At 33.5% G+C, this 562024-nt stretch overlaps 20 protein-coding genes and 1 long non-coding RNA gene across 49 annotated transcripts; 18 read left to right on the top strand and 3 right to left on the bottom strand.

The window, feature by feature from the left end:
* Positions 1-5762: 5762 nt before the first annotated feature.
* Positions 5763-18564, top strand: LOC135128425 (uncharacterized). Of its 4 annotated transcripts, none has more exons than XM_064055329.1 (4): positions 5763-6144; positions 11961-12537; positions 17928-18068; positions 18121-18564. In XM_064055329.1, exons 1-4 carry the CDS (start codon positions 5852-5854, stop codon positions 18415-18417), a joined length of 1308 nt encoding a protein of 435 aa, XP_063911399.1. In that variant the 5' UTR covers positions 5763-5851; the 3' UTR covers positions 18418-18564. The 4 variants fall into 4 exon arrangements, with proteins under 4 accessions (XP_063911399.1, XP_063911402.1, XP_063911400.1 ...); XM_064055331.1 differs by lacking the exon at positions 5763-6144 and adding an exon at positions 11690-11869; XM_064055332.1 differs by lacking the exon at positions 17928-18068 and having other exon boundaries at positions 18154-18564.
* On the top strand, positions 8283-8891 carry LOC135128424 (ribonuclease H-like). Its single transcript, XM_064055328.1, has 2 exons — positions 8283-8678; positions 8731-8891. Exons 1-2 carry the CDS (start codon positions 8291-8293, stop codon positions 8751-8753), a joined length of 411 nt encoding a protein of 136 aa, XP_063911398.1. The 5' UTR covers positions 8283-8290; the 3' UTR covers positions 8754-8891.
* A 6914-nt stretch (positions 18565-25478) lies between the features above and the next one.
* On the top strand, positions 25479-48708 carry LOC135127996 (protein tramtrack, beta isoform-like). Of its 4 annotated transcripts, none has more exons than XM_064054764.1 (4): positions 25479-25696; positions 25771-26134; positions 32913-33330; positions 47689-48708. In XM_064054764.1, the coding sequence occupies exons 2-4, from the start codon at positions 25775-25777 to the stop codon at positions 47925-47927; spliced, it is 1017 nt and encodes a 338-aa protein (XP_063910834.1). In that variant the 5' UTR covers positions 25479-25696; positions 25771-25774; the 3' UTR covers positions 47928-48708. The 4 variants fall into 4 exon arrangements, with proteins under 4 accessions (XP_063910834.1, XP_063910833.1, XP_063910836.1 ...); XM_064054763.1 differs by lacking the exon at positions 47689-48708 and adding an exon at positions 40726-41389; XM_064054766.1 differs by lacking the exon at positions 47689-48708 and adding an exon at positions 33691-35459.
* Positions 48709-48773: 65 nt separating this feature from the next.
* On the top strand, positions 48774-56279 carry LOC135127995 (dual oxidase maturation factor 1-like). Its single transcript, XM_064054762.1, has 5 exons — positions 48774-48965; positions 49015-49072; positions 55205-55804; positions 55863-55982; positions 56031-56279. Exons 1-5 carry the CDS (start codon positions 48807-48809, stop codon positions 56228-56230), a joined length of 1137 nt encoding a protein of 378 aa, XP_063910832.1. The 5' UTR covers positions 48774-48806; the 3' UTR covers positions 56231-56279.
* Positions 56280-62511: 6232 nt separating this feature from the next.
* Positions 62512-63622, bottom strand: LOC135127994 (uncharacterized protein C3orf38 homolog). The gene is made up of 2 exons (XM_064054761.1): positions 63338-63622; positions 62512-63277 (listed from the first exon to the last, which is right to left on the bottom strand). Exons 1-2 carry the CDS (start codon positions 63462-63464, stop codon positions 62589-62591), a joined length of 816 nt encoding a protein of 271 aa, XP_063910831.1. The 5' UTR covers positions 63465-63622; the 3' UTR covers positions 62512-62588.
* A 95-nt stretch (positions 63623-63717) lies between these two features.
* LOC135128233 (transcription initiation factor TFIID subunit 9-like) lies at positions 63718-64029 on the bottom strand. The gene has a single exon (XM_064055131.1). The coding sequence runs from the start codon at positions 64027-64029 to the stop codon at positions 63718-63720; it is 312 nt and encodes a 103-aa protein (XP_063911201.1).
* A 240-nt stretch (positions 64030-64269) lies between these two features.
* Positions 64270-65910, top strand: LOC135127993 (protein ABHD13). The gene is made up of 5 exons (XM_064054759.1): positions 64270-64624; positions 64679-64963; positions 65012-65152; positions 65203-65363; positions 65410-65910. The coding sequence occupies exons 1-5, from the start codon at positions 64465-64467 to the stop codon at positions 65704-65706; spliced, it is 1044 nt and encodes a 347-aa protein (XP_063910829.1). The 5' UTR covers positions 64270-64464; the 3' UTR covers positions 65707-65910.
* A 155-nt stretch (positions 65911-66065) lies between these two features.
* On the top strand, positions 66066-118569 carry LOC135127992 (ER degradation-enhancing alpha-mannosidase-like protein 3). Its single transcript, XM_064054758.1, has 7 exons — positions 66066-66503; positions 66555-66701; positions 81370-81522; positions 81577-81730; positions 81986-82352; positions 87739-88535; positions 117050-118569. Exons 1-7 carry the CDS (start codon positions 66385-66387, stop codon positions 118349-118351), a joined length of 3039 nt encoding a protein of 1012 aa, XP_063910828.1. The 5' UTR covers positions 66066-66384; the 3' UTR covers positions 118352-118569.
* LOC135128423 (CD151 antigen-like) lies at positions 75159-76151 on the bottom strand. The gene is made up of 6 exons (XM_064055327.1): positions 76064-76151; positions 75834-76016; positions 75624-75785; positions 75386-75571; positions 75271-75338; positions 75159-75215 (listed from the first exon to the last, which is right to left on the bottom strand). Exons 1-6 carry the CDS (start codon positions 76124-76126, stop codon positions 75191-75193), a joined length of 687 nt encoding a protein of 228 aa, XP_063911397.1. The 5' UTR covers positions 76127-76151; the 3' UTR covers positions 75159-75190.
* A 4170-nt stretch (positions 118570-122739) lies between the features above and the next one.
* On the top strand, positions 122740-144298 carry LOC135127991 (ATP-dependent 6-phosphofructokinase). 4 transcript variants are annotated; one of them, XM_064054755.1, is made up of 14 exons: positions 122740-123093; positions 123200-123340; positions 123388-123459; positions 129391-129872; positions 137048-137156; positions 137683-138015; positions 138070-138201; positions 138290-138319; positions 142552-142711; positions 142768-142913; positions 142969-143221; positions 143297-143521; positions 143583-143805; positions 143859-144298. In XM_064054755.1, exons 2-14 carry the CDS (start codon positions 123251-123253, stop codon positions 143986-143988), a joined length of 2385 nt encoding a protein of 794 aa, XP_063910825.1. In that variant the 5' UTR covers positions 122740-123093; positions 123200-123250; the 3' UTR covers positions 143989-144298. The 4 variants fall into 4 exon arrangements, with proteins under 4 accessions (XP_063910825.1, XP_063910824.1, XP_063910827.1 ...); XM_064054754.1 differs by lacking the exon at positions 137048-137156 and adding an exon at positions 129983-130091 and having other exon boundaries at positions 122741-123093; XM_064054757.1 differs by lacking the exon at positions 138290-138319 and having other exon boundaries at positions 122742-123093.
* Positions 144299-155699: 11401 nt separating this feature from the next.
* On the top strand, positions 155700-156290 carry LOC135127990 (DNA-directed RNA polymerases I, II, and III subunit RPABC4). Its single transcript, XM_064054753.1, has 3 exons — positions 155700-155884; positions 156009-156101; positions 156182-156290. The coding sequence occupies exons 1-3, from the start codon at positions 155821-155823 to the stop codon at positions 156202-156204; spliced, it is 180 nt and encodes a 59-aa protein (XP_063910823.1). The 5' UTR covers positions 155700-155820; the 3' UTR covers positions 156205-156290.
* Positions 156291-187044: 30754 nt separating this feature from the next.
* Positions 187045-228974, top strand: Ago1 (Argonaute-1). Of its 2 annotated transcripts, none has more exons than XM_064054752.1 (12): positions 187045-187151; positions 191472-191629; positions 202339-202413; positions 208809-209489; positions 213785-214007; positions 214063-214293; positions 214903-215083; positions 217665-217798; positions 218060-218244; positions 219552-220237; positions 226830-227029; positions 227333-228974. In XM_064054752.1, the coding sequence occupies exons 1-12, from the start codon at positions 187078-187080 to the stop codon at positions 227439-227441; spliced, it is 2937 nt and encodes a 978-aa protein (XP_063910822.1). In that variant the 5' UTR covers positions 187045-187077; the 3' UTR covers positions 227442-228974. The 2 variants fall into 2 exon arrangements, with proteins under 2 accessions (XP_063910822.1, XP_063910820.1); XM_064054750.1 differs by having other exon boundaries at positions 214903-215095.
* A 757-nt stretch (positions 228975-229731) lies between these two features.
* Positions 229732-230720, top strand: LOC135128422 (uncharacterized). 2 transcript variants are annotated; one of them, XR_010280399.1, is made up of 5 exons: positions 229732-229981; positions 230036-230361; positions 230428-230512; positions 230570-230602; positions 230657-230720. It is a non-coding gene; the product is annotated as an uncharacterized LOC135128422 (long non-coding RNA). The 2 variants fall into 2 exon arrangements; XR_010280398.1 differs by having other exon boundaries at positions 229732-230361.
* An 11543-nt stretch (positions 230721-242263) lies between these two features.
* On the top strand, positions 242264-270631 carry LOC135127987 (sphingomyelin phosphodiesterase). 5 transcript variants are annotated; one of them, XM_064054746.1, is made up of 16 exons: positions 242265-242475; positions 255563-255633; positions 255690-255835; positions 262616-262766; positions 262820-262990; positions 263040-263167; positions 263230-263378; positions 263441-263519; positions 263581-263948; positions 268709-268809; positions 268865-269017; positions 269072-269181; positions 269228-269412; positions 269481-269666; positions 269825-269878; positions 270045-270631. In XM_064054746.1, exons 2-15 carry the CDS (start codon positions 255570-255572, stop codon positions 269832-269834), a joined length of 2001 nt encoding a protein of 666 aa, XP_063910816.1. In that variant the 5' UTR covers positions 242265-242475; positions 255563-255569; the 3' UTR covers positions 269835-269878; positions 270045-270631. The 5 variants fall into 5 exon arrangements, with proteins under 5 accessions (XP_063910814.1, XP_063910817.1, XP_063910816.1 ...); XM_064054744.1 differs by lacking the exon at positions 269825-269878 and having other exon boundaries at positions 242264-242475; XM_064054745.1 differs by lacking the exons at positions 242265-242475; positions 269825-269878 and adding an exon at positions 242536-242554.
* A 12852-nt stretch (positions 270632-283483) lies between these two features.
* LOC135127983 (rap guanine nucleotide exchange factor 2) lies at positions 283484-423578 on the top strand. 13 transcript variants are annotated; one of them, XM_064054728.1, is made up of 19 exons: positions 283484-283637; positions 325760-326283; positions 331734-331817; positions 375054-375129; positions 388905-389003; positions 400772-400975; positions 401025-401425; positions 405488-406097; positions 406150-406523; positions 406576-406717; positions 406927-407479; positions 407536-407747; positions 408266-408800; positions 414769-414915; positions 415031-415207; positions 419891-420028; positions 420538-420621; positions 422041-422175; positions 422726-423578. In XM_064054728.1, exons 2-19 carry the CDS (start codon positions 326006-326008, stop codon positions 422755-422757), a joined length of 4281 nt encoding a protein of 1426 aa, XP_063910798.1. In that variant the 5' UTR covers positions 283484-283637; positions 325760-326005; the 3' UTR covers positions 422758-423578. The 13 variants fall into 13 exon arrangements, with proteins under 13 accessions (XP_063910798.1, XP_063910799.1, XP_063910796.1 ...); XM_064054729.1 differs by having other exon boundaries at positions 406570-406717; positions 419909-420028; XM_064054726.1 differs by having other exon boundaries at positions 406570-406717.
* Positions 423579-427170: 3592 nt separating this feature from the next.
* LOC135128421 (piggyBac transposable element-derived protein 4-like) lies at positions 427171-429386 on the top strand. The gene is made up of 2 exons (XM_064055325.1): positions 427171-427781; positions 427841-429386. Exons 1-2 carry the CDS (start codon positions 427604-427606, stop codon positions 429328-429330), a joined length of 1668 nt encoding a protein of 555 aa, XP_063911395.1. The 5' UTR covers positions 427171-427603; the 3' UTR covers positions 429331-429386.
* A 5011-nt stretch (positions 429387-434397) lies between these two features.
* On the top strand, positions 434398-436885 carry LOC135127981 (actin, muscle). Of its 2 annotated transcripts, none has more exons than XM_064054724.1 (4): positions 434398-435054; positions 435402-436183; positions 436235-436395; positions 436445-436885. In XM_064054724.1, the coding sequence occupies exons 2-4, from the start codon at positions 435420-435422 to the stop codon at positions 436648-436650; spliced, it is 1131 nt and encodes a 376-aa protein (XP_063910794.1). In that variant the 5' UTR covers positions 434398-435054; positions 435402-435419; the 3' UTR covers positions 436651-436885. The 2 variants fall into 2 exon arrangements, with proteins under 2 accessions (XP_063910794.1, XP_063910795.1); XM_064054725.1 differs by having other exon boundaries at positions 435390-436183.
* Positions 436886-437632: 747 nt separating this feature from the next.
* LOC135127754 (zinc finger protein 665-like) lies at positions 437633-520655 on the top strand. Its single transcript, XM_064054346.1, has 10 exons — positions 437633-437853; positions 439338-439664; positions 439718-439855; positions 439909-440024; positions 517531-517608; positions 517663-518557; positions 518890-518894; positions 519144-519317; positions 519525-519587; positions 519639-520655. Exons 1-10 carry the CDS (start codon positions 437719-437721, stop codon positions 520567-520569), a joined length of 2862 nt encoding a protein of 953 aa, XP_063910416.1. The 5' UTR covers positions 437633-437718; the 3' UTR covers positions 520570-520655.
* On the top strand, positions 500760-502252 carry LOC135127986 (zinc finger protein 737-like). Its single transcript, XM_064054743.1, has 2 exons — positions 500760-500847; positions 500905-502252. The coding sequence occupies exon 2, from the start codon at positions 500939-500941 to the stop codon at positions 502010-502012; it is 1074 nt and encodes a 357-aa protein (XP_063910813.1). The 5' UTR covers positions 500760-500847; positions 500905-500938; the 3' UTR covers positions 502013-502252.
* Positions 520656-543942: 23287 nt separating the features above from the next.
* On the top strand, positions 543943-552632 carry LOC135128232 (zinc finger protein 721-like). Its single transcript, XM_064055130.1, has 8 exons — positions 543943-543956; positions 544384-544802; positions 544921-544951; positions 545034-545870; positions 548321-549112; positions 549871-550730; positions 551225-551282; positions 551762-552632. The coding sequence occupies exons 1-8, from the start codon at positions 543943-543945 to the stop codon at positions 552630-552632; spliced, it is 3882 nt and encodes a 1293-aa protein (XP_063911200.1).
* A 2686-nt stretch (positions 552633-555318) lies between these two features.
* LOC135128231 (zinc finger protein Xfin-like) lies at positions 555319-560166 on the top strand. The gene is made up of 4 exons (XM_064055129.1): positions 555319-555359; positions 556361-557200; positions 557858-558661; positions 559290-560166. The coding sequence occupies exons 1-4, from the start codon at positions 555319-555321 to the stop codon at positions 560164-560166; spliced, it is 2562 nt and encodes an 853-aa protein (XP_063911199.1).
* The last annotated feature ends 1858 nt before the right edge of the window (positions 560167-562024 follow it).

Genomic DNA, 562024 nt, shown 5'->3' with positions numbered 1-562024 from the left:
CCAGCTGGCTAATTTATTCTTAAAATAAATAAAATAATTCTGTGACAGGAATTAACTATTGTTGACTCGTTTATAAAGACAAACGTTCAAAGTTTTACAACTTACGTTTATTATTATAAGATAAAAGTAAATTTGAAACTGTATGTGGTTTCTGTATGGTTTGGAAACTACTTATAGAATAAACTTACTATGGTCAAAATTAATTGCATTTCTTTAAAACGTTGAAACAAGACAATTTGTATTTCTATTTGTGCTCTTTGTAAGTTGTTGTATCTAGTTGTGACGTCATTCAGTTTCGAACTGTGACGCCATATGAATTCTTTCAAGTATAATATACTATATTGCTTATGTTGTACTTACAATTATTACATTTAAACGCTCCAATAGTTTAAACAATTAAAAAAAAAGTTACGAAAATCTTGATAAAACAAGATTTCTTAATGATTTCTATATGATTCTTGATAAAACAACAAACAAAATTCATAATCAGTAAAGAATCATCAGTTTGTTTATTATACCGGTTGTCTGGAAAATGGCAGATTAACTCTTCAGTACGTTTTGTACGGAGGTTTCGGGAGTCACAAAAATTAATAAAAAAATCAAAACCATAAACGCACTAAATATTTGCCTCTAGTATACCTACTAAGATAAGAGTGATTTTGGCAAATGAGATATCCTCTGAAAAAAGAGAGGGCGGGTGGGCGGAGCTAGTATACTAGACGCAAACATTTAGTGCGTTTATGGCTTCATACCAATTTAACTCCCATTATAATTAAGTAGGCCATCACAGTCGGATGTCGTACACCCGCTTACTGATAACCTACCTGAAAAGACTTTTTCTGGTAAAAACACAGGGCAGCACTCTCTAGGCCGTCCATGACACGTGGCATGGTTTGCATTTGCTAAGTTTTATGAAGTACTGTAAAGTACTTTAAACGTCAAAGCCATGAACCCACTAAACGTTTGCGTCTAGTATACCTACTAAGACAAGAGTGATTTTAGCAAATGAGATATCCTCTGAAAAAGGAGAGGGTGGGTGGGTGGGGCTAGTATCTGATAAAATAAGACCGATGTTGGCAAATGACATACCCTCTAAGAAAAGAGAGGGCGGGTGAGTGGAGCTAGTACCTGTTAGGACTGATTTTGGCAAATGACGTATTCTATAAAAAAATAGAGGTTGACCGGCTTAGTATCTGCTAAGATAAGACTGATTTTAGCAAATGACGTATCCTCTAAGAAATTTAATTAAATTATTATAAGAAAAGGCACTAGAGACCAAAGAGCACTTTCAGATTCTTTCCAAATAGAAATACCTAAATGGGGTCCCAAAATTAACTCAAAAACAGGTCACGTCAAAATTTTCCAAAAACACCAAAGGCCTCCAAAATTGTTTTAAATAATTTACAAAAAAAATCTCCATGGGCTCCCAAAATAATACACCATAGGTTCTCAAGAGTCTCCCGAATTAAAAAAAGAACACTCAGGCACTCAAGACTTCTTGAAATTCGTAAAAAATAAAGGAGTAAAAACTCAAAAGATTTTTTAAGTTCATCCAGCAACAAAATACCAGATTCCTTAAAATTTATTCAAAAATAAAACATCAGGGGACCTAAAATTAACTGCGAACATTTTAAACGGAAAGTATTGAAAACTTTGACAATTTTTAACTGCTTACTCAATTTTTGCTTTATATCGGGTAAACGTTGTTGTCAAATGGAATTTTATCAAATTATTATTAGAAAAAGAACACAACAACTTTATACATTCTAACTGAAATGGTAATTAAATGTGGATTTTTTAAATATTTTTCCCAGACTCACCAGTTGCTTGTCACGAACGTAGCGGAGAGTTAATCCGCCATTTTCCAGACACCTGGTATAAGAAATTTTTATACGATTGTTTGTATTCTCTGGTTAAATAAAATGTGAATATTTCTAAAACCATGGAAGAGAAAAATACATAAGATTTGTTTAAAAAACCGTGAGAGTACTATCCAACATTGAAAAAAATAATTGTGATGTGAGAGGCTCAAAAGTGGATGAAGAAGTGAAGAAACGTAAAAAGAGCGTAATTGTACATACAAATTGAGCTTTTTCGACAAATACCATAAGTTTTGAAATTATTGAATTTATTCCACACTGTATATACAGTCGCGACCAGAAAATCTTTTCATTTTCCTGTCATTTTGAAAATTTTGATGTAGTCCATGCTTTATCACTTTGATATTTGAAGTTTAAAAGATTTGTCACGTCGCATCCAGCGTCAAAAATGACAAAACTAAAAAATAAGGTTATTACAATACTTAAAGGTGTTTCACACTTTGTGACAGAGGAATGACACTGACGTCCAAAATTTTCTTGCCGCGAACGTACAGTTGCCGCCAAAAAATTTCAGACGTCAATGTCATTCAGTCGTCAGATAGTGTAAAACAACCTTTAAATATTTGACAGTCATTTTTAACTTTTACATTTGACACTTACATGAATGTAGCTGTAGCGTAAGCTGGAATTTTGAAAGATTGACATTCCAGCTGTCCGAAATAATGACAATAAAGCATAGACTACATTAAAATTTTTGATATGACAGAAAAGTGATGTTTGAAATTTTTTGTCGGAAACTGTATTTCTACAAAATAATAAAAATTATTTTGTTACCTGGCAAGAAGTTGAAAAACCATAAAATTTTTCAAATTTTAACCTAATTTCTTGTGAGGCAAATGTCAAAAGCTATGTATATTACAAAAAAGCAAAAATTATTAGCATGTAATTTTTTTAGCTTTGAAGCACAACCAATACGTATTTTCTTACTTAATATTTTTTTGTGATGAGGTCATCATTTTATCATAAAGAGACTAATAAATAAACACAAAGTAGCAAAATTTCTACTTTTATGCTATACTTGCCACTTTTTAATAGAATTTTATACTTTTTATACTTTTTATAACTAACAAAATTGAATGTTGAATTTTGCTACTTAGTTGTAGTAATAATAACTTAGTGATAATAGGTTTGGAATGTTTAAATTTCATCTGTGTTTCACCCGACATAATTTAACGTTTTCAGGAAACATTTTCTCTACGGCTTTAATTTTTACTTCTCCAGTATAAGCTAAGTAAGTACGGCAATAGGGTCCATCGGATGAACGGATACTTTCGTATTTTCTTGACGTTTCATGATCCCTATTAAATGAAAAGAGATGGGTCTCCCGTTCCCGTCTGTCTGCCTGCCTCATCTGTCTGACCGGCGTCTGGGTCGAATTTGATTTGACAGATAATCTCCCATTGTTGTCAAATTTTACGTGCGTTTTATAAATATTGTGTAGACGGTAAAACGCTAACCAAACATTGTCTAATCATCCCCACAAACAATGTGATGACGCTACCTCAAAGTTGTATATAGGAAATATCTTTTAAATTTTATAACATAGAATACTCCTACACATGTGGTTTATGAATCCGTGTTGAGTTTTTACCCTAGACGTCCAGACTTTTGAAAAAAAAAACTAAACTGTGTAACACCATTCTGCGATTTAATTTGAAACCGAAAAATCGAACGCTTTGAAATCTTGCAAACATTTCAACGTTATCGTAAATATGGCAACTTTTTATCTCCTTCAAAAATTGATGACGTCATCTTGAAATTTGGCTAAATAAACCCTATCTAAAATGTGCAAAATATGATGAGTTTATACTTGTGATTTATCAAAAATTAAAGAATAACTCAGTTTATTTTATTAATTATATCAGGAACGGCTCACTCGATTTTTCCAAATATTTGGAAGTACCGTGTTCTTGCAAAAATGTTGGTGACGTCATTACGAAATTTTGTAGTCCAAACACTGGCTTGAAACCTACGCCTTCTTTACCTTTATTTTAGGATTACATACATAACTTATAGGGATTATCATAAAAAAAAATAAAATTCGCAAAATTTGTTGTACTGTACTTCACGGCCGCGGGAAGTTCTCTTTAAATAACATTAGAAGATTGCTTTCCTTTTCCTTCACAATGTTTTCAACTCATTTTTCTGATGATATATTTATTATTGTTACGAAATAAACCCATAACCTCCCCAGTGCGACGCCTATGAGTGTTAAGTGCTAAGCAATACTGTGTTATCGAAAATTAAATGAATTAGTTTTGACGTTGCCGGTCAAGCTTTAGATGACCTGACCTGACCTGCCTTGACTTCAATAAAAACATTTTTTGCAGAAATTTAAAACACCAAATGAGAAAAAGTGATTAGATATTTCAAATTTCTGGAAATTATGTTTTTTATGAAGCACAAAATATTTTTGATTATCGAAAGTACAAGAGATAGACAAGGCAACGTAGTTTCAGTTAATTCTGCTGCACGTTTTTAATTTTTATTGTTTTTAATTAGGCACATTATATACAATTATGACGTATCAGTTACGCAATGGGGTCTATACACCTATACAACAAATTCCACATTCAACTCTAATTCCTTTTATTTTCGATCACACGGTATATTGTGGTGTAAACTATAAACTACTTCCACCCTAACAAAAATTGTATAAATTCTGAAAACTTTCACTACCACGAGGGAACTAAGTGGTAGATATATGAATGTACTCTAATATCTTACTCATTTATGACATTTTCGGCACCACAATGGATTTTAGTGTTATATGCAAACATGTTGATGATCATAATTTGTTTAGTATAGAATAATTTTATTATAGAATGTTATTTTTATTTTAATCAAAAATAGAAACTTATAGAACAGAAATACAGTGTGTTAATATAGGCAACCAACAAAGTAATATTATCGCTTCGCATAAAACAAATTTAAAGAATCTGCAAATGAACAAAAAAAAATACATTTTTAAGTAAACCCGAATACAAAAAATTTTCGAGACAAAAAAGTTTTGGAACTTTTCTGAAAACAACTTCCAGTTTTATTGCTTTAATTCTTAGTGAACAATTTTGTCTGCGTTGCCATCCCTAAGAAATTCTACGATCCGGCTCGAAGAATAAAAAATATATTCACTATGCAATCCGGTTCGTAAATTCAAAAAATTGATGAATCAATGAAAACAATTTAATTCATATACTGCTCCAAGGACCAAAAAGATTTTGATCAATGTGGAATCAATATTTGACATATGTACTCAACAATTAGTGACTGGAATTCTACAGTGATTAACATTTAAATCTTGTATGTGATCAACTGATCACTGATCATAGGGTGATCCGAATGCCACCATGACACCTTGAAAGCACGTTTATTCCTCAACATCTGGTTAACTGCTCTCTACTATAACTACAAACTGAATTTCTTGAAGCACATCAAACAACATTTTAAAGGTTTCAACATTTGAAGAATTCGTCTTTGATAGCCATAGATAAATTTTAATAGGTATATGAAGTTCGTAATAAAGTTTCAACCCCTTTCTGAAAACCTCTTGCACGCGTAACACGACAGCATAAAAAATATATTAATAACAGTCTATTTAACTTTCATTTTACCTTTCAAAAATCCCTCTACACCTTATACCCCTCAGTAGTTAAAAAGCTCAAGAACCTGCTCTATTTCTGTCACACCACCACGACCACCCTCCACGCTGTTAAAAGACCAAGCTCATCACCACATTAACCCTCCTATTGATTTAACAATGATTAAATACCCAACGATTCGTAAAGATTTGCGTTGGTTAATCGTTGGCATGGAGACTCGCACCTTTTCAAGCGTGATCACACACCTGCTGCTAGCCCTTAGTTTCAGTGAATCACCCGTTGGAAGAATAAACTCAAAATTTTCAAGTGAAAATAAAAACATACAAATATACAAAAAATCAAAAGTGTGATAAATGTTAAAGTGTGCGTACTATGTCACACAACGGCAGTACCAGAAATTCCCTCTCGGAGTCATCCAGCAGTTCACCAAACCAAGCACTGATGATGAGGGATAGTAATGATTTCACCGACTTAACTCTGTTCGGATCTGCAGCGCCGGTGTTCAGTCGCACTGGAACTGTGCGAAGAGCTTCCAAAAAAATTGAAAAAGAAGTCAGTGTTAATGGGGATGATAGTGAATTGCAGCAGACCAAGTCGCCCAGAACTAGTCCGGAGCTGCATCCAGCTCCAGAGAGGTATCGGAAATCCTTGGACAGTACATACAGGTCAGTACACACGTTAGAGACTAGTGAATCACTATCACATGTGTCAGTTTTTTCAAAAACACAAAATGTCGTCTGTCTATTATATTGTTGGAGATTTTATTAGACACGTAATTTCTAAAGTGAGTAGTCCGATTATTGCTGAATTTTTTGTATACTTTAAAATAATTATGTCTTAAAATATACAAAACTAAACTTTGTTTATCCCCACCAACAAATTGATGACGTCGTTACAAAATTTTGTATTTTTGTATAGTGTGGCCTTAAATCATTCTGGATCAAGGACGTCTTTGAAATGTCAAAAAATGCCCCACTGTGGTAACAAGGCGACAAAATAATTAACCCAAGACATTCCAAAGCCACCCTTGATACAATAATAATTTATGAACACCTATAAAATAAAATACTTCTGTATTTCTGGTCTATTAATCCATCCCTTTTTTTTTATTAACAGCAAGTTTTTGGTTAAACAATTCACAACGGTGAAAGAAAATTAATTTGAATACCAACTGGTCTAAAATGTTGCAAAAATTTTAAAGTTATCGTAAATAACTAAGTACAAATTTATATCTTTATCCCTTTAAAAATTTTATGACATTATTTCAAAAATTTTACTAAATAAATTTTATCTATAATGTTGTGCAAAATATTATATATTATACCTTCCAATTTTTGGAAAAAAATTATACAACACAGTGTTACAGTTTATCTTCTGCCAAATAAATTGTTCTGTAATTCTACACTTGCTTTGAGGCTATCATCAGCCGATAAATCGCTAGGGCCATAAGTCGTTTATCGATCCACATCAAAATTTTGATGACATCACCTCAAAATTTGCTAAGTAATAATCCTATTTAAAATATGTAACACAGTATGCACTTATGGGCGTAGTTTATTATTCCACTCATATTTTTGAATTTTTAAGTATACGGATTTTTGAATTTCAAATTTCATGTTTCCTCGACATATCAAAAAAAAATTGAAGGATTCGAAATTTCTCCAGTGTGCCTTTTTGTCGACCTGTCTGCTACAAAATGTATTTGAAAAGCAAAACGCAAACAAAAATTTTACTGTTCGCCTCCATTAAAAATTTGATAAAGTCATCTCAAAAGTTAAGTAGGTCTAAATTTTCACTTCCCGAGCGGTGATCCGATTGGCGAATTTCTACTTTCATGTTTTCCCAACGTTTGATGGCCCCTAGAGTCTGTCGTCTATTCCGATATTCAATAGACAGAGAATCTCCAAAACTAATGGGCCTATTGTTGTCAATTATAATATAACAAGTGATATGATTATTATCGATAATATTTCGAGTGAAACCGAGCTGCAGATTCAACGAGTGCGAAGCACGAGTTGAATGTGCTGCTTCGGTTTCACGAGCCATATCTTCGATTATTAATCGTATCACGAGTTATATTCAACATGAGAATATAATAAATGAACATATTTTTTGATCATAGAATTGATTTCGTCGTTTTGAGCTTGCCCCCAACGTTGGCAAGCCATAATAGACAAAAAAATTTATGAAATTCTAAAATTTGTCAAATTTGACAGTTTTAAAATTTAGGTAGCAACAGACCACAATAAGGCAATAAAATTATTATCGCTGTGATAGACATGTAACTAAGGGCATGGACAAACTCTATTGGAAGAAATGGGGTCATGTGATCCATGAATTATATTCTCAAATTTATATGTATTATTTCCTGAATGACATTGGGTCTATCGAGCGACTAGTTACATTCATGTTTTCTTGACATTTCATGATGCCTATAGTACGAAAAATGGGTCTACCGTTTCTCTCTGTGTGTGTTCTGTCTATCTCTCGTCTGTGTCGAGAAAAAAGTCAAAGACCAAAGTTAAACGGTTCATTGAAAACGATACAAAATTATTTTTAACTATATATATTATATAGTATATAAAATGTTCTCTTTTTAAGAAGTAACCCAAAAATTATTTTTTTTTAATGAAATACCCTGTATATTTTTATTTATTCTCTTAGCCTCTTCCTAGACGAGCCGACATAGATATCTATGTCGATGGTGCCAAAACAGATAGTGGTTCAGGAGCCGGCATCTACTCCGAACAACTGAACGCACAAATCAGTGTACCTCTCGGCACCCACACGTCTGTCTTACAAACAGAACTGATGGGAATAATGCTGGGAGCTAGAATCATTGCTGAACGTGAAATCGGCAACAAATCAATACGCATACTTACTGACAGCAAGTCTGCACTACTAGCCCTGGACAGCTGTATGGTTCGATCCGGGCTGGTTTGGGAGTGCAGACAAACGCTAAAGTATGTAACGCAGAGGAATAGTGTGGAACTTTGTTGGATCAAAGGACACAGTGGCAACGAAGGAAACGAGAGGGCAGATGAGATGGCGAAGCGAGCCGCGCGCATGCCCTTCTGGGGACCTGAACCGGCAATCACGCCTTCGGTCGCCCTCTCGAACGAACTCGTAAAGCAATATACCCAGAGACGCCATGAGCAGATATGGGTGAAGTTGAGCAGCTGTCGGCATAGTAGAGCTTGTATGGCGACACCAGACCGTAAGTTGACGAAATTTTATCTCTCACTTTCAAGGGACAAACTGCGTAAACTGGTAGGATTCCTTACGGGACATTACCAGTTTAACAAACATCTACATACGATAGGGGTGGTAACAGACCCAATCTGTCGTGGATGCAATGAAGAAGAGGAAACAGCTGAGCACATTCTTCGTGAGTGTCCAGCCCTAGCCTCCTACAGGGAATCCATACTAGGGGACGTCTGGCCTAGTATGGCAAATATCAGGGAGTTTCCACCCTCTGCATTACTCAAGTACATTCAAGCAGTTGGGTGGCTTGACGAGTAGAGGAGCGGGAAAACACCCTGATATGGACTTGGGGAAGGTACAATGGGCCCAAAGGCGAGGCCTAAGTGCCGGCTGGCTACGGTCAGCCCCCATAAATTAAGAATCCAGAATCCAGAATCCAGAATAGCCTCTTCCTAGGTTTTATAACCACAGTTTATTTTTGAAATTCTGATGCGACGTTGCCACGTTATTCCAATTGTTTTGAATTTTTTGGCAATAGGAATCACAAAAAAATGTACAATAGGATTATTTTTAAAATTTGTGTTAGCATATTTTGTGGAAGAAAAAATCTACGACTTTAAACTTTTCAAATATAACTCCATGTATTTTATTGCTATATCTTACTACATTTTTGTTCTTATTCTTCTAATATGTCGATTAACATATGTTGAGACCAAAAATTAAAATAGACTGCTTTAGTACAATATACGGTGTTCTATTTGGAAAAACTGATGTACCGTTACTGATCTGTCCACAAAATGTTGTAACTCAGATTAAAAAAAAACCCAAAGGCTATTTTTTTCATGAGCTTTTCTGTTGCCAAAAAAATTCAATAAAATCGAAATAACGTGGCGACGTCGCATCAGAATTTCAAAAATAAACTATGTTTGTAAAGTCTAAAAAGAGATCAATCAAAATATCTAAAAATATATAGGATATTTCATTAAAAAACTAAATTGTGTGTTACACGTTAAAAACAGAACACTAAATAGCTAAAAATTTACCTCACCTATATATTTATTAGGTATACCGTGCAGATAGTAAAGCGTTAACCAAAATTTGTTTAATCATCCCCCACCAACAATTTTATGACGTCCTCTCAACATTTTGCGCAGTTAAGATTACTAAAATTTTATAAAGAAATGTCTCCTGTTTTTGTGGTCTATGAATCCACCTTGATTTCCCGTTTTAGAAAATGGAAGATCTGAATTTGAACTCAGTCCGAACATTTCGAATTATTTTTTTATTCATCAAATCAAGAACGGTTCACCCCATTTTCCCGAATATTAAGAATACAGTATTGTCGCGCTCTCGTATATTTAATAATAATCAATAAAAAAATTAATTAAAAAAATATAATTATCAAAAATCAGTAGTACAGAACTTCTGTTTTATACATGAGATAATATAAAATTTATTAAAAAAAAAAGATGTTGGTATTGACCTATTAGACATTTTATTTGACAGTTATTTGACCGTAATGATGAAATTCAACAAGCGACACTTTGGTGTTAACGACATCATTATTTTAAAAATAAATTTTTTTCACTAGCAGCCATGACGCATGCAAATGTCGACTCATTTAGTGGTAGCAAATTCAACTTTTGCGACCACCGGTTCAAAAAGAAAAATTGAGGTTATGTATGCAATGTTTGATGTGATTATTTCTTAAAAAATGAACAAATGTGTGCTACAAACATTACTTGAGTATACGCATGGTAGTTGGTAGACGGTAGAAGATAAAATGATTAACTCAGGGACAAGTATAAACGGTTTTCTTTGTATTGAAGATTTAGATTAAGTTTGATTAGAAATCAAAACAAAATCATGTTGCGTCAAAAAATTGAACGTTTATTTTTGCAGTTTATTGTCTTATGGTTTCTACTAGTGAAAAAAATAGTATATTAACCACGGTTGCAAAGCCACTTCTAGACCTCGCGCTTCAGAGCCCTCGACGCTGCGCGTCTCGGGTTCTAATTTGCGCTCGGTCTAGAATGCTTGGCTCTGCAACCTTGGCTAATAATATACTATTTTCGCCTACTGGAGGACTTTTTTCGATAAAATATACGTAAAAGTACACATATAGGCGCCTTTTGTAAATAATTGTACAATACAACTAAGGACTTTTCTATTATTCATACATACATCGCCACACCTTAAAAAAGGTAGTACATATACAGGGTTATTATAAATGTGTCTTAAAAAAGTTTCGATCTATCTGTTTACCTCTATCCGCTTTTGTTTAAGCCACCTACGATGAAGAACCATTTATAATAACCCTGTATAATATCTAGTATACATAAAGGACACTAATGTGAATAGATCTCACATGCGTGGCATTCAGTGAATATTTGAAACAGAAAGATATGTCTGTGCTTCCTACATTTTTTTGTGGCTATATACGTGTCATTAGACTGCATTTTTTATAGTTTTGATTGGTCCCAAACATATTGTTACGTTAAACGGGTATTTAAAATCGATGGGTAAACTCAACAATTTATTTCTTAGTAATTCAAATTTACACTTCTAATTTACACAGCGATTATGTACCAAATAATTCCGGCGCAACTTGACTGAATCCATTCACTGGACTCGACTCGCTGATTCAATCCTCCTCGTTCACATCGTGACTTCCGCTTCTTTAGCGAACGCCGTCCGGCTGCCGTCACCGATGATGAGTCATCCATCTTCGCCGCACATAATAAAAAACCCATAGGCGTCCTACCAAGGCGGCGTATGGGTTTATTTCGTAACAATATGTTAAAGTAATTATTATTCTCGTATTATCCTTGTCTAGCACAAAGGACAAGTTCCTCTCTTTCCATTTCCGGGCCAGATAAATTTGTAAAAATAATAACAGATCCACTTCATCAGTTTAAAAGACACTACGCCACCTAGTGATGAACAAAAATGTCCTACACCATTCCAGACAAAATTCTTAGCGTCAAGTTGACATCATGACACAAATCACTGTATGTTTGACATTTTTGAAAAAAAAAGTAAATTCTTGTAGAGGTTCATCACAATGATACAACACGACATTAACCACTTCATAATAACGTCTAAAAGTGAAGGTTCATTACGCATAAATTGTTTGAAATTAGCACTGGCAGATTCCATTGCAACAGAAACTACAGTAAGGCAAACGTAATGCGATTAAAATATTTATTAACACTGATACCCACCTCTAAAAACTTAAAATTTACTAGAATATAATCTGTTTTCATCTATCCAACAGACTCAGCCTCGAATCAATTTCTGAGTACAAGACCAAGAGCTCCTTCTCCGCAGCGTCGCTTTACCCTAGCCGAGAATGCAGCTCCATGGAGTCGTCTTCATCCGACTGCACCGACTACGCCGTTCGCAGTACTACCGATACCAAAGACGAAAAAACATTAATGAGTCCCGGTTCGAGTTATTTAAGTTGGATCGAAAGCGTCAATAGCGAGTATTTCGGTAGTGCGACAAGTACCGCGGAGGTAACAGACGTGGACAATAAAGTTGGTGAGTGGAACAATTTCTGGTTAAATTATAACAGTGCGAGGAGTCGGTACTTGTCGAGTCCTTATCTGAGTACTTCGAACGAGGATCGTACTGGTGACGAACTCTCAGACGCTAAGAGCACGTGCAGTACGCAGCGCGAGTTTACGGAGAAGACGGCCAATGAACAGGTGATGCTGTCGGTAGATGAGGTAAATGAAATCATCAAGTGCTCGCAAAGAATTACGGAGATACTTCAAAACGGACTGAAGAGGGCAGAAGAGTACGATGATTCGAAAAATGATTCGTATTACTCACAACCGTACTCGTTGCAAGTAAGTTGATGTAGTAAATTTGAGCATTTTTTTTAAGACATTTTTTTCACTAATACTCTAATAATTGTTGGCACTTTCCTGTAGTTCTAATACCTTAGTATTTTTGTATCCTTTTCTTAAATATGCAATAATCAATAATAGTGATTGAACTCACTAGAACATATTGTGTGATATTTTTATTTTATTAACTCAATAAAATCTAGGAGATTTAACAAATTAATTTTGAACTGTAGTATCGTATTTAACAACAGTTTTCAAACTTTTCGGTACTGTGGTTTTGGTTTATAATTTTTGGCAAATATTTGCTAGAATTTCCTAATAGGTAGAAATTTTCGAAGAAATAAAGCCGTGAAAAACTTCTACAAGTCAAAATTAACAAAGAAATTGTTTTGGTAATTTTAGACGGCACTCGGAAAAAAGATCAAAAATTTCATATAAGGGGTGGTACTGAAAAATTCAACTTTTAGAGAAGTTGTCTGAAAATTCCTGAGGTTTCGACGACCTAAATCAAAAAACATAGCGTATTCACGGCTTCAGGCAAAGATTGCAGACAAACATCGAAAATCCAGGGGTAACCGTCTTATTTTTCCTAAGGATTCATTTAGGGCAAATCCGGAAAAATTAAGGGGTGAAAAATTATGAAAAAAATCTTGTTTACGGCGAAATGTTTTATCTATCACAGACCATAATCCAAGGTCACTAGGCGAGCGGTTTTCCAAATAATGGGGTTTAAAGTCAAAATTATTAATTTCCTCAAAATTGTTCATATTATATTTTGAACATTCTACAAAAATGGTAAAAATTTTCGAAGAAATAAAGCCATGAACAACTTCTATGGGTCGAAATTAACAAAAGAAACTGTTTTGGTAATTTTAGACGGCGCTCGGAAAACAGATCAAAAATTTCATATAAGGGGTGGTACTGAAAAATTCAACTTTTAGAGAAGTTGTCTGAAAATTCCTGAGGTTTCGACGACCTAAATAAAAAAACGTAGCGTATTCACGGCTCCAGGCAAAGATTGCAGACAAACATCGAAAATCCAGGGGTAACCGTCTTATTTTTCTTAAGGATTCATTTAGGGCAAATCCGGAAAAGCTAAGGGGTGAAAAATTATGAAAAAAATCTCGTTTACGGCGAAATGTTTTATCTATCACAGACCATAATCCAAGGTCACTAGGCGAGCGGTTTTCCAAATATTGGGGTTCAAAGTCGAAATTATTAATTTCCTCAAAATTGTTCACTTTATATATTTTGAACATTCTAGAAAAATGGTAAAAATTTTGAAGAAATAAAGCCATGAACAAATTCTATGGGTCGAAATTAACAAAAGAAACTGATTTGGTAATTTTAGACGGCGCTCGGAAAAAAGATCAAAAATTTCATATAGGGGGTGGTACTGAAAAATTCAACTTTTAGAGAAGTTGTCTGAAAATTCCTGAGGTTTCGACGACCTAAATCAAAAAACACAGCGTATTCACGGCTCCAGGCAAAGATTGCAGACAAACACCGAAAATCCAGGGGCAAACGTCTTATTTTTCCTAAGGATTCATTTAGGGCAAATCCGGAAAAGCTAAAGGGTGAAAAATTATGAAAAAAATCTCGTTTACGAAGAAATGTTATATCTATCACAGACAATAATCCAAGATCACTAGGCGAGCGGTTTTCCAAATATTGGGGTTCAAAGTCAAAATTATTAATTTCCTCAAAATTGTTCATATTATATTTTGAACATTCTAGAAAAATGGTAAAAATTTTCAAAGAAATAAAGCCATGAACAACTTCTATGGGGCGAAATTAACAACAGAAACTGTTTTGGTAATTTTAGACGGCGCTCGGAAAAAAGATCAAAAATTTCATATAGGGGGTGGTACTGAAAAATTCAACTTTTAGAGAAGTTGTCTGAAAATTCCTGAGGTTTCGACGACCTAAATCAAAAAACATAGCGTATTGACGGCTCCAGGCAAAGATTGCAGACAAACATCGAAAATCCAGGGGTAACCGTCTTATTTTTCCTAAGGACTCATTTAGGGCAAATCCGGAAAAACTAAGGGGTGAAAAATTATGACAAAAATCTCGTTTACGGCGAAATGTTATATCTATCACAGACCATAATCCAAGGTCACTAGGCGAGCGGTTTTCCAAATATTGGGGTTCAAAGTCAAAATTATTAATTTCCTCAAAATTGTTCATATTATATTTTGAACATTCTAGAAAAATGGTAAAACTTTTCGAAGAAATAAAGCCATGAACAACTTCTATGGATCGAAATTAACAAAAGAAACTGTTTTGGTAATTTTATACGGCGCTCGGAAAACAGATCAAAAATTTCATATAGGGGGTGGTACTGAAAAATTCAACTTTTAGAAAAGTTGTCTGAAAATTTCTGAGGTTTCGACGACCTAAATCAAAAAACATAGTGTATTCACGGCTCCAGGCAAAGATTGCAGACAAACATCGAAAATCCAGGGGTAACCATCTTATTTTTCCTAAGGATTCATTTAGGGCAAATCCGGAAAAGCTAAAGGGTGAAAAATTATGAAAAAAATCTCGTTTACGAAGAAATGTTATATCTATCACAGACAATAATCCAAGATCAATAGGCGAGCGGTTTTGCAAATATTGGCATTCACAGTCAAAATTATTAATTTCCTCAAAATTGTTCATATTATATTTTGAACATTCTAGAAAAATGGTAAAAATTTTCGAAGAAATAAAGCGGTGAAAAACTTCTATGGGTCGAACTTAACAATGGAAATTGTTTTGGTAATTTTTGACGGTGCTCGGAAAAAAGGTCAAAAATTTGATGTCGGGGATGTTATTGAAAAAATTAAGGTTTGGAGAAGTTGTCTAAAAATCCATAATAAACTCTGGATGTTAGATTTCGACCACCTCAATCACAAAACAGCGTGTTCGCGGCCCCATGCAAAGATTGCAGACGAACATCGAAAATCTAGGAGCAATCCTATAGGTATATATTTTTTAAGGATTCATTCAGGGGAATTCCGGAAAAACTAGACAGCAAAAAATTATGAAAAAAAGTTTATTTACAGAGAAATGATACATCTACCAGAGAATGTAATCCAAAGTCGATATGGTGAGCGGTTTTCCAAATATTCGGGTTCAAATTCATTTTTTTTTAAATGTCCAAATTGTCCACATTTTATTTTAAACTTTCTGGAAAAACAATTAAATTTTTTAATACTTATACATTTTATTTTTTACTGCCCGAGCGTAAGCTAAGGAAGTCCATCAGACGACAATTTTCCGTTCCCGTCCGTCTATCCCGCCGTCTCTTTCGATTTTTGTTAGACAGATGATCTCCGAACCTACAGAACCGATGTTGTCAAATTTTATATGTATATTACGAATATCATGTAAATGGCAAAACACTAGCCCACCAAGAATGTGATGTCGTCACCTCAAAATTATACATAGTAACATGGTTTTATATTGTGTGAAATAACATAGTCCCACACCTGTAATTTCTGAATTCGTGTTTAGTTTTTACCCAAGACATCCAGATTTTTAGAAAAAATCAAAATTATATAACAACATTTTGTAATTTAATTTTGAATCTGCAAATCCGAATGGTAAGCATGGTAAATTTTTAATCAAAAGATATATGACCTCATCTCAAAATTTTGCCTAATAAATCGCTCCTAAAATGTGCACAAGATGATGAATTTATATTTGTGATTTATAAGTGCATTCATATTTTTTAGAATTGCTTATACAGGGTGACTCAAAAAAAATTAATGAGTCAATTACTTTATTGATTAAAACAGGAACTCCCTTTTCTCCAAAAATTTGGGAGGGTACTACATATTAGTATTACACTGCACCTATCCAAGAAAAGTTGATGGTGTCATCACAAAATTTTGTCAAGGAAACACTCATTTGGAACATACGCGTAGCATGCTTCTTTACATTTACTTTAATATTACATATAAGTACAAATTTTATTTCAACTTATTGGAGTTCCGAAAAAGCTGGATATGTTTTGTTGTTCTTTCAGGGGCGAAGAAAGTTCTGTTGAAGAAACTTTCGACCAATTTTTTATCGTCTAAAAATGAAGTAAACTCTATAATATGTGATTTCATTGTAATCGTAATTTGGTTATCTCCCAAAATGCGTTAAAAAATATATAGGTTGTAATTTAAAAAAGTATGGATTATATTTGCAATGTACTAACCCACCCAAAAACAACAACGTTACATAATTTCAATATCTCTCTCCGTTTTCAAGATATAGGGCCGCGAAATTAAATCTGGAAATAATATATAATAATCAGACATTTTATTTTGATTTTTGAAAAAAATAAGTTGTTTTTCTCATCATATTGTCCTTCTATTAATTTCTGCACTTATTGATAAATTTTTGAGTCCTAACTTAAATTAATTTTTTCTGGATTTTTTCATATTTTTGCATAAATTATTTAAACAGATTATTAAAAATCTACCAAAAGAACTAGCATTTAAAAAGGTATTCATATAAGCAAAAAGAGCATTCAGCATGAAGAATAAAAGGATGACTTAACTTAAGCAGTAATCCATCGTCTTCTGAAAACAAGCTATTTTATTGTTAGGTAGATTATTTTAATTACAGTTTTTTCATGTTACAACATTAAGAATCAGTTGTACACATTATTATGAATAAAATTAAGTCGTAGTTACTTTCTATTCATTGTATAATTGTAAAAAAACTATTAAAACTGTAAAGTTATATTCACCTCTCTCGAATGTATTACCTAAGCCATATTTTATAAACTCATATAAAACCAGTTCATATATAGTAACGATGATACTTCACAGCTACAGAAATACTTTTTACATACAGAACGTAGAGTGGAAATAGTACGAGAAGAATATGTTGATTCGTCACATTTAGTCACTTAGGTTTTGATGTGCTAAAAAATATATTTCCATATTATTTTTCTTGCCCAGATACAGTTATAGTATTTGTTTAAAGACATGAAAAATGAATGATTTTTAAAAACAGTTAACGGTAAAGATTATTGTTAGGTTAAACTTCGAAGAAAGATTTGTTCATTGTTCTCAAAGTATTTCCGCTCTACCTAAAATACTACATTTTTGTTAATTTCACATTTTATTTAACAATTTTGGGTCATTGATCTCAATAGTTTATTTACACATAACGATATGAAATTCAGTCAGCTTTAGTGAAATACATAAAAAGACACAAAACAGACAATAGTATAATAAATTAGGCCAGTTTTATCCATAAAATGTGTAGGATTTGTGTCAACTTTTTTTTATTTAATTATAAACCTGTAAATGTGATGATCATAATAATAAGATTAATCAAATACTTTATCATAAATGAAGACACTCCACACTAATAATAATAATCCAATAAAAATTTTATTTTAGTTGCCAGTCAGTTGTGAACTGTTGGAAAACATTCGCAATTTTTTAAAATACTTAGACCTGATACGCGATGAGAAACCAGGCCTTAAGAAGTTAAAACGTTTTATGAAAATGAAGTCCTTCAGTGATCCCCACTCAGTTCCCGTAATTGTACCAAACTGTAAGAGCTGCATAACCAACTGACATATTTTTACAGAATTCTATGAAGAGAATAACGCAATTTTTCCAGAACTCCAAGGAAGAAATCATCATACCTCGTGAGCGTTCGTACTCCTACGCAATGGATCCTACAGAAATTCAGAAGCAGAAGCAACAACTGCTGAAACCTACACCTCAGTCGTCAAGCAGTAGTTGCATAAACGCTTTACTAAACACCGGCGTCGCTGACATTCTCAAAAGGGTGATAACGAAGCGTCGCGACGCTTTCAACCAAGACGACCCTCCTCCGCCAGCGCCCCGACAAAGTTTCTCGGACTGGTCTAGCTCCAAGTGATAGTTAGAATAACCAATTAAACACGTTGTTTGTTATATTGTAATTCCGCATAGTTTTGATAAGAATAATAATGATAATTTTATTTCACTTTTATGTACACAAATACGCACGTCACAAATACGAAACAAAAAATCAAATTATATGCAACTGTATTCAAAAAGCATATTTGAAACCCCGAAAAGTACTCATCATCGTTGGAGTCAGTGAAAACACCCCGAATGTATAAGTGCATCCGGGGTAAAACTAAAATAGCTTGTATTCTAGTCTAATTACTTTGGATTTGGATCATTTTCGTATACTATATTGAACATTATTTATTAATTTAAAATTGCTTTAAATCGCAGGCAAACTGTGTCGTAATTTTCATCAGTTTTCTCTAAAAAAATACAATTTGTGTATTATTTGAAAAAACAAATCAAATTCCAACTGGTGGAATAGAATAATGCACCCAAGGTGTGCTTAAGATGCTTCTCCCGGGTAATTTACATCTATTTATAAAGGCAAATGGCTGAAATTTAGACACCTTGCAATGAAAGTGGGCAAAAATGTCACTACCTCCGCAGGATTCGAACCCACGCTACCGCGTGCTGGGTGGGCGTCCCAATCTCTAGACCATCACAGACTGTGATTATCTCCCCTCATTTTCCACGTTACTCTGTGACGTCACAGTAAAGGAAAAAACTTAGGGCCTGAGTGGGATTCGAACCCACGTTTCAAAGTTGCCGTGGCATTTTTCCTCGTTTTCCACAACATTACTGCTGTTTAGAATATAATGTACACCAAAAAAAAAAAAAACTACATTTACAAGATATAACTCGGCTGTTAACCATTTACGAGTAAGATTCTAAAATTTAGTGTGTGTTAAAACACGTAAAAAAACTATGACAGGAGTGAAGTGTGAAAATTCATTTATAGTTTTCCATTAAGTCTCGTTGAAGAGGACGATCGTAATAAGTTGTGAGACCTTCAACTGAGTATTATCCTGCAAATCTCACTAGTTCCAGGTAAGGTGATACAAATTTTTTACGATCGATATTACCAGTTACAGAAATCTGAACTGCCGGCATTTAGGTAAACCCCACTTTTTAATACGTATAAGGCATAGTGTTTCGCAAATTGTTGTGAATATTACTCTATTATTTTGTTTTTTTTTTTTGAGACATTAATAGTAAACTACATCAAAGTAACAAATTTCGTAGAATTTTAGGAAAATTATTCAACTCATCTCTAAGTTGACTGATAAAACCAATAATTACTTTATTTATTAATGTGAGCCATCGAAAGTAATTCTCTTAAATATTATTAACAAAATACTGAAGTGTAAGCCCCTCTCATCTCGACGCCTGATAAAAATATACATATATTTAATAAATTTTCGGAGAAAGTAATATTCTAAAGTTTTAATAAAGATTACTATTTCACCAAAATTTCTAATAGCTTCATTATATAATTTCTAATTATGAACTATGTTTTCATGGATAAAGATGGATTATAAACCATATAAGAAGTATAATCAAACAAATCCAGTTTTTACTTGCCGAGGGTAAGCTAAGGAACTAGCGTCAGAGGATCCATCGAACGAACAGCTACTTTCATGTTTTCTTGACGTTTCATGACCCCTAGAGTGCGATAAAAAATAGTGTCCCGTTTCCGTTTGTCGGTCTGTCACCTGTCTGTTTGATTATGTGGATTTCTATTCGACAATCTTCGAAACTACTGAAGTGAGTGTTGTTAAATTTTATATGTATATTAAAAATATCGTGTAGATGGTAAAATGCTAACCAAAATTTGTCTAATGTCATCCCCAGCTACACTTTCATGACGTCACCTCAAATTTTACATAATCAGTACCATTTAAATTTTATTAAATACTTAACATACACCTTGTTCTTGTGGCTTATGAATCCGCCTTGCGTTTTTTCCCTAGGCATCCAGATTTTCGCAAAAAAATATCCAAATTGTGAGTTCAATTACGTTATGCGTACTGTTTAAATAGAGTCCACCTTTCGGAACGGATTATTCAGTTAGTCGAGTCAAGAGAAGTTAGGCCGGAATTACTTTATAATCGCTGTAATAGTTAGTCGTGTAATTCGAGTTATTAAGAGATAAATTCTTGAGTTTTACCCACGCCAATTTTTTTATTCGCCCGAGCAACGTAACAGTACTTATTCGTATTGTTTATGAATCCGCCCCAATTTTTATCACAATTACTTTACACAATATTTTCTATACAATATTTGTCACATCTTTCATGTTGCCGATATCAGGCTCCTGCATTAAATGCATCTTAGCCGATCAAGTTCAAGGAATTCTCGTGCTCAGCACCACGTAGGTTCGAATCTCCTCCTAACCGAATATTTTTTTACACTATAATCCAAATAGTTCGTCTAGTTTAAAAGTTATAGATCATCAAATTCGAGTTTTTCAAATTCTAGCGAAAAAACTAAAAACATTCCTCAGTGCAAACATAGATGGCCGCATTTAAAGGGGTTGTAGAAGAAAAGTGGAGGATTTAAGTAGATTAGGTACTACAAAACATTACCATTTTGGACATGTTTTAAGTTTCTTATTATCGAAATAAGTCCACACATATTAAGAAAAGAAGGTAAAATGTAGGCCCGCCCACCCGCCCTGTCTCAATTGTGATGATTTTTTTTATTTGTCATGAGCCAAGACGGCGGAGCTTAACTGCAAAATCCTTATTTCTCTACGAGAAATTAAAAACATGTTTTTGAGTATCGTGTTGTCCAAAGAATACTATGTACATTAAGAAAAAATTAAAGCCAAAAATTAGACCCCGCCCCGATCTCAACTCTCAATTGCGATGAATTTTTCATTCGTTGTGAGATCGAGGGGCGGAGCTTAATTGCAAGATCCATATTTGTCATTAAGAATTTACCATTTTAACCATGTTTTAAGTTTCTTGTTGTGAGAAGATGGCTATGTACGTCAAGAAAGAAAAAACAAAATAACAAAAAAAAATCATCACAATTGAGATGGGGTGGGTGGGTGGTGTTCAGATTTTGTCTTTATTTTAATTATACATAGTATCCTTTAAACAACACGCTACTCAAAAACCTGTTTTTAATTTCTTGTGAAAAATTTATCTATTTAGCAGTTAAGCTCCGCCTCTTGGTTCACGGTAAATCATCACAATTGAGACAGAGCAGGTGGGCGGGCTTAAATTTTTCCTTTTTGTTTTATTATTTGCAAACTTCTTTTCACAACATGAAACTTAAAACATATTTAAAATAAAATTCGTACAAGGAAATATTGATTTTGCAATTAGGCTACGCTCCAGAATCCCAAAATCCATATTTCCTTGCAAAAATGTACCATTTTAACCATGTTTTAAGTTTCTTGTGAAAAGATGGCTAAGTATGTTAAGAAAGAAAAGACAAAATATATTACATTATCTGTACTTTTTACTTATAGAGGTTATCCCAAAACAAATGATATATATTTTATGATATTTTGCAAAATAAACTTTTATAATTTTTCGAAGAAACTGCATTTGTTCAATTGTTTGTAAAGAGTGGGGAAGTTCTGTCTAAATAACCGTAGACCACTTTTTTTATTGAAGCACAGTCAACAAATTCCGCTTCTTTGAAAAATTATAAAATTTGGTTTTGAGATTTTCGTTTAGTATTAACCTCTGTAAAGTAAAAACCAGCAATTAAATAAGACTCCCGCAGCTCTTGTACCGCAGGGACGCCAATTTGTCCGCATAAGTGTGGCCAATATGAAACGTATTTGAAGCAGATAACCAAAAAGAAAAATGAGGATATTCTCAGTTTCTTAGTAAAAACTTAACTTCAATTGTTTATGTTTATACTTAGAAAGAATTCGACTATTTAGCACGTTCAGATTACAAGCATCAGTGGTTAAAAGAAAATGAAATTTGACTGATCTTGTCGCTTCAACGCCGAGAAGATGACTAATTAATTAATTAACCGCATCACTCCGTTTTTCCCAAGAACAGTCATAACTTTGTAGAACATTTATTCGCCATATTTTTTTTTTTTTGGGTGGAGGCATAAATGGGCAAATTTTTATTAAAAATTTGCCATGCTTCTTGACTTTAAAATATTTGCAAGATTTCACAGCATTCGATTTTGCAATTTCAAAGTAAATTATAAAATGTATCACAATTTTGATCCTTTTCCCAAAAATCTGAACGGAAGGGTAAAAACTCAAGACGGATTCATAAATGTTATTTTATAAAATTTAAAGAACATTTATTCGGCAGAATTGTAGGATGACATCATTATTTTTTGGTGAGGCCATGAACGAATACATTGTGATTATCGATTTATCACGGTGCCTCTAACCTTAAAATATTTCCAAGATTTCAGAGCATTCGGTTTCGCAATTTCAAAATTAAATTGTAAGATATTCTTATACATTTTTGATTTTTTTTTTCCAAAAAACTGGATGCCTAAGATAAAAACTCTAGACGGATCCATAAACCACAAGTAGAGGAGTATCTTATTTTATAAAATTTAAATAATATTTAAAGTAAATTATAGGGATGACATCATCCTATTGTGGTGGGGATGATAAACCAAATGTTCGTTAGAGTTTTGCTGTCTACACGATATTTCTAAAATATGTATAAAATTTGACAACAATCAGTCTAATAATCCCGGTGAATATCCATTTAAAAAAATTAGCACAGACGATAGACAGATGGAAACGGGAGACCTATTTTCTCGACGTTTCATGATTCCTACATCAGTACGACAAAAATAGTCTCCCGTTTCCGTCTGTCTGTCTGTCTGACTATCTGTCTGGTATCTGTATCCATTTTTATTAGACACGTAATCCCCGAAACTGCTGAACCGATTGTTGTCAAATTTTGTATGTATATTAGAAATATCATGTAGATAGTTAAATGTTAACCAAAATGTGGCTAGTCCTCCCCAGCAACATTTGATGACGTCATTTCAATGAACCATATTTTAAAATGATTTGAATGTTTACCAAGACGGTCTCTTGTGCTATGACTAGTATTATTCATGTTGATGACGTCATCACAAATTTTTTACATAATAATGATAAAATAAGAATTATATTATTCATACATTTTGTTCGATTGTGGTTTAATTAATAATTTAGTCCTCTGTTTTGACAAGGCAAACTCATTCAAATCAAACTAATTTCTACGTGACAGTCTTTCTATGTATAAACATAAATAAACACTTGAGCTTTAGATTGGTATTAGGCTATTACCTAGTGCTGAAGGACATTTTATCCCGTTAGTTATGTGTTTTAAATATATTTTAGATTATCGGTACGACGCAGGAGTTGCGGGGGTGTTATTTACAGCGGTTATCACAAAACGAAAATCGTAAGATCAAATTTTATATATTTTTTTAAAGTGCTGGATTTATCGGATTATACTTAAAGCCTTCGACCAATTTTTATTAAGAACCTCATTTTCCAGAAAATGGTAGAATACCCACGTCTTATATATATTCAAAACATTATGTTCCATTGTGATTTAGTTAATAATTTTAGTTCTCTGTTTTGAGGAGACAACTCATTCAAATTAAACAAATTTCTACGTGACATTCTTTCGATGTATAAACATAAACAATTGAAGTTAAGCATGTACACTGATAATAATACTCTTGGCACCTCCTTGGAATTTGTCATTTACTTCACTAGTTTTTACTATACAAAGGTAATCAGAAAAAAAAGATCTCTATAATTTTTCAAAAAGCGGAATTTGTTGGACTATACTTCAAGGGTGAGGGAAGTTCCGACGAAGTAACGTTAGACTAATTTTGCCATACTCTAGAAGTAATGAAACGAATCACCTTTTCTCAGTAGATGTTGACGTTGTTTCGGATTTCTGAAAAAAATGTTTTTAGTAGAGCATAAAGCCGTTTTCTTGTGCAATTATTACCAGAGCGACAAACAATTGTCAAATCTACCTGTCACTGATGTATAAACCGATTACCCAATGCACAATTGTGCAGGTTTATTTGAAAAAGCCGCTAGTGTCAATATTAGAAGCTTTGCAGTGGACGAGAAGAAGACGAATTGTTTCTATATCGCATAATTGTTGTCCATGATAGACTTTGCCTGAAGAACAGAAAACTCTTGATACCACTTTTTTACCAACGAAGCGTGGTTACACAAACTCTCAAAACATGCGAATTTTGGGCTTGAAAAACCCAACCTCATTTACATCCTCAAAAAGTAGGTGTCTGGTGCTCGATTTCATACAAAGGAATCATCGTTATTCCATGATTTGATCTATAAACTGTAGTAGGTACCCCAACTCTAAATTGTTGGAACAATACTTCCAACAAGACAGTACAACTGCTCATACGGTTTCAGACACAATACATTATCTTCGCTTCGAAAGTTCTTTGATAAAAAAATTTTAAACTTTCTCCCATGTATTTTGTGTTCCTTCACTTGAAAATACGTTTTTGAGACTCACAGTTAATGGAAGTTGTAGATTTATGTAACTCGATCAACATGCTTGCGCACTGAAAGAAAGACCCATTTTGAAAATTGTCTGTGATTTCCCTTCCTAAATTGTTTTCGGTATGATCTTAATAATTGTTTACTAATTTTAATGGTTAAAACCCCACTTTCTGTTTTGTTTAATTTTGTGATAAACATCTTAGTTGACAGAACGATGTAATGAGTAGTACCATGTTCACAACTGATCTGACAGCCAATTCTAATTCGATTTATTTTAGATCGAAAGATATTTTTCCATGCGGTTTTTTATTTTTTATAGGTAAAACCTATTTAGATAATGTACGTTAATTTTTAATTACATATTTTAAGTGCAACTGAATTTGATAAAATAATGAAATAATTCAAAATTTCGAATCCATTTCTGCTACAAATGTTTACAAATCGTTCTAACACTTGAAGTAGCAGTTAATTCTTATGCAATCCATCTTTTGTTACAAGTTGGAAAACCTCTTCGCATTTCTAATAAAGTTTCCCAGCAGTATAAACCGAACCATTCACAAAAAGCTCACTTTCAAACATTCCCGCCAGTAGTAGTTTTCAGCGGCGGTTGGCAGCCCTGTTTTCAGTTCGGAAGGTTGTCATCAGTCAATCACGCATCCCGGATGCCCGGATTGGTCCCGGAAATGAATAATTAGGGTAGCAACTCGTGTTTTGAAGGTTGGTGTTTGAAAAACCACTCCGTGTTATGTAATTTGGAGGATTAAACCCTCGAACAAAGTCCTTCAAAGTGATAATTCGATAACCAACTTGTTTACATTGTGATAATTCCTTGAAAAGGGTGAGTAAGCGACCTATTTTCCCGATTTATTTTTACACGTTATGGCGGCTTGAACTTTTCGTGGATGTTTACAGTAAAATGGCCACGACCGAACAGTTTTCGTTGCGCTGGAACAACTTCCATTCTAACCTCACTGCTGGCTTCCATGAATTACTCGAATCCTCTGAAATGGTGGACGTCACTTTGGCTGTGGAAGGGCACTTCTTTCAGGCGCATAAAGTCGTTCTGTCAATATGCAGCCCCTATTTTAAACAGATGTTTAAAGTGAATCCGTGCAAACATCCCATCGTCATACTTAAAGATGTGGCTCATGGTAACATGAAGGATATTCTCGAGTTCATGTACATGGGAGAGGTGAACGTACTCAGGGAAAATTTAGCGACGTTTTTGAGAACTGCGGAACTTCTGCAGGTCAAGGGATTGACAGGAGATGACTCGGTGAGTAGTTTTCCGATTGATAAATTTGTTTACTGGATTGGAGACAAAACAGTTTTGAAATTCGTGAAAATATCAAAACATGATTATTCAGAATTGTTTCGTTTTATAAAAGGAGTTACAGGAGTATTTTTAAATATTTTTTTGACGTGGGATATTATTGTGCTATAAAATTCAGAAACACACTTATATTATTTGTTTATAATGACATATATCCTGTTGTATTAAACTGTAAATTATTTTTGTTATTTTGAAATTTTCTACTTAACTGATAACTATTGAAAAAGTAGGTAGTTAAATCAGTTTAAGCGCATTGTCACCATGGAGAATTTTGACATGGTCTTTTTCATAATCTTTATGTTATTGTAATCAACAGTTTTAAAATGCCACACATGTTAAAAATTACATAAAAACATTGAATTCTTTGATGTGAAAAACAATGAATATACTCGAAATAAAATTATTAAAAGATAAGACTATACACACCAGTGCCTTGGAAGTTGCAAAAATTATCGTAAATTTTATTGTAAACATATTACTGATAAGGTGTACCATAATGGATATAATGTATTAGTATGTCCCATACCGGCTAAACCATAAAACCATCAAATTATTTCACTACACATACAACATATAATTAAAAAATAAATTATTTAGTTCAGAATTTGCCGCAAACGTCACCTAGTTGGTATGCACGGTTTTATGGACGCTATTCTGCAATTAAGTACCGGCACATTCTTTCACTAAAAGCTATTTTATTAAAAAAAAAAAGTTATCACACCTTAAAGATTGAAGGTATTTTTTATGCTACAGTTAATGAAGTAAATAAACTGCGATTTACCATTAAACTCGTCTTTTAACGTTTTGTCTGTTACATTTTTATTTTGAAAACTGACGTCACAATTTTGTAAAACAAAAAGAGAACCGAAAGTCGCCTTGTTCTTCCACAAATTTTAAAATATTAGGGCTTATTTTTGCGGATTTGATCGACTCAGATTGTTCTAAATCACACAAAAGCAAAATTTAAGCATTTCATGGACTAAAATGAGACCAAAATATTAAAAGTATGAATTTGTATTATTAATTGATTATGCTTTCTTTAATCTGCATGTATTACCTGGATCATCAGGCGGAAAACACCTGTTAAATAACAGGAAAACTATTGAAAACGTTTTAAACAATCAAACCTGAGTGACTTTTCATGTTTTATATAAATTTTAAAACTCAGTTTACAAGCAAATTTATATCATTATTTATAAAATATTAGCAGAGCTTGAATTTATTCCCTTTATACCTGTTGTTATTTTAAGAAATAATAAAAAGGAAAAATATTCTTATCTAGAACAGCATTCCTTATCTGCTTGACCACTTCATTGTAAATTAACACTTATAATGTTCTAGAAAATTCAGTTTTTAACTTCTCCATATCTCCACATGATATTGTTACACACTTTTCGGTTATCTGTTTTCCTAGTACTCGCCTTGTCACAATCACTTACATTAAAAATTACTGAACCCAAAAGTTTAATTACATATTTTTTGTTCATAATTTTATTATTGAAAACATCTCCCAAACTAGCCAAAAAGTCCCTTTAAAATTTTAGCTATACATTAAGACCCGGTTTATAGAAGCTCAATTAAATATTTGACTGGGATCAATTTTTAATACCACGTGGCGGACTCTACGCCAATCTGATGTCGCCAAACGCCGCATTAAATGCGTAATTAACTTAATCTCAGTTAAAATATTGTTTAAACTGGCCCTAAGATTTTTTTTTTTTTTAATTAATAACGCGGATCTCTATCACGAAAATATTTTGGTACGCGTGTTTCAGTACACAATACTTTCATTAGACAGATGAACTTATACGAAATTAGTTTGTATGTGTGTAAATAATATACTCATGTATGTGTGGTTCATGAATCCACCTTTATTTTATTATAATCTGTATAACATTTATGCAAATGCCACCGCTGGTGCTTGTTATCTGAACGTGCTTAACAGGTGAATTCTTTCGAAGTATAAACAAACAGTATGTACAAGCATATTCTGAGAATATGTTTTTTCGTTGGTTACATTGCGTTAAGGCTCTACCACACCTCAAGAAAATTTCTATTTTAAAAGATATGCAACTTGTAAAACACCCATGCTACCTCGTTATGACAGCTGCCACTCATCTCTAAGGGTTAAAATCGTTCACTTCGGTTACAATACTTAACTAGTTTTATTACTCCTATTGTCAGCGGGGGAAGTGTATCCCAGCTTGCAGGTAGAGCAGAGTAAGGAACTAAAATATTTATCTACTATGAAAGAAAACAAACAATATTTCTTAGCTTACGTTCGAGAAGTAAAAACGCAAAAACACGTCTACTGGTATATAAAAATTGCCATTTTGTAATATTAGTTTCAAAAGTTTTGAGCGATATTTGACAGGTGTATGACGTCATCGATAATTTTTTAAATAGCACCTCCTACCTTTTTTTAGCATAAAGTCCCTTGAAAGAGAATTTTTGATATGCGGTTTAACCTAATTTACTGTCATAAGAAGAGAAAAAAGCCAAATGTGTGTTTTAAAATAAATTAATAAAATCATTGTCAGAGACTGTTGAGATCTTTACTCGCAATACACACAACAACAAAAATGCTTGTTCATATATATAATTCCGACCATAATTCTTCCTCTTATTTTTAAATTCCTGTTTCCATAAAAATTCGTACGTGTTGGGCATATTCTGTAAGTAGGTAGAAAAGTAAAATTAAATTTCCAAGAATATTTTATTGTAGGTACGAAGGTTCGTTATTGTGAGTATTTCTTAGTAATCTTGGAATTTTTCAACCCTTGAATGAAGCAAATTGGTGGAAGGTTATTTCAACAGAACTTCTCTCGCCTCTGAAATACAATAAAACAAACCCAGCTTTTTCGAAAAATTATAGAATTTGATTATGCGAATTTTATTTTTTTTATGAGAACCCGGATATGTTAAAATTTTGTCCAAAAATTCTAGATGTCTAGGGTGAAAATTCTACACGGATTTACACACCACAAGTGCAGGAGTATCTAATTTTTTCAAATTTAAAAAACTTTGTATTATAAATTTTGGAGATGACGTCATCCCATTGGTGGTGGAGATGATTTGCCAAATTTTAGTTAGCGTTTAACCATCTACATGATATTTCTAATATACATACAAAATATGGCAATAATCGATCCACTAGTTTCGGAGAACACTTGTCTAATAAAAAATGGATACAGACACCAGACAGACAGACAGACAGACATACGAAAACGGGAGACCACTTTTTTCGTACTCTAGAGGTCATGACACGTCGAGAAATTAGTACTGGACGTAGAATTGTTGACGTAGGCCACTTATTAACAACACTGAAATCAATCAGTACTTTAGATAATATTGAAATAACTCATGAAAATTGTTATCGTTTAAAAATTGTTTTCTACTACAAATTTCATACATACACGGAATATTCGGTAATCTTTGTCAAATTGTCTGTGGAATTTGCAGGCTTGCAAAGGTGTTATTTACGTCACTGATTTTTCTTTACAGACGTTATTATAAAACAAAAATCGAAAAATAAAATATTATTTTTAAAGAACGGGATTTGTTTGTGTAATAATCCGTTTCCCCTTTCCGTCGTCTGTCTGTCAACGATTTTATTACATACGTATTCTCCGCAACCACTAGTGTGGTTACTGTGGAATTTTGGGTGTACTTTAACCAGAGTTTGTTCATGGTCACCAACATTTATTGTGATGCTTCACTTCAAAATTTTGCTACATAATTCCCATTTAAATTTTATAAGATAATGTGTTTCTATACTTGTGGTTTATTAATCGGCCCTTACAATTTTTTTAGAAAAAGTCGAAAACGTACGAATGTTCAAAAATTTCTCTTAGGAAATATAACGGACTGCTGTGAGACGTTGCAAACGTTACGGTTATATGGAATCGCTATTCAAAATATTGGATGATGTCATCTCCAAAGTTTGCTGGACAGATCCGATTTAAATATGCAAAATATTAGGTGTTTACACTTTTACACACAAGTTTATCAGTGCACCCACGTTTTAAATCCTACATGTGCAGTGGGCACATTTAAGAAAAAAATCAAAACTGTACCTATAATAAAATGTTGAAATTTGCGTTAGACACCTACAGCTATAAAATTTCGCACATGCTTTGAGGTTATTATCAGCCTGACAAATCACCAAACAAAATTTGCCTGTTCATTCCCACCAAGCGTTCGATGACGTCAGCTCAAAAGTTTGCTGAGTAAATCCTATTTAAGATAGATGAAATAATATACATCATCTATACATGCGGCTTTTTAGTCTAAAAATTTTTTGTCAAAGAAATATCTATCAGAAAAAAGTGTGACATGCAGCGAGGGAAGTACTGTCTAAACTCTTTTTTTTTTTCAATTTTTTGTTGAAAAAACGAAAATAATGTACTTTTTTCTTTGATAAAAACCTGATTTGACCATTCAACTTTCAAACTTTTCTTCGCAAAAAATAATTTCCAAAGAAATCCATTTTTTACATTAACAACCTAATTCATCACAATTTTGATATTTTAGTCTAAAAGCTTTTCTGTTATTGTTCACCACTGATTGTTTTTACTTCCCGAGCGTAATCGAAGGAAGTATTGTAATAGGGTCCATCGGGCTACTGGCTATTTTCATGTATTCTCGACGTTTCATGAACTCTGGGTACGAAAAAAGTGGTCTCCCATTTCCGTTTGCCTGTCGACTGTCTATGTCTGGCGGTCGTTCGTGTCGATGTTTATCAGGCAGATAATCTCCGAAACTACTGGACCGATTGATGTCATATTTTGTATGCATATTAGGAATATCATGTAGATGCTAACTAAAATTTGGCTAATCATCCCCACCACCAAAGGGATGACATAATTTCCAAAATTTATAATAAAAGGTTTTTTTAAATCTTTTAAAATAAGATACTCCTGCATTTGTGGTGTGTGAATCCGTGTCGAATTTTCACCCTAGACATCCAGAATTTTTGGAAAAAAATCAAAACTGAATAACAATATTTTGCATTATAACTTTGAAACAAAATTTGCAAAATATGATGAGTCTATACTTGTATAATTTTTCACAATTCAGTTGAGACTCTCTTTCCCTGTAGTACTTTGGCAATTTCATCATTCCTCGTTTTCTTTTCAAATTTTCCACGCAGTTTTCACTGTTTTATAGTCGTTAATTCCAAACAAATGGCCTTTGTCATATAACTACAGTTCTGGTTTTATCTATCTTTGTAACTTCTTTGGTTTTTTAGTATTTTCATTCCACGGGCCTCGATTTTGGTTTGGGTTAGAACCCAGAATTCGCATTCATATATGTATTAATGTTCGCACTAGTACTGTTTCATAAATCTTGTTTTATTGTGGTTTATGAATCCGCCTTAATTGTTTATCTTGGACATTTTCGCAAAAAAACAAATCTAAATTGTCTGAAATTGTAGAACAATTTTTTTTAGTGTGAAGTTTGTGCCTGTTCTGTGCGAATAAAATAAGTTCATCTGCGTAGAAAAGTTCATTTTTATCTTTGTACTCTTTCCGATTTCTTGTTGACTTGTCTTGATATTTGATTAATTATTATAATAAACAATAAAGAGCAGCGGACCAAGTATGCTTCCCTGCCTCACTGCCTTTGTCTCGTCTCAATTAATTTTCCATCTATTCGTATTACATTTTCTGGAAGTTTACATAACAAACTAAATTGTAGTTGTTAATTTGATACAATATTTCGCAAAACTTTTTATCTAGTGTACCAAAACAAAATATTCAACAAACGTTTATTTTTAAAGATTTGATGCAGAATCATTAGTATAATTCCAAACAAAAAGTAGATGTCCTCCACATTAAATGCCATGAATATTGATTACATTTTTTAGGAAAATTTTTAATTGAATACAAATAAGTACTACTATTTGCTGCAGAAAATTTCGATTATCTGTGGTTGTTTCTTACCGCAAATACTATCATGGTCGCAAGGCATAATCACAGTTCTTAAGTAAGGTATTAATGTTTTAATTTAACCCTTTTATAAAAATCTGTACGCAATTACTTTTAAAGTGAAAGTGTCCAGTTTTAATTAAACTATGAAATGCATTGACGGTGCGCAAACTTATTTTGTTATTGTGGAAGAAAAACGGCACTTGAAATGTTTGATTAAAACTATATTAATTTTCAATAAATTTGTAATAATAAAAATATCAAAAATGAAGTTTCTAAGTGTTGGCATATAAAAAAAAAAATTGTAATTTGTTTCCGTCCACAAATTCTCGAAAAATGTCGCTCGAAAATTTTGAACCTTGTTGAAATTTTACAGATACAACACCCATGCAAAAATAGGCTTGTCTCGGAAAGTTTTGAACCGTTCACTGTAATTTCACGAATACATTAAATTAATTACAAAACTTGTTTATATCAAATAAAAAAAAACAGACTTTGTTCCACCTAAGAGTCGTAATTTTTATTATTAACTGATGACTATAAAAAAGTGGAGATATTTGAAATAAGCGCTATAAATTTTGAATGGTTGGCCAGAATCAATAAAAATAATTCTGCACAATGATTTTGATTTTGTGTGTTTTTTTTTATCATTATTGCTCACAAACTATGTGTTTAGTATCAAAAACCGACGTTTACTCCTGGGCGAACTCCATTAATCTAAAGTTCATGCATGCATATAACCGAAACTGAAAATTTGCGCGTTTTCTATCAATTTTGTTATTTTGCTGCAGAGCGAAACATCTTCCCGAAAAGACGATAAATCCGATTCCATCGCCGATAACGACGAAGATCCGGATCTTGCCCAGTTCAATCACTTGATCGAGTCCGACGTAGAGTTACCACAACATTACTCAACCCCCCGAGTTCCTACACCCCCTCAGAGTATACCACAGCCTAGTACGAAACGGCAGTCAAAAAGCTTGATCTCAAACCCCCATTTTAAAAGAGCGAAGTCAGATTACGTTCCAAAGCCTATCAAAGTCGAAAATGAAACTAGTGTGAGTCAGAATGAAGAACACGAATTCGCCGAATCGCCGCTTAAAAACGATAAAAGCGCCGGCGAACTGGAGGAAACCAAAGATAATTTGAAACAATTGTTAGAAAATAATTTTACGAATACGGGAACGAACGATTCTACGAGCGATCAAGGTGAGTACCACGTTTTGTGAGCATGTAGATTTAGTGGCTTCGTATTATTTTTCTTTTCGTAATGAACAGTACGCCTTTTTATTTATTTACGCTTGAAAATGTGCGATTTTACCCACCGGAGCGACTGGTCCTGTACAAGTGACGTCAGAAAATCGCTTTGAACGATTGCTGATTTAAGATATTTGAGCATTTTCGGTCGTCATGACAGGTTTTTCTTTTTTTACGCAGTTTGTGTAATTTTTGTGTATTTTTAATCTAATTTGCGTTTGTTGTTGTTGTTTTCTTTTCTTGCATGGTAAGTAGAGTGTATGTGTAACAAGTTACTAATTCTCTTCCTAGTTTTTATGGACGTTTTTCCAGCTGGTTCATTCTGTTGTGGGAAAGTCACGTGGAAAAGCAGTAAAAGAAGACACAATAAATGTATATTTTTCTGCGTAGCAGTTTTATTCAACTTAAAAACAGCTAACAGCTTAAGTACACATTTAATTAACAATGAAAATCAAACATCAGAACACATGATTCAGTGAACATTTTTACTTTGACTCATAATTGATAATTTTTGTTATGATTTGAATTAACAAAAGTATTTGTTGATGTTAGGGACCGCTGTGATATATTTTTGTATTGTTCAAATATCTGTATTTTTTAAATACAAAGTGGTGTTTATCTAACCTTGAGTACTTTAACCTACCACTATAAAATCGTAAGTGGCAGATTTTGAATATCAACGTAATAACTGTTCTTAATTTATTATTAATCACAATCAGATTTTTAACTACAGAGTTAAAATGATGTGCACTGATTATATGAGTGCAGAATATTCGCACATTGAAAATTTTCATTGTTGGGCAGAGTGGTAACCTGAGCCTACGAACTTACCCGAAACTTTCGAAAAGTGCTAACAATCTCTTCTTGTCAGTATTTAAAATAAGTTTATACAATTTATTTGACTTCGAAAATTTAAATTGACAGAATAAGCTAAAAGGTAACATTGGTAGCTATACTTGAAAGAATTCGGAAATTTTGACGGTAACTGGAGTGACAGGAGTTTTTAAAACCGACAACTCTGTGTATGCCAAAAGATAGGAAACTGTTGAGAAATTGGAATAATATGGTCATAAAGCAGTCGCATAAAACATATACACATATTTAGTTCAGCCTTGAGCAATACCGCAAAGATAGAAGATTAGTAGGGACAGTAATTTATTATTCACTGTAATCGTAACGTACGTAATTATACGGTGTTAAAATTATCAATACTTGCAGTGTTATGTAAGCACTATAGTTTTAAACAAACATACAGTTGCATCTACACATCTAAAATTAGAAAATTGAAAAAAGAATTAATTGAAAACAAATTTGTTTTGGCTAACACAAACCAATGTATCACAGCTTTTTTTTTGGCAAGCCTACATTCAAATGTTCCATTGTTAATGTAAGAAAATGCCGAATAATAATTAACTCAACGAATAAACATTTTTACGTTAATTAATTTGTACTGGTTTGTACCAAATTTTCCACTTCCTTTTTAATTTTTTTTTGGAATTCCAGATGTCTCGTATTATAATTTTGACAGATTTTTGTAAGTTGTTACTAGATGCACTTAACACTAACTCAAATACAATACGCAGTGACAGGGTAGCTATTGAAACTCGTCAAGAATGTATCGATATTTTTCGGTGTTGTGGGGATAATAACGTATTTCGTTCATTCTAAAATAGATAGAAAAATGTCATGAATTTGACTGACTTTTGAATTACTTTCTGAAACTTTGTACTTGGTGTGCTTATTAGACTTAACTCTTGTTTTTTAAATCGAATCAAGAGTGTAATTTTTTGTCTTTATTAGAAGAATTCGAAAAATGCAACATGAAAATTTTCCAAAATTTAAAAAATATAAGAATTTTAAAAAATCACTAGAATTTAATGCACAAAACTCGGACTAAAAAATAAGGGTTTCCGTCTTGGCTAGTCAGGTATACCGCGTGTTCGAAAAAAATTCCAAATCCATAGCTGTTTTATTTTTTCGAGCATTGTTTAATACGTCGAATTTTTAACGCTCATTTGTGTATGCCTACGACATTCAACTTTTTTTCTGGAGAGTTTTTCGGAATTCGTAATTCAATATTTCCAGACTTATATTGTATTGAATTACTGTTTTCGTATAAAAGAAATTTAATTTTCAAATTTAAATACTTATGTAGTTAACAAAAATTTTGGCAGAACTAACTACATATGTAGACGTAACTGATAATAAATTCATCACAGCTAAAATTAAATTAATTTTACCACAGCTTAATACATCAGTGAATTCAGAAAAAAATTGTACAAAAACCTTTAAAAAATATATATATATACCGGGTGTCTGGAAAATGGAGCATTAACTGCACACACCTAATGCGTGAATACCTCCGGCTTACTTTCTGATTTCTTAGTAACGATGGTGACTGAAATCCACCTTATAAAATTTAGGTTTGTTAAGCTGATAACCGTAACAACCAGTATTCATTAATTGCATTGTTATTAATAAAACAAGCTTTTATTTTTCATTAATAAACAAACCAAAACGAAACTTCTAATAAGACATTTATAGGTTACAAACAAAAACAAAACCAACAAAAGAAAAATCCATTGAAGCATAACCGACTAAACTAAAGAAGATGTTCAAAATTACTGCCTTGTGCATATAAGTAAGCTAAAATAAAACTGATTTTGGCAATAACATATCCTCTAAGAAAAGAGAGGGTGGGTGGGTGGGGCTAGAACCTGCTAAGATAAGACTGATTTTCGCAAAGGACATATTCTGTAAGAAAAGAGAGGGTGGGTGGGCGGGACTAGTACCTGCTAAGAAAGATTGATTTTGGCAAATGAGATCCCTCTAAGAAACTAAAGGGGGGTGGGCGGGGTTAGTAGCTGCTAAGATAAAAACCAAAAAGAAACTTCTAATAAGACATTTATAGGTTACAAACAAAAACAAAACCAACAAAAGAAAAATTAATTGAAGCATAACCGACTAAACTGGAGAAGATGTTCAAAATTACTGCCTTGTGCATATAAAGTTAACTAAAATAAAACTGATTTTGGCAATAACATATCGTCTAAGAAAAGAGAGGGTGGGTGGGCGGGGCTAGGACCTGCTAAGATAAGACTGATTTTCTCAAAGGACATATTCTGTAAGAAAAGAGAGGGTAGGTGGGCGGGACTAGTACCTGCTAAGAAAGATTGATTTTGGCAAATGAGATCCCTCTAAGAAACTAGAGGGGGGTGGGCGGGGTTAGTAGCTGCTAAGATAAAAACTAATTTTCACAAATGACATCCTCTAACAAAAAAGAGAGTGGGTGGGTGGGGCTAGTACCTGCCAAGATAAGACTAATATTGGCAAATCACCTACTCTAAGAAAATGAAAGGTAGAGGGTATATCATTTGACAAAATCAGTCTTATTTTGGCAAATATTGGCCCCGCCCGCCCACCCTTTATTTTCTTGGAGGGTATGCCATTTGGCAATATCAGTTTTATCTTAGCAAGTACTAGCCCCGCCCACCCGCCCTTTGTTTTCGTAGGGAATAGGTCATTGCCAAAATCAGTCTTATTTTGGCAAGTACTAGCTCCACCCACCCACCCTTTATTTTCTTGGAGGGTATGTCATTTGCCAAAATCAGCTTTATCTTGGCAAGCCCTAGCCCCGCCCACCCGCCCTTTATTTTCTTAGAGGGCTAGTACCTGCTAAGATAAAACTGATTTTTGCAAATGGCATATCCTCTCAGAAGAAAGAGGGTGGGTGGGTGGGGCTAGTAACTGCTAAGATAAGATTGATATTGGCAAATCACCTACTCTCTAAGAAAATGAAAGGTAGAGGGTATATCATTTGACAAAATCAGTCTTATCTTGGCAAGTATTGGCTCCGCCCACCCACCCTTTATTTTCTTGGAGGGTATGCCATTTGGCAATATAAGTTTTATCTTAGCAAGTACTAGCCCCGCCCACCCGCCCTTTGTTTTCTTAGGGAGTAGGTCATTGCCAAAATCAGTCTTATTTTGGCAAGTACCAGCCCCACCCACCGACCCTTTATTTTCTTGGAGGGTATGTCATTTGCCAAAATCAGCCTTATCTTGGCAAGTACTAGCCCCGCCCACCCGCCCTTTATTTTCTTAGAGGGCTAGTACCTGCTAAGATAAAACTGATTTTTGCAAATGGCATATCCTCTAAGAAGAAAGAGGGTGGGTGGGTGGGGCTAGTACCTGCTAAGATAAGATTGATATTGACAAATCACCTACTCTCTAAGAAAATGAAAGGTAGAGGGTATATCATTTGACAAAATCAGTCTTATCTTGGCAAGTATTTTCTCCCCGAAATCAAAATTTATCCGTTTATACCACCTTAAAAAATTGATGACGTCATCTCAAAATTTTACCGAATAAATAAATCCTATCTAAAATGTGGAAAATATTATAATTCTACTTACGCTTTATCAGTTGATTAATATTTTTTTTACTTTATAAAATTATCATAAAAAAACACAAAATTGAATTTTATAATCTATCAAAGAGGTGGGATTTCTTGGACTGTACTTCGGGGTGAGGGAATTTCTGTCAAAACAATTTTTATCCTATTTTTTTTATAGTATGAATGTAAGTAGAGTGCCGTTTCTAAAGATGCCATTTTTATTGTATTAATAAATATTCTTTCAAAAAAAATTATTTGACATGTGCCCAAAATATATTACAATTTTTGAAGATTTTTAGGCTTCAAGTAATATTGAGAAAATGATTTAACTGTTTCAATTTGACCGTTTCCACCATGTTATACCATCATAAACAGCAAAGACAAAATTTGAAGAGAGATATTAAAAAATGTTGTTTTAAAAAATATAAAAGTTCAAGAAACAGCGGTTTGTACTTAAGAGGAGTCGCTACATTTGGCTCTTATGGTGCTGTCAATATATTTTCAATATGTAATATGTCCATTATTAAGTTTATGAAATTTTAAATGTAATTTGTCCACTTGTCTTATATTTGTTAAATTTTGTTGAAATTTTTGCATCGCATATTTTAAAAAATCAATATTTCAGTTATTTCTGGAAATTTTGGAACGGGGTTTTCACCACTGTTTTCACCTTGCAAAACTTTAGAAATCGTACGAGCTCTACTTTTGAATTTGTTTGTTGGGACTGAGATATTGTAAAAATAAAAGTTAGCAACTTCTACGACACAAGCTTTTTTTTACTGTGTATCGTTTCTAACAAAAAAAATCGACAATATACCTTGTACGATTTCTAGAGTTTTGTAAGCTAAAAACAGTGTTGAAAACTGTGTTCTGAAATTTCCTTTAATAATTGAGATATTGATTTTAAAAAATGCGTTATACAAAAATTTCACTAAAATTAAAAGAAAATTGTTTTTAACAAAATTGCCCTTCCGTTATATAAAGAAAGTTATGAACAACATATATTTAAAATTTCAAAACGATAAGTCTGTTAATAACGGAGATATACATTCTGAAAATAGACCGAAAATTTCACTCAGAAAACGTAGCGACTGGCCTTACTAATAATTTTTGTCAACAAAATAAAATTTTAACACCAACAGTTGCAGAACGAGAAATATTCTGCGATACTACTTTAGAAATTGATGACAGGTAAAAAATTGGTCGTTAATTTGCCCATACTTCTGGGCGTCACACTTGTCAACTAAACATAAATTAAATTACGGGACTTCAAAGCGTGAAAATTCATTAAATCTTCATTACTGTTGACTTCCGTCTGATAATCAACTTAACATATTCAATTTCGAAGGCGGAAATAATCAGTGAAGTTATAAATTACAGCTCAATCATTAAAGTAGATATCACGTATGTGACATTAACTACAAAATAGACTCATCAACTTTTTTTGAGCTTTTAGAGTAAAAATGATCACTTTTTCGTATATTTTGCTGTATCAAACAACTAATAGTCGGATTTCGTCGAAAAAGCGCGTATATAAAAATTCGATATCTGAAAGCAAAGATTTTAATTTTCCAAAATACGGGAAAAAATCTTAAATTTATTTTTAAATCGTAGGTTTTTCAAAGTTTTACGAATGCCACATGTGTCTGTTTTCTTTCTTGGCTAGCTCAAAGGTAAGGAGTTGATCGAATTGACGATTTTTTTCTACAAGCAGATGATTCTTTGTCCTAATTTTTCTTCAGTATTATTATTATTATTTTAAATCTGCTTATGATCCGGAAAAAAACGGCGTTCAAGTAATCTTTACGAGTGCTAATATGACAAAAAAAATTACATAATTTTATTACTTATTTTTTCTGCTCACTTTCGGTGTTTAACAAAACACCAGTATTTTTGGCAACAGGATACGAGTTCAACTGCACCATTCAAGGTTAAATTCATATTGCCATTTAATGCATTGTATAGTAGAATGACTTAATTAAAGTAAGAACTCGATATTATTCGATATTGTGTACGCCAACACGTGTACCATATCTGATTATAAAGACCACTAGTCGGTCTAATTAATTTCTAATGAATAAGAGTACCAGTTTTATACGACTTGAAATTTCTCTTTTATTTGTTCGCATTAGTTTAATAGGGCTATTAAATCCAGCCAGTAATTAGATTTAATCTCAATAATTAAAATAACACGATAAGACGAGTGATGAAACAAAAAGGAAACACCAAAAATTTGCGGCAGTTGTAACTACATATTCATGGTTTGTTAATTATTTCCACAAGAAAAAACTTAATTCATGTAAATGTAAGTGTACACACAAATATTCTCAATTTTCGCAAAAGCACAGCTTAAATCACGTGTGACGGATGAGAGTCAACGATTTGGAAAAGTAGTTCAAACGTGAAAGTCACCTGTCAATAATAAAAAAGAGCTCCTATTAGTCGTTCCAGTATGCAAAAAATTCATAACGCCTGTTGGCAGCACGGTCGTTGAATTTAATTTATTTCCATTCTATGTGAAATTGAATTTTTTTAGGTAATATTGTGAGGCAGATTGAAAACTGTTAATGTAAAATAAACTATAAATCTAATCCAGGTACTACGGGCTACAAACAATACACAAAGTTTTTTTACTTTTATTTAATAAATATAAAGGTTACCACATCCCGGAACCACGCGAAATTAAACCATTTTACGAATTTTACAACAAAAAATAAAAAATTAAACTACATTTTGACAGTTGATTTCAAAATTTGCCACTTCTAAATGTCACACAATCTCAACTCCCTGTAAAACACAGTATCCAAATATAAATTCCAACTAACACTTGTGTTTTCTTTCTCCTATTCTAACAACAATTACTGCCGCAAACCGGAGTATACGGAGTAAGAGTACTCGCATGCCCTACACCATACCACAGCTGAACCGAAATTAATTGTTACTTGAATTTAGGGAGGTCCGAAACGAAATGTATCAACAGGCACGCGTATCAGTGCGACAAATGCTACAAAAAGTTTTCGAGGAGAGACCATTTGAGAACCCACGAGAAAAATATACACGGGGAGGATGCAGGGCCGTTCGCATGTGTAATTTGTTCACAGTTGTACAAAAATACAGAGAGCTTGAGGAAGCATCTCGCCAAGTTCCACTTTCCTAAAATGAACGAAACCAATCAGAAAGTTGAGGTGAACGCTTGACTGTGGTTTTTGCCACAGTCGGGCGCGAGTAGGGTAGATTCTTATCCTGTCTTATTTTGCCGTCACTTGTTTTTGAAGTGTTAGGTTAGAATTTGTATTTATTTATATTTAATCTATTTCAACCTAAGAACATGACATTTCTTTTTTATTTGTATTTTTAATTATTTGTTTTACTAGTCAGGATGATTTTTTTTTTCTGTAAAAGACTTTATGTTGGAGGTCGGTTTTATTGTCGATGACGCATGAAAGTTGTTGTGACGAAACTGACTTTCACGGCAGTAATCCAAACATAGGTTTTAATTTTTAATTATTGTATTGTTATTATATAACTGTTATGGTGATTTATATTAAATTTCGTTGTATATTATTAAGTGCCTTATGTAATTTTGTCATGTGAATAAAAATGATAATGTAAGGTTTTTTTATTTATTTATTTTTGAATCTTTCATAAATTTAAAACTTTGTAAGGGTAAAAACCTAATAAATAATTACGTAATCATTTTTTTAGTGTTTACAACTGACTTTGAATTTTCTACACGATTATACTTAATAACGATTAAAACTTTTGGAAGAAATGCTTCGTTATTTTTTTTTTAAATTTCGCACATTTTTTAACAACGTACATTTAATGGTTTCACTTCTTTGTGGTACTGTATTTAAAAAGATCGTCAGAGATTTAAGCCCTGAAACACAAAATAGATTAGATTCTATTACCGTACCACCTCAGTTAAATGCATTAAAGAGTAAAACAAATACGTCCCTGTTCGTCATGCGCGACACGGCGACCGAGTGTCTACAAATTAGGAGTTTCGACTGTTTAACTTTTAGATTATTCTTTAAAAAATGTGTGAAATAAATTTATTATAAATTATAATAATCATTTATTTATATTAAATTTAAATCCTTTTGGTCGGGGAAGAATCTGTAATCGAAAAAAAAGAAAAGAAAAGTTCCAAATTTTAGATTTTTCAAAGTTTTCATTTGATTCTTTTTTATTTTTTTCATTTTTGATTTTGCAGTTTTGCAATTTTTGTATGTTTTTAATTCGGCTAGTTGAAAAATATAAAATATGAACAATCGAAGAATTGAAAAATCGAAAATTAAAATATTTTAACTGAAGAAACGAAAAATCGAAATATTGAAAAACCAAATATTGGGAAACTTGAAAATCGAAAAAATCAGTGAGTCGGAAAGACGAAAAAACGAATCGAATCGAAAAATTGTAAAAATGAAAAAGTTACAATCGTCAAAATTGTAAGGTTGAAAAATTGTAGCACTGATAAATCGAAAAATTACGAAAATTAAGAAAATTTAAATTTTGAAAAATCGAAGAATTGAAAAATAAAGACTGAAAAAAATAAAAATGATGAAATCAGAACAGTGAAAAAGCGAAAAATTGGAAAAATAAAGAAAACTATAAACTGAAATTGAAAACTTAACAGTTGAACTCCTGAAATTGTAGATCGAGAAATGGCAAAAATCTAAAAACTGAAACATCAAAAGTTGGAAAATCGATATGTTTTAAATCGAAGAACTGACGAAACAAAAAACTGAAACATTGAAAAGCTAAAAGTCCAAAAATCGAAAAAATTTAATGGAATTAAAAATTGAAAAAAAAAAAATAAAAAACGAATCAAATTAAAAAATGGTAACATTGATTTACCTATATCGAAAAAATGGAAATCGAAAAATTGAAAATCGAATAAATGAAAAAGTGGAAAATTTTTAAAATTATTACATATTTAAAATGAACACTTGAAAAATAGCAAATTTAAAATTGAAAAAACGAACAATTAAAAAGCTAAAGTTTGAAAAACCGAAAAACTGTAAATTTATAAAATCAGAGCACCTAAAAATTGGAAAAGTAAAATAAAAATCCGAAACGGAAAATTCAAAATCGAAAAATGAAGAAATAAAGGACTGAAAAATTAAAAAATTGAAAAATTAACAATTAAAAACTCGTGGAAATTGCAAATCGAAATATTGCAAAATCTAAAAACTGAAACATCAAAAGTTGGAAAATCGAAAAACCGATAAAACGAGAAATTGCAAAATCGGAAAATTGGAAAATCGAAGAACTAAAGAAATGAAAATTTTGAAAAGCTGAAAATCGAGAAACTTAAAAATCGAAAGAAATTAATGGATCGAAAAATTGAAAAAATAAAAAACGGACGGAATTGAACAATTGGAAAAACCAAAAATTGTAAAATGGAAAAGTTATAGAATCGTCAAAATTGTATAGCTGAAAAATTGGAAAGTTAAATATCGAGAAATGGAAAAATTTTAAAATAGTGAAATGAAAAAGTGAAAAATTTTAAAAATTATTATTACATATTTAAAATGAAAACTTGAAAAATTGCAAATTTAAAATTGAAAAAACGAAAAATTAAAAACCTAAAGTTTGACCAACCGAAAAACTGCAAAACGAAAAATCCAAGAATTGAAAATTTTCACACTAAATAAAGAAAAATTATAAAATCGGAGCACCGAAAAATTGTAAAAATAAAATAAAAATCCGAAACGAAAATTCAAAATCGAAAAATTGAAGAAATAAAGCACTGAAAAACTAACTCGTGAAATTGCAAATCGAAATATTGCAAAACCGAAAAATTGAAGCATTCAAAAGTTGGAAAATCGAAAAACTGATAAAACGAGAAATTGCAAAATCGAAAAAGTGGAAAATCGAAATATTTAAAATCGAAGAACTAAAGAAATGAAAAATTGAAACATTGAAAAGCTGAAAATCGAGAAACTTAAAAATCGAAAGAAATTAATGGATCAAAAAATTGAAAAAATAAAAAAAGGATGGAATTGAACAATTGGAAAAACCAAAAATTGTAAAATGGAAAAGTTATAGAATCGTCAAAATTGTATAGCTGAAAAATTATAACATTGACATACCTATATCGAAAAATTGGAAAGTTAAATATCGAGAAATTGAAATATTGAAAATCGAATAAATGAAAAAGTTTTAGAATCTAATAAATAAAAAATGGAAAAATTTTAAAACAGTAAAATGAAAAAGTGAAGAATTTTAAAAATTATTATTACATATTTAAAATGAAAACTTGAAAAATTGCAAATTTAAAATTGAAAAAACAAAAAATTAAAAACCCAAAGTTTGGACAACCGAAAAACTGCAAATCGAAAAATCCAAGAATTCAAAAATTTCACACTAAACAAAGAAAAATTATAAAATCGGAGCACCGAAAAATTGAAGAAATAAAGGACTGAAAAATTAACAATTGAAAATTCGTGAAATTGCAAATCTAAAAATTGAAACATTCAAAAGTTGGAAAATTGAAACACTGATAAAACGAGAATTTGCAAAATCGAAAAAGTGGAAAATCGAAGACCTAAAAAAATGAAAAATTGAACATTGAAAAGCTGAAAATCGAGAAACTTAAATATCGAAAGAAATTAGTGGATCGAAAAATTGAAAAAATACAAAACGGAAGTGAACAATTGGAAAAACCAAAAATTGTAAAATGGAAAAGTTATCGTCAAAATTATATAGTTGAAAAACTGTAACATTGATAGATCGAAGAGTTGATAAGTTAAAGATCGAGAAACTGAAAAACTGGAATTCGAAAAATTGAAAAATCGAATAAATGAAAAAGTAAAAAAAAGTAAGTGATGTATTAAGGGCTTCTAATAAACAAACACTTTTGAAAACAGAAAATTAATTTTCATTTTATAATAATTACATTCTAATTAAAATTTATATCTAAGAGCAACAAATAAAAATTATTTCAATACGGTACGTGGCCTATTATATTGAATTTTATGAGGAAACCGCTGTAAAATACTTACGAAGTCAAAGTCGTAAACGCACTATATCTTTGGTCGAACTTTACTGTTGTTTATATATCTATAAAATTCAGCGTTATAGCTGCTAGTTGATAGTGATTTTGTTAAAAAAAATCAAGTAAAAACCTACACAATACACGTAGTTTATGATTCCGTATTGAGTTTTTACCCGAAACGTCCAAATTTTTGAAAAAAAAAAATCAAAATCAAAACATTTTGCAATTTAATTTTGAATCTGCAAAACCGAATGCATTGAAATCTTGCAGATGTTTTAAAGTTATGATAAGCATGATAAATTTTTAATCAAAATATATTTATTTATTCCCTCTAAAAAATAGATGACGTCACCCCAAAATTTTGCTGAATAAATCCTATCTAAAATGTGCAAAATATGATCAGTCTATAATTGTAATTTATCATTGAATTCATATTTTTTACATTTGCTTATACAGGTGACCCAAAAAATTAATGAATCAGTCAGTTTATTATTGATCGAATTAATGGTCTTTATAACAATAAAATAATAATCAGGTAAGAATTATAATAATAACATTCATAATATTTTGTTTAATTGGGGCTTCTTAATAATTTTAGTCATCTGTTTTGAGTCGATAAACTCATTCAACACATGTCTACGTGACATTCTTCCGGTGTAAAATGTATTTGTTTTTAATTAGGTTATTACAAAAATACGATTTCGTCTTAGACTGATCATTTGTTGACACATATAATCTCGAGATTGTGCAAAAGTTATTCAAAAATTATATTTCCAGCATTGTGGTTTTTTCCATCTCGTGGCGTATTTTCATCGATTATCTAACTAATTAAAAGGTAAAACATTCATTGAAGCTTAATATAAATATTAAAAAGTCGCTCGAAAACATCTAAGGCAAAGCTCTTGTAAATAAAAAAAAATGAGCGACCTTAAACAATTAATATTTTGGGCTACAAATTTGGGAAAAATTTTTTTTCGTCTATAAAATATTACGGGAACGAGACAAACAAAATTAAACCAAAAAAAAAAATAAATAAATTTTTGACGATTTGGGAACTTCGTAAAAATTTGGAGCGACCTCTTAATTTTTTTTTTTTTAGCGCTCCTTTGGAGGAGAGTCTTAAAACATGATAAACTAACATATTTTCACAGGAGACTCAACACAAGAAAAATAGTCGTTTTTTTGCATCACCCTATTTTTATATGTATAAAAAGAAGATAAATATTTAATAATAAAACCAGTGATAAACATTCGGTGATTAATCTTTTTGTCATAATGGTTTAATAGCTTATACCTACATTCCGCCAAAATTAGAAAACCCGCGAAAAATTCAAAATTTGGGCTTGAACTATGATCGTCAACAAATTTGCGGCAGCGAAAAACCGGTATTGCAGATAAACATTCACATGAACGAAAACAATGAGAAAGAAAAACTCTACATGTGGGTGTGTTTATTTCGATTAAAGTTAGAATCCCCTGAATCTCGATGATAATGCAACGAGTATTATAATTACAAGGAGGGAAACAACCAAACTCAAATTATACCACACTATGAAATAAACACAATAGGCAAATAAGCAAAATCAAAATCAAAATAATCATTCAAGAATAAATGTTCAAATTCAGGCTGTAAGAAAATAACACATTACAAAATAAACGTAAAATACCCCTCCAGTGTGGAATCTACGATGATATTAATTTAACTGATGATAATTTTTAAGGGTCTTTTTCTCAAAATGAATCAATTTTTAAGATTTAATTTCTAATTAGCATCCCCCGACTTCCAAAATGACAGTTCATATTTTGTTTGACTTTGTTCTTAAACTTTTGTTAAGAAAAACCTAACCGTTTTGCTTTTCTCTGCATTCTAATCGAATTTTGCGCACCTACCATATTGTGAATTTTCCACGCAAAATCAGATGGATGGGTAAACTGCGCAAAGTAAAGTTGACTTATTGAAGATAGCGAAGTAAAACATCATGTTATCATATTTATCGGTGATAAAACATAATTGAATTTAAAATTTTTAATACTGCCAGTTTTTACGCAAAGTCGTATACATACACGAAAATGACGTTTCGAAGCTCTACGCCCTTACTAAATTGTAGTTCTAATTATACATATATGTACTATTAATTAGTGATTTTTTTTTAATTTAATGCTATGATGAAACTAAGAAGTGTTCTTAAATTTACAACAAAAATTTTAAAGTTTTATAAAATCACGTTCTAAGTCAAGGCAAGCAAAACATCGAAATGTCAACAGTGTTATCTGTGTATAACAAACATACTATAAATTTTTTTATATCGAATCACCATTCCTCTTTAATATTTATTTTTGTAAACATTACATTTTATTAATTTTGGTTATTCTAAAGTATTAATCATTGGAATAAATTAGTAAGGTACATTTTAAAGTTTAGGACACATCTTGTTGTGCAGTTTACCCCAGATTTCGGGATAATGTCGTAGTCGTCATGTTAATTTGATCAATCACGTCATCATCCGGAAACCCTTTAAAATGACGAAACAGTAGACTGTTAAATGTACCCATTTCTTAAAAGTTAATAAATAATCTCACTTGACTATAGTATACCTATTATTTATTTCTTTTTTACTGAAAGAGATTGTTGAATTTTATGAGATAATCAAGTTTTTTTTACAGTAGCTAAATTTAGTGCATGCCCCTGTAAAAAAAAAATGATTCCAACAAATGTAGTTACGTTCTAAATGTTATATTCTGCGCCAATCCAGTGCCTTAAAAAAATTCGGCCGTCTCACCGCGTTCCCCAACCCGGTGTGACAGTCTTTCTTGAGGTTGTTGGTGTGCTGGGGTTATTGTAAATACTGCGCTATAAGGTAATATAAAATTGATAAATGTGTATAATTTCATTCTATTTTATATTTTTGCAGATTACAAATTCTTCCCCGATCAAAAGGTGTACGTATATTGCCCGTACTGCTGTAGGAAGTTCGTCAATCGCTATAACTTGAAGGTACACATCCGAGACAAGCACGAAGACAGCCCCATGAACCTAGATTGCAGGATATGCGGTAAGGTTATGAGAAATAAAAGCTGTTTACGCGTCCATATGTATCATCACCGCAAGCAGCAACTGGAATCGGACTGTCCAGCTGTTCCAATCGTATAAGATTGCTATTAGGTTTTTGTTTTTGCTCATTCTAGTTATTGTTTTGTGTGTACAATAGGTTAGGGATGTTTGTTGTTTTTCCTTTTTATTTATTATGTTAGACTGTAATAGTGACCGGCCAGAAGTTAGTCACTATTGGAAGTATGTATCGATAGATACGATAGTTGAGTTTTAAAAAAATGTTTTCGTTATACGGTTTACCTATTTCCAGTGCAGCTTATTTAGAGGCAAGCGGACAGTCTCGACAGTTACAGTTATCTAGTTCTATATTTATTATTAACTGTAACAAAATTAAAATGTTCTAACAACTAGTATTGTGTCGATGTTTTGGTGAGCGATAGTCACAGGTTGAACTGAACAACTACCTCTAATATAACTCAGCTTTCACAAGTATTAAGTGCAGTACGAGGAAAAAGGTTACGGGAAACAACCTGTGCTAAACATCATTGTTAATATAGCTATTAGAAACAATAACATTCCATTTTGTTATGCTTTTATGTTTAAAACCAAATATCTGTTTTTTCTTTTTAATTTTTTAAATATTTATCCCAACTTTTACCATTAATGCTGCTACTTTAGTTTTTTGTTTTTACAATTATGGTTTTGTTGTTAACTATGTTTATTGTAAATATCGTACATTGTGATAAATTATAATATAGCACAATCACGCTGGGTATAAGAATTTGTCAATTTTCTTGTGTGCGTGTCAAACATTCCATGTTGTTAAAGGGATCATTTTTGTAACGTTTTACTTCTAAATAAAGATCAGAATTCTAGTTTACACATTTATCTTATCTACCCGAAAGGAAGTTGGGTTTTCCTGATGATTTGCAGGGAGTGTCTTTGTTGACACACCAGTATTTAACACACTTCACTAAAATGTGGTTCGACTTTGCAAGACAAGAGCGTTTTCCAACGCAATATCCCCCTAATGAAACGGCCGTTACGGTCGACGTTTTGGAAGCGGGATTCATTGCAGCTTTTATTATCCTTGTGATTGCGTTCTTCATTTCGATACCGACGTCGCTCATAAAACAGGTAAGTTTAACGAAAACTAGGTCGGCAAATGAAGCCTAAATTATTGCAGACGACGGCCCGATATGTAAGGATAACTCTTATGATGCTAATTGGTCTATTTCTTTTGCGTAAGTATGGTTTAAAAATGCACACCTCTAAAAAGACTACAATGTATAAAGTGTTCAGAAAATCGTTACATTGTGTCTCGAGTATTGAAAATATATTTGACAAGTTCGCAAGCATAGATCGGGTTTACTAGTACATGGGCGTGTTATCTCAAACTAACCCACTCCTGACCTTTACATGTATGAAGATAAACTGCTGATTTTCGGAACGTTTGTATATTGTTTAATAAACATTATTTCTGTACTGTTAACCGTACATTACTCAAGAAACTGCCTTTAATGTTTTTTTTTTTCACCAAAAAAATTGAATTCGTAGGTTCTAAAAGTGTTGTAGCAAAAAATTGCAAAAAAACAGATAAAAGACCTTTGAAATTCTGTTGTCAATAAGTTATACGCAATTTAGAAACAATTTTGAGTTGAGACGTTACTACAAAAGTTTCTTATAGTTTCATGGAAAGTCCGGTCCAAGGCTGTTTGAAATATATCATAGCAATAGTTAACGTTTAAAAATCGTATCCCCGTTTAACATGACTTAAAACCTTAATTTTAACAGTTTTTGAGACTTTCTTAAATGACTTGAAAAATAGCCATTCTAATGAAATTTATTTTTTAATTCTTAATTGTTAATTTTCTTGAGTAGGTAATAAAATTTCTGCATCTGCTACCAGTTAGTTTTTTCAAAGTCGTCTCAGTTTCATTACTTATGTAAAGGGCCCACGAAATGAATAATTTTTACTTCGCGCATTCTAGAAAACTGTTGTAATATATCCGATTGGTAAAGGGCCAATTTCATGTTTACTTAACCTTTCACAGCTACTAGAATATGAAAAAGTAGGTCCCGTTTCCATCTGTCTATCGTCTGTTGCACGTCTGTTGGCAGTTTTATTAAACAGATAAACTCGGAAATTGTTTGGCCGAATGTTGTAAAATTTTATAAATATTCTACAAACTGTCAAATGCTAACCCAAATTTATCTAGTCATCCGACCCGAAAATTTGATGGCGTCATGTCAAGATTTTGCAGTTGATCCTGTATAAAATGTACAAAATGATACGCGATTTTTAACTTTATGCAAGTAGGTTTTTGAAAAAAAAATTAAAATTTTCACATGCGTTTCAAAAAGTAATTTCTCAACAAACTATGTTATTATTATTTTATTTTTTTTTTTAGAAAATTAATCCGAGTACTTATTTATTTTGAAGTGAATAATATCTATGTAAAGGACACGACAAACAACAACTCATTATAGTATTAACCCTTAAAATTATATGCAAGGCTTGCTGACTACTGTGCGCAACTGTCCCTTACCTCTTAGGTAGTTTAAGCGCAACTGTCCGCTGGGATTAGGATCACCTGCCGATTTTTTTAACCATGGCGCGTAACTGACCCATGCCCTGTCAAGGAGATGTTGCTAAGTGCTTTATTAAGTGCGTGATTAACTTATTCTCCAAGCTCATTTTCCAATGCGCCTATTTTGTTGCGACTTATTTCACTTTAAAATGAGTCAATTGATAATCAAGTAGATATAAATTAAATTTGTTTCATTGTTGCGCTTTAGTACTTTTTTAATTCGTTATATAGAATAAAAAATTAATGAATTAGTTAATTTAATTGATTAAATAAAACGTGGTTTATCTAATTTTCCTAAAATTCACAGTATGAGCATAAGCTAAGGTATTTTAATCGCGTTCATTGGGTGATTTGGTACATCCGTGTTTTCTCTACGTTTCGAGACCCCTAGAATACGAAAAAAGTGGGATTGCGTCAATTTTTATTCTACAGATAATCTCCGAAACTACTGGACCCATTGGCGTCAAATTTTGTATGTATAGTAGGAATAGATAGTACAACCCTAACCAAAATTTAGCTGATAATCCCTACCAACAATTTGATGACATCCGCTCCGTATATTGCGTAATTAACATTGTCCGAATTTTATTAAATAATATACTCCTGTGCTAGTGGTTTACGAATCTACCTTGATTTTGTTTAAAATTATGATTATTATATTTGGTTATTGTTTAATCCGCCTTGTTCTTTAGACACATACTACGAAGCAGTATAACAGCTAATATAAAATCCGGGGATGGAAGCTAGTGGGCGACAGCCCTTTTTCATTAAAATCAAGAACGGCAGTAATGTCGCGCCTACCTATATTTAATAATAATAAAATAATAATTATAATAACAGCTTGCCCAAAGTTATATTCGGCCCGTTTTGTTCCATTGTAACTTAATTAATGAAATTAGCCGACTCCTCTATTTTTAGGAGACAAAATTAACTATTTTAAATGGTATTTTCTTTTAGCGCAGATGCTTGTTATCGGAACATGCTAATAATCGAATTATTTCGAAGTATAAACATAAAGAGTTGAAATTACACTTGGACTAAGACATTGAGAAAATATGTATTTCCGTTGGTTATTTGTTTAAAATATATTTCAAATTGTGATAACTCAAACATCCCGCTTTAAATTGACAAATTGAAAAAAAAAATTGAAAGCCCGCAAAAAATTCAAAATTTGGCCTTGGCTGTGATCGTCTAACAAAATGGAACCCTACGTTGTGTTTTTGAAAAATGGCAGGATGCGTTCAGATGCAAATGGTGGACTCCAAGATTGGAAAAGTACGCTGAATAAAACACAAAATTTATGGAGGACACAAAATCATGTATTCCTCCACTGACAAAAAAAAAGAAAAAAAAAAGCGTGCGACTAAGTTAATGCTCAGCTACAAAAAAAAACTTGCCTAACTTGGAATCAAATCAAATTAAACGTTCTGAATCAATGCAAATATTTGAACATCACAAATTTAATACAAACAAAGAAAAATTTGAATTAAAGTAACTGGATGTAAATACACATGTTATAACGAACGTGTGGCGGCAAATTTAAAATTATGGCAATCAACAAGAGAACAAAATTGGAGTTTGGGGCTCCTGGTTGTGGCTGTTCTCCCGCCACAGCGGTGATTCTACTCTATAGCAAGCATGCCGCCCAGCACGAAGAAACGTGCCGCGCTTGCAGGCCGTTACGGTCGCAAACTCGTGGTTGGAAATCCCGGCTATTGGAACAAGCTGCGAGCATCACGTAATCCAGACCGCTCCCCTGACTGCTATTCTAAGTCTGCGTCTTTTGTGCAGATGGCGCCAGCTCGACTAGGAACCGCGCCCTCCGCTTCTGCTACGTGTTTCTGTGTTATTTACCTCAATTCCATTTAAATGTTCAATTTCTACAACTCTGATATTAAATTACAACCGGACAAGTGTTAAACTTCCACAAAAAAGCAATAAACATCATCAAATTTCGCCATATACGCTCGTGAAATTTTAAACAACAAAGAATTCTTATCTGAGATTGAGATTGGACATCAGACAATTTATATGGAAAATATTTACGTGAAAAAAACTAGCAAAGATTTATAAAACAAAGAATGATCTGGGGTGAAGTAACACTTGTGCAGACAAAAACATTACGTGAGGTTAGGAACCGCAAAGCATGAAAATTTACGTTGAATTTAAATTATACATACAACAAAGAAAATTACTGAAGTTAAAATTGTGAAATAGACAAAAATTGCATGAGGTGAAAAATTGCAAAGCAGCTAACAAAATTACGCAAGATTAATATTTTATGTCCATTCAAGTTATTGGTTCATGTTTAAAAGTGAAGTTATTCATCTGCATTGAGGGTCGTTGTTTTACATTCCCCCAAGCAACTACATAAAAAACCATAGCAGACAATCTGTAGGTCAAAAATGGCGTCGGACAAACGCCTCGTTCCCAAAAATAGGCGTCAAAAATATGCGATCCAGAAATGCGATTCATCCTGTGGTGTTGTGCAAATAATGGTCTAAATCAAAGTAATAAAATGCATGTTCCACATGACCCACAATGTTCATTATTTGTTCAACGAGATTTTACAGTTCAAACATGTGCTCGGCGTGAAAATACCGCTGCCAGAACAAAGAATTTACCTGATGTTAAATTATGCCACACTTTATCAAAGATTCAAACAAATAATTTACATGATGTGAAATTATGCCATGATCCAAGTGACTGGTTACGTAAAAAAATGTCTCTAAAGGGAAACATTTTAATCCCCCCGTACCTCAGTCCACAATATTATGATTTCTATCGTACTTTCACGGTCTTTTTCCCCGAGTGGGACAACGTTAGGTTAAGTTAACTGCCGTAAATGAACTATTAGCAATCTTGTGTGAGGAATTAAGAAGTGTTATAATGTAACACTTAAGTATAAGCATCCAGAAACCTTATCTATAACTTGATACACAAAGGAAGAGTCCTAACTAAGTGAATTTCGTGAAATCTCTTAGCAAGTGTTTTATCTAAATAATCTCCTAACTGTTAAATTGTGTTAGAACTTGTTAACGATGAAAATCCTAACATGAACTGTGAATTTACAAACAATGAAACAAATTTACACTGCGTGTTGGGGAAACTGTGGCGTCGTCATCGCTACGATTAATTTTCGTTAAACAAAGGCGTCCCCATTTTTTCAAATCTGGTCACGACACACTACCTTGATTTTGTTTATTAATATTATTTCATCCATCTTGTTCTTTGGACACATACCAGGAAACAATATAAAAGCCAATGTAGCTCATTGGTAGCTCACTCGCCTCGCAGATCCAAAGTCCGCGAATTCAATCTTTTTTTGCTAAAATCAAGAACGGTTCACTCCATTGCCTCGAAACTGTAAGAATACAGTAATGTCGCACCTACCTATATTTAATAATAATAAAATAATAATTATCATAATAACAGCTCGCTCAAAATTATATTCGGCTCATTTTGTTACATTGTAACTTAATTAATTGAATTAACTGTCTTGTCTGTTTTTAGGAGACAAAATTAACTAAATGGCATTTTCCTTTAGCGCAGATGCTTGTTATCCGAATGTGCTCATAGTCGAATTATTTCTAAGTATAAACATAAAAAAAATCAAATGTTTTCAGAGGAGCTGGATTTTAAGGGCGAGGGAAATCTATCTAAATAACCTTCGACCTTTTTTTTCATGTTTTTTCCATCACCCCAAGTTACGAAAAAATAGCTCTTCCGTTTCCGTCTGTCTCTGTCGATTTTTATTAGGCAGATAATCTCCGAAATTACTGAACCAATTATTGTCAATGAATAATTTTCAACACCAAAAAACAAGACAATATTTAAAGTAATTGATAGGAATATCGTGTAGGTGATAAAACGATAACCAAAATTTAAATAGTCATACCTACCAACATTGTGGTGACGTCACATCAAATTTTTCGTGATAAATATGTATCTACCATTTCAATTTTATAAAATAATATACCCCTGTATTACTGGTTTATGAATCCGCCTTGAGTTTTTTCCTAGGCATCCAGATTTTCACAAAAAAAAAGTCCAAATTGAATATCAATAATATGTATGTATAAGCGGAACGCTTACAATTCCGGTGACATCGGTTAGCGTGTCCTGTTAGCAACGCGGAGGTTGTGGGTTCGATAATGCGGCTTTTTTTTCTTACATTGTGCCTGGTACGTATTATCTCTATTTTTTTAAGTTATACAAAGTGATTGATAAAAGGCGTACTAACTCGATGACACGTTCTTAAGAACTGTTTATTGAGCAAAGAAAAGATAATTTTAAAAATCCCTGCACCTAAATGTAGTTGACAAAGTCAAAGTTTATTTTTTCTCTTAAATGTTTGACCACATTTTAATTCACTACTTAGTGTTGGGTACATGTATGAAATCGATCGAACTTCCGTTACTCAAAATAATTTTGCTCTATCCATAGTTCTATTCATTTTATAATGTTACAAAAAATTTAAGTACTGTCCAGAATGATATCATTGAATAATGTAACGTTCTTCCGAATTTCAGTCGTTTATTTCCATCTCTACTTTTAAAGTTTGTGGATAAGAATTCCCGAAACAAATTAACTTTGAATCATAAATTGTACAATTTATCTTAACCGTTACATCTAGTAAAAAGGATGAAGAGACAAATTTTAAACTACTCCCAAAATTTCAAAGCAATTAGTTCCATAGTGGTTATGGAAATTATGTATGTACCAGATGGATAAAAAAACGAGTAATTATAACAATTTCGTGCTAATAATACGAGCTTTATCCAGTGGGGAATTTCGGCCAAGAATGGGAAGTCGGCCACATCCGCTCTCGCACTCCGTATAAAGCCGGCTCAGGCGCCGAAATCAACGCGTCCATAGGAGTAAAAATCGGCCTCCGAAGCGTGAACGTCACCCTCAAGGCGACAGAAATCCCTGCCATCCTCCAACACGAAAAAATCGACTACAACGAAAGATTCGAGTGGACGTGGGACCAGGGTCGCTTCGGTTTTGGTCCATTTGCTGGCCACCTTCAACAGGAATTTCGCGCCGCTCAATACCGGGGACTCCCGACACCTATTTTGTGGGTCGTAGATTATTTCGTCATAGATGGGGAAGGTTTTAGGTTTGGAAGGTTCTACAGAACTGCTGGGTGGTACTGCCATGTGGCTTTGTGGTGTGCCTTCGCCTGCTGGTTGTTGTCTTTGATCCTCTTCAGATCCGTTATTTTATATGGAGCTTACTGCATAGGAATCTGCGGGCTCTTGCAGTTGTTGGCAAATTTATTGTGGTTGGTCATCCGAAATCCAAATCCGCTGCTAATTCCGTTCGAAGATGCGACAATTAAAACTACGTTTGGGGCTAGTTATTGGTTGACGTTTTCATCAGGTGTGGAGGTTTTTTGGAGGAGTTGAATTAAAGTTTGCTGTATTTGTCTCTATTGTAGGAATTATATGCCTCGTTGTAGCCACTGCAGTTATATTAATCGACTCGAAGTTTAATACGTACCTTTATACCTTCTTTGGTGTTGATCCACTGAACAGCTATGATGAAGTAGTCTACTTAAGTATGGTCAAAATTGTAAAATTTTTTTGTCTAATCGGTGATTTTGTAGCCAAAAATGAAGAACTGCAGCTGCGACAGAAGAAAAGTACCAATGATATGCCTCTAGTGGAAATGACACCGTCGTCAACGCAAATGCAGGAAGAAGAAGATGCCGAGTATGTTCCATATTATGTTAAACGGAAGACAACAGCTTTTGCACCTCCGGTCATTAGAAGCAACAAGCCCAAACATCTGATGAATATGCATTAAAATTCTGTTTTATCTAAAGATTAATAAAAACTCGAATTTTTTTTAGAAATATTTAACATTTTTCTACACAGGAATTTAAAAGTTTTTGGAAAGAGAGGTTCTACCTATTATCCGTTCACGATCTTTGTATAGTAGGGTTGGCCATGAAAATCAAGTGAGTTTGTTGGTATTCGATGCAGAAGAATAAAAATTCCCTGAACTTTTTTCGTTAGGTTATGTTTTATTAAATAAAGGTTAAAAAATATGCCAGAAATATAAACATTGTTGCCCATACTTTCAATCTTCAGTAGCAATGACCAAGTTAACGGTATCCATTTCTTAGAAAGCATAAAACTTTACGCTATTTAAAACAGTTATTCGGCTTTTTGTAAGTGTTTATTTCATATGCAAGGAACAAACACTAAAATTTCACTTAAACATTGTTTTTATATGAATGGGGGTTCTACAGACGACTATTGTCGCATGCCACATTTAGCATCTCATCTTTAATTCTCAATCATCAGTTCGTTTTGTTCGCCCACTCTTCTTAGAAATGGAAATTTCGACCTTTGTGAACAGTCTATTTTCATATCTTCCAAATTCTTTTTTCACTTTTCTAAGATTACTAAAAAGGTTGGTAAAAGACAACAATCTTGCTCTAGTGCTTTGATGGGACCATGAAGAGTTCCAAAAAAAAAATGAAAATGCTTAAAATTTGGTGCAAAGTAACACCGTGGATGATCTAACTAAAATTATACTTATTTTTGTTGTACGTCAGGTAGTTTTTCACACACTACCTTGGTAAATTTAGAACGAAAGATGCGTAAAAATATCACCCCCGACAAGCTACAATTCACTCCATTTCCATTCTTTCGCTATGAAAATCTGTATCATCACCGTCATTTTCAAATTCAGATTCTGAATCAGATTCACCTAGCGAAATAATGAAAGGAGGTATAGATTCGTACGAAATATTTCCCACATTTTTTTCCCGATCTGCCAAAATAAGTTTTTCACAATGTTTACAAAAATTTTGCCACATGCTTGGAGTACATTTAGAAAGCGCCTCAAGCCATAAATTCTCCACCCTATTTTTAATGAAGGTTGAGAATTTATCTGATTGTTGTAATAGTTCTTACAAAATCCCCACGCCATTTCAATTGGATCTTGACAGTGGTACGGAGGTAATCTAAGAACTTCATGGCCACTTTCTCTTAATGTCTCGTCTACCAAATATTTTTTTTCTATTGTTTCTGAAGGGTTTAATTAAATCCCACAACTGTTTCTTCGAAAATTTTTTGTCAAATTCAACACTATGTTTAAAGAGCCATTCCTACCTTTCACATTTTTTACTAGAAAAAGTGGGTGGTTTATCCAACCACGGCCAACTGTATTAATATATATGGCCATCCCAATTTGTATAAAAAGTTGATTTTTTGACGTTTCCAAAATCGTTAATCAGGCAACTACATCTGTTGAGTACAGTTATGAACTTGGTTGGCAAATAATTGTCAAAATGACGTTTTAAAATATTACGTTTTTTTGAAAGTGTAGATAATGGCACAAGAACATTAATGATATTACTCCTACTATTTAGTTTTGAAATAAGATGGATATATTTTTACAAAATGAAAATTATTTAACAAAAAGGAAGGTAGATATTCATAATCTTAAAACTTTTCTGCTGGTAGGTTTGTTACAGATCGTTATTTTCTTCGACCAGTCTTTTGGTTCCAAACAAATATTATCAATAACTGGTTTCACTGTTGCTCGAATAATTATATCATATACTCTGGATTCATGTTCCAAGCAACAAAATAATGGATTTTGGTCCAAAGAAGGATGGAGCAGATTACATATTTGTTGACATGTCTTTTTAGAGTTTAAAAAGGGCAACATTTTTTTGAGTTACGTCAGCCACTTCCTGCACAATGCCTACGGAATATGCATTGGGATAGGTTAATCCACCTCGATCCTGTAACAGGATGAGTCTTAATAGCGGACCAGGAACCTCTTTGAACAACAGCGGTGCAAGGCAGCGATCGCAATGAAATTTGTGGTCTAATTTCTTTAAAGTGAAGCCAGGCAAAAAGGCCACAGATGCCGATGAAATGTTTGCACAGGGTTCAATTAATTTACTAAGGTTTTGAATCTTTGTTCTTAATTCCAAAGGTACATCAAAATTTTCTTTGTCTTGTTTTGTATCATGGTCCAAAACCGAGAATTTTGCAGTAGGTACTGACAAAGTCTATATTGGAAACATTAGATGATTTGGAACATTTAACAATTCCGCAGCGGAGGATCTGACGCATTGCATATTCTGCAGCTCTGGCATCCGTTGCATCATTGGAGCCTCCTTTTAATCTCACGTGTGAGAACGTTGCTTCCACCGCATCGAAGCTAAAGGAACGCGTAAGAACATAGTAAAAGCCTGCTTGTTCTAACAAAAACTTAACACACAAATATGTACTTCTGGCAATAAATTTTAAAGCATGTGCAGTCTCTTGAGTGAAACCACGAAAACCGGTGCTAGCAGAACTGATGGTTTTACAGGTAGCCCTTTCTGCAATTCATAGTTTTGCGACTCGTTACAGATAACTTGAATCTAAATGTTGTGCTTTTTAAAAAACTTTCTAATACCACCGGGCCTCCAAAAAATTGTATCGGCCACCCTATCTTGAAATATTTGTCTTTTTTCCTAAGTTTTGATTTCTGCCATGTTGTAAAAAATGTACGAAACCAGTTCTGGAATCATGATATGCTGTCACTACAAGGTACTATTACATCTAAATTTTTGAAAAAAATATATGAATTGCAGATCAAAAGGAGTCTCCAATGATGCAACGGATGCCAGAGCTGCAGAATATGCAATGCGTCAGATCCTTTGCTGCGGAATTGTTAAATGTTCCAAATCATCTAATGTTTCCAATATAGACTTTGTCAGTACTGCAAAATTCTCGGTTTTGGATCATGATATAAAACAAGACAAAGAAAATTTTGTTGCTTAGAACATAAATCAAGAGTTTGTGATAGTGATATAATTATTCGAGCAACAGTAAAACCAGTTATTGATAATATTTGTTTGGAACAAACAGACTGGTTGAAGAGCATAACGATCTGTAACAAACCTACCAGCAGAAAAGTTTTAAAATTATGAATATGTACCTTCCTTTTTGTTAAATAATTTTCGTTTTGTAAAAATATATCTATCTTAATTTAACACTAAATAGTAGGAGTAATATCATTAATGTTCTTGTGCCATTATCTACACTTTCAGAAAAACGTGATATTTTAAAACGTCATTTTGACAATTATTTGCCAACCAAGTTCATAACTGTACTCAGTAGATGTCGTTGCCTGATTAACGATTTTGGAAACGTCAAAGAATCAACTTTTTATACGAATTGGGATGGCCATATGTATTAATACAGTTGGCCGTGATCCAACTGAACCGAATGATACGGTGCATTGTCTAAAACCACCACACATTTTTGGTCCAACTTTGCCAAAGCAAGAATGAGCTGATTAACCACCCAATTTTGAAAAATTATCCCGTCCCTCGTTTTATGATAGCCTCTATCGTTATTTTTTGAATTTAAAAAATTGTTACAACCATCCAAGAACCCCGTTGAACAATCCGCGTGGAGAATAGTAAACCTTGATCCTTCACTTTTAATTTTGGTGGGATTGCTTTTTAGATCAGTATCGTGCACCAGCGACGAAAGGACGAACCATTGATAGATCCATGTTTCATCCAAATACACGAAAGTCAAATTTTCACAAAAATTTAGAAACTGTAAATATGTTCTCAAAAAACTAATTTTGGCTGCGACGACGGTTTTGTTCACATAGAATTTTTGCGACCATTTACTTCTCTGTGTTTATAACCCATTGACTTAAGAATTTTGTATAATGTGGTTCGCCCCCCTTTAAATTCCAAGTGTTCCCTACAATTTGCCAAAAGAGTATATACAGTGAAATATTGTTTTTTTTCATTGAGTTGCCAAATTTGTCGTTGCAGGTCTTTCCGAAACATATAATTTGTAAATAAATCCGTTGGTTTTCGCTTGTAAGATAGTGATGTTTTTAAATTTTGGTCCCCTGTTGATAAAATTTTCGCCACAGTTGATGTTCCCACCTATGAGAAAAAAATTAAAGAATATTTTCCAGCGTATTTTTACATTACAGAAAATATGTTCGAGACCCTCATAGTTACTTCTTCGAAAGAAAGATCGGTCCTTTTTATTGCAATTTTTTGTTGCAGTAAAACTATTTTAGGCATTTTCGTTTTAAATAATGTCGCAATGATCTGTGAATCTGTCAAAATGACAAATTATCTATGCTGACAAAATTAAAACATTTGTCTGCTTGATTAAAAAATTGCGTCTAATAATTCTGATCTAAATTTAATGAAACTGGAAGCGTTAAAGAACGTTCAAAACCTGGCAGGCCAAAAACTAGTATTCGCTAAGATACCTAAGACTGATTGTAGCAAATGACATACCTTTTAAAAAAGTAGAGGGTGAGTGGGCGGGGCTTGTACTTGCTAAGATAAAACTGAACAATATTAAGAGTAGTGACTGAAATGAAGAGAAGGTGGGTGGGTGGGGCTATTATTTAATTATAAAAAACTCTGTAGGAAAAAGTCAAACTTAGCCCCGCCCAACCACCCGTTCTCTCATTTTTACTTCCCGAGCGTCAGCTAAGGAAGTATAGTAATCGAGTTCATCGGATGAATTGTTACTTTTATATTTTCTCGGCGTTTCATGACCCCTACGGTACGAAAAAAGTAGTCTCCCGTTTCTGTCTGTGTCTATCCATTTTTATTAGACACGTAATCTCCGCAACTGCTGGACCGATTGTTGTCTAATTTTGTATGTATGTTAGAAATATCATGTAGATGGTTAAATTCTAACCAAAATTTGGCTAATCATTCCCACCAATAATTTCATGACGTCATCCCAATGAACCGTATTTTAAAATGAGTTGAATGTTATACAAAAATATACTCCTACAAGTCCTACACTTGTAGTATACCAATCCGCTTTCAGGTTTATCGCTTAAGGTTCAAATTTTCGCAAAAACAATTGTATGATATAATAACGATATCTTTGTTTTTTTTTTTTTGTTAATATACAGATTTTTCTTTCAACAACAGGATAGTTAAACATGTTGTCAGTTTCTTGTTGGGAAAAGAAGACTTCGCTTATAAAGAAAAAATGGACCAAATAGAAGCCCCGCCCACCCGCCCCTATTCAATTGTGATGAATATTTTATTCATCGTGAGCTGAAGGGTGGAATTTAGTTTGCAAAATCCTCATTTCTATACAAAAAATTATCATATGAAATAGAGTATGTTTTAAAAGGATAGAATTTTTTAGAGAAATATTAATATTAGGATTAAACTCCGACCTTCGGTTTGATTAGGAATGAAAAACTCATCACAATTCAAATCCGGGCGGGTGGGTGGGGCTTAATATTTGTTTTTTTTTAATATACAGAGTTTTCTTTCAACAACAGGATAGTTAAACATATTTTCAGTTTCTTGTTGGGAAACGATGACTTGGCCCATTAGGAAAAAATGGACAAAATAGAAGCCCCGCCCACCCGCCCCTTCTCAATTGTGATGAATATTTTATTCATCGTGAGCTGAAGGGCGGAATTTAGTTTGCAAAATCCTCATTTCTCTACAAGAAATTATCATATGAAATAGAGTATATTTTAAAAGGATAGAATTTTTTAGAGAAATAGTAGGTATTGATGTTAGAATTAAACTCCGCCCTTCGGATTGATTAGGAATGAAAAACTCATCACAATTCAAATCCGGGCGGGTGGGTGGGGCTTAATCTTTGTTTTTTTTTTTAATATACAGAATTTTCTTTCAACAACAGGATAGTTAAACATATTTTCAGTTTCTTGTTGGGAAAAGAAGACTTCGCATATTAAGAAAAAATTTTTGAAATTTTGATGCGACGTTGCCACGTATTTTCTATTTTCTTCTATTTCCATAGCCTTTCTTGATCTTTGAAAAATAAATTTTTATTTGAGAAATTTTATAATCTACACATACAAGTGGGTAAAAAAAACAAACAGTCAGTTAGCTTCGTTACTGAACCACAGTATAGTTCTCAATTTTTTTCTACTTTTTAAATTTTGAGTACTGAAAAAAATACATGTGATGTGAAATGCAAAAGTATTTGTCAGTTGACGGAAAAAGTACCTTAAGTTAAACATTTTATAAACAAATATGTCCAGATTTTCTTCATCTGTAACTTTCATTAACACATTAAAAAAAAACAATGTTAAGAAATATAAAAATAAATATTTATTGTATGTTAAAAATTACATAATTATATACATTAATATGGAAAGTTAATAACTATGAAGTCAACCTCAACAGGTTAGTACTTTCTAAAGTAGGTAGCCCTGTAACCCCAGTTTGACTCTTTAAGTTAATTTCACTCATTTTAATTTTCCAATTGTTACTAACTTGTGGATCCCTTACTAATCCAAAAACTTGTTCAAAGATCCCTACACATGCACCTTGTGCATGCAAGGTTCCACATACTAACACCAACACTAAACCATGGGGGTCTACTCTTCCCTGTACTCCCCCTGCTGATAAATTTGGGTTAAAAACTAAATTAAAATTCATCCTTAATAGCAACAACCGCTGAACTATTTGTAATGGATCTCCTTCAATCACTTCAGTAGTAGCTTGTCCACTATTTACCATAGTAATTTGAATTTTTGCATCAGGGTAAAAATGCTCATGATTCATGCATTCATTTTTGTTCAACATGGTATAAAACCACTGCGCAAACTGTTCAGCAAGTTGGTTAATCGAACCACTATCAACTGTATTGGAATAAGTATTAGTAGATTCGTGAGTGTACTGGATACTCCAAAAATCAGCTGTCTTTTGAACCAGATCTATTTTAGATGCCGGTAAGTCAACACTAACGTTTTTCTTATAAAGGTAAGATAACAAAATTTCCTTGGTAATAATTTTCCGGCGCAAAACACTAAGCGCGTCTGAAGAGTAGTTCACAACAGCATTGACAGCCTCTAAAGAAATAAAGGTTATGTTTTGTACTAGATTTAACCATAATAAAAAATTAAGCCTACCTTCACGGGTATTTAGCCTGTTTTTGAGTAATCCTTGGGTTACAGTAGTGGCCAAAGATAAAACGGTGTTATCGTCCAAAAACGACAAAATTTCAGTGATTCCTGCCTTTGATGTCCCATTTAACATATTTATGTGGCCGTGTTTACACGAACTACATCCAACGCAGATTATAATAGTTATAATATAAGCAATCACCTGTAAAACACACAAGAAAGTTTCATTATTTTACACTTTTTAAGTTTTTAGGTTAGATTTTAACTGTCACTTCGACTGTCATCTGTCAATTCTGCAATAATTATCAAATATGAATAATAAATATACATGTTTAGTTTTATATTGCAATTTAATAATTTGCGTTCGTTACATTATAGACACTCTCTCAGTATCTTCTCAACGCATAGTTACACTTATTCAAACAGTAACGTTCTGGGGGCAGATTCAAACCGATTTTTCCCATAAATTCAGGCAACGGTTCCTTATTAACTAGTTTAGCACATTTCAAGATTTCGTCGAACTCCAAAAATACTGTGTTGTCGTTGACGTATTTAATAGCAAACAATGTATCCTGTCTTGTCAAATGACCAGGGTCAGCTGAAATATTTCGAGCTTCTGTCAACACAGAAGTGACGTAGTTGTAAACGAAGTCACTTAAATTCACCACTACTTCTGGATTATAATCAAGAATCTCCATTTCTCGTAAAATAACCGAGATAACTTCAAAAACTTTTGGAGAGTTCATTTTTAAACAAACCACCAAAAAATTATGCAGCATACCAATCCAAAAAATTTTAAACAGGCATGTGCACGTGTTCAATTCCGGATTCGAATTGCTTCAAGGTGCGAAGAATTCACATATGTTGAATAAATTGCTCGTGAACATTCGATACTGATGTATAACGAACGAGTATCAGTTTTTACGACACCTAACTCTAAAGATATTTAGGAGAATTTTTTTCGATGTTGGCAGAACTAGTTGTCAAAATTATGATTTCAGTCAAATGTAAGCCCTTGTTTTTCTTTGTAAAAAGATGAATTACGACGAGTTGAAATAGGCAAGGTTATTAGATCAATTTTTAAGTATGGGTAATATCTGATACAGCGGTTTTGAATTGCTTTCTTGGACAACATGGGAGGTTATGTGCAATTGACCCGAATCATTGGGACCCTTTTCAAAATGATTTTAAAAGTGTGGGCCTATTCGGGTTTAGTGCTAGTCTTTTGTTTCCTTTTATACTACGTATACGGCGGCGTTTTTGCAGTGATATTGTTATTTTTTGCTCTAACTGGTAATCAAGTAAAATCAGTGTGATTGAGTGTTTTATTACAATGAGATGTTTCAGGAGTATTGTATCACGTCCAAGACAACTTTTTATTTTATCCGGAGTTACCTAGTCATTCTCGAGTTTATGTACCGATTCCATCAACCTTTGGTCTTCCGTATGAAAGTGTTCAAACAAGAGGAAGCGATGGGGTTCTTATTCACATGTACTTCATTCATCAACCCAAAGAACGGCAACGACTATCACCCACGATCATATTTTTTCACGGAAATGCAGGAAATATGGGTCATAGGTTGCAGAATTGTAGGGGCCTTTATCACAACCTGCACTGCAACATTCTTTTAGGTAGATGTGTTACTTTTTTACTTAAGTATCTACATACTTTAGTTTCAGTTGAATATAGGGGCTATGGTCTTTCTGAAGGAAACCCAACTGAAGAAGGACTCTATATTGACGCCAAAGCAAGCCTAGATTACATTTTTTCTAGAAGTGATATCAATCATTCCGAAGTTATAATTTTTGGACGCTCTCTTGGTATTAATTAATTTCAGGATAGCACTGATTTAAGTAACGTTGCTTTGTAGGAGGTGCTGTTGCTGTAGACTTGGCAAGCAAAGAAGAGTATGGAAATAAAGTATGGTGCTTGGTTGTTGAAAATACGTTTTCCAGTATTCCAGACATGGCGAAAGTTCTTCTGAGCTGGAGGCTACTCCATTATTTTCCATTATTTTTTTACAAGAATAAGGTGATTTTTACTTGTGTGTGGTTTTTTATGAACTCTTGTGTTTTAGTTTGTATCATATCAGAAGGTTAAGCACTTGCGAGTGCCCACTTTGTTCATATCAGGAATGGCTGACACTCTTGTGCCCCCTCGTATGATGTCAGAGTTATACAATAATTGCAGGAGCGTGCGAAAGCAGTTACTACAAATTCCCGATGGAACACACAACGAGACGTGGACGGCACAGGGATATTATCATTCGCTGGCTGTGTTTTTGCAGAACTGCAGAATTCAAACAGAAGAAAAGAAAGATTATAGCAATAAAATTGATATTAGTGTTACTTGGAATGATGTACAAAATATTTGATTTATTTGTTAATGTTTTTAAATTGTAAGTTCGTATTATTTGTTTTCGTGATGTCCATATAAACGTCCAAAGAAAAATGTACATATTTTCTATTTGCAATTTACGGACAAATCGCCTAATTTAATAAAGTGTACATATTTTTCATGCTTCATCAGACCAGCGTGCTGTGTCAGTTTACTTTTGCAATAAACATTTGCAAGTGTACTTGAATTATTTATTACCCAATCCAATAATGCAGCTGAATATATAAACGTAGTAAAATCAAATTAGTATTAATTACCGTCATATAAACGTTTTTGACGTATATCTCCGCAACCAATCGCGTGCCGTATCGTAGCACAGTGTCTCCGCCCCCCACCTTTCACAGCCAGCTGGGATCGGACAGTCATCCCAGTTCTGTCACAAAAATCGTCAATTTTGACATATTTCAACATAAATCCAGAAATTCATCATTTGTCATGTCAAAATCGTTGTTTTCGTGCGACCCGTCGTCTACACCCTTCCAAAATTGACCTCCCAGGCCCACAATGCGCCGAGTGTTCGACACCGGACCTTCCGCGTCAAACAATTGTTATTATTGATAAGAAATCCTTATCAGCTACCGTTTGACAGATAAATTTTCTTCGCTGAAACAATATGTTATTAGGCGTCGAGCCGTATTCCTGATAATTCTTGAAAATGTTGAGTGTTTCGGAGGTGTTTAAATTCTTCGGGTTGTGTGTGTCTGTGCTAGTCTTCACGCAATGTTATCCGGAAGAAACCAGGGTGATGACGAGGGAAGAGCGCTACAGGCTCAGGTATAAGTCTGCTAAAGTTTGTTGAACGCTAATTTATGACATGATTCTTAGGGAAGAAACGCGGGACATGTTTTATCATGCATATCGAGCTTATATGGAAAACGCCTACCCTGCAGATGAACTCATGCCGCTGAGTTGTAAGGGCAGGTACAGGGGGCTTACACCAAATAGAGGCGACATTGACGACTGTTTAGGCAAGTAAGTATTGAGACAGAGATGTACAAATTACAACCTATTCACAAGAGAAAAAAAATACTAAATGGATGATGAGTCAGTGATTGTTTTGATCAGGTGGTTAAGTATGTCATTTATAGATTCCAGCATCTTAGTCAACAGTGATAGTTTTGTCTATAATGCATTTGCTGAATTGTAAAATTTTTTCATTTGTTGATTCAGGCAAAAATGTTATGTAAGCGGTAGTGCAGTTGCATAATTTTTGTTATCAGTATATTTATGTGACATAAGAATCTTTCATTGTAATGATTTTGTACTTGTAAATCACTGCTAGATTGAAACAAACACCTACCCGTTTTTAATTATTGACAGACATAGATTTCTTTACAAAAAATAATATGTGTTAGGAGTATAAAAGTCGAGGAAGAGAATACTTTTAAAAATTAAATTCATGCCAATATTTATTTGTAACTGTCGTAAGTTGGTCATGGTCAAGTAATAACAGTGTTATTGTATTTTCATACGACGTGTGACGTATATACACTGGAAAAGGACATAACAGTATCAATAGTTTTTTGTAGTATACATTTTTAGAATAATCATATTGATTAATGTGGGGAAAATATGAATTTTTATCAATATCATGTCAGTACTGAATTGAAATCGTGGTAATAATTAATGCCATAAAACAAAATTCATGGAGATATTTATTTTTATTGTTATGGTAATTTCGATGTTCGTACAAAAAAGAGGAAATCAATTTATTAGTCTGAGCATAACAATAAATAGGAGCTATTCCATAACGTTACATATGTATAAAGCTCGTTTATTTTGTTACATTGACGTTTCATTAATTCAAACTTTAATAATAATTTATTGTAAGCTACTTTAAAAATGTTTATCATCCTTGTGTATGCCAGGAGCGAGATGATTTGTTTTTTTTTTCGTTTCCAAAATGAACGAGAAAAACGAAAAACTGATTGAAAAAAAAGTATATCTAGTGAAATATAGCTTAGGGTATTTCTTGCACTTGAGCTCGAATTTTATTACATCGGTAGTTTTTATGACCCACTCACTACGCCCGACGGAACACAATGACAATCGTCCATTGTTAAAATGAAAACCAATAAAATAAATGAAAAATAATCTCGCGACAAATTACGTGCTTTATAGTTACTAGAAATTCTATATTGCCAATTATGTCTCTGTAAAACTGGGTAAATAGAGTATTTGAGGTTTTCGTTTGTTCTGATATTTAAATGTCAGCAAAACTGCACTCGTCTAGACTTATCCAGAAAGTAAATTCGTAGTGTTTACAACTACTAACCGCAACCTGTGCTTAAAACCGCAACCAGAAATGCAAATCGTCACAAATGTGCACGTTTCAAGGTGAAATGCCAATTTGTCGATATATTTAACTCTCTTAAATTAACCATAAAATTCAAAAACCGACAGATTCGTGTCTCTGAATTCCTTGGAAAATAACGCCAGCTTTTATCGCACTGGAATCCGCAGGCAAGGCCAGTAATCAGAACTTGCAGTTTTATTTTCCCAACACATGGTTCTTAGATATACCGTTTAATGAAAACCGATCTATTATGTCTATCGGTTACGGTCTGCTGTTTCTTTTTCAGCATAAGTGATAATTGGATTAGTCAGATTCAAAACATGTGCTATACTTGAAAAAAATACCACGTGTATTCTGTTACCATGCACTACATATTTGCATTGAAAAGTGTACTTTTATGTTGATTTTTTTTTTATGATAAAAATAAACTACGGATTTCCCAGTCGTCGCAACTAAATGTCAATAATTAGCAATTAAACGTGTTGTTAATGACCAGGTTTTCTTCATTTAATTTTTAAATGAAATTCTAGCCATGAAGATAAAAGAACTAACGTTAACAACAAGTTGATGTTTACATTTATGTGTATATATTATGTTTATTATTGCATATACTCGTATCTAAAGTCACTTTTTCATGTTAATATCTGATTCTCAAGTCAAGGTATTCACGTTTTCTCGACATTTGATGGCCCCTAGTGTACGAAAAAATGGGTCCCCTGTTTCCGTATGTCGTCTGTGTCGATTTTTATTTAATTAAATTTTATAAGTATTTTAGGAATATGTATTTTGTAGACTGTAAAAGCAATTTGATAACGTCATCACAAAATTTTGCCTAATAAATGCTATTTCAATTTTGTAAAATAACATACTCATGTATGTACTTGCAGTTTATGAATATTCCTTGTAGGCCTCTAGATGTTCTTAAAAAAATCACGATCATTTGTAAAAAAACTTGGCAAGTTTCGATAACTCAGATGGTTGTAGCGTCTTTCTATAACGCTAGTTCTGTCTAACACGAGACTTTTTTAATAACTCATAACAATGTGACAAAAATATTGTTCCACACGGTGGAAGCCCTAACTAAAGTTAAAATATGAATTTTAATATTCTCGTTCCGCCATTTTAGCCATTTTAGGTATGAAACTTCGTGAAAAATCTCATTATTACCACTGAACAAGCCTCAGTGGATTTTAAACTGTTCGTCTCAATTATGTAAAATGTGTTATTCAGCTAGCCTCTGTTATGAATATAATGTAATTAAATATATCAACTTAAAGTCAAGGGACCAAAATTGGTGTATTTTACTCAACTCTGTTTATACATATTGAAAAAATGTTGTTTTATGCCACTGAAATATCACAACAGTGTGCAGAAAATGTAATGAAAAAAATCGAATTTATTCCCAGGTTAATTTATAAAAATTACATTACATGCTTGTCACATGATCAAACCAACATCAGAACATTAGAAATCGTGACCTGGATTACTGTCATGTTTTCTCGACGTTTCGTGAGCCCTAGAGAACAAAAAAATAGGTCCCCCGCTTCCGTTTGTCCGTCATGATTTAAAAACATCGAGGTGGGTTCATAAACCATAAGTTTAGGAGTATGTTATTTTACAAAATTTAAATAGCATTTACTATGCAAAATGTTTGGGTATGGTTATCAAATTGTTGGATGGACTGAGCAGACATATTTTGATTAGCGTTTTACCATCTACACAATATTGCTAAAATACAAATAAACTTCACAATAATCAAACCAATAGTTTCAGAGTTTACGCTTGGAAAGTAAAAAATTAACGTTTTATTTTGTTGGAATTATTTTATTCTAGTCAGTGTTCACTCTATTTTGATTTAAACTGCATTTAAATCAAATTATTTAAATCGAGTCAACCCTATTTTAGTCACCATTGTCTATGATTCGAACGCATTATTTTACGAAAACACACTCTGCTAACTTGTTTATATATTTCTAGTTTTCTCATTTGAAAATATGTATTCTGATTCTGATCAACATTATTTCAGCAAGAATACCTATGTGATTATCGATTTATCACGCTGCCTATAACCTTAAAACATTTACAAGATTTCAAAGCATTCGGTTTTGCAATTTCAAAATTAAATTGTAAAATGTCTTACAATGTTGTTTTTTTTTTCACAAAAACTGGATGTCTAAGGTAAAAACTCAAGACGGATTCATAAACCACAAGTGTAGGAGTTTCTTACTTTATTCTTAGTTTATAAAATTCAAATAATATTATAATAAATTATTGGGATGACATCAAGCCTATTGTGGTGGGGATGATTGACCGCATTTTGGTTAGAATTTTACCGTCTGCACAATATTTCTAAAATGCCTGTAAAATTTGACAACAATCAGTCTAATAGTTCCGATGAATATCTATTTAAAAAAATTGGCACAGTCAACAGACAGACAGACAGATGGAAACTGGAGACCTATTTTGTACTTCCCGAGCGTAAACGAAGAAATTATAGTAATCGAGACCATCAGACGAATGGCCACTTTTATATTTTCTCGACGGTTAATGACCCCTACAGTACGAAAAAAGTAGTCTCCCGTTTCCGTCTGTCTGTCTGCCTGTCTGTCTGGTGTCTGTATCCATTTTTATTAGATACGTAATCTCCGAAACTGCTGGACCGATTATTTCAAATTTTGTGCATATATTAGAAGCATCATGTAGTTGGTTAAATACTAACCAAAATTTTGCTAATCATCCTCACCAACCATTTGATGGCATCGTTTCAAAAAATTCTATGTTTATTTGATTTAATAATAATTCAAATTTGCGTTCCCGTGGCTCAGGGATTGGGGGGTGCTATTGACTCCGGTTCATCCGTTCACCGAAAAGAATCGAGGAATTTCTATGACTTTGTTTGCTAGTTGGTTCTCAAGATATTTAACCGTTTCCATACATTCAAGAGAGCCTGTATAAGGTTATCAAAAAACAAACATTGGATGCCTCGGGGAAAATCTCAAGGCGGATTCATGAGCAAGAACAAGCGTCTCTTTTTTTTATAAAATAAAATTTAACCGCCTCGATGGACTCGATTACAATACTTCGTTGGCTTATGCTCTGGAAGTAAAAATAAACTGTAGATTATAAAATACCAACCAAAATGTGTCTAATAATCACCACTACTTCGACTACGTCGCTTGAAAATGTACATTAAACATTATTATTTCAATTTTATAAAATAGTATCTCCTACAGTTGTGGTTTATGAATTCGCCTTGATTATTAATCACAATGACAAGTGGCATCAAGAACTCTGCCCGCGTGAGTTCGAATCCCATCGTTGACGACATTGAATTTATTTGAATGTTATACCAGAGAACATAGAGAAGAGTCATAGTTTAAATGAAATGACGGTTGAGGACTCCTCGACTTATGTTGGCAACAGTGTTTGTTTCTAACTAGGAATAAATTTAACTACAATAGAAAAAATGCCATAACATTTTTACCGACGCCATTATCCGTGATCTGATACACATCTTAACAGGTTTCGACCATAATTTCTTGCCGTTTCAACTTTCGAATTCTCAGTTTACTCCTATTTATTATTCAATTTTTGGATTTTACAATTTCTCAATTTTTCAATTTTTCGGTTTTCAGTTTTTCTCTTCAATTTTACGATTTTTAAATACATATTTCGATTTTTCAATTGATTGATTTTTCAGGTTTCGATTTTTCAACTTCACTTTTTTTATTTTTCGATTTCTCAATTTTTCAATTTTTTAATTTCTCAGTTTTTGAACATTTCAGTTTTGGGATTTTTCAGTTTACTTATTATTCAATTTTTCGATCTTACGATTTTGCAGGTTTTTGATTTTTCAATTTTCCGATTTTTTTAAGGTTTCGATATTTCGACTTCACTTTTTTGATTTTTCGATTTCTCAGTTTTTCGATTTTTTGGGTTCTCAGTTTTTGGATATTTCAGTTTTGAGATTTTTCAGTTTTTCGATATTTCAGTTTTGGGATTTTTCAATATTTCTGTTCTTCGACTTTCCCATTTTTGACTTCTGGAAAAATCGAAAAAGTAAAAAGTCAACACATCGAAAGACTTTTTACTTTTTCGATTTTTAAATTTTAGATTTTTAAATTTTTTGGTATTTTAATTTTTCAATATTTAAAACCGTAGATTTTTCGATTTCTCGATTTTTCATTTCAGCTCTTCCATATTTCAATTTTTCAAATGTTTCGATTTTTCAACTTCCCGGTTTTAGATTTTCTGTTTTTCATTTGTCGTTTTTTCAAATTTTCGAGTTTTAAATTTTTCAAATTTGGCATTTATAAACTGTCAATTTTTCAATTTACAATTAATCGATGTTTTGATTTTCCCATTTCTTGACTTTCGAGGGTTTCGATATTCCTGTTCTTCAATTTTTCGATTTTTCATTTTTTAGTTTTTTTAAGGTTTCGATATTTCGACTTCACTTTTTGGATTTTTCGATTGCTCAGTTTTTCGACTTTTTAGGTTCTCAGTTTTTGGATATTTCAGATTTCGGATTTTTCAGGTTATTAGATTCTCAGTTTATCATTCATTTTTCAGTTTTTCGATATCTCAGTTTTGGGATTTTTCAATATTTCGATTCTTGGACTGGATTTTTGACTCCTGGATTTTTCGATGTGTCGATTTTCGATTATTTTAATTTTTAGATTTTTCAATTTTTCGATTTTAAATTTTAGATTTTTTAATTTTTAAAATTTTAGATTTTTCGATTTCTCGATTTTTCAGTTCAGTTCTTCGATATTTGAATTTTTCAAGTTTTCGAATTTTTCAAATGTTTCGATTTCTTAATCTTTTGATTTTTTGATTTCCCGGTTTTAGATTTTCTGTTTTTCAATTGTCATTTTGTCAAATGTGCGATTTTTCAATTAATCGATGTTTTGATTTTCCCATTTCTTGACCTTCGAGTGTTTCGATTTTCCTGTTCTTCAATTCTTTAATTTTTTGATTTTCGTGTTTTTGATTTTTCAATTTTTTAAGATTTTTATTTTTTGACTTCACTTTTTGATTTTTCGATTTTTCATTTTTTAGATATTTCAGTTTTAGGATTTTTCAATATTTCAATTCTTCGGCTCTTCTATTTTTGACTTCTGGATTTTTCGATGTGTCCCTACCTTTTTACTTTTTCGATTTTTCGACTTCCTGGTTTTAGATGTTCTGTTTTTCAATTTTTCGATTTGTTAATTTTTCATTCCCGATTTATCGAGATTTGATTGTTCAGGTTTTCGATTTGTTAGTTTTTCAATTTTTTATTTTGGCCTATTTCGATTTCTCAGATTTTCCAGTTTTCCATTTTTTCGTGTTTTGATTTCTCTATTTTTCGATTTTTCGACTTCATCGCTTTTCGATTTCTCGTTCTTTTGATCTTTCAATCTCTCAATTTTTCAATTTTTCGAATTTTTAAGTTTTTTGATTTCTCGATTTATCGAGATTTGGATTTTTCGATATTTTGATTGTCAATTTCTCAATTGTTCGACTTTTCGACTCCACGATTTCTTGATCTTTTGATTTTTCGATTTCTCGGTTTTTCGATGTTTCGATTTGTCAGTTATCCGATTTTTTAAATTTGGAAGTTTCGATCTCTCGATTTTTCGTTATTCGGTTTTTGAATTTTACATTTTATCGATTTCTGATGTTTCACTTTTCGATTTACAGTTCTTCGATATTTCGATTTTTCAATGTTTCGGTTTTAAGATTTTTTTAAGGTTTCGATTTTTCGATTATTTTAATTTTTCATTTTTTTTCCTCACTGTTAATATCATACAGTGTATCGAAAACAACCACAAAACATTTTCCCGAAAAAAATCCATTGGGTTATTACGATTTCAACAATATTCTTAGTTTAAGACGTTTTGCTAGTATAAAACACAAATAAAGAATTAATTCTTAGTTAAACAAAATATGTAAAATCATCTTAATATGTACAAAAAATATTCACTTAGTCGTTATAAAAACCGAGCAAACAATTATATCCCGCAAAATTATAGTCCAAACCAACCAAATCGCTTCTGAACGCTTAGAGTCGACATTGGCTGAGCGCACTCTGGTCTGTAGATCAAACAAGTTCTCAGGCGACGAGTTGTAGTGAAACAAGTGTTTTTATTGGCATCGACTATTTAAATTTGGCGCTTGTCTTTGGCGGTTGAGGACTCCAATGTCAATAAGGGTGGTTTTGCAAAATCAGCATGTATGTCGTATCTATATTAATCTATGGTTACACCTCAGGCACGAGGGAAGTTTAATCAAAGAAATGAAAAATATTTCCAGAACCTACCCTAATCTGAAAACTTTTTCTGCGCCCGTTACCAGATTATTAAATATTCCTCAACTAAAACTAAATTAGATTCTGATGGTTTTGTCGATCCGTATTCCTCTATTACTGAAGCATGCGATTATTAAGAGTAGAAGATATTTTAGTTGTAGTAAAATATTGATAAAACATTTTCCGCTATTAAGATTTTTATGATCGATAAGCATTTTAAATATTACGTTCGCTTGAAACACAAAAGTTGCATTCTTTTCGTGGTGGCAGAAATGACTTTTTTTTGAAAACTCAAATTTATCCCTTCCAAATTATACAAATACCATGTAACCTCAATTACATTGCACAATCTCTCACTGTCCGTCAATCATTTTGTAGTAACGTAACCCAGAAAGCCAAATTGAGGCAAATTCGACATCTCAAAAAAGTCGTCGACCTGATTAACATTTTAAAATCCCGATTACCGCAAGCACTTTTTCCGTGTTTCTCATTACAGTTAACTGACGCTAATAAGGTGAAAAATTTTTATTAAATGGCGGACTTTCCGCTTGATTAATCAACGTTGGTAGAAAAATTTTAATAGATGTTTACAGTAAAAGCACAAAGTCTGTTCAAGCATTTATTCGTTGTATTTAGCAGACAGAACGCAAGAAAGGAGGAAGTGGACTGTGCACAAGTCAGTCAGTCGAGGACTCAGTAAAGGTTTTCATGAATATTAATAGGCTTTCTCAGTAGCCGCGACGATACACCCTCTAGAAACTCGCATTGTATTATTTAAGAAACTTGCAAAGCAAGATTTTTTAGGGTTATATAGTGCACACATTTTAATACATTTGAACTGTTCTGCAGGATTTTGCCAGGTTTGCTTTTTATTTAACAAGTAGTTGATGATTCAGAACTAAAAATTACATAACAAAAAATCGTTGTTAATTTGTGGTTACTATTAGACGTACCAGTCGTCACTATCGCTCACTGATTGAATTTTTCTCCTTACTGTGAAAGCGAAAAAGGCGCACATAAGCTGCAAGAATCAAATTTATATCAGTTTTATAAATGTGGTGAACTTACTTCCAGTGCAGCGAAAACAATAGCAACGAAACCTATAGTTTTAATGTATTCTCCAATCACATCCCGAAAAGCTGTTGCACAACCGGTTTCGAAAGGACGTAAACACGGGTTGTTATCAGAGTTACAACAACTTGTTGGAAAAGTGTTGTTGTAATCAAAATATCCATTAACTCCACAGCATTCAAACTGCAAGAGATGTGTAATAAAACAATGCAGACATGTAGACGTGTAGACATACCTCTTGTTGAAGAACGTAGAACTGTGTTCTATCCTCTTCGAATAACCGCTGCACAGTTTTAGTAACTTCCCTGGAAAATCGGTCAGGATTTTGAACTTTAGTAACCGCCATTATACCAAGCGAAAGTTGTATGGTAAAAAGCCCCATCAAAATACCAGCATACTACAAAAATCTAATGACTGTTTGTCGATAATCTTGATTTTCAATTACAATTTTTAAAAATATAGATTTTTCAAAACAAGCACTGACACATCCAAAAATGCATACTACTAATGCAATTGTGCCCACCGTTACGGATAGAACTCCAAATAAGAAATCACCAAAAATTGATACGCCATTGTTTTTGCTTTGTATATATTCTGCCCCAAAAGCGATTAACACAATAGCGCCGCTCTAAAAAGTCGAATAAGTAAACTTTGACGAGAATTATATTTACTTACAGCGGTGATCAAGTTGGATATGTATATTGCGAGTTTGAGAATTAAAGATGTGAGCCATGACATTTTTGCAGTGTAAACTGGGCTGGTACTCAATACAATGTGTTTAAAATAACAATATCGCCGATAAAATTTGCTATCAGTTAATCTTTATCTGTATCTCCCCTGACGTTAAGTAAAGTGAAAAATAAATACTTTTTAGCGTATTTATGATATAATGAAGGGTTAGTCATAGCTTTAGTTTTGCTTTTTATTGCCAATAAAGTGATTTATTACTGTCCGGGGTAATTCGTTGCATCAGATAAAAATGTATAACGAGGAAGCAAATTTTATAATGACGTTGGAGATAAAAAAAGGATCAATTGAATTCTAATACAAACAATCATCGATCTTCAGGCCGAAAAAATAATTTATTATTGTCTGATGTACCTTTTTTAATTAAATTAAAGCAAACATTTCTTAAGAATTTTAGAGGTCTTATAGGTTTGAGCGAAAATGAAGTTTTCACACAGACGGTTTTACATAAACTAGAGTGAAACATATTTCAGTTGTAATATTTTAATTTAACGAAAAATTAAAGTTGTATAATAGTAAGACTCCGAGAGAAATAATTATTTATGAAACTGAAACAGAGTGGAGTAACCAACATTAAACATCTATACCTAATAAGTGACTTTCGTAGTAAAATTATTATTAAATCTTAAATTAAAATTATACAGTATTCATTTTATTATGCTTAAACATATTTGAATTCAAGAGATAGTCGTCGACACTAAAATTGTTTTTGTTATTACCTATTAGAAACATACGACGGGTTCAAAACCATTAAAGTCTCGGGTTTATCATGAACCTATGATAAGTGATATCTTAAGATGGATTAACTTAAAAATGTACTCGGTTTTTGTCTCTCTTGACAATTTTCCCAAATTTGTGTAGACTATGCTGTTAAAAAAAAAATAGGTAAAGAAGCAAATTCTTATGAGTATGGTGTATAAAAGTATCGATTACGTCAAGAAATACTTTATGAACCTGACAATTACATAAGTAAATAATAATTTGTGTAAATAATTCTATTTAATAATAAATTATTATTATTAAATACAAAAACCGTCATTTATAAATTTTAATAATAATACAAGGTTGGCTCTGGAAAGTGATGCAAAATTTTCATTGTCAGTACAATTAAAACCGACAAATATAACAGAATGAAGTTCAACTAAAGGTTACATGTGTAGTCTTATGTTTTATACATGTGTGACACAGTTGACTTTTTTTTTGTAAAATATGTATGAGTTTTCCAACCTAAAAAAACAAAAGTTAAATGGATTGAATTGTATTGTTGTAAAGTATTGGGCTTACAAAGATCGTACTCAAATCACAATTTTTTTCCACAGTTGAGGAGCAATCATTTTTTTCAAGTGTTCGAAATGCTGGAAAACTAGTGAATTTTTTGTAGGTGGCATAGCAATAAACAAGTACATCTAGTTAGTGCAATGTCTATTATTTTATATTATACATATACAGGCTGTCCAAAAAATGGCGTACCAACTCTCTATGACAGACCTAGGGGCGGAACCTAATAGCAAAATCGATATTTCCTTACAAAAATTTACCATTTTAAACGTCTCTTAAGTTTCTATAAATAAAAAAAATCATCACATTGAGATAGGGCGAGTGGGCGGGGTTTATATTTTGCCTTTTTTTCTTAATATACATAGCCATCTTTTCATAATAAGAAACTTAAAAAATTGTTTACGCAAGGAAATATGGGTTTTGCAATTATGGGGCGGAGCCTAATTGCAAAGGCGATATTTCCTTATACAAATTTTCCATTTTAAATATGTTTTAAATTTCATGTTGTGAAAAGAAGTCTACACATACTAAAATAAAAAGGCGAAATGTAAACCCGCCCACCCGCCCTGTCTCAATTGTGATGATTTTCTTTTATTCGCCCTGAATCAACTTAACTGCAGAATACTTATTTCTTTACAAGAGATTAAAAACATGTTTTTGAGTATCGTGTTGTTCAAAGAATACTATGTATTTTAAGAGAAAATTAAAGCCAAAGATCAAGCCCTGCCCAAATCTACCCTGATCCAAATAGTAATGAAGTTTTCATTCGTTGGCAGACCTAGGGGAGGAGCCTAACTGAAAAATCCATTTTCCTTACAAAAATTTACAATTTTAAACGTGTGTTAAGTTTCTAAGAATAAAAAACTTATCACAATTGACATGGGGTGGGTGGGCGGGCTTTAAATTTTGCCTTATTTTCTTAATGTACATAATATTCTTTGAACAACACGATACTCAAAAACATGTTTTTAATTTCTCGTAGAGAAATAGAGATTTTGCAGTTAAGCTCCGCCCCTTGGTTCACGGCGAATAAAAAAATAATCACAATTGAGAATGGGCGGGCTTACGTTTATGGAGCAGAGAAAAAATAATTTAAAAAATCCTTTTGTCCAAATGTAGAAACTTTTTTTTCAAAATTTCGCCATAATTTAGTTCACTACTTTGTGTTGGGTATCTAAAATCGATTGAACTTTCTAATTTTTGAAACATCTTTCTTGTCTTTATAGATTTTTTAATTTTATAACATTACAAAAATCCTAAATATTTGCTTAGGATGAATCCGACCAAGGTGGCTAAATTTTCACGTTTTTTGATCTATAACTAAATTAATATTTTGTTTTTGTAAGTCAACGTCAAATTGACCTGAATAATTTTTGTGAATTTAATCATGTATCGTTGTTTGGTGCGCATCTTTTTTGAACACCCTGTACATACATGTATGTACAGTATTTACTAAGATGAGACTGACTTTTTCAAATGATGTATACTCCAAGAAAATAGCGGGCGGGTGGGCGAGGCTAGTACTTGCTAAGATAAAATTCATTTTGGCAAATGATACATTCTAAAAAATAGAAAGGTTTTTGCCAAAATCAGTCTTACATTAGAAGGTACTAGCCCCGCCCACCCACCCTCTCCTTTCATAGAGGGTATGTTATCTGCCAAAATCAGTCTTATCTTATCAAGTACTAACCCCGCCCACCCGCCCTCTATTTTCTCAGAGAATGTCATTTGCCAAAATAAGACTTATGTTAACAAGTACTAGCCCCGCCCACCCACCCTTTGTTTTCTCAGGGAGTAGTACTTGCTAAGATAAGTCTTATTTTGGCAAACGCCATATCCTCATATGTATATGTATTTTTTTAATTTTACCAGGCAAAGATAACCTAAAAACTTTTCATCTATTGTACTGCATAAAAAGCTTATATGTATTTTAAAGACAACTTTTTTACAGGCCCGACCTACATCACTTGTTTCTTTATTTTATTTTCAAATTACGAAAATGTAATACATATTACTGTCTTTTCATTTTTAGTTTAAATCAAAATAGTTGTGCTGAACATTGGCTACAATAAAATATTCTCAACAAAATAAAACGCTAATTTTCTTTTGATTGTTTACTTCCCGCTTTTGTTTCCTCGACGTTTGATGACTCCCAGGTATAAAAAATGGGTCCCCGTTTCCGTTTGTCTGTCGTCTCTCGTGTATGTCGATTTTATTACACAAATAATCTCTGATACTATTAGACTGATTCTCATCAAGTTTTATTTGTATTTTAGGAAAATTGTGTAGGTGGTAAAACGATAAACAAAATTTGTCTAATCATCCGCACCAACAATTTGATGTCGTCACCTACAAATTTTGCATAGTAAATTCTATTTAACTTTATAAATATCAATCCTAAACTTGTGTTTTATGAATCTGCCTCGATTTTTTTCAGTTTTACCACTTTGAAGAAGCTACTTTTTATTTTAAGAACACGTATGACGACAAAACATTAATCGAATATATTCAAATAAACTCGGTAAACAAAAAACACTATTACCAATTAGCAACGTAAATGAAAATAAATTCTCTTTATTGCTCAAAACTCGCAAAAACACGATTCAAACATGTCGCTTTTTTTTAAATCATTGGTTTTGATTTTTTTCTAATCCAATTTTTTCAATCCCGATTTTGGAGATCATTTTTAAACGAATTTAAAATCAGTTTTGGACTCGGTAACACTGAAATTTGATATGAATAATGACCTCAACATTTTGTTAATAGCGTTTGTGCAATAAAAAATTCATTGGAATTATTATTAACAATGCAATTATTTTATATATTTAAATAATTAACCATATAAAAAATAGGCCTAAGGTTATTTAGACCTCGCCCCTCGTTTTATTTTTTTCTGTGATAAACTCTGTAACTTCAAATAAAGATATGTGTGGACTGTTAAACTAAAGTACGGGTCTTTACCTGCTTTTTTAAGCATGCTATCCGTAATGCGTATGTTTCGAGTGAGTTTTTCCATAATAAAATTTTGTCATCAACATTTTAGCAACGACACATTGAGTGTAATACTAATAATAACAGTACTGCATTCTCCAATTTTTCGGAAAATTGGATGAAACATTCCGATGACCTTCGCGTTAGTAATAAAATAATGTTTACAAATGAGCTACACAGCTGACTGACTGCGCTCTTCTTATAGTGATAAAAAATGGCATTGTACAATTTAATTTTTTTTTTTTGAAAATTTGAATGTTTAGGGTAAAAACTCAAGGCGGAATCGTAAACTACAAATACAGGAATATGTTGGTTTACAGAATTTATGGAAAAGTTTCACTTGACGTCATCAGCAGTCGTTGGTAGAGATGATTAGATAATTTCGAATAGTGTTTGGCCATGTAAGAATCGTCACAGGCAGACAGACGGGAGCTTGAAACCTATTTTTTGTACTCTAAGGTTCATGAAAGGTCGACAAGACAGAAGATAACCAACTATTCGCCGCTGGAAGTACAAAAAAAGTTATATCCCTTTTTTGTGTTTAAACTCACACCGCCCAGACTTTGAAATACGTTATTTTATCAGTCACTGAAGTAAAAATCATTTTGTCCTATACCAATAAGCAACTGAAAACAAACATTTTTCTTTTCGAATTAATTATAACGGCAATTTTTGCCCGGAATTCGTTTAATTATGACTAATTTTAATACAAGGTATAAAAACTATTGATTGTAGAGTGCAGACCGAAAAATCATTTTGTACCGAACGAGCTCATATATTAGTAATCCGCCTTTATTGTTCTTCCCCGGAAAATAAAATCTGCAAAAATACTCATGTTTCCCGTAGGCGTATAAAAGTTCTTATCTGGATTTCACTTTTTCCATCCCCCAACCTCGTAACCTAAGTACGACGGTAAATTTAAAATGAGCTTCAGCTTTAATTCTTGTGTTTCTTTTCTGTTCAAGTTTCTCACTAACATTAATCGATACTCTGGACTCTTTAGTGGTGTTAGGTGATTTAGAAGAATTCGAACACGCCGTTAAGCTCGTTATAAAGGACGTATCGTTCGACAACGACGTCGTGGTGTCTGTCTTCGAAACGAACATTCGAGTTTTAGGGTGAGTTAACAGCCCTTTAAAAGTCACACAAAAGTTTACGCTGCCACGTTCTAGGGGACTTCTATCAGCTCACATTCTCGCCGATTATTTACAACAGCGAGATGGAATACTGCCATGGTACAAGGGCGAACTACTCAATATGGCCAAAGACGTCGGCTACAGGCTGTTACCGGCTTTTAACACCACCACGGGGATACCCCACTCCAGAGTAAGCCGTTTTATAATGAAACAGAAATTTTCTATGCATGTTTTATTCTACTAACTCGATGTGAAGTAGGCATTTGTTCCCTTGTGTGGAGACCGAAAGTGTCGTTTTCTCTCTCTAGGGAGGAAAAGTAATTTGTAAGTAGATTTATCAAACGTCTCGGTCCATTTATTAATAATAACCGTACAGTTACTAACATTAAAATTAAACATATTAATAAACAAAATTAATATTATCTGTAAGTAATTTTTTTAATAGGTGAACATGAAATACGGCATCAAGAGTGATCGCTTGGAGTCTGCTAGAGAAACGTGTACAGCTTGTGCGGGTTCCATGATCTTGGAGATGGCAGCACTGTCGCGACTCACCGGCGAGCCGATTTTTGAAGAAAAGTCGCACAAAGCGATGGACGAGTTGTGGAAAATGCGCCATCGGAGTTCCGACCTTATGGGTACTGTGTTGAATGTCCATTCAGGCGATTGGGTTCGGAGGGACTCGGGAGTCGGTGCTGGCATCGATTCCTACTACGAGTATTGTCTGAAAGCCTACATTTTGCTGGGAGACAACAAGTATCTGCATCGGTTCAATCGACATTACAACGCTGTGATGAAATATATATCTCAAGGTAAATGCTAATGAGTTGAGAAACGACTACATGTGATGTTCATTGATTAGTTATTCTTGTGTACTTTACTGATAGGGGGAATACCACCAAAATGAATATTCAATTGGTTGCCAGAAAATCAAAGACTGATTTTAGTATATCGCAATACAATTTTTGACCAAAGCGTAACAAAAACTAGGAAACTTCGTTCGTTATAAATTATTTAATAAAGAATTAATTGCATTTACTAATGAAAAATTCAACAGTCTGATTTTTTGTTTTAAATTTATTGATTCAGGTAACAATTAGATTATGGATTAAAAGAGCATTTTCAAGGCAAACTAAATGATGTTTCTGAAGTGGATCAAATAAAAACAAACAGTTGTGATAAATCTGAATACAAACAGGGGAGAATATTTTTTTTCGTAGAATTGTCCGAAAAACTACAAATTTAAACAGAAACTTTTTCACGTCAGTAGTTGTAAAAAAATATTCAAAGATGGCTCTTTTAAAGTTGCGCACAATAAATACAAAAAAATTATTGAAAGTCAAAAGATTGGCCTAAATTTATCTAGACAGAACCCTGAAGTACAATCAAACAAATGCAATTTCTTTCATGAATTATAAAATTTGATTTTACGATTTTTTTTTCAAGCGAAATTAGAGGAAGCTAATAATGTACAATAGTATTAAAAAATTTTTATTCAATATTTACACATTTACGAATATTTCCCGAGTGTAATCTAGGAAAGTATTGTAGTAGGTTCCACTTGACAAATGTGTACTGTAAGTAGAGGCCACTTTCGGGAACGGATTATTCAGTCGAATCGAGTCCAGCGAAGGTTAAGAAGAGCCAGTCAAGTTGCGCCGGAATTATTTTGTACATAATCGCTGTGTAATTAGTCGTGTAAATTCGAGTTACGAAGATATACATTGTTGAGATTTACCCACGCCGATTTTAATAATCGATCATCAAAACAATGCTGATGTCAATATCTTCTACAAAAAATGTTTGAATGTTGATCAGCCTCCTCTGGTGGACAGTTGCTACACTACATAGTGCAATAATGAAAATAAAAAACGGTGAAATTATTTAAACGAATTTTCTAAAATAATTTATTTTAAGATCAACTCTATTCCAATTTGAAAACTTACTGGCATATAGAGAAATTTTCGTAGATGACCCTCTTGAATGATGAAAAAAAAACCTTTGAATTATTTAACAGAATTTTCTAAAATAGCTTTAACATCAATTCTATTCAACTTAGAAAAAATATTCATTTATAGAGAATTTTTAATTATGAATTCGAGATTCTTTTTAGTATAAATGTTGAAATAATGAAGAAAAACGGCAAAATAATTTCCAAAAATTTTCTAAAAAATGTTTAGTGTTGACTTTATCTTTTGTAAATTACCAATTTCAAGTCCTCTTTGGCATAGACCTTGAAATAAAGAAGAAAAATGGCGAATTCATTTCCAAAAATGTTTTTTAAAAAGTTTAAACATTTTTCTAGAACTGATTCTATCGGAGTTAAGAATTTTGTTGGCTTGTAGAGAGTTTTGAAGATCATTTTGGTACAGATCTTGAAACAATGAAAATAAAAAGCGGTAAAATTATTTACAAGAATTTTCTCAACAACTCAACAATTTATTTCTTACTAACTCAAATTTACACGTCCAACTGCACAGCGATTATGTACAAAATAATTCCGACTCGACTGGAATGGAGTTAACTAGACTCTACTTCTCCCATTATTTGGACTACTCTCAACATTCGCTGGACTCGACTCGATTGAATAACACTACGCAACAAATTAAAAAAAAAATACAGAATGTACAGTATGTTGTTAAAAAAACGGCGAAATGATTCCCAAAAATTTTCTAAAAAATGTTTGAAGCGAGCTCTATTCGAGTTAGAAAACTTGTTGGCTTCTAGAGAATCTTTCGTAGATCACTAACTTTTTTGTTATGGATATTGAAATAATGAAAAAAATAAATCGGCGAAATTATTTCCACGAATTTTCTAAAATAATTTTAAGAAAAAATTATTGACTTATAGACTTTTTTGTAGGTTATGGATTTGAGTCTTTTTTAGTATACATCTTTAAATACTGAAGAAAAATGGCGGATTAATTTCCAAAAATTAAAAAAAATATTTTAGAACTAACTCTTCGATCTTGTTGGCTTGTAGACAATTTTTCGTAGATTACGAATTTGAAGTCCTTTTTGGTATAAATGTTGAAATAATGAAAAAAAAACAGTGAAATTTTCTAAAATAAGTTTTATTTAACTATTCGAATTGGAAAAAATTTTGAATTATTGAGAATTTTGCGTAGATTATTAAATTGAAGTCCTTTTTGGTATAGATCTAGAAACAATAAAGAAAAACTTAGAAAGCGTTTTAGTTCGTCGAGAATTTTATAAACTATAGATCTTGAAAGAATGGCCTAATTATTTTCAAGAATTTTCTAAAATAATTTTAAAATCAACTCCATTCGAGTAAGAAAAAATTGTTGACTTATAGACAATTTTTTGTGGGTTATGAATTTGAGCCTCTTTTAGTATAGATCTTGAAATAATAAAAAAAAATGGCGGAATAATTTCCAAAAATTAAAAAAAAATATTTAAACTAACTTTTCTATTGTTGACTTGTAGACAATTTTTCGTAGATTACGAATTTGAAGTCCTGTTGGGTATAAATCTTCAAGTAATAAAAAAGAAAACGATGAAATTATTTCCGAGAATTTTCTAAAATAATTTTTCATAGATTACGAATTCGAAATCCTGTATGGTATAGGTCTTGAAATAATGAAAAAAAACGACCAAATTATTTCCAAGAATTTTCTAAAATAATTTTAAAATCAACTCTATTCGAGTAAGAAAGAATTGTTGACGTACAGAAGTTTTTTTTGTAGATTATGAAATTTAGCCCCTTTTAGTATAGATCTTGAAATAATAAAGAAAAATGGCGGATTAATTTCCAAAAATAAAAAAAAATAAACTAACTCTTCTAATTAGAAATCTTATTGGCTTGTAAACAGTTTTTCGAAATCCTGTAGGGTATAGACTATAGATCTTGAAATAATAAAAGAACGGCCAAATTATTTCGAAGAATTTTCTAAAATAATTTTAAAATCAGCTCCATTCGAGTAAGAAAAATTTGTTGACCTACAGAGACTTTTTTGTAGATCATGAATTTGAGTCCCTTTTAGTATAAATCTTGAAATAGTGAAGAAAAATGGCGGATTAATTTCCAAAAATTAAAAAAAAATAATTTTAAAAACTAACTCTTCTAGTAAGAAATCTTGTTGGCTTGTAGACAATTTTTCGTAGATTACGAATTTGAAGTCCTGTTGGGTATAAATCTTCAAGTAATAAAAAAAACGGTGAAATTATTTCCTAGAATTTTCTAAAATAATTTTCATTTAACTCTATTCCAGTTATGAAAAATTTTGAATTATTGATCATTTTTCGTAGATTATTAATTTGAAGTCATTTTTGTATAGATCTTGAAACAATGAAGAAAAACGGTGAAATAATTTCCAAAAATTCTAAAAAAAAAAAATTAGGACGAAACTATAAAGTTAGAAAGCGTGTTAGTTTGTAGAGAATTTTTCGTAGATTACGAATTCGAAATCCTGTGTGGTATAGGTCTTGAAATAAGGAAAAAAACGGCCAAATTATTTCCAAGAATTTTCTAAAATAATTTTAAAATCAACTGCATTCAAGTAAGAAAAAATTGTTGACTTATAGATTTTTTTTGTGGATTATGAATTTGAGGCTCTTTTAGTGTAGATCTTGAAATAATAATAAAAAAATGGCGAATTAATTTCCAAAAATTAAAAAAAAAATTAAACTAACTTTTCTAGTTAGAAATATTGTTGGCTTGTAGACAATTTTTCGTAGATTACGAATTTGAAGGAAAAAAAAATTTGAAACAAACGATCAAAGATTTTCAAAAACTAACTCTCTTCGAGTTAGAAAAGAAATATTGACTTATTGAGAATTTTTCGTAAATACGAATTTGAAGTCATTTTTGGTTTTGATGTTGAAATAATCGATAAAAATTTCGGATTATTTTCCAAAGTTTCTAATACAATTTTAGAATATTCGTGTCAAAAAAATGTTGGTTTGTAGAGAATTTTTTGTAAATTCCGCATTTAAAGTGTCGCTAGCGGTACAATCGAGAAAAATTCTAAAAAAAAATTCGTAGATTCCGAATTTATAGCCTGTTTTGGTATAGATCTTTGACTTTATTAAGCTCGAAACCATTCTACCTTCATTATTTTTAGAACAAGGTTTCTGGAGTTTTTCACCGTAGTTGCAGATTTTTTAGGGTTATAAATGGTATAAAAGAACGTTGAGATTTTTCTTCAGGGTACCTTTCATCTCAGAACGCTAACAATTGTAGCACTTCTTTTAAAAATGCATGAACCTGTCCGTTTAAAGCGGTCTAAAAATTGTTCAAGTTTATAATTTTTTTTGTTCAAAACTGCACAGTAGAGATGATTATAAAATATTTTATACTTTTAACATACATTTGTAAAAAAAAAAATATGTGTAAGTCGTCCATGAAACGTTTATAGCATAGCCTATCTTTCTCGGAAGAATTTTTAACTCAACTAACGCCTTGTAAAGAAAAAACTACCATTTCGCATTCACTATTCACATAAATAACTATTTTTATATAAATGAGGTAGAGGTTATTCTCTTAAAAAAAATTCACAGAGTATCGTGTTTTAATTGGGATTTTGTACCGTTCATGAATAAACAAAAAAAATTAATTTGCTCCAGCGGATTGGAACTTTTAATTAATTTTATAACATTGTTTTTCTCTATTTCTGAAATCCAGCGTTGCATAGTAAAATTAAAACTTTTGCATGCAAAATTATCTCGAGGATTTTAATATCTGAAAAATCAATATGTAGTTTACATTGCTCTTTGCATAAGTGAATTTTGTAGGTCGAGGCTAAACATGCTTATACTTATAATAGCATGCAACATAACTTGTTATCAATAAATAACGTTCTCAACTTGGCATTCGACGTTTAATTTATTTAGTCGACGGCGTTGCTTGCACATTTCATATGCAACCAATTTATCAGATTGAGATCTAGTCTAGTTATTAATTATGTTAATATACGCAAATCAGTATTTTAATTTTAATGAACATTTTGAATATAAATAGGTAAATTACAAAAGTTGATTAATGTTTGTAAACATGTGTGAACAATTCTAAACAATAAGTTTATATTACTACGACACAAACAACGTTTCATCTCGAAGCAACTTATGTACAAATATTTATTTGATAAATATTAAGCATGACGTCATTAGTTTTCTGGAGGGGATACATACATGATTTTTAATCATTGCTCTGTATTGACGACTACTAAATTCTTTGCAGGTCCGATGCTTCTCGACGTCCACATGCACCGCCCCCATACCAACTCCCGCAACTACATGGACGCACTCCTTGCTTTCTGGCCCGGCCTCCAAGTCCTCAAGGGCGACCTGAAGCCCGCGGTGGAAACCCACGAGATGCTGTACCAAGTCATGCAACGTCACACCTTCATTCCCGAAGCCTTCACCACCGACTTCCAGGTCCACTGGGGCAACCACCCTCTGCGACCCGAATTTTTAGAATCCACGTACTTCCTCTATGGTGCCACCAACGATCCCTACTACCTGGAAGTAGGAAGAACCGTATTAAATAGTTTACAAAAATATGCACGAGTGCCTTGCGGCTACGCCGCCGTCAACGACGTCAGAACTAGGAAGCAAGAGGACCGAATGGACTCTTTCGTGCTCTCCGAAACGCTGAAATACCTGTATTTGTTGTTCGCGGACAAGGAGGATTTGGTGTTGAACTTGGATGAGTTTATTTTTACGACGGAGGGGCATCTGTTGCCTCTGAGTTTGGCCGGGTATAGCGGAAATAAGACTGTTAGTGATCTGGACGTGGAGGAGGGGGAGTTCGCGAGAACGTGTCCGAATACGTTGCAGTTGTTTCCGGAGACGGTTAGGAAGCCGTTGCAGAATATGGTGGACGGGATGTGTCCGAAGAGGAATTCGAAAAGGAGGCTGACCGCTGCCGAATTTTCGGCGTCTAATATCAACCACTTGAAGATGATCAAGGATATGGGGATTAATATCATTGCGTTGAGTGATGGGAGAGTGCAACTTCTTCATACGTTTTCTTCGGTGAGTAGATGATGATATTAAATATATTTAAAGCGGATAGCCAACGCGAAAAATAGCGGATGTTCAACAAATACTGTTTGAATAGGTAATAAAATTAACTAATTTCGAGAAATGTCACTTTCACCCATGTCAATTTTGACAACAAGTAGTAAAGTGAGGTGACAGTTCTACCAATTTCGATCAAAATTTGTTTATATCAACTGAAACAGTACTCGTTGATAACGCTACATATTATCAGTACATGCTTAAGAATTTTTAAGTTTACATCGAAAGAATTCTACTATTAAGCACGTATGTCAGTTGCAGAATAAGCGGCGGTTTTTTCGTGATCACCTTTATGGAGTAAAAACAATATACAAGGTCACAGTGTAATAGAAAAAAGAAGGTTTCACCTTCTTACAGTGGGGATCCCTGAGAAGGTTTCACATTCTTAAAAAAATTGGTCTAAAGAGTTTAGACAGTACTTCCCTCGCTGTCGGAAACTTGACGACTGCATGCCTATTATGTTTTTTTTTCTCATTACATTTTTGTAGTGGGAATTTAAAAAAAAATTGTGATGACGTCATCAACATTTTTGCAAGGACACGTATATCAGTTGGGATAGATGTAGTGTAATACTAAGAATAAAATTATTGTGTTCCCAAATTTTCGGGAAAATGAATTGGGTCGTTTTGAATATTGATTTCTTATAATCAATAAAATAACGAAACAATTTACTCACGTATACGGCGCCGGTGTATAATATCTAGAGAGCGGATTTCTGTCGGACTAGGCAAGGCCAAACTCGGTACGGCTCGCACGGGATGCGAATTCATTGCCGTTGCGGACTGCACTTCGTTTATTTGAGATTAGAATAACGTTGTTTCGTTGCACTCTGCTGTTAATTCCCGTTCTCATTTACTTAGCCGTTTGATTAATAAATCGTTAATTATATTTATGGAATCCAGCACGTCCCCCCCTATAATCGTGACGTAGCCCGACAGAAATCCGCTGTCTAGTAATATGAGGGGCAACTGAAAATCGTTTATGTATAAACATTATTAATTTAAGATGACAAGCGTAACAGCATACGTAAGAGCCAAACAGAGAAACTGTAAACAAAACGACCATCGGTTTTATTGCTTCGACTTCCGCTTATTATATAAAACATTGCGTTTTATTTTAATTCTTGACGGTGAAATTCACAATTGGTTGATTATAAACATGTCTATTTCGCATTCGCGGAACCAAGTGACCGCATAAAACAAATGCAGGTCTGTAATGTTAAAGTCGATGTAAATAAGCGTGCTACTCTTATGTTTCAACCGAGTTTTTCCTTTAACAAATTTTGTGTCTACCAAATTGGGTTGGTTGGGGTGTAATACTAATAATAAGTGTTGCCTTTAATTTAATCAATAAAATAAATTGACTTCATTAATTTTTTTGAACCACCTCTTAAGAAAATCTAAAAAATATGAATGGAATGATAAATCACAAGTACAAACTCATCATATTTTTTGCATTTTAGATAGGATTTATTCAGCAAAATTTAAGGGTGACGTCATCAATTTTTTTAGGAGGGATGAACAAATACATTTTGAACAAAAGTTTACCATGCTTATAATAACTTTAGAATATTCCCAAGATTTCAAAGCATTCGGTTTTGTAATTCCTGATTAAATCGATAAAATAAATTCACGCCTTCATTAATTTTTTTGAGTCACCCTGCATATGCAAATCCAAAAATATGAATGGAATGATAAATCACAAGTACAGACTCATCATATTTTGTACATTTTAGATACGATTTATTCGGCAAACTTTTGAGCTGACGTCATCAGTTTTTTGTAGAAGATAACCAAATATATTTTGACTAAAAATTTATTATGCTCTTTATAACCTTACAACATCTGCAAGATTTCAAAGCATTCGGTTTTGTAGTTCCTGATTAAATCAATAAAATAAATTTACGCATTCATTAATTTTTTTGAGTCACCCTGTATATGCAAATCGAAAAAATTTGAATGGAATGATAAATCACAAAAAGAGACTCACCATATTTTGTACATTTTAGATAGGATTTATTCAGCAAAATTTTGTGGTGACATCATAAATTTTTTAGGGGGGACGACCAAATACGTTTTCATCAAAAATTTACCATGCTTATGATAATTTTAAAATATCTTCAAGATTTCGAAGCATTCGGTTTTGTAGTTCCTGAGTAAATCAGTAAAATAAATTTACGCTTTCATTTATTTTCTTGAATCACCCTGTATATGCAAATCCAAAAAATATGAATGGAGTGATAGATCACAAGTACAGACTGATCATATTTTGTACATTTTAGATATGATTTATTCCACAAACTTTTGAGCTGACGTCATCAAGTTTTTGGAGGGGATAAGCAAATATTTTTTGACTAAAGATTTATGATGCTCTTTATAGCCTTAAAACATCTGCAAGATTTCAGAGCATTCGGTTTTGTAGTTCCTGATTAAATCAATAAAATATATTTACGCATTCATTAATTTTTTTGAGTCACCCTGTATATGCAAATCCAAAAAATATGAATGGAGTGATAGATCACAAGTACAGACTCATCATATTTTGTACATTTTAGATATGATTTATTCCACAAACTTTTGAGCTGACGTCATCAAGTTTTTGGAGGGGATAAGCAAATATTTTTTTACTAAAGATTTATGATGCTCTTTATAGCCTTAAAACATCTGCAACATTTCAAAGCATTCTGGTTAGCAGATTAAAAATTAAATTTCAAAATATTGTTTTATAATTTTGATTTTTTTTCCAAAAATCTGGACGTTTCGGATGAAAAGTCGATTCAGAGTTGTAAACTACATGTGTAGGACTATGTTATTTTATACAATTGAAGACCCATTTACTATGTACAATTTTGAAGTGACGTCATCGCATTAGTGGTGGGGATGATTAGACAAATTTTGGTTAGCGTTTTACCATCTACATGATATTCTTAATATAAGTACAAAATTTCACAACAATCGGTCGAGTACTTTCGGAGATTATCTGTCTAATAAAAATCCGGGACAACAGACGGACAGACGGACAGACGGACGGACAGACGGACAGACGGACGGACAGACGGACAGACAGACGGAAATGGGAGACCTATTTCTTCGTCTTCTAGGGGTCATGAAAGATCGAGAAAACGTAAAAGTAGAGAGTCGGCCGACGGACTCGATTACAATACTTCCTTTGCTTACGCTCGGGAAGTAAAAAGACAGTTGGGAGTCCCGAGAAGGTTTCACGTTCTAAAAAAAAAGCATTTGGCGCCCCCGAGAAGGTTTTACATTTTTAAAAAATTGGTCTAAAGAGTTTAGACAGTACTTCCCTCGCTGTCGGAAACTTGACGACTGCATGCCTATTGTATTTTTTTTCTCATTACATTTTTGTAGTGGGAATTTAAAAAAAAATGCGATGACGTCATCAACATTTTTGCAAGGACACGTATATCAGTTGGGATAGATGTAGTGTAATACTAAGAATAAAATTATTGTATTCCCAAATTTTCGGGAAAATGAATTGGGTCGTTTTGAATATTGATTTGTTATAATCAATAAAATAACGAAACAATTTACTCACGTATACGGCGCCGGCGTGTAATATGAGAGGGAACTGAAAATCGTGTATGTATAAGCATTCTTAATTTAAGATGACAAGCGTAACAGCATACGTGAGAGTCAAACAGAGAAACTGTAAACAAAACGACCATCGGTTTTATTGCTTCGACTTCCGCTTATTATATAAAACATTGGGTTTTATTTTAATTTTTGACGGTGGAATTCACAATTGGTTGATTATAAACATGTCTATACCACATTCGCGGAACCTAGTCAGCGCACAAAACAAATGCACGTCTGTAATGTTAAAGTAGATGTAAATAAGCGTGTTACCCTTATATTTCAACCGAGTTTTTACTTTAAAAAATTTTGTGTCTACCAAATTGGGTTGGTCCAATGTAATACTAATAATAAGTGTTGCCTTTAATTTGATCAATAAAATAAATTGACTTCATTAATTTTTTTGAGCCACCTCTTAAGAAAATCTAAAAAATATGAATGGAATGATAAATCACAAGTACAAACTCATCATATTTTTTGCATTTTAGATAGGATTTATTCAGCAAAATTTAAGGGTGACATCATCAATTTTTTTAGGAGGGAAGAGCAAATACATTTTGATAAAAAATTTACCATGCTTATGGTAACTTTAAAACATCTCCAAGATTTCAAAGCATTCGGTTTTGTAATTCCTGATTAAATCGATAAAATAAATTCACGCATTCATTAATTTTTTTGAGTCACCCTGTATATGGAAAACGAAAAAATTTGAATGGAATGATAAATCACAAGAAGAGACTCACCATATTTTGTACATTTTAGATAGGATTTATTCAGCAAAATTTTGTGGTGACGTCATAAATTTTTTAGGAGGGACGACCAAATACATTTTGATCAAAAATTTACCATGCTTATGATAATTTTAAAACATCTTCAAGATTTCAAAGCATTCGGTTTTGTAGTTCCTCACTAACGGGCCAATTTTTTGAGTCACCCTGTATATGCAAATCCAAAAAATATGACTGGGGTGATATCTCACAAGTACAGACGCATCATATTTTGTACATTTTAGATAGGATTTATTCGGCAAACTTTTGAGCTGACGTCATCAAGTTTTTGGAGGGGATAAGCAAATATATTTTGACTAAAGATTTATGATGCTCTTTAGAGCCTTAAGACATCTGCAACATTTCAAAACGTTCGGGTTAGCAGATTCAAAATTAAATTGCAAAATGTTGTTATATAATTTTGATTTTTTTTCCAAAAATCTGGACGTTTCGGGTAAAAACTCAATTCGAGGTCGTAAACTACATGTGTAGGACTATGTTATTTTATACAATTTAAGACCCATTTACTATGTACAATTTAGAAGTGACGTCATCGCATTAGTGGTGGGGATGATTAGACAAATTTTGGTTAGCGTTTTACCATCTACATGATATTCCTAATATAAGTACAAAATTTCACAACAATCGGTCCAGTACTTTCGGAGATTATCTGTCTAATAAAAATCCGGGACGGCGGACAGACGGACAGACAGACGGAAATGGGAGACCTATTTCTTCATCTTCTAGGGGTCATGAAAGATCGAGAAAACGTAAAAGTAGAGAGTCGGCCGACGGACTCGATTACAATACTTCCTTTGCTTACGCTCGGGAAGTAAAAAGATAATTGGGACCCCCGAGAAGGTTCCACGTTCTTAAAAAAAATACATTTGGGGCCCCGAGAAGGTTATGCATTTTTAAAAAAGACAATTGGGACCCCCGAGACTATTTCACATTTAAAAAAAGACATTTGGGGCCCCCGGGAAAGTTTTACATTTTTAAAAAAGTCACTTGGGACCCCGAGAAGGTTTTACATTTTTAAATAGAGTGGCGTATTCTCACCTTTTCGAGGAAGTGATGTAATTTCATCAGTAAAAAATTCTTATGGCGTCATAAATAGAGATAATAAATACACAATGCCAGAGAACAAGAGAAAAAAAAAATAAAGGCCAAGTTTGGAATCCCAACGCGCAATGTCCAGTTCGCATTCCTGACTCGTAACCACTAGACCACAACCGGGATGCCTTACCCTAATGGTAAACCGTTATTATACGGTAAACTCAAAGCGAATTGGTACACCACACTTTTAGGACCATATTGTTGTGAAACAGTTAAATCAAACTAGAGACTACTTTTGTCGTACTCTAGGGGTCATGAAACGTCGAGAAAATATAAAAGTTGCCATTCGTCCGATGTACTCGATTATTATACTTCCTTGGCTTACCCTCGGGAAGTAAAAATTGGTCGAAAGTTATTTCACTTGTATTTTTGTTTTCAATTTCGTTTTACTTCATAAGCCTAAGGTAGTATGTGTTGCAATTTCATGTTTTCTTGACGTTTCGTAAATCTTAGAATATGAAAAAGTAGTTCTCCTGTTTCGTCTGTCTGTATGGTCTACTGACGCTTTTACTACTCTGCAACTACCGATTTGACAGCTAACCATAATTTGTCTGACCGTTTCCACTAAAAATTTGATGACGTCGTCTCATTTCTCGACCACCTTCGAAAATTAGCCAAAAATATTTTCTTTTAGATCTCGATCCTCGAAAGTTATTTCTGGCTTCGTTTCGTCGAAAAATCCTACCACTTTTCCAGAATCTCCAACTAAAATGTGGGAAATGTTTTTCAATGTGTGAAATTTTTGATCATTTTTCGACCACTTTGGAGACTTTGATAAAAAAGAATTCAAGCCCTAGAAGTTATTTTAAGCTTGATTTTGCAGAATAGTCATTTTTAATATGGCAATTTAATAAGATTTAAGGCATAGGTCAGTTGCGCGCCACGGTCAGAAAACTCTGCAGGTGGTCCTCATCCCACCGAATAGTTGCACGCAAACTGCCACAGAGGCAAGGGACAGTTGCGCGCAACGGTAAAAAAAAATTGCATATAGTTTTAAGGATTATATATATTGTTACGATTGACGGACGAATAATAAATCGGGTGTTGGTAAAACTCAAAAAATTTATTTCTTCAGGTCGAATTACAACACTATATATTGCGACGAATATGTACAGAAATTATTCCGGCGCTCTCGACTGTCTTCACTGGATGAATGAATCCATTACCTACGGTCGCCTCTATTTAAACTCATATTCTTTGATCGAGATCCTTCACGAACATCCATCGCGACTCCGCTTCGCGATTCCCCTGGACGCTGCTTCGAGACGGCTCCAGATCTGTCTTTATGCGCCCGCCTCTCGGCCGTCAACAGCGATGATTCACCCATCAGCGCCGTGCGTACGTCCAGAAGGCTCTCGACCGCCATAGGCGTCGTACTGGGGCGGCGTAAGGGTGTATTTCGTAACACTGCCCCCCTCTTCAAATCCGATCGTCCCGATCGGAAGCGTCTTCGTTGTTTCCTTCGTACCGTTTTAGTCGATCGAGATGAACGATCTTCATCCTCGTCTTTGGTCCACGTTGGATCCGATAAACTACGTCATTTATTCTAGTGACGATAGTGTATGGACCTTCCCAGTCAGGAGCCAGTTTTGGGCAACGTCCCTTCTTCCGTCGGGGGTTATACAGCCACACTAAGTCATCTTCCTGGAATCCGCCACAGTTGGCCTTCACATCATAACGGGTCTTCATTCGGTCACTGGCAATCTTGATCCGGCCCCTCACTAGTTCATGCACGTTGACCAACTTCTCTTTCAGTTCGTCCACGTAGTCACGTACTTCCATTGGTTCTTCGGATGGCAATCCAAAGACTAGGTCACAGGGCAGCCGCAGTTCCTTCCCAAATACAACGTGAGCAGGTGTTTGGCCCGTGGTGTCGTGGATAGCTGCGCGGTAGGCCAGCAGGAATAGTGGAAGGTGCTGGTCCCAATCCCTTTGGTGCTCTTCTACCACTTTCGAAAGGTGTTGCTCCATAGTCCGATTGAACCTTTCCACCATGCCGTCGGACTGTGGGTGTAGTGGCGTTGTCCTTGTCTTACGTATTCCCAGTAGCTGCATCACTCTTTGGAAGACGTTGGATTCGAAATTGCGTCCCTGGTCTGAGTGAAGTTCCAAGGGGACGCCAAACCTACTGATCCAATTGTCAACCAGTACTTTCGCGACCGTGACGGCTTCCTGATTTGGAATGGCATAGGCATCTGGCCACTTGCTGAAGTAGTCGCTAGCCACCAGGATAAACTTGTTGCCGTCGTTTGTTACAGGGAACGGACCGGCCACATCGATGGCGATTCTTTCGAAAGGTGCCCCAACATTATATTTCTTCATCTTTCCCCTCGCCCTGGTATGAGGACCTTGGCTGGCCGCACACGTCGTACATTTGCGACACCAACTTTCGACATCGTCACGATGACCTACCCAATAAAACCTCTCCCGGATTTTCGACAAAGTTTTGTTCACTCCGAAGTGGGCTCCAGATGTTCCGGCATGAACTTCCTCTAAGACCTTGGAAACCTTTACCTTGGGGAGGACCAGCATCGTCTTAGAGGTACGCCCATCAGGACTCTCCCACTTTCGCTTCAAGAGCCCATTTTCCATGACCAAGGAATCCCATTGGGCCCATAATGCCTTCAAACTGGGGGATTGGTCGGACAATTCTGCCCAGCCGGGTCGTTCGACTCCTTCCTCCTTCCACTTTAGTATTGGTCCGATTATGTCGTCTGCTTCTTGCTCACGCTTTAACCGCGCCGTTGTCCATTCTTCATCTTGCTCAAAAATCGTCCGACGAACGGGCAGGTTCCCTTCTTCCGCGTCGATCCTGTCGCAGTGCTTGCACTCTCCACACGGACGCCTTGACAAAGCGTCAGCGTTGTTGTGAAGTCGACCCGCTCGGTGTTTGATCCTAAAGTGGTACTGCTGTAGTCGTTCCAGCCAACGCGCTACTTGGCCCTCGGGATTCTTTATCCGCAGTAGCCACGAGAGGGCAGCGTGGTCGGTCCTGATCAGAAACTCCTGTCCGTATAGATACTTGTGGAAGTGGTTGACGGCTTTGACAATGGCTAGTAGTTCCTTCCTTGTGGCACAGTAATTTCTCTCTGGTTTGGAATGTAATTTGCTAAAATATTCGATAACCCTTTCCTCCCCATCTTGTATCTGCGACAATACGGCCCCAATTCCCGAGTTACTCGCATCGGTATCGAGGACGAACATTCCTTTGTCCCTGGGGTAAGCCAAAATGGGGCTGGTGCACAAAGCCGTCTTCAGTCTCTTAAAGGCCATCTCACATGTACTGCTCCACTTGAAAGTCGCCTTCTGCTCCGTCAGTTGGTGTAACGGTGCTGCGATGTCGGCATACCCTTCTACAAATCGTCGGTAATATGTGCAGAGTCCCAAGAAGCTTCGTAGTTCATGCTTGTCTCTTGGTATGGGCCAATCCCGGATAGCAAGAACTTTCGTCGGGTTGGTTTCTATTCCTTTCTCCGACACGATATGGCCCAGGAATTCGACTCTTTTCTGGAAGAGCGAGCATTTCTTGGGATTTAGTTTCAAACGAGCCTTCTCCATTCGTTCTAGCACCTCCTCGAGATTCTTCAGATGGTCGTCAAACGTTTTGCCCATAATCATGACGTCGTCGAGGTATACCAGACAGGTCTTCCATGTCAATCCTTTCAGCACCATCTCCATCAGCCGCTCGAATGTTGCTGGCGCATTACATAATCCGAAGGGCATAACGGTGAAGTGATAGAGGCCACTTCCGGTGGAGAACGCAGTCTTTTCTTTGTCGTCCGGGTGCAAACCTACTTGCCAGTAGCCACTCTTCAAGTCCAAGGTCGAAAACCACGCCGAGCCGGATAAGGTCGTCAAGGTATCGTCTATTCGAGGAAGGGGGTAACTGTCTTTCTTCGTGACGTCGTTCAGTTTCCTGTAATCGACGCAAAATCGGGTAGTCCCGTCCTTCTTGGTAACCAAGACTACTGGAGATGACCACGCGCTGTTGGATTCTTCAATTACCCCATCTCTCAACATGTTGTCCACGAGTCTTGTAGCTTCTTCTTGTTTGGCTAGGGGTAGTCTTCGAGGAGCCTGACGGATCGGTTGCGTGTCACCAGTGTTTATTCGGTGTTCTACGATGTTGGTCTTCCCGAATGGTTCCTCCTCTGAGGCGAAGACATTACGGTGCCTACGAATGAGTCCTTTGGCCAGTTTTCTATCACGAGCAGACAGCTGGTCCCAGTTGTCCTCCAAGCCTTTGGTATCCCCTTCCTTAGACTCATTCTCAACGTCTTCTTCCTCGCAGTTCAATACTCGGGCGACTGGCTCACACATTCCGATAATCTCCCCTTTTCTAATATTGACTGCATTGGGAAACACGTTTGCCACACGTAAGGGTATGTCACGATCGGTTTTGACTAGGGTGCTCGCGATCAGGAGCTTGTGGGTCGAGTCATGTGCCGGCTGCACCATCCCCAAACTGTATCCGGGGTTCGTCTCTACTCTGGCGGGGACGATGACTTCTGCATTACCATCTACCTTCGTTGTCTGACAGACCACTAGTCTGACCGTTGCAGCTTCCACATTCGGACGTCCCAACACAAATTCTTCGGCTCCGAAACGCAGAATTTTCTGTTCTGGGTCGATCATTAAACCATACCGGCTGATTAGGTCCATACCCAGAATGAAATCGTCAGCGATTTCCGCCACCAGAACTTCATGCTTTATTCGGAGTCGACCGAGCTCTACATTCACCACCGCTGTACCCAGAACCGGTGTTGTTTCTCCCGTGACCGTCTTCACATTCGTGGCGGTACGTACTGATTTAATTTGGCAATTTTGTAACCTGGATCTGCGTGCAAGGGACACTTCGGCTCCTGTGTCGATGATGATCTTCGATTCCCGTCCATTGATTTTTCCGCTGATTGTCGGACTGTCGACGCTCCCCGCGATACTTCTAACCATTACAGTTGTTGGGGCTTCTCTTTTAGCAGCCAGTACGCGCCCCGAGATACCGACTGCCTTTAGTTTTCCTGCTCCTGATGTAGAGGAGGTCGCGGCTGCGATCTCCTCATCGGCGCTGGCGATCTAACACGGCAATCCCTCCTAACATGCCCTTGACGCCCACACCTGTAACATTCTAGGCGCCCTCCATGTTGTCTAGAACTGCCCGTCTTGATTTCGGCAATTATTTCGCGGGCGAGTTTCTCAAAGTTCTCGCTCATTTTGTCGAGACTCTCTTGAATAGGGTTTACTTCGCCCTCAACCCCAATGCCTCGTATCTTAACGTTGGAACGAGGTGAGCTGTTGTATGCGGCGTCCACTTCTAACGCTCGAATCAGCGCCTCGGATGGTTTCTTGAACCCGGAGATTTGCAGGACTCTTCTTACCTCACTATCTCTTACGCCGTTTACGAAGGTTTCTGCTGCCAGTCTGTCTTGGAAGTCTTGCGGAGCTTCAGGATAGGCGAGGTGTACCAAACGTTTAACATCAGCCGCAAACTCCTGAAGAGATTCACTACTCTTCTGAATCCTAGATTTAAGCTGCGCTACGAAAACTTGCCGGAGGTGTTCATCTCCAAATCTGAGTTCGAGGGCGGTCGTCAAAGCGGTATAGTCCTTCTGGTTCTCTTCTGATAATGTCTGTAGAATCTCCAGGGCCGCACCTCGTAGTGCTACTACCAAAGCGGTCGCTTTCTGTTGGTCATTCCAGCTATTCGACAAGGCCGCAGCTTCAAATTGCTTCTTATAAGTAGTCCACGACGTCTGCCCATCGAAAATAGGGGGTTGAACTCTCACCGGACTGAATTCTGCAGGGGTCGCAATTGTAGGTCGTGGTGTTTGCAACCTTTCTTCGAGCTCCTTGATCTTGTTTTCCATTTCATTTCTCATCTCGTCCACTTCATTTCGCACGACTTGGAGGATTTCGCTTCGGCTGTTCAAAAGTGTAGTTTGCATAGCTTTTAAATTTTCTTCCATTATTCTTTGATTTTCTTCCATTATTCTGCGATCTTCTTTTCTATTTTCTTCCATTATTCTTCGATCTTCTTTTCTACTTTCTTCCATTATTCTTTGATTTTCGCTCAACATTTTCATCATTTTTGTCAGTTGTTCCTCCATGTTGGCTGTTTGCGCTCTTGTGGTAGTCGGCATAAAATTTTTCTTCTAGAAACTTCTAGAGCCTTGGCAGATGTCAATTCTCGAAGCCAATGTCAGGTGATGAAAGTCTAATTCCGTTATTCCACTCTTACCGCGGGAGAGAATTTTCTCGAAAGTTCACTTTGTTCCGGTCTCCCCTAGTAGCACCAACCAAATTCGAATCCCGATTTATTTCACAATTAATCCCACTTCTGACATCAGTGTTACGATTGACGGACGAATAATAAATCGGGTGTTGGTAAAACTCAAAAAATTTATTTCTTCAGGTCGAATTACAACACTATATATTGCGACGAATATGTACAGAAATTATTCCGGCGCTCTCGACTGTCTTCACTGGATGAATGAATCCATTACCTACGGTCGCCTCTATTTAAACTCATATTCTTTGATCGAGATCCTTCACGAACATCCATCGCGACTCCGCTTCGCGATTCCCCTGGACGCTGCTTCGAGACGGCTCCAGATCTGTCTTTATGCGCCCGCCTCTCGGCCGTCAACAGCGATGATTCACCCATCAGCGCCGTGCGTACGTCCAGAAGGCTCTCGACCGCCATAGGCGTCGTACTGGGGCGGCGTAAGGGTGTATTTCGTAACAATATCATAAACACTTGTTGCCTGTCGTCGTAGTTTAGGTGGTTTAGGTAGTTACATTAAAATAAATAAGTACTTGGTTAAATAATAATTTAACTTGCACACAATTACACACGTATTTATTAAATCATCAAATATCTATATAAATTAAATTTTCCTTTTTTTTACAAATCTGTAAGAAGCATTTTTTACAAAAGTAAACTCATGGAACTATAATATAGGCTTCTTATCAACTAGGTACCTTTAAGCAATAATAACCTTGATAATAATCCTCTATTAGCGCACAAGTGTCCTATGAACTTTTTAGAGATTAGACACCTACCACATGGAGCAAACTAACCGCGGCGTGCAACTGACCAACATCCAGAATTTATCGGCCAAATTGTAAGATGACGTCATCGATTTTAGGGAGAGGGGAATGGATACAATTTCATTTGCGATTTACCATTATATTTTGCCCGTTTTCTTAATATAGGTAGTCGTCTTTTTTTGTTTAATCTTTTTTTTTTTTTTTTAATATAGTTTTATTTATATAACAGGATGATAGTTAACATGTTTTTAGATTATTGTTGGGAAAAAAGACTTCGTAAGAAAAAATCAGCAAAATATAAGCCCCACCCACCCACCCCTTCTCAATTGTGATGAATTTCTTATTCATCGTGAGCTCATTTCCAGAAATTATATTATGAAATATGTTTTTAAAAGGGTAGAATTTTCTAGAAAAATTTTGATATTACAAATTACAATTAAACTTCGCCCCTCGGTCTGATTAGGAATGAAAAAAATCATCAGAATACAGATAGGGTGGGTGGGCGGGCCTTATATTTTACCCTTTTTCTTAATATAGGTAGTCGTCTTTTTTTGTTTAATCTTTGTTTTTGTTTTTTTTTTTTTTTTTAATATAGAGTTTTATTTCAATAACAGAATGATAGTTAACATGTTTTCAGTTTCTTGTTGGAAAAAAAAACTTCGTATATTAAGAAAAAATGGGTAAAATTAGAGCCCCACCCACCCACCCCTTCTCAATTGTGATAACCTTAACAAATCTACAACATTTCAGAACATTCAGTTTTGCAGTTTCTTCACACTGAAAGAAAGCAAGAAGTTGTTACACAGTTTTGGTGTTTTCCCCCGTCAAAAACCAGGTTGTCTGAGGTAAAAACTCAGCACGGATTAATAAAACACAAGTGCAGAAATATTCTAATTTATAAAATTTAAAACCGATGGACTCGATTACAATACTTCCTTAACTTACGCTCGGGAGTAATAATGTGTCAAAAATAAGAAAATATCCTGGAAAAAACTTTCATCAGTTTTTCATAATGATCGAGGTCGAAGAAGATAGTGAGAATAGTGATATTGAAGAATTTTACTTCCCTAGCATAGGCTAAGGAAGTATTGTAGTCGAGTCCGTCGTGCGACTGGCTACTTTCATGTTTTCTCTAGGTTTCATGACCCCTAGAGTACGAAAAAATAGACCGATTGTTATCAAATTTTGTATGTATGTTAGGAATATTGAGTAGTAGTTAGTAACGCTAACCAAAATTTGCGTAATCATTCCCACAAACAATGTAATGACGTCATCTCCAAAATTCACAGTAGTAAATGGTATTTAAATTTTCTAGAATGAGATTCTTAGGCACTTTTGTTTTATAAATCCGTACTGAGTTTACATCAGTTTTGAAACTCCAAATCGAGTTGAAAACTTGCAATGTTTTAAGGTCATTGTAATCATTGTAAATTGTTAATAAAAACGTATCCGTTTACCCGCTGTCAAAAAATTGATGACGTCATCTCAAAATTTTGTACAAAGAAAAAATTTCAAAATTTAATTTTATAACTTTTCGGAGGTTGCATAAAAATTGCTATATCAATTGACAATTCTGGAAAAAAGATTAAGTAATTTTCAAATAAATGCAGCCGAAAATCACTTCTGAGGGTCGAAATTTACAAAAATTAAGCTTTTGAAAAAGTTGTCAAAAAATGCACAAAAAATCTGAAGTGTAGATGCCAACGTGCCAATTCGAAAAATACAAAGATTTTATTGTTCCAGATCAAGATTTTTGAAATATTCCGTTTGTAAACCAAATTTTTTAATAATTCTAAAAATTGCCATATTTTAATTGGCGATTCTGAAGCCTAAAATAACTGCTAGAGTTTGGACTCTGCAACACATATCTTTAGCTAATTTTTGAAGGTGGTCAAAAAACGATTAAAAATTTCATAAGGATTGAAAAACTGAACTTTCGAAAAATGGCCTAAAAATCAACGAAAATTCTGGCACAACTAACAGTGTGAGTTGAAAAATATTATAGTCAAATTTTCCAGTCTAGTTACAAATATAATTTTGGGGACACCTGTATATAGTTTTCTAAGGACTAACACAATTTTCATTTTTAACAAAAATCAATAATTTACCTATTTAAAGAACCAAGAAAAATATGATTAGCGTAGGCTTACAAAATTGAATTGTTTGTTTCTCGTACTATCAAAATCGTCTCAATTTAATTCAAACGAAAAGAAATACTTTTCTCTGTGTATAGTTGAAAAATTCTTCATATCCCCAAAAGTGAGTGAACTGAAAATTGACTGGGTCAATCAAAAAATGTTGACCAGATTTATTTTAAAAAATTTGATTTTGACTTTTTCACTGATTAAAAAATAATTTTCAATCAACACTTCAACAATAAGAAATATACACAGTTTATCGAAAATGTCCTTTAATTTTAACTCGAAACCTAACTATATTGGAAAATCGACCAGAAATTAGTTGAACCTAATCTAATATTTTAAACAAACATAAAGAACGCGTTTGGAAATAAAACTGACAGTTTTAATTATTGATTTTTTGAACATATGACGTCATTGCTTAAAACTATATAACGTCACAGTTTTGAAAAACGGCACATCTGACAGTGCGAGTTAAAATATAATTGTCAAAATTTCCAGTTTAGCTACAAGTAAAATTTTGGGGACACATGTATATCGTCTTTTAAGTGCAATGCAATTTTCATTTTTAGCAAAAAAACAATGTATCTGTTTAAAAAACCTAACATTTTGCTAAAATCAATAATTAGTAATTAGTTTACGCTTAAAACAATTATTTTTTGCTGTTTCACACTATTAAAATCATCTCACATTCTAAAGCACAATTTAATTCAAACGAAAAGAAATACTTTTCTCAGTGTATAGTTGAAAATCCTTGATATCCCCAAAACTGAGTGAACTGAAAATTAACTGTGTGAACCGAAAAATGTTGACCAGAATTATTTTAAAAATTTTGAATTTGACATTTTCAGTGTTAAAAAAAAATTTCAGTCAACAATTTAACAATAACAAACTCAATTTATCGAAAATGTCCTTTAATTATAGTACGATTCTCGAAATATTCGATCTGAACGTCAAATTTTTTAAAAATGCTAAAATTTCCCACATTTCAATTGGCGATTCTAGAAAAGTGGTGGGATTTTTCGACGAAATGAAACCGAAAATAAAATCTGGGGATCGAGATCTATAACAAAATGTCTTTGGCCAAGTTTCGAAAAATGAGATGGCGTCATCAAATTTTTGGTGGAAATGGTTAGACAAATTATGGTTACAATTTTTCGATCTACATAATTTCGTTAAAACATTCAAAATTTCGCAACTGTTAAATCAGTGGTTTTAGAGTAATAAAATAATAGACCACGGAAAACAGACAGACGAAACGGGAGAACTACTTTTTCATATTGTAGGATTACAAAACGTCAAGAAAACATGAAATTACAACACATACTTATTACCTTATGTTCACGAAGTAAAGAGAAATAATACAAGTGAATATTTGGCAGCACATTTTATGTAACATCTCGTGCAAAGAAAAATGAGGATTAAATTTGTTGACAGTTAACTACATTTTTTTTTTACACCGGATGTAACTCCCGGTACCAGAGAATAATTACACTACAAAAAATTCCACAAAATTCAGCAATAAGACGACGTTCTATTCAATTCAGTGTTACAAATATTGACCTCGGCCGGAGTTCGGAGTGTTAAACGTAGAGATTTCCTTTGAATGGGAGTTAAGCGGTCAATGACCACGTCCCACCGAAGCTCGACGAATTGCTTTCGGCAATCACCATAACTGGAGCTCCTATGAAAACGAAGCAGACATCACGTGATCTGCGCTGTTGCGGCATCTTGGTTCGGCGAGTCCACTTTTGCATTCGAAGGGAAGGTCACGCAGCAGTGGCGGCGTCAAAATATGAGTTTAGTGTTTTAAGTAAATTAATAAGTGTCAAAAGTTCAGCTGATGCATTTCATTCATATTAAACAACTACACTTAGCTGCACAAAAAACGGACCACCCGTTTTTTATAAACTAAAAAATATATATTTTAATAGAAAAAAAATTAAACTTTCCAAAAAAAGCAAAATCAGTGTTTAAGGACGTCAATAATGGGGATTTCCCCCACGAACCTGCAAGACTGCTTCCATTGTCCAGGGCATTCCACGATATTAAAAATATTAATTAGACCAATAATAATAAGTGGAATCAATTATCATACATTCAATGAAATAATGAAGCGTCCTCTTAAGAAAAAAAAAAAAATATTTAATATTTCTTTTAAAACTTTTATCGAAATAAATATTTTCCCTGGACGCCTTTTCACGCCACGCCATTGGTAATTGAGGAACGCGCATCATAAGCCCAGCCCACGTCTGCTTCATTCTGATATTTTTGCGACGGTCCGAGTTCGGTTGTACAATTTGTTTCATTTTTATAGTTTCTGTAATTACGAACCCGAAATGTCATCGGTAATTCAAGAAATACAGCGTCTCAAAGCTGAAAATAAGTTAACCAATGAGAAGCGTTTGGAATTCAAAGACGGTGGTCGGCCTCTACCCAAAGTGAATATTATCCAAACAACGAAAGAAAAATCTAAAGACGTCAACCGCTACTTCCGCGAATCGATGTATGAATTGAGTGACTGGATATGTGGATGCAGCGAGAAGAATGCGTTTTTTTGTTTCGCTTGCATTTTGTTTTCGGACGATACAATGTGGTGTAAAGTCGGTGTGACTGATTTAAAACACTTAAAAGAAAAAGTGAAAAAACACAGTTTATCAACTGAACACTTACATAATGTAATGAGTTTTGCAACTCTCGGTAGGATAGACATTCGCATTCAGCTTGACAGCGTCTTCAGAAATTCAGTTCAACAACACAACGAAAACGTAAAAAAAAATCGTTATCTGGTATCGAAAATTCTCGATTGCATCAAATTTTGTGGCGCGTTTGAGCTGGCGTTAAGGAGAGGACATGAGGAAAATGAAGATTCGGAAAATCCCAGTGTGTTTGGTGGTTTAATTAACTTCGTGGCGGAACTTGACATTATTTTTAAAGAGCACTTAGAGAAAAACGCTGCTTTTAATGGAACTTCTAAAGTAATTCAGAATGAGTTGCTTGATTCCATGTTTGCTGTATGTCACGACAAAATCAAATCTGAAATCGCTGCGTCAAATTTTGTAGCTATTCAAGTTGACGAAACGACGGACAGTTCGACAAAAACGCAGATTGTGCTTATTTTTAGATACGTTCTTAATGGTTCAATATATGAACGATTTTTTGGCCTTATTAAACCCTCAAAGACTACGAACCTGAGTGACGAAATTTTTAAAGTTCTCGATTGGTTGGATATTTCGAAAAATCCGGAAAAACTAGTGGGTCAGAGCTACGACGGCGCGTCAGTGAAGACCGGAAAATTTGCAGGAGTTCGAGCGGAGATAAAAGAGAAGTATCCATCAGCAAATTTTGTCCATTGTTATTCCCACGAGTTAAATTTAATAATGAGAAAAGCTGCGTCTCAAGAAAAACAAGTCAAAATTTTCTTTGCTAACTTACACGCTTTTTCGATTTTTTTTTCAAATTGTCCTGAGAGAATTTCTGTATTGGATGACGTAGTGACAGAACGATTACCAAAAGCGGGACTGACCAGATGGGACTTCAACGTAGGGTGTGTTGAAAGTGTGTATACATTTAAAAACGAAATTTTGACGTGTCTTGATAGAATAGTAGACAATGAGACCGACCAAAACACTCTCAATCAAGCTGAGAGTTTGAAAAATTATCTATGCAATGAAGATTTCATATATTGGCTTGAATTTTTCCATACGCTGTTGCCACATTGCGATATTCTTTCTGAACAACTGCAAAAAAGAAATGTTGATGTTATAAGTGTGAAACGGTGTATAACAGAGTTTAAAGAAAATATTAAAATAATAAGATCAAATTTGGTTAGAAGTCCCGATGTTCCTACAACTTCGGCCGAAAATTTACCAAAAAGACAAAGAATGGATGAGGAAAATAACGTAAAACGTCGTGTAGGCATAGAAATATGCGACATTGTTCTTTCAGAAGTACAAGAACGCTTCAAATTTACAAATTATTTAGTAGCCTCCCAGCTTTTCTATACAGACAAGTTCGAAGAATACAGGGCCAATTTTCCGCATCACGTTTTCAATACAGTTCAGGCGTATTCAGAGATTAACACCAACAAGTTGAAAACAGAACTGGAAGTTTTATACAGTCGTGACGATTTTGCAAGCAGTAATGCTGGTGCAATAGTGCTTTTACAGTTCTTTCTGAACAATAACTTGTCGGAAACTTTTTCGGAGTGTGTTAAACTACTAAATATTTTGTGCACGTTACCAATGACAACTATGGAGAGCGAACGGTGTTTCTCAACTTCGAAGAGAATAAAGACATTTTTATGGAATACCATGCAACAAGAAAGACTTACAGCTTTGGCAATGCTGAGTATTGAAAAGTCCCTTGTGAAAAATTTTGTCGGTTTTAATGATGCAGTGATAGAACATTTTTCAAACGCCAAAGAAAGAAGGATTGAGCTGAAATTCAAGGCGCTTTAAAAAATAGAAGGTGTGCCGAAAAAACGGTCCCTGTACGAAGTATACTTATATGTAAATACAAATTTCAAAATATAAGTCATACGTTTCAAATGAGTTTTATTTAACAAAATTTTTAAATAACGTCTTTCAAGTTTTTTGGAAGTGATTATTGAATTATTGGTGGGGATGATGAAACAAATTTTGGTTGACCTTTTATCATTGATTCCCTAGGTTACGGTGCTAAAGTAAAAACACAAAGTTTTTAAGTTTTATTACTTTCCCAGAGTAAGCTAACAAAAGTTTTCTCGACGTTTCATGACCCCACGAACACGGAAAAATAGGTCTTCCGTTTCTATCTGTCGTTTGTTTTTGTCGATTTTTATTAGACAGATAATATCCGAAATTATCGGACCGATTGTTGTCAAATTTTGTACCTGTGTTAGGAATATCACGTAGATGGTAAAACGCGAACCAAAATTTGTCTAATTATGCCCACCAACAATGCAACCACGTTATTTAAATCTTAATTAAATTTTATAAAATAAGATACTCCTTCATTTGTGGTTTATGAATTTGAGTTGAGTTTTTGGCCTGGGTATCCAGATTTTTGGAAAAAGCAGAATTATATAACATTTCACAATTTGGCTTTGAAATTTTGCAAACGTTTTAAAGTTAACGAAAGCATGGTTAATCAAAATCTTTCTGTTGATTCTCCTTGCCAGGAATTGATGACGTCATCTGACAATTTTGTCGAATAAATCTTAAAGCGTAACATAGTCCTTGTGGTTTATGAATCCGTGTTGAATTTTTACCTTAGACATCCAGATTTTTGAAATAAAAAAAGTTCAAAATACAATTGTTCCGATTTTCGACTTTTCAATTTTTTATTTCCTCCATTTCTTAATTTTTCGATTATTCATTATTTGGCTTTTCCAAATTTTTAGATTTCTCGATTAATCGATTTTTCGATTGTTCTATTTCTTGACTTTCCGTTTTTACTTCCCGAGCGTAAGCTAAGGAAAGGAAGTAATTTTATTAAAAAAGATACTCTGCACTTGTGGTGTGTCAATCCGTGTCGAATTTTCACCCTAGACATCCAGATTTTTCGGAAAAAAAAATCAAGACTGCATAACAATATTTTGCAATTTAACTTTTGAACTGCAAAACCGAATGCTCTGAAATCTTGTAAATTTTGACAAATAAATCTCTGAAATATGCAAAATATTATGACTGCATACTTATGGTTTATCAACGCACTTACAGTTTTTAGAATTATTTATACAAGTTGACTCAAAAAATTAATGAAAAAGTCAATTTATTTTATTGATAAAATCAGGAACTGAAGAACCGAATGCTTTGAAATATTGCAGACGTTTTAAACTTATCGTAAGCATGGTAAATTTTTAATCAAAATATATGTGTGTATCCCACTCAAAAATGTTGATGACGTCGTCACAAAATTTTATTTTAACTTCCAAGGGTACTATTACAAAAAATAAAATTCGCATAATCAAATTTTATAATTTTTCTAAAAAACTGGGTTTGTTATATTGTACTTCAGGGGCGAGGAGAGTTTTCTTAAAATAACCCACCAATTTTTTCGATTTTCTAATTTTTGATGTTTCGGTTTCTCAATTTTTCGATATTTCAGTTTTGGAGTTTTTCAATATTACGATTCTTCAATTTCTCGAATTTTCAAATGTTCGATTTCTCAGTGTTTTCATTTTTCGATTTTTAAATTCTTCGATTATTCAGTTTTTAATTTTTGGCGTTTCTAAATTTTCAATTCAACTATTTTTGCAAGCTTCGATTTTTCAGTTTTTCAATTTTTCGATTTCTCTATCGTTTGATGATTGGATTTCTCGATTTTCGATGTTTTGACTTTTCGAAATTTCAGTTTTGGGATTTTTCAGTTTTTTATTCCTACAATATTTCGATTTTTAAAGTTGTCGATTTTTCAATTTTTCTTTTTTTTTTAATTTTTCGATTATTCAATGTTTGGCGTTTCTAAATTTTTAGATTTCTGGTAGAGATGTACCGACTGTAGGTCTGGCCGACTAACCGACTAGCCGATTGTTCGGCCAGTAAAAACCGACTAGTCGGCCGACTGTTCGGCTTTGCTAATACCGGTTTATAAATGCGACAGACAGTGTGTTTTTTTTTTCTGTTTCTATGACTACCGTAAAATTTGTTTTATTTTAATAAAAGGAATAACTAAAGTTCCTTTTGTTTTCCAAAAAATGTGTTAAATTTGTTTGGATAATTCTAACATTTAATTTTTTGTAGTAACTCAGTACAAAAATAAAGAATAACACAATTTAGGGTCAGCTTAAACAATATTTTAACTGAGATTAAGTTGATAGCGCATTTAACAAGGCCATTAGCGACGTCTGATTGGCGTAGAGTCGATCACATGGTACTTATACGCGGTGTTAAAAATTAAATCGCAAATAAATATTTAATTGAGGTTCTGTAAACCGGGTTTAATTGTTTTATATACTATTTCAATTTTAATAAAAAAAAGCCGACCGATCGGCTGATTAGCCGACCAGTCGCCGACTGCCAGCCGACGATGAAAAACGGCCGAATAGTCGGCTTATCCGACCGGTCGGCCACTAGTCGGTACATCCCTAATTTCTGGATTAATCGATTTTTTTATTTTTCGATTTCTCGCTTTTTCGATCTTTTAATTTATCCATTTCTCAATTTTTCAGTTTTTCAATTGTTCAATTTTTCGACATTTCAATTTTTTAGTGTCTTGATTTCTTCATTTTTCGATATGTACATGTTTCACTTTTGGAGTTTTTCAATTTTGCGATCCTTCAATTTTTCGATTTTTACTTCCCGAGCATAAGCGGTTTCGATTTCTCGATTATTTTATTTTCCGATTATTCAATTTTTAATTTTTGGCGTTTCTAAATTTTCGATTTCTCTGTTTCTCCATGCTTCGATTTTTCAAATTTTCAATTCTTCAGTTTTCCAATTTTTCAGATTTTCAATTTTTCGACTTCTTGACTTTATTTATTTCTCGACTTCGGATGTTTTCATTTTTCGACTTGTCGATTTCCCAATTTTTAAACGTTTCAGTTTAGGAATTTTTGAATCAAAAAACTGCGAAAGCTTGAATTTTCAGTTTTTCGATTCTTGAATTTTTTGATGTCTTCGTTTCGGTATTTCAGTTTTGGGAGTTTCCAGTTTTTTGTGAATTTTTCGATTATTCAATGTTTGGCGCTTCTAAATTTTTAGAGATCTTGATGAATCGATTTTTTCATTTTTCAATTACTCGCTTTTTCGATCTTTTAATTTATCTATCCATTTCTCGATTTTTCAGTTTTTCAATTGTTGAATTTTTCGACATTTTAATTTTTTAGTGTCTTGATTTCTTAATTTTTCGATATGTACATGTTTCACTTTTGGAATTTCTCAATTTTGCGATCCTTCAATTTTTCGATTTTTACTTCCCGAGCGTAAGCGGTTTCGATTTCTCGATTATTTTATTTTCAGATTATTCAATTTTTAATTTTTGGCGTTTCTAAATTTTCGATTTCTCTATTTCTCCATGCTTCGATTTTTCAAATTTTCAATTCTTCAGTTTTCCAATTTTTCAGATTTTCAATTTTTCGACTTCTTGACTTTATTTATTTCTCGACTTCGGATGTTTTCATTTTTCGACTTGTCGATTTCTCAATTTTTTAACGTTTCAGTTTAGGAATTTTTGAATCAAAAAACTGCGAAAGCTTGAATTTTCAGTTTTTCGATTGTTCAATTTTTTGATGTCTTTGTTTCGGTATTTCAGTTTTGGGAGTTTCCAGTTTTTTGTTAATTTTTCGATTATTCAATGTTTGGCGCTTCTAAATTTTTAGATTTCTTGATTAATCGATTTTTTCATTTTTCAATTTCTCGCTTTTTCGATCTTTTAATTTATCTATCCATTTCTCGATTTTTCAGTTTTTCAATTGTTGAATTTTTCGACATTTTAATTTTTTAGTGTCTTGATTTCTTAATTTTTCGATATGTACATGTTTCACTTTTGGAGTTTTTCAATTTTGCGATCCTTCAATTTTTCGATTTTTACTTCCCGAGCGTAAGCGGTTTCGATTTCTGGATTATTTTATTTTCCGATTATTCAATTTTTAATTTTTGGCGTTTCTAAATTTTCGATTTCTCTATTTGTCCATGCTTCGATTTTTCACATTTTCAATTCTTCAGTTTTCCAATTTTTCAGATTTTCAATTTTTCGACTTCTTGACTTTATTTCTCGACTTCGGATGTTTTCATTTTTCGACTTGTCGATTCCCCAATTTTTTAACGTTTCAGTTTAGAAATTTTTGAATCAAAAAACTGCGAAAACGTGAATTTTGAGTTTTACGATTCTTCAATTTTTTGATGTCTTCGTTTCGGTATTTCAGTTTTGGGAGTTTCCAGTTTTTTGTTCATTTCAAAGTTTCGATTTCTAAAATTCTCAATTTTACAATATTTCAGTTTGGAATTTTTGTTTTTGCAGCTTCGGTTTCGATTTTTCTCGATTAATCGATTTTTTGATTTTTCAATTTCTCGCTTTTTCGAATTTTTAATTGATCGATTTTTCGACTTCTTGACTTTTCAGTTTCTCGTTCTTTTGATGTTTCGATTTCTCAATTTTTCGATATTTCAATTTTGGGATTTTTCAACTTTTTGTTCGTTTAATGATTCAATTTTTAAAGTTCTCAATTCTTCAATTTCTCGATTATCATTCAATTTTTCAATTTTTGGCGTTTTTAAATTGTCAACTTGTCGATTTTTCGCTTACTCAACTTTTTGACTTTTCGATTTGTCGATCTTTTCATGTATCGATTTCTCGCTTTTTCGACTTTTCGGCTTTTCGATTTCCGAATTTTTTAACTTTTTAGTTTAGTCATTTTTGATTTTTTCGTTTTTTCAATTTTTCGATTCTTCATTTTTTAAAATATTCCATTTTTTATGATTTTTTAATGTTTCGATTTTCCGGTGTTTAATATTTTAACATTTTATTTTTTCTATTTTTCAAATTTTGGATTCCTAGATTTTTCAAGTTTTCGATTTCTGAATTTGTCAATGTTTCAATTTTTTTGATGTTCCGATTGCTCGATTCTTTGGCTTTTCAATATTTAGATTTTAAAGAAATTCCTCGCGCCACTGGTTTTTATTTCATATACATATAAATAATCAGAAAATAAAAATCGCATTTTTTTTTTTTATTGTTACGTTGAACGGGCGAATAAAATCGGCATGGGTAAAACTCAAAAATTTATTTCTTAATAACTCGATTTACACGAAATTCATCTCTCGTTATCAGAAACAAAATCGCACCCCTGGGGTGCGATTTTGTTTCTCGATCGAAAGAACCTCGATAGCGATAAAATCTCGTTTGCTGATTGGTTGAGATGCTACATTTGTGTCACATTTTTCGATTCTGTCACGAAATCAAGTCTTCATGGAGTGATATTTTCTCGATAGCTCTTATTGGAGACATAACCTCGAAATTGATGTCAAAATAGAAGTTCAAAATCGTAATTCTGAGTTATAAGTTCTTAAAATTAAGGTAATTGTAAACTTTTGAGCATTTAATAAGCTTATATGCAAAGAATAAATGCAAACTTTTGCATTTAAAAGCTACGCAATGACATTTATCAGAAGTGATAAATTATCACTTCGACCGTGGTTCCCATCTAAACAGTCGCGCGGCCCTTCTCGAAGGTCTCCATCACCGCTTCTAGTCTTGTTCTCGAACACCCGTCCCAACATCCGCTTCCAGGCTCTTCTCCAGCGAACGCCGTCCAGCCGCGATAAGTCATACTACATACTAGAAAACCCATAGGCGTCGTAAGGGGGGGGTATAATAAAAATGCTGAATGATAGAAACTTTAATTTTTTATTTTTGACGTCACACACAACCATCAAATGTACAAAAAATTGGTCGAACGTTGTTTCGACAGAACTTCCCTCGCACCTTAAGTACAATGAAACATATCCAGCATTTTTGAGTTTAGTTTTTTCTTTACACAATATTGTGATGACGTACTCAACATTAATCAAAAATAACAGTATTGTATTCCCAAAATTTTCTGGGAAAAAAGAGTAAGCCGTTCTTGATTTAATCAATAAAATACCTTAAATTCACTCATTCATTAATTTTGTTGAGCCACCTATTCAAGCAAATATAAAAATATGAATAAACTCATCATATTTTGCACATTTTGGGTAGAAATTATTCGGCAAAATTTTGAGATGGCGTCATCAATTTTTGGGGGGAATAAATATATTTTGATTAATAATTTACTATATAATGACTTTAAAACGTCTGCAAGATTTCAAAGTATTCAGTTTTGGAATTCTTGATTTATTCAATAAAATAAATTGACTGATATATTAAATTTTTGAGTCACCCTGTATAAGCAAATCTAAAAAATATTAATGCAGTGATAAATTACAGGTATAAACTCATCCTATTTTGTCCATTTAAGATGGAATTTATTCAGCAAAATTTTGAGGTGACGTCATAATTTTTTTAGGAGGGACGAGGAAATACATTTTGATAAAAAATTTACCATGCTTGTGGTAACTTTAAAACGCCTCCAAGATTTCAAAGCGTTCGGTTTTGCAGATTCAAATTTAAATTGAAAAATGTTTTATAATTTTATTTTTTTTCTCCAAAGATCTGGACATTTCGGGTAGAAACTCAACACGGAGTCATAAACTATATGCTTAGGACTGTGTTATTTTATACAGTTTAAAACCGATTTACTATGTACAATTTTGAAGTGACGTCATCACATTATTCGTGGGGATGACTAGACAAATTTTGGTTAGTGTTTTACCATCTACATGATATTCCTAATATAAAACTTGATAACAATCGGCGAGTAATTTCGGAGATTATCTGTCTAATAAAAATCCGGACGGCAGACAGACGGACGGAAACAGGAGACCTATTCCTTCGTACTCTAGAGGTCATGAAACGTCGAGAAAACGTAAAAATCAAGAGTTGTCCGACGGACTCGATTACAATACTCGCAGTTGCACTATATCTCCAGAACATTCATGCTGCGGTAATTTGTCTTTTTTACTTTCCGAGCGTAAGCAAAGGAAGTATTGTAATCGAGTCCGTCGGCCGACTTTCTACTTTTACGTTTTCTCGATCTTTCATGACCCCTAGAAGACGAAGAAATAGGTATCCCATTTCCGTCTGTCTGTCCGTCTGTTCGTCTGTCTGCCGTCCCGGATTTTTATTAGACAGATAATCTCCGACAGTACTGGACCGATTGTTGTGAAATTTTGTAGTTCTATTAGGAATATCATGTAGATGGTAAAACGCTAACCAAAATTTGTCTAATCATCCCCACCACTAATGTGATGACGTCACTTCAAAATTGTACATAGTAAATGGGTTTTAAATTGTATAAAATAATATAGTCCTAAACATGTAGTTTACGACTCCGAATTGAGTTTTTACCCGAAACGTCCAGATTTTTGGAAAAAAAATCAAAATTATAAAACAACATTTGGCAATTTAATTTTGAATCTGCTAATCCGAATGTTTTGAAATGTTGCAGATGTTTTAAGGCTATAAAGAGCATCATAAATCTTTACTCAAAATATATTTGGTTATCCCCTCCAAAATCTTGATGACGTCAGCTCAAAAGTTTGCCAAATAAATCCTATGTAAAATGTACAAAATATGATGAGTCTGTGCTTGTGATATATCACTCCATTCATATTTTTTGGATTTGCATATACAGGTGACTCAAAAAAATTAATGAATGCGTAAATTTTTTTACTGATTTACTCAGGAACTACAAAACCGAATGCTTTGAAATCTTGAAGGTGTTTTAAAGTTAAGCGTGGTAAGTTTTTGATCAAAATGTATTTGCTCATCCCCCCCAAAAAAAATTATGACGTCACCACAAAATTTTGCCGAATAAATCCTATCTAAAATGTACAAAATATGGTGAGTGTCTTCTTGTCATTTATCATTCCATTCAAATTTTTTCGATTTCCATATACAGGGTGACTCAAAAAAATTAATAAATGCGTAAATTTATTTTATTGATTTACTCATGAACTCCAAAACCGAATGCTTTGAAATCTTGAAGGTGTTTTAAAGTTATCATAAGCATGGTAAGTTTTTGATCAAAATGTATTTGCTCATCCCCCCTAAAAAATTTATGACGTCACCACAAAATTTTGCTAAATAAATCCTATCTAAAATGTACAAAATATGATGAGTCTTTTCTTGTGATTTATCATTCTATTCATAGTTTTTGGATTTGCATATACAGGGTGACCCAAAAAAATTAATGAATGGGTAAATGTATTTTATTGATTTAATCAGGAACTCCAGAACCGAATGTTTTGAAATCTTGCAAATGTTTTAAGGTTATAAAGAGCATAATAAATTTTTAGTCAAAATATATTTGGTTATCTTCTACAAAAAACTGATGACGTCAGCTCAGAAGTTTGCCGAATAAATCCTATCTAGAATATACAAAATATGATGAGTCTGTACTTGTAATGTATCATTCCATTCATATTTTTTGAATTTGCATATACCGGGTGACTCAAAAAAATAATGAAATCTACTGCGAAAAAAAAACATAATAGACATGCAGTCGTCACGTTTCCGACAGCGAGGGAAGTACTGTCTAAACTCTTTAGACCAATTGTTTTGTGAAAAAAGGTGTTAATTTTCATTTTCACTATTTGTACTTTTAAAAATGTACGAAAAACTACACCATTAATTAATGTCTTGGGGTTATCAAGTTACATCCAGAATCAGAATTAGTCTACGTTCGTATTTACAAAATAATTTCCTGTAAAACTAAACAGAACAGAAGTGAAGATAATTATTAATTTTAGTGTACTGTCCTACTTTATGTGAAAATACTGTCATTCAATATTTTATAATAAAAATAAAATAATCATAATAGAACAAATAGGAAGAAAAACACTTATGTATTAGTGTATTGTTATAATTACAGCTTAGCAGTAGCCTACGACTGAACAGGGCCGTATCTATACTGCAGTCTAGTCTAGTTGTAAGCGGTGTGGTGCTATTGTTCTTTATAACAACTTTAATTCGTTGTCGTTGACAAGATTAGCTGCATAAAATAATAATAGTAATAATAATCATAATAATTTTATTTAATAAACTGGGTGTGAGTAAATAGAAACCATTGAATAAATTTCCGAGGAAAACCATTTTCCTAATTACAACCCTGAAATTTACCCAAGATTGCCAACCCTATACCGTTGTTAACTTAAATAACCCTAATGGGACCCTTAAATTTTGTTAGTAGACAAAAATAGTGTCTTACAGCACCATAATGCTAATTTTTTTTTGTTTCTCTTCAGGCTCGTTCGACCGCCGACGGCGAAGAAGGCCTCCTCTTCATGCAAGAAATGATGGAACTCTCCAAGATCCAAAACCACCAACCTGACGCGTCTCCGCAGTCGGTCACCTTCACCATCAAAGACGCCACCGGCACCGACCAAGTGCTCACCGTTCAAGCCGGCCCTTCCCAATTCGGCAAGAACCTGCTCGGCGACCAGAAAGTCACAGCTCGCACCATGATCATCCACCCCTTCCGTGCCTGCAGCGAGCTGGTGCAGACCGAGGCCATCAAGGGCAAGATCGCCATCATGGAGCGAGGAGACTGCATGTTCGTGGACAAAGCACGAAAAGTACAAAAGCATGGAGCCGTGGGGGCCATCATCATCGACAACACCCCCGGCAGCAACGCCGCCACCTCCCCCATGTTCTCCATGTCCGGAGACGGCACCGACGACGTCACTATACCCACGGTGTTCTTGTTCGCGCAGGACGCGTCGAAGCTGCTGTTCGCCTTGTCGAGGGACCCCAGCATCGAAGTCACGCTGAGCGAATTCAAGGAAGGAGAGGCCTGGGGTCAGAGCGAAGAAGAAAGCATGTTTTATAAATTGAAAGTGTCCGTCCAGGAGTTTTTGAATAAGCATACGGGGATTGCGTTTACGAAGTCGGTACAAGTGGGAAATTTTAAAGCGAGTATCGGTTCGGACAAGATTAGGATAACGTTCGAGGAGAGTCAGGAGGGGAGTCAGGAGAAGAGTTCCGACGACACGGTCACGACACCGCAGTGGGTCCAAGTTCGCAAAGATCTCCTCAAATCGATAATGACTTCCGAAAGTAAGGAACTGTTTGTTCCTTTGAACATTTTGAGGATTTACTACCAGACGTTGAGCGACGATCCCATGGAGGATAAACGGGTGCAAGATACGGTTAAGCAAGCTGAGTGGTTGCTCAATCAGCTCTCCATCGAGCACGCCAATAAACAAGATTCCTTAATAAAAGTCGAAGAAAACGTCAAAGTTCTCTCTATTCTCGCGGATTTGAATCAGTTGGCAAAAGACGGCATCAGTTTGGACAAGGACGAGTTGGCGGAGTTGGAGGATAAAGAAACCTTGAAGGCTTTGAGTTCCGTGCTTAACAGTGTAGTGAGGGACGTTAAATTTAAAAAAGAACATTTAGAGACCGTTGCGAAAAAATTAGAATCGAGCGATGATGATTTGGTGATAGGTGAGATCAAGCCTGAGGAGAAGGATAGGGATTCTAGTGAAATTCATAGTGATAGTGAACATATTAAAACGAAAATTAATCACGCAGTCGACGAATTATGATTGAAACATTTATAATTTTTGTTATTTCGATTGGTCTCATAGGAGCGCAGCATTTGTTTTCGGTGGTATACTTTATATCATTTTTTGTAAATACACTGTTTACCACGTGTACATTGCATAATTGTATATACTCTATTTATAAAATTATCTGTAAAAACAAAATTGTGAGAATATTTTTATATTATTATATTAAAATGTTGAACATAAAACAATAAATTTTATTACAAAATTGGTGTATATTTGCGAAAATTTAGTTGCCTAGGGGAAAAAATCAAGGCGAAATCATAAACAACAAGTATAGAAGAATGTTATTTATAAAACTTAAATAGCATATCTATAAAATTTGACAACAAGCAGTCCAGTAGTTTCGGACCCTAATAAAATGCTTCCATAAGCGTCTGGAGACTAACAAATGGAAAACGATCTAAACGAACAAAACTAACTACAAATCGAAAAGCGTACAAAATTAATTATTATTGTGTAAAAGGGACTGCATTTCCGATATTGGGAATTACGAAATTCAATTAAAACTAATACGCTGCCCTTAAAACTTAAGTAGTTAAGATTAAATCTACTTCCAAATGACAGGCAGATATTTATTGTTTGAGATTTAATAATAAATCAAGTGTCAACATAATATATACTGCATTTATTTATTATCTGCAATAAAATAATGTTTTAGTAACGATTTTATCGGTTTTACTTACCGAGAAATTATTACAAATGATCAAGTCCATTGGGCGACTTGGTACTTCCATATTTTCGCGACGTGTCATTGCCTATAGAGTACAAAAAATAGGTCTGCCATCTGTCTATTTTTTTATTAGACAGATAATCTCAGAAGCTACTAGATCATTGTTGTCAAACTGTAATGTATATTATAATTATGTATAGATAGTGAAACAATAACCAGAATTTATCTAATCACCCACAACAACAATGGGATGACGTCATCTCCAAAATTTACCGTAGTAAATGTAATTAAAATTTTATAAAATAATCCCCGCACTTGTGGTTTATGAATCCGTGTTGAGCAATTTAACACTGAAACTGCAAAACCGAATGCTCTGAAATATTGCGAACATTTTAAGATTACCGGAACCATAGTAAATCATTAATGAAAATTTATCTGTTTATCCCCTCCCCAATAATTGTTATTTAAATTTGATAAAATAACGGGCGTGGCTAGTAATTGCCAAGATATGATTTTTCGCGAATGACATTTTCTTTAAGAAAATAAAGGACGGGTGGGCGGGGCTACTACTTGCCAATAATTTTAGTGTATGGAATTCAAAGAACTACTAAACTTCAGACTCTGACATGTCTTTCTATCTTTAATAATTGATTAGATACGAAGGACCGCGCGCTTAGTGATCCACCCTGTATAAAAAAATATACAGGAAAAATCATTAAGCGCGCGGTCCTCGATATGTTATTAATTATAGTATAAATAGTTGTGAAAAAAAGACTACACATACAGTATAACCTCGATAATCCGAATTAATTGGGGAAAAGGTGTATTCACTTTAGCGATTTGTTCGGATAAGCAATTTTCCCAAAAATATGAAAGGGAATTGAATAACAATTTCATACATTGGTAAAAACAAACTTCAAGAAATGAACTTTAATTTTATTAAACAAAAATAAAGTTTTCTTAAGCAACAATGCATAATAATCAATATGTATATTCCAAAAAATATTACTCCGTTACAATAAACACGCTATATGTATTTTTGGAATCACCACGTCAAAATCTATAACCCTGGATTTTTTGAGAATTTTTAGACAACTTTTTCAAAAATGAAATTTTTCACTGTGTATAGCTTGTTTTCAATATGTATCCTTATGCAAATTCCAACCCATTTTTGACGATTTTCGAAATTTAACTAAATACATTTTCTTATATATTTCGGGCCGCAGATGTCACTTCCGGCCTCATTTCTTCGACAACTCCAACCAGAATCACCCACTGAAATGTCGCAATTTTTTAAAATTTCAAAAAATTCAAATGTCACACCTATTTTTTTTATTGCTCCGTGACCGTAAACACGCTATATTTTTTGAATCAGCACGTCGGGATCTATATCCCTGGATTTTTAGACGACTTTCTCAAAAATGAAAATTTTCACTATAGGTATATCCCCCTTATGCAAATTTCGACGCATTTTCGACAATTTTCGAAATTTAACTAAATATATTGATCAAATATTGCGTCATTTTTGCATGTCGGTGCATGTTTCCAAGTTCAGTACGGACTGCAGAGTTTTTATTCGGATTAAAGAGACTTCGACTTCAACTAACCTCTGTTCGGATTACCGGATTTTCGGATAATCGTGGGTTCGGATTATAGAGGTTATACTGTATTAGGAAAAAAGAGGCAAAATATAAGCCCCGCCCGCCCACCCTGTCTCAATTCCAATGATTTGTTTTATTCGTCGTGAGTCAAGGGGGCGGATCCTAACTGCAAAATTCTTATTTCTCTATAAGAAATTAAAATAATGTTTTTGAGTATCGTGTTGTTCAAAGAAAACTAAATGTATTAAGTAAAAAGAAAGCCAAAGATAAGCTCCACCCATCCGTCTCGATTTCAGTCGTGATGAATTTTACGTTGGTTGTTAGACTGAGGGACGGGGCGTAATTGCAAAATTTTTATTTCTTTACAAAAGTTGACCATTCTAAAATGTTTCAAATTTCTTGTTCTAAAAAGAAAACTACATAAATTTGGAAAAAAAGTCTTGTAAGAGACATTTTACGAAAGTTGAAAAACTTAGTCTTCAATATGAGGCTAAAAATCCATTTTTTATTTTCGCATACCTATAGATTATTTTGCGCAAAATATGGGAGCAGTAAGTGAGAAGCAAGGCGAAAGGTTCCACCAAGATATAGAAAACATAAAATTTAAATGTTATAAAATAACCCCTGCACTTGTGGTTTATGAATCCGTGTTGAGTTTTTACTCTATATACAGGTGTTATTGAAAGGTACGTACAACAAAATTGACAGTTCTTCGCGATGTCTAAGAAGTCTGAAAAACTTATTTTGTATTATCAAAATTATAAAGGGAAAATTAACCCTTATCCAACCTTTTTAGACGCTACTGAAGCATAAATATGTAAAATTAATTTATTTGAGTAAATCTTAGCAACTGTAACAATGAAACTTTTGTCAAGACTAAATGTTGCTATAGAAACGAGAGATGATCTTTTTATCAGGGCGTACAAAGAATTTGGACATAAATTTTAATAATTTTTATCTCTAAATGGAGAACACTTTTATCTGAACTTTTTTTAAGTTTTAGCACCCATACCTCGAGACCAATTGCCGATTTAATTTTGTACGTACCTTTCAATAGCACGCTGTATATCTACTTTTTTCGTCAAAAATCAATTGTATAAGAACATTTTGCAATTTCAGACTGAAACTGCAAAACCGAATACTCTGAAATCTTGCGGACGTTTTAATCTGTTATTCTATTTCTGCAAAAATTATAGGAATTTGATGTGATGAAATGAAACCTAAAATAACTTATAGGGGTTGAATTCTACAAAAAAATTTTCGGAGTGATAAAAAATTCCATAAGGTATTGAAAATTAAACTTTTGAAAAAATGGCGTAAAAATTCACAAAAAAATCTGGGCTATTTGATCTCGACGTGTCGATTTCGAAAATATGGCGTGTTGGTGGTCCCGAAATAAAATTTTCGAAGTATTCGGTTTTAGCGTCAATTTTTTTAAGAATCCAAAATTTTCAAACATTTCAATTGGCGATTCTGGAAAAGTAGTAGGATTTTTGGACCAAATGAAACCGAAAATAGATTTTGCTTTGGGTAATTTTCGAAGGTGGTCGAAAAATAAGAAGACGTCATCAAAATTTGATGGGAACGGTCAAACAAATTATGATTAGCGTTTTGCCATCTATATGAGAACGTTAAAACATATCTAAAGTTTCACATTACGTTACAAACACCTTAATTTGAGCCGTTCTTAATTTGGTCAACACAATAAATAGCCTGATATTTTTTTCGTTCTAAAACAATGAATGCATTGATAAACCACAAATACAGATTCATAATTAATAAAATTTTGCATATTTTACACAGAATTTTGGAAAAAAAATCAAAATTATATAACAATATTTGACAATTAACTTTTAAATTGCAAAATCAACAGATTTGAAAAAAAATTGAAATGACGTCATCAATTTCTTGGGAGGGGATAAAGGGATCACTTGTGATGGTTAAAAGTTTACACCCGCTATTAAAAAAACATGTATAAATAGAATATCGGAATAGGGAAAGTACCCGTTTTTACAGTTCACACAGCAACAGTTCCCGAAATTTGCAACGACTTGTCACAGATTTTAAGTCCGTGCAGTGTTATTAGACAACCAATAATTTTTCAGTAAAGCAAACATTTTTAATTTTATTAATTGTTATTAAGTTATTATTATTAATGCATGACAAATTTCGTTTTGACGTGAAGTCGAACAGCTTTCTTTTCTGTCATTTCATCACAGCCATCTATGAGAAACAACCTCAAACCTTTGACATTTGTCTACGTGACAGTCGGCGGGAGCGCAGACCTAGTTCGAATAAACCAATGAGTAGACCCAACTCATCCAACACTTAACAGTGCAGAGGTCACCTTGAAGATCAAAATTGATACATTTTTGAAATTTGCATTGCTCAAAATTAAGGGTGAAGAAGTTCCTGTGCCCACTTTACAAACAAAGGTTACCACAAAAGTAAGTAAAAGTGATTTTTACACTTTGTAATCTTTTTCTTTTAATAATAGCTCATTCCTTTGATATATCAGACAAATTAACTTCTTAACTTTTCCACACTTTTCAGGGTAAAACTATCGGCCAGGGTAGTTTTTTCGAAAGTGAAGTTGCGAGAGAAATGGAACAAAAAGCAGGACATAAATTTGTGGGGCGCGGAACCCACAAGGGCAAGGGTATTGCCGTTTTTACGAGTGGTGGCGATTCACAGGTTAAGTCAACAACTGTCTATGAAATGGTATTTATTTGTTGTTGTAGGGGATGAATGCCGCTGTAAGGGCTGTTGTAAGGACGGCGATATATCTAGGTTGCAAAGTCTACTTTATTAAGGTAAGAAATCAATAATAAGTAATGTGATCGGTGGTTCGATTATATTTATATTGTATTGGGAAGTGTTTTTGAATGAGAGAATTTGTAATGAACTTGAATGTAAGAAGAATTCTTGGATTAATTTTATTGCAACACTTGTGCAATACATAATCATTGGAGAAAGTATTAGAATAAATGTTTATTGATTTAAAAGAGTAGTCACTCATGATTATTACTCATTAGGTTTCAAGAACATTATGTACATTTTAATAATTCACTAAAAATATCTTTGTTGTTACTTTCATGGTGACTGTAATATGTATGAAGTAGCAATTTTTTTTGTACTATTCTATAAATTGGTGAAAATATTGAGATATTAGAGTGAACAAATTTAAATTGTTTGAGCTGATGTCTTCAAAATTTTGGGAGGATGGATAGAAGACTCGACCCGATGATAACCTCAAAGCTTGTGTTAAATTTCAGAACCAGTGATTTAGTAGTTTCTAAGATTGACGTAAATCGTAAATGCAAAGTTTAAAATACAGGTTCACTGATAAAGTACAAGTGTCTGTGCATAATATTTTACATCTTTTAGATAAAATTTATCTAGCAATGTTTTAAGATATCGAGTCATCAAGTTTTTTGAAGTAATATACAAATTTCGAGTTGCCATTTTCGGTATTTACGATAATCTTAAGTCGGTTTTGTATTTTTTAATAACAATTTTAAAATTTTCGTGGACAATTTTGAATATTTTTCCAAAAATTAGATATCCAGGGTACAAAAATAAACACAAATATAGAAATGTATTGCTTATGATATATATTTACATAGGATTTCCTAGTAAAGTTTTGAGATAACATAAATCAGAATTATAAAGCTTATTCTCTTAATTAGCGAACATCAGATTATGAAAAAGAGAGAAGATAATAGTTTATACGTAAAAAAATTAAAAAAAATGTTTACTTATCAGCTAATTTAATGTGACGATAAATTTAAAAGTTAATTCGAAACGTACGTCACGTAAGCAGTAAAATTATATTTAATTGACTTCTATCAATTTATGCTCTCACTCTAACAATAGATAACCCGTTTGACCCCAGTTAGTCGAAAATTGTAATGTTTTACCATTTTTCAAAACATCTGGTGGATGTAAATGTGCGGTATAGAGTACTTGCAAAGGGCTTAAATGGAGAAAATGTTTCACATTGTAAAACCACATTACATTCGATGTACAGAATTTGGTTGAGTACTTATTGAGGAACTAAATACAACAAAATTTTAAGCCAATATTGCAATAAATTGAAAACCAAAAGATGTCGTTCTCAAAGTTAAATTTACAACTTCGAGTCCATTGGACGACTGGCTACTTTTATGTTCTCTCGACATTTCTTCGGTCTGTCTGTCTGCCGTCTGTCCGAATGTTTATTAGACAGATAATCTCTGATATTACTGGACCGATTGTTATCAAATTTTATCGTGTAAAACGGTAACCAAAATTTGGATAAAATATTACATTAATAAATATTATTTCCGTTTGTACCCTAGACTTCCAGATTTTTGAAAAAAAAAATCAAAATTGTGTAATATTTTGCAACTTTGAAACTGTATTTATTCCAATTGATATGCGTGTCCTTGAAAAATTGTTAATGACGTCATCACAAAATTTTGTAATGGGAAAACTTACCTGAAACAAATGCGTAGCACGCTTTTTTACATTTACTTTAACATTACATACATGCTTTATTTTAATTGATAAGGGTTATCATAAAAAAATAAAATTCGCAAAATCAAATCTTATATTTCTCGACTTCCAAATTTTTCAATTTTTTGTTGCTGCAATTTTCCGATTTTTAAATTTTTCGTTTTGTTGTTTTTTTATTTTCTTTATTCTTTTCAATGTTTCTTTCGATATTATAATTTTTCTTTTACTAATTTTTTTATATAAGATCAAGTTATTTAATCAAGGTTCAACTTTATAAAGGTTAGATTTTTCAATTTTACAATTTTTGGATTTTTGCAATTTCTCAATTTTCCGATTTCTTTAATTTTCAATATTTCGATTTTACCATATTTCGAGTTTCAATTTTCCGTTTCTCCAATTTTTCAATTCGTTTAAAGTTTTTGTTTTATACTTTTTTATTTTTCAATTTTGCAGTTTTTCCATTTTTTTTTTTTTCATTTGAAAAGTTGGCAAATCGAGAAACTTAAAAATAAAAAAAAAAATAATCGAAGAAATGAATCGAATCGAAAAATTTGAAAACCCAAAAATAATGGAATCGTCAAAATTGGAAAGTCGAAAAACTGACATTGAAAGATCGAAAAATTGAAAAATTAAATACGAAAAAAATGAAAAATTGAATAAATAAGAACATTTTAAAATCCAATAATTGAACAATGTAAAAATTCTAAAACCATAAAATTGAAAAAGTGAAAAATTTTAAAACATACATGATTATTACATATTTGAAATAAATACTAGAAAAATTGCCAATTACACATTGAAAAAACGAAAAATTGAAAAATTGAGAAACTGAAACATCTAAAATTGTAAAAAAGAAAAAACGAAAAATTGAAAAATTAAAAACTCCTGAAATTGCAAATCAAATAATTGCAAAATGTAAAAATCAAAAAATTCAAAAGTTGGAAAATTGAAAAACTGCAAAATTTAAAAATGAAAACTGGAAGAGTTGCATGTCGTAGAATTGAAGAAACAAAAAAAATTAAATGAAAAATTGAAAAATGCAAATCGAAAAATTGGAATTAAAAAAACAATAAATATAAAATCGGAACATTGATAAATCAAAAAATTGCACAATTTAAAAATTGAAAAAAGCAAAAATTATAAAATCGAAACATTGAAAAGGGGAATAATTGAAAAAATAAAGAAAATAAAAAACCGAAACGAAAAATTGAAAAACTAAAAATTAAAAACTTGAGAAACATTGGAAAATTGCAAAATCTAGAAGTCGAAAAATTCAAAAGTTGGAAAATTGAAAAACTGCAAAATTTAAAAATGAAAACTGGAAGAGTTGCATGTCGTAGAATTGAAGAAACAAAAAAAAATTAAATGAAAAGTTGAAAAATTCAAATCGAAAAATTGGAATTAAAAAAACAATAAATATAAAATCGCAACATTGAAAAATCGAAAAATTGCACAATTTAAAAATTGATAAAACAAAAAATGATAAAATCGAAACATTGAAAAGGCGAATAATTGAAAAAATAAAGAAAATAAAAGACCGAAACGAAAAATTGAAAAACTAAAAATTAAAAACTTGAGAAACTCAAACTGGAAAATTGCAAAATCTAAAAATTGAAAAATTCAAAAGTTGGAAAATTGAAAAACTTCAAAATTTAAAAATGAAAACTGGAAGAGTTGCATGTCGTAGAATTGAAGAAACGACAAATTGAAATTGAAAAAAAAAATATAAAATCGGAACATTGAAAAATCGAAAAATTGCACAACTTAAAAATTGATTAAACAAAAGTCAAAAATTGAAGAAACAGAAAATGTAAAACATTTAAATTGAAAAAAGCAAAAAATGATAAAATCGAAACATTGATAAATCGAATAATGGAAAAAATAAAGAAAATAAAAGACCGAAACGGAAAATTGGAAAACTAAAAATTAAAACTTGAGAGACATTGGAAAATTGCAAAATCTAGAAATCGAAAAATTCAAAAGTTGGAAAATTGAAAAACTGCAAAATTTAAAAATGAAAACTGGAAGAGTTGCATGTCGTCGAATTGAAGAAACAAAAAAAATTAAATGAAAAATTGAAAAAAAAATATAAAATTGGAACATTGAAAAATCGAAAAATTGCACAACTTAAAAATTGATTAAACAAAAGTCAAAAATTGAAGAAACGAAAAATTGAAATTAAAAGAAAAATAAAATCGGAACATTGATAAATCAAAAATTGCACAATTTAAAAATTGATAAAACAAAAAATGATAAAATCGAAACACTGAAAAGGCGAATAATTGAAAAAATAAAGAAAATAAAAGATCGAAACGAAAAATTGAAAAACTAAAAATTAAAAACTTGAGAAACTCAAATTGGAAAATTGCAAAATCTAAAAATTGAAAAATTCAAAAGTTGGAAATTTGAAAAACTGCAAAATTTAAAAATGAAAACTGGAAGAGTTGCATGTGGTAGAATTGAAGAAACAAAAAAAAAAATGAAATGAAAAATTGAAAAATGCGAATCGAAAAATTGAAGAAACGAAAAATTGAAATAAAAAAAATAAATATAAAATCGGAACATTGAAAAATCGAAAAATTGCACAATTTAAAAATTGATAAAACAAAAAATGATAAAATCGAAACATTGAAAAGGCGAATAATTGAAAAAATAAAGAAAATAAAAGACCGAAACGAAAAATTGAAAAACTAAAAATTAAAAACTTGAGAAACTCAAATTGGAAAATTGCAAAATCCAAAAATTGAATAATTCAAAAGTTGGAAAATTGAAAAACTGCAAAATTTAAAAATGAAAACTAGAAGAGTTGCATGTCGTAGAATTGAAGAAACAAAAAAATGAAATAAAAAATAATTAAAAAATGCAAATCAAAAAATTGAAGAAATGGCAAATTGAAATTGAAAAAATAAAAATAAAATTGGAACATTGAAAACTCGAATAATTGAAAAAATAAAGAAAATAAAAGACCGAAACGAAAAGTTGGAAAACTAAAAATTAAAAACTTGAGAAACATTGGAAAATTGCAAAATCTAAAAATCGAAAAATTCAAAAGTTGGAGAATTGAAAAACTGCAAAATTTAAAAATGAAAACTGGAAGAATTGCATGTCGTAGAATTGAAGAAACAAAAAAAAATGAAACGAAAATTTAAAAAATAAAAATCGAAAAATTGCCATTGAAAAAAAATTAACAATCAATTTAAAAATTGATGAAACAAAAGTGAAAAATTGAAGAAACGGAAAAAGTAAAACATTAAAATTGAAAAAAGCAAAAAATGATAAAATCGAAACATTGAAAAATCGAATAATAAAATAAAAAATTAAAAACCGAAACGAAAAATTGAAAACTTGAGAAACTCAAATTGGAAGATTGCAAAATTTAAAAATGAAAACTGGAAGAATTGCATGTCGTAGAATTGAAGAAACAAAAAAAAAATGAAACGAAAAATTATAAAATAAAAATCGAAAAATTGACATTGAAAAAAAATTAACAATCAATTTAAAAATTGATGAAACAAAAGTGAAAAATTGAAGAAACGGAAAAAGTAAAACATTTAAATTGAAAAAAGCAAACAATTATAAAATCGAGACATTGAAAAATCGAATAATTAAAGAACATAAGAAATCGAAACGAAAAATTGAAAACTTGAGAAACTCAAATCGAAAAATTGTAAAATCTAAAAATTAAAAAATTCAGAAGTTGGAAAATTAAAAACTGCAAAATTTAAAGGTGAAAATTAAAATTCCAATTTCTTGTGCTTCTTTTTTACTCGAAATTTATTGTAAAATTAATGACAACTCACACAGAATTTATTTATTTTTTTCAGAATGGGTGTCATATTATCACTTTTGCATAATATTTTAAAATATCAAAAGCCATAGGTTATCTTTATAAAGTAATAGATGCCTGATTTTTTCTAATTAATCTTATTTAATAAATATTTAAATAAACAATAAAAGTAAAAAATCAATGTTAGAAATATTTGAAAACGTTTGTTATTGTTCCACAATGATAAATGCTCAAAAATCTCCCTAATACTTAAGATGTGTAAAATTTTATCAGTACTTGCGGTTTATCAATGCATTCATCTTTCTTAGAATTGCTTATATAGGGTGAATTGATGAATGAAAGAATTAATTTTAATAATCAAATCAAGACTTTGGAAGAACATCTATCCAAATACATATATGTGTCCTTTATAATACTTCATAATTTATCTAAAACACCGAATTTGTTTGATTCGATTTAGGAAGGTTACCAAGGCTTGGTCGACGGTGGCAAAAACATCGTCGAAGCCCATTGGGCATCAGTTAGTTCTATAATCCACAAAGGAGGCACTGTCATCGGTTCCGCGCGATGCCTAGAATTCAGAGAACGTGATGGTCGCCTTAAGGCTGCTAAAAATTTAATAGATAACGGCATCACCAACTTGGTGTGCATCGGCGGCGATGGTAGTCTTACCGGAGCGGATATTTTTCGACAAGAGTGGAGCTCCCTTCTCGACGAACTGCTAAACAAAGGATCCATCACGGCAGAACAGCGACAAAAGTACCGCACTTTGCAAATAGCCGGTCTTGTCGGATCTATAGATAACGATTTCTGCGGTACCGACATGACAATTGGTACCGATACAGCCCTGCACAGAATTATCGAAGCCTGCGATGCTATCGTCAGTACGGCGTACTCCCATCAAAGGACCTTCATTATGGAGGTTATGGGTCGACACTGTGGGTGAGTTTTTAGCGAGTGTTAAGTCAGGAATTAATCGGGTCCAAGCATGCGGATGAATTTCAATGATGATTTTGTTACTGAAGTTGTGGCTACAGGATGCTGTGTTATAGGTATTTAGCGTTAGTGGCCGCCCTTACATCTGAGGCCGATTACGTGTTCATTCCTGAATCGCCACCACCGGATGATTGGCAAAAGCGGCTGTGCGATAAATTAGAACAGGTAGAGATGCCTGTTTGAGGCATGAAGACGTGTAACTAATTCACTAATGCTTGCTGAGTTTGCGTTGATTTTGGTTTTGGTTTTTGCATGAGACGTCTTGTGTGTATTGAGGTTTTGTTTGGTGATAGATAGAGTAGGCAGTTTCTGAAAATCGCTTTATTTTTCTATTTGAAATTTACAGATGATTATGTTGGTGGTTGGTTTAACAAAAAAATAAAAAAGAAAAAAAAAACAAGAAAGAAAAGAAATAAATTGTGTGGTGATTCTGTTATGTATTTATTGGTCTTATTTTGATGTCAGTGACTAATTATTTTGTGTTACAAATTTGAAGTACCTCTATCGAAATAAAATAGATCTAAAATTATGTCTTGCATATCAAAAAGTTTTTCTTAATTCCACTGTCAATAACTGAGGGCTCTACGAATTTTCGTTGTACGTTATATCGATTACTTGCGTGATTCGCTTTCCTAACATCCATGGAATCTTCGTTATCAATGTTACCGTTTACAGAAAATATAGTTCCGATGTAGTTTATACAACAGCAATCGCTGATATCTATACACAATTAACTTCTTAACTTGTACAACCCAACTATTCACTTAAATATTCCAAAAACACATTCTACCTTTAAAATCGATTATTGCAACGTGATTGTACATTTAATCCTCTGTTGAAATTATCCCTTCCCTTTTTCGTGATATGTACAGGGATAGACTGAGAATACTTTCAACCTTTACCACAAGACAAGATGAGAAACTGCGAAAAAAAGTAAATCGACATTTTGGAGTGTCCGAAGTGTAGTGACACAAAAACAACTGTACTTGTAAGAACACCGAAATATTCAAAAAATATAGTGTCTCATAATTGTAACAAATAGTGTAATGCCTGTTAAGCAACGCGTTTGTTGTTTAAAAAAAATCTAAGTGATCATTCGATTTTGACTTTAAAAAATATATTACTGTTGTTTCGTTTTTAACGTAGAACAGTTTAGAATTAGTGTGAAATGAAAATCCAAGTTCAAACTGGAAAATACACTTTTGGAATAGTGTGTGGTAATTTTAGCCGATAGCTACATATGACTTATTATTATTTTTTAATGAAACATACTGTACATTTTTATATGCCTTACAGTAGAATTCTTTTAATTTTGGCAAGTTGTTGTAAAACTGAACCAGTAACGACATCTGGTATGTTTCTGTCTTGGTCTGACACACTGTGTTTACACAGATAAAAAATGCCCGCACTTCTTAGAATTTTAGGGGCGGAAACGTAAGCTTTACAAAGATGTTTTATTTTCGAAATTTCGATGGAACATTGCCTCGTGCCAAAGTGGCTTTTGGCTTATTTTTAGCATCGGTGTTGCAATATTTGATGGATAGATAAACCAAGGTATCCGGTTTATTGTAGTACCAATAAAATAAAAGGATTTATAAAGTAGTCCTAAAATACTAGAATTTTTAGACAGGTTTTTCACAAAGTTCACCCTGGATTTGATTACTACATGACGACCAAAATACTAAAAATAATGGATTAAACAACAGTAAGATGCAATAATAAAATATGAGGTGTTCTATTTCAAAATAACATTTTTATAAACACTAAGACTCAATTTTATTTATAGTTCAAGCCCATACCTTTTACTTAAATTGCGAAACTTAAGAAGAGGTCATGCAAAAATATGTAAACAGGCCATACTTTTCCAATCAGCAAGTCGATATCTAATCTTCGAATTTTTGTCGATTTTTAAGCAACTTTTTCAAAAACAAAATTCCCCCTATCGTGAACATTTTGACTTTTTCGATCACCTTTGAAGCTAAACATATTTTCTTATAAATTTCAACCTTATTTCTTCGATAATTGTACTATTTTTCCAGAATCTTCCATTGTAACATGGCAATATTTAGGATTTAAAAGAAATTGAATTCCAAAGCAAATATTTATAAAGTCATGCTCCTGAACCATAAAAAGGCCATATTTTTCGAAACAGCACGTCGATAGCTATATCTCAACATTTTTGTAGTTTTTTAGTAAATTTTTTCAAAAGCAAACTTTTTCAAATTCTCCCTTATAAAAACTTTGACCCTTTTTCGGTCAAATTTGAAACGTATGGGAAGACATTTTCTTGCAGATTTCGACCTCCAGAAGTTGCTTTCGACCTTACTTAGATAGTTTTACCATTTTTCCAAAATCACTTTTTGAAATACGGCACTTTTTAGAATTTAAAAAAATAATAATTCCAAAGTGAATATTTCTAAAATCACGCTCCGGGATTATAATCAGGCCATATTTTTCGAATCAGCACGTCGACATCTGTAACTCAGAATTTTTTGTAGATTTTTTGGCAATTTTTTTCAAAAGCAAAATATTTCAATTTCTACCTTGTAAAAACTTTGGGCCTTCTTCGGTCAACTTTAAAACTTACCTGAAAACATTTTCTTGCAGATTTCGACCTCTGGAAGTTGCTTTCGATCTTGGTTCTTCGATAACTCTTATCATGTTTCCAGAATCGTCTCACACTCCGGGGCCATAAACAAGCAATAATTTTCTAATCAGCACGTGGATATCTATAACCCAGAATTTTTTCTGGACTTTATCGTAACGTTTTCAAAAGCAAAATTTTTCAATACACGTCCTTTATGAAAATTTTTACCCTTTTTCGGCCACCTTGAAAATTTACCCAAAAATACTTTCTTACAGATTTCGACCTTCAGAAGTTGCTTTCGATCTTATTTCTTCGATAACTACCATTTTTCTAGAATCTCCCATTGAAATAATAATATGGCGAATTTTATGATTAAAAAAAAAGTAGAATTCCAAAGCGATTGTTTCTAAAATCACACTCCGGGAAAATAAACAAGCCGTATTTTTCGAATTAGCACGTCGATATCTATTTTTTTTTATGGATTTTTAGGTAATTTTTTCATGAGCAAAATTTTTCAATAACCTTCCATTATGAAAATTTTGATCCTTTTTCGGTCACTTTTGAAACTTACCCAGAGACATTTTCTTGCAGATTTTAACCTCCAGAAGTTGCTTTCGACCTTACTTTTTAGACAGTTTTACCATTTTTCCAAAATCACTCATTGAAATATGGCACTTTTTAGGATTTAAAGAAATAATACTTCCTAAGCGAATATTTCTAAAATCACGCTCTGGGACCATAATTAGGCCACGAAGATATCTGTATCTCAGAATTTTTTGTAGATTTTTAGGCAATTTTTTTCAAAAGCAAAATATTTCCATTTCTGCTTTGTAAAAACTTTGACCCTTCTTCGGTCAACTTTGAAACTTATCTGAAAACATTTTCTTGCAGATTTCGACTTCTGGAAGTTGCTTTCGATCTTAGTTCTTCGATAACTCTATCATGTTTCCAGAATTTTTAGGAAAAAAAAAGGATTCCAAGCGAATATTTATAAAATCACACTCCGGGGCCATAAACAAGCAATATTTTTCTAATCGGCACGTGGATATCTATATATATCCCAGAATTTTTTCTGAATTTTTACGTAACCTTTTCAAAAGCAAAATTTTCCAATACCCGTCCTTTATGAAAATTTTGACCCTTTTTCGGCCACCTTGAAAATCTACCTCAAAATATTTTTTTACAGTTTTCGACCTTCAGAAGTTGCTTTCGATCTTATTTCTTCGATAACTACCATTTTTCTAGAATCTCCCATTGAAATAATAATATGGCGAATTTTAGGATTAAAAAAAAAATCGAATTCCAAAGCGATTATTTCTAAAATCACACTCCGGGAAAATAAACAAGCCGTATTTTTCGAATTAGCACGTCGATGTCTATGTCTAATTTTTTTATGGATTTTTAGGCAATTATTTCAAGAGCAAAATTTTGCTATTTGTACCTTGTAAAAACTTTGAGCCTTCTTCGGTCAACTTTAAAACTTATCTGAAAACATTTTCTTGCAGATTTCGACCTGTGGAAGTTGCTTTCGATCTTGGTTCTTCGATAACTCTATCATGTTTCCAAAATCGTCTATTGATATATGGCCATTTTTAGGATAAAAAAAAAGAATTCTAAGCGAATATTTATAAAATCACACTCCGGGGCCATAAACAAGCAATATTTTTCTAATCAGCACGTGGATATCTATAACCCAGAATTTTTTCGGGATTTTTACGTAACGTTTTCAAAAGTAAAATTTTTCAATACCCATCCTTTTGAAAATTTTGACCCTTTTTCGGCCACCTTTGAAACTTACCCCAAGACATTTTCTTGCAGATTTCGACCTCCAGAAGTTGCTTTCGACCTTACTTCTTAGATAGTTTTATCATTTTTCCAAAATCACTAATTGAAAAAATATGGCACTTTTTAGGATTTAAAAAAATAATAATGCCAAAGCGAATATTTCTAAAATCACGCTCCGGGACTATAATCAGGCCAAATTCTTCGAATCAGCACGTCGACTTCTGTATCTCAGAATTTTTTGTAGATATTCAGGCAGTTTTTTTCAAAAGCAAAATGTTTCAATTTCTACCTTGTAAAAACTATGACCCTTCCTCGGTCAACTTTGAAACTTATCTGAAAACATTTTCTTGCAGATTTCGACCTCTGGAAGTTGCTTTCGATCTTAATTCTGCGATAACTATCATGTTTCCAGAATCGCCTATTGATATATGGCAATTTTTAGGATAAAAAAAAAGAATTTCAAGCAAATATTTATAAAGTCACATTCCGGGGCCATAAACAAGCAATATTTTTCTAATCAGCACCTGGATATCTATAACCCAGAATTTTTTCTGGATTTTTACGTAACGTTTTTAAAAGCAAAATTTTTCAATACCCGTCCTTTATGAAAATGTTTACCCTTTTTCGGCCACCTTGAAAATTTACCCAAAAATATTTTCTTACAGATTTCAACATTCAGAAGTTGCTTTCGATCTTATTTCTTCGATAACTACCATTCTTTATCTCCCACTGAAATAATAATATGGCGAATTTTAGGATTTAAAAAAAATCGAATTCCAAAGCGATTTTTTCTAAAATCACACTCCGGGAGTATAAACAAGCCGTATTTTTCGAATTAGCACGTCGATATCTATTTCAATTTTTTTTATGGATTTTTAGGTAATTTTTTCAAGAGCAAAATTTTTCAATAACCTTCCATTATAAAAATTTTGATCCTTTTTTCGGCCACCTTTGAAACTTACTCAAAGACATTTTCTTGCAGATTTCGACCTCCAGAATTTACTTTAGACCTTACTTCTTAGATAGTTTTACCACTTTTCCAAAATCACTTATTGAAATATGACACTTTTTAGGATTCAAAAAAATAATAATTCCAAAGCGAATATTTCTAAAATCACGCTCCGGGACTATAATCAGGCCGTATTTTTCGAATCAGCACGTCGATATCTGTATCTCAGAATTTTTTGTAGATTTTTTAGGCAATTTTTTTCAAAAGCAAAATATTTTCAATTTCTACCTTGTAAAAACTTTGACCCTTCTTCGGTCAACTTTGAAACTTATTTGAAAACATTTTCTTGCAGATTTCCACCTTTGGAAGTTGTTTTCGATCTTAGTTCTTTGATAACTCTATCATGTTTCCAGAATCGCCTATTTATATATGGCAATTTTTAGGATTAAAAAAAAGAATTCCAAAGGAATATTTATAAAATCACACTCCGGGGCCATAAACAAGCAATATTTTTCCAATCAGCACGTGGATATCTATAACCCAGAATTTTTGCTGAATTTTTGCGTAACGTTTTCAAAAGCAAAATTTTTCAATACCCGTCCTTCATGAAAATTTTGACCCTTTTTCGGCCACCTTGAAAATTTACCCAAAAATATTTTCTTACAGATTTCGATCTTCAGAAGTTGCTTTCGATCTTATTTCTTCGATAACTACCATTTTTCTAGAATCTCACATTGAAATAATAATATGGCGAATTTTAGGATTAAAAAAAAATCGAATTCCAAAGCGATTATTTCTAAAATCACACTCCGGGAAGATAAACAAGCCGTATTTTTCGAATTAGCACGTCGATATCTATTTCAAATTTTTTTATGGATTTTTAGGTAATTTTTTCAACATCAAAATTTTTAAATTATTTCTCTCTTATAAAAACTTTGACCCTTTTCCGTTCAACTTTGAAACTTATCGAAAGACATTGTCTTGCAGATTTTGACCTCCTGAACTTACTTTAGGCCTGATTTCTTCGATTTCTCCTACTATTTTTCCAGAATCGCCCATTGAACGTGGACATTTTAGGATTTAAAAAAAAAATTGAATTCCAAAGCGAAAATTCTATTCTAATAAAAAAATAATAATAAATTTTATGTCGCGCTTCAAGAACAGAACACTGTATTGATTATCTTAATCGGCATTTTTTTTTTTATTCCTAATAATTAGTAACAAATATAAGAATGCGTGTTTATTGATTTACTCGGTGCCTATATTATTCAAAATTGCCTTTTAAATATTAAAAAAAAAAATTCCGAAAACTTGTTATATGTTATATTTTGTTTTATTACACATTTAAATGCAGAAAAATTTCACGCCTCGTACAATATGATCAAATAATTAAACAGTACCGGCGGTTTTACTACATCGCAATATAACCATTCATAAAACTTATTATCGATAACAGAGCACTGATTTTTATTTTCATAGAGCACGGTCATAAGACTGATAGTTTATTTAAAACATTATAAAAGTCAACCACTGATATGATTTTGTGTTGATAACCTGCAGCATTATCTACAATTTAGTTTACAACAAGTACGTATAAAAAAAGTTACACAATAACCAAATACTGATTTTAAAAAACTATAATTTCAACTTCACGAAAAGACCGAAACCAGAAGTTTTATTTAAGATCAACCTTTAACGATTTTGTCATTCTTAATAGCCACGCTTTTGCACCGTTGCATCGGTGCCCTACTTGCCCTAATCAGCTCACAGTTTTCAAAAGCATAACTAACCGTTTTACAGTTACTTAGCTTTAGCCGCTGCACTGGCCAGTGAAGCTGATTTCGCTTTTATACCCGAGTGGCCGGCTGACCTCGAGTGGCAAGAAAAGTTATGTCATAAATTGCACCAGGTACATTTGCAGCTTTTAACTTTCTTTGCGCTTTTGTATATATTTTATTGTCGTTCTTTATCTAAGACTTTCTTCTTCTCTAACTTTTCTATTTATGTGGCAAAATTACTGGAATTGGAACGCTTATGTTTTATTTAATAATAATAATAAAAATAATAATACATATTACCTCTCAATGTTTTACATTCTAACGCATACATTGAAAAAAATAAACGATTACCCCTTTTTCTTTAAATACTTAATTCCAACACATTTAGATATTTGATGACATACCCGTAGTTAGAAAACGGCATATGATATTTAACTATCGTTGTGGTAGTATAGTAGATCTTTTTTTGCATGAATAATTACTGAGTAGATGTATAGTCGTGTTATATGATTAAAACATTGTTACACGATCTTTTATCTAACACTCGTAATATTTAAAACTCTCAGTTGACAAAAAAAGTTAAAGAAAAAGTAATTCGTAGATGAGAAAGACTCTGTGCAGACATTTCACTTGAAACTAATTTTTTTTCTTCGCAAGGAACGCGCGATGGGTCAGCGTCTGAACATCATCATTGTAGCCGAAGGCGCCATCGATCGTAATGGCGAAGCCATCACAGCAGAGATGATCAAGAAAGTAGTAGTTGACAATTTGCAACAGGACACCAGGATTACCGTCTTAGGTCACGTGCAACGTGGTGGCAACCCTACGGCTTTTGACAGAATTTTGGCTTGTCGCATGGGAGCTGAAGCCGTCATGGCTTTGATGGAATCTGACGAAAACACAGAACCTTGCGTTATTTCGCTAGACGGTAATCAGGCAGTGAGACTACCCTTGATGGAGTGCGTGAAACGCACTAAGGCCGTGGCACAGGTAAACAAAACAAATTAAGAATGCGGTAGTAATGTTATAATGTGTATTTGATAGGCAATGGCTGACAAGAAATTCGACTTGGCTGTGGAACTGCGAGGCAAGTCTTTCATGCGCAATTTGGAAACGTATAAGCTTTTGACACGTTTGAGGCCGCCAAAGGGGTCCTATGCCGACGATGGACACAGGGTACGTTTGGTGTTTTTTATTTATTTTATTTGGTGTTCAAAGAAATTTTGACCGTGTTTTTTGATAACGTTGTTTTTACACCCAATAGAACGTATCGAAACTAAGTATATGGGGCCAGGTAAGTGAATTGCAAAATTGTAGAGCTTTCCTGAAGCTTCACTATGTGTATTTTTTTGTAATTCAGTGTATTTTATAATATCATACAAGCGAAAAAAGTCGTCTAGTAGGTGGTGAAGTTTATTTTTAAAATAATGATGTTGGTTTTGCAGCAGTTTGACACTGTCAAACTGAACAAAAAATTCTTTGGTGCTGCCAACATATTTTTTTTTTAATTGTGTTGGCCAAATCTGCCATGTCACAGTTGTTCGTTTTTGAAGTTATAAAAAATTGTTCGCGAAATTGTTTCCATCGCATTAAGGCTCGCGTCTGATCTGGTTTCGTCCTAGCATAGCATAGAAAAGTTCGACCTTTACCCATATTTTCAGTGGCTCGCCACTAGGGGACTGCGCCTCTCTGCGACTTTCCTAAAGTGCTAAAAATGCGCGCAGACGCCCTCCTTAAAATTATTATGTTCGCTTTTATTTACTCTGAAAATGCAGATGTCGAGCTAACAAGTAACAGTACAGCCATCACAATTTTTTGAATGAATTCCATGGCCGACTAGACGATATTTTCTTTTTTTTTTTTTTTCAAATATGATATTTATAGAAATTTCAGTAGATACGTAGACATCGATGTTTTCACCCCTCCATTTTACGTTCCTGTTAGTATTATTTAAAGTTTCTTTAAAGTTAAATTCGTTTCGCCATTCATACGATTATAGGCTTCGGCTTTTTAGAATATAAATTTTTATTAGTATTCAAAAAAAGTGATCTTCCTGTACTATCGCACGCAAAAGTACAAACCATTGTTTTTTAACAAAAACGGATACTTAAATTTTTCATGGGTAAAGTTTAAATGGAAAGTGTTTTTTTTTATCAACCTGACTTTTAGTGAGAAATCGAATAAACTGACGAATATTGACAATTCTAAAATAAAACAACACGAAACCTCGGAATGAAATATATAAAAATTATCTTCAATGTATCTTCTCTCTATTTAAATTTTGGAGCTTTTAAATACTTCGAATTTTACATTTTTCGATTTTTCAATTTGTTGATGTTTTAAATTTTCAATTTTTCAAATTTTTAAATGTTAGATTTTTTACTTTTTTGTTTAGACTTCTTAATCTTTCGATTTTTTGCCTTTCGTTTTTAGATTTACCGATTTTTCAATTTTTCGGAATAAATTTTTCAGTTTTTCGATGTTTCGTGTTTTCACTTTTTGGTTTATCGTTTCTTTTAACTTAAAATTTTTCAATTTTGAGTTTTTTCGATTTTCCAATATTTCAACGTTTCAGTTTTGGAATTTATGTTTTTAAATTTATCGATTATTCAATGTTTCCATTTTTTGGCGTTTCGAAATTTTTGGATTTTTCGATTTCTCAATTTCTCGATTAATGAATTTTTAATTTTTCGACTTTTCAATTTTTGGTCTTTCCGTTTTCTCGATTTCTCAATTTTTCGATTTTCTAATTTTCAGTGATTAAGTTTTGGGATTTTTCCATATGTATTTCGATTTTTAAATTTTTAGATATTTCGACTTTCTGTTTTACTGATTTTTTACTTATTCGATTTTCAAAATTACGCGATTTTTTAATTCTTACATTTTTCAATTTTTTCAATTTATTGATTTTTCGAATCGTTGATGTTTTGATTTATCGATGTTATAAATTTTCAATTTTTCGAATAGTTAAATTTTACATTTTTCACTTTTTTGTTGTTTCGATTTCTTAATTATTGGATATTTTGCCTTGTCGTTTTTAGATTTTTCGACTTTTCAAATTTTCGGAATTCATTTTTCAGTTTTTCGATATTTCGATTTAACGGTTTTTTCGATTTTTCACTTTTTGGTTTATCGTTGTTTTTTTTTAAGTTAAAATTTTTCAATTTTGAATTTTTTCGATTTTCCAGTTTTTCAACGTTTCATTTTTAGGATTTATGTATTTAAATTTTTCGATTTTTCAATGTTTCAATTTTTGGCGTTTCTAAATTTTTCCATTTTTCGATTTCTCAATTTCTCAATTAATGGATTTTGAATTTTTCGACTTCAATTTTTCATCTTTCCGTTTTCTCGATTTCTCAATTTTTCGATTTTCTAATTTTCAGTGATTAAGTTTTGGGATTTCTCCATATGTATTTCGATTTTTCAATTTTTAGATTTTTTGACTTTCTGTTTTACTGATTTTTTACTTATTCGATTTTCAAAATTACGCGATTTTTTAGTTCTTACATTTTTCAATTTTTTCAATTTTTTGATTTTTCGAATCGTTGATGTTTTGATTTCTCGCTGTTATAAATTTTCAATTTTTCGAATAGTTAAATTTTACATTTTTCACTTTTTTCATGTTTCGATTTCTTAATTATTGGATATTTTGCCTTCTCGTTTTTAGATTTTTCGACTTTTCAATTTTTCGGAATAAATTTTTCAGTTTTTCGATATCTCGATTTTTCAATTTTCGAATTAACGGTTTTTTCGATTTTCATCTTCTCGTTTTTAGATTTTCCGATTTTTCACTTTTTGGTTTATCGGTTTTTTTAAGTTAAAATTTTTCAATTTTGAATTTTTTCGATTTTCCAGTTTTTCGACGTTTCAGTTTTGGGATTTATGTATTTAAATTTTTCGATTTTTCAATTTTTGACGTTTTTCAATTTTTCGATTTCTTAATTTTTCGATTAATTGATGTTTTAATTTTGCCACTTTCCGATTTCTCGATTTCTCAATTTTTCGATTTTCTAATTTTCAATGCTTAAGTGGAATTTTTCAATATGTATTTCGATTTTTCAAAATTTTGCAATTTTTTAAATCTTCCATTACAAATCTTTTTGTTGTTTCGATTTTTTGCGTTCTCATTGTATATATTATATTATATGTATATTTCCATTTTTCAATTTTTCGAAATTAATTTTTCAGTTTTTCAATATTTCGATTTTTCAGTCTTTCAATTTATAGGGTTTTTTAAGTTTAAATTTTTCAATTTTGAATTTTCCCATTTTTCGTTCTTCAGGTATTTCGATATCTCATTTTTTCTATTTTTCGAGTTCTCGACTTATCGATCTTTTGATGTTTCGTTTTCGGGTATTTTCAATTTTTCGATTTCTCAGTTTTTCCATTATTCGTTCGACGTTCATTTTTCGACGTTTCAGTTTTGGGATTTATGTACATATTTAAACTTTTCGATTTTTCAATTTTTGGCGTTTCCAAATTTTTGGATTTTTCGATTTCTCGATTAATCCAACTTTTCGATTTCTCTATTCAAGTTTTGGAATTTTTCAAGATTGCGGTTTTTAAATTTTTAGATTTTTCGACTTTCCCATTTTTCGTTCTTCAGGTATTTCGATATCTCAGTTTTTCTATTTTTCGAGTTCTCGACTTATTGATCTTTTGATGTTTCGTTTTCGGGTATTTTCAATTTTTCGATTTCTCAGTTTTTCCATTATTCGTCTTTACGTTTATTCGACGTTTCAGTTTGGAGATTTTTGTATTTACATTTTTCGATATTTTAATTTTTCACTTTTTGGCGTTCCTAAATTTTCCAAGTTTTCGATTTCTCTGTTCAAGTTGTGGGATTTTTCAAGATTTCGATTTTTAAATTTTTAGATTTTTCAACATTTTCATCTACTCCATATTTTAATTTTTGGATTTTTTAGATTTTTAAAATTCTTGGTTTTCCAATTTTTCGGTTTTAACAATATTTTGATCTCTCCTTCAAAAACGAACATCACATATTAAAATAAAAGACGCTAGGAGCCCCTAAGATAATCTAAACTTCTTTCCAAATAAAGAACTCCACGGATCCTAGAAGTAAAAATATATTATCAGTGTATGCTTAACTTCAATTGTTTATGTTTATACATCGATAGAATGCGACAATTAAGCAGCAAAACGTTCTGAACATTATTTTGTTCTATGTAATCAATTTCTGTAATCAAGCAAGGAAACTTTAGTCCTTGTCCATTCTATTCTACTTTAGTGTTTAGGAAATTATGGTAGCCGGCAGAGAGAAGGCGGAGGAGCTTAATACCTCTCGCTGCTATACTTTTGCGTGCGATAGCACATAATTTTTGTATTTTGATTACAACACAAATCCCGGATCAGACAAACCTTACAAAATGTTGACACATTAATTATATGTATTCAACTTTCTTACTCTTTTTCTCTACTTTCCTTCTCGTACTGTGCTTTTTGTAAATTAATTTTCACCAACACTGCAAACTATTAGTTATAAGCGCTTTATTTTGTACACTTTAGGAGCGTTACACTGTAGCTGTAATGCACATTGGAGCCCCAGCTTGTGGCATGAACGCCGTGGTCAGATCCTTCGTCCGTAACAGCATATACCGTGGAGACACTGTCTTGGGTATTCAAGAAGGTGTAGAAGGTCTCATCGCAGGAAACGTCAAAAAAATGGGTTAGTCACATTCATGTTCATTAATCATTTAACTATTACATAATAACGTTTTATAGAATGGGCGGAAGTTGCCGGATGGGTTAGTACTGGAGGTGCTAATTTAGGCACCAAACGTACCTTGCCTGGAAATCGCATGGGTTTGGTGGCAGCCAGATTGGCAGAATTTAAGATTCAAGGATTACTCATAATTGGAGGTTTTGAAGTGAGTAATATTTGTCTTCGTTGATTAGCATTTCATTGATAATGTGTCACTATAGGCGTTCTCAGCAGCTTGTCAGTTCTTAGACGGTAGAAAAGAGCACTCAGCACTCAACATACCCATTGTGGTAATTCCGGGTACCATCAGTAACAACGTCCCTGGAACTGAATTTTCGCTGGGTTGCGACACTGCGCTTAATGAGATTACCGAAATTTGCGATCGAATCAGACAGTCTGCGCAGGGAACGAAAAGAAGAGTGTTTATCATCGAAACTATGGGAGGCTATTGTGGGTATTTGGCAACACTTGCCGGTAAGTCATTGTGTGTCAAATTCAGTATTTTTAGAGTGCTATTTAAGTTTTTTTTCACCAATCAAATTGTTATAGGTATAGCTGGTGGTGCAGATGCCGCTTACATTCACGAAGAAAAATTCACAATTAAAGATTTGCAACAAGACGTATACCACATGGCTGCTAAAATGGCCGAAGGTGTTCAAAGGGGTTTAATTTTACGTAACGAAAAGGCGAACGAAAATTACAATACCGACTTCATCTATCGTCTTTATTGCGAGGAAGGGAAAGGACTGTTTAGTGCAAGAATGAATGTACTAGGTTGGTGTTATTGCAATATTACTATAATATAATAAGATAATAAAAATGTGATTATTTTAAGGACACATGCAACAAGGCGGTTCGCCCACCCCTTACGATCGAAATCTTGGTACGAAAATGGCCTCTAAAGCTGTAGAGTGGATTGGAAATCAACTGAAAGAGCACTCTCGTCCCGATGGATCCACTGATTGTACTGATCCAAACAGCATAGTTCTTTTAGGAATTGTGAAACGACAATACAAATTTACGTCGATTGCTGAACTGAGAGAACAAACTAACTTTGAGTATGGTCACAATTTTGAAATGTATGTGTGTGTATTGTATTCGTCTGTTACAGTTTGCGCGTGCCAAAGGAACAGTGGTGGTTGAAGTTGCGCCCGTTGGCGCGTATTTTGTCAAAGCATGATTCGGCGTACGATGAGGAAGGAATGTACATGACCGTTGAGGATCGTCATATTTCCAATTAGGTGCTGGTTACTGTGCCATTTTGATGTCGATAATAATATGTAGCAAAATTTACGTTTTATGAGGCTTACAGATTTTATTTATTTTATTTATGTAAATATATTATACATGATGATTAGTTCATTAATTTGATAGGGAATTTTAAAAAACATTTTAGGCGATTTAAGGTTTTTTAAAATGTTAGAAGACTGTATCCAGTGGATGTTATTATTTAGCTGAAGTCTTTCAAAATCAAACGTGAATATAATATAGCGATTTTGTAACCAAAAATGTAAACGTGTTTGTTATATCAATAAACGTGAGTTAATATACTTTATGCGTTTTGAATTGGTAAATGAATTGTACATTTTTAGTACCAGTTCATAGAGGGGCTGTAAGCATTCTAATCTTTAATTAAAAAGTTTTAAACCGAATCTTGGAACTACAGAAATAGAGATGGTGATTTTGTGAAAATAAAAAATGACCAAGAATGTTTCAGATTAATGAATACCTAATTATTTTTTTCAATTACAAGGAATTATATGAGTTCGACAAGTATGAGCATGCCGTATGATTTTTTTAAATTTGGGGCGGCTCTGGAAACAAAAGTTATGAAAGACGTAGCGTGCAGTTTAACAAATTTAACCTCAATTTAATTCAGTGACAAATGACATTTATGCAAAAAATAATTAAACTACGCCATACGTCTCTCATTTCATTTGTTTCTGTTATTATGTCAAATTTAAAAAATCATACGGTAGTAACAATAAACTAAATTCTCGTAAATTAAACACTGGTAAAACTATTTATAAGAAAAGTGGACACATTTAACTCATTTGTTGGTTAGATTTTTTGTGGTCATAATATGTCGAAAGTTTTTACTTTTTTATTCACCGCTCCTAACAATTTCACACTTTACTTTTTTTGGTTTAATCTTTCAATTATATTAGACTCGGTCATATTGTTTGGGCGAAAGTACAAGTTTAACTTTTTCCTGCATAGACTTTTATAAGCAAGCAATAGCCCCGGCCTTCCCCCTCCTCTTCATTCTAGTACCTACTCTTAAGGAGACTCGCTAGACGAGGTATAATATTTTTTTGGTTTTTTGTATGAAAAAATGATATTAATATAGATGTAGCATACATCAAACTGCAGCTTTTTTCATATTCTAGAGCGCAGAGACCAGTTCAATCAACTAAAAAAATATGGCTGAGAAATATCGTAAAAAAAGCACCATTGTATGTTTTCTTTTCAAGTTTTTTGAGTCGTAACCATCATAGAATCGCTTGAAAATTCGCACATGGATAAAACACCACTTTTTACAGGGCGCAGAGTCTTTAAATGTTTGTTAGTGGTACAATTTGTTTAAATAATAGTTTCTTAAAATCAAAATATACCACAAATTAATGCAAAATACGTAGAATAATTTTAACAGGAATATCAGAGGAAAATTAATGATCTATTGGTTATCAGAGTTTTTAACAGAAACTAACAATTATTGAAAAAAATGGATATCAATTCGACAGAATTTGAGCAGTTAGTTCAGTACTTTGCCGATAGGAGCGCCACTAAAATTTACGGAAGCGACTTTCCAGGTAAAACCCTTATCGCCTGCTCTACCAGAAGCTGATTGTTAGAGTTCTCGGCTGATTTTTCTAATTTATGGCAAGGAACTCAGTTTTAAAACAAGCCGCTAGGACCGGCCGTAGGAATCTATTGTTAAGGAAATTAACTTTTACGCAATGAAGTACTAACATAAAACCGAATTAAAACTGGGGAACTATAATATTTTTACTCCACTCAGGATCCTGAATTCAATACACATGATTACTAAAAATTCATTGTAATATTATTGTTAATATATATTTTGCTTTGTTAATTAATAAACCTAATAAACATATTTATAATAATAATAAAAAATATATAAAATACAGCTTTTGTTTAACACGTATAAGTAGTTAAGTGTATCTATTACTTATCACAGAAAGGAGGTGTTTTAAAAAAGCCCTACGCCCAGTAACTTCTCCCTTCATTGTTTACTCGAAAAAAGTGCTCGTATATGTTTTCATTTGCCGAGAGATCATTTTCAAAATATATTTATAATAAAAATATGCAAGTCTTGGTGATGAAAAATGTACTCCTAATAAATTATTAAAGTACATAAAAAAATAGAAACGAATTTTAGTTATTTTAAAAAAATCTCTCTCAAAGGCAGGTTCCTCTTTCTTCTTGAATCAATTATTTCGGGCAATAATGCGCCAAAGTAAAATCTGCCAAGTTTATCTGCCATCTTTTTACAGATATTTCTTCGTCTTTACAAATTTTTTCTATATTTATTCCTTTGGGTGTCCATACAACAAAATAAACTTGTGAAATACCCGTAACAAGCATTTGTCCCTGGACTTGAAAGTAGTAATCATGATTTTTTTTTAGTTTCAATTCTCTGTCTGTCAATGTACAAAATTTGATTTTTTTTTCTAAGTAAGGAAATTGTTTTGAAATAAAGAAGCCACACCGTTCAGTTTTTATATTTTTATTTATTTCAAAACACTTGACAGGTTTTTCCTCACTTTGCTGTCCATAGTATGTATGACTATTATCTCTAAATGTACTGTACAACAGAGACTCCACAGTTTTAGCTATTGTTGTAGTCGGTCTAAGTTTGTAAATACGTCCAAAATTTGAAGCCCAAACCCTAATTTCTCTTTCTTTTGCCCAAGTGTGCCTGTTGCCTAGTGTCTATTTCAATTTGGTCTAAATTCAAAGATAATTTTCTCAAAAAAACCTCTTTGGCTGTCACAAATGTTTCTACATCCATGACAGGATTTTCTAAAAAATATTTAAACCATAATCGCAGTCGGGACCAGCATACGTAAATTTTTTTACGACATTTTTTTTACGAATACTTTGTCTAAGACGAGCTTGTTTTATAGACGAACAATATTTTTTTGTTATTAAACCAGGACCGTTTTAATCACAATATATTTACTTATCCCCTCTATAAAATTGATGACGTCACCTCAAAATTTTGCTGAATAAATCCTGTCTAAATTGTATAAAATATGATGAGTCTCTTCTTGTGATTTATCATTCCATGCATGTGTTTTGGATTTGCATATACAGGATGACCCCAAAAATTAATGAATGCGTAAATTTATTTTATTGATTTAATCAGGAACTACAGAAACCAATGCTTTAAAATCTTGCAAATGTTTTAAAGTTATAAAGAGCATAATAAATTTTTGGTCAAAATATATTTGCTTATCCCCTCCAAAAAATTGATGACGTCAAGTCAAAAGTTTGCCGTATAATCCTATTTAAAATTCACAAAATATGATGAGTCTCTTCTTGTAATTTATCATTCTATTCATATTTTTTGGATTCGGATAAACAGGGTGACTCAAAAAATGTAATGAATGCGCAAATTTATTTTATTGATTTAATCAGGAACTACAAAAACCAATGCTTTAAAATCTTGCAAATGTTTTAAGGTTATAAAGAGCATAATAAATTTTTGGTCAAAATATATTTGCTTATCCCCTCCAAAAAATTGATGACGTCAAGTCAAAAGTTTGCCGTATAATTCTATTTAAAATTTACAAAATATGATGAGTCTCTTCTTGTAATTTATCATTCCATTCATATTTTTTGGATTCGGATAAACAGGGTGACTCAAAAAATGTAATCAATGCGCAAATTTATTTTATTGATTTAATCAGGAACTATAATAGTCTTTGCCATTTCTATTGAAACACCACTTGTTGATCGTAAATTTGGCAACGTTCATATTCTGACAATTTGCTAACTAAAAGCCGTTGTCAATCAACCGAAAACTGTTAGCAATTGCTAAATTTTAGGCAAAATCAACAGGTGGTGTTTCAGTAGAAATGGCAAAGACTATACAAAACCGAATGCTTTGAAATCTAATGTGAAAAAAACACATAATAGGCATACAGTCGTCACGTTACCGATAGCGAGGGAAGTACTGTCTAAACTCTTTAGACCAATTTTTTTGATTTTTCCATTTTTCCATTTCTCAATTTATCAATGTTTCAGTTTGGGATTTTTTCACTGTTTCTTTAATTTTCCTTTCATTTTTAGGTTTTTCAATATTTCAGTTTTGGAATTGTGCAATATTTCGTTTCTTCAATTTTTCAAATTTTTAATATTGTGTTTTCTCGGTTTTTAAATTTTTCGAAATTTTAATTTTTCAGTTTTTAAAGTTTTAGGTTTTTAGATTTCTCACTATCTCGACTTTTCGATTTTTCAGTTCCATGATTTTTGTTCTCGAATTTTCTGAGTTTTCAGGCTTAGATTTTTTTTGTTGTTCAATTCTTGGATTTTTAAAATTTTTGTTTTTTAAATTTTCCTATTTATCAACTTACTGGGATTTCAATGTTTTGATTTTTTGATTGTTCAATTTCTCGATTTTTTGAATTTTTAGTTTTTCAATTTATTAACTTTACGATATTTCAGTTTTACGATTTTTAAATTTTTTTATTTTTCAGTTTTCAATTTTTGACGTTTCTAAATTTTTCGATTTTTCAATTTTTCGATTAACTGATTTTTTGATCTTCCCATTTCTCTATTTCTTGATTTTTCAATTCTTTCTTCAATTGTGATTTTTCAATTTTTCGATTTCTGGATTTTTCAATGTTTCAGTTTTGGATTTTTTCACTTTTCCGATTCTTCAATTTTCTTTCCATTTTTCAGTTTTTCAGTATTTCAGTTCTGGGATTTTGCAATGTTTCGATTTCTCGGTTTTTCAATTTTTCGATAGGTATTTTAATTTTTCAATTTTTAAGTTGTAGATTTTCCGTTAATTTTTTTGTTTTCCTTGATGTTTTGATTTCTCGATTATTCGATTTTTTAAGTTCTCGGTTTAGATTTTTTGGTTTTCCAATTCTTCGATTTTTAAATTGTTTAATTTTTAGATTGTTCAATTTTTCGATTTATAAATTTTTCAATTTTTCGGTTTACCGATTTTTTTCATTTAAAATGTTTCAATTTTTCAATTATTAAGTTTTCGATTTTTCAATTTTGGTGTAATTTGAAAACGGTATTAATAATACATTTAGGCGAATAAACTAATAGACGGGCTTGACAAGCCTTGTTTGCTCTACAGTGTCTAAATTGTGTTTGAATAATATAATAATTATCTCGAATATTAAAATTAATATGTCAAAAGAATACGAGAAATGATTATTCTGTGCTGAACGTATGTTGTGGGGCGCCTGTCATAAATTATCATTATTCTGCATTATTGGCTTACGATGCTTTTATGACCCACGTCCGGTAGTCGTCTATCCCAGCGCGTCAGGTAGATTTAAAGAAGAATTGCTGGTTGCGTTTAAGGCAACAAATGGTGTCCAATTCAAACTTGTCTCTCGTGTAGCGTTCCCCCTTAATGTTGTTCAGTCTTATCTTAGCAAGTAGTAGCCCCGCCCACGCACCCCCTCTCCAACGTAGTGATTACTCTTAACATTGTTCAATCTTATCTTAGCAAGTACTAACCCCGCTCACCCACCCACGCTCTTCTCATTATAATTTTATTTCTGTTATTCCTAGCACTATTCCTTTATCAGCAAGCAATAGTGCTTATAAAAGTTTCCGCAGGAAAATTAAACTTAGCCCTGCTCACCCACCCGATTTTGACAAATGATATACCATCTAATTAAAGGCAATAATAATAGACAACAAAAGAAAAATATTAAATTCCCTAAATATCTAAATTAACACAAGCAGAAGAAACATATATAATTAACCCCGCCCACCCACCTCTATTTCACTGATTCATTTTATCTGCCCAATGAAAAATGCATCTTGTACTGTACAGAAATAAAACTAGGAATATGGCAGGTGGGTGCGGTTAGCACTTGTTAAGATAAAACTGATTTTGGCAAATGACATATTCTCTACGAAAATGGTGGGCGAGTAGGGAGGGGCTAGTACTTGATAACATAGGACTAAATTTGGCAAATGACACCTTCTGAGAAAATTAAGGCTGGGTGGGCTGGACTAGTACTTAGTAAGATAAGACTGCTTAATATTAAGTGTAGGCAGTCGAATGAAGAGGAGACAGATGGGCGGAGCTATTGCTTACTTATAAAAGTCTTAAACTTAGCCCCACCCACCCACCCGTTCTTTCATTTTTCCATTAGAATAAGAAATAAATCTTAAAGTAAGTAGTATAAAAAAAAATACAGTTAGCTATTTTTTGTTTCTTTTTTAACAGACCCACTCCCATTCTACAGAAGAACATACAGCGTGTTATTGAAAGGTACGTACAAAATAAAATCGGCAATTTGTCTCGAAGTATGGGTGCTAAAAGTTAAAAAAAGTTCAGGTAAAAGTGTTCCCCTTTTTGAGATAAAAATTATTGAAATTTATGTCCAAATTCATGGTACGCCTCTGATAAAAACATCATCTCTTGTTTCTATAGCAACATTCAGTCTTGATAAAAGTTTTATTGTTACAGTTGCTAGGATTTACTAAAATAAATTAATTTTACCTATTTATCCTTCAGTAGCGTCTAAAAAGGTTGGATAAAGGTTAATTTTCCCGTTATAATTTTGATAACCCAAAATAAGTTTTTCAGACTTCTTTGACTTCGCGAAGAACTGTCAATTTTGTTGTACGTACCTTTCAATAACACCCTGTATAATTAACCCCGCCCACCCACCCCACCTCCATTTCAGTGATTCATTTTATCTGGTCTAAATGAAAGTGGATCCCATACAGAACAGAAATAAAATTAGTCTTTAGAATGAGAAGAGCGTGGGTAGGTAGACGGGGTTAGGACTTGCTAAGATAAGATGGATTTTGGCAAATGATGTACCCTCTAAGAAAATAGAGATTGGGTGGGCGGGCCTATTAATTGGTAAGATAAGACTGGTTTTGGCAGATAACATACCTTCTAATTAAATAGAGGGTGGGTCAATAAGACTGAACAATAATAAGATAAGTCACTTAAGTGGGCGAGGCTACTGCTTACTTATAAGATTCTGTAGAAAAAAGCTAAACTCAGCCCCGCCCACTTCCTTTTTCTATTTTACCGACTTACTTATTGTATTTGTTATAAAATGGCCATTGAATTCTATTTTGACAAGCTTAGAATGTAACATTAAAAAAAATCAAACAGCGAAAGGACAATCGGAAAATTTTATATAAAAAGTAATAATTAACGTAAATGAAGAAAATAAGAAAATTACGAGTTGTTTAAAGATTTGACCTATATCCAGAGTTTAATTGCACCAAAGAAACGGTTCTTGAAAATCAATGGTACAAATCATGTGAAATCAGGTTTAGGGGTACAAGAAGTTGTGTTCTAACTATTCGTCAAAAAATTTGTTTTGCTTCGTTTGTTTTCGAGATGCAAGGCCAAAAAAAATATACTCATTGAATTAGTAAGTGTAAATATTTAAAAATAATGTTTCCTTTTTAATACCTATATTTTTATTAGTTTCAGGATAAACATAATAATTAAATTGTTTAAATATGATTTACAGTATCATCATCTTCGTCTTAATACTGTGTCATGATCTGTATGGGTTATACCCGGCGCCTCCACCATTTTTGTGTAAACGATTTAATTTTTTAATAAAGCACCAATAGTAATTTAATTTTTTATGGTGTCTTGAATTTAAAATTTATCGTTGAGAGAAAAAACAACGCCGTAGAATCGTATTTGAAAAATTAAAAATTAGAAAAATCATTCCATAACGTAGGTAAAATAAAAAAATGTCGTGTCCTATTTCTGGGCGTCAACGTCACTTCTTGATTAATGACTAATGAGAATATCACTAAACCAATTGTTTAAACAAAAAATGAATCGCATTTGATGTCACGGTCCCTCTCCAATGACCGTAATTTATAAGACTACTTTATTAATGATGCTCTAGTCTGAATTGCGTGACTATTTGTCAGCAGGTGTTATCTTTTTTATTGCATGTTAAGATTTTTAATATTTATAGTTTATAGGCCTAGTGCAATTTAACGACTGTCAAGTAAATATTCATAAAACACATGGTAGGAAATTCAGTATTCTGACTTAACCCATTTTTTTTATGTTCTATCGTAAAGTTCTAAATGTTTTTATTTGTATGAGTATTGTAATGACAATACCCATACTTTTTAACTTTTCACAGCAGATATATATTATTAAAAAAAAAACATTTATGGCATTTAAACTAGTCTTAAATTCATTTTGAACACCTTGGAAATTGTCATCAGTTAAATTAATGTCATCATGGACCAGAAAACGGGAAATGTGGTTTTTCTTTATTTTGAATTATATTAATATGTTATGTTCTTATATCCGAATGACTAACTATTTCACAGCTGGAATTTGAACATTTATTCTCGAAATAAAAGCAGGGGATCGCGTGACGGCGGCGAAGTGATGAGGCCACAAAAGAATTTCTCTCCCTGCCGTTCTCATGTGAATCTTTATGTGCATTATCGGATTTTTGTTCTCACTGGATCAGGCTGTCTAGTTTTGCTGCAATTTTGTCAGCGGAAGATAATATAGACGATTTTTAAATTTATAAAGAACTATAGCTTATAATCAGTGGCGGCGTTAAGGGGGGGGAGGGGGGGGGGGGGTCCGCCTCGGTTACCAAGCACCAAAGGGTGACAACGACAACTTACTCGCACAGCCAGAGAATACTTACAGAAAAATCACTCTGCAACAACACACAAAAAAAACGGGACGACACACAGACAGACAGACGGAAACGGTGGACCCATTTCTTCGTACTGTAGAGGTCATGAAAGGTCGAGAAAATGTAAAAGTAGAGAGTCGGCCGATGGACTTCATTACAATACTTCCTAATATTTTGCCTTTTTTTTTCTTAATATACATAACCATCTTTTCATAACAACAAATTTAAAACATGGTTAAAATGGGGCGAAGCCTAATTGCAAAATCGATATTTCTTTATACAAATTTTCCATTTTAAACATGTTTTAAGTTTCATGTTGTGAAAAGAAGTCTACACATTTAAAACAAAAAGGCCAAATGTAAGTCCACCCACCCGCCCTATCTCAATTGTGATGATTTTTTTCATTCGCCCTGAATCAAAGGGGCTCAGCTTAACTGCAAAATACTTATTTCTTTACAAGAAATTAAAAACATGTTTTCGAGCATCGTGTTGTCCAAAAAATACCATGTATGTATATTAAAAAAAAAGGCAAAATATAAACCCCGCCCACCCACCCCATTTCAATTGTAATGATTTTTTTATTTTTAGAAACTTGAAACATGTTTAAAATAGTAAATTTTTGTAAGGAAATATGGATTTGCAATTAGGCTCCACCCCTAGGTCTGCCAACGAATGAAAACTTCATTACTATTTAGATCAGGGCAGTTATGGGTGGGACTTAATCTTTGGCTTTAATTTTTTCTTAATATGCATAGCATCCTTTGAATAACACGATACTCAAAAGATGTCTTACATGGTAATTTCTTGTAGAGAGAGAAATAATAAGAACTTTGCATTTAAATTCCGCTCCTTTGGTTCTCGACGATTATTTAAAAATCATCACAATTGAGAGAGGGCGGGTGGGCGGGGCTTATATTTTGCCTTTTTTCTTAATATACGTTGTCGTCTTATTTTCAGAACAAGAAACTTAAAACATGTTTAAAATGGTAAATTCTTGTAGACAAATAGCGATCTTGCAATTAAGCCCCGCCCTTCGATCTGACAACGAATGAAAAATCCATCACAATTGAGAATTGAGATGGGAGGGGGGTCTGGGTGTCGCCTAATCTTCGGCTTTATTTTTTCTTAAAATACATTATATTCCTTGAACAAAACGATACTCAAAAACATGTTTTTAATTTCTCGTAGAGAGCGCCAAATGTAGGCAGCCAAATAACAATAAAAAAGGTAAAATATAAACCCCGCCCACCCACCCCATCTTAATTCTGATGATTTTTTCTATTCTTAGAAACTCAAAACATGTTTAAAATAGTGAATTTTTGTGGGAAAATATGGATTTGAAATTAGGCGCCCCTCCTCGGTCTAGCAACGAATGAAAACTTCTTACTATTTATATCAGGGCAAGTACGGGTATAGCATAGTATTCTTTGAATAACAGGATACTCAAGAACATGTCTTACAAGAAACTTAAGACGTGTTTAAAATAGTAAATTTTTTAGACAATTATGGATTTTGCAGTTAAGCTCCACCCCCCGGGTGAGGAAGAATAAAAAAAATCATCAGAATTGAGATAGGGTGGGTGGGCGGGGCTTATTTTTTTTTAATATACATGGTGATCTTTTCACAACAAGAAACTTAAAACATATTTAAAATGGTAAATTATTGTAGGGAAATATGAATTTTGCAATTAGGTGCCGCCCTTTGATCGGGCAACGAATGAAAACTTCATTAATATTTAGATCAGGGCAGGCATGGGTATAGCATAGTATTTTTTGAATAACAAAATACTCAAAAACTTGTATTACAAGAAACTTAAGACATGTTTGAAATGGTAAATTTTTTAGACAAACATGGATTTTGCAATTAAGCTCCGCCCTGCGGCTTACGACGAATAAAAAAACATCATCAGAATTGAGATGGGGCGGGTGGGTGGGGCTTATATTTTACCCTTTTTTCTTAATATACATGGCCATCTTTTCACAACAAGAAACTTAAAACAGGTTAAAATAATACATTTTTGCAAGGAAATATGGATTTTGCAATTATTAAAGATTATGAAAATCGATATTTTCTTATATAAATTTACCATTTTAAACACATTTTAAGTTTCATTAGTGAAAAAAAGTCTAAAACATTCAAGACACAACCAGAAATATAATTTCAAAACCATCTTTAATATATAGTTAGTTCATACCACCAGAAAAAATAAATCTGTTTTGTTGTAACTAAAAAAAAAAAATACATTGCGAGACAATAAAACCGGGACACATCAAAATAATCAAAACCAAACAGCTGTTTTAAGTTTTACTTGAAAAAAATTACTGACCTATCAAGCAGTTATGAAATTGTATTGTTGGTTGCGTTTTTAATTTTTAGGTATGAGGCTCCTTGTAATTAAGCATGTATAAATAAGTTATAAGAATATAATTATATGAAAAAGTAAACAGAGCTGTCTGTTTTAAAAATTTCTGAATCAATATTTCTAAAAAACATTAAAAAAACTAGCACAATACCCTATTAATCAAAACGTTAACGTATGTATGAAGAAAATCATTTAACCACTTCACCCATATAATCACCTAGTTTTAGTAACTTTTCTTTTGTAAAGGGAGATTCATTTTTTTTTTTTTTGTCGTAATTTGGCTTCACTCAACAACAATCAGCCAAAATTTTGTCCGGTGGTTTTAACCATGGAGGAAGGAATATATATATTCCTTCCTCCATGGTTTTAACTATTATTCCAATACTTATAACCATATTTTTGCCACTTCAATCGTTGTTTTCATTTCAAAAGGTACGTGTTTAACATAATTCTAATAAATGGAAAACATTTGAAAAATAATTACTGGTTACAATTAATTACAATTAACAGATTAATAATAAGTTATTATATTTGCTAATAATGAACAAACATAACTTACACTTGCTTATTAGAAATTCATATTTTAGTGGTATGTTTCAAAATAGAACGTACAAGATAGCCAACCATTGGATACTAGCAACCACCAAGTACAAAACAGACTGACATGCGATTTTCCTAGTGTATTTCTTTTCTTACGTATGTCGTTCTGTTCAATTGTCAATCGTCCGTACATGTGTCCGTAAATGACCCGTTGTGTTTGTGTGAGCTTGTGATAACCTATATCAATTTGTTTTAGCATTTAACAGAAGAACGCTATATTTAATTTAATTATGTCAGAACCTTCAAGCAAGGAGTCGGGAGCCACCAAAACTCCCATGGTTTATATTTGTGGAGGTGAGTTAAAATGTGAGGTTATGTCGGTGTTTTTGTTGTATTTTAAACAAATAAAACAGTAATTTTAGACTTTATTAATTAAAACTAGACTTGTAGAACTAATAGTAAGTACACTAATTTACAGAATGCCACAACGAAAATGAAATTAGACCAAGAGATCCCATAAGATGCAGAGAATGTGGATATCGTATCATGTACAAGAAGAGAACAAAAAGATGTATCCTTTTATTAATAATTTAATTGATTCGACGTATTTAGTTATTAATAGTTATTGATTTTTCTTAACAATAATTACAGTGGCCGTATTTGATGCAAGATGAGGGAGCACCGGAGTTCACAAAAAATCACATGTTGTAATTTAAATTAGTTTTTAAGCGTAAAATTTAATACATGCAATTACTCACAACCGCGCCTGTTTACTCATGCAACAACTGCATACAAAGTACTCTATTTCTAGAACAGGAAATGTACAATTTAGTCGCAGTTATATTTTCCTCTAGTTAGTTTTAAAAGTATGATTTCCCTTTCCTTGCCAACTTGTTGATTGTGTGTTGCACTAAAACATAAACCCAACACGTGGTGACTTAAAGCGCTCCTCTGTCTAACACAGCGCGCCGCACGTCTTTCCTCACAGTACGAATTTCCATCGGTTTACGTCATTTCTCATTTCACATTCAGTTGCATCATTTACCCGCTAACTTTCCCAATGGCATCGATTTTCCCGGGCCCAGTTATAGCGAAATGTTCAAGGTCTCCGCGCAAGGGCAGTGCAGGACACTTTCTGCAACGCAACCTCCTCTTTAACCAAATTCAAGGTCACCTGTGTGCGATCAATAAAACTAAATATACGCACGATTCTAGTCCGGTGTCTGATTTTTGATAAGCGCGAACCAGATTTGGCCGTTTATAGCGTGTCGCATCCCTGTCATAGTGTCACGACGCCGTCACTGCCAGCCATACGGTTATGTTACACACATAAGGGTATGTGATCACTCCGAGGGTGCTCCAACACCTGGAGATCGTGAAGAAATCTCCAGAGTGCGGCGCGTTGCGCTTACGTCTAACGTTGCGTTTATTGCACCACGTGCTGAAGTGCGCCGTCGAGGTTTGCCGTTGCGGAACGGTTTCCCGCCGAGGCGAGCGCGAGGTAATTTTTGGAAGTTTAAATTTTCTTAATTGTTATGTAAATAGGGAAAACCGCAAAACTTTATGACTTGCATAAATTTGTTTTACTAAGAATTCGAAGTTTGGGTTCGCATACTTAATTAATTGTAGTGAATGCAAGGAATGTTTATTAATTCTAGGTATGGAGATGTTGACGCAAATTTACGAGAATTCTTTTTTTGTTTACTGGGAAAAGCATCCAAGATCACTAAAGTGAAATGACAACGATTAAAATTAGACACAGGTTGCGAAAAACTTGCAATATTATATTTACTTGAAAATTTTTCTGGAATATAAAAATATGATCTAATTATGTGAAATTTTGTGTTAGTTTTGCGGGCATTTCCTTTGCACCAATATTAGATCTTTAGCATCGTTAAATAAAATACAACCTGACCATAAATGATTCTGGTATGAAGGGTGGCTATGGAATTTCTTTTGTTATTAATTATTTGCCGCCTTATTAACATAGTGGGTACATTTTTTGACATTTTAAAACTGCCTTTCATATCAGAATTATGCGTTATAACGTTAGTTCTTATATGTATTTTTTATATTATACGTTTAATAATCTTATAAAAATAAACGAACTATTTACTTAAATTACGTTAGATTAAGTATTGTTCAGAGTAAGTAATACTTTTAAATATAAATAGGTAATAAAATTAAATATACACTTTTCGGTGACTCATGCATATCTTGAAAGACAAGGATTTTTGTTTATTGCTCATAACAGCTCTAATATGGTGACTAAACTGTTTGGTGCTAGGTAATACATATTAATTAATATCACACATTGTGTGTACTTTCAAATAAATACAGATCGACATACATATTCTTCCAAAAAATATTTTAATTTTAATAATGATAAAACTGTTACTTAAAAAAATGGAAAATCTCATAAATAAGTGTCTGAAACTTCTTCGACTTCTTACGTGAAGAGTTGCTCAAAGTTTGGTTGCAATGTAATGGTTACATATATGTGCTGCGTTAATTTAAACTTGGTTTATCCTTTAACTTGCTCCGTAAACCACCTGTTGTGACAACATGACACGTGAAGAACAAAATATGACTCTAATAAAAAGTATTTTAATTCAAATATAGAGGGAATTTCACGAATGACAGATGGTTTGTTGCTTCTGCCTGTGTGCTGTGTGTTTGTCTCTAGAATTACTCACGTATAGTACGTACACTGAGAAAAGTTTTAAGTTTGGGATATTAAATTTTACAATATATGCCGAAGATTACACAACAGAACAATTAAATTTTGGTAGGCCATTAAAAATGATCTAGGGATTACTGAACATTAATTAAAATTTAGTTATTCGTTCCCTGCGGAAAATTCATGACGTTAACAAAGAAATTATACAGGTGTCCCAGATAAAACTTCGATAATATTTTGAGAACGGATAGAGATATTGAAATTCGTTAAACGCCATTGTTTTTAATTTGACGGCGGAAGCTTAACTGTGACGTGTACATTGATAGGTTTTTATTTCATTTTCCGACGATAAAAAAATAAGAGTTATGAATATAATCTTCCACGTCAAATCTTTTATGTACCTATCGCCACAGCAATAAATCTAAAGACGTTAAATTTGGGCTGCGAGCTGATCAAAATCAGTAGGCAGGGACGGCTGGTGCCGGAGGGTACAAGGGCACGTGGCCTCCCAAAATTACAACGTCTACAATAGCAAAATAGTAATTTTCATTATTTAAAAAATTATTCGGAAATTTGTGACGTAATTATCAAAACTAATGTTTTTATATTGCTCCACTTGTATAAAATGTATCAAAATTTGCATCCATTTGCATCTAAAGATGTGTGTCTTGGATATATGATATGTTACTGCTGACAGAAACACAGACACTGGAATCATAGCTGATTTAAACTTTTTGTTTACACCGTTGCCATAGAAACCACACGTCCTAGCTATTTCAGGCAATGGGATTGCGGTCCCGTTCTGACAGTGCTCGGCAGGAGTAACTCAATCGCTGGTTTTAATTTTCATGCTGCGCGAGATAGACGTAAAACAGGTATGATAAATATTCTTAGATAACCTTCTCGGTAATACGGCCATTCGAAAACAACTAAACACCGCCTATATTAATAATATTCGGGCACATAACGCAAGGATCGACAAAAATCGCCATATATTACGCCGATTGATAATAAAGTGCATACAATCTTGTGGAGTGTTTGAACTTGCTTTACGTGGACATGATGAAAGTAAGGAACCACAAAATCCAGGTATATTTCGAGGTTTGATTGATTTTACGGCTGCACTCGTAGATGCCATCAACGTAAAATTTTGACCGAAGGCAAAAAGGTAATATGTGGACAAATTCTTTTTTATTTTTATTGAATGTACTTTTGTATTTATTTCCGTCACACAATTTCGTTCCACACCTGTTTTATATCTTCATATTTAACTGATCAATCAAATTGTGTCCCCCCATTTCAAAAGGGCACGAGCCGCCACTGTCAGTAGGGTCTGCAACGTCATATTTGCGATGTACCAAGTTAAGTTTCCCTTTTCAAGCTAAAAACAATGATATTTATATAATTTCAATATCTCTATGCGTTCTCAAGATGTAAGCGGAGTTTTATCTAGAATCTCTATATATAAATTAAACTAAAAAAAAATGTCTGAATAATTTTATTTCATGGATTGTTAGGAACCGTTCCCCTTGTTTCTCAGAGTTTCTGTAAACACAGTTACACAATGATTATTATTAATGTTAATGTTACTTTAACTATTAACAAAATTAAGAGGATATATTCAATATTCATCCTTACAAAAGACTATAAAAAATAAGAAAATAAGATACACAAAAAATAAAACAGTAGAATTTTATTATACTATTATTATTCTTTATTGCATTATTATTGTAAGATTTTTTTGTCCTGTAAAAGTAAAACTACGTTGGCCTGCACATTTCAATAGACTTAAATTCATCCACTGGATTTTTATTTGTGGAGATATTTGACAACATTTGTGTAGTTTCTATTGTTACGTTGAACGGGTATTAAAATCGGCGGGGGTAAAACTCAACAATGTATTTCTTACTAACTCCAATTTACACGACAGCGATTATGTACAGAATAATTCCGACTTGACTGGAATGGATTTGACTAGACTCCTCCCATTGTCTGGACTACACTAATCGCCCCCGACGGTGGTTCTGGTTTGTATTTTTTATGTACGGCAGTTTTTTTCAAGAATACTTGTAGATTAAGAACCTTTGCGATGAATTAATAAAGTATTGTTTTTTTTCCAAAGGTTTTTGTATCTTCAAAAAAAGCGTCTTTCGTAAAATCATCCAAGGACAAAAAAATCTTAAAATAAACCAAGGAATTTTTATTTGTGGAGGTATTTGACAACATTAGTGTAGTTTCATATTGTTACGTTGAACGGGTATTAAAATTTTTTGCGCATGTTTAGTAAACATTCTGTATAATGAATTTAGATCACGATAACCCTAAAAGTATGCGCTTTCGTATACACGGTGTCTGAAAATTTTCATAACTTATTATGGTGCTGTGAATTTAAAGAATTTTTGTCTTTTGCCGCCTGGTTAAAATAAAAATCAGTTGTTAAAACAAGATAAAATTAATTAGACAACACACAATACAATTTTTGGTACTATGTATAAGCAAAATTTCCTTCTACTAGGGTATGCACTCTGTGACGATGATTTGTTTTTTGAAGAAAATTTTAATCCAATAAAAAATTTAATCACATCGACCTTGCGATTATGTAATAAGAAAGGAAAAAATCAGAGATTTGAAAAATTGCTTTTTGTGCTTTTGCTTTGTTTGCTTTTTTTCGCGCTAAAATAAAACTTGATCAAAATGTGTTATAAATTTCATTAAAAAATAAAAAATGCGTGTCAAATACAGAAAAAAAAACATAATTAAAGAACGTCCTATTATAATATCAAAAATAAATAACATAATGTGAAAAGAATTTTTTCTTCACTGTTCTATGAAAAATGTAATGTCATCAGTAGAAAAAAAAGTACAAAGGATTTTTTTATAGTCATTGTATCAAGTTTTAAATTTTATGGCAACTTAATATTGCTGTCTATTATAGTTGGTGCAAAAGAAACAAAATTCTAAAGCATTGCACCAACATTTTTGTCATCCAGACCGCATTAATTGCCAAGTTTTCGTTTAGAAAACTTGGTTTTCTGTACTTAATGTACACATGGATATATTTTTTGTTTTTATTTTTTTTTTTTTTTGTAAAACAGTTTTTACGGTTTAAATTACAATTTTTATCAAAATCAAAATCCGCCACTGTTTATAACTAAGATTTTTCCTTGTAAACAATTCATTCGTTTCTCGGTGTTCGTGTCAGTTCATAAAAAATGGATTCTGAGAGTGATTTTGAACAAAATATTCGACAAAGAATGCTATATGAAGCAAAAGCAGAAAACACAAAAGGAACAAATATATTTATTCGGGAAACAAGCGGCAAAGATTACATAGTTATTAATAAAGGTAGCGTCCATCAATCGGTTTGGCACTGACATTTCGAAGCCATCGTATTATTTATCAATACGACGACTATCAAGAACACATGTTACAATTTTTCATGTGTTAAAATACGACGATTCTGTCTGTGTGGTTTCTAATAATGAAATATTGATGTGGGAGAATATAATCTTTATACACTGTGCGTCATTTGTAAAATGTAAAACTTACGAAGGGACATAAAAATCACTAGTTGATTTATTGTGCAGACCAGCCATCCACCTTATCTATAAAAATAATATTTTACTGTCAATAATTATCCCGAATTGGTTGTTAAATTGGGCTTAGTCGAGGATCGTCGGTTGGGTTTAATGCTTCAGATTTATCGACTTTGTGTCATAGTTACAGTTGGCCTCTCTATCTGAAAGACAAATATCATCATCTATTTACCGAACTGACAAAATTTGAAGTTACCATTTTCAGGAAATATACTTGAGAAAAAAGTTTGCGATCGAACGAAGCCGGAAGTATGTCTCATTATTTAATATACTTAGACTGTTCCCTAACTGGCTACGAACTGAGTGTGTTTTATCGATTACGTGTTGAAGTTTTTGCATTTTAAGAGTGAGATTCAGGCGAAAAGCAGAAATTACGTCCGCAGGTAAAAAATTATACTGAAAAAAGTACAACGCGAAAGAGTTCATTAATCTGTATATATCATGAGTAGACAGCGGATTTCTGTCGGGCTACGTCACGATTATAGGTGGGGACGCGCTGCATCGCCGGGACTCAGTAGCGGGTGATAGGTAATCACTGAATTTAATGTCACTTGATTCCATAAATACAATTAACGATTTATTAATCAAACGGCTAAGTAAATGAGAACTGGAATTAACAGCAGAGTGCAACGAAGCAACGTTATTCTAATCTCAAATAAACGAAGTGCAGCCGGTAACTGCAATGAATTCCCATCCCGTACGAGCCGTACCGAGTTTGGCCTTGTCTAGCCCGACAGAAATCCGCTCCCTAATCATGAGAAAAATATTTTTGGTATAGAACAAAAAATCATTCTAGTTAAGATAGATGTAACACTTCCGAGGCCATTGACTCACAAGTCTTACGTTATGTGAAACGTACGAATGTTACGTTGGTATTTGGTTTCCATTCAAGTTCCAAAATCGTGGCGGCAGCAATCCTCTACAAAGTGAGGTGTTCTCTGTGTTCAGAAATAATGAAGAAAAGTTTGACACAGTTAAATCTCATCTCACCGCAGACTATTGTTTTCTATCTGCCAACCCAAACTGAAAATAGCGTTCTAAGGACAATTCTACCGAATGCATCATTGACGGTTTTTTTTAAATGACGTCATTATGTTTTTGATGGGGATACATTAAAATATTAATTTTGACATGTACAGTGTCCCAATCTTAATATTAGTGTGTTTTTTATGATAATCGATCAGATAGAACAGTCCATATCTTTTTACGATGTGCTAGTTATAAACAATTAAAATGTAAAAGCGTAATATTAAAACGCAAGCAATTTCCTTTCTTAAACATATGATTATCAAACCACAGATAAAGCAGCAAACTACACGCACACGTCCGGTGATATTTACTAGAAAAATGGGAATGACGTCAATGGTCATTATCTTTCAGGATGGGATGAATAAATAAATTATAATGTTTTACGATTTCTGATTTATTATTATAACACTTTAAATTTTTTATAACATTATAAAATATAGACAATACATATTAGACTGAGATGGGAGCCTTGAGGAACCACCTGATGAAACGTGACGTGAGTTTGATTTATTCCATTGATTTCTACAAATTGTTTTGTACCGGTCAGGTACGACTCAAACTATGTTTAAAGGAGATTCCCAATACCCAGGCGATTTAATGTCAAGAATGTCAAGATCAATCTTTTTATGTTCACCCGAGTAAACGCGTTTGACAAATGAGCATAAACACTTCACAACCACTTTCCAAGCTATTTAACACATAATTAGTACACAGAAAGAGATTCGTCATGGTTGAACGGCCCTTTATAAAACCATGTTGTTCGTCAGTTGTTATTTGTCGTGCATGAAACGAAATAATATATAGAATTTAACACTTAGAAATAAATGACAACAGCGAAACAGTTCTATAATCTGAGAACTAGTTGAAATCGACACGTTTGGCACAATTCCTAATAATTGTAAAGATAAGTGCACGAAATTCTTTAAAAAATTCTACATAATTATTAGCACATTCCCTAAAAAAAAATCATAGGACTTTAGTTTCTAGAACTTTTTATTCTTTTCAATTACGAATTTTTTGGAAAACTTTCTCCCACACTTAATATATTGTGATGAAAAATGGCGTATATCCTCGGTGATACTTACGTTGTTAAGAAGACTTTGAACAACTGGAAAAAATTGGTTAAAAAAATTTTTGGACCAAATTTTTGAAAATATTAAACTTCAAAGTTGAAAAATTAACTTGGCATTCCGGAAATATTTCAATACATTTTAACTGATAATTAAAAATTCTTATAAAAATTGCCAAAAACGACCTCTGTCGACAGTAAAAAATAACGTTGCAATTAAACAATGCAGTTCATCAAAACAAATCAGAATTACTAAATTAATTCTTCAAATTTGCCGTAAAATATTTTGAAAATTTTGGTGCAGGGATTTTTTTAACCATTTCTTTCGAGTTCTTCAAAGCCTTCGTAACAACGTACCATCGGTCATATACGTCATTTTTTCATCACCCTGTAAACGCTAGGTAATCTAATATTTTATGTGTTCTTTTATGTATCACGTGAGCACTTTTACTCGAAGTATGGGTGCTAAAATAAAAAAAAAGTTCAGGTAAAAATGTTCTCCTTTTAGAGATAAAAATTATTAAAATTTATGTCCAAATTCGTCTTTCGTTTTTATAGCAACAAAAGGGTCTCTTATTTTTTTATTATTGTTACGGTTGCTAGGATTTACTACAATAAATTAATTTTACCTATTTATGCTTCAGTAGCGTCTAAAAAGGTTGGATAGGGGTGAATTTTCCCCTTATAATTTTGATAATACAAAATAAGTTTTTCAAGAGTTCGCGAAGAACTGTCAATTTTGTTGTAGGTACCTTTCAATAACACCCTGTATAATATGGAAGACTGTATTAAACCACTTCTGCTGATCATATTAAAGCCACTTGCATGAATTTCAATTTGGTTGCCGCCATTGTAGGTAATTTAGTAAAATTTAAAAAAATTAGAAAACTGCTTTATTATGCACAGATCTAATTAGTATTAGTGAAATCATTTCGTGAAAACGCAGCTTATAAATTATCATGACATAATTAACTATTTAAACGCAATTAATATTATTTATAATCTTTAAATACGATAAGCATTAATATATCATAACTCAACCGAAAAGCGGTTTCCCACAAACACGAAGTTACTAAAAACAAATCAATTTATTCAAACGTTGTTAAGCCTGGAAACAGTAGTAGTATATATTTGCTCTTGTTGGCAATTGATGTCCACATTGTATGTATAAAAATTTCAGTTGATCACATTATAGCCACTTTGACTTCAACAGATCGCTAGTATTTGTTCTGTTGTGTTGTTTTATTGAAACCAGTTGAAGTCTTTTTTACAACTAAGATTTTTATTTCTCGCTAGATTTACGTAATAAGTCAAATGTTTTCACGTTGTCGATGTCGCCGGGGAAATTCCAAACCAGGTGTATACGGGATAAATCCGTCTTAGATGTCGCCTATGAAGCTAAAATTTCCAAACTAGTCACGTAACACCTAATCAGGGTTAAGGAAAATAATCAAAAAGAGCTCCCACCACCTTGCGTCTCCATCCCTTGGCCCATAGTCCCATATCCCCCTCCGCCATCGTATTTCGTGTCTTTTTACCTCGTTACGCAACCGAAAACCCCCTAGGAGATCACGCTTTAAAAATATCAAAGACAAGAAGATATGATCTTAACTGATGAACACGAAGTAATAATGAAAGAACGGCATTCCAAGAACTTACTAAAATTAACGAAGTTTGAAAAAAAAAGGACAACGGTGGTCGGAAAGGTGGAAAAATAGGAACTAGGAGGAGACGACATAACGCCAGAAATGATCAAATTTATGGAAAAAAGTGAAGAGACTAAATTCTGGTAACTACTATCATTTTTATAACGCAGATGGAGTTGTAAAAGTACGTGATTTTTTAAAACCCCTATAAATAATAATTATTGGTCGAGGGATGTCGGCAGTTGAATTGAAGACGGCTGTTTCCACACGTCTCTAACAAATTAACAAATTATATAGTGCACCAACAAGAATAGTGGTTTTACGATTTTGACTTCTTCGCCACCCTTGTCAACTAATAATGCAGCTTATTAAATGCAAACTTAAATAGCGGCTCTTTGTTGTATTTGACTGGCAGGATTCTCCTAAACTGGAGCGGCTTATCATTGGCGGCTGCTCTTTGTACACAAACGAGAGGGTTAGAAAATAACAACTTTTTAATCGAAATGCCTTGAAAAGAATTATTAATATTGCTTTATATTATTTAAATTTTTACTATCATACCTTATCTGATGGGAGAGACACATGAGAAATTTTTGCCATCAAATAATTACAAGATAGCGCCAAAGTTTGTGTATACGGTCTCAATTTTGCTGTTATCGAGTAGGCTTGGACGCTTACCCTATAGGCAGTGGAGCGCACGTTATCATTCCATCTGTTCGGTAAACGGATTGCAGTGAAAAAGGCAGCAGATAGCAGCACAGAATGTTCCAAAACTGGCTCAATATAGAAAAATTGGAAGTCTACGTACATGGAAGTAAGAGGATTACACCGAAAGATAGAAACATTTAGTACTAAATAACTAAAAAATTGATCGAAGATTATTTGGAGAGAACTTTCCACGCCTCTGAAGTACAGCCCAATAAAAAATTCCGCTTCTTTGGAACTCTATAAAGTAAAAACCAGTGGCGTAAAAATAACACTCCCGCGGCTTTTTTGACTTGAATTTTTCAATTTTTCGACTTGCAATTTTTTGACTTTTCAAGCTTAAATTTATCAGTTTTTCAACTTTCCAATCTTTGAATTTTTCTGTTTTTAGATGTTACAATTTTTCGATTTGAGTTTCTCGAGTTTTCAATTTTTAATCTTTCAATCTTTTGGTTTTTCTACATTCTGATTTTATAATTTTTCTTTTTTTAATGTGAAATTTATAAATTTTTAGATTTTTCAATTTTTCGATTTGCAGTTTTTCTAGTTTTCATTTTAAATATGTACCTAATAATAATGTAATTTTTACAATTTTTCCATTTTTCTGTTAATCGATTTTAAAATTTTCGATTTACACATTCGATTTTTCTATTTTTCGATTTTTAATTTTTCAATTTCTCGACATTTATATTTTTCAAATTTTCCATATTTCAACGTTACAGTTTTTCGACTTTACAAATTCTAGGTTTTCCAATTTTTCGATGCGACTCGTTTTTTTTTTCTTTCGAACTTTTCGATTCATTTCAAACTGTAAAAGTTAAAAATCAAAAATGCTAAATCGAAAAAGGATAAAATGAAAACTTTGACAAATCTAAAAGCTGAAAATCAAGAACTTAAAAAATTGAAGGAACGAAAAATTGAAAAATCGAAAGATTAAAAATTGATAAAATTTTTATTTTTTTTGTTTCTGCAAGTTTTCAAGTTTAAATTTATCGGTTTTTCAATTTTCCAATCTTTGAATTTTTCTGTTTTTCGATATTACAATTTTTCTGTTTGAGTTTCTCGAGTTTTCAATTTTTTATCTTTCAATTTTTTGCTTTTTCAACATTCTGATTTTCTAATTTTTCGATTTGCAATTTTTCTAGTTTTCATTTTAAATATGTACCTAATAATCAATGTAATTTTTACAATTTTTCCATTTTTCTGTTAATCGATTTTAAAATTTTCCATTTACATATTCGATTTTTCTATTTTTCGATTTTTAATTTTTCACTTTCTCGACATTTAATTTTTCAAATTTTCCATATTTCAACGTTACAGTTTTTCGACTTTACAAATTCTAGGTTTTCCAATTTTTCGATGCGATTCGTTTTTTTCTTGCCTTCGAACTTTTCGATTCATTAATTTTTATTTTTTTTCGATTTTTACGTTTCTCAATTTTGAGCTTTTCAGTGTTTCAATTTTTCGTTTCTTAAGGTCAGTTCAGATTTGCGATGTTTTGATTTTGCGCTTTCTCGATTTTGCAATTTTCCTTTTTTGGTTTTTCGATTTTTCAACTTTTCTAATAAAAAAAAAAAGAAAAAATTGAGAAACTGTAAAAATTAAAAATCAAAAATGCTAAATCGAAAAAGGTTAAAATGAAAACTTTGACATATCTAAAAGCTGAAAATCAAGAACTTGAAAAATTCAAGAAACGAAAAATTGAAAAACCGAAAGATTAAAAATTCTGAAAATTTTTATTTTTTTTGTTTCTGCAATTTTTCGAGTTTTAAGTTTAAATTTATCAGTTTTCAATTTTCCAATGTTTGAATTTTTCATTTTTCGATTTTTCAACTTTTCTAATAAAAAAAAAATTATAAAGGTTTAAAATTAAAAATGCAAAATCGAAAAAGGATAAAATGAAAACTTTAACAAATCTAAAAGCTGAACATCAAGAACTTGAAAAATTGAAAAACCGAAAGATTAAAAATTGAGAAAATTTTTATTTTTTTGTTTCTGCAATTTTTCGAGTTTTCCAATCTTTGAATTTTTCTGTTTTTAGATGTTACAATTTTTCGATTTGAGTTTCTCGAGTTTTCAATTTTAATCTTTCAATCTTTTGGTTCTTCAACTTTCTGATATTATAATTTTTCTTTTTTCAATGTGAAATTTATAAATTTTTGGATTTTTCGATTTCTCGATTTGCAATTTTTCGGTTTCTCAGTTTCAGATTTTTCAATTTTTTGGTTCTTTAGTTTTTGATTTGAAATTTTTGTAATTTGCATATTAAATATGTACCAAATAATAATTCTAATTAATAAAAATTTCACCTTCAATATTTTACGACGTTACAATTTTTCCATTTTCAGTTAATGGATTTTAAAATTTTTCATTTATTCTATTTTCCATTTTTCATATTTTCGATCTTGCAACGTTACAGTTTTTCGACTTCACAATTTCATTAATTTTTTTCGATTTTTACATTTCTCAATTTCAAGCTTTTCAGTATTTCAAGTTTTCGTTTCTTCAGGTCAGTTCAGATGTGCGATGTTAGGATTTTCCACTTTTTTGATTTTGAAATTTTTCTTTTTTCGGTTTCTCGATTTTTCTAATAAAAAAAAAATTGAAAAACTGTAAAATTGAAAAATCAAAAATGCAAAATCGAAAAAGCACAAAATGAAAAGTTTGAAAAATGTAAAAACTGAAAATCAAGAACTTGTAAAATTGAAGAAACGAAAAATTGAAAAATCCCAAGATTAAAAAACGTAAAAACGTGTAAAATCGAAATTTTGAAAATTAATGAAATTAGAAAATCGGATAATTGAGAAATCCAAAAATTGCAAAATTGAAAAATTTAAAAACTGGAAAATCGAGGAATTGACAAAATCAAAAAATTGTGATAAATGGAAAATCTAAGAAAAGGGAAAAAAAGAAAAATTGCGATATCAAAAAATTGATTACTCTAAAAATGATAAGATATGTATGTAATCTTAAAGTAAATGTGCTACGCCTTGGTTTCACGTGAGTTTTTCGATTACAAAATTTTGTGACGATGTTATCAACATTTTTTGCAAGGACGCGTATATCTATCAATTTGGATAAATCCATTGTAATACTAATTATAACACTACTGTATTCCCATATTTTATCAATATAATAAACTGTTAAAATCGTTAATTTTTTAAGTACAGATCCATAATATTTTGTATATTTCAGAGAGGATTTATTCGTCAAAATTTTGGGGTGGGAGGGGATAAACGAATAAATTTTGATTAACGATTTACCATTAAAACTTCAGAGCATTCGGTTTTGCAGTTTCAAAATTAAATTTTGATTTTTTTTTAAATTGAGGTCTTGGGTAAAAACTCAACACGTATTCATACACCCCAACTGCAGGAATATTTTATAAAATTAAAAACAAAACATGTGCTTCCAATTTTGCAAATTTTTGGTTAGCGTTTTACCATCTACATGACAGTCCTCATATACATACAAACGGTCCAATAGTTTTGAAGATAATCTGTCTAATAAAAATTTCGACAGACATACGGAAACGGGAGGCCTATCTTTTCATACTCTAGGGGTCATGAAAGGTTGACAAATCAGAAGAGTAGGAAGTTGATTACAATATTTCCTTAGCTTACGCTCGGGAAGAAACAAGATAAATATGTCACAAATAAATAACTGAAATATGTCACAAATAAATAACTGAAGCTTTGACAGCGGTTAAAGTTCTGGACGTCCACGTATGCAAATTTCAGTGGGACAAGTCGCACACAAGATTGCGTAAAGCAACTCAGGTTTCTTTTGACAACAGACTTTAAATTGTTGTTGTCGAAGCGAAATGTCCAAACCGGGCCACCCGGTATATTATAACCGCACATGCCCGTGTCAGATGTCGCCTACGAAGGTAAAATTTCCAAACCAGTCACGTAACACTTCGTCAGAGTTGAGGAAAATAACCAAAAAGAATTCCCACGACCTTGCGTCTCCGTCCCTTGGCCCATAGCCCCATATCCCATCCGCCCCCTCCGCCAGCGTATTTCGTGTGTTTTCACCTCGTTACGCAACCGAAAACCCCCTCGGACCGTGCGCAGGCGCGTCGCTGCGCTCAGCTAAAATCCAGACATCTAGGTATCCAAAACAAGTGCTCTCGCGACAAAAGAACAGATTTTCCGAGCGGAAATAAACAACCGCATGCTATGATCAGCGCGGAAAACGCGTTCGGGTGCAATATTGTTACGTTACCGACATGTTCGAGCCGATGTCAGCAAAGGATTAGGACGAACAAACGAGGTACGTAGAATGTTTTGTGTGTGTCGGTGCGGTGTTGTCTTGTCCGACCCGGCGTGGCCTTGAAACCGTATTTTCAACATTTTGTTGGCCTAGGCCAGGGCCTACTTTCGGTTTCGTTGCCGCGATCAGTCCCCGTATTTTTAGGCGAAGTAGGCGGCGAGCGGCACTTGTTCTACGTTCTACCCTCCGAACGCTTATCGCGCCTAATCGCAGTCGGCGGTGCATTGCTCCTCGATTACGCTCGTTTTACGTTGCACGGCCGTCTTGATTCGGCGAAGAGAAAGTCGTCGCACGAAAACGTACAGCGTACAGTTTTCGACTTCGAGACGTAAATATACAGGTGTCTTCGAAAAGCGCTGTTGGCGCGCCGATTTTCCGGTTTCGCTTTCGATGACTGTCTTTGTCTAAGCGCGCTCGGGTTTTAATGTCGGGGTAATGAAGGGACCAGGAATGATACCTTGCCGCCCCCTCGCTGATCAAGAAGGGGATGGCAACCAGATGAATTAAATTGTTTTCGTGCGCGGAGTTGGCGGTGAACTGTGTGTTGGCTCTGTTGAGAAATTTCGGCGGTGACAGTGAAAAAAACAAAGTTATGTAAGTTTGTTTGGAAGAGAAATGTGTGAAGTGCAGTAGACATTAGTTTTCATTATCTGGTTCTTATCATCGGAGGTGACGTCATTTGTTTTGTACGCTTGTAGTAGCATAGGAGTGAAAAGTTACGGTGCGGTACCGCGCAATTGACATGTGTTAACAAGAGTGACAAGTTTCGACAAGAAATGTGACGTTTCGTAAACACAACACACTCGATTGTTACAGGAGAAGAAAAGACAGTGTAAGATTTTTACCTCAAGTCCATTGAAAGAGTAGATATAAAGTGTGTAATTTTAGCTTCCATTGATCAAAAAAACAGTGTCGGGTTTATTCTGTAGTAAACACTGAAAGTTACGACACGTCAGTGGTTCTGTACACCTGAGTGTGTGAGCGAGCACAATACTTCGCTTATAGTTAAAGATGACACTTGTGATTAAATAAATTTATTTAAAATTGTTTGCCTTGAATTGACAGAAATAAAATGAAAACCAATTTGAATTTAATCACCATGGGTTCCAGTCATTTTGCATTGAACAGAACTGTTACATAATCGTTTCCATATCATTGACCAAATAGTATTCTAGTAACCTCCGTCAACCAACATTGGAAGTGTTGTGTACTATTTTAAACTGTATAAACAGATATACCCCTCCTTTTAAACTTTTCATTCATATTCTTACTTCAGCACATTTAGTATCGAAGGAACATTGTCAGCATGCCATTTTAGATAAAATTTGACTTTCAGATACTGTATTATACTTCCATTACTTTGCTGCTTATATACATAAAACCTTGAGTAATGGTTCCTTCGCCGTTGAAGCCTAAAAAGTACGAATTGGTAGTTAAAATATTGTTGTTACAAGTGCGTTAAGTAAAGGTGGCAATGTCTAGAATATAAAATATGAGGTGTATTACTATTATCGTGTAGAAAAGGGTAAAAAAATTGTCTCATCATCGGCACCTCAGAATTGTTCATAGCAAATATTATTTAAATTTTTTCTGCACCAGTGGTTTATGAATCCGTTTTATTTTAATTTACGGGATGATCATAAAAAAATAAAATTCGCAAGTTCGAGAGCAGTTCTGCCTCAATCAATTTCTTTTTTATGATACCTGCACTGTGACCAGAGTTTTAACAACATTTTTCTTGATTTGGTGAGATAATTAAGTTTGGCCAAAATACTTTTAAATTGTCTGTTTTCCCTACATGGTGTCTCATCACTGTCTATTAAAACCTATTGTTCGCTTGAATTTTATGAGCACATAAAAAATTAGCGTTAAGATAACGCCAGCAGATCTGGCACTTGATAAATAATTTTTTTGGAGTCCTCAACCGTAAATAAATAACAGTTTTCTAGGTAGCCAATCTCAAAGTTTGCAATATAGCGGCCGTTAGCTTAAGTAGTTCACGAATCTTTTTCTAAAATGTTATGAACTCGAGACAGTTGCGGGTTGGGGTACCTACTTTTTTAAAAAGTTTAAAGGTAATGGGAAATCAGGGGCGGATGGGACCTGGTGAACCAGCGTGGGAAAAATTTAGAGCGGAGCCTGAAAGGCTGAAATTTTATTTCATTTAAAAGTGTATAAAATTTGGATTCGGACATCGACCTTTGGTGTACTACGGCTACTCTCGCCTCAGAAAAATTCCCGATTTTCAGATGGTGCCACCCACTGCTGCCCGTCATGTCTTGTTTTTCAAATAATTTGAAAGAATTTCGGGGATCCCTCGTCTTGAGTTAAAAATAATTAGAAAGAATCTTGGGGACCCCTTGTGTTTTGTTTTTGAAGTAGTTTGAAAGAATCTCGGGGACCCCTTGTGTCTTGTATTTGTAAGAATCTCTGGGACTACTTGCGTATAGTTTTTGAAGTAATTTGAAAGAATCCTGGGGATTTTTCTCTATATTGTTTTTGAAGTAGTTTATTAGAATCTCGGGACCTTTTGTGTTTTGTTTTTAAAGTGCATAATTTGAAAAAATCTTGGGAACTCCTTGTGTTTTGTTTTTGAAGTACGATAGTTTAAAAGAATCTTTGGGACCCGCTGTGGGTCTTGTTTTTGAAATAATTTGAAAGAATCTCGGGGATCCCTCGTCTTGTTTTTAAAGTAATTTTAAAGAATCTTGGGGACCCAATGTCTTTTGTTTTTGAAGTAGTTGGAAAAAATCTTGGGGATCCCTTGTATCTGGTTTTTGAAGTAGTTTTGAAGAATCTCGGGAATATTCCTGTGTACTGTTTTTAAAGTATTTGAAAGAATCTTGGGAATCTTTCTGTGTGTTGCTCTTGATGCAATTTATTAGAATCTCGGAACCCTATATGTTTTGTTTTTGAAGTAGTTTGAAGGAATCTCGGAGACCCCCTGTGGGTTTTGTTTTTGAAATAATTTGAAAGAATCTCGGGGACCCCTTGTGGCTGGTTTTTGAAGTAGTTTGAAAGAGTCTGGGGGAACCCGTTTGTCTTTGTTTTGAAATAATTTCAGAGAATCCCGGGGACCCTTCGTCTTGTTTTTAAAGTAATTTGAAGGGATCTTAGGGATCCCTTGTGTTTCGTTTTTGAACTAGTTTGAACGAATCTCGGAGATCACATATCTTGTTTTTGAAGTAATTTGAAAGAATTCTGGAGATTTTTATGTATATTGTTTTTGAAGTAGTTTTTTAGAATCTCGGGACCCTTTTTGTTTTGTTTTCAAAGTATATAATTTGAAAAACTCGTGGGGACTCCTTGTGTTTTGTTTTTGAAGGAAGTAGTTTGAAAGAATCTCGGGAATATTTCTGTGTATTGTTTTTGAAGTAATTTGAATCTCGGGAATCTTTCTGTGCGTTGTTTTTGATTCAATTTATTAGAATCTCGGGGCCCTTTATGTTTTTTTTTTGAAGTAGTTTAAAAGAATCTTTAGGACACGCTGTGGGTCTTATTGTTGAAATAATTTGAAAGAATCTCGAGGATCCCTCGTCTTGTTTTTAAAGTAATTTGAAAGAATCTTGGGGACCCAATGTCTTTTATTTTTGAAGCAGTGTGAAAGAATTTTAGGGATCCCTTGTGTCTGGTTTTTGAAGTAGTTTTAAAGAATCTCGGGAATATTCCTGTGTACTGTTTTTGAAGTATTTGAAAGAATCTAGGGAATCTTTCTGGGCTTTGCTCTTGATGCAATTTATTAGAATCTCGGGGCCCTATATGTTTTGTTTTTGAAGTAGTTTGAACGAATCTCGGAGATCACATACCTTGTTTTTGAAGTAATTTGTATAATCTCTAGGACAACTTGTGAATAGTTTTTGAAGTAATATGAAAGAATCTCGGGGACCCCTTGTGTCTGGTTTTTGAAGTACATAGTTTGAAAGAGTCTGGGGGAGCCCGTTTGTCTTTGTTTTGAAATAATTTCAGAGAATCCCGGGGACCCTTCGTCTTGTTTTTAAAGTAATTTGAAAGGATCTTAGGGATCCCTTGTGTTTCGTTTTTGAACTAGTTTGAACGAATCTCGGAGATCACATACCTTGTTTTTGCAGTAATTTGTATGAATTTCTAGGACAACTTGTGAATAGTTTTTGAAGTAATTTGAAAGAATTCTGGGGATTTTTCTGTATATTGTTGTTGAAGTAGTTTTTTAGAAACTCAGGACCCTTTGTGTTTTGTTTCTAAAGTACATAATTTGAAGTAGTTTGAAAGAATCTCGGGAATATTTCTGTGTATTGTTTTTGAAGTAATTTGAATCTCGGGAATCTTTCTGTGCGTTGTTTTTGATTCAATTTATTAGAATCTCGGGGCCCTCTATGTTTTGTTTTTGAAGTAGTTTAAAAGAGTCTTTGGGACCCGCTGTGGGTCTTGTTGTTGAAATAATTTGAAAGAATCTCGGGGATCCCTCGTCTTGTTTTTAAAGTAATTAGAAAGAATCTTGGGGATCCCTTGTGTCTGGTTTTTGAAGTAGTTTTAAAGAATCTCGAGAATATTCCTGTGTACTGTTTTTGAAGTATTTGAAAGAATCTCGGGAATCTTTCTGTGTGTTGCTCTTGATGCAATTTATTAGAATCTCGGAACCCTATATGTTTTGTTTTTGAAGTAGTTTGAAGGAATCTCGGAGACCCCCTGTGGATTTTGTTTTTGAAATAATTGGAAAGAATCTCGGGGACCCCTTGTGTCGGGTTTTTGAAGTAATTTGAAAGAATCTCGGGAATATTTCTATGTATATTTTTTGAAGTAATTTGAAAGAATATCGGTATTATTTCTGTGCGTTGGTCTTGATGCCATTTTTTAAAATCTCGGGGCCTTTTCTGTTTTGTTATTGAAGTATTTGAAAAAATCTCGGGGACCACTTTTGTCTGGTTTTTGAAGTAGTTAGGAAGAATCTCGGGAATCTTTCCGTGCGTTGTTTTTGATGCAACGGAAACAACAGGGCTCTTTATGTTTTGTTTTTGAAGTAATTTAAAAGAATCTTTGGGACCCCCTGTGGGTCTTGTTTTTGAAATAATTTGAAAGAATCTCGGGGAGCCCTCGTTTTGTTTTTAAAGTAATTAGAAAGAATCTTGGGGACCCAATGTCTTTTGTTTTTGAAGTAGTTTGAAAGAATCTCTGGAATATTCCTGTGTACTGTTTTTGAAGTATTTGAAAGAATCTCGGGAAACTTTCTGTGCGTTGCTCTTGATGGAATTTATTAGAATCTCGGGGTCCTATATGTTTTGTTTTTGAAGTAATCTCGGAGACCCCCTGCTGGTTTTGTTTTTGAAATAATTTAAAAGAATCTCGGGGACCTCTTGTGTCTGGTTTTTGAAGTAGTTTGAAAGAATCTCGGGAATATTTCTAGGTATTGTTTTTGAAGTAATTTGAAACAGCCTCGCGGAGCCCCTGTTTATCTGGTTTTTGAAATAATTTGAAAGAATTTCGGGAATCTTTCTGTGCGTTGTTTTTGATGCAATTATAAGAATCTTGGGGCCATTTATGTTTTGTTTTTAAAGTAGTTTAAAAGAGTCTTGGAGAGCCTCTGTCTTGTTTTTGAAATAATTTAAGAGAATCCCGGGGACCCCTCGTCTTCTTTTTGAAGTAATTTGAAAGGATCTTAGGGATCTCTTGTGTTTCGTTTTTGAACTAGTTTGAAAGAATCTTAGAGATCCCTTATCTTGTTTTTGAAGTAATTTGTAAGAATCTTGGGGATTACCTGTATTTTGTTTTTGAAGTAATTTGAAGTTCCGTGATCAGGGGCGAATGGGACCTGCTGAACCACCGCATTAAAATTTTAAACCGGTGCCTGAATAAAGACCTAAATTTTACTTCATTTAAAACTATATAAAATTTGGATTTGGACACCGACGCTCGTTCTACTGTACCACGCTACTGGTGCGTCTGAAAGTTTTCCGAAAAAAATATATAAAGAGATTGCATAAATCTATTTACTTCGACGCACAAATGTGTTATGTTAATTAAATGGACAAAAGTTGCTAGGCGCTTTATATTTTTTTGTTAAAAGAATGCCAAGAATCGATGTTTCCAGATGCCCGAGAAAGTTTATTAAAAACTATTTTACACAAAGGTCCAATAATTGTTAACGAATTCTGCAAAATTTTACGATTCAAGTCAATGGCGGGATAGAAATTATCTTTGGTAAAATGGACAATATTGGGTAATTAGTACCCTAGGTCAAGTATTATAAATATAATTTTTAAGGAAGGCAGTTTTTAAACTCCGAACGTGTGCGGTCTTAAAATATAAAATAGTACGTCTCTAGTTTCGATTTATCTGTCGTCTGTTATCAATTTTATTAGCCAGATCATTTCCAAAACTACTGAACTGATATTGTAAAATTTGAGACGTATGAAACGCTATTCAAAATTTATTTTATTTTTTATTTATTTGATCATGACATTATCTCAAAATTTTGTTAAGTAAATTTCTTTTAAGATGTGCCAACAATATGGTTCTATATCGTTTTTTGAATTTGTGTATGTAAATTTTGAAAATTCTATTATTTAACTTAGAAATTTCAAAAGCGATTGTTTTGAAATTTTGCACACCAGTTGAGATTGTCATGAATATGGTAATTTCCTAGTCAGAATTCATCTACCTATGCTTTTCAAAAATATCCCGGAAAATATTTTGTTTTATATTAGTGGTTAGTTAAAAACGCGTCATCTAATTTTCTCTAAATTCGGCAAATATAGTACTGTTATTATTAGTATTACACGGAACGTATCAATAGTAAGCATTTATCCCCTCGAAGAAGTGATGACGTCACCAAAAATTTGTAAATAAATTCGCACGTTAAACTTACAGCCTTTTGCCTATGCTAGCCTGGAAGTTTAAAGTTCGAAGCTTTAACGAAAAGCGTACGGAGTAAGTTTGTCGTACTAATTCTATATATTATACACCCCAAAAAATTATACTGGATGAAATTATGATGATACGCGTAGAACCAGAAACGCGTATTAGTACACCTCTAAATGTAGAACCAATTTTTCTTTATGTGGTTGGCGTAGCTTTATATTACTGTAACATCACTGCCCTTGAACTTCATGTGTCGTAAATGCCTTCTTTTTAGTTTTGCGAACAACCGAATAAGGTAGTCTATCACAACTTTCAGAATCAATAAACTGGAGTGAGGGTGTAAAAGTGTCATTTCTGCTGCCTCATTTGATATTAAAGCACCGCGTTAGTCACAAAGTGACTATAACATTATAATAAACAGATAAAAACGTATCTCTTCAACATGAAGGAAATTAACTGAGGATGGTCGCAGGAAGTCATTGAATTATGCATGGTTGCATTTTGAATGGGTTTTATTCTTGTGAAGTAATTGTTACAGCTTGAAAAGCTGACAATTCGAATAACAAATGGTTTTCATAAATTTGTGAATAAATTTAAATGTCTTTACAGAAAAATTTGCACTTGATAATAATTAATTATACAGATTACAGGTTTTGAGGATTCAGTACAGTGTATTTACTAACTTCTTCCAGTCGCTTTGGCATGTACTATACTCCAGACAAGTGGTATAATTATTCTTCTGGTCCCTAAGGAAGAAGTTGGAGTTGAAGTGTGTGGGTAATTGAAGGGATGACTTTGCTCAGACCGAATAGTCCAAACATGGAAAAAAACAACGACGAGAAATAAGGAAATAATTACATAAAAAATTTAAAAATTATCTTTTCTAAATTTTAAACTCGGTACGGTTTGCCATATAATTAATCCATTTGTCGGCAAGACATCCCAACTGTACTCTCGTATTATAATCAGAGCGTGATCATAAATAGAACTTCTCGAGTTGATGCACAAAGTGTGTGTTTCATGTTATGTGCAGGCATTTGTCTATTATTTTAGATCGTTGTGCACAGAATTTATGCTTGTAAATGAATACATCTGCCACCTTTTGTACTTAACTGAAAATAAACTGTTAAGTAGTCACCTACTCAAACGAGGGTTTATTGAAGGAGCAATAATTTGTTTTTTGAAGTGGGACGGACGTTTATTCTTGTCAGTGAGCATCAATAAAGTTCGTAATGTGATCGTACACTCCCGCAACACAATTAATTTTTACAATAGTGGTATTGCAATTGACCATAGCAAAGTATCTTAAAAATGAGGTGTCTATCATTTATCACGGACCATTGTAAGAAGAGAATGTTCCATAGTGGATGTTATTTAAATTTTGTAAAATAATATACTCCTACACCTGTGGCGAATGAATCCGTTTTATTTTTCACCATTGACATTCAGATTTTTGGAAAAAAATAACTTTAAAATTGTAAAACCGATTGCTCTAAAATCTTTCAAACGTTTTACAGTTATTATAAGCAAATCATGGTAAATCATTAATTTACTTGTTTTTTCCTAGTCTACAGTTGTACTTTATCAATGCATTCATCTATTACTCCCGATGTGTTATGATACCTAGAGTACAAAAACGTAGGTATCCCGTTTCCATCTGTCTGTTTGTCTGTTCGTATGAATTTTTGTTAGACATAACTTCCGAAACTACCGGACCGATTGTTGTCAAATTTTATATGGGAATTATGAATATCATGTAGATAGTAAATCGCTAACCAAACTTTGTCTAATCGTAATCAAATACACCAACAATGTGATGTCACCTCAAAATTTACATAGTAAATGAGTTTTAAATTTTATAAAATAACATAGTCTACACGTGTGGTTTATGAATCCGTGTTGATTTTTTACTTGAAAGATCCGAATTGTTGGAAAAAAACAGAATTGTACAACATTTTGCAGTTTAATTTTTAATGCTCTGAAATCTTGCATACGTTTTAAAGTTATAAGTATGGTAAATGTTAACCAAAATATATTTGTTTATTTCCTTCAAAAAATCCATAACGTCACCTCAATTTAATTTAAATTTAGTGCAAAATATGATTAGTCTATGGTTGTGATTTATTATTCCATTCATATTTTATAGATTTGTTTATACTTGTACAAGAATGAACGAGTCAATTTATTTTATTGATGAAATTAGGAACTACAAAACTGAATGCTTTGAAGTTTTGCACACGTTTTATCGTAAGTATAGTAAATTTTTTATGAAAATATATTGTTGATCCACCCCCCAAAAGTGATGACGTCATCACAAAATTTTACTGAATAAATCCTGTCGAGAATGTGCAAAATATTATATACTATACTTGCGATTTACCATTGGATTGATATTTTTTAGGATTGTTTATACAGGGCGTCTCAAAGATAATTAATGAATCATTTTCACTCCATTTTCCCAGAAAATTTTGGGAATATAATACTGTTATTTTGAGACTGCACCAATCCAAGTTGACCTACGTGTTCTTGCAAAAATGTTGATGACGTCATCACCAAATTGTGTCAAGAAAAAACTCAACTCGACAATGCTGGATATGTTTCATTGTACTTTAGGTCCGAAGGGAGTTTTGTTGAAACAACTTTCAACCAATTTTTTTATAAGGTAAAAATAGGTCACTGTTAGCATTTTTTTTCGCATTTCTATAATATTATTTTGGTCTATGTTTAAACAACAATAAATTCACAATTAAAAACAAAAATTTTGAATTTGGTGGTAATTTTAGAAATCGTTCTGAGAGACAATACAAACTTACCACTAAAGAACCTCCAGAAAATCCTCTTATTCCCTGCTGCCACTAACTCCACTAATACTATCCACCAAAAACCAAATCAATTTAAAAAAAAATCACTCAAAATTTACATGCTTCCGGTTTTAGTTCATTACACCTACCGTGAAAATGTAACTGTAAAAATCAAATTTAAAAATTTTCCTCTCATCGGAAGCACTGCAAATACAAAACGAGTCGTCGATAGTGATCACTTATCACCGTTGAAGAATCTAGAATATTTTTTGAAAGAGATTAAAAAAATCTTGGGGGATGTGTTTTTGAAATATTCAAGTATTTCATTCAAACATTGTATGAATTTATTTACTCAGTTTAGGTGCAGCCTTTGATTTTTTTGTAAATACCGTAAAGTGTTTGTAAAGTGTAGGTATGGAAATAGAAAAAATTGCTGTCTTATCTTATACTTATCAATATTTTGCAACTTACCAGGAAAATATTGTGGATATTGTATTCAAGTTACTTTAAGGTCCCAATCAAATCAGAGCAGCAGCACCTGTGGGTTATATTATCGGTGTCGTAGTAGGAAAATTATTTATTTCATCGTTTGGATCTGCATCAATAGCAATTCATAGTAAATGGTGCCGATTCTAACAAAAGACTGTTAACACGGAAGGGATAAGTCAACTTAACAATATGGGTTGTTGTTAAACATGATCAGCTTCATTTGTATCCGTAGACACGGATAAATGACAATTCAACTTTGAAAAATGAGTCGATATATGTATCACATTTCTCTGGCTAACAACACACTTATCGGCATGAAGTTCTGACAAGTGAATTGTTTCCGCAAAGCGTGTCACATATAAAATTACAGAACATTGTATATCGTGGAGGCAATTGCCAGCGTATAGACCAACATTTTGTGTTATTTAAATATACATAAAAAGAAAATTTTAGTGTACGATCCGTATAGGCAACCCATTTTACAACCGTAAGTAAGCGAAGAAAAATATTACTTCTCCGGTGGGAATCGAACCGCACGTTTACCGCTTGCCGGGCGGGTGCCCTTACCACTAGACTACGGAGGAGCTTATCTTTCCTCGCTTACTACTACGTATTATTGTGCCGCCACACAACAAATGTTGTAAATTATAATGAGTAATGTTTTAAATAATAAAATTTGGCAACAGCGATCTAAAAGGACCAATTCTAATAATGTAGACTACTAATTGGTATATTTATAACAATTATTTAGTATTTTCGGTAGGTTATTCTGGCCGTTTTTAGTTCCCGACATGTGACTTTCATGTTTTCTCGGCATTTCATAACTCTAGAATATGAAAAAATAGGCCTCCAGTCCGGCCATTTCTGCTTCTCTATCGTCGCACGAAAAATCGTCCTTATCCTTTAGCGACCTTGCTCACTAAGCCCGCTCGAATTTAAGTACCGTTACAAAACGCTAACCAAGATTTATGTAATCATCCCCACCAATAGTGGGATGACGTCACCTCAAAGTTTGTGTAGTAAATGTTATTAAAAAAATTGTGTAATACTGCACTGTAACTTTAAAACTGGATGCTCTAAAATCTTGGAAACGTTTTAAGGTTATCGTAAGGATGGTAAGTCGTTAATCAAAATTTATCCTTTTATTCTTTCCAGTGTTTTGAAACTTTCCTACGGTTTGTAACTTCGAGCAGAGCGTTTTTTGAAGATTATATCGAAATATAGACATATTGATTCTGATGCTGCCCTTCTTTGATTTTTCCATTGTTTTCAAGTTTATTTCGACAGAACTTCTCTCGCGCCTGAAATACACGTCCAACAAATCCCGCTTCTTTGAAAAATTATAAAATTAATGGATTTTGCGATGTTGTTTGTTTTGTGATAACTTCAATGAAGTAAAAACCAGCGGCATAGATAACACCCTCGCAGTCCCTGCGTCGTGAGGGCACACGCTCCAAGGTGACGTCGCACAAGTACGGGCGATGTAAAATATATTTAAAGTAGATAAGCAACGGGAAAATGACCTTTCAGCAATAATAACATGCTTAACTTCAACTGTTTATATTTATACATCGGAAGAATGTCATATAGAAATTTGTTTGATTTCAATTACTTCGTCGCCTCAAAACAGATGACTAAAATTATTAATTAAGCCACATCGATAGTACATAGCGCGGGAGAAAAGGAGAAAAAAAGAAACGGCCAAGTTTGACATCGAATTATACTGTGTTAATTTTCTGAACATTTGGCCGTTTAGGGAAAAAACTGAAAGCGGATTCGTACACCACAGGTATAGGAGTATATTATTGTATCACATTTAAATAATTTTAAAATAAAATTCTTTGAAATGTGGTCACCGTTTTGCTGTCTACATGGTATTCCTAATATACATACAGAATTCGACAACAATCGGTCCAGTACTTTCGGAGATTACGTGTCTAATAAAAATCAACACAGATGACAGACAGAAAGAAGAAAACTAGAGATTATTTTTTTCATACTCTAGGGGTGATGAAACATCGAGAAAACATGAAACTGGCAAGTCATTCGATGGATTCGATTACTATACTAAACTGTACGTCCTTAGCTTACGCTCGGGAAGTAAACTACCTTACTATTAGGAAAACTTACTATTCTTTAAATAAAATTACGGTTTCAGGAAAACATTAACACAATTCTTTGTGACAAACGTAGAAACAAAATTAATGTTGTTACGAAATAAACCCATACGCCGCCCCGGTACGACGCCTATGGGTCTTCTAGTATGTATAACTCATCGGCCGGGCGATGCGGTGTTCACTAAAGGAGAGCCTAGAAGCGGAAGTTGCGATGGATTCGAGAAAGACCTCGATTGCGAAACATCGAGAAGGGTATATGGGTTTAAACGGAGGTCACCTTCGGGAACGAGATTCATTCAATCAACGAGTCGAGTCGAGTGCATGTTCAGAATCCAGTTACGCCGTAATTATTTTCCACATAATCGCTGTGTAATTCGAGTTACTAACAAATAAATTGTTGAGTTTAACCCACGCCGATTTTATTCACCCATACAACGTAACAATATTTAGAATTAGTGGTGAAATTATTGTAACGCACTGGTCATTGTTTTGATACGTCATCTTTCATAATCACAATACTCCTGGAAAACATTCCGGTTGTCTGTCGTCTCTGTCAATATTTGTTATTTTACACAGATAATCTCAGATAACAGAAACTACAGGAACGATTTTATTGGCAAATTGTATATGTTTTTTAGGAATATCATGTAAATAGATGGTAAAACGCTAAGCAAAATTTGTCTGATCGTCCTCAACAATAATGCGACGACGTCAGTTCGAAATTTCCTATAGTAAATGTTATTTATAAGTAGAGAGCGGATTTCTGTCGGGCTAGACAAGGCCAAACTCGGTACGGCTCGTACGGGATGGGAATTCATTGCAATTACCGGCTGCACTTCGTTTATTTGAGATTAGAATAACGCTGCTTCGTTGCACTCTGCTGTTAATTTCAGTTCTCATTTACTTAGGCGGTTGATTAATAAATCGTTAATTGTATTTATGGAATAAAGTGACAATTAAATTCAGTGATTACCTATCACCCGCTACTGAGTCCCGGCGATGCAGCGCGTCCCCACTTACAATCGTGACGTAGCCCGACAGAAATCCGCTGTCTATTTATAAGTTATATAAAAATTTACTCTTAAGCTCATGATTTATAAATTCGTTTTAATTTGGTATCCATATCTTAGGAAAAAAATTGGTCTAAAGAGTTTGGACAGTACTACCCTCACTGTCGGAAACGTGACAACTGCAAGCCTATTATGTTTTTTTTTGCATTAGATTTCAAAGCATTCGATTTTGTAGGTCTTGATTAAATCAATAAAGTAAATTTGCGCATTCATTAAATTTTTTGAGTCACCCTGTATATCCAAATCCAAAAAATATGAATGGAATGATAAATTACAAGAAGAGACTCATCATATTTTGTACATTTTAGATAGGATTATTCTGCAAAATTTTGAGCTGACGTCATCAATTTTTTGGAGGGGATAAGGAAATATATTTTTACTAAAAATTTTTTATGCTCTTTATAACCTTAAAACATTTGCAAGATTTCAAAGCATTCGGTACTGTAGTTCCTGATTAAATCAATAAAATAACTTTACCCATTCAATAATTTTTTGGGTCACCCTGTATATGCAAATCCGAAAAATTTTATTGGAATGATAAATCTCAAGAAGAGACTCGTCATATTTTGTACATTTTAGATAGTATTTTAGATTCAGCAAAATTTTGGGGTGGCGCCATCCATTTTTTAGGGGGGATGAGCAAATATATTTTGATCAAAAATTTACCATGCTTATGATAAATTTAAAACATTTCCAAGATTTCAAAGCATTCGGTTTTGTAGTTTCTGATTAAATCAATAAAATAAATTCACGCATTCATTAATTTTTTTGGGTCACCCTGTATATGCATGTCCAAAAAATATGAATGGACTGATAAATCACAAGAAGAGACTAATCATATTTTGTACATTTTAGATAGGATTTATTCAGCAAAATTTTGGGGCGACGTAATCAATTTTTTGGAGGGGATAACTAAATATATTGTGATTAAAATTTTATCATGCTTGTCATAACTGTAAACCATTTGCAAGATTTCAAAGCATTCGGTTTTGTAGATTCCAAATTAAATGTCAAAATGTTGTTTCCTAATTTTATTTTTTTTTCAAAAATCTGGACGTTTCGGGTAAAATTTCAATTCGGAGTCATAAACTACATATTTAAGACTATGTTATTTGATACAATTTAAAACCCAATTAATATGTACAATTTTGAAGTGACGTCATCACATTAGTGGTGGGGATGATTAGACAAATTTTGGTTAGCGTTTTACCATCTACATGATATACCTAACATAAATACAAAATTTGACGACAATCGGATCAGTATTTTCGGAGATTATCTGTAATAAAAATCCGGGACGGCAGACAGACGGACGGACAGACAGACAGAGACAGACGGAAACGGGAGACCTATTTCTTCGTCTTCTAGGGGTCATGAAAGATCGAGAAAATGTAAAAGTAGAGATTCGGCCGACGGACTCGATTACAAAACTTCCTTTGCTTACGCTCGGGAAGTAAAAATCAATATTGTGAAACATTTTACAATTTAATTTTGCAAAAGTTGTAAAGTTATCGTAAATATGGTAAATCGTTGGTTAAATAGATTGGTTTATCTGGCCCAAAAAATTGATGACGTTATCATAATATTTTGCTCAATAAATTCTATCTGAAATGTACAAAAAATTATTTTAGAACTGCTGATACAAAAAAATTTGGCAATACAGTACTGTTATTATTAATATTATTATATAATATTAAATTGATGTACGTGTAATTTTGTAATGGAAAAACTCACTTGAAACATGCACATGTCATGCTCCTTTACCTTTATTTTAACACTACACACATATCTTTGTTCTAACTTATGTTATCATAAAAAAAATCGCAAGATCAAATTTTATAATTGTTCGCAAAACCTTGATATGTTGTACCGCACTTCTGCACCTGATTGACACGAATTATTCTTCATAACAATTCTTCAGTTCTACGGCTAAAGTCGTTGACGTTTGCTACGTCCAGCCGTTCCATTCCGTTTTACTAATATTCTTTTTAAATTCTTCCTAATTCTTCTTGTGGACTTCCAATAGATTTTATAGTTTTCTTAAAGTTCGGCGGAAGCTATAGTGCGGTAATCTTTACGAGTCACAGTGGGTTGCAATAAATCCGTTACCCGTGAAGACCTTCTCCTATTGTAAAGGTAACAAATAAAAACTGTGCCGATACGACATGTGGCCTACTTAACTGCCTGTGTAACGTGCCATTGTTTTTGTTTATTGAATGTGATTTAGATATTTAGCCGAACTTTGCGTCTGTCCTTCAGTTTTACATTGAACGTTTTTTTTTGTACCATATGTTTGTACATTTTCATCTATCTAATGTTGATGTTTCATCAGAGACGTCATTAGTCATTACACCTATGTCACGTAGCTAACGTAGAATCAGTCACTATCTGGCTTCACGATATCGTCGCCTCGCTTGACAAATTCTAAATTAGTCTTTGGAAGATATTTGACCAAAGTTCAGTCTCGCTTATTGGGGTCTTCACTTCCTCACAGAAAACTGAGGGTTCGAATTACCTCCAATGTGAGCTTTATCGAACGCCGCTTATCATTGGTCACCTTATTTACGATCTAATTTTAATAGAAACCATATTTTCGACATATTATTATTGGTCTAGGCCAGGACCTACTTTCGGTTTCGTTACGGCAATCAGTCTTTGTATTTTTAGGCGAAGTGGACGGCCTACGATGTTTGTTCTACCCTCCAAATCGTTTATAGCAGTCGGCGGTGCATTGCTCTTTGATAACGTCTGCTTTACGTAGCACGACCGTTTTGATTCGTTGAACAGAAAGTCGTCACATGAAAACCCGCATTTTTTGAGACGTCAAAGACAGGTAGTTTCGAAAAGTGTTGCCTCCCGAGTGCCCATTATCTGGTTCGGCTTTCGTTGTCTTCGTCTAAGCGCACTGTCTTTTAACGTTGGTGTAATGAAGGGCTGAGGAATTGATACCTTAGCGCCCCTCGCTGATCAAGAAGGGGATGGTAACTAGATGATTTAAATTGTATTTGTGAGTAGACTGTGTGTTTGTTGCTTCGTTCCTTGTACAATCGCATGGTGGTGGTGGTGAGAACACGCACTTTTCAGGAAGAGAAATACGTGAAGTGCAGTAGCCATTTATTTTTATTATCTGGTTCTTATCATGGGAGTTGACGTCATTTATTTTGTACGGTTAGTGAAAAATTTACTTTGTGGTTCCGTGCAGTTGACAAGTATGGACAAAAGTGACACCATTTACAATGACAACAAACGTGAAGTTTCGTGAAAACAACACCGTGGAGTGTTACATTAAGGCAGCAGAAGAGAAAAGAAAGTAAGGTTTTACTGAAAACTGATTAAAACGTTATCTGTAAAGCGTATTTTTAATTTGATTTGATAAAAGCAATGTCGGATTGAATCAGTAACACTTAACTAAATACAATTTTTTAATTGTGTTTGTTATTTTGAAAGCGACTAACATTATCGTTCCTGCCGCAATTTCAGGTTGTACGCTTTCATTGGAATCCAAATTTATCATTTCCAGAACTGTTAATTAAACACATAAAATACGAATACACCGACAATTAAGCATACAATCAGGCAATTTCAAAACTTGTTAATTCCCACGTGTACGCATTGTAATAAGGTCATTTTGACTAATGTTCGATTATGTGTTGTCGATGTTTCACAGCATACGATATTGCTCTCACGTGCATGCAAAATCGATAGTGCTTAAGGGACGGGGAAGTTTGGTCTAAATAACTAGATTAGTTTTTCCGTCCCCTTGTTCATATCTCTTCAGTGGCGGAATTGCAAATACATTGCAAACTTATAAAGTTATAATGATTATATTATCAAAAGGGTGAAGAACTTATTGATACCTCCTCGTATAAGTAACTATTAAAGTTGCGAAAATTGGCACGTAATTACATGTGTACCAGGTGACCTATAGCCCTGGGAGCAGGAAAATACCAACTGAGCTATGCGTTCGTCTTAAATTAGTCTGAAAGGTTATCGTACAATTTCGATCTTTTTTGCGAAAATCTAGGTGAATTCATAGACCACAAGTACAGTATTAAATAGTATTATTCATTCAAAATTTTTCGAGGGCGTCGTCAAATTCTTGGTGGCGATGATTGTCCAAATTTTGTAGTACTTCTTTGGCTTCCGTTTAAGAAGTGAAAAATATGTTATTAAATCAATATTTTCTGTTATTTTGCAGTTTGCATAATGGAAAAAATATCGATCTCCCGTTACCGTCTGCCTGTCTGTTACCAGTTTTATTAGAGAAATGCTCTCTGAAACTACTATATTGATTACTGGGGAATTTTAGATACACAAAATTTATCCATTCATTTGTTTCCATATTTTTATATAGATCATGGTAAATAGAGATAAAATGAGTTGAAATAAAATTGTATACTTTATTCTAAAACTTACATAAGTACATTCGGCGAATGGTTGCTTTCGTATTTTCTCGACGTTTCATCACCGCTAGAGTGCGAAAAAGTAGGTCCCGGTTTCCGTCTGCCTGTCGTCTGTCTGTGTGCGTCGATTTTTATTAAAAGTATAATATCCGAAACTACTGGACGAATTGTCAAATTTTATGTGATTTAAGAATATCGTGTCTTAATCATTCCCACCAACGATTTGCGTAGTAAAGGTTATCTAAATTTAATAAAATGATGTATTCTTGTATTCGTGGTTTAATTCTTCTTTGATTTTTATTATATAATCTCCGAAACTACTAGACCGATTGTTGTCAAATTTTGTGTATATGTTAGGAACAGCATCTCAAAATTTTACCGAATAAATTCTTTCTGAAATATGCAAAATGTTATCATTCTATACTTGTGGTTTATCATAGTTTTTAGAGTTACGTATACAGGGCGACTTAAAAAATTAATGAATGAGGCAATTTATTTTATTGTTTAAATCAAGAACGACTCACTTCATTTTCCCGAACATTTGGGAATACAGTGCTGTTAGTATTAGTGTTACGCTAGACCTATCCAAATTGATATACGCGTCCTTGCAAAAATATTGACGACGTCAATATAAAATTTTGTAATGGAAAAACTCACTTGAAATAAAGTCGTAGCACGCTTTTTTACATTTACTTTAACATTACATACGTATATTGATTTTAGGAGTAATTTCTAAGGGTGGTCCCAAAAAATAAAGTTCGCAAAATCAATTGTACTGTACTTCAAGGGTAAGGGAAGTACTGTCCGAATAACCTTCGCCCACTTTTTAATAGTATGTCAGGTACTGTCTACATTTTTTTTTCATGTAGGGGTAATTATAAAATAAATAGAATTTTGCAAAATCAAGTTTTATAATTTTTCCAAAAAAAATTTTAATTTTTACCGCGATTTACAAAGGATGTCAAGAAATAATGAATATATGAAACGAATTGTGTTTTCAGTTTTTTGAGAACTGCAGCTATTTTTTTATTATTTCAAAAGTTATAATAAATAAGTGAAATGTTATTGAAAAATAAGTTCTGACATGTATGAGACCTAGTTCTACTTTACAGCAGCGGCGTCTCGTGACCTCTTGAAATGGGGGGACACAATTCGATTGATGAGTTAAATATGAAGATATAAAACAGGCTGTTTGTGATTACCAATTAATAGACGAAATTGTGTGACGACAATAATACAAAAATACATTCAAGAAAAGTAAAAAAGTACTTGTCCACATACCTTTGGTTTTAAATCATTGCTAAGAAGACACACAAAACAAAACAATGTATGTATTATTTTTTTCACAATCCCACTTCCACAAAAATTTACCATGCTTGTAAGGTCAACTGAGTTCATTATTTTTATTTAAAATCAAACAATTTCACTGGCGTAGAATGAAAATATAATCTCACAACTGAATTACTGGTGGTGGTCCCTGTTCGAGCAGGACCGGATTCCAGCTGAATACAGCAACTAGACGCACGGTTTCCATGGCAACGGTGTCTAAATGAGGCATGATTTGGTCTCCGCTTTTATCAGCACTTCAGCAACGTATCATATATCCAAGACACAACATCTTTAGACGCAAGTTTTGATAATTATGACACACATTTTCGAATATTTTTTTAAATTTTGAAAATTACCATTTTGCTATGTCCAGTGTGTTTGTAGACGTTGTAATTTTGGCACCAGCCGCCCCTACTTTACAGGCGAGGGAAGTTCTATCTAAATAACTTTGAGACACCAGATCATCCTTACTACATATATCAAGTATACAGTTCTGTGGAAATGTTGAAAAATAGCCTCATTATTTAATCTTTTTGGATGATGTGTTTAAAATGTGGCAATATTAATTTCTCATTTGGAATTAATCGATGAGATCCAAAAGTTTTTGAAACGATTATTCTGGCGATTTTTTTTCTAGTGAGTAATACTCATGTAAAAATAATTTTGTTCTGTCGTATTAATATTTGTCATCTACGTCTTTGTTCGTCGACAGAATTGGAAAGAAACTGATTTTCTTTAATTAAGACTTAATGTTTTTTTTTTCATTTTTTTTTTTTTTTAGATATTTCCATTGTTTTAAAAATGTAAACAAAGCAAGAAAATTTTAAAGTTAGATTTCCACGTACATATTTTAACACACATTTTCACAAATTTGTGACTCCCTTTCATGTTTGAATCGTGTTTCTGCTAGTTTTGAGAAATGAAAAGGAAGAAAGGAATAATGATTCATAAACCACAAGTTGAGCATTGTTGTTGTTGTTTTTTTTTTTTATATAGAATTTAAATAGCATTGATTATGCTAAATTTGTAGGTGACGTTATCCAATTGTTGGTGACGATAATCAGACAAAGTTTCACGATTTGCAAGATATTCCTAAAATATAAACAAAACCTGTCGACAATCAGTTCAATGGTTTAGGAGATTATGTGTCTAATAAAATCGCCACAGACGAGAGACGATAGAAAACTGATGGAAACGGGAGATTAATTTTTCATGCCTTTTTGAGTCACGAAACGTCGAGAAAATTGTTACTGTTCAATTTATTTTGATCTGAACAGCATTTAAAAAGTTCATGCTATCTACTTATTATATATTTTCGTACTTTGAAAAAAAAAAGCAGGTTTTTTTTTATAATTTAAATCGGTCCAACCCTTAATTTTTGTATTGTATTTTGCATTTTAGCAAATTTTTTGTGTAATAATAATTTTTTTCGTGGTAGTCTTTTCTACTGCGAACGTCTTATTTTTTTTTTGTCAATTTCAATCCAAAAAAAGCAGCAAAATCCTGAGGGGATTCGAACCACGACCTCTTGGCGCCGTCACTGACGCTATAACCACTAGACCATTACAGTTATTACTACAAGGTATGCACGACTGGTATTTCTACCGTCCTCTCAGCATAACTGATCAAATGTTCCTAAAATGATAGATCAAAATTGTTCTCGCGCCTCGCGTGTCTGTCCGACACGAAATGCGATAAAAATGACCAAACTGTACTCGATGAAAACCAGCCACATACTTTGTCCCGGGGAGAAAGTGGTCATAAAAGTGGTTTGAATATGAATAACATGCCTGAAACCGGGTGGCACAAGAAGACACAGGCGCGGCACCGTCACCGAGCAATAAACATATCTCGAAATGTGTTTGTATTGTGTACTTATTTTTTTTTATTATTCACAGAGTAAACATGTCTGCTGGTACGGAGTTGAAGAATATGCAGTCAGGTATACCCCAGCTGCTACCTGATCTCACTACATTAAGCTTTATCGGACCCAGATCTCAAGTTAATAATCATCTGCCGCATCACACGACCATGCAGCAGCAACAACAGGCTAACGGTAATTACTATCAAGTTCTGTAGTTATTGTAATTGGTAGAAAGTGGAAATTTATTGCAATTAAGGCATGGCGCCAAGAGTGCTGTCTTTCGCGCATGTCAAAGACAAAGCTTTATCGTCAAATGATGAGTGAACTACATGATGTAAATGTTAAAATAAAGATGAATTATAATTATGAAGCACGAATTCAGTGGGTTGTATTCAGCAGAGGCTTCTCCGACATTTGATACATTAATAAGACACAGTTAATCGGGCGCATGATCAAATTCAACCAATCAAAGTCAAATTCACGTTTAATCATGCGTTAATATTTAATTCAGATTAAATATTTAATTCACCCGCTGTACTAATCAGTTTATTTGGTGTGCCACAAGTCATATCTGTGTTGGTATAGTTCCAGAGATAATGGGTGCGACTACCAACTGAATCATGACGTAAACTTGACTCTGATTTTGCAACGCATAAATGTCTGCGTGCGTTTTCCATTCTTCGGGTTCGTATTTTTACGATTCCCCAAGAATTCCAACTTTCAACTTTTGAATTGTTATTTACATTTCTTGAACATCAAAGTTATTCTACCATGTTAAGGTTATTACTGTAACAATGAAAGTCAGTTGAGTAGATAAAACGTTAGAAATGAAATTTGTGTTCTTTATTTGCGGTCATTAACTTGAAGTGTGACTGATAAGAAACGAAGTGGTACAAACCTGTAACAAATAATGTGTTAATGTTGCAGTTAAAGCTGTCCTCGATCATATACAATGAGTAAATAATAACAACGTCAAGAAAATCCAGTCCATTGTTATTTTCAGAACATGATTCGATGTGTCATAATTCAGTCGGCATTACACAGATTAAAAAGCAAGTATTAACTATGTATATCAGCGAAATTACTGACCGGAAATGTGGATAAGGCTGACGTTGCAGGTGTCTGATCGACTGAGTTTATGGAAGAAAACAAATTATTCATTCTAATAGTGTGTGAAACCAAAACTAACAAATACCTATTTGCTATCATAACAATTAAGATGAAAATTTGAATGCGTGACTATCGGTGAAGCCGATTAAGCAGGGTAAACAATTTACTAATTTTACAGTCTGTTAAAATTTAAATTAAAATCACCTGATTTGTGTAACTTTTAATTAAGGCAGTAATGTATTTTCAAACTATTGCAAGGAACTAATAATTACGTTCAAGTAAAAGTTGAAAACAAAAATCACAAAAGAAATTCGCTAACTTCTCTCGAACTTTTTTCTCTTCCTTTTTGACACGGAAAACTTCTTTCTATTATTGAAAAATTATTTAGTAGTTCAACTAAACTAATATTGTCAATACTTTCTCGAAACATGTTTAGTAGGGAAGCTATGTTTGAGGTTTCTGGTACGACGCATTGCGTGTTTTATTAAATAAACTTGACGAGTGGCAAAAATCTACAACACTAGCTAATGAGCCAGCTACTAAAATACTTATTATCGTCACCCTAATGAGATATTAAGTGTGGGACTCACTCATTAGCATATCTCGTTATATTCAAACGTAAGCTGACACGGATATTTTTTAGAAAATGAGCTCCAATTATGTAAATATTTCTACTAACCTTTCTGTGTACCACCTATTTTTTATTATGTGGTTTGTGGTTTAATTCGTACTGTGATTTTATACTTCGTTCGAAAAGTGGGATATGTGGGCAACCCAACATACATCCATTAGATTATATCGATCTGATATGTTGAGCTTTGGGTATTTTATATTGTGTAGGTACCCCATTTCATTATCATTATATTTCCCCCTCAATGAATAGTATTGGATTGTGTTTTATAAACCATTTGATTGTTGAAGATCACGAAATAGATGAAATTAATGCAATTGAACGAATACAAAATTATTCAGATAGCAAATTCGGAAGCTGTAAATAACATATCCACTATTTTAAACAGTTTTTCGGTTAGAAATGTTTCAATTGAAGTTTTGATGTAATTAAATTATCATGGTGTTACAATCGTACTCTTGAATTACATAATGAAACATTATTATCTCTCTTGATACCAACATGGAATTTATGCAGCATTAGTAATGTAAAAAAGGCGTCGTAGAAGGTATCAGTCTTGTATTGTTGTAGTGAGCTTCTAACTATTGACCTGTCACAAGCAGTTGTTTTAGTTATTTAAAAAAATAATCATCCGTTATTGGTTTTTTGAAGAAAGTCAAGTGAGTACAGTGGAGATTTAGTTTTTAAGAGTACATTTGAACATTCACTTTTTTTTTTGTTTTATGGTACTATTATTGACGTCATTCTTGCTTTCGAGTAATCTAAGAAACGATATTCTAAACTGCGACTTTATTTTGGGCGTTGCCGTGAAAAGTTAATGCTTACGTCATTCTCATATTTTCAGTAAACCGTGGATCCAAAAAATATTTAGTTGCAAGGTGTGTAGTATTTATTTTAGAGAACTTTACAGAACAACCCAAACCTTCCAAAAATTAATGACGTCATTTTAATTTTCTGCCTAAATAGCATTGTATAAGTTTAGCAGTTGATAAAAAATGAAATTATCAAAATTACTTTTTTTACTTCCACCAAAAAATTAATGTAAACACTGATCCATTTTAGTGTTTTTATCACACACGCCTGAGAATTGTTGACGTCATCTTAAAAATTGTTACAAAAATATTGTTAAAAGTACGTCCCGATTCAATATTGTTGGCAAACTTCTCGGTAAATAACTTTGAAGACTTCTCTGGGTGTAATATTGATTTTTCTTATCTTTAATTTACTTTGTGATGTGTTTTATACTTATGTTAGTTTCGATAGTTTTAATTTACCAATCTAAAAACCTAGACTTACTTATCAGTATCACTATTCTTTAAGCCAAGCTTTATAGTTACGTGTCTGTATTAAGGGTTGCATAATAGCTAAAAGGGTGACGATACCTTATCTCAATTAAATATACATGTTTCTAAGTTAAAACATGTTCCTATCGCATATACACTTTATATGGGGGAGATTTTTATCATATTAATGAAAATGACCCTATAACATTAATTTTAATACTCTATACCATACGGTAGAACTACATAAAAATTCGATTTGAAATGTAATTGATTTTTGACTGTTGAACATCCAACACTAAGAAAGTTAAAACACATTAATCTCAGCTTGTATTTTATAAATATTAATGATTCAAGCAAATTTTTGTGTTGGCAGTTCTGAATTATTGGTAGCGATGCTAATATTCATTTGTCAATTTTCACATAAGCACGCCTACAAACGTGTTGATTGGTTGAGACGCTTTTCGCTGTAACAAATAGCAATTTGACAATCAGGTATGCCATCAGAAAATTTTCAAAATGTTGCCAACGTTACAAAAAATTTTTTATTGCATTTGGCTTGTCAGAAACACGTGTCAGTCCATGTGTATTCTTCGATGTTTTAAATTTTTGTTATAAAAGTAATGTCACTTTTAAATTAATGTGAACCTGAGGCAGTTTACGAACTTTTTTCTATTACAAAATATAAAGATGGGTTTGCCTTCTGCGCCGATAATCATTTTTGTTGTAATAATAATAATAAAAATGACTTTATTGTCCAACAGGATTACCCGATTACAGCACGAATAGGCAAACAAACAGTAACATAACAAATTACACAAAGTGATAAATATATACACCACATCCACTCATAACTAACTTAACTAAAAATATTTAAATTGTAGCAGTATAATCATAAAACAATTAAAATTTTTTCAAACAAAATATCCGTAAACAATTTCCAACACAGATTAGTCATTGATACTGTTCATAAGAGGTTAGTTTCAAACGTTGTCTTGTTGTTATTTCTGAAAACAGTTTGCTATTACGTCAGGATCTAGTAAGTCTATTCCAAAAGCGAACTACCGGGTGACTACTAATAAATGAGGCAAATTTTTGGTTGGTAATTCTGAATTATTGGCAGCAATGTTAATGTGTCAATGCGCAATTGTCAAATGAGAGCTATTTTAAATATTTTAAATTTTAAATATGTTGCCAACATGACAAAAAAACACAAACATTAATAGTCACCCGGTATGTATTCAGAACCAAAACTTTAAATGTTTTGCTGACATTTATTCATAGGATAAGTAGAAATTTCACGAATCTACCGGTTTATTTATCTCATCTCGGGACATTCGAACTTATTACTTCCATATTTTAAGTGTGCACTAGGAATATAATGAAGTTGTTTCAGAATTTTTGATAAAAATCTTTTATCATTTTTTTTAATTGCTTCGACACGATGTCTTGAAAAATTAATTATGAAGCTATTTCTGGTTTATCGATGAAGTATGATTTATAGTGTGATAAAGTTCTTGCCAATTATAATATTAATAATGTACGAGTTGTTAAAGAAATGTAAGGTCAGTAATATAAAAAATCACGTTGTTAGAATTCAAGTTTTTAAGTGGTTAAAAAGACAAGATTTAGTAGACTCTGAAATAAATATATGTGACAATAATGTGATTAGGAAAAAGATCCAGTAAGACTGGTTGCCTATTCGTAGAAATACCCCCCAAAGCTTCAAAATTTTCAAATTTTTATGGCTTAGTCGATGGAACATTTTAGGCAGTTGATATTTATTTTTAATATGCTTGTATTAAACCTGAACTTTATTTTTGTTTTTGATTGATTTTCATTTTATTGTACATATTTATGACCCCTAAATAATTGTGTACTGTATGTAAAAAAAAAATCGTCTGTTACTATTATTATTATTATTTTTAATTACAATCTTCACAGTATTTAGTGTGACGTCAGAAAACAAAAACTACACATTCGCGTGGATTTAAATGCCGCACTTTGATAACCCTTACTTTCCGTGATTAATCTGCATGATTCACCTCTCGAGGAAATAGAATTAATTTCCTCGACCGCTGTTAAATCGTCATCATTATCTCGTTTGTCCCGCCCAATCGCTCTGTGCTTAATTTGTTTTTGCACCCGTTCATGGTCAAATTCTATCAAAACTCCGAGAATCGCCACTTCCCCGGTGACCATTAATTCAAATTCGGCGCCGTTTGTTCCGTCTCCTTGACAACGTCAAATCGACGAATCGCGTGCGGTTGCGCCTTCCGCGATTCTCGCAGCTTTCAGAAGGTGACGTCACGTTCAACAATTGCAAATGTCCGCCTATCTTTGTAACTAGATAGACACTTTTTCGAATAGTGGTGTGTTAGTGGTGTGCTTGTGTGTTTATATTTATATTTAAAACATGTATCCTGGACCTGGAGGCCGTAAGTTGATCTTTATGTAAATTCCGGTATCGATCGAGCGTGAATAACGTCGATGTTGTTTTGTTTAGCTGGAAAAACGAGGTATTTTCGTTGTTTTGGCTGGTTTTCCGGTGAAAAGCGCCCCTTTTCACTGGGAACGGGTCACCATGGGTGTAGGAACGGTCGCCCGACGGGGGCGACCACCGCTGACGACGTTTAAATGACTTAACCTAAGAATGCCTCAAGTCGAGGAATAAGGTCATCTCGTTTTGAAGCAAATCGAGCGCTGGGGGCCCTTCATTTTACGCGTAATTGCGTCTTTTGCCGGAAATCGACCCAGATGACGCGAACGAACGCTGTTTTAGCCAAATTCAGTTTTTTCCGTGGTGCTGTGGCCAATTTTCGCCAATTGTCAATGGACAAGCAGTTGTCAGTTTCTTTGTTTATCGTTTGTTGTTGTTGTAGCGGTTTTTTGACGTTTCGCTGTCCAAGTCCGGCCCATTTCTCCCTTGCAAAAAATCGTTATTTCGTAATAATCGATGCATCGACGGCCGACGTCAAGTGCATTTTCGTTCGTTGACCCTAAGTCTGGGTCTCGACTCGACTGGCCTTATTGATTTAGTCCGGTCCTGTACTGGTTACAACCGACGCCAGGGTTGATTCAGGTCTATTGTTAGCCCGAAAGCAATTAAGTTATCATCGTTATCTAGATTATACAAGCACCACGGTGTTATCGACGAAGACGTTCAAACATTTTTTGGGAGTGGAGTTCCATTTTTTGGCACGGCGCGGTCATGTTTGTTCTAGGTCTCGGATGTTACATAGAAAACATCGGTTTCCAAATTCTTTGTTTGACGAACGATAATTTATACAGGGTGTGTCGAATATTTCGGATTCTCGAAACATCGTTCATTTGCATCGTTTTCTCAATGTTGAAGGTATTATAAAATTTAGTGTGTAATGCCAATGCATAAATATTTAAATTTATAAATATTTGAATTTTTATTTTGTTTGTCATTCGTGCGTAAAACAGCTGCTGAATGATTACACTAATACACGCGTTTACGAGGCGGTTTTTTCGAAGAGGGAGGTGGATTCTACGGTGGGGGATGGACGACCACATGTCACTGCCGTAACGAAACTTTAACCACTTTCTAACAAAAAGTGGATGACATTTTGTGGGTAAATTAGTGCACCTCCACCAAATCGCCGCTTTTACGAACACCGTGAAAGTCACTGTCGAAAGGTCTTCTAATAGCAAAACTTTTTACTCTTGGAAATTAATTGTTCACTTGTTTGAATGATAAACCATATGGTCGAGAAAAAAAGTCGTCTAGCGACCGTTGAAATTTAATGTTAATAAAATTATGTTGGCAACAACGCGTTCTTTGTTCGGTTTGACAGTTACGGTGAAACATTGTCAAATAGTGGGATGCCAACATTACTATTTAAAAACTAAATGCCCGAAAAATTGTGTTCTCAAAATATTTTAAATTTCATTGAAGGTGTAACACTTTACTTTCGGTGTAACAATTTGCTTAGTATTATTAATTACAGATTTAAAATTTATTTTGTCTCCCCTCCAGATATTTGTTGACGTCATTTCAACAAATCATTAATTAAATCTTTATTATAAAAATAGGCACTGAGATGCAGTGCTCGTTTTAACGATTATTTCAGAAGCGCTTCATCTAATTTCCGAGAAAAGCTGGGAAAGCAATAACTTGATTACCTGTGGTACAGTGCATGTGTCAAAGTAAATATTCTTATCTTTACCAATACATTGAGAAGGTCGTCTCAAAAATTATACAATTAATTAAAAAAAAAGCTGTATACAGGCGGCGTTTGTTGCGGTGAAGGCAGTTCTGTGTGAATAAAAAATGCAAAATATGTTTACCTTCCATTAAATGTTTTTTATTGTTTTCTTTGGATTTCTATTCCTCCGTACTGCGTAGAATAAAAACTGCATTAATTTAATGAAATTTAGAATTTATTTACCTCATTTAGTATGTTCTGAATTTTTATACAAAGTAATTAAACGAATCTGGTAAGAAATATTTCACGTAGTTGATTTTTTCTACACTAAAATTGTAGTTTTGAAAAGTAAAGCAAATCTGTTTCGTGTCGTGTAACTACCTTTACAATTAAATAACAGATTGAATAGTGCGTGAGTACGGAGTCGAAGACGTTCCCAGCTGATTTTCTTTACACCGTTCAAAAGATTTTCTGCTACAGCCGACAAAAATAGTTGAATGTTTATAAAATCTACTTTTATAAATAATTTTGGCGTTGAAAATTTTAGCAGATCGAAAAACTAATATAAAATGTTGCAAGACAGACTATTGTGCCAAAATTTGTCATATAAAAGATCAGGTTGTAAAACAGGTTTATTAAGAATGTACATATATGATAAAACTAACTGTTGTTTATAGTTACCTGTGACAAAAAATAAACCAGTTGTTTAAAATTTTGTTTGACTGATAACTTCTTATTAGGTGCACATGGGTATGTGATATTTTATTACAGATAAGACTAATGTCATATTGACTAGATATTTGTTGATATGTTAGTAATTAATTTTGACAATATATCAAGTAAATAAGTTTTCTTTTGTTGAAAAAATATTGGGTGTATTATAATAACAAGTTAAAAACCAACGTGTTTCATATATTTATATTGTGTGCTATTCAACATGACATTAAAAGTAGTTTTTACCACATCAATAAGTGAAATATTCAGATTTGGTTGAAGCGTCATTTCTTGGGCTTCTGTTGTAAGGGAGTTGAAGTACTTTAATAAAGAAGTTGATATGGAAATCGAACGTGTTTGGAAGTTGCTTTCAGTCCATATAGCTTTAGCAGCATACCTTTAACATACGGAGAGATAAGTTTCAACATTGAAAACTTTTTACTGCGAAATCTTGAATTACAATGCTCCCGTGGAAGTTGAAGTTCACTTGTAATCTGTTTTTGAAGTAGTCTGGTACAGACGTCAGCGACTTACGATTTTATTTGGGTAATGACAATTATATCAAACACTTACAAACCTCGTCTGTGTGGAATGACAACTGTCAGATTTAGAACGTGGTTGGGTAGTTTGGGTTAAAGGTTGTCTTAATGAAGAGTTATCAATTACAGTTCCTATAATTCTAAAGCAGGACGTCGATTAAAATCGGAACGGATAGGTTGGGATCGAACGTGAATGGTTGAAACGGGACCAATAATCTTTTAATCCTTTTAGCATATTTTGTACCTGCGAAGGTACACATAAATAAATTGAGTGATCGCCCACCACATGAGGTTTATACTTATGACCACCTGATCATCCTTTAATTTCTACTCGGAGATCATTTGCGTTTATACTTTTTTAGAAATCGTTCCACTCTTCTTAAATACAAATCATGAGGTACAACGTGATAACACCGCAAAAGTACAATGTGGTGGGTCCATCCAAAATTTTGGAATCAATCAGAACTCGGAGCATGTAGATAATAATTATTAAAATGCACAAATTAGCACTACCGTTGTCCACTATTTTTTTATTCTTGAGAAGATTGTATGTCAATTTCCATTTTCGGGAAATTTAATTTTTTAAATAAGCATTAGCGATAATTAAAGAGTAAGTTAAAAGTAATAAATTATATCATCAGATAGTGTCTGTAGCCGATGTCGGTACTTTTCCCAGGTACATTATTCTATTATTTCCGGCTGAGTTTCTAATCAGGAGCCCTGAGAACTAAAGAAACCAACCTTTTCGCGTACTAAAATTTTTATTACCGTCCATCTCGACAAACCCTCTCCCAGCCATCTGGACTGCGGCAAGGGTCTTTAGTTAAGCCCTCTTAAAAACTAGTGAAAGTCAATGGATGCCTGAGGCAGATTCCGCACAGGAATCTTGGTTCACCTTAGGTTGTACCTAATCTACACTATCGCGACCCCAGCGGTAAGGTACTAATCGCTTACCGCAATTTATGGATCGGCTTCACTCCTGCTGATCTCTTTGTTCGTATATATACAATTCTAGCGCATCCGTTCCGTTCTCAATGGAAGTTCTGCTTAAGAGGTTCAAGAGGGCTTTGATGCTTTGAATTAATGGAATTTTTTGATAAATCTTGACGTTTTTACACATTTAAAATAGATTTTCTCAATAATGCGATTTTTGAGAATGTGTTACAGCATCGAAATTTTACTAACCTTGAAAGTTTTAAGCTGTATTGCAATGACTTTATTTGCAAATTGTGTTGTGTGTAGAGAAAGTATGTATTTGATTCGCACATTCGTCAGAAGGATTCAAAATAACCTATGTAAATTACGTGTCTGTGTAGTATTGTCTTTCCATACATAATCCATAATTAAATCTTATATGTATTTGTTGTTTTGCTTGCACACAAAAAACGTTTAAGAAAATTTTGCATCCAAAATTGTATCTAGAGTTTGTATTATATTTTTGATCTTAACTTGATGCTTGTACTTTGGATAAGTAAAAAATTACACGTTCACTAATTACAGTTAATTTAAGTGCATAGTTCAAAGTGTTAATGTTGTTATAAAACGCTTGTTGAGTGTTTGTTGTTTCGTTAATATGTTGTTTGAACATTGTTTTGAACTGTTTCTGTATTCTTCGACAGAATTTATTTTGATTTGTGTAATCGGCACTAAATTTAACAACGTACTAAGGAATTTGTGGCGCCTGTGAGGATTCCTTTATTTCCAAATTGCCAGAAATAAGTCTTTCGCATGAATCTTTTTACATTCACGACATATTTGTGAAAGTCCTTTAATTTTTGTAACAGTCAGTGGAGTCTTTCATGTTCGAGGAGGAAATTAAGGAGTCACTGCAAAAGTGACTTTAAAATTACCAAAAATACTTCTACAAATAATTTATTTTTCAAAAATTGATGAATTAATTTTGACAAAAAAGTCGATCGGTAGCCACTGTGTAAGTATAAAAAGAATTCGGAACGGATTAAAATATAAGATAGTTTGCAGTTCTTTTGTACCATTTCAGTTTGTAATAGTAAATATCTGATTTAGAACTTCTTACTTTCTATTATTATATTCCAAAAGAAAATTCCGAGTTAACTTCGTAACTTTTAGTGGTGGGGGAAATATTTCTACTATAGACAGGTTTTGTACCTGCATCCCTCGTAAACACCAATAAAACCACCCCCCTCCGACAGTAATTATCCCGTCTAGAAGACCTTCCAGCTGACTATTAGTTGTGTTTGACTTCTTCGGCAGTTCGGTTCATTTGTATCCGGGTGTTCTTCATCCATAAACCGAGTTTTGATTTAAATTTTTATTTTACCGGTGAAATATGTCGTTCGTCCAGTTAGGTTCGTTTGGTTTTCGAGTTTTCTTTGTTTCTGTTGCCAGTTTTGGTGTCGTACCTTTTTTTGTTTGTTTATTTAAATAGTTTTACATTTAGTACTGTTTATTTTTCGTAAGCAAAGCTTTTTTTCAGAGTCGTGGCAGACCAGCCCGCCTCGTCAAAGTGCTAGTCCTCCACCACAAACCACATTCACAGATCCACTGTCAGGTAAAATAACTAAAATTACATTTTATTTTATTTCAACATTATATTGGCCTTCGTAGTGCGGGTTTTCATTTTAATTCTGCTTTCTTTTATATTTTCTTTATTTTACTAATAAACAAACCCGTTATGGTATCGTTGAAATTCTTGTTGGGTTGTGTATCTCATAACAATGGGATAAGTACTATGTAGAGATAAAAAATGTCAGAAGTATGTTTTATCAATATGTAACATGTGTATAGAAATCTTATTTTCTTAAATGAATTTGTACAATGTAAACCGTTCTCTCCGCCCACCTAGCTGTTATTTTTGTTTAATGTGTTATCTACAGGTTGGAGAAATTATTATCTTCGTGAGATCTGAAAATTTATCTTTGATAAGGATAATGTGATCTATTTTTGAGTATCTTAGTTTAATCTCGAGTGTCGGGAGGATCTATATTTCATATTATCGTCGTTCGTATAATCATTTGCTTTGTTACTTGTAAGGCAACTAAGAGTTGGACGTTTTTTTAACTTTGTGTCGAATATTTTCGCAAAATACAAATTTTAATTTATCGTAAATTTTGACAGTTACCCTTGTGTCCAAAGCACGTGTTGATTTTATTTTGTTCCGTCTTAAGTTATAATATTACATAAAATTATTCATTCGGGAACAAGAATGGTAACACAAAAAGTCCATCGGGTTTTTAGACAAGATATCTTTTCCGTTTTTGTAGTAGTTTTTTGAGGTAAAATACCACTCATATGCACCTCGCAGTTATTTTGGCCCCATTTCATGTTTGTGATCGTTCTTGTGTTCGTGTCATAATCGTGTTTTTTTTCTCGTCTTACGTTCTATCAATTCGAGTGAAACGATGGTGTTTGCACTACCGGAGATTGTCAGGAGCGTCCTGGCGGAGCTTGGTCTTGAGGATGAGTCAGGTTGGGTTGGTTTTTGATGATGCCTCATTTAACTTCCATTTTCATGAAAAAAAGTAGAGACATGTCGTTAATTATCATTTCAATTTCACTGTCTTGTTTTGTTTTTTCAGTGAAACACTATTTATGATCACTGTCAACTGAAATTAAACATTTGCGACGAAAAAGAAATCGGTAATAAGAGTTGGCTTTACTTTTTGATTAACGTAAAAACGCTAAAAGGGAACGAAGAATCGACACACGTTAAATACAATTCACAACGTCACATACATGAAAAATTATGTCCAATTATTCTGGCTGCATTATTTCATAATTTTTTTACTTTCGGAAAAAGATCGCAAAAATAGATACGTTTCCGTACGTGGTTACTGATTACAGTTTTCCAAATGATTGTTTCAGTGTGTAATACGTCCGTTATAAACAGACTTGATTGCTATGAAATTTTAAATATAAATTGTCCCCAAGTTACTCTATGGAACACAGCGGCAGTTTTTTTTTAAACAGTATTTCGTCAACTTTCTTTTTAAGTTTTACTGAAATTTTTATCATGTATTTTAAAAATTCATTATTTGAGTTATTTATGGAAATTTCGGAACGTGGTTTTCACCACTGTTTTTAGCTTATACGTTATATGGAAAACATTATCGATTTCTTTTGTTGAAAATGAGATACAGCAAAAGAAGCTTCGTCGACACAAGCATTTTAGGGTATCTCATTTCCGACAAAAAAATCAACTATGTTGCTGGGGTATTGTACGACAAAAGGTATTTGCAAATGACATCAATTATGGGAATTGTAGCTGTAAAATTTGCGACCACTTCGGAAAATGCACCCAGCATAAAACTGTTAATCAAGATTACTCCCCACCCTTACCTTTCCAGGACCGTATTTTTTTCAATACGTGAACAGGTAGATTGTTAAACGGACCACTTTCAAGGAATTTAACTTTAAAATTTAAGGACACATGAAAGTGTGGTTCTTAAAACTTTTTAAATCTTTGCAAAAATATGTGGCGGCACAATAACACATGGGTAAGCAGAGTAAAGATAAGTTGTCTTGTGGTGTAGTGGTCAGCATACCTGCCCGGAATGCAAGGAGACGTGAGTTCGAATCCCACCGAGGCACAACATTTTTCTCTGCTTACCTACAAATACATATTTCCCAGAAAAATCCCAATAAAAATTAACTCTACCATGATTCATATATGAACGCTCCAAAATTTGAAGTCCGGCTCTGGCTGAAGTCGTACCTCTTTTGCGAAGGGTTCGTAATGGTTGTATTACAGGTTGCGGTCTAAAGTACTAAAGATCCCTCATAAAGTAATTGACGGCGTTTGCAAATATCTTTCGTCGTACTTTAACGTAAGGTGTAAGCTGAAAACCGTGGCAAAAAGTGCGTTACGAAATTTCCATAAAGAATATAGATATTGGTTTTTAAAGATACGTGAAGAAAAATTTCATCAAAATGCTAAAAGAAGATGATAAACTATTTATTTTTAAAATTTTATAGTATAGTGCTCCAACTGCTGGTTCGTTTTTATGAGTGTATCCTATTGTGAAGGAGTTAAGTGTTCACAATAGGCCTCTGCCGTAAGTAATTCAGCCATCATAAACCATCAAGGGACCAACCGTCTACACTACACAGGGCCGTATGCGCCCGTAAACCTTTAAGATGAGTTATGGTACGGCTAGTTACATTTTCAATCTTGTTCCTAACTGCCCATTCACAATGGACATAAGACATAAGAACGAGCGCATAACATAATTTACGTTTTTGGTTTGTGTCTGGCTTATGCTTATCTACGTTCACAGTGGACAGAGTGAACTCTGTAAGAATTGTTAAACTGCGCAAACGCAGAACGGAATAACTCCCGGCTAAACACAGAAACGGCTAACCTCAAACTGAGTCAAAAAAATATCTAACCTACAATTTCATACGATATTCGAACTGGACAACTCGCAGTACAGAACAGACTTGCAGTGTGAAGCTTTGATTATAATTTATATAATATAATCAAAGGTGTGAAGTGCCAAGTGCCAACTGTCAAAGGGAATTCAATAGCAGCATTCAAAAGTCCCTAGATTTTAACATAATTTTGACATAATTCGTGCACAAAGTTGAACTTATTTCAACTTTGTGTACGCACACAAGGATTACATAAAACGTTCATAAGCATAAGAATTACGTTCGTCCACTGTGAACAGGGGTACACGTTTTCCATCGTTTCAACTTTACGTATTTATGTAAGCTTTATGTACTTGTTATGCCTTATGTCCATTGTGAATGGGCAGTAATACTTGCGGTAATTGAGATTGCAGTGCCATAAAAACGAAGTCAGAGTTGGACTACTATACTAGGTGTGTTAATAATGGGAGATATTTCGTTCTGAAAATATATTGATTATCTCATGGACCAAAGGTGGGATTCTTCGTAGGGTAAGGGCTCAGTGGATGTTGACAAAGATCAGCAAAGTGTGCCCTAAGAATTTACTAGATCCCATTTCATTTGTGAAAAGGAAAGCTATTGAAAATCGATTGAAAAATACTTCCTTCGTTTTTAAAATACTCCTCGATTCTTAAACACAAACAGTAGCGGACTACATTGTTAATTGATTGTTTATTTAAAGAATATAAAGGAGCTTTTTACAAAAAATGTTACAGTTACTGTAAAAAAAATGTTTCTGTTTTATTGCACAGAATTTTCCAACTTTACTTGTAGAATCAAAGTAGCTATTTCGGGTTTCAAAAAAAAAAAAACTTTCCAATTCGGTTAGCAATAATGGTAATTCAAATTTTATTTTCGATTTATGTTGAGTTTCGTTCACGTTTCCATCCCGGAAAAGTTACCTTCATGTGGCAAGCTCTTTTATCTTGTTTTATGTCACGCTGATAGGTCCCAAGCATAACTGTATTATGCTGTGCTCATGTAAGAATCACGTAACATCAAAAATATGTTGCAGATGTTTTTTTATATGAGTTTAAAAACTTCTACGCAGGGTAGCATTCATTAAATTTATTCTGTACAGAGTGTTTTGTTTTTGAGGCATAGGAACCAACAACAAGCTAGTTTTTTTTTTTTTTTTTAATTGAGCATCTTATATATTTTTATAAATATATATACTCTGATGTATTTTTAGGCTTTATAACCACAGTTTACTTGTGAAATTCTGATGCGACGTGATCATGTTATTCCATTTTTATTGAAATTTATGCAAGGGGTCAAAAAATGTCAGATGAATCATTATTCAATTATTCAGTGGCTATTTTAATTATTTTTCAATTTTAAGTTTAAGACTAGCGCAAATCCGACCGTGTGCCGGTGAACTAGTATGAACCATAAATATATTTTTTACCATTGTACTAGTTTATTAAAAAAAAAAGGATAAGATGAGAAAATCAGGTTCTCATAGATCAATGAAAAGCAGTGAGAATAAGACGTTCATGTCACTGGCATTTGTCCAGGTTTATTTTTTTTATATAAAATCGTACTACTGTCAATATCGTTATTGGCAATAAAATTTTATAAGCTATTTTTTTCATTTCTTAAATTATATGCGCGTTGTTGTAAGAATTATATTCTTCAAATATCAATCTTTCAGTTTTTTCAAATGGAACATCCTGTATTTTATTATTGCACCTTACTGTATTTTTTATTCCCTTTCGACTTTTGTTTAGTTTAGTTTTTGCAATTTTTACTCTTTTAAGCACACATTAATATATGAAAAGAGTAAACAACAAAGTAAGATATGATAATAAAATACAGATTATTGTTTTTGAGAAAATTGAAATATCGACATTTGAAGATTCTATATAGTCCCAAGTAGATTTATTGCACCCCCTGTGACGAACTGTGGTTTTGCAAATTTGTAAAGGAATACGGGTCATTAGATGCAAATTTATGACACCGTCCCAAATTCGTTGCGACCCTTTGTTACTAATTTGTGAGACCGTCCCAAACTTTCACGGCGGCACTTTGTTGTGGCAGGAATAGTTTAAGATGCTCTTTGTTCACAAATACGAGGTTTGGAGAAGACAAAATAAAACCACGATTTTCGTTGGAGCACTGTACTATTAACCCATAACCGTATTTCGCAAACTCTACCTTAGTTTATCTCTATGGTTGTGGGTCTAAGGAGAGGCCAACCAGATCAAGTTGAATGTTATGATTCACAAACAGAACACTCTGTACACAAAGAACTGTATTTACAACCTTACCCTTTAACAGTTTTTCTAACTCTAATAAATTAATTATAGCGAGGAAGTATCGCGTGTTTAGTTATATACTAAATAGCATTTAGAATATATCGGGTGATTTTTTAAATTTCTGCTCTAGTTTACTATGACGCTTATGTCAGCAGTTTCAATTTCGCCGCTGACGTAAGCGTCGTGGGTAACTGGAGCAGAAATTTAAAAATAACTCGGTGTTATATATACAGGCTGGTAATTTTTTATTGTCTCACTGTTATGATATTGGAAAGCGTAAAAGCCAAATTAGAAAAAAGTGGCGTTATTGGCTGTTAATTATCTGTCGCGAAAAGTTTCTGAGCCTACTAGTTTCAAGTTACCCAGAATTATAGTATATATAGTTCGTCTGTTTAACATGTGAAAATGTACCATAAGAAAAAAAGTTGAGATTGATAACTTGAGATCCAGGAGATTTAGATTTTTTAGGAGTGATTATTAATTAAAATACTGTATGAATTTTCAGATTTTTTTTTTTTTTCAAGAAATATACCATGTGAAAAATACTTCTCTGTTTTCATTTGAGATTTAAGATGAGTTCTTGTGGTATTTGGGCGATAATGGCCGCCACACTTTTGATAACTCAACTTTTTATTGTTTTTATTGAACATAACCTATACACCACAACGTACCAGTATTTCAACTGTATGCTAAGGGAGCTGTAATCTGAGAAACAAATTTGGGACAGCCGGCATAACTTGTTTATTCTACTTTTATCGTTTACATAATGTTTTCTCTACAGAAGGGCATTTAACAGTCACTAATTTATATACAGGGTGATTCCTTTTATGTGGGAAAAACTTGAGTGACCTGTTCCTGATATGAAAATAGAAGAAAAGTCCATATTAATATTAATATAAATCCAAAAATGGTTAGCTTCAAGTTACAGGGTGATTAATAATAAAATAGAATTTTTAAAGAAGCAATAATCATTGCTTAATTATTGTTTCTATAGAAATTCTTAATTTATATTTACCACCCGGTAACTTGAAAACTAGCATTTCTGGAACTTTGATTCTTACTGTTGTCGGGAAAACGCCTCTCAAGTTTTTCACAATACTATGCTAAGAATCACCCAATATACAGATTACAATCGCTTCCTCTACTAGCCAATAATGAAAACGATGCGTGGATCTGTCAAAAACGCGTTTCGAAGGAATACGCAGTGCGGTAACGTAACAACAGCGAAAAAACTATATTTCGATTCGTTTAAATTAATTTGATTGGTTGAAATTTTCAGCGTCCGCCCCCGGAAGCACCAGCTCTGCCGTGGCCGTTGTGGGTGCGACTAGCACGGCCCTCGCTACCGTGCCACCCACGACAGATCCACCGGTCTTCCAATGTCCCCGGCGACCCAACCTAGGTCGTGAAGGTCGTCCCATCGGTCTGAAAGCGAACCATTTCCAAGTGACCATGCCGCGTGGCTTCGTCCACCACTACGACGTCAGCATCCAGCCGGACAAGTGTCCGAGGAAGGTGAATCGCGAAATCATCGAGACGATGGTGCACGCCTACGGGAAGATCTTCGGGAACCTGAAGCCCGTCTTCGACGGCAGGAACAACCTCTACACGAGAGACCCCCTGCCGATCGGCAACTCTCGCGAAGAGCTCGAAGTCACCCTGCCGGGCGAAGGCAAGGACAGGTTGTTCAGGGTGACGATCAAATGGGTAGCTCAGGTTTCGTTGTACGGACTCGAAGAGGCACTCGAAGGGAGGACGAGGCAGATACCGTATGAGGCTATCTTGGCGCTGGATGTCGTCATGAGGCATTTGCCATCGATGAGTTATACTCCAGTGGGGAGGAGTTTCTTTAGCAGTCCAGAAGGATATTATCATCCGTTGGGAGGCGGAAGGGAAGTGTGGTTCGGGTTTCATCAGTCCGTCAGGCCGAGTCAGTGGAAGATGATGTTGAATATTGACGGTAAGAAGAGAGTTTGAGTGGGTTATTTTTATTATCGCGTTTTTTGAACTAAAGTATATATGTAAATAAAATTAACTTGATATTTTTACCACAATTTGATTTAAAAAAAAAACTATAGTTTTTCAAAAATTCAAATTTATGGACTCAACTAGTAAACCAGATCCTAGAAATTTTCGCTTTAGATGGTTTTAAACGATCTTTTCAATGAAATTATCCACTGTATTGAAGAGCATTGTTGGTTGCGCATGCGCGCTTCCGTCATAAATATAATCATTGTTAGTGGGAGGTGCTAGTCTAAACTACTTATCAATATTATGGTGGTCTGCGTGATATAAGGCTAATCATATTACGGGAAAAGCCAATACAGATGAGATTAATTTAAAAATATCTCAGATTGTAAGTTAAAGAAAAAGGAATTTTAAAGTGGATAACCTATTGTCCATTTTCGTTATAATGACCCTTTGTTTCAAACTTAAAACAGAATTTCTGCACTCTAGAAGCTTTTTAAAAACGATTTAACAAAAAGTTGAATATTTTTTCTATACAATAAACAATGACTTCTTAGGAAAAATTGGTTAAAAGTTCAAATATTTCTAGTAGAACCAATAAAAACATAATTGAGTGATGTAATGTAAAATATTTTTATACTAGATATTTATGAATGGGATAAAAACATTATTACCTATTAGAATTTGCGCACAACGAGGCGATTTCAGTAATTATTATCAATTTAAGCAATAAAAATTATACACTCGTGGACAAAAATATGAAATATTTAGATACGTGTTAGTGCACGATAACGCAAATCCCCATTTCAGATTATTCCATATTTTTGTCCATGAATAGATACATACAAGGAAGTAAGTGCAATTGTTACTTAACTCAAATGAGTATGATAATTTTATGAATGAAGTTAATTCGGATTTCGTAATAACAGTTGTTTACGTTACATTCGGACTAAAAGCATTCTCGAGTTTTTAACAGACATTGGCCGAGTTACGAAGTCGTGTGAGTATTAATGCTGGCAAAATTATGTCTACATCTTTAGAATATGTTCAAAATCGAAAAAAGATTTTGATATAAAAAATTTAAATTATAGCTAAATGAACAATAGTGGTTGCAAAAAAATTAGGCAGGGCTGTCTCGATTTAAGTTTTTTTTTTTTTTTTCAATTACGAAAATATAATACATAATACGGCTTTTTTAAATTCAGCTTAAATCGAAATAAATTGAACACTGACTGGAATATTTCCAATAAAATAAAACACAAATTTCTTTAGATTTTTTGAATTTCAGTGGGTAAATTTTTGTTTTTTCAATGTTTGATGACTCCCAAAGTACGAAAAAATAGGTCTCCCGTTTCCATTTGTTTGTCTGTCGTCTGTGTCCATTTTATTAGAGAGAAAGTCTCCGAAACTGTTGAACTAACTATCAAGTTTAATTTGTATTTGTGGAATATCATATTGATAGTAAAACGGTAACTAAAATTTTCCTGATTATCACCACTAATAATTTGAGGGCCCGACCTAAAAATTTTACATAGGAAATACTATTTAAATTTTATAAAATAGTGTAATACTAAACCTCTGGTTGTGGATCCGCCTCCATTAACTTCGGAGTTATCATGAAAAAAATAAAATTTGCAGATTCAAATTTATTTTAAGAATTGGTAAAACAAAGATTAATTAAAAAACTGAATAAACTTAATTAAAACTCCACTTTTTTTCTTTGTACATTACAAGGTTTAATTCCAAACAATTAAAAAACTCGAAAAAAACAAAGTCACTTACTTCTGTTAATATTGGATCTTACGAATTGTGCAACGTATTTATATTCTTACATTATTTCATGAAATTGCATTAGTTTGGTTACATTTTTCAATACACACAAATATTTTTGTGCAAAACTTACTCAATCTGTCATTTGTTCTACAAAGGAAAGTTTTACTAATGTGCATGACTCGTTCAGGAGATTAGAAAAGATTCTTAGTAAACTTACTGGATTGTTTGCGAACGAGAACATCTGAAAAAACCAAAGTACTAATGCTGAAAGGAGAAACGTCGAAAATAAAAAGAAAGAAAATAAAAGAAATGCCATTTTACGTAGTTAGTAATTCACATGAGGATAACTCACATGGACTCTACAGGAAAGATAAATATTGTGAATTATAGTTAAATAAATTAAAATAAGTATTTATTAAATTAATTGCTTTTCATGTTAAATATGTTTGTTAACCTACATCAAGTGTCTTAATTTTGTTATTGACATATATTTTTTTAAATTCCTATTTGGCGTTTTTTTGTGAGCCTATTTTATAGATGTTTCGATGTTAACTCATGTACAAATACCGATCAGACCTGAAAAATTCATTAATCTAGATCAAAGAAAACCTGAAAGGTCGAGGGTGTTGAAAATCACCTGTCGATAAGAACTTGACACAGTTTTTGCGAACTTGTCGTTTAAGAGACAAAGCGCCACCCCTGTAATTATACAAAAACCTTAAAAATGCGATTTCTTTCTGAGACATTGAGCTTTTAGAATCACCGCAATGTTGGGTCTAATAAAAAATATTTTATTTGTTTGTCATATAAATTTAGAAACTGCAAACCTTATCTAATGAAAATAAGTGACGAATGAGTAAAAACAGTAGGAGTTTTATAGAAGCAATTCATATTTCAATAGTACCTGTAATGCATGCATGGAGGTAGAATGGCAACAGGGGGCATGCCTCGTTGTACCATAGTTAAAGTTCATTGTTACCCAAAACGTCTTACTATGTGCTATTATGGAATAAAATCAAAAATATTTATAGCAACATAAATTACATGTTTATATGTAATCTTCAAAACTTTAATTCAAACATTTTAATATTATCACTGCTGAAGTTTTAAAATGACAAACGCAATTGGCACCGAGATACTGAATAGTGCTCACAATTATAAAAAAAAAATGTGACGAATTCAAGTTTAACAACTGAGCCTACGTCGTTACGGCCTTGTACAGATAAGCTCCAATCCAACATAAATGACTATATTTACAGCGATAACGGTGTAGTGGACTGACCTACACCTTGTATTTATATTTTGTTTTTCCACCTAATTTTTTGCCATGTCTTTGTTCTCTTTTACCATCCCTTTATTTTCATCGGTACTTGTGATTTTGTAGTCGTCACTAACCCTATAATGTCCATCTGAACCAGTGATTGGAACAATTACTCCTTTAACATTTATTTAACAATTACCTTTTGCATTTTTTAAATATTTGTTGTATAGCTATATTATTTTTTTGTAACATCGAAATGGTCATGCGTGGATAGATGGAATTGTTGTGTTATATTTGTGCTAAATTACTTCTATTTTATTCCACACGGATGGTTTTTGTCCGAGAACGTAACGGGATATCAGCAGAGGTAAACCAAAAATTCGAAGAAGCCATAAAATTATCCTCGTAAATACAAATGCAAAGAATATTTAGTGAAATTAAACTTAATCCTATGAATACAATAGATGCGTTCCTAGAAGGCAGTTATTATTTTCCAGTTTGGGACGTCTAATCCCCACAGGTACATGAATCTCGCCATGCAAGCTAGTGAATTCCTTTAGTAAATAACCGAAAAACTTAAGTTTATTTGGATAACTTATAACGGATATCTTAAAAAAATCCACGTACATGTGGTTGTTAAAAACTTGGTACGTCTAGAGAATTAATTAGTAGAATGAAAAACTCAAATCATTGAAATCTACGACAAAATAGTTAAAAAAGAAAAAATTATAAGGCAAAGTACTGACTAACCTTGAATCATTTGTTTATGAAAAAATTAAGTTGAAACCGATGGTGTATTCTGTAGACGTACACCATCGATTTTTTCCTGAATTTGTGTTTATCAATGTTTCAGCTAAGGTGTCTTCAAGATATGAAGTAGACTCTACACAGAGGTAAATTTGTAGTTAGTAATAATAATGCAAAAACTATTACGTATTTTCATTTAAGTTGCATGTGCATACGATTTGCCGAGTTAAAAAATTACATCATCGGAAGTATTTATTTTCTAATTGCAATGAAATCATTGTCATTGTTACCTTGCTATCTATTTATATCGTTAAATAAACAATACAAATCGAGCATTAATTGCTAACGATTGAAAAATTATGTAAAATAATTTTACAGTAATGTAAGACAATACATATCTTAAATTAAGTACCCATACATAGTGCGATTGAAATAAAAAAATATATATGTAATAATATATCTAAAAAATTTGAGGATATCTGATTTTTGTACTTCTCTTTTTACAGTATCTGCAACGGCTTTCTACAAGGCCCAGCCCGTAATAGAGTTTATGTGTGAAGTATTAGATATTCGGGACATCAACGAACAAAGAAAACCATTGACGGATAGTCAGCGTGTCAAATTTACGAAAGAAATAAAAGGACTTAAAATCGAAATAACGCATTGCGGCACCATGAGGCGGAAATACAGGGTGTGCAATGTGACGAGAAGACCGGCTCAAATGCAATCGTGAGTATCTTTACTTTCCGACGTTCAATCCGACTAAAACTTATTCGAAATTTAGTTTTCCTCTTCAACTGGACAACGGCCAGACGGTGGAATGTACCGTGGCGAAATATTTCCTTGATAAGTACAAAATGAAACTGCGATATCCCCATTTACCGTGCCTCCAGGTTGGCCAGGAACACAAACACACCTATTTGCCGTTAGAAGTTTGTAACATTGTAGCTGGCCAACGATGCATCAAGAAGCTAACGGACATGCAAACATCCACTATGATAAAAGCCACAGCAAGGTATTTATTGTAGTAAAACTGTATTAACTGACTTAAGAATGGTCTGTGTGACTGAGTTGTTGTGACTTATTTCAGTGAAATGTCAATCAAAGTAAAGGAATGTGGTTTCTGAAAGACAGCACGTTGGAACACATGGCGTGTTTATTACACGCAATAATGTATTTTCAAAATGAAAAAATGTCTAGCACGGTATTTATTAACTGAAATTTCAATATTTAAATTATTGTGAAAGTGGAGTTGTTCATGATAGCGCCGTGCCACCCATTATGGTGTACAAAAAAATAAAAACCGTTTTATATTCTGGTCACATTGTAGATCACCTGTTGATTCCTGTCTGTAGCGTAAAATCTCTATTGGATAAGCGTATCATAAACAAGATAAAACGTAATCCGGTGCTGAAAAAATAAACACACTACGAGTTTTTTAGCAGGTGCTAGACAATAATTCAAGTTACCTTGGATTAGTCAGCGTTGTTGTTTGTATTTTCAAGATAAATTGCCGTGTTGTTGGGCCTTTAAAATGCGGACGAGCTTTCAGCAATTTTTTTAATTGCTTGAAATTTTAGTACAAAGTCGCCCTAGTAGCTAAAATTTTTGTAAAAACTTGCAGATCAGCGCCAGACAGAGAACGTGAAATCAACAACCTAGTGAGAAGAGCGGACTTCAACAACGACCCCTACGTCCAGGAATTCGGTTTGACCATTAGTAATAACATGATGGAAGTGCGAGGGAGGGTGCTTCCACCTCCCAAACTGCAGTACGGTGGTCGGGTGGCTTCCCTCAGCGGACAGGTGGGCTGGCACGTTAGTTTCAAGTTGTATTACTTATTTTAGTATGTAGAAACTGGCTGAACTCTGCCAGTTTTATGGGTAACGCGAGTGGCTTCAAAATTTTCAAAATTGCTTTTGAGGTTTTTCAGGAAGTTAAAGGTCTAATTAAGTCAAACAAAAAAACTTAAACATCAATATAATTAATTATATACGTAGCAGCAAGTAATTTAAAAATAATCGTTTTTAATCTGTCTCAATAATGAGTGGAATGTTCATATTCAAGAAAATGAAATGGAAATAGCTTGTACGCAGTTTTTGGTTTATGAATATCATACTTTTTTGTTTTTGTTTTTGAACATCACAGCGACTTCACATTGCCTCAATGACTTAAATGGACCTTAAAATAATGTTCACCTGAAGATGTTTACATTTTTTCCTTTATCTTCTCATTGACATTTCTGTCTTATTGGAGTTCGTACGATTAGTCGTGATTTTCGTATTCTGAAATTCTCAAAGCCGCATTTTGGAATTACTCATTTGAATGTGCAGAATTGTGTTCGTGTTAATTATAATATGGACGTGCTAGATCCTCGATAATTGACAGTTGTATGTACTACAACTTCGATTTTTATATGTTGCTGTGTCGTTACGTGAGGGCATGTTGTGAAAGTGATCATTTGTGGCTTTATGTTGACTTTGTTAGTAAAGACTACGACAGACCTAATTTTGACTTGTGGATGTGTATTTGGTTTGGAGAATAAAACTATATTATAAGATGCATGTATATCTGCATAATAAAAAAAAACTTTCGGAATTTTTTAAGTAATTTATTTTTTCAAGTTTTGCGTTCAATAAATTTAAGGTGCAATTAATGGTGTAAAGTTTGATCCGTTTTATGAATAAGTGTGTCAAGAGTGGAAAATTGCGTACGCAATTATCTATATTTTATTAATAGTAACAGTAAGAATTTTAGTTTATGTATGAGAAACTGTTATTAGTTCGAATTTTTTGAAATATTTAAAACGTCCCTTCCATACAATAAATATTTACCAACATTTAAAAGAATTTAAGTTCCTTGACGTTAGTAACACAGTATTTATCATTATTTGACGTCTGAATAAAACAGTAGGTAAATATATAAAAAAAAAGAGTGCGTCGACCTAGGGACCCACGGATGGAGTTTTGACTCTGTGATGTCCATTTATATAAATTAAACACGTATACGCTGCGAAGTCATTAATTTTCTCTTAAAAAATAACAAAAACCAAAAATATGCTGAATTTGTATTTTTTGACAAAATGATGATTAGGTTAATTAAAGCAAATATCCATGTATTCTCAATTGTTCTTTATTATAAAATATACTTTTTCTTATTTATTTATCATATAGAAACATAATTAATTATTATAATAATATTGTATAAAAAAAAATTAGTAAAGTACAATGTGAATGTGTAATTGCTGACTAAAGTAACAAAAAATGAGTGATATGAATAACAGTTCTTAAATGAGTAATAAAGCGTGTGAAAACGGTATCAATTGTTGTACCTAATTTAGTCGTTGGAACAGTCAAACGAACACATTTTATTAAATAGTTTATTTATCTCTCTCTTTCTATAGCGCGGCGTTACATGCTCTATGTTCAGACTCAGTTCAGACCTGTCCTCGACACCGACACCGACACCGAGATTGAGCTTGTAGCTCGAACTCGACATCATATTCGTGTTCCTATAATTTTTCCTCCTTTTGGTGGCTCCGACTACGTGTATTTTGACTAGGGAAAAACACGGGTTGTATTTAAAAATAACTTCGTTTGTCCTGAAATTTTGATCAAACACTTTCAACATTGTAGAGCGTCATATTAAATCTTGTAGGTTTCCTAGTATAAGAATAGGAGAAATTGATAATTTTAATTGTCCGAATTGTTTATTTAAATCATAAGATTAATACAACCCAACCTTCTTCCATAAGCCGCAGTGTTATTCGTTGTTACGTTGTTACGAATTTTAAATGAAAGTTAGTTTTGAATTTTTCACATAATCTGAGCATTTTAGACGAATTGTTTAGTGGTAGGTGTGATGTACAGAAGTATTTAAATTTATTAATTTTCTTCTACACGAAAGTAATAATTAAGTACAAAATTTTATTGCAAATATTAAATTATTAATGGAGGACTGCGGTCAGACATTTAACGCCAGTGAAACAAAACGACCCTTGCGGAGCCACCTTAAACGTACAGAGGTAAACCAATTTGTTTTAGAGCACTTTACGATTTTTTAAAGAATATTTAAAAATGGGTTTAATATTTGTACGATTACCCGCATAAATATAATTTTTTCTTCCACTGCGCATGACAACAGGAATACACATCAATTAGTACTAATTTGGTACCCTAAAAACAAGATATTCGTGTTATTTAAGGTGACTGACTACAACATCGTTTTATTTATTTTCCATTCGATAACTGTGATTTTTCTTTTTTTTTTTTACACACTTTACATTGTATTATTTTTCATTTACCCTAACTTTGTAAAGTCGACTCAAAGTAGACTCACCTCATCCTAGCGAATGAACAACACAGTTAACGCATGGTCTTTTTTCAGAGTAAACAACAAGCGATGCCGAATCAAGGCGTATGGGATATGCGAGGAAAACAATTTTTTACGGGTGTAGAAATTAGAGTATGGGCAATTGCATGTTTTGCACCTCAACGCACTGTCAGAGAAGACGCCTTAAGGCAAGTATTTACATTTTAGTACCACCTGTAGATCTAAACGAAAAATGTTCACGTTGCAACCGACTTGAAAGAATTTTGATAATGTAACTTTAGAAACAAATGTGTAAACTTTAGTTTAGTTTTTCGAAATTCCAATTCTTCCGACACGTGCTGCACAGGTGTAATTTGGTATTACTAAGTAGATTGGAAGGTTTTCACTATCTTACACTTACCACGAGTGTTGTAAAATTTTCTAACCGGTTGTTTTCCTGATATTTTCAGAAACTTCACACAGCAGCTACAAAAAATCTCAAACGACGCAGGCATGCCAATAATCGGACAACCATGTTTTTGTAAATACGCGACAGGACCGGACCAAGTCGAGCCGATGTTCCGGTACCTGAAATCGACTTTCCAGTCACTACAACTTGTCGTTGTTGTTCTGCCTGGAAAGACACCTGTCTATGGTAAGAGATCTACTTTAAAATATGCTCAACAAAATGAGGTATCGCATTAAAACATAAATACGGATACGAACTGACGAATTAACGAAGTAGACGATTTTTTTGTTTGTATCATTGTGGTTTCATATTTCCAAAAATCTTCTGCAACATACTTTGGTTGATGTGGCAACATTTTTTTTTGTAATTCTTCTAAAGTATTTTGTTATTGTTAACATTTTGTCTTGCAAATATCCAAATGTTGAAAAACTGAGGGAGAACGAAGTGGAAGTCTAGACTACAGTTGCTCACTTATTACAGGTTATCATAAAATTGCAGTAGGTAATGTTGCACCCGTTCGATGTGCAGTAGCCCCATCCTGTAGAAAATATCCGAATTCCACTACTTCACGATCAAGTTGATTGGGAAATAGTTCTGAAATCTCTTCCCATTATCTTTTGGCATAAAGATGTTGTGAAAGAAAATGCCTACATTCGTCTACGAGACACTGCGACAATGCACTAACTTTCAAGGTGTGTAGAGGTGTCTGAAAAACATATGGGTTTCCTAGAAAATGGCAAGAGTATACAAGGTATAAGAATAGTATTGAATTGGTTAAATACCAAGGGAACATTGTGACTATATGATATTTTGCATGTACTTTGTAGTGTACCGTAAATTTAACATTGTTGAAAATTTTATTTTATTCTGATTTCATATATATTTGGTCTTTTTTTTTAATTTTCTGAGACGTGGAAAATGATCTCTTTTGCATGAAGGTTCGATAAACCAATTTTCTTACAACTTCCATAGAGTATTTTGGATTCAGTGGCCAGATGAAACTGTGACACTATTTACTTCTGTTACGCATTTACAGTTTCTTGGGACAAAGAGTAGATATGAAAGTTTGATGAATCTTTAAGTGAGGTAATGGTGTTGCCACAAATAAATTCACCTTTTCTGGGATTTCACACTGATTTTATAGCTACTAAAATTTAAAGTTTTGCATAAAACTATATTTATGTTTGGAGAGAAATCTGCGATCTTTGTAAAATATATATATATGTATAAACCATTACTATTTGATTTTTCTCGTGGACGGATGTTCAGATATGGATGCGATAGCTTGTTTCGTTGTATAGACATTACTACAGATTTAAATAGTATATGCCTATTGGGATGCAAATTACTGTTACCCTACTAATATTTTAGTCACTTGAGGTCATACTGCCTATCGGATAGTAGTGGCAAAAATCTGCACCATAATGAGGAAATGGCATTTAAATCTGTACTATCTGAATTTCGCATAACTCATTTCGTTTTCCAACCAACAGCTGAAGTTAAAAGGGTAGGCGACACAGTATTAGGGATGGCCACCCAATGTGTTCAAGCAAAAAATGTAAACAAAACATCACCACAGACACTGTCAAATCTCTGCCTCAAAATAAACGTTAAGTTAGGAGGTATCAATAGCATCCTTGTGCCATCGATCAGACCAAAGATATTTAACGAACCAGTCATATTCCTGGGGGCCGACGTCACTCACCCACCAGCCGGAGACAACAAGAAACCGTCGATCGCGGCAGTCGTCGGTTCGATGGACGCCCATCCCTCTCGGTACGCCGCTACCGTGCGCGTACAACAGCACCGACAAGAGATCATACAAGAGTTGAGCTCGATGGTGCGCGAGCTGCTTATCATGTTCTATAAGTCGACAGGCGGCTACAAGCCGCATCGGATCATTTTGTACAGGGACGGCGTGTCCGAGGGGCAGTTTTTGCAGCTTTTGCAGCACGAGTTGACGGCCATTCGTGAGGCGTGCATCAAGTTGGAGGGCGACTATAAGCCGGGTATTACCTTCATCGTCGTGCAGAAGAGGCATCACACGAGGCTGTTCTGCGCCGACAAGAAGGAGCAGAGCGGGAAGAGCGGAAACATACCGGCGGGTACGACGGTGGACGTGGGGATTACTCATCCGACGGAGTTTGATTTCTATTTGTGCAGCCACCAGGGCATACAGGTAAGAGAGTCGGTGGTGTTGTAAGTAGTTTAGCCAATCCAATTGTTTTTTTGGTGTAACTGTAACCGTGAATTTTGTGGATAATTCAATTAAAGTATAGACAAAACAAAGAAACTTTATTTGCGTGACTTTTTCAGACAGTGAACATAATTTGTGCTCGAGTCATCCTTGGAAAGAGTTTAGCATGTCGCTGATAAATGTAAAAAATGACAAATGTAAAAAACCAAATTGGGAACATAATCTCGGTTTCAGGAGTTGTATTTTAAAAATATGAGATATATCGCTTTAAAAAAAATCTAGTTCGAATTAACCAGCTTGAGTCCAGAGGACCTAATTTATATTTGTGTCTGGTGTGCAATTTTTAATAAAAAAAATTACATGTCAAATTTGTAAAAGTCGTGACGTCATCAATGATTTTTTTTATTAGGAAGGTATAATTTTGATTGTATTATTTGATAAAGCTTATTTTTCTGCATATGAAAATGTAGCTTCATGTAGGGGTTGCATAACAAAAAAATTGAGAAAATTATTCTGATAGTTCGTGGATGAGTTGAACTTTATAAAAATCATTGATACCTCATAACTTTTACAAATTTGACATATATATTTTTTTTGACATATGTCAAAAGATGCATAGTAAAAATGAAAGGCTTGACATGTTTGGCATTTTTTATTATTTTTATTTATTTATTTATTTATTTTTCAAAACAAATGCTGCTCGTTTTATGAATTTTGTGCATTACTTTATCGCATATATAAAGCTAACCAAAGTTTTGACCACTTCAAACGGACATGTTCAAGCATTTTTTAAGACAGTGTTGCAATTGTTTGCTGATTTGTCTGAGACAGGAGGTATCGCGAATAAAAGTCAGCTTTTTTGTACCATTTATAACCCTAAAAAATCCGTAACTGCGGTAAACAACTCCAGACACCTTGTTCTAATACCAAATTGTGGAATCGTTATTTCTGTGCTGTGCGGGTGGTTGCCGGCCACAAGTTCGGGCGATTTCGGGTGATGAAGATATATTATGTAGTGTTGTAGCAGCTGTCCACCAGAGGGCCCTGCTTAACATTCAACCATTTTTTTCTTAGAATGCCGTTTTATTGGTACTGTTTTTATGTTGCTTTCAAATTTAATTTGAAAATCTCTGCTAGAAAAACAAGACGTTATATAACTTCTTCTTGTTTACACCATAATTATTGTAAACCGAATTTCACAGTACACATTTGTGAAAGGAAACTTATTACAACACTTTCCTAGATTAAACTCGGGATATATTCGTAAAAGTAAAAATATTTAATAAAGAACTTTCAATATATGTATTATTAAATTCCTCAAAAAATTGTGCGGCTCATAGACGACCGAAAAATTAAATGTAGGACTTAGATATTACATTATGCACAGAAAAACAACATTGCGTATTTGTAATACCACATGAATTCTGATCAGTGATTTATGATGTTCGCAAAGACTGTGTGTACAGAACTTCAAAGCAACCTAATTTTGTACTTTCCAAAATAAACTTTCAAAACGTTAATTGTACAGGGTGACTGCGAAATATGTGCAAATATTTTAACCACGGCATCCCCCACCCAAGTAGAGCCGAAATATAGAAAAAACAAATTAAAAATCGAATGGGGCAAAACCCCCATGAACCACCCTCGATACGAAGGCACTGAGCCACCTTGTAAACAGAGTTGGAAAAACGTTCGAATAAAAACGACCTAAACACTTTCAGTTTCAATTAAAAGTAAAACCGACTTTTTGCTGCTTATCATTCGTTCATTCATTTACTCATTCATCATTAAAGGTCAGTGTGAAAGTTTTTTGGTGATTTTGATTCTGACGGATGTTTGGTCCTTGTCACAACGATTTTACAATGTTTATTGGAACATAAATAAGAGCAACTTAGAATGCTACTACCTTTTTACAAGAAATGTTGAAAATGTTGTCCTTGACTAGCAATACAGGCGTCAGAGCGTCGCAAGAGGTTTGTTGATAGGTAAAAAAACACCGAAGTAGCGGCTGCCACTTACACTTGTTGAAGCTCTTCGATAATTTCTGGACACTGTTGATTTCCACAAACGAATTGTTTCATCCAACCAATACACATTTATCGAAAACAGTCTCTTGAAATCGTACTTGTTGACTACGTGGAGTTCCATCGGACAAAAAGTGAGTTACACAACGTGGACAATCAGCGGGCTCCAAACCGTGCACTTTGTCAACATGGTATGGATGTGACCGTGTTCTTTTAATGTAGGATGCACTACAAGCTGCGAAAATCCAATTTCTTCTTTCTGTCCCATCACGACCACGATCGTGAGTTTGAGGTTGAAGGTACCATGATCTCGGAGATGCTGTACCACTGACGCAAATACAAATTACCATATCGACACACTCTGCATTGGAAAACTCTACCATACACCGATTTCAACGACCGCTCGATAATGACTGGCCCTTTTCGTGTTTTTCACGTTGCGATTAAAAAAGTGCCTGATAAAGTTACTTTTTTGGTTCTTACTCCGAGTCCCCTACCCATTCATTGCAGTAATTATGTAGGTCACGAAACATTACCAGCGGCGCGTATAACAATTTACATTTAATTTCAAATAATTTTTTCTAGACACTGCTACCACTTAGGACCGTGAATTTTTGCCAGTGACATAATCATATTGTGACATATTCCCCATTTTTTTTTTTTGCATGTATTTCGCAGTCAACCTGTATTTATCAAAATAAATATAGATGTAGATTTAACCCTTAACTTAGTAATGTAACTAATGAGGAGTTACCTAATAAAATTGCATTTTTTTGCTGGTAATTTGTAATATATTTTTTTTTTATTGAAAATCATACACATGTTTTACAAATTTATACTTTTTACTTACTGAGCATAAGCTAAGGACATTTTGTAACAGGTCTATCTAAATAAACTTGGACTTTTTTTTATGGTTCTGTTCAACTTTCGGCTACAACCAGGTATAATGTAGTAATGCATATAGTGTGCCCGAATTTACTACGAAATAATGACAGATATGTGGAAAAGAACTAGTGTGTAATAAATTATTATTAATATGAAGTCAATGACGAAGAAAATAAAAGTTGAAAAAGAGCATAAAAATAGTCAAATAACTGGGAACATGTTTCATCATTATTGAACAGGCATAAACGTTGTATTAATTTTTATACTAATCTACCCCTAATAAATTTATTCAGGTTTTAAAAATAATTATTGTGCGTACAGAGTGCTTCTTTTATTTGATAGAACCCCTGTAACTTTTTTATTCTTAAGGATAAACCTGTAGTTCTTTGAGCACATTTGTATCATTTTGCAAGATCTATGTGATGGCAACTTCACATTTTTTTATCACTTTCGACATCACCGGAAATGACGCCAACTTTTTTTATGGAACACTAGGTATATTTTTTCATAAATGGAAAGACTGATTTTTTTGTAAAAATTCAAAAGCAACCAATATTCTAAAATCATACTTAACAAGTTATTCAATAAAATAGACGAAAAATTCATATTTATTGCTGATAATATAATAGCTTGAAAAATTGACACTCATGTCATTTATTCACATAAGTGATCTTTTAAAATGATACAAATTTGCTTAAAGAACTATATGTATGTACTATGTATATCTTTAAAAATAAAAAAGTTACAGGGGTTGTATCAAATCAAAGAAACACAATGTATATTACCTCATAAAGTTCTGGTTTCGAATTCAAAACTTCAAACCAGAAAATTTTAGTTCTGGTTCACTTTATTTTATATACTTACGTGTTTATGGGATTATAGAAACCCGCGAAAAGGAGGCGCAGAAGCCTAGTATCTCTTTCTGCTGGGTACCCACACTACTTTTGCGTGCGATAGTATAGTTTTGGAAATTTCATTGTACCCTATAAAATTTTATTAACAACGAGACAATGTAGTACAATGGTAAGAAATATTTATTTATGGCTTGTACTCATAAAATAATGGTAATTTTCTTTTCTAACATCTGGAGATTACCGGCACGCGACAAATTTAAGTTGTAAATATCTCTTGCTATTGTACTACTGTTCGCCTCGTTATTGCCAATAAAATTTTATAGGGTAGAAAGAAATTTTCAAAACTATACATACAGTATAGTAAAAACGGTATGTTTCTGTCTTCGTCCGACACAGACACCCAGGTATACGTTTCCACCCTTGAAATGCTCAGAAGTGCGAACAGTCTTTACCTGCGTGCAGTGTATCAGACGAAGATAGAAGCAGAAATATACCAGATGTCGCAATTGCTACAATTTTTCAACATCTTCCCAAAAATTATTTTATTGTAGGGATGCTATATTGAAATTCATTATTATTTTCTAAATTAATATTGTTACGTATTGCAACGATTATGTACAGAAATTATTCCGGCGAATTTCACTGGACGCTCTTGATTCAACTAGTTGGGCTGTTGCCGACGGTGGCCTCTATTTAAACCTATACGTGCCTCTCGATGGATCCAGAACGCCGCATCGAGAGTTTTCTCGGCCCGCAATCGAGACTTCCGGTAAGCCGGCGTAAGACCAGAGAGTTCTCGACGGCCATAGGCGTCGCACTGAGGCGGCGTAAGGGTGTAACATTTCGTACCAATATAAAGCTATTTATTATTCAGGTCATTGATCATAATCAGTTATTGCAATAAATTAATGTTTGTTATTATTTTTGTCCAGGAGTTTTAACTCATTAAACAAAAATTTTATGATTATTCAGTATTATAATGAGATATCTACGAGTATCTCATCAAATGGAAAATAAAACATACATATTTTTTCTTCTGTGGTATTTCTCCGCGATTTCTTATTTTCTATTAATTTTGACAACACAAATTACACAAGAAGTCACTTCATACTTTCAATATGTTTAAAAAGATTTTTAAAAAGTGCAAAATGTAGTAGAAAAATGTAAACTCCAAATTCAGTTTAATGTTAACATTTTTACCCTATCAGCAATTACTTAAATTACCGCGGATTTACAAATAAGTGACTTTATACAGTTTTATTTGTGATTTCGAAATTCGAAATAGACCATCTAACTTAATTGCTAGAACTTAAAAAAATACTAGTTCGGATTAACTTGATCTCTTTATTTCTTAGTAAACTTCAAATACAGGTTTGTGCAGTTGTTCACCGTTGGAATATTTAATAAATTTGTGACCAATCATGTTACAATTTCCCCGCATCACTCATCTATAATTAAAAAACCGAGCTCAATAACAAACAACGAATTGAAAATCTGAAAATTTTATATAAAAAGTATTGATAGAAATTTCGAAAAATTAAGAAAATTATGTGTTTAGCAATGAAAACATACGTGTAATATTTCGCTTTTGTAATAATAATAATAACAAACGCGGGATAAGAAGATACCCACGAGAAGACATTTGAAATTCATGAAAATATGTTCTCATTTTCAATAGTTCAAATTTGGAACCAAACGGATCGCTAATTAATACTCAACCTTAACGATTAAGAGCATGAGATCTCGGGGCAAATAATCTCTGTAGCTATTACAGTCCTAGCCGAATGCGCTGTAGCCCCGTATTGTTGCAAACAAATAAATAATGAAAACAATTACATCCTAAATTGGCTCCAACTACAAGTGGGCCTCGGCAGACCAAACAATAGTGTATATTTTAGGGCGTTGTGTAGGAAGTGTTTGTAATTGGTGTATTCATCCACCAGAAGCAAATCAACCATATGTGATTGACTGCCATGTTTCAAATAAAAAAAAATGCTGAACTTACGTTTTCAATAATTGAGGAAAGTTTAAATTCGATTTTTGACAATAATGTGGAAAAAAATGTAGGAAAGTAACGTAATATACGGCGCCGTATATGATCAAGACTGCTAAATTACGAGATTATTAAAAAATAAGTACACATAATAATGGGTTGTACATTACTGCATAGTATTGTGATACGTACATCCATCATATTGCATAATTCGTTAAATATATTTACATTTGTTAATATACAAATTCTTAACGACAAAAAATGGTGCCTACTCTACCATTTCGTGCCGGATCGACCACTAAAAAGCCGGTCTGAACAATTTTTGCATCTATAACGTGCGATGAACATACAGCGACTCAAGTGTTTACTCGATGGTCGAATATTTTTCTAATCGTATGCTGTTTGCACAGTATTAAGTCGGGTCTTTGCTAACGTGTTCGTGGTGTCGTGACAAAATTAAACCATTTTGAGACAAAAGCAGTGTTTGTCGTCGGTGGGTGATTCTGTACACAAAGTTTAAACGCTCCAAGATCCCGAATTGTGAAACTTTTAAATTGTTTGAAAATTGAAACATTGAAGGAAGTATGATTTGTTACATTGAGTTACATAAGGCTGTGTGGGTACTCACAATTAGCAACAAAAAACTTTTGTTGTTGTTGATCGGTGCAAATAATTTCTATCCCTAAGGGAAAAAAAAATTGACCGCGATTTAACATTTATCAGTGACACCCAGTTGGTTAAAATGTAATACTAATAATAAATATTATGATGCGATATTTACTGTTGAAAATCTACAATCAGGTAATTATTTTGTTTAGGGAACATCGAGACCATCGCATTATCATGTATTGTGGGACGACTCTCACTTGGATTCAGATGAACTACAATGCCTGACTTATCAGCTCTGTCACACTTACGTCCGTTGTACCCGTTCTGTTTCCATACCGGCTCCAGCTTATTACGCCCATTTGGTAGCTTTCCGTGCAAGATACCATTTGGTCGAGAAGGAGCATGACAGGTAAGGGTTTAATTAAATTAATTTTCTCTTTGAAAAGAAGTAAACAACTCTCAGTCCCGATATCCGACAGCTGTCACTATTTATTTATTAGTGATTGGGATTAAAGTTGTGAACAAGTATTTTATTCATAGGAGTCGGACGGAGACACTCTGTGCCAAATCAAATATAAACAAATCAAAGTTTGTTTTCGGAACATAATACGTTCGAATCAAAGGCAGTGGCGGAGTATCACTTCCAATAATTGCCTTATTGCTCCACTATTTATAATAGGGCGTGAAATTATCATTTGTGTTTTATTTCTAGCGGAGAGGGATCGCACCAATCTGGTTCTTCCGAGGATCGAACTCCAGGAGCCATGGCAAGAGCGATAACGGTGCACGCCGACACCAAAAAGGTCATGTATTTCGCTTAGTCCCTCGGAATATAATGGTGTGGAGGAAGTGGGTGTACGGAGGATTTTCAATTTTTAAAGCTGTTCTGCTGGTATTCTGAAAAAAAAAAGTCCCAGACAAATAGACAATTAAGTAGAATATTATTTATTAATAATAATTCACCTAAGAAGTCATAATTTAGCAATGGTATTTATTAGGTATGTAAATCCGTATTACAACCCCTTCTTCCTCTGTGCACAAAGAAAAGACGCTTTTTTGACAAAAAAATTATTAATCACTGAATTTTTAAGGATTTTAAATACACAATCCATTTTTGAAGGATCTCATTATTAAATTATGACTTGCTGTTTCATTCGAGATATATTTTTAAGTAACGAATATGTTGATAGTGTGACAGGGCGCATATATTTTTATTAAAAAACTAAGTAATATGAACCAAACAAAATGAAACAGTCTTTACATATTTGTTATCCTTTTTAGATGTAAGGATGTTATTTATTTGATGATGCCAATTGAAATGAACGATTTTCCGAAAACTCATCGCTGTATACTTAACAATGATCACAATAATTATGCCGTACGACGTTTGTGATATTCCACGTTTCTTATCAGGCAACATTGCTTTTGTTATTTTATTCTTTTTAAAATTATTGTAAAAGTGCTCTAATATTTCTTGAGTAATTTATGTAGGTTTATGTAACAACAGCGGCTAGGTTTTAATGATTATTCAACACTGCGCATATCAATTTTTATTTGATATATCTACAAGCGAATTCTTTACTATTAAGTGTATTATTAAAATTATCGTGTAGCTGTCCCCTATTTTCGAATTTATTATTCCTTTTACTTTCCATCGAGGTGTCGATATTTTGGATAACATTGTATTATAGTAGGGTTTTGTTTTCACAATTTATTCTTGTATTTTACGGAAATAAATTATTTAGGAATACTTTTATATATTTTTTTATTTTTTTCGAATTTTTTCGAAATAATGTAAATCCTTGCAAGTGATCCATTCTTTCTTTTTATCAAGTTAGAGCATAATACTGTAAGCACAAGAATGATGTACCTTTCATTAGATTCTAAAAAGTAATAAAATGTAGCGTTTGCTGTTGTGTAGTGAATTTGTTTTAACAATAATTAATTATTATCATTGCAGTGAAACACTTACAAGGCAAACGTAAATGAGTGCTTAAATTGACTTAAATCAGGCAGGCAATTTACACATACAAGGAAATCGATGTTTTCTGTTAATATTTTGATCCATTTATTTACTACGTTAAGAGCTTTATGGAGTTATTGTAAGATACAGATGGTCCAAAATAGCTTTAACTATTGTTTGGGAGGTTTTTGGGCTGTGGTAGCCACCATGTACACTTAGTATCTCACATTCTTATTATTTTCTTCTTTTTTTTTAAGTAAGGGCAGCACTAGGGCTTCTGTAAACTTTTTTGGACCATCATGTGCATTATGAAAATTCAATGTTTGTTACTGTGTTACTCTTATTTTATGTAATGACTTTAGTCATCCAACAAAATAAAGTTTAAAGCAAGTTTTTAGGTTGTTTTATTGGAACTGTCACAAGATGTGGAAGTTTTTCAACGTAACTACCAAATGACGTATTATTGATAACAAGTAGGATTTATTGTCTGTAATCTAGAAATGGTGAACTTAACCTTTAATTCAGATCAGAAACTGAATTAAATTGGGGTCAATATGCAGCGCTCCAGTTAAGTAGTGAACACGTCACTCTTGAGTAAATATGTCTTAATGAGAAAACTTTAATTTGTCAATTTCTTTCCATATTGGAAAGGTAAAGATGTTTAGTTTTATGTCACGAAAACATTATAACGATCGTGATTAACACCTATTTTTTACTTAGATTTTAATTCAAAGTTATTTAATACTGTTCAACACTTTATTAAACTTGGATTTTATTTTGTCAATATTAGTAAACTACCTACCTTTATATTTACTAAGAACTTGTACTTATTTGTTATCTAACAATCAACAACAAACCAAAAATTTATCAAAACCAAATTTTTCCCGCATCACGACCTACACCTACATGTCAATTTTTTAAATTAAAGTTTATTTTGGCATTAGCTTTGATAAAAAGCATAACCATGTCATATATTTTGTAGTTATTGTCCAAAATTTAAAAGTATTTTACCGTGCCATCAAAATTTTTTTATTTGCAGTAAGCTATTAAATAAGTCGTGCGGTTGGCTTCACTGTTTTGAAAATGACAAATGTCAATACCGGACATATTTATTACAGATCAGTGTATAACAGTGAGGTTATGTTTTGCGGTTTTGCTTATCTGCATTTAGCTGCGACTTTTTATAGAACAGGCGGAACAACTGTAATGTTTGCTGTGCAGTGTTACAAACTTGCCTTAGATTTGTAGGTAACTATTGAAATAAAAAATGTGGCAGTGGAAAAATTAGTCCTTCCAATGAAAAACGCAGCAAAGTTAAAACAGGTATGTATCAAGCTTGTGGAAGCTTAACAAGGCATGTTATCAAGAGTATGAGGATACAGGATAAAATATCTAACAGTAAAAAGGGTATAGTTAATAGCATACCCAGGAATGTTATGGCTTTTATTACAGCTAGAGCGAGGATTGTAAGACATCTAAAAGTCAATTACTGAAATTTTTTCAAAGTCGTAATGCAAGTTGGTTGGTATAGTGTTTTTATCAAGAAAAAGATTATTTTCAAATATTTTAATACTTTCTAAAATGAATAAAACTACTGGAGCTATTTACCTAGAAAGTGGTGGGAGTGTGGTGTTGAAGAGGCTCTTCAAGCTCTTATTCCAACCGAGTCGAAAATAGGATACGAAAAATGTTATAGTGACGTCTAAAACTGGCAGCAAATTAATAATTGTGCAAAAATAGTTAATGAAAATGTTCTTCTGGCGTATTTTGAACAAGTTGTAAGTTTATTAATATTGCAGTTAATTGGAGTTTTATTTTATTATGTATATTTAATTGATTTTTAGTCCAGTTGTTCATCTCTGTGGGTATATTATTCGATGCTACGATGTGTGATCAATATCAACAAGAACATAGATTTAACATGTTATGGTAAGTTACATATGTACAAAAGTTTTGACAAGTGATAACCTGAAAATTTTTTTTCAGGACGCAGAGGATGATCAATTTTTAATGTGCAAGGTAAGAATAAGTCGATGTCAAGACTACGTGCCTGACGTTTACTGTTTTTTTTAGGTAGTGTCCATGAAATTTACAGTTTATCTGTAAATAGATATTAAAATAGAGGAAAATATCATAATAGTGACAATTAATTACACAAAAATTTATAAATCCCGATTTTTTTTATTAATATCCCTGAGAGTTCAGTTAATTATGTTGATATTGTGATGAAATAAAAAAATCTGAGACCGAAGCATACTCGACAACTTTTTTGTTTTCTACAATTGGGGACAATGTTGTACTCAGACAGTAGTTTTTGGGACTTCCGGAACTTGAAAGATACACCAGCCACTCTCTTCGACGTAGTTCAGCAACAGTTCTGGCTTTCAGATATGCCAATAAAGGTGGCAGTTGATGTTCCCGCTGACGTTGCTTTTAGAGCTGAAAATTGCAATTTATAACTCCGTTGATAGCAACTTTGATGTTCAACTTTTGCCGTATTTAGAGGGGTTGTAGAAGAAAAGGGGAGGATTTCAATTGATTACTACAAAAATTTACCATTTTAGACATGTTTTAAGCTCCTTGTTGTCGAAATAAGTCTACACATACTAAGAAAAAAAGTCAAAATATAAGCCCCGCCCACCCGCCCTCTTAATTGTGATGTTTTTTTTTTTTATATTCGTCTAGAGAAGGGGAATTTAAATGCAAAATTCTTATTATTTCTCTCCCTACAAGAAATTACAATGTAAGACATTTTTTGAGCATAGTGTTATTCAAAAAATAATATGTATATTAAGAAAAGGTTAAGCCCCACACCTAACTGCCCAGATCTAAATAGTAATGAAGTTTTCGTTCGTTGGCAGACCTAGGGGCGGAGCCTAATTGCAAATTTCATATTTCCTTACAAAAATTTACCATTTTAAACGTGTGTTTTTCTTAATATACATAGTATTCTTTGACCAACATCATAATCATTTTCAATTTCTTGTAAAGAAATAAGTACTTTGCAGTTAAGCTCGGTCCCCTTGGTTCACGGTGAATAAAAAAAAATCATCACAATTGAAACAGGGCGGGTGGGCGGGCTTACATTTTGCCTTTTTGTTTTAATATGTGTAGACTTCTTTTCACAACATGAAACTTAAAACATGTTTAAAATAGATTTGTATAAGGAAATATCGATTTTGCAATTAGGCTCCTCTCCATATTTCCGTGCAAAAACCATTTTAACCATGTTTTAAGTTTCTTGTTATGAAAAAATGCCTATGTACATTAAGAAAAAAAAAGACAAAATGTAGCCCCGCCTACCCACCCTATCTCAATTCTGATGATTTTTTTTATTCGTTGTAAGCCGAGGGGGAGCTTAATAGTAAAATCCTTATTTTTATAGGAGAAATTACCATGTGAAATATGTTCTTCAGTAATCGTGCTATGCAAAGAAAACTAAATGCATTAATTAAAAAAGAAAACCAAAAGAGTAGTCCCACCCATCCGTCTCGATCTCAACCGTGATGAATTTTTCATTCGTTGTCAGACCGACGGGCGGAGCCTAATTGCAACATCGATTCTTTCTTACAACAATTCACCATTTTAAACATGTTTTACAGCTATTTAAAATATGAGGATTTCGGTAAACAGGTGATTAAATGGCCTGATATTAGTGGGCTCATTTTCTTTATCAAAATCTGATTTTCGTGCAATTAGTGCTGTTGTTGGGGAATATGATTCCCAGTTACCCATGCATTTAAGGGTAACTCAATTGTGAATAAAATTGTGGGTTAGTTATGAAATATGTTTATTTGGAGACTTGTTCTCCTCTTACTTTCTAGCTCGCTAATGGTTTACAATGTTTTTGAAGGGGTGCAGCTTTCCCCTCTACCGCTCACGCCTGCGCAGGGCGAGATGATATCTAACAGCTGTCAACCAGAAAAACCCCGTACTTCAGGGAGTTTTCCTTCAATTGGCAGCACTGCACACTACCACAGTTTGATTGGTTGAAAGCGCAACGTCAACGGGAACGTAACGGCGAAAGTTAAAAGTTGGTCATCTCGAATGGCGTGCCAAATTTCAACAGCAACGTCAACGGATGATATAAACAACACTAAATGTTGCGAAAATATCATTAATTGCTCTGTAACGATGGTCTAGTTCTTCGTAAAATCTATCAAGACATTATTACTTCCCGAGCGTAAGCAAAGGAAGTATTGTAATCGAGTCCGTCGGCCGACTCTCTACTTTTACGTTTTCTCGATCTTTCATGACCCCTAGAAAACGAAGAAATAGGTCTCCCATTTCCGTCTGTCTGTCCGTCTGTCTGCCCTCCCGGATTTTTATTAGACAGATAATCTCCGAAAGTACTGGACCGATTGTTGTGAAATTTTGTAGTTATATTAGGAAAATCATGTAGATGGTAAAACGCTAACCAAAATTTGTCTAATCATCCCCACCACTAATGTGATGAGGTCATTTCATAGTAAATGGGTTTTAAATTGTATAAAATAATATAATCCTAAACATGTAGTTTACGACTCCGAATTGAGTTTTTACCCGAAACATCCAGATTTTTGGAAAAAAAATCAAAATTATAAAACAACATTTTGCAATTTAATTTTGAATCTGCTAATCCGAATGTTTTGAAATGTTGCAGATGTTTTAAGGCTATAAAGAGCATCATAAATCTTTACTCAAAATATATTTGGTTATCCCCTCCAAAAACTTGATGACGTCAGCTCAAAAGTTTGCCAAATAAATCCTATAATAATAATAATAATAATAATAATAATAATAATAATGTCTTTATTGCCCAACAGAATTTCCATTTAGAGGACAAATTAAGTTAAAGTAACAACACAAGAATTAACGAAATAATAAAAATAATAATATGGTAAAACAGTAAATTAAATAAAACTAAATTAAACAATAATGTGATACTTTCAAGCAGTATGTAAATTTTCCTATGTAAAATGTACAAAATTACACATATTAAAAAAAATGTACAAAAATTTTCCTATGTAAAATGTACAAAATATGATGAGTCTGTGCTTGTGATATATCACTCCATTCATATTTTTGAGATTTGCATATACAGGGTGACTCAAAAAAATTAATGAATGCGTAAATTTATTTTACTGATTTACTCAGGAACTACAAAACCGAATACTTTGAAATCTTGAAGGTGTTTTAAAGTTATCATAAGCATGGTAAGTTTTTGATCAAAATGTATTTGCTCATCCCCCCTAAAAAATTTATGACGTCACTACAAAATTTTGCCGAATAAATCCTATCTAAAATGTACAAAATATGGTGAGTCTCTTCTTGTCATTTATCATTCCATTCAAATTTTGTCGATTTCCATATACAGGGTGACTCAAAAAAATTAATAAATGCGTGAATTTATTTTATTGACTTAATCAGGAACTACAAAACCGAATGCTTTAAAATCTTGCAGATGTTTTAAGGTTATAAAGAGCATAATAAGTGTTTAGTAAAAATATTTTTGCTGATCCCCTCCAAAAAATTGATGACGTCAGCTCGAAAGTTTGCCGAATAAATCCTATCTAAACTGTACAAAATATGATGAGTCTGTACTTGTAATTTATCACTCCATTCATATTTTTTGGATGTGCATATACAGGGTGACCCAAAAAGATTAATGAATGGGTAAATGTATTTTATTGATTTAATCAGGAACTCCAGAACCGAATGTTTTGAAATCTTGCAAATGTTTTAAGGTTATAAAGAGCATAATAAATTTTTAGTCAAAATATATTTGGTTATCTTCTACAAAAAACTGATGACGTCAGGTCAAAAGTTTGCCGAATAAATCCTATCTAGAATATACAAAATATGATGAGTCTGTACTTGTAATTTATCATTCCATTCATATTTTTTGAATTTGCATATACCGGGTGACTCAAAAAAAAAAAATGAAATCCACTGCGAAAAAAAAACATAATAGACATGCAGTCGTCACGTTTCCGACAACGAGGGAAGTACTGTCTAAACTCTTTAGACCAATTTTTTTTACTTCCCACGCATAAGCGAAAGAAGTATTATAATCAACTACGTCGGCCGATTCTCTACTTTTCATTTTCTCGACCTTTCATGACCCTAGAGTACGAAGAAATGGGTCTCCCGTTTCCGTCTGTCTATCTGTCCGTCTCTCTGTCTCTCTCTGTGTGTCTGTCTGTCTGTCTGTCCGTCTGTCTGCCGTCCCGATCTTTTTTTTGTATGTTTTTGCAGAGTGATTCTTCTGTAGTAAATAAACAATTACTATTACGGAAAGTAGAATTAGTAGTTTGTTTTTGTATATCACTATTATACTTATAATTTTGATAATTTTATAATTTAATAATTTCTTGTCTTGTATTTTAAAAATATTACAATCCCCATATGCCATTTTACATTACAAATAAAGTTATAAGATGCATTCCAAACCAACTTTTGTAAATTAAGGACATTTTTACACCCTGAAATCGATAAACTAATTAACAAACCATAAAACTGTGTCAGTTTACCGTTAAAAGTGATGTTAAAACTTTTCTCAATATTTTGAAAAATTAGAAAGCGTCATACGTTACAAAATTTTAGAATGGATTACATCTTTAAATTTTTAACAAACTGCAATATTTTATTGCACCTTAATTGCAAACAACAATGCTTTCTTTATTAGAAAATTGAAATATCATCAGAATGAAGAAAGTTATTTGAGGAACGGTCTCTTTTTATGCTTAATATCCTGAAGAAAGACGCATACTGTGAAGAGACAAAGTGAAAGATAAAAATTCCACAAAAAATTTACAGAAACAAAAATGTTATAAATTTTTTGGCAACCATTGCAAAAGTACGTGGTGAAACTTGTCAGTTAACCACTTTTGCTGTAATAATTTGTTCACTGTGAATTAATCCTTAAGTATTGTTAAAAATAAGTTGTTGCGCCAGCAGTGATGCTAACTTTACGGCACACATCTGTACCTACTGGGAATACGCTTCAAGTTGAATAATTGAAACAGCATCTCACTTGTACTCACTGCTTGTACCCAATTTGACAACAAAACTTATCTGCAGGATTTCTGTATTTCCCAATAGATTTTTCTTTTATCGGTTTTGCAACAAGGAAGTGGTACGCACAATGCATATATTTATCAGTTTACATTCGACCTTTGAAAAATGTAATCGTGTTTGCCAAGATATCAGACTTTCCTCATTCCTCATAATTCATAATAAAATAGTTTAAATTTCAAACGCAATCAATGTGGAAAAAATAACAAGCAAAAAATATGTTGCTTCTATCACTAACGGATAACTTAAATATCGCTGTTACTATTTTGTGCATGACAGAATACAAAACCTTGACCTTTAACAAACCTTATGGGAAAGCATTTAATAATTTATGCACTAGTGAAAAATAGCTGCATCAGATGCAATGACCACGTCTATATTTAAATATTGTTTAGAATTATTACTACTTTACTATTAAATTTCAAATAAATGCTCTCAAATTTCAAAATTGATTGATACAACTCTGGATATTTTATAATCCGTTACTTGTCAGCTCAGACTTATTTCTTATGTACATTGTACAGACATAGGAAAAAGACTGATCTGGTTAAATATCATAACGTCCTTAAATGTTGTTACATCAAATTATCATAGGAATCAAAATTTGTGCAAATGCCTTAAACTAACATGAAAAGCAAGTACAGCAATCTGATTGGGAATTCATATTTAAACAAAGCGACAAAAGTCAATGCTCTGTCTTACTGGCATATCATTTTTAAAATTAAATTTTACTGATTTAATGTCATATCAGGTGTAACTTCACTAAAGAAATATTTTTTCCAGTTTTTGGATATTTCTCATTCCTTTAAAAGCATATCCTGAAGCTCTTATAAAGTGTGGGGTGCAGGTACACTCAATTAATATGCTGGTCAAGAAACAACATCAAAAATAAGCGTAGTAAAAACATCGAAGCACTGTACTGTGTTATTTTTATATGGGAAGCAATATCTTTAAGAAAGCACTACATGTACCTCAATCTCAAACAAAGATGTTGGAGGTGTAACAAAAGGTAATTGAATTTTTTTTTAGCTAAAATATTTAAAAATATTAGTTTCTATGGCCCCAAAACATTTTCGTACGCGTAGGGTAATAAAAAACATAATTTACAAATTAGGTGGGAATATTTGTGTGCTTTACAATTCTTTATTAATTGCCTCCTAGTAATTGGATTCAGGCCTGTTGGGAGACCTTACCAAATAATAATTATTATAATAACTGATAAAAAATTGGTCGAAAGTTGTTTCGATAGAACTTCATTCGCTTCTGAAGTACAATGAAACATATCCAGCACCCACAGTCGTCCGTCATCGTTTCTCTGTCATAGTGAACTTTTCTACCTGCGATGGGTACCTGCACCTGTTTAGATTAGTGCCTAATAGATTCATTCGCATTCGTGTAAGCGTTTCGACCAGTTCACTTAAGTTTATGTTTCCGTGTGTTATTGTTTACGATTTAAAAAGGTAATTTTAAAAACCATCCTCTTCTGAAGTGTGCATGTTACGCTACTGACTGACAGTCCGTTGTCAGACTGTGATGACGCACCACTAGTACACTAATTGTTAATTATGACGTTAGAGATTCAAGGAAATTTGATTAAGCGCCTTTGAAATAATCCACAAAATTTGTGATCGTAGGCGCATGTAGGAAGTTCTGGTACGATTATTTAAAAGTCATTTGAGTCGTCAAAGTCGTTTCGTTCAAATTAAAATTTTTGTCAACCAGAGAGAAATGGGTTAAAGGTACGTGTCCACTTGCGAGAAATCGCCTCAAAATCAGCCCTGGAGAGCTCCGAGTCGGATCTAAATCCTAATAACAGAAAAAACAGGCGAATTATTTTAATAATAATTTAAAATAAGACATTGTGAGTTTAATAAAAAAAATTAGATATGCTTAAAAATTGTATATTCAGTATCCTCGTGCCATTTAAAACTTTCCAGCTGATGTCCTTCAAAAGGAAACAGCATCATATTTTGTCGCCTGAGAACTTGTTTGATCCACAGACCGGAGCGCGCTCAGGCCAATGTCGACTCTAACTGCCCATTCACAATGGACATAAGGCATAACAAGTACATAAAGCTTACATAAATACATAAAGTTGAAACGATGGAAAACGTGTACCCCTGTTCACAGTGGACGAACATAATTCGTATGCTTATGAACGTTTTATGTAATCCTTGTGTGCGTACACAAAGTTGAAACAAGTTCAACTTTGTGCAGGAATTATGTCAAAATTATGTTAAAATCTAGGGACTTTTGAATGCTGCTATTGAATTCCCTTTGACAGTTGCCACTTGGCACTTCACACGTTTGATTATATTATATAAATTATAATAAAAGCTTCACACTGCGAGTTTGTTCTGTACTGCGAGTTGTCCAGTTCGAATATGGTATGAAATTGTAGGTTAGATATTTTGATTGACTCAGTTTGAGGTTAGCCGTTTCTATCTTTAGCCGGGAGTTATTCCGTTCTGCGTTTGCGCAGTTTAACAATTCTTACAGAGTTCACTCTGTCCACTGTGAACGTAGATAAGCATAAGCCAGACACAAACCAAAAACGTAAATTATGTTATGCGCTGGTTCTTATGTCTTATGTCCATTGTGAATGGGCAGTAAGCGATCAGAATTTCTGCGAGAAATAATTATTATTTAGATGCTTTTATTTACAAACATAATATCACATCTCACATGTTTCGCTCGATTTTGACATGCAACAATTTTTTTGTTTAAATTAATTCTTCAATTGTGTTTGATACCAACAAAACGTTCTGAATTAGCAATATTAGTGGAACCGTAATCATGCAATAGATTTTTCGGGAAAGTGCAGTTATTTTAGTGTTTTAGAAGCATTGTGTTCTATTTTGTATTAAACATATTTTTAGTCACAATTTTGGTGGTTATTTATTTCTCAATTTTTCTACTTCTCGACTTTTTCTTCGATTTTTTGCTTTTCGGCTTTTCGATTTTTGGATGTTTCGATTTGTTGATTCTACAGTTTTTCGATTTTTCTATTTTACGATATTTTAATTTTTCAATGTTTTAAATTTTAGACATTTAGATTTTTCGATTTTTCTGTTCTTCAATATTTTTTAATTTTTCAAATTTTAACGTTTCTGAATTTCCAGTTTTCCTATTTCTTAATTAATAATCTTTTTTTATTTTCCCATTTTTCCACTTCCCAAAGTTAAAATTTTTCGATTTTTCAGGTTTTTGATTTTTCAAATTTACGATATTTTAATTTTTCAAAGTTTTAAATTTTAGGCTTCTTGATTTTTCGATTTTTCAGTTCTTCAATATTTTTTAATGTTTCAAATTTTGATGTTTCTGAATTTTCAGTTTTCCGATTTTTTAATTAATCTGTTTTTTTATTTTCCTATTTTGCGATTTTTCAGGTTTCTGATTTTTCAATTTTTCGATGTTTTAAGTTTGCGATTTTTCGACTTTGCTTTTTTTCCAATTTTTGGATATTCCGTTCAATTTTGTGATTTTTCAGTTTTTCGATTCTTCAAATTTTTCTTCTATTTTTAAATTTTTCGATATTTCAGTTTTGGGATTTTTTAGTATTTCGACTTTTCGGTTTTTTGAGTTCTGGATTTTTCGATTTCTCGACGTTTTACTTTTTGCCTTTTCAATTTTTGGTTTTTTAAAATTTCAATTTTTGGACCATTTTATACTCGGATTTCTCAATTTTTCAACTTTTCAATTTTAAAAATTTTAGATTTTTCGATTTCTTGAATTTTCAGTTCTTCTATACTTGTTTTTCAATTTTTGAAATTTTTAAATTTTCGATTTTCAAATTTTTAATTTTTCGATTTTCCAATTTTTTAAATTTTCAGGTTTCGATTTTTCGATTTGTTTGATTCTACAGTTTTTCGATTTTTCGATGTTTCAATTCTTCAATATTTTTTAATTTTTCAAATTTGGACGTTTCTGAATTTTCAGTTTTCCGATTTCTTAATATCAATTTATTTTTTTATATTCCCATTTTTCGACTTCCCAAAGTTTCGATTTTTCAGTTTTTCAATTTTTAGATTTTTTAAGTTTGCGATTTTTCGACTTTGCTTTTTTCCCAATGTTTGGATATTTCGTTCAATTTTGTGATTTTTCAGTTTTTCGATTTTCAATTTTTCGATATTTCAGTTTCGGGATTTTTTAGTATTTCGACTTTTCCGATTTTTTGAGTTTTGGATTTTTAGGTTTCTCGACTTTTTACTTTTTGGCTTTTCAATTTTTGGTTTTTTAAAATTTAAATTTTTCGACTGTTTTCAAGTTTTATATTTCGATTTCTCAATTTTTCAACTTCTCGATATTTTAACTTTTTAATTTTGAAAATTTTAGTTTTTTCGATTTCTTAAGTTTTCAGTTCTTCTGTACTTCAGTTTTTCAATTTTCGAAATTTTTAAATTTTCGATTTTCCAATTTTTCGATGCTTCGAAACATAAATAGGTCAAAATCGAAAAGTTAAAAACGGAAAAATTGATAAATCGAGAGATTGAACAATCAAAATAAAAAAATTGAAAAATTAATAGATCGAAAAGTTGAAAATTTGAGAAATCGAAATATGTATAAAACAGTCGAAAAATTGAAAAAAAAACGAAAAACTTAAAATCTGAAAAATAAAAAATCGAAAAATCCAAAAGTCGAAAAGTCCAAGAAACGAAATATTGTAAACTCCCAAAACGGAAAGAAATATCCAAAAATTGAGAAATCAAAAAATTGGAAAATTGAGAAATCCAAAAACGAAAAAAGCAAAGTCGGAAAATCGAAGAATTGAAGAAAATTTTTAGCAACGACAAAATTCGAAAAATTGAAAAATAGAAATAATATTGAAGAAGTGAAAAATCAAAAAAACGAGAAATCTAAAAAGCTAACATTAAACAATTAACATATCGCAGAACTGAAAAGTCGAGAAATTCAAACATAAAAAAATCAAAAAATAAAAATTTAAAAATCCAAAAACTGAAAAAGCGGATAACTGAAAAGTCGAAACATCGAAAAATTGAAAAGCTCAAAAGTCGAAAAACCGAAAAATCCAAAAATCGAAACATCGAGAAATTCATAAACTGAGATATCGTGAATTGAAAAGTCGAAAGCCGAAAAGAAAAGTTAATAATGAAATAATCGAAAAATTTTAAGAAAGAAAAATTGGAAAATGGAATACTTAAAAATTCGGAAAATTGAAAAAGTGAAATATAGATGAACTGAAGATTCGAGATCGAAAAACCTATAATTTTAAAATTGAAAAATTAAAACATCGAAAAGTTGAAAAATTGAGAAATCGAAGTAATAGTCGAAAACTTGAAAAATCTAAAGTTTAACGAACAATTGAAAAGTCAAAAAGTAAAAAATCGAGAAATCAAAAAATCCAGGAGTCCAAAAATCGGAAAGTCGAAAAAACGAAATATTGAAAAAACCCAAAACTGAAAGAAATATCCAAAAATTTGGGAAATAAAAAAAATGGAAAATTCAGAAATCGAAAACTTGAAAAATCGAAAAATGGAACAATGAAGAAGTGAAAAATCGAAACTTTGGGAAGCCGAGAAATGGGAAAATAAAAGAAAGATTACTTACGTCAAAATTTGAAAAATTGAAAAATCGAAATATGTATTTAAAAATCGTACTGAAAATTTGAAGAATGGAAAAATTAAAGAAGCCCAAAATAGAAATATTGAAAAATCGAGAAATCGGAAAGCCGAAAAATCTCAAAAGCGTATTTATAAACCTACGATCAGCTCTAACGAAAGTCGGCTTATAGATAAATCGCTTAGAGTCGAAATGGGCCTGAGTGCGCTCTGGTCTGTAGATCAAACAAGTTCCCAGGCGAGGATTTCATAAAAAATAGTGAACAGGGGCGGATTTACATCATTTTGTAGCGAATTTAACCGGAAGGGTCGAATACAGTACGAAAATATTAACTTCTTTGGGTTTGCACGTCGTCTGTATCCATGTGGATCTCTGACGGCTAAATATTTTTCTATATACAACTTTGAAATTCAGAGAGATTTTAAAATACCACGCGTCGTCTGTGAAAAATTTGAGAATTATGACCTAGTAGGGATTACTTAATACAAAGTGAATAACATTACTTTCCAAGAAAATTAAAATTCTCTATATAACGAATGCAAATACACTAAAGTCAAATAAAAAAAATACTGTTTTCATTGATATGGCATAGATATACTTTGAAAAGGCAATTCATGTTGTGTTGCAAAATCTAATACATAATGTGGTAAATACATTATCTATGAAGAGTTTTTATCCTGAAATAAATATTTTGTCCCATATTATTGCAGAATCAATACATCCTCCAACCGCGTCATAATCTAAAGTCACACCAAGTGGACATATTTAAACGATTCATTTCCGATTTGTACTGCTACCTTCTCTATCCCCGCTTTTCCTGACCCATAAATCACCCATCAGTTACTTAACTGGCTGGGAATTTCAAAACCCCACCTTACTCATTGACGGAAAACCGCACGCAACCCTAACCCTGTTTACGTTTTCGTTCAAAATTTACCTCGGCAGCGCTTCGTCCAGTCCCGACTCTCTCCATCTTCTTCTTTCGGAACTCCCCACCTCTCACCCGTCCAATCGAAATATTCTTGACAGCGGTTCTTGTTTGCACTTGATGTTTGTGGGAATGTGACCCATTTTAAATATGTCGCGCTACACAATTTCAGTCTCTGGCTCGTGCACGAGCAGGGCGGATGGGTGAAACCCACAAAAGACATTGTTCTTTTAACGTCAGATGACGATTTTCGTATTTTATTGGTTATGAGTGGATGTGCATGAGTTGTTCTCAGAACTCTTGTTTACGATTTCTGTGGGTGATAACTGTAAGTGTTTTTTTGTTGCGGCTGTTTAACGTTATTACATGCCTGTTTGTATTTTTTTTAAATAAGTATTTTTCACTGGGTAAGTTTTATTGCTTTTCACTCTATCGCCGGTTTCTCTTTGAATGTGTAGAATTGATTAACACTGATTTGTTACGGAAAAAAGAATAGAGGTACTTAAGTAGTGGTAAGCGAGCTTAATTCAGAAACGAATTTTTCTAAAAGTTGCTGAAAACTTGTTTTGGAATTACGAATTACAGCAGCTCATTCAAATTTAAACAATATTTATTCTGAACATCGTCTAGCAATAACTGTTCAGATACAGTTTAACCCAAATTGAGTGGTCCCAGTTTCGAGATACCTTGGTACCGGTACATTCACACTGTATCCTTCAAGTACTGCGATCGAGTTTTACCATATTAATAAATTAACTACATTTGGATTAGTGCAAACATGTGTGTAGACCTCCATTCTCTTAAATTCCTTATTTGGCGGATTCATTTACGTGTTATAATTACAAATTCGATTTTATTACGTGCTTAGAAGCCAAAGCTTATTCTATTGATTATTATGTATCTGTTCATCGATTAGAAATAAATTGAGAACTGAGTTATGTGGGTCTATTGAATTTTGTGGGTTCACTGGATTACAATTTTTAATTGTTGTTAGTCAATGGTCATTCTCTACCCACTTTGTCGTTATTAATAATTCACAAATAAATTTGTCCATCGAGGTGGTCTCGAAAAATTTTAAGACTGACATTTGGCCATGGCCGTGGCAGTTGGCGGTTTCTCCGAACTTGAAGTTTATTGACATCGACTTGTTTCGATCTTGGTTGGTGGATTTTTGTACACTGATGGCTACCAACTGGTGTTTGTGCGTGCTTTTTTTTGACATTTTAAATATTAGGTCTACTTTAGATGGCCACTGGCCCTTGGAAAGTGTTTACCACTGCTAACAAGTTATCTTAGCACCACAAATAGTGCCACCTACCTCAATACAAACTTTCTACTATATAGTTATTGTTATATACGTACTTACCGTAAGTAATATTGTAACTTTACTTCCTGTTTCACATGTTTGTCAGCACGTGTTTATTTCTCTTGTGCTTGTTTCCCACAATTATTTGTCGAGTAACGTTGTAAAATATTTATCAAATTTAGTAGTAATAAATTAATATTTATTCAGAAATATTGGAAGGAGTGTAATGATAATGAGTGTGCCGCAAACTTTATTTTTAGGCCCTATTAAGAAAGCAAATATTTTGCCGCCTCACAATATTAGTGATGTTCTTCATAACCTACAACTTTGTCTTGCCAGTATATCACTGTCAGTGTTACTTAAAATAACATAAAATGTAAGATTAACACTTGCGCTAGGGAAAAAATTTGCATAAATTCTACTAGTTTACTAAGGGGGAGATTCTCGAAACTCGATAAGGCCTTGCAAGGATCTGCAAATTCAAAACCATAGCAACATGTATTGTTGTTGCATTGTATTTGCAGTTTCGATAGCGATTTGCAAATTATCGGAGTTTCCAGAATCTCCCCCTAAAAGATTTTTTCTACAAGTACTTAAATCTGATTCCTATGTTAATAAATTAAATGTTCCATTTTTTATGCTTCACGATCATGACTTTGTTTTTTAATAGCTTTTAAAGCAGGATATCGCAATGAAGTATTTGTTGACACGTTGCGTTTTTTTAATTATTAGCTATGATTATAAGTGTGATCAAATATATTATTGTACCTATTTTGTCAATAATGTGGAAAATTAGCTTTCCTTAATTCTAAAATATCTTTTCTAAAACCGTAAACGGTAAATAATAATTGTCTCCTTGAAAAAATGCAGTCACGGATGTACGTCATTATGCACTAGTTATGTAAAAAGTTTACCAAAGTTGTCCTTTAAATTTAATTATATCTCTGCAACAAAGAATAATGGGTAAGAAATTTTAATTGCAGAATACATTAATATAAAGTGTTATTTAATATTAATAGTGGTATTTTCGTAATGTGTATTATAATTTAATAATAATGCACTTTTATTTTCGATGGCAACACTACTGACATTCAGCCAAGGCAGATATTTCGGAAGCACTTATTTCAGACCTTGAACATTTCGAAATTTAGTGGGTTGGTTTTTTCCTCTAATTTTTTCTCTGATTCATATTTATCTAGGATGTACGGTAAAGATCCATGTACATACTGTTTATACACTAATTTTTGCATACTTAGGAATCGCAGAACAGGGTCGTATGTCTCTAATCTGTAGTTCTTGGACAATGATACAATAGTTTTTGTCCTTTTATACATGTACTTTGTTGTCTTTCAGAATTATAATAAAATTATTTTACCTCCGCATTTCACCGGTTTATTTGCTGTTAATCTGTCTTGTGCACAATGTTGTATTTTGTAAACACGTATTTTTCATCTGTCGTAAATATCAACGTCTCTTTGACAGATAATTTTCGAAAGTGTCGGGTTGATTGTCGTCAAATTTTATATACAGTACTTGATAAGGGAACACTGATTTTGGCAAATGACATATCCTATAAGAAAATACGGGCGGGTGGGCGGGGCTAGTACTTGCTAACATAAGTCTTATTTTGGCAAATAACATATCCTCTGAGAGCGTAGGGGGCGGGTGGGCGGGCCTAGTACTTGGCAAGATAAGACTAATTTTGGCAAATGATATATCCTCTAAGAAAATACGGGTGGGTGGGCGGGGTTAGTACTTGCTAACATAAGTTTTATTTTGGTAAATGACATATCCTCTGCGAACAGTGGAAATTTGCAATTTAACACCTTTAAATTTCGCAAGTTTTTAGAAGAATAATAGGGGCAACATTAGTTTTATCTTAACAAATACTAGCCCCGCCCACCCGCCCTCCATTCTGTCAGAGCTATGATGTTTGCCAAAATAAGACTTATCTTAACAAGTACTAGCAAGTACTACCTTCTGAGAAAATAAAGGGCGGGTGGGCGGGGCTAGTATTTGTTAACATAAATCTTGTTTTGGCAAATGACATCCTCTGAGAATGTAGGGGGCGGGTGGGCGGGCTTAATATATATTTTAGGAATATCGTGTAGATGGTAAAACACTAACCAAACTTTGTGTGATTATCCCCATCCACACTGTAATGACGTCACCTTAAAATTTTGCTTAGTAAACGCCATTTCAATTTTATAAAGTATCGTTATCCTGTAATACCTAAGGTCAATTTTTACTTCCCGAGCATAAGTAAGCTAAGGAAGGATAGTAATCGAGTCCATTGAACGAATGCTCACTTTTTTACTAACTCTAAAGTACTCTCCCGTTTCTGTCTGTCTGTCTGTCTGGTGTCTGTATCCATTTTTATTAGACACGTAATCTCTGAAACGCTGGCTGGACCGATTGTTGTCAAACTTTGTATGTATGTTAGAAATTTTATGTAGATGGTGACCAAAATTTTGCTGAGTTTTTCCCTAACAGTCAAAATTTTTGCAAAACATAATGCACTGTGAAATAACAGTTTACCATCAGCATAAGGCATTCCGGTCGTAGCCTTTCGTTTTTTTTCTCGCATTGTGTATTATCTATGTTTGTGACGTCATAACAAATTTTTTATTGATGAAATTACCCCACTTTCTCAAAAAGGTGAGAATGTAATACCTTTTCGGGGGCGCCAAATATCTTTTTATTAATCTTAAACCTTCCCGGAGGTCCCAACTCTCTTTTTTAAAAATGTAAAACCTTCTCGGAGGCGCCAAATGTCTTTTTTAAAAATGTAAAACTTTCTCGGGTGCAACAAATATGTTTTTTTTAAGAATGTGAAACCTTCTCAGGAGTCCCAACTGTCTTTTTTAAAAATGTAAAGTCTTCTAGGGGGCCCCAAATGGCTTTTTTTTAATGTAGGATCTTCTCGGGGCTCCTAATTATCTTTTTTAAAAATATGAAACCTTCTCGGGGCGCCAAATGTCTTTTTGTTAATGAGAAACCTTCTGGGAGGTTCCAATTGTCTTTTTTAAAAATGTGAAACCTTCTCGGGGGCACCAAATGTCGTTTTTTAAGAATGTGAAAGCTTTTGGGGGGTACCAACTGTCTTTTTTAAAAATGTAAAATCTTCCCGGAGGCCCCAAATGTCTTTTTTTTAATGTGAAACCTTCTCGGGAGTCCTAATTATCTTTTTTAAAAATACAAAACCTTCTCGGGGGGCGTCAATTATTTTTTTTTTTTAATGTGTAACCTTCTTGGGGGTCCCAATTGTCTTTTTTAAAAATGGAAAACCTTTGCGGGGCCCTCAAATGTGTTTTTTAAAATGTAAAACCTTCTCGGGGGCGCCAAATGTCTTTTTTTAAGAATGCGAAACCTTCTCGGGAGTCCCAACTGTCTTTTTTAAAAATGTAAAACCTTCTCGGAGGCGCCAAATGTCTTTTTTTAAGAATGCGAAACCTTCTCGGGAGTCCCAACTCTCTTTTTTAAAAATGTAAAACCTTCTCGGGGGGGCCAAATGTCTTTTTTAAAAATGTAAAACTTTCCCAGGGGCGCCAAATGTTTTTTTTTTTAGAATGTGAAACCTTGTCGGGGATCCCAACTGTCTTTTTAAAAATGTAAAACTTTCTCGGGTGCAACAAATATGTTTTTTTTTAAGAATGTGAAACCTTCTCGGGGGCACCAAATGTCCTTTTTTAAAAATGTGAAACCTTTTGGGGGGTACCAACTGTCTTTTTTAAAAATGTAAAATCTTCCCGGAGGCCCCAAATGTATTTTTTTTTAATGTGAAACCTTCTCGGGAGTCCTAATTATCTTTTTTAAAAATACAAAACCTTCTCGGGGGGCCCTACTCTCTTTTTTAAAAATGTAAATCCTTCTCGGGGGCGCCAAATGTCTTTTTTTAAGAATGTGAAACCTTCCCGGGAGCCCCAACTATCTTTTTAAAAAATGTAAAACCTTCTCGGGAGCCCCAAATAATGCCAAATATCTTTTAAAAATGTAAAACTTTCACAGGGACGCCAAAGGTTTTTTTGTTTTTAGAATGTGAAACCTTGTCGGGAGTCCCAACTATCCTTTTTAAAAATGTAAAACCTCGGGGGCGCCAAATGTTTTTTTAAGAATGTAAAACCTTTTCGAGGGCCCAAATCTTTTATTTAGAATGTGAAACACTCTCGGGGGTTCCAACTGTCTTTTTAAAAATGTAAAACCTTCTCGGCGGCCCCAAATGTCTTTTTGTTAATGTGAAACATTCTCAAGGGTTCCAATTGTCTTTTTTAAAAACGTAAAACCTTGTCGGGGGCCCCAACTCTCTTTTTAAAAATGTAAAACTTTCACAGGGACGCCAAATGTTTTTTTTTTTTAGAATGTGAAACCTTGTCGGGAGTCCCAAATATCTTTTTTTAAAAATGTAAAATCTTCTCGGGCGCCCCAAATGTCTTTTTTTTAATGTGAAACCTTGGGGGAGTCAATTTTTTTTTTTATGTGAAACCTCGGGGGTCCCAATTGTCTTTTTTTAAGAATGTGAAATCTTTCCGGGGCTCCCAACTGTCGTTATTAAAAATGTAAAGCCTTCTCGGGGGCGCCAAATCGCTTTTATTTTAATGTAAAACCTTCTCGGGGCTTCTAAATATCTTTTTTAAAAATATAAAACCTTTTCGGGGGCCCAAATCTTTTTTTTCAGAATGTGAAACCTTCTCGGGGGGGCCAACTGTCTTTTTTAAAAATGTAAATCTTCTCGGCGGCCCCAAATGTCTTTTTGTTAATGTGAAACCTTCTCGGAGTTCTTAATTGTCTTTTTTAAAAATGTAAAACCTTCTCGGGGGCCCCGAAAGTCTTTCTTTAAAAATGTGAAACCTTCTCGGGGGTCCCAACTGAAAGAAGGCAAAACCTGGAGGGTGGAAGTGTCTTTTTTTTAAGAATATTAAATTTTGTCGGAGCTCCCAACTATCTTTTTTTAAGAAGGTGAAACCTTCTTTTTTTCTATTACTTGTAACAATAATAAACTTTTGTAGTGTAATGAACAATTATTGTTTGTTGCAAAACAGAATTGTTACAATAATTACATGTTGTGAAACAATTAGTATTTTGTGCAACGAACGATGAAAGCTTGAGGCACGAGTCGAAGATGAATGCTGCAATCAAGTTTTATATTATAAGTAATAAGTAATAAGAAATATGTAACAGCATTTAGTAAAGCTAGTTATTGGCGTTTTGTTCAGATTCCTTGGAGTGGCCTTGATATAATCAATATATACATACATTATGTAAATAGTTCAGTTAACCCGCATGGGTGAGATAAACCTTTTAGCCTGTATTCTACCAAGTTTTGGTTGCATCAGAATTTTCGTACTAATTTTCTTTATTGTGTCAATTTAAAGGAGGCACTCGGAAATAACGTGGTCAGTAATTTGTGTAATATTTAGTAAAAGTACTTATATATTAAAGTTAAACATAGGGAGATTTATTTCCGTATTTTAACAGTCGAGTAATTTAGAGGGCCAGAATATAATGTATCCAGTAATATTCTAGCTACTTTGTAATTTAGTAGGTACCTACTATCTACGTAATAGTAGAAAATAATTATAGAATATAGAGAAAACTTGAAATTTAAATGGCTATTTCTAGACTTATTTAGATAAGTCAGTGTTCTAATTCAACTGGAGCCAGGAGGAGAATAAAAGTCAGCTTTTCTGTAATTAGATAACATGATAATTAAAAATGATTGTGCAATAACTGGTACCTATGCTACCAAAATTTGACTAACCGTCCCCACCAACAATGTAATGACGTCACCGTAAAATATTACATAGGTAGCAAATGTTATTTAAATTTTATAAAATAACATGCTCCTACACTTGTAGTTCATGAGTCCGTCTTGATTTTATACCCCAGCATTCAGATTTTGGAAAAAAAATCAAAATTCACACCCCTCAGTCAAAAAATGGATGACAACTCAAAATTTTTCCGAATAAATCCTATCCAAAATGTATTTTTTAGAAATAAGCGGTTTAACATTGTACTATTCCAGAAGCTCTCGGAATGCAAAAAATACACTTCTTTCACCGTAAGACTTGAAATATTAAAAATTTTGAAAATACTGGATTAAATAAAATAAATAAACTCGGGTAATAAACGTGGCAACAACAAATTCCTTTTTCGTCTGAATTTTTATTGTCAATAAATTACTCACAGATGGATTAATATGTAATGCTAATGACTAATAACAGTGAGTATGAATGAATAAAATATTTACTACAACTTCTATATTTTTCTGTTAGAAATCATTAACTCTACTTGACTTGGTCAATTGATTATTTATTTTTCTTTTCAAGTGCATATTTTTTTAATTATTTACAATTTGTAGAATGTAAAACTCCATCAGTTTATTATATTATATATATTAGATATATTAGGTATAAAATATGTATAGTTCCTTAAAATTGTAGTGTATCTAAGTATTAAAACACCATGAAAATTTTGTGCGCTCATACTCTTCAAAAACCGATGACGTCATTTCAGGAACTTTTTAAATGGGAACACAAAAATGCGACGACTAGTGTTACACTGTAAATTTTGATACCAAAATGAATGTGTTGTGCTCAACAAAAAAATATAACAGAGTTTTACAAACTTGGTGAATATAAAATCTTTAGTGAAAAATACGTGGCGAGAGCATTCAGTATCTTTGTACAGCATCAATAATTTCTGATTTTCTATATCCTTAAACAAGCACAAGAAGCGAAAATGTTTACCATTGTTAAATAATAAGTAATTTATATTGTTGAATAACAAATAGAAATTGATCCAACAGATATTACAGTGTCTTTGGGAGAGATATCTAGGTTAACGCATTCGCAATAAAAATCAAATATATTTTCATTTCATAATTTTGTGCGTTGTGCTACTGCCTAAAGCCGGTCCTGTTCACACATTCATGTCAAAAAATTCGAACTTTATTGGGACAAGAAGATGTAAAGACCTAATTATGATAACCTAAACCTAATAAAGAAAGTTTGTAGTTACGATAACCTAAACTTGTACATAAACATAAATAACCAAAAGCTCTGATAAGAATAAATGGAGATTTGTATTGAGTAATGGCAAAATGGCTTTTCCAAGCACGTATATGCCATTAGTGATTTCAAACTTAAATTACTCAACCATCGTAGTTGTGTATTTACATTTACAGGTGCTATTTTCAAATCCCGCCAAGGCCGTTTAATTTTGCAACAGAAACTGCAGTTCTTTAGTTGCTAATATCCAGTCAAAGCCGTCCAGTTTTCCCCTTGAGAAAGTACTTTTCTAGTTTACTATTTAATTACCAGTAAATTGTTCTCGATAATCACCTAAATGCAATCAGAATACAGCTCCATTATTATAACAGATATTATTACTACTATCATAGCCACTTTCTTCATGCCGACTGAACAACAACCTAACAATAATAAATTCCACCGTGGTTTCTCGCTTGGAACTTTTTTTCTTTCTACCATCTTCACTTTCCGGACGAAACCCCGATCAATACCATTGGAATTTCGAAAGTAACAAGGGGCTAAGTCAACAGGATCTGACCCGAAACTGGCTCAAATTTTAAATCCGGTTGGACCGAGAAGACGCTGATGACTACAATAAAAAAAATAATGATGATGACTTCATAAAAGTAACGTGTATTTGTAGGTACGTAAACGAAGATTCAAGACTTTCACCTAACGGCCGCTACGTGGCAACAAACGAATACTTCGATAAGGACAGTTTTTTTTAGTCGAACTAGAGCTGTCTGCGATTTTCTGTTCGTGTAATAAGGCAAATGATCATTAAACCGGAAGCTCTTCGTCACTATGCTGACCTGGATTATGCACTCATGAATGGAGTGGTGATTTTTTGATAACTTTGTTTTTGTTTATTTTTCTGATGTGATTGATAGTGGACAAAAGGTGATACGTTTGGATGGGCTCGTCCTTTAATTTCTTGTGTTGAAGTTCGCATTCATTCTCATCATTGGTATGACCCTGAATGTAAATTAGACAATTCTTTGTGTTAAGTTCATGGAAGAATGACGCGCATGTAGTGGTTCAGGTTGATATACGCAGATGTACTATTAGTCACTTTTTGTTAAGACCTTTACTTTAGTAGAATACTCTTTGTTTGTAATTAAACAAAGGTCATTGTGTTTCAATGTGGAATTTTGTAGATTAAAACGAAATTTATACAATGCAAAAAATACTCATTTTAGTTATATAAGTACATACTAGCTGTTAATACACCCTACAATTTGTATAATTATAATCTTATCAAGTGTCAAAAAATGATAAATGTATAAATAAAAATGAGGGATACTTTTTAATAAGATTAAAAAAAAAAAATTAAGGATGACTTGTGATTTATAAATTTATGTTGGCAAAATTGAGGCAGTTGGCAATACTTTGAACTTTTGAAATCTTTCAGTAAGGTTTAATCACGTCGTTTCTGCCCCGAGCTGAATTATTTTCAGTACTAGGATTTTTCTTCAAATTTCCTCTCCTCAGTTCTACATTTTAGGACTAATCTATAATTAGTAATGTGTAAAAAGTAACACTTTAATGTCAAATTAACACATATCAACTACGGCACTCTAGATTAACCATGCCTACATTGTCAATTTATTTTATTACCTGGTGGTAGGAGGGAAAAGTCCATTATTGGATAAGGTACAGAACATCAATTTCTCAAGCATTAAACCGATATATGTATAATGATAAAGACAGCTAGTAGAGAAAAATATGTTTTAAACATTTCATTAATTACCTCGGGAAATTCAAAGTTATTTAGTTTTATCAGTGGGTAGTAGAGTCGATTGGTTAATTTATCAGCAGTGTGCGTATGCAGTGGAAAGTCTTATCCTCATCATACATTTAATAGACTGAAGTAATGGTCATATGCAATACTGTGGTCACAAAGTTGCAGTTTTTCACAATAATAACGAAGTATTTATATTTAATACAATTTTTAAGATCATAATTTAACAGTAACAATATAGTTTTGTTTACATTTTGCTAATAGAAAAATAGTAAAACGTCAGTAATGTAATGACTAGAGAGCGGATTTCTGTCGGGCTAGACAAGGCCAAACTCGGTACGGCTCGTACGGGATGGGAATTTATTGCAGTTACCGGCTGCACTTCGTTTATTAGAGATTAGAATAACGCTGCTTCGTTGCACTCTGCTGTTAATTCCAGTTCTCATTTACTTAGCCGTTTGATTAATAAATCGTTAATTGTATTTATGGAATCAAATGACAATTAAATTCAGTGATTACCTATCACCCGCTACTGAGTCCCGGCGATGCAGCGCGTCCCCACCTATATCGTGACGTAGCCCGACAGAAATCCGCTGTCTAGTAATGACAGAAAATACGGCAGTTGTGAAAAAATGCTAACAACTGGGATAGAAAACAATGTTGTAATATCTAGAACTAGTTTTCTACCATAGATAAAATTTTAGTGTCTGTATGTTTTTATTCGTTTAATTAATAAATTCGTGTGAAATTTTACGTTTGAATGTTTAAATTTTAAAACTCTGCACACTTGCATTTAGTGTGTAATAAATTCCACAACAAAAACCGCTAGGTCTGTTGAGTAACTTTCTACAAATCTGATTTTAATGCAGAAATCATAAATGATTCGATTTCTTCTTCACTGTAGTACTTTATCTAAGCCAAGTGAAGTTTTAAGCCAGTAGTTTCAGACACAGCTCATTTAGCTTAACCTCTAAATGAGATCTTTGTTAGTCATGCTGTTGAACATCTAACAAGTATGAAACTATTCTTTTAGTTTAACATGAAAGAGCACTCTATCAACTCTGATGGACTCAAAAAATGGTTATCTTGTAGTGTCAAAATTACAATATCATTAGTTAATATGCATACTTGCTCTATATTTTTTATGGTTTCTGGTTTAATACCAACTGTATGGACAGTATCCAATTGGGTTCATTTCAAAGCTTTACTTGGTACCTAAATACTGTTTAAATTTTATAATATGACACTCTCCTGTACTTGTAGTCTATGAATTTGTCTTGAATTTTTCTGAAAAAAAAAATATTAAAAAATGTGCTTGTGTTGCCTCAGTCTATTAATGTTATTTAATTTTATTGTAAGATTAGAACTCAGCAAAATTCGGCAAGTTTTCTAGTGTCACATCAGGATAAAGATTTTTATTTGCATCATCGGGATTTGAAAAATGGACTATGTAATTGGGAAAATTTTCAGCGAAACAATGCAATTCATAAAATAATTTCTTAATACCCATAAGACCATTCGCCTCATATACGCACTAATCAAATTTGTGTCATTTAGACAACCGAACAAGATGGATGGATAATCAGTTTTACTGTTTGAAACATGGTCATGTGTAGACAAAAGACTAACTAGGTAGCGTTCAATTAGGCATAAGAAAATCGTAAATCAAAATAAAAGTGGAAATATCTTATCGTTAGGACAATATAATTGAAAGTTTATATCCCACAGGCCCACGTTTTGTTGACTTGAATGCTAATTCGTTCTGTGAAGAATGTTTTTTTAAAATTTTTATTTGTTTTTATTCGAATAGCTGTTGGTAGGTTATTATCTTGCCAACATAATGCAACTGACACATTAAAAATATAATAACAATAACAGATAACTCAGGTATATGCTAAAATATTTATAATATATTTTTGGACGACCATTGCTTTTTCGATCATTTACCGTATAGGTTTCCGTAGCAGTAAGTTCAGTTTACGGGTTGCTACGACTAACAACTAAGAGGCGAACGGTAAGTAAATTACTTATTGTTCAGCTGAACGGTAAGTAATCACGCATTCAAGATTTTTTTAATTTTAAATTCCATGCTTGTTCGACTTCGATATTTTCGTTTTCAGAATCATTCATGATTGATATTTTAAGCAAATAAATCACTCACTAATAGTCGCGGAAAGAAAATTAACTCGAAATCAAGCCAGATCAAATCTAAATCGACAGCGGTCAAAATGGAAACTGATTTTTTAAAATTGTTGTTTATATTAATCGAAACCATAGTAACAAATTTTAAATAAAAAAAAGACCTTGTTGATGTTTGATATAAATTCTTTCAATTTATGAATTTGATAAAAAGACGCAAATCTTAATATACTATATCCGCTCTCCAGTGATAAATTGATTAATGATTATACATATTTCAGTTTCAATAAAATCTCTGTCGAAATTTGTGGTTCTAATACCAATCTGGTACCAATTTCGTACTTAATTTCACTTGATTATTGTTGTTATTTAATGCTATTGTTCTGATGACAAAACATTTATGAAATGCTAATTGTAATGAGTTCTGCTGAAGCAAATATTTAAATATTACCACTACATTGATTAGCTTACTTATGTCCATAACTTCTTATCTATTAATATTGTTTTGGAGCTCGAGGCCTAAGTGCAGTTTCCCTTAAAAGTTAAGATCTTTTAATACACACACCAAGAAACGCATTTTTATTTCTTTAGGCCTAAGTCGAATTATAGTAAAAACTTTCTGAGAGTTTCCGGCTTAAAAATAACTATTTGGGTGCTTTACCGACAAAACAGTTGTCTCAGATTAAACAATCTTTACATGACGTCGCATGTTTAAGTTTTTTAATCAAAGAGCAATTATTATTTTAATTAATTAGTTTTTATCACTAACAAACTTGCTTTGCGACTGCTTGACTACACACAAATTCCGTCCAAGTGAGCGAATTCTAAAGAAGAATAAATTTATTTTTTATGAGTAAACAAATCCCTCAAGGTGAGACCTAAACCAACAAAGCAGGTTTTTCAAGTTTTAATAATTTTGTACTTCTGCGTTATCAGAAAAATTGTCCTAGAAAAACAACCTCTTTCATATTTCGTCTACAGCAAGCGTCACCAAAGACCAAAACTGTTACGAAATTTTTGACAACAATGTGTAAAAAAACAATTTATGCTACATAATACTGTTGTAATTATTGACGTATTTAAACTTATTTATAGTATTCCACGACGTATTTCTTGTCGCCACGTTCTCTCGAGCTGTTCTAACGTAATTCTGCGGCTCTACATACATATCTAAAATTATTTTTTTTGTTCTTTGTTCCAGATTAATTATGTTAAGTGTACCGTTCACGCTATCAGTATGTATTGCAAGTCTTCTCTTTTTACGTGTTCGAGGTAATATTAATCCTTTCCCTTTCTAAATTTTGTGTAAAACTGATGCAATTGTGCAGCGATGCCCGCCGTCATAACTGCCAATCCACCACCAGCAGAATCAAGTTTTCAAGATGACTGGGACTACAAGCAGGAGCAACATAAAGTTCCGCTCCTGCAGACCGGGCGTCACAATCATGTTTTACCCCCGACAGCCAATGCGACTGTAAGTAGGTAAAACACAGGTAATTTTTCATTTTACTTAGATTTTAGAACGGAAGAGAATTACGAAATTATTCAATGATTTGAAATTAAATACAGAAAGGTTTGCACAGATATATTTTGTGGTTGAATATGACTTCACTTCAGTTTATTATGTCTAATATTCGTATACGTTCATTTCTATGGCATGATTTTGATAACCTCATTATGAAAGTTATCATGATACATTTTATATTCCATTTTGAAATTTAAGACTATTTGTCTAAATTTGTCTAAAATATAAATCATTTAAATTTTTCTTTTCCTGACTTTACAACCTTTGGCTTTTCAACAGTTCATTATAAAATTATGGAAACTAACATAAACTAACTAATACTATTCAGATTTTAATATTTTCAAATAAGAACTTCGAATTACTTTCCTTATAGTGCTGAGATGGTTTCCTGTCTCAAAGGTATTTTTTTACTTCTGCTTTTTTTATTATGTTTTCACACACTCAATCATTGTTCATGTTTATTAACTTTTTTCCAGGATCAACCATTTCTTCTAAAAATGCGAAATGTATATTTTACGTCAGATTCAAAAATTTGTACAAATTTAGGTACACAGTGTCACACTTTTGAGGTACGAGGTTTAAATACTTACACAAATAACGTCACTATTGCCGCACTGGAGGTTGTTAAACGTGTTGCTTCTATATCTGTTGCCTTTGTAGTTATCGGGTTATGATAAAGTTTGGATTCATAAACAAGCTTACATTTTGAAAATAAATTCCTTGCGCATGGAATATATTTTTAAAATAATTATGTTGGCATTGCAACTATTTGTCAGTTTATTTGACTGTGATACTCAAAGCGAACAAGGAACGCGTGGGTGTTGCCAACATAATTATTTTCAAAATAAATTTCATGGCGTACCAGAAGACTTTTTTTAATGCTTGAGGGAGTTCTTTTTCCAAATATTCTTATCGTGAAATTATCACACATGACAGAAAACGATGATCACCTCTATTGTGAGGGCGTCCTACATATACCACAAAATAAACAAAAATTGCCGACTTTATGTGCGTGCAATAACAACAATAAAGTTAGTACGGAAAGCAATCAAAATTTAATTTTAATATTTTGTTCTCAAGCCCACGGTACATTTATAATTTAGTGTGTATGTCTCGATAGAAAATAAATGTCATAAGTGCGTTAACAATTTATATTTTTGTTTATTAATTGATTATTAAAACCTTGAGATTTTATTCTGAACAACAATTGCTGATTCAGTTTGTTTCAACAATTAATTTAGTTCGAAATTTGTAGAACTTTCACCCCCACCTTACTTCTTGTTGTCAAAACTGACATAATTGCCAACCACATTTAGTTTATATCAAAATTTGTCATTGTCATAGTGCCACTCATAACAAAAATTTAAATGTACATACAGACATATAATAAACATTTGATGTGGAGACTTACAAAACTAAGGTTTGTTATAGTCTTTCAAACTCTCATAATGAAGCACTACTTTCCACACTCGTGAAAAAAATAACTGTACACACAAGCAATTGTTGTTGTAGTCAGTTGTTTATAAACAATTTTACGGTTAATTGTATGGTGTTAATGATATTTGAAATTTGAAATTAAAGACGGGTAATAACTAATAATTATTTGCCATAATCAATAATTCTCCTTTAATATGCATGTATCGTATCGATTAAATCTATTGTAAGTATCAAGTTAGTGCTAATAACCTAAGTGACATAAAATGCATACTGTTCCACATTATACCTAATCAAGAAATAGGTGACACATAAAAGCAAGAATTAACATTTGGATTTTTATTTAACAAAAATATTGTATTTTCGACAGGGATGCTAGAAATTACGAAAGTGTTTTTTCTTTTAACAAATAACTGCAGTACCGGTTTTAGAAGTCAACGTCATTTGCATACTGAAAGTTTGGACCAAGCATATATTTTCACATTTATGAGTGTTTGTTATTTTTTTGTTTGTGTATTATATTTTAAATTTAAACACTTTTACTAATAATAATAATTCGTATAATTAATTTACGCGTCGACTCGTGAAAATATATTCTTGCTATATCCTTAATTAACTGTTAATTTAATAATACGTGTTTTAATTGTGAAAATTAATGTGCGATGTTTCATCTCAACTAACGAACCAAAATGCTTGTAAATAATCGTCATATTGGCATAGACTTGTCAAATTGACGTCACATATGACTTTATGACAAGGGAAGCTATTGTAAAAGTGAGTACAAATTACAAATTCCGGCGCGTTTACATTTCCAGAGATTATAGTGTAATGTAACAAATATTTAGGGACCCTGTACCAGGAACTATTTGTTGAAGAACCAGTGGCGGCTTAGCCTGGTTTGGCACCCAGGGCGGTTTTCTATTAAGCACTTCATTCATATAATAAAATAACAAATACTAAACGTGGGGTTGTAGAAGAAAAGTGGAGGATTTAAGTTGATTACTACAAAAATTTACCATTTTAGACATGTTTTAATAAGTTTTTTGTTGTCGAAATAAGTCTACACATACTAAGAAAAAAAAGGCAAAATATAGCCCCGCCCACCCGCCCTATCTCATTTGTGATGATTTTTTTTTATTCGTTGTGAGTCAAGGGGACGGAGCTTAACTGCAAAATCCTTATTTCTCTACGAGAAATTAATTTTTTTGAGTATCCTGTTGTTCAAAGAGTACTATGTATATTAAGAAAAAAATAAAGCCGAAGATTAGCCCCCACTCATACCCGCCCCGATTTCAATTCTCAATTGTGATGAATTTTTCATTCGTTGTCAGAACGAGAGGCGGGGCTTAATTGCAAGATCCATATTTGTCTACAAGAATTTACATTATTAAACATGTTTTAAGTTTCTCATTCTGAAAAGACGACTACGTATATTAAGAAAAAAGGGAAAATATAAGCCCCGCCTACCCGCCCTAACTCAGTTGTGATGATTTTTTTTTTAATCGTCGAGAGTTAAAGGAGCAGAATTTAATTGGAAAATCCTTATTATTTCTCTACAAGAAATTACCATGTAAGAAATTTTTTTGAGTATCGTATTATTCAAAGAATACTATGTATATTAAGAAAAAATTAAATCTAAAGATTAAGCCCCACCCATAATTGCCCTGATTTATATTTAAATTACTACATATAAAACTTCATTACTATTGTAATGAAGTTTTCATTGGTTGGCAGGCTAAGGAGCGGGGCCTAATTGCAAAATCCATATTTCCTTACAAACATTTACCACCTTAAACATGTTTTAAGTTTCTAAGAATAAAAAAAATCATCACAATTGAGATGGGGTGGGTGGGCGGGGTTTGTATTTTACCTTTTTCTCTTGGTATACGTAATATTCTTTGAACAACACGATACTCAAAACATTTCTTCTGGTAAAGAAATAAGCATTTTGCAGTTAAGCTCCGCCCCCTTAGTTTACAGGGAAAAAAAAATCATCACAATTGAAACAGGGCGGGTGGGCGGGCTTACATTTTGCCTTTTTGTTTGAATATGTGTAGACTTCTTTTCACAACATGAAACTTAAAACATGTTTAAAATGGAAAATTTATATAAGGCTATGTCGATTTTGCAATAGGCTCCGCCCCATAATTACAAAATCTATATTTTCTTACAAAAACCATTTTAACCTTATTTTAAGTTTCTTGTTATGAAAACATGGCTATGCATATTAAGAAAGAAAAAGCAAAATATAAGCCCCACCCACCCGCCTTATCTCAATTCTGATGATTTTTTTTCTTCGTTGTAAGCCGAGGGACGGGGCTTAATTGTAAAATCCTTATTTTTCTACTAGAAATTATCACATGAAATATGTTCTTAAGTAATCGTGTTACACAAAGAAAACTAAATGTGTTATTTAAAAAAGAAAACCAAAATAGAAGCTCCACCCATCCGTCTCGATCTCAACCGTGATGAATTTTTCATTCGTTGTGAGATTCAGGGGCGGGGCTCAATTGCAAGATCCATATTTGTCTATTTTAACACCAATAAATATTTAAACGAAACAGAGTTTATTTTCCACCCAAATGTAAACGTAAAAAGAATTAAACAGTCTGCAAGAATTTACAATTATAAACATGTTTTAAGTTTCTTGTTCTGAAAAGACGACTAGACGACTACGTATATTAAGAAAAAAGGGAAACTATAAGCCCCGCCCACCCGCCCTATCTGAATTGTGATGATTTTTTTTAAGTCGTCGAGAGCTAAAGGAGCAGAATTTAATTGCAAAATCCTTACTATTTCTCTACAAGAAATTACCATGTAAGACATGTTTTTGAAAATTGTGGCTCCATTCGTAATAAAGTTCTCTAATTTTCAGATCAAAATACTTCAAAACCTTCTTGCAAAATCCGATATCAAATTTTACTGTTTTACTTTTTTTAAATAAACTAGTCGTAATTTTCAAAAATTAAAAAGAGAGTTCCAGAGATTTTTAGGTGACGAACAAATAGACGTATCGTCCGTGTCTTCAAATGCTCATGAAGTTAAAATTTCGGATGGGGTTTTGGGTTATTTTTCATATATTTTGGAAAGGTGTGGTTCTGCCCTAAATGCAAAATTCTTATTATTTCTCTACAAGAAATTACCATGTAAGACATTTTTTTGAGTATCGTGTTATTCAAAGAATACTATGTATATTAAGAAAAAATTAAATCTAAAGATTAAGCCCCACCCATACTTGCCCTGATTTAACTAGTAATGAAGTTTTCATTGGTTGGCAGGCTAAGGAGCGGGGCCTAATTGCAAAATCCATATTTCCTTACAAAAATTTACCATTTTAAACGTGTTTTAAGTCTCTACAAATAAAAAAAATCATCAAAATTGAGATGGGGTGGGTGGGCGGGGTTTATATTTTGCTTTTTTTTCTTAGTATACATAGTATTCTTTGAACAACACGATACTCAAAAACATGTTTTAAATTTCTTGTGAAGAAATAAGTATTTTGCAGTTAAGCTCCGTCCCCTTGGTTCACAGCGAATAAAAAAAATCATCACAATTGAGATAGGGTGGGTGGGCGGGCTTAAATTTTGCCTTTTTGTTTGAATATGTTTAGACTTGTTTTCACAACATGAAACTTAAAACATGTTTAAAATGGAAAATTTGTACAAGGAAATATCAATTTTGCAGTAGGCTCCGCTCCATAATTGCAAAATCCATATTTCCTTGCAAAAACCATTTTATCCATGTTTTCAGTTTTTTGTTATGAAAACTTGGCTATGCATATTAAGAAAGAAAACGCAAAATATAAGCCCCACCCACCCGCCCGATCTCAATTCTGTTGATTTTTTTTTTATTCGTCGTAAGCCGAGGGGCAAAGCTTAATTAAAAAATCCTTTCTTTTTCTACAAGAAATAAAAAACATGTTTTTGAGTATCGTGTTGCTCAAAGAATACAATGTCTATTAAGAAGAAAACAAACCAAAAATTAAGCCTCACCCATCCCTGCCCTGATCTAAATAATAATGAATTTTTCATTCGTTGGCAGACCTAGGGGCGGAGCCTAATTGTTATGTATATTGAGAAAAAAAGGCAAAATATTATTAAAATTACAAAGTTGGTCATCCCAACGGCGTGCCAACTTTCAACGGCGAAGTCAACGGCGAATAGCAACGTCAGCGACAAATTTATAAATCGAGCTTCAGGTTGAACAACACTAAATATTACGAGAATATCATTCATTGCCCTGTATCGACGGTGTAGTTCTTCGTAAAATCTGTCAAGACATTATTTTTATTTCCCAAGCGTAAGTGAAGGAAGTATTGTAATGAAGTCCATCGGCCGACTCTCTACTTTTACATTTTTTGGATCTTTCATGACCCCTAGAGTATAGAGTACGAAGAAATGGGTCTCCCGTTTCGGTCTGTCTGTGTGTCTGTCTGTCCGTCCGTTTGTCTGCCGTTCCGATTTTTTTTTTGTAGGTTTTTGCAGAGTGATTCTTCTGTAAGTATTCTCTAGCTGTGTGAGTGAGTTGTCCCGCCTTTACGCCGCCACTGTGAAAAACCCTATACAAATTAAAACCTGGAGGACGTCACTAAATTAATTCTAGCTCGAATAAATTTGAACTGAAGACAAGCTCAAACAATAGTAAATAAAGCAGGAGAGAAAAGTTAGCGACAAGTGGATATCCAACAACATCCCTTACTTAAATTGTCAACGTTTTGAAGCTTTAGCGACTACATTTAAATGTCAAAACAGAATGACACAAGTGACAAGATAAATATAATTGATTTAAACATTCAGTTGACGTATAAGTGTTAATGGTGTTAACCTAAATTTTTACCACAATGAATTGTGGCTAAACCCACGTCTATTTATAGCTTATAATACATATACAAAATACGAAGATAGAGATATCAATCAACAATAATAAAAAAATACTGATTTTCTTTCCTTCGAAAAGAAAATTTAAAACTAAAAAAACGTTAAATTTGGGTACATGTTACCAACACAAATTGTTGAAGTTTCTAGTCACAGGGATACCAAACGCTTTTTGTTTGCTGATGTTTTAAGGCAAGTAGTAAACAACTAACAAGTTCACCAATGGGAATGCTTTCTTGTTACAAAAAAAAGGAAATTTTTGGGGAAATGCAGTGCTACGTATAGCTGAAAAGTCTTGAAATTTCTGCGTTTGGTGCTTGTACATATTTTTTGTCACCACTGCTTTTTTAACCGTTTTGTATATTATTTTGTTTCCTTTTGTCGTATTACCATTATAAAATGATTGTGTTTTTCTGAAAAGTCCCGTCTATTGTGGGAACTGGATCAAGAAAAAACCACCCATCTACCGCAATTCGTCGACCAGGCGCTAAAACTCCTGAATCTCAAGCAAGTAGCTTTCGAAATCGAGAATTCAGTGATGTCGAAAGTGTCATGCACCGCATGTAAAGCAGGTATACGGAAACAAAACCCCATAAAGGACACACAACCAACTTTCCCGTTTCAGGTGCTGGATTGTTACAGCATTACATAAAAAGCGGCAAATCAGAAAAGGAAATAAAGAAAACCATCTACCAGTTTTGCGTCAACTTGAAAATACAAACGGCGAGAGTGTGTGAGGGAATCACTGAACTTTTCGCTGGAGAAGTGATCTATGTGTTAGGAAAAATTACATTGGGTAGCTAGTTTTAATTTGTTAGTCGTGTGATAATTAAACGATTTTCTAGGACCTGATGAAGTATGCAGTTTCGTAATAGGTGACGCCTGTGGGGATGTTTATAATCCATTACACGAGTGGGAAGTCATGTTTCCACCGGTTCCTAAACCACCAATTACTCAGCAAAAAATTCCAGAAGTAAGATATAAGTGAAATGTTGCGGTTTAATTATGTGTTAATTTTTTTTTTTTTTGCAATAGATGAATGCACCCACTTTCAAGGTTTTGCATTTGTCGGATACCCATTACGACCCATATTACCATGAAGGTAGCAACGCAGATTGTACAGAACCTCTGTGTTGCAGATTAACCAATGGAATGGCTAGTTCTAAGGAACAAGCTGCTGGAAAGTAAATACACTAAATGAAGATTAATTCCAAAAACTATGTATATGAATAATTTTTTTTTCCAGATGGGGCGATTACCGCAAATGCGATACCCCCAAAATCACCGTCGACAACATGCTCCAGCACATCCAAGAAACCCATCCCGTAAGTACCATGCCTCACACCCATCAAACGTCAACGATAACCAGTCCAACGCTATTTCCAGGACATCGATTACATCATGTGGACCGGTGACTTGCCACCTCATGACATATGGAACCAAACGCGTGAAGAAAATTTAAAAATCCTCAAAGAAACAGTGAAACAAATGTCGGATATGTTTCCGGGGGCTCCGATTTTTCCGGCGCTGGGAAACCATGAATCGGCTCCGGTTAATAGTTTTCCTCCACCATACATCGACAATGCGGAGAATTCCATTTCTTGGTTGTATGACGAACTAGATTTACAGTGGAGGAAATGGCTACCGAGTTCCGTGAGCACTACAGTGAGAAGAGGGGCTTTTTATTCGGTTTTGGTCAGGCCCGGATTTAGGCTCATCTCGATTAATACGAATTATTGCAACAACAAGAACTGGTAGGTCGAATGTTCAGATATATGTAGATATAGTTATTTTGTTGTTATCATTATGCACGGTTTAATTAATGTGTTTACTGTGTTTTTAGTGCAAGGTCGTGATTTAATGTGTTTTGCTGTAGATGCATTTTTTAAGTTAAATTAGAATCAAGTCAGTAGTGTTACACAAGATGGTAACTTTTTCGAAACGTTGTCCGAATTTTTGGAAATCTCAAAAATCGAAGTTATCCTATTTTAAACAGCGTTCGGCAAGGAATACCTAAAGTTTATATTTTTGTAAATAACGTACACATTATGCCACGTCTTTAAAATTTTAATGAATGAAGTAAACCGAATGCCGAAACTCCTGAACTCCGCCTTTTGCTTCTAAAAATATGCTATACTTATTTTCTATTTTTATGCTGCTTGTTAACGTATTGATTTTAGAATATAAATAAGTTGTCATGAACACCAAAATTAGAATCTTCGCTATGGTAAGTTTGTGAATTACTGTCATAAAGGTGTGAATTACTGAGTTCAATATAAAAGAGTTATCTAATCAGGTTAGTCCTTTACAAAATTTGATTTGATATTGTCTTAAAGCGTAATATATATTTGCTTTAAAAATTTAGTTCGTCAATATTGCAACACTGTCGTAGTTTTCGGTAGGTAATAAATATTATTTTTGATGTTGCCCGTTTGCAAAGGAATTATGTAATCATAATTTATCTCGTCGTGCACAAGTAGTTCGTCGCCTGAGAACTTGTTTGATCTACAGACCAGAGCGCACTCAGGCCAATATCGACTCTAAGCGATTTATCTGTAAACCGAGTTTCGTTAGAGCTGATCTGATACACATCCACTACGAAGAACTAACCCGTTTCGATCATCTGGTCGGAATTTAGAACGAATAAGTGAACAAAGCTCTTGAACATCTTAACGATTTAATACATAATGTTCCCGAATGACAAAATTTACATTTCAAATTGTATTTTCAAATGGTAATCTCTAAATTTTACAATAGTAGATGTACTTTAAATTTTATATCTTTCGTTTACGGTTTATGAATCCGTGTTGTGTTTTTACTTTAGACGTCAAGATTTTTGGAAAAAGATCAACATTTTCCAATTTATAATTATTGGAAGCATGTTAAATCGTTAGTCAAAATTTATCCGTTCATGCGCCCCAGGAATTGTTGATGTCATCTTACAATTTTGTCGAATAGATGTTGTTTAAATGTTAAAAAGTAGCATAGTCCTGAACTTGTGGTTTATAAATACGCTATTGTGATTTTTTGAGTTTTAGATGTTTCGATTTTTCAACTTTAGATGTCTCATTTTTTCAATATTTCAACTTTGGGCTTTTTCAATTTTTCTTCAAATTTTAGATTTTTCGATTTGTCAATTTTCCGATGTTTCAATGATATGATTTCTCAATTTTTGTCCTCTTCAATTTTACGCTTTTTAAATATTTCGATTTTTCAGTTTTTTGATTTTTCAATTTTTCGACTGTTGTATACTTCGATTTCTAAATTTTTGACCTTTTCGATGTTTTAATTTTTCAATTTTTAAATTTCTAGGTTTTTCGATTTCTCGAGTTTTCAGTTCTTGTATGTATATTTCAATTTTTCGAATTTTTAAATTTTCGGTTTTCCAATATTTCTTTTTTAAAACTTTTACATTTTTAAATTTTTTGATTTCTCGATTTATCGAATTTAGTTTTTTCGATGTTTTGATTGTTTTGTTTCTCGATTTACCAATTTTTCAATTATTAACTTTTCTTCTCGGTTTCGACTCCTCGATTTCTCGATCCTCTGATTTTTCGATTTCTCGATGTCTCAGTTTTTGAATTTTTCGTTGTTTCGATTTTTGGATATCTCGGATTTTTTACTTTTTGGCTTTTCAATTTTTCGATGTTTGGATTTTTTAGTTATCCGATTTTTCAATTTTTAAGTTCTGGAGTTTCGATTTCTCGATTTGAAGATTTTTCAGTTTTTAGATTTTTAAATTTTAGATTTTCGAATTTTTGTTTTTTGATTTTTGAATGTCTGGATTTCTCGATTTTTCAATTTTACGATATATTAATTGTTCAGTGTGTTAAATCTGAGATTTTTCGATTTCTCGATTTTTTGATTTTTCAGTTCTTCAGTATTTCTATTTTTCAATTTTTCAAATTTTGACGTTGCTTTATTGGTATTTTTAATTTCTCAGTTTTTGGATATTTCTTTCAGTTTTAGGATTTTTCAATATTTCGATTCTTCGATTTTTCGACTTCTGGATTTTTCGATTGTTTATTTTTTGGATTCTCAGTTTTTCGTTTTTTGAACTTTGGATTTTTCAATTTTTCGACTGTTTTGTTTGTAACTTTTATATTTTGATTTCTCAATTTTTCAAATTTTCGATATTTTAATTTTTCAATGTTTAAAATTCTAGGTTTTCCGATTTCTCGAGTTTTCAGTTCTTCTAAGTGTTTCAATTTTTCAAATTTCCAAATTGCGATTTTTCAATTTTTTGGGATATCGATTTATCGAGATTCGGATGTTTGGATGGTTTGATTGTTCAATCTCTCGATTTATCAGTTTTTCCATTTTCAAATTCTGGATTTTTTCATTATGGCCTATTTCGGTTTTTCAATTTTTCGATTTTTCAATTTTCGAAATTTTTAAATTTTCGATTTTCCATTTTTTTTCGTTTTTTAATTATCCAATTGTTCAATTTCTCGATTTTAAATTTTAGATTTTTTGATTTCTCGATTTTTCAGTTCTTCAGTATTCATATTTTTCAATTTTTCGAGTTTTTAATTTTGCCATCTTGGTTTTTCGATTTTTAGATTTCCCATTTTTTAAGTTTTTAATTTCTGGTTTTTTGAATTTTAAATTTTTTGTTTTTCGATTATTCAATTTTTCAATTTTTGGCAAGTTCTCAGGCGACGAGTTATAAAATTCAATTAAAAATATCTCCTGGAGACCTTTTCTTTAACAACAAAATCCTAAGTAGGTCGTTCAGTTGAAGAAGTCATCAAGTTGGCGTTGCTTTTTTGATAGAAGAGAACGAAACGGAAAACGTATGTGTGTTATTAATCCATACTGTTGTGTATAACTGACATTCCCACGTTGGCAGCTGACATCGATTAAGTATATTTTAAGTTTATCACAGACGTACTTCACAATGTTTACAAAAATCGAAGCCAACTTGTTGACTTTTGCAATTGAATATTCGATAGGTCATTAACATACCCTTTTATGTTTATTTCACTTGCAAAAAAATAATTTAGAATGGATTATTTCGTGATTTCCCCCTATTAAAAAAAAATAACATTTTCGTATTTGTCACTTCATTTTTATGCATAAATCCAAGTTATGAATGTGCTTAATTACTTCGTAGACCGAAATTCACGAAGATATTATATTATTACAAAATAAATCCATACGACGCCTATGGGTTTTCTAGTATGTGCGGCTATGATGACTCATCGTCGGTGACGGCGGCCGGGCGGCGTTCGCTAAAGAAAAGCCTGGAAGGGGAACTCGCGATGTGTATTCCAGAAAGACCGCCGAACGTCTAGAAGGAAGTATGGATTTAAATAGAGGTCACCTTCGGGAACGATTATTATTCAGCCAATTCAATCAAGACAGAATTACGCGGGCATTATTTTGTACATAATCGCTGTGCAGTTAGTCGTGTAAATTTGCCGATTTTAAATCAGCGATCATCGTAACAATATTAATTGAACAGATAATAATTTTCGAGTCCTTTCTCTCAAAATGGATGAATGTTTGAAATGAGTTTAAATGCCATAAATGAACTAAGTACTTTAAAATCTGGACTGAGAAGTATTGAAGTGTGAATAATGTGATAACTCAAGTATTTGAAAAGATATTTATTCGGAACTTTTAGATATCATGACCCTGAATAAATGAATTTCCGGCACGTGTTTTATATGAATATTTTCCATTATTGTTGCAAAAATCGCATTAGAAACATGAACTATGAATTTACAAATCATAAAAACAAAAATCACATTTGTTTATAGAATAGTCAAAATTGTGAAAATTTGGTTATGGATCGGATGCCTGTCAGTAGAGATTATAAAAACTAATCTAAATAGGTTGAGGTCCATGTTTCAAGAAACATGAAAAACGAAATTTAATTTCGTTTGATTGAATTAGAACTAGAAAATTATTATTAAACAGATTTTACATTAATTACACTTTTTGAGGACAATGGCGTCGAATGCGATTAATTTTTGTTTAAACAATTGCTCTTTTATGAAATTACAAAATAAATTTCACATGCCTTTGGTAACATTGTTTCGTTGATGACATAACAAGTGGTGAGACCCTTTTTAAAACCACCTGCGTTGACCTGCATTCCAATCCCCCTACCCCCAAACTGAGCGTAACCCGTGACATTCGTCTACTTCGCTAAACTATCTAGAGCATGGGTGGTTGCCTACGTTATTTTGATTATTCTTATTTTTAATTTTTTAATAGCGGTTTCGGGGTCGTTTTTTCTCGGCGCGAAATTTAAATTTCAAATTCAACATATCACAGCCATTTTTTTTATATGATATAACTACCTGTATTAGCTAAAATAAAAATGGAAAATACATAAATAATAAATCAATCCTGGTTAAATTTGATAAAATAACTTGCTTTTGTACTTGTGGTTTATTAATGCACCCTTATTTTATATCTTAGACTAGTTCCGATAACAGAGAAAATAAAAATTCAGCACCCTCTTAAATCTCGACAACTTCACTAACAATGTTTGTCTTTTTAGGTGGCTCTTGCTAAATAGTACCGACCCAGCGACAGAACTCCAGTGGTTTATTTATGAGCTCCAATCAGCAGAATTTAATAACGAAAAAGTACATGTTATAGGTAATTTTCAGTGGTTTTCACAGCGTCATTTATATTGATGTTTGTTTTTTTGAAGGTCACATACCCCCCGGACACTCTGACTGTTTAAAAGTATGGTCTAGAAATTACTACGCAATTGTGAGTAGGTACGAAAACACGATCACTGGACAGTTTTTCGGTCACACCCATTTTGATGAATTTGAAGTTTTCTATGACCATAAAGATTTAAGTAACGTTTTTAGCCCCCTAGTAAATTTAATAGTAACTGTGTGCGTATTTTCAGGTAGGCCAAACAATATAGCATTTGTAGGTCCCTCGGTTTCACCCTACTACGATTTAAATCCAGGATACAGGATATATTATGTAGACGGAGACCATGACAAGTCTACCAGGGTACGTTGTACTCAAACAAATAAAACAAACTCAGTGTGAATTGCAGGCTGTTATTGATCACGAATCGTGGACTATGAATTTGCGTGAGGCTAATTTGTATGGATACCCTATATGGTTTAAACTGTATTCGGCACGACAAGCTTTTGGAATGGATGCGTTACGACCGCTCGATTGGGATAATTTAATTGACAGAATGACAAATGATGCAAAATTATTTGAATTGTTTTATAAGTAAGCAGACGATTATAAAACTCGCATTAGGAAATTGCTAAAAAGTGTGATTTTTGTTTGTGTTGTAGATATTATTATAAAGCGAGTCCTGTAAGACCTTCCTGCGACATGACGTGTAAAAAAAAAATTTTATGTGACTTGCATTCTGGACGATCGCACGACAGAAAAAATCTTTGTCAATCCATTGAATCTAGAATAGATTCTTCGAATAATACGACATGGAAGGAGTGGTTTTATAATACAATATCTGTGTCGTAAGTATATGTATATACATTTAGCAATTAGAAATTTTCTTTGTAAATATCGCGATAAAAAATTAAGAATTTTGCGTCTGATTACACAATATACACATACTTGTTTTACAGTTATAGAAAGAATTAATAACAAATACTTCTTTAATCTTCTCTTATAGAGTGGTGTAGGGACCTTAGATCTGCAACATATACGCAATACGTTTCTCTACTGGGTAAGGTGTTTTCTGTGTTAAATAATTTTCACTTGCTTTATTTTACACATTAACAAATTTTCTGATAGATGAATATTTGTGCACAATCAATTCTAAGCTGTTATTTCTTTTTTTGACTAATGTAGAGTTTAAGCGGTTGTGCAAAAATGTTGTTTTATGATTTTAGGATGTCCGTTTTGTGGTCCATCCCAAGATTAACGATTCAACTACCAAAGTATGTGTTGGGTCTCGGCTAACTCATTATTTTTAGAAATTTTACTTATTCAAGTCATTAGGAAAATATTTAACATTTCATCCACTCTTATTATCTTTTCTTTTTTTTATCATCATTTAATGAGGGCTGTGTATTTTTGATATGATCAAAAAATACCAACATTATTATATAATAGGTCAACCGTCACTGCTAATATTTAGTTAATTTATTTATTTGTGTGTGTATAATTTTAGGGTGAAATTTTTTATTGAACTATTAACATCATTTGAAAAATTTCACTTTTAAAGTTATATTTTTATATTTGGTAGTTCAGTCTTAAATTGTAATTTACTAGTGATGTACAAATTGAAATTGTTATTATTTGTTACAAAATAAAACAAACTTAACCCATGTATCGTTATTTATTTAAAAATCAAGATGTATAAATTATCTGTACGTTCCATTTTGGTGTTTGGTAATGAAGAATACAGTGTCAGAAACGTGCTACAATTATGTAGAGAAAAAACTTGACTACTACCTATTTTCTACAGAACGTTTAAGGTTTAACAGCTATTTGTAAAATAAAGATTTGTTAACAAACATCCATTGTGTGTTTTTTCTATTTTTATCACTTTTTTTCTTGTAATTTTTCATTAGTACAAAGGTACCCAGTAGTGTAATTTTTTGTTAAGTTCCTCTGAATATGAATGATAACCATTGCAACATCCATTGTTTTATTGCTGCCTAATCTTAAAAAATTCCATTTTGTGAGTCACTAATGTTTCACCTACAAACTGAAGTACACTAAACATTAGATAAACAAACTAATATTCTAATGTTTAATTTGAGAGAATGAATTCCGTTTAAGTTGAGACTACCAAAATATTGTCTTCATTCGTGTAGTCAACCAACAATACGTTACGTGGCTGTTCAAAATTCACACTCATTGTATTTTGTAAAACATTGGACAGGATAAAAAATAAAAACGGATTCATAAACCACAAGTACACTTACCATGCAAAATTTTGAGGTGACGTCATCAAAGTGTTGGTGCGGATGTTCAGACAGGTTTTGGTTATGTTTAAATACGAGGATGCAAATTTAATTTTTTTTTTTTTCATTTTCTGTGTGCAGATTGTTTTTTAAAAAGGTAAGCTTCTAAACTACCTTTGTAAATAGTTTGATGTATAAGTTTACCTAAAAATTTCCGTGCTAAACGCAAATTTATCAACTTAAGAAATTACCTAATAATGTTAAAAACGTCATAGGTAGATTATTTCAAAATTTATAAACGTGAAATTTTTATTTTATTTCCCTCAACGTTAATTTTTTTATATTTACAATTTTTATATTTTTTATCAATTGAAATTGAAATAAATATGTAAGTGCAATTTCACTTTTTAAACCTGATAAATTAATATGTAATAGGGTGTTCAGAATAACTCATCTCAAAATCATTTTCTTTAGATCTAATGTGTATTAGATTGATTTAGATAATGAAAAATTCACCTTTGGCTCATGAGGCTGCGCTGAATTCTTTTGTGATCTGACTTCTTCATGAGTTTCATTTTAAACAATTTATCAAGTATTTCTACGCATACATTGTATACTTCAATCGAATTATTTCCAGCATTTCTGAACGCAATTAATAGATCAAGACGTTCTACCATTTCATTCGGATCTGAAAAAATACCGCTTCCTGTTTGTTCATAGAAAGAAATTTTTCGAATATCTTCTAAAACACTTTTATTTTTCTTAACTGTTAATACACATTGTAAATTATCAATTTTTTCTTTTTCTTCTTTTTTCTTTGCGTTTGTAATGTGTGCATTTAATGATTTTAATTTAAGCTGATATTTCGGGTATCGTTGTATCAATTTTTGCATTTCGACTTCCTATGTCTAACGATAATAAATGTGAAGGTTTTTCAAATTTAAATTGTTTTTCAGTAACATCAAAGTTTAAATTTTTATTCGGATCTAAACTTTTGGAGGTATGCGCTGGAGGTGTTTTTGGTAATGGTAATAAATGAACCGATTCGCTTAGATCATTGGCTTCTGCATTCTTCGAAACATTTTTGTCTTCTTCCTCGATTGCTAAGACATATTTTGGATTCGCTTCGCTCATAAGGACTTTGTCCGAATTAAGAATTTGTTGTGTAAATTCACTAATATTTTCAAGTTTATCTTTCTTCTGTAGTTTTTTAATTTCTTCCTTAGTTAAATGTTCTTTAAATTGTTTTAAATGAATTCTATTTTTTATAATTTCACGATTTTTTAAACAGCGTCAATTATTTCAGTTTTACTATCGGTGTTAGGCATTTATTTAAGTGAAAAACACTTCAAAAAACAGATCTACTTAGTAATTTAACTTGTTAAAATAAATCTTAGCAAGTATTAGCCTCGTTCACCCGCCCTCTATTTTCTTTAATAGGCATGGCATTTGCCAAAATGCTAGTATTTGCTAAGACTAATTTTGGCAAAGACATAATCTTCTGAGAAATTAGGGGGTGGGTGGGCGGGGATAGTACTTGCTAAGATAAAACTGATTTTGGCAAATGCCATACTCTCTAAGAAAATAGAGGGCGCGTGGGCGGGGCTAGTCCTTGCTAAAATAAGACTAATTTTGGCAATTGACCTATCCTCTGAGAAAATAGGGGGCAAATCTAAAAAATATGAATGTAATGATAAATCACAAGTAAAAACTCATCATCCTGTGCACATTTTGGGTAGAATTTATTCAGCAAAATTTTGAGATGACGTCAGCAATTTCTTGGGGGGAATAAACAGATATATTTTGGTTACATGCTTACAATAACTTTAAAACATTTCAAAGTATTCATTTTTGCAATCTTGATTTATTCAGTAAAATAAATTGATTGATTCACTAATTTTTTTGAGTCGCAAAACCAACAAATATGAATCGAATGATAAATGACAAGTATAGACTCATCAAATTTTGGACATTGGTTTATTTGGAGGATAAGTAAATATATTTTGATTAAAAATTTATTATGCTTATCATAACTTTAAAATATTTTCACGATTTCAAAGCATTCGGTTTTGCAGATTCAAAATTAAATTGCAAAATGTTTTTTATGTTTTTGATTTTTTTTTTCCGAAAATCTGGACGTTTCGGGTAAAAATTCAATTCGGAGCCATAAACTACATGTGTAGGACTATGTTATGTTATACAATTTAAAATCCATTTACTATGTACGATTTTGAAGTGACGTCATCACTTTATTGGTGGGGATGATTAGAAAAATTTTGGTGAGCGTTTTACCATCTACATGATCTTCCTAATGTAAATACAAAATTTGACAGCAATCGACCCAGTACTTTCGCAGATTATCTGTCTAATAAAAATCCGGGACGGCAGACAGACGGACAGACAGATGGAAACGGGAGACCTATTTCTTCGTACTGTAGGCGTCATGAAAGGTCGAGAAAGCGTAAAAGGAGAGAGTCGGCCGACGGACTGGATTACAATACTTCCCTCGCTTACGCTCGGAAAGTAAAAATGGAAGATACGACGTATGGGATAAAAATTCACCTCGTTGAGGAATTTACACAGTTCCAAATTAGTAGGCAGAAAACAACGATGGCTTTTGTGGGCAAATGCACTTTGTTAATAAATGCAATCGTTATAAATACTCGTACAAGGATAGAAGCCGCAAACGGAGTTATATCAATCATTCCGTTCCCGGTATTTGAAATGGGCCTTGTAGGATTTCGGATTTCTAGCTCTAAAGATTTACTTATTTTCGACTCGGCCGATGAGAAAATGGAAGTCATTGGCATGCTTAATTTGTAAATTTAAAAAAAAAACGGTAATTGTTCACTTTACGCACTTGTCGAATTTTCTACTGCATCCATTTACGATAGTCCATTAATTCTAAATTGGTTGTTTTGTTCTTGCAGAGTTGAAGATACTCCGAGTTCGAATGAAAGTGTAATGTATAATAAAATAATAAAAATTTCTAATAAAGAAAATTTTATAGCATGGAAATCGAGTTTTGATGAAGTGATGTTTTTCCAATCTCCAAGAAGAGCACAAATCTTTTTGTTAACAATTGCGGTATGTAATGAAAAGAGATTTTCGCGAATTCTAAGTGTTATTATTATTATTATTACATTAAGTTGAACAACAGACTTATGCCCAATTACATTTCAACTATTAAAATAAAAGGGTATGTAAATAAAGAAGTAAATCCAGTCGATTTAAGCTGAACTATAGTTCCAGCAGCTGCAATTACTACTGTCCTTATAATAAGGAGAGCTTAATCTGACTTTAAATATAATGCATTACAAAACTGAATGTCTATGCGAGGAGTCATCAAATAAAAACAACAATAGGTGCGAGAAGACAACCTAGGAATACTAAAGCATATTTTACTTAGAAGATTAGGACAATCAATTTGGGAGTGCATTAATTTTCTAAGAAAATTCAGCTAAAAGTAAATTTAGATCACTCCAACGGAAAAGGTTAAATAAACCATTTTGTAGCATCAAGCATCAGCATATAAGACCTGATCGTAGATGATGTATGTAGATAGCAAAGGAAAGGGGCCCTAAAATTGAACCCAGAGGCACTCCACACCGAACGAGAACTTTTACATTCATGTCCCCTAAATTTGAAAAACCTATGTTGTGTAATTTTGCTAATAAAATTTGATGGTTTAACCTATCAAAAGCTTTAGAGAAATTTATATATGCTACGTCAACCTGCAGCTTCGCATCTAAAGAATCCGAGATGAATTGAGTAAATGCACACAAGTTTGTTACTTTCCCTCGACCACCAACAAACCCATGTTGAAATTTTTTGATTTTATTTTTGATGTCGAAGAGAAGAGATAACTCAAAAGTTTTTGCAAAATTACAAATCAAAGAAATAGGTCGATAATTCTCAACTTCACCTCTGTTCCCATTTTTGAAGATTGGTGAAACATCCTTTAGCTTTTCTGCATAAGTTATGGCAGGATCACGGATTTCAGGATGCTGTTTATTCGCAAGTGTGCGAATTTCTTCGCGTAATAAAGAATTTTGATGTTGTAGGTAAATCAGTATTTTTAGTATTTAACGAAGCAAAATGATCCAGCATGAGCAAAGTCAGAAAAAGCATCACGTATAGAGATGGAAAGATTTTTAAAAGTACCTTCAAATTTATCTTCCAGGGCATGTTTGGTACCACTACCATCTAAAGAAACAGCAGAATTCACGTCCTCAAGTAGTCAATCCACGTGAAGATTGCAGAATTTTAAAAGTATTTTTATCAGTTACGGCATTTTATTGCCATATTTATGAAAACAGGCCACAACCTTTAGGCAAAACACCCAGCAAAAAGAAACCCAGATAGCGATAATGCAGTCAATGGCGAAAAAGAACGAAAAAAAATTCGCCTTAAAATTTGTTTATACTTATCTCAAACAATTATTGATGTATGAATTTATCCAAAACTGTAATAAAAACTACTAGAATCACTCAAAAATTAGACAAAAACACAGAGAGCACTTGAACGAACCGTCTCACACCGTGTCACACCGGATAAGTGTTTTTAAAGCGGTAAATTTGAACGAAATCTAACTTACTATAAAGTTGTCTTGAAAAACGGGTAAGTATATTTGCTAAAAACATGATGTGTGCTGATGAGGCCCATTTCAAACAGAGCAAAATTGCATATAATCCTAATCTATCAACAAATACAGTTTTTAGATTAATTTTCTTTTAACATCGTTATCTTCATGAGTTTGTATAGCTTCTATCTTATAAAAATAGGATAGAATTCTTAATATTTTAACTGTTGTGCTGAACGGGTCCATGAGCCAAAGGTTTTTTTTAATATGCTTTAAAAACATGTCAAAACCTTTAAAGAAACTAAGTGTTCTGAAGGGGCCTTCTTAGTAGTATCATTATACTATAATTTAATGGTATACCTTGCTTTTATTTGATACAACACCTGTAACGTTTTTATTCTTAAAGATAAACCTGTAGTTTTTGAGCAGATTTGTATCATTTTAAAAGATCTATGGCGTTTACAGAATTTCAGTATTTTAACTGGAACACCTGTGTATTTGGATAGATATTAAATTTCTTCTTGTATTAATAAAAACATTTCGTCAGTATACTACTGAATTTTCCTTCTGAAAATTCGAAAAATATTTACACTTTTATATCTAAATATCGCCACATTTGGAAATAAACATTATTATTATTATTATTATTATTAATACTACTAACTCTCGGGGGAGCCTGTAACCCCTAGAGAGCGCGTCCCCGGGTGGCGGATGGGGGAATGCCCGACCCGGTTTTCCGGTGGGTAGGAGGAAAATAAAATACCTCCCGCGGACCAACAGGTGGGGCAGAAGGGGCTCCTAAGCCGTAGAGAAGGCAATCCTTCTAATAGAGGAAGGAAACTTCGGTAAGAAAACCCTGGTGCTCCTAGTAGGGGGTTGGGTAATCGGGCTAACTGTTAATAAACCTAACAATAGTCTCGGAACAAAGACAGATCTTCTAACGGAACATCGGACAGAATGTATGAATGAAGACCAGGAAACAGAAATAAATTAGTCTCCTCCCTAAAAAAAGTGGAAACTATCTGCAAATCTTTAAAAAATGGAAATGAATCAGCTTCAACAATACTGGATGGTAAGGCGTTCCCTGGTTCGAAAACTCTGTTAGAGATAAAATATTGCCTCACTCTTCACAAGTTTTAAATAATTCCCTCTAGTTCTACTCATTATATCCAAGGGAAACAAATGCCTAATGGGCGACTGCGGATCTTTAAGCGCCCTAATAAAAGTTAAAATTAGGTCACCTCTCTTACGTCGATCGGAAAGCGTTGGAAGACACATCATTGCTAGTCTGTCAGGATACTGTAGCCCAATTCGACCAAATGGCATTCTTGTGGTCCTTCTTTGCACAGATTCTAATAACTCTATATCTCGTTGAAGAATCGGAGACCAGATGTAAAAGGCAAACTCAAGTACCAGGCCTGACATAACTCCTATAGAGCTTGCTAGTGACAGATATGTGACTTTTTGCAAATGCTTCTAGTAGTCCAGAAGATCTTGAGTCAGCGTCATCCAGCAATTACTTAAGTTATACAATTTAACATCATTTGCATACATGGCAAATGGGGACCTCAACTTAGTTTTCAAATCGGCTGTATAAGCTATGAACAGTAGCGGCCCAAGAACGGATCCCTGCGGCACGCCTCTTAAGACCTGTACGCAGTTACTTAACGCACCACCGATCCTCACTCTGAACGTCCGCTCCAATAACAAAGCGTCAATCCACTGATAAAGATTTCCTCTGATATCTAAATGGTGGAGCTTTAACAACAAATGACGTTTGGGCACACGATCAAACGCCCTAGAGAAATCCAAGTAGATGACATCAACCTAGTTTCCTAAATCAAGTTCTTTTGTTCAGTCGGAAAGACAACAAAGAAGATCGGATATGATGGATTTGCCTGAAAGGAAACCATGCTGCTCTATTGGTACCAATGATGTTCAATGAGAAATTTTATACTGGATTCATAAATTATTGATTCCATGATCCTAACAACCAATGAAGTCCAACATAATAGGACGATAATTAGTGCAACAGAACTTTTTTCTTTTTTTAAAGAGAGGGCGAACTATGACTATCCTCCAATCACTCGGTAGAGTCCCCTGGCAGAAAGACTGCGTCATCAGAGGACTTAAAGGTTGAGAAAGAGAGTCCGCACAGTTTAGCAAAACCGAGGCATTAATTACGTCGGGACCAGGCGACTTATTCCATTTTAATTTTTTCAACGCTAAAACCAAGCGTTTGATGATTAATAAATACGTTTTTATTACACTAAATTAATTAAAAAAAAATGAGAAAAAAGCTGAAAAAACAAGTTTAAATGATGTCAGTCATATCTTACGAAGTACTAGCCCCACCCACCCACCCTCTGTTTTCTTAGAAGGTATATCATTTACTAAAGTCAGTCTTATCTTTTCTTTTAAATTTTTGAACAAGAACGATTGACAGTTGGGGTCCTCGAGAAGGTTTCACATTCTTAAAAAAGACACTTAGGAAGCCCGAGAAGGTTTCACTTTTTTCACAAAAAGACACTTAGGGCTCTCGAGAAGGTTTCACTTTCTTGAAAAAAAAGACAGATAGGGCAAATGATGTACTTTGTAAGAAAATAGAGGGTGGGTGGGCGGGGCTTGTATTTGCTAAGACAAGACTGACTTTGGTAAATAATGTCAGTCATATCTTACGAAGTACTAGCCCCACCCACCCACTTTCTGTTTTCTTAGAAGGTATATCATTTACTAAAGTCAGTCTTGTCTTTTCTTTTAAATTTTTGAACAAGAACGATTGACAGTTATGGTCCCCGAGAAGGTTTCACATTCTTAAAAAAGACACTTAGGAACCCCGAGAAGGTTTCACTTTTTTCACAAAAAGACACTTAGAGCTCTCGAGAAGGTTTCACTTTCTTTAAAAAAAAGACAAATAGGGCAAATGATGTACTTTGTTAAGAAAATAGAGGGTGGGTGGGCGGGGCTTGTATTTGCTAAGACAAGACTGACTTTGGCAAATGATGTCAGTCATATCTTACGAAGTACTAGCCCCGCCCACCCGCCCTCTATTTTCTTAGAAGCTACATCATCTGCCAAAATCAGTCTTATCTTAGCAAGTACTAGCCCCGCCCACTCGCCCTCCATTTTCTTAGAGAGTACATCAAGACTGATTTTGGTAAATGATGTACTTTGTAAGAAAATAGAGGGTGGGTGGGCGGGGCTTGTATTTGCTAAGACAAGACTGACTTTGGCAAATGATGTCAGTCATATCTTACGAAGTACTAGCCCCGCCCACCCGCCCTCTATTTTCTTAGAAGGTACATCATCTACCAAAATCAGTCTTATCTTAGCAAGTACTAGCCTCGCCCACTCGCCCTCTATTTTCTTACAGAGTACATCAAGACTGATTTTGGTAAATAATGTGCTTTGTAAGAAAATAGAGGGCGGATGGGCGGGGCTTGTATTTGCTAAGATTAGACTAACTTTGGCAATTGATGTCAGTCATATCTAACGAAATACTAGCCCCGCCCTCCATATTCTCAGAAGGTATATCATTTACTAACATCAGTCTTATCTTAGCAACTACTAGCCCCGCCCACCCACCCTCTATTTTCTTAAAAGGTATATCATCTGCCAAAATCAGTCTTATTTTAGCAAGTACTAGCCCCGCCCACTCGCCCTCTATTTTTTTACAGAGTACATCAAGACTAATTTTGGTAAATGATGTACTTTGTAAGAAAATAGAGGGTGGGTGGGCGGGGCTTGTATTCGCTAAGACCAGACTGACTTTGGCAAATGATGTCAGTCATATCTAACGAAATACTAGTATGTACCTGATAAGATAAAACTGATTTTAGCAAATGACGTCTCCTCTAAATTATTAATTAAACTATTTCATTAAATTAACTGAAACTGAAAGCTCCAAAGTACTTTCAAATTCTTTCCAAACAGAAATACCTAGAACCTCAAGACAGTTTTAAATTTTTCAAAAAAAGAAAAGCGGGGTCCCAAAATTAACTCAAAAACAGGTCAAGTCAAAATTTTCCAAAAATAGAACACCAAAGTCCCCCAAAATTTTTTTAAATAATTTACAAAAAAAAATCTCCATGGGCTCCCAAAATTACACCATGAGTATCCAAATATTGCGACACTCAAGACATTTTCATATTCGTAAAAAGTAAAACACCAAAAGCTTAAAAGATTTTTTCAAGTTCATCCAGCAATAAAACACCAGATTCCCTTAAATTTATCCGAAAATAAAACACCAGGGGACCTAAAATTTTTTACATTGTGGGGAATCGAAGGGCAGACATTTGATAGGATAATTCTGCGTGCTGGATTAATCAAGCGACGCACCCCGACAATCAGATTATTAATGGATAATTGAGAATAGTTGGTGACAACCTCATCTACTAATGCAATAGTACTAAGGTAAATGCAGATTTGGTTATTGGCCAAGCGTTATGCAAATAATATGTTCTTAGGTTCTACAATTTCTGCAATTGCAGATATAGCTTGGCTACTGCTATTTGGAGGTGACTTCACTAATCTCTAATCGTCTTAAGGGCTTTTACCAGCGGGATAAGCGCCCACTGCAATTCTGCCCACTGTACTTCTTTACCTGCGGGGACTCGAAAATTTTGTAAACACAGTTATGATGGACACATTTATAGCGGGGCTAACCAATAAAACCTTCTAAGCGCATTACCCGCAGTGAAGTCACCTTCAAATATCAGTAGCCAAACTTTACATGATCTTTTAATTGCAAACCATATACAGCCGTAACAATAATAGCTTGCTTCTTTGTTGGATAATCATTAATTTGGGAACTCATATTGTGAACTAAGTAGAAGGTAAAATAGGCAGCCCACAATGTCTCATGACAATTTGCATGTCCACCTCGACCCTGTAATTTACCTCAAATTGTCGTCAACTGCTAATATACCCCCAACCACAAGTATGCAAGTCAACAAATATATCTTGCAACTATGGAAGTGTTATAATTTTGAAAAGGAAATTTTAGTAACATTTTAGTAATGTTGGAACAACAGACGTGTAAAAATTAAATAACTAACCCAATTATCAAATACTTTTCTCTTTCTTACTTTTCTTTTCAAATAAAATACTTTTATTTCATATACAGATGTTCACAAAATAGCGCAGAGAAAAAGTAAATTAACAAATTCTTTTGTCAAAATGTAGAAAATACAGCCCTTTAAAATTTAATTTTTCTTTTCGAAATTTCGTCACATTTTAATTCAGTATTTAGTGTTGGATACCTGAAATCGATCGGACTTTCATTATTCATAATAATTTTGGAGGTATCTTGTCTTTATCGATTGTTTTCTTCACTTTATAATATAACAAAAAACTTAAGTAAAACTTGTTTAGGATGAATCTGGCAACTGGCTAAATTTTCACGTTTTTTGAGCAACCTAAATCAATATTTTGTTTTGTAAGTGAACGTCAAATTGGCGTAGGGAATTTTTCCATGATTTTTCTCGAACTTAAACTTGTGAACTTAATAAGGTCGCGTTGGTGCACCATTTCTTAAACACCCTGTATGTGTCAAGCCTGTACGATTTTTTTTTCTTTTGATACCGAGTTTACTGAAATTTGTGTCTTTAGTTTTTGCATGTAGATTTGTACTACATATTTTATTTTGATATCACCTTTTTAACTCCTGTAGACTTTCTTAGATAAGACAATAGATTTATTTCTAAAACTTAATATCTTGTTCTCATGAGAAAAGGAATCTCTGTCTTTTGAAATTAATTATTGTTATTATTATTTTTTTTAATAAAACTGAGTTCGTGTGAGTTAAAGCTTAGGGTGGAAATTACAAATTTAAATTGAAATTTTATAAATTTTCATGTTTAATTTAACAAAATGAGTTAATGATTCATTTTTGTTAACACAAACCCACAAACGCAAATAGCTATAAAAACAGACAATATTTTCCCTTAACGATAAGATCATCCGCCTGATGAAGTTACTATGTACCGAAACACGTATACAAATAAGTAATTTTGTAACCAAAACTGTTCAGTTCAGTTTGAATGCTTATTATCCCATATAACCGAAAATAACTTTGTAGTTCCAAATGAATTCTTCAGACTATGTCAAAAGATGTTTTCAGTAATTCCATGAATTCCTGATGAAGATAAGACCATTGGCATTTCTTATACGTACTTTCGTGTACAAGGCTTTCACAAATGATCAAAGTGGGCATTGATTTGTTGCACCTCTTTCGAAGTGGCAACGACAGTTCAGATGTCATAATTATTATGACAGATGACATATTAACCATATGAATTAAAATTTTTAAAATGTTTTTTTATTTGTTTAATGAAATTTCCAGAGTAGTTTTATCTCTGGGCAAACTTAGCTTATTTCACGAAAAAAATCGATTAAAAAACTTATCTTTGAATTTGTATTTCTTATGTTGTTCCTACCTTAGAAAAACATTATCATATTCCGACGTTTTTATCAGATCTTAGCGTTCTTGGGAAACAGTCAATAACGTCTACAAACTCTTCTGCTGAGGGACAAAGAAGTTAAGAAATAACTAATTCGTGGATATATCTTATATTTACGAATGATAAAATCTCAAAATTATTATATGGATCGTAAAACAAATTCTGACATTGTGCACCAGATTCCAGAAAACTGTACGAAGGAGACGAAGAAGTATTTTATTATCCTCGTTTCTTTAAGTAGGCTTATCTCCAACAATAAAATGGTTATTGCACTTTTTTAACGAACCGCCCAACTGTTAAACATCTCTGAGAAAGTGTTGTTATAATACAGTAAAAAATCTGAAGTTTCCAAGTGTTTAACTTGAAATATTTAAAAACTTCTATTGAGGTATATTGCACCCCTCCTTATAGGAAACACTCATGAATTGTTTCGTTTATTATATAAAAATTAAAAAATATGACCAGTATATAGGTTATTGACTTTCCTATTAATCCTCAACATTTATTTTAAAAATAAACAGTATTTTGGCGCATCCGTAAGTAATGTGACACCGTGTATATTTACCGAAGTTATTTCCGCGTGTCCTGCGTTACTTTAACCTGACATGAAAATTCAGTTTTTGATGTATGTACTTGTAAATTTATGCATTACAGAAAATCTAGCAAAGCATGACACAAAACATTATTTTAAGATTATAGGAGCGGAATTTTTATCTAGATGAAAGTATATCTCGGCACCATACGTCCTATAAAATACTGTTAGCAACAGTAACTTCAACAACATGATTGTAGCATCAATCATAATAGACCCACACCATTAGAAAGTTTGATGGCGTAACTTAAACGAAAATAAAATATATATTTACAAAAAAAAGCGTCATCCATGATTGTTGAGTCGATATGTAAATGATTATTACGATATGAAATCTTTGATGTTAATGTTCGTTTCATTTACATTAAGCCGATAAGTCCTAGGTCAATATCGACTATTATATTTAGGTAAAGTTCATTGTTTCAAGGCGAAAATTATCAATAACAGTTAATAATTCACAGTAAGTGTGTAACCACATTTCGGTCACAATCTTGCAACAGTTACACACTGTCTGCAACCAGATAATATTCACTTCAGATAAAACCGCTGCTCCACTTTGGAAAAAAATCGCAACAACGTGGTCGTTACATATCCGGGCTTTTTTCCACCTTTACTGTTTCTCCAGTTTACGCAGCGTAAAATTTGAAAAAAAGCGAACGTCCTTAAGAAACAAAAGCACCAATTCGGCTCGAGCGGCTCGTGTTCCGGCCAATGGAAATCTCGCATTTTTACGCTTAGTCGGCACATAACTCGTTTCTACCGTTGACTCCTATAGTCGCTTTAGTTTACCTTGAACGGTGCCGGTAGTTGGATATATTTGTGTCTCGCTATACCTGTACTTGTCGTGCATCTCGCTTTGTTTATACTTAAGGTGAACGAGTGTAGTGCCCTTTTACCAATGGGATTATGAAAACCGAAAAAAGAACGACATGACTTAAGTAAGTTAGCTTTGCACAAAAATTCTCTAGTATAGACCATTACTCAAAATCGACACCTCTTTATTAACCAATCAAACCTACGCGCCGTTTTCGACAAATTAATGTCACTTTTATGGATAATTAAAATGGTATATAGTTCCAGAGGAAAAAATTTAATCCGTTGCCGCTTTTGGGTCGGTTTGTATTTTTTTGTGAGGTGCGTCAGATTTTCTTTGTGGAACCTGTTCTGTGGCGTTTATGTAGGTTTAAACTTCATATCGCAATGAGTTTGTTGACTTAATTAGGTGCATCAAGTTAAGGCGACTTAACCCCATCAAGGATAATGGCCGGAAATGTGAGCACCTTTTTCTTCTAACGTTCAATTCACTTTTATACTTTGATTAATTCGGGAACAAAAGATGTAGGATTTTATCTTAGTTTAAGAGATTGATGAGTAGTTTATCGTGTCGTTGATTCTTTCTGTGTCAGTTTTCATTATTATCATCAGTTTTATCTTTGATATTAATTTAATTCGGTGATCTTCCGGTGTCTAGAGACACACTTGTTTGAGATGCAGATCCTCATCTATTCAACGGTCGAGATCTAGTTTTCGGTTTACGATTAGCACCTGCTGCGATACCTGGCGCTGGCACCCTCATGTTCTTATTCACTATATACCAGTTCTTGGACAGCGACAGCTGTTAGGGGTCGACCACTCTGTGGCGTGACTACTAATGGATTAATGTACCCCACGTTTGTTTTACAAGTTCGACGAGGTTTTAACATATTACTATTTCTGATCTTTAAGTAACTATTAATATTCTTGTTATTCTGAATCGATAATTAGTGTTTCATATAAATCGACCAAGTTACGAGATTTTACAAACAAATAAAGTACGAGATAACGACTTCTGACTTCTGGCCTTTAAAAGTAGCACTTTCAAAGTTAGTTCATTAAAGCCATTCATTTAGGTGTTATGAGTGTTTCGAAGCACGTAAATTTGCGAAATTTAACTTCCTTATTGAAATTGTTTATTACTTGTGTTTAATCAAAAGGAAATAACTAAGATAAAATTTCATATACAGTGCAATCTAAATAAATCCTCCCCTTTGTGGCTGGTGTGATAAGTAGCAATTTTTCCAAACACATGTCGTTGTAGAAATAAATTAATTTTGTTAAATGTGTTCTATCCGATGTGAATTTATGCACTTTTGCGCTGAAGGACAAATTTACCTGTTTCACTACTCATTAAATGATTACGAAAACCATTTTTGCGATTTTTTTCAGAATACTGAGTTACGTGAAAGTGCAAGTATTTGTTGAACCATTAAATGCAGTAGTGTTTAATGTGGGCTGACTGGAAGTCATTGTTCCTTTTAAAAAAACATGGCGTCACAGCTTAAAAGGTAATGACGTCACGAACAAATTAACAATACCTTTTTTGCGAAAATCTATTGAATTGTTAATTTAACACAACCAACACAACTTTATGTCTTTTTACCACTTACTAATATCAAGATCTTAGCGTTCCTTTTTTTATCTATAGTGTGGGCAAGCACAATTTTATGAATAGAATATTTAGAATTTTTTAGAATTGTTTTTTCTCTTGCATATTTTGGATTCAGAGATAATTAAACTTTGAGTTTTTATAGTTCACGAAAATTATTTTAGGAGTGTAAAAGAAAGTAGGTAGTAGTTTACAATCTGTATAAAATTTGTTTTTTATGATTTCTAACTCAAGGTTAGATTATCAATAGCGTTGAAAAGTGCAGTATTTTTAAACATTAGTAAATATTAGCTTACAAGTCTATAACGTCGATGATATGATAACATATTTGGAAATGTTTTATTACTATATGGTTGATGACAAAACTGAGATAAGAAAAATATCTGCAGTTGACTATTAATTTAATTCATGTCTATACTCAATGTCTTTAAACCATCCAATGTGAATTTAAGTGAAGCTTCATAATTTTAGCAACAAATTTTGTTAATACAGCCTAATTGCTAAATGATTAATAAAAATTAAGAATTAGCGTAATTACTTATGTTGCAACCGTAATTAAAAGAGTTATTAATTAAAACTGAAATAAATGTGTATTCGTGTTCTGTCTATTGTCTGATGTTATATAATTCAGGTTCTAAGAGCTGCATTAGACAGCAATATTAAATATGACATGATCTCATACCACGTTTATACAGTACCACAGCTTTAGGGGAAATTTTCAAATATTTACACAAGGGATTGGAGAAATCTATTTGATCTTTGCTGTATATTAATGGCAGAATATACATATGTTATATAAAAATAGTAGAGAATTGAAAATAATAAAATTTAAAATTCTAATTCCAATTATTATTTCAAGCAGCGTTTCATGTAGCCTGGGTTACAAATTGATGTCAACACTGTTTTTTAATGACGTAGCAATTACAATTATTGTAGAAACTAATACGATTATATCAATTTCTGCAAAATTACCATAAAAACCCAAGATAAAAATCAATACCTTGGTAAAACTAAGTTCGACATTAACTTTAGCCCAACTGCACCTTGCAAACTTTAAATTTTCATCGTCTTGCGACTTTCAAGAAATAAAACTTTACCAAGTCTTCGAATTCTAGTATCTCTATTGATATTAATGAGGCAACGTGTTGTCTTATTTAACTAACAAAATGAATTTATCTTTGGTAACGATTATGAAAATAAGTTGCTGAAACTTTATAAAGTGAAAAAGAGTCAAGTAATACACCAAATACTTGTTGAAATTGATATACCTACTTATTAACGTTAACTATTGGAAATTGTCGTTTAGAAATTGTAAAAAGGATATTAGATGTTTAGAGAATCATGAAATAAACGCTAATAAATCAGACACACGTGTTTGTATCAGTTGAGTCAATCAAACTCAAATTGCACTAAATTTGCAGATATTGATGTTCACCATGCTAATGGGAATCATTGTAATTGTCAAGTTTACGAGCAAACTATTAATAAAATCAAACATGATGTGTTCGTTTTATCAATATAGTAATTAACATATCTTGTAGATTTTAATTATATTAGTCAGCATCAACAGTTATTAACAAGATATTGTATTCCCTACTGATTCTCAGAAGTGTCTGAACACCAAGCGGATTATGCTAAAACATGAATGTGGGATGAAGCTCTTTTAACGGATCAGCTCTATCTTCTGACACTGACATTACTGCTGTTACAGGAACATGGATATCGAATAGCCACTGTTTTCCAACAGAAATTGTAGATTATAACATTACTAAAGGTATGGAATGATACTTCTAATGCATACAATTTTTCACCATTTTTAATAAGTGTAAAGTTCTTTGATTTGGAAAACTTTTGAGACACCGAGACGAGAATTTGGAACATGAACATCTTTTTTTGATTACATTAGCACTGAGATTTACAAACTTACTGTTGATGTTGAAGTTTCTGTTGCTGTTGCTGACGTTGTTGAAAAGTGGAGGATTTGAATTGATTACTGCAAAAATTTACCATTGTAGTGATATTTTAAGTTTCTTGTTGTCGAAATAACTCTACACATACTAAAAAAAAATGCAAAATGTAGCCCCGCCCACCCGCCCTATCTTAATTGTGATGATTTTTTTTATTCGTCGTGAGCCAAGGGGACGGAGCTTAACTGTAAAATCGTTATTTCTGTACGAAAAATTAAAAAGTTGTTTTTGAGTATCGTGTTGTTCAAAGAATACTATGTATATTCAGAAAAAAATATATAACCGAAGATTTGGCCCCATCCAGACCCACCGCTATCTCAATTCTCAATTGTGATGAATTTTTCATTCGTTGTCAGATCGAGGGGCGGGGCTTAATTGCAAGATCCATATTTGTCTACAAGAATTTACCATTTTAAACATGTTTCAAGTTTCTTGTTCTGAAAAGACGACTACGTATATTACATATTTTTGAAAATTATAGCTCCATTCGTAGTAAAGTTCTCTAATTTTCAGATCAAAATACGTAAAAACCTTCTTACAAAATCTGATATCAAATTTTAATGTTTTATTATTTTTTAATAAACTAGTTGCAATTTTCAAAAATTGAAAAGGGAGCTCCAGAGTTTTTGAAGTCACGAAGAAATAGACGCATTGTCGGTGGCTTCAAATGCTCATATGAAGTTGAAATTTCGGATGGCGTTTTGGGTTATTTCTCATATATTTTGGGAAGGTGGGGTTCTGCCCTAAATGCAAAATTCTTATTATTTGTCTACAAGAAATTACCATGAAGACATTTTTTTGAGTGTCGTGTTATTCAAGGGATACTATGTATATTAAGAAAAAATTATGTCCAAAGATTAAGCCCTACCCATGATCTAAATAGTAATGAAGTTTTCATTGGTTGGTAGGCCTAGGGGTGGGGCCTAAGTGCAAAATCCATATTTTCTTACAAAACTTTACCATTTTATAGTGAACCAAGAGCTATAAGGTTATATGGCCATCATAAAAGTAATTGACCGCAAATAAATACCCCCTTTGTGTGGTTCGCACTAAGCTTACCGGTTGGCAATAAATCATCTTCTAAACATTTCTTGCTCATATTTAACAGGGCCGGCTTTCAAAGCGAGTGGTTATTTCGGAACCCTCAGCGGCTGCAGGTAGTAAAGAAATAGTGGAGTGGTGGATTTTCATATTTAGTGAAAGCCGCCCCTGAACGAAACCACAAGAGCCGGTCGAGCTGCAGTGGACACGTTATTTACGACCCTAAAACCTCTTCTATTGTAAACAACTTAACTTCGACACAATGGGATGATTTTATGATGGCCATATAACCTTATAGCTCTTGGTTCACTATAAGTGTGTTTTGAGTTTCTAAGAATAAAAAAAAATCACAATTGAGATGGGGTGGGTGGGCGGGGTTTATATTTTGCCTTTTTTTTCTTAATATACATCGTATTTTTTGAGCAACACGATACTCAAAAACATGTTTTTAATTTCTTGTAAATAAATAAGTATTTTGCAGTTAAGCTCCGTTCTCTTGGTTCACAGTGAATAAAAAAAAATCATCACAATTGAGATGGGGCGGGTGGGCGGGGTTTATATTTTGCCTTATTTTCTTAATATGCATAGTATTCTTTGAACAACACGATACTCAAAAACATGTATTTAATTTCTTGTAAAGAAATAAGTATTTTACAGTTAAGCTCCGTCCCCTTAGCTCACAGCGAATAAAAAAATCATCATTTACATTTTGCTTTTTTGTTTCCACAACATGAAACTTAAAACATGTTTAAAATGGAAAGTTTGTATAAGGAAATATCGATTTTGCAATAGGCTCCGCACCATAATTGCAAAATCTATATTTCCTTGTCAAACCATTTTAACCATGTTTTAAACTTCTTGTTATGAAAATATTGCTATGTATATTAATAAAAAAAAGGCAAAATATAAGCCCCACCCACCCGCCCTATCTCAATTCTAATGATTTTTTTTTATTCGTCGTAAGTCGAGGGACGGGGTTTAATTGTAAAATCCTTATTTTTTTTACGAGAAATTACCATGTGAAATATGTTCTTAAGTAATCGTGTTATACAAAGAAAATTAAATGTACGTATTAATTAGAAAAGAAAACCAAAAGAGAAGCCCCACCCATCCGTCTCGATCTCAATCATGATGAATTTTTCATTTGTTGTCAGACCGAGGGGCGGAGCGTAATAGCAAATTCGATATTTTTATTATTTTTCTATACAAATTTACCATTTTAAACATGTTTTAAATTTCTTGTTCTGAAAAGACGACTACGTATATTAAGAAAAAAGGGAAAATATGACGCCCGCCCACCCGCCCTATCTCAATTGTGATGATTTTTTTTAATCGTCGAGAGCTAAAGGAGCAGAATTTAATTGCAGAATTTTTATTATTTCTCTACAAGAAATTACCATGTAAGACATGTTTTTGAAAATTATAGCTCCATTCGTAATAAAGTTCCCTACATGATGACCTAATTTTCAGATCAAAATACTTCAAAACTTTCTCCCAAAATCCGATTTCAAATTTTAATGTTTTTTTTTAATAAACTAGTCGCAGTTTTCAAAAATTAATAAGGGAGTTGCGGAGATTTTTAGGTGACGAACAAATAGACGCATCGTCGGTGTCTTCAAATGCTCATATGAAGTTAAAATTTCGGATGGGGTTTAGGGTTATTTCTCATACATTTTGGAAAGGTGTGGTTCTGTCCTAATGCAAAATTCATATTATTTCTCTACAAGAAATGACCATTTAAGACATTTTTTGAGTATCGTCTTATTCAAAGAATGCTACGTATATTAAGAAAAAATAAAATTCAAAGATTAAGCCCCACCCATACCTGTAATAAAGGTTTCATTGGTTGGCAGGCCTAGGGACGGGACCTAATTGCAAAATCCATATTTCCTTACAAAACTTTACCATTTTAAATGTGTTTTGAGTTACTAAGTATTAAAAAAATCATCACAATTGATAAGGGGTGGGTGGGCGGGGTTTATATTTTGTTTCTTTTTTCTTAATATACGTAGTATTCTTTGAACAACATGATACTCAAAAACATGTTTTTAATTTCTTGTAAAGAAATAAGTATTTTGCAGTTAAGCTCCGTCCCCTTGGTTCACAGCGAACAAAAAAAAAAAATCACAATTGAGTTAGGGCGGGTGGGCGGGCTTACTTTTTGCCTTTTTGTTTTAATATGTGTAGATTTCTTTTCACAACATGGAACTTAAAACATGTTTAAAATGGAAAATTTGTATAAGGAAATATTAATTTTGCAATAGGCTCCGCACCATAATGGCAAAATCCATATATCCTTGCAAAAACCATTTTAACCATGTCAGAGTTCAGAGTCGTTAGTTTTTTTAGCTTTTTTAGCTATTTATCCATTAAAAAAAAAAGGCAAAATATAAGCCCCACCCACCCACCCTATCTCAATTCTGATGATTTTTTTTTATTCGTCGTAAGCCGAGGGGTGGAGCTTAATTGTAAAATCCTTATTTCTCTAAAAGAAGTAAAAAATATGTTTTTGAGTATCGTGTTGTTCAGAGAATACTATGTATATATTAAGAAAAAAACAAGCTAAAAATTAAGCTCCATCCATATTCATCCCCAGCTCAATTGTGATGAATTTTTGAACAACACTAAATGTTTAGTTCTTCGTAAAATCTATCAAGACATTATTTTTTCTTTCCAAGCGTAAGCGAATCTCTACTTTTACATTTTCTCGACCTTTCATGACCCCTACACTACGAAGAAATAGGTTTCCGTCTTTCCGTCTGTCTTTGTGTCTGTCTACCGTCCCGATTTTTTTTTTTGTATGTTTTTGCAGAGTGATTCTTCTGTAAGTACTCTCTAGCTGTACGAGTGAGTTGTCGTTGTCACCCCTTGGTGCTTGGTACCGCCCCCCCTTTACGCCGCCAGTGTATTAGAGACCTAAATTCGACGAATTCTGTTGATGAAAACGCTATTCTTGAATTTTTTTTGAAAATTTGTAGAGCCTTGCCAATCCCACATCGTTAACTCAGTTTGGACATCTTCTGAAGGTCCTTCTATGAGGAAAGTCGTGAAAATTTATCCAGTTTTTAACTCTGACAAAAAAGTCATATATAGACCAGTTACAATATCGTCTACAATATCCTAGCTTTCAAATCTTTTCTACATAAATAAAGTTTTATTTGAGGATGCTCTACGAATGCAAATTTGTTCAGTATAGTACACATTATATTGCCACGGTTTTAGACTCAAACACGCAGGTTTAAAAGTCTTTGACCGCTTAAATCACGCTATTAGTTTAGATAAATTTTACTAGTATGAATTTAGTACGAATAGTTTATTCTCTTTTATGAAAACAACTCGAAACAATACTTGGCAATACTTGACACATGTAATAATGAAAGCGGCTGTTCCTGTTGGTTAGCAAGCACGTGTCGTAAACCGGTTTCACAAAATACTCTAAAATCACAAGTGGAGCTTTCGTCGAGATTTGTGATTCATTCTGGTTGTAGATTTGGTGTGATTAGGTGGAGGTGTTGGTAGATTTTGTAGCGTTTGTAATTCACTTTAAGCGTAAGTTTTTTCATTATTTTTCGTTGGTTATACTAGTGTATAATTTTAGTAGTATATGATTCTAGCGTAGTGTTACTTAAAACATTCTAAAATTGTGTTTAAGTTGATCATTTTTGTATTTTTGTAGTATACAAATAAAAATGACACTTTTATCTAGGTTAAAAGATTGCTGGTAGCTATTAACAAGTGTTTTGAAGGCATTGTTGGAATGTTATCCAGTTAATATGTGATATTAAAGCTGCTGCCATTGCTGGAAATAACACAAATTCAAAGAAAAGTGTTAAAGATACATTATCACATTTAACATTCTTGGATAGGATGCGTTAAATACCGCTGTACTTTACACAGAAATGTGATTTTAAACGATGTGGATTGTAGTATATACATACCATGGTAAAATAGTTGATGGACAAATTTTTAGTTTGCTAATGTGGTAGGTTTTTTATTAAAACATAAATAAAATGTATACATATATGATGGCCAGGGTTTGTTATACATTTAGCTCTTGGAATAAGGTGTGAAGTGCGGTATTTGGGGTAAGCTCTTGATGATGTTAGGTCAAAACGATCTCTTTTCTCGGTCACCTGTACAATACAATAAACACACCATTATCAACGCATCGTAAATTATCACAAAGTGGCACAACGTACAAATTGTCAAACCGCTCCTACCGTAACGGACATTTTTGTTTTCCACACCGATGCAATTGTAAAATTTACAGCTTACCTACATACCTGACCCATTTTTTATTTTTTCCACAAAAAACCCATTTCATAATTCGCGTGATTTAGTTGTGTAAACTATTACTCATTTATTTGTTTATTTACTAATAGATAAACATGGAATTTAATCTATATTATGCACAGGTGAATCAAAAATAGCACCTAAGTACGTATTGATCTGGCGGGCTGTCGAATATTGTGTGACTCATTCCGAAAAAGGGACTGAAATCGAGCTATTCTACTCGAAATAATCACGTGGAAGCGAAATCTAAAAATATGGAAGGATTATATTAGGAAAGAATGTCGCTTGAGGGATTTTTTTATTGCAAATTTACGTACACGGTTGGTCACGGAATTACCATATTTCCAATAAGGGGTTGGTTTTATTTTGATTCCTTTAATATTCAGCATTCGGTCGCGGAACGTTTTCTTTTATGTGGTTTCTTCCGTCTCATATAACTTACACAAAAAATCCGAAATCAGTTTTATTCTCGATGCGATTATGGTAATCGGAAATATGGTTTGTGTAGAATTGAAAAGTTCCGTATTTTTGAGTCGAACAATGTGGTTGGCACTGAACGTGTTGTTATTTTTGTGTTGACCACCTTGATGCCCAAATTTGACCAAAACAAATTTGCTATGGACACAATGCGTAATTTGTTCCGTGAGTGTCTAGGAACGGGCGAAAAGTTTTATTAATACTGTTTTTGTGTTGTAATATTGAACTAAATTCGTTTGAAAAAAAAAATTGGTGTAATTTTTCAATCTGCTGAATTATTTAAATGCCATTTTGCTTATTTTATTTTACAAAATTTAAGACATGATTACTGCACAGGAAAAAATAACGATCAATTTAAGATTAGTCTACAGTTAAGTATCTTTCCTTTTACCTAATTACTCAATTCTCAGTAGATTTCTATCTAATCAACAAGTATGTGTACTTGTAAAATTCGATGTTCTTATAGATTAATTGAGTAAGAGTTTTCATACTAAACGTATGTATTTTTTATTAATGTACTCGTAATATATGTCGGTTATTTTTTGTTTTCCACTAGAAGAATTTTGAAAACGGTAAGCAATAAAATTAGAACTCCTTTATAATACAACATTTTTGTAAAATTTTCAGTTCTAACATTATTCTAAAAAAAAAGTTTATGTTAACTGATTTTTTTCTATACAGGGCGAATCACTAAGTGCGCGGTTCTGGATATTTTATTAATTATTAGAGATAGAAAACGAACTCAAGGACCAAAGTTGTATGGTTCTTTCAGGACTAACATACAACTTAGTTTTTTAAATGAAACACCGTATATATTTTTACATATTCTCATTAGCCTCTTCCTAAGCTTTCTAACTACAGTTAATTTTTGAAATTCCGCTTTGTTGTGATCTTATTAAATCAAATTTTAATGTACAGAGTGTTTATAAACAATTCTAAATCTTTATAATTTTGAAACATGTATTTCAGTTTTTTCAAATAGAACATCTTGTATTTTATTACTGTATCTTATTTATTATATTTATATATTTTTTGTTCGCAGATTTTTTTCTTTTCTCAAAAATAAACAACAAATAAAGCGCAAGAAGGGGTCAATCAAAATATGAAAAAACATATAGGGTGTTTCATAAAATAATGTGTGTTTCGCTCCCTAACAGCAGAACACCCTGTATAGTTAAAAATATTTGGAACAGAATTAATTTATTTTGTTTTACACATTTTCTGTAAAAGCAGGCAAATAATATCACAGCAACAGTGATTGCGACTAAATGTGCCTTTTATTTTTTGAGATAAACGTAAACAAGGTTAACGAATTATATAAATATATCAGCGAAGGTATAATTACTTATTTATATCAATATTAATGGTTACCTGCGTATGATAAATATCAATTAAAATGCAAAAAAAATGTTCTGTTTGAGTCTTTAAAGTGAATATAATACGAGCTTAATTTTTTTCTTAGTAACGTTTGCGTAACTAAACACCAGTAAGCTAAATATTACTTATTAAGTAAAAAAGGGATAAAAAACTTTGGTGGTTATGTCTAGAAAGTTTACCGAAGTGTATGAAATTTCAATGCAGGGAAATTTAGTTAGAGTGGTTTGTCAAATTCTCCATGGTATTACTGCTTTCAGTTCGACGTAAGTCAATGTTAACATAACCTTCACCTAACCACTTTTTGTCATTGGGTGTTGACATTATTTCGAATTTGTAAAAAAAAGAGTTTTATTAGAGCGCAAAACATTTCTGTTGCGAAAGAAAAAACGTGCTTTTACTCAATTCCAGTGTGCGGGTTTAATTTTTTATAGCCAGATTTGGAACAACTGTCAATTGATACAGCTAACTCTAATTCGCTTCGTCTTCAGTTCCACCGTATAATGTATCACTAGCTTTTAACCCCTCCGATGTGAATGCGAATGTAATAAATAATGTATATATTTTTATTTTACTTATATTGTATTAAATCACGTACGCATACACCAAGTGACTATCAATGTTTGTGATTTTTTATAACATATACATATTCAAAATTTTATGACAGCATATCTGATTGTCAAATTCAAATTTAGGTTAATAGCTGCCAACTTTGTTTCTCAACCAGTTACAATCGTGAACTGATATGCTAACACAGCTGCCAACCCAAAATTTTGCTTAAATCATTAATAGACACCCGGTATTATATCCCACATGTAACAATATAACATCCTTGTATAGAATTTTGTGCCTCCTGTTTCTCTGAAATTCGTTCTTTTTTCGATATAATAACCAAAATTCACACAAAGACATTTTTTCTCACGTAGATTTTTATGCGCATCAAGAGGTAATTATTTTTTTAGTCATCGTAATCATACTTAAATCATGTTTGCCAAAGTCGTCACATACGATACATTCAAATGGCGACCACAATACATTCAATTAATTTACAAATAAGGTAAGAAATTTCGTCAATGAAATCACTGCATGCCAATTGCTGAAATAAAAGTTAAAATACTTGGTATATTCTGTATGTTTTTAATTTTTACTTCGTAAGCCAAGGAAGTATTATGATAGAATATAGAGTACGACAAAATAGGTCTCCCGTTTCCATTTGTTTGTCCATCTGTGTGACGTCTGTGTTGACTAATTGTTATCAAATTTTATAGTTATACTGAGTGACATGGAAGTCAGAACACCCAGTAGTAGTAAGAATATTTTAATAATTTTTTGTATACATGTGTATTAGTGTAAGATAAGTAAAGGATAAATGTTTCTGCCATATCCACAGTAGTATTTTCAAGATAAAGGGTGGGTGGGCGGAGTTAGCAGCGATTTGCTAAGATAAGAATGATTTTGGTAAATGATACACCCTCTCAGAAAAAAAGGGCGGGTGGGCGGGGCTAGTACTGCTACTATAATTAAGACCGAAAAAATAATTAAAAAATAGTTTCTTCTCCTTTGAAAATTTCGAAAATTAGGAAAGGGCATTTTTTATGAATTTAGATTTGTAGAAGTTATTTTCGGTTCCATTTTTTCGAAAATTCCAACAAGATCGATAAAATGAAAAAAGTCAATTTTCGAGGTAAAAAAAAAATGCATTATCAAATGCATGAATCGGAAATTACTCAAAGACATTTTCTTGTAGATTTCAACTGGTTCTTGTAGATCACAACTTTGGACTTCATTTCATTAAAAAAAAAATCGAATAATTTTTCCAGAACTGATAAAACGAAAAATTTAAGAACAACGTAGGTATATAAAAGATTATTATTTATTAAAATATGGTTCCTATTAGTGGATGTTTTGATCTCCATGTCACTGAGTAGGATTTTAAAGAATCTCTGCGGTTTTTCTATGTATTATTTTTAAAACGATTTATTAGAATCTCGAGGACCATTTGTGTTTTGTTTTTGAAGTAATTTGAAAGAATCTCGAGAATCCCTTCTGTTTTGTTTTTGAAGTAGTTTGAAAGAATCTTGGGAAACCCGTGTGAGTTTTGCTTTTGAAGTAATTTGAAAGGATTTCGGAGGTCGGTTGTATTTTGTTTCTGAAGTAGTTTGAAAGGATCTCGGGAACCTCTGGTGTTTTGTTTTTGAAGTAGTTTGAAGGAATCTCAAAGTCCCGTGATGTGTTGTGTTTTGCCTTTGAAATGTTTTGAGGAATCTCCGGAATTTTTCTGTGAATTGTTATTAGACCATTTGTGTTTTGTTTTTGAAGTAATTTCAAAGAATCTCGGTAACCTCTTCTGTTTTGTTTTGAAGTAGTTTGAAAAAATCTCGGAGATCTTTTGTGTTTTGTTTTTGAAGTAATTTGCATGAATCTTGGGAACCTTTTGTGTTTTGATTTTGAAGTAGTTTGAAAGCATCTCGGGGATCCCTTGTCTTGTTTTTAAAGTAATTTGAAAGAATATCGGAGAGCCCTGGTGTTTTGTTTTTGAAGTAGTTTGAAAAAAATCTCAAAGTCCCGCGATCCGTTATGTCTTGTCTTTTAAATGTACTAAGTGACATGGAAATCAGAACACCCAGTAATAATAACAATATTTTAATAATTTTTTGTATACATTTGTATTAGTGTAAGATAAGTAAACGATGAGTTTTTCTGACATATATGCAGTAGTACTTGTCAAGATAAGACTGATTTTGGCAAATGACATATTCTCTATAAAAAAATAAAGGGTGGGTGGGCGGGGCTAGCAGCTATTTGCTAAGACAAGACTGATTTTGGTAAATGATTCACTCTCTAAGAAAAAAAGGGTGGGTGGGCGGGGGTAGTACCTGTTACGATAATTGACTACCGAAAAAATAATTAAAAAAAAAACAACAGTTTTTTGTTCTTGGAACACTTCGAAAATTTACCAAAGACATTTTTTTTATGAATGTAGATTTGTAGAAGTTGTTTTCGGCTCCATTTCTTCGAAAATTATAACAATTTTACCAGAATTGATCAAATGAAAAAATGTTAATTTTCGTGGTAAAAAATGCATTATCAAACCAAATTTTTCGAAAATTTTAGTTCGGAGGCGTTAATGCTTTCTATTTTTCAAATAAGCTGTCGAGATTTATATCCCAAAATTTTGTTGAGTATATTTAAGCAACTTCTCAAAAATCACCGTCTAAATTTTTTCAGCGTTTTTCGAGCATGAATCACAGACATTTTCTTCCAGATTTCAACTGGTTCTTGTAGATTACCACTTTGGGCTTCATTTCATTAAAAATTCCAAGAATTTTTCCAGAACTGAAAAATAAAAAATGACGATGTTCAAGATGTACATTTGAAAAATTTCATTTCAAAGGAGCGGAATTTAAATGCAAAATTCTTATTATTTCTCTCTCTACAAGAAATTACCATGTAACAAATTTTTTTGAGTATCCTGTTATTCAAAGGAGACTATGTATATAAAGTTAAAGTTAAAGCCAAAGATTAAGACCCATCCATAACTGCCCTAATCAAAATAGTAATGAAGTTTTCATTCGTTGGCAGACCTAGGGGCGGAGCCTAATTGCAAAATCCATATTTCCTTAAAAAAATTATCATTTTAAATGTATTTTCAGTTCCTTTCTAAAAATAAAAAAAATCACAATTGAGATTGGGTGGGTGGGCGGGGTTTATATTTTGCCTTTTCTTCTTAATATACATAGTATTTTTTGAACAACACGATGCTCAAAAACATATTTTTAATTTCTTGTAAAGAAATAAGTATTTAGCAGTTAAGAGTTACAAAGGGTTGTTTCAGGGCGAATGAAAAAAAATCATCACAAATGAGATCGAGCGGGCGGGTTTTCTTACATTTTGTCTTTTTGTTTCAATATGTGTAGACTTCTTTTCGCAACATGAAACTTAAAACATATTTAAAATGGAAAATTTGTATCGATTTTGCAATTAGGCTCCGCCCTATAATTGCAAAAGCCATATTTCCTTGCATAAACCATTTTAACCATGTTTTAAGTTTCTTGTTATGAAAAGATGGCTATGTATATTAAGAAAAAAAAGCAAAATATTAGGGAGTATTGTCTGTATTGTAATGAAGTATGTCGGCGACTCTCTACTTTTACATTTTCTTGATCTTTCATGACCCCTAGAGTTTCCGTCTGTCTGTCTGTTTGCTCGTCTGTCTGCCGTCCGGATTTTTTTTTGTATATTTTGCAGAGTGATTTTTCTGTAAGTATTCTCTGCCTGTGCGAGTATGTTGTCGTGGTCACCCCTTTAATACACTCTCTAATTTTAAATTCCAACATGCTGGATAGTGAAAGATCCCGAAAAAACAATTATAAAATTCAATCAGCTCTAAGTAAAATTGATTTTTAAATTGTTATTTGTTATAAATATAATTTTTCAAAAAAAAACCTTCAAATTAAACAAGAATTCAAAATACGATAGAATTAAAAAAAGCAAGAACTCTTTTTGATCAAGCTAGCACCATTTTGCAAACAAGAAACACATAAATTATCTTTCAGTTTAGTCTAATGAATAATGATAGTAGTGCTTTTAAAACTTGCTCAATAACATAATAAAAATTTTTTAATTCAAATTGCCACCTTGAGATATAAAAATATTTCCGACAGTATTAATGTGGATAATATGTTTTAAGTCAAATTTAATTGAAATTTCAAAATTTAGCTGTGTAACTAAAAGGTTAACTTTTAAAAATGGCCTTGATAACGCAAAAGAAATAACAAGATGTGAGATGTAATATTTCTTTATTGCCAGTTCTAAAACGAATTAAGAGCTTAAAAGTTGTGGAGTCCGGAATCTTCGAATCAACTTGATCAATCAAAAAAGACTAAATTAGATAGTTAAATTTTGTTTTTGAGAGTTTGTTAATGAAAAAAACGAATTTTATTAACACTATAATATACTAAAAATGTTCCTGTTTTTTTTTTGTGTGTTGCATAACAAGAACTTGAAAACTCCTTTCCATCGTCGGATGCGGCAGGCGCTACATCACTTTCTAGTCATAAAATTATTGTTGCTGTTAATGTTATTTAATTCAGACATATTAATTTAACGTTGATAGAAAAACTCGTTTACTTCATTACATTCTATGCAGCTATAAACTCACTTCCGGCAAAAATGAATTTTAAAAACTTTTTTATAGCAGATTCGCTCGAAAAATTTCCAACGCATTAAAGTAATTTGTTATCTAACAATCTCGATTTCAGTCATCCTCAATGTTACGTACGTCAAGATCAAGATCTTTTCAAATTTAAACTTTCAGATTTTAACATTCGCCGAAACCCATTACAGCTTGCATCCTCTTTAAAAAGCCATTACTCAACAAACCCGATGACACAAAATCCTGCGCATTATCAGCATTATCATCGTAATTACCCAGCTTCTTGTCACTTAAACTATGCAATTCCATGAAGTCTGTTCTTGAGCAAGTCTGCACGCAACAACTAGCAGTAAATCGCCGGAAAACCAACCAACTCTCCTTGAAAAACTCCAAGAACTTTGCATATGGCAAAGGCTTGCAGAAAACGGCGATTCGTTCACCTGTCCTTCCAGCTTTTTCTTGGACAAGTCGGTTAGCATGCAAGACCTGCTCGTCGTGAGTGAAATGGGGCGTTCCACTTGGCCGATCTTTAAAACTGTCCGCCTGTTTCGGGACTGAGTCTGCTCAAAAAGAAGACGAGCAAAACGAAGAAAATGAGCCTTCGGCGAAGTGGCGCGTTTTCACAACGGAAACCAATCGACAGTTGCGACATTGTTTGGTAATCCGACAATAAAATTGCGCCAATTGTCAGAATTTCGACTTTTAGACGTTTTAGTACACATTTGGGTTCATTGTGTTTAAATACCCATGAAAATTGTTACGTTACGAACGGGTGAAAGTTACAAATGTGTTGATGGAAAATTATGCGCGAGTGCTGTTTTCGCATACTAATGGACGAAAGGAATTTTGGGAATTCGGTAGAGGACCGAAATTGACGAAGGATAAACTCGTGAAGATGGAGAGATAGTCACAGTTTACTTGATGGCTAAATGAAGCAATAGCTTAGTTAGATGATAGCAATTTGTAGAAGTTTTAAAAGAAAGATAACAAAACAGTGACAAATATTGAAACACTCAATACGTAAAACATGATATTTACAAACAATGAAAATGGTAGGTGGTAGAAACAATAATTCATTGTTTAGTGTTATAGTAAATGTATCATGTCTTAAAAGTATTACTGACTATTCTGATTCAAAATCTAACTACATCTAAAGTACTGTTACGAAATAAACCCATACGCCGCCCCGGTACGACGCCTATGGGTCTTCTAGTATGTAGTATGACTCATCGGCCGGGCGACACGGCGTTCGCCAAAGGAAAGGCCTGGAAGCGGAAGTCGCGATGGATTCCAGAAAGACCTCGATTGGGAAATATCGAGAAGGGAATATGGGTTTTAAATGGAGGCCGAGTCGAATCCAGCGAATGTTAACAAGAGCCAGACAAGTCGCGCCGAGGTATATTTTGTACATAATCTCTAATAGATTTGTACGTATATTATAGCGTGTGCAATAAGTATTGTTTGAGTTGGCAACAGAATTCTCACAGAATTTTCTTGGGCCCTCTTGACGTTCCAACTGTCAGAACGAACAAGCTCTGTTTATTTAAGAGATAGTGATTAAGCCGAAGGTTTAATTTAATGTATTTGTTTCCCTGAACTAAAGGGAAACAAATACAGCTTTTTCCAAAAACTATAAAATTTAACGTTTGTTTTCATTTTACTTTTTGAGATGATGGCAACAATTTTTTGGCGCGGATGAACGGTTAAATTTGGATTTAACCTTAAAGCGTCTGCGAGATTTTGGAACATTTTGTTTCGTCGTTTCAAAGTTAAATTGCAGAATGTTGTTACAGAACTTCGATTTCTTTTCCAAAAATATGGATGTTTAGGGTAAAAAGTGGAAACAGATTCATAAACCACACTGGTAGGTGGTATAAAATGTAAAAAACAATTAGTCCGGTACTTGCGAAGGTTAACTGTCTAATAAAAAACGATGCAGACGACAAACAGACGATACACAACAAACAGCCAGACGGAAACTGGACACCTATTTTTTCGTGCTCTAAACTTCAAGAAAACATGAAAGTAGCCATTCGCCAGATATTTTCTATTCTTTCGTAGCTTACGTTCGTAAAGTAAAAATACTATCGATTGGTTAATCCAGAAAATCCAGAAAAACCGATTAAATAGTTTAATTATTCTAAGATTGGCACTACAAAATTTGAGAACTTGTCATGGGTTGTCATTTTGACATTTAAAAATGGACAAAACTGTCAATGAAAATGAAATGAAACATAACTTAAATTATTTGACATTATAATAAATCACTAAAATTGATATCGGCAACGTTGACAGTTGTATTTTTGAATAGTTTTGCGGTATTGCTAAATTTTTGATTTTGGAATGACGTGTAGACTTCACTAATAAGAGTCAACTTTTGAGTTGCGTGAAAAAAATAATATATTATAGTTTTGGAAATTTCATTCTACCCTATAAAATTTTATTGATAATAACGAGACGGCCAGTAGTACAATGGTAAGAAATATTTATGAGTCACACCAGTTCACCCGAATTAGTCGGAGTAACATCTGGGAATTACCGGCAAGCGACAACTTTAAGTTGTAAATATCTCTTGCTATTGTGCTACTGTCCGTCTCGTTATTGCCAATAAAATTTTATAGGGTAGAATGAAATTTCCAAAACTATACTAAAACACAGACAACAGTGCAGTTCATGGTATATTTTTAGTAGACCTGAAAAAAAATGAAATGGCGTTCTAAAGTTTCGAGAGTGTATAAATAAATAAATAAATTTTATTCAGTATTAATTTAATAATAATATTAGGATTTATTGTGAAATTTAATCGATGCGGCATCAACTTGCTGACTTTTCAATTGCATATACGAAACTCACTTGACATACACCTTCTAAAACTTTTATGACTTAAGCGGCTTAAGCCAAATCACCCTTGTATTTATTCGTCGTATGCCGAGGGGAGGAGCTTAATTGTAAAATCCTTATTTTTCTACGAGAAATTACCATGTGCAAGTAATCGTGTTATACAAAGAAAACTAAATGCCTTAATTTTATAAAAAAGAAACCCCGCCCATCCGTTTCGATCTCAGTCGCGATTTGTTGTCAGACTGAGGGGCGGAGCGTAATTGCAAAATCGTTTCCCTATACAAATTTAGCATTTTAAATATGTTTTAAGTTTCTTGTTGTGAAAAGATGACTGCACATATTAAGAAAAAAACGCCAAGTACAAGCCCCGCCCACCCACCCTGTCTCAATTGTGATGATTTTTTTTAATTCGTCGTGAGCCAAAAAGGCGTAGCTTAACTGCAAAATCCTTTTTTTCTCTACGAGAAATTAAAAACATGTTTCTTCCTACATATTTCTTTACAAAAATTTGCCATTTTAAAAGTGTTTTAGGTTTCTAAGAATAAAAAAATTATCAGAATTGAGTTGGGGTTGGTGGGCGGGGTTTATATTTTGCCTTTTTTTTCTTAATATACCTGGTATTCTTTGAAGAACACGAAACTCAAAAATATGTTTTTAATTTCTTGTAAAGAAATAAGTATTTTGCAGTTAAGCTCCGCCCCCTTGGTTAACGGGGAATAAAAATAATCATCAGAATTGAGATAGGGTGGGTGGGCGGGGCTTATCCTTTGCCTTTTTTTCTTAATATACATAGCCATCTTTTCATAACATGAATCTTAAAATATGTTTAAAATGGAAAATTATTATAGTTGCAAAATCCATATTTCCTTGCAAAAATGTACCATTTTAACCAGAAAATTGTTTTCTTATACCATGGCTAATTCATTAATTAGATGATTTATTAAAAAGTTTTCGAAAAATTTTGATCATAATATATTTGATAACAACTGACGCATTAATAAGAAGCAAAAGGAAAATAATCCTCGTAATGAGAATCTAAGATCCTCAGTTTTGCACCATTTTAGTATCATAATAACTGTCGTAAAGTTGGTACCTCTAATTTTAGGACTCGGGATGTTTTACAGAAATTTGTTACCGATGTGGCAACCATGGCAAAGTTTCTGAACGACAATACGACCAAAGATTCTAATAAGATAATAAAGTTGTCATTAAATAACAGTTTTAAGAGTGATCACCAGAATGGAGAGAGGGTGGGTGGGCGGGGGCTATTGCTTGCTTATAAAAGACTCTGCAAGGAAAAGTTTAACTTAGTCCCGCCCACCCTCCCGTTCTCTCATTTGTTTCTTCTGAAGTACGAAATAATTCTTATAGCAAATAGTACAACAAAAAAAGTTACGATTTGAGCTTTTTTTTTACATTTTTACAGCTTACATTCTATTTGTTCCCATCCCATTCCCACTCTCCAGAGGAACAAATAATTAACTTAACTCAGTTCACATACACCCAGTAAAACTTTACAGCTCTATTAGGGCAACAATGGACAGTAATAATCCTTGCGGTTTGGGTCCATAAAGTTTACAACAGCCAGTTTGACTTACGAGGTTGGTTTGGCTTAAGCCAGTTAAGTCATAAAAGTTTCCAAAGGTGTATGTCAAGTGAGTTTAGTATATTTGATTTTGTATTTTAAGGTAAGTGTGGGCTTAAAGTATTTGTCATTTTTATACATTTCAGTTAAGATTTATTTAACAGAATTTTGAATTGACGGCATTAAGTAGGATATTAATGTACACATTTTTGGTTAGGCTTTTACCATCTTAAAGTACATTTAGTAGTTACTGAGATTATGTAATAAAATCACCAACAGACAAACAGACGGAAATGGGTAACCGACACTTTTGTATTTGACACTGGTTCCATAAACAGAACGTTTAGCTTTAATATGTGTATCGAGTTTTACTGTGATAGTTTGGATGAGTTTATTTCACAAAATAGACATTGAAAAAATACTTACAGTACATAAAAATAGTAGTTGTACCCGAATTATTAATATTTTAGAGTACGAAAACTTATGTTTTATACTATTTTTTCTATTTCGCACCTTTTTTTTTCATTTTAAAATAAATATTGAAATTTTTTAAATTTTGGGAAATTTTGTCGTGCTTGGTACAGTTGAAGTTTAATAAATTTTCAACAAAATATTATGACCAGCAGTGCCCAAGACACATCCAATGTTAAGATTAATGTGTATAATATTATTTACTTTAAAATGGTTGTCAGCGTAGAGGGTTGTGAAAATTGGGCTGGAATGGATTTGACTAGACACAAATTCTCTCAACATTCACTGGACTCGACTAGACCAACTTCCGACAGTGATCCCTATTTAAATAATCTGTGTTCTTCCTGATAATTCGCGAACGCCACTTCGCGGTTTTTCTGGAGCCCGCCATCGAGGCTTCCGGCAACCCACCCCAGGCTTTTCTTTATGCGAACGCCGCCCGGACGCCGTCACCGATCGTGAGTCACCCATCATCACCGTATACTAGAAAGCCCTCGAGAACAACCATAGGCGGCGTATGGGTTTATTTCGTAACAATATCATTTCATTCTTTTGACGTTTATTTTATTTGTTCTCTGGCAGTGGTATTTGCAATGACTGTCAGTTTTGAAACCATAAAGTACACCACTTCCATGAAAGCACTCAATGTGGGTGCTTTAATAGCTCGGTTATGAACGTGAAAGTACCATATGATCGATCCTCTAGTAGGTCATGAAATTAATGTTTAAATAATGATGTTGGCACTTAATTTGACAGTTATTTGACCAGAACTGTCAAACTGAACAAGGAACGCGTTAGTATTGCCATCAACATCATTCTTTTAAAAACACATTTCATGGCCTACTATAAAGGTCGGATTTACCCCAAAAACACATAAATAAATTCTTTTCCTGTTAAAATTGATTAAATGTAGATAAAACTTAAAGCATATCCAGAATTGTTGTGTGAATATAGTTTCTTTGAGAATGAGAATGAAAAAATGCAGTACTGGTGTAAATAACACGGTCGTATGCACAGGAAACGCGTAAAGACTGCTTCCTTCCAGCCCATGACTTCACGACTACACTACCACGAAGAAAAGTCCCCGGTGTGTAGGCGTTTGCCCAAATGAAAAGCAATTACAATAATTGTCATCTAATATCAATAAAGTCAATGAACTTGCACTGCCGAAACCATAGGTATGACGAGCACCTGGTGAATGTTTAAGTCTTCTCTTCGTACACCAACGGTTTTCTACTAATTGCGTTTTCATAATTAAAAAAGAGATTAATTAGCATCAACAGATGGAGAATTTACTGTCTGATCGATGATGAATTGCCAGACTTTGTTACACCTTTGGAAGAAATCTAGAACAATGACGAGTTGTTTCTTTCAATGTTTATATAACCGTTATGTTTATTAATGTCGAAGAAAACTTCAACTTTCCTGTATGTATTTAATTATCATTAATTTAATTAACATTCAAGGTCAATGCTACCGCCTGATGACTATCGAACAATAATTTATCGTCGATTGTACTTGTTGAACATTTCATTAGCGTTAAATTCTTCCAAAGACTATGTGTCATTCCGTTTTATTGGGAGCAGAAAAGTGTCGTTCGTTTTTTTGGAAAGGTTACTTTGCCCACACAGACCTGCAGACGACGAGACCCACACGAGCAATCAAGAATTTGTTCTTAATGTTCTTTTAGAGATATTTTAACTGGTGAAACTAAAAGCGCTGCGTTTACTGCGAAAATTCCAGAAGGACTAGTCAGCGGACTAAAATATGTTAATTGTGTTAAGTTGGGTAGAAAGAGAACAAAGGGGAGATAAAAACAAAATTGGTCAAGGGGAAGATGATAACATAGAAATAACTGTGGTTTTTGTAACATTCACAAGGCGTGACTCAAATATTTTTGGGTGTGAATCTGTTGTTATAATTATTATTGTAAACATTAAAACACTTGACGAAAATGAGAGTACGCTGACGACTTTCAGATTTATAACTGCTCACCAAAGTCATATAAAAATATTAACCGATTTCGTAAAACAGTGCTAAAATTCTTGATTTTTTTAAGTTGTTTTTTTCAAAATACAGTCATTTAAATTGAATGTTATTAACAGGAAATGCATAAATCATACAAAATCAAGTAGTACGAGTATGTATTGTTTACTGTTTATGATGTCTGAATACAAAATATAGAATACATGTATAACGGCACGACAAAGTACTGAAACGAAGGACAAATGCAACTTACTCCAAAAAAGTTGCATGCAAAATATAACACTTGAGCATGATTGTGCCGTGATAATTCAGTTTAAGAAAACTACAGAATTTAGTCTCAAGATGAACACAAGATTCAAATTTGCAGGAAAAGACAGTTAATCGCATAGAAATTATATTTTACGGGCAGGTATGGACAAAAGAGAGTGAGTCATGGACGAATTACTTATATTTGAATAATTACTGAATTAATTGATGAAAATGTAGTGAAAAATTGGTCGAAAGAATTTAGATAGTGCTTCCGTCGTCCTCAGAAGTGTGACCCGACATAATATGTCAGAGTTTTGCTTCATACAGATTTCTTGATGACAGCTGATAAATTTACTAACTCTCTAGAGGGGATGAAGAAATGAGTTTTGACCGTTGTCCTGTACTTATTATATCAATGTTAGTAAATATGTAGCCAAATTTCGAAAAAGTTCGTCAGACATCTTAAATGAATTCACATCTTTGATATAAACCTCATAGAAGTATTTGGTTATAACCTAAAGCATGGTGCGACATTCACCAAGAAAAATGCAAAATTATCGACAAAAGCTGTTCATACGACTACACTATTTAAAAATATTTTTTTAATTTTGTTTAAAGCTATTTCAAACCATAAAAATAGAGCAGTAACAGTATTTTAATCTTAAAGCTATGTTAAAACAACATATTGCTCGGAGCTTCTTGTCAAAAATAAAATAACGTTCTTCTGACATTTGAAATTTGACGTTTCTGTTACAGTATGAATCAATCTACGATCCAATTTAGTTGTGCTCGTAGGTATGGTGATCATAAGTTATTTAGACTCGAGGATATCAAACAATAAATTGTTCGTAAACTGACACTTATGTGTTTTGTGCATTGAGCAAAAGTTAATTATAAAATTTGTAAATAAAGTAATTTGTGTGTAATGTGTGTAGCTTGTGCAAAACTGTACCTATAAATGATCCATTAAAAAAAATCTATTGGCAGCATTTTCGAAACTCTTCTATGTGAAGTAGTAATTATGATTAGCAGAAAGAAAAATTTTGTTCGTTAGAGGATACAATGCAAATGTGTTTCGTGTAAAAAAATTCCTTAGTCTTATAATGAGAGTTGTTTCCATTCCAGCAAATCTCTGGTATTTGACTATTTTGTCATGAAAAAATGGGAACAATCTCTGAACCATAAAAGAGAGACGTAGGCCCAACTCGTTTGTGTTCACAAAGTGGCGTTTCGTGAATTCAAAGCGTGATAATTACCTAAAGTTTGTTCATGAAAGTTAGGAATTTTCAAAGTGTAGTTATGTATAGTGGCAACAATGTAATGACAGTTATTGACAACCCTTGACGGGCTGCAACATTAAAAATGACTTCTGTAATTGTAAAAAATTTGACACTGATAATCACTAAAATTGTCAGCACACAAATTGGAACTGATCAATGTAATGAAACTGTGATTTATTGCTATTTTAAAATAAATGTAGGAAGTTATTTCGGTTTAATGCGGTTAATTTTCAAATTGTCAAAACTAAGCTGCTAGTTAAAAGTTACCTTTTGGATAAAAATTTACAATTTTCGAAAAATAAACTAACCTCATTTTAAAGCAACATATCATATTTTGGCACATTTTGAAGGAAATAATTTCGTCTGGCACTCTCAAATAACCTGCACTATTGTGACATTACCGCTATTAACAAAAATTATAGCGGTCTGATTTTTTAAATTAAGTCATCTACTTAATTTTGTGTTTTGAATCCAACAAGAATAAAATTTTGAACTCTAACTTTGTTTTTAAGGCGTATTCAGTTTTCATAAAAAATTCAGTACCACATTATATTTTGAATAGAATTTGCTATATTCCGATTCTTTTTGAGAAGCTTGGAAACAAGGCTGCATATGGGATTTGGAAATATCCAAATAAATCCATTAAAAATAGTGCTTAATATTCATTATTTGAGGTAAAATGCAGAAACTACATATTCATAGAATAAATGCAATAATTTAATTATCAATTAATTTAACGTTTACTATACTGAAACAATGACCAGTATATTTCTCGATTTTGCCTTTGGTTTGAAGGCATTATGTAAACAGGCGAACGGTCAAACAATTGCACCAAAAATATGAATGCATTTAAAAAAAGCGCAAGTTTATGTCCGTGTTTTAGTTCTCATTGGAAAATCTTCCGATTAACATTTCAGCAAGAATACGTATGTCAATTCCGACACGTGCAGTGTAATACTAATAATAAAAAAATAAGATATACCGTTTTTGATTTGAGTAACAAAAAAATAGTTCGAAACGTTGCCGGGGATCCAATCGCGGACCTTTTTTCTTCAAAGTAGGGCACCTCTATGCAAGTCTATGAGACAAATGGGATTTATAAAGTTGCTGTTGACGTTGAAGTTCCTGTTGCAGTTGCTGTTCCCGCTGACGTTGCTTTTGGAGTTGAAAATTGTCATTTATAAAGTCTATTGCCTTATTTAAAGAGGTTACAGAAGAAAAGTGTAGGATTTAAGTTGATTACTACAAAAAAAAGACAAAATGTAACTCAGCTGTGATGATTTTTTTTATTCGTGGTGCGCCAAGGGGGCGGAGCGTAACTGCAAAATCCTTATTTCTCTACGAGAAATTAAAAACATGTTTTTCAGTATCGTTTTGTTCAAAAAATACTACGTATATTACGAAAAAAATGAAGCCAAAAATTAGGCCCCACCCATACCCGCCCCGATCTCAATTCCCAATTGTGATAAATTTTTCATTCGTTATCAGATAGAGGGGCGGGGCTTAATTGCAAGATACATATTTGCCTACAAGAATTTACCATTTTAAACTTGTTTTAAATTTTTTGTTCTGAAAAGACGACTACGTATGTTAAGAAAAAAGGTAAAATATACGTCACGCCCACCCACCCTATCTCCATTGTGATGTTGAGAGCCAAAAAACCGGAATTTAAAATTGCAAAATCCTTATTATTTCTCTACAAGAAATTACTATGCAAGACATGTTTTTGAGTCAGGCGCGGATGCAGGATTTCGTTTAGGAGGGGGCAATTTTTGTGCGATTTTACCTATCTCACAGAAATTCGTTCTAAACAAAAAAAAAAAAAAAAATTTTAGCTAATACAGTTGGCCCGAGAAAAAACGAAAATGGAATTTTTGTACAATGTAAAATGTACCTGTCCTTTACTTGTCAATTTGACAAATCTGTTAAATATTTGTCAACATTTTGATACAAAATGTTTGTAGTGTGATTATATATTCTAACCTGTTTCAGAATAGTAATCTGTCCAGAGATACATATCTCTGAATCTGTCATTTTAACTTTGACAAACCATATTTCCTTACAAAAATTTACCATTTTAAACATATGTTTTAAATTTCTAAGAATAAAAAAACCATCACAATTGAGATGGGGTGGGTGGGCGGCGTTTATATTTTGCCTTTTATTCTTAATACACATAGTACTTTTTGAACACGATACTCAAAAAGATGTTTTTAATTTCTTGTAAAGAAATAAGTATTTTGCAGTTAAGTTCCGCGCCCTTGGTTCACGACGAATACAAGAAATCATCACAATTGAGGCAGGGCGGGTGGGCGGGCTTACATTTTGCCCTTTTGTTTTAATATGTGTAGGCTTCTTTTCACAACATGAAACTTAAACATGTTTAAAATGGAAAATTTGTATAAGGAAATATCGATTTTGCAATTACGCCCCGCCCCATAATTGTAAAATCCATATTTCCTTGCAAATATGTATTATTTTACGTTCCAAATTTTGTGTTGTGACAAGATGGCTAGATAAGCCCCACCCACCCGCCCTGTCTCAATTCTGATGATTTTTTTTTATTCGACGTCAGCCGAGGGCAGAGCTTAATTGTATCCCTGTTTTGTACGAGAAATTACCATGTGAAATATGTTCCTAAGTAATCGTGTTATACAAAAGAAAAAAAACTTAAATATATTAATTAAAAAAGAAAACCAAAAGAGAAGCCTCACCTCCTTCTCAATCTCAGTCGTGACGAATTTTTCATTTGTTGTCAGAGCGAGGGGCGGAGCATAATTGCAAAATCTATATTTTCCTATCCAAATTTACCATTTTAAACATGTTTTAAGTTTCTTGTTTTGAAAAGATGATTGCAGATTTTAAGAAAAAAAGGCAAAATGTAACCCCTTGTATAGTGAACCAAGAGGTATAAGGTTATATGGCCATCATAAAAGTAGTTGACCGCAAATAAATACCCCCTTTGTGTGGTTCGCACTAAGCTTAAAGGTTGGCAATAAATCATCTTCTAAACATTTCTTGCTCATATTTAACAGGGCCGGCTTTCAAAGCGAGTGGTTATTTCGGAACCCTCAGCGGCTGCAGGTAGTAAAGAAATAGTGGAGTGGTGGATTTTCATATTTAGTGAAAGCCGCCCCTGAACGAAACCACAAGAGCCGGTCGAGCTGCAGTGGACACGTTATTTACGACCCTAAAACGTTTTCTTTTGTAAACAACTTAACTTCGACACAATGGGATGATTTTATGATGGCCATATAACCTTATAGCTCTTGGTTCACTATACCTAGTTGTAATACCTATTCTGTTTTTGAGACGAATAGCAATAAATCTTGTTGATTTAAACGTGAAGAACTGTCTTTAACAATACATAAGTACTAATACTTAGAAAGCTGCAGTGCAAAAAATAATGGCAGCTATGGAAAGTATGAGGGTTTCCGTGAACAGGTGATTAAATGGCTTAATATTAGTGGACATCATTATCTCTATCAAAATTTGATTTTCGTGAATTAGTGCTGTCAACCAGAAAAAAGTCTCCCCCCCCCCCCCTAAGGTTAAAAAGGTTCAAATGATAAAAGTTATTATAGTAAGAATAAACAAAAACAAGGCGGATTCATACACCGATATTCCTCTATTTCTATTGTTTCGTACTCTAGGGGCCATGAACCGTCTAGAAAACATGAAAGTAGCATTTTTCGGGTGGACCCAATTACAATATTTCCTAAGCTTACGCTTTCAAGGTAAAAAGGGGAATAGTCGATGCTATTTGGACGCATGACCATATAACTACCAAATTAAGACTTTATTGGAAAAACCCAAGCGCGCCAAAATACAAGAAATAAGTTGAATTTCATTTAACATCTTAATAAGTAATTTAATTTAAGAATTTAGAAGACGTAACGGTATACAAAAAACTACTGAAAATAAAGCTATTAAATGTAACGTTATTGGAAAAGTTTTGAGTGTACTATTTACATATTAAAAAAACTGCATATCATTTGATAAAAAAATCTCGTATCACGTCATAGCCCAAAACTTAATGGCATCGCAAACAAGTGATCACCATGAAAAGCAGACTTAAGGTCACTACCTAACTCAATGGCTTGTTCAAGCAGTTTACAGAAATGTTATTAGATTTTAAATTATTGAATTCTGTAAGTCGTTGCCACCATGTGTATAACCCACAACGGGCAAATTAACAGCCATTGTGTGCCACATCAAGGTCATAGATTTACTAACACTCGAGAAAGATGGAATTTGTAAAAAGGATGGTCACCAAGAGATAATTACTTTGGCATTAAGCAGCTACGAGCAGTACTGTCACATTTACAAATCCAACATGTTTTTGCTGCAGTTTTTCCAATAAACCACAAAGTTTGAGGTTAGACGAGGCATTCTTAAGGAGTTTTTTATCATAGACAATTTGTTCGTCCTTGCACCTGCAAGTTGTTCATGGTTCATAAAATATTCTTGTGAGTCTAGTTAAGTATTTCTTTGTTTTTAAGGAATTACACTGTAGCCAGTAGTAGTAGTTTTACCTATTAATTATAACTGATCTTGATGTGGCACAAATTGGTTGCTGTGTCTGCTATATTAGCATAAAGAGCGCTGGGTGTAAGAGAACTCGGAATTAGGGGATTATTCAGAGTAACAAGGTTTCGAGATAACAGAATTCAGCGTAATGAAGACCCCAGTAAGAAAATTATTAGTAGATTATTACGTCTGACTTTTCTTTCAATTGAAAATTTATTTCACAGAGAGAACAAATGATTTTCCACCATTGTGTGATAATTAACAATATCAGTTTCACTTTCGCCAAAAATATGTTTAATCCACATTTAATCAGAAATTCGCTTATAAAAACACAATCTCATTTCCATCAAGCACACAATCTGTCCCAGTCATCACAAAAAGAAAACCAATTTGCTGCACAACAAACACCTCGACAAAAAGCTCCATCCTTTACAAGCCTCCATCTAATCAAGCAATTATGCGTCAAAGTGTTAATTCCATTAAGACCCCCAGCACAAACCCTTACATACAGCAACACCCAAAATCCTCGTTTTATCCACCATTAAACTGATTAACAAAATTAAAGAGAGAGTGACTAACTCGACCCACACCTTTGCTCCGCAACGTCGCAGTTTCCATTTTGACAACGTGCACTTGCAGGTGTGTATTTGACCTTTCGCAAGCTCGTTCGTCATCATCGACTGTTCCGGCGATTGAAACCGAAAAGGAAATCGCATTTCCATATCGATTTGGCATGAAATTTTTCGCGCGGAAGTGTCAAATTCGACTTATTGACAGCCGGAGGGTCTTATCGGAAGGAATGCGGCGATAACGGCACCTACTCGTTTTCGATGCTGGATGCAGAAGGTCTCATGCAATCACCGGCAAGTCGGTCAAACCATGCGTGATCAACCTGTACTGGGGCCGTTTGAATTGAGATGGTGCCGCGGAATGGCCCTGACCTGGCACCTATTGCTCTTGATTGGTGATGCGGCAGAGAAAATTTCGGTCGAAGCTGAAGCGCGCTTTGGAAATTGTTAATTGCAATGGAGTTAGGTTGAAATTGTTGCGGCGGACACGTGTTGGACATCAAAAGTACAAAAGTCCAGAATTTAGGTGCGTGTTGACCAACACTGGCATTCAAAATTTTGCATTTTTTTTATATTGGCAGCAAGCCTAAATTTGTCTCTAAGAAATCTTCGCCTGGATATTACTGTGCAGTTTTATTTAAAATTAAAAAAAGGAAACTACTTTCCTCACCGGACTTCCGCCAAAAGAAAGTGTACAATTGACTATAGAGAAATTCTTTCGCATAAAGTACTTAAATCCCCATTCATGATCAGAGCATATTTTCAGTTATTTGGTTTTATATCTACATTCTAAAATTCTAAAGATTATTACCGAAACAAGATGAAACACTGTTGCATCTTATTTGAATACATTTTTAGTAGAGCTTTCTTAAATTTTTTTTTAAAACTCAAATCTTTGACAAGGATGAAAATTATTTTGATATTTATCACGTGACTAGTTACTGACCATAAGGTTGCTATATTTTCAAAATTTTAGCAAAAATTAGTTAATTCGTTTCTAAAACCAAAATTGTTTAATTTATTCATGTTTTTTTTTGAGGTTTGAGAGATTTTTTTGTCAGGTTGGCAACATATTTAAAATTTTATGACGTCATGCCTGATTGTTAAATTGAGATTTATGACAAGTTAGTGTGACATCGTCTTAACCAGTCGATACGCTTGTAGGGCGTCTTCATGTCAAAATTGGCAACCGTGGATAAGATACTAGCATGGCTGCCAATAATTCAGACTTGCCAACACAAAAATTTCCTCAATCATGAATAGTCACCCGGTACATATGATTGCAGCACAAATAATACAGAACGATTTCTTTTATATATTTTTTAAATTACGGAATTAATTTTCTATACAGGACGAATAAATAAATTTTCGCTGCCGACCTATTATATACTTATTTCTCAATCACTGTTTTACAATTAAGTAAACTAAAAAAATTTGACGCTTCAAATTCAGTTTCTTAAAACTCCTATAGACTAAGCTAAAATAAGATATATAAACGAGGTACGGGAATATTTTATAGTAGAGACCTGGAATCTTGTGTTCTAGGAAATAAGAGTTAAAGTAGAGACCGGAAATTAGTGAACACTGACTTTCTGTTTCCAAAAATGTTTACTGGAAGCCTGTAGCAAACTGCTCAGGGTTATAATAACGATGATTTACAAGGTTTGCCTGCTAAAATGAATTCATGTCTTATTCATAGAATCTTTGTTTCTTTCATTCTTTCAGACAAGCAATGGGAGAGGAAGTCAGTGCTGTAAATTACCATTAGTATAATCCTAAGTGGGTTATTAAAGGCTTCCAATGAACACTTTTGGAAGAAATGTCAGTCTTCACTAATTTCCGGTCTCGACTTTAACTCTTATTTTCTAGGTATTACAACGCAGGATTTTTTAACTTTAGAACTTCCTATCAAATTGAAACTGGATTTAAAAATTAATATATATCTATTTGTTTTTTTGTTCTGTAACTTAGAAATGTAATTTCTAAGTATTTTATTTAATAATACATTTAGATTTTATTATTTTGGAATCAATGAAATTATACGTTTTCATTACATAATCTTATATTACACCTAAAATTGAAAAGTTTCGGAAACCATAAACGGACACAGACGGAATGAGAAACCTGCATTTGTGTATTCACTGCTCTAGTAATAATCTCCCAACAGCCGCAGGGATTTATGTGAAAGTTTGGTTATGCTGTTTTTATAATAGTCAATAACAAATTTTGACGTAAATTAAACGTCACTTTCAACTATGCCAATTTTGATAACAGCAAGTAAAGTGGAGTGACAAGTTTGTCAATTTCAAGCAAAATTCAGTGGTACCAACTGAAACATTGATGTTTTAGGAATATTAGAATAAATAATACTTCTAAAATATTATTAGACGAGTTTCTAAAAAAATGTTTCTTTAACTTTAAGTGCATGTACTTATTTCTGTAAATAATAAATTCCAGTACTGTACACGCCTTACTGCGTTCATGGTATATTGTTTTAATAAATATTTATCTGATAGCTTTGTTGAGATGACTTCACCATTTGCTGGAAGGAATTAACAAATTAAATAGTATGTTATATATTTTAACAAAAGTTTATATTATCCAAATTAGTAAATTTTGCGTTGTATCAGCTTATTTTTTATTTATGTACTTGAAAAAGTACACCCAAATTTCCAAAATAATTCGTCCAGTTGTTTTGAAATTTATCATTCTAAGGTAACCAACAAGTGAGTACAAGAATTTTCTTATTCTACAAATTATGAAACGCCTAGGAACGTGAACTTAATCATTCATCAAAATGAAAGAATAATTACAATAATTTTCTTTGTTATGTTGATCTAAAAACAGTAAACACACTTGACCTGTTAAAATTTAATAATTCAACTTTAAATCAGCCATTGTACGTAGCTGGGAACTCAAAATTTGTTGAATAAGATGCGAAAATTAGGTGTGACCTTAGAATAACAGCGTATTAAATAGAATCAACATATTGCTGCTGTCATGGGTAAATTAAATTCCAATGTTATATAATTTGGATTTTTTCGGGAAAGTTTGAATATTTAGGGTAGAAACTGAGGCGGATTCATAAATCACAAATACAGTATTTTTTTATTTCTTTTTTATATATATATTTTAATATTCTTTTTATATTTTTTTATTAAATTTATTTTATGAAATTTAAAGGGCGTTTACAAAGAAAAATTTTGAAGTGACGTCAAACACCGAACTTGAAAGGTCTTTGAAAACTGTACTCTAAAAACCCCCGGTATATTTTGATGTTTTTTCGATTGACTTGATTGATTTGATTAACTTGTTTTACAGTCATTGTTCATTTTTGCAGTTCCGCTGCGACGTTGCCACGTTATTCCCATTTTGTTGAAATTTTTTAGCAGGTATACAAAAACCGCAGTAGGGTTATTTTTGAAATTTAGATTACAATATCTCGTGGAGAGATGACTAAAGATACGCGCTTTTTGTGGTATAAATAAAACTGTACACAGTGTTTATAAAAATTTTTACCTTTTTTCAAATAGAACACCCTGCATTTATTATTGCATGTTATTCTGTTTTTTGTTCTTTTTCTTCTTTTTTAAAAGACACGTCGTCACATTGGAAATTGGATCGAAAAAAATTGAAATATCGAAAATATTTATTTATTTTATTTTATTTTTTTATTTTATTCAATTATTATTATTAAATATTTGACAATTGCAAAATTTTAGATTTTTCTATATACTAAAATTTCATTTAATTGGTTTCATTAAAAAAAACGAATTCACTAATTGTAAATATAAAATTTGACAACAATCGGTCCAGTATTTATTTATTTATGTATCTTATTTGCATTGTTATTTTTGTACACTAATAAAATTTTAAAATTCACAAGTTAAACGATCCGTAAAACCGCCAATTACAGATCTTCGGTTGAAATTTAAATTTAACGATCGTCAACGGCCAGACAGGGCCGGACCTATTCCACCCTGTAATGAATTTAACCAAGGTGTTTGTAAGGGTCGCTTACTGGCTGAATATTAATTAGTTCTTTGTGTTTGTATGAGGGTAGTTCGCTTTGATCGTAACGAAGTTATTTCATCTCGACATAAATTCGAGTGAATTTCCGACCAGCAACTATTTTCCTGAATACAACCCTGAAACCTTCAAACCGACACGTGTTGTCGTGAAGGGTCGACGAAGAGCCCTGATTTGAAGTTGTTTGACCATTGTTGATCTATATGACACTAATAGGACCATCAAATTTTAAGAAAGTCGTTATAAAAGTACACTGTTTCTATTAGAAGTTTGGTACGTATATTGTGATGATGGTTTTTTTCTTGTTGTTTTTAATGATAACTAGTTGGTAGTATGCAGAAAGTTATTGATATGTTTAAAACAATATAAGGAACAAATTTTATTCTTTTGTAAACACAGTTAAACTCAAGACCCGATGGCCACAATTAGCTTTTTGACCATAGAAAACCCATATGGCATGATCAACTCTTTTAATGTCGAATCTGTTAATATATATGTAATCACATAGGTCCAAGCCAATTCTATCTGTCCACTTGATCAAAAGTAAGATTGGTTACACTGCCCTGCTTGGATCCTTTGTTCAGTACAATTGCCAGCGACGAGATTTGACGTTTCATTGAGTATAACTGTTATTGGCATGGGCGCCGGCAGGGGGGTGCAAGGGGGTGCACTTGCACCCCCCTGACTTAATATAAAATACACACTTTAATTTAAATCTAAATTGCAATCTTCTAGGAAGTGGATAATAGTTTTTGAAATGGCTTCCGCATTCAGTTCTTGCAGCGGCACATATCCTAAAAATTCTTCGCAAATTATTGGATTTTTATAGTCTTGATCACAACGCAAATACCGAAATCCAATCAATAGCAGTCTCATCAGCCAACACCTAAAAAACGGATGCCTGATTCACCTCCTCAATTATTTTGCTCTTCAGAACATCAGAACAAATTTCAATCAATTCATTTTGAATTTGATGCGATATATACAAAGAGTCTTTTGCTCCTGACTCTAAATGATTTTTTAAAATTTCATCCCCAGATTCAATTCGAAAATGAAGCAAATATACGATATCCTATAATGTATGGGTGCACCCCCCTGCAAATAATCCTGCCGGCGCCCATGGTTATTGGTATCTATTTACTAAACCAGTAACTTTGAGTTAATACGTTTTATTCAGAAAAATGCAAAATTTCATTTTACGTATAATTACGTTTCAGTTCATTTACATTAAAAAAAAAATTGACAACGTTTTAAACTCAGTCAAATTTTCAACATCATTCTGGCATAATAATATTATTAATGTACATTTTTCAAGCTATAATTACCTCGTATTTATCTATTATCTCATTTTATCAGTTCTATTTTTTGCTTTTGGAATCACATACTTTAATGCTTTGTTTATTGTTATTATTATTTTTTTAAATTCTAGGTTAAGATTTAATTTTAATTTATGTATTTAAAATTAATGATGATTAATAATTCACGATAATAATTATGATGTAAGATATTATGAACAATTAAGTAATTTTTTTCCACCACATATTTCCATCTTCATCTTGTCAACAGATTTATTTACTTTTTTTTTTGTTTTTATTTTTCCAATCGTTCTAAAACTAACATATCGATACACAGCTGGACATTTTTATCAATATTATCCTTATTACTTGGTTTAATTTTATAGCATTTTGAGACGTTTCGCAAACTCCACTTCCGCTTTTTGCAAAAATCTCCTTTAACACCGGTTATACTGAATTTAAAGGGCTTCATCCGCTTCATCCTTGACACTCTAGCTAAAACGAGTTCAAGGGCTTCACTTGCATGTAACCTACTATGAGATATCGCATCGTCCGTTACGTGTTGAAGGTGTGTCTTATCATCCATCAAAATAACACACAATGACACCAAGAAAAAGAAAACGGCGCGTCCTCGTGAGATCGCCATCAGCACCTGCATTGTTTCCGAAAAAATTTTCGGCACGATTTGCATTTTATCGTTAGATTTTCGTAAGAGAACCATTGGATTTTGTGGTTCCTACACGAACAAAAAACCAAAATGCCGGTCTTTGATAACTGCGCGAACCGTTAATTTTCTGGTTTAGTTGACCAGTAAGTGGTTTTCGTTTGAATTGAATTAACCGAAACGCTGAACTGTGGCATAAACAAATTAGTTTTGTTTCCGGCGTCTGTGTTGTTCAATCGGGCAGCCATTGTTGTGCTTTCGTTTGCAATTTCCTTTAAAGTTCGATTCGGAGCGAAAATGTAAATTGTTCAAGGTTGATGTGTTCTGCACCATGTCGTGTTAAATGGGAGGAAAAATTGCACTGCTTCTGGTTTGTATTTTTACAACTTTGACTTTACAGATTAAAAGCTTCAAGGAACTGCCAGATGCATTTTAAATATAGTGTGGGTTTGGGTTGTACAAAGTGACGCCAGTTTGGTGGTTGAGGTATCTTTTGTTCTTAAAATACTTCGCAGTGTCACAATGCGGGAAATAAAATGTAAATTTTGTTGTGTTCTAGTTCTTGTGGCTTTTGTTGCATGGCGTGCATCTGTTTTTAGTAATGTCGCTAATCTTAACTCCTAAACTGCAGGAAATGATAATTTGTTACGGTTTAATAAACATCTTGATTGCAGTATTACTTTGACTATCATAGTGATAGTTGTGCGGTTTACGAAATAGTACTTTCTTTAGCTATTACTTTTAAGAATTATAAAAGTTCTTGTCGTTATAATAATTTAAGATTTCTTAATTGATAATTAATTCAGTAAAACAAATATTTGTACTGCAAATTTAAAAACTTACAAACTATAACTATAAGCTGTAATAACTACTTTTTTCGCAGCTAAAAACAGCATACTAGCGACCTCATATTGGTTCTTCATCGTGTTTGTAGCCATAAAATTATACTTACTCGTAATGCGAATAATAAATATACACAAATACTTGGACAGGTTGGTATACAAATTATATTCCTAATATTGTTTTTAGCGCTTATTTTTATATTAAGCCATTATTCTGTTGGCTATGAACATAACAGTTTTTCTAGAATAATATTTTGGATCTTTTGTTATTAATATTTTAAACAATTTTGAAACTTTGTTTGATTTTCCGGTACATATGTTTAAAGAGTATTGAAACCTAAGTACATATATAAAATTTAGAATGTGCATATTACGGGAAAAATATGTAAATTGTTTATTACAAAAAAAAGTAAGGTCATAATTTGCTCGCCAAATTTACAATCAATGTTATTTTTTAATTTCCTGAAGGAGAACAAAGCACACTATCGTTTGTTGGAGGTTTCATTATCCAACCAATCTTTAAAACAGCTGTGTTTTAATTCACAGTATGGTTTAGGATGTTCAAGACGAAAAAAATAAGTTTTAGTTATTGCACCTCTGTAAAAGTATTATTTTATTTCAAGATTGTGTAAAGTGAATCTTAAATGCGCAGGTTTTTGTGGTTTAAAGCCTAATACTTTGCGAGCTTAAGCTAAACAAATATTGTACATACCTAATAGTGTCGTCGAATGGCCCCTAGAACACATACGAAAGAGTAGGTCTCCCGTTTCTGTCTCTCTGTCGTCTGTCGTCGATATCACCTCAACGTTTTGTTTAGTATATACCATTTAAATTATACAAAATAACGTAATACTGTAGTTATGAACGTGTTTATGAATCCGCCTCGACTTTTTTTGTTATTATGATAATTTTTATTATTTCATATTTCTAGTACTAAAACTGCTGTTTAAATAGATAATATGAAACATCTACAATTGATCCTTTGACTTCCTGAGCTAAGGAAGTATTGTAATCGAGTTCATCGGCCGACTCCCTACTTTTATGTTTTCTCGACTTTTCATGACCCCTAGAGTACGAAGAGATAGATCTCCCGTTTCCGTCTGTCTGTCTGTCTGTCGTCTGTTTGGTTTTTTATGATACAAATAATCTCTGAAACAACCGATTGTTGTCAAATTTTACACGTACATTAGGAATATAATGTAAGATGGTAAAAGGTTCATCAAAATTTGCCTAATCATAAAATCTACAATAATATATTTTATAAAATAAAATACTCCTGCAGTTGTGATGTATGAATCTGTCTTGAGTTTTCACCCTTTTGATCCAAGTTTTTGGAAAAAAAAATCAAAATAAAGTCGAAGATTAGGCCCCACCCATACCCGCCCTGAATAAAAAAAATCATCACAATTGAGATGGGGTGGGTGGGCGGGTTTTATATTTTGCTTTTTTTTTCTTAATATGTATACATAGTATTCTTTGAACAACACGATACCCGAAAACCTGTTTATAATTTCTTCTAAAGAAATAAGTATTTTGCAGTTAAGCTTAATTTTATTCGCTTGGTTCACGGCGAATAAAAAAAAACATCACAACTGACATAGGGCGGGTGGGCGGGCCTACATTTTGCCTTTTTGTTTTAATATGTGTACACTTCTTTTCACAACATGAAACTTAAAACATGTTTAAAATGGAAAATTTGTGTAAGGAAATATGGATTTTACAATTAGTGTCCGCCCCATAATTGCAAAATCCATAATTCCTTGCAAAAATGTACTATTTTAAACAAGTTTTTTGTTGTGAAAAGATGGCAGTGTATATTAAAAAAAAAAAAAGGCAAAACATAAGCCCCGCCCACCCGCCCTATCTCAATTTTGATGACTTTTTTTATTCGTCGTAAGCTGAGGGGCGGAGATTAATTGTAAAATCCTTATTACGAGAAATTATCATGTGAAATATTTTCTTAAGTAAATGTATTAATTAAAAAAGAAAACCAAAAATTAGGCCCCACCCATATCCGCCCCGATCTCAATTCTCAATTGTAATGAATTTTTTATTCGTTGTCAGACCAAGAGGCGGGGTTTAATTGCAAGATCCACATTTGTCTACAAGAATTTACCATTTTAAACATGTTTCAAGTTTCTTATTCTGAAAAGACGGCTAAATATATTAAGAAAAAAGGCAAAATATAAGCCCCGCCCACCCGCCCTATTTCAGTTGTGATGATTTTTTTAATGGAGGAGAGCCAAAGGAACGAAATTTAAATTGCAAAATCCTTATATTTCTCTACAAGAAATTACCATGTAAGACGTGTTATTTAAAAAATACTATGTACATTAAGGAAAAACGGAAACCAAAGAATAAGCCTCAACCATACCTGCCCTAGTGTAAATAGTAATGAGGTTTTCATAAGTTGGCAGACCTAGGGGCCTAGCCTATTTGCAAAATCCATATTTCCTTACAAAAATGTATAATTTTAAATGTGTTTTAGGTTTCTAAGAATAAAAAAAAATCATCAGTTGATCACAATTGTGATGGGGTGGGCGGGCGGGGTTTATATTTTGCCTTTTTTTTCTTAATATACATTGTGTAATTTGAACAACACGATACTCAAAAACATGTTTTTAATTTTTTCTAAAGAAATAAGTATTTTGCAGTTAAGCTCCGCCCCTTTAGTTCACGGCGAGTAAAAACCTTTTTGTTTTAATATGTGTACACTTCTTTTTACAACAAGAAACTTAAAACATGTTAAAAATGGAAAATTTGTGTAAGGAAATATCGATTTTGCAATTAGTGTCTGCCCCATAATTGCCAAATCCATATTTCCTTGCAAAAATGTACCATTTTAACCATGTTATAAGTTTCTTGTTGTGAAAAGATGGTATACATATATTTAAAAAAAAAAGGCAAAACATAAGCCCCGCCCACCCGCCCTATCTCAGTTCTGATGAATTTTTTTATTCGTCGTAAGCCGAGAGGCGGAACTTAATTGTAAAATTCTTATATATATACAAGAAAACTAAATCTATTACATTAAAAAAGAAAACCAAAAGAGAAGCCCCATCCATCCGTCTCGATCTCAATCGTGATGAACTTTTCATTCGTGGTCAGACCGAGGGGCGGATGATATAAACGACGCATACCTTCGCTGCGTATTAATCTTACAACGGCAACGTCAATGGCAAACAGCAATGTCAGCGACAAGTTTATAAATCGATCTTAATGCATTTCTGTCAACGCAAAGTCGAGTCCCAGAAATTTTTGACGATTTTTCACCCACCTTTACAAAAAGATCAGGCTTTCAGTAACTGAGAAAATTCGATTTTTTTTATACTTCTTGCAATTCATCCACAAAAGATCAAAAAATTCCGTTAGTCAATTTCGGTCCGCTCAAGTTGTACCCGTCATCAGATTCAAAAACTATGACTTTTCAGTTGGATATTGAAGAAATCAGCTAATCCTTGTTTTCGGATAAATACTAGGTACATTTTCGCGTAACAGTATTTTTTTTTGTTATTTTTGACTTTTTTATTTATTTATTTTTTTAATAACGTTGAATGTGCTCCTCATTAACAATGCTATAATTAATTTTGGCTTCTTCTTTTCCTTCCTATTTTTCAACAATTAAGAAGATTTAAAGTCTTTTATTCTTCTTGAAATTCGTCCACGAAGTATTAAAAAAATTCTTATAGTCAACCTCGGTCCCCGCAGGTTGTCGACAACATCAGTTCTTCGATAAATTTACTACTATTTTTTCAAGATCACCAAAATAAAATACATATAATATATCCTAAAATTTATTTTGAAGCCAGATATTTCAAAAACTCGCGACCGTATTGACTTTTGAGATTTTTTACTTCCCAAGTATAAGCTGGCGAAGTATTGTAATCCGACGAATGGCTAATTTCATAACCTCAAGAGTACGAACAAGTGGGTCTTGTATTTCCGTCTGTCCATCGTCTGTCTCGTTTGTGTCCGTTAATTTTTATTATGGAGATAATTTCCGAAACTACTAGATCGATTGTTGTCAAATTTTGTATGTGTATTGGGAATATCGTTTAGATGGTAATACGCTAGCCAGAATTTGTCTAATCATCTCCACTAAAATTTAATGTGCTATAACAAATTTTGCTTTTATTAACAACTTTTGATTTGGAACTTTTAAGTGTTAGATGCTAGGGTCTAAATTATTTGTGATAGAAAAAGAATAAATATGTAGTAGTGTTTGTAAGCCAAATTCATATTATCATTTTTAACTCTAGTTGTCAAAAGTTTCACCCTTATTGTATTGATTCGTTGCATTCATTAATTTTTATGCACTTGGAGGACTGTAGCGCTATGTTTATTATAAATAAATTCACTTATTTTATGAATATGAAAGTATGTATTTGTATTATTCATGTTTTTCTACATACATATTAAATTCATAATTAATAAAAAATTAATAATTTAAAATTTAATCATAAACACACATGCATTAGACTGTGTCGCGTCTAGCGAAAAGCACGTGGCATGAAATGTTTAAGTACAAATCATGTTTAAAAGATTACGTAACAATATAACTAAATCTCCTGAATTGAATATTGTGTGCTAAAGTAGAGGTTTTTGATTGTATGTTATAGTACATTTGCGTCACGTACATATGGCATAAACGGGTACTGATTTTCAAAAAGTGAGCATGTAATTTGCTTCTCTGTGTAGAATACATAAGCAGCGATTATTTAAAGTATTTTGATAAGTCGTAACAAAGTTATGAGCTCGAATTTCTGTAGGTATATATAGAAATATAGGTCGATATTTGAACTATAAACTTAAGCTGGTAACACCAGAAACAAAAAGTTATTTGTATCTTTGAGGTTGCAGTTGTCTCGGTTTAAGTGTTTTCAAAACTGGAGCAAGTACGTATGTCCCCATTTTTAACTTCCTTTAGGTTAATGTCATTTTATCAGGCTTTCGAGGATGTCAAATATGACTAATTGTATCATTTGCTGAATGAATCACAGATAAAAAAATGTTCTGAGACTGTGAACAGAAAAGAATAACCTGTATAAAAAGCTCTAGTGTCAAAAAGTAATTTATGGATATTTTGGTAGATTTTTTTCGATCATATAGTATTTGTTTAGTGTTAATTTATAAAATTAAAATCAAATGTGCTAATACTTGAATACTTGTCTTCATCAGCGGATGTCGTTAGCATCCTCGAAAAATTTTTGAACTCGTTTAGCGTCTCTAAAAATAGTTGCCATTTTGCTTAATAGTTACACAAATAACTTGTACAAAGCTTACTTACTTTAGTTGTCATTAAACCGCGGTTTTATTAACCGGAAATTCTTCTCATTGATCTACTCCATATCAGTTTTTATTGTTGATAACTGGGTCGATTATATGTAACTAATGAGTTATATTCATAAAAGTGTCCCATATTATCACAACTATTATAAAGAAAAATATAAACATCGTTAACATTTGCTTTTACTTAACTGTGTCATAAAATGAATTACTTGCTTCAGTTTATGCATTGGGGAATAACAACAATGGCTAATAAATGAAAATTTGTACTGGTAAATTAACATTGTTAATTTTTTTAGAGGAAGGGTTACATTTCAATAAGATCTAGAGTTGATAAGCTATAAAAATAAACTCTGAGCTGTAAGTTAATGCATGTCAGGCATAAGTAATTATTAGTCCTGTGATTCATTGGATTCTTAAACAAGAAAAATTAGTCTGAAGTTAATTAAACAAAATTTCGCTCATCCTTGAAGTACAATTAAACATGTCTAGTTTCTTAAATATTTATACCATATAAAAACTGTATATGCGAATTTTATTTTTTATCACAATCAAGTAATCCATAAAATATACTCCTATATATTTTTTTTTTTTGACAAACACATTAGGTATTTTAACAAAATAAAAATAATAACTAAGTAAACCCCTAAAAAAATCTAAGCAAGTATAGCGTTTTCATCCCGATTTTTTTTTTATTTCAGATGAAACCTATCTTTGACCAATAAGTACCATCAGTGCAATGGCCTTACAATCCAAAATCATCCCGATGACCCTCAGCCTCCACCATCTGCGCCCATAAATTTCCCCGCAAAAAATGTGTGGCAGTGAAAACCGTGGGATCCCGAGCAAAAACGCGTCGTGACGCTACAAGGTGACGTCACGGGCCCGGATACTTCGTAAAAAAATTGTGTGTTGTGGTGTGCTGTACAAACAAAAAATATTGTCATATGCGCGAAGTGGACGCTGTGAAGTTGCGGAGCGCGGGCTACGAACCGCCTCGAAATGGTACGGTGGCGCCATCGTGCGGTGTCATGACCGACTGGGATCAGATGTTCGTTAGATCGCTGGCCAGACCACCGGCATGCAGATCCCTGCAAGACCTGCAAGTTATTTACTACGGTTTGAGCGGATTGGAGGCGCTGCAGACGCTGCGGGATTCTGCTTTGAGAGCGCTTTGTAAAGTGGTTCGCTATGAGAAGCATCAGGCCAACGATGTTTTGTACTAGTAAGTAGACCCGGAAGCAAAAGATAATAACGAAATTAACAAAAATTGTTTTTTTCTCTCTAGAGAATAAAAGTGTTTGCTTGTTAATTTTTATATATGAATTTGGAGTTATTGTTTGCCTTTTTCATTGTTCTTGTTTTGTTTTGTTTTTTTTTTTTTATATGTAATTAAAGTCGTGGAATGAAGGAAACTAATGAAAAGTTCCACGATTTCAGTATCTTCCACAGGATATTTATGTCGATAACAGCAGCTATCTAATTTGCACATTTTTGCCATCTTTCTTGGCTTTCAAACGGACCTAATCTATCAATACTTGACCGCCTCCCTCTAATGAGGTCATCAATTATAACCTTACTCAAAGAACATCAATAAAAAATGCGCTATTTAATTTTGCTTTAATTAAAAATAAGTTGATGATTTAACAAAAAAAGTCTGTCTGGGTCTGCATTTCTTGTTAATTTTATGAGTTAAAAGTCAGTGGTATGGATCGAGGGCGGTTTTCTACTGAGCACCACCATGGTCTATTTGTTTACAAGAATTTACCATTTTAAACATGTTTTAAGTTTCTTGTTCTGAAAAGACGTATATTAAGAAAAAAGAGGAAAATATAAGTCCACCCACCCACCCTATCTCAATTGTAATGATTTTTTATATTCGTCGAGAGCCAAAGGAGCGGAATTTAAATGCAAAATTTTTATTAATTCTGTCTCTACAAGAAATTACCATGTAAGACATTTTTTTGAGTATCGTGTTTTTCAAAGAATACTATGTGTATTAAGAAAAAATTAAATCCAAAAATTAAGCTTCACCCATAATTGCCCTGATCTAAATAGTAATGAAGTTTTCAATGGTTGGCAGACTTAGGGGCGGAGCCTAATATCAAAATCCATATTTCCGTACAAAAATTTACCATTTTAAACATGTTTTAAGTTTTTAAAAATAAAAAAATCATCACAATTGAGGTGGGGTGGGTGGGCGGGGTTAATATTTTACTTTTTTCTCTTAATATACATTGTATTCTTTGAACAACACGATGCTCAAAAACATGTTTTTAATTTCTTGTGAAGAAATAAGTATTTTGCAGTTAAGCTGAGTCCTCTTGGTTCAGGGCGAATAAAAAAAAATAATCAAAGTTGAGATAGGATGGGTGGGTGGGCTTACATTTTGCCTTTTTATTTTTATATGTGTAGACTTCTTTTCACAACATGGAACTTAAAATATGTTCAAAATATCAATTTTGCAATTAGGCTCCGCCATATTTCCTTGCGTAAACCATTTTAACCAGGTTTTAAAGTTTCTTGTTATGAAAAAATGGCTATGTATGTTAAGAAAAAAAAAGGCAAAATATGAGGAAGTATTGTAATGATGTATTGAAGTCTGTCGGCCGACTCTCTACTTTTACATTTTCTCAACCTTTCACCTCTAGAGTATGAAAAAATAGGTCTCCCGTTTCCGTCTGTCTGGCTGTCTGTCCGTCTGTCTGCCGTTCCGATTTTTTTTTTATGATTTTGCAAGTGATTCTTCTCTGAGTATTCTCTGGCTGTGCGAGTGAGTTATCGTTGCTCACACCTTAGTGTAATAAAAATTAACAACTTAATGCGTCAAGTTTCGTTGAGTCTCCCTAAGTAATTGCTATCTTGATGTGACAATGGTCATATACATAGAACACTAACTTTTTTTTCTAAAACCAAGGTTATGAGAACTTTTAAATAATCTTTGATCTAAAATTTGTTAGCCACATTGCCAGAACAATGTTAAGCTTGCTTATGTTTGCACAATGGCTGAGCAAATTATTATTTTCTTTTTAATTATCGCTAGACATACCAGAAATAAGTAAGTATTTCTTAAAGAATTTAACAGATTTAAGGTCTAAGCGGCTTATTTATTTTGAAAGCAAGATATAATACTAATATCAAAGAATATTAACGAATTCGTTTATACGTTAATATTCTTTGCTAACATCTGGTAAATGAAATCAGTGGCGTCTCATAATGTTAATAAGATAACTTTAAAAGATAAATTTAAACAAATTTTAGTTGAATTTCAATCTCTTTATAAAAATAGAGAACATGCAATTATCTAAAGGTGCTGCTAATAAATTAAGTTCAGTTTTAACGATTTGATATATTTCTTATATCTTGGCGAGATAATTTTGAGATTAAAATAACAGCCGCTTTTCAAAGTAATTCACATTTTTGAAACCGCGAATTATTTTCCCTTAATCACTTCTATTATAAAAATAACTTGCTCAGTTTTCATGAATGCGTTTGTATTCGAAATTGTACAGAAGTGATAGCCAAAATCGCAATAGTTGTATACTGTGTTGCATATATTATTAATTTCATGAACACGAACTTCCATGGTCTGTATGTATCTGGGATCACATCATTTATCAGATTGTGCTTGGTACTAACTCAAACATCCCTCCAAAATTAGACAAATAGACATATAATTTTAAAACCTTCGCCATATTCAAAATTTGGCTTTAAGCTGTGATCATCAACAAAATGCGGGACAACTAACTACAAAAACCCTCTCCATTTTTCAAAAATGAACATCAAAAAAATATAAATACATCTGTATCATAAATTTAAACACACAAATAAAAATAAATCGTCATTAAAGTAACTGGACGCAAATACTCAAGTTACTACGATCTTGTGGCAGCAAATTTAAATTATTGACAGTCGAGCAAAAAACAAAGTTGAGTGATAAACAAACTAGGCAGCGTGACGACATGTAGTGAAGGTCTATTTGCCCTAACCGCAGCCACAACACGCGCCGTAGATTTGAAACACTCGCATTCCTGAGGCCTAATTTCATCCACGCAAAACAGGTAGCCAACTAGACGGCCTGATTCACCAAAACAAACACCTTCAAAGATTTTTTTGTATTAAAATGTTGAATTTGACCTATACCGACTACGTTTACAACAAAACCTCTTCATCTTTAAAAACGAAGGTAATAATATTTAACAAAACACAGAAATTGGACACTTATTTTGGGACAGAGGGAGTAATTTTTATTCTGAATTGATTTGGAATCGCATGGTTCAGTTTTTCAGATTACATTATAACAATAAGAACCGTTTCATATTTATTTATTTTGTGGTCTTTGTGCCTCATTCTTTCTAGAAGCTCTTAACACTTCAGAAAAATGCACCTGGTGGAATACATTTTTTTTAAATATGCTGTTTTTCCTTAAATCTGAACACTAGTTCAAAAAAAATATTGAGCATTTTTTAATTCTTTAGTCTCAGAGAGCCCCCAACCTTGGTGCGCTCCTGTTCAGCGAACACTTTGAACGCAAGGAAGAATGAATGAATGTTCAAATTCAAGCTGCGAGAAAACAGTTTCGATGTAAAAAAATAACTCATTAATATAATACAAAATAAACATAAAGTACACCTTCCATTTCTAGTCCCTGATGATATTAATTTAACTCATGATAATTTTCAAGGTCTTTTGTATCAAAATAAATCAATGTTTAAGATTAGTTTAAATGCCGTAAACGAAGGATTATTAATCTCGTTGAATTGAACCTGAATAAGTGAATTTTCACCACGTGTTTTACAAGAACATTTTCGATGATTGTTGTCAAAATTACATTAAATACATGAGCAAATTACATTTGATTTATAAATCGTGAAATAAAAATTACAAGTGTTTATGGAATAACAAAATTTTATATACATATTCCAATTTATAAAATTATTAATAAACTGATATTACGTTGATTACACTCATTGAGGACGTTATTGAATGTTTTTTTCTTATTTTTAATTTTTCGAATGCTATTTCATGATGGTTTGTTTTTCGGCGCGAAATTTAAATTTCAATTTGGGATACCACAAGACTAATGCCGGATAATTTCAGTGTACGATTCTACTTGATTTATACTACTCTCTGGAACTAAAATTCACCAATTCTGTTAGTAACTTGTAAGTTGCGTTAAAAATCAATTATTATCCAAGAAATATAGCAACCCATTTGTATACGTAAAATCATTATTTATTTAATGATAGTCCTGGAAATAAATCGTAAATCACTCCGCGTGATTTTGCTGTGTATAATCAGTCGCCTAATTGTAGAAAGTAGTAGTGTCGTAAATTATAAAAGATTTCAGTAAACAAAGAAAGGAAACTAATCTAAAATGAACGAAGGTATGGCATTAGATTTAATATAAAATAATATGTTTAGTATCAGAATGTTTCCTCCTAAAAAAAAAAAATTACCAAAATTTATGCACCAAAATGAGAGACCGATATGTATATGTTTCTCTTTTAGCTTTATCTCCACTGTGCCTACATATTGATTACTGGATTAACATATTTAATGACCTAAACTCAAATAAATAACTATTTAAAATACATTTGGTTCTAGTAGGGATAGTTCATTTTGTAACCTTGAGGGGACAAGGTTGGTTCCGCACTGACGAGACTTTGCACGTTATTTTCGATGCAACTGTACTTTTAGACAGGTGGAAGTTAAAGTTATGAACTGTTAGTTCTTTTTTCATATGTTTTTAAGGCACTTTAACCTGGTCTTTTATTTTATGAAATTTAAAATTAGAAATTTACCATTATTTAAAAAGATGGGAATTTATTTTAGTGGTTCCTTTATCTGAAGATGAGGTAGATCTGTCAAGATTATCAGTATAATATATTAAGATAAGACCGCGCAACAACAATGAACCTTATAAGTATGGATTTGATTCTAATAAGACCCACTGATGTTACGGTATTTTTTTTTTTTAAGTAAGTACCACATGTTTTACTTATGTAAAATTTAATACGAACTATGAAAATTAATGTGAGTTCATTAGCACATAATTTAACAGTTTTCAGTTTTAGAGAAGTATTACTTCAATTTACGAGGTGTCAATGAGAATTTTTACAATGTTAGAACTTACACTTTGCTGTTTAGCGTTCTATAAGGAACATATATAAACTTTTTAAGTGATCTGTATTTTTTATCTTGGTAATATTTTTAATTATAATAAAAGGTATACAATTTTCGAGTAATTAATATTGTAACCTAATATACAGGGTGATTCGTGTGTAATAATAAGCTTAACCAAACCGAAGATTCGTAAATAAATGAGTATGTAAAATCTCTTGAGAATGTATTATGGGTTGCGTTTCCAATTCAGTCGCACTCATTATTACTCGTAAATCACCATAATTAATTATATGAACAAATAATAATAATAAAATTGGACTTAAGAAATTGTAGGGAAAACAATTTAATCAACCCGTATGAGGATTTAACGGTATTAAACTCATAAAAACTTGAAATTAATAAGAAGACATCTAGTTCTCGTAGTCCCCTTTGCCCCTAGAACTATTTAATTTATGTGTCAAGAAAAATGGAAATCTGTTCATTAACTTAATAACCACTAAAAACATGTCTATGATTTATATTTTCATTGTTTGTTTATTTTCCTTTTAGCACAGGGGAGCTGTCAACATGCTGGTACATCCTTCTTTCTGGTTCAGTCTTCATCGACGGTTCCATGTTTTTGCCTCGTTCCAGGTGAGTCACTTCCCTTCGAAAAACAAACAACCAGACCAAGTGTTTACGTGTTTTCAAGCTTTTTTTAAGCCACCCGCGAGTGGTTTTTGTTTTAATAATTAACTGGTAGCGGAACCCACGCGCACCAAGAGCATCCGAAAAGGGTAACAGCGCGATGTGTAAAATCCTTGATATTTGCCACGAAAAGTAGGACGAAAACAAAGGAAACTATGTTAGGCAACGATTAGTTTTTGCTGTGCAATTTATGAAGCGGAGGAATGCGTGTTTTGGTCGGACAGGTGGTCTAATGAAAGTTGAAACATTACATTTATAAATATACAGGTACCTACACAGCAGTGATTATTTATTTATGTGAACTTTTGAATTTATAGCGTCACGTTGCAGTCTGGTGCGTGTAACCCAGCCTTTTCTCGTTTTTTTTTTAACAGTGAAGGGATAATAAGAGACGATTTGGTAAAAATACCTAATTAACACATCTTAAATTTAGTACTCGGATAATTGGATCAGTACACTGTTATTTTCGTCCACAGGACTATTTAATTTATACTGTAAATAGAAAAAATAGATCAATATTGAGTTATTTTTGTTTCACGTAATGCTTTATCACGTTTGTTTTACGTTTGTGTGCTTTAATGCAGGTCAGCAATCAACACCACAGCTGCGATGAGGAGTTAACGAACCATTTGCAACTTTTTGCAAACCGTTTCAGTGGGATTCTGTAACAGTTTTTTACTGGACTCACTTCTGATTACCTACTTATTTATAGGTGCTTTTAAGACTTGACTATTAAAACTGAAAACATTATTTTTTTATCACGTAAACGCAATAAAATGGAAAATGGTGCGGTTCAACTGTGAATATTTCAACAGTACTAAGTAGGTTAACACAAATTCTGTCATTATTTGTAATAAAACAGTACCTCACAACGTTTTCATTACTTAAACTAGTGCTTAATACACGATAGACATGTTTTTTTTTTCATTAGTGTGTAGATCTTTTTATCATTAAACTCGTATTTAAACTGTGTGTGTGTGCGTGCAAGATGAAAAAGTGGTAATATTGAAATACACTTGTTGATCGAATTATTGGGAATGAGACGGTTCAAGAGTCCAGGGCGCATGTCCAGCTGGCGCTTAAGGTAATTTTTGCGTATTATTAAAATGTAGCTAAGAAATACTTCTATTCTATTTAGTAATTTTTTGCTGTAACGCCATAACAGTTTGGTGGAGTTAAGTATATATTGATTTTGTGTGCACAATGTAACACTAAATATAATCATGTACTGTATCTCGGAATTTGGATCTGAACAAGGAATAAAAACATTACTAAAGCACTAAATCCTAATAAACAAATTTTTGAAAGAAAATAAATACATTTATTACTTTCAAAAATTTCCAACATTTTTGAAAAAAAAAAAATATGTTCTTTGAAATCATTATGAAATTTGTTCAAACGTATTTTTTCAGAACGATTGATCTACGTGGTTCACAGTAGAACTAAATTATTAAGACATAGATAGAACATCACATTATACAACATGTGAGATGTAGTTAACAGTGTTTTGAAAGTGACGTCATCAATTTTTTAAGAATGTTGTGTCTTCAATAATTTCGAAACATTCGATTTGGTAATTTCCGAGATTATGTGCTGGTAAATTTCCAGGGACAGAGGACGGAGAAGGAAAACAGGCATTTTGGTATTCTACTACTTTTGGAAAGCCAAGTTGATACGCAATTAGTGGTGCGTTAAAATAGACTTCTTTATGCTCACGTATGGTACCGGAAGTAAAAAAAGCTTTTTAAATTCAACCAGGAGCACCCGAAGTGTTTTTTTTTTTTTAGAAAACACCAGGGGTCTTCAAGATTTTTTCACATTAAAAAATCGATTTTGGAGGTCCTCGGGATTCTTCAACATTTTTTCTAAATTAAAACATCAGGAACCCCCAAGATTCTTTAAAATTTAAAATACCAGAGACCCTCGAGATTCTTTCAAAAACAAAACACGAGGAGCCCAGATTTTCTCAAAATTTTTTTCTAAAACAAACACCAGGGGCCTCAAGGTCCTTTCACGTTGCAAAAAAAACGATTCTAGGCATCTTGAGATTTTTCAAAATTTTTTCTGAAATAAAACACCAAGGATCTTCAAGATTCTTACAAATCCTTCAAAAATGAAACACCAGGCCCCCCCAAGATTCTTACAAGTTTAAAACACCAGTGGGCCCCAAGATATTAAGAAAAAATTGTTTAGGGGTCCAGAAGATTTTTCCAAATTCTTTCAAAATCGAAACACCAGGGGCCCCCGAGATTCTTCAACTTTTTTCTAAAATAAAACACCAAAGGCTCTCAACGATTTTAGAGGGTCCTTGCGATTCTTCATAATTCTTTTCTGAAATAAAAGACTAGGGATCCCCAAGGTTCTTATAAACTCTTTCAAAAACGAAACACCAGGGGCTCCTGAGATTCTTTAAAACTTAAAACACGAGGGAAGAAAACGATTTTAGGCGTCCTTGAGATTCTTCAAATTTTTTTCTGAAATAAAACACCAGGTACATCTAAGATTCTTAGAAACTCTTCAAAAATGAAACACCAGGGCCCCCGAGATTCTTAAAAGTTTAAAACATCAATGGCTCTCAAGATTTTTTCACGTTTAAGAAAAAAATGTTTTAGAGATCGCGAAGATTTTTTTAAATTTTTTCAAAAACAAAACACCAGGAGTCTCCGATTCTTTAAATTTCTCATAAAATAAAATACCAGGGGATTTGAAGATTTTTTCACGATAAAGAAACGACTGTAGGGGTCCTTGAGATTCGTCAAAATTTTTCTAAAATAAAACACCAGGGACACCTTACAGACTCTTCTAAACACGAAACACCATTGGCCCCCAGATTCTTTAAAGGTTAAGACACAAGGGGCCCTCAAGATCCTTTCACGTTAAAAGAAAATAAAACGATTTTAGGCGTCCTTAAGTTTCTCCAAAATTATTTCTAAAATAAAACACTATGTACTCCCAAGATTTTTAAAAACTCTTTCTAAATGAAACACCAGGGACCCCCGAGATTCTTAAAAGTTTAATGCACCAGTGCTCTTCAAAATGTTTTCACGTTTACGAAAAAAATATTTTAGGGGTTTCGAAGATTCTTTCAAATTCTTTCAAAACAAAACACCAGAAATCCCCGAGATTCTTTAATTTTTTCTACAATAAAACACAAGGGGCGCTCAAGATCCTTTCACGTTAAAAAAAACGACTTTAGGGGGTCTTTGAGAGTCTTCATTTTTTTTTTTCTAAAATAAAGCACCGAGGTTCTTATAGACTCTTTAAAAATCGAAATATCAGGGGCTTCTGAGATTCTTTAAAATTTAAAACACCAGGGACCTTCAAGATTCTTTCACATCAAAAAAAAAAAGACTTTAGGGGTCCCCAAGATTCAAAAACAAAACACCAGGAGCTCCGATATTCTTTAAAATTTTTTCTAGAACAAACACCAGGGACCTTCAAGGTCCTTACACGTTAAAAAAAAAAGAAAACCATTTTAGGCTTCCTTGAGATTCTTCAAATTTTTTTCTGAAATAAAACACCAGGGACCCCCAAGATTCTTACAGACTCTTCTAAACACGAAAAACCATTGCCACCCAAATTCTTTAAAGGTTAAAATACCAGGAACCCTCAAGGTCCTTCCACGTTAAAAATTGAAAACGGTTTTAAGAGTACTTGATTTTTTTCAAAATTGTTTCTAAAATAAAACACCAGGTAGCCCCAAGGTTTTTACTCTTTCAAAACGAAACACCAGGGACCTCTGAAATTCTTAAAAATTTAACGCACCAGCGGTCCCCAAAATGTTTTCACGTTTAAGAAAAAAATATTTTAAGGGTTCCGAAGATTCTTTCAAATTTTTTCAAAGCCCCCGAGATTATTTAAATTTGAAAACGCCACATTCTTTCATGTTAAAAAAAAATGTTGGCGGTCCCCAAGAGTCTTTCAAATTACTTTTCAAGCATTTTACTTTGTTTTATGTTTTTTGCCACTGTTTTAAGGCAAAAATAAGTTTTCCAAAATCTGGTGACGGCAATAAGTTTGAAAATAAACATTTTAAATTCTTCCGACTTTGTTTCTATAATTTTTTACTTCCCGAGTGTCAGCTAAAGAAATATTGTAATAGGAGCCATCCATGACGTTTCATGACCCCTAGAGTGCGAAAAAGTAGGTTTCGCGTTTCCGTCTGTCTGTGGTCTGTCATCTGTCGTCTATTTGTGTCCATTTTTATCAAACAGATAATCTCGAAAACTACTGGACCGATGGTAAGATTTATCCAATCATTCCCACCGACAATTTGATGACGTTCCCTCAAATTTTTTTGTAGTAAACGTAATTTAAATATTTTTAAAACATATTGCTATATTTGTGTTTTTTTACCCTAAGCACAAATTTACATTGTCACATTTTATACAAGTATAAGAGCACTGACGTGTGGTGAACCCTGTGGTTGTGCCGTAAAAATGTTGAATTACTAATGCGAAGGTCGCTGGTTTGATTAACTCATGGATGTGATTATTATCTATATTTTTATTATTAGCATTGCACGTGTACTGCACGTGTCGAATTTAACATACGTGTCCTTGCCGAAATGTTGATCTGAAAATTTCCAATAGGAAAATTCACTAGGATCAACGCATTCATGCTTTTGGAGTTAACTAACAGAATATGTTTTCGTAACGTAATGCATTCGAATGAAAGGCAGTGGCGGAGTGTGGGCGACTAAAGTACATATGATACATTAACGAATTTAGAAAAACAAGCCCAAATGTTGTAGATTCCGTATGTTTTAATGATATAAATATGAATCATCGATGATTTCATGACTTTGACATTTCCAAATAAAAAGCTTCAGGGTGTCTTATCAAATGGCATTGATATCGATGTTTATATCTTTTCACGCACTGTGGTATAAATTTTTCATATGAATGGGAATTTTGTGAACAAAATTTCTCCAGCGTTGTTTGTGTCTCGCCGGTCGTATCAACACAATGCAACATGCAGCGTACAATGCAGCTGCTAACAAACGCGTTTGTATTGCCATTATAATAAAATATGAGTTTAACCTATTAAATAAATTAGTCATTAAAAAAACCACTGTTACTTCCTGCGTAAATTATTTTGATTAACGATTGTGGTATGTGTGGTCGATGATGACACGTTAAAGATACGTTTAAATAGATTATAAAAAGATCTTAAAATTAAAACAATATGCCGCTTCAAGGAAAGTAATATAACTAAAATCAATATTTTAACGAAACGAAACTGGAACAATTAATTTAGAATTTTACCTGAAACAAAATAAATATTTTCGAAATTAGTGTGTGTGTAGTTATATCTAAAAATCTATTGTATATCTCTAGATCTACAAAATATCGGGATTAATTTTCATTAGGTCTTGTCGGTAAAGAACCTTAATTTCCTAAGTTTTCGCATATTACAGCTTTTCCAAACTTCAAATAATTGATATCGATCTGTCTCAAACATTGTTGGAGCAGAGACAAGAGGATAAAGGGGAAATATAAAGGGTAGTTTCGTCGAAGTTGCCTTTATTTAAGGTTTATTAATAGTCCTCTATTATTATCAGTTATGTAGGAGTTTAGTTATGTAACAACAATGCAATCTGATCGATAAACTCAAACTCAAGACGTAAGACCGAACACGCCGGCCGTAGGGCTTTTACCCACCATAGAAAACTTTACAGACTTATCACATTTTTGATTAAGCGGAAGTGACATCAACTTATTCCTCATAAATATGAATCATTTCGTGGGAAATGCACAAACTACTCGAAAATACCCAAAGCTTGCCGACTTAGCGGGTTATAACATTTTGAGGGTGTTGTGGTTGCGTAACCGGTTTAAAATCAATGGCATTTTTTTGCCGGCTAATCCTTTTCAAATTATTGATTGTTCGTGTCGTTCGACTTGGGGTGAGACCACGTCGTCATCCAACCAAAACAGCTGCTGGAAAAATAGTGGACAGATTTATGAAGAAGTTACGAAGTTTTTTGGCAGTTTTATGATTTTATTGCAAAGGTAATAATTTCGTAATAGTTATCACTTGAAGAGGAGTTATTTATTTGACATAATTATTTGACTCGTTTGCAAGATGTGAGAAAACTTCGGTTACGAGTCGCAGAGACGGACGGACGAAGGAATTTGTTCCACTTTTACTACTAATATAATTTGTTTTTTTTCCAGTGTAGTTCTCGTAGTAATAGCGGCGAATGAAAAAATGTGTTACGATTTTCTTACATTCCACTCCGCTAAATCAGTTTTTAATAGTTCTTATCGAAACGTATTTCATCTAATGTCGAGGTTTAACGACACTATTTGTTAGCAATTAAACACCCACTTGACAATATACACAGTGATGCAAGCAAACCAATTCGATTGGGTTTAGCTAAAACTACTTTAAAGAATCAAAACAAAACAAGTGATCACACCCCGACTACGTGATTATTTAATGAATAATAAAATATTAAATGTGGTGTAACAAAATGGGAATACTTCGGCAAATTTTTTTGTGATTATGCTACGGCTAGCGCTTGATGTCGGGGGCGAATGACGCACGTTATCATTGGAAATGATATGGTTTCAACCCACTTCCTTTTTATTTATTCAGGGAAATTCATTTCTTCACCCACATTTCCCGTTATCGTTTCCTATTATCAGTCTGCCAACATACATATTTTTTTCAAATGTTTGACTGTAGTAGTAATGTTCAAGGTCACGCCGATATTCCAGCTTCCCATGTGCATGAGGATTAACAGCGCTAATTGCACCATAATTGCACCAATTTACACTCACCTGCCTCAAAACATTAATCAGTTTGTTTTTTTAATGAAAAGTTGTAAATGACGCACTATTTTCGAACAATAAAATGAACTAAACAAATGAATCGACGGGTGAGAAAATGGGATAAACCAGTATAGTAATTAAGCCGCAGGATTGAACAACATGGCAGCGTTGCTAATACTCTCAACTGTTTAATCTCAGGAATTTATTATTTAATTATATGCTACAGAACAAAACATAATAAATACCCAAACACGTTTTGGGTTCACTGCACATCCAATTTGACAAGCGAAATTGTTTTACGACTTCTGGGAGTGACGGTTCATACGTTCTTGTTGTGAATGGACTCGTTCGGTTATCTTCGGCGGATGAAAAGCGTCGGTATCTCGTAACGTAGCAGCTGTTATTGGCAATACGATAATGACGATTGTAAATCGTGATAGTTTTTCTCCATTACGTTGCGTTACACATTTTTTTAAAGCGAAGAGTGGCTCTTACTCATTTCCGAATATTTCCTCTTTTGCTTCCGTTTAGTGAGTACATTCCCCGCGTCGGCGCTGCTGTCGCATATCTGACCGCTTGAGAATTTCATTCTCGTCTGAGAGTTGTTCAGCGTATGAATGTTTGTTGTAGGTTTAGTTCGGGTGTGTGTCGTTGGTTAGAATTTTATCAAATCTCACGTTCTCACACCGTTCCGTTCGATATGTCTGTGTTTTAAGTGACTTTCGTGCTTGTGTTTAAGTTGGCGGTGAAAACTCGTGGGAAACAGTTGAAGTTGTAACCTACAAACTTGTGTATTTATGGATTATTTTGGATAGTAGTCTGGAGTCTTCAGCGATGGGTAAAAATTTTATTTTATTTATAAATCGAGGCGCCTTTGCAAATTTGACGTTACCACGCGAAACAATAGAAGTAGGTGACCACATGTGGTAGCGGGAGGTCCTCTCATAGATCGTCTCTAATTTACACAACTAATCACGTGTGATTGGGGTTTATTTTGTTAATTAACGCTTCGTTAAATAACCCGTTTTTGTTGTTTTTTTTGCGTTTCAATTAACAACAATTATAGCCGATTTGGCAATTAGGAGAGCGAAACGCGACCTTCGCTTGTTATTATTCTTCGTGCCGTTCACAACAACAATAAATCTGCCAATACTTGCGTCAGTTCGTGTCAAAATGTTAAAATTGTCACTGTCAGACTGGTCGATGGATATAGACATACGACCCATAAACCTGTTTTTACAAGTTTTTTTTCCTAGAGAAGCTAGCAGTTGAATTTCTCTGAAACCCTATATTTTGCAATGGGGGAAACCCTTATCTGCGCGAACGAAAGCTGAGATGGGCGAAAGAGAGGAAACGTAAGATTGAGATAACGGGCTGTTCCGAAGATAAGAAGTGTCCATAACGATTGAGATCCTTTTGTTAGCCCTGTTTTAAGTGAAAGGCGATGTGATTAGGGCTTTTATGGCGGAAAGGACCTGGGGGATGTTATCGCTGGAATAGGAACAGCAGACAGGTGGTCCAGAGCTTTCGAATACAATGGGTTGCGTTATGTTGCGCTACGGTTAATGTTTATTTACGAAATGGGTTATTCCCATGATTTTCGACGAATAGTGTAAACAGCAATCGCGTAAAATCATAATTTATAGTTTTTGTTTCGTAACGAGGTTGTGGTTGAAGTTGCAGTAAAAATTATTAAGAATAATAACCAATTAACAGTTGTAGTAGCGACAGCTTTATTAATTTCACAAAGATACTGCTTGTTTTGTAATATCAAGGATATATCTCAAGTGGAAACATTCCGGTAATTTCAAGTGTGATTGATCAAATTTATGTTGTTTATGTTGTTTCTATAAGCATGACGAGCAAAGGTTTCCGGATGATGCCACGATCAAAATGTTTATCGAAAACATGTGATCTACATTTGAAGGAGTTACAAAGAAATCGAATGTTTTTGGAACGTCAATATATTCAAGACGACAACCACGTTATCACCCGGTAACCCTTCATTTTTACGATATGTTCTTTTGTACTGTAATTCATATTGAATTAAAGAGAAATTTGTTTGATTCTGATAATTCACCTGTTTAACTGAAACATGTACAAGTAATCAGAAATTGTTTAACGTCATACACTTTGTTTCGCTTTAGTCCGGAACACTGATTGTAAGAGCGGCAAAGAAGATATTATAGTTCTTTAAACATTTTTTTCCTGTTGAGATTTTACCCTCAGTTGAATTAAAGACATATTGCTCGTATCGTTTAGTAAAATAAATACCTTGGTGGAAACTATACCCACATCTACACAATAGCGAATGAAAGTCATTGCAAAACTTAAAATTAACAAACATGGAAATAACCAAACAAAAACGTGGATGGGCGTGCCTAGACATGCGATCCGTGACGATTCCTCTACAAAACTTCCACGCCAACTTGTTCATAAACACAGGTTTTTCTCGTATGTGTATCTTATTTTTCAACTACCGCCAAACATCCATAACTCCTAGGGGACCGATCTGAATCACAGTTGTCACTCCGTTGTAACAATACCCAACCTGCTCGTCACAGCCCACTGTCTGCCGCTGCATTCACCCTCCAAGATCTTTTTTCTTAATTTCCGGCATAACAGGGGGACCAACATCTGAGTCACGTTCCATCCCCGTCGTCTTGCGTTACGTTACGTTACGTTACGCCTATTGTCACCTGTCGACTCTCGCTTGCTCACGTACCATAAACGCGCCAACAATTCACGTGGGATTTTACGAAATTAGCCGACAGACGAAGGAAATAATTAATTTTATTAATTATAATTACATCGTGCAGGAGGTATTGCAACAGGCGGTGACTTGACCCCGAGTGCATATAGTTTCAAAGATGACTTATTAGAAAGTAGGCGCTTCCTCTTCGACGACATACTTTTGTTTGGTGTGCCGCTTCATCGGTGACGTCACGACATCCATCATAGGTCGTTTAATGATGGCATCGACAGATGCTTCCTTCCGCCTGTTTCACAGTAAACAAGACAAAACGTAAACGGTTGGCAGCGCTGAGGCTGTTGGAGTTTGGAACTTTTGTTATGGCGAGGTGTGTTGATGTTCCGGCAGCGTTAGCGTTGTGCGAAGTTTGAGCGCTTGGTGGATGCCAAAACAATCGATGTTGATGTTATCGTCAACGTCAAAATTGGATATTTTTGGTTGTGATTGACGTTTTGACGATGCATGGATTGGAAGGAACTAATGATGGTCGTTAAAGAATCCGGTTGAGTAGTACTAAGTGAATTCCAGGGAACTGTGTGAGAGGAATTCAGAAGTGACCTTCAGTTTCCTGCATCAATGTCACAAATGAAATCACTAATAACAAAGTATGGCGTTGTATTGTGATATTTTTAAACTGAGTACACTTTTGTGCAAAATTTGTCATTAAAATGGAAATAAGAATAAAAATTATGAATATTTTTAGCAGCTCTTGGCGTGAGGAAATTTCACCCTGTTGGTGTAGTTGGTGTAGTTGTTGGAGTTTTTTTTTGAACGAACGCCTTAACAATTTTCCAGACAATGGATGCAAAAAAAATTGCCCAAAACCTTTTTTTTATACCTACTAAGATTTTATAGCGTGATTATTAGAAGTTGAACGACACAATGGCAGGGTTAGTGACGATTGTAAAATTTGGTGAAAATACGGATGTTGTAATTGAGAGAATTCATATTTTACACTCGCAAGAATTTTAAAATATCTAAAATTATTCAAAGGTTATTTCTCCTCTGAAATACAGCTCAACAAATCTCGCTTCTTTGAAAAATTAAAAAAATTTGATTTTGTAAACTTTTATCTGTGATAACCTCTATAATTTAAAACAAATGTAATAACAGATAAGTAATACCAGTAACAGTGCAAAAAGCTAACTGAGATCCTATAAAAGTGTTTCGAGATCCTATAATTTTTGTTTGTTTGTCTGCGACATCCAAGTTTTTTTAATGATGTATATATTTTTAAATTCTTGTAGAGCTTGTTTTTCCGAATTTATCAATCTATAAACTTTAGTCATCCATACCGCGCCACTGTCTAATTTGAGCGCATTATGTTACGAAAACACACTTGTTTATATTTGGTGTGGAGTGATCATGATAGAAATGTTTCGATCAACATTATTTCAGGCAGGACAAGTGTTAATACTAATAACAAAACATAGAGGTGACCGTTCTTGAGTTTGATTAATAAAAAAATATGATAGATAATACCAATAAAAAAAAAACCCATGCGACATTCGAACCTATGCGATTTTCGCATTTACATGTTTAAAACCGAATACTCGAAGTGATCAGCCAGGCAATTACCTTGCGAGAACTCGTTTTTCGTATTCTAAGGGGCATAAAACGTCAAGAAAACAGGAAACTGGCAATTCGCCCAATGGACTCTATTAATATACTTACGCTTGAGAAGTAAAAATCAGTAAATTTAATAAACTTAAAATATACAAAAGCATCAAAACTATTTAATACTCGTTTACAGTTTGGATACGTGGACATTCACTAAGAAAGAACTAAAAATGTTGATTATATTTGAGAGGAAAGTGTAACGGAAAACATTTGGGCCAATACGAGAAGAAAATGGGAACTATAGGACATAATATGATTTTAAATTAAAAGAATGCTAATGATAGGACTCACGAAAAAGTAGGAGACCGAAAAAATGCGTTCTTTATCCGTCACCCGCTTCATCCTTCGTCTCCTACGTCCTTCATCCTGTTCGTCCTTCGCCTCCTTGATCTTAGCTGTCTTTATCCTTCGTCCTTCGCCTAGTTCACCTTTCGTCTTTCGTGTCCTACGTCGTTCGTCTTCTTTGTCTTTCGTTTTCTTCGTCTTTCGTCTCGTTCGTCCCTCGTCCTTCGTCTCGTTCGTCCCTCGTCCTTCGTCTCGTTCGCCCCTCGTCCTTCGTCTCGTTCGTCCCTTCATCCTTCGTCCTTTTCGTCTTTCCATGGTATAATAATTATTCAAATTCACTTTTCCGGATTTTCAATTTTTCGATTTTTAATTTTTTCCTTTGACCTGATCTGTTGTTAAAGAAGCAAAAATTTAACTCTTCTGAAGATAATTAAGTTCCTATATACCGGATGTCCGGAATGTCACGAACTGCCCAAAGGAAATGAGGAATATCGTTAAGGATGAAAAAGAAGACGAAGTCATAAACAGCACAGGAGTATGTTATTTCATAAAATTTAAATTCTACTTACTATGGAAAATTTTGAGAGAATGTCATCCTCATCACATTGGTGGTAGGGATAATCACGCAAATTTGGTTAGCATTTTACCGTCTACATGATGTTTCTAATGTACATACTAAATTTAACAACAATCGGTCCAGTAGTTTCGGAGACTATCCGTCTAATAAAAATCGACAGAGATGAATAAACAGGCATATAGACGGAAACGTGAGACCACCTTTTTCGTATTCTAAGGGTCATAAAACGTCAAGAAAACAGGAAATTGGCAAGTCGCCTGATGGACTCAATTACTATACTTCCTTAGCTTACGCTTGAGAAGTAAAAATCAGTAAACTCAATAAACTTAAAATTTACAGTAGCATCATGTACTAAATAGAAAAGTGTAACGGAAAATATTTGGGTCAATACGAGAAGAAAATAGGGAGTATAGAAGGATATAATATGATTTTAAATTAAAAGAATGCTTTAGAGAAACTGATGTACGGTGGAATGATGACAAAAGCGATAAATAGAAGGGAAAGTGTTAGAAAAGAAAGCAGAAGGAACAAGGACCACAGAGCGATGGATAGATGTAGTTTAAGATGCAGTTACATGATAGGACTCACGAAAAACTGGAAGATCGAAAAAATGCGTTGTTTGTCCGCCATCCGCTTCATCTTTCGTCCTTCGTTCCTTTCGTCTCCTTCGTCCCCTATGTTCTTCGTCCCCTTCGTTATTCGCCTCCTTAATCTTAGCTGTATTTGTCCTTCGTCTCCTTCGTCCTTAGCCTAGTTCAGCTTTCGTCCTTCGTCTTTCGTCTCCTTTGGCCTTCGTTCCCTACTTCTTTCGTCTATTTCGGTATTCATTTTCTTCAGCCTTCGTCTTTCGTATCCTTCGGCCTTCGTCCGCTTCGCTCTTTGTCTTCCTGGGCTTTCATCTTTCGTCTCCTTTGGCCTTCATCCACTTCGTCCTTAGTCCCCTTCGTCCTTCGTAACCTTCTTCCTGTATAACGGAAAATATTTGGGTCAATACGACAAGAAAATGTTTAAAGAAACTGATGTACGGTGGAATGATGAGAAAAGCGGTAAATAGAAGGCAAATTGTTAGCAAAGAAAGTAGAAGGAACAAGGACCAGAGAGCGATGGATAGATGTAGTTTAAGATGCAGTTACAGGATAGGACTCACGAAAAACTGGAAGATCGAAAAAATGCGTTGTTTGTCCGCCATCCGCTTCATCTTTCGTCCTTCGTTCCTTTCGTCTCCTTCGTCCCCTATGTTCTTCGTCCCCTTCGTTATTCGCCTCCTTAATCTTAGCTGTCTTTGTCCTTCGTCTCCTTCGTCCTTAGCCTAGTTCAGCTTTCGTCCTTCGTCTTTCGTCTCCTTTGGCCTTCGTTCCCTACTTCTTTCGTCTATTTCGGTATTCATTTTCTTCAGCCTTCGTCTTTCGTATCCTTCGGCCTTCGTCCGCTTCGCTCTTTGTCTTCCTGGGCTTTCATCTTTCGTCTCCTTTGGCCTTCGTCCACTTCGTCCTTAGTCCCCTTCGTCCTTCGTAACCTTCTTCCTGTATAACGGAAAATATTTGGGTCAATACGACAAGAAAATGTTTAGAGAAACTGATGTACGGTGGAATGATGAGAAAAGCGGTAAATAGAAGGCAAATTGTTAGCAAAGAAAGTAGAAGGAACAAGGACCAGAGAGCGATGGATAGATGTAGTTTAAGATGCAGTTACAGGATAGGACGAAAAACTGGAAGACCGAGAAAATGGATTTCCAAGTCAGTTCCAACCTTTCATAAGGTAGAAATTTTTGAAGAAATTACGAAAATCATTTGAAGAAAGTACCAAAATAGAGGTACATATTGCAGATATTTGGGTCACAGTTGAATCCGAAAATGCACACGATGAATCGTATAATAGAGACAATGTTCTTTTGGCAGGATTTGTTCATAAAAGTCTTATTACAAAACGCAATAAGAAAAGCCAAAAAGGTAAAAACGAGCATCGTTGGTTTGTAATTGTACTACGAAATTTCAAATACAAAAAATGGTTGAAAGTTATTTCGATAGAATTTTCCTCGGTCTTGAAGTACAGTCAAACAAATCCCGCCTCTAAAAAATCATAAAATTTGATTTTGCGATTTTTGTGTTGTAATAACGTCTAAAATAAGAACCACTAGCGTAAATGACACACATAAAGCAGATGACTTAACTTCGATTGTTTATGTTTATACATCGAAAGAATGTCACGATTGGCACGTACGTAGTAATTTGTTTGATTTGAATGACCTTGTCTCCATAAAATAGAAGACTAAAATTATTAATTAAAACCACAATGGAGCAAAATGTTTTAAATATTTTTATTGTAATTCTTATTTTATCATTATTTAAATATAGGCGGGCGCAACATTACTGCCCTGCAAGTGGGAGACAAAAATTCCCTGATATTCCAGTTCGACGCCACACACTCATAACTGTGGCGACACAATATAACGCAGAAAGTGAGAAAAGATAATCACGACACCTGATGGTCTAATGGTCAAGATAACCCGTCCGGCAGTACACATATTTAGAAATATTCTAAAGAATTGAACAATTGCTGAAACATGACGTGAAGAAATTTTAGCCTTTATTGGATTTCTGACACCTACAGTTAATACACATGAAAATCAATCATTTGAACTCCAAACTCGCTAAACTTTTGTTTGATTCTAGTTTTCTGAAACTGCCTACAGGGACGCGCTCGTTTGAGACTGTTGCTTGACGATAGAGAAACTCGTAAAGAAGGGGTAAAAGATGATTCCTTTGCCCCTGTTAGAGATATGATATATTGATTTTAATATTAATAAACAAAATCAAGTCAGATTCATAAACCACAAGTACAAAAGTGTGTTGTTTTATAAAACATAAACGACCTTTACTAAAAACCATTTTGCTCATACTCAGTAAGCAAAAATAGCGTTGTTTTTGAATTTTTAACCCCTTCACGCCTTGTCAAAACAACATTATCCTCATGCATAAAATTACAATTATGCACGCTAGTTACACAAATAACTATTGGAATTCAGTCGTGAACCATAAAAATGGTTTCAATTTTGAAATAACTGTGTAAAAATATGGCTACAACAGTTACGGAATTTTTAACCATCAGAAATCGTTTTTGTCCATCGTTCTGTATACAGATAGTCGCCTGCTGATGCGTCACCAGCGTCAAACTTAATAATTTATTCATGAAGAAATTTTATTCCGCCGGAAAGTGTTCTCTTCTTCGTCATATTAAAACGACAAAATCGCAAATGGGAGATGTAAACAAAGCTTCCGTCCCCGAAGGTCGTTCTTGGATATAATATAAACACGATTGTCGTTTGTTTGTTGTATTATAGCACAATCTTCCTAGCATGTGGAGAAAAGTGAGCGGACGGAAGTATCGCAACTGTCTTTTTTGAGTTTCCGGGTGTACAAAAACGGATTTTGAAACGTCGGAGAAGTAGAAGTGATGTACACATAACAGTTGTCGCGGATAGATTCCGATCCAACTGTACTTCCACGACACGCTCTGATTATTAGCGAACGTTTGATCGATGGAACGTAGATATAACATGGAACGCTAAAATTTGCAGAGGAAACGAAAGGATAATGGGGGATTTCGCAACTGTTGAATATTTAGAAGTTCGAGTACATGGTTTTTTAATTTGTTTTTAAATATTTTACGTGAAGACGGGATCATGCTGATTGTGTTTGAAGCCTCAGACCTAATGCTGGGTATTTTAATGGAAAGTATCTGTAGCTGGTTGTTAAATTCAAGTTAAATTTAGATAACTGAATTAAGCGGGTTTATTTTGGATCTAACTGCTAATTGTTAATCGATGCTGATGGAAATGTTGGCCATTAAGTAGAGTTGGAGAAAATATAAGTCAATAAATCTAGGGGGTGTGATTGAACGCTACTCTATATTTCAATGTCGTAAGTTCACGTTTTAGGTATTACGTGTGTGAAAGTCGTTCCATAAACCACACAGAAATACCTCGTTTTATTTTTATGACTACATTTTCATTTATACTGAATGTACAATAGCCTTTATACACAGGGCTTTCATAAATGATTCTAACGTTCAAGTGGGCACTGATTTGTTCCGCCTCTTTCAGAGTGTGTAACTAGAATGGCGACGAATGTCACAACTATTCTGACAGATGACACAGTAACCATATTAATAAAAATCTTAAAATGCCTACTATTACTAAGAAGTGGCAAATCCGCAACAGTTCTAAATTTCACAGGCCACTGGATGTAAGGAACATTACGAAAATCGGGTATTTTAATTTTCAATGTAATCTAAAACATGCTCTTCAAAGTCTTTAACTTAGGTATTTTCTACCCTTCTAAAGTTTTATTTATATGTCGCACCCCAGCTGACATTTTCTCAGCAGGGATATCACACAGGTGCTCATAAAATTACGATCTTCTGTTTATCCTTGTTTAACGCATTCACTGGGTTCCCCTCTCTTTTGTAATACGAACTTGAAGTCGACAGTTAATTTGTGCAACCAGTTGTTGATATGTAGTAACCTTAAATTCAATGAAATATGCATCATCTGTTGGAAAATGTGGCAATAACGAACTAAAATGAAGAAACAAACACGTACAATAGTTTACAAAAATGTTTTCACGGTATACTTTTGAAGGAATCTCCCAAACATAAGCTAGATTGGCTAATTTCATGTTTTCTCGACGTGGCTCCTAAAATTTGAAAAAGTCGGCTTCCGTTTCCGTTTCCCTTGTGTCGTCTGTTACCAATTTTATTACGAAATTTTAGATGTTTGCTAAGAATATCATGCAGATGGTGAAATGCTGACTGAAATTTGTCTCTTCATCGCTACCAGAAATGTAGAAATTACAAATTGTTAGTATAAAAATGTAAATAACAGAAAAACAAATAACGAATCAAACAATGTTTGGTATATTTAAATCCGCATAGACAATATCCTAAATTTTATCAAGAGAGATAGAAGAAAATGAAGCAATTAAAAATTTTTAGAACTGCTGGTGTATATAGGGAGTTAAAAAAAAATGAATGAAGCGATTTATTTTACTGTTTAACGCAAAAGTGGCTTCTCTCATTTTCCTGAAGTTCTAGTAACAGGGCATGGGTCAGTTGCGCGCAGCGGTCAAGATCAATTTAAAAGGTTGATACTACAAATATTGCCTGTCGTAAAAGTGTACGTCGATGTTAACTGCTTTAGAAGAAATAAATACTACGAGAAATTATTCAACTTTGAGAAACATGTGCTTATTAGTCATTAGAAATGTGTACAGGGTGATAAAAAATTACGGATACGCTGTTAAGAAAGCTCTGAAGAATTCAAAAGAAAAGATAAAAAAAATCCGTGAACTAAATTTTTGAAAATATTAAACGCCAAATTTGAAGAATTATTTGTCAAAAATTGATTATGAATTGCGAAGTTAATTATTTAACTTTGAAGTTGAATGTTTTCAAAAAGTTTGGTACAACGATTGTTTATATGCTTAAAAATATTTTCGTGTTCTTAAATTTTCTGCCAATAGGTTAATCTTGTAAAAAATAAAGTCAAAATATGAGCTGTAGAAATTTTTATTAAATTGTGAAAGTTGCTGAATGTGCAATTTTCAACTACAATCAGTTTCTTGACTCGCATACTTAACATGGTTTTTATCGTTAATTTAAAACTGTCAAAAACGTTGAATATTAGGTCTTACTGTGGAACTGATGAAACTGTAATGTAGGGAACTAAAAGGGCGTTTTTTTTGTTATTAGCAAGATAACTCTACGTAACCTTTATAATCGCGGATTTGCACGTGCCCCATAGCCTTTTCGGGAATTAGAACAGTCAAAAGGGTTAAACAGACCACAGTGCGCAAGTGACCAGTGCTTTTGTAATTAGTATCTATTCAAATTGGTATTTTGGTTTCTACTTAAAAGTTGATTTATGTGTATCTTAGTAATAGACCTCTATTTCTATTTTAATTTATAGTAGTTTTCGTAACAAAAAAATTCACACAATCAAATTTTATGGTTAATCTAAGAAACTGAATTTGTTTAACACATAATGCTTCGGAGGCGCGAAAGCTTGTGTTTAAACAATCAATAAGCATCTTGTGTGGGCTCAAAATTCACATGTACAGGGTGAACTACTAAGCGCGCGGTCCTCGGAATCTCATTAATTATTAAAGATAGAAAAAAAAGTCAAAAACTAGAGTTTTCTGTTTTTAAATCGTAATGCACTTGGGTTTTTTTCTTTTAATGAAACACCCTATATATTTTTAGTTTTTACACATTTTGGTTGACGTCTAAAATTTTTTTACTGCGACGTTGCCACGTGATTCCAACTTTTTGACATTTTTTGACAATGAACGTACAACTTGGATTTGTATTTTTTTTTCAATAATTAATGAGATGGAAGAAGGTGCGCACTTAATGACTCACCCTCTATATTGTATGGGAATGGGTGAAATTGATTCAACTTGACGTAAGGAAATTTCAGTGAAAAATTTTTCGGACCAACTTAAGACGAATCAACGTAACAATAGTTAAATTACGTTTTGGTCACTGGTATGTTGCCCGTTACCGTAATACTTGTAAATTTTATTTTTGACCTGTAGAATGTAATTTAAGAATGTAAATTTTCCATTGTAAACCTTATTATGGATTTGTGGGTCAAAGTTTGTTGCGCAGACTTTGTTGATCACTTTTTTGAGTTCGTTTGCATGTATTTTGGATTTAAATTTTCAACATAACAATTTTTTTACGTTTTTAAGTGATACCAATCTTTAGTTAGACGTGACTGCAAGAATGCATATTTGAAGTATCTATTAGTTATGTCGTGAGAATCGAGATCCGCATGCTTGACATATACGTACTTTTGACGTTAGTAAATTACGTAAATATGAAATTCGTGGGTTTATATCGATTACGCAACGCCATGCACTGATTTTACTTGATTTCAAAAAGTTTCAAAGTAGGTGCGACACTTCAACTTCCTGGAAACTTTAAAACATGCACGAGTTATTATCCGAGCGAAAGTCGTTTCTAAAACTTGCAACTCAACGAAACGACGCAAAATATGAAAGACGATAAAACTTGAAAAGACTTTAATTTGAGTCCGCTTCATCAGATTTTTCATTTAATTTCCCCTGAAACGGAACATCCCATTATTTCTAGAATACCTTCCGCGAATTTCGCTTTTCTCTCCACTACATCACGTCCCTTCCAATAACCGTAAATCTATCCTGTAATTGGCTTTCTCCTCGTTCACCTCACTTACTCACTCACCTTAATCGTCTAATTAGAAAAGCGACCATTTCGCATTGTCACAGTTACCAATTCCGTCCGCCAAACCGAACGGAAGATGTGTAATCGTTTTGAAAAAAAAAACCAATCGATTCAGCTGTTGAAACAAATTGTCTGAGTTTTATTTTTTGGTTGTGAAATGTCTAAGATGCACGAAAACTGCAGTAAAGGTGTCGGTATTGCGGAAATGGGAGATCAACTTTTTCATTCTCTAGGGGTTATGGAAAGTATATGTATGTGGATAGAAAGAACATCTAACACAAATTGGCGAAAGCCCTACTGATTTTGCGGGCGTCACGACCCTTCACTTTTTCCCGAAGACTTCTGTTACATACGTTATTAGTCATTTCCGGCGGCATTTCCCGTTTCCTCCCCTGCAAAATAAACCATGATGGATGCGTGGAGGGTGCGTCCCTCGGCTGCCGATATCTACACCTCCGCTTTCGCTGGAAAAATTGTTTTTGTGCGGTGCCGACTTGATGGTGAATTATTAATAGTCAATAACGGTTGATTGGAGTCGATGTGGCTCTCCACGCCCTTTTAGGGGACACTTTACGCGATGCGCATAAGGGATGTCGTACGTTATGCCACACCCGGTTTACATACAAAGAGGTGTTTGCTTGAGGAAAAAAATGCAGACGAGATGAAAGGGTGCTCGATAAAATCTCAGATAAGCCGGATTGAGCCTTTTTGGAACGAGTGGGTGCAATTGACATGAATGGGGGTGATAGCACTCTATTTTAGCCGGAAGGCTTTGTATGCAAATATTTTCAAGTTTGTTTTTTTGATAAAATTTTATGGCGGCTGTCTGCAAGAATAGTTTATTTGAGCGTTTTGTGGAAATTTAGTGGAAGTTGTAAGTTTCAGTTTTAATTAAAGTTCGAGCTATTTTGAGAGACGGTGCATCTTAGGTATCCCAGGAGAGAGAGATTTGAGATGTTGAAGAAAGAGAGAAAGCAATAAAGATAATTAACTTTGCCGCTACCCGGTTCTGGCAGAATTGATTTTTTAAAGAAAGTTCAGAATCGGGAATGATTGATTGAGTCGGGTTAGAGGATTGGATTTTTTCCTAATTGTGTTCATAATAAAGTTGTAATGACTTTGCATGCTGTTGCTGTCAGTCTCTTGCTATTTTTACATCTTAACCCAGAGGTAGTATAATGGCCTCAGTTATTGTTTGGGTATGCGCAATCGTTTAACGAATAAATATGTGTACAACATCATTAGAACATTGAGAAGAGGTTTAGTTTATATTTGAAAATTTTGCTGTGGCTAAAAATCTCAATATGTTCGAAAAATGAAATTTATTGAAATAATCCATCTGTCACAAATCGGACAATACCCACCTAAAAACCATATAATGAATTTCGATCGTTTGGTTGCGGTTTCGAGTGAATCTATAGGGGATCGTAATTATGAAAAAAAAAACCCTCAGAAGGTCAATAATATCCTTATAATTAGTAATTAACTAAATTTAGTTATAGATACGCAAAAAGAAAAAACTTGTTATCAGATCGATAAGGGAAAAACTGTAGCTTTTTAGACCTATACACGTGCGACACTGCTCGATAACGTTACTAAAACCCCTTGTTTGTGTATTATTGTTTGTAATATTTATCCTCACATTTTCCATTATTGCGAATTTTGGGCTTCCACAAAATTAGGTTAGTTTTATTTTGTACACATGTATCAAAATGTAGACTATATTTTTATGGCAATAAAATTTTATAACTTTAAAATAAAGAAGCGCAACGCTCTGAGTTGTTAAATCATAAATTATAGATCGTATCAGCTCTACTCCACACGGTGAATTTAAATTAGATATCCACAATAAGCGACGACACTTCATCCGCTATTAGGTGACAAGAGTCTTCACCGCAATCGCTTCTACACTAGAATTGTTTACAGTACTCGAACTACCTAACTAATATTAAAATGTGTTTGCTTCAGACGGTTGCCGCATGAACTTTATGGTGTTTATCTAAAATGAAGCTGCGAAAACAGTTTTAAGTTTTATGTCTTGTAATATACACAGCGCGGAAACTGCAACTTTGATAATGTAAAAGCTATTAATGTTTTAGAAAAACATGACTTAATTCTTTTAATCGGCGTTTCTGACACTACAGTATAACCTCGATAATCGAACTAATTGCGGAAAGGTGTACTCGGATTAGCGATTTGTTCGGGTCAGCGAATTTCCAAAAAATCTGGAAGGGAACTGAATAACAACTATACACTGCTCTAAACAAATTTTATTAAACAGAAATAAAGTATTCTTAACCAACAATGGATAATAGATACATTCGCAAAAAAAATTACTCCGTGACCATTAACCACGCTATATTTTTGGAATCAACACGTCTACAAAATTTCCCATTATGTATTCGTATTACCTCCCTTATGCAAATTTCGACCCATTCTCGACGATTTTCGAAATTTAACTAAATATTTCCATGTAGATTTTGAGCCGCAGAAGTCATTTCTGGCTTCATTTCTTCGATAACTTAAACCCTTTTTTCCAGAATCGTCCATTGAAATATCGCAATTTTAAAAAATTTAAAAAAATTCGAATTTCACACCGAATTTTCCGAAAATATTGCTCCGTTACCATAAACATGCTATATTTTTGGAATCAGCACGTCTGAATTTTTTCAGAATTTTTAGTTAACTTTTTCAAAAATGGAATTTTACACTATGGGAGTACTTGCCAAATAATGTACCCTTTAAGAAAATAAGGGTGGGTGGGCGGGGCTAGTACTCGCCAAGATAAGACTAATTTTGGCAGATGACTTATTCTTCTAAGAAAATAAAGGCTTGGTGGGTGGGGCTAGTACTTGCTAAAAATAAAAAAACTAAAAAATCAAAAAATGACAAAATGCAAAATTGGCTAAATGAGAAATAGGAAAATTGTACAACTGTTTAATCGGAAAATCAAAAACTGAAATATCGAAAAATTGAAAAAAAAACAAATCTTATAAAATCGAATTCGAAATTCCAATTTTTTGATTTTTCAACTCTTCGAATCTTTCATTTGATAAGTTGTTTAACAATTTAGCAGCTTTTAGTTGCAATCTTTTGATTTTTCTTTTCAAGTTCTCAAGTTAAAATTTTTCCTTTTCACGATTTGTCATTTTTGGATTTTTTAACTAAAAGAATATTATATTATTCGAACCGAAATTTTGAAAAATCCAAAAATTGAAAATTAGAAACAAAATTTTCAGATGTTTTAAAATTTCGGTAAACTCGGCAATCGCTGATCAAAATTACTTTTTCTTCCTTTCCAAAAACTCAGTGACAAAAAATCAAAAATCGAAAATTAAAAAAAATCTATTTTCTCGATACTTTTAAAAATCACATAATTGAGAAATCGAAAAACGGCCAAAATTGTAAAATTATTAAATAAAAAATCCAAAGTTTTCTAGTTTTCCAAAATATGACTAAGAAAATAAAGGGGGGTGGGCGGGCTGGTACCTTTTAGATCACTTGCCAAAGTGAGTCTTATTTTGGCAAATACTAGCCTGGCCCACCCGCCTTTTATTTTTTTAGAGGGTAGATTATTTGGCAAGTATGTACGTACTAGCAAATTTCGATCCTTTTCGACGATTTTCTAAATGTAACTAAATACATTTTCTTGCAGATTTCGGGGCGCTGAAGTCACTTCCGGCCTCATTTCTTTAATAACTTCAACCTTTTTTCCAGAATTAGTTCATTAATTCAGGGCATTGAAATATCACAATTTTTAAAAATTAAAAAAAATTTAAAACACGTACAGAAAGAACATCTTGTGTCATTTTTGCAAGCAGGTGCGTGTTTTCAAGTTCAGTTCGGATTGCAGAGTTTTTGTTCGGATTAAAGAGATATCGACTTCAAGTAGCCTCTCTTCGGATTACTGGATGTTCGGATAATCGTAGGGTCGGATTATAGAGGTTATACTGTACTACCATTTTTTGAATTAGGGGATAATACAGTTTTTGACTCATTTTAAAATAAATAAATCATGTGCTTCTGGTTTATTAATTGGCTCTCTTTTGTGTCTTGGAAATATAGATTTTTGGAAAAAAATCAAAATTGGAGGTTTTATAATTTAATTTGGAAACTACTACACAACCGACTGCTCTCAAACTTTCCAAACATGTGGTGAATAACGATGTCTCTTAAACTTTTGCGAGATAAATTCTGTCTAAAAAATGTTATGTCTCCATACGCGTGGTTTATCAATATACCGATTTTTTTTGAGTGGCTTATACAGGATGACTCAAAAAAGTTAAGAAACGTAGTAATTTATTTTATTGGTTAAATCAAAAACGGCTAATCACATTTTCAGTACGCTGTACTTTCCGTCTTAATAATCTACAAATCTTTTTATAAATTATAGGGATGTTACATATAAACGAGGGAAGTTCTGTCTAAATAACGGAAGCCCACGTTTTTACTTTTCGAAACAAAAGAAAAGGCTTGAAAAGTAACATTTCTGATGTTTTTTAGCAAATTTCTTGGAATTACAAACACCAGAATGTGGAAAGGATACTCAATCGTCTTCTTTTCGCAAAAAAATCGTTCTGTCTCGTAAGTGCATCATGGCGATCAAAACCTATAAAATTTGACAAAAATGTGATTTCTAGCTAAAATTTTATGGTTTTCTTGATATTTCCGGACCCGTTGGATGCCGGAAACCCTAGAGAACATAAGAAAAGGCTCGGAAAATAACGTATCTGAAGGTTTTTAACGAATTTTTTGAATTTATAAATGCCAGAATGTGAAAATTATACCTAATTGCCTCCTTTTCGCGAAATTTGTTGATTCTGTATATTGGAAGTGCGTCATGACGATCAGAGTGCTGAAGACAATTATTCGAAATGCACTTTAGAATTGCCCGTAGGCTACTTTCATTTTTTTCCTCGACATTTCATGACCTTTAGAGTACGCAAAAATATGTCTCACATTTCTGTCTGTCTGTCGTCTGTCGTTTGTAGCGAATCGCAGAAATTTCCGGAGCGATTGTTATCAAGTTTTACGTTAAATATCGTGTAACACTAACCAAAATTTCGATAATCATTTCCACCAACAATTTGATGACGTCCCCTCAAATTTTTCGTAGCACCATTTAAATTTTATGAAATGACTTACTCCTATACTTGTGATATAATCCGCTTTGATTTTTTGACCCAGCCAGCCAAATTTTCGCAAAATAAATCCAAATTTGCTTCGTTACATTTAATAGTAGTATAAACTTTGTGATGACTTATTTTCACATTTTTTTTGTTTTGCGAATGCGTATATGTAATCATAATTTTAGGCGCGGCCTCTGTAGGTTGCTACGTGCTTAATCGTCAGATCCGTTCGAAGTATAAACATACCCAATTGAAATTAGGCATGTACTGATAATATATTTTGTCTTGTTTGTTTGCTTTGAATATGTTTGACATTGTCAGCGCCTGTGCGAACTAGCTACTGTACTACATCCCAACAAATTATTGTCAACCAATTTTATTCAAAAATTGATGGTAGTAGACTCAATTATCTTAATAATCATGGTTACCCAACTGGAACTGTCAAACCTGAAAATTTGTAGTTCATATCTTCCTTTTATAACTCTTTGTGCATAATTACCTTGTGAAAACGCGTATTTTAAGTACTATCAACACTCCTGTTACGGTACACTTACGCATACATTTCCTCAAATGCGTTTTCATTTTCTATTGTTTAATACATAACGTTTCTCATAATTCCTAACGGCCAGATGTAACGCCAGTGCCTTGAACTTATTTGCAGTGGATTTTTAAAACGTAAATAACCTTGGCCCTTCCTTAACCATCTTTGTTTATTTTTCCCCAAGAGTGTACAACCTTACATTCAGCCTGCATTTCTAGTACGCCAGTAGTATTTTCCACAGTCCCACAGCAACTTGTCCGAATTTTTCTTCCCAAGTTCCCACTTTCTTGAACAATGAAATTCGTATCTGCTCTTTCATGTATATTCATTCCTGGCCGTCGAGATAAACGACTTTTACTCTCCGGATGCTCTTCACTCGAAGAACTTCCGCCATTTCCGCTCGAGCACGGCCCGTTCCGGTAGCCGCACACAAATTCCATCTGGGTAAACAACAAATCCCAGGTGGTCACCAAATTTTAGCCTCTCGGATTTTCAATTGGAATTCGCAGAGAGCTTCGTCACGTCGACGCCCATATCCCCAGGTGGATTTTTTGCAGACTCTCATTTGAATACCAAGCGCAAATTACATATTAGGTGTGCAATTTATAGCGATTATACAAGTTTTTTCTTAAACGAAGGCGATGGATCAAGCAACCTTCAAAAGCAGACTCCATCTCGACTCGTTTACGTAAAGCACGGACGTCCGGAAACGGGGATTCGAGACGCAAAAATGAGTAGAAAGTGTGGATTTGGTAAAAGAGCTTAATTGTTATGTAAGTGATCTCGGTTTTAATTACATGAGAAGAGTGGCTTTCACTTAAACTAGAAGAGAGCTTGTGCGAAGTTCGGGACATCCAGATGATGAATGACTCGTACCGCAACAATGCCGACTCTTTCTTTCTCATGTCATCCAGTGGAGAGCAATTAGGAGTTCTTTGACTGATGGAGCGAAGACTGAGAGTTGAAAGGTGAAAATCGGGCATTCCGAGGCAAGGCCAGTGGAAGGTTACAAGTTAGACTTCTTGGCCGATCCAGTTTATGGACTACGGGCTTTAGTAGTAGTCGTTTGTATAAAAAACCCATTATTGTTAAAATACGTGAAACAAAGGAGCACGAAGAAGTATATTTTAGACATTGCTTTAGAGCCCATTGCTACTAGGGGCCCTTAATCTGATAAACTTATCCAACCGCGATCAATTTTCAAGAGATGTCGGTGAGTAATAAGGATGGCAAACACAACAGTCCAACCAGTTTCGTTAATTATCGCAAGTAATGGCTTGTGGTTAATGAAGAGAGACCTCTTCCGTGTTATTCGCACAGTTATAGGTGATTAGGAAGCGAGGGTGCAAAGGACGAATTACGGTGACCCCTTCGGTTGTGAAGGTTGAATGCATTAGTGGAGGCATTACTGCGCCCCTTGCGTCAGGAGCAGATGTCAAGGTTGACTTATGGCGTGGAAAGGGGAGGCAGCTTAGTTTTTGTGTAGCAAGAAGAGGATCAGTTCAGATTTCTGTATTTGTCGACTAAAGTAAGTGTGCTAATATTGCGTTCCCTTTTCGAGAGAGGAAGTTCGACGCTGGAAATGTGGACGTAGAGAGTCTAATGAAAGGTGTGGTTCCTCTTTTGTCGAGAGAAGTCATGATCACGAGTGTGCTAACGTGGACGGAGAAGAATCTCTGTCGGTTTGACGCACATTGTAATTTGAAATATAATTAGTAGAAAGCTATAAATGCCTTAAATTGCTTAATTAAAGTCTGAAAACAATATGCTCGTTACGAACTCACGAAATAGGCGCTGAGTAAAAACGAGTTTTACGGGTAAGGAGGCATTTTTGGCACATCAATGGGTGGCACATGGTGGCACTGGATTTGGAAACATTACTTTAGCTCAGATCCGATCTACAAGAATTATATTTCAGCTGTTAATCTGTTAATATGTTACAATAAATGCTCAACTGTAGAACATTGATTACCACACGTTTAACGTTTCGACAGAAAATACTTTTAATGGGGTTTTACGCGCATATGAAAAGTTACAATAACCATATTCTACCTAATAAATTAGTCCTTTATTGCGTAATGACTGTTATCGTAATGACGACAAAAATTTTCCGCCATATTTTTTGTTGCCTTATTCTCTGCGAGTTTAATGCTTTTCCGAAGTTTGATAACATTGTGATTCTAGCATTTCAACCTCTAATTTTAAACAGTGTTATTGTTATACAATTGTATATATCTACAGTAAATATTTTACTTTCCAAGTAGTGGTATTGGTGTTTCTTCATCGTTTTCCTTTAACCTGTTTCGTAAGAGATTGCTTTCATCTCTCGACCTTTCAAGACCTTTAGAGTGTGACAAAATAGATCTCCTGTTTACGTAGGTCTGTCTGTCTGCCTGTCTGTGCAATCATCCCCACCAATAATTGACGATGTCGATTTAAATTTAGTTTGTAGTAAATCATACTCCTATTTAAATTTTATAAAATAACATACTCTTGTATTTGTGATTCATGAATCCGCCTTGATTCTTTATCCTAGGCATTCAGATTTTCGCATCCAATTTTTTCTGCCTTTTTGTGTTTGCTGTTCCTATTTTACAAATTAAGCAAAATGTTCTTTTTATATCTATTAATTATACATAATTGAATTTTTCTACGATCAGTGTTTACAAAATTTTCGTTGTCAGCAAGTGTTATTCGCTTAATAATAGACAACATTTTTGTGGTGTGAAGGATAAATGTTTTTAAAAAAGAAATTAATTTTAAATGTGGTGAATCTGTCGAGACATTTTGAAATTTTTGTGCCAACGGAGTCTAAAAAATAAAAAGAAGGAATTATTAATAAACAATAGAAAAATTAATTATAAACAAAGTCAAGGTAGATTCATAAAACACCAGTACATGAGTATGTTGTTTTATGAACTTTAAATGGACTTGTTAGTATTTTTTCATGCACACGGAACTTCTAAAATACATATAAAAATTTGATGACAATCGGTGCAGTAGTTTCGGAGACTATATGTCTGATAATCACAGAGAGATTGAAATGGAAGACCTATTTGTTTCCACTCCAAAAACTTGACGTAATTTCAGACATTTTTCTTAGTAAATCTTGCTTTAAATTTCTATTGTGACATGTTTCTATATTTGCGGTATTCATGTTTTATTATCGTGTTATTATAAGAAAACTGCAAATTTTACAATTTTTACTGGAATTTACGAAACATTGTGATCAAAATTTATTTATTTATTCACTCCTTCTAGAAGATGCAACGTTCTTTGCTAGTGAATCAATTAATTTTATTGATTAACTAATCGAATTGGTTTGTTTAATTTTCCCAAAATTCTGGGAACACCGTTCTGTTTTTATTTTCCGACTGTAAGCTAAGGAAATATTGTCATTTCGATCAAATCATCTCCACTAACAATTGATGACGTGAACTAAAATTTTTGCATAGTAAGTCATATTTAAATTTTGTACAATAACATACGCTTGTATTTGTGGTTTATAAATCCGCCTTGATTTTTAATCCTTGGTTTCCACATTTTCCTGTTTGCCATTGCTATACTGCCAATAAAGTAAATATATTCTATTCAAATCAATCATACATAAATCGATTTTTCTAAGTACCTAAACTTAATTATCGAAAACATTTTTGTGGTGTGAAAGATGAATCTTTTTAAAAAAGATATTAATTTAAGTGCTGAATCTCTCGAGACATTTTTGTGTTAACGAAACCCTGTAGAGTTTCCATTAAAATAAAGAATTATTTTTACAGTGGGCTAGGTTACCAAATCTTTCTCAAAATTTTGTGAAGTAAATCCTGTATAAAATGTACAAAATAATGTGCTTCTTTATGTGTGATTTGTTAAAAAATTGGTCTAAACTTATTCAGATAGAACTTCCCTCAATCAAGTACAATCATACAAATGCAGCTTCCAAAATTTATGAAATTTGATTCTGCATTTTTATCTTAGCAAGGACACATCAGTTTGAATAGGTGAAATGTAATACCAATAATAAAAGTACTGTATTGTCGAATTTTTGGGAAAACAGAATGAATCGTTCTTAATCAAAAAAAAGTTCTGGCCCGTGATTGATCCTCAGACCGCCCGTCTGCGAAGGTTCGTAGTATATGTCTAAAGAACAAAACGGTTTAAATAATGAGAAAATTTAGTAATACTAATAGTAAACAAAATCCAGATAGATTCATATACCACAGAGTACAGGAGTATGTTATTTTATAATACGTATAAAATTTGACGACAATCAGTCCAGTAGTTTCAGAGATATCTGTCTAATAAAAATCGACACAGACGGATACGAGAGACCTATTTTTCCCACTTTTAAGGGTGATAAATTGTTAAATACAATTCATCCGTTCGTTGCCTCCAAATAATTGAAGTAATCTCAGACATTTTTGTCAAATCATGCTTTAAATTTCTGGGTTTATAAGTAAAATAATCTCCGAAACTACTGAACTAGTTAACCAAAATTTGATGACGCCCGCTCAATTTTCTTTTAGTAAACACTATTTATATTTTATAAAATTACATACACCTATGCTTGTGGTTTACGATTCCGCCTTGTTTTTTTACCCTAGGCAGAAAAACAAGCTTTAAAAGCATTTCTAGAAAAAACGGATGGTGTGCTATTTAATTTCTTACAGTGCTACTGGTAAATAAAAAAAATCGTAGACTCATAGTTTTGCATACTATATTAAAAAGTCGTATCAATATCAATTCAGGCTATTTATTTGATAGTTTATGATATGACTTCGCTTCGTAGCAAGATTGTGAGAATCCTGGCGCCCAATTTTAAAAATCCACCAAACCTATTTTAAAATATGCTTAAACATGTTTAGAAGAAGACAAAGCATCTATTTCCTGGTGTTCTCTAATAAGGTTAATTTACACTAACGTTAACGAATTAGTTAATTATTCTAAATACATCATTAAGACTGTATCCGCTGATGCAAAGTAAATTTATTTACATGTAAAATATACAGGCTTAAGGTCGCACAAATTGGAAACAAATACAATAATACCTGTAGGGTTAATTCTCCTCCTCACATATCCCAGTAATTCGACAATAATTCCCGTGTTATGCGAACGTTCTAACTTTAGAACGAGTTCGGAATCGCTTAATTACATCACCCGCTAACTGGAACCGACCCAAATGAATTTATTAAATGGTAAATTTACTCATTAGGTAATAGGCCATATCTAACTATCCTTTTGATAAACGGAAATGAGTGGGAACGAGGAATATTAAGCTATGCCAGCGATTAGTAGATTCGCATCTTGTAATCCTTACGCATCGTAAAACAATATGTCTCGAGCGGTGATACCCCAGAAGAATAATCTAATAAAGCCCTTGGGAGTCAGCACGTTTCTCATTTTATGAAAGCTGACTCAAACTCATGAGGGGACCCAAAACACAGCAAACACAATCCTGTCATCGTGATGAAATCATCAGCAAGCAGAACCGGTCGATACTTTTTATTTGTAGCTTTTCCAGTTTTTCTTATTCCAAAACCGTTCCGTTCACACATTTAGCTTCCATTTGGTAGTGTTCACATAAATCAAGTCGACAGTAAATTTTGCCACCATGACCGCAACTGTAATTACTTGACCATGCTCTAGTCCGTCGTCCAAATTCCAAGAAACCGCGAACCAACAAAAACCATCATATCAACTCTCAACTAGAGGTAATAATAAAAGTCAGACTGTCATCTGCTTAATATCTAAGTACCGTACAAGTGCAGTGACCTTAATGCCCTCCTAGAACGGAGCTTGATTGAGCCTACAGCAAGCATCCACTGAAAGTGTAAAGGCTCTGCGGTAAGGCAATATTTCGACGTCTTGTAGGTGTTCCAGGATATGATTCACCAGTCGCGATTTTGCGGTCAGGTTTTATTCTTCTTTTTCCGGTTTTCAAGATATTCCTCCGGGATTCTCACGAAAATTAGATCATGCCCGGTTAAATTCCTCTCTCCCTTACATCAATAATAAAACTTCCGCGCAGTAAATTATCAACGACGGGTCGGAATTAATTTTCACGGTCGGCAGAAGGTCAAAGTTGGGTGTTTTCACTGAAAATTATCATTCTTTCGGTTTCGACATCAGAGACTTGACATCGATTGTCGTAGGAGATTTCTGGGTCATCAGGCTGCGACCGTGATTCCGAGAGATTTTCAAAATCCAGCTTTCTAAAAATGGCCAAAGCTGAGTTTTCACTTAATTGACCGCGAGAGATAACTGAAATGGCGAAACAAAGAGGTGTTGTCGAAAGAAAGTCACGAACAGTGTTGTATTGTTGGTCATTTGGGTGAAAACTCGCTTTGGCCAACAGGTATTTAATTATTTTGCGGTAAGGAGAGGCACGTGGAAGGGTACACGGTGGTCTAGTTAAAACAAGGCACGCTTGATTATTTGCGGCTGGGTAGAAATCTGTTTTGTCGGAGATCCGGAAATATTTGCGACTTTTTTTTACATTTTTTAAGGTCTGACAACAAGGGCGTATTTGAATTGCGGTCACGGTCTTTTACCGCAAAGTATTCACAGCGGATTTTTCTGTATAAATTTGCGTTAATAGCGGAGTCATTGTTGTGGGAGTCGGTGGGTTTTATTTCGTTTATCTAATTAATCAGTTAGTTGAGGTTATTTGATTTTTGGCACGGCTTTACAGAGAAACTGTGTATCATGTTTGGAAGGAGATTTGTTAAATTATGACATGTGTGGTGGAATTTTTATGAAAATTTATTTATAATGATTTTTTTCGAATGTAAGGACGACAAAATTGCATATTACTTTCTAAATGAACAATAAGCACGATTTACACACAAGAATATTAATTAACGACAGGAACTTGATGTTATCGATTCTTTTACGGCTTTAACTTTGACTGTTGACCAGTGTTGCTACTGAGAAATGGTCTCTGCTATCAGATTACTCCAAAGTCAATTTTAAAGTGTTGTTGTTTAAATAAATTGATGTTTTTGTGCTTTCAAAATGATAGTCCCTATACGAATACAATTATACAAGTCAAAAACCATAGTACCTTGGTGGAAGACAAAGGGTGAACAGGGGTGGATTTGCTTTATTCTGCAGTTAATTTAACTGAGCTATCTGTAAGGGTCGCGTGCACTAGTACAATATTAACTTGTTCGTGTTTGTAGGTCAGTATGCACTTTGCTTTCAACATCATGAAATTATTTTGTCTTAATAGTGAAACTCAAACCCTGAAATTCACGCAGATGTTAAAGTGGCACGTGTTGTCTGCCAAGGATAAAGCTGCAGATCCCTCTAGAAGGTTATTCGACCATTGTTGGCCCGAATGACACCAGCAGGGCCATAAAATTTTATTAGTATACAAAATGTCTTTACAATACAGTGTGTTTAATCGACAATTTAACCCCGGATTAAACTACTCAGATTGAGAACACTCGTAAATAAAATTCTGAATGGTTTGGTATTTTTAAATGTACTCACCGTCAAACATAAATAAAAAGGGTTTTTATAGGCCTCGCGTTTGGGTATCGTCTGTTGTCAAATTTTATGTGGATGGTAAAACGCTGACCAACCCCAGCAACAATGTATTTATTATGGTCTTAATGAGAAAACGGTAGACAAAAAATCGTGGATTGGTGGAAATCTGTAAATACAATTATCTGTTAAATTAAATATTAAAAAAATGTATTTCATTATGATCTGTTGACTGGGCCAAGGACTGGGCCGCCTGTGAAACCATGCGAATCTGCTAAACCAGATTTAAATACATAGCTAAAAGCTCGGGCTTTGTTGATCACTTTTTTGTAAAAAAAAATCAGAATTACAAGTGTTAACTCTCTGCAAATTTAAATAAAATTAAAAAAAAAAAGGAAAGTGGGAATAGTCCTTGTACTGTAATTACGTTAGAAGAAATATTATTTTACGTGTATGCTCGCCAATTTGAGACTCCTAGGTCATACAGTCACGGAAAGATATGCTAAAATCAGTTGATAAACCCGAGTTTTGACCTCATATGAAGTTACTGTACGAAATAAATCCATTAGGGATTGTTAGCAATAATTTCGACGATATCGATTGTTTTGTCATAGGTCAAAACCTTTGTGTGTTTTAGATAAGCTTCCGGGTTAATTGGTATTTTATAATTTGTACATACACATTTGTATAGTTTTCAAATCTCCGGCGCGAGAGTCCGCATTGCGGTTCGAAGCATTCGATTTCTTGAAGTTTTTACTTCTTCGAGCAAATTTTTAGAGCGGATATTCGATCCGTGTAGTTTGGAGACACCAGTTTATAGGAAGATGTCATTTGGGAGTTAAAAAACGGCCTCTTTTCAAACTCAATGAGACATAAACTCCAAAACGACACAAAATTCGGAACTGAGGTTTAAAGTACTGGATTCCTTGAAGCTTTCTAGTACTTCGAGCAAATTTTCAGACCGAATACTCGATCCGTGTGGTGTGGAGAGACAAATTTATAGGAAGATGTCATTTTAGAGTTAAAAAATCTCCTTTTTTCAAATTCTCTGGGACATAACTCCAAAACGGCGCAAAACTCTCAATTGGGGTTTGAAGCACTGCAGTCACTGAAGCTTTCTAGTTCTTCGAGAAAATTGTCAGACCGGATACTCAATCCGCGTGGTTTTGAGAGGCCAATATATAGGAAGGTGTCATTTGAATATTAGAAAACAGCCTTTTTTTTTAACTCATGACTCAATGAGACATAACTCCAAAACGGCATAAAATTCCATATTGGGGTTTGAAGCACTGGATTCATTGAAACTTTCTACTTCGTCGAGCACATTTTCAGATCGAATACTCCACCCCTGTGGTTTGCAGAGGCCTGTATATGTATAAGGGAGGTGTCATTTGAGATTTAAAAAACGAACTTTTTTTGAAACTCAATGAGAAGTAACTCCTAAATGGCAGAAAATTCGGAACTGAGGTTTAAAGTGCTGGATTTCTTGAAGTTTTCTAGTTCTTCGAGCAAATTTTTAGACCGAATACTCGATTAATGTGGTATGGAGAGACCAATTAATTGGAAGGTGTCATTTGAGTATTAAAAACAGCCTTTTTTCAAACTCAATGAGACATAAATCCAAAACGGCACAAAATTCGGAATTAAGGTTTAAAGTACTGGATTCCTTGAAGCTTTCTAGTACTTCGAGCAAATTTTCAGACCAGATACTCAATCCGTGTGGTGTGGAGAGACACATTTTTAGGAAGATGTCATTTGAGAGATAAAAAATCTCCTTTTTTCAAATTTACTGGGACATAACTCCAAAACGGCGCAAAACTCCCAATTGGGGTTTGAAGCACTGCAGTCACTGAAACTTTCTAGTTCTTCGAGAAAAGTTTCACACCGGATACTCAATCCGCGTGGTTTTGAGAGGCTAATATATAGGAAGGTGTCATTTGAATATTAGAAAACAGGCTTTTTTTTAACTCATTACTCAATGAGACATAACTGCAAAACGGCATAAAATTTCACATTGGGGTTTGAAGCATTGGATTTATTGAAACTTTCTACTTCATCGAGCACATTTTCAGATCGAATACTCCACCCGTGTGATTTGGAGAGGCCTGTATATAAGGAAGGTGTCATTTGAGATTTAAAAAACGAACTTTTTTTGAAACTCAATGAGAAGTAACTCCTAAACGGCAGAAAATTCGGAACTGAGTTTTAAAGTGCTGGATTTGTTGAAGTCTTCTAGTTCTTCGAGCAAATTTTTAGAACGAATACTCGATTAATGTGGTATGGAGAGACCAATTAATAGGAATGTGTCATTTGAGTATTAAAAACAGCCTTTTTTCAAACTCAATGAGACATAAACCCAAAACGGCACAAAATTCGGAACTGAGGTTTAAAGTACTGGTTTCCTTGAAGCTTTCTACTACTTCGAGCAAATTCTCAGACCGGATACTCGATTTGTGTGGTTTCAAGAGACCAATTTGTAGGAAGGGTCATTTGAGATTTAAAAACGGCCTTTTTACAAACTCAACGAGACATAACTTCAAAATGACACAATGTTCCGTATTGGGATTTGAAGCACTGGATTTTTTGAAACTTTCTAGTTCTTAGAATAAATATTCAGACCGGATACACGATCCGTGTAGTATGGAAAGACTAATATACATATAGCAAGGTGTCATTTGAGAATTAAAAATCAGCTTTTTTTCAAACTCAACGAGACATAGCTCCAAAACGGCATTAAATTCGGAATTGAGGTTTGAAGTACTGGATTCTTTGAAGCTTTCTGGTTTTACGAGCAAATTTTCAGACCGGATCCATATGGTATAGTATAGGAAGATGTGATTTTAGAGTTAAAAAACAGCCTTTTTTTCAAACTTTGCCATCAAAATAACTTTAAAACGGCACAAAATTCCGCTTTGGCGTCTGAAGCATCGGTTTCCTTGAAGCGTTCAAATTCTACTAGCAAATTTTCAAACTAGATGCTTGATTCATTCATAATGGAGAGACCAATATATAGGAAGGATGTTATTTGAGGGTTAAAAAGTAGCCTTAATAGAAATTTTTTAGTTAGAAAAGATGTTTTGCTAGAAATAGGAACATCTGTTCCTTGTTAGTTAAATCTATCTCTTAAAAAACGAAATTGGTCATCACTCATCAGTATTCAGCTAATGTTCAAATAAAGTCACTTTTCATTTTTTCTATATCCTTTTTTTGTTTGTTTTGACGTACAAAGGATCAATAATGAATACATTGCGAAATTGATCTGAAAATATCGTAAAATTAAATCTGTACTAAAAATTTCTTAATAGTAAACGCTTTCTGTTGGCATAGTGCTTACGTAATAAAGATTATGATCTTGAGTTATTTTCACATTTTTTATAAGTTTATGTTTTACCAAGACTTTTGTTAATTAATGTCATGAACAGTTTGTTCAGTCAGTGATAATTTTACAATTAATAATCCACAATTTTTTTTTTAAATTGACTGATCTTATCTAAACTCAAAAAATGTTTGAGGACAGTGTTGTCTTTAACAAAATATTGCCATGTTTGCTTTAAGTTGCTCGAAGGTAAAGTTTAACCTGCAAATATGTACCTTATTTACAATTCTTATCTTGAAAAACTAAGAGTGAATCGTGGGGATTATTGGAAGGTGCGGTTTCTCCCAAGCCATTTATTTATAAAACGATAAACCTAAAATTGCCGAAAACCAACTAACGAAAAAAATCGTTACGAATATAACGTCATTTGATATGGTTAGCAATCGCAACTAGACCTTAAAAATGACCAACTTAACTCGAGGCCAGTAATTTTTTTCAGCTCTCTAAAAAATATATCCTCCACGTGATACTCAACCATCACGAAAATAACTGCCTTTTGATGCACCCAGAAATAACCGCCCCAGTTCTCCCGCAAATTTTGATGGATGAACAAAAGTGGATCACGGTTAGTTCAAACTGAACTAGATCAGACCGAACATAATTACCATGAACTGTCATATTTGAGTGAAATACACTCCAGAATCGATACCATGAAACATTCCTGAACCGTCTTATTAATATCGTTCGCAGCGAGGGAGAATTCTATTATTATTGACACAGTTCGGTATGGAAATTCCAACGTCTTGGTTTGAGCATGCACCGGTATTCAATCGATACGGTTAAACCACTTCCGATTTTTGATGACATTTAGTTTGCGCTTTATCGTGTTTAATTGCTTGAATCATCCGAGATGTCTCCATTCTTATCGGGGTACCACCGGATGGCACGTGACGTCACGCTGTCGTGTCATAATTGATGTCACAGAGCGGATACAACCAACACAATGGATTTTTTTACTGATTTATCAGATGACCCTTTTAATACCGAGGAATTGATATGTAGGAATTTGTTATTGACGGACCTTTTAAAGGTGAATGTCTGTATACTACGTGCGCAAGGTGCATTATTTTGCAAAATCGACCATGTAGCAGCCAGTCTCAAAATTTTACCGTTATGATCATTACTTTAATCGACGGGGTGTCTGTACTTGCACTACTCTCTAGCGATGTTTTGAAGCACTAGATGAGATTTGTTTTTGTTGCTGCCAACTAAATAGGAAATGTTTTGCAATTATTAACAGTGGTACTAAAGTTGTATTGCGTGTGTCGAATTTCGGCTGACACGGTTTCATAAGCTAAATATTGGAAAGAAAATTATCCATTCTGAAAATAATTACTCGACGTTTTATGTCCACTTGATGATACGTGACACTGCAGCAGTCAATTTTCACCTGCAAAATTGTATCAGTTCTCTATCAATATAATGCGCACTAAAAATTCCGGGATGAAGATCAAGTGGAGAGTGGAATGTCCGCCCGGAAAATTACAAAAGACCACCATCTAATTTTTAATTGAGATAATTATCGCTCTTTCAAAATAGGTTCAAGGATGTTCGTGTTCGCATGTGATGTCGGACGTATTGCTTGTTGTAAAGTTTAATGGCAAGCGCTTTTATCAGTCGATTTGCAGACTTTTAAATTAATTGCCCATTACATGTATTAATGTGTTTTCTATGCGAATTTTTATAGCAACCCTCCCTGGCAACAAGAGTCTGTGCTCCAAATCCGATTTATATGAGGGTGGCATTCCTGTACCACCACTTGACTTTAATTGGATAACTAAAACAGGGAGGTTGAAAGCTCCAGAGACAAGGGGTGGCCGATTGGAACGTGGACTAATTAAACGGCTTTTATTGCCTCTTAACTAAATTGGACCGTGAAACACCGGCACAGATTGCTAATTAAATAAGAGTTTTCGATAGGGGTGCGGATTAAGTACGCATTCGTCTTGTTTAAAAATGATGGTCGGAGCTGGAGTTCTATTTGCGTAAAAGTCAATTTTTGTTGGACTTGCGTACAAGTTAATAATTCACATGTGTGGACAATTTCGAGACATTTCTGTGTCTCGGGGGGTCTAGATGTGGTGTAAATATCCTACCAAATTTTATAACGGTTCATCGGTAGATCATTACCCACGATAATCGCTATAAATAACGAAAAATCTTTATTACCAATCACTTATTATAATTATTATTTACGTAAAAACTAGTTTGGTGGTTACGTAATCCGTTCGAAAGCACCTGTAAAACAACTTTTGCTTTTCGGATCTGTACCTAAAGTGAGATTAGCGTTGGTTATCACTCGGTTAAGTAAAAATAAACTTTACTATTGGGGATCCACCCACTGCGATTTTTTTTAGAGTGGAACGAGCGACAAATGAATGTCGGTGTGAGATCTCTCGCGGAGGCCGGAAGGATCTATAGTAAGCGTAGCTTTAGTGCAGTCATTGAAGTGATTTTTGCTGTAGTACGATGACCTAACTACTTTTCTTTCGACAAATGAAATCCTGAAATTGTCGTTAACAATGGTGTTAGAACAAAAGAAATTCTCTTGAAACTGGGGCAATTACACCGGTACGAACTCATTACTTATTTGTTGCAGACAGCGGTTTTGAATTACTTTTTTTAGTATCAAAAGTAATATTCAGTCGTCGTTTCGTTTATTCGCAGTCCGCTAACGCAGCAATTACATAAGTCTAACCTCTTACCGGTCGGTTTATCCTTGTTTATGTTTACATATTAATGAACTTTTTAAGTTCTCGGATATTTGAAAGTTTGGCTGTTTCGATAAGGACCCCAATTAGTCCAATAGCTCCGAATTATAGACTTCGTGTACAGTTACGTATTATGTTTTGAAATAATGAATCAGCAATTTACGAAAATAGACGAGTCGTAGTCGAGGTTTGCATCGTGTGTCATGCCAACCAGGATTACAAAAGCCGACTATAGCTAATACATTATTCACAAGGATATGGTTTTAGAGAGATTAATACTAAAAGGTTTAAGATGAAATGTATATTAGACATTAAAATATATTTGCATGTTTTTAACATTAATCTGTGGTTGTGAATTCAAGTCATACCTTTCTGTTAAAGCCTCACTATATGTGGTATGTCATTGCATTGGAAAACCTACCTTCATAAATACAAATCAAATCTGTGATAATTGTTTCTACAACACGTATTATGTGTGTCAAACACATTGCATAATGTAGTTCGGCGACGTCCATGAAGTTCTTCCGTAAATGCAAAAATAAATAAAACCGAATATATAATTGAAAATTTCCGTTCACTACCAAAGATCCACGAATACCGCAATTTATCAAAAAAAAATTTTTTTGTCAATTAGTAATAGATATAATAAACGAAATTCCTCTCTAATAATAATATTTTCGGTACACTACCATATGTATGTTGTGTTAGGCACGTAAATGAAACAGATAATTGGTTTAAAATCCGAACATACAGTAATTATAAACCTCTATGGATTTTCACCCTCATAACATAATTTTATATCTCGTCAGGGTTACATGCAGACTTTAAATTGGACCAGCTGCTGTTCCCGTATGTTTTATGGCTGTTAAATTAATTTTTATTGAAAGATATATGCACACGTGAGTTTACTGAAACGTAGGCAACCAATAATATCCTATTGTAACATGAGCAAACGAAACAAAGACTTGTTCATTGTTTGAGAACAGGTCAGTTATTGACAAATTTTACAGTTTTAATCAATTTCTAGTTCAAGTTTTTGGCATCCGTAATCGCTTTTACGTTACTCCATTAATTTGAGTGAATTATTCTCGAATAAGTATCAGTTCTATGATTTCTACTTATCGAGCATAAGCTGCGATCGAGTCCATCGGGCGACTTGCTACTCTCATGTTTTCTCGACGTTTCATGACCCCAAAAAACATGACGAAAAAACAGTTGTCCGGTTTCCGTCTGTCAGTCCGGACTTTTATTAGACAAATAATCTCCGAAACTACTGACAAAAAATTGTCTGCTCATCATCACCAACAGTGGAATGACGTCTTCTGTAAATTTTGCAATAGTAAATGTCATTTAAATTTTATAAAATAACGTTCTCCTCCATTTGTGGTTTATGACTCAGTGTTCAGTTTTTACCTTAGAAATCCACATTTTTGGAAAAAAAATCTTGCGTTTTAAGGTTATCGGAAGCATGGTAAATGTTTAATCACAATTTATTCGTTCATGTCAGGAATTGGTGATGTCATGTCATATTACAATTTTGTAGAATAATTTTTTTAAAATGTTAAAAACTAACATTGTGGTTTATGAATCCGTGCTGAATTTTTATACGCGACAGTGGTTGTGTAGATATAACACTTTTTCGATTTCTCCATTTTTTGATATTTCAGTTTTGGGATTTACGTTTTTTGTTTTTCGTTTTCGATTTATCAGTTTCTCGAATTCCAATTTTTCGATTCTCCAATTTCTTGATTCTTCAAATTTTCCATTTCTGAATTTCTTCATTTTACGATTTCTTCTTTTTCTGTTTTTTCATTTTACGATTGTTCAATTTTCCAATGTTTGACGTTTCTAAATCTTCAGTTTTATGATTTAATCGCTTTTTTGATTTTCCTATTTCTCGATTTCTCAACTTTTCAATTCTTCAATTTTTCAGCTTTTCAATTCTTCAATTGTTCGATTTTTCAGGTTTTTTGATTTTTCAATTTTTCAATTCTTGAATTTTTCTTCAATTTATTATTTAATTTTTCGATATCTCAGTTTTGGGGTTTTTCAATATTTCGGTTTTCAATTTTCGAGTTTTCGATTTCCAGATTTTTTTACTTTTTTCGATGTTTCAGATTTTTAATTTTTCAATCTTTCGCTTTTTCGACTTATTGATTTACTCGATTTCCCGATTTTTCAATGTTTCAATTTCGAGTTTCCCAATTTTTTTTTGATGTTTCAGTTTTGAATTTTTGAATTTTGTTTTTTCAGTATATGTTTCGATTCTTCAGTTTTTCGATGTTTAAATTTTAGATTTTTCAATTTTTCGGTTTTTTGATGTTCCGATTTCTCGATATTTTAATTTTACAATTTCTAAAATTGTAGCTTCTTCGATTTCTCGATCTATCCATTTTTCGATTTATCGGTTTTTCAATTTTTCGATCTTTCAAATTTTTAATGTTTGAATTTTTCGATCTTTCCACTTTTCGATTTTCTTAGATTTTTCGGTTTTTCAATTTTTCGATCTTTAAAATTTTTGATTTTTCGATTATCTTAACTTTTTCAAATCTTCCGTTTTTAACTTTCCGATTTTTCGGTGTTGGCCTACTTTGATTACTCAATTTTTCGATGTTTCAGTTTTTGAATTGTTCGATTTTGAGGCTTTTCAACTTTTCAGTTTTTCGACTTTCAATTTTTGAATTTTTCGATGTTTCCATTTTTCGCTTTCTCGGTTTTAGATTTTTCGGTTTTTCAATTTTTCGATCTTTAAAATTTTTGATTTTTCGATTATCTTAAGTTTTTCAAATCTTCCGTTTTTAACTTTCCGATTTTTCGGTTTTGGCCTACTTCGATTACTAAATTTTTCGATATTTCAATTTTGGGATTTTCAGTTTTTTATTCTTCAGATGTTCGATTTTTTAATTTTCCACTTTTTCGAGTTTAAATTTTTCGATTCTTCAAATTTTCGACTCTTGAGTTTTTCGTTTTTTAAATTGTTGGATTTTTCAAGTTTTGACGTTTTTAAATTTTCAATTTTTTGATTTTTCAATTTCTCGGTTTACGGATTTTTTTGATTTTTTCTTTTCTTGATTTCTCGAGTTTTCAGTATTTCGATTTTTCAATTTTTTCAGGTTTTATGTTTTTCATTTTTTCGCTTCTTCAATTTTTCTTCCGTTTTTTATTTAATTTTCCGATGTGTATTTCAGTTTTGGAATTGTTTAATATGTACAAATTTCGATTTTCAATTTTTCGACTTTTGGATTTCCAGATTTTTAATTTTTCGATTTCTCGATTTTTCAATTTTTCAATTTGGAATTTCTCAATTTTTTTGTTTCATTTGTGAATTGTACTATTTTGTTTTTTCAATATCGGTTATGGCTTTAGTTTTTAAAATTGTAGCTTATTCGATTTATTGATTTTTTCGATTTTTCAGTTCTTCGAAATTTTACTTTTTCGAACTTTAAATTTTAGGTGTTCAGTGTTTTGATGTTTGGATTTCTCCATCGTTCCATTTCTCGACTTCTCGTTTTAGATTTTTCGAATATTTTAAATTTTTCAAATCTTCCGTTTTTAACTTTTCTATTTTTCGGTTTTGGCCTACTTCGACTGCTCAATTTTTCGATGTTTCCATTTGGCGATCTTTTGATGTTTCGATTTCTCGATTTTTCCGTTTTTTAAATTTTCGGTTTTTCCATTTTTTAATTTTTAAACAATTTTTCAATTTTTCGATATTGCGTCTTGGATTTTTCAATGTGTCAGTCGTTGAATTTTTCGATTTCTCGGTTTTTCGAGTTCCTAATCTTTCGATGTTTCGATTTTTTAGTTTTTCGGTTTCTGATTTTTCGTCATTTCAATTTTGAGATTATTCAAATTCTTGATTTTTCAATTTTTGCGATTTTTTAAATTTTGTATTTTTGATTTATGTATCGATTTTCTGATTGTTTGACTTTTTGATTTTACAGTGGTTCAATTTTTCAGTTTTTCAATTTTTTAAATTTTGAATTTTTCAATTTCTCGATTTTTCAGTCTTTTAATTTTTTGAGACTTCTAGTTTTCAATTTTTCGGTTTTTCGTGTTTCAATTTTTCGATTTTCTGAATTTTACATTTTTCAGTTTTTCAATTTTCGATTTGACGATTTTTTGAAGTTTCGATTTCTTGACATCTCAGTTAAGTTTAATTTCTGTTTTTGGATATTTTAATTTTACGATTTTTTTATGTTATTCATGCTAATGGTTTTGCGGGATTTATTGAACGGCACTTTAGGATTGAGCGAACTTCTGTCAAAATAACTTTCGACCAATTTTTTACAAAAGATCACGAACATATTTTTAAAAATGTATAAGAGTCGCATAATTTTCCAATGACATAACTCGAGGTTTTTAGTTTTTCGACAACATTGTTGAGAAACACACTATTATTGCCCAACTCACCATGAACACAGAATGTATTAATTTCATGCTGCGCTTATTATTGCACATTTTTAAGAATTATTAAATATTTATTCACGGAATTCTTCGCATGAAAATTCTATAAATTACTGTAATATCTTATCCGCGTTGTGTGTATTTGTTTTAAATAATCCCTAGTCGATTGATAAAAGTCGCCACTTTGTTTCAATATATACCCACGTCCTTCAACCTCTTGTGTCTCGACTTCGTTAAAAGATTAAATTTTGTTTCAGTTTCGGGAAAAGAACTGGAGGCAGCGCCCGCCGTCAAAACGTTTGCTTCGTGCTGGAACCGTCAGAGATGATTGTCGTAAGTACTAAAAATAATAACAAAATAATTGACTACACTTTCTTGCACCTAATAATTACTATTTTGTCGACGTGAACCGGAGCGTTCTCTCGTTTCTAAATTATTATATCATTTCCTTCCTCAATTGGCTAATTAGTAGAATAATTCGCAACTTCGATACTGCGAACATTGTTTCTGCCAATTACAACCGTGTTGAGTAATCCACATTTGTAGCACTTATTGTTTACTACGAGAAGAAAAGACGAAGTGCATGCCTTATCACTTTTGCCGAGAAGAATGTGACCGTGGCGCCAACTATGTGATATGAAAAACCGAGTGATTCAACACCACGGAAGTGGCATTTTTTACACTTTGTGATATTTGATGATTTCATTGTTTTGTAGTGTACAGCGATTTTTGGTCTAAGCTCCTCCCGTTTTACCTTTGCTCCGCCCACAAACTATTCACGTTTAGTCGTTCGAATTGACCGTCGATATACCCACGGGAAAACATGACTCCCGTTTATTATTTTAAGCTACCCACCACTTCAACATGTCTGCAAAGATGAAGTGTCCACTCGTGTTCATTGTTGGTTGTCTGCCTTCCACTTGTCTCATTTTCCCCCTCTCACGAGTGTTATTGTCAATGGGCAATTACGCCGATGCAATTTTGACGTTTACGTTTCTCTTATTTGCGATTATTTTGAGTAAAAACGACGTTTGTTAGCACGACCTCGCTTTATTCGCACCTTCAGCTTGCTTGTAAATGGAAAAAGTCAATAGGAATTCTTTAGCTAGGGATTCTGGCTGCGAGCCAACGGCTTTGTGAATCCTTATAGTTTCTTTTTCTTGAGCAAGTTGGATTTAAGTCTGAAATATCGCATTAATTTGTCTTGATTTGTTTTCTTTGAAGGAATGCGGCGGACTGGCGGAGAAACTGGAGATGTTTCTGGTTTTACAAGTTGTTTTCTGAAGAAACTATGTTCTGTTTTGTTTTTAATAACTTGGTGTTGGCTGAGGATAATCTTATGGGATCATAAAATTTCATTATGGTTGTTTTGAGTCATCTGGAGAGTCATATAATATATTGCTGTTTGTTTGGTAATTTGTGCGGTTGTAAATATAAACAATTAGACAAACTCGATTAGCATTTGGTTTTTGTGACATCTTGTGACACATTGATCGCTCGTTTTTTACTAATTTTAACTGGTGGCTGTCTATTACTTGCGTTTACACTGAGAAACTAAAGTATGGGTGGTTCAATCTGATTATAGTGAGGTGTACTGTGTACAGAATGATAAACCGTCAATAAATTTGTGTATTCATCCATTCCAAAAAATTGGTGACATCACCGTGAAATAGGATTGTCATATATTCCGAGAAAAAGAAAAAACTACATTCAATCAAATTTTTCAATTAATTTCCAAAAATTCAAACAGATTTCTTTGAAGTTTTAGTAAATCACGAGACATTCGAACATTTAAAAATACGACCTGACATGCTATATTTATTATTGATATTACGTTGTGTGGTTTATTTATTGATTTCTTTGGAATTAATTTCGCTGAATTTCCGAGATTATTATCGTCGGTACACTGTACTTACCCAGACGTTACAAAAATATATCACGAGCAAACATTGGAAAGTAGTATTGGGATAGAGGCTATCAGACGAACGGCCAATTTCGTGATTTCTCGACGTTTCATATTACCTAGAGTATGAAAAAATCAGTCTCCCGTTTCCGTCTGGCGTCGTTGGCGAGTTTATCAAACAAAAGATCTTCGAAACTACTAGACTGATTGTGTGAAATATTATATATCGTGTAGATACTAAAACGTTAACCAAAATCCAAAATTTTCCTGATCTCCCCACCAATAATTTGGTGACGCCATCTCAAAAATTTACAAACAAAAAAAAACGAAATTGTCTAAAAATACTTTACCATTTAATTGGGAAACTGTAAAACCGAATATTTACGCTCTGCGTTAAGATTGTCGTCAGCATGGTAAATCACTAATCAAATTTGTCTCTTGATCCCTTCCAAAGACTAGTTGACGTCATGTTAAAATTTTGTATAATAATCCCCATGTAAAATGTACACAATTGTCTTATCATCCCCACCAATAATTTTTTGACGTCAAAACAACATTTTACGCAGTACGCGACATTCAAATTTTATAGAACATTATATACGAGCACTTGTGGTTTATGACTCCATCTTAATTTTGTTTATTATTGTTAGTTCTTATTGTTTAATTCTTCTTCGACTTTAGATTTATACGACTAACTGTCACAGCGATTATAAAATAATTCCGGCGCAACTTCTCTTGACTCAACTAGCTGAATGAATCCGTTCCCCAAAGGTGGACTCTATTTAAACAGTACGCGGTCCTTCTGGAAACCCTACGTTACCGCTTCTAGACTTCCCCGGAATCCCCATTCGCGATTTCCATTTCTAGGCGTTTTTTAGCGCTCCGTCGCTCAGTCGCATTGAGGACGAATCATCACCGGCGTAAGACCAGAGAGTTCTCGACGGCCATAGGCGTCGTACCGAGGCGACGTAAGCATGTATTTCGTAACAATATAATAAGAGGTTGAACAAGCGAGTTTGGTGAGGTCCAATTCTTCTTTTTACTTCCCAAGCCTAAGCGAAGGAAGTATTGTAATAGACTCCAGCGGATGAATGGTTACTTTTATGTTTTCTCGACTTTCATGATCCTAGAATGTAAAAAAAGTGATCTCCCGTGTCCCTCTCTGTGTCTTGTGTGTCAATTTTTATTAGACAGATAATCTTCGAAATTACCGGACTAATTGTCGCGCAGACGGTACAACTGTAACTGTAACTAAAAATTGACTAATTATCCTCACCCCGAGTGGAATGACATCATCATGGCAAATCGTTAATCAAAGCTTTTTCTCGTTTTTTTGAAAGAGACAATTTATTCTATTGGTTAAAAATAAAGAACGAAATATAGTACTATTGTTATTAGTATTAGACTGCATCCTTCCAAATTGATATACGTGTCTTTGCAAAAATGTTGATGACGTCATCATATGGTTTTGTAATGAAAAAACTCATTGGAAACAAACGCATAGCACACTTTTTTACATTTACTTTAACGTCTTTATTTTAACTTACTTAAAGTTTGTCATAAAAAAATAAAAGTCAAAAAATCAAATTTTGTAATTTTCGAAAAATTTGGATTTGTTGGGACGAGGGAAGTTCTGTCGAAATAACCTTCGACCAATTTCTTTTGACCACATTTTTTCGAAAATGTAACAATACCGTAATGTCATATCCGCTTATATTTAATAATAAAAAAATGATTATTATAATAAGCGAAAATAATATTCGGACCGTTTTGTTCCATTATCACAAAACACAAAATCAATGAAATTTAATTTTCTTTTAACTATTTCATTCTATTTTCTTTTAAGTATTTCATTCTTTGATTTGTTAACCTAAACAGTCGAAGTTAAGCATGTACTGAGAATACATTTTTTCCCGCTGGTTATCTGCTTTAAATGTGCGGACCACGTTCCCTTTACTTAGCCGTACTTTAACAGTTTAGAGATTAAGTTTATTTTTACTTCTAGGGGTTATCACAAAAAGATCTCAAAATAAAATTTTATAATTTTTCGAAGCAATTGTTCAGGGTTTTTATGAATGATTATTCTAAGGGCGTAGTTGGCTATCGATTTAAAAAATCTCGCTTCGCTGAAATTATACCTCAGTATGACAGTTCTCACTTGTCATTAATGTCATGTGTAACCTGTCATTTAAAGTCATCGCTTTTATTGTTTTAACGTTTTACAAGTGTGAATTAGAGTAATTCTCGTTGATCCAAGCTCAAAACAATAAAATAGTCAACCGTGAAAACCGTGAAAATGGTTTATTCTGTTGAACATGGTATTTTCATTGTTATGTCTCATTATCGTAATGCAATGGGACATGTAACCGCTTGTAAGCAAGAATATCTGACCAAACTGGCAGTGTCCACAAAGGGAAATCTCCTGGAAAACCTTCAGTATCTGAGGAAGTTGTTGATTTGAGACGACTTGAGCACAGTCCGTGAACATCTTTGAGAATATTGTCTCCGCAGTCAGAAGTTGGTGTTGCAACATGAAATTGAACAATGGGTCCACCAAAGTATTGACGAAAGGATGTTACAGAACATTTTTGAAATTAAAAATAGAGTGAACATTTTCAATTTATTGTGATGTTTAACCGCAATAAATTTGTTTAATGAATTAGTTTTATTTTTGATGAAGATATATACCATTTAGGCAACCAGTTATACAGATGCGTGTGTCCTTGGGAATTTAGTAAAGTTCAAAACTGATAGGCGGCACGTTTCCCTGACCTACTTCGACTCTATAATCATTTATAGAAAACCTTATTTGTTCGACTGCACTTTCGGGTAGTTGGTAGTTTTGTTTAAATAACTTTGGACCAATTTCTTAGATTGGCTTATACAGCGTGACTCAAAAAATTTTAGTTTGTTAATCCTTTTACAACATGAAAGTCCGAAACCATTTATTATTAATGAAAAGGAATTTTTATCAAAAAACATGTCATGTCTGTGTTTTATATTAAAAAAATTACATATATTGTATACTGTATGCATAAAAACATTACTATAGTGAACCAAGAGCTATAAGGTTATATGGCCATCATAAAATCATCCCATTGTGTCGAACTTAAGTTGTTTACAATAGAAAAGGTTTTAGGGTCGTAAATAACGAGTCCACTACAGCTCGACCGGCTCTTGCGGTTTCGTTCAGGGGCGGCTTTCACTAAATACGAAAATCGACCACTCCACTATTTCTTTGCTACCTGCAGCCGCTGAGGGTTCCGAAATAACCACTCGCTTTGAAAGCCGGCCCTGTTAAATATGAGCAAGAAATGTTTAGAAGATGATTTATTGCCAACCGGTAAGCTTAGTGCGAACCACACAAAGGGGGTATTTATTTGCGGTCAACTAATTTTATGATGGCCATATAACCTTATACCTCTTGGTTCACTATACTTAATTATGACCTGACCTGACTGTATTATTTATTGTCTCTAATAAACAAATTCTAAACGTTTCTGTGAATAAATAAAAACCAAAAAGTACATCCTTAAAATAGTTGTATTTTGTGAAACAAAAATTAAAAATATATATTTTTTTTATCTACAAAAATTGCATACTGGGCTATTTTGTTGGGACTATTTTGAGGGATCACGTAAAATATTCTGTTCCCTCTATTATGAAAAACTCGCTTTAATTTAACTTACAAAAGTTGTCATAACAAAAAATAAAATGTGCAAAACCAAGTTTTACAATTTATCTCACAAACTAGATTTGTTTGATTGTACTTCAGGGACGAGGAACTTCTGTTAAAACAACTTCGGGCTAATTGTTCTCTTGTTGAATAGCGTCTGGTGTAAATACAACAACCCAGACGACATATGTTTTGCCCCGGCCTACACTTTCCCAGCTGTTTCCACTAGTGAATTCACTGAATTCAAGGGTTTCACAGGTTTCCACCTTTACCTCTGCCACTTCGTCATCTGAATATTCAACAACAAACTCAGTAGTAGAAATCTATTATGAAACACAACCTACAGCCAACTCCAAATCACAACGATCTTGTCCTCATGAAGAATTCACAGCATACGGCGCTAAGCAATCTGTCGCCATCAGAATATCATCTCCGAATCCGTGACGCAATTTTGTGGAGGCGGCTCGTTCAAACACTCATGAAGACATCACATGCGTCATCGATTCCACTGTACCGCAATGACGCCCATCACCTTGAGTGGGCAGCGATTATCAATACGGCAGTCGAAATGCTTCTTTCGACGTTTTCACCCACTTACCAACTCTCACTATCGACGATATTGTGTAACGAATTTATGTGAGAGTTCATCAAGAGAAGGAAATTACGGCATCGATAAAACGAAGTTTGATGAGACAATTTCATCGTTGGCTGATAAAATCCATACATTTACCTGTATACAAAAATCCTTTTGTTCGACACGACGGCCAATTACCGTGCAATCCGCGCCACCGGCCCAGTTGTTTGCCAAGGGGGCGGCGTCGCTTAGCAACCCATGATGAACTGCCGGTAACCTTCGACCTTTTGTTCTACATAACATGAATACGACCTGTTTGAATTGGACTTTTTGCGAAGAGGGCGAGATGCGTGGGGTGTGAGGGATTGCGTAATCGGGGAGAATGACAAGTAGTAGCGAGATTGTGTGGAAATCCAATAAAAAAAAGGTTTTGGGGGAAGCAGTTAAGAAAGAATGGTCAGAAACGGCAGTGAGAAGAATTTTATTCGCACTAGGAGCAATGGAGGGACTAACTTTTTAAGAACTTTTTGGTTTGTCTTTAATGCTTCTAGTTTTGATTTTTGTGCATTTTCTGCACCATTATCTCTTAATATTGTCTACTTATAATAATCCCACCAACGAGATTTTCCACACGTACTGTCTCTCAAGGCGTTAGTCAAGAAATCACGTCTGCCAAACTTTGTAGCCCCGACTACACCACCTACGACATAATCTTCGGGTATAGAACAGATTAAACTTTGAACTGTTTTGTTACACAGTTCTTGCATCCGCGTGATCCGAGAGTTAAAATTTATACCTAGATTTTCCGCTTTTCTTTGGATTTAATAAGTATTTTTTACGTTTTGTTACAATGTTAATATCATAACATGTATTATTATTATATTATTCACAACTTTCAGTGTATTGTTCTTGTACTCAAATCTCAACATCTCTCAACACATTCAAAGCTAGAATTAAATTAAACTTGATGTTTCGGACCGTCCGAACCCTTTATGTGAACCTTAATCTGATTCAGACGGACTATATATCAGATTTATCAATCTATTCTTCTTTGCATTTCGTATGTAACGCTGACGTGTGTCTGGGTTTGATTGGATTACGAAATTTCGGCTTCTTTCCCAGTTTGAGCTTCTCATGTTCTCGTTGACGAAGACACGTTCCAGCGATTTATGAAAATTCTAATTTTTTCAAGGATTCGGGTAATAGTTGGCTGCTGTTGATGGCAGGGCAATCGCTTCCATTGACGATAAATACATAATCGGGGTAGGATTTTCTGTCTACAAGACATGCGCCCCAATCACCATTGACGTAACCATTCAATTGATTCTTCGAGTGATAAAAGTTAAGCCTACATTCTGCGTTCCGTCGAAATAACGTTTAACCCTTTCCGCAGCAATCCAGCGGTATTGACCTCAATATCGACAAGACCTGGAACTGTTTTCTTAAGTATCTCAAAGCTTCCTTTTTGTTAATTTTTATTAGACAGATTCAATCAAAACTTTGTAGTAAAAGTCTTCTAATAAAGCGTTGCAGCCAAAATGTTAAGCTACTTGAGCTTCGAGTTTGTAAAATCTTCAGTCGAAGCTTGGTTGTAGCCTAGGGCTGAACACGACTGTATCCTCTCAGTGTTGTACTCTACAGTAAGAGACCTGTTCGGTAATTATTTTATCAAAATTTGTTTTCTTTCTTTATAACTTGAATGTTATTCAGAAAATTAGCTACTTAAAAAAATGTGAAAGTAGGTAGAAACCTTCATCCATGATTCATTTTTCTGAATACAATCCTGAATTTTGCCCAATTTTATATTATAATTTATAAAACGACATCGGTTATTTGTGTAGGTTCGATGAAAATATGCTGGTAAGGTCGTTCGACCATTATCGTTGTTGGACCAAATGACACTAATAGTACCATATTTTTTTTGGTACACAAAAATAGTGTCTTTCCAGTATTTTTAATATGGTAAAATCTTCGAGGTCTTCTTGAACCAGTTAACTCTCGACGAGGTCGTCCAGATTCTTTTATTATCGCGATAATGTATTTTTTGTTACCACAAACTTCATCTTCATTGGTATCTTGGCTTGGGTTCTTTCCGAGTTGCTTTTTATCCCTTTCGGTAATAAGAGAATTATCATCGTTTTTTTTTTTTTTTGTTGAGTACGGTCATGTCTGTTAAAAAATTTGATTATAAATTGGTTCGAACTTTCCATTTCTTTGAAATGACAGTAAAGTAATTAGAAGTTTCACAGATTTGAAAATAGTCGTCAGTAATAAATAAATTTAGTTTTATATCATGGGTGTTCAAGTGAAAAAGTCATCAAGTTGGCGTTGTCTTTTTGAGAGAAGAAATGTAACGAAAAACGCTTTTCATCGATTAAATTTTATTATTATGTTATGTCAAGACCAACTTGATGACTTTATTGAACACCTGATACAGTATACTAAACAATTGCCATTGCCAGCGATGCTGACGACCAAAATTTATTGCTGACCGATATACGAAATTATAGTTTTTTTTTTAATTCTTTATATATCATTTTCTTTAAATCTTTATTGGGCAGTATAATAACGCTTGTAAAAAATTAATACAGTATCACACAAGTTTCTTGGATAAATTCTGAAGTTGATTCTACAAATTTTATGATTGGCGATACACTATCTACATTTTAAAAATTGGTTTACAATTACTTGGACCCCGAAGTACAATCGAACAACTGCAACTTTTTGGAAAAATTATAAAATTTAATTTTGCGATTTTTTTATGCTAAACCCTGTATTACTATAGAGATATCTCTGGACTGTTAAAGTACAGATAAAGAAGCATGCTTTCCTGTATATTCTCAGTATATGCTTCATTAACTTCGATTGTTTATGTTTATGCTTCGAAAAAATTCCACTACTAAGCACGTACCAGATAACCAGCATCAGTTGTGCCAACTCGAAGTACGCCTTTGTGTTAAAAGAAAATGAACTCTCCTAGCCGCTAAAGTGTAGCCCAACAGATACCGCTACTTTGAAATATTATTAAAAAAAAATCGATTTTTGTTTTCTGATAACCCCTATAAAGTAAAAAATCGAGAAATTGAAAAACCGAGAGAAAATTCGAAAAATTGAAGTATTAAAAAAATTACTATTTAATCGGAAAATCGAAATATCAAAAAATCGTAAAAAAAAAATTCCAAAAATGTAAAATTTAAATAATAGGAACATTGAAAAATTAAAAAAGAAGAGAAATCGAAAAATCTATAATTCAAAAAATCAAGAAATTGAAAAATCCAACACTGAAATATCAAAACATTGAGAACTTAAAAAATAAAAAAAAAAAATTAAAAATAGAAACATCAAAAAATCTGAGAATCGAAAAATCGCAGTCGAAAAATCAAAAAACCAAGAAATCGAAACTTGAATAATTAAAACATCGAGAAATAGAAAAATCGAAGTAACTCAGAATTGATTAATTAAAAATTAAATAACTGGGAAATTTTAAATGCAAAAAAATTAATAAATTCAAAAATTGAAATTTCGAAAAATCAGAAAATTGAACAATCGAAAGATTAAAACAAACTGAAAAATGTAAAACCGAGAAGTCCAAAAATGGAAACATTGATAAATATAAAAGTTGAAGAATTGAAAAACGGAAAAATTGTAAAATCAAGAAATCTAGACGTTGAGAAATCGATTTCTCGAAACGGGGAAAAAAGTAGAAAAATCGAGAAACCTAGAAGTTGAGAAATCAAAAATCGATTGATGGAGAAATTGAGAAAACGAAGAATCGAAAAAATGAAATATCGGAAAATTGAGAAATCGCAAAATTTCTCTACAATTTTGTTTTTACTTACTTCCCGAGCGTAAGTTAAGGAAGTATAGTAATCGAGTCCATCGGACGAATTGCCAGTTTTATGTTTTCTCGACGTTTCATGACTCCTACAGTATGAAAAAAGTAGTCTCCCGTCTGTCTGTCTGTCTGTCTGTCTGTCTATCGGTCAGTCTGTTAATATATAGAGTTTTCTTTCAACAAAAGGAAAGTTAAGCATGTTTTCAGTTTCTTGTTGGGAAAAGAAGACTTCGTATATTAAGAAAAAAAGGACAAAATATAAGCCCCGCCCACCCACCCCTTCTCAATTGTGATGAATCTTTTATTTATCATGAGCTGAGAGGCGGAGTTTAGTTGCAAAATGCTCATCTCTCTACAAGAAATTATCATATGAAATATGTTTTTAAAAGGGTAGAATTGTTTAGAGAAATATTGATGTTATAACAGGGTAGTTAAACATGTTGTCAGTTTTTTGTTGGGAGAAGAAGACTTCGTACAATAAAAAAAAATAGACAAAATATAAGCCCCGCCCACCCACCCGTTCTCAATTGTAATCAATGCTTTATTCATCGTAAGCTAAAGGGCGGAGTTTAGTTGCAAAATCCTCATTTCTCTACAAGAAATTATCATATGAAATATGTTTTTAAAAGAGTAGAATTTTTTAGACAAATATTGATGTTACAATTAAACTCCTCCCTTCGGTCTGATTAGGAATGAAAAACTCATCATAATAGAGATCGGGGTGGGTGGGCGGGGCTTAATTTTTGTTTTTTTTTTCTTTCTTTATATACGTAGTTTTCTTTCAGGAATTTTTTGGCGCTAAAAACAAGAGATATTATAATAAAAAAACATAAAGTCAATCTAATATTCAATAATTTTGGACTATACTCCTAATGTAAGTTACGTAGAATAACTTGTACTTTCTCGTTTTTTCCCAAAAACTCATTAAATGAAAAACTGAAAAATCTAAAAATTGAAAACTCGTGAAACTTTAAATCTAAAAACTGCAAAATCTAAAAATTTAATGAGTTACATACAGGAGAATTGAAGAAAGAAAAAAAGAAAACTTGAAAAATTCTAAAGCGAAAAATTGAAAAAATTGAAAACTGAAACGAAAAATTGCACATGGAAAAATTAAAAATTGAAAACCTGAGAAACTCAAATCGAAAAATTGCAAAATCTAGAAATTGAATTGAAAAGTTGAAAAATTGAAAAATTTAAACTTGAAAACTAGAAAAAAGTCAAGTCATATAAGCTGCGGGAGCGTTATTTACGCCACTGGTTCTTACTTTATAGAGGTTATCAGAAAACAAAAATTGCAAAAAATTATAATTTTTCAGAGAAGTAGGATTTATTTGGCTGCACTTCAGGGGCGAGGGAAGTTCTGTTGAAATAACATTCGACCGACCTGACCTGACCTGACCTGACCGAACCGATTTTTTTTCTCCAAAAATCTCGATGTTTATAATAAAAAGTTAACACGGATTTGTATACTATCTAACGTTTTAACATTTAAATAACATTTATTCGGAAAAATTGTAACAAAACGTCTTAGTTTTTAGGGGGACGTAAACGGATACATTTTGATTAACATTTTATCATGCTTCCGATAACCTTAAAACGTTCGCAAGATTTCAAAGCATTCGATTTGCAATTTCAAAGTTAAATTGTAAAGTGTTGTTATACAATTTTGATTTTTTTTTCCAAAAATTTGAATGCATAGGATAAAATTCAACATTTTCATAAATCTCACGTAGAGGAGTACGTTATTTTAGAAAATTTAAGTAACATTTACAATTGTAAAATTCGGAATTTGGAGATTATCTGTCAAAAAAAATCTACACAAACGAGAGACAGATAGACGATATTTATTTTTTGTATTCTAGGGGCATGAAACATCGTGAAAACTTGAAAGTAGCCATTCAATATGCCCGGGAAGTAAAAATAGTACTGTGGTTCTAGATTTTTGGGGAAATTTGATAAACATTTTTTATTTAATCAACAAAATGAATCATTCGTTAACATAATTTAAGTATCCTATATCAACAAATCAAATGAAATAGATATATCACTGAACTGCAAACAGGAAACATGGTTAATCAATCTTTTCGGTGGCACAGTAAATAAATATTTAAATGATTGATTATATTTCTGTCATACTTAAATCAATGTTAGTATATATATATTGCCAATCTTGTAAAAAAATCCACATTTTAAGACATACTGTGAAATTTATTCAAGTTTAATGGTCTATTGGGCGACTGGCTACTTTCGTGTTTTCTTACTTTTCATGACTACCCGAGTAAGAAAAAATAGGTCCATTGTTTCGACCTATCTGTTTGTCTGAATGTGTCGATTTTTATTAGACTTCTAAACTACTGGATCGATTGTTGTTAAATTTTGTATTTATATTAAGAATATCATGTAGAAGGTAAAACCCAACCACTAATTTTTTTAGTAAACGTCATTTCAGTTAGCTACTAAAATACTTGTAATTTATGAATCCGTCTTGATTTTTACTCTATACATCTAAAAAAGTTCAAATTGTATAATAAGCATTTATAATGATAAGCGGCACGTGATCATTACCTCAATAGCGTAGAGGCCAGCGCCTCCGACTTGTAACCCGAAGGTCGCGCTTTTTTAATTTATTGCGGTTATCACAAAAAATAAATAAATTTTATCATTTTAAAAGTAGCGGGATTTGTTGGACCGTACTTCACAGACGAGGAAAGTTCTTTTTAAATAATCGTACACCATTTTTTTTTTCGGTAACCCATATATACGTGATTAAAAATTTAGACACGTTATTATAAACTACAAAAAACATAGCATATCAATCACATTATGTATTTGAAGCAAGATTTATCATGTTGTTGATAGTACTAATACAAAAAGGCACTTCAGAGAAAGCAGTAAATGCACAACTCAACACGTCTAACGAATAAGGTCAAAAATCAAGAACTTACTGTATAGGTAGACATTAACATGAACATGAATAGTGAACTGTTTACACAGTATTTCGTATTACAAATGATGAATTTTTAAAATGTGTAATACATGCCACACTTAAAAGATCGAATTAATCTATTTTATTTCTATTGAAACGGAGACAAAAGTACACTAGTTCTCGTCTCCTTTAATCTAACATGAAACCCTAATAAGAAGAATTGATCAACATGCGTTACTACATAAGAATAAATAAATTGCTCATACATACAATTGACTGTTACTATTGTTAGACCGATTTATTAATGTATTATTGTTTCCTCACGGAAAATTCAAACGTATGAGGCATTTGCACGGTTTTGCTCAATATGATCACCGTGTGCGGTCTCCGCGCGACCTAAAATATCCCTTTCGCGACATTCTCAGAGATAATTAATCTCGAACCAAAATATCACTCCGACATTTAATTAAAATAAACATCCTCGAAATCTTAGCAATCTATTGTGTAATCGCGAGTTCTCCGTCGCTTTCCACATTTTTCCCGAACCTGCGTTCACGATTTATTTTTACCATGTTTTCCCGGAATGCTCACCGAAAAAAACGCATGAGTACTCCAACAGGAAAGAACATTTCCGCCACGCGAACTTGGCGGTTTCTTTCAATTAAAAACAAACCAAATCCGTGCTCCGATTCAGTCTCTTACGCGCGACCAACCCATAGGAAAATGGGGCGAAAGCGTGTCGAAAGTTGATACTTCATCGGATTCCGGCGATTTCGATTCGAGCCAGCATTCCAGACTCCCGGAATTCGGGCGCGTGAAAAAACTCGTCGCGTTTATCGGAGTCTCGTGGGCCGTTTTTATCTAAAGCGGAAGGAAACAAGAAGGAAAACACAACGGTCAGCTCGAGCCAGAAGATGGCATGAACGCGTCGTGAAGTGAAGTCGTGCTTTTTTAGAGGGTGAAAAATGCTCAAACACGCGGTGCTGACGGCGGTCCAGCTGGACAGATTGCCACCTGAAAAGCGAGTGTCTGTTGTCGGTGCGGTTTTGAGGCGGAGAAGAAGCTCCGCTTTTCAAGTGACAATGCAGATGAGGCGGATGAAGACGATGTCGTGGCCGAGTTCGAGTGTGGGTGTTGGAATTGTTGGGGGTGGCGTGACGATGGTGGCTTGAATGAGGATTTTTGTTTCAGATCGATTATCCGGACATCGAACAGAGTAGAAGAGTACAAAATTCGCCACTAATGGATCATCCGCAACATCGTAATATTAACATCATGTTGGATCACGGGGTAAGCAATTAATTGTTGTTAGGAATAATATGACGTTTTTCGGACATGTTGCGTAACTTTAATTACCACATTAGTGCGATAGTGAACTTCCCGTTAAAAAACAACATACTGAATTTGTTGACGATGTAATGCGTTACAATAACTCGTGTTAATTGTTGATAATATTTTGATAGTATATAATACTTAAGTTTAATTCTGATAATTGTCTTGAGGACGATTTTCGTGATCCTCCTAAAATACTTACAGTAACGGTGTTGATGACCATCTAAAATAGCGTCTGGTATATTGTCCTGAATTTACATGAGTAGTCAGTTTCAGTATAGAAAAAAATTAACGTAACTTTGGAGCATATGCAATTTACTTCCGGCGACCCGGAAAGAAAGAACAATAAACTACAAACCAAAAACACGAGAAATGTCTATAATTACCTATAACATATTTTTCCATAAAACATAAATACGCTATAAAGTAAATCTACATTAATATCTATTGATAGACCACTTAAAATTAAGAAGATGTTTGCACAGATTCAATTAAGTGCGTGCAATCTGTTTCGAGTGGTGTCGTCGCCGAAACAAGTTGATAATTCACTTTAATAAATACTAATTCGTTCAGCAAAGAATGTTTTCGGAAAAATTTGAGAACATATTGTGATGGCATTTCAATTCTCATTTGAAAATTCTGTAATCCTTACTATTTTCTATTTACTAGACAGACCCTTTATCACTTAAATAACATACCAGTAGATTGGCAATATAACGCCCCCAAGCATCAGAGTTTCGTCCACTACAAAAAATGTTTTTTTACAATTTCTTTATTACTAGAAATAACCTAATAGTTATCTGGTATATAATTTTTTTCTCGGCGTGCTTTTAATCTGGTTGAACATTTACAATATTTTTTTAAACCCGTTTTGAAAAAATGATCTTTCAACTTTTTAAAACATCGCTTTACGTAAATCTGAAATAAATACTTGCGCTGTTCATTTTTCTGTGAAGTTTCGGCAACAGATTGTTTTAGGAATTTTGCGGCAATTTCGATTCGTGGAGATTTTGACATTTCCTTTTATGAAGTGTTGAAACATGTGATATTTGGAACTTGGGTTCACATGTTATCTAAAAAATAAAATTAAAACGTTTTTATTTCAAGACAAAAACAAGTTAAAAAAATCTTATTAAAAAATATGCAATAAAAAATTTATAAAAGCGCTATTTTCGTTAGTTAAAATACGTGCAGGATAGTCTTTTAGCCATCAATTAATGAAAGTCGTTTCACTTTAAGCATTTTTCAAAATTTGCTACCACCGGCCTTCAAATACTGTACTGTAGTGGACGTGTACCTACTTAAAAACTTTTATGACTAAGACAAAGCCTTAGAAAACAAACTGTGGTGTGGTGGCACAATAATACGTAGTAGTAAGCGAGGAAAGATAAGCTCCTCCGTAGTCTAGTGGTAAGGGCACCCGCCCGGCAAGCGGTAAACGTGGGGTTCGATTCCCACCGGAGAAGCAACATTTTTCTTCGCTTACCTACACAGGTACATTTCTTTAGAAAAATTCCAGAAAAATCCAAATATATATATATTCTTAGACTTTCGCCAAACGGAAATCATAAATAAATTTGATTTAGATTTTTTTTCAACTGACAAAGTAAAACATACATAAATATGCATACGTATGCTCAAACCTACAAAATATTCAATGGATCGTCAAATTATGCAAAATATGTAATAATTAATCTAGGTCAATCAATTTAAAAAAGGATAATTCAGAGATATACCAAAGAATTTTTTGTCATCTCAGAAATATAATTTCTCTAGTGATTATAAGTTCTCCAAAAAGCGTTGTTTTGATCTGGTATGTGAGCTTGAATTAAATAGTTTTTTTCGTTTTTGCGTAAATAACTGCTTGATTTTTTGTTAAGGCCAAACGCTACGTTTTTTGCATGGAATTTTCGGAACATTTTCAGTATGGACTTCGGTTGTGAAATTTTAAATAATAAACTGTCCGTAAACAGTTTGTGATCATCCTTTTTTTTTATTTTAGTGAACGTATTTTTAAAAATGAATATCTCAATTATTTAAGGAAATTTCGGAACACGGTTTTCACCATTGTTTTCAGCTCACAAAACTCCAGAAATCGTATATCGAGTACATCGGCCGAATTGCCACTTTCATATTTTCTCGTGTCATGACCTCTAGAGTACGAAAAAAGTGGTCTTCCGTTTCCGTCTGTCTGTCCAAAATTTCCATTAATAACTGAAATATTGATTTTTTAAAATACGTGCAAAAATTTCAACAAAATTGTTATTATTTTTTTTTAATTAATCGCCAGCAACTTTTAATTGAGGTCCGTTGCTATGCAACGTACATCTTTTAACCAATCGGTAGTTTATATTCTATATTTTAATCCTCTATTAAATTAATCGAGGATTACATATACTTAATTCGCTTATAAATAGACAATTATGCATTATAAACAGAAACAAAGCCAATAAAAGAAAATTTTCATTAAACATAACCAACACTAGAGAAGATGTTCAAAATTCCTGCCTTGTACATATAAGTAAGTTCGTAATGTTTCCAAATTTTGATCATTTCTTGTTAGTCATCAGTCCTTACTAAGATAAAACTGATTTTGGCAAAAGACATACCGTCTAAGAAAAGAGAGGGTGGATGGGCGGGGCTAGTAACTTCCAAGATAAGACTGATTTTATAGCAAATGAGATACTCCAAGAGAAAAGAGGGCGGGTGGGTGGGGTTAATATCTACTAAGATAAAACTGATTTTGGCAAATGCCATACCTTCCAAGAAAAGAGAGGGTGGGTGGGAGGAGCTAGTACCTGCTAAGGTAAGGCTGATTTTGGCAAATGACATACTCTCTAAGAAAAGAAAGGGTGGGTGGGCGGGGCTAGTAGCTACTGACGTTAGACTGATTTTGGCCAATGAGATCCTTCTAAGAAAGTAGAGGGCGGGTGGACGGGGCTAGTACCTACTGAAATAAGACCGATTTTGGCAAATGACATAATCTCTAAGAAAAAAGAGGACGAGCGGCTGGAGCTAGTACCTGTTAAGATAAGACTGATTTTAGCAAATGACGTATCCTCTAAGAAATTTAATTAAATTATTATAAGAAAAGACACTGGAGGGTCCAAACCACTTTCAAATTCTTTCCAAACAGGAGTACCTAGAACTTCAAGATAGTTTTAAATTTATCAAAAAATAAAAAAAAGGAGTTTCAAAATTAACTCAAAACAGGTTAGTCAGAATTTTATAAAAATAGAACACCAAAGTCCTCCAAAATTGTTTCAAATAATTTACAAAAAAAAATCATCTCTGGGCTCCCAAAATAATACACCATGGGTACCCAAGAGTCTCCCGAATTATAAAAAAAATCCATTGTGACACTCAAGACTTTAAGTTAAGTACCCTGCTAAGATAAAACTGATTTTGGCAAATGACATACCTTCCAAGAAAAGAGAGGGTGGGTGGGCGGGGCTAGTACTTGCTAAAATAAGACCGATTTTGGCGGTCGTATACGATTGCGGTGCAAATTTTGCTCAAGTATCAGGTAGTCACGTACAGTTGACCGAACTGCGGTACATTTCCGTTCGGGGTTGGGAGCAGGGTACAACTGTATCTGTATAGTCTTGGTAATTATAATTATAAATATAAAAATAAATTCTGCGCATAAAAACTAAAAACGATATATTGCAAAAGATGTACTTCATAGACATATGTATGTTTATAGAATTTAAAATTGTTCAATTCAAAAATAATGAAATTTCGAGGTATAATTTTGTGAAATGTGTCAATTACAAATTTGCTAATATCATGTCATAATTGTAGATAATAATATAATATTTACATAGTTATATTTTAGCCTAGTTTACGGTGATTTTATTTATCAATTTCAGAAATTATATCATTTGAAACACCATAGATCAATAACAAATAAAGCTACAGTCGCTTTAATTTACTAACTAATGAACATTAACTTGTGATTATACACATCTATGTAAGTATGTGATCTACGGGTCGTTTTTCAATAAATATTTATTTAAAAAGAACGAAAAGTAAAGAAAATGAAGTTATTTGAAAGTTGATATAAATAGAATGTCTCAATTATTTACTAAATTTTTATTCAGTTCTTGAAACCCCCACTTACCGCAGTTCGGTCATGGATTATAAGGTATCAGGGGGTCAAAAAATTTTGCGCCGAAATTCGGTCGAGAATTACAAATCTACCACAGTTCGGACACGCCGATTTTGGCAAATGAGAGGGTGGGTGGGCGGGGGGCTCAAAAGATGTTTTCAAGTTCATCCAGCAATAAAATACCAGATTCCTTTAAATTTATCTGAAAATAAAACGCCAGAGGACCTAAAATTAACTGCGAAGATTGTAAAGTTTTGGGATAATTCATTAATATAACGCAAGGTAGATATTATTATTATTGAGTCTTCTTGAGTCGTTGATTTTTTATTACGGGGAAAGTTTACCTCCATTTTAGAATGCAGGCTTTAACAAATTTTCAAAAAAGTTGGTAGTTCTATAATAATAAAGCAAACAAATTGTTCCAAGTAAAAGTATTTTTACCTTAAATATTCCGTGTAATAAATTAATTTTGTACTGCCATTTTAATGTCAGCTTAAATGTCAAATAAATTTGACACGCATTACAGACGAGCGTTTAGCAACGTTTAGCCAACTGCAAACATGAAATTTTTGAACAGTCTTTATTTGAACAAGTGTAATTAGCTGAACAGTACAGTGCATGAGCACACATCCGGTGGTAGCAAATAAATTTGACATTTAACTTTTTCTCATTACATTAATGGTCAAAGCCAGGCTATGGAATTACATACATGTTTTTTAATTATTCGTAATTCGACTGAAAGCAGACATTTTTTACTTATTTTTATACTGTAGCAACACCTCCGCAGATATATTTTTCTAATCTTTTTTGTATATAGTTTATATAAAAAGTTAATATTATAGCAGTGTTATGTTACAGAAAATTTGGCGAGCGTGTGTTGTTTTGTAATTTTCAGATGCGTGAAAACGGTCACTTCTATTCCGTATTTGACCATATAACTGTTCATTTAGGCAACAGTCGTGCGAAAATTCGCCAGTGATATTTTCTTTTATGTTCTCCTCTGTGGTTATTCATATAACAAGTGAACTGGGATTATTACATTTCGAGAGAATTTGTTGTTAATGTGGATAGTGTGTAATATTTAATGCATGCACTAATTAACCGTACAGCTAGATTATAACAACAGTGTGCGGGTTTTGTAATACCTTTTTAAAAATTTACAAGATTTCATATTACATTATGGATCACGAACATCCGTGTGTTAATTCGTGCTCGTATTATGTTATATTCAGTCTGCGGTCGTGACTGCACAAATGTTGAAAAAAGCATATTTTTAGGTTTGTAAAGTACACGATGTATATGTAATGAACGCAGATCTAGGTACAGAGAGACAGAAATTATTGTCTATTTTTTGTAGTTTTACCATCTTTAACTACACAAAGCCATACAGTTTTAGTAGATCGAAAAAGAACGTTCTTTGTATTTATATAGGGTTAGAGGGTCGTAGACGAGGGTGGATTATTTTACCGGCGGACGTCAACATGCCCCCAAATAATCCCTAGCAGATTACGCAGGGTGCAGGTAGTTAAATATGATAGGTGGCCGACATCAGGCAACGTTCGGTAACGCATCACCACAACCGACCAACTGATACCAGTGCTAATTTGGCGATTCCCCAGGATATCCACCCCTTGTATGAAAATTTCATTCACTAATACCGGATTGTACGCTCCGCACTCTCAAATAGTAACGGTATTCGCCGTTCTTAGAAGGGTGGTTTTAAACTGACCTAGAATTTGCAGCGATGAGTTGACCTGCTTCTTTCTTGCGGATTAGGATTGGTGATGGATGAGTTGACTTGTCCCTATTTCTTCAGGCTAAAATTGATCGAAACAATATATTGTAGCGTTGCGTTGAATCGTCAGAGGGTCCAGTTTTCCCGGAATATTTGTACCCCTAGGGTACCCATCATTTATATTTATGTTCGAGAATTTTATTCATAAATGCCGGATTGCATGCACCGTACTTTCAAACAGTAACGTTATTCACCTGCCTTTGAAGGGTGGTTTTAAAATGAGTTGGCATTTCCGGTGATGACTTGATGAGTTAACCCACTTTCTTGCATTAGTGATGAGTTCACCTGTACCCTATTTTTTATAAGCTAAACTTAGTCACTGCAGTACATTGCAATATCACATTAAATCATCAGGGTACCTACTTTTAAAAAGGGGGCAGTCGTAACCGAACTGGGGTGCAAAATTTTGTAACTACCTGATTAAAATAAAATGGATTGAAAAATACCAGAATTGCTGTCTAGAAAGCGAACTCAGAATGCATATATGTTGAAAATAAACGTCTTTGTTTACTTGCTGTTGGTCTTCTATTGCTGTAACAAACCTTGACACGAGCGAATGATCTGTAGAATATAATTAATAAGAAAGTAACCACAAACCAGGAGAAATTGAATTATACAAAGTTGATTGCTTAAACGTGCTCAAGCATGTGATTTGTAATAAAAAAATGGAAAAACTGGAGTTATTTACATACTTCAGTGCTATTGATATTAATTTAAATAATTGAAGTGGGATTGGTGGGAATCAGTTTTTCGTAATTTTGATTAGGTTTTCGTCAGGATGCTATTGTTTTTTTTATTTTGTAATACTATGAAATTAATTTTACTTGTAATGTAAAATTTTAAAGTATAATTAAATTAAATTGAATGAGTTTCATTTTTAAAATTACAGCTTTACAAATGAAACGTACGAAAAACCAAGACAAGATCAGTAATTACTGTTTACTTGGAACTAGGAACACACCTAGTGCACTAGACGAGAAAATACTTGCACGTCTATTATTATTTGTTATTCTGAGATGACTATGTGTGTTGACTGTTGTAAGATTTTTTAATTTACTCAAAAGCTAATCGAAGTATTATTTTAATATATTTTTTTTTAATACATGTAAACTGTGAAAGATCGATGATGATCCCTACCGGGAAGGTCGTTCGACCATTGTTGCCCTAAATGACATTAATGGGGCAATAAAATTTTATTAGTACACAAAGACGGTGCCTTTACAACGCTTTTTTGACGACCATGTAATTGCTCAATTTTTTATTAAACTTAGCTTTTTCCGCACATTCTGGTATCTCACTTAATAAAAAGAAAATCTTACGCTTGGGAAGTAAAAAGTGTTTGATTCACTTGAAGTCTTAATATGAAGCGAATTTTAAAGTCTATTGATCAAAACTTTGTAATCTAATTATTTTGGGAAACTTTGGAAGATTGAGAAGTTTTAAACAACCTCCAGCCGTAACTGGTTCCATAAATTAAATATAAATATAAATGTCAACCACTCAGTAGTGCTTAAGTGACCATATTAACATTTAATAATAATAATACCGTGTCGTGTTAACATAAAATAAATGTCATGCACTCAGAAGTAATTTAAGCTTCATTATTAAATTTAATAACAAATTGGTGTCGCTAGGATAATGTACAATTAAATTGATTTATGAAAACGATATGTAAACGCCAGTTTACTTTGTTTATTTTTTGTGAATTTCTGGAAATTCCTGCAGTAAATTAATTAAAGGTTAACAGAAATTCTTTACTGCTGAAATAATCTGGCAACAAATACTTTTAGAAATTTCATTGATCAGGAGAGAAATTAATAGATTGAAATTCTGATGAACTACCTAATTATCAAAGGGCGGATTTATAATATGCACAAATATTAATGTCAAAAGAGGCGTGTCTGGAAAATGGCGTACGTTATGTACGGGGGTTTCGGGAGTCCCAAAAAAATAATAAAAACATTTTATTTTGGCTTTTGTTCTTAATATACATAGTATTTTTTAAACACGATACTCAAAAACTTGTTTTTAATTTCGTGTAAAGAAATCAGTATTTTGCATTTAAGCTCCGCCCCCTTGGTTCACGGCGAATAAAAAAAATCATCACAATTGAGATAGGGCGGGTGGGCGGGCTTACATTTTACCTTTTTGTTTTAATGTGTGTAGACTTCTTTCCGCAACAATAAACTTGAAACATGTTTAAAATGGAAAATGTGTACAAAAAATTATCGAATCCATATTTCCTTGCAAAAATGTACCATTTTAACCATGTTTTACGTTTCTTGTGAAAAAATGGCTATGTATATTAAGAAAAAAAAGGCAAAATATAAGCCCCGCCCACCCGCCCTATCTCAATTCTGATGATTTTTTTTTATTCGTCGTAAGCCGAGGGGCGGAGCGTAATTGCAAAATCGATATTTCCCTATACAAATTTACCATTTTAAATATCTTAAGTTTCTACGAATAAAAAAATCATCACAATTGAGATGGGGTGGGTGGGCGGGGTTTATATTTCGTCTTTTTTCTGAATATACTTAGTATTCTTTGAACAACACGATACTCAAAGAATGTTTTTAGTTTTTCGTAAAGAAGTAAGTGTTTTGCAGTTGAGCTCCGCCCCCTTGGTTCACGGCGAATAAAAAAATCATCACAATTGAGATCGGGCGGGTGGGCGGGCTTACATTTTGCCATTTTGTTTTAATATGTGTAGACTTCTTTTCGCAACAAGAAACTTAAAACATGTTTTAAATGGAAAATTTGTATAAGGAATTATCGAATCCATATCTCCTTGCAAAAATGTACCATTTTAACCATGTTGTAAATTTCTTGTTGTGAAAAGATGGCTATATGATTAATAATGATTAATAAATAAAAAAAACATTTAATAAGACATTTATAAATTATAAACAAAAACAAAACCAACAAAAGAAAAATCCATTAAAGCATTAGCAACTAAACAAAAGAGAAGATGCTCAAAATTACTGCATATACGAGAGAAAAAAGAGGGTGGGTGGATGGGGCTAGTAGCTACTGAGATAAGACTGATTTTGGCCAATGAGATCCTTCTAAGAAAGTAGAAGGCGGGTGGGCGGGGCTAGTATCTGCTAAGACAAAACTGATTTATCAAATAACATACCCTGCAAGAAAAGAGGGTGGGTGGGCGGGCCTAGTAGCTACTGTGATAAGACTGATTTTGGCTAACGAGGTCCTTCTAAAAAAGTAGAGGGCGGGTGGGCGGGGTTAGTAACTGCTAAATTAAGATCGATTTTGGCAAATAACAAACCCTATAAAAAAAGAGAGGGTGGCTGAGTGGGGCTAGTAGCTGTCAAGATAACTGATTTTGGCAAATGAGATACCCTCTATAAATAGAGAGGGCGGGTGGGCCGGGCTAGTATTTGCTAAGACAAAACTGATTTGTTAAATAACCTACCCTGTAAGAAAATAGGGTGGGTGGGCGGGGCTAGTAGCTACTGAGATAAGACTGATTTTGGGTAATGACATCCTTCTAAGAAAGTATAGAGCGGGTGGGCGGGATTAGTATCTGCTAAGATAACAGTGATTTTAGCAAATGACGTATCCTTCAAGAAATTTAATTAAATTATTATAAGAAAAGACACTAAAGGTCCCAAAGAACTTTAAAAGTTTTTCCAAACAGGAATATCTAGAACCTCAAGATTGTTTTACATTTTCAAAAAAAAACGGGGTTCCAAAATTAACTCATTACAAGTTAGAATTTTTCAAACATAGAACACCAAAGTCCCCTAAAATTGTTTTAAATTAAAAAAAAAACACTGCGGCGCTCAAGACTTTCAAATTCATAAAAAATTATACACTAAAAGCTCAAAAGATTTTTTCAAGTTCATCCAGCAACAAAACACCAGGGGACTTAAAAATAACTGCGAACATTTTAAACGTGGGATTTTGAAAACTTTGACAATTTTTAAAACGTCAAACATTTTTAACTGTTCGCTCGATTTTTGCTGATTTGTACCTTCGTTTTATACAGGGCTTTTATAAATGATTCTAAGGGCGTAGTTAGCCATGGATTTCAAAAAACCCGCTTCGCTGAAATTACGCCCGTGATTATGCCTCATTATGACAGTTCTCACTTGTCACATTAATGTCTAATGTCATTTGTAACCAGATCTCCGTACAGTTAAATGTGAGAGGCGGCACGTTTACATGACCTACTACGACCCTATAATCATTTATAGAAACCCTGTATCAGGTAAACATTGTTGTCAAATGGAATTTTATCAAATTATTACAAAAACAACAAAACTATATCTTTGTACATATTCTAACTGAAATGGTAATTAAACATGGCCATAGGTGAGAGAAATATGAAGTATATTACTAGTTGTGATAATGAATGGGTTGTTTAGTTGTTAAACGTAGCAAAAGAACCAATTTTAAAATCATTATAACTCCACCAAAATGTGAGAAGTATTTTTTTTTATTATTTTTCCCAGACTCACCAGTTGATTGTTAAGATAATCCGCCATTTTCCAGACACCCGGTATATGCAAAAAATGTCTTCGAAATTGCGCAACTTTTGCTAAATATGCACATACGCAATTTACCTCCGGGGACTAGGAAAGAAAGAACAATAAAATACAAACAAAAAACACAATAAATGTCTATAATTATTAGTAATTACAGCTATTACGTACAACATATTTTTACACAAAGCATAAATATGCTATAAATTACCTATTTTTTCGTCATTACAATTAACAATCAGAGTTTTTATTATATTTTTTTTTATTTCAACACAAAAACAATTTTACAGTCATATTAAAAAATATGCAATATAAATTTTAAAAAAAAACGCACTTACCGTTTTCCCACATGCTTTGCAGAAAACATTTTCGTCGTTTAAAATAAGTACAGATAAATCTTTTATCCATGAATTTATTAAAGTTGTTTCTACTGTGGGCATTTTTCGCAAAATTTATTTTTACCGGCTTTCTTAAATGTCTATGAATGAATTAGGATTAAAAAATAGAAAAATCCAAATATCTGTTCAAATATTCTTAGGAAATTCTTCAGTACGTCGAGATTTACTGAAAACTCGGGTGCGAAATTTTTCATTGTTATCAAACTTTACTATACTTTTTTTGTAAGGCAACTTGTTAGAACAAAAAGCAGTGTGTAGAAAAAGTACCCTATTTCTTTTTTTGTGATAAGAATATAGTTTTGACGTTTGATGTTTTATTCTAACGAAAGCTAGTTACTTCGGTACAAAATTGTACAGTTTCTGACCACAAAAATTTTATTTTTGAATTAATTTCACATAAATTGAAGTGAATCTGCATCATGTCGATTGAACTTAACCGTGTGAACATTACGTTAGCTTCAACTACCAGCTATTTATGTGTTTACTCAAGTTTAGATGTATTTTCTAATGAGCAAAATATCAACGGTAATGTGTTTGTTTTGAAAGAGTTCAACTACTGGTAACGATGGTAATATAATTATGTTGTTCTAAAATCTGTATGCTTTATGACTCAAAATCCGAAATTACAGACACTAAATACACGTGTGTTAGCTCTAGAATTTCTTTGCTTGGGTACCCATTTCGTGCGAACAATACATAATATATTACTTGTTACAGTACACAATTCGATTCAGCAAGAAAAACTAGAGTTATGTTCACAAAGAATCACGTAAAACACGTTTGGTATGGCATATACCATTGACCCAAAGCATGCAAGAAGACTTATTTTGCAGTACAATTATTAATAACTTCAATTGTGGCGCTAGTAGTTCAATACTCAACCAAAGAACGGTTTAAATAGCTCGATTTTTTACTTCCAGTATGGTCAAAATATGATCAGACCCAGCCTCTACCACAAATGCAGTCGAGGCTCCCATTCTTCAGACACGAGTTCGGCCTACAGCGGCTCAGACACCATGGCCTCAAACCATTCGGAACTCGACGGAGACGACATCGACTTCACTGGCTTGGTCGAGAGCATAGTGGACAGCGATGAAGAAGACGACTTGGCCGAAAGCATGGACGTAAGTTTCAGTCGCCTCAAACCGACTCGAATGATTAATTTTTTGGCAGAGTTTGACAGTAAGGGACCGAGTGCGTGACTGCCTCGAGAAAGAACCTCAAGAACGTACAGAAGACGACATCGAGGCGTTGTTGGAGTTCACCCAGCACCTGAAGGCCTTCACCAACATGACTTTGGCTGTGAGAAGGGCGTTGTGTGCTGTTATGGTGTTCGCGGTGGTGGATAAAGCTGGAACGACGGTGATGAACGACGGCGAGGAGTTGGATTCGTGGTCGGTGGTGGTTAATGGGTGTGTGGAGGTGATAATTCCGGGGGAAGAAAGTCAAGCGTTGACCACGGGGGAGGCGTTCGGGATTTTGCCTACCATGGAGAAGTTGTATCATAAAGGGATTATGGTTACCAAGTGTGATGACTGCCAATTTGTTTGTATTACACAGTCGGATTACTACAGGTGAGGGGGAGTTAAAAAATAACGCGTAGAGCGGAGAGTAACTTGAGCATAATGACCCGAATTTTGAGCGTGTTGATGTTTTTATTAATCGAGGTGTAAATAAGTATGGCAGACATTAAAATGTTGTTTATCGAGTAGCCTTGCTTTGGATTATCTGTTTGTGTTTTTCATTGAGATGTTGATAAGATAAGGGTAGAGGGGTGTACGTAAACAGTCTCCTACTTCTGGATGGACCCATTTGTTGTTAAATTTTAGTAGGTGCAGACTGGGTTTGTAAGTAAATTATAAAATAGTGATAAAGTGATTCATGAATCTATATATATTTTTGTGTGTTATCATACAAAACAGTCCGTTGAACTAATTTAAAAGTATCATTTTTTATTGATGTGGGTTCAAATTCGTGTTTTTTTATTTACGAGCGTAAGGTAAGGAAGTATTCTAATCGAATCCATCGGGCGATAGGCTAGTTTTATGTTTTCTTGACGTTTCATGACCTCTAGGGCACGAAAAACTAGCTCTCCCGTTTCCGTCTGTCTGCCGTCAGTTCGGATTTTGAATAGACATATGATCTCCGAAACTATTGGACCTATTGTCAAATTTTATATGTGTATTAGGATTAGCGTGTAGATACGAGTACTAAAACGCTAACAAAAATTTGGGTAATGATCAAAAATTTACGTTGGTAAATTTTATTTAAATTTTATAAAATTAGACGCTCCTGCACTGTGGTTTATGAATCCGTGTTGAAAAATCAAAATTGTATAACATTTTACAGTTTAATATTGAAACTGTAAAACCCAATGCTCTGAAATCTTGCAAACGTTTTAAGGTTATCGCAAGAATGGTAAATCGTTAATCAAAATTTCTTGCTTTATCATCCCCCTAAATATTTACGTCATTTTCCCGAATTCCTTAAATTTTATAGAATCACATGCATGTGTGATTCATGAATTGGTGTTGAGATTTTATTCTAGACGTCCAAATTTTTGGGGAAAAAATCAAAATTGTATAATATTTTAAAATTTAACTTTGAAATTTCAAACCTACTGCTCTGAAATCATAAACGGTTTGAGGTAATAGGAAGAATCTTTCGATTTTAGATTTTTCAAACATTTGATTCGCCGAATTTTAGATTTTCGGTTTCCGATTTTCGATTTTTCAACTTTTTGAATTTTTGATCACTCGAATTTCAATTGCTCGATGGTTTTTTGGAAATTCGGCTTTTGGATGTTAGAATTTTAAGGTTTTTTGCTTTTAATTTTTTCAACTTTTCGTTTTTTCAATTTTCTATTTTTCGGATATCTGATTATCGAAATTTCGAATATTGGATTTTTCGATATCCGAATTTTTCGATTTTTTTTTTATTTCGATTTCTTTTTACACTTTTAGATTTCTCGACTTTCGATGTTTCCTTTTTTCTATATTTCGATTTTTGGGTTTTTCATTTTGTAGATTTTCGAATTTTCGGTTTCCCGACTTTTCAGATTTTAATTTTTCGAACATATGATTAATCGAATTTTCGATTTTTCGACATTGGATTTTTCGAAATTTTGAATTTTCGATTTTTTCAAATTTTCAATTTTTCAATTGTCCATTTTTCAAATTTTCTATTTTCTATTTTCCAAATTTTGATCTTTGGATATTTGAATTTTAATTTTTTTAATTGCGATTTCTTGATTTTTCCATTTTTCTACTTTTCGACCTTCGATTTTTCGTTTTTTCTAAATTGCGATTTTTGTATTTTTCGAAATATTGATTTCCGATTTATTATTTTTCGGTTTTTGGATTTTTAAATTTTCAAATTTTCGGTTTTCCGATTTGGCGACTTTTTGTTTTTTCGAATACAATGAATTATCAATTTTTCGAAATTTCGATTTTGATTTTTTAAATTTTGCATTTTCCAATTTTGCCATTCTTCATTTTTTAGGCTTTTCAATTTTTTTTAATTGATGATATTTCAATATTTAAATTTTCAATTTGTTTTTATTTTTCAATTTCTCGAATTATTTTCAATTTTTCCATTCAGTTTTTTGATTTTCAAATTTTTGAATTTTCGGTTTTCTGATTTATCGGATGTTCGTTATTTCGAATATATATTTGATTCGTCGAATTGTTGAATTTCGATTTTTTTATTTTCGATTTTCCAAGTTTTTAGTTTTTGATTTTTCGATATTTGAATTTCCAATTTCTTTACTTTCGATTTCTCGATTTTTCTATTTTCATTTTTCGGGTTTCCGATTTCTTAATTTTAAAGTTTTGGATTTTTTGATATTTAGATTTTCAATTTTTCGACTTTCGATTTTTCGAAATTTCATTTTTTTTAATTTCGATTTCTCGATGTTTCCATTTTTTCATTTTTCGACTTTCGACATTGCGTTTTTTCTATATTCTTCTTGGATTTTTCGAAATCTTTGTTTTCGAATTTTTGATTTTTCGGTGTTTCCGTCTTTTGATTTTCGAGTTTTCGATGTTTCCATTTTTCGACTTTCGACATTGCGTTTTTTTATATTCTTCTTGGATTTTTCGAAATCTTCATTTTCGAATTTTTGATTTTTCGGTGTTTCGGTCTTTTGATTTTCGAGTTTTCGGTTTTTGCGATTTCTCGAATTATTTTCAATTTATTTTTCCATTCAGTTTTTTGATTTTCAAATTTTTGAATTTTTTGGTTTTCTGGTTCATCGAATTGTTGAATTTTCGATTTTTCGATATTCGAATTTTCAATTTCTTTATTTTCGATTTCTCGATTTTTCTAGTTTCATTTTTCGGCTTTCCAATTTTTAGATTTTTTGAATTTTCATTTTTTTTAATTTCGATTTCTCGATTTTTCCATTTTTCGACTTTCGACATTGCGTTTTTTCAATATTTTTCTTGGATTTTTCGAATTTTTGATTTTTCGGTGTTTCGGTCTTTTGTTTTTCGAGCTTTCGGTTTTTGCGATTTGTCGATGTTTGATTTTTTTTTTCGAATTATCAATTTTTACATTTTTCAGTTTCTAGACTTTTTGATTTCTTGAATTTTCAATTTTTCCGTTCTTCAGTTTTTCGATTTTTAATTTTCGGATTTTCGTTACTTCGAATACATCTTTGATTCATCTAATTATCGATTTTTCAATTTTTCGGTTTTAATCGACTTCTGATATTTCGTTTTTTCTATATTTCAATTCTTGGATTTCTCAATTTTTAGATAATCGAATTTTCGATTTCCCGATTTTTCTATATTTCCCTTCTTGGATTTTTCGAAATCTTCGTTTTCGGTTTTTCGATATTTTGATTGTCGAATTTTCGGTTTTTCTGATTTAGCGAATTTCGTTTTTTCGAATACATATTTGAGTCATTGAATTTTCAATTTTTCCATTCTTCAAATTTTAGACTTCTCATTTTTTTTATTTTTCGATATTTGAATTTCCAGTTTTTTTTTACTTATAGATTTTCAGTTTTTCCATTCTTCAGTTTTTCGATTTTTCAATTTTTTTACTTTTCGATTTTGATTTCTCGAATTTTCGATTTTAAATACCCTTAATGTTCTCTTTCTTTATACTTTTTGAAACTTAGATTTTTTAATTTTTAGATTTTTCAGTTTCTAGACTTTTAATTTTTTTTTACTTTTCCATTTCACGATTTTCAATTTTTCCATTCTTCAGTTTTTGGATTTTTCAAATGTCTTTAATTTTCGAAATTTCGATTTTTCGGAGTTGTTATTTACGCCACTGGTTTTTACTTTATAGAGGTTATCACAAAACAAAAATCGTAACATCAAAGTTTATAATTTTTCAAAGGGGCGGGATTTATTAGGCTTTACTTAGGGCGAGGGAAGTTCTATCGAAATAATCTTCTACTAATTTTTCTGGTTTAATATTGTCAAAAATACTTCAAGTCAAATTTCATAATTTATCATGAACATGCAATATTTCCTAAATTTGGGGTATCAAATAGAGCTTAGATCTTTTTAACACAAAAGTTACTTTCCGTTCGAAAACCGTAGATACTGACTTCAACTATACCTAGTTGAAACAATAGGAGTGTAAACACATGGTATAACGAGCGTTTTAATTATTTTTGCCAGAATATTGCATCAAGGCGAAGAAAACACCCGCCGCCACGAAGAAAACGGCAAAGTCGTCATGGTGACAGAACTCCGCGGCTCTATGGAACCCAGCAGTAATCGAAGAGGTCACGTGGTAATTCGAGCCACTCCAGAACGCTTAATGCTGCAACTCGTCGAAGAAAATTCGCTCACTGACCCCACATACGTCGAAGATTTTCTCTTAACCCATCGAACGTTCATCTCAAGTCCACTGCACGTAGCCAACCAACTTCTAGAGTGGTTTAAAGATCCAGATGTTCGAGACAGAGTAACCAGAGTAGTGTTATTATGGGTCAACAACCATTTCACCGACTTCGAAACCGACCCTGACATGATCGATTTCTTGGAGACATTCGAACAAGGATTAGAAAACGAAAAAATGAGCGGACAACTGCGGCTTCTCAATATCGCTTGTGCGGCGAAGGCGAGACTTCGAAACGTCGTTTTGGCCAGATCGAGTCGCGAAGAACCCTTGAATTTCCAAATTTTGGGCGGGTTTGAGAGGAATTTCGGAATTTTTATCTCGAAAGTTGATAAGAAGACGAAAGCCGAGGACGTGGGGTTGAAGAGGGGTGATCAAATTATAGAGGTATAGGTAGGTGTCTGGGTTTTTGAACACGTGACGAATTGAACATTTTCAGGTTAACGGACAAAGCTTTGAGCATGTGAGTCATGCCAAAGCGCTCGAAATTCTCAGAGGAACTACACATCTCAGTATCACGGTTAAATCGAATCTTCTACACTTTAAGGAAATGCTTAACACTCCAGATAATTCTCCACGACCAAGAAGTCGAAAAGTATCGGAAATTTCGAAGTTGCAACCCGATCCTAGAGCCAGGCTTTCAAGTGTGGATGGAAACCTGATTCTCAGTAACGAGTCGCCGTGTTCACAACCTGTAACAATCGGGAGTCCACAGAAGGAGAATAAGAAACCCAGTTTCATGACTTTGGGACCCAAAAGGCGGTTGCAGAAGGCGCTGATGAAGATGAATATTTTACCCAAGAATATCATCAAGTAATTTGGATAAATTTTGGAACTATATTAAACTAAGAGCGGTTAGTTTTAGTGTTGGAACCGATCAGGTGGATAATTTTAATGCTCCGAGCAATCTGGGGTCGAATTTGTATCAGTCCCAAAGCAATCCTGATTTGATGTCGATTTGCTACGACGATCTCAGGTGCACCGACTATCCAGAACATGTTCTCAAGGTAACATCACTAAAAGTTTTAGTGGCACCCACATAAAATTTTATTGCTGACAGTGAGACGATCAAAAATAGAACGCGAAGGTGTTGTTTATGGTGTTCCGAAAGTTATCGAAACTGACTTAAACTGCGTTTTCTGCAATAAAATTTTATGCGGGTGCAAACCTAACCTTCTTGTAATATTTTTAATGGTTGTTTACGCCGTTTGTATAGGTGTACAAACCCGATCAAAGTTACAAATATCTACTGGTCCACAAAGAGACCACCGCTCACGAAGTCGTGATGTTGGCCCTCCAAGAGTTCGGCATCACCGATCCTAGTAGCAACTACAGTCTGTGTGAAGTGAGCGTCACGGACACCCAGACGATCAAGCAGCGCCGCCTACCTGATCAACTTCAAAATTTGGCTGAAAGAATCGGACTTAACAGTCGCTATTACCTGAAAACAAACGGAATCACCGAAACTTTAGTACCTGACGAACTCGCTCCTGAATTAGTTAGAGAGAGCGCCGTTCATTTCTTGCAGCTGAATGCCGTAGAGGTCGCGATTCAGCTAACCTTGCAAGATTTTAGCATTTTTAGACAGATAGAACCGACTGAGTATATCGACGAGTTGTTTGAACTTAAGTCGAAGTATGGGACGCCTATGTTGGAACAGTTCGCCGCGTTGGTTAATAAGGAGATGTTCTGGGTTGTGACGGAAGTGTGCAGTGAGCACAATCCGGTGAGGAGAATGAAAATTATTAAGCAATTTATTAAAGTAGCAAGTAAGTGATTGGTGGTAGTTTTCGTAGCAGGTACTAATTGGTTTTTTGTTACTCAGGGCAGTGTAAAGAGTGCAAGAATTTTAATTCCATGTTTGCTATTATAAGTGGTTTAGGGCATGGTGCAGTATCAAGATTGAGACAGAGCTGGGATAAGCTGCCAGGGAAGTACCAAAGGGTATTTTCAGATCTGCAACAGCTAATGGACCCTTCAAGAAACATGAGCAAGTACCGACAACTCGTCAGTGCTGAGCAAAGTCAACCGCCTATAGTAAGTACTTGCTATTTTTTGATCAACTAGTGTATGCAAGACGAAGTTCATCTTAAAATAAAGTAATCAGAAAGTGGAAAAGCAACTTCGTCCTGCAAGATCATAATTCATACCCCGCAGTTACAACATGTAGTTGACATTTGCGATTTTATTTTTAGACATATCTGGTACTTTCTCATACTGTAAGTTCTGTGTACCCAACCCTCATTTTTTGAAATTTCGACTTTCGACAATTTTTACAATTTATTACGTCTACCACAATGAGAGAATTTGTTGATTGCCTCAATCCAGTACCGACTTCACGTCGAAGTACTGCCAGCGATAAGTACTCCAAGAAAGTTTAAATTCAATGTTCCACACCGTTTGCCTCCTCTCGCCCGACCCCCCCACGCATATTTTATTATCTGTGCTACAAATTCCCTCATCATTTTTATCACTCTTTTCTCCCACATTTTACAGCATGCTTCTTGGCCACTCACTCTCGCGCACATTTTTCTAATCCACCACTTTTGCTACAGATCCCCTTTTATCCCGTGGTCAAAAAAGACCTCACCTTCATCCACCTGGGCAACGATTCACAAGTTGAGGGCCTAGTCAACTTCGAGAAGCTCCGAATGATCGCGAAAGAAGTGCGATCGTTGAGCAACATGTGTAGTAGTCCGTACGATCTCTTGACGATGTTGGAGTTGGGCGGGCAGCCGGCGAGCAACGCCATGGTCGCGCTCAACCAGCTGACAACGGCGTCGTCGCAGCACCATCCGCAGGGTCAGACGACTGTGAAGAGGAGGAAAAAGTCGACGGCGGCGCCCAATCCGAAGAAGATGTTCGAGGAGTCGCAGATGGTGAGGAGGGTCAAGGCGTACTTGAATAATTTGCACGTCGTGACGGACGAAGTGAAACTGCACGAGATGTCGTTGGAGTGTGAAGCGGCGTCGGGTAGCGGGTCGTCTGGACCGGGAAGTCAGAGGGGAAAGCGGCACGCGTCGCCGGCGCCGTCTACGACGAGTAGTACGAGTAGTACGAGTGATGAGAGAAAACCGACTGCCAAGTTTGGTGAGTTTTTTTCTTAATTCGGTGAAATTTGGGATTACTGGGACGGTGATGGTCTTAAAGGTTATGGATTTAATTGCGGACAGCCTGTATAATCTTGAAGTACATACTTGTTTAACTACTGTATAGTCTATACAAGATTACATCCTGATTTAGCGACGCATTAGTTCATTTGATTGAATTCCTACAAAGCTTAGTACGAAGTTTTACTGATCATGGGAATAAATATTTTTTTAAATAAATTTGATGAGTGAGCTTGAAAATATAACTATATATTTCATTTTGAAGACAGTACAGCTATACATGAACGTAGGAATAAATCAATGTTTGTAATTATTTTTCTTTTTACGATGGCGTTTGATTTTCTTTTGTCTGTTTAAAAATGTTGCATCCTAGGGAAATAAATACTTAAAAAATAAAGTAAACTTTGATGGTATCTAGAATTCAAAAATACAATTTTCTGCATTTTTCCGTGATTTTTTACTTTGACATTTAACTTGTGCATCAAAATTGTGAATATTATACAACACCAATCAAAATCTATACAGGGTGACTGAGTCAGTAAGTCCAAATCTCATAAATTATTATTAGAAGTAAAAGGAATCAAAGTTATACAGGTTTTTGGGGTGCATAACGTAAAATTATTTTCGACTATACAGTATTCTGTTTTTGACACAAAATACGACTCAGTTTTCTGGTGTTATGTATCCTGATTGACCTCAACTGGAACTTTACAATGTAATTTTTTATAAATTATAATTCTTTTTTTTCCGAACACTATATTTTTACACATTCCTATTGGCCTGTTTGTAGGGTTTATAAAAATAGTTTATTTTTGAAAACTCAATGCGTCTGCAATGTAAGGATTCACCAAAAAAATCGTAATGTTATTTTTTAGGCGAAAAAGATAAAAGGGAAACATAATCTTTTGTTATTTGAGCTCCATTTGAACGAAATATGACGGTACCAATTTTTCTAATCTCAAAACCACTTACATAATAGCAACAATTTTTCTGTATGGTCGCCAAAACAATGTTGTGTGTATCTCGTTAAAAAAAAAGTTCGTCTTTTTGGTCTTGACACACAAATTTTAATACACAGTATTTATAAAAGAAAATCTAGAACGTTACAATTTTTGATATATCAATATTTGGTTCTGCAAATGGAACATCCTGTATTTTATTACTACGTCTTACTGTATTTTTTTACTTTCTTAAAATATGTTCGTGTCTCCCAAAAGAGTCAAAAATCGCAGTAACTATCAACTTTAAATATAGAAAATACTGAATAGAAAAGTTACAGAACAATAAACAGAAAAAAATGCAAAAATTTGGAAAAACTGGTCGATATTTGAAAATTGTAATTAAAAAAATTAAACGTATGTTAAGACTTTATTTAGAGCACAACCAAGCGCGTGCAGTTATTTATCTCTCCACAAAATCCTGTAATGCAGATTTTAAAAATAACCATATTGCGATTTTTTTTATGAAGCCTTCCATTACTAAAAATGTTTCAGAAAATTGGAAGAACGTATCATCGGAATTTCAAAAATAAATGTGGTTATAAAGCCGAAGAACAGATCAATCAGAATTTGCAAAAGTATGGAGGGTGTAATAAATACAAAAACCAAATGTGTTGCGCCTTAAATACGAAACACCCTATAGTTAAGAATTATTCTAGTGCATGGTACTCCAAGAACTGCACAAATTTAGTTTTTGTCATTTTTGTATTTCTAATAATGAAGTGTCGTTGAGAGTTCGCTTGGTGGCTCACCCTGTATATTCTGTTATTTAAATTCCGATGCAACGGCATCAAGTTATTTCAATTTTCTTCAAAATATTCAAGTTCATGCGCAGATAAACAAAGTTTGCACTTGGTCGTACTAATAAAATTGAGCCTTAACGTACAGAGTGTTTATAAAATATTATAATTTTCAAGTGCCCGGATCGGGTCAGCTCAGGTCCATTATGAAATGTTATGACCCGATCTAACCCGACCTGAACCGATCCACGTGTGCTGATTGGTCGGCTCAGATCGGGTCGGACTGATCCGTGCATTCTAGGACTACGATATACAGGTTGCTAAAAAGTATGGATACAGCTAAATATTTCCAGAGCGGTTTACTAGAACTCATTGAAATTTCGTATATAAGTAAAAGTATTTAAACTCTATCCTCTGAAATGTGATTGAAATTTCCAACAACATTTGTTTTGGAGATACAAGGCTAAATAATTGTTTTTTTGTGGTAGGAAGGGTCGAACTTAATTTTTTTTAAATCGTTTTTTTTCTGCGTTCATGTCTTTCTTAATTTGCACTAAGAAATTAAAAAAAAAACGCAAATAATACAATTTTGATTTTTTTTTAATCTACCATTAACCTTGTTGATATAAAAATTAAATACAAGTTAATAGTAATTGTTAAAATAACAAATTTAAATGAAATAAAACCATTTTAATAAAAAACCTGAAACTTATTTTAATATTGATTTTTTCCACCTTTTACACTTTGTTACTTTACTAAATGCAATTTTTTTTTATTTTAATTTTGACCCCTCATGCCATTTAAAATAAAATGAAATGAGCCTTGAAAAACTAAAAGACTGAAAAATCAAGAACTTTTTTAATTTTTCATTTTTCAATTTTTAAAAATCAAAAAATTGAAAAATGATAGAAACACTGAAGAACCGAAAAATTGTCAAAAAAAAAATTTTTATAAATCGAGAAATAGAAAAAATCAACCGAAATATTGGAAAATCAAAATTTCAAAAGTTTTAATAGTCCAAAAACCTGAAAAACCGAAAAATCTAAAAGCGGGAAGTCAAAGAATAAAAAAATTGAAACTCAAAAATTTTAAAAATTGAAAAATTGAAATATCGAAAAATTGGAAAATAAAACAACCGAAAAGTCGAAAAACCGAGGACTCGAAAAATTGAAAAATTGAAATAGGCCAAAATCAAAAAGTAAAAATTGAAAAATCGAAAAATGGAGCAGTTGAACAATCAAAAGATCGAAATACTGCAATTTCGAGAAATTGAAAAAATGAAAAATCGAAACATTTTAAAAACGCAAAATTGTCAAACCGGCAAGTCGAAAAATCGAAACGTCGAGAACTCGAAACATTAAAAACTAAACAGTCTAAAATTTCAAAATTCGAAAACGGAAATATGGAAGAACTGAAAAATCGAAAAATCAAGAAATAGAAAAATCTAAAATTTTAAAGCTTGAAAATTTCCACAACTGAAATATCTAAAAATCTAACAATGGAAGAAACACTGAAGAATTGAAAAATTGAAAAATTTGAAAACTGACAAGTAAAAAAAAATGTTATAAATCGAGAAATCGAAAAAATCTACCGAAATATTGAAAAATCAAAATTTCAAAAGTTTTAATATTCGAAAAACCTGAAAAACCGAAAAATTTAAAAGCGGGAAGTCGAAAAATAAAAAAATCGAAACTCAAAAATTTTCAAAATTGAAAAATTAATGTATCGAAAAATTGGAAAATAAAAAAACCGAAAAGTCGAAAAACCGAGGACTCGAAAAATTGAAATACGCCAAAATCAAAAAGTAAAAAATTTAAAAATCGAAAAATGGAGCAGTTGAACAATGAAAAGATCGAAATACTGCAATTTCGAGAAATCGAAAAAATGAAAAATCGAAACATTTTAAAAACGCAAAAATATCAAACCGGCAAGTCGACAAATCGAAACATCGAGAACTCAAAACATTAAAAACTAAACAGTCTAAAATTTCAAAATTCGAAAACGGAAATATGGAAGAACTGAAAAATCGAAAAATCAAGAAATAGAAAAATCTTTAATTTAAAAATCGAAAAATTTAATAATCTGAATACATATTGAAAAATCCAAAACTGAAATATGGAAAAAGTGAAAAATGGAAGGGACATTGAAGAACCGAAAAATATAAAAATCGAAAAGTAATTGTAAAAGTAACACATTTAACTGAAATAAAACAATTTTAATAAAGAACTAAAGCTTATTTTTTTTTAGCATTTAGTGCAAATAAAGAAAGATTTCTGTAACATTACTGAATGTAGAAAAAATGTTTTTTTTTATATTAAATTTGACTCCTCGTGCTAGATCTTTTAAAAGAAATGTTGATGGAAATTTGAATAATATATCAGAGGATAGAATCCAAAAACTTATACTTTATACCAAATTGTAATGGGTTGTAATAAACCGTTCTGGAAATACTTAGCTGTAGGCATAGTTTTTAGCAACCCTATGTGTATATTGTGATCACTCCACTAAGTATGATCTGACTTGACTTAGCGGGACCTGACTTGACCTAGCCGTGAGCTGAGTTGGTATAACCTGACAGCCTGCCCTGACTTAGTGTGACCTGGCATAGCTGACTTAACTTACTTCGACAAGGCTTGGTGTGACCTGACTTAGTGAGACTTGACGTAGCGTGTCTTGACTTAATTTGACAAGACTCGGTGTGACCTGACTTAGCGTGTCCTGACTTAGCGTGGCCTGACTTAGCGTGGCCTGACTTAGCGTGGGCTGACTTAGCGTGGCCTGACTTTCCGCGACCTGACTCAGCGTGACCTGACTCAGCGTGACCTAACTTACTGTGAACTGACTTAATTTGACATGTGATCGAAAATTCTGAAATATTATAATTTTCAAATAATCATATTTGAAAACTATAATATTTTAGGAGTAGAAGTTTTTAATAAATACTCAGTATGGTAAGATTAATTTTTATCTATTCTACAATGCAGCGCCTACCCTTGTTTATTATATTAACAAAATATTAATCTTCAAATATTAAAAATAATCTCAATATAATTTTTTGTGCATTTAAAAAAAATCAAGAGACGTTGCACCTAATTTTAGAAATAAAATAAATATGTTCTTAAAACCTAGGAGGACACAAAGGCTATGTAAAATCATATGGAAATTACATTTAAAAAAGGCTATGTTGTACATTCAGCCTTAAAAACAACATTGTCTTGAACAGAAAATTTTAATTTTAATTTATGTTGCTCTAGGAACCGTACAACTCTGATCTTTGACTTTATCCTCCTTTAATATTAATTGAATTAGATATCGAAAAGCGCCCGCATTGATTTTTCTATTAAAAAAAAATAAATAAATAAAAAGTGACATTACAAAAATTAAATAAATTTCATCTGAAATATAGAACATGTCACTAACAATTACTAAATACAATTACTTTATCAAAAATGCGCTTAAGAAATCTTTTTCAACAATTAATTATTATTAAGTATCACATTTTTGGCTGTCTTTAAAGTCTTCATTAAAATTATTAATGTTAAGACAATTTATTTATGACGTTACAACTTGGGAAAAACGTTTTTTAATTTATTTTTGTAGCAATGTTTGTTTAAAATAACGATGTTCACTTTTCTGACATTGGATTACACTTTTTTATTATTAATTACTTTTCACTCATTAATTTTATTTTTATTTAAATGTTTTTTTGAAACGATTTAAGTTTGATTAATATAAACCTACAGCAGCAACAGTGCTAAAAGCAATGGGGACAAGAGACAAAAAATGGTATTTGTTTGTGTAGGTACAAATGTGGTATGTGACTATATGTAAAACGTTCATTCTATAGTATAGAATCTCAGATACTTCTGTATTATTTTTTGTTTTAACTTCCATTATTATTCGTTTTAAGTTATCTTCATTAATATGTAAAATTACTGATGTGTAAACGTATTTCAAATGTCAACTCTCCAGACTATATTGTCAGCTATCTCCAGTGAACACATTTTTGTTTACGTAAAACGCCAGCAGCATCTACACAAAATCGCTTTTACCAACGAATTGTTTTCACCGCACTGCACGTTTACTTTAAAAAGCGGACAACACTCCATCCTTCATTTAAAAACATCACCCTGCAAAATCGTGTGTACAAAAAACTAACATCCAAAAATTCGCCTTGTCATCACCATCTCACTGTGTTCGTTATGCATAGGCTCAGCATCTCCCCAGGCCGTCAGAAAACTGCTCTCCCTCTCCGAACCCAACAAAACGCGGCCACACCAACCCAGACAACTACCGACCCACGGCATCAGCACATCTCAAGCAAGCCCTGCAGTACGAAGGGCGCCTAGCGCTACCGGTAATACCTCTTTTCTATGTAATCACTCGTCCGGCTTAGTCATCTATCAATTTTGTTTTTGTATCATCTGAATTTTTGTTTCTCTCTTCATAATGCGCTTTTGTTCGGATTGCAGGTAGTTATTCGAGTTACGGATCACACAGTTCTAGTAGTTCGGGTGCGGGCGGCCGCGCCATGCATGAAAGATCGCATTCGGATACCCCTACACCTTTGCCTTCCGTTGCTCTTTCGGCTGAAAGCAGTAGTGTCACGTCGCTCAGTAACTTGCCCCTAAGAAAAACTGTTACTTCCGGTGCGTATCAAACCCGCCTGATTTGAAATTTTATCGTAGGAGTGATGTTGTGTTGACAGATTTGACAGTGCTTCGTTTGTGTGTTGCATGGAGCTGTCAGAAATGTCGAGTGGTCTAGGGAAAGCAGAGGTGTGTCAAATAAAAGTGCGGGTTGAAATTATTGAGAAAGTTTAGCTGGGGTGGCTTAGTTTCAGAGATAATTGCAATTAGCTTCTTATAGAAGAATTTGTACAAGTCAATGAGTCATTAAGACAGTGACTGAAAAACTGAGTTATCGGGTCTGAGGGTGCAATTTTTTCCTTTAGTTCGGTTCGTGAAGGAAAAACTCAGTTTTAGTACTGACCCAACTACTGAACCCAAAAAAATTGGGTGAAAGTTATTTCGACAGAATTTCCCGCGCTCCCGAAGTGCAGTCCATCAAATCTCGCAAAACCAGAGGCATAAATAAATAAAAAAAATCGAAAAATTAAAATATCCAAAAATGAAAAATGCAGAACTTGATAAGTTCCGAAAATTGATATATCAAATAACTGAAGAAAAGAAACATTGAGAAACCGAGAAAACGAAACATTTGAAATCGGACAATTGAAACATTTAAAAATCAAAAAACTAAAAAATTGAGAAGTCAAAAAATCGGAAAATTAAGTAAAAAAATCGAAAAATTCTAAAACTGAAATAACGAAAAATTGGAAATCGAACAATTGAAAAAACGAAAAAGTGGAAAAATCAGAAATCGAAATAGGCCAAAATCAAAAACTTAAAAAAAAATCGAAACATCGAAATCTTGATAAATCGAAATATTGAAAAATGAACAATTTTAAAAATCAGAAAATTAAAATTCAACTATGTAACTGAAAAATCGAAAAATCTAAAACTTTAAAATCAAAATATAAAATGTTGAAAAATGGAAGAAACACTGAAGAATCGAAATTTTGAAAAATTGGAAAACCGAAAAATCGAAAAGCCAACAAATTGAAATATGTAAGCCAAAATAGAAAAATTGAACATTGAAAAATCGAAAAATAAAGAAATTGAACAATTAAAAAATCGAAAACTGAAAAACAGGGAAATTTAAATCGAAGAATTGAAATATGGAAGAACCCGAAAAATGGATACATTGAAGGGGCCCAAAATCAAGAAGTTAAATATTTAAAATTTTAAAACTTAAAAAAAATCGATAAATTGTGAAAAATCAAAAAATCGAAATATTGAAAAATGAAAAAAAATTTTAATCGAAAAATTAAAATTGGACTAACTAAATCGAAGAATCGAAAAATTGAAAAATCCCAAAATTGAAATACGAAAAATTGAAAAATGGAAGAAACACTGAAGAATCGAAAGTTTGAAAAATTGGAAAACCGAAAAAACGAAAATTTTAAAAATCGAAATAAGCCAAAATCGAAAGGTTGAACATTGAAAGATCGAAAAATAAAGAAATTGAACAATCGAAAAATCGGAAAATTTAAAAAATGAAATATTGAAAATTCAAAATTTCAAGAATTTTAAAAATCGGCAACTGAAAAACCGAAAAATCTAAAACGGGGAAGTCGAAAAATCGAAACATCGAAAAACTGAACAATCGAAAATTTAAATAAAAATTTTCAATTTCGAAGAACTGAAAAATCGAAAAATCAAGAAGTCGGAAAATCTAAAATTTTAAAAATTGAAAAATTAAAATAGTGAAAAATTGAAAAACTGGAAAATCGAAAAATTGATAAATTTAAGTGGGCCAAAATCGAAAACTTAAAAAGTGAAAAATGCTTTTAAAAATCCCAAAACTGAGGTATCGAAAAAGTTCAGTTTTGAAGAGACATTGAAGATCCGAAAAATTTAAAAATCGAAAACTGAAACATAAAAAAACTGAGAAATCGAAAAATCGTAAAATTCGGATAAATCGAAATCCTGAAAAATTGAATATTTGAAAAACTGAAAATTCGAAAATGGCAAAAAATCGGGAAATCGAAGTACACACATATTGAAAAATTCCAAAACTGAAATAACGAAAAATTGGAAATCGAAAAACTGAAAAATCGAAACATCGAAAAACTGGAAAATTGAAAAGTGGAAAAATCGATAAACCGAGAAATCGAAAAATTGGGAAATCGAAATAGCCCAAAATCAAAAATTTAAAAATTTAAAATTAAAAAAAAATCCATAAATCAAAAAATTGAAACATCGAAATCTCGATAAATCCAAAATCCAAAAAATTTAAAAACTGAAATATTGAAAAATGAAGTTTTAAAAATCGAAAAATTAAAATTGGACTAACTCAAAAATCGAAAAATCAAGAAATCGAAAAATTGAAAAATTGGAAAACCGACAAATTGAAAAATCGAAAGCCAAAGTCGAAAAGTTAAACATTGAACGAACAATAAAAAAAATCGCAATTTCGATAATTCGGGGAATCGAAAAAATGAGAAATCGAAAAATTTAAAGACCGAAATATTGAAAAATTAAATTTTCAATAATTTTAAAAAGCGAAAACTGAAAAACCTAAACATCGAGAACTCGAAACAACGAAAAATTGAAATATCCAAGAAATCAAAGATCGAGAAATTTAAAATTTAAAAATTGAAAAATTAAAATAGCGAAAAATTCAAAATTGGAAGAAACACTGAAGGAACGAAAAATTGAAAAATTGGAAAATGGAAAAATCGAAAAACCGAGAACTCGGAAAATTGATAAATTTAAGTGGGCCAAAATCGAAAAGTTAAAAATTGAAAAATGCATTTAAAAAATCCCAAAACTGAAGTGTTGAAAAAGTTCACTTTTGAAGAGATCTTGAAGAACCGAAACATCAAGAAACTGAGAAATCAAAAAATCGTAAAATTTGGAAAAATCGAAAACCTGAAAAATCGAAAAATTGATAAACTGAAAATTCGAAAAATAAAAAATCGGAAAATCGAAGTACATACATATTGAAAAACCGAAAAATTGAAAACTTCCGAACCTGAAGTATCGAAAAACGGAAAAGTGGAAGAACACTTGAAAAATACAAACTTGAACATCGAAAAATTAAATTGAAAGATCGAAAAGTCGTAAAATCGAAGTGGAAAAACTGAAAAATCAAAAACCTGGAAGGAAAATCGAAAATTTGAATAATCGAAAAAGTGAAAAATTGAAGAGTTGTAGAGTTGAAAAACCGTAAACCTAAAACATAAGAAAATTGAGAAAACGAAAAATGAAAAAAGTTGAAAAACCGAGAAATCAAAAAGCCGAAACATCGAAATATTGAGAAATCGAAAAATATTTATATAGTTATATCTACAATTGTAATTTTTTTCCGAAAAATCTCGATGCCGAAGATAAAAATTCAACATGGAATCATAAACCACAAATGGAGGAGTACGTTGTTTTCTACAATTTAAATAAAATTTATTATTGTATAATTTAAAAATGACGTTATTCCATTGTTGGTGAGATTGAGGGACAAATTTTACCATGTAGATGGTATTCCTAACATACATACAAAATTTCATAACAAACAATCGGTCCAGTAGTTTCAGAGATTATATGCCTACTATTTTTTCGCAATCTAGGGGTCATGAAACGTCGAGAAAACATGAAAACAAAAAATCTGTCTACTCCGATTGCACGGTTACCTCTCTATCTAAAGCGTTTTACGTTGTTATCAAGGGTTTATTTTTACTGTTCACATAAGTTCTAATTGCAGTTATATTTAAAATTAAGCATTATGGTACAATTTAGTGGAACACTTTTTAGAGTATTGGGATTTCATCCGAAATTATTAGTTCCAATTTTTGGTAGCCAGTTTTTATCAAAAGTGGCAACAGTAAAAATTTAAGCTTTCTTTTCGTAATTTTTTAAATTGTTATGTGAAGTGGCTTAAGGAAATTCGAATCTTTGTTAAAACTCTCATGTTTAATTTAATAGTACTATATGAATGAAAGAAAAGTCGTATGGGAGTCTATGAAATTTATTTTTATTGTTTTAAAAATGCATATGGTATATGGAAGGGGATCCATTTTAATTATTATCTTCAAAATTTTTTTTTACAATAAGCTATCATACGAGTGCATTTGATAACAAAATGAAAACTTTTTTATGCTTTACATCATATCAGCTTGTTCAAAGAAATCATTAAATACGTTTTTTCAAAATTTAAACGACATCATTGGTTAAAGAAAGATTTGAATTCAGTTGCCAAGTGTGTCATCTGTTTTCCCTAGACCACGTTCTCCATTCCATGTGAAAATCGCATCATTCATAAACCTATAATTGTTCACGAAAACCGTAAAATTTTTACATGGTTTGGCCTACAATAAGTGCCATGAATAAAACACTTGTAGCTTATGTTAGTTTTTGCATGCCTCAGTAGTGACAATATAAACAACTTAATAACGCAAAAACCCCGCTATAAATAACGCTACACATGTTTTATTCTTATTTAACGTACGTTTTTGTTTGGCATGTCGTTGCCACTGCCGTTGTAATTACATTGGTACTACATCTGACCTCTTGAATTTGGTGATGTAAATAAGGTAGATTAAATGCACGCACGCACTGACACACCCGACATGCACTGGACTGCACTAGTATGTTAGAACTTAGCGTTTACTCATAAAACGCAACATTTTTAACGTTTCCATATCACGCACATCCACATCGCATCGACTACCTTTGATCTTGAGCACGTTCATGAATGTAGGCATGTTTACACAGGTTCTGTAACTTCCTCAGACTCAGGTCACAGCACTATGAGTCATTGTACGACAAGTTCTGGTGAGGGCACAATTGGACTCACACACCCTTACCAACCTCGGTGCCCGAGTCCGCCACGGCACCCTCCACCTCTGCCAGGTATGTACAGACTCAAGTCTTCCACCATTTCTCATTTTTCCCGTGTGAATCGTTCTGTGGCAGATAGGAAGAGTGTGAACGCTGACACACCCACAGTTAAAATGTTCTAAAACTATAAGTATGCTTTTTGACAAATTAAGCTATATTTTGTACTTAAACAAAATGGGTATTAAAAATCACATCAAGTTGGCTTTGAAACTCGTAAATTTTGCCGCCTCGTTGTGATTGTGACTACTCCTCGTCTGTCACAAATGTCAATCATAACCTAACTTTCTTAGTGTAAGATTTTATTTACATTGTCAAATTAGTGTTGGGTTAAAGAAATAGCTGTATTGACTATTGGGACTTTGCTTTTTCTTGACAATTCGTTTGTGTTAGGGTTCAAATTCTTGTCCTGCCATGGAGCGGCTTGTGTGTCGTGTTTGACGTGTTGTTGTGCATGTTTTGGGTGCGTGTTGTGTGATGTTTTTTGTGTACTGTTTCTGTTCATCTTGTGTCGTTGGTGGTAGGCTGGTATCCCAATACCGGTGCTATGCCTCCTTGCCCCCATGCTGTGGCCGTTTTGCCCCCTTTACCCCCCGCTTTGCGCAATGGTAAGTTTGTAGAAATTGGACCGTAGACAGTATGTATATTGCTTTGCATTGTGTATGTTACCTGAAACGCACCGCTTACGACTTGGCACTCAGCTGATGGTTTTACGTAGTGCAGGAAAAATGTGGGAATTGTTGGCGAGGTCGCGATCTTTGGCTGAAGTTATTTTTAAGGATATTGTTTTGTTAGGAGATGTGGAACACTCGCCAGTGTTTGACACGGAGTTTACTTAGACGGAGTGGTTTGGTCAAGGTCACTGTGTTGACTCGGGGAAGGTGTTGTTAAAATGTTGAGACGCCTGGTAGAAGTTTATGACGACGATAAGAATCTAACTTTTGTTTTATAGATTTAAAGTATGTAAAAAGAAGTAGAGTTAATTGTACCATACATACAGGCTGTCCCATTGCTTAAAAAAAATTAATCATACTTATAAACCGTTCAGAATATTTTTAGACAAATATGGAGCATGAAAACTTAATTATTTTTTTCTAACCTTTCAAAAACAACTTAAATTTTTTGCATATACGAAATTGATTGACAGCCAAATTACTAGATTTACATGACCTACCTTTGTCTAAAAATATCGTAAACTTGTCGAATACTTTGAACACTAGATATATATCAAAAATAAGTTTTTGAATATAGACACCATGATATGTACTAGAAACGAAGTTTGTGTCCTTATTGATTTATTATTACATGTAGTAATTTTAATTATTATTAAAGAGTACAAGAACCATAACAAAGTAAAATAATCTCCAAAAAAAAAGCAGTAGCGCATGTAGTGGCTAATTAAATTTGCAAACAAAGTATGCTTGTGGTGTCTTTTAACTTATTTTCTGTGTAAAACTGGCTTACATTATTAAAATATGCTTAGGTAAAAATTTGTTATTGTCAGATAGAATTTTGTTATTATAAAGTTTGATTTATAAACATTCAACTATATTCTGATCATTTTTAAGGTATTGCTCGAAGATCACCTTGTAGAAAGAAAAAAGTAGACCCTACCTCACTTTTACAACCTGATATACCAGGTGTATACCGAAAGATAAAACCCGAGACAAATCACTAGAATTACAACAAACAGTAAGAACAACAATATAGCTGTATACCACTTGACATTGAGTCGCTTAAAGTTTAGTGTGTCAAAGTGATGTCTAACTAACCCACATAAAACAAAAAAAAAGTAGAAAACATGCACTCGGCGAGCGTTTTATCACTTCTCATCTTCACATTTAGGTACTAATCAATTAACACTTTCCGACCGGTCAGAAAATTATAGTGACTCACTTTAGTTTAGTTTTTTTCACTTAACCACCTCACAGTCGCACATCTTAAAACAAAAAGCACAATAGTGTCACCACACTTCATATTTCGACGTCGAGGTCGACATTTTGCTGACGTGATGTGCTAATAATTAGGTGCTGGCCGGAGGCAGCCCCCCGCATACAGCGTAGCAGCTCAAATGGCTCGGTTACATCGGTTAGGCCGTGCCCATTCCCACGAAGGTGTCACTCAGGGTTACCTGTACCATAACGATCCTGACACAGATCAGGGTATGTATAGAAAAATCCCACCTTAAAAAATTTGTCATTCACGTTTATAGATTTGACTGACTTATTGACTGGTGAATCTGACACTCTGATCATTATGGTCTGATTACTGACGTGACTTGACGTGACCTGACTTAGCCATACCTCATGCATTGTCATGTTCATACATCATACAGAAGAGTTGATGTGTAGGGATGGGATAATGGGACCGTTTTGTGATGATCGTAACGTTAATTAAGCTTGATGTGTGTCTAACGAACGCTAACTGACACAAGTGGTGACCAGGTTATTAGTCACGCTTCCGGTCTCGTACCGAGTAACTTTTTAATGGCGTACGCAACGAAACCAGCTTACAGCATCGCACGAGTTGAACCCGGTTCGTTTGTTGTCCGGGGTTGTGCGCAACCACCTGATGTGTTTGACGTTTTTGGATTGCTTGTGTTGCGCTTGAAGCACATGCTATAAAAACGCTTGTTTTCGTTTTCATGCACACGGTCGCCATTATCACATCATTTGTGTGTACTGTATGTTGATTCCTTGTTTTTCGATGCAGATGATGAAGAGACGCAAGTGTCGGCGGTTTGAGAAAATTCGAATCTTTATTCCAGTGATTTTTAAAGTATACATAGGTGTCGCATATCACCCTCAATGTCCTAATACTCATATCTAATAAGTGTCGTTCTGTATGTATGTACGTACACGATCTGTGCAAAAATGGAGGTACTGAGACGAAGACGCTTCGATTTAATTTATTTATTATTTATCGAATGATTTTTTAAGTGCGTTCCGTTGTCGCGTCTCCGTCTCTGTGGGAAGTACCTGATTATTTTTAATGTTTTGACATGCTACATTAGCTATTTGTATATTTTGGATATAATTATGGTGTTTTCTTTTTTAATTTTATAGTTTAGTTTAAAGAGATTTTTATACCGTGTACATAACATACCTTTGTAGTATTTAATCTTTTTTAAACAAATTTTATATTTCTGCAATGTTGATCAATCATTCCACTTAGTACTTTGAGACGTACTACTTTTCCATTTCGAGTACATGACGGAATTAGCATTTGTATTTTTCTTATTTAGACTGACGAGAACATGAACGTAAGATTCTATTAACAGTTGCAATTTTAATTTAGGTTTTGTGATTCAACTAGTCCTCAGTTTGTTTTTAAAGTGCGAGGAAAAGCGACGTTTGCCACTTCTGTGCACTATTTTTGTATTTAAGCGTATGTAGAAGAGTGAATGAAGGAAAAGGAGGTGTGGTGAACGTCGCTTTTTCGTCTCACTGAAATGATATTACAAATGTTATTAGTAATATGAATGTAATATATTTATAAGCTGAATGTATATCTGTATATTAGTGTACAAATTAAATTCATTCACAATAAATGTATGTAGATATGATTTTTCAGATTTTTTTAATTGTGGTTGTAATTTTTCTTCGACTCTATTCCGAATAAAAAATTCAATCTTGGGTCGTGTTTGATTGTGAAATCGTAAGGTACGTATGTCGTTAAATCGTGGCGCGGGTTATTTAAGGACCGCCAAAGCCAAGTTTGTTATTACTACAAACTCCATTCACTGAAAGGTAGGTATTTATATCTTTGTTTAGTTCGGCGTGAATACACATTTTTAGCATAACTTGAGGCAGTGTGCAGTAAGTTTTAACGTGGAAGGAACATTCCTTCAATATTTGTAATAATAATAAAATTAATTTTGCATCTTAAAAGGCACAGAAAAAAAAACCGGTATTACAAAGACGTAGTTATAACGGCTGAAGGGCAGTTATGAATCATTATGACCCCTTTGTAACACAGGATAGATTAATAGGGAGTATTACTATAGAGACAAAGAAAGAAAATAACATTCGAGACAGTAGTTTATAGTGCGTGTAATAATTACTTAGATAATTAATTAATATACGTCATTGAGATTAAAGTCTGGGCATATTAATTTCACTAATAATTCTAATGTATATTTAATAATTGTAGTTATAATAGGAATAATATTCAATAAAGTTTTCTATACAAGTTGACGAGTTTTTGTCAATTTAAGCAAACCCATATTCCCTCTTATCTCTCATTGCAATAGAAAAAAGGAATCTTAACAATAACTGTTCTGTTAGCACTTGCAAATTTTACTTTTACTAAATTTTAAATTTTTTGGACAGGGCTAGTATTTGCAAAAATAAGACTAATTTTGGCAAATGGCATCTTAAAAAAAATAGAGGGTAGGTGGGCGGGGCTAGTACTTTTAAAGACACGACTGAGTAATTTAAGTTTAGTCACTAGAATGAAGAGGGGGTAGGTGGGCGAGGCTATTATTTGCTTATAAAAGATTGTAAGAAAAAGTTAAACTTATTAGACTGTTGAAAAAGCTAAACTTAAAGCCCCGCCTACCTCCGTTCTCCATTTCTCTGACTTATTTATTGTAAAATGGAAATTGAATTGTGTTTTGACAAATGGTAGAATCCAGGATTTAAAACAAAGTAAAAAGTGGCCCCGCCCACCCACCCCTACTCTATTTTTATCACTCATTTTATTGGTTCTAAGATAAATAGAATCTAAGATTGCAATTTTACTTTTAATAAAATATATGTATTTTTTACTAAATTTTATTTTTTTATAACGACTTTGTCGTCAACCTTTACTTAAATAATAAAAACTGATGTAGACACATCAAGATGTAATTGTAAACGCCGCCTTTCATCTCCAGGCCAAGGAAATGATTTAGTAAGGTGGAGCTTGTGCGAATGGGAGGAGCATCAGCAATATTTTTTAAATGTGATTTTCACGTCTGGTATACTTATTTAACACCAGTTTAATACTTTCAAGATACTTTTTGTTTACAATTGATTTGTTTTCTCACCAACGGTTTAATGAATTTGCCTAAGATTCTAATAAAATAATAATCTCATTAATTAACAGTATTAAGAGAAGTTGCTACAATGAAGAGGGGGCGGGTGGGCGGGGCTATTGCTTACTTATAAAAGACTCGGTAAGGAAAAGTTAAATCTAGCCCCGCCCACCCACCCGTCCGTTCTCTTTTCTTTCTTTCTTCTGAAATAAGATTTTTTTTTCACAAGAAATTACTTTTTTATATAAAATGGTTACGATTAGCGCTTTTTTTACGTTTTTCACGTCTTAGATTCTATTAATTTCCACTCCCATTCGACAGAAGAATATAATTAGGCCCGCCCACCCACCCCTCCTCCGTTTCAGTGATTCATTTTATCTGATCGTAATGAGAGATGGACCTTGACAAATGACAGACCCTTTAATAAGAAAATAAAGGGTGTGTGTGTGATGCTAGTATAGTTTCGGAAATTTCATTCTACCTTGTAAAATTTTATTGACAACGAGACGGACAGTAGTACAACGGTAAGAAATAGCTCACACCAGTTTACCCGAATTTGTGAGAGATCATTTAGCAGGTATAAAATAATGGTAATTTTCGTTCGTGAGTAACGATGGTCTCCATCCGGACCTGGATTATTCTACTTTCTAACATCTGGGGATTACCGGCACGCGACAAATTTAAGTTGTAAATATCTCTGTCCGTCTTGATATTGCTAATAAAATTTGATAGGGTAGAATGAAATTTCCAAAATTATACCTACCAAGATAAGATCAATTTGGGCAAACAACACTCTCTAAGAAAATAGTGGGCGGGTGGGCGGGACTAGTACTTGGTAAGATAAGACTGAACAGTATTAAAAGTAGTCAATAGAATGAAGAGGGGGTGGGTGGGCGGGGCTACTACTTGCTGATAAGACTCTGCCCACCACCTTTCTCCATTTCAGTGACTTATATATTTTATTTACTGTAAAGTAGGAATTGAATTCTATTTCGAGAAGTCGTAGAATTGAAAATTTAAAACAAAATCTGAAGTGGTAAAACTCTTAACCAAAATTTGTTATTCCCATCAACAATAGTATGACGTTATCTCAAAATTTATATTAGTAAATGCCGTTTAAATTTTATAAAATAAGATACTGCTACTGCTGTAGTTTATGAATCAGTGGTGTGTTTTGATACAAGACATCAAATTTTTGGAAAAAAACAAAATTGTATAACATTTTCCAAATTAATTTTGTAACTGCGAAACCGGATGCTCTGAAATCATGGAAACGTTTTGAGGTTATCGCAAGGATGCTAAATCGTTAATCATTTTTTTTTTGTTTATGCCCCTTAAAAAATAATTACGTCATTTTACAGTTTTGACGAATAAATGTTTCTTAATTTTTATAGAATTACATACTCCCGTATGTATGATTTATGAACCCGTGTTGAGTTTTTTTTTACCCTAGACATAATAATAATAGTAGTTTATTTTCCCACAGACATTTAACGTCCTTATGGGAACAATACAAATATATGCGAACTTAATAATAATAGTAATAATAAAGGAAAAAAAATATAATAATAAGGTATGCTGTTACAAATAATAATAATAAATAAACAATAAAGATCCACATAATCAAATACTGACAGCTGAGATAATTGCTATTACTGATTGTAGTGCGTAAGAAGAATATTTTTAAATTTACACATCTAGATTTTTCAGAAAAAATAATATCTGTATAACAAACATTTTACAATATAACTTTGAAATTGCAAAACCGATTCGCAAAAAACTTTTTGGGAAAAAATTGAGTTCGCTTAGCTAATTAATTACTCTCCCTTTTGCGTTGAGGGACAAAATCAATCAAACTTCATCTTCTTTTAACCGAACGTGCTTAATAGTCGAATTCTTAGTATAAACATAAACAGTCGAAGTTAAGCTTGTACCTACTGAGAACTGGAGATATCTATTATTATGCGAGGGTGTTATTACACCACTGGTTTTTGCTTTTAGAGGTTACCACAGAACGAAAGTCGCAGAATCAGATTTTATAATTTTTCAAAGAAAAGGGTTTTGTCGGAATGGCAATTTTTTATTTTAAACTGTGACTCTTATGTGTATTTTTTATTGATTAATTCAAGAATGATTCACCTTATTTTTTTGAAAATTTGAGAATACTCTGATGTGGTGCCCGACTATATTTAATAATACTTAGTAAAATAAGAATTGTTTTACTATATCGTAGCTTGTGTATTCGTATATATTATACCACGGCATGAACAAAAATTCAGATCATCGATGATTTGTTTTTCCAAAAAGTTAAATCGTTGGAAAAATATTTTCATCGGACATGTGGGACATCGATGGAATGGCAGATTTTTGATCAAAATGTTGCAACGGTGCGTATGCCATACTAGTGCGTCTGATGCATATTCGTTTATATAGACCAGTTATACCTCAGTACTACTTTTTGTAGGTGTACGTTGCGGACAGAAGCACGTCGAGAGGGATTAGATAGTTTCATACCCGGCGGCGTCCCGAAATTCGGGTCCTTTGTTCCGAGATATTCGGACAGCGATAGCATAATGTCTGAAGCGGGCCCTTCAGCTGTTAAAAGAGAAAACGCAGCCCTGGAAGAGCCTGAGGTACTCAGGGAAGAGGATTTGTTTCGTATGTTGGAAGAATCTGATTTTTCTGACTGCGACGATGTGGACATTAAGGAGTCTTTATTGTTTAAAGAAGAATCGTCGTCTGATGAGGAAGGTAAGAAATCCTGGTACTTTTGTTGTAAAAAATAACCACAGATGTAACTTCCCCTTCAGATCCTTCACTGGATGTTGCTGACGATGTTTGGAGCAACACTTTTACGCCAATGAAGGACATAGAATTTCGAAAAACGCCAGGGTTGCTTATTGATGTTCCTGAGGACGCCAGTCCGTACCAGTATTTCCGATTGCTACTAGACGACGATTTGTTGCAACTGATCACTACTGAAACCAACAGATATGCTGAAAATTTGTTCTTTTCCAATATTAGTTTAGAACATGCACGAGTTACTCGTTGGAAGAATCTAACTAACAAAGAGCTATTACAATTTATTGGTCTGTTATTCCACATGGGCACAATCAAATGCAATGTATTGAAAGACTACTGGAAAACGCACCGGCTTTTTGGAATTCCGTCTTTTACACAATATATGAGTCGCGATCGTTTTCATTTGACTTTGCAATGCCTTCACTTTGCCGAAAATCCTAGTGAAGGAGAAAAAACACCAACGGATCGTTTATACAAGATTCGTCCGATACTGGACTACTTCCAAAATAAAATGTCATCTATATATTACCCGAATAAAAATTTGTCACTGGATGAGTCAATGCTTCTATGGAGGGGTAGTCTCGCTTTTCGACAGTACTATATCAAAAATAAAGAACATAAGTACGGGATAAAATTGTACATGCTGGCAGAATGTGAAGGTCTCGTAATGAACGTAATGGTTTATACGGACCAGTCGGATGAAACAGGAGGACATGCGGAAAAGGTTGTAATGACTCTAATGCGTAATTACCTAAATGCTGGCCACTCTGTGTTTATGGATAGCCTTTATAATAGCTACGGGTTAGCCAAAAAATTACTGGACGCAGATACGTATTGCACGGGTACTTTACGTGCAACCAGAAAGGGCGCTCCGAAAACAATCTTATCAAAAAAACTGCAAAAAGGACAAACGGTTGCAGCTTACAGGGACGGGGTCATGGTTGGAAAGTGGAAAGACTATACGGAGGTGTTGTACATATCTACCGAGTTTCGGAACTCTATAGTTGATGTCCCAAAAAAAAGGGGAAACCCAAAAGAGAAACCCTTACCTATCGCAGAATATAACAAATTTATGAGCGTTGTAGACCGCATGGACCAAATGATGTCTTACTATCCTACTATTCAAAAAACGCTTCGATGGTACAAAAAGCTCGGAATACACATATTCCAATTATTGTTGTTTAATTCGTACCTTCTATACAACAAATATTCCAAAAATCGCTTATCGTTCTACAAATTTCGACTAGCGGTTCTTGAGGAAATTCTTCCAGAGGTTCGTAAGACAAAACCATCAGACCAAAACCCCATCAACCACGAAGGCAATCATTTTCCTGAAAAAATTGGAACTCGAAACGAAGGTGGAAAAATTATGAGAAAACGCTGCAAAGTGTGCTGGATGAAAAGGATTCGAAGAGATTGTTCGTATCATTGTCCAAAATGCCCTGACGCACCGGGTTTGTGCATTGGACAGTGTTTTGAGCAATACCACAAAAACTGAATTTACTTCACCTATTTACTGTGCTTTAATTTCAAATAAAATTATACTTTTTTGAATTTTTGTATGATATCTTTCATTTTGATGGTATTTCGTTTGTCAGTTTCAAGGTAAGTACTTTTTTGCAATAATAATAATAATGATTTTGACCGTCACACTTCACATTTCTATTATATTTTTTACCCGGTTTTCACAAACTAATTTCAACATCTACTTCGGCAATGACAAAACCGCAAACATTAACCAGAAACCGTGTGTTAAATAATGCTTTAATTTCAGTTACTAAATAAATCAATTTGCTCATTCACATACAGATTCAATACGATCAAAATCACAATAAGCTGGTCTCGGAAACGCTGCGCTGTGAATAAATGTTCGAATTCAAGCCGCAAAAATGTTAATAAACCTGCAAGAAAATAATTATTTCAATTTCAAGGTCCCTTTTCTGAAATGGATCCACGTTTAAAATTAGTCTAAAAGTGTGCAACTGAAAAGTTACGCAGTTCTTATAAGGTAATACTTACAAACATCCAGAAACTTTGACAGAACGTGATAAAAAAAGGAGTGAAGCCTGAATAAGTGAATTTCCTGACACATGTTTTATAAATCTTAACATGAACTGTGAATTTACAAACAGTCAAACAAAAATAACACAACGTGTTGACGACATCGTCAAAATTTCACGAATTTGAAATGAGAAAACCATTAAAAAGTAATTATGTTTGTTGGAAGGAAACTGTGGTGTCAGTTTGATTAATTTGTGTTTAAGCAATTGTTATTTTAAGTAACTACAAACTAAATTTAACTTTGATTTTCACCATGTGGTTACAGTCACACCAACAATTGACGCATCAAAACCCATAACCAACTACCAACTTAAAGAGTAACATTCAGTAATTTTCTAGTAAGGTGGTCTACTCTACTGAAGATCTCTACACATGGTTGCCTAAGTTTGAACGATTGTTTTTTATTTTTTTTTTTCAATGCGAAATTTTAATTCACACCAGGGCACCACACTACCTTTTTAAGTAATAGAAAATGAGTTCAATAATGGGTAACTTTGTCCTATTTCCAAAAAAAATATAAACAAAACATACGAAAAAAATTGGTCCAAAGAGTTTAGACAGTACTTCCCTCGCTTTCAGAACCGTGTCTTTATGTCGATCATAGATTCTTCTCATTAGAGTTCTGTGACGGGATATTTCAATAAATTCGCTTTCACTCTGAAAGTGAAAGTCACGGCTTGTTCGTAATTTGATCAATAATAACTTGACTGATTCATTAATTTTTTTCAGCCACCTTGTATAAGCATAACTAAAAAATATGAATGTAATGATAAATTACAAGTATAGTCTGATCATATTTTGCATATTCCCGAAAGGATTTTTTCGGCAAAATTCTGAGATGACATAACCCAACTTTTTGAAGTTGATAAACAGATACATTTTGATTAAAAAGTTAAGATTCTTACCATAACTTCAAAACGTCTGCAAGATTTCAAAGTATTCAGTTTCGCAATTCTTGATTTAATCAATAAAATAAATTGACTCAGTCATTATTTTTTTGCGACACCCCGTATAAACAAATCCAAAAAATTTTAATGTAGTGATAAATCACAAGTATTGTTTCATCGGACATTTAAGATAAGATATATTCAGCGAAATTTTGAGGTGACATCATAATTTTTTTAAGGAAGATGAATAAATACATTTTGACTAACCATTTACCATGCCTACGATAACTTTAAAACATCTCAAAGATTTGAAAGCATTCGGTTCTGTAGTCCTTGATTAAATCAATAAAATAAATTCCCGCATTCATTAATTTTTTTGATTCATACTGTATATACAAATCCAAAAAAAATTAATGAAATGATAAATCACAAGTATTGCCTCATCATTTTAGACAGGATTTATTCAGCAAAATTTTGGGGTGACGTTATAAATTTTTTAGGGGGGGGTGAGCAAATTCATTTTGAACAAAATTTACCATGTTGATATTAACTTTAAAACACCTTCAAGATTTCAAATCATTCGGTTTTGTCGTTGCTCAGTAAATCAATAAAATAAATTTACGCATTCATTAATTGTTTTCAGTCACCCTGTATATGCAAATCCAAAAAATTTGAATGGAATGATAAATCACAAGAAGAGACTCAGGAGCGAGGGAAGTTCTGTCGAAACAACTTTCGACCAATTTTTTAATTTTCCTTTCTCCAGTGTTTAGATTTCAATGTTTAGAGTTTCCAGTTTAACTGCTCGATTTTTAAATTTTTGGTTACTTCATTTTTGAGATTTGCAATTTCTAGATCCCAGAATTTTTTAATTTTTTTTTTTCAATTTCTCGTTTTGCAAATTTTTTGCAATTTCAAATTTAAATGTTGACTTTTCAATTTTTCGTTTCCTCGGCCTTTTGATCTGCGTTTTTGTTTCCAGTTTTAAATTCCTGAATTTTTATATTATGCAGCTTTTGAATTTTTCAATTTTTCAGTATTTCGATTCTTCACCTTTTTACTTAACTTTTTCTAAATTTATTACTTTCAGATTTTTAAATTTTTCGATATTTTACTTTTCGTCTTTTCAGTTGTAATCGTTTAATTCAAATAAAACTCAAAAATAGCGAAAAATCGCGGATCGAAAAACTGAAGGAACGAAACTTTGCATGATCGAAAATCTAAAAATTCGAAAAATTGAAAGCTAGAAAACGTGAAACCCTACTGTAAAATTGAATAATTGTTAATTGAAAAAAATGAAAAACTCAAGTAAGAATAAAATAGAAAAACTGGAAAGTTGATAAATAGAAAATTTTAAAAACTGAAAACAAATTCGAAAAATGCAAATCGAAAAATTGTAATATCTAACAAAATCGGAAAATCGAGAAATTGCCAAATCAGAAAACTAAAGAATTTTAAAAAATTCAACAATCGGTGTTATTAAGAACATGCTCAGTCAACATAATATAAATAAAGGCAGTGAAAGCAATTAAAAATTAATTAGCTAAGAAACATTTAAATATAGAAATTGAAAAATCCAAAAACTGTGAAATCGTGAAAATTTCAGTTGTATAAATTCGTTTTTGTGTTCACAATTTCAAAATTAGAATCTGGGAAAATGAAACAATAAAAAATTGGGAACTTGAAAAACTTTAGAGCTAAATTAAAAATTGTAGAAAAACTACAAATAGAAAAAGTGAAGGCATGAAAAATTTAAAAATGGATTAAAAATTAAAGTTTCTGCAAATCGAAAAACCGATAAAACAAAAGTATCCAAATGGAAAATTTGAAAATCGATAAATTAAAAATTGAGAAACTGGAAACCGAAAAGGAATAAACGAAAAATTAAAACATAAGAAATTGATAAATAGAGCTAACTGTAAAATCGAAAAATTGTAAATTAAGATATTCGAACAATCAAATGTTAATACATAAATCGAAAATTTAAAACTGAAAACTCAGAAAATTGCAAATCGAAACTTTAAAAAATTCAAAATAAAAATCGAAAAATTGAGAAGTCGTAGAACCAAAAAACTGAATAATTTTAAAAAGTCAAAAATGGGTGCTATTACAAAATCCTCAGTCAACACGATATATATAAATAAATGTGGCGAAAGCAATAAAATCATAAAGTTAAAAAAATAAAATATAAAACCTGAAAACGGCAAAATCGTAAAACTGAAAAATTCGAAAGTTCAAAAATCAAAAAACTGAAAAAACGCCGAATTGAAAAATCGAATGTTAAAAGTTCAAAAAATTGTAAAATTGAAAATGTAAGAATAAAAACTACAAAAATTGAAATCTGAATTTGCAAAACTAAAAATTAAGCAATGACAAATTGTAAGTAAGTTCGGTTACAGATATTCTCAGAGCTAGGAACCATCTTTAACAAAATTTATGGAAAACTTGATAATGATATTTTAACATCGAAATTAAATGAGTGATAAACAACAGAAATTGAAACAAATCTTTTCCGAAATTCATGATATTATAATTAATCAAATAAAAACTCATTTTCTGGCATGGAAAGATTACACATAACACGTTTTTGGCTTGTATAATGTTTCTAAAATTTCATTTATATGTAACTTTTTCAGTACTTAGATATTGGAGCATTTTGTCCTTTGCCTTATCAACTTCTCAACTCATGAGCCGCCCCTGGACTTAAGTTAAGTTTAAGTGGATTTCTTCTACAAAATCAAATGTATATTTTTGGCGTAACTATGATTGCATACTCCCAATGCATTGATGTGTATTTTTAAAACTGACATCTTCTCTTCTTGTTTCAAATTATTTTTAGTTTAGCATTGTCCATCAAACTCGAATATTCCTTTGTTTAAATGTAATAGCTGATGACAATGTTTTCAAGAATTTTAACACAGCTGTTTTATTTCGTTTACTCTTTGAAGTATTTAGCAACATTTGTGGATGTGTGAGTAATGTTATATATAACAGTAAACCGCAGTTTTACAGGGCTAAATATAAATTAATTATTCATCAGTCATGATTATGACTAAATGTGTCACATACTTTAAACAACATCCATCTTGAATATGGCGTCTGAGAACACTGAGAAAGTAAACACTAGTTAATATCAAATATTTTTGTTAAAGAGTTCCAAATTAGTGAAGTTAATTAAAAAAAAAAAAATGGAACATAAACAATTGAAATAAAACGAAAATTTCGATGACAGATGTGATAGATGACAGTGAATATGTCTACATTTGGTGCTTCTTTGCGACCTACGTTCCCAAAAAAAAAGAGGATCAACGAGAAACTAAAGGGATTTTTTGATCGCTTGTTATTTTAGTTATTGTACTATTTGTACTTCCATGTTTTAATCGTTATTATCTTTCACTTAAATTTATATTGTACTAAGAAGTCATATAATTTGGAACTCGACCAACCCTTTAGGTTTTTAGAAATTTAGAAAAAACCAAGATAAGTTTCCTTTTGTTCAAAACGTTCAATCCTTATTTTAGCATTAATAACACTTTGTAAGGGGCATTTTTCTCTTACAGTCAAAGGTATCCATATATGATATAAGACCCCCACTTAACTAAATAAAACATATTTAGGATACTCAGTAAAACACCTGCTTAAGTAATACTTGAAAAATTAGTGTGATGAAATTTCATTACTCCCTAAAATAGTTACCTAACTATAATAAGCAACACCTGCTAAGACGCAAAAAAACATCGTCCAATCATTTTATGACCACAAAATAATTAATTCTTATCCACTTCTGTACCCACATCTCCATAAAAAAATCCATGCAGACCGATCCATATTATCTCGTTGACAACCTCGTCATTAACATAAAATCTTGTCTACCATCTCCGCAAAAGCTTTCCACAACCTTGCCCTCCCATCCAAAATTATCCACGAAAATCGTAGAACGCAAGCTTGTGGGGGGTCACTACTCTCCTATTTTTAACTCACGTGCATTGATTCAACCCGAACGTGCAGCGTAATTCGTGTGCCCCCACGGACCCCCCTGACTTATGACATGCTACCATATTTGGACGACGGCGCGCGTCTTACGCGTCGATGTTCGAAGCACACCATACATGGATGCTACCTACGTTATTTCGGGTTAAGTCGACGCTATAAAAACGTCTTAACACATTCCAACCACCACTAGATCGACGGCGCATTAAAGAGTCGGAGGCGCGTTGTGAGTGCGACCGGAGAAGAGGTGTCTTGGATTTTGGAGCGTCCGCCAGCAGTTGCAGGTTTTTGGTTTATTTTTTTATCGTAGTGATAGTTAATTTGGTGGCTACGGAATTGGAAATCGATGTGGTAAATGGATTATCTGTGTTATTGCTTGGTGACCTTAAAAATAGTCCTCACTTGCGGTTTCGTAGTATCACGAACAGTAGTGGTAGTAAGTAATTAATTAAGTATAGTTGGCAGTTAAGTAAGTGATAACACAGTGACAAGTTTAATAAAGTTGAATACTTAACTTGTCATTAAATTAAACATTTACCGCGCCACCAAAATTTAACTCCATATTCAATTTTACATAAAAGATAAAATGAGATATTGTTGAGAATTACCTTATGTACAGATATTTTTGCAGCACCATTAAACTCCCATCATGTGTGACGACGACGTGGCCGCCCTAGTCGTGGACAACGGCTCCGGCATGTGCAAGGCCGGATTCGCCGGCGATGACGCCCCCCGTGCCGTATTTCCGTCCATCGTAGGCCGCCCCCGCCACCAGGGTGTCATGGTGGGCATGGGCCAAAAGGACTCCTACGTCGGCGACGAGGCCCAAAGTAAGCGTGGTATCCTCACCCTCAAATACCCCATCGAACACGGTATTATCACCAACTGGGACGACATGGAAAAAATCTGGCACCACACGTTCTACAACGAACTGCGAGTGGCTCCTGAAGAACACCCCATTCTCCTCACTGAAGCCCCACTCAACCCTAAGGCTAACCGCGAGAAGATGACCCAGATCATGTTCGAAACGTTCAACGCTCCCGCTATGTATGTGGCAATCCAGGCTGTGTTGTCGCTGTATGCCTCTGGGCGTACGACTGGAATAGTTTTGGATTCTGGGGATGGGGTGTCTCATACTGTGCCGATTTATGAAGGGTATGCTCTCCCGCATGCAATTTTGAGACTGGATTTGGCAGGGAGAGATCTTACGGATTATTTGATGAAAATTTTGACTGAGAGAGGGTATTCGTTTACTACCACGGCAGAAAGGGAGATCGTGAGGGATATTAAAGAGAAGTTGTGCTATGTGGCGTTGGATTTCGAGCAGGAGATGGCGACAGCGGCGGCTTCTACCTCTTTAGAAAAGAGTTATGAGTTGCCGGATGGGCAAGTTATCACCATTGGTAATGAAAGGTAATGGAACATTTGGTTTTGTCGCTTGTGGTACTAATATAGTTGCTGAAGGTTCCGTTGTCCGGAGGCTCTCTTCCAACCGTCCTTTTTGGGTATGGAATCGTGCGGTATCCATGAGACTGTGTATAACTCTATCATGAAGTGTGACGTCGACATTAGAAAGGATTTGTATGCTAATACAGTTCTGTCGGGTGGTACTACCATGTATCCAGGTACTATATCATAGTTATTGGTCACAATTGTGTTAACTTGTGTTCGTAGGTATTGCCGATAGAATGCAGAAGGAAATAACAGCGCTAGCACCTTCAACTATTAAAATCAAAATAATAGCTCCTCCTGAAAGAAAATACTCCGTTTGGATTGGTGGATCCATCCTCGCTTCGTTGTCTACGTTCCAACAGATGTGGATTTCTAAACAAGAGTACGACGAATCTGGTCCTGGAATTGTTCACCGTAAATGTTTCTAGTTTGGTTGTTGCATTTAAATTTTGTTCCGAATGTCAGATACTGCCTGTAGGCTATGATTTTGTATCGAATTCAAAGACTTATGTAAAGTTCCGTCTTGCTAGAAGTATTTTATTAGAAACTGTATTATTAAGTATTTAAATTTAAATATTTGTAGTTTTAAGTTTATTTTATGCCAAATATAGTATTTATTTATTTAATTTTGTGTAGTTATGTAATAAAAAGTGAAAAATTGTACGTTTTTATTTTACAAAATTCAAATTTTCACACAAACAACTTATAACATTTTGGATTCCTTTTGACTTACCCTTTACCCTTTATTTTTTGTGTTATACATGTTTCATGAATATGTTCAATGAACCACAAATTTCAAATTTAGCTTGACTGACTTTAGGACCGCTTTGTCAAGTTTTTTTCAATTTTTGTGGTTGTACTGTATAATTATCAACAAAGATTATTTAAAACTCTCCAGATATGATATCTGAACAAATATTATTGCATGACCCTAAATTGTTGCGTTTTGTTTTGGTTCATCGTTCTACATTACGAGACCTTAGTATTACTGGTTATATAGCTTTAGGCTCCTATTAGTCCACAATTTCCGCTCGAGTGCTCACAGTTGTTATGTTCGACTTTCGAGAGTAATGACATAATATTCCAATAAAAAACATTCTTAAAATTTCAACATTTCGCTATATGGATCGATAGAAAAATAATATAAAAATCATGACATGTGCTGAATTCTATTTTGATTTTTGTTAGTCTAAAAACTGCAAAGTTGAGTACACAGGATAAAGCAACATATTAACAATTTTGTAGATCTTATTCCGTCCATTATTGTTTTTGTTTTAGCTTTTAGAGTTGAGAGATGTAAAAGGAAGCAAAAGTAAAATTCCAGTGTTGCTTTCACGAGTTAAATTTCGCGCGTTCCCACAATGCTCCACCCTCGTTTCCGCTCGAAGCAACGCTACGACGTCACGCTTCCGCCCTCCCCATTTCTCACTTGGCAGCCGATGCGGGCGGTGTTGTGCTTCGAGTCTCGATGAATTTACAAAGAAATCTCTTCAAAAATGGGTAGCGTCGACGACATTTCGCAACTGTGTCGTTTGTGTTTAGTCAAGGACCAAGTTAACATACCAATCTTTGATGGAAGTAGTGAAATTGGACAGACTTTTGTGAAAATCAATTCGTGTCTGCCGGTTAAGGTAAGTCGGCGTCGTTCCGCCATATTTATGTTTGACTCCTCTTGATATTCGACAGCCCATATTTGACATCGTATTATTGTTTACATGGCTTGGTCTATTTAGTACTTGGAAATATTTACATTTTACGTCGTTTTGCGGTATTTTCAAACCGGATTAATCATTTTTACGGTTGTTTACTCCTAGTGCGTTTCAAGCCAAGCCCGGTCCCCTCCAATGACCTCGTTTTCGTCATTTTTGTTTATTCTGCGTTTCCGTCTGGAAAAAGATAAGGTCCGAGTTGGTCTTTGATGTTGGAGTTTCAATGAATTTGCGGTAGTTTTATGGGTCTTGGGAAGAAAATCAATATACAGAGTGTTAACGTTACGCGCTGCGTATCTGGGCGGGGAACTCGTTTGACCTTCACTTGTTTGTTCACAAGCGTTAAAAATGGCCGCCCTTTTCACACATTTTCGATCGAAAAAATTCACCTCACTCATTACAAATAAATTTTTTTTAGCGTAAAAACTAAAAATTCGTGCTTTCTCTGGCCAAAAAAGTTTTCCGAAATATTCTTGTTGCTCTTGATTACGTGCTGAACTCCATATCCGTTTTTTTTAAGTCGGCTGTTGTATACAGTGTGAACCTTCAAAATTTACCAAACCAACAAAGTTGGCGCTTTATTAGTTTTTTGACCGCCATTTTCGTCCAGCGTGGCGTCTCTTGTTTGTTTGAACGCTCTGTATTGCGCAGGTGCTTGTGATGTAATATACTCTATCTATTGTTAACGCACAGTTTCCGCTCAAATGTTGGCTTTATGGCGGCAGGGCTTTGGGTTTTATGGCTGGTAGTAAAACTGCAGCACTGATGGGTTTAAATTTATATACGACTTCAAATCGGAGAAAATATTGTCCACATTGTATCTTTCACTGGGTGTAATAGTTTGCCGACACTTTTATTTTTTATTGGACACTACGTAGATAAAAATATACCTGGTAACTCACGAAAAAATGGCCCCGGGGGGAAAGTAGCCCAAAAGCTATAAGGTTATATGACCATCATAAAAGTAGTTGACCGCAAATAAATACCTCCTTTGTGTGGTCTAAACATTTCTTGCTCACATTTAACAGGGCCGGCTGTCAAAGCGACTGGTTATTTCCGAACCCTTTGTGGCTGCAGGTATGAAAGTCATCCCTGAACGAACCCACAGCAGCAGGTAGAGTTGCAGTGGACACGTTATTTACGACCTTAAAACCTTTTTTATTGTAAACAACTTCTACACAATGGGATAATTTTACGATGACTATATAACCTTACCATTCGGAAAAGCTGATTTCAAAAAAGCAAAAATTGAAAATACGAGTATATTTATGATATAGATTTTTTAATATGGAGTAAAAATTTTGAAAATGTTATGTATCACATATCAACACATTATATTTAAATCGATCCCCTTTTTGCGCTGTGGTATTAATTTATTTATTCTTAATTTTACTTTCTTGTTCTAGGTGTCCCGCGATGACAACTTACCGAAAAAGATCTGTGATGGCTGTTCCTATAAGTTAGACATGCTGTATATCTTCCGCAACACGAGTGTAGATTCAGAAAAGCAACTAATATCATGGCTAAGTCAATCTGGTTTAAGTACAATATCTCAAGCGGCGGCGAAAGACCCCTTAGCAAATGCCAAACCCGAAATTATGGTAAAGCAAGAAACTTTCGACTCGGCGGACTCCAGGGTCGAAGGTGACAACCCCGATATGGGCGTAGATGCCCAAAATTACATATTGCAACAGCAGCAGTTGCCTTACCAACAAGATTTCGAGTTTGGGGAGGTAAGCCTTCGAGTGTCTTCTTTCTTCAGGTTTTTTATTTTGTATTCTTTCAGCCCTCGGGGTCTATTGCTGAAATGACTGATGAGCCCACACCAAAAAGGGCGAAACGTGCCGCCGCGTTAAAAAAGGCACCGATAGAAGACATTGAAGAAACGGAAGATGATTTAGATGCCGCCATGCAAATCACGAAGGTTTGTGGTATATTTTTTTAGAATTGTTTTGAGATTGACGGTTGTTTTTACAGGCGGAGGAGGAAGATAGTGAAGACGTCGATCAACCTGATTATGTAGAAGCACCTTCGACTAGTGCAGATGATCAACCAGGCCCGTCTGGCGTGGGCAAGGCACCAGTTGAAGCACCGTGAGTACTTTTTTTATATTACCGTCTTGTGGTTTTCTGCATCCGGATGTACAAAGGAATTGACTGGCTTGGTTTCTGCTTTGTCGTTTTATTTTTGTTGTAGAGCGCGAATTGAATTTGTTTTTTCGTCGCTATTAATTGTTTCGTGACTAGGTTTTCGGGCTTAGAAAATATTTTGGTAACGCTGTACGGAAGTGTAAATGAGCGGTTTCTTTTTTGTTTATCAAGAGCACTAAATTTTAGATCAATATTACGTAATTTCGCGCACCCCGTGAATATATTGAAGAACTAGAAGGTAAACAATCCAGATTTAATCGTTTATTTTTTACGACTGAAGTCGGCGAAATTGCCGAGTGCAAGATTTGTGTTGATTCCAGCTTTTAACCAGTTTAATCAATTAATCGAACGTATTTTTTTGGACGTTTATTAGAATTTGTGTTAAAAATTCATTGGCTTTAGTTGATTTCATCGTTGGATAATGGACGAAATAAATTGTGTTCCGGGTTAAACATTATTTTACGAAAAGGTAAGTCCATAAGTGAAACAATCAAGCCAGTCAGCTTTCAAGTAATTTTTTTTATGATAAATGAGACATCCAGGTGCCCCTATGTGCAAACGACAAATTTTAAGACTAGTTTTTTTTTTCTTAAAAAATAAGTCATTGTTTGACGCCTGATTTGTTTTTAAGGTTTGTTGTTTGTACATATAGTTTTAAGATACCTCGTAATTTTGGCGAAAATTAATGCGCATGTTATTGATTCAGATGTATTGTTGATTTTTTGTTTTGTCAACGTATTGTTGTACAAAACATTTTTTATGTAACGAACGAAACAGTTGTTTCGTTCATTGTGTTGTGTTTATTTTCAACAATTAATATTTTTTAATTGCTGATGCTTTTTTTGTGTTCGGTGATCATTTCCAACGATTAATTTATAATTGTTGGTGTTCGAAATTTTTGCGTTTGGTGCTATCGCTCAACGATTAATTTATAATTGTTGGAATTTGTTATTTTCGGTTTTTGTTGTGATCCAACGATTATTTTTTAATTGTTGTTTCTATTTCGGCTTTTCGGTGAATTATTTCCGATTAGTCGCTGATTTGGGGTTTGTTGCACAATACTAACAAGTCGAATAATATTAGTCTTGTGAATTGTAATTTGTGTATATTTATTGCACAAACTACAAGTTACAAGACTAATACTATTAGACTTGTAAGTATTGTTTACGCAAGAAATGCAGTTCACCGTTGCGTGACCATTTTTAGCAGCAAAAATTAAAGATTTTTAATGTAAATGCATTGAGTTTTATTTGCATATGCATTAAATAAAAATCGTTTTATTTTTGCAGCTAATTGTCACGCTATAGGAAATTGCAAGTTCTTGTCTATCATGGGTGCGATTGAAGACGAAGCTATTGCAGCACACTGATTAGTGAAGCTGTCATTTACAGTGCTTGTGAATTATGATTGGTTAAACTGGGTATATCTGTATTACCGCAAATTTTCTTACGGTAGTAATTTTACAAAATTTTTGAATTTTACCATTCATGGGTTTTTTATTTATGCAGCTGTTAAATCTTTTAAGATTTCCGACTGTTTAATACATCACTTGATAAGGTTTCATCAGCTGCGTTTATTTAATCGAGAATTATTATTGACAACTTCGTGTCATCTTTTGTTCGTTTTGATGAATGTTTATAATTTGTTTCCAATAATTTTTTTATTGGGAATTCTGGCGTGTTCATTGAACAAAACGTTTCTTGTGAAGAATGGTAAGTTGTTTTTCGTTTCGGCGGGTTTTATTGTGTGCAGAAAAGACTCTTAAGCAATAACACCAGTTGGGTGTTAGTAAGTATTGTAAATAAATTATCACTATGATTCTTGGGATTTAGTTTTCTCGCTAATTTGTGGGTCATTATTTGTATTTTACAAATGCTTCTTTCACCCGAAGCGAGCAAACTTAAATTTCAAGATCCGTTGCTGGTAGTTATTTATGGGACTTACCTTTATTTGAGGCGCTTATGATGGTGTTATTGACGTAAGTGTCATATTCTGTTAATTTATCTTGGCATGTTGGTGTGATGAAAAATGACGAACACGGTTTTGTCAAAACGGTTATTTTCGGCGATGAAAAACAAAGTTCTGTATATTGTACACAACAGATGTTTATTGTTTTCCATCTTTAACGTTTCTGCGGAGCGTCCTTCAGACGGATTGCATCGCCATTGTTGTTCTTACAGCTACTATGCAACAGTTTGCATTTTTTTTGCTTTCTATATGTTGCTATTATTTTTATTTCATGTACCGCTGTTAAAGTGTAAATATTGTATCTAGGCCAAATTTTGGTGTTCAGAACATGTTTTGAATTTATCTATTCTAAACCACTTCTTTTAAATTAGAAATGCCATTCAACAACACAATTTTGTATTGTTGATGACATTGTTAGTTCTAGTGAAGTAGTTTGGATAGTTCCAAATTTTGTCTTGTTCTAAGTTACTTCGTTAAGATTAACGTTAAATAATGGTCGAAATTTTTTAATGATTTCGTCTATTTGTATGTACGGCAAGGAAAAAGTGAAAAATGAATTGAACGTTTTGTATGTAAGCTTGCGATAATGATAATCCTGTTTTTGAGTAGCCTTTTGTTGAAATAATGTTAAACATGGATTTTTTGTTTAGCTTTGCTTACTCTTATGCAAGGTTTAATGTTTTTTCGAGTAACTTCGTGCTGTACTTAACTTTCTTTGTACTTTAATTGTGTTACCTTTTCGTATTGATTAGAATATTTATATACTTCTCTATGTTCTTTCGGTTGTGACTTGTTAAAGAAGAATCTAATGCGTTGTGAAAGTTACGATCAAAAGAAATGGATTTTTTAAGCCTAATAATCTAATCAATTTGGAGAGGTAAAAATAAATTAATCTTTATCCCAATTAAAGAAAAAATAACTATAAGTCGTATTATACCATAGCCTCCTAATTTAAGTATAATTCCAGCTAAAATCATTGAACCCGAAACTGGGGCTTCAACAAAAGTTGAAGGTGATTGAGTTACAACACAATTTATTCACAAGTTTCGATACAGTGCTCCGTCCTTCAAAACAAATGGAAATCTACAAATTTTATTATTGTAATAAGAACATTAAATAATGTCTTGGCATCGGAAGATGTTCTGCAAATTTTTCGTTATTGCACAGGTTTTAATTACTTTCCACTTTCAGCTATTCACATTATTCAGAGTTCGTGGCTGGTTTGGCGTAACTGACAATAAAATTAAATTTGGGAAAGGTAGCTTGAGTTATGCAAATAACAAAAATGTCTTGGGGACATAGCTTGGAATAAGAGGACGATTTTTGTTATTTGTGTGACACAAGTTGCACTTGCTGCACAATTTATTTTTATTGATAGTTTTGTCAAACGAGTAATGAATGTTGCATGTCTAAAACCAAGTTCTTGTGTTTTATGCATGCCTTCTTGTTGATAATGTCGGGTCATGAAGCTTGTCGAGGAGGTGTTTGTGTCAGATCGTCATGTTAAAATAAAAAAATCTAATCTACCCCAACATACCAACACAGCAGTTTATAGTAGCAAAATACTAGGTTCAACATCTCTCGGAAGAAGTTACCAGCCCAAGTTTGAAAAGACACCCGGTTTTAATTTCCACTGTTTGATGGATTTTGCATCGTTTGTTTCATAAAAACTAATGTATCATTTCACGGATTCTTGTAATAAAGTAGGATGTATGTTTGACGTTCACTTTCGTGTGTGGATCTAATTAATAGTAGACCTAGGAACAGCTAAGTATCAATTTTCGTTTCTGGAAATAACTGCACGACGTAGTAGTCATCTTTTTTTTTAATGATGCAGTTACATTTACGGAAAATTGCAAGTGAGTGTGATGTAATCGAATAATATTAACAGACCAAGTAAGATGTTTTCATTGTTTCTTACAGTTTCGTAACATTGTATTTTTTCCAAAATTTTGTATTTTTTTAAACGTTATACATAAACTCCTTGTTTTGAGCACTTGGTTTAATTTGGTCGGAATGCAAGGCTATAATAAATAGTCTATTGTGCAAGTTGTGATATAAAAAGAAGAAAAAAAAAAAAATCGAAGCATGAGCAGCTTCAGGTTCTGACAGTTGAGATGGAGAACAACTTTTGATTGTCAAAAATTTCAAAAAAAGTCTTACAAGTACAAAAAAAAATAAGGGAATAAGAGTTGTATCAGAGAGATAGATGCCAGATTGGTCAGGTAAGTAAAATTTTTGTTATTTTTTAAAGCGAAGAGGTGGAAGATGTTTCGTACTAAATTTAGTGTACTACAAAATTTAAGCTAGAGTTTTTTGGTTGGTATGCCAGTTCTATTCGGAATGTGCTTCCACTTCAAACAAAAAAGGTTAATACGAACGCCTCAAGTAAAGCAATTAGAAAAGTAATCTCAAAATTGTTCAATGATTTAAGGATGTGGCGCATATTCATTACCTTTTTGGATTATATTATGAGTTAGTAAGGTTGTTCTTTAATTTTCAACATTCTAAATGGAATGCATGAGTTTAAAGGTCATTAAAAGATGTAAAAATTTTGTTCTAGTTAAATAGCAAATTCAAATTCACCAAAGTCAATTCATGTAGCAATAATAGGGATTTAGAATATGAAATATTTTGTTCCGTAACTTTTAAATTTGACTTTGGCCAAAACATCGCTGTTTGTGTTAATTTTCCATGTCAAATTACGTCGAGTGAACAAATTGATTTTGACTGACATTGTTAGAGACAGCACGAGCCAAAAAATGTAAATTTAATATAAGTGGGTGTTATTAGGTACGCGTTAATTGTAATTATTAATAAACATTGGTTTTAGATTCTCTTTTCATGTGATTTGTAAGTTTGTTGACAGTTATAAAAAGATTCATAAGTTGAAAATAATGTCAAACGTTAATCAGAGTAAAATTTCATATAGTACGAGACCATTCGAGTCGTAACGCTAAGTAAAGTGTACTCAATGTTCCTATAAAGAAATGCAGTATCTTGCCTACTAAAAGTTGGTATTTTGAAGTTTTGATCAACAAAAGTTATACGTAACTGGAAAAATGCAAATATGGACCAAAAAGAAAGTGTTTCCCTTAACAATGCAAAATGTAAATATAGAATTGTATGTTTTCAAAAAATTTAAAAACAAAAACCACAGTTCACCAATTCATAAAGTCAATAAATTTAGGTAAAAGCCACTGAACTGTTACATAATGGAGACAGTCGAGGTCAAATACAGTGTCACCGTACTACCATGGTGTTAATTATAGTTGGCATTTATATGGGAGCGTCTTCGCAAAGTAGGAAATTAAGTTACGTATTTACGTTTTGAATTCTTTTGTTTTAAAGCAAGGTGATCTAAAGTAAGCAAAGATATTTAAAAGCTTTTATAAAAAAAGGTTTAAATACTGGTATTTGTAGTTCTGGTTTTCTTAGTCATGTTGATGTATTTGTGTCAATAAATTGCGCTGTACTACCTTTTTAAAATTCTGTGTACTTTGCTTATATCGTAACTCTTGACTTTCAGGTCATCAATAGAAAAGTATGTCTGTAATGTGAAGTCTAAATTAAAGTCTCATGATACCATAAGGCATTAATATGTATGTAAGTTAAATTAAAATTGATTTGAAATATTAAAACTGCCCCGAAGTGCGCTTTTGTTTTACTTACCAAAAACGTAAAGCGTAATATCACAGTTTTAACATTTTGAATTGATTTTAACTTTCATACGTATTAATGTCTCAACGTGTTCTCCATTTTTTAGTATTAGACTTCACGTAGCTGACGAACATTTCTGATCGGAAGATTAAAATCGCGATAAAAGGAAACCAAAGAATTGTAAATGTATAGTGGAGTAGTTTGATTACACAAATAGTGATTTTGTATATAGGACGGGAGATAATGGAAACCTGAACGCGAAAAATATCAAATATTGAAGGCTGTTTATTAAAGCGCTCCCATTTCATTGTTTCATGTTGAGCGAAAATGCTTATAATTGTAAGGGAATAAAAAATACTAGTACGTTAAAAATTTGTCATTGTTATGGAGATACTATAATAGGGTTTGCGGATTGAAGAGAAGATTCCGACGATGACTATTTTTGGAGCATTGCGTCGACCTTCCGAATGAATATGGCGTAAAAGATGTTGGATATCACCTGTGACTTATTCATGAACTTCATTTTGAATAAAAGTTTTAACGAACTGTGTGTTTTTTGTTCCTCCATCCATCAGTCAAGTGCTGTTTACTAAAAGTAATGAAGTAACCAAGGTGTGCATAGAACTGAAGATGATTGATGATCTTAATGGCAGTACGTTACGCTAGTAATATGAGGTCGGAAGAAATACGAAACAAATTTGTTGTAAACACTTTATTTAAGATTAATCGATATAAATAAGTTAAATACTTGAAAGTTGTTATCTTTGCAGATTGGTTGATACCCAACCCAAAAAGAACTTTTGCAAATTATGCAATATAAAATTTGAAACTTATAAGCTTTTAAAGAAACACCGTCACGATATCCACACTCCTGAACGTTACGTATGTACGACCTGCGGTAAAAGGTTTAAAGAGCGTTATCGTCTTAAGCAACACAACGAGGTCCATTCTGAAGAGAAACCTTACTACTGCGACTTCTGTGATGAACGTCTTAGGACACAGCTGCAATTAGCCCACCACAAAAAAAAGCATGCCAACCCATCAGAAGGTCATGTTTGCCCCGACTGTGGTCGTAAGTTTCAAAGTGCATCTTCTTACGTGTATCATCTTGGGACACATAAAGGCGTCCAATACCCCTGCACCATTTGTCAAAAAGCCTTTAGGAGTCGTTTTATTCTTAAGTGTCACAAAAAAACTCACAGTGCCAATTACCAAGAACCCAAAGTAAGTTGTAACGAATGTGAGAAAATTTTCAAAAGTGAAAACAGTCTTCGGAAACATGTGAAAAAGTCACATATTGGCGAGAGACATCTGTGTGATATTTGTGGTAAAGCCTTAATGTCTGCTGCTAGTCTGAGAGATCACACGTTGATTCATACAGGGGAAAAGCCATTTTCTTGTACTCAGTGTGATAAGAAGTTCGCCAAAAAGCAACATTTGACTGATCACGTAAGAGTTCATACCAAGGAAAAACCCTTCGCGTGTCAGTTTTGTGATAAAAGGTACTCGCAAAGAACACCATTGACGCTACACATTAGGAGGGTACATAATAACGAAAAGCCGTTCTCTTGTATAGCTTGCTCTAAACGGTTTGTCAATAATGCTATGTTACAAGTTCATTTGAGGTCACATTCCTGTAATGTTTAAATCTGTTGTTTTTGTTTATATTGTTTAATAAAGACATTTTTGAAATGTTTGTTATTTTTTCGATTCGGCCTCCACATTAACGCAGAGAGAGCTTGTATTTTTTTTAAATGAAGAAGCAGAGCAGTGTATATATCGATTTCATTGCAACACATCTGGTTTTTTAAGTAAATTATAAATGACAACATTGAAGAGGCACTTTTATATTGTATTCTGTTTTAAATAATGAGATCTCAAGAATTAATGTGAACATGAACGAAGTCTGTCTAAAGGATTATGAAATCATGGATCGTTGTTAATTTGTCGACCATTTTATAGACAGAACAAGAGTAAAGTAAAATAAATAAAACTAGAAAAGTTTATGGTGGTGGCCCGTTCATTTTGTCAGTATTTTTCTTTTGAAATTTAGCACTAGGATAACGATATTAGTAAGCGATTCATTGAGGCATACATTGCTTCGTTTCGGTTGTAGTATGATTTATTGGATGATTCGGGAGGAGTTTTAGCCCTAAATAAGACTACAAAGTTTGTTCTTTTTGCTAATATGGTTCAAATTTGATTAGGTCAAATAATTTTTTCGATTTAATTTCTTTCTCGTATTCGTCTGGAACTTTTATAAGTCGAATTAGAAGATGAATCCTCAAATTGAATTCTTTTTGACTTCGTCGACACGTTTGCTCTTCATTTTGTTGTTTTTTTTTTATTTCCTTAGTAACTTGGTTTTTTAACATGCCAAGCATTTGATTATACACGGAATTTTATCTCGAATATCTCTTAACTCTTAGAGAAATGGTTAAAATTATTCAGAAGCAGTAGGAATAACTAAGAGGAAATCTGTTGGAATCGCGGCAGTAGCATAAGTCTCGCTCTCATCAGAATGAACTAGTTTTTATTTTTTGATCTTGCATTTGCGAATATCTTGATCTAAAGTCTTCATAGATATTGATTAATTTTTCTTGATGGATTTGGTTGTCTGTATCTCCCAAATTATTACTTCTTCAATATATACTTGTGAACTACTTACGTTACTTAGTTTATTCAAAACTACGATTTTCTACCTGGTTCTCCATTAGCGAAGGTGGTGATCGATTTTTTTTTTTTTTTTGGTTAATGCTACGGCATCTAATAATTATGGTTCGCTAAATGGGTATTCACGGTCGCCTGTAAATTGAAACTACTTTACCAACTGCTCTGCTTCTTTGTTAAGTGTCGACTTTTTCAGTATCTAAACTGGAAAGCTTTCGCTGAAATATGAACGAAAATTATCTTTGAACGATAAAGTTGTCATCGGAATTTCATAATTGACTCATGGTTATTTATTGGATCCTATCATCTAATAATACGTGATCTCTTACACTAACAAAAGTATACAGAAATGTTTCAGTGAATCATTTATCAATAAATGACCACATGATCACTTATTGGATATTACCTTTATTTGTAGTATCAATAGTTGACCACTAAATAAAATAAGAGGGTATAAACTTCAAATAATACCTACTTGTGGTACATATAAAATTATACGTCTTACCGTATAGTTTTTCATATTTATAAAAATAAATTAACCATAAAAATATGTTTTTGCAGTATTGTAATTTGTTGGTGACAAATGACTTAAAGGGAGATTAAATTTTGCCTGTCACCAGAGACCGTGGTTTCAGTACTGTAAACTGTAGAACCTGCAATACATTAAGTAATAGACTGTTTCGAGCTGACTGCGTTTTATCTTGACGTTACTATGGTAACTGTTAATGCCCTAGGGTATTATTTGGTCAGTAACGTACCTCAAATCCATGCTCTTATTGACCAATAATGAAGACATAAAGTACTTTAACATACTATCCATGTTATGAAAAAGAAAAGAGCAAAACTGATGTCTTCATTTTATAAGTATTTATATTGCTGTAAGGTTGTTCATAACTCGAAAATTTGCAGTCATTGCTTTGAATATTGGTATAGGCACACACATAAAATTAAGTCCATCACTCCATAAGTTGATGTACAAAAGTACACGAATTTATAGATTGGAAAAGAAATTGTGTTGCAATTATATTTTGACAGAGACAAAATGACCCTCAGATATGTATTTATCTAAATTAAAATATTGAAAAAAACGTCAATTAAGTTTATAGATTTTTGTTAAAACTGAATACTATTTCAGTGTTTATTCACATTCAACGCCTGATTTAGAGTGATCACATCACATCGTATCCTTGTCACTACTGTCAGTTAGAGAATGTGCTACATTTAGGTATTTCATCTTAAAAACCTACAAAGAAATTTCTTTGCTATATATTGCGAAAAGATCGATCATTTTGTATAATCTAATCATTGTTACTTTTATGTCGGTTCTTGTAATCCTTAAAACCAGTCAGGTTCTAAAATTATTTGAAAATCAGAGTATGAGGAACACGTAGTTTACATAGCGTTCTGTTACATTGATGTTATAAAATATAGAATTCAAGTACCTAGTAATGTAGGTCCTTTCATTCAAAGCTTTCCTGTAGTAAATAATTCAAAAGGTTTTCTGTGTCCAATAATACAAAATATAAACGTTCATAAGCAATTACGTGATACAGTCAGTCATCACAATTAAAGTTAAAAGTTACAGAATTAAATAACCAAACATTCAGATTGTAGATGTGAACAGCAGATAATATTGTTTTAGTTCCAAAAAAATTAATTTTCAAAAAATGTTAACTTACAAGAAAAACGTTTGGCAACAATAGTTTTGTCGACAACGATAATGTAAGTTTATCGGGGTCCAGACGTTCACGTGAATTCAGATAATACATTGACCGCCAAAAAAAAACGGCCACCCTAAAAAATTTTGCAAAACCAAACTTTAAAAATTATTAATCTTACTAGTGATCATTATTTTATTAAAGTACCATTCACTAGTGACACATGATGTATAAATTAGCAAAAAAAAAAGAAGTCAAATAAAAGCAGAATTAAATTTAATTTAACAAAATAACAGAAACAGAACGACAATTCGGGAGACGTCTATAAGAGTTAATGGAATTGTTTTCGCGTGAAAACGTTTATTAATTGCTAAACCTATAATCAAATGATGAAAAACACTGTTTACAACGAGAGCCTCCTTTATTGTTTTTTTTTTTTTAAAGAAGATATCGTACTTGGTCTGCTTCTGTTATTTTGTTAAATTAAATTTAATTCTGCGTTGATTTGTCTTCTTTTTTTGCTAATTTGTACATCATGTGTCAATAGTGAATCGTTCTTTAATTAAATAACGATCACTAGTAAACTAATAACACAGGCCTGCGAAATATAACTTTTAATTTCCCTTTTAAATAATATTGTTTTTTTTTAGGTATTTATGTATGCTGAATTAAAATATAACTCTAGTTTTTTTGTAGCACATCGAGATTTATTTTTATGTAGGCCTAAATATTCATAGTTCTTCAAACAATTTTTATGAAAAAATAAAATATAAAGAATATAAAATTGAATGTTTATTTATTAAATGAACTAAATTAGTTATAAACAAGACTTAAAAAAACAAATAAATCAAGAAGCTTCTTTTTTTCTTTCTTCAAAGCTCTAATTTAAGCGTTTTCTCTTGTATTCACGGTAGGATATGTTATTGCTGTTACATTTTTCGCATTATATCATTTTATATTTGAACAGCAAAAGTAACATTCGTCTGTATGATTTTGTGGCTCCATCCAAATTATTGGTGTCAGCAAACTTATCTGAAGAATTAACCCATTTCCGAGAAGATATTAGTAATTTTTGTTTAAATTCAGGGTAGTAAGCGCATAGTCGACACAAATAACTCTTACTAAGCTGAACACGAAATGAAATAGCAACACCATTATCCATACATATTATTACCACAAAATCTAGAAGTTAATTTTTATAGTACTAAGAACAAAATTGAAAAAAATATTTTTTGCAGAAACTGTACGTGATAGAAATTTTTGCAATTTTTTTTTATACATGAGTATCTAAGACCTACCGAAAATACTACTTGATTTTGTTGGGGGAAAACCATCGCAGGCCTGTGTAATTTTTGAAGTGGTTTTGCGAAATTTTTCAGGGTGGCCAGTTTTTTTGCTGGTCAGTGTAGAAAGTAGTAATAATTGTCAAAACAATCAGACTGGAAAATTATGGTCTACTCTATTTACTACGTTGGTTTAGGCTATTGTTTTTCTAAGGGATTGTAAGTATATTTGATTGAAAGTTGCTTACCTTGTAAACTTGCAGGAAAAAGAACGGCAACTACAGTCAAGTGTTGATAATCTATTTAATCCAATGAGTTCAGTTTAGGAAGTCCTACTCTATAACAAGTATGACGCAGATTCTTTTAGCATTCGACCTCTCAGTTCCATTGATATTAATTATAATACTTCTTCATAGTAAAAGATACAATTTTTTAAGTAGATTAAATTTTGAACGGGAGACGAAATTGCAAGACATTTTTGGGAAAATTTTGTAGGAATTTAGATTTACTAATAGACCTCTGTAGCGGGTATTTTGACATTTTAGGTAAACTATTTGGATAAGAAATTATCAGTGAACTCATTTCTGGAAGACTTTCAAGTTAATTGTTTGATCGAATGTTCATCACATTTATTTGGCGAAAGTTACCAAAAGTTTTGGATATATACTTTGAGAAATAAGGAACTTTGTGGTGTTGATCTTGAATGCCACCGAGTTTTTGTTATGGAAATGTAAAAATTATATTTTCAATTAACTGTAGTAGCAATAAAAGAGAGTTTTTTTAAGTTACTACATTTGTGCTTTTTTGTGTAGCAACATGGAATCAAGACATAAGTATAAAATGAGAAACAGATTAGAGTATTCAAAATTTTATCAGATAAAAACCAAGCTGGTCTTTCGCATTGAGCCTGTATACAAGTTTATAAGGTTCCTAATGCGAAAGGCTAGCTCAACATTGTCAACCAACCTTCCTAATTATGTGGTAAAATTTTATGAGTATATATACATATTGTCAGTAATCGTACTGCACAGTTAAGAACCTATTTGAAGTAGTATTAATGATACATGTACTGTGTAACAGTACCTACAGCGTTTTATTTAAGGGAATTTGATTACTCGTTCCTGACTGACATAAGGTCAAGCTTCACATCCTGTGTTGGCAATCTTCAAAATCAAAGAACATTAATAAAACAAGCCATACCGAATCTCAGTATGTATTCACTGGAGAAGAAATTTAAGCAGTAAAAAGAATTCATGTATATATGCAAGACAGATGTGAATATTACATCTTAACATAAAATCGATAAATAACGATGTGTAACCATTGTCAAGGTACACAATACCCCTTCTCTGAAATGAGCAGCAACAGTGATTAAAAAAAAAGTTTTTGTTTGACATTAGGCGACATTTATATTTTAATAGTTATAAGCGTCCTAGCGTCCTTGCAGACTGCGTATTAATAAAATTATATGAAACGTATTTTAAATTCTATTTTTCGTAAAACCCTTGAGGGTTAAACGCTATTGCAAAAATAGTCTGGCGATGGTAAAAAGCTTACTTCGAAAGATATTCTTTTTGAATAGATATGTGCGTCCTGTCTTCTGATAATTAAACCGCAATAGTTTATGCTTATTTAGGTATCCCTCTTGAGTGAAGATGTTCATACAAAGTAGAGACTAGAGGGTACTAATAATTTGAGAACTTAACGTAGTTCTAGACATGAGTCGATGTCCGCCTTCTAGTGGTCTGAACTAACTAAGATAAAAATTACGTGTTTAAAATTTCTGACATAAGTAAAGTCGTCTCATACTCTGTTTTGAACGATTTTTGGTATTTCAGGCTACTGCGTGTGAAAATGGAAGATGAAACGCAACCAAAATCTTCAGAGTTCACACTAATACAGCAAGACACGTGTGACAAGACCTTCAAATGTAACAACTGTAACGCAATATTTCAAACGTATTCGGCCATTTTGTCGCACAAAATTAACGTGCATAACTTTATATACGAATGTACAATTTGCGACCGAAGATTCAGAGAAGAAGCCATATTGCAAAAACACGTAAAAACTTGCTCGCCAGAAAAATATTATTGCGAAGTGTGTAATAAAGATGTGCGTAGCAGTGCTAGTTTGCGAAAACACAGAAGACACCACAAAGCGTACCCGGGATTGGCGTGCTGCGGTCGCATGTTTAGCACTGACGCCAGTTACCAAACACACATTGAAAATGCTCACACGGATCAGTACGTCTGCGAAGTATGTGCTAAAATTTTCAAGAAGAAAAACAGCTACTATTGCCATAGAAGGGTTCATAGTGAAGAATATGTTACGCCGCGGATTTGCCCGATATGTCAGAAACGGTTTCGTGGAAGTTATGGACTGAAATATCACGTGGAAAGTGTTCACGAAGGCAAACGCGTTCTTTGCGAGATATGTGGAAAGGAAATGAGATCAGAATTACACTTGAAGAAACATTTACAGGTCCATAGTGGCGAGAAACCGTTTATTTGTGGTTTTTGCACAAAAAGGTTTGCGAGGAATGATACCTTGACGTTACATTTGAGGGTTCATACCAGAGAAAGGCCGTATGTTTGCGAAATATGCAATAAAAGATTTTCGCAAAAGAGCTCATTGAATCTTCATGTTAAGAGTATCCATCAAGAGAACAAGCGTCACAGTTGCGTGATATGCAATAAAAGTTTTGTGAATAGGGCGGGTTTGAAGGGACATATGCAACAACATTCAACATGTGATTAGATGGGTTTCAGTGTTCATTGCATTTTTTTTTTCTAGTCAGAATAAAGTGATTGATTTTGAATTATTCGCAGATTCATAGTAGTTTATAATGTGAATAATAAAACTTTCGTAAGATTACAAATGTTTATTTCTTTACAATTTTTTGTAAACGAGTGTATATATGGATGGTTGAATATAAATACAAAGGGCCTGTTTTCTATGTAAGTGTAGAAATATCTGTGTTACCGTTTAGTTTTTTGCCAGGATTTTGGTGGCGGTAAAAAAAGAAATACAATTCAGCAATACTTTTACGAACTTGTGCTCAAAGCGTATATTTTTTGCAGATTCCTCGAAGACGAGATTAAAGTTGAATATAAGGAATATAAGTTAGAACCGATCCTGGACGTCGAAAAGACATATTCGTGCAGAAAATGTAATCTAACTTTTCCAACTTTGCGCTTGTCAAAACGACATCGATATCTTGTGCATTATTTCGACAAATTTCCGTGCCCGGAATGTGATAGAAAATTTTCAAATCGAGTACAACTTGCAAAACATAGCAGCATTCACAGTAACCCTGTTCCGTATTTTCGTTGCAATATATGTGAGGAAACTTTCAACAGCGTTGACACATTTGAAACTCATAAAAAGTACCACGAAGAAGAGAAACTGAAATGGAAATGCTGTGGGAAGCAGTACCGGAGTGCTGCCACGTTTCAAAGACATTTTAAATTCAGTCACAATGAAGAACAAACCTTTACATGTGAAGTTTGCGGCAGAGGATGTCCTACAAGATCTGCATATTATACTCATAAGCAGAGACACAAAGAGGGATATAAGGAAAGGTTTGCGTGCACGCTGTGTGACAAGAGTTTCACTGAAAAGAAAAATTGGATAAATCACAACGATGTTGTTCATAAAGGGCAGAAGCACCTGTGTCATATTTGTGGTAAAGAAACGAATAGTAAACATAGTATGACAACTCACATGAAAACCCATGCTCCAGAAAAAACGTTAGCTTGTACTTATTGCAATAAAAAATTCGTACATTCTAAGTACTTAAGGGTACATTTACGGGTGCACACCAAAGAGAAACCTTACGTGTGTAAGACGTGCGGAAAAGGATTTACTCAAGCGGGTTCCTTGACTTTGCATGTGAAGTCTGTACATACACAGGAGAAACCTTACAAATGTGTGATATGTTCTAAAAGCTTTGTTTTGAAAAGTTTATTGAATAGTCATGCTAAAACTCACTCCCTTGTCAAATCTCATTAATCGTCTGTCTTTTTTGTATCAGATATTTGTTCTAAGTTGTATTGAAGCAAAAAGAACTGTTAATGAGAGTGTTAATTTAACGGTAGTTGTATTTAACAAGTACATCCGCAAAATATTGACGTTTTATTGTAAAATACTCAGTTTTCGTGATTCACAAGTATTCCTTTACTTTTGGAAGCAGCTTCCAGTCGTTGAATATCTTCATTTTTTTATGGAAATGATCTTACAACGGATTTCAAACGATTGAAGGAATGTTAGTTATTAGGTAAATAGGTTCAATGAGATTTTTTTATTATTAGGAGACTAGCAATGTATACGAGTAGCTTCGCATAAACGACAATTCTGATTTTTTATTTGGTAATAAATTAAGACTTTTTCAAAGAAATGTAAATCTAGCAAAAATTATGTTAGGTGCGTTTGACACTATACCAAAATGAAATATTAGTTACATCATACAAATTTATGAAGTTGTTAGTAGTTTTGTGATTAAACTGGTTGTTGTGTAATATAGGAGTACCATTTAAATGCACAATATATACTTATTTTTTGACGTACTCGTATGTTCAGGAACATAAACATGCAACTCCGAAAAGTGCAAAAAATAAAGATAAATTGTCACTCGGATTAAATTTGAATTAATGAAATTAGTGTAAATGATAATGTGTAGTTGTTGGCTCAAGTGTTGAACTATCTTGTGGTACCGTGTAACACAAGGTGTAGTTTGTTACTAGTATTGGGTTGGCGGTAAAAAAGAAATATTATTCACTGATAATTTTACGAATTTGTGCTCAAAGCGTATATTTTTTGCAGATTCCTTGAAGATGAAATTAAAATTGAATATAACGAATATAAGTCGGAACCAGCACAGGACTTTGAAAAGACATATTCGTGCAGAAAATGTAATCTAACTTTTCCAAATGTACGTACGACAAATCAACATCGATGTGCCGTACATAATTTCGATAAATTTCCATGCTCGGAATGTGATAGAAAATTTTCAAATCGAGAACAGCTTGCAAAGCATACTACCATCCATAGCAACCCTGTCCCAGATTTTCGTTCCAATATATGTGAAGAGAATTTCAGCAATATTTACAAGTTTGAAACTCGTAGAAAGTACCACGAGGAAGAGAAACTGAAATTGAAATGTTGTGGCAGGCAGTACCGCAGCGCTGCCACCTATCAGAGACATTATAGGTCCAATCACAATGAAGAACAAACATTTACATGTGAAATTTGTGGCAGACTGTGTCCTTCAAGATCTGCATACTATACTCATAAGCAAAGACACAAAGAGGGATATATAAAAAGATTTGGTTGCACGGTTTGTGATAAACGCTTCACTGCAAAGAAAAATTGGCTTAACCATATCGCCGTTGTTCATAAAGGGCAGAAGCACCTTTGCCATATTTGTGGCAAAGAAACGAATAGTAAACATAGTATGACAACTCACATGAAAACCCATGCTCCAGAAAAAAAGTTTGCTTGTACTTACTGCGACAAGAAATTCCTACATTCAAAGTACTTGAAGCAACATTTACGGGTACACACCAAAGAGAAGCCTTACGTGTGTAAGGTGTGCGGAAAAAGATTTAGTCAAGCGGGTTCCGTGACTTTGCATGTGAAGTCTGTACATACAAAGGAGAAACCTTACAAATGTGTGATATGTTCTAAAAGCTTTGTTTTCAAAAGTATGTTGAATAGTCATGCCAAAATTCACTCCCTTGTCAAATCTCATTAATCTTCGGTATTTTTGTATCAGAGATGTGTTCTCAGTTATATTGAAGCAAAAACAACTGTAAAATACTCAGTTAGTTTCCGTGATTCACAAGCAACCCTTTACTTTTTGAAGCAGCTTCCACTCGTTCAATATCTTCATTTTTGTTTATTGAAATGAGTAACTTTAGACAGTGCGGTTGTTTTAGTTAATGTAATGTTATGATAGATTTCAAACGACTGAAGTAATGTAAGTTACTAAATAGGTTCAATGAGATTTTTTTATTATTAGGGAGACTAGCATTGTATACGAGTAGCTCCGTATACAACGACAATTTAGACTTTTATATGGTAATAAATTAATACTTTTTTACAGAAATGTAAATTTACAAAAAATAAGATAGGTCCGTTTGACACTACTAAAATGAAATATTACTTACATTGTATAAATTTATAAAGTTGTCACTAGTTTTATGATTAAGCGAATATCATTTAAATGCACAATATATATATATATATATATATTTTTAATTTAATGTCTTGTTGCTCGATCATTGCAGCTTAACCAAAATTTTGAAATATTTTTTGACGTATGTTCAGGAACATAAAAATGCAACTCCGAAAGGTACCAAAAATTAAGAAAAATTGCCAGCAGGATTAAATTTTAATTAATGAAATCAGTGTAAATGATGTGTAGTTGTTGGCCCAAGTGTTGAAATATCTTGTAAAACCTTGTAACACAAAATTTTCTTTGCTGCTAGTGTTGTGGTGGCGGTAAAAAAGCACTATTATTCATCGATACTGTTACGAATTTGTGCTCAAAGCGCATATTTTTTGCAGATTCCTCAAAGACGAAATTAAAATTGAATATAACGAATATAAGTTAGAATCAACACAGGACGTCGAAAAGACATATTCGTGCAGAAAACGTAATCTAACTTTCCCAACTCTACGTTTAACAAATCAGCATCGATATACCGTACATTATTTCGACAAATTTCCATGCTCGGAATGTGATAGGAAATTTTCAAATCGAGTACAACTTGCAAGGCATACTATCATCCATAGCAACTCTATCCCGGATTTTTGTTGCAATATATGTGAAGAGACTTTCAGCAATATTTACACGTTTGAAACTCACAGAAAGTACCACGAAGACGAGAAACTGAAATGGAATTGTGGCAAGCAGTACCGCACGGCTGCCACCTATCAGAGACATCATAGATCCAATCACAATGAAGAACAAATTTTTACATGTGAAATTTGCGGCAGAGTGTGCCCTTCAAGACCTTCGTATTATAATCATAAGCACACACACAAAAAGGGATATATAAAAAGATTTGCGTGCACGTTTTGTGATAAACGCTTCACTGCAAAGAAAAATTTGATCAACCATGTTGCCGTTGTTCATAAAGGGCAGAAGCACCTTTGTCATATTTGTGGTAAAGAAATGAGCACCAAACATAGCATGGTAGATCACATGAAAATCCATGCTTCAGAAAAAACCTTTGTTGTACTTACTACCACAAAAAATTCCTTCATTCAAAGTATTTACGGGTACACACCAAAGAGAAACCTTACGTGTGTAAGATGTGCGGAAAAGGATTTACGCAAGCGGGTTCGTTGACTTTGCATGTGAAGTCTGTACATACACAAGAGAAACCTTATAAATGTGTGATATGTTCTAAAAGCTTTGTTTTGAAAAGTTTGTTGAATAGTCATGCTAAAACTCACTCCGTTGTCAAGCCTCATTAATCTGTACTTGCTTTTTATGAAATGTATTAAATAATTTTTTATTGTCAAGAGTTTTGTTTGAGTGATTTTGAAGCAAAAAGAACTGTTAATGAAAGTGTAAATTTTGCGGTGGCGTTTTATACGTATATCCATAAAATATTTTTTTTATTAATAAGAAGACCGAAGACCCGAATTGTTTACGAATATCTCCATATAAAGAACAATTTTGACTCAGTATAGGAAAAACTACGTTAGACCTGCTTGGCGCCATATCAAATTGAAATCTTAATTTAGTCCTACAAATTTATACAATGATCACAATTTTTAATGATTTATCAGGTTGCTCCCTAATATTCGATTCAAACGAACAGTATATGGTTTTAATTCAGTGTCGTGTTAAAAAAAATCGAACATTTTCTGAGAAATGAACAGGAACATAAAAATACAACTTCATAAAGTACGAAAATTGAAGAATGTATAAATAGTTTGATATTTTTCATGGGAAATGCTTGTACGATACTACATATTTGTGAACTAAATTAGGGTCTCTGAACAAAAAATTTTGCGTTCTTGTTGTGTAGATACTATATGTTTTGAACGTAATTAAAATCTTCTTAGTTCTCACTAATGCAACAAGACACGTGTGCGGATACTTTCAAATGTAACAACTGTAACGCAATGTTTCAAAGGCATTTGGTCATTTTGTCTCATAAAATTAACCTACATAACCATGTACAAATGCACAATTTGTGGCCGAAGATTCAGAGAAAAAGCCACTTGAAGTCTTTGTCTCTAGAAAAACATTATGGAGTAGCTCTGTAGCGCCAAGAGGTCGTACATTGTTGGTTTCTGCACAAAATGTTGCGAGGAATTATACATTGATGTTACATTTCAAGGGTGACACCAGAGAAAGGTCATGTGTTTGCCAAATTTTGAAATAAAAATTTTCGCGAAAGAGCGTTTGCGAATTCAAATTAGTAATAATAAAAGTTTCATAACAATACAAATGTCCATTTCGGCCTGTTTTTCTGTGTAGTTGTTAGCCCAAGTGTAGCAATAGTTTGTGGTACCGTGTAACACTAAGTTTAGTTTGTTGGAAGAATTTCGGTGGCGGTAAAAAGGAAATATTATTTACCAATAGTTTTACGAACTTGTGCTTAAGGCGTATATTTTTCAGATTTCTCGATGACCAAATTAAAATCGAATATAAGTTAGAGCCAACACAGGACGAAAAGACACACTGGTGCAGAAAATGTAATCTAAATTTTCCAACTATACTTTTGAGAAATCAACATCGATGTGCCGTACATACTTTCGACAAATTTCCAGACTCGGAATGTGATAAGAAATTTTCAAGTCAAGCGCAACTTGCAAAGCATAGTACCATCCACAGTAACCCTGTTTCTGATTTTCGTGGATGGAAATGCTGTAACATACAGTACTATAGCGCTGCCAGATATGAGAGACATTATAAAGCCCATCACAATGAACAACAAACACTTACATGTGAAATTTGTGGTAAATTGTGTCCTACAAAATCTTCATATTATAATCATAAGTACGCACACACACAAAAGGATAAGTATGCGTGCACGCTTTGCAATAAGCGTTTCACTGCAAAGAAAGGTTGGAGAAACCATAACGCTATTGTTCATGAAGGACAAAAGCACCTTTGTTATATTTGTGGTAAAGAAACGAACGGTAAACAGAGCATGGTAAATCACATGAAAACCCATTCTTCAGAAAAGACGTTTGCTTGTACGTACTGCGACAAAAAATTTCTACAAGCGCAGTATTTAACGGTACACTTACGGGTGCACACCAAAGAGAAGCCTTATGTGTGTAAGGAATGCGGAAAAGGATTTACACAAGCGGGTTCGTTGACTTTGCATGTGAAGTCTGTACATACACAGGACAAACCTTACAAATGTATGATATGTTCTAAAAGCTTTGTTTTTAAAAGTTTGTTAAATAGTCATGCGAAAACTCACTCCATTGTCAAATCTCATTAATCTGTATTTGATTTTTATACAATGTATTGTTCTCTATATTAAATTTTTTAGTAATATTAGAGTTTTGTTATTAACAATTTTCAGTCGTTTAGTCAATACCTCTATTAATTTTTGTCTATGGAAAGGTAACGTAATCTCATGACGTATTTAAAATGGAAAGGCCAATAAATTAAAAAACTATTAATGGAAGTCTAAATTTTATGGTAGTGCTATTTAAGATGTCGTTCATAAAGGGCAGAAGCACCTTTGTCATATAAAGAAACGATCACCAAACATGGCATGGTAGATCACATGAAAATTCCATGCTCCAAAAGACGTTTGCTTGTACTTCTGCGACAAAAAAGTCTTACATTCAAAGTCACTGTATTTTAAGTAATTTCATTTTTAGTGTCCGAGTTTTGTTTTCAGTGATTTTGAAGCAAATCATGTATATCCACAGAATTTTTTTTTATTAATATGAAGACCCGAATTGTTTACGAATAACTCCATGTAAAGAACAAATAAGACTTTTTAGTAGAAATGTAAGAAAATATAAATGAATAGGAAAAACTACGTACTGCCTTCTTGGCATTGTATCAAATTGAAATCTTAATTCAGTCCTACAAATTTATAAAGTGATCCATAAATTGTAGATATTTATCTGGTTTTAACTCAGTGTTAGTATCAAAAAAAAATTGAAGCATTTCTAAGAAACAGCTTCGTAAAGTATGAAAATTGTAGAAAAATTGCCTGCAGGACAAAATTTTAAGTAAAAAAACGTATAAATGATATATGATTCGTTGCCTTTAACTAAAGTCATCATATTGTCTTGACGTTTTTCGTAGGAATTGCCTCGCTTGTATGATTCTAACTATTTGTGAACTAAATTAGAATCTGTGAACAAAAAACTTTGCGTTCTTGTTCAAGATAGATATCTTGAACGTAACTAAAATCTTCGGAGTTCTCACTAATCCAGCAAAACACACGAGGGCGAAGACTTTCAAATATAACAACTGTAACATAATGTTTCAAATGAATTCGGTCATTTTGTCCCACAAAATTAACCTACAAAATTATGCACAATTTCTGATAGAAGATTCAGAGAAGAAGCCACGTTGCATAAGCGTGTGAAATCTTGGTTGCCAGAAAAACATTGTGAAGTGCGTAATACAAATGTGCGTAGCAGTGCCTGTTTGGGAAAATACAATACAGAAGACATCACAAAGCATACTCAGGGTTGATGTACTGTGGTCGCATGTTTAACACTGATGGCAGTTATCAAAAACATACAGAAAATATTCAAGAAGAAAAAGAGCTCCTATTGCCATGGAAGGGTTCACAGTCAAGAATAGGTTACAGCGCCAATTTGCCCTATATGCCAGAAGGGGTTTTGTGCAAGCTTTGAATTGAAATATAACACGGAAAATGTTCACGAAGAAAACAAAGGCCAAGAATTACACAGACACATTTACAGCTCTATCGCCGAGAGGTCGTATACTATTGGTTTGTGCCCAAAACGTTGCGCGGAATTATACGTTGACATTATATTTCAGGGTTGACACCAGAGAAAGGTCATTCAAAAATTTTCTCCAAAGAACGTTTGCAAATTCAAATTAGTCAATAAAGTGAATAATAAAAGTTTCATAAGAATGCAAGTGTCCATTTCGGCTTGTTTGTTTGTGTAGCTGTTAGCCCAATTGTAGAAACAGTTTGTAGTACCGTGTAACATAAAGTTTGTTTTTTGCAAGGATTCTGGTGGCGGTAAAAAAGAAATATTATTTACCAATACGTTTACGAAGTTGTGCTCAAAGCGTGTGTTTTTTTGCAGATTCCTCGAAGAGCAAATTAAAGTTGAATATAACGAATGTAAGCTAGAATCAACACAAGATGCCGAAAATAAATATTTGTGCAGAATATGTAATCTAAATTTTCCAACTCTACGTTCGAAAAACCAACATCGATATGCTGTACATACCTTCGACAAATTTCCATGTCCGGAGTGTGATAAGAAGTTTTCAAGTCGAGTACAACTTGCAAAGCATAGTATCATTCACAGTAACTCAATTTTAGAATGGAAATGCTGTGGTATTCAGTACTACAGCGCTGCCAAATATAAGAGACATTTTAAAGCCTGTCACAATGAAGAACAAACATTTACATGTGAAATTTGCGACAAAGTGTGTCCTACACAACGTTCATATTCTAACCATAAGTACGCACACAAAGAAAAGGATAAGTATGCATGCACGCTTTGTGATAAGCGTTTCAATTCAAAGAAAAGTTGGAAATACCATAACAGCGTTGTACATGAAGGGCAGAAGCACCTTTGTCACATTTGTGGTAAAGAAACGAACGGTAAACAGAGCATGGTACATCACATGAAAACCCATTCTTCAGAAAAAACGGTTGCTTGTACATACTGCGACAAAAAGTTTCGACACTCGAAGTATCTAAAGGTACATTTCCGGGTGCACACCAAGGAGAAGCCTTATGTGTGTAAGGAATGCGGAAAAGGATTTTCGCAATCGGTTTCGTTGACTTTGCATGTGAAGTCTGTACATACACAGGATAAACCTTACAAATGTATGATATGTTCTAAAAGCTTTGTTTTTAAAAGTTTGTTAAATAGTCATGCTAAAACTCACTCCGTTGTCAAATCTCATTAATCTGTATTTGAATTTTGTGCAATGTATTGTTCTCCATATTAAATTTTTTTATACTATCAGAGTTTTATTATTAGCAATTTTGAAGCTAAGAGATCTGCAATGAAAGTATAAATTTAACGGTGGTGATATTTAACATGTTTCAGTCGTTTAGTCGATACTTGCATTAATTTTTGTCTATGGAAAGCAGTAGCAACGTAATCTCATGACGTATTTAAAATGAAAGGGCGAATAAATTAAAAAAACTATTAATAAAAGTGTAAATTTTATGGTAGTGCTATTTAAGATGTCGTTGTTGATAAAGGGCAGAAGCATCTTTGTCATATTTCTGTCATAGTAGATCACATGAAAATCCATGCTCCAGAAAAAACGTTTGCGTGTAATTACTGCGACAAAAAATTCTTACATTTAAAGTACTTAAGGTTACACTGAATTAAATAATTTCTTTTCTGGTGTCACGAGTTTTGTTTTCGTTGATTTTGAAGCAAAACATGTATATCTACAGAATATTTTTTTATTAGTAAGAAGACCCAAATTGGTTACGAATATCTCCATATAAAAAACGGTTAAGACTTTTTAGTATAAATGTAAAAAAATGTAAATATATAGGAAAAACTACGTACAGCCTGCTTGGCACCGTATCAAATTGAAATCTTAATTTAGCCCTACAAATTTATAAAGTGATGCATAAATTGTAAATATTTATCTGGTTTTAACTCAGTGTCGTCTTAGCTGATCGTTAGAAATGATCAGGAACATAAAAATACAGCTTCCTAAAGTATGAAAATTGAAACGAAATTGCCAGTAGAACAAAATTTTAAGTAAAAAAATGTATAAATGCTAAAATTCGTTGCCTTTAACTAAAGTCATCACATTGTCTTGACGTTTTTTGTAGGAAATGCGTCGCTTGTACGATTTTAACTATTTGTGAACTAAATTAGAATCTGTGAACAAAGAACTTTGCGTTCTTGTTGTTTAGACAAAACGTGTCTTGAACGCAATTAAAATCTTCGGAGTTCTCGCCATTGCAACAACACACTTATGCCAAGACTTTCAAATATAACAACTGTAACACAAAGTTTCAAACGCATTCGGTCACTTTGTTCCACAAAATTAACCTACATAACTATATATAAATACACAATTTGTGACAGAAGATTCAGAGAAGAAGCCAAGTTGCAAAAACGCGTGAAATCTGGATCGCCAGAAAAGCATTGTGAAGTGCGTAATACAAATGTGCGCAGCAGTGCCAGTTTGGGAAAATACAGAAGACATCACAAAGCAACTCAGGGTTGATGTGCTGAATAAAGTGAATAATAAAAGTTTCGTAATAATGGAAGTTTCCATTTCGGCTTGTTTTTTTGTGTAGCTGTTAGCCCAATTGTAGAAATAGTTTGAAGTACCGTGTAACACAAAGTTTGTTTTTTTTGCAAGGATTCTGGTGGCGGTAAAAAAGAAATATTATTTACCAATACGTTTACGAAGTTGTGCTCAAAGCGTATATTTTTTTGCAGATTCCTCGAAGAGCAAATTAAAATTGAATATAACGAATGCAAGCTAGAACCAACACCAGATGCCGAGAACAAATATTTGTGCACAAAATGTAATCTAAATTTTCCAACTCTACGTTTGAAAAATCAACATCGATATGCTGTACATACTTTCGATAAATTTCCATGTCCGGAGTGTGATAAGAAATTTTCAAGTCGAGTACAACTTACAAAGCATAGTATCAGTCACAGTAACTCAATTTCGGAATGGAAATGCTGTGGCATGCAATACAAAAGCGCTGCCAGATATAACAGACATTTTAAATACTATCACAATGAAGAACAAACATTTACATGTGATGTTTGCAGCAAAGTGTGTCTTACAAGATCTTCATATAATAGCCATAAGTACAGACACAGAGAAAAGGATAAGTTTGCGTGCACGATTTGTGATAAGCGTTTCACTGCAAAGAAAAGTTGGAGAAACCATAACGCTATTGTTCATGAAGGACAGAAGCAGCTTTGTTATATTTGTGGTAAAGAAACGAACGGTAAACAGAGCATGATAAATCACATGAAAACTCATGCTTCAGAAAAAACATTTGCTTGTACGTACTGCGACAAAAAGTTCCTACATTCGGAGTATTTAAAGTTGCATTTACGGGTGCACACCAAAGAGAAGCCTTATGTGTGTAAAGAATGCGGAAAAGGATTTTCGCAATCGGTTTCGTTAACCTTGCATGTGAAGTCTGTACATACACAAGACAAACCTTACAAATGTATGATATGTTCTAAAAGCTTTGTTTATAAAAGTTTGTTAAATAGTCATGCTAAAACTCACTCCGTTGTCAAAGCTCGTTAATCTGTATTTGCTGTTTATGTATTGCTCTTTGTATTAAAACTTTTTTTAGTATCACAGTTTTGTTTTCAATGATTTTCAAGCAAAAAAAAATGTTAATGAAAGTGTAAATTTTATGGTTATTTTTAACATGTATGTCTACAAATTATTCAGAACTAAGGACGCGCGGCGTCGCACCGTTCGTCGAAGGACCGTAAGATAGAAGACTCTATTGATTTAATACATATATTGACACTATGTACATTTGAAGTATATTATATTGGAGTGCGTACCAAAGGCAGGACCGGACTTGCCTCCCTGTGGACCTAATCAGGGCCCTACTAAGCAGGACGTTTTGGAATATCTACCGTTTTCGTGTTTCCAAGTATCTCTCTTCTTTCAGTCGGTTAGTACATATAAGTATTAATTTTTGCTTATGGAAAGGGATAACAATTTAATTTCATGACGTATTTAAAACGAAAGGACACAAGATACCATGGAATATTCATGTTAGGAGACGAAGTTTATAAAACGCAAAATAAAACTTTCTTAAAAAAACAAATGCCCATTTCATTACAATTTTTCCTGTGTGGTTGTTAGACCAACTGTAGAAATAGTTTGTAGTATCGAGTTACACAAAGTTTAGTTTGTTGCAAGGATTTTGGTGGTGGTAAGAAAAGAAATATTATTTACCAATACTTTTACGAACCTGTGCTTAAAGCGTATATTTTTTTCAGATTTCTCGATGACCAAATTAAAATCGAGTACAACGAATTTAAGTTAGAACCAAGACGACATCATGCCGGAAACCGATACTCGTGCAGAAAATGTAATTTATCTTTTCCAACTAGACATTTGAAAAATAAACATATATACGCTTTACATTTTTCCGACAAATATCCATGCTCGGAGTGTGGTAGGAACTTTACAAATCGATGGCTACTTACAAGGCATAGTAGTATCCACAGTACCTCTGCTCCGGATTTTCGTTACAGTACATGTGAAGAAACTAGTACTAGCATTGACGCGGTTGAAACTAATAAAAACTACCACAAAGAAGAGAATCCGAAATTGAAATGCTGTGGCCTGCAGTACAAAAGCGCTGTAAATTATAACAAACATATTAAATCTTGTCACATTGAAAAACAAACCTTTACATGTGAAATTTGCGGCAAAGTGTGTCTTACAAGAGCTGCATATAATGGCCATAAGTACAGACACAGTGAAAAGGATAAATATGCGTGCACGCTTTGTGATAAGCGTTTCAATTCAAAGAAAAGTTGGAGTTCCCATAACAGCGTTGTTCATGAAGGGCAGAAGCACCTTTGTCATATTTGTGGGAAAGAAACGAACCGTAAACAGAGCATGGTAAATCACATGAAAACCCATTCTTCAGAGAAAACGTTTGCTTGTACGTACTGCGACAAGAAATTTCTACAAGCGCAGTATTTAACGGTACACTTACGGGTGCACACCAAAGAGAAGCCCTATGTGTGTAAGGAATGCGGAAAAGGATTTACGCAAGTGGGTTCGTTGACTTTGCATGTGAAGTCTGTACATACACAGGACAAACCTTACAAATGTATGATATGTTCTAAAAGCTTTGTTTTTAAAAGTTTGTTAAATAGTCATGCTAAAACTCACTCCGTTGTCAAATCTCATTAATCTGTATTTGATTTTTATACAATGTATTGCTCTCTATATTAAATTTTTTTGTAGTATCAGAGTTTTGTTATTAGCAATTTTGGCGTGTTTCTCATTTTGACACTGACAAAGTCGAAGTTTTATTAAATTTGTTTCAATTATATTAATATGTAGCTACTGCCCCAGATTTGTTAAAAATTGAAACAGCTGGCATGTCGAACCAGTTGATATACTTCAAAGTTAATTTGACCGTTTTTTCGAAAATATCAATCATATTGACGCTAAAGGTGCATTTACATTGACATTTTTTGAAATGACAAGAACAGACTGCCCAGAATTCCATGTCCCTCATAGTAATGTTATTTAACATGTGTGTCTACAAAATATTCAAAATTACGGATATTTTGTAAAATCTCCGGTTTCGTGGTTCCCAAGTATTACTTTTCTTTTGGAAGGAACTCTCTGTCGTTTAGTAGGTATCTATATTGATTTTTGCTAATGGAAAGGGGTAATAATTTAATCTCATGATCTCTTTAAAATGAAATGGTCAACGTTACGACATAAGTTGAAAATTTCGAATTCCGAAGAGATTATTGCGACCATTTGTCATACGATACCAGTACCGAAAAAATTACGTTAGGAATGCTTGACACCAACTGAAATCTCAATTTAATCGTACAAATTTATGAAGTGATCAATGATTTTTAATGATTTATCTTGTTGATGTGTATAAAATTCCGTGTAAATACACACTACATTTTTTAAAATTTAGTGTCTTGTTAGCTATTCGTTAGAATGTTCGAAAATTGCGTTCAGAATTAAATTGTAATTAATAAAACTAGAGTAAATGATAAAAACTCGTTATTAATATGACCACATTTTGCGACATGTCTCCCAGTAAACGCGTCCCTTGTGCGATTCCTGTTATTTGTGAACTGTAACACACGTCTTGAACGTAATCAAAATCTTGAGTAGTAATACAGCAAGACCTGTGTGAGATGATCATCAATTGTAAAATCTGTGGCGCAAAATTTCAACCCTGTTTAGCCATTTTGTCTCACAAAATTGACGTCCATAACCATATACGAATGCGTAATTCTTGACCGAAGGTTCAGGGAAGAAGTTTGGTGCAAGGATTCTGGTGGCGGTAAAAAAGAAATACTCCTATTATCTACCAATACTTTTAGTAACTTGTTCTCAAAGCGTAATTTTTTTCAGATTTCTCCAAGATGAAATTAAAATTGAATACAACGAATATAAGTTAGAACCAACACAGGACGAAGAAAAGAGATATTCGTGCAGAAAATGTAAAATAAAACTTTTTTAAAAATACAAATGCCCATTTTTTTAATATTTTTTTCTGTGTTGTTAGGACCAACTGTAGAAATAGTTTGTAGTACTGTGTAACACAAAGTTTATTTTGTTGCAAGGATTCTGGTGGTGGTAAAAAAGAAATATTATTTACCAATACTTTTACGAACTTGTTCTTAAAGCCTAATTTTTTTCAGATTTCTCGATGATCAAATTAAAATCGAGCATAACGAATTTAAGTTAGAACCAAGACGACGGCATGCTGGAAACCGATACTCGTGCAGAAAATGTAATTTATCTTTTCCAACTAGACATTTGAAAAATAAACATCTATACGCTTTACATTTTTCCGACAGATATCCATGCTCGGATTGTGATTTGAAATTTAGAAGTCGATGGCTACTTACAAGGCATAGTAGCATCCACAGTACCTCTGTTCCGGATTTTCGTTACAGCACTTGTGAAGAAACTAGTAGTAGCATTGACACGGTTGAAACTAATAAAAACCACCACGAAGAAGAGAATTCGAAATTGAAATGCTGTGGCCTGCAGTACAAAAGCGCTGCAAATTATAACAAACATATTAGATCTTGTCACATTGAAAAACAAACATTTACATGTGAAATTTGTGGCAAAGTGTGTCTTACAAGAGCTGCATATAATGGCCATAAGTACAGACACAGTGAAAAGGATAAATATGCGTGCACGCTTTGTGATAAGCGTTTCAATTCAAAGAAAAGTTGGAGTTCCCATAACAGCGTTGTTCATGAAGGGCAGAAGCACCTTTGTCATATTTGTGGGAAAGAAACTAACGGTAAACAGAGCATGGTAAATCACATGAAAACCCATTCTTCAGAAAAAACGTTTGCTTGTACGTACTGCGACAAAAAATTTCTAAAAGCGCAGTATTTAACGGTACACTTACGGGTGCACACCAAAGAGAAGCCCTATGTGTGTAAGGAATGTGGAAAAGGATTTACGCAAGCGGGTTCGTTGACTTTGCATGTGAAGTCTGTACATACACATGAGAAACCTTACAAATGTATGATTTGTTCTAAAAGCTTTGTTGTTAAAAGTTTGTTGAATAGTCATGCTAAAACTCACTCCGTTGTCAAATCTCATTAATCTGTATTTGATTTTTATACAATGTATTTGCTCTCTATATTAAATTTTTTTGTAGTATCAGAGTTTTGTTATTAGCAATTTTGGCGTGTTTCTCATTTTGACACTGACAAAGTCGAATTTTATTAAATTTGTTTCAATTCTATTAACTTGCAGCTACTGCTCGAGATTTGTTAAAAATTGATACAGCTGGCATGTCGAACCAATTGATATACTTCAAAGTTAATTTGACAGTTTTTTCGAAAATATCAATCATATTGACGCTAAAGGTGCATTTACATTGACATTTTTTGAAATGACAAGAACAGACTGCCCAGAATTCCATGTCCCTCATAGTAGTGTTATTTAACATGTATGTCTACAAAATATTCAGAACTACGGATATTTTGTAAAATCGGCGGTTTCGTGGTTTCCAAGTATGTATCACTTTTCTTTTGGAAATTGCGTTCAGAATTAAATTGTAATTAATAAAACTAGAGTAAATGATAAAAACTCGTTATTAATATGACCACATTTTGACATGTTTCCCAGTAAACGCGTCCCTTGTGCGATTCCTGTTATTTGTGACATGTAACACACGTCTTGAACGTAATCAAAATCTTGAGTAGTAATACAGCAAGACATGTGTGAGAAGATCATCAAGTGTAAAATCTGTAGCGCAAAATTTCAACCGTATTTACCCATTTTGTCTCACAAAATTGACGTACATAACCATATGCGAATACGTAATTGTTGACCGAAGATTCAGGGAAGAAGTTTCTTGCAAGGATTCTGGTGGCGATAAAAAAGGAATATTATTTATAAGTGGGCCAACTCTGACTTCGTTTTTATGGCACTGCAATCTTAATTACCGCAAGTATTAGGAGCTCTATTGAAAATGTAAATAGCCGTGCTATAAATCATCTTAAAGATTTACAGGCGCATACGGCCCTGTGTAGTGTAGACAGTTGGTCCCTTGATGGTTTATAACCGCTGGGTTACCTGCCGCAGAAGCCTATTGTGGAACACTTAACTCCTTCAAAATAGGATGCAGTCATAAAAACGAACCAGCAGTTGCAGCACTATACCAAAACTTTTACTAACTTGTGCTCAAAGCGTATATTTTTTGCAGATTTCTCCAATTTGAAATTAAAATTGAACATAATGAATGTAAGTTAGTACCAATACAGGATGAGGAAAAGAGATATTCTTGCAGAAAATGTAATATACATTTTATAATGTTAATGAATTTTTGACACTACATATGTACATTTCAAGGATATTATATAAAGAGTCGCGCCCGCACCGCCGTCACGTTCGGTACTTCTCGAGTTGTGGTCATCGAGTAGATTGTTCTGGGTGAAATAACCCTCCGTCCAGTGGGTGGTGGGGTGGGGTGCGTACCAAAGGCAGGACCGGACTTGCCTTGCTGTGGACTTAATCAGGGCTATACCGAACAGGACGTTTTGTAAAATCTGCCATTTTCGTGTTTCCAAGTATCACTCTTCTATCAGTCGGTTAGTAGATATATTAATTTTTCCTTAAGGAAAGGAATAACAACTTAATTTCGCGACGTATTTAAAATGAAAGGGCAGAAGATAGCATTGAATCTTCATGTTAAGAGACGAAGTTTATAAAATGCAAAATAAAACTTTCTTAAAAATACAAATGCCCATTTTTTTACAATTTTTTTTTGTGTTGTTAGGACCAAGTGTAGAAATAGTTTGTAGTACTGTGTAACACAAAGTTTATTTTGTTGCAAGGAATCTGGTGGTGGTAAAAAAAGCAATATTATTTACTAATACTTTTACCAACTTGTGCTTAAAGCGTATATTTTTTTCAGATTTCTCGATGACCAAATTAAAATCGAGTATAACGAATTTAAGTTAGAACCAACACAGCATGCCGAAAACCGATACTCGTGCAGAAAATGTAATTTATCTTTTCCAACTAAACATTTGAAAAATAAACATCTATACGCTGTACATTTTTCGGACAAATATCCATGCTCGGAGTGTGATAGGAAATTTACAAGTCGATGGCAACTTACAAGGCATAGTAGCATCCACAGTAGCTCTGTTCCGGGTTTTCGTTACAACACACGTGAAGAAACTAGTAGTAGCATTGACGCGGTTGAAACTAATAAAAACCATCACGAAGAAGAGAATCCCGAATTGAAATGCTGTGGCCTGCAGTACAAAAGCGCTGCAAATTATAACAAACACATTAAATCTTGTCACATTGAAAAACAAACATTTCCATGTGAAGTTTGCGGCAAAGTGTGTCTTACAAGAGCTGCATATAATGGCCATAAGCACAGACACAGAGAAAAGGATAAATATGAGTGCACGCTGTGTGATAAGCGTTTCAATTCAAAGGTGGGTTGGAGACACCATAACAGCGTTGTTCATGAACGGCAGAAGCACCTTTGTCATATTTGTGGTAAAGAAACGAACCGTAAACAGAGCATGATACAACACATGAAAACCCATTCTTCAGAAAAAACGTTTGCTTGTACTTACTGCGATAAAAAATTTCTACATTCGAAGTATTTAACGGTGCACTTACGGGTGCACACCAAAGAGAAGCCCTATGTCTGTAAGGAATGCGGAAAAGGATTTTCGCAATCGGTTTCGTTGACTTTGCATGTGAAGTCTGTACATACGCAGGACAAGCCTTATAAATGTATGATATGTTCTAAAAGCTTTGTTTTTAAAAGTTTGTTAAATAGTCATGCTAAAACTCACACCGTTGTCAAAGCTCGTTAATTTGTATTTGCTTATTATGGAATGTATTGGCCTCTGTATTAAAATTGTTTTTTTAGTACCACTATTTTGTTTTCAATGATTTTGAAAAACCTATTAATGAAAATGTAAATTTTGTAGTAGTGTTATCGAACATGTATGTCTACAAAATATTCAGAACTGCGGATGCTTATGGAAAGGGGTAATAACTTAATCTTATAACGTCTTTAAAATGAAAGCGTCAGTGTTACCAAATAATTTGAACATTTCGAATTCCGAAGAGATTGCTGCTGTGACTATTTCTCATGAAAGCTTTGTCATGCCGCACTATTGATATCAAGGTTTAAACTTTTATTAACGAAAATTTGGTTGTAAGTTACAATTTTCGTGTTCTTTCTATGTTTGTATTTTTAGTGCTGGTTACGTTTTATTGCAGATAGATATTTCAGTGTTCATGTGAGAAGACACTTGGAGGAAAAACCTTGCGTTGTGAAAACAACTTAAGGAGGATGCATTAACTGAAATTGTTACACCAATAATTGCTTACTTTGTGAAAGAGTTTCACTTTATTAAGGAAATATCTGCGTTGATTTCGCATGTAGGCGGTTAATAAAGCACAAAAAACGATGGCATAAAGTAGTAAAATTCTAAAAATGTGTTTGAAATATGTGTTATCAACTTTTTTCCTCGTTTAAATGTTTCTTCTCTGTGAAATTCGTGTTTTCGGCAAACCTTGACAAGTTTCCTGTTTTTGCAGATTGATGGTCGAATTTGTGGACCTTGGAGACACGAAACCCATTTTGCTAAAAAAGGTAAAACGACATACGTGTAGAACGTGTCGAAAAAAATTCGATACCTATCCTTTATTACGCCAGCATCGTTACTACGTTCATCTTCCGAAAGCAAAAACACACCTTTGTGCAGTCTGTGGCAAATTGTTTGCAAGAAAAAATCAGCTTCAAGTACATCTGGAACTGCATGACGAGAAAATGAAACATTACTGTGAAGTGTGTGACAAACATTTACAATCAACTCATTTGGTTCGAAGCCACCGTGTTTTCCATTCTGTGGCTGGGCAAAAGTGCCCAGATTGCGGCATCACGTATAATTTTACATCAGCACAATCATTTTATGCACATCGTCGTCTTCACAGAACAACCAAAGAATTCGTGTGTGACGAATGTGGAAAGTATTTCAAAAACAAGGAGACTTTGAGACAGCATAGTAAAACACACGAAGAAACTACGTTTTCTTGCGAACACTGTGACAAAGTGTTTAAGTGCAAAAGTGGTTTGGCGAAACATGTGGCTATTGTGCATAACGGAAAGAGGCACATTTGTGAAATGTGTGGGAAGGGACTGACAAGTCTGCAGAATTTAAGGGATCACATGATGGTTCATACGGGAGATAAACCCTACAGTTGTTCGAAGTGTGATAAGTTTTTCATAACTAAACAACAGTTGAAGATTCATGATAGAAATCATACGAACGAGAAGCCATATCCATGTACATATTGTAGGAAAGCGTTTACTAACTTGAGCAGTTTTCATCGTCATGTCAAAAAGGTACATGAGAAGAAAAAACCTTTTGTTTATTAGGATATTTAAATGATTTGTCAATGAAGCGACATAAGAAAGTACTTCGGTGTCATAGGTGTTGTTAGATCTTAGGAATAAATTACTTTGTGATTGTATTTAATTCAATTTTGTTACTTTTATGATTGTTAAAAATCCTAAATACTGTAATAAAGATGTAGAACAACCACTTTTCTACACTTCTATATGTAAAATAACCTACTATAACTCACAGGTGGTACCATACGTTTTTAATTATTTCTTACCCTTTACAGGTTGAATTCTGAACAGTGTTCTGAAATCGAACCTGAATTTCGATGTCCTGTCTGTGGCAAAAATTTAAAAAAACCTACAGTCTTAAGCTTCATATGGAACTACATTCTACTAAGTTAACTTATTTTTGTGATTTTGACAAAAAACCTGTGCGTACTTTATCTCAGTTGAGGAGTCATCGTCGACGTCATGCTAAAAAAAGTTTCCTTGTATGGTTTGTGGGATAGTCTTTGGTACCCAAAGTTTGTACAACAGACATACTGATTTTCATCACAAAGTCCATTTGTGTCAACTTTGCAACAAAGTGTTTAGAATTAAAAGTGATCTGACGTTTCACCAAAAAATACACGACGTGAATTATAGACTTTTGAAGTGTGAGTTTTGCCCCAAGGAGTTCGGCTACAAGTAAAGTCTTATTAAGCTTCATGTTCAAAAAGTTAATGCATATCGTTATATTGTGTTTAAACCAGTCAAGAGTAATTTATCATTTTCCCATAAAAGAGAATAAGTAATTTTATTATGCTCGGATAAATATGTAAAACACCCAAAATGATTGCTTTATTTATGTAGTTTATGTTATATAAAGTGGGATATGTGAAAATATACGTATACATGTATCTTAATTGTTTTCATAACAAAAGTTTAATACATTGATATTGTTGTTTAGTTTTATTCTATCTAAGTATGTATATTTGTTATAAGACGTCGGGACAAACAACTTACAAACAAAATACGATTGTACATTTGGTTGTCCACTTGCGGTAAAAGCTGATTTTAATGACAAGTTGATTGAACTTCAAATTTGTCGGTTACTGTTCTAGTACTTCCGATTACTACTTTGTGACTAAAAAAAAATTTTGTTACTTTTTTCCATTTCATACTCTTTCATTTCCAGTGTTATAAACATACACATAAAAACACCACCCTAGAAGTGATTCTCCGGTGAAATGCGTTATTAAAATTAAATTATGATTTTTTTGATTTATAATTCTGATGGTCATTTTAATTTCTGGTGTTACCACACAAATTAGCTTCTACTTATTTTGTTGTTTTCAGATACATTGACGCCGTCGTTCAGTGTGAAGACGAAGTAATTTTGGAAGAAAAAACTTGTGACAATAAAATTATGTGCAAGATATGCAATTTAAAATTTCCAGCTTATAAGTCGCTTAGACAACACCGTCGAGAGTTACATGCGCCCAAAACTTATAACTGTTGCGAGTGCAACAAAAATTTCAAAGACTCGTGGACTTTGGGCAAACATAAAGAAACTCACTCAACACAAAACAATTACTATTGTGACATTTGCGACAAACCTTTAAAAACTTCTAGTCAGCTAAAATCGCACCAGAAAATTCACGCAAATCCTGAGGGATTATCGTGCTCAGAATGCGGCAAACGCTTTCTTCACCGTTCTTCCTATTCCAAACACATGTCTTTCCACAAACACGGAGAATTTAAATGCGAGAAATGCCCTAGAAGTTTCAAAGATCGTTTCAGACTCAAAGAGCATTCGAAGAAACACGAAGCCAACTACGTTGCCCCGACTTTTTGTTGTCAGTACTGTGATAAAATTTATTCTTCTGACCAGAATTTAAAAACTCATATTAAGAAAATACACGAGGGCGAACGCAAAATGCACATTTGTGACACCTGTGGGAAAACGATGTCGTCGAAGAAGAGTTTAAGGGATCATATTTACATTCATACCGGGGAAAAACCCTTTTCTTGCGATATGTGCGACAAATCGTTTAGAAAGAAAGAACACTTGACGGATCATGTTACAACTCACAAAAACAAGAGACCTCATGAATGTGTATTTTGCGAAAAGAAATTTACTGCTAGACATAGCTTGAGGGCGCATGTTGCTGTATACCATGAGGGTAAGAAGCATCTGTGTGCCACTTGTGGTAAAGCTCTTGCATCTGTTGCAAGTTTGAAGGTTCATACTAGGTTGCATACCGGGGAAAAACCTTTCAACTGTAGTTATTGTAATAAGAGTTTTGCAAAAAAACAACATATGACGGTTCATTTAAGGGTTCATACGAAGGAAAAACCGCATGCGTGTAAGATTTGTGGCAAGCGCTACACTCAAGGAAACACATTATCTATACACATCAGAACAGTGCATGGTGGAGACAGACCTCACGTGTGCAATATTTGTTCCAAAGCTTTTGTTACTAGGAGTTTGCTTAATGCGCACTATAGATTGCATTAAGTCTTCTTGGTAATCTAAAGAAATTGTGACAAGTTTGATGTATGACTTTTCATTAAATTTTATTTTTGTTACTTATTTACTTGTCCAGTTATATTGTACTTCCAAATCCTACTCCATCGACACTTTTTTTTTACGAAAATAAAATACTGCTTTAAAGTATATTTAACAGATTTACTAATTTCAGGTGCAAGAAAGAATCCTTAGCTAGTCAAGACGATGAAGAGTGGAAACCTGGACGTAGTACAAGCAGCAAATTAAAAAAGGGTCAAAACCTCTGCAAAATTTGTAATTTGAAATTCCCATTCTACAAAACTTTACGAAAACACAGAAAAGACTTCCATACGGAAAAATCGTTGAGTTGTCCTGTTTGTAAGAAACTTTTCAAAGATCAGTGGAATCTTAACAAGCACGCTGAAATACATTCCCAAGAAAATAAATACTACTGCGAAGAGTGCGACGAACACTTGAAAACATATCAACAGTTGCAGGAACACAGACGTCGACATCGAAACCCGGAAGGTTTGGTGTGTCCTGATTGCAAAAAAGTGTTCGTTTCGCGTTCATCTTTCCGCAAACATTGTTTGCTTCATCAGGGCATACGGTATAAGTGTGAAGTGTGCAAAAAAAGTTTTAGTGATTCTGGCACCTTGAAAACTCACTTGAAGAAACACGACGAAAATTTCGTGCAACCGTCGTATCAGTGTAATATTTGCGATAAAGTATACACTATTGAGTATAACCTGAAGAATCACATAGCGTCGTGTCACGAGGGAGAGCGTAAGTGGCATATTTGCGAAACTTGTGGCAGAAAAATGTCTTCTAAGAAAAGCCTGAGAGACCACCAAATGATTCATAACAATGAAAAACCCTACAAATGCGAACAGTGCGATAAGAGTTTTAGAAAGAAGGAGCATCTCACTGACCACCAGTGGACGCACACGAGCGAAAGACCACACGTTTGTGAATTTTGTACGAAAGCTTTCACTACGAGGAAAAATTTGAGATCGCACATTACGATATATCACGAAGGTAAAAAACATTTATGTGATATTTGTGGCAAGGAAATGGCATCTATTACAAGTCTGACTAATCACAAGAAGACCCATACAGGCGAAAAACCCTTTAGCTGTACTTATTGTGGGAAAAGGTTTACCAAGAAGTACCATTTGCAGTGTCATATCAACGTACATACTAAAGAGAAACCGTATGCGTGTAAGTTTTGCGATAAGAAATACACACAAGGGACGTCTTTACAGTTACATGTTCGAGCTGTCCATAGTGGCGAGAGACCTTATGTTTGTGATATTTGTACTAAAGGTTTTATTACAAAAACGTTGTTAACTACGCACCGCAAGTCCCACTGGGCAAAGCTCGATTTTTAAAATATCTTGATTTATAAACATAATTTTCTTATCTGTTATTGTTGTATATGGGTGTTTTTTTATTAAATATATGGTTTTATTGTTGACGAAGTTTTAATAATTAATGACAAAAGCTCCACAGAATGGTGTGTACGATGAAACTATTTGAAGAAAAGTTACTGGGATATGGTTTTCCTATGTTGAGTGTAATAATGGGTCAGTTTTATAGTTGTACTGGTTCTACTATGAAGTGACATATGAAGACACACGTAGAAACAACTGCTGTGGTGTATGGTACCTTCTAGTAAAGTAGTTTTTGAGCAAAAATGATAAATAGTGAATCATGTATATACCAGAGTTTGTTTTTGATTACTAAAACATTACTGTATTTTCAGGTGTGACACAGACTTGTTCAAAAAAGAAGACTTAGAAAACAATCTGCCTGACCATCCTGTTAACAAGAAGTACTACTGTGCCGTTTGCAACACAGATTTTCTTACTTACTCTAAATTAAAAAATCATCGCAGAAACCATAAAACGAAAGATCATGTGTGCGCTCTTTGTGGCAAAGGTTTCAAGAATGGGTTTGAACTGAAGATTCACAATTTGTCTCATTCGAAGGAAAAACCATTCGAATGTGATCTTTGCGGTGCCACTTTTAAATGCAAGAACAAACGGAACTACCATAGGAGATGCCATGAGACTCCCGATAAACAACACATATGCCCTATTTGCGGAAAAACCTACAACCAATTTGGAAAAGGAGCTCTGCTTGTTCACATGCGGAAACACAAAAACTCGGGAAGCAAATGTAAAATATGCGATGAATTTGTTCCCGATGACCAGAACAAGAAGCACAGGTCTACACATACATTGCCGTATAGATGTCAGTTGTGTGATAAAACGTACAGGTACAAAGCAGCCTATACTCGCCACATCGCAATACATAACGGGTTTAAGTACTTATGCTCGTACTGTGGTAAAGAAATGACGTCGTCGACTAGCTTTAAGAACCACGTTAGGTTGCACACTGGCGAAAAACCGTATCAGTGTACGTTTTGTGATAAGAAATTTTCAGCGAGTCATTATTTAAAGCAGCATTTGAGAACGCACACCAACGAAAGGCCGTATGGGTGTGATTACTGCGAAAAAAGGTTTAATCAACGTGGTCCGCTGAAGATTCACATGAGGGCTGTACACACCGGGGAAACGCCGTATAAGTGTGGATTTTGTTCGAAGGGATTTATTAGTAGAACATTATTGAATCTGCACAATCGGGTACCTTGTGTGGAACTAGATCCAGCTGTCGGCAAAAATGGCAACGATATTTAATTGTCTTCTAGTGGATAATTGTTAAAATAAAGATTGTTTTATAGGGTTTTTTACTTTCTTTGAACATTGTGAAATTAAGACAAATGTAATTGTTTTGTCTGACGTAATGAATAAAAAATATTTGTGACTTAGATTGTTGCTGACTGCATTATTTAACCTTATATTTTTGCTAAAAGTTTATGAGTTGTATTCGTTAAAAAAATTCAAGTGACTACGTCGCTTTAGAAACAGCACGTGATAACATTTTTAGAACTAACGTTCAAAAGATCACACTCATTTGCACGTTTTGTTGATAATATGAAAAAATCAAACTTGGTTGAAATCGGGACACGGCGTGGTGAATTTTTATTTTTTCACCGGCCGCATTATTTAAAAAAATAACAATAAGTGGTTTATTTGGTTTATAAAGACTCTTGAGTGCTACCCTACAACAGCGAACGTTTTTATCAAAAACTATATATCTGCCAAAACCACTAGTTTGTTTATGTTTTAAGATTTTATAAAAGCGTTGGTGCTTAGGCAATTTCACGGGCAACTTTGACATTGTAATCCTTTAAATGCTGTATTTTCAGGTGTATCACATCTTGATAATAAAAAAGTCAGGACGCGACCTATCTGACCATTCCTTTGACAACACTGGCTACTTTCATATTTTCTCGTCGTTTCATGACCATTAAAGTACGAAAAAATAGGGTCCCCGTTTCCGTCTGTTTGCCGTCTGCCATTTATCTGTCTGTCGTCTGTCTGTCTGCCTACTGTTATCTGGCTGTCTGTCGTCCGTCTGTGTCGATTTTTATTAGGCAGATAATCTCCGAAATTACTGGACCGATTGTCATCAAATTAATGTCTAATCATCAGACTTCGGCAGCGCGGAAGTGATGCACATTGCCGTCCGATGGGAAATTCTTAATAACAGTTACTGTTTTTTATCGGTTTTTCTGAGTTATACGAGTTCTCCTAGATGTTAAAATGCTCAAAAAATTAAAAATGACTCTTCAACATCACAATTTTCTTGGTGATGTTGTTAGATAAACCCTAATCTGTATCAAACGCCACTGAGGTTGAGACGTGGTTGAGACTGCACAGTCGGCCAGCCAAATCTATCGCTTGACGTCGAGCCGTCGTTTTTAATATTTATCTGGTTGATTCCCCATCACTTCCGCTGTGCCTAACTCAGCTAATCATTCTGATCAACAATATGATGACACCTCCCCATTTTCTATTAATCGTGTTGGGCTGATATTTTTGCTAAGCTTTTATGAGTTGAATTAAAAAAAAAATTACGAATGACTAGTTCGCTTCGAAAATAGCATGGTATAACATTTTTAGAACCAACATGTAGAATATCACTCATTTGCACATTTTGTATCAAAAAATTGTCAAAGGCTATTTCGATAGAACTTCCTTCGTCCTTAACATACAATCGAACAAATACAGCTTTGATAATTTATAAAATCATTTTTTTTATGATGACGATGCATATGTTTACTTTTTCCATATAATTTTTTAATCATGTCATTTTAGCAAAGACGCATATATGAATTGGAATAGGTGCAGTGCAACAAATTTTCGTGAAAATGAGATTGGCAGCAAAACATCAATTTTTTTTTGAGAGTGGATAAACGGATAAATTTTGATTAACGATTTACTGTACTTAGGGTAATCGTAAAATGTGTGAAATAAGATTTCAGCTTTATGGTTTTGCAGTTTTAAAATTACTTTGCAAAGTATTATACGATTTTGATTTTTTTTTAATCGCATTTCTAGGGTAGTGAGTGTAATAACTCAATATTGATTCATAAATCACACATGCTCAAGTATGTTATTTTATCAAAATGTAAATAACATTTATTCTCCAAAATTGTAAGATGACGTCATCATTTTTTTAATTTTTAAACGGATAAATTTTGATTAACGATTTACCATGATAACCTTACAACATTTGCAGAACATTGGGTTCTACAATTTCAAAATTGTAAAATAATTTTGATTTTTTTACAAAAATCTGAATGCCAAGGGTGAAAACTCAACACGGATTCATGGACTAATGCTATCGTATTTTATAAAATTTAATTAACATTTGGTGTTGTAAAAGTTGGAGATGATGTTATAATTGTTGATATGGATGATAAGATAAATTTTGCTTAGCGTTTTAGAAGGAACATCTCAGTGATTAAAGTGGGCTGAAAAACACACACTTGAGAATTCTGTAGAGATCTTATATTAGAAACACATTGTTAAGGCTAATGGCTGCGTTTGGCGTTTCAGGTTGTAATATCACTATTTTTAACAGATGTATTGTTATAAAATATGACCTGTCCTCAGCTTTCAGTATATAACACAATGTCAGTTTTTTTAAACAGTTTATCTTCTTTTTAAAATATTGGTGACATTTTTCGTCACGTATTTTTAAAAATCAATATGTAAATTTACGCAAATTTCGGGACCCGGTTTTCACCGGTGTTACAACTTATAAAACTGTATAAATCGTACCAAAAACCTCCCAATTTTTTGTCGGAAATGAAATACAGTAAAAAGCAGCTTTTTTGTCACAATTTGCTTTTACTGTATCTCATTTTCAAAAAAACAGTCGACAGTGTTGTAAGCTGAAAACGGTGGTGAGAACCGTGTTTCGAAATTTCCATAAATATGGTATATGAGTATTGATGATAGATATGTGATAAAAAATTTCACCAAAATTAAAAATAATATTATAAATTGTTTTTAGATTGCCCTTGCGTTTTATAGACAAAGTTGTGGAGAGGTTATATTTAAAATATCATAACAATACGTCTGTCAGTGATGCAGATATTATTCTGAAAACGTACCGACAACTCCATAAGAGCCAACTTTTGGAATATCTTGGTTTACAAATATGATTTGCATTGTTGTTTAGTGTGGGTGTTTTTTTTTTTAATGATTAACGACCAAATCTGCACACAACGGTGTGTATATCCAGTGGCTTAATGGTAGATTACGTACGGTAAAACTATTTGGATTAGTCGTTACAGACAGCTAGTTGTCCCGGGTGGATGGTAAGGATTTGTCAGCTTTATAGTTGCACTTGGTGAGGTTCTACTACGAAGAAAAATATGAAGAATGACCCTAGGAGAATTTCCTACAAAACATTTTTTCCGAGGACTATAAGTGCTACAACAATGTATTTTTTGACCAAAAACTAATAAACCATTAATTATATCTGTCAAAAACACCAGTGTGTTTTTCTTTAAAGATTTTCCAAAAGCGTTGGTGATTAGGCACTTTGATGTACAACTTATACATTTTAACCTTCTAAAACACTGCTGTATTTTCAGGTGTATCACAATCTTGATCAAAAAAGAAGAGTCAGAAAGCGACCTGTCTGACCATCCTTTTGACAAGAAGTTCCGCTGTGCCATTTGCGACGTTACTTTCGATACTTACCCTAGACTTAGAAATCATCGCAGAAAGCACAAAACGAAAGACCACTTGTGCCCCGTTTGTGGCAAAGGTTTCAAGGATCGATTTCAACTCAAGATTCACAGTATTTCACACACAAGCGAAAAACCATACGAATGCGATCTTTGCGGTATCGCATTTAAAAACAAATACAAACTAAACTATCATAGGAGATGCCACGAGACCCCCGATAAACAACACATATGTCCCATTTGCGGCAAAACCTACAACCAGTTTGGAAGAGCAGCTTTGGACAGTCACATACGCAAACACAATAACTCTGGAAGCAAATGTAAAATATGCGGTGAGATTGTCCCCGATGCCGAGTACAGGAAACATAGATCCATACATGAAGACCTGTTACCGTATACCTGTCAGTTGTGTGATAAATCGTTCAGATACAAAACGGTGTACGATCGCCATATTATGAAGCACAACGGGTTAAAGTTTTTGTGTTCGTTTTGTGGAAAAGAAATGGCGTCTTCAGTTAGTCTTAAGGATCACCTGAGGATGCATACTGGAGAAAAACCGTATCAGTGTACGTTTTGTGATAAAAAATTTTCAGCGAACAGCTATTTGAAGCAGCATTTGAGAACGCACACCAACGAAAGGCCGTATGGCTGTGAATACTGCGGGAAAAGGTTTAATCAACGTGGTCCGATGAAAATTCATATCAGAGCTGTACATACCGGAGAAACGCCGTATAAGTGCGAGTTTTGTTTCAAAGGATTTGTCAGTAGAACAGTATTAAATTTACACAATCGGGTACCTTGTACAGAACTGGATCCCTCTAGCGGTAAAATTGGAAAAGTTATTTAATAGTCTTTTAGCTGATATTTGAACGTTGTTATTATGTTTGTTGTTATGTTTAAAGTACTTTTTTATAGTGTTTTTTACTTTCTTTGTGCATTGTGAAATTCAGAAAAATGTGATATTTGTATGTATGATGTAACGAATAAAAAAGTATTTGTGAAGAACTTGCCGACATTGGATTATTTTGTATTGTTCGAGTCTGTTAGTGACATTTTTTAAATATATTTTTTTGATAAAGTTTACGAGTTGTTCTTAAAAAAAGTGCAAGTGGCTAGTGGGCTTTGGAAATGACACGGGATAACACTTCTACAACTAAAGTTTAGAAAATCGCATTCATTTTCACATTTTCTTAACAATAACAAACAATTAAAGTTAACTTGAAAACCCATATATCCACAAAGTGGTGATTTTTTTTCTTTAGAATTAGAAAGTAACTTTTTTACAAAAAAAGAGAGTATGTAGCTATTACGATATGTCGCAATGGAGAATAGCATTGATGTGATATTTGTGATAAGACATTTGCTGCGCAATATTAATCTGTATACCATGCACGTTAGTTTTTGGGTGAAAAGTACACACAAGAAATACCACTTTTAGAATACTTATTTTGATATATCAACATAATTTTCATATCTGTTATTATTATGTACGGGTGTCTTTTCAAATTGTAACTAGCTGGCCGCAAATAAATACCCCCTTTGTGTGGTTCGCACTAAGCTTACCGGTTGGCAATAAATCGTCTTCTAAACAGGGCCGGCTTTCAAAGCGACTGGTTATTTCGGAACCCTTTGCGGCTACAGGTCGTAGTAGTAGGTATATGGCTTTATTATTCCGAAATTTTAATAATTAACGACAAAAGCTCCGTATATTGAAACTAATGATTTTATTTCATTGCTTTAACGTGACTGATATGATAATGCAAGAATTTTTTTTGAAATATTTTCAAACGTGGAAAATTATGAATCAAATCATAAAATCCATTATAGAACTGAGTGAATACCACATAATAATCTTAGTGACGCCACCTGTTTTTTGTGTGCATTAAAATAGTACAAAATCGCTATAATTAGTTCATATAATAAAAAAACCCTCTAGTAGGTCATGAAATTTATTTTTAAAATAATGGTGGTGTATTACAGCTATTTGACACTTTTTGCGACAGTTATTTGACCGAAACTACCAAATTGAACAAGGAACGCGTTGGTGTTGGCACCATTATTACTTTAAAACTAAATTTCATGGCCCACTAGAGGACTTTTTTAGGACTATTTGTAAATGGGCAGACACCCCTTAATGTCAGTTATATTTTCCATTCCTTTTAAAGTATAGGTGAAATTAGTAATATTAAAGATTTTTTTGCGACAGATAAATACAAATCTGATATTTTTGACGTGTGCGATATATGGGCTGAGTCACTAAACGCACGCTCCTAGCGTAGTTATTACAAATAGAAAAAAACTCACAGATGGTTATGTAAATACCACACGGAAAATTTATTTTTAAGTATATATAGTTTTTGTTTTTAAAGCGTAACACAGCTTGGTATTTTTAAATGTGCTACCCTAGATTTTTACATATTTTGATTACACTCTTTATAGGCTTTACAGTCACGCTTTATTTTTTAAAGTACGATGCGACGTTGCCAGTTTATGCCAGATTTCTTGAATTTTTACGCGCGTTAATGTGATAAAAATAAAACTGGTTTTTAATATACAATGTGTTTAAATTCTTACAATGTTCAATTATGGATATTTCATTTTTTCAAATAGAACAGCCTCTAGTTTGTTACTGCCTCTTACGCTGTTCCTTTTTTGTTAAGTATTTTCTATAACTGAAGTTCACAGATTCTAAATTCACAGAAGAATAAGATGTAGTAATAAAGTACAGGGTGTTGTTAAAAAACTGAAATGTTGATATTTGAAAATCGTAAAGTTTTAAACTTTGATGTAAACACTCTGTATATTAAAATTTGTTGGGAAAAGAACGTTTGTGCGTATTGCTGAAAAAATCAAGAAAATTGGAATAACGTCGCATCGGAATTTTAAAAACAAACTATGCTTATAAAGTCTAAGATGAGGCTAACAAGAATATGTAAAAATATGTAAGATATTATGGCAAAAAAAAAGAAAAAGCTAAGTTGTGTCTATGCCTCAAAAACAAAACACTATGTATCGTAGAAAATAATTTTAATGTATGTTACATACACAATCGTGTTACTTTAGTTTCTGGCTTTTTTTTATCTCTAGTAATAATTAATGATCACGCGCTTAGTGACTCACCCTGTAGATATCAAGGCAATTAAAAAAGATATTACGTGGATCGGTGAATTAAAATCGGCGTGGGTTAAATTCAACAATTTATTTCTTAGTAACTCGAATTTACACGACTAATTACAGAGCGATTATGTAGAAAATGATTCAGGCGCAACTAACTGGGGTTTCTCGACACTCGTTGGACTCGGCTCTATTTAAACTCATACTCTCCTAGAGATTTCGTAATCGAGGTCTTTCTGGAATCCATCGCGACTTCCGCTTGCAGGCCTTTGTCTAGCGACCCCCGCTCGGCCATCCTGACACCGCTGACCGCACGATGAGTCATCATCGTCGTACATATTAGAAAGCTCTTGACGGCCTATAGGCGTCGTACTGGGGCGGCGTATGGCCTTGTTTCGTAACAATATTGTAATTTTGATGAATGTTGTAATTTCATGTTTTCGAACATTTCACAGCGCGTAGAATACGAAAATAGAGGTTCCCCGTGTGCTTCTATCAGTCTGTAATCTGTTTATTTGTCGCTTGTTGGCGAGTACAATCTCTAAAAAAAAAAATGAACCGATTACTTTGAAATTTAAAATACTCTTAAAAGTACGTTCTAAATGGTAAAGTGGAAAGTACAGTTTCTCAATTTACCTCCTCAAAAGAATAATGACATTTCAAAATATTGTTAAATAAATTTCACATTCAATGATTTAATTTAGTAGATATAAGAATGTTTGTTAGCGTAATGCATATTTAAGTACTTCGACAATTTTCAGAAAAGTGGTATGAAGGGGTGCTCTCATGTGTAGAAAACATAAACAGATCCAACGTGTACGTGTAAAACTTTTAGTCAATGATGTTTTTCGTGTAATTTACATTTTTAAAATAAATAATAAATTTAATTTACAAAAAAAAATGACAACTATTTGTTATTTCTGGTGAAAAGTGCTGACCACTGAGGTGAACGGGTATGTGATATTAGAAATGTGAACCAAATAAGGAGAAGACAGTTAATAAACAATAAAAATATTTGTATTATCATCGAGATTCCAGTCACCACCACGTAAGTTATTAAAAAAAAATCATCTTCTTACTTCTTGTTTTTTCTTTGTAATGTTTCTTCTAATAAAATAATTTCTGGTTATCGTTATTATTTTCTGACCCTTGTCTGCTAACGTTCTTTTAATGCAAATAGTATACTTTACAGGACGTTGGCCATTGGTGGTCCCCGCAGATGTACGAAGTGCCCAGCCACATTCCAAACTCCGAGTGAACTAACAGCTCATCGTAAAACCCACGTTCCCGACCGCTTTTTCTGCAACATTTGTGGCAAGGGTTTTAAATACCCATATAATTTCAAGTCTCATATAGTTTTGCACACTGACGAAAAACCAATTAGCTGTGGCATTTGTGGCGAAAAATTTAAAAACGGAAAATACTTGTCTCGCCACAGACGGAGCCACGTTGAAAAGAAACTCGTTTGCCCCGAGTGCGGTAAAAGCTATAGATATGACGCACATGCATCGTTTATGAACCACTATAAACAGCATTCCAATCCTAAAATTCCATGTAACGTTTGCGGAAAAAAGTTGTTCAATCATAACTTGAAGATTCACATGAACCAACAACACAACACGGATTACAAACGACCTATATTTCCGTGCGACGTGTGTCATAAAGTGTGCACTTCAAGGAGCATATTGAGGAGACATGTTGAAGCCCTGCACCAACGTCTTCGCCATTTGTGCCACATTTGTGGCAAGGCTGTGTCTACGGCAACAAGTTTAGAGACTCACATGAAAATTCATAGTGGGGTGAAACCGTTTTCTTGTAAATATTGTGGGAAAGCCTTTATTAGAAAAACCGCTTTGACATTACATGAAAGAATTCACACTAAGGTCAAACCACATGTTTGTGATCTGTGTGGAAATAGGTATTCACAACGTAGTCCTTTAACGCTCCATATTCGGGCGGTGCATCGTGGGGAAAAGCCGTTTTCTTGCACGATCTGTCAGAAGAAATTTGTTGTCAAGTCGCTGCTGAATACACATATGAAGACTCATGCTAAAAAAGCTGTATAATTTCTAATTAATAAATTATTTTTTATATATATTGTGGGTCTCATTTTGGATGATAAAGTCTAGTAAGAATGGTCGTTGAGCTGGAACGTGAAGCAAATGACAGAATTGGTGGCCTCGCTCCGACTTATCTTACGGTCATTGTTGTGAGGGTGGTCAGCGAAGGAAAAATATACCTGGAGTGGGATTCGAACCCACGTCCCTCACTTGCCGGGCAGGTAGTCTGGCCGCTGAACTATTCGGCCTGTATCTCTCCTCGCTTACTACAGTTATATTGTGACGTCACATGTTAATCGGATTAGAGGTAAGTGGAGTTAATCTGTTGCACTCACAGTACGAATCCGAAGCTAACTGTTAATTAAGAAATTCAATTTCCAAAAAAAGGACAAGGATTTGTTATTTTTGTGAATTTGAATTGCGAACGAGATTTCAGTCAGCACATGTAAGTTACTCTTAAAAAAAATCAGCTTGTTAACTCTTGATTTTTTTTATAACGTTTCTTCTAATAACATAATTTCTGATTGTAATAATTATTTTCTGCTCTGTGTCTACTAACGTTCTTTTAATACCAATATTATGTTTTCAGGATATTGGCCATTGGCGGTCCGCGCAGATGTACGAAGTGTCCAGCCACATTTCAAACTCCTAGTGAACTAACAGCCCATCGTAAAAGCCACGTCCCCATCCGTTTTTTCTGCAAAATTTGTGGCAAGGGTTTTAAAGACCAATATTCTTTCAAATCTCATGTAGTTCTGCACACCGATGAAAAACCACATAGCTGTGGCATTTGTGGCGAAAAATTCAAAAACGGAAAATACTTGTCTCGTCACAGACGGAGCCACATCGAAAAGAAACTCATTTGCCCCGAATGTGGCAAAACCTACAGATATGACGCAGTTACGGCGTTTGCGAACCACTGCAAACAGCATTCCAATCCCAAAGTTCCTTGTAACGTTTGCGGAAAAATGTTGTTCAAAAATTACTTGGAGATTCACATGAACCAACAGCACAATACGGATTACAAACGACCCATGTTCCCTTGCGACGTGTGTCATAAAGTGTGCAGTACAAAGACTATATTAAAGAAACATGTGGAAACCCAGCACGAAGGTCTTCGTCATTTGTGCCACACTTGCGGCAAGGCAGTGTCGACGGTAGCGAGTTTGGAGAACCATATGAAAATCCATAGTGGGGAAAAACCGTTTTCTTGTAAATATTGTCCGAAAGCTTTTATTAGAAAGACCGCTTTGAAGGTGCACGAAAGAATTCACACTAAGGTTAAACCACATGTTTGTGAGCTGTGTGGAAATAGGTATTCGCAACGCACTCCTTTGCAGCTGCATATTCGGGCGGTACATAGTGGCGAAAAGCCGTTTTCTTGCACGATATGCCAGAAGAAGTTTGTTGGAAAGTCGTTGCTAAATACACATATGAAGTCTCATGCCAAAAAGGGTGTTTAATTTTTAGATAATAAAATACGTTTTTTATGAATATTGTTCGTTTTATTTATGACTTTCACCTGGTTTAGTGTTCACAATGTCAATTGACATTCAGAAAAGGGCTCACTTCAATCTTCTCAATTTCTAAACCCGAAAATTTTTACCTGCAAGACCTCCGGGAATCAATTCCACGAGAAGCAATTGCTCAGATACCAGGAAGTTCATCACATAAAAAATTTCAAATCTAGAAAAGCCTTGTAGTTGAGTCCATTCTATGAAGCGTTTTTCGTAGGAGAGTACTTTTATAGTCGTATTCTCATCGGGGAGGGGCCGTAGATATGTTCGGTTTTTCCGAAGAATTTTTAATTTAACTGACAATTTTGCGTCTGAAGAAAACGTGGAGAAAGGCTCAATTTTCACTTCTTCGTTAAAAGACCTGTGCACGGAACTGCAGGTGTGGTGTTTTCTGACCTTCTGTTGCTCCCTTGAGATAGATACACAAAGGAGGTGATATATTTTCCATCTTACTGGAAAATCCACTTTTCCAGCAGGATAATACCCACCCTCATGTTGTAAAGAGTTTTTTAAACGGTCTTCAATAACCCCACGGTAAGCGTTGACCACAGAAATCGTCAGATTTGTCACCAACAGAGCATGTCTGGGATCAACACATCGTTAAACAATAGAATGCTGACTCCATCGTTACTTTTAGGTGAAAATTTAATAAAATATTATCATTTAGTAGTTAAAGTTTTCGGTAAAAGTTCAGAAAAAAGTATACATCTTTTTTTGGTGTTATTATTATTACTGAGTACGTTCGTTAACAGGTTGTGACGGCACAATAGGTTGGTAAGCGAAGAAAGATAAAAGGCGCTCTGTAGTCTAGTGGTCAGGGCACCCACCCGGCAAGCGGGAAAAGTTCGATTCCCATCGGGGCAGCAACATTTTTCTTCGCTTACCTTAAAAAAAATCCTGTCACTGAGTGTATTTTTAATTAACCACTTGAATAGACATAGTAAAAAGTTTGAGAAGTTTCTTGAAAACCTTCTTTTGTATATCCAGTTGTTACCGAATGTAAGGCGTTAAGTTTTATTAGTACATAGGGAGTTTGTGCAAAGAAACACCCAATCGACTATGCGGGAGAAAAGACTTGTGATTTTTGTGAAAAAAAGTTGTCGACCAAGGCGCATGGAAATGCAATTAATTATTTGAAGAAAAGAATGCAAGTGTTTTTACCCATTTCTTAATTGCAATTTTTCTTAGACCCAGCAACTAATTTCACGCAGTACGTGCATATTTTGAGACGTGCGGTCTTTCCAGAAACTGTCGGAATGCATAGTACCATTGTCTTTTATATGGTATTTATTGTTATCACCTTACTAATGTTGTTTTAATTGGAGTATTATATTTTGCAGGAGATTGACTATTGACGGTCCCCGCAGGATTACACGCAGATGTAGGAAGTGTCCAGCCACGTTTCAAACTCTGAGCGAATTATTAGCCCATCGTAGAAGCCACATTCCGGTGCGTTTTTTCTGCGACGTTTGTGGCAAGGGTTTCAAAGAACAATACGCCCTCAAATCTCACGCAGTTATGCACTCTGATGAAAAACCGCTCAGCTGTGACATCTGTGGTGAAAAATTTAAAAACGGAAAATACTTATACCGCCACAAAAGGAGCCACAGCGAAAAGAAATTGGTTTGTCCACATTGTGGTAAAAGCTATAGATATGATGCTCTTACGTCGTTTGGGAACCACTGCAAGCAGCACTCTAATAACAAAGTTCCGTGTGATGTTTGCGGAAAAATGTTGTTCAAGAAGTACTTGGAGACTCATATGAACAAACAGCATAATACGGACTACAAACCACCAATGTTTCCTTGTGACGTGTGCCATAAAATCTGCAGTTCAAAGAATATATTAAAGAAACATGTTAAAACGCAGCACGAAGGTGTTCGTCATTTGTGCGACATTTGTGGCAAAGCTGTTTCTACAGTAGCAAGTCTGAGGGATCATATGAAAATTCATACTGGAGAGAAACCGTTTGCGTGCTGTTTCTGCGAGAAAAAGTTTGCTGTTAAGAAGATCCTGAAAGAGCATTTGAAGGTTCATACCAAGGATAAACCTCATGTTTGTGGCATTTGTAACAAGAGGTACACTCAAAGATCAACATTGACGTTGCACGTGCGGAGTGTCCACACTGGAGTAAAGCCGTACGTTTGTGATATTTGTAGGAAATGCTTTGTAGTTAGATCTTTATTGAACTCACATTTGAAAGTACACGTGAAATAAATCACTAGCGGTGTTTTAGTTGTTTTATTCCAAGTTCGCAACCTGTCTTAATGTGCAAATGTAGATTTATGCTTTAGGGACAACACTAGGATGATCCTCTGCCCCTAGGTGAAAGTATCCCACCTTTTGACTAAGATTTGTCGTTATTTTTTAATTTGGTTGTTTTGCTAACGACTGTGATATTTTTGCAGATTGACACCTGGAGTGATAAAATCAGTCGTCTTCAAACACAATGAAACTTATCAAATCGCCGATTTTGATTTTGTATCAGTAGAAGGTGGTTTATCTGATAGAGAAATAGAACTGGTGCCCGTTGCCACCAACTCTATTAGTGGTGACAAAAAAACCGAAATCGTTGTTTATCACAAACAGAACATATCTGAGGAAAATTTGCTCGACATTGATACCAATTTCCAAAACTCACACGCAAATCACTTCCAGAAAAACATTCGGGTTCGAAAACACCAGGCTTTTATGTCTCAGTTTCGTCCCAATAAAAGTCTCAAAAAGCTTAAAAAACACGAAGACGCATTTGCACCATGTTTTTGCACGACGTGTGTACAAAAATTCGAAACTGGTTCGGACATTCACAATGACAACAGAAACTCCTCCAGTTTGTGCGAATTTTGTGGTAAAAGTTTTAAGTGCACTTCCAATTTAATGAGTCACATACGAACCCAACATCGTGCTTCTAATCAACCGATATGTTTGACTTGCGAGTTCTGTGAGAAGAGATTCGGGTCGGCTGGAGGTTTGCGGGCACATGTGAGGGTTTTTCATGAAGGAGTGCGCCATTTGTGTGAAATTTGTGGCAAAGAATTTTCGTCCCCAGGGAGTTTACAGTGCCATGTACGAATTCACACGGGGGAGAAACCGTTTTCTTGTAAATATTGCCCGAAAGCGTTTACTAGAAAGATCGCTTTGAAAGTCCATGAAAGGGTCCACACTAAGGTTAAACCTCATGTTTGTGAGTTGTGTGGGAATAGGTATTCGCAACGTAGTCCTTTAAAGCTTCACATTCGAGCGGTACATAGTGGGGAAAGGCCTTTCTGCTGCACGATCTGTCAGAAGAAGTTTGTTGGAAAGTCGTTGCTAAACACGCACATGAAGATTCATGCTAAAAAGGGTGTATAGTTTGTAATTAATAAATTATTTTTTGTGTATATTGTTACTCTTATTTTGGTTGGAAAAGTCTACTAACTTTGCCGTCAACGTGGAGTGTTGGCCTAGCTCCGACTACTCTTACGTTCCTTGTTCTGTGTCAATGTTTTTATATTGTGTATACAGAGGTAAGTGCAGTTATTTTGTTATATTCACAGCACGAATCTCAAGCTAACTGTTAATCTTTTCAGATGTAAGGATAATCTGAAGAAAGTTCGCAAAAAGAAGCGTCGGGTTCTTACGGAGACGTGCAAAATCTGTGATAAAAGTTTCGCTAGTGTGGAAACCCTCAAGCAACATCTTCAGTCTTCCCATTCCCCAAATTCGAAAATCTTCACCTGTAAAACCTGCGGGAAGCAATTCCACAAGAAGCAGCTGCTCGGATACCACGAAGCCCGTCATATAAAAAATTTCAAAGTGAAATGTGACCAATGTGATAAGGGATTTTACACTATGGCTGATTTTAAAAGTCATTATGCCACTCGCCACAAAGGCATTAGATATATTTGCAACCTCTGTGATAAATGCTTCCTCGACAAAAACTGTTTTCGACGCCACGTCCAAACCCATAATAGTAATTACGTTAAACAAGAATACAAGTGTACGGAATGTGATAAAACGTATAGTACTAAAGGCGGCTTGAATGTACATATAAAGATACACCGCAATATAACGTACATGTGTGATATATGTGGCAAGTTTGTCACTTCCAGAACAAGTTTAAACCACCACATGATGTTGCATACGGGAGAAAAACCTTTCACATGTGAAACTTGTGGGAAATGTTTTAACAAGAAAATGCTGCTTAAAATACACGAGAGGATACACACAAAAGAAAAGCCCTATAGTTGTGTGCATTGTATGAAGAGTTTTTCTCAGAAGAGTACGTTAAATATACATACTCGGATTCACACCGGGGAGCGACCGTATGCCTGTGGAATTTGCCAGAAGAACTTTTTTACGAAAACTTTGTTAAAGGCGCACGCTAAGACACATCGAACGGTCTTAGTTAACGTGTAACAAATTTATTATAAATAAAATTTTATCTTTGCGACAGGTAGTTGCTCATTTTTCATTAATTGACACCTCAAGGGCTGCAAAGTACACCATTTTAATGGTTTTTGAGTAATGACTGTAATTAGTCACCGTGATGTTAAGTGATTCTTCTGTTTATTGTTGTGGACCATACCCTAACCGTGTAAACAACGCAAAAAATAGTGCATTGCATTATTAACTAAATTTTATCTTCCAGGGACAGCAGTAAAGGGATTCCGTTCAAATGCAGTCATTGTCAAAAAATCTTCTATGACGAGTTTAAATACAAAAAACACAAATATGTACATAAAGAAAAAACAATGTCGTGTCATTTATGCACTTACGCTACAAATTCAAACACTCTTCTTAGACAGCATATCGTTACGTACCACACCAGAGACTTTCCTTTTAAGTGTGAAACGTGTGACGTGGGATACTTTTGGAAACAACAGTTAGAAGTCCATCGAAAATTCAGGCACGAAGGCAAACGGCTTTACTGCAACTTGTGTGAAAAATTTTTCAAAGACCCTTCTTATTTTCGCACTCATATGAAAAAACACGATCCCAACCACGTTCAGGAAGTGTATCAGTGTAAAATTTGTCTTAAGGTGTTCACTTGGAAGAAAAAGTGGAAAGACCATTTAGAAAAACACGAAGGCAAAATTAACCGTGTCATGTGTGACATATGTGGGAAACACTTGACTAAGGAGGGTTTGATGAAACATAAGAAGATACATGCTGGAGAAAAAACGTATATGTGTGACGTATGTGGAAAGGCTTTTGTAGATAGTGGGGCGTTACAAACGCACAGACGTGTTCATACTAAAGAGAGACCCTACAGATGTAATTTCTGTGGGAAAAGGTTTACTCAGAAAAGTAGTCTTAATACACATATGCGCTTTCACACTGGGGAAAATTTGCAAAAGTGCCATCACTGTTTGAAGGAATTTGTTACAAAGTCTTTGTTTAGTGCTCATAAGTGCAAAGCGCCTAATAATTTGCAATAAGTAAGTTTTGAACTACATATGTACCTGTGCAATATTTTTGTTCAACTTTCTTTTAATGAAAAAAAAAACGAACCTAACTTGGGTATATAATATTCTTGTTGATTCGGGTGTTATTTCGTTTATTAAAAATTAAGAATTAGTTAGGGATTGTGTTAAGTTTCTATGAGAAAATAAAACGAGTACAAAGGTCATACATTGAGTGCCACTGCGCAGGAAACCACCTAATGGTTTCTTGTTAGTCAATAATCCTTGAATTTTAAAATTTTCTAATCTATCTGTTACCTACGAGTTAAAAAATATGTATATTCAAACGAAGAAAATGGAGGCTCATAATAATCTTGCCGAAGCATTAGTTACGGAACATACTATATACATAAGTTTTTCTCAATTAAATTTTTAATGGCGTTTCTTTATAATCCGTGTTATTGCATAATGATTTGTTAGTGACCCTACACACCTGCCAACAAATATCTCAGTATTAGAATTTAGTATTTAATTTAGCTTTTTTTTAAGATTTGATATTGTAATTTTGTAATACAATCGACCAGTTGTATTGTTAAGAAATAAATATTTTTCTGTTTTCAGTAGCCTTTACTTTAAATATTGTTGTTTATTTGTGCCACTTTTTAGGGGTCAACTTCAAGTTTTTACTTAGAGTTTACTTGAAACGTGGTTTGTTACAAATTTTGTTATTTTTTGAAATACTGTGTTGAACGCGAGTGTATTATATGCGAATAAAACGTGCATAGACTCTGGCTTTCATTGAAACAATAAATAAAAATCGGTACTTTTTTCAAAAATTGACCTCACATTTGTTGCAGGAAAGTTGTCGTCTGGATTTGCGAATTCTGCGGTTTTTTGGCATACAATAATAAGTTGCATATACAACACAAAGAAATCCACAAAGAAAAAAATTTTGAGTGTAGCATATGCGCTAAGACATTCAAGAGGAAACAGCAGTTACAAGTACATCAAGAAACGCATCTTGACAAATCGAGTAGTGACGTGTATACATGTGAGACGTGTGGTAAAACGTACAAAAGCAAACTAGCTTTGACGAGACATTCAAAAACCCATTTTGCTAAGCATCGTTTTAAATGTTCGTTGTGTCCTATGTCATCGTACTATAAATCGGTCGTGGAAAATCATATTTCTTCCATCCACAACGATACAGACTACTTTTGTCACCATTGCGGAAAGACATTTAAGCAACTGTATTACTACAAAAACCATTTGCAAACCCACGCAGATAATTACGTTCGACCCATATACCAGTGTAGTGTTTGCTTGAAAATATTTAAAGTTAAGTACTTGTTTGATACTCATATGAAGTCGCATACTGGTCAGAAAGAGTCGGTGGTGTGTGAGGTCTGTGGTAAAGCGTTCTCTGATAGATTGTATTTGAACAAACACATGAGGGTGCATACAGGGGAGAAACCCTATATCTGTGATTATTGTGCTAAAGGATTCACTATGAAGAAGTTCTTAGTTAATCACTTGAGGGTGCATACTAAAGAGAAACCGTATAGTTGTACAATTTGTCAGGGGAGGTTTACTCAGCAAGGGAGTTTACATATCCATATGAGGTACCATACGGGTGAGAGACCCTACAAGTGTGAGGTGTGTACAAAGAGTTTTGTTACCAATACAATGTTAAAGAAGCATAAGTGCGCTGAAACAAATTGAGGTTTTGTAAATGTTGTATTTTTCATTAATAAATAGTTTGTTATATTCGTTGTTAACTAGTATATTATTAAATGTGGCGGTTTTATACGTTGTCATGAACTGGTAATTCTGAAATGTAAACTTCGCGCGCGCGTCGTCTACGGGGGCGGTTGCTCGGGCGCCAGCTCCTCCGGAGCCGGAATTAACGTAAATATTAGGTTTTTATTTCCCGCCACCAGCTACAAATCTAAATATGAAAAGACTAAATAATTATCTACAAAACAACTTTCGCCAAATCAAAATCCGGTCAAGGTCATCACTGGCGGATCCTCGGTGGATGAGGCTGCTTCGGTTCCTGGGGAGGCGGCGACGTTGAAACGGGCACGATACGCCGAAAGGGGGTCACCCGGCGATTCTCTTCCTTCACCACGTCCAAAAGACTTAACGCTCTCCTTTCCAGCGACGCGTTGGTGCGGTCCGGTATTCGTGAAACATCACCTACTCCTGGTATCCTTATCCCGGTTTCTGGATATTTCTCCAAAATTTACTTCGTTACAGTGGATGAACATATTTATGTTGATATCGAATTTTTGCATTTTAAAAAAAATGTGTATCAGTGTATTTTTGATTATAGCGAGATGCTAAAGTGCCGCTTGATTTAAAAATGGGTTGTACATTAATTGTGCCGCTTTTCGTAAAACTTTGTTATATTATATTATACATGTATTGTAAGCATCAGTGTAAACCGTTTTTGTCTACAGTTGTATATATTTATTCTTTTTATGATTATTATTGTTATGAATATCAATTTATGATCTTAATTTCGAAAATTGTAGTTTCTTAAAATGCATGGTGAGGTATGTTAGTAAGTAATTTTAAATCTCGAAATTGAATTATTTTCATTGCAATTTGCCAGATAAAACTGAAGAAAATATTCCGAAAGCTTTTGAACGCTTCACATTTTTCCATCAGATGAACAAAATTTTTAGCGGAGATTTTGAAAGCTGCTTTAGATTTCTCTCCAATTACAGCCATAAACATAGAATAAAATTTTCAACATGTACATTTATATTAACAGAAAATTTTCTAAGAGTGAAAAGCATTAAATCAATGTGCTTTAGTTGGGTTTAACGTCACTGTAAGACAATGGATTAAATGCAATAGGATCAACTTGACGAGTGGCTGAATTTAGTTTTTTTAGCGTTTCATAGTTCGTAGAATGTCAAAAAGTAGGTCTTTCGTTGTCAATCTCTGACGCGTTGGCGAGCTTATTATGCAAGTAATTTCCGAAATTGACCATAGATTATCGTGAGATGTTACATTTTTTTTTAGAAATATCATCTAGCTGGTAAAGTGCTAAATATCATCCCACAAAAAGTATGACATTATTTCAAAATTTTGCTCTCTTTATGGTTTATTAATTCAGTTTTATTTCTGTTATTGAATTTGTACATTTTTGTGAAGGAAAAAAGAAGATCAGAATGGTACAGCAAGATTTTTTTGAAACTACAAAACCAATTGCTTTTAAATTTTGTATACGTCTTAAATTTCATGTGGACTTGCTAAATTTTAACCAGAATTTATTTGTTCATCCATTTAAAAAATTTGATGACGTTATCTCAAAATTTTGCACCCAGACTCATCTGAAATGTTGGAGAAGCGTTGTTTTGGTAAAATGACTACCTTCATGTTTTCTCGACATTTCATGACCCTTCGTGTAGGGCTGTTTATCTCTGCGTCGAGTTTTATATCAGAGAAATAATCTTCGAAACTACCGGATCAATTGTTGTCAAATTTTAGATGTATGATATGAATACTGCGTACATGGTAAAACGCTAACCCAAATTTGTCTAGTCCTCCCTACCAACTATTTGATGACGTCACCTCAAAATTTTTCAGGGTAAATGTTATGAATCCATCTTGATTTTTACCCTAGCGATCCACATTTTTGAAAATACCAAAATTGTATAACATTTTATGCTAATATAACAGGAACGTTCACAAGTGCTGGATGGCTTATACTAAACTCATTTGACATACACCTAGTAAATTTTTTATGACTTAAGCGGCTTAAGCCAAACCACCCTTATAAGTCAAATTGGTTATTGTATAACTTAACTCGGTTGACATATATCTAGCAAAACTGACAGCTCTATTATGGCGACAATAGACAGTATAATCCTTGCGGTTTGCGTCCATAAAGCATACAATAGCCAGTTTGACTTATAAGGGTGGTTTGGCTTAAGTGGTTTAAGTCAAAAGTTTTACTAGGTGTATGTCAAGTGAGTTTAGTATAGATGATTTGGTGCGTGCTAATGACGCAAAGGTCGCAAGTTCAATCTCCACAGTGCCCATTTTTTTTTATTATATTGTGATTGCTATAATGTATATTTTTAATTTATTTACATTAATAACTATATACTTATAATTAAGCTTCGTATTTCGGCACGCTGTTGAATGCAGATATAACTATCTTGATTTCAAGGTACGTTATACCACACTTTTTTTTTGGTCATGAGTTATTAGTAATTATTTCTTTTTCCAGAGTGGAGTGTACACAATACAATCTTGTACGAAAAGATGGAAACTACGTTTTCGAGTGTAAACTGTGTCGCCTAGCTTATCCCAAATTTGATTTATTCAAGTTTCACAAACACGCAAAATTACCGGAACCTGTTCCAAAACCCACGTAAGAAATCATATTCAGCTTTAATTTTTGTAAAAATACTTTTCCAATTTCAGCGTTATAAAACCGGTACCCAAGGACATAAAAAGGAGTCAACTGACACTGAAAATACCGCGTACTTACACTTGTAAAGCTTGCCCTCTGGTCTTTGCAAGTGCAAAACAACTGGAGAGACACCGCATAAGGCAACATGACCCAATTTTTCCGTGTCCACATTGCGACAAACGGTACCATTACAAGGTTGCCCTGAAGAACCACGTTACGACGGTTCATGAGGAACCAAAGAGGTTTATTTGCGCAATCTGCAACTATTCCACTGGCGACAAATTCGTGCTAGAGTGTCACGTGATAACCCAACACACCAAGAACTATCCTTACGTTTGCGATATTTGTGGCCGCGGTTTTGTTAAAAAGTACTTGCTTGTGGCTCACAACGAGGCCATACATGAAGAAGCAAAATTCGTGTGCGAAGTATGCGGTAAAGTGTGTAATTCCAGACACTACTTACACAAACACCTGAAGATGCACAAATCCGAGGAAAATAGTGAAAAGCGAACAGGTAGTGTTTGCGAGATTTGTGGAAAGGTTTTTTTGTATTTGAAAGATCACAAAAAAGTGCACGTCGAACCTTCCATCATGTGTGAAGTATGTGGGAAAATTTTTGTTTGCAAAAGCTACCTAGACAACCATATTGCTAGAGAACACACAAAAAGAAAAGTGTATGCGTGTGAAATATGCAAAAAAAAGTTTATGCAAAAGAAGAGCTTACGTCAACACGTGCTTAATAGACATATTAAAAAACAGAAACTTGGAGTGAGTAGCAAAAAAGTGCGAAAGGGGGCTTTAAAAAGAAAGACGTTTGAATTTGACGGGGAAGAGAGGTCTTATCAATGTCATTTGTGCGGTTGGTTATACACATCTGCCTCTGGGCTCAGAACACATCTGAGAGAGCATGCTGACGGAAAAGTATTTACATGCAAGTTTTGCGAAGGGGAGTTCGAAACTCGGAATTTATTGAAAGACCATGAGTGTCCCGTCCCGACTGGCAACTTTAAAAAAGAGAGTATACGCACTGAAATTGTAACTAAAACCGAAAATTGTGTTATTGAGCAAAGTACAGTTCAAAATGGTTGAGGAATTTACCACCATACCTTTTAAGCTGTGCCTTGAGTGTTTTCCGTAGTAATAAACTGGTTAATTGGTACTGTAAAATAAATAATAATTAAGTATAGAATCACCTTTGTAAATTTGTTAATTAATTATACGTCACGAAAATGTTTTTCAAGTGAATAAACTATGTTGACGGAATTATTTTAGTCCATTATTTGCTTCATGTGAGGAATACGTGAAATAGCTAAATGAAGAGGATTTGCCACTACACTGAGTGCGTTTTTCATTATTAACGACCACCGCCATGTTTGTTTCAAATCAAGCCTTACTCACCCCAGTTAACCAGTTTTACTGATTTTTCTTTTGCAGGATGGATTGGAAACCCGTACAGAAACGTGAAATTGACTACTTCCAGTGTGGAGTATGTTCTCAAGTATGCGCAGATTTTGACGAGTACTCGTTTCATGTAAATAATTCTCACGAGGAACTATTAAAACCAGATATTAATTTATTAGGGATTGACTCAATGGGAGTGGAATCGATGGTACCAGAGTAAGTACGACCGCTGCAGATTTCCTACTAACTAACTCTGTGTTTTAAGGGCGCCACCAAATACTAGCAAAAAAACAACCCCGATGGCCTGGCCGTGTGATGTTTGCCCCAGCGTTTTCAAATTTGAAAGTTACTTGAAACGACATCGATTGCGACATTTCGAACCTGAGATTCAGTGCATCGAATGTAATGAACGGTTTCACGATGAATATACTTTGAACCACCATCTTGCTGTCGTACATGAAAAACAAACAGCGTGGAAGTGTGATTTGTGTAAAAAGGTTTTTAAATTTGAAGCCTTGTTGAAAAGACATCGCTTGCGACATTTCGAACCTACGGTGAAGTGCACCCATTGCGATAAAAAATTTTATGACGAGTACCTCGTGAAGCAACATCGTGATTTCGTTCACAATAATACTAGGAATTTTGTTTGTGATATTTGTAATTATGCGACTGGGAATAAATCGACGCTCCAAAGACACATGATTAGAATACATACGAAGAATTTTCCCTATCCGTGCGATCTTTGTGGTAAAGGGTACACAGACAAGTACATGCTTGATGCCCATCGTCAGTCTGTACACGAAGGTGTTGAACACACATGTGAAGACTGCGGAAAGGCATTTAAATACGCCCATGGTCTGCAAGAACACAGAAAACTGCACGAACCATCATCGAAAAAGAGGGAAGAAGTGATGTGCGATTTATGTGGAGAAAAGTTTAAATATTTGAAAGAACATGTAATGAAAATGCACGGAGGAGTAAAAACTATCATTTGTGAAGTCTGTGGGAAAAGTTTCTACACAAAGAATCTTTTAAATATACACATAATGCGCAAACACAAGAACGAGCGACCTTTCAAATGCAGTTTTTGTTTTCATGGCCTAGTCACGAAAAATGAGTTGAAAGAACATATCAAACGGAGGCATTCTGGTAACGAGAGTCTTGAAGATATAAAAGAGAAGCCATTTCAGTGTAGCATTTGTGGGAAACGGTTTAAAGCTAGCACGTCGTTAACGGATCATATGAGGAAACATTCTGGGGAAAAAGCTTACACGTGTAATGTTTGTCAGGAGAAGTTTATTTCTAAACATTACTTAAAGTCCCATAGATGCGGTGGAATTAGTGATCAGTTATTAGAAATGTCTTCGAAGTAGCAACTGTCCGCGTCAGTAGTATTTAAAAGAGTATTTTGGGTGTAGGTGACGTAATGTTGTGTTCACTTGAAGACCACATTTTTATAAACTCTGGACCAGTGATTTTTAGTTGTTGTATTTATTTTTTTATGTTCAGTTGTAATTATTTCGAAAGCCCTGTTTAATTATGGTTAATTATTAATCGACTGTTTGTTATGTTATTGTGTAGATCTTTTTATATAAAGAGTTTTGTCACCGAGAGTTGTTTTTCTATTGATATTTAAAACTAAGATAAAAACGTATTTTAGTTACACCTAGCAATTCTTGATCGAGTTTTAACCGCGAAGAGTTTATTAAAAACTCTTATTTCTATTGAGGAAATTCTACGTCTTTATTTAAAAAGTCGTCAAAATAAATTTAGTTATTTTGACAGTCTTAGTTGGCAGCCATGCAAGTTACTGTGGAATGTTGACACACCGAGTTATATTAAAAAAAGATTTGTATTCTCGTTCTTTCCACATTTGTGCGTGCTTTGAGTAGCTCAAGACATTGTTTTCAGCTGCTTGAATGTGACTCTAAGGACACCAAAATATATCTAATCACTAATCACACCCACCAACAACTTGATGACGTCATGTGGTTTATGAACTTGCCTTTATTTTGTTTGTTATCATTTTTTTTGCAATATTTTTCGTAGTAAAACTGGTCTTTAAATACATAATATCAACCGTACGAAACATGTGCTTTGCTTTTTTTTTAATATTATACTTTTTCATAGAAGCTAAATTTGTTGGACTATACTTCAGGGCGTGTAAATTATCTTGTACCAATTTTTGTGTCTAAAGAAATCTCGTTTTTTCTTTAATTACAAAATGCTAAGAAATATTTTTTTGCATTCAAAAAATTAGGCACATAAGCAAACATGAAAAACAATCGTAAAGTTTGATGGTCTGAGTTTATGGTTTTTTAGATAATGTGTTTGCATCAATGCAAAATCGAGTCCTCGATAGCCAGGGCCGGCTCTAAGGGACCAGGCGCCCCGATGCAAATTTACTGTTCAACGCCCTTAAAAAAAATTTGTAATCACATATTTTTGTAGAGAGATACTTTTTATTAACAAACATGCATAAAATTATGATGAATCAATCTTAGTATATAAAAATGTTTGTCTTAACTGACAGACTGACTGATTCATAAACGCAAAGCCTAAACTACTGAAGCTACAAACATGAAATTTGGACAGTAGGTTACTTTTGTGTCATAAGCACCCATTAAGAAAAGATTTCTGGAAATTCCGCCCCTACGGGGACAAAATAGGGGATGAAGCTTTGTGCAGAAATGCCGTGAGTTTTTAAGTCAGACGGGTTCACTGGGGAGGGAGGAGTGAACGAGATGAAAAATGATAATTTCGGAGGCTTTCACGGTCGGAATCAATACATGATCGTTTTCCGGGTTGGAACCGTGTAATTTCTCAAGAGTTTCGCCTCTGGTATGGTTGACATACTGAGTTACCGTGCTCTTTTGCCTTATTCTTAACCCTGCTCCTGAAGATGCCACTTACGAAAGTGTGTGAAACGTTGAGCCCAAAAACCCAATTTACACGGTTCCAACCCGGAAAACGACCATGTATGAAAAATGATGAGTCCTAATTGCGAATTCCACGCAAACGGAGCTGCGGGCAACAACTTTTCTATGGTTTAGGAAATATCGTTGTACTCTATAAAATTGTCTTGCCAGTAACGAGACGGACAGTAGTACAATAGCAAGAGATATTTACAACTTAAAGTTGTCGCATGGCGGTAATCCGCAGACCTTAAATTTCCAAAGCAGCGGAAGTCCGATCCTATGCGTACAATTACCTGCTAAATGTTCTCCTACAAATTCGGGGGTACTGGTGTGAGCCATAAATATTTCTTACCACTGTACTACTGTCCGCCTCGTTATTGTCAATAAAATTTTATAGGGTACACCGACATTTCCTAAACTATATACCTATAGTATAAATATAAAAATATTTATATTGCAAACGTTTTTCAATTTTTAATATTGTTAAATTGATACGATTTCAAAGTTATTTTTAATTTAGACTTACCTCAATGTTAATCGAAATTTAAATTTAAAATTAATGATGACAAAAAGCCACGAAATGATACACACAACCAAATTCGGCTACAAACAGGAACAGTGAAAAATATTACAAAACTGTTGAACAACCACCACAACCAAAATTTTTAAGTATGCCGACATGGACTTTTATGGTAAAAACAAACGTGACAAATGTTAGGAAAAACATCTGGGTGTGGTCCTACCACTGTCTCGTCAAATTGTTACCCTGATAATGCATCATAAATCTGGTTATTTTTTGTCGGTATTGATCTAAAGGTCCCATCACCCAACCCAAAGGCGCACTTTTTTTCAATTATTACAGTTTGAAAGTGCCAGGAATTGACTTTTTGGGATCTGTTTTGGTGGTCATAGTGGAATGTTAAAATGTACCTTTTTCTGAAAAGTTTTCGATGGGCGCCTTGGTCTGTTACTGCTATAATATTTTATTGGTAGTGATTCAATGCAAAACTAATATTTTTTTTTTTAGAGTTAATATAATAGCATAGGCAGCGCCCGCCGCCCGCCGCCCTTTATCACGGGCGCCCCGATGCGGTGCATCTTTCGCTTACCGTGTTAAGCCGGCCCTGTCGATAGCAGAGGAGTTGTAACGGTGAAGACAAGTACCGTTTTAATAATTGAAAGAGGGATACTTTTCTTCATAAGAATTGTTGTGTGTAACAAGACTAAAAAAAGATGTGAAAGTAATTTTGAAATATAGACATGGAAAAATGACAAAAATGAAACAATGAATCGTTTAACGATTTATTTGTGGTATTAGTGTTTACAATACGGTTATAAGTAATACAAAAGGTAAAGACGTCTAAAATTCCGTTTCTTCATTGCCGTCAAATCCCACGTTGGGTCTGTCCGGTGCATCAAATAGTTGCCTTTTTTGCCGAACTAACACCTTTTCGTTGGGGGATTCTTGATGCTCGGTTTCGTTGGATGGTGTAGTCATGTCACAGTTTTCAGAATTGTCACTCATGATGACCAGCCCCTTGGACGTCTAGCAATCTAGTGACTATTTCTAGGCAGTGTTGCGGTAAAAAGAGCTCGCGTTAAATATATATTTACGACACAATAAAACTTATCTTCCTTTGCAAACGCCGCAAATTGAGTTTATTACTTTTCGGTGACACACTCGTATCATTATACTGCGGAAAATACTGTTATTAAATTAAAATTCCATTATCAGCATTGCGAACTCTCATAACCCATAGACATGTCTCCGATGTGGAAAACGAGTCGATATTTGTCAATTTCGATGTTTTTCACGTTCCATCACGATAAATAATAATTTATGATCGGCAAGAAATATGGGTATAGTGACGTCCAACCAATTCTGCATACAAGACTCACAAAAACAAAAAAAAACAGGCGCTCTAGTTATTTTATTTATATACGACAAACTTGAGAGAAAACTGGTGTGTTATGTTTTATTTTTTCACATATTTAGTTTACATATTTGAGTGAGGTAATAGTTATAATTCATTAAAAAACATATTTGATCGCGTCAAATTCACGCCGAAACATGTTTTTACATTTTGGACTTTAATATTCTAGTTAAAGTTTTTTAAATTATTTTTTCAGATTGTTTTTTAAGAGAATAGAAATCTTAAGGCTGTCAAAAATAACTAAATTTATTTTGATGAGATGGTTTTATAAAGTCACTGTCACAATTGGACTTCGTAAAAATTCGCCGGAAGCGGCTCATTTTACAAATTCCACTCATGTGATAATAAATAGGAGTATTTTTTTTTTATTTTTAGTGCAAGGTATCACATAATATCTGGAGATGATCTATTTTTAATGTGTATTATAATTTAATTGTTACAGTAGAATTCTTTTAACTTTAGTAAGGTGTTATAAAACGATGTGTTTCTGTTTCTGTCTTCGTCTGACACACTGTATTTACGGAGGTATTGTTTCCGCTCTTAAAATGCTACGAGCGACCTCAAGCCGTCAGTCGAGACCAATTGAGTGTCACTGATATTGTTAGAGATATTTTTCTTTTGTTTTTTTTTTAGCAGAAAGTTAAAATCTCAATATCAGATATAAAATGTATTTCGTCAACAATACTACAGAGCATTCTGAAACAATTGGTAGGTCGTAGACTATCGTGTTTTCTTTATTTCCTAAGTAAGTTAGGAGAGTATAATATCGTGAAAGGTAATAATATTGTTGCAAACGTTTAATTTTTTTACAGTTAGTTCGCAGAAATAGACGTTTATTTTCCAAGAATCTGTGTATTTTAAACCGCATTTTTATGGTGCGTCTGCTTCCACTTGCCGTGGAATTCGCCTTTAGTATTATCGTAAAGATAACAAAACGTCAAAAAGTTATTACGTTTTTTTTAAATGTGCAGCAAAACATTCCCAATTAATTGTGATTGAACAGTAAGTTTTTTTACAAAATAAAGTTTGAATGAATAAATTTTATAACTCAGGAATATGTATTATATTGGAAATAATAGCAATGTTTTTAACATGATATTTATTCTTATTAAAAATTGTGTCATTTTAAAAATTATCAAATAAGTGTTTACTAAAAGGTGCATTAACATCTGTTGTGCTTGAAACACGGGGGAAGGAATGTAAAATTTATCGATCGTGAAGCTAAACAAGTGTGAAAGTTTAAACTTTTGTGCGTCGCAATATATCATTTAGAATTTTCTTTTATCATGACTTTGCGATTGTAGTGTGTTTGAATTTAATATACTGATTTTGCAGGATGCTATTTGAATTGAAGTATCTAGACCGAAACCTCTTGCAAATAGAAGCACTAGAATCTGACCCGGCATTTTACCCGTAGGTATCATTCTTATGATTAATGTATCAGCTCTGATTTATTGCTTTTAGGGGAATAAATCCTGAGACGAATGAAATTATCTGGCACTGTGATCTCTGTCCAAAAACTTTTAACAGCAAAAGTAATGTGATCAGGCATCGTTCTCGCCATTTCAAGCCTAAACGCCCGTGCCCACAATGCGGAAAACAATTTCATAATGACTTCAGTGTAAAACAACACCTCTTCCATGTCCACTCCAACCAGAAGAATTTTGTTTGTCATATTTGCGATTACGCGACTTTAACGAAGACGTCCCTACAATTACACATTATAAGGAATCATACGAAAGATTATCCACTATCATGCGACGTTTGTGGTAAAGGATACACGAAGAAACACCTCCTGGATGCCCATCGCCGGTCCGTCCACGAAGGTGTAGAATACGCGTGCGAAGAGTGTGGAAAAACGTTCAAATATGTCCACACTTTACAAAACCACCGCAAGCTGCACGACTCCTCCACGAAGAAGAAGGAAGAAGTTGAGTGCGATTTATGTGGGGGAAAATATAAGTGCTTGAAGGAACACATGAGGAGGGTGCATTTAGGTGCCAAGACTTTTATTTGCGAAATTTGTGGTGAAAGCTTTTTCACAAAGACGATTCTTAAAACACACGTGACACGTAAACATACGGATGAGAAACCTTTTAAGTGTAATTTCTGTTTCCACGGCCTTGTGACAAAATACGAGTTAAAAGAGCATATCAAAAGGAGACATTCGGGTAAAGAGAGTCTTGAAGACGTAAAAGACAAACCTTATCTTTGTAGTATTTGCGACAGGCGCTTTAAAGCTCGGACGTCTTTAACGGACCATATGAGGAAGCACGCCGGCGAGAAAGCTTACACTTGTAACGGGTGTGAAGAGAAGTTTTTTTCGAAACATTATTTGAAATCTCATAATTGTGACGGCATTGGGAAAAAAGTGTTTGAAATGGCTTCTAATTAGCGAGTTGTTTAAGTATCGGTGGTATTTACAAGCTGTAGGGTGGTGTTTGTTAATATAGTGTTCATCAGAGGCTTGTATTTTTTGAAAATGTTGTGTGTTTATTTTTCTCATATCAGTGAACTGTATTATAGAATTGTTTGTTGCGATGTATAGTGAACTGATTGTAAGAAAATTTTGTAGTTAAAAAATTTTGTATAAAGTTTTTTATTTCCACTAGTTTTTTTGTCTTTTACTTAAACGTTTTAGATGTTTGAATCGGCGTTGTTAAAGTAATTTGAGACTCATAAAGGACATCACAAGGATAATAAAATTTTATTAGTGTTAAATATGAATTAATTTACTTTTTTTGTATTTTTAGAATGGTCTTGGAAGATGTGAATTTGGAAATTGCTAAAATTCCAACAACTTTATCACTGTTTGTTTTATTGTTGTTTCTTTACGTATTCCCAAACACTGACACACCGATGTGTCACCTGTGAAACAGTTTCATAACCGGCTCTAAAAGAAGCCTTGCAAATTGTATGTACTTTTTAACTATATAAAAATAAATGTTGATACGATGATTATTTGTTGATTGCAAAAAACCCAGATTCTTTTTCTGAGTTTCGTTTGCTTTAATTTCCGAGAACACAAAAGCACACTTTGTGTATTTTAAACATGTTGCGTTAATCAAACGCCCAAATCTTACCTCTGTTACAATGTACTTTTTAGTATTTTGTTTTGTAATTAGCTTGGTGATGATCACGTTTATTCTAGTTCAGTTTTACGTGTGTTGATTTTGCAGGATGCAGTTTGAAATGGTGGACGTAGACGGTTGCCTACCCAAACTAGAACCAACCGAATTTGAGCCAACACTGTATACGTAGGTCCTAGACACACTTTACCAGTTATCCAAATGATTCATGCGTTTTTAGGGACATAAATCCTGAGACGAACGAATTTTCGTGGCGTTGTGATCTTTGTCCAAAAACTTACAACTGCAAAAGCAATTTGACTAGACATCGAACGCGGCATTTTGAGCCTAAACACCCGTGTCCACAATGCGGAAAACAATTCCATAATGACAATAGCGTAAAACAACACGTTTTCCACGTTCACTCCAATCAGAAGGACTTCGTGTGTCACATTTGTCAATACGCGACTCTAACCAAGTACTCCCTCCAACTACACATTATACGAAGACACACGAAAGATTATCCCCTATCGTGTGACGTCTGTGGTAAAGGCTACGCAAAGAAGCATCTGCTCGCAGCGCACCGCCAATCCGTACATGAAGGTGTAGAACATGCCTGTGAAGAATGCGGGAAAACATTCAAATACGTCCACACATTACAGAATCACCGAAAATCACACATTTCTTCGCCGAGTAAGAAAGTACAAATTAAGTGCGAGCTGTGCGGGGAGAAGTTCAAACACTTGAAGGAACACATGGCAAGGGTGCATGTTGGAGTCAAGGCTTTTATTTGCGAAATTTGTGGCGAAGGTTTTTACGCAAACAATCTTCTGAATATACACGTGACGCGTAAACATAAGAACGAAAAACCTTTCAAATGCAATTTTTGTTTTTACGCCGTTTATACAAAGAAGGAGTTGACTGCACACATTAAGAGAAGGCATTCTGGTAACGAGAGCGCCGAAGACATTAAGGAAAAACCTTATCAGTGTAGTTTTTGTAAAAAGCGGTTTAAAGCTGTTGCGTCGTTAACGGACCATGAGAGAAAGCACATTGGGGAAAAAGCTTACAGTTGTAATGTTTGCGAGGAGAAGTTCTTTTCAAAACATTATCTGAAGGCTCATGATTGTGGCGGTATCACAAGACTAGTAATGTCGTCGAAGTAGTATCGAGGTGGTGGTTATTTTGTTGTATAAGTTAAAAGTTTACGAAGATACAACATTTACGACACTTTGTGAAACGAATGTAATAAAGATATTGCAGGAAAAAAAGCAATGTTCTCGTTGGTCTAACTAAGTGATTTTTAACAGAACATACCTACGATGAAGAAGATTACAGTGCAACGTAAAGGAGAAGTTAAAGTTCAAAATAATTTAAAACTAAATATGTGCAATATTATCTCTGGACCATTACTTGAAGTGTCGTCGTAGTAAAGGCCCGATGTAATCTTTGTAAGCTCCTGGGATTTGGTTTGGAAATGACATTACTTTCAATAATTTTTATTTATTTCACCTAATTCATTAATACTCCTATTTATTAGTAACAATGTTAATTTATTGAGTGTTATTAGAGTGTGTATTTTTCATGTAGTTTTAAAACTTTATTAAATTATTATTAATTCATAGAAATAAACGTTGTTCGTGTGTTATTTATATCATCCAAAAAAGGTCGTAGACTGTTAAGATCCAGTGATTTATACAACTGTGAAGGGAAGTTCATATTTCATACGGATTAAGTTTTACTTGTACTTTTTTAGTGTAGTTCTACTAACTTTTCTTTTGTAGGAAACAGAAGCAGAAACGTCAAATTAACCATTTCGAATGTGGAGTATGTTCTCAAGTTTTTATGAATTTTGATGGGTATTCTTTTCATATAAATAATTCACATGAGGAGCTATTGTCATCAGACATTGACTTACTGGGGACTGAGTCACTAGGGAACTCATTTGAGCCACAGTGAGTATCGTGTTCTTGAAAAGGTGTTAATAACCAGATTTACGTAACTGCAGGCAGCACATATTTATTTTATATTATTGTCCATTTTATAATAGCCCAAAAAAAGTTATTTAATTGACAATTTAGGGGGCTATGGAATTTCAGTTCGTAGTACGAAGGTAAGCGAAGAAAAATGTTGCTGCCGCGGTGGGAATCGAACCACACGTTACCCGCTTGCCGGGCAGGTATCCTGACCACTAGACCACGACGCCGCTTATCTTTCTCCGCTTACCAACGTGTTATTGTGCCGCCACAAGTACTTTTAAAAGCATCGCAAAATGATTTTCGTTAGTTTGATGCAAAAAATTGCAAGAGAGTCCACCCGACGAATGGCTTTTATGTTTGCTCGACGTTTTATGGTCCGCAGAGTACGAAAGAATAGGTATTCCGTTTGAATATGAATATGACGTAGATGATAAAACGATAACCAGTCTATGTCTAATCATCCCCACCAACAATTTGAAGACGTCACCTCAAAATTGTACATAGTAAATGTTATTTAAATTTTATATAATAACATACTTATCCTTGTGTAGTTTATGAATCCGTCTTGATTTTTAGAAAAGAAAAAAACAAAATTTTATGACAGGATTTTATAAATCACCGTTTTTATGGTTATTTTAATGGAAAATGAAGCATTTTCACGACGTCGTCAGAGTTCTTATTGTACGCCGTGGTTTAGTTATTTGAAATTTCGGTGGAAATTCACTAAGAGGGATTCTGTAACTAAAAGAAACATTTTTTCATTTTATTTTAGATACCTGGATGATTGTTATTATTTATAAAACTAATTAATTAACTACCAGAGTGTCGATGAGCTATACTGGGTGAAACATAATTTTTAATAATAATTTTTTTCTCTTTTGAGTTAAGTATCTACCAGGAAGTAGTTCTGGAGTAATCAGATCGAATAGTAAATATGTATGACAAAAAAATTGATCAAAGGTTATTTCGACAGAACTTCCCTCGCCCCTAAAGTATAATAAATCACATAAAAAAAAATGCACGTAATGGTAAAGTAAATGTAGAGACGCGTAGGCGCGCATGTTTCAAAAAAGTTTTTCTTTTACAAAATATTTTGATAACGTAATCAACATTTTCACAAGGACACGTATAGAAGTTTGGATAGGCGTAAGTAATAACAACAATATTCTATTCCCAAAGTTTTTGAAAAATTGAGTGGGCCGTTTCAAATAAATTGATTAATTTATTAATTTTTTTATTCACCCTCTGGATTCTCTGGATTCTTAATTTATGGGGGCTGACCGTGGCCAGCCGGCACTTAGGCCTCGCCTTTGGGCCCATTGTACCTTCCCCAAGTCCATATCAGGGTGTTTTCCCGCTCCTCTACTCGTCAAGCCACCCAACTGCTTTTTATTCGCCCTGCATTAGCAATTTAAAAAAAAAAGAATGCAGAGATAAATCACAACTATAGACGTCATCACTTTTCTGTGAGGGATAAACAGATATATTTTGATTAAAAATTTACTATGCTTACGATAACTTTAACACGCCTGCGAGATTTCAAGGCATTCGGTTTTGCAGATTCAGAATTAAATTCAAAAGGTTGTTATGCAATTTTGATTTTTTTTTGAAAATCTGGATGTCCGGAGCCTCGGGTAAAAAATCAGCATGTATTCATAAACTACACCTGTACAATTTAAAGCCCATGTACTATGTATGGTACAAGAAGTCTTCGTGTACCATGGTACTATGTACAATTTTGAAGTGACGTCATCACATTGTTGGTGGGGATAAAGAACAAAGTTTGGTTTCTAGATATACCATCTAGATGATGTTCATAATACCCATATAAAATTTGACAACAATCCAATAAAAATCCGGACAGACAGCGGACAGACAGAGAGACGGAAAACGGGGACCTATTTTTTCGTACTCTAGGGATCATGACATCGAGAAAATGTGAAAGTTGTCAGTCGCTCGATGGATTCGATTACAATACTTCCTTAGTTGACGCTTGGGAAGTAAAATGGATCACAACTAATCTCTGTCTCTAGAAAATGTTTTTGTTTTTTTTTTGGACTTGAATTTATACATTCGCAAACACTTACTAATACGAAAAAAAAAAGCTGCCGAAAACTTAATTTCTGAATTGTCGAGAACAATCTCGCCCAAAAATTACCGCTATTTTATTTTCAAGTCCCATCACCAACATACGAGTTATCTATGACACAATTTTGATTTTGGCACTTGTTTTTATTTCAGTTCGGTTTTACCTGTACTAATTTTACAGGGTGAAATTTGAACTGGTGGATCCAGATGATCACGTACCCAAAGTAGAACCAGTAGAATCCGAACCTGGATTATCCTGGTAGGTACCACTGCCACATTTATTCAACATATGTGAGTCACCCATTTTAGGGAAGTAAATCCTGAAACGAACAAAATCGTGTGGCGCTGTGATCTATGTCCAAAAAGTTACAACGGCAAAAGCACGTTGACCAGACACCGCTCTCGCCACTTCGAGCCCAAACACCCGTGTCCAAAATGCGGAAAACAATTTCACAACGACTTCAGCGTAAAACAACACCTCTTCCACGTCCATTCCAACCAGAAAGATTTCATTTGCCACATTTGCCACTACGCAACCTTGACCAAGTACTCTTTGCAACTACACATAATAAGAAAACACACGAAAGATTTTCCTTTATCCTGCGACGTGTGTGGGAAAGGGTACACAAAACGCCACTTACTAGATGCCCATCGCCGCTCTGTCCACGAGGGCGTCGAACACGCTTGTGAAGAGTGCGGCAAGACATTCAAATACGTTCACACGCTGCAAAACCACCGGAAGCTGCACACTTCTTCGACGAAAACTAGGGCAGAAGTTAAATGCGAATTGTGTGGAGAGAAATTCAAACACTTGAAAGAACACATGGCGAGGGTGCATGTTGCTGTGAAGACGTTCGTGTGTGAAATTTGCGGGGAAAGTTTTTTCACGAATAATCTTCTGAACATGCATGTGAGGCGTAAGCATAAGAATGAGAAACCGTTTAAGTGCGATTTGTGCTTTCATGCTGTTTTCACGAAGAGGGAGTTGGACGCACATGTGAAAAGAAGACATTCCGATAATGAAAGCGCCGAAGACATAAAGGAGAAACCTTTTCAGTGCAGTTTTTGTAAATCGCGGTTTAAAGCTAGTACGAGTTTGATCGATCATGAGAGGAAACATACCGGTGAAAAGGCGTACAGTTGTAATGTTTGCCAGGAGAAGTTTTTTTCGAAGTACTGTTTGAAGTCTCATGATTGTGGTGGTATTACAAAGTTACAGATGGCTTCGAAGTAGCTAGTTGTGTGAGATTGGTGATATGCAGAACGATTGTGGTCGTTTTTTGTGAAGAAACAGTTTCAAAAACGGTGCTTTTTTTATTATAATAATGACAATAATCTTTCAAGGTAGAGAAAGCTTTTGTGTCTGATCCTTCCCATCATCAATCGTTATTACATGTATACGAACAAAATTGTACCGAAAACATTGCTTTGTAGTTTAGTGTTTTAGGTCCAACGTTGACATGAAACTTTCCAAAATGGTGTGAAACTGTTTAGTCACAACAGATATGTCATCTAACCTATTATTATTGATCGAAAGTTTGCACAACAATATTTGGGAATCGATGTAATCGAAATATAGAGTTTTTGTTTTTGTACCTATTTATTTTAATTTATGTTTCATCTATTTTACTTATTTTAGGTTATGTTATTAATTGGAAGAAGATTTATATTGTAGGTTTTTTATATAAAGAGCTGTAAGTATGAATGTGTGTTTTTTTACAAAGTGTGGTTACAAAAGTTGCGCTCTATTATCTTCTCTCTCATCGTCTACTACGCACTACAGGGGTTGAGAAAGACAGCTGTTCATTCCGTGCCAACTAGAGCACGGAGTGTTCATTCCCCGAGTTTACAAGCTTATAACAGAAATACGAAGTCTTGAGTTAAAAAAAGCTGTGACTTTGAAGACATGACCGACATGCGAAATTAGATCTTTTTTGTGTATACTAAATTTTGTGATATCGTGTTTTATGAAGTGATAAGGTTTTGGTCGTATTTATTTTTGTGGTAAATATACCATGTTTTGACGTGTTGTGTTGGAAAATGACGCGTTTAATAATGTTGATTGAAAAAGAGACCTCACACTCAAAATTTGCCAGAATGTTGTAAGTTGCGTTGAACAAAATAGTTAAACGTTTCATTTTATTTTTTTTGTGAGCCTAATTTACACTTAATAAGGAATTTATTACCATAAAACTATTTTTCGCTATATGCTCTGTTCACCCAGAAGTTGAAGGGACACTTTTTTAAATGATGCGTAATAGGTATGCTTTTCCTCACTGGGGTCATTGTAAATTGATTATATAGATTATAGTTTAGATTTTTTCTAAACGCGATTGTAAAGATAAAAACTGATTACGTATACATATATGTAATATTTCGCTTGCTTTGATAATAATTCGCTTCAAGGTTTAATATAAATAATATAATTTTTTCGAATTAATTTTGTTTCGCTGTTATCGATAAGATAAATAAGGTTTTAAGAGTATTTATTTGTTTCTAATAATAATGAAAAAAAATCTTTAAGTTTTTGTATGTATATATTTATATTATATAGGGTGTATTTCTCGACACCTCCAATAATTGTTAGGATAAAAAAAAATACTGAACAAAATTTTGAATAAAACGCCCTGTATATAATATATATCCTGAATAAGCTCCTCTTAGTCTTTACAAGTATATTTTATTTTTGAAATGCCAATGCAAGATTGCTAAGTTGTTCCATTTTTGTTGAAAATTTTCAGAATACAAGGGTTCACCAAAAAACTCACACTAGTTGTTTTATCAAATACGCCAGCCTGTATTTTATTACTGCAGTTTACTTTATTTTGTATTCTTCTTTTTTGTAGGGCCTATCGAAAGAAAGGGAACAAATACGTATTTTGTAACACCCTGTATAATAAAACTTAATTGCTATTACAAAAAAGTGCGTATCTCGGTTAATTTCTCCATAAATATTGTAACACAAGTTATAAAAATAACAGATTTTTTTTGTGAACCCTTGCATTGCTTCAAAAAATTCAAGAAAATTGGAACAATGTGACAACGTCGCATCGGAATTTAAAAAAATAAAAAATGGTTACAAAGCCTAAAGTGAAGCTAATCAGAATATCTAAAAATATATAGGCTGTTGTATTAAAAAAAACTAAATTGTGTGCCATGTCTGAAAAATAGGACACCTCGTGTTATTGAAAGTAGTTGGGTGTATGCTACTCAAAGAATGATGTAACTTAAGTTCTAATTTTTTTGTCTTATCTCTATTAATTAACGAAATATAGTGGTTAGTGACACCCTGTAGAGATTAATTAATCCTTCAATTAGTTGTCAAACTTTGAATCAAATTTTAATGTTTATTTTTTTAAATCACAAAGGATATGGAAAAATGGACTCTCGAAGAAGATAAATTTATTATTGAAGCCTATTCTCGGGTCTGCCAAAATATTGATGGAGAATGGCAGTATTAAACTTGTGTCTCCAAAACTCATAAGTCGTCTTTGTGGCCCTCTAGGTATAACACCCTGTATAACTAAGGAATAAAAATGCGGGGTTCTATGTGAAAAAAACTGAAATACGAATATTTGAAAATTGCGTATTTTAGATGTTTCTACAAATACTCTGTATATTAAAACTCAGTTGTATTGACACTTTACTCTATTAAATTTTATTAAGAAAATGGGAATAACTTGGCAACGTTAAATCGGAATTTAAAATATAAAATATACATAGTTGTCTAAGAAGAGGCCAATCAGCAAGTTAAAATATATAGGGTGTTTCAACTAAATAAAAACTAGGTTTATTGAAGTCTCTTAAAAGCAGACCACCTTGTACAATTGACAACAAGTTTAGTTGATGCCTCTCACAGCACTGTCCGTAATTTTTTGGCTCACCATGTAAAACTGAGTCAGCAAAATATTGAACATTGACTTTCTCTGATTGGAAATCATCAGTAAGCCGCTTAGGATTGTGGTACGTAATATATTTTAGATTTCAGAGAGGTAACCAAAAAGGAGTAAGCACTTTTGGGAACATAAAGCCAATGTTCATTATTTGGTGGACTCTACTTTACATCGGTATGTTACGATATAAATGAGTAAACAGTTACAATAAACTGAAAGAATATTCTGTTACATGGGGAAATTGTATGTTACTTTTTATGTGTTTGCGACAGTTTATGAAAATTAAACGGTCAGTCAGAGGAGATATTTTTTACATCACAAAGCAAAAACGAACGAGTTTTGGATTTTTGGAAATGTGAACAAAATAATGAAGGAAACTACCCTGTATAAATACCTATATTATTAGTATTCTTATTTTGTACTTTGTGACGCAACAGGCAATAGAAAGTTGTTCGAAAATTTCGAAGTCAGTACATTTTCAATAGTTATAAATTTTTTGTTTGATTGAAAGAACATAATGATCCTCCGCACCACCCTTATTATTCTTAAGTCAGTTTAAAAAATATACAAAAGTGAGTTCAAATTTTTGAAAACAGAAATTTCTTGTTTTCGCAATTTTGTGAAACTGGCGAAGATATTTTTGAAATTTAATTTGTATATGCGATTTTTTATAAAATGTCACTTTTTCAGTTTTAATACCGCCTTATCGTCACCTGTAGCACAGCTTGAGCAGCCCTATGTTAAAAATTTAACTGACTTGGTGCAAATATTCTGACAGTTGTTCATGGAATTTATAACCTGGTGAGGGCACTCTTTTTGGAAATTAAATCACAATAAATGTTGTAAAGAATTTTTGCGATTTAGTTATCCAGAAAACTGTCACCAAACCGAACTGCTGTCTTCTACAGGCAAAAATATTTCACAGAGAAACTATATCTTAGGATATTGTTTTCCGGTTAATTCGGCAATAACTTGTATTTTAGACCAGTTTTACGTATTTTTATTTTCCAGGATACACTTTGAAATGGTACATCTAGATGGTGGCTTACCGAAAATAGAAGTCACCGACTCTGACTCAGCACCATATACGTAAGTATGACGGTCATAACCTGCTAGTTTCGCAACCAAAAATATTGTTTTTAGGGAAACGTGGACTTGTGATCTGTGTCCAAGAACATATAAGTACAAAAGCAATCTGACCAAACATCGCTCACACCATTTCGAGCCCAAAAAACCATGTCCGCAGTGCGGAAAATGCTTTCACGACGAATCTAGCGTCAAACAACACATATTTTACGTTCATTCGAACAAAAAGGATTTCGTTTGCCATATTTGCGACTACGCAACTTTGACCAAGTACTCCCTACAGTTACACATTATCAGAAAACACACCAAAGATTACCCTTTATCATGCGAGATTTGTGGTAAAGGTTACACAAAGAAGCACATGCTTGATGCCCATCGTCAGTCTGTCCATGAAGGAGTCGAACACGCGTGCGAGGAGTGTGGAAAATCCTTTAAGTACGCTAGAGGCTTGCAAGAACACCGAAAGATACACGAATTCACCCCCAAAAAGAAGGAAGAAATCAAGTGCGAGTTGTGTGGTGAAAAATTCAAATACTTGAAAGAACACATGTTGAGAGTGCATGGAGGAGTCAAAACTATGATATGCGAAGCTTGCGGGAAAAGTTTTTACACGAAGACTCTTCTTAATATTCATATGATGAGAAAGCACAAAAATGAGAGACCATATAAGTGTAGTTTTTGTTTTCACGGACTTGTTACAAAGAGTGAGTTGAAAGAACATATAAAGAGGAGACATTCAGGTAATGAGAGCATTGAAGTCATCAGGGAGAAACCTTTTCAGTGTAGTATCTGTGGAAAACGACTTAAAACAAGTGCTTTTTTAACGGACCATATGAGAAAGCATGCGGGTGAAAAAGCTTACACTTGTAACGTTTGTGAGGAAAAGTTTATTTCGAAACATTATTTGAAATCGCATAAGTGTAGTGGTGTTTCAGGACAGTTCTTGGAAGTGGTTTCCAAATAGCAACCACAGATTTTTGGGGTCCTGATTGATTAATATAGTTTGTATTAGGAGACAATACTTTGTGTATAAATGACGTTACAGAGATGAGTTTGTTTTGAATTATATTTATTTATTAATTGTTTCTTTTTCCGTTTTGCAGCGTTATTAGTTACTAGTTTCTAGTGAATAAATATTGTTTACCCAACCCTGTTGTGTTGTTATTTGTTCTAACTGAAGAAATCAAGAACGTGAAGTGAACCATTTCAAATATTCTCAAGTTTTCCCGAATTTTGATTTTTTTAGTGGTGGTTTTACAACCTAATATTATTTGTAATCGTTAGCGTTGGTGAATCTAAATCTACAAATATTTTTCTAAAGATATGAGATCCATTGTTATGGCACGAATGCACGTTTGTAAAACGAACCGTTTGCGACAATTAATGAAATAATTCCACTTAAGTTCTTGTTAACTCTAAAGGAACAATATTCTAACCACCTAAAGTCAAATTAAGAGGAGATTTGGCACCATGGTCTGAATATTTTCACATATCTTGCTTAAATAGTTAAATGGAGTTCACTAACTTTTTTTTTGCAGGAGGCTGATGCTGAAACGTGAACTTAAACATTTTGAGTGCGGAGTATGTTCCCAGTTTTTTGGAAGTTTTGATGAATATTCATTTCACGTGAATAATTCGCATGACGAACTGTTAACACCAGATTCGGGCTTATTAGGGATTCAATTCGCAGACATTAAATCTCTGATACCAAAGTAAGTATGACGTTTGTGTCTTAATTTTCTTTAAAGTAGTAGTGACCCACACACTCGAACTTTCACAATGATCAGTTTGGAAGAGCAAAAATTTTAAAGATACTTTTTTCGTAATTCTTAACTTTAAAATTCATTTTTATGTTGCATTCGTGTTTTTTGGTTACTATACTCTAAGGTCAGTTTTATGTTTTTCTTTTCAATTTGCAGAACGGATACTGAATTCATTATTGATAAAAGTTCAGATGAAGAAACAACTGAGTGGGACCAAATGTGAGTAAGAATGTCAAAGAAAGCGAACCTAGAATGATGCTTTGTTTGCAGAGAAGTATTTACAAGCAAGCAACCGGAAAAATGGAGTTGTGATATTTGTAACAAAATTCTAAACAGCAGAACCAGTTTTTACAGACATCGTGTCGGACATTCAGAATCTAAAAAACCGTGCCCATACTGTACCGGATATTTTAACCGTTACACCTTAAAACAACACATCCAAACTATTCACCTAAACAAGAAAAATTTTGTTTGTGATACGTGCAACTATGCGACTGTAAATAAGTATTTCTTAGAAAAACACATCATCCAACAACACACAAAAACCTACCCCTTTCCTTGCAACGTTTGCGGCAGAGGATTTATAAAACAATCGATGCTCGATGACCACCACCACCGCGAACATCGAGAGGGTGTAATACACGTCTGTGATGAATGCGGCAAAACTTTTAAAACAGACGCATCGTTAAGAAAACACCGAAAACTCCACGACCCTTCTCTCAAAAAGAAAGAAAAACCAATGTGCGAAATTTGCGGGGAAAAATTCATGTACTTGCAAGAACATGTGAGGAAGATGCACGGAGGGACCAAGTCCAAAATGTGCGAATTTTGTGGTAAAGGTTTCCACACAAAAAATCAGCTGAATATGCATATGATGCGAAAACACACGGGCGAAAAACGGTTCAGATGCAGTTTTTGTTTCCATGGAGTGGTTACAAAATCTGAGTTGGACGAACATATCAGGAGACGACATTCTGACTCCGAGAGTATTGAAGACGTGAGGGATAAACCGTTCCAGTGCAGTCTTTGTAAAAAGCGGTTTAAAATTCGGGGGTCTTTGACGGATCATATGAGGAAGCATTCTGGCGAAAAAGCGTACAGCTGTGATGTTTGCCAGGAGAAGTTTATTTCGAAACATTATTTGAAGTTTCATAGGTGCAGTGGTCTCTCTGAACAGTTGTTAAATGTGTCTTCAAATTAATGTAATTGTTCTATTGTTTATAGAATGCTTTAGGTGCCTGCTACGTAACTGTATTATTTTTCGAAAAATAAATTTTTTGAATTATTTGTATCGTGTATGCGTTTTTTTTCAACACAGATTGTTTTGTTTGTGTTTTCTTATTTTTGTAGCAATGGGGAAGTTTCACAAATACGAACTATATTATTATTTTTTTATTTCAACGCAGTAGGTACTCAGTAACTTACTGAGGTATTTTTCGAACTTCATGATAAAAAGTGGCATTAACGGTGATTTTTTTCAGGACTCTTTTTCATGTAAAAGAACGCGATAACCAGCGCACTTATGTGTGTAACACATGTTCACGAGCTTTCGGAGACTTCAATCTGCTTGTTAACCATCGTCAATCTCACTCAAAACCTGCATACACGGTGGTGATAACAACTCCAACGGAAACAAAATCGTACGTAACAGTATTTTATTTTTCTCGTTCTAGACGATCTTTTCAGGAACAATGACAAAACGTCGGAGGCTGAGACTGCCTATGTTTGTGAGTTTTGCTCCCGCATATACAAAACAGAGAGCTGTTACTTGAAACATCGTCAGTACCATTTGACTCCATTCACCTTGGATTGTAAACACTGCCACTACTCAGCACCTACGAAGTCTGAGTTGCTTCGGCACGTCGCTCTGAAACACACAAGAGAGAAGGTTTATAAGTGTGAAGTTTGTAGCGCCGGTTTTATTTCGCAAGCTCTGTTCGACAGTCATCGCAGGGCCAAGCATGAAAATAGACGATTTCAGTGTGATATGTGTGATAAGTGGTACCGGTACCAATCGAGTTTACAAGTTCATCAAAAAACGCACGACCCTAATTTTATAAGGAAAAAATTCATGTGCGAAATTTGTTCCAAGTTTGAGAGGACTGAATTCGAGTTGAATATTCACTTGGAGATGCACAAGAAGAAAGACGAAAAGCATACGACGTGTAGGATATGTGGGCAAATTTTTGCCACATATTATAATTTAAAATTGCATAGGAAGATTCATCCTAGATATAAATGTCATGTTTGTGAAGAATGTGGCGAGCAGTTTTCCAAAAAGGAGGACTGGAAGAAACACAAAGAGACCCATGAAAGCAAATAACTAATTATGTGTAGGTAGTTGTTAATGTCTTTTGCATTTTTGTGATAATGATTTTAGATGAATGTAAATAATAGGATTTGGTTTTTTATATTATATATTTTTATGCACTGTTCAAAGTTTTCGTATTTTGAAATTAAATCATTTTTCGTTTTTTTTCCTTTTTTTTAATGGAGAAAAGTGACATTAAATACCTAACATTTGTTGATGAATTCGCTTAAGTTTTAGATTAGAAAATTGTACTAAATTTTTATACATTTTTCTTGTGCTCTCGCATGGTATTCAAAACGTACGCCATTCTTAATTCAGAACTTTGAGTATTGAATGATTTTGTGTATCCCTTAAGTGCCTGATTAAAGCGAGACCGACTGACTGAGAATTTTACCTCAGTTCGGTTATGGGTTATAATGTATCAGGTAGTTGAAAAATTGTATTCGGCAGTTCGGTCGTGGAATGGAAATGTATCGCAGTTCGAACAGGGCGCTTGAAGCTTATCAAAGACCAATGAGTAATGACACTCTAAAGTGGTTAGCTTTATTTTCAAATATTCTTAGAAATAGTTTAAGTAACTTGACCACAAGATTGAAAACTTAGAAGGTATTCCGTATGATAATCCCGAGTACGACGCTGATTCAAATGTAAAACAAGAAGAAGAATAACAAGTTAAAATTCAAGCTCTGGCATCATCTGATGTTGGATTTTACAAGAAGCTGATCGTCAACGAGTAAACTGAAGGTTTGTTGATTGGAGAGTACGTATTTGGGTCACAAATTTGGACATAGTTGGATAATAACATGATAATATGTCTTCACTGATTGTTGAATAAAATGAACATAGAAGATGGGGTACCAAGAAATACGAGATATATAAGGAAGACAAAATAGAAGAAGAAAAAGCATTTGGTTAAAGATTCAGAAGTAGGTGTCAAAGAAATTTAGCGTTGAAGGTTATGGAAAAAGAATGTCTTCGAAGTGGTCTTATCCTGTCTGGATTGTGTGTGGAAACCCTGTAGAGGACGAAAGAATATACTGAGAATAGTGGTAATAATTGAAAATTTGACGATCTGCTTCAAAAATCAATTTCAGCAAATTATCGAATTGGAAGAGTCGAGGAAAAAACAAGTTGCAAAGGAATTATGTGTGCAAATGAGAAGAAATAGAGGAAATGCGACTCCAGCACAGAAGCACAGAATAGTTTAGCTTTGTCTGTCTAGATTACACTGTTTCCATTTCGGAAATATTTAATTCTGTACAAAATGTCGTATTTTACCAGCAGGATTAGTGGCATGAAGGTGGTCATTTTTTTTAAAATCCTTAATCCTGTGATGATGCCAAAGTTGTTCGAATAACGCGTCAGGATTTCGTATTTTCGATGTGTTCTCATTCCGAACAGCGACTCGTCGAGTTTATTCCAGTCACGGAGCAGTGAATCATATTGCGGCTTATGTTGGAGCTGATTATGTATGGGTATAAATCGAATGGAACCGTAGGTATAATGAATTTGTGACTCTGATAAGATCTAAACTTGGCCTCTTCATTTTTAAAATTGTTCTCTATAGTCTAATATCAACGTGGTGCTAATAAGGCGATTGTTCTTAAATTACATGCTTTTAATTGCGAATATTGTTTTTATTGATTGGCTCAGGAGGCTAATTACAAAATTTTTATACCGATAATGAGAATTTATTTGTGTCTCATTTTATAATACTTTTTTATGTAAGTTGTGTATGTCTGCAGACACTTGTTTTTGTAATATTTACTAAATTAAACTCATTTTAGGAATCTTGAATTTTATCAGCTACAAAAAGAAGCAGTAACGGAGTATCAGTGTAGTTTATGTCGCGACGTTTTTCAGGAAGTAAAACAACTGATACTACATAAAAATGAACATTCTGGATGTCGCTATATTCAAATAGTTCAGCCGAAAGCGTTCAACGTAGAAAGTGATTCGTTAGTATTACATTTTGTGTATTTACAATTCCTAATTATGTATTTACTTTTACTTTACAGCGACGACAGAAATTTTGAGGATGTTGAAAATATGAGTTATGGCTTATTTACTTGCGTGTGTTCGCAAACTTACGACTCGGAAAACTTATACAAACGCCATCGTACAAACTGTGAATCTATTAAATGCCACTACTGCAACGTCCTTGTCGACAAGTATGAAATGTACCGACACATGCTACTAAGGCATGGAGAAATGAAAAGATACAAATGTCACTTATGCGAATACATCGCCACCAATCAAATGAAATATGTGAACCACCTAAACGTACAACACGATAATCCAAACGTGAAAAAACCTAAACATCTTTCAGTTTTCAAAAAAAATTGTTCTTCGTGCTGTCACAATTTTTATTCAGAAGAAGACTTTCGACATCACTTGAAAGATTGTACAAACGGTTACAAAAAGAAGGAAAACGTGTCGTACGTTTGTGAAATATGTGGACATTTGTTTGCATCGTTACAGAGCGTAAAGCGTCACAGGGCTATTCACGACGATGTAAAAAATTGTGTTTGCCAGAAATGTGGCAAGTGTTTTCGAACTCTTCGCAATTTGGACAGGCACTTACGAACTCATTCGAACAGTAGGCCTTTTAAGTGTGAGGACTGCGATAAGTGTTTTAGGGATAAATCGCACTTGACGAGACATCGAATGGGACATACAGGGCGGAAACCGTATAAATGTGAACTTTGCAATAAAGAATGTATACAAAAGTGTAATTTAAAAAGACACAGATGTAATCCTTCAGGGGACTAAATTGATCGCCATTTCTTCCACTGTGTACATGTATATAGGTATATGTAAAGCGGAACTGTGTGCTCACGTCGAACATGTTTTTTTTTTGAAGTGTTTATTGAAGTCGTTTTGTAAAAACTAATAAATGTTCGTTTTTATTTTTTGAGGGATTAATAAAATAGCGAATTTGTTATCTTTCTCTCTCGTGTTCTTGTTTTTGTTTCTACGTAAAACCTCGAAAAACGGCTTGTGTTCGGCTTTTCAGAGTAAGTGCAACATGCCTTTTTAGTGTTATATAGTTTTCGTACCTTGATGTGATGCATCCAAGCTTTTAATTGTACTAAAAGAGCTATGTTCGTATAATTCAGTTTTGAAATACCACATGATCGAAATAAAACCTCTCCAGTAGACCATGAAATTTATTACTAAAAAATGATGTTGGCGTTGCAGTTACTTGATCGAAGCCTTCAAACCGAACAGTGAACGCCGTGATGTTGCCAACTTCATTATTATAAAAATAAAATTTCATGGCTCGCTAGAGAACTTTTTTTCGATCATATGGTAGTTCACCAAATAACTGAAATCGTTACTTCTGTGAATTGTGTTATGTAGTGTTATTCTGCACCGATTGATCAAACAAGATTCCAGAGTAAAATTTGTAGTAATTTAACATGGTCGAACAACAAATTGTAAATGCTTCCGATGTTTTAAGAAGCTTTTCCGTTCTTAATTCCTTCTACCTTTAGTTTTAAATTAATATCTGAGATATCAGTGCTGGCAGTAGCGGCTTGTCCATGGAGATGGGGTTAATTCATCAATGACCCCCCTCATGTATATAAAAACTGAATAAAATCTTTTATTTATTTTTTTTCAAATTTACGTTCAACAATAAGACAACCATTCTTATTCGCGATTCGTTGGGTCAGGTATAAATATTGACCTCACACAGCGTATTATACGTAGCGATTTCCTTTGAGTGGGAGTGAAATAAATTTAATAACAAAACATAAGAAACGATGGGGTTAATGACCACGTTTTACCGAAGATCAACGAATTGTGTTCGGCAAGATAACAACTATTTTGCACGTGCATTTATTAACACGTGCAACTGTGCAAGGCAGGTGCAGTATATTCATTTCATTTCATTTTCGTAAATTACGAACTCCAAACGTTAAACGTTAATTCACCGAAAGTGAATATCGTATGGCTATGTCCGCGAATCCATGTAAAGTTTAACAAGAATTATAAGAATTTTATGGACTCCTAGAGTTAATTCGTTTTACAGCCCTTTTCGAACCGCAGCTTTTCCAAGAAATTTGTACCTGCCTGCCAGACTTGGGTGCAGTACACATCGGCTTTCCCCTGACAGGCTCTTTAGGTATACAATTAAACTGATGATAGGGCTCTAGAAGGAATTAACTTTGGAGTCCATCAGATTCTTATAACTCTAGACAGTCACATAAATCCCGTACCTGCACCCGAATTTGTATCCATGCTATTGATTTTGTATTGATTTTGACACAACGTAAAAGTGAGATTGTACGGAGTTTATGTGTGCATGACTGTACTTATAAATTATGTGATTGAATATGTAGGTATAGTGAGAAAAATGTGTTTTTTTTTGTTTTGTCCCGATTTTGTTTTCGGGTGATTTTACAGTTCTTTTTGAACAATGAGTTATCAGAAATTTTCTCGAATTGTGGTAGACTATTAAATATTTTGTGTATGACAATTACGGACCGCCAACGGTGTTCCTCAACTTCGGAGAATAAAGACACTTTCGGAATACCATGCGACAAGAAACACTCACAGCTTTAGTAAAGTTAAGTATTGAAAAATCTGTTATGAAAAACTTCGTGCGTTTTAATATAGTGATGTTATTTTCAAACATAAAAGAATGAAGAAATAAACTTTTTAGCGCGAACGGGAATGCTTAATTTAAATACGCATTGCACATATTGTCGCTACGAAAACCTATAATTTTTTAAATTGCAAATTCATCGTTAAATTGCGGTTACAGTGATATATAACGGTTCAATAACGAACGTTCAACCGAAAATCGTCACGTTGACGTTGTTTTTTTGATAGACGAAAACGTAGTTGGAAACGTATATGTTTTATAGATACATACAATGATTATAGAAAATCAAGGCCAACTTGATGACTTTTCACTTGAATACTCGATATTTACTTCATTTTCGATATTTAAAAAAATAAAATTTATAAACATAAAACAATGAAAATAAAGAACTATAGTAAAAATGTTTTCCACAGAGCACACCAATACAGTTGCGCAGACGACCAATTCTGGTTCGGGCCAGTCCACTTTCAAATTTGAGGGGTGCTTTCCGCTGTCACAGTCAGCTGTTTTACAGTAGTGTGCCTGCCGTTAGTGTCGTTGCCGTTTTCGATTTCGTCCACGTGTTTTATTATTATTATTATTACTGTATATTTCCGGTTTATAAAATCAGTTCTCTTCAGAACTACAGTTCCTTTTGGACAGTTTAAGGTAAGCTAATATGCAGTTATTTGACATGAAATAGCAGAAATTGTCAAAAACGCACATTTTAAAAGTGAGGTTATATTTATAAATCTCATTGAAATTTATAAGGCTCTGAAATATTTCACGTTAACAACTGCACTTGCAGATGAAGTAAATAATTACTGCATTTTTTTTACAATTTTCAACATTTAGTCCGCAATAATGTTTTGCATTGACCCCTAAAAGAACAAAAACCTCGACGCCACTGGTCGATTTTATACCAACATTTTATGACAGTTTGAACATTTGCCAAATAAAATAACTACTTTTCTTGTTTTAGTCAATTTTAATTTTTGTATTTTTAGACTTTTATTATTAACTGAAAATGAAATAAAAATTGAAGTGTTGAATATCCTTGTAATCGCAATTTAATGGTGCACTAAAATCTGCTAAAAAATATATACGTTGAAGTTTTAAAAAATATAGGTTTACATCGTGACACCATATTAAATTAAGATTCTCCCTTCACTACAAATAATGGCGTTTACAGAATTTCAATATCTCTATTCGTTCTCAAGATATAAGGTCTCAGTTGTAACTGGGACAGCCTGTATATAAACTTTATCAAAAATTTTTTTTTCAAGGAAAGAAAATTTTTATTTTGATTTCAATAGGTGTATTTAATTTTTAGGAAAAACAATGTCTTTTTTGAGATCGTTTTTTCTTAATTTTGTATGAACTTTACTAATTACTGTTAAAGTAGTCCAAAAGCTATAAGGTTATATGGCCATTATAAAATTATCCCATTGTGTGGAAGTTAAGTTGTTTACAACAGAAAAGGTTTTATTAGGGTAGTAAATAACGTGTCCGCGCAGCTCGACCGGCTGTTGTTTCGTTCAGGGGCGGCTTTCATTAAATATCTAAATCTAAGCAAGAAATGTTTAGAAGACGATTTATTGCCCACCAATAAGCTTGGTGCGAACCACACAAAGGGGGTAATTATTTGCGATCAACTACTTTTATGATGATCATATAATCTTATAGCCCTTGGGCTACTTTATATATTCCTGCTAAATCAACCACCTTTGAACCCGACCTCTTTCGAGTTTGCTGAAATTTTTATATTTTTTTCTATCCCTATAAAGACATTTCTGAGAATTTTTTCAAATTTTTTTACCCACCCAAAAAAAGTTATGAATTTAAAAAAAAATTGCTCTTTTTTTTCAAAACACTAACTCTTTCAAAAATTGATTTATCGGGACATTTTTGTTTTTAAAATTTTTGTCTTTCAGTGTACTTCTCAGAAAAAATTAAAAAAAAAATTGGTGTGAGGTTCTATGAGATTTTTTAATTTTTTGGAAAATCCGTCAATTTCTCGAAATCCGACGATTTTTAATTTTTTTTCCCTAAAAGAAACTTTGATTTTTTCTGGACATAACCCTGTGAAAACGGGAGGGAGCCGAATTTGCGTTCAAATTAACTCGGTTTTTAAATTATTTTATTTTAAAAACTCTGTTTATACATTAGAATTATTTTGGATATAAAGTAGTCCAAGAGCTATAAGGTTATATGACCATTATAAAAGTAGTTGACCGCAAATAAATATCCCCTTTGTGTGGTTCGCACTAAGCTTACCGGTTGGCAATAAATCGGTTTCTAAACACTTCTTGCTTAGATTTAGATATTTAGTGAAAGCGGCCCCTGAACGAACGACTACAGTCGGTCGAGCTGCAGTGGACACGTTATTTACGACTCTGAAACCTTTTCTATTGTAAACAACTTAACTTCGACACAATGGGATCATTTTAAAGATGGCCATATAACCTTATAGCTCTTGGATTACTATAATTTCGGAGGCTTTCATGGTCGGAGTAAATACATAATCGTTCCCCGGGTTGGGACCGTGTTAATTGAATTTTTGGGTTCAACGTTTCGCACACTTTGGTAAGTGGCATCTTCAGGAGCAGGGTTGAGAAATTAGGAATAAGTCAAAAGAGTACGGTAACTAAGTACGTCAAGCATACCAGAGGCGAAACTCTTCTGAAGAAACTCAATTAACACGGTCCCAATCCGGAAAACGATCATGTACATATTTAAAATTAATTTAAATCTATAATTTTACAATATTTCGTTCTTAATTTGTAACCTTATCTTATGATTCATGATCAAAATTTCATGATTAATAAGATTAAAAATCGATTTTTGAAATGCTTATTGAACAAAATATTTATTTCTTTTTTCGTTGGCGCTTAAATAATTTACAAAGTATTTTATATTGATCCGTTTTCACGGGGTTATGTCCAGAAAAAAATCAAAGTTTATTTTAGGAAAAAAAAGTCGGATTTCGAGAAATTGACGGTTTTCTTTTTCTTCAAAAAATTGAAAAATCTCATACAACCTCACATAAAAAATTTTGAAAAAAAAATCCCGATAACTCAATTTTTGAAAAAGTTAGTCATAATTTTTTTTAGTTGGGTAAAAAAATTTGAAAAAATTCTCAAAAACGTCTTCATTGGGGTAGAAAAAAAAATCAGCAAAATCGAAAGGGCTCGGGTTCAAAACTGGTCGATTTAATTACCCGTATGTAAATAACTAAATATATATAAATGATCCTCCGACGGAGTAAACTACGAATAGGGACTGAGTGCTGGCCCAATTTTCTCTCAAGATCGTAACTTTTTTCGAGATTTAGACATTTTAAAATATCGTGCGAAACTATTAAGTTTCCAAGATTCTTTATTGACAAACATGGATCTAACTTATGACTTTGCGTTACATGGATAGTTAAAAAAATTATTATTTTGTGTACTACTATTAATTTTTTATTTGTTGTTGTTGTTACTATTTCGTACCCTAGTGGTCATAAAACGTCGAGAATACGTGGAAGTATCACAATTCGTCCGTAGCTTACGCTCGGAATGTAAAAATTGCTCCAAAGTGTTTCGACAGTACTTTTTTCGCCCTTGAAAGTGCGACTCGATGCACATCATAATTTTCTTCTGATGTTTTATTTGAAGAAAAATTTTTATGACGCGTATTACTAATTACTTTACATATTAAACATGACTTACGTATCAAAGTTTTAATGTGACGTCATCAAAATCGTCGAAGGGACGAATACACGAATTGTGGTTAGCAATCTAACAATAGAATTAGTATGTCTAAAATATCAGAGGAACTGAGGTAGTAGTTTCTAAGATCGAGTATATATTTTTTCTAAAAATCTACATATGCAGGGTTAAAAATATGCGTGTATTTTAACATTTTTATCTTTTAAACAATTAGCAATTTTTCAGCAATTATTAATTGTGTTTTGTTTGCAGGCCAAAATACGAAAAAATACAGAACGGCAACCACGTGGAGTATAAGTGCACCTGTTGTGCCAAAACCGTTGAAACACTAACTCAGTTACACTCTCATCTTAGAGTACATAAACCCAAAAAACAGTTTGTGTGTCCCATATGTAACCAAGTTCTCTCCCGCGTTGGTTTATATAGACACAAGACCTACCTCCACTCTGAGAAACGCAACTTCAAATGCAACATCTGCGATTATTCCTGCTCCGAAAAACATACATTAAAAAACCACATGATAGGAATGCACACCAAAGACTACCCCTTCAAGTGCACCGAGTGTGACGCAGGCTACTTATCAAAACCCCGACTAGAAGCCCACCAGAAAACCCAACACGAGGGTTTCAGGTGGAAGTGCAAATTTTGCGACAAGACTTTCTCACAACTGGATGGTGTGAGAGCCCACGAGATGTTCATCCACCACCATTCCGACTCCAACGCGAAAAAACGGAACCGAAGCGCGAAAACCGAAGTCGAAAGCCACACTTGCTCAGTGTGTTCAAAAGTTTTGGTGAACAAGACAAGCCTGAAGGCTCATATGGACAGGCACAATGGGGTGCGTTTGGGCTGTGTTTGCGAGATCTGTGGTGCTGTGCTGGCGTCTAAGCAAGGATTGATCTGGCATCAGTTGACCCACACCGGCGAGAAAAATTATGTGTGTCATGTGTGTGGCAAGAAATGTACGAAGAAGAATCTTTTGGATCAGCATATGTTGGTTCATACGAAAGAAAAACCGTACGAGTGTGAATATTGCAATAAAAGGTTCACACAAAGATCTTCGCTCACTATTCATAAATACCAACACACTCAGATGCCTTACAAGTGCGAAATTTGTGGGAAAACTTTTGCGCGGAGAAATTTGTTTCAGAAACATCACTGTGCTGCTGAGTGAATTATTATTTTAAATATTTAACTGAGACATCAGTTGTTTTTTGACTTGGTGATTTTTTAACAAGTTTGCAGAAGATAAGAGGTTTTTGAATTTTCGGTGTAATTAGATTTATATCAGTTTGGTCGTTACTGATACTGATAATTTGTTATAATTATTTTTTAATATAGAAAAAATATAGCGAATATAATTTGTGTACGACTTTATTTAAACTTTCTTTTTTATGTCTTATTACTTAAAATTAAAAGTAAGTAATTGCTTAAGTATTGGTTATGTTTAATTTTTTTAATTGTTCCAGTGAAATTATTGATATTTTGCTTTATTGTGTTTCTTGTTAATTCCATTTTGTCATATTTTATTAATTCTAAAAAATTTTTGCAGCTTAAGGATCCAGTGCGAACCGGACGAGATCAATAGGGTGAATACAAAAACCATGAAAAAAGTGACTAGTCAAGGTCAAATTAAATATGTTTGTCCAATATGCCACCAAGAAATGACTTATTCCGGCCTACGCAGACATTTACAATACGTTCATTCCAAAAAACGAAACTTTTCGTGCTCAGAGTGTTCCCTTGCCTTCGGTACATTCCAGATTCTACAATCTCACATTATTGCAAAACACACGAAAAAGTACCCTTACGTTTGCGACATCTGTGATGCAGGCTTCATCGTAAGGAAACGTTTGGAAGTCCACAAAAAAAGCAAGCACGAGGGTTTCAGATGGACATGCAAATTTTGCGACAAGACTTTCTCACAACTGGACGGTGTGAGAGTCCACGAGATGTCCATCCACCACGATTCCGAATCCAACACGAAAAAACGCAACCGAAGCACGAAAACCGAAGTCAAAAGTCACACTTGCTCAGTGTGTTCAAAAGTTTTGGCGAGCAAGACAACACTGAAGGCTCATATGGACAGGCACAATGGGGTGCGTTTGGGCTGTGTTTGCGAGATCTGTGGTGCTGTGCTGGCTTCTAAGCAAGGATTGGCCTGGCATCAGTTGACCCACACCGGCGAGAAAAATTTTGTGTGTCATGTGTGTGGCAAGAAATGTACAAAGAAGAATCTTTTGGATCAGCATATGTTGGTTCATACGAAAGAAAAACCGTACGAGTGTGAATATTGCAAGAAAAAGTTCACCCAGAGATCTTCACTCGTTATTCATAGATACCAACACACTCAGATGCCTTATAAGTGCGAAAGTTGTGGGAAAACTTTTGCGCGGAGAAATTTGTTTCGGAAACATCGCTGTGCTGCTTAGTGAATTATTATTTTAAATTTTTTGACTTAGTGATTTTTTAACAAGTTGCAGAAGATAAGAGGTTTTTGAATTTTCGGTGTAATTAGATTTATATGAGTTTGGTCGTTACTGATACTGATAATTTGTTATAATTATTTTTTAATATAGACAAAAATATAGCGAATGTAATTTGTGTACGACTTTATTTCTAGACTTTCTTGTACGTAAATTTTCTACGGCTTATTACTTAAAATTAAAAGTAAGTAATTGCTTAAGTATTGGTTGTTTAATTTTTTTAATTACTCCAGTGAAATTATTTATATTTTGCTTTATTGTGTTTCTTGTTAGTTCCATTTTGTCATATTTTATTAATTCTAAAAAATTTTTGCAGCTTAAGGATCCAGTGCGAACGGGACGAGATCAATAGGGTGAATACAAAAACCATGAAAAAAGTGACTAGTCAAGGTCACATTAAATATGTTTGTCCAATATGCAACCAAGAAATGACTTATTCCGGCCTACGCAGACATCTACAATACATTCATTCCAATAAACGAGACTTTTCGTGCTCAGAGTGTTCCTTTACTTCCGGTACAATCCAGACGCTAAAATTTCACATTATAGCAAGACACACGAAAAAGTACCCCCACGTTTGCGACATCTGTGGTGCAGGCTTCATCGTAGGGAAACGTTTGGAAGTTCACAAAAAAACCAAGCACGAGGGTTTCAGATGGACATGCAAAATTTGCGACAAGACTTTCTTGCAGCAACACGGTTTGAAAGCCCATCAGACCTTCATCCACAGTGATAACGACGCCAACACAAACGTAAAAACGAAAGTTGAAGGTCATACTTGTACGGTATGTTCAAAAGTTTTCGTGAGCAAAACAAACCTGAAGATCCACATGGACAAGCATAGTGGAGCGCATTCGGGCTTTGTTTGTGAAATCTGTGGTGCTGTCCTGTCTTCTAAACAAGTATTAATCTGGCATCAGTTAACCCACACCGGAGAGAAGAATTATGTTTGTGATGTGTGTGGCAACAAATATACAAAGAAGAATTATTTGGATCAGCATCTGTTAGTTCACACGAAAGAAAAACCGCACGAGTGTGAATTTTGCAAGAAAAGGTTCACCCAGAGATCTTCACTCGTTATTCATAAATACCAACACACACAAAAGCCTTATATGTGTGAAAGTTGTGGTAAAACTTTTACGCGAAGAAATTTGTTTCAGAAACATCACTGTTCTGCTATGTGAAGTGATTTTTGGTGTACAATAAGTATATTGTAACAGTTTCAGCGTTACAGATAAAGTAATTTTGAAAATAATTATAGTGAATATTATTTGTATCCGAATTCATTTATACATTCTTGTTCATAAATTTTCTCCGACTTTTTACTTATCATTAAAGTAAGTAATAACCGAAGTGTTGATTATGTTTAGTTTTCCAATTGTTCCACTACAATGATTTTTGCTTTACTATTATGTTTCATGTTGGTTATATTTTGTCATCTTTTATTAATTCTAAAACTTTTGCAGTTCAAAGATCCAGAGGACAGAGGACAAGATCAAAAGCGCACAGAAAGAACAGACTAACGTTAGCACAGTGTACAAATGCAAAACTTGCTCCCTTACTTTTGACACCTTTACAAAATTGCGTAATCATGGTCATATTAAGTATGTCTGTCCCGTATGCCACCAAAAATTGTCTTATTCTGGGGTACGCAGACATCTGCTCTACATTCATTCAGGCAAACGAGACTTTTTGTGCTCACAGTGTCCCTTTACCTGCGGTGCATTCCAAACTCTGAAAAACCACATTATAGCAAGACACACCAAAAAGTACCCTCATGTTTGCGACATCTGTGGTGCAGGCTTTGTCATAAAAAAACGCTTGGAGGTTCACAAGAAAAGCAAACACGAAGGTGGTGGTCAGTTAAATCAACAAATAAGAAATTCGTGTGGTTACGTGAAGAAAACGCCTGACCAGGCGTGTCCAATTTGCTCGAAGGTTATAGTGTGTCCAGTGAATTTTAAAAAACATATGGAAAAACACTACGGAATTTTTAAAGGGTTTGTTTGTGAGGTTTGCGGAGCTATTTTGGAGTCTCGTCAAGGATTAAAGTTGCACCGAATGATGCATACAGGAGAAAAGAATTTTCTGTGCACCTTTTGTGGCCAAAAGTTTAGGAAAAAGTATACGTTGGAGCTACATATGAGAATTCATACTGATGAAAAACCTCACGAGTGTAAATATTGTGGGAAGAGCTTTAGGCAGAGTTCTACTCTTGCTGTTCACATGTATACACATACAGAGAAGCCGTTTAAATGTGGAACATGTGGACGAAAATATTCGCGAAAGAATTTGTTGCGGAAACATAATTGTTCAGTTCCTGTACCTATAAACGAGGAGGTAGTTATTGAGGACTTTGTTACTAATGATTCTGTTGAGGACTTCGTTACTAATGATTCTGTTGAGGACTTCGTTACGTACGAGTCTGTTGTGGAGGAGTCAGTTGTGGATGACTCAGTTGAGAACGACTGAACTAGGCAGTTTTTATGATTTAATTATGACTTACTGTTACTTGTTGGTAAGACAGTTATCGATCATGTAAGTTTTTTTTTTCTTTAATTGAGTAATATAATAATTTTGAATAAAATAAAAGAATTCTCAGTCAAAAGTAGTCTGATGTTAATATTTTTAATTTTTTAATACCTATTCTTTGTGTTTTCAACATTGTAAATATACGTGTTCCAATTATATATACGATATTGTTTTTTGGTCTTAGTTAATTCACCCATATCAGTGTAAACGTGGCAGCATGTTAAGTGTCAGGAAATCATTTGAAACGGTATGTGAAGAATATTTTTTTCCATGCGTTGTTCAATTTCATGTTTCCCAAAATTAATATATTAACTTGTTGTATAAGTTTCTTACAACGAAACATTAATTCGTTTTTCTGTTCTATATTGACTTTTGTGTCAATGTATATGACAAGAAGACGAGACATTAAAAATGTGTAGTACATTTCAAGGTTTTGATTATGTTCAGACCGAAGCCGAATTGACTTTTTTAAATTTTTTGATTTATTAGTATTAAAAATGCCTGATAAGTAGTTTTTCTGCTTCCATTTGATATTTCGTACCTGTTGGTGGTTCTTGTTGGTACCATCTTCAAATAGCTGCAAGAAATATATATGTTATGAAATAATAATTATACTATTTGAGAAAATTATTGACACTAACACTCTTTTTTAGCATAGAAATCGAAGAGATACAACAAAGTAATATTATAGAGGTTGAGACAAGTTCTGCTTCTCCCTCTACCAACAGAAAGGGCAGAACATTCCTCTGTCCTACATGTGGACAAATTTTATCCCACGCTGGCTTACGCAGACACCTAAGGTACATTCACATCAATAAACGCGATTTTGCGTGCGCCGAATGTGGTTATACCTGCTCTACAAAACAAATCCTCCGAAACCACGTGATCGCGAAACACAGTAAAGAGTACCCGTACACATGCGACGTGTGTGAAGCGGGCTTCATCATAAAACAACGGCTTGAACATCATAAAAAAAATCAACACGAAAATCAACACCCACCAAGAAGAACATCAAACAGACAAAGGAAGACACTAAACACAGACGAGAAGACGAATACAGCGAAGAAATACACCAAAACTTGCACGGTTTGTTTAAAAGTACTGGTAAATAGCGAAAATTATAGAAACCATATGGAAAAACATGCTGGAATTTTCAAAGGGTATGTTTGCGACGTATGTGGGTCCGTTTTGAGCTCGAAGCCTGGATTACACGCACATAAGAAGATTCACACGGGGAAAAAAGATTTTGTTTGTAGTGTCTGCGACCGGTTGTTTATGAAGAAATACACTCTGGACTTGCATATGTTGACGCATACGAAAGAAAAGCCGCATCAGTGTAGTTATTGTGGAAAGACGTTCGCACAGATTTCTACGCTTTCTATTCACATGTATCAACATACGGAAAAGCCGTACAAGTGCGATGTTTGTTCTAAGAGTTTTTCGCGAAGGAATGTTTTTAACAAACATAGATGTCCCAAAGTATGCAGTATGCAGTGATAAATAAAATGTTTTCAATTTGATGCGGTTGTTTTATTAATATTTACTTCCAGGTGTTATTAAAAAAATATTTTACATTTTTGTGTTCGGTTTACTTCAAATGTTTTTAGGGCGAGTGGTTATTTTCATGTTTTTTGACGTTTCATAACCCCTAGAATACGAAAAAGTCGGTCTCCCGTTTCTGTCTGCCTGTTTTGCCGCAGATAATCTCCGAAACCACCGGACCGATTGTTCTCAAATTTTGGATATATGTTATGAATATGGTGTAGATGGTAAAACGCTAACCAAAATGTGTCCAATCATCCTCACGAAGACTTTAATAACATGTCCGTAAAAGTTTTCACATTAAATATACTATTTAAATTAATAAAATAATATATTCTCTATGCATAACAACTTTTACTAACTAAATACGGAGTCTTGTCGCGTGTTCGATCCCCTATGCGCATTTTTTTACACTGGTTTGTACTATCTATATTTTTTTTATTTTGTCAATGTTGTCACATAAACGTAAAATTTCGCAAAATCAAGTTTTATAATTTTTTAAAGAACCTGGGTTTGTTGTACTGTGAAAGGCCTTAGGAAAGTTCTGCCGAAATAACCTTTGACCAGTTTTCCTGACAAATGACATTGAAGTGGAACAGGGAAATTAGGACACCCGGTATATAAAAATATATTTGTAATGACTTAATATGTTCTCGTAGTATTTTAACTCTACGTGATGATACATAGATTCCGCGGTTTTGATTTTAAAATCGAACTTAGATTGATTTTGAGAAACATGGTGAGTATTATTTAATCCTTAAAGGCATCTAATATTTAACACCAGTCGCTACGTTTTCTACATGGGAATTTCAATTAAAAAACTTATTGGTGTGCAATTTCAAATATAACTGTTTCATCTTTTTTTTAAATTTTTAGTGAAATTTTTGCATTACGTATATTTAAAAATCAATATGCCAATTATGTTTCGGAGTGTCGAAACGCGGTTTTGAACAGTGTTTTTTGCCTATAAAGCTCTAGAAATCGTTCACGATGATGCAGTGTCGATTTTTTTGTGTTGGAAATGAGATGCAGTAAAAAGAAGTTTGTGCCGAAGAACAAGAAACTATTAGAAGCTTCCCTTTGCTGCATCTCATTTCTAACAAAAAATGTCGGCAATGTATCTAATTGATTTTTAAAGAAATGTAAGCTGAAAACAGTGGTGGAAACTGCGTCCCAAAATTTTCGTAAATAATTGACATGTTGATTTTCAAAAACACGCGATGCAAATATTTCAACAAAATTAAAAAAAAGATGCCACCTTGAAAAATTTCGCAAACCCAAACTTTAAAAATTATTAATTTAACTAGTGATCGTTATTTTACTAAATTTTTCGCGTGAAAAACTTTATTCACTGCCAAACATCGTACTTGGTGTGTTTCTGTTATTTTGTTAAATTAAATTTAATTCTGCGTTTATTTGTCTTCTTATGCTAATTTGTACATCATGTGTCAATAGTGAATGGCTCTTTAATAAAATACCGATCACTAGTTAAATTAATAATTTTTAAAGTGGTTTTGCGAAATTTTTTAGGATGGCCGGTTTTTTTTGCCGGTCAATGTAGAAGAAAAATTGAAGAATCAAAAAATCCCAAACTTCGAGAAATGGAAAAATCAAACATCGAAAAATCTATTAATTCAAGAATTGAAAAACCCTAAAAATTAAATATCGAAAATTAAAAAAAATCGAAAAATTAAAAAAAGTAAAAAATCGAAAAACTGAAATATGTATTAAAAAATCCTAAAACTGAAATATCGAAAAATTCATAAATCGAAAAATTAAACAATTGAGAATCGAGAAGTCGAAAAGTCGTCAAGTCGGAAAATAGAAAATTTTAAGAATTGAAAAATTAAACACGTGAAAATTAGAAAAATTGAAAAGTCGAAAAATCGATTAATCCACAAATCGAAAAATCGAGAATTTAGAAACACCAAACACTGAAAAATTTAGAAATTTAAAAAATTGTAAAATTCAAAAATCGTAAAACTGAAACATCAGGAATTTGAGAAATCGAAAAATAAAAAAGTCGAGAAATCTAAAATTTGCACAATCGAAGAATTGAAGAATCGAAAAATTGAAAAATTCCAAAATTGAAACATCCAATAATTGAAAAGTAAAAAATCGAAAACCTGGAGTATTGAAAAATACCAAAACTGCGATATTAAAAACTTGAAAAGTTAACTTAAAAAAATATTGTCTTCGAATTACATCTTGAAAATGAAAATGTATTGAAAACACCATAACAACCAAACGTAGTGACTCTTAATAAAAATGTTGGACTAGTTACAGGTATAACATAAAATTTTGTTTAAAAATACTAAATTGGGTTACATTTTCATAATAATAAAACAATAGTTTTTTTGTTAGAAACCTTGATGAAAATTGGTATACATATATTTATTGCCTTCACTGCAACCTCCTTAATATTTGTAGCAAATAGTGGTTTTAATTTGTTTCTCGTGACTTGTATAATGTTCATTAATATACCAGTACATTTAGAACTCCAACACTAGGAATATTGGAATACTAGTGGAACTGAGTTAAAGCAATAAACCGTGGTAAGTATTAAAGATGTAGAATTATGGAATTTAACATTTTTAAAGTTACTTTGGTTACAGAAAGCCGATGACGAAATAATATTCTAGGAAAATCTCGGTTGACACCTGGACCATTATTCACCTTTAAAAATTGTGAATTGGATTAGATTCACTTTGTTCAAAAATGCCGAACCTTATTGTAGATTTTGGACAGTACACAACAGCATTGCAATTTTTTGGGCTGAGGTGTTTCTAAGCAAATAAGTATACTGCGTTTCAATTAATGTAGTTTGTTTTAGGATTCAGTTTCTGGTATTAAGAAACAGATATACTTTAAATTTCATCTTGTTATAGAGGAGCCCAGAAAATATTTGAGTGAGTCTATGATAATATGTGTAAAGGGCTTTCCGAAGTTTATGACAAAGTATTCATCCAACATGCAAACACGGTATTTGTGCTATATACATTCGAGAATCATTGGAAACGATGGCTCCCTTAAATGTATATTGCTCTATGTAAACTGATCATTCCCTTTTGTTTTTTTAAGGGATGAATAAATGTATATATTTTTCTCTTTCTTTTGTTTACTTTTATTTACGAGAATTCATGTGTTGAACTAGTCTGGAACAGCTTCCATTGCCGGTTTGCAATATTTCATAGAAAACGCGTATAACTTTGTATTGTTTGCCTCATGTAAGATCAGCTATTTGCCTTAAAAGGGACAAATAGCCCAAATTTCATGAGACAAACACCATAAAGGTACAGTAGTAATTTTTGTGATATTTTGTTCAATCGCATCCAGATTATCCAGTTTTTTTTTAGGTTGTTTCTCCAATGGTCAGAGGAAGATTACCGATGCCTTATGTGCGACGCCACTTTCAAAACTATAAACGAATTATGCTCCCATTTCGAAACCCATCAAGCCAAAGGAAAGTGCGTCTGTACAGAATGTGGCCTGATCGTTTTACGCCGCTCTTTGGCGAAGCACTTCAACGAAAAACATCCCCATAAACGCAACTTCTCTTGCCCTATGTGTGAATTTACCTGCACTGTAAAAACCAGCGTGCAAGAACATATCGCAATGGTGCACACTAACAATTACAACTTTCTTTGCGACATCTGCAGTGTCGTATTTCCCACAAAGACTGATTTCGAAACACATCAGGAAGTAGACCATGGTATCGAACCCACAATAGATGAAGAACGTACTTCAGTAAAAGATCGCATAGACAGTCATAGAGACGTTTTTGTGTGTGATATTTGTGGGGCTTCTGTTAAGACGATGCATATGTTAAAGAAACACAAACTGAGGCACACGGTTCAAAAAAGTACTGTTTGTAGAATTTGCGAAAAAAGATTCTTTTCGAAGAATGCTTTAAGTGCACACATGCGAGCTCATACAAAAGAGAAGTCTTTTCAGTGTGACCAGTGTCAGAAGAAGTTTGCTGAGGAAGCAGATTTTACTGTTCATGTGTGTCCGCGCGTTAAAAAATCATATCGTTGCGAAGGTTGCAAGAAAGAATTTGCTAAGAAGCTAACACTGCAACAACATAGTTGTGATAAAGGTGTTATAATTTATACAGAACATTTCTAAGTAATAAAACAGTTTAATGCATTGTTGTTTTTTTGTGCTGAATTGAATTTGTTTTTTACGCTAGATGGAACACAAACATTTTTATTGGAAGAGTTCTCAAATTGATACGTCCAACTTAGCCACTGATGTAATTTTTACTAGTGAAAACTTATAGGTACAGCGACGCAGTATGTAAGTAAATAAGTTTTTAAGTTTTTAGTGTGGTAATGGCTTATTTGCTGCTTAAGTTGCTGTAATTTTTATAAGTTCGTCACGGTGGTTTGTGGTAATTCCGCTTGCCTCGCAAGAAATGTAGGAAACAGTTGCATGTATTTGCTACTTGCATGTCTAGCTTTTAAATTAAAGTACTTATTAATTATTTTTGAAAGATCTGTTTCTTATATTTTAGAATATTAACGATTTGGAGTTTAATATAAAAATCCTTTTAGGGTACCGTATTGCATTCTATACATCAAAGAAAATCCCTCTGAACTCGACGAAAAAGAAGCTGAAGATGTAGAAGTCTATAGTTATGAATTTAACACACGCAACCTGTATCCTTTTCTGTGCGAAGTCTGTGGTAAAGGCTACAACCGCGAATTTTGGCTGCACAGCCACCAATTGGAACATTCCACGAACACCTCAGAAAAAGACCCTCTAGCTTGTGACATTTGTAACAAAACCTCGAAATCTTCACGAAATCTAAAGAAACATAAAGAGAACGTTCATAATAAGTCCAGTCACTGGATGTGTGATGTTTGCGGCAAAGTTCTATATTCAAAATATACGTTAGAGTATCACCTGACAGGTCACAATAATGGAAATCGACAGTACACTTGTGAAATTTGCGGCAAAACTATGACGTCATTCGGTAGCCTTCAAGGTCACTTGCTTTTACATTCCGTAAAGTATACATCCTGTAGTGTTTGTGGAGAGTTCTTCAACAATAAAAATAAATTAATCCAGCATGTGCAATTTGCCCACCAAAATGACGATCAATTCAAGTGTGACAAGTGTGGAAAGGGCTTCGATGGGCAAACAAATCTCGCGGTTCATAAGCTTGTGAAACATAATCGATTGAGGGGTTTGGGAAAAAGCAAATTTGGTTCGGAAGTGTTCAGTGGAGTCTAGAATACTTCGGTGTTTGGGATGACAAAATAAGTTGCAAGAAGTTGCTAAATTGATGTTAAATTTTTTTTTTTAAGTTTAATTTTTGTTTTCAATGTTGAGTGTATATTTTTTCAGAATAAAGTTGATTTTGTTATAACTGAATCCTTCGTTCATTTAATAAATCGTGGTGCAGTTATAGTCAGACTTCAGCAGCGTGGAAGTGATCATCATTGTCGTCCGATCGCCAGCGCTGTTGCAGTCGTGGCCTACAACTTCAGGAATTCTTAATAACAATTACTACTTTTTCTAGGTTTTGCTCAGTTATACGAGTTCTCCTAGATGTTAAAATGCTTTAAAAATTAAAAATGACTGTTCAGTATCCCAATTTTCGTGATGAGCTTGATTAAATAAACCCTGAATTTATCGCCTGACGTCGCGCCATCGTTAGTAGATGAAATATCTACTATTTCGACCTTTCGCAGTTCGTGGAATACGAAAATGCAACTTTTCCGTTCTCGTCTGTCTAATACGTAAGTCTATTATGACAACCTAATAAACAGGTAACCTCCAAGCCGATTGATTTTATTTAAACATTTTAAGTGTATTTTAAAATTAATATATGGATTAAACCTACAATAAAATCTCTATGTTAATTCTCCTAGAAAGTACGTAACGGATTTTCCATTTTAATATAAAATACTAACACAAATTTAGGAATTATTTATTCATTCATGTCTGGGCGCAAGATATAGTGCAGTTATAGTTTAATTGTTACTCAAATTGCCTTAATATTTAGGAGTTCGCCACAATGAACTGCAATTAATCCGCTTGCCCGGAGAACCTTCTCCGATTGTAAGAGCAACAAAAACTATTTCAATACGGTACGTGGCAAAAATGGTTCTAGAAATATTTGAAAAGAGAGTTAATCTCTTTTATTGCTCTTTAAATACCGATTGTGAGAGTAATAAAAGTGAATAACTTTCTTTTCAAATATTTCTAGAACTACTATACTTAACTGACTGTCTGCAACTTCGCAATTAATGTGAATAATTTTTATTGGCGATGCTAGGAAGAGCGTCGACTCGTTGGTAATGTGAACGACATACCAAAAGCTTCCACAAATTTAGTGTTTCTGGATTAGAGCGGGATTGCAGGCAAATCTCAGACTCGACGACTTTGCATGAATCGATCGGAGACCTTTTCTAAGAACTGCTATGTTAAAGTGAATCGATATTTATACGAATTTTACTGTTGTGCACCCTGTTTAACTTATGCGGAATTTATGGGACCCCTAATCTCTACCAACTGTAAAATTGTTAATCAAAAGAAAATCGTTTATTGCTTTTCCAGAGCCGGGTTTAGTGTTCGTTCGTCCAACCGTCTTCATGAGATTTACTTACGTAGGACAGGTACAGGATTTCAAGAAAATGTATTCGTAATCTGTTTTTGCGTTTGGGTTGTATACAGAGTGTTCTAGATAAAACTTCGTGGCCTTATATCTTGACACCGGATAGAAATATTGAAATTATGTAAACGGCATTGCTTTTAGATTGAAGGTGGAAGCTTAATTTGGTATATTTTATATTGCGAGTACAACGGCGTTTATATAATTTTAATATTTTAATCCGTGTACAACGAATACAAGCTTTATATGGGACACATGTATATTAAACGAGTCTGCAAATTAATTTGAAGCCAAACAGATCGTTTTGCGTATGCAACACCTATATGGCGAAGTTAATTGACATTATTTCAAGAAAAGTGAGTCATCAAGGTGTTTCCCGACGGTGGCAAGTGGAAAACACAAATTGTGAATGTAGTGAACGTTAGTAAACAATAAATAATTTTTCCAATTTAAAAATATTTCAGATACGGTCCTGGACCTTCGTGGGTTCAGATGCCGCTCCGTCGATTTAGCAATGCCAGGAAAGACCCGAAAACTTAAATAGGGTACAAAGCTGTAAAATTCATGTATCTGTGCATTTACCTGTTCCCCCTTTATTACTCAGGCTCTTCGGACCACAAGGTCTCGGTTTTATGAATGCTAACCCGACCGTAGTGTGGTTGTTCTCGAAGACAGTATTTTTTGATTTGTGATTGTGTAAACCTTTCGTTCCGTTCATTTCGTGCCGTTGTGTTGTGGTGGTTTGTACTAGTTAACAGTTATAGGTTGTGGAACTCTATGTTTGCGTTACGGTTACAGTGTCAGTGTTCTTGATTTTTGGCGCCATAAATGGAACACAATAGATATTTATGCGGAATTTTCATCACGAGGTGTAACACGTGGTCAAAAATAAGGAACGAATAACGGTCATTTTACCTTGTTTTCAGTGAGGTTTAACGCAACTCTAATTCATTTTTCGTATAGTATTTTTATTTTTGATCATTTACAGCAACCTGCATAAAAATGGTCCACATATAGCAACAATCAACTTAAAAATACCCTTCACCACCTCTCTAAACTTATCACTGTTTTTATGCAGGTTGTAATGTTTAAATAATATGATAATTTAGTGAAGATAAAACATTACAAATATAGTATGTCACTTAAAAATCGCCATTGGTGTACCTACTCTTTATAATGCTTATTTTTTGACCATATATTAACCATTTTCTTTTTCAGGCTCTTTTACACAATTACGAACTTGACTCAAATTCAGATTCCGTGTAACCTATGTGCACAGACTTTTCCCACTGAAAGTCAGTACTATGAACACAAAATAGTCCACGTGAAGGAGAGAAATGAGTCAAGTCATCACACCAGACCGAAACTAGTACCTCTTAGAGAAATAAAACCAGCTCCAGCCCCTCCAGCACCACCTCCGGTCAAGATAGTGCCAGCACCTTGTAGAATTCCTTGCAATCTTTGTCCGGAGACTTTTTTTAGTGAAAGTGAATATTATACGCACAAAATTATCCACGTTAAAGAAAAGAATTGGATGACTGCGCTGGAAAGATTAGAAAATTCTAGTGATAAGGTGAATAAGGTGAAGTTGACAGCTTGTGAAATTTGTAAGCAGGTTATGCCTGTGTCCAAGATGGGTAAACATAAGAGACTTCATACCAGATAATTATGATTTGTTTATATTTAAAATAATAAAATAATTACCACAGAGTTTTGTTTTTGTTTGTCTCTAATTTTTAGTCCTCTATTTTTGAGCTTTGGGTATTCAACATCCTCCATTCAACGGGTAAGAAAACTTGTAATCGAGTAAACCCGAATGCAATATATACTTGATTTTTTGAATAATATGATTAATCTTGTATTTTCAGGTTGTTTTGGTCTGATTCTATAAATGAAGATTCTCACTCCGTTACTTGTACCGTTTGTTTCAAAGCATTTCCGTCCAACTTTAAGCTAAAAAGACACCAATTACGCCATAGAGAAAGAACGAAAAAGTGTCCTTTCTGTTCACGCATGTTTATTACAAACGAAGAAATACAAACCCATATAAAGTTCGTCCATGAGAAAAAACGAGAGGTCGTTTGCCAGATCTGTGATTATAAAACCCACACCAACGCCACTTTAAAAATGCATATAGTAAGGCATCACACTAAAGACTATTCGTTTACGTGTAAAATTTGCAACATTGGTTTCGCTAGTAAAGGGAGTTTTAACAATCATGTGGATATCGTTCATGAAGGACGTCGATTGGTCTGCGAAGTGTGTTCCAAGTCTTTCAAAACTCAAGGCGCTTACAAGGAACATGTAGAAAAACACGACCCTAACAAAGACAAAAGCGTTTTTCGCTGCCAAGTTTGTAGCAAACTGCAAGGTTCAGCAAGCCAGATGAAAAGACACGTGCGGGAGCACAAGGCCACAGTCGAGTCGTACCTTTGTGATATATGTGGAAAGAGTCTTACTTCAAATACAAGTTTAAAATGCCACATTCTAACTCATACGGGTGTAAAGAAATTTGTTTGTGATAGTTGTGGTAAAACGTTTACCACAAAGAAGCTGCTTGTGGTGCATACAAGAGTGCACACAAGGGAGAAACCGTTTAAGTGTGAGACTTGCAATAAAGCCTTTTCGCAGAGAGGTAGCCTTACCATTCACATGCGGTATCACACCGGGGAGAAGCCTTACAAATGTGATGTTTGTCCGAAGGCGTTTGTTTCGAAAACGTTACTGAAAGGCCATAAATGTAAAGCAAGTTTATGACTTTAAACTTAAACTTTATTGTAGTTTATTTGTCTTTTATGTTTTCTAACGTGTAAGAATAATAATATTGATATTTTTATGCCATCGTGAAATAAAGCTGGTACCTTATACATTTCCATTTATTTTCACAATGTTAAAATATATATAAAATAATAACGAATAATTTGGTGCTAGTTCTTAATGAACTTAAGTTACAAGTAAATAAATATCATTGTTAAAAAACACAGCTCTAAAACTTGCATTCTTTCTATTGTTAATTATTCGTCTTATTTCGTTTCAGCGTAAGTGTGACTTTTTATGTTTAGACAAATATATTTTTAATTCTGATCGTAAGTTAGGGAAGTATTGTGAAAGTGTCAATTTGACGAACGACTAATTTTATGTTTTTTCGACGTTTCGTGACTTACAATTCGAAAAAATGTCTGTTTCTGTTTGTTGTCGTCTGTTGCTGGAGTTATTGGACAGATTTTCGAAACTACCAAAATTTGATCATTCCCACCAACAATTTGATAACCAACCTCCTCATAACCCTTTGCTAAGTAAATCCTATGTAAATATTGTAAAGTGATAGGAATCTATTGGTCTGATTTATTAATAGCCTAGTTCTTAGACTAGGTCTTGAAAATTGTACAACACCGATTTCTCTGAAATTTTAAATCTAAATATGGTGAATTCCTAAACAAAATTTATCTGTTTACCCCCTTCTAAAACTTGATGACGTCAGGTTAAAATTTGTCTAGGTTTTTTATATTTGAGGGTGGAGGTTTGGAATTTTGCACATAACACTTAGTGATGTGGCCTTGACAAACGTGTAAAGATTTGTGTTTAAGTTAGTTGTACAGGATGATTAAATTTGTAATTTGCAAAATATCATTCATGGTATTTTTTTCAAATATTTTGTGACACTTTCGAATTTATACTTAAGTAACCTTTTGATGCCGTATTTGTTGAGGTTTATAATGTATATATTTTTGGAATCATCGTAGGATAAACCCTAACAAATCTGATTTCAGGACGAAATTTATTTAAAGATATGTTCAAAAATGTTATAAAAATATAGAATATTTCGTTTGAAAAATATGACAGAACTGACAATTGCCAAAGATAATCATCCTATATAAACTAAACCATCGTCAGTAGAGACCTAAAGTATATTTCTGAAATAGTGTTTTCTTTTTTGTCATAAGGCTCTAGATTTGGAAAATTATCTATAGGGCGTTTAATTCAAAACAAATAATTTTATTGTGTAATCTTTAAACGAAATGCTTTGAGAATGATTGTAGATTGTCGTTCTAAATGTGTTCTACTCGGTTGTACCAGGAATATTTTCATTAGTACATAAATAAATGCGTGATTTTCCACATTCGAACTATTTGAAGGTTGGAACATCCTGTATACACTGACGATCGTTCAATTTAAGTATGTATTTTTTGAAAATTTTTATTATCTACGTATGAAATTATATAAGATTGGTTAAGGTGGCATCAAGAAAAAAACCTAATGTGGAGAAATTTGGTATGTAATTAAATTATAAATCTCGAATATTAATAAGCTCTCTTTTAATAACAATTGCGTGGTCGCTATGTAGTGTCAACTTGTTAGTGTTTTTATATGGGTTTTTTTAATAAGTTAATAAAAATTTGTTTGTGATTCTCGATTTTCACCTCTATTTAAATAGCTGATTTCACTGTATGACACGATTATGCTAAATTTGTGTTTACTGTAAAGTGAAAAAAAAAAATGTATAAAATTACTTTGTTATAGGAAAAAACATTGAGGTCTAATATTTTTTATAGTAAATTTTTAAATTATGATGCATTTGTTTGTCTGTGGGTATTTTTACAATTTTTTCAGGCTGTCTTCTTTTCTGTCTGTCTGTCTGACAGATAATCTCCGAAACTACTGGATCGATTGTTGTCAAATATTGTATGTATATTAAGAATATCATGTAGGTAATAAAACGTTAACCAACATTTTTGTAATCATCCCCACCAATACTGTCATGACACTACCTCAAAATTTTCGCAAAAAAATCGAAATTGCATAGCAATCTTTTATAGTGGTGTATGAGTGCGTGCAAGGTTATCTGTTATATCTTCTATTGATAAATTTCTAGAACGGGACGCCCCAGTGTATTATTATTAGTATTACATTGCACGTGTCGGAATTGACAAACGTGTCATTTCATGGGTTGACGATAAGGACGCTCTAGAGTTGCATTTTCTTGTTATGTTGAAAAACACCTTGAGTACTACAAGATACACTAGTAGAAGATGTTTATGATAAATCCGCAATATACAATATACACATGTATTAATGCTTGTTTTGTTGTTTCTATTTTTTTTGGCGTAGTATATGTTCTCCAATTTGTACTTAGTAACAAATAAATTAATTTCAGGTTAACCGCTTCGGAAGACACTGGAATTCTCAGTTGCTCATTTTGTCAGAAGACGTTTTCGTCCATACGTAAACTGCGTAAACATGAGTATTTACACAATAAGACAGTTAAGTGTCTTTATTGCGACAAATATTTTTCACATAACTACAATATGATGACTCACGTTAACAATGTGCACGTCACAGTAAGAGAAATGTTCAAGTGTGACATTTGCGATTATACCACTAAACATAAATTATCCTTGAACACTCACATAATGAGCAAGCACACAAGCATACAAGACTTCGCTTCTACTGTATACAAGTGCGAAACGTGTGACAAAAAATTCCCGTCAAAAAGCCAACTCGAACGCCACGAAAAAATTTTCCATCAAGGTTTACGTCATGTTTGCAAGACTTGCGGAAAAGTTTTTAAGAACGAGGCTTTTTTCAAAAAGCATTGCCAAACCCATGATCCTGATTACATCAGGCCGGTTTTTACCTGCGAAATCTGTTCCACTGTTTTGCGTAAAAAGGAGGCATATAAGAACCATATGCAGAGACATAAGGGGCAAGTGGTTAGTTATGTTTGTGATATATGTGGTAAAGTTATAGCTACTTTAAATGGTTTGAACCAACACAAGAAGATACATGCAGGGAAGAAAAATTTTTTATGTGTAACTTGCGGAAAAGATTTCATTAGAAATCAGTCTCTGGTTGTGCATAGTAGAGTTCATACGAAGGAGCGGCCATTTCAGTGCTTGATTTGTGGTAAAAGATTCACTCAGAAATCTTCTCTTAATATTCATACGAGGTATCATACGGGGGAAAGGCCGTTTGAGTGTACTGTGTGTTTAAAGAAATTTGTGACTAAAACTTTATTAAAAGACCACATTTGTAAAACTTAGTATTTCGAAGTTTTGGTTAAATGCGAGCTCGATTTTTAATAAAGTAATTTTGCTTCATTTTGTGTGTATATTTCTTTAATCCACTCAAAATGTAAAAAAATGTCTTTCTTTAAAGAATATTGTGTTTTTAGAAAAGAAGTGTGAATAGTTGTTAGTGCATAAAACAAATAAAAATTAAGTTATTATTATGTTGTTATAAAATACAGGGTGTTCACATCGAATGCCTATAATAAAACTTATTTCGATACTTACATTACATACCGAGATTTGTGTTACATCAGTAAATATTTTAAATTACAAAAGGTGTAGATGCTGTTTATGTTTAAGAAATTTTATCATCTCTTTGTGTGCTTGGGATATAAAGGTTTTTTGTATCTTTTAATCCCGGAGGTTGCGATGGGTACTCCAGAACAACCTCGATCGACTCGGAATTATTCTGTACATAATCTGTGTATAGTTAGTCGTGGAGTTTTGTATTACTGTGAAATAAATTGTTGAGTTTTACCCACGCCGATTTTAATTAACGATGATCGTAAAAATAACATTGGTGAGAATTTTGTGTAGGCAACAATTTTGATGTAGAGGTTTCTTTTTCATTTCTTTCTTTTATTGTCGTCGTGTGTGTTCTCTAATTTGGTCTTAATAATAAATGAATTAATTTCAGGCTTCCCACTCCAGAAGAAATTGGAATTCTCAGTTGCACGTATTGCCAGAAGAAATTTTCGTGTCCACGTAAACTGCGCAAACACACCTATTTACATAATAAAAGAGTTAAATGTCTTTACTGTGACAAGTATTTCTCACAAAAGTACATGATGATGACTCACGTTAACAATGTGCACGTCACAGTACGAGAAATATTCAAGTGCGAGATTTGCGATTACACCTCCAAGTATAAATTATCAGTGAAAACTCACACAATCAGAAAACACACGAAAGACTTCGCTTACGCATGCGAAACCTGTGGCAAAAAATATCTAACGAAACCTGAACTTGAAACTCACGAAAAAAGTAATCACCAAGGGTTGTGTCATGTGTGTGCCACCTGCGGGAAAGTTTTTAGGAATAAAGACTATTTCAAAGACCATTGCAAAACCCATGATCCTGATTACGTCAAGCAGGTTTTTACCTGCACCATCTGCTCCACTGTTTTGCATAAAAAGCAGGCGTATAAGAAACATATGCTAAGACATAGCGGACAAGCGATTAATTATGTTTGTGATATATGTGGAAAAGTTATTACTTCCTTAGCTAGTTTGAAGCAACACAAGAAGACACATACGGGGGAGAAAAATTTTTTGTGTGTAACATGTGGGAAAGACTTTGTTACAAATCAATCTTTGACGGTACACACTAGGATTCATACGAAGGAGCGACCATTTCAGTGCCTGATTTGTCATAAACGATTTACTCAGAAACCCTCTCTTAATATTCATATGCGGTACCATACTGGAGAGAGGCCATTCGAGTGCACCTTGTGTTCGAAGAAATTTGTGACTAGAACATTATTAAAAGATCACAATTGTAAAACTTAGGCCAAACAGTTAATGTTTTCATGTTGTGTTTTAAATGAACTCGATGTTATAACAATAATTTAGCTCAATTTTCTCTATCTTTTTTTAATTCGAGCAGAATTTGGAATCGTGCAGAAGTTTTATTTAGCAATTAGTTTATGGATGTATGAATTATGTATATTTTTTTAAGAATATTGTATTATTACAAAAGAAAAGATTAGAGTGGAATTTAGGTGTCATAAAATCAAAGCTGATTGTTTTTTGACGAACTGAGCTTTTTCGGTATGTAGTTTTATTAGTGATATAAGATTGCTTCATTTTGAGAAGACCAATAATAATATTTTTGTCTAAATAAGTTTAAACCTGGATTAAAAAAAAATACCACTCTTACCAGACCTAGAACGGTGAAATTTTGTAGAAGTAAGTAGGGCATCAAGCTAAAGAATTCATTAAGTTTTCAACAAAAACTGACAATGTTTATAGGTAAATCGATTGCATTTTGAGGCAACGTGTCTCAGGCTATCTACAACTGTGGACGTAATTCGTCTAATGGGAAGATGAGGTAATCGACGCAGTCTTTTGTCCATCATGTCCCAGACTTGTTCGATTGGATTTAAGTCAGGTGACCGTGGCGGCTAGGGCAAAAGATTGACATTATTTTCGGTCTGGAAGTCTGAAGTCATGTTAGCAACATGAGGACGAGCATTATCTTCTTGGAAAATATTAGTTCTAGAATGAAAGTTGTGTTTGTATCGTATATTATTTAATGGTTACTACATATTTTGGAAGATCGGTGTTTGAAGTCTCGGAGAATTTTGTGTAAACAGTGAAGTGGTCAAGTTGTTTTTGACAATTTGACAAAAACTAAAAACAAAAATACACTAGTGATTGGCTTGTAGTTATACAATACACCTAAAACTGTTCACGCGTGTTTAATTTTTGATTTTGATCTGGATGTTTATCTTTTGTTTCTTTGTTTTTTGTTATCCTATATGTTCTCTAATTGGGACTCAGTAATAATAATAAATGCATTATTTCCAGGTTCACCACTCCAAATGACACCGAAATAATCAGCTGCACCCATTGTCAGAAGATATTTTCCTCCGCAGATAAACTGCGGAAACACATGTATACTCACAAAAAGACAGTTAAATGTCTTTACTGTGATAAGTATTTTTCCCATAACTATAATATGATGACTCACGTTAACAATGTGCACGTCACAGTAAGAAAAACCTTTAAGTGTGAGATTTGCGATTATACTGCCAAATTTAAAACGTCAGTGGAAATTCATACAACCAGAATACACACAAAAGACTACGCTTACGAATGCGAATCTTGTGGCAAAAAATATCTAACGAGAAGTGAACTTGAAAATCATGAAAAAATTTATCACCAAGGCTTACTTCATGTTTGTAAAACTTGCGGAAAAGTTTTTAAGGACAAAGAGTATTTCAAAGAGCATTGCAAAAGCCACGATCCTGATTATATCAAGCAAGTTTTTACTTGCGAAATCTGCTCTAGTATTTTACATAATAAGTATACGTATAGGAAACATATGAAAAGACACAGTGGACAAGCTAATAGTTATGTTTGTGATGTATGTGGAAAAGTTGTAACCACCCTTGGAGGTTTGAGGAAACACAAGAAGATACACACAGGGGAGAAAAAATATCTGTGTGTAACATGTGGGAAAGATTTTGCTACAAATCAGTCTCTGATTGTGCACACCAGGGTCCACACGAAGGAGCGACCGTTTCAGTGCCTGTTATGTAATAAACGATTCACTCAGAAATCTTCTCTTAATATTCATATTCGGTACCATACTGGAGAGAGGCCATTCGAGTGCACCTTGTGTTCGAAGAAATTTGTGACTAAAACATTATTAAAAGATCACAATTGTAAAACTTAGGCCAAACCGTTAATTAGGATGTTTGCCCAAAACAATTTCTTATAACGTTTTTCTTATACTTACACTTATAATTTATAATTATTGTTATAAGTATAAGCATAAGAAAAAATTTTATAAGAATATGTTTTGCGCAAACATGCTAATATCTTGATGTTTTCTTTAAAATGAACTCGATTTTTATAATAATAATTTAGCACAATTCTCTCTGTCTTTTTTTAATTTAAGCAGAATTTCGAATCGTTCAGAAGTTTTATTTAGCAATTAGTGTATGGATGTATGAATTATGTAATTTTTTTAAAGCGTATTGTATTATTACAAAAGAAAATATTAGAGAAGATGGAATTTAGATCTCATAAAATCAAAGCTGATTTTTTTTAGCGAACTGAGCTGATTGTGCACACCAGGGTCCACACGAAGGAGCGACCGTTTCAGTGCTTGATTTGTACTAAACGATTCACTCAGAAATCTTCTCTCACTATTCATATGCGATACCATACTGGAGAGAGGCCATTCGAGTGCACATTGTGTTCGAAGAAATTTGTGACTAAAACATTATTAAAGGATCACAATTGTAAAACTTAGGCCAAACGTTAATATTTTGATGTTTTGTTTAAAATGAACTTGATTTTCATAATAATAATTTAGCTCAATTTTCCGTCTTTTTTTAATTTAAGTAGAATTTCGAATCGTTCAGAACTTTTATTTAGCAATTAGTGAATGGACGTACGAATTATATAATTTTTTTAAAGCGTATTGTATTATTACAAAAGAAAAGATTAGAGAAGATGGAATTTAGGTCCCATAAAATCAAAGCTGATTGTTTTTTACCCAACTGAGCTTTTTCAGTATGTAATAATCATAATAATAGTCTAAATAAGTTTAAACCTGGATTTAAAACAAAAAATACCACTGTTATCAAGCTAAACAATTGATTAAGTTTTCAACAAAAACTGACAATATTTATTTATAAAAAAATTAATAATGTGTTGCATCGCCGCCCAATCTAATGCACTCAGCAACCCTTCCAAACATACTGGAAATCAGATGATCGATTGCATTTTGAGACAACATGTCCCAGGCTATCTACTACTGTGGACGTAATTCATCTAATGGGAGGATGTTGTAAACGACGCAGTCTTTTTTCCATCATGTTCCAGATTTGTTCGATTGGATTTAAATCAGATGACCGTGGTGGCCAGGGCAAAAGATTGACATTATTTTCGGTCAGGAAGTCTAAAGTCATGTTAGCGACATGAGAGGGGGCATTATCTTGTTGGAAATTATTAGTTCTAGAATGAAAGTTGTGTTTGTATCGTATTGCATATTTTGGAAGAGATGTTTTTCACATAAAAAGCTGACATATAAGAGACATATGCAGAGACACACTGGACAAGCGATTAATTATGTGTAATATATGTGGAAAAATTATAACAAGACACATAGAGGAGAGAAAAATTTTCAATGTGTAACATGTGGGAAACATTTTTTTTAGAAAACAATCTCTGACTTTATACACTAGGATTCATACGAAGGAGCGAGTGCAGCTTGTGTTTGAACAAATTTGTGACTAAAATATTATTAAAACGTCACAGTTGTAACGCTTAGGTCAATAGTTAATATTTTGATGTTATGTTCAATATGTACTCGATTTTTATAATACATATTTTAGCTTGATTTTCTGTGTATATTTCTTTAACCCATTCAGACTTTCCAAATTTTGTGAAGTGTTGTTTAAAGTTGAAAAAAAATTAGGCTGACCAATTTAATCATTTTATATAAATAAATTTGAACTTTGTTCAGTTTCTGCATGAGTGACTAGGAGTCAGTGCCGAAACCAGAGAATATTTAGGTATAGGCGAACCTTGCGTTAGGCGCCCCTCCTCTATACATAAAAAAATGCAATTTTACAGAACAGTTTTATTTATATTTTTTAATAAGTATGCAAAACAGATACTATGATAAAATATAAAAAAAAGAAAAAAATTCGAGATTATACATATAGGATATAGGTATATAATATGTATGAATATGTAATATGTTTCTGAGTTTCCGTTCAAAATAAAAAAGATTAATATGACATAATTCTTGGTACAACATAATTTTTGGACGAATTTGGCGCCCCTTGTCGTTGGCGCCCCTAGGCAAGGGCCTACTCGGCCTATAGCTTGTTTCGGCACTGCTAGGAGTAACTATAAAGCTTCACGTAACCTTCTAAATCGCCATCTTAAACAATCGTGCAGATGTTAAGTTCTTATATTTATCTGAATCAATTTTTCCTTTTTGACATTAAAAGAGTTCAGGAGGATAATTGTATGTTTTCAGTGGTTTGCTATAAATGCGTAGTCTTAAAATAAGTTTTTGACTCCCACCACTGTACCATCCTGAAGGAGCAGACTTAGAACTGGACGTAATTCATCTAACGTGTTGAGAGGACGAGGTAAAGGTCGCAGTCTTTCATCTCCCATATACTAGACATGTTTGATTGGATTTAAATCAGGTGAGCGTGGCGGCCATGGCAAAAGATTGACACCATTTCAGCGATATGAGCGCGAATATTGTCTATCGGTCAAGAAAGTTCTGCTGGATCCTTAATAGCACTTAGGAGCCGATCTTATCATTGTTGTGTTGCGCTAGGACGTCCACTACCTCTACGGCGAGCTTCTAGGTCTTCTTCCTGTACTGTGACATGGAGTTGGCCAAGTTGATCATGCATACCCACAACTCCTTGTTTGACTTTACGCCTTACTTATTTGTATACAATTTTAGCATTATTAAGTTCCTTCAGGGTGGTACATATTTTTTGAACCGCAGTGTATAAGGAGTTGGTTTCGCTGTACACACTGAAGGCTTAAAATAAAACTTATTTAGAAACTTACGTTACTTATCAAGATTTGTCCTAGCTGTGCTTAGTATAAAGGGGAAGAAATTTTGGAAGAAGTAATATTAAAAATTATAAAAATAAAAGAAGCTATTTACGTTGAAGAAATTTCATGATTTGTTTGTGCGCTATGGGATACAGACAAAAACATATTCGATTTTTAAACAAAATAATTTAAAGTTTAATAATTTTCTGTATGTATTTTATTAGCCCAGTTCGAATTTTTAAATGTTGTGAAGGATTGATTAGGTATGATTTTATGTAGCCATGAATTATGTAAAAAATATGTCGCTTTTTTTTTTAAATGTTGTATTATGAAACAAGGGACTTTAAGGTGTTTACATTGGAGGAAATTGTTGTTTTTACATAGCAAAACAAATGGAAATTAAGTCTCACAAAATCAAAGTTGTGCATAGTGAAATGATTGTTTTTTCAGTCATTTTATTTATGATCTTATAAAATACAGGATGATTTGAAAAAAATAGAAAAAAATTAACCATTATTAAATTTATTTTATATTAAATAACAATAACAAAAATGATAAAAAAAATTCTTACGGATAAAATCTTGTTGTCATAAAGAGTCTAAATTTGTAAAATGATTCTTCACTCATCAAATTACTGGAACCCTCTGGATACATGATGTTCAAGTTATATCTCCGCGATCTTCTTGAAGAATTTTGTGTATAAAAACACAAAATTCACTAGTGATGTGCGCTTGTTATAAATGTGCAATAGACTTAAGTGTTAAGGCGTGTGTATGTTGCAACAATAATTTTCCCGTTTTCTTTATTTTTTGTTCGTCATATATGTTTCTAATTTGGGCGTGGTAATAAATCAATTAATTCCAGGTTTCCCACTCCGGAAGACACCGAAATTATCAGTTGCACGCATTGTCAGAAGATATTTTCCTCCGCAGATAAACTGCGGAAACACATGTATACCCACAACAAGCCAGTTAAATGTCTTTACTGTGATAAGTGTTTTTCACAGAAGTCCAATATGATGTCTCACGTTAACAATGTGCACGTCGCAGTAAGAGAAACTTTTAAGTGTGACTTTTGCGATTATACTGCCAATTATAAAACGTTAGTGAAAAGTCATACAATCAGAATACACACAAAAGACTACGCTTACGAATGCGAAACTTGTGGCAAAAAATGTCTAACGAAAAGTGATCTTAAAAATCATGAAAAAATTTATCACCAAGGCCTAGCTCATGTTTGTAAAACTTGCGGAAAAGTTTTTAGGAATAAGGAGTCTTTCAAAGCTCATTGCAAAACACACGATCCTGATTATATCAAGCAGGTTTTTACCTGCGAAATCTGCTCTACTATTTTACATAATAAGTATACATATAAGAAACATATGAAAAGACACCGTGGACAAGCTAATAGTTATGTTTGTGATGTATGTGGAAAAGTTGTAAATTCTTTACCTAGTTTGAACCAACACAAGAAGACACATACAGGGGAGAAAAAATTTGTGTGTGTAATATGTGGGAAAGATTTTGCTGCAAATCAGACTTTGATTGTGCACACCAGGGTCCACACGAAGGAGCGACCGTTTCAGTGCCTGATATGTAATAAACGATTCACTCAGAAATCTTCTCTCACTATTCATATGCGGTACCATACTGGGGAGAGACCATTCGAGTGCACATTGTGTTCGAAGAAATTTGTAACTAAAACGTTATTAAAAGATCACACTTGTAAAGCTTAAACCGTTTGAGTCAGTATTTTGATGTTTTATTTAAAATGAACTCGATTTTTTATAATAAAATAATTTCACTCAATTTTCTTTTTTTTTAACAGGTCTTAGGTAAACACAAAATTCGTTACAAGTGTTTCTTGTGCTTCCCACTTCTGTTTTCTTTGAAATTTCCGGATACGTTTTTCATTCCTTGATATTGGTAGCTTGCTACAAGTCTAATGCTACTGACAACTAATATTAAAATTTGAGTTACATTAAAAATTTGCGAGTGGATCCCGAAAATAAAGTCTAAAAACATTTCCAAGGTAATTTTTCTACATAATCTGTTATTATGGCTAATCCTTTTTTTTTAGGTATACGATCCCTTGTGGAAGTGAACAGATTTTGCAGAAAGAACCAAACACCAAACAAAATGAATTTAGAAATTGGATAAAATTACTATTAGCTACCTACAAATTGCACGCCATGGTTTTTCAATATAAAATTGTTATTACAAAACAAATGAACACTCTACCTTTGTTGCAGTCGTTCTTTTTAGAACGATGATTTTATTAAATTGCGAATCTTATTTTTTATTTTCGTTTGATCCATTTTTCTATAATTTGACTTAATACAAATAAATCATTTGGTTTCAGGTTGACATTGTCGGAAAATAGAAGTTTTGCATGTACACATTGTTCTAAGACATATCCATCTAAAGCTAAATTGCGAAAACATATGTACCGTCATAGAGAAAAAACTATAGAGTGCCCCCAGTGCAGTAAACATTTTATAAGCCAGTGGGAAGTAAAAACTCATATTAACAACGTGCACACACAGGCAAGAGAAATATTGAAGTGTGAGATATGTGATTTCACTTGCACAAATACATGTACTTTAAAATATCACGTGGTTAGTGTGCATACAAAAGATTTTCTGTACAAATGCCAAAGCTGTGACAAGGGTTACATGAGTAGGGGCGCACGTGATACCCATGAAAAGATCCAACATCATGGGGTACGTCACATTTGCCAGCATTGTGGAAAAGTTTTTTTGAACGAACCAACCTTTATAAAACACTGCAAAAGTCACGATCCCGACCACATCAAGAAGGTTTTTACTTGCAAAGTGTGTACTCTGGTGCTTCGTTCGTCTTGTGGCTACCGTCGACATATGAAGCGACACAATGGACCAATGCCAAGTTATATTTGTGATGTCTGTGGAAAAACGGTGAACACGTTACAAAGTTTGAAGTTTCACAAAAAGACGCACACAGGGGAGAAGAATTATTTGTGTGGTACTTGCGGCAAAGATTTTATTAGAAAACAGGCTCTGGTTATGCATACGAGAGTTCATACGAAGGAACGACCGTTTCCATGTTTGATTTGTAGTAAACGATTCACGCAGAAAAGTTCGCTTAATATACACATGAGATATCACACTGGTGAAAGACCTTATGGGTGCGAATTGTGTTCGAAGAAATTTATTACGAAGACTTTGTTAAAAGATCATAAATGTAAAACTTAAGTTAAAACGATGTCACTACTGTACAATTTAGTATCTTTATTTTTAATATGAATTTATGCTGCTGGGTATGGTTATCAAATATCTGCATCATACTTTTTAGTATTGTAAAAATGTATGAATGTATGTATGTTTAATACTCATTTAAATTATAAGCCTATACTTGGACAACACCAAAAAGTATTCCTAATATAGATGATATATTTATTAGATTAATAATCCGTTTGATTTATTTCATTTATTGGAAGAACATTTGTTGAACTGGAACCTCGTTGCGTCTTCAGTTTTATATTTTTTTGGACGAATAAAGTAGAAAATTAAGTAAGTAAGTCACCAGCCGTTAAGCAGTATAAGGGCCGACTGACTGTTACGCTTTAATAATAATAAGCAATTTTTGATGGAGTTCTTATATTTTAATTATAAACTAATTCATGGTAACGAAGCCCAAAATATGGCATGCTATTTTTTAGAATTTGAATTTGTTTTGAGTTTTTTTTCTGAACCGAAAATGAAAATTTAATTTTCTATAATCTGACTTTATACAAATAAATCATTTGGTTTCAGGTTGACAGTGTCGGAAAATAGAGGATTTGAATGTATACGATGTTGTAAGACATTTTCATCTAAACCTAATTTGCGACAACATTTGAAGCGTCATAGGGAAAAAACTTTAAAGTGCCCCCAGTGCAACAAACATTTTATATTTAACAGCGAATTAAAAAGTCATATTAGGAGCTTGCACACAGAGTCAAGAGAAATATTCAAGTGTGAGATATGTGATTTCACTTGCCAAACTAAAAGGACTTTAATAAATCACGTGGCTAGAGTCCATACAAAGAACTTTCTGTACAAATGCCAAAGTTGTGACAAGGGTTACATGAGTAGGGACGCACTTGATTCCCACGAAAAAATTCAACATCAAGGCGAACGTTACATTTGCAAACATTGTGGAAAAGTTTATTTGAACAAACAATGTTTTACAAAACACTGCAACAGTCACGATTCCAACCACATCGAGAAAGTTTTTACTTGCCAAATGTGTTCTGTTGTGTTTCGCTCGTATGCTGGATACTCTCGCCATATGAAGGGACACAATGGTCAGTTGCCAAGTTATGTTTGTGATGTCTGTGGAAAAAGGGTACTCACACCAGCAGGTTTGCGTTATCACAAACAAACGCACACAGGAGAGAGGAATTTTTTGTGTGGTACTTGCGGCAAGGGTTTTATCTATAGACAGGAACTGGATGTTCATACGAGGGTTCATACGAAGGAACGACCATTTCAGTGTTTGATGTGTAGTAAACGATTCACGCAGAAAAGTTCGCTTAATATACACATGAGATATCACACTGGCGACCGACCATATGGGTGCGAGTTGTGTTCGAAGAAATTTATCACTAATACTTTGTTGAAAGATCATAAATGTAAAGCTAAGGGTTAAAACGATTTGACGAGTATACATTTTAGTATCTTTATTTTCGACACGAATATGTGCTGTTGGATATGATTATTATCAAATATCAAATCATCATAGTTTTTAGTATTGTAAGTATAGTCGTTTCCAAAAAATTTCGGGCAAGGTGAACAAATCAGGTTGAACAATGAAAAGCAATGGCAAATGACTTTCATGTCATTGTCAACAGCCCGACGTTTTTTGGAAATGACGGGATTAATACTCATTTTAATTCCATCAAGATCTATAAAAACTAAATTCAGCGTGTTATTAAAAGGTACGTACAAAATAAAATCGGCAATTGGTCTCGACGTATGGGTGCTGAAGGTAAAAAAAATTCAGGTAAATGTGTTCTCCTTTTAGAGCTAAAAATTATTACAATTTATGTTCAAATTCGTTATAATTTTGATAACAAAATAAGTGTTTCAAACTTCTTCGACTTCGCGAAGAACTGTTTTGTTGTACATACCTTTCAATAACACCGTGTATAATGTTATACCTTGGGTAGGATCGTTTCTGATCGTCGAATTGTTTCTAATATAAATAATACTTTTATTAGAATAATAATCGGATGATTTATTTTCAATTATTATTTAAAGAATTTTTTAAATATTTTTGTACCAATAAACTAGGAGAGTAAACAAGTCTAAAAATACTCAGTGGTCTAATATCAAATCTTTTTGTAACGAATGTGATCCAACAGATTTATGACTCCTTCTGTCCCAAAATAAGTGTCCCATTTATGTATTTTGCCTAAGGTAATTTTATCTTTACAAAAGGAGATCCGACAAAATGTTTGTTCCTGCTTATTAAAACAAATGGGAATTGGCTTTCACAAAACCAGAACTGTCAGGCTCAGAATAATTTTTTCTCAATGAATTGAGTCATGGCATATAGTTGTCCATTTCGTCGCGGCTTATATGGCTGCAACATAATTGTTAGCATCTAGTGGTGTTAGGTGCTCCAATAAGTAACTCGCTCGTGTTGAAATTTCGAAATTTATTTATCCGAACTTCTTCTCTGATACTGGTAAAAATAAGCATAACTCAAATTGTTTTAAATGGTTTCAAATTTAATACAATATGCAAGTCTAAAGCTAACTCGAAAATTCGTTACAAGCGCCTCCTTTGTTCCCCGTTTCTGTTTCTTTAAAATTTCTGAGTACCTCCTTTTTTTTCATCCATTGAGAGGCAGCGTACGACAATTCTAATGTTACGGATAACTAACGTGGTTTCACTTCCATTCAGTAATCTTTGACTTTTACCCAGTGAATCCGTTTTAACTGTTGCCAAATAATTGTAGTAGAAATGGACTATAATTGTGCTTATTTGATGTATAATACATGATTGTTTAGAAACTAGGGTTTGACGTTCGCTTGACGTATCACACCTCTGAAAGCCAGTCGGAGTTGTGTTCCAAAATATTTATGACTAAAACACTACCTCTACACGTACTTTTAACTAAATGATTGAAAAAAAAAGTTCCGAGGGTTGTCAATTTCAAGATACCTCCACCACCTACACTTTTTGGAATGGAGTTCTTATGGTGTAGCACCCGATTAGAAATAAGTATTTTATCCCAAGCAAATTGAAGTTCATTAAAATTTATAGATTGCATAACAAGGGTATTAACAGAAACCGTGAAATTTTGATACAAGTGTCGTTACATTGTCTTAGGATCAACTGAAAATAAGTTACATTAGAAAATTGTGAGCTGATGCTGAAAATTAAATTACGTGAATATCAAAAAGCGTTCCAAGGTAAATTTTTTACACAATCTGTTCTTAGGACTAATGCTTTTTTTTAGGTGTACCGTCCTTTGTTGCACGTTGTTTTTCTGATTCCAT

Source organism: Zophobas morio, unplaced genomic scaffold (genome assembly GCF_036711695.1).
Source record: "Zophobas morio isolate AGI-343-1 ecotype UQ-CSIRO unplaced genomic scaffold, CSIRO_AGI_Zmor_V1 ptg000012l, whole genome shotgun sequence".
Taxonomy (NCBI): domain Eukaryota; kingdom Metazoa; phylum Arthropoda; class Insecta; order Coleoptera; family Tenebrionidae; genus Zophobas; species Zophobas morio.
The sequence above is the reverse complement of the archived record's forward strand: the minus strand, read 5'-3'. Positions and strand labels throughout refer to the sequence as shown.

Excerpts from the sequence above, each read along its gene's own strand:
- LOC135128425 (XM_064055329.1), top strand. The coding sequence starts at position 5,852 with ATGTCACACAACGGCAGTACCAGAAATTCCCTCTCGGAGTCATCCAGC. Across the intron at positions 12,538-17,927 it reads CACAACCGTACTCGTTGCAA|TTGCCAGTCAGTTGTGAACT; the intron begins GTAAGTTGATGT and ends ATTTTATTTTAG. Across the intron at positions 18,069-18,120 it reads GTGATCCCCACTCAGTTCCC|AATTCTATGAAGAGAATAAC; the intron begins GTAATTGTACCA and ends ATATTTTTACAG.
- LOC135128424 (XM_064055328.1), top strand. The coding sequence starts at position 8,291 with ATGGGAATAATGCTGGGAGCTAGAATCATTGCTGAACGTGAAATCGGC. Across the intron at positions 8,679-8,730 it reads CTGTCGGCATAGTAGAGCTT|GGACAAACTGCGTAAACTGG; the intron begins GTATGGCGACAC and ends CTCACTTTCAAG.
- LOC135127996 (XM_064054763.1), top strand. The coding sequence starts at position 25,775 with ATGGCCACGACCGAACAGTTTTCGTTGCGCTGGAACAACTTCCATTCT. Across the intron at positions 26,135-32,912 it reads GATTGACAGGAGATGACTCG|AGCGAAACATCTTCCCGAAA; the intron begins GTGAGTAGTTTT and ends ATTTTGCTGCAG. Across the intron at positions 33,331-40,725 it reads CGATTCTACGAGCGATCAAG|GGAGGTCCGAAACGAAATGT; the intron begins GTGAGTACCACG and ends ACTTGAATTTAG.
- LOC135127995 (XM_064054762.1), top strand. The coding sequence starts at position 48,807 with ATGTGGTTCGACTTTGCAAGACAAGAGCGTTTTCCAACGCAATATCCC. Across the intron at positions 49,073-55,204 it reads AATTGGTCTATTTCTTTTGC|TGGGGAATTTCGGCCAAGAA; the intron begins GTAAGTATGGTT and ends AGCTTTATCCAG. Across the intron at positions 55,805-55,862 it reads TTGGTTGACGTTTTCATCAG|GAATTATATGCCTCGTTGTA; the intron begins GTGTGGAGGTTT and ends TCTCTATTGTAG.
- LOC135127994 (XM_064054761.1), bottom strand. The coding sequence starts at position 63,464 with ATGTTAAATGGGACATCAAAGGCAGGAATCACTGAAATTTTGTCGTTT. Across the intron at positions 63,278-63,337 it reads CAGGCTAAATACCCGTGAAG|AGGCTGTCAATGCTGTTGTG; the intron begins GTAGGCTTAATT and ends TTATTTCTTTAG.
- LOC135128233 (XM_064055131.1), bottom strand. The coding sequence starts at position 64,029 with ATGGAGATTCTTGATTATAATCCAGAAGTAGTGGTGAATTTAAGTGAC.
- LOC135127993 (XM_064054759.1), top strand. The coding sequence starts at position 64,465 with ATGGGAGGTTATGTGCAATTGACCCGAATCATTGGGACCCTTTTCAAA. Across the intron at positions 64,625-64,678 it reads GTTATTTTTTGCTCTAACTG|GAGTATTGTATCACGTCCAA; the intron begins GTAATCAAGTAA and ends GAGATGTTTCAG. Across the intron at positions 65,364-65,409 it reads TATTTTTTTACAAGAATAAG|TTTGTATCATATCAGAAGGT; the intron begins GTGATTTTTACT and ends CTTGTGTTTTAG.
- LOC135127992 (XM_064054758.1), top strand. The coding sequence starts at position 66,385 with ATGTTGAGTGTTTCGGAGGTGTTTAAATTCTTCGGGTTGTGTGTGTCT. Across the intron at positions 81,523-81,576 it reads ACGAACATTCGAGTTTTAGG|GGGACTTCTATCAGCTCACA; the intron begins GTGAGTTAACAG and ends GCCACGTTCTAG. Across the intron at positions 88,536-117,049 it reads TTCTTCATACGTTTTCTTCG|GCTCGTTCGACCGCCGACGG; the intron begins GTGAGTAGATGA and ends GTTTCTCTTCAG.
- LOC135128423 (XM_064055327.1), bottom strand. The coding sequence starts at position 76,126 with ATGTCATGGCTCACATCTTTAATTCTCAAACTCGCAATATACATATCC. Across the intron at positions 76,017-76,063 it reads TATCCAACTTGATCACCGCT|AGCGGCGCTATTGTGTTAAT; the intron begins GTAAGTAAATAT and ends TCGACTTTTTAG. Across the intron at positions 75,572-75,623 it reads TCTACGTTCTTCAACAAGAG|TTTGAATGCTGTGGAGTTAA; the intron begins GTATGTCTACAC and ends CATCTCTTGCAG.
- LOC135127991 (XM_064054755.1), top strand. The coding sequence starts at position 123,251 with ATGGAACAAAAAGCAGGACATAAATTTGTGGGGCGCGGAACCCACAAG. Across the intron at positions 137,157-137,682 it reads TATGTCATAAATTGCACCAG|GAACGCGCGATGGGTCAGCG; the intron begins GTACATTTGCAG and ends TTTCTTCGCAAG. Across the intron at positions 138,320-142,551 it reads AACTAAGTATATGGGGCCAG|GAGCGTTACACTGTAGCTGT; the intron begins GTAAGTGAATTG and ends TGTACACTTTAG.
- LOC135127990 (XM_064054753.1), top strand. The coding sequence starts at position 155,821 with ATGTCAGAACCTTCAAGCAAGGAGTCGGGAGCCACCAAAACTCCCATG. Across the intron at positions 155,885-156,008 it reads CATGGTTTATATTTGTGGAG|AATGCCACAACGAAAATGAA; the intron begins GTGAGTTAAAAT and ends ACTAATTTACAG. Across the intron at positions 156,102-156,181 it reads CAAGAAGAGAACAAAAAGAT|TGGCCGTATTTGATGCAAGA; the intron begins GTATCCTTTTAT and ends CAATAATTACAG.
- Ago1 (XM_064054750.1), top strand. The coding sequence starts at position 187,078 with ATGACAACAAACGTGAAGTTTCGTGAAAACAACACCGTGGAGTGTTAC. Across the intron at positions 209,490-213,784 it reads GATGATGTTGAATATTGACG|TATCTGCAACGGCTTTCTAC; the intron begins GTAAGAAGAGAG and ends CTCTTTTTACAG. Across the intron at positions 220,238-226,829 it reads GCAGCCACCAGGGCATACAG|GGAACATCGAGACCATCGCA; the intron begins GTAAGAGAGTCG and ends TATTTTGTTTAG.
- LOC135127987 (XM_064054744.1), top strand. The coding sequence starts at position 255,570 with ATGTTAAGTGTACCGTTCACGCTATCAGTATGTATTGCAAGTCTTCTC. Across the intron at positions 262,991-263,039 it reads GTTAGGAAAAATTACATTGG|GACCTGATGAAGTATGCAGT; the intron begins GTAGCTAGTTTT and ends ACGATTTTCTAG. Across the intron at positions 263,520-263,580 it reads ACATCCAAGAAACCCATCCC|GACATCGATTACATCATGTG; the intron begins GTAAGTACCATG and ends CGCTATTTCCAG.
- LOC135127983 (XM_064054726.1), top strand. The coding sequence starts at position 326,006 with ATGCGCGAAGTGGACGCTGTGAAGTTGCGGAGCGCGGGCTACGAACCG. Across the intron at positions 401,426-405,487 it reads ACACAGTCGGATTACTACAG|AATATTGCATCAAGGCGAAG; the intron begins GTGAGGGGGAGT and ends TATTTTTGCCAG. Across the intron at positions 420,029-420,537 it reads GCACCCTCCACCTCTGCCAG|GCTGGTATCCCAATACCGGT; the intron begins GTATGTACAGAC and ends CGTTGGTGGTAG.
- LOC135128421 (XM_064055325.1), top strand. The coding sequence starts at position 427,604 with ATGTCTGAAGCGGGCCCTTCAGCTGTTAAAAGAGAAAACGCAGCCCTG. Across the intron at positions 427,782-427,840 it reads ATCGTCGTCTGATGAGGAAG|ATCCTTCACTGGATGTTGCT; the intron begins GTAAGAAATCCT and ends CTTCCCCTTCAG.
- LOC135127981 (XM_064054724.1), top strand. The coding sequence starts at position 435,420 with ATGTGTGACGACGACGTGGCCGCCCTAGTCGTGGACAACGGCTCCGGC. Across the intron at positions 436,184-436,234 it reads ATCACCATTGGTAATGAAAG|GTTCCGTTGTCCGGAGGCTC; the intron begins GTAATGGAACAT and ends TAGTTGCTGAAG. Across the intron at positions 436,396-436,444 it reads TGGTACTACCATGTATCCAG|GTATTGCCGATAGAATGCAG; the intron begins GTACTATATCAT and ends TTGTGTTCGTAG.
- LOC135127754 (XM_064054346.1), top strand. The coding sequence starts at position 437,719 with ATGGGTAGCGTCGACGACATTTCGCAACTGTGTCGTTTGTGTTTAGTC. Across the intron at positions 437,854-439,337 it reads ATTCGTGTCTGCCGGTTAAG|GTGTCCCGCGATGACAACTT; the intron begins GTAAGTCGGCGT and ends TTCTTGTTCTAG. Across the intron at positions 519,318-519,524 it reads ATTAAATCTCTGATACCAAA|AACGGATACTGAATTCATTA; the intron begins GTAAGTATGACG and ends TTCAATTTGCAG.
- LOC135127986 (XM_064054743.1), top strand. The coding sequence starts at position 500,939 with ATGGCCTGGCCGTGTGATGTTTGCCCCAGCGTTTTCAAATTTGAAAGT.
- LOC135128232 (XM_064055130.1), top strand. Across the intron at positions 545,871-548,320 it reads TGTGATGTTTGTCCGAAGGC|GTTAACCGCTTCGGAAGACA; the intron begins GTTTGTTTCGAA and ends AATTAATTTCAG. Across the intron at positions 549,113-549,870 it reads TCTCTTAATATTCATACGAG|GCTTCCCACTCCAGAAGAAA; the intron begins GTATCATACGGG and ends AATTAATTTCAG.
- LOC135128231 (XM_064055129.1), top strand. The coding sequence starts at position 555,319 with ATGGAGTTGGCCAAGTTGATCATGCATACCCACAACTCCTT. Across the intron at positions 555,360-556,360 it reads ATGCATACCCACAACTCCTT|GTTTCCCACTCCGGAAGACA; the intron begins GTTTGACTTTAC and ends AATTAATTCCAG. Across the intron at positions 558,662-559,289 it reads ACTGGTGAAAGACCTTATGG|GTTGACAGTGTCGGAAAATA; the intron begins GTGCGAATTGTG and ends ATTTGGTTTCAG.